This window comes from Xenopus laevis, chromosome 7L (assembly GCF_017654675.1).
Source record: "Xenopus laevis strain J_2021 chromosome 7L, Xenopus_laevis_v10.1, whole genome shotgun sequence".
Classification (NCBI taxonomy): Eukaryota; Metazoa; Chordata; class Amphibia; order Anura; family Pipidae; genus Xenopus; species Xenopus laevis.
The window spans coordinates 18557093-19133808 of NC_054383.1; the positions used below are offsets into that span (position 1 = coordinate 18557093).

The 576716-nt window shown below is 39.3% G+C and overlaps 5 protein-coding genes across 6 annotated transcripts; 3 read left to right on the plus strand and 2 right to left on the minus strand.

Annotated features, from left to right (window-relative positions):
- The first annotated feature begins 2205 nt into the window (after window positions 1–2205).
- On the plus strand, window positions 2206–6980 carry clrn3.L (clarin 3 L homeolog). The gene is made up of 3 exons (XM_018226674.2): window positions 2206–2574; window positions 3754–3930; window positions 6525–6980. The coding sequence occupies exons 1-3, from the start codon at window positions 2343–2345 to the stop codon at window positions 6797–6799; spliced, it is 684 nt and encodes a 227-aa protein (XP_018082163.1). The 5' UTR covers window positions 2206–2342; the 3' UTR covers window positions 6800–6980.
- A 48607-nt stretch (window positions 6981–55587) lies between these two features.
- On the plus strand, window positions 55588–59028 carry foxi2.L (forkhead box I2 L homeolog). The gene is given in 2 exon segments (NM_001094638.1): window positions 55588–56364; window positions 58146–59028. Coding segments are annotated over 2 exon segments (1050 nt in total). The 5' UTR covers window positions 55588–55841; the 3' UTR covers window positions 58673–59028.
- Window positions 59029–110502: 51474 nt separating this feature from the next.
- LOC108695749 (neuropeptide S-like) lies at window positions 110503–115151 on the minus strand. Its single transcript, XM_018224720.2, has 2 exons — window positions 115146–115151; window positions 110503–111597 (listed from the first exon to the last, which is right to left on the minus strand). Exons 1-2 carry the CDS (start codon window positions 115149–115151, stop codon window positions 111418–111420), a joined length of 186 nt encoding a protein of 61 aa, XP_018080209.1. The 3' UTR covers window positions 110503–111417.
- A 26923-nt stretch (window positions 115152–142074) lies between these two features.
- On the minus strand, window positions 142075–411441 carry dock1.L (dedicator of cytokinesis 1 L homeolog). 2 transcript variants are annotated; one of them, XM_041568646.1, is made up of 52 exons: window positions 411001–411441; window positions 381336–381419; window positions 377164–377204; window positions 376934–376989; window positions 372833–372929; window positions 371169–371317; window positions 365664–365799; window positions 363549–363700; window positions 361781–361862; window positions 360028–360163; window positions 358372–358444; window positions 350858–351000; window positions 348470–348595; window positions 344415–344539; window positions 340828–340926; window positions 340613–340685; window positions 339316–339419; window positions 337094–337277; window positions 334646–334743; window positions 332070–332159; window positions 329773–329873; window positions 326705–326839; window positions 324704–324812; window positions 309798–309868; window positions 309106–309212; window positions 307436–307563; window positions 304923–305018; window positions 243846–243947; window positions 242559–242653; window positions 225274–225352; window positions 221840–221940; window positions 221329–221387; window positions 210254–210402; window positions 198747–198832; window positions 198384–198540; window positions 192328–192368; window positions 191393–191483; window positions 189307–189426; window positions 182878–182967; window positions 180972–181076; window positions 177277–177418; window positions 177072–177153; window positions 172281–172365; window positions 171354–171440; window positions 167691–167867; window positions 165975–166058; window positions 163462–163599; window positions 151179–151324; window positions 147012–147210; window positions 144471–144627; window positions 143556–143689; window positions 142075–142963 (listed from the first exon to the last, which is right to left on the minus strand). In XM_041568646.1, the coding sequence occupies exons 1-52, from the start codon at window positions 411044–411046 to the stop codon at window positions 142874–142876; spliced, it is 5637 nt and encodes a 1878-aa protein (XP_041424580.1). In that variant the 5' UTR covers window positions 411047–411441; the 3' UTR covers window positions 142075–142873. The 2 variants fall into 2 exon arrangements, with proteins under 2 accessions (XP_041424580.1, XP_018080660.1); XM_018225171.2 differs by having other exon boundaries at window positions 350858–350937; window positions 411001–411440.
- Window positions 263487–288259, plus strand: insyn2a.L (finhibitory synaptic factor 2A L homeolog). The gene is made up of 4 exons (XM_018225173.2): window positions 263487–263661; window positions 272858–274046; window positions 285802–285873; window positions 288043–288259. Exons 2-4 carry the CDS (start codon window positions 272863–272865, stop codon window positions 288224–288226), a joined length of 1440 nt encoding a protein of 479 aa, XP_018080662.1. The 5' UTR covers window positions 263487–263661; window positions 272858–272862; the 3' UTR covers window positions 288227–288259.
- Window positions 411442–576716: the final 165275 nt, after the last annotated feature.

Below are 576716 nucleotides of genomic sequence, written 5' to 3' on the forward strand. Positions count from 1 at the left end.
TGGGTCTTTTCGACGCTTCAGGACTTCAATTACGGCTGTTTTCGTGACTTCGGGTCTTTTCACCGCTTCGGCTGTTCGACTTTTCCACATTCAGGACTTCAGAAGGAGACGGCACAGCTTTGAGCTTCGGCGCTGTCAAGGGGGGCCCGGCTCTTTCAAAAGTTCAGCTCTGCCAGGCCCCCCTTCAGGCCCGGGGCCCAGTACACTCGTACCCCCTTTGATGGCGGCCCTGGTTCTAACCCTGCACATAACAGCACTTAGCGAAGTTAATACACTATATAGCGTATCTTTTCTCCTTAGGAACAGAGGAATATCGCTTTTTTTAATTAGCGCACTGAGCCTTATATTAACATTACACGCAGACTAGTGGGTCCACTTTTTTATCGGTGCCGCTTGATTGTTTGAATCTGACACAGCGCGGAGTTTTCCCTACCTAACAGATTGGATCAGTCTAGTTCAGCCCAACAAGTATTTCGCAATATTGGGGAAGAACTCACTTGATTGGTGAGATCTCTACCTCATGTGCCTAGTTTAAGGAAAGTCATAAAAATAGATTAGCGAGAGAAATTCTCAGTAAAATTGCAAATGTTAAATTGTGCACAGGAAGAGCTTAAGAAATTTACAAATAAGCAAAAAAAAGTCAAAGGCAGACAGTTATTAAACATTCTGTGAATTCTTGGTAAGTCAGAAAGTGAAAACCAGGCTAAATAAATGGCTTTCATGCACTTTTACATACTCATTCCCCCTGCAACAGTAGAGAAATGTACTGGTCTACTTTAGCCCAACATTCTGTTTCCTTGATCCCATAAATTCTTAGCACCTTCTCCCCATGTTCCAATACACATGGCACTGCACTGTTATTTAACCTTTCACTTTCTGCTAGTGCTTTTCCATTATTGTTCAAACAAGCACCAATTACCCCCAGCCACATAACTCCCAGCCTCCCTACTAACTATTGTCCAATTTCTCTCATTTCTTTTGCCTCCAAAATGTTGTTAAAGCTTGTTTACAACCTCCTGTCAAGCATTTAACTCAGAACTCCATTCATGTTGCTGCTATCTGTCCTCCTGCTATCTGTCCTCGGCTCAGTACACTCAACAGAAACTCACCAAAATTACCAATTGCTTAATGGACTCATCCTTTTAGATCTCACTGCAGACTTAGACACAGTGGCCCACCTACTCCTTTTAAAAATGTTGTGATCTATTGGCATTTATGACCAGCTCTTCCATGGTTCAAATCCTATCTTTCTCAGTCTCAGTCCCTATATCTACTGGCTTTCCTCAGTGCCTTGTCTTAAGTCATTTGGATACCGGTACGAACTTTATGTTGATGACGCCCAAATCTATCTGTCTACTCCAGGCTTCTCTTCTGTGCTTTCCAGTCAGAGATGAATCTCCTGAATCTCATTGCACTACCTAAAACTGAATTCATTATATTTCAACCATCATCATCATCACCCATCAGCAATATCATGTTAACCCCACAGGCTCACTATCTGCACACCATTGATTTAGCCTTTACTCTAGCTTAGAGACAACCCAAACACTTATTCAGTCATGTATTATTTCCCGCCTTGACTACTGCAATGTACATCATGCAGGAGAAACTTTGTACCTTCTTCAGAGCTTCAGTGGTTGCCCTCCTCACAATAATGTTTCCCATACTCTGCTTCTGACCTTCACTTATCTTCTCCTTTCATCACTTCTCTTGAGCTTTCCTACCACAACCTATCAACTTATCGAGCTTTAAATGTTCTGTAAAGACCTAATGGTATAGAGAGGATTATTTAAAGAACCCTGATTGATCAGAAGTCCTCATACCATGAAGACCAATTGTCATTAACATTCTTATATTTCAATGGTTCCTTCACATATTAAATTAGAAGCTCTTGTTAAATTATCTTTTAAATTATTGCAAGACCTTTGTCTGTTCTAAATTATTGCAGTACTGCATAACTTTTTGTTGATGTATAAATAAATAATCATCCTCTGTTATCTGCAACGATATTAAACTAAAACTTTTTATTGACATGGGCAGGCATAAATGATGATGATGATGATGACATCAGATAGAAAAGGTTTCCTTCACTTCTCTAGCACGTCACCTTCTCTAACTCTCTCTTGAATCCTGTTGTAGTTATGGCAACATTGTTCTAAAGATCAGAGTTCAATTACTGGGAACGTTTATGGCTAGTCCGAGCTCAAGGTTCAGGAGACAAAATCAGCTACAATTATTAAACCTGATCTTACTTCTTTGTGGGCAAGGAAAGCCTCACGTTGCTGATTTCTTATGTCCTAACCAAAAGGATTTTTTAAAGAGGAGAAAACCGGAATCCGAAAATGCCGTCCAAGAAAAAGGCGTTATTATTTTTATCTGGTTTTGTGGCCAGCATTGGATCTTTTGCCATTATTTGTACCTGCTTAGCAACAAATGAATGGGTATCGAGTGAGGTTGATTTCAGGATAAATAATGCAACCGGTTTTGTGAGTATTCAGTATGGACTCTTCCAAGGAACCCATTCCAGGACTGCAATAGAAGGAGCAATCGGCAAAGAACCGACCCAATTTAAAGGTATAGTTCTTATCACATTCCTGGTTCTAAAGTCTAAAACAGTCATTTTGAATTTCAGTCCCTATTTAGCCTCTATAGACTTATAAAATCTTCTTGTTTGTGGGCACCATCAACATGTTTTAAACAGTGACAATTGTCACCCTGTAGTTTTTATATTGATGGGCGTTGGCTTTGAGGTCTGTTTATTGAGTATTAAATGCATTTGAGACCTTAGGGCAGAGACACATGGGAAGATTCTGGGAGATTTAGTTCTTCGGCGACTAATCTCGATGAAAAACCTTCCCGCCGACTAGAATCTAAATCGCCGGTGGCATGGCACTCGGAGCACTTCGTTTCCAAAGTCACCTGAAGTTTCCTCATGAGGCAACTTAGGTCGACTTCGGAAAATGAAGCGATATCAGTGCTACCACGTCAGCAATTTTGACTCTAGGCAGCAAGAAGGCTTTTCGGGTAGATTAGTCGTCTGAAGAAGAGGCGATTAGTCGCCAGGCGACTAAATCTCCCCGAATCTTCCCTTGTGTCTTTGCCCGTAGGGATATATATTTAGATAGAATGTTAGCATATGTTTTATTTACCGAAAAAAATTAGGTCTTTTGTGCCAGAACAAAAAAAGGTTCTACCCACAGCAACAAATCCTAAAATAGGTACCACTACATGTAAAACACTTTACATGCAGCAAGCCGACAATATCATTTTTCCACGATTTCGACAAATCATCTTATGTAAAGTGTTTAACATGTGGTGATCCCCATTGTCTGCAAATAGCCCAAGTAACCACAAATCTTATTGTCTGCCATTAGAGTACATGAGCAGATGTTTGTGCTGCTAATAACAGTAAATGAACCCAATTCCCACATTACTGCTCTAAGAACTCTGCTTTATCCTACAAAAGATAATATGCAAAATCAAATATCTGATTTACAGTTACAAGTTATTTATGACCCTACCCTGAAATTTACAAAATTAAAAACATATTGGGCCTAATTTACTAGTGGGGTTCAGTGTCAGACTGAGGTGTCTGGGTCCGTCGGGGCTAAAACCAATTTTATCGTATCACAATGTAATAATCAATAAAAAAACAACAGTAATCTGTAATTGAATGCAATTTTTCACAATAGTTTTTAGGATCAATTTTTTATTTATGGCCAATAAATGATGCTGAGTTCTTTTCCCTTTCAGTTCTGGATTATGTAAAAGACAGTGCTAAAATAATCCAGATAGTGATCATCTTGTTCCTTGTTCTGGGCCTGGTCTGTTCGTTCGCAAGTTCCGTAATTACATGTCTGAACAGCGTGAGCAACCCGTACCTGACCTACCTGGGACCCATTGGAGTTTATGTCTGGGTGTCAATAAATGGTAAGCATGAAATTCCTTCTGTTAGTCAGTAGGTATGTTTGATGCAGTATGCTTTCAGGTTCATTATATAGTTATAATACACAAAAGCCATGAATATCTTGTAAATTATAACCTTATAAACGGTGAGTTCTGATGTCATCAGTTATAAACGGTGAGCTGTGATGTCATTTCTGTCACATGAATCACTGAAATTTGTGTATTATAATAAATAAAGTACTCCCAGTTGCAAAATATGAGGATATTAGAAGTTACCTCGGGGTTTCATGACCTGTATAAAAACCTCGTACTTTTATATGGTCATGAAACTCCTCGGTAACTTATAATAGCCTCATTATTGACAAGAGGGGGTACTTTATTCACTATATAGACAGTAATCATGTCAGTATCTTCCATTTATTCATATTCATACTTGTGCTGATAAGGATCATTGTTCAGTCCCCAATGTCCTATGTAATAAGATGGTCATGCAGAGAATATTTGGAAAATACCATTCTGTAAGAAAGGGCAATTTTAGTCAATCACAGCTGTGTTAGTGGTTTAGGGGACTCAGGTTAAAACTAAGTAAGCCTTATCAGAAAGTTCCACCTAAATATACCAGTAACCCCTCAAAGTAATGCTGCTCTGAGTCCTCTGTCAAAAGAAACACAGCATTTCTTTCCTTCTATTGTGTACACATGGGCTTCTGTATCAGACTTCCTGCCTTCAGCTTAAACCTCCTTGCCCCGGGCGTGAGCATGCTCAGTTTGCTTCTCTCCCCCCCCCTCCCTTCTCTGCTGTAATCTGAGCCCAGAGCTATACTGTAAGTGAGCAGAAAGAGACTCAGGCAGGAAGGGATGTCACACTAAGCTAATACTGCAGCTGCTATCCTAAACAAACAGAGAGCTTCTAAAGCTTTTTACTCAGGTATGGTAAAACTTTCTACAGAATAAATATAGCATTCTAGCTTGCACTAGTGCAGCTAATCTATTGGCAATAAAATGTCTCCGTAGCTTTCCTTCTAATTTAATGGGTAGAGAGGTTCCATCTCAAAGCTGTATGGGAGGATTCCTGTAATTTTATTATAAGTTGATGAGGGACATAAATATATTTTATGCTGCAAAGAAGAACTTGGACCCACTGCCCTAGGTCACCTTTACTGTAATTCAGCACAAGTAGAAGGTAGCTTCGAATCAGTGAACAGTATCTTTTTTTTTAAATAGTAGTAGACTGACAATCCAGTTCTAAGTGAAACCTACCTAAATCTTAGTTGAACCACAAAAGGGTAAAAAAAAAACAGCCTTAATATATTTCCAAAAAAATGTGGTTGTCGGATATAGTCATAATATTGTTTGATTTTTTATTATAATATGTTATTACCTAATTGTCACAGACAGGTATGCACTGTTTGCAATTAAGAGTGCACATTTTAATTGTTGTTAATTGGAGGCTGGAGCCCGGGTTTGTGTTTTGCCTATTTATACCTGTTTCCTGTTCACTATTGTCAGAACACTTGAGACATTGGCTGGAGATCTGAATAAATCAAAAATAGTAAGCAGATTTTGCTGTGTGAGTGCCATCTGATTGCTACCATATTATCGTCAGTTCTAAGTGAAACCTACCTAAATGCTAGTTGAACCAAAAAAAACCCAGTCTTAAAGGGGAAGTAAAGTCTAAAATAGAATAAGGCTAGAAATGCTGTATTTTGTATACTAAACATAAACATGAATTTACTGCACCACAAACCTAATCAAACAAATGATTTATGCTTTCAAAGTTGGCCACAGGGGGTCACCATCTTGTAACTTTGTTAAACATCTTTGCAAGACCAAGACACATGCTCAGTGTGATCTGGGCTGCTTAGGGATCGTCATAAATTATCAAAACAGCACAAGTCAAATAATATCTGCCAGAAGCCGATACAGCAAGACTGATTAATAATCAGAATATACAGACTGAACTGGGTCCTGTGTTGTCATGTAATCTAATGTGGATTTTATAGTTTTTGTTTGTTTAATTCAAACTTTCTCTGCAGAACCAGTGGCTGCAGCAACATAATCCTCCAAATTTAATGCCAGTTTATCTGTTTAAATCTGGCTCCATAATCTTTGTCCCTGCAGCTGGAGTTGGAAACAGTAAAGGGGATGTAAATGCAAAAAAAAAAAAAATCCAATACAAATCTCAGCAGTAAATGAAGGGGGGGGGGAGTCTTATAAAAACGGTACACATTTTTTAATTAAAGTATTTCTTTTTCATTAAAGAAAGTAAAAATGGGATTTTTTTTTTTTTTTGCCTTTACATGCCCTTTAATCTATTTCCAATTTTTCTTAGAGGGGAAAAAATTACTTTGTAATGCCAAAATAGCAATCTCCTCAGTCCCTGGATCAACTTTGTACTAAGTTAACTTATTGACCCTGTATTTTCTCCCTTCCATTCAACCCTTTCCTGAAACTGTCTAATGTATCTGCCAGCAAAACCACAACTTCCACAACTTTACTTTACTCATATAAATGAGCGCTAAAATCTTTCCAACAATGCAGTCATATCCAGGTGAACTATATGATCATCATTCTTCACTTTGCAAGCTTTAACTGAGTTCTTTCTTATTGCATCTCTAGCTGTCCTCAGCCTGCTCTGTATGGTTCTGGGCGCTGTCAATGCTGAAATAACCGGAATGCCGAAGCAACTGGCCGTGGCGCTGGATAAAGCCGGAGATAAGTTTTATGAAACACGATTCACCTACGGATATTCCTTCTGGCTATTAATCCTCATTATGGTTTTCAATATCGTCACCATTGCAGTTATTTATGTTTACCAGAAAGCAAGATACACAAAGCAGAAGGAGCAAGAGAGGCCGATGGAAAGGGCGACCCAAGACGTTATTCTCTTTTGAAGGCGGCAATTTGCTTCACTGCAAGTGACTGATTATTTAACTTGCTTTTTGATCCCCAGCAGAACATGAAGATCCCTGGGGGAAGGCTGCCTTGGCCAATAAAAACTCTACTTTTCCCGAATCATTAACCTTCTCAGCCGCTGGAAGATTATCCATGTTTACAGATTAAAAAGTCACTGTATATGGAGTGTATTCATGCATATCGTCTTTGCTACAGAATGAGTTGTCATGAATTGATGTCAGATATCAGATATACAAATAAGTGTATAAATGAATGTACAACACTTCTGTGTCTCCTAAGTAGTTGCTGAACTAAAACTCCCCGAATACATCAGTGCTAGTGATCTATCCTCTATCATATACAGGTATGGGATCCATTGTAACATTATCCAGAAAGCTCTGAATTAAAAGAAGGCAATCTCCCATAGACTCCATTTCAATCAAATGATTTCATTTTCCTCTGTAATAATAAAACAGTAGTTTGTACTTAATCCAAACTAAGATATAATTAATCCTTATTGGAGGCTAACCCAGCATACTGGGTTTATTTCATGTTTTAATTATTTTCTAGTAGACTTAAGGTATGAAGATCCAAATTACAGAAAGATCCCTTACCTGGAAAACCTCCGGTCCCAAGCATTCTGTATAACAGGTCCCATACTTGTACATAATTTCTTACAGATAGATACTTTAAGGGGCAGATTTATCAAAGGTCGAGGTGAATTTTCGAATTAAAACAATTTGAATTTCAAATATATTTTGTGTACTTTGACTAGGGAATAGTCCAAATTTGATTTGAATTTGAAAAAAATGCAAAAATTAGAAAATCGAAATTTATCATGTACTGTCTATTTAAAAATTCGACTTTGATCATTCGCCATCTAAAACCTGCTGAATTGGTGTTTTAGCATATGGGGTACCTCTTAGAACCTATTTGGAGTCAATTTGTGGACGTTGAAATATCGAAGTTTTTTTGAATTCGATCACAAAAAATAGCTCAAAATCCGAATTTTTCTCATTCGAAAATTCACCTCGACCTTTGATAAATCTGCCCCTTAATTTTGGTTGGTTTTTTTTAATTCGAATTTCAACGTTTTTTCAATTCAAATTCGACCCTTGATAAATATGCCCCTATGTGTTTGTGTGGGATGGTGCATTTTCCCATGATTCCACTTCCTTACTGGCAGAATAACAGCAGTCCTATCTTACTTTATGGCAGGGATTCTAGGACTTGTCTGACAAATAAGAACAATTTACAAGTGAGGGACAAACAAAGCCACCACACTTTTGACCTCACTATAAAAACATGTATAAAAGAAATGGAATTATTTGACAACAGTATCCCTTTATCCAACAGGCAGATTGTTCCCATGTGCATTTATTGCACCGATATTACTATCGTAGTGAAACATTACTGTATTATTTCTGTTATACAGACCTTTTAGGCACAACTATAACCGGTTGACAATGACAATAAAAAGTATATAACTCTCATAATTTGGTCCTAATGAATTTCAATTGGTTTTCATTATTTTTTTATGTATGGTTTTTGAGTTATTTGGCTTTTTATTCAGCAGCTCTCCCTTTTGCAGTTTCAGTCATCAGGTCGCTATGATCCAAATGACCCTAATTATAGACTGGAAAATTAATAAAAAAATAAATAAAAAGTAGCAATATTAATAAATGTGTAGCCTTATAAAGCATTAGTGTTTAGATGGGGTTAAAAAAATAATGAAGACCAATTGAAATGTTGCTTAGAAGTGACCATTCTATAACATATTAAAAGATAACTTAAAGGTGAACACCCCATTTACAAAATGATATAATTGGGGGGGGGAGGCATAAGGCAGAGGTCCCTGGTTTCAACAATTTGTGGGAAAAATGTCATAAAGTAACATTTATTGGATAATAATAATACCACCTAATTGGCAAAACTATTCAATAGATTTTGGGGTTTTTGTTAGACCTTCCTGCAATGCCCAAGGCCCGTTATTCTCCAAACCAAGCAGTGGCATGGACATTCCTCTTTTTAACTCTCATTATACTGTATGTGTTTTTCTGCCCCACGTCTGATATATGCTGACATCTCAGTGCTGGTTCTGGAATGAATGAAGCAAATTCTCATGTGCTGAATATGATGCTAAGGGTTCTATCTATCTATCTATCTATCTATCACATATATATATACATATATTTTTTTTTATTAGGGTTGCACCAGGATTCGGTTCGAGACTCGGCCAGGATTCAGTCTTTTTCAGCAGCATTCGGATTCAGCCGAATCCTTCTGCCAGGCCGAACCGAATCCGAATCCTAATTTGCATATGAGGGGAGGGAAAACAAGGAAGCAAAAAAAAAATTTTCCTTCCCACCCCTAATTTGCATATACAAATTAGGATTCAGATTCTGTATACGGTCGAATCGTTCACGAAGGATTCGGGGGTTCGGCCGAATCCAAAATAGTGGATTTGGTGCATCCCTAATATATATATATATATATATATATATATATATATATATATATATATATATATATATATATATATATATATATATATATATATATATATATATATATATATACAGGTAAAGGATCTGTTATTCAGAATGCTCGGAAACCAGGGGTTTTCTGGTTAACGGATGTTTATGTAATTTGGATCTTCATACCTTAAGTCTACTAAAAAATCATTTAACATAGGCTGGTTTTGTTTAAAAAAAGAATGAACTATATCTTAGTTTGGATAAATTACAAGCTACTGTTTTATTATTACAGAGAAAAAGGAAATCATTTTTAAAAATTTGCATTATTTGGATAAAATGGAGTCTATGTAAGCCATCCAGTAATGAATAATGGGTTTCCATATACTATTTTCCTATAGTGCGTCTGTTATCAGGATACACAACACACACACACACACACACACATATATATATATATATATATATATATATATATAGTGCTGTCTATAGTGGGAGTGTATTGTATGGTATAAAGTGATTGTATTGTTCAGTGTGGCTGTAATCCTTTGCCTTTTTTGTTTCCTAGCAAGGAATTAAAGGGTAACTTCTATGACAAATTCAAATGAATCTTTACTTTTTTTTTTTTTTTAAAACAAATTATTTAATGTTTAACAGCTCCCTGTTTCTGGTTACAAGACGTATTGGTCGTAGCAACCAGGCAGGTTTTAAAAATTTCAGAATTAGGGATGCACCGAATCCAGGATTTGATTCGGGATTCGGCCAGGATTCTGCCTTTTCCAGCAGGATTCGGATTCGGCCGAATCCTTCTGCCCGGCCGAACCGAATCCGGATCCTAATTTGCATATGCAAATTAGGGGCAGGAGGGAAATTGCGTGACTTTTTGTCACAAAATAAGGAAGTAAAATTTTTTCCCCTTCCCACCCCTAATTTGCATATGCAAATTAGGGTTCGGTATTCGGCTGAATCTTTCACGAAGGATTCAGGGGTTCGGCCGAATCCAAAAAAGTGGATTTGGTGCATCCCTAGTCAGAATGAAGCATGAATAGACGAGCACCTGAACTGAAAAGGTAATATTAAGAATCACGTGTATTTTTCAATGATTCCATATTCTGCTATAATCATTTGCCCCTATTTTGCCCCTATTTGTTGTTTGCCCCTGTTTACTGTCTGCCTAATTCAGTGGGATTGTTAACTATCAAGCTCTTGAGCCCTTAGGCCCATGAAGGAGTCGAAAAGGCCATTATGTTCTGTGCATTTCCATTGCTACATTATAACTGCTATGAAAGAACATTTACCGTACTAACAGAGACACAAAGTCACACACATGTATGTATAATGAGGCTGTGATTTCATTACTGCAGCTTGTAGCACTTAAAGGGGTGGTTCAACTTTAAGTTAAAGGAAAACTATACCCCCCAAAATGAATACTTAAGCAACAGATAGTTTACATCATATTAAGTGACATATTAAAGAATCTTACCAAACTGGAATATATATTTAAGCAAATATTACCCTTTTACATCCCTTGCCTTGAACCACCATTTTGTGATGGTCTGTGTGCTGCCTCAGAGATCACCTGACCAGAAATACTGCAGCTCTAACTGTAACAGGAAGAAGTATGGGAGCAAAAGACAGTAATCTGTCTGTTAATTGGCTCATGTGACCTAACAAGTATGGTTTGTTTGGTATGTTTGTGAGTACAGTGAATCCTACGATCCCAAAGGGCGGCCCCTTTTTATTTATTTAATATTTAAAATGGCAATTTTCTATTTATGATTACCCAATGGCACATACCACTAGAAAAGTATATTATTATGAAAATGGTTTATTTACATGAAGCAGGGTTTTACATACTGTATGAGATGTTTTATGTAATATTTTTTTATAGAGATCTACATTGTTTGGGGGGTATAGTTTTCCTTTAACTGTTAGTATGTTACGGAATGGCCATTTCTAAGCAACTTTCCAATTAGTCTTCTTTTTTTATTTTTTTGCATCTTTTTAATTTATTTTCTTTCATTTCCTGACTCTTTCCAGTTTTCAAATGGGGGTCACTGACCCCCACTGTAAAAAACGAACGCTCTGTAAGAGTACAAATTTATATTTATTGCTACTTTTTATTACTCATTTTTCTGTTCAGGTCTCTCATATTCATATTCCAGTCTCGTATTAAAATCAATGCATGGTCGCTAGGGTGATTTGGACCCTAGCAACCAGACTGCTGAAATTGCAAACTGGAGAGCTGTTGAATAAAAAGCTAAATAGCTCAAAAACCACAAGTAATACAATTATAAAAAAAAATTAAAGCCAAATGCATTAAACACTGGCTATTTTGTTTGGAGCCAGCTCAACCACGGTATACCTCCCAACTGTCCCGTTTTTAGAGGGACAGTCCCTCTTTTGACAGCTCAAACCGCAGTCCCTCATTTGTACTGGAAAGTCCCGTTTTTTCTGCAATGAACAGCCAGAAAAAGAAACAAAGTTTCTAACTTAATTGGATTTTGGCAGAGAGCCCAGAACAGCCACAAAAGAAGATAAGATACATTTGTAACAATTCAAATGTATCTAGATAAGCAAATAAATAATTGTAACAATATAACATAACAGGTCTCTTGGGAAAAGACTCACAGCTTAAAGGGCAATTCACCTTCTTTTGCAAAACTGTAATAACTGAAAAAAACCACAGAAATATGTTCAAACTTTTATAACCTGCGAAATTGTGTAAAATGAACATAATAATTAGGGGTGTGGTCACAAAAAAACAATTTCAACACACTACGAGCGTCAACTTTTTTATCCCTCTTTTCATTTCCAAAATGTTGGGAGGAATGCCACGGGATTAGAATTCTTTCTATAACAGACAATGAGCAAGAAGTGTATGAAAAACCCAACGTTACTGTTGTTTACACCATGTCCTGGAGAGAGCATCTCATTGGATGAGGAGTTCCTATAGACCTCTCTCTTTTTTTTTTTAAACCAGTGGATCCGGTCTCAGCAAAAATGTTGTTGTCTTTGAGTTCGGATACCAAAATAAAAAAACAAGTGTCTTGAATTGATGTAATTTAATTTCCTAAAGGAACTGGATTGTATTATAATGTCACTGATCAGTGGCGTAACTATAGAGGAAGCAGACCCCACAGTCGCAGGGGGGCCCGATGAAAAGGGGGGCCCCAGACTACAGGAGCTGGTTTCCTCTAAGCCTAACAAGAATGGGTGGAGTTGGACAGGGAGTGGGCGGCAGTGCCGATTCTGACTAAGGAGCCGCCTCCCCTCACCGGCTTACCAGTCGGGAGGGGAGGCAGGAACACTATTGTGGAGAGCGCAATTGCGCTCTCTCGCAATAGTACAGCAGAATTTCCGGTTTAAAAAACAGAAATTCAGCTCTTACAGGTGCAGGAGCTGCTTTTTGCCGCCCCTGGCATCTTCTCTGGCGCTGCCGCCAGGGGCGTAACTATAGAGGAAGCAGACTCTGCGGCTGCAGGGGGGCCCAGGAGGTATAGGGGCCCCATGATGCCCTAATTCATATAAAATTTCAATAAATATTGGAGAAACAAGTCAACCCCAAAACATTTTGGGGGCCTGAAAAATAATTTGCTGTGGGGCCCAGTAATATCTAGTTACGTCACTGGCTGCCGCCTGAGGCGAGCGGCTCAGCTCGCCTCATTAGCGGAGCGCCCCTGGTGGGCGGAGTTGGATGGGGAATAGGCGGACTCTGGGCTGAGAGTGGGCAGAGTCAGGAAGGGAAGTGGGTGCAGGCGGGAAGTGGGCGTCAGGATGAGGATCGGAGTGCGCTGGGCCCCTCTGAAGATTTTTTTGCAGGGTGTCCAGCGCACCACTGTCACTGAGGATTTCATTGGCATCCCCAACTGCAGCTGTCTTCTACATGAGACCATACCTTCCAACTGTCCCGTTTTGAACGGGACAGTCCCTCTTTTGACAGCTCAACCCGCAGTCCTGCGTTTGTACTGGAAAGTCCAGATTTTTCTGCACTGAACAGCCAAAAAAGATATATAGTGTATAGATACTTAAGATTCATTTTTAACAGTTTTGTCGTTTGGGAGAAGTTAGACTCACAGCTTAAAGGGCAATTTACCTTCATTATTAAAACTGTAATAAAACATAAAAACTACAGAAATGTGTTCAAACTTTCATAATCTGGCATATTTTGTAAAATGGGCATGGTAATTCAGGGGTGTGGCCACAAAAAGGAGCGTGGTCAAAACAATTTCACCGCAGATTTTCTTGCCCCTCTTTCAGTTTCCAGAATGTTGGGAGGTATGATAAGATTTAGAGATGATCAACCTGCATATAATAACTGTGTAATGGAGAATGTCATTCCTTGTTACTCTACGAAAGAATGAAGGTAATAATTAAAAAGACAACGTGAAACAGGCCTGAGTACTTTAAGGCTGCCTGTAACAGGCAAATGCTCGTTAATTATTAATTAACTACGTTTTACAATGTGCTGTTTTAACCTGCCTGTGTTTAGACTTGCCCTGAGAGCAGTATAAGCAAGTGACTCCCCTCTCCACCCGCCGCTTGTGTATTTATCAACAGCAGATGATCAAATGGGAGGATAATGAGAAAATACAGATATCATCTGGTGTTCTGGGAAATAGAATACAGAAATGTACAAATAAGAGATTGCTGTGAGTTAAAGAAAAAGTAACCTATGCAGAAGATAAGGTGCAGCTCATCTACTTTATCTAACATGACTAGTGATCATTTATTGAATACATATCTTGCTGATCATTAGCTCAGTGCTGTATAACCAAGTTTAGTTAAACACATCTAATATTAACTGGAATATGAAAGAATCTCTTAAAGGGTCTGTTCATCTTTTAAATAACTTTTAGTATAATGTAGAAAGTTATATTCTGAGACAATTTGCAATTAGTTTTAATTTTTTTATATGTGTTTTTTTCCCGTTGTTTAGCTTTTTATTCAGCATCTCTCCAGTTTGCATTTGCAGCAATCTGGTTGCTATGATCCAAATGACCCTAGCAACCATGCACTGATTTTAATAAGAGTCTGCAATATGAACAGAAAGTGGAGTCATGAAAAGTAACAAGTAACAAAGCCTTAGAGAGAATTTTTTTTTAAGATGGGGTCAGTGACCCCATTTGAAAGTTGCAAAGAGTCAGAAGAAGAAGGCCAAAAATTCAAAAACAAGAATTAGACATTCTATAACATAGTAAAAGTTAACGTAAAGATGAACCACGTCTTTAAGGTGGAATTGGAGATTTTCTAAACTAGCTAAATAGTCTGAAGTCTGAAGAATGAGAGCCATGGTAAGAGGATAGATAGGGAGAGGAGAAGGCCATTCAGAAGGGTGGTCAGGTTGAAGGAAAGGGTTAATTATCAAATGGAAACGCAAGAGAACAGAGGGGTGGAGAATTAGTGAAGGTGCAACACTTATTATGTACAAAATGTGATCTTGGATAGTCTAACTGAATCTGTAACAACTCTTTGGATTGGCTGTCCCAAGCATGTTTCTGATTGGTCTTCTCCTATTTAAATATGACTGCATGTTCAGAAGATTGTTAGCCTATGACTCCTCAAGGAACAAAACGCAGAAGGCTATTTTTTTTTTAGATGTTTTTCTGCTAAATAAACTACTTTTTAACTGCATCAAGTATTGGAGTGAAGTCCGATTTATGCTAGTTTACTACCGGTATGGGATCCGTTATCCGGAAACCCAATATCCAGAAAGCTCCGAAAAACAGAAAGGCTGACTCCCAAACACTTCATTTTATCCAAATAATCTAAATTTTTAAAAATGATTTCCTTTGTCTCTGTAATAATAAAACAGTACATTGTACTTGATCCCAACTAAGATATACTTAATCCTTATTGGTAGCAAAGCCAGCCTATTGGGCTTATTTAATGTTTACATGATTTTCTAGTAGACTTTAGGTTTGAAGATCCAAATTACAGAAAGATCCATTATTTGTAAAGAGCATGTCCAACACTGGATGCCTCTTCAAAAATTATTTATGCAAGAACTTTAGTCCTTATTTATTCCTACACTTTCTATCTTTATGATTTACAAGTACAACCGTCACCATATAAGCCCAGGGATATAGAGCACGTCCTATGCCACAGTCAATAATTAACACACTCACATGAACTTTGGTGTAAGCAGTTTATATCATCTCCAAGAGCACAACCCGCCCAGCTATTTCCTGCAGGACACCACTAATTCGATCTATGTTTTTATCGATTAAAATCCCCAACATGTGACAATGCTTTACTGACTTGGTGGGTGGGACTTTTTGGTCCGTTATGTAACCACACACTATGGGTTTCCTCCTAGTGACATTCAGGCCAAATACATATTTTTTGGTGCTATTTCCCTGTGGTGGGTAATTCTCAGACCTTCCCACTAATGCCAGTAGGGAAATTCTTCTCTGTTATGTCAAATGACAATCCCTTCCTCCCATACCTTACATTACAAGATCATCATACTAACCAACATTTGAATATAAAAATTGAATATTGTAGCAAAAACCCCAGTCTGTCACACACTCCAGACACTGCCCATTCAAATCCCAAATCCCACTGATTTAAGGTGGCCATACACATAGAGATTCGTTCGGCGATTTCACTAAACAAGCGTATCCCTCCCCGATATGCCCACCTTGGGCAATATCGAGCTGATCTGATCGGGAGCACTAGGGCCCAAAGATCGCATCATAATGTATGGAATATGGGCGGTTGGAACGTGGGACCCCATCAACGAACAAATCCGGCCGTGATCCAATGGTATTTTTACCCCTGCCTCATCGACGTCTGACCGACTTTCGATATCGATCTGGGAAGCCCGTCGGTCTGTCAGCAGATTTTATCGGCCCGTGTATGGCCAGCTTTACTCAGATAAGCCCAGGGTCGGGCCCACCGGGTAACTATACTCCAGGCCCCCCGGCACACGCCGGCCTGTGTGTGCAAATGCCGGCACACCAATTATTTTTTATTTGGGGCCCGGAAATCGGGGGAGGGGGCAAGGACATCAGGGGAGGGGGGCTGGGCCAGCGGGGCCCATGAGGACCAGGGCCCACAGGGATATTTCCTGGCTTCCTGCCGGCCCAGTCCGGCAGTCCCACCTAAAGCAAGACAAATGGTGAGTTTAAAGTATGATGGCTCTTATATTTGCCTTCTTCTTCTGACTCTTTCCAACTTTCAAATGGGGGTCACTGACCCCATCTAAAAACAAATGTTTTTTGAGGCTACCAATGTATTGTTATTGCTACTTGTTATTACTCATCTTTCTATTCAGGCCTCTCCTATTTATAATCATTATTCAAATCAATGTATGGTTGCTAGGCTAATTAGGACCCTAGCAATCAGAATGCTGAAATTGCAAACTGGAGAGCTGCTGCATAAAAAGCTAAATAACTCAAACACCACCATTAATAAAAAATGAAAACCAATTGCAAATTGTCTCAGAATATCACCCTGTAGATCACACTAAAAGTTAATTTAAAGATGAACAACCTTTTTAAGAATAAATACTTTTAACTGTACAAGTTCTTAATAGAACAGTCAACGTTCTATTTAATTGGCAGACCTGGAATATCTAGCAAACAGTCCCTTTTATATGCAACCCTCCTCTCCAGCATTAGCATTGCACTGTGTACTTATTACATAGGGTGAGATCAGTATTGCCCCTAGTTTGTCTGTGACAGAGAAATGAGAGGCTGGAGGTAATGAAAAATCAGTATTTTATCCACTAATACAGGATGGGATCTGTTATGTGGGAACCCCTTATCCAGGAAGCTCAATATTAAGAGAAGGCTATCTACTATAGACTTCATTTTAATCAAATAACAGGTTTTTCAAAACTTTTTTCTCTGTAATAATAAAACAGTACCTTGTGTTTGATCCTAAGAAAGTAAGATTTAATCCTTATTGGAGGCAAAACAATCCTATTGTTTTTAATGAATTATTTAATTATATTTTAGTAGAAATAAATTATGGAGATCCAAATTACAGAATGACCACCTAATAATCTGTAAAACCCCCGGTCCCGAGCATTCTGGTTAACAGGTCCCATACCTGTACCTTAATGTCCAAGGCTACAAGTACGAGTATATTAATCCAAATCTGTGATGAATGATCCGTGAAGATGATAAGTTCTACTGACACTGTCACCCCCAGCCTCAGAATGAAGTATAAACCTCGCTTTGTTTTGGTTTTTTTTCACCAAAACTGACATTGTTCCACCAAAACCGTGTTTCACCGATTTTCTGTCTTGAGGTTTTGAGATTTTAATAAAGCTTCGCTGACGCAAGTTTGTATTTTCCATTAAAATGCTAATTATGGTCCAAGTCTTACTGACTGAATCCCCTGGGGAACCAACGTAGCTCCAATTAGAATGACTGGAGGGAAATCTTTATTAAAATAGTGCTGATCCCTGCGCTTTCATTTGCTGCATGGGAAATTGAACACGTGTTGCTGTAATAGCCCCACTGTAGATATAGAATCCTTATAGATACTGCATTGATTTCCTGGAGAGCATACGCTGTTCTGGGGCTTCACAGTTTTCCTTCCAGCCACCTGCTAAAGGCCATTATTTACTATAATAATTTGCTGCTGAATTTGTTCTTCTTTTTACTGTCTCATTCTCTATACAGTTAATGACTAAAATGAGGATGATTTTCATCCACTGGTTTCAAGGTTATGCCCCTTGTTAACCTATTATAAAAAGAATATTAGTAGGCTACATAAGAATACATGGTTATGGCCAGAGAAGGGCAGACAATGGAGTCTTGTGCAAATGTGAAACTGCATGCAAAGTCTGTAATTGATATAAAATGTACACACTTAAATTACTAAAAGAATAAAAATTAGAAATTATAATCTCTGTGGTTTCTTGCTTGAAGGGTCTTCTGCATTATAGGCATCATCCACTATAGATGTGGGTGCAGACAGGGCCGCCATTCATGGTGCCACTTTAACAAGTTAACAAAAAATTGGGGCCCCAGAGAATATTTTTTTAAGAAACCATTGGCGCCAGGGTCCCCCTTACAAGTTAAAAAAATTGGGGCCCCAGAGAATATTTTTTAAAAAAACATTGGTGCCAGCCCCCCTCATACAAGTTAAAAAAAATTGGGGCCCCAGAGTATATATTTTTTTAAAAACATTGGTGACAGGGGCCTATAGAGTATTAAAATAATACATTGGTGGCCAGGGGATTAAAAATAAAAAAAAACACAAATTGGTATTCAGTAGAATTGAACTCATGGCTTCATACTTCAACTTCACCTGCTTAAGTGACTTTGGGTCTTTTCGTCGCTTCAGGTCTTCAATTTCGGCTGTTTTCGTGACTTCGGGTCTTTTCGCTGCTTCCGGACTTCGGCCGTTCAGCTTTTACTCGTTTCGGGACTTCGGAAGGGCGGAACGACTTCGGCGCTGTCAAGGGGGGCCCGGCTCTTTCGAAAAGTGCAGCATAGCCCCTCTGATGGCGCGGCGGCCCTGGGTGCAGATATACCAGCCTTGTTCTTTAGAGTCATAGCATTACAGATAACATAATTGCCTGGTGTCATCACCTTTTCTGACACAGAACAGGCAATCAAACCAGTCCTTGGATCAACGATATTCCATGAAGACAACATTGTACAAATTGCTTTCATTTTCTTGCTCTGCTACGTTTGATGAAGGAAGAGATACAGGAGGAGATATTGCTCCCCCTAGGACCCATCTCTTCTGCACACTGAAGGCATAAACAATGTAGTAACTCCCAAGTAGGGTGCACAGGCCGCCAGTATTAGACACAAGACCTGAGCACCAATACAGAGGTTATTGAATGTGTGTAATGGGGATCCCATGGATGGAGATTCATTAGATCACATGATATGCTTGCACTAATCTGGAACCTTATAAGATAGAGGTTGGTGTAACAGGAAAATATATATAGGAATTAGAACAAGGGATGTGTTGGCTGCCAGTGGTTTCTGAATAGGCCGTATTTATACAACTAGTCCAGGTCAATAGCACTGCAAGTGAATATGTTGTAAGCACCACAATTCATAGAGTGCCACCCACACTGTTACGGCATTTGTAGGTTTCTCAGTGGGCATAAAGACTTATTATAACTATTAATGTCATTGGGACCGTCTGTTTAGACCGTCATGCGAAGCAACTTTGGTGCCTGACCCTAAATCCGGGCCTCACCAGACAAGCAAATCTTTGCCTAATGTGAATATCTAGATCAGTGATCCCTAATGAGATGTTGCTCTCCAACCCTTTGAATGTTGCTCCCAGTGGCCACAAGACAGGGACTTGTTTCTGAATTCCTGGTTTGGAGGTAAGTTTTGGTTGCATAAAAAACAGATGTACTGCCAAACAGAGCCTCCTGTAGGCTGTCAGTCCACCCAATAGCCAATTACAGTCCTTATTCGGCTCCCCACATGCTTGTGGTGATCCCCAACTCCTGAGTGGGTGTTGGGCCCTTGGGGTTGCAGCCCCAGTGGGTCTCACAGACTCCAGTCCAACCCTGCTAACAGGATTTGCTATCAGCTACAGAGGCACCAAATCCAGGATTTGCCAAATCCACGAGCCTGCCAGAACCAAATCCAAGCTCTATATGATGGAAAAAATTGTTGCTCATCAGATTTTTCCACTTGTGTGTCAAATCTGTGCCAGGGTTCGTATCTGGCTGAACCCGTACTCAAGGAAAAGTCGGGTTTGGTGCATCCCTACTATCAACACAATTGATAGCTGTCTGAGCCCACCAGATATCTTTCAGGGGGGCCATTGTTTTGGCTCCATAATTGTATACCAATCATAGCCCTTGTATGGGGAGCTCACCCATAGTATGACTGCTACAGCTTATCAGCCTAGAAATCTAACCCTTGGTGTTGCTCTAAACAATTCTGTCTGTTACATGGGGCATAAGACACTATAGATTTATTGTCTATCCATAATTTTATTATCAAGAAGACAACATCACCCAGATAGTTAGTTCCTCATTCCTTTAATTCACAATGGGCACAGAAACAGATGCATAATATAGTAGAGATATATATATTCCTACATTCCTGTACTTGCAATAACTTATTTTGAATGCCCTATTGACTCACATTGAACATAAGAGTGTGACGGGCTCCATCTAATATATTGAGCTTGTTGGACCTTTTGGATGGCTTAAAACGGCAACTCCCAGCAACCTAGACTGGAATAAGGCTACATTCGTTGTTTTTTTTAGGTGCTATGACTTTTCTCTTGACTGTTTGTATCATATTGGTATGGAAAACCGAACCTGGTTAGGATGAGAAGGGCTAAAAGGAGTCAAAAAGCCCTTCACTAGCATTTTACATGCAAAGAGAAGCCTTCAAGATATCGGAATATGGCTTCCAAGTCCTACCCCTCAGAAGCCATATTCCGATATCTTGCACTGATGAGATCTAAGATCGAAACAGGCTGTCTGCAAGTTTGGATATATGGCTCTGAACCATTAGGCTGTATCTGTGCTATAAACCAGCGGTTCTGGATGCATAGTTGGCCAAAGGGACATAAAGGAGTGATTTGCATGTCTCCGCCCATGATGCCTTATGGGAGAATGAAAACTCTTATTTTGGTATCTAAGCAGTGCTGTGTGTATGGCATGCAGGGCCGGAACTAGGGGTAGGCAGAAGAGGCACGTGCCTAGGGTGCAAAGGTAGAGGGGCGCCAGGCACGTACCTCTTCCGACGCCGTCCCCTAGTTCCAGAAGCAGTGACAGCAGTTTTTTCTTTTTCTGCCTGTTCACCTATGCGAGCAGGCATACGAGCTTGCGTGTCCTCGGCGCATGCGCACTTGCGCATCGCGTCTTCTGCGCATGCGCAAACGGTGGGGGGCGGTGTAGTCGCCGGGTTGCCTAGGGCACCCGGCCGACTTGGCCCGCCACTGATGGCATGAGACAAGTAAATACATTCTGATTTCAGAAGGCTTCACTTTGCATATCATAGTGGTGCAACTGTTTATACAGAGAGACACAGTGCCACATTGTGGCCAGAAAAGAATAATGTTTTTTATTTTGCAGCTTAAAGGGGAACTCCGGTTTCCAAACTAAAATTTGATAAAGAGGCCCAATAAAACAGAAACCCCTATATTCATTACAGTTACCCGTTTCTTCAAAAAGTATGAATAAATGCCATCTTCTATGCTGAAATCCAGCTGTTTAACAGTTCTTCTCTTTCTGCATCATTTCCAAATTGTCACAACTTCTCCACAGCTTACAGACAGCATGCAGGAACTACATAACCCACAATGCATTGCACTGTGATGTTCCGTTCCTTATTGAAATCACATGTGCAGGGAATTGTGGGGTTTGGAGGATACAGGCTGAGGACAGATGGCTGCTGATACAAAGTAGCAGTATATACAGGTGAAAGGTGAAATCACTGGTGGGGTGCCAAAATGTTAGCCCCCGGTTATTATAATCATTATAATCATTTACTTGATACTCTGGGCTGGTACCATGGCCGGACTTGTAGTAAAAAGTAGCCATGGCAAAAAAAATTGAAGCAGCCCGCATATAAACGTGACACTGACAGACAGCCTCCATTGGTGTTCAGTGAAAACTTATCTTTAAAATTTGGCAGATGGTCTTCTATCTTCTTGGCCTCTTCATTTTCCTATGTGGCTTCCTCTTCAGCTCTTTTTGGTGGCTTTGGCTCCCATTTGGCAGCTTCTACTTTGCCTCCCAATCGGCAGCTTTGCCTCTCATTCGGTGGCTTAGATGGCCTCGGCTCCCATTCAGTGGCATTGGCTTCAGCTCTCATTCTGCTGCTTCGGCTCGGCCATTCGGCAGCTTTAGCATCGGTTCCCATTTAGCGGGTTTGACTCCCATTCGGCAGATTTGGCTTCCATTAAGTGGCTCCCCTTCCTGCAGCAATAATTAGAACACTCACTGGCCATTTGCCTGAATGGACAGATTGCCAGGGCCGGGCTGGTACTCCTGTTAGCAGAAAACTATGATAAGCCATGATAAGGATGCATTACTGAAAGTGAAACATTCTGCATCATGAGCAGAAGAAAAGGGTAAGGAACATATTTTGATTGTTTCAAACCGCAATAATAAGAAAATGTAATAGATTGTGCTACGTAATTGGTCACTACTCAGCCAAGACTACCATTATAGAAACATGTTTAAAGAAATTCCATTACTTTCATATAAGAAAGGGAAATCCATTGCCAACTATTTGATTTAAGCTGAATTGCGTAACCCAGAACCAAAAACTAAATTTTTGGCAAACTCTATCATTAAAGGGATTGTTCTACTTTAAATTAACTTTTAGTATGATGTAGAGAGTGATATTCTGAGTCAATTTGCAATTGTTTTTTTTTTTTGGAGAAGAAAACAGAAAAAAAGAGAAAAATATAGTGCAGTGTTCTCCAATTTGGGCTCAGACCTTCAGTGCCAGAAAAGCATTTCTAATTTATCGTGATGAAACAACTTTTCACCTTTTAGTGTCCACTAATAAAAGAGTGAGAGTTAAATATCTATTTTAATGGTGATAAAAAAGTAGGTATCAGAGTATGATATAAACCCACACTTTAAAATGTGGCTATTCCGGTGGTATATTATACTCACAGACCCAAGAGTTATTTCAGCGTTTCTCAAAGTTAAGATACTGTTATGATATTTCCGTTTATCGTTTTTATAATATGATAAGGATGCACTAATGAAAGTGAGACAGGAGGTACCAAGAAACCTACTTCATGAGCAGAAGAAAGGGGTAATGAACGCATTCCGTTTGTTTCAGAGTATAACCCCAGTAGTAATAAAAGTATGCAGATTGTGCTGCGTAATTGTTGTTACTCAGCCAAGACTGCCATCATTGACATTTTTTTAAAGATGTAGCACACACCCAGTAGCGATCCTAGAGGGGGACGGGCCCTGGTGTGTGACGCGCAGCCGGGACCCGCCCCCCTCCGTACGGCCGCATTTGGCCGCATTTTCAGCGGCGAACGGACTGCCGGGGGCCCTGAGGGGGTGCGGGCCCTGGCCCGCTCGCACCCCCTGCTCCCCCGGTAGTTCCGCCACTGCACACACCCACAGGTGGGCCTGAGATAAGTGATTAAAGGAAAACTATACCCCCCAAACAATGTAGGTCTCTATAAAAAGATATTGTATAAAACAGCTCATATGTAAAACCCTTCATGTAAATAAACCATTTTCATAATAATATACTTTTCTAGTAGTATGTGCCATTGGGTAATCATAAATAGAAAATTGCCATTTTAAAAAATAAGGGCCGCCCTTTGGGATCGTAGGATTCACTATACTCACAAACATACCAACAAACCATACATGTTAGGTCACATGAGCCAATTAACAGACAGAGTTGTATCTTTTGCTTCCACGCTTCTTCCTGTTACAGTTAGAGCTGCAGTATTTCTGGTCAGGTGATCTCTGAGGCAGCACACAGACCATCACAAAATGGTGGTTCAAGGCAAGAGATGTAAAAGGGCAAGATGTACTTAAATATATAAACCAGTTTGGTAAGATTCTTTAATATGTCACTTAATATGATATGAACTATCTGTTGCTTAAGTGTTCATTTTGGGGGTATAGTTTTCCTTTAAGAAGGAGTGGGACTTGCTAACAGTGTACCCTGTCCCTGTAATCTAATGGAATAGATAAGGGGAGTAAAAATCTAAATGTTCAACTACTTCTTTTTTAGACCACATGAGGGCAACAAAACACCTTATAGTTCCCATTTCCCAACATTTACAGCTTGTGCAAAGCCCTGCAGTTTGTGTTTTTTGGGTTGAATGTGAAAGAAATATGCTTCACTGTAAATCATATAGCACTAGTTATCATGGCTGACGGGATAGACAATAGCTCTGGTATAATACGAGTTTATTAATTGTGTTTTAATCACTTTTTAATCACTAAATGCTTCCAGTCCTACTTGGGCTCCTCTGTGGGCTCTTTCATGCTGCCACGTCTGATTTGTAGCCAATTATGTCAGCATGAAAAAAGTGGACTGTCCCAACTCTGCATAAAGTTGGACACGATTTTTAACTATAAAAATGTTTTTTTATGGGTTTTAGAAATCATAGTTGCATAAAAGATGGTAAGTAAGAGCAAATTGAGTTTGACTGGTGAAGAAATAGGAAGGAGCAGGAGTGATACACTGGCAGTGTCTTCTGCTCTGACACAGACAGCCCATGTGTTTCCAGCTTGCCCCTGTTCCTGTAGGAGGTGCTGCCAACACTGCATCCCTGATAATGTGATATTGAGATCTGCTATGCCCATTTTTTCCTGCTTAAACCACCCAACTGACACATGACAGCACAACTTAGAAGAAGGCCACAGCTGTTTATTAAATGTTATACTTTAACATAAATTAATATATAACCTACCATGACTTATTGTATAGGAACGTTTGTATAGGTATGCGATCCGTTATCTGGAAACCCTTATCCAGAAAGCTCTGAATTACGGAAAGGCCGTCTCCCATAGCCTCTATTATAATCAAATAATCCAATTTTTTTAAAAATGATTTCCTTTTTCTCTGTAATAATAAAACAGTAGTTTGTACTTGATCCAAACTAAGATATCATTAATCCTTATTGGCAGCAAAACCAGCCTATTGGGTTTATTTAATGTTTACCTGATTTTCTAGTAGACTACAGCCTTTACGAGGTCCTTAGATATCATAAAGACTGTAAACTCTATGGGGTAGGAACCTCCTTCCCACTGTGTCTCTTACCACATAGCACTTAAACTCTTTGTCCTGATCTGAACTCTGTGTATATTTATTGTGATTTGTCTTCCCCGTGTATACTTTTATATATATTGTACTTTTACGTACTGTACAGCAATGCGACTCCTTAACAGCGCTTTACAAATAATAAAGTTATACATACATACATACACATACAGTATAGAAGGGTGGCCACCCTTTGAAATAGGGTCTTCCTATATATTTATTATTTTACCTCTTTATAACATTGGCATTGAACATCATTGCAACCAACTAGGCTGGCAAAATACTAACCAGGTGGTAACCTTACCAAATAGATCAAAACAAGGCTATATAAATATATGATAACATTGTCATATTCCAAGAATATCTCCCCAACCTTTTTTACCCTTGAGCTGCCTTCAATTGTAAAAAGAGTTGCATGATGTTCCTGGGTGGTGCTGAGATTGGATATTTGGTAGCCCCTATGTGAACTGGCAGCCTACAGGAGCCTCTGTTTGGCAGTACATCTGGTTTTTATGCAACTAAAAGTTGCCTCTAAGCCTGGAATTAAAAAATAAGCAGCTGCTTTGAGGCCACTGGGAACAGCATCCAAGGGGTTGGAGAGAAACATATTGCTCGAGAGCCACTGATCGGGGATCAGTGATCTAGAACAATAAATAAGAGTTTGTCCCACTTATTGGCAAACAAGCGGGGCCTCCAGGAGCACCTGGCACATTGTGGAGCACTCAGAAAATGTTGTACCCACATAATCTAGTTGTCACGGCCGGTACCCAATACCAGAACAAGTGCCAAGCACCCTGGTCTCGGCTCGGCTTCACCAGTAGTGTGACCACCGTTGGGCTTCGGGAGGAGCCCCCAGCTTACTTGGGTGCCACCTGGACTTAACGAGTGGTTCTGGCTGGCAAAGGGGCACGGCTGTTAGCAGAGTCTTTTGGGCCGAAGGTCACAGTACAAGAGGATTTAGCAAGTGGATCGTCAGACAGGCTGGGTCGAGGCAGGCGGATATCAGAATCGTCAGGCAGGCAAGGGTCAAAACCAGGTAGTCAATCAAGGGGTTAAGCAGGAGAGTTGTCGTAGGCAGGCAAGGGTCAGGATACAGATTGGAGAGTAGTCAGGAACAAGCAAGGTCAAACACGGATAATCAGATCAGAAATTTCAAGACAAACGCACAAGGCTCAGGAAAACCACTTGAACAAGTTCTATCACGGGCAAGGGGCTGTACACAGAATGGGCCTTAAATAGTTTCAAATTTCGCGCCAAAAACGCGCTGGCGCAAACACGCCAGCGTGCCTGCGCCTTTAAGAGGCGCCCTAGAACCCAAGATGGCGCCGGCGCCGGCTCAAGGACCCGCAGGCACAGGTATCTCCATACCCCTCACACTAGTACTTGGCAGGACCCAAAAGAGCAAAAAAATTTTGTAATGGCAACTCATCATTAACCTGCCCTTGTGTCAGAGCAAATTTATGTCTATATGTTTGTGAACATAGAATTCAGAGGGTGAAGTGCTTTTCTTGTATAGACAGTGTCGGACTGGAGGGTCTGTGCCCATCGGAGCTGCCAAATCAGGGGCTCGCACCCCTGAGCTCCACGTCTGAGCCACAACACCTATTTGTCCCCCGCCAACGTGTACCACAAGGTCAAGGATCCTGTTTACAGAAATATTATATTTATCTTGCTTGTCAGCACAGTCGTTTCAATAACAAGTGATACACTATATGAACTGTTTATTGATAAATACAATATCATAGCCCAGTACATTCAAGTCAGACTGAGATATGCAAGATAATGTTACCCACCTGACTCTGTAATGCTCCTAATTGTTGTCCAGTGAATAAAAAAGGTGCTTAGAAGGATTATGTTAATGTGCCGGTCAGAGGCTTAATCCCTTGTATGATTACTAGATGGGAATTTTATGCTTCCTTCCTGTGGTTTAGCTCTCCAGACCTTGCTTGATGGGATTACAGCGCCTTTGAAACACAAGAATTCATTGACTTAAAATCATTTCAGAGTTTAAAGTACCTGCGCTATGTATCAGCCTGAAAGCGGAACCAGGAAACTTTTCTCAAGGGTTTCAAAAAGACTGAAATATTTTGCATGATATCAAGGAACCCGCCCTTCTGGAGTTGATGGACATTCAGTCCAGAATATCCCACTGTCCCATGACAGTTTAAAGGGGTTGTTCATCTTTAAATTACCTTTTAGCATGAAGCAGACAGTGATATTCTGAAACAATTTGCAATTGGTTTTCATTTTTTATTATTTGTGTTTTTTAAGTTATGTATCTTTTGATTCAGCAGCTCTCCTGCAGCAATCTGGTTGCTAAGGCTGGCAGATTCCGTTTAGAATAAATTGCTGTTTATTATTTCCTTCCCCGAATACTTTCAAACTCATCAGCGAGGCGAGGATGAAGGTATTTGCATAAGAATGGCTAGGGTCTGTCCTTGTTTGTTGTGTAAACTAATTATGAAGATCAAAATATCCCGTTAATCCTTTCCTCTTCACTGTGGGCAAAAGAAAAGATTTAAAGGATTAAATAAGGAATTTCTCCTTGCGATTGTATTCCATTCATTTCCAAGCCCCACACCAATAATACAGGTGTATCTAATTTATGGTCTATGGGAGATAGCTTTTCCATAACTCTGAGCTTTTTTCTTAGTTTTATTTTATTCTATCTACTTATAAAATGATCTTAAAATAAGAGTTGTGATTGGTTATTTGGTAGCCCCTATGTGGACTGTAAACCTACAGGAGACTGTTTGGCAGTATACCTGGTTTTTATGCACCAAAACTTGCCACCAAGCCTGGAATTCAAAAATAAGCACCTGCTTTGAGGCCACTGGGATCAACATCCAAGGGGTTGGTGAGGAATATGTTCCTTGCGAGCCACTGGTTGGGGATCAATGCACTAAATGATCTACTTGTATGGTGATGGTTGACAAATGAGCAAATCTTTTCCCGATATGCCCACCTTGAAGTCACAATATTGGGCTGATATGATCATTTGACTCTCAGACCCAACGACTGGATTACAACGTCAGCAAATGCAGGTCATTGCCAGGCCCATCTAGGGTTGCCACCTGGCCACACTAAAATATTGAGCTGCTTTTTTTCAATATCATTCTTCGCCCGCTTCTTTCCATTTACCTTCAATTCTCAAATGAAATGTGCTCCTTCTCTCCCTCTAGGGTTGCCACCTTTTCATAAAATTTCCACCAGCCGGTAGTGGGGGCGGGAATAAAAGGGCTGTGTCATAAAAGGTGCGGGCTGTGATATAAAAGGGGGTGGAGCCGTGGACCGCAATGGCCAGAAGGCGGAGAAAAGGTAAGTTTTGAGCAGATTGGGGGCGGGCCAAGGGCTTTTGTTAGGGGTATTACAAATTTACAGGCAGCTACATTGCCGGTAAATTTTTAATTCCGGCCCCCGGCCTTGGTAGGTGTTTTACCGGCTAGGCCAGGTGGCAACCCTATCTCCCTCTTTAAATTTATTTTCTCTCATCCCTTGCTTTGTTCCCCATTTGATTTTCATCTCCTGTTCAGATTTGACCTAATTTCTCAATAGTCTCCTGGAACTCCCAACACGCCTTTCCTGATTATACTGTATCTCCTCTTTCCTCCATCACCACAGTCCACTCTTTTCCTTACCCATTGCTTTGCCGTTACATTTAAAGGAACTATTATCCGGACAACCATTATCCAGAAAACTCCAAATTACAGCAAGGTCATCTCCCATGGACTCCATTATAATCAAATAATTCAAATTTTTAGAAATTATTTTTCTCTGTAATAATAAAACTAATCCTTACTAGATGCAAAACAATCAGGTTTAATTAATATTTAAATGACTTTTTAGTAGATTTAAATTTATGGTGATCCAGATGACGGAAAGATCCCTTATCCGGAAAACCTCAGGTCCCGAGCATTCTGGATAATGGGACCCACAGCTGTACTATCTCTTGTCTCTGGCTTTTACCTTCCACTTTATCTCCTTTGCTTATTCCTAGACACTTATATTTAAAGAAGCATGCATAGGCACACAATTAATTCCTAATAAAACATGGAGGGAATATGCATTTATCAATCCCTTTCTTGCTTTTGGACGGTTGGTGCAATTTTTAGTTTTCTATTTTATCAGATCCACATTGGTGCGACTACATCAGAGGTTAATGGAACTCTGTGGGTAAACAATTTACTTTCCATTGGTCTCACATTGTTCAACACAAACAGTTAAGTGCCAACTAATCACTGATCTGCGAGTGAATACATATATATATATATATATATATATATATATATATACACACATATATATAGAGAGAGAGAGAGAGAGTTTTGCATAAACATTACAGTGATCACTGGTGTTTGCTCTTGAGACATAGAAAGAAACAATTCCATTTCCATGGTAATTGGCTAAGTGACAGGTGTATTCACATCTCTGCTAGAGAATTAACCACAAACAGCAGTTTCCATCCCTCGTAAATCCAACTCCTACATGGCTGAGCAGCTTCAGTGTCTTTAAAATATCATTATTGAGGTTCTCGTGCTGTGTCTCTAATTAGCATTCTGCAGAATGGTATCACCATCCAGCTTCCCAGCATTTCTGACAATCTTGGTGGCTGATGTGAGTTGTACTTCAGCAAGAACTCAATAGCCATAGGTTGGGCACCAATGAAATGAAGGGGCTTATGTATCATGCTGTGTGAAACAAAACCCGAAAAACCGCATAAAAAGCTGTGTACAATAAAGGGTGAATTTATCAAGGTGTGCATTTTATCTTACATTCCACCAACGCCTGATTTGAACATGGAAAATCCAGACTGGGCTGGCGGGACAGGGGAGCAAACTCGGTGGTTCCCGGCGCTTGTGGGCCCCATTGACTCCCACTCTGATGGAGAGTGTAGAGCGCTCCACTCTGCCCCGCCCCCCATTGCAGCCGCGAGTAATGGTAAGCAAGAGACGTGGCGCTAGGGATGTAGCGAACTGCCGATTTGGTGTTCGCGAACACCGGCAAAAAATGCGAACAGTTCGCGAACTTCGAACACCCGCTAAAATCGTTCGATTCGAACGATCGAAGGATTTTAATCGTTCGATCGAACGATTTTCATTCGAATCGAACGATCGAAGCATTCGATCGAATGCTTTTCATTCGATCGAATGCTTTTCATTCGATCGAATGCTTTTCATTCGATCGAATGCTTACAATCGTTTGAACGAATGGAAATCGTTCGATTTTTAGCGGTCGAAGGAATTCGAATGGTCGAACGATTTGTATTCGAATCGAACGCGAACTCAAAATGCGAACGTCGCGCGACGTTCGCGAACATTCGGCGGACGCGAACGGTCGAAGTTCGCGTGAACAAGTTCGCCGGCGAACAGTTCGCTACATCCCTACGTGGCGCATGGAGGGGAGGGTGTTCCACATTCTAGTCCGAGCCCTAAATGTTACTGTTGCCATCTTGCCCTGCCATTCCCAGTCTTCCTACCTATAATTGTTGCTCTAAGGGGCATGAACTCTGGTACAGAACTAATAAAGTGCCCCTTTATTGCACCCCACTAAAGACAGGCCTGTCAAAATCAAGATTACTTATATAAACATTATATATACAGTAGAACCCCCATTTTAGATACATCAATCTTATGTTTACCCGGAACTGATGTTGCATTTTTTCTTTATGAATTTTCTATTTTTTCTGTTTTGAAATGGTGTACGATTGGGGTTGTAATGTATGTGAATATGTATGTGTGTATATATATATATATATATATATATATATATATATATATATATGTGTGTATGTGTGTGTGTGTGTGTGTGTGTGTGTGTGTGTGTATGGGATCTGTTTTATTATTACATAAAATAGTGTATAAAATTCTGGAATATATGGATAAAATGTCCATGGGAGATGGCCTTCCTCTTATTCGAACTTTGTGGATAACTGGCTTCTGGATAAATGATCCCATACTTGTACTATATATATGGTGATGGGATCCCCAACTAGTGGCTTAAGACCAACATACCGTGCTCCACTCCCACTGATGTTGCTCCCAATGTCCTCATAGTAAGTGATGATTTTGAAATTCGTGGCCCAAATTCAAGTTTTGGGGGCACAAGTTGACCCCAACAGAGCTTCCTGCAGGCTAGCAGTCCACATGGGTCTATCGATTCGCCTTTCACAACCCTAATTTGCCAATCCCAAGGAATTTGTTTGCATGTCTGTCTCCCCAACAGTTTTTATATTTGAATGTGACTCACAGGTCAAAAAGTTTGGGGATCCCTGCTTTCTAAGTACCTTAATGTTCTTGGACCCTCCTTCAGGTGCGGGTTCTACTGTGTTCCTTGTTATGCCCTAAAATAGGGCACTGGGTTGCAGGTCTGGACTGAGAATCAAAATAGACTAGGGATGCACTGAATCCAGGATTAGGTCAGAATTAGGCCTTTTTGAGCAGGATTCGGATTCGGCCGAATCCTTGTGCCTGTTCGAGCCAAATCCTAATTTGCTTATGGAAATCAACTGGACTTTTCATCACAAAACAAGGAAGTAAAAAAATAATTCTCCACTTTTTCCTTCCCAGCCCCTAATTTGCATATGCAAATTAGGATTCGGATTTGGTTCTGGATTTGGCCAAATCTTTCAAGAAGAAGGGATTCAGCCAAATCCAAAATAGTGGATCCCTAAAATAGACCCTGGCATTTCAGGTACACATAGGGCCAAACAGACCCTGCCAGCCCAAAAATAGTGGCTCTTTATGGCAATTTACAGCAGCCTAACTGGCATTTGCCAGAACCCACAGATTTCCAGTCTGGGCCTACAGGGTTGTGATGTTTGTGCTGGTGCCTCTGGCTGCGGCTGCTGCAGTGGATAATTACATTAGCAAAGGAATCATTCTACTCAAATGATAATGAGATGTGTGACGGCTAAGGCTTTGCACCCATGTGCTTCTTCTGTGCAATAAGGCGTGAGAATATGAAGCTGTAGCTCTCACTGAGACTGAAAGTAAAGCTAAACACGTACTTCTGTTCTTCCTCGTCTCATGCAGTATCTACTCCAAGACCAACAAAAGAAAAAGAGTTACAGATAGTGATAGGTTTTCAATGACATATCTATTAATATTTTCCTTTATTTATATAGTGCTTTACAGAGATTATACACTATTCAGTGCCTGTCCCCAGCAGAGCTTACACTCTAAGGGGCATATTTATTATTTGGTGTAAAAAAATGTCGGGATAATACACCACACATCACCAGGCTTTGTCGTGTAAATGTTTTACATGTTTTTTTCTTAGGGGCACATTTATTATTATTATATAAAATGAAATTCGCCAAAAAACGGTGTCTCAAAAGCAATGGCAGGTTTATAAATTTTTACGCCATGCAAACGCCATATTGCTGCTGTTATTTTACACCATTTTTTATACGGTGAAGCCTGGTGATGTGGTTAATTATCTCTCCGTTTTTTACAATACATAATAAATATGCCTCTTAGGGGGTTATTTCTCAAAATCTGAATTTATCTCATTATTTTCTGAAATATACTTAGACCAAATCCGCACGGGTTATTTCTCAGTATTTATCAATACATTTTCCTGGAAAATTCCAGTTTGTGAAAAAAACTCAAAAATATGGTGAAAAACGTCCAAAATTTGAATTGTTTCAATTTTTTGGATTTTTCACCCAAATAATCAGATTTTTTTCAGATTTTTGACAAGAAAACCGTGAAATTTTCAGATTTATGCATGAAATCCAGCGCAGATCAGGGCATCTTTGGGACTTCTCCTATTGACTTATATATAGTACAACCTCGGCAGGTCTAAGCTGCCAGATTTTCGGATTCTGACTTTTTCCATACTCGGGGTATTTAATCATGAAAAATGTGAGTTTTTTTTTACTAAGGGGCAGATTTATCAAGGGTCGACGTAAAAATTAGAATTTTTTAATTTTCTAGGTTTTTTTATGGCCAAAACTGTCAAATTCGACTAGGGAGTTGTTTAAATTCGATTTGAGTTTTTTTAAAAAATTCAAATTTTATTTTTGAAATTTATCATACATCGGCCCTTTAAGAACTCGAATTCGACTATTCGCCACCTTAAACCTGCCGAATTGCTGTTTTAGCCTATGGGGAATTTCCTGGGATCAATTTGGAGTTGTTTGCTGCCTTCCTGAAAATCGTGTTTTTTTTGGAGAAAAAACTCGAATCAAATTCGATTCGAGTTTGCAGTTCGATCTTATTCACCCGTGTACAAAAAAAAATGGATTTTTTAATAAATTGAAGTTGGTCGAATTTCGAGTTCATGGGAATTCAGTTTAAAATAACACCCATGAACTCGAAATTCGACCCTTGCCCCTAGAAATTTGGATTTTATAGTCAAAAAAACTTGTTTTTGGCATTTTGAGTCCCTTTAGAGTGACTTTCACCAAAAGTAATTTAAAATATCAGCGGCAAATCTGGTGTTCGCATGGCATGCAATGAACTGCTTTTTGCATGTTTTTTTTTCTGCACATTTCGTTTGACACAGCATAATAAATATGCCCCTGAGGTTCAATCAGTTTTATCAGGAGTCAATGGTTTAAAGGCAAAAGTTCATGACAATAGCTTTATATAATGAGGACGGCCGGCTGTACATTGTACATTTCACTGCACAAAGATAGATGATGGACAATAGGGTCACTGGTACATCTCCTGGGCTCTGGTCCATCCCAAGGTCATACATCTCAAGCCTGTACCCTTCAATGGGTCTTATGTAGCCACAAATCATAAGTGACAAGTAATAGTATGAGGCCGTGTCACATCCATCTCAATATGTCTTTCAAAAATGTGCGCGTCGGAGAGGGAGCAGCTTCCTTTTCACTTTACTGGTCATTAATTAGTGATAATAATCTTATTTACCTGCAGCTATCTCTGTCCGGACTTCATCTGTCTTGTTTCGCTTTGTTTCTCTCTGCTGTAAGAGCGCAATGTTTTCATAACAAGACTTGTTAAATGCACCCAACGTGTTTCAGGGTAAAATCTGTCACAGCCATAGATCTCCCCACAGCCAGGTATGGGACATGTTGTCTAGAATACTTGGGACCTGGGGCTTTCCGGATGAGGAATCTTTCTGTAATTTGGATCTTCATACCATAAAGGGATACTGTCCTGGGAAAAAATTTTTTTTCAAAATGAATCAGTTAATAGTGCTGCTCCAGCAGAATTCTGCACTGAAATCCATTTCTCAAAAGAGCAAAACTGATTTTTTTATATTCAATTTTGAAATCTGACATGGGGCTATACATATTGTCAATTTCCCAGCTGCCCCAAGTCATGTGATTCGGGGAGATTAGTCATCAGGCGACAAATGTCCTCTTCTTCGCGGCGACTTATCTCCCCGATCTGCCTTCCCCTGCCTTTCGCCGGCTAAAATCGCCTGAGGGCAGGCACACAGAACACTTCGTTTTTCGAAGTCGTCCGTAATTGCCTCACAAGGAAACTGACCCTGGCTCACCCTACTATAGCTTAGTCTTCCTAAACATACCTCCCAACTGTCCCATTTTTTCATGGGAGAGTCCCGATTTTGACAGCTCAACCCGCAGTCCCAGGTTTGTTACTGAAATGTCCCGACTTTCTCTTTGATCTCCTGCACTGAACAGCCAGAAAACTTAATTGGCTTTTGGCAGAGATACTTTTGTAACAATCTGGGATAAGCAGGTATCTTGGGAGACTCACAAAACTGTAATAATACATAACAACCACAGAAATGTGTTCAAAATTTCTTAACGTGCCAAATTTTGTTAAATGGACATGGTAATTAGGGGGTGTGGCCACAAAATGGGCGTGGTGCGGCCCCACTTGACCCACTCTAACAATAAAAGTGTAAGCACTGAGCGGGAGAGGTGGTGGCATTGGAATGCAGCCCCCAGGAACATAGCTAAAATACAAAAGAATTAACAATACTCTCATTATTACAGATCACGTATACATATTCCTGAGGAATTATATTGTAGGCAAAGACAGACTAAAAAAAAAAATGACATCAATAATACTGAACTAGGAGTGAAACTCGTTGGATTATAAGAATATACGTTTACAGAAAACACACAGACAACAGGTTAGGATTTACAGTAAACACACATACTGTAAAAAGTTGGCGCTACTGGTTTATGACGGGTTCAAAACAAGATAACCTGCCAGATAACGGAGTTATTTACTGCCAACGGTGAAAAAAAATCTGATTTATGTTTTCTTCTAACCAAGATATGCGTGTGAGACTAAGATGCATAATTCAAAAATACATTATACAGGTATGGGATCCATTATTCAGAAACCCATTATCCAGAAAGCTCCGAATTATGAAAAGGCCATCTCCCATAGACTCCATTATAAGCACATAATTCTAATGTTTAAAAATGATTCCCTTTTTCTCTGTAATAATAATAAAACAGTAGCTTGTACTTGATCCCAACTAAGATATAATTAATCCTTATTGGAAGCAAAACTAGCCTATTGGGGCTCTTTAATATTTAAATGATTTTTTTTTTAGTAGACTTGGGGGGTTATATATAAAAGGTTGCATTGTGAAATCTCAACATTTTTTGTTTTTTTTTTCACTAGAAAACGATGCTACAAAAAGCCCAAATCCGAAAATCTGCCATCTCAGAACTGTCAAGGTCCTGTATAAGTCAATGGGAGAGGCACCTATTCACCTAATCACTGACTGGTGGGGGATGGAAGGGGTGTTTTAAGAAGCCTACACGTTCTGTTTGATTGTTACACTTGATAAAAGACATATAGGCCCAAAACATGTTGTGTACAAGTAGTTGACTAAAGCTCCCGATAGACGCGACGATTCTTCTTGCCGAACGACCGATTTTAGGGAAGTCCGACCAATCCTTCGAAATTATCGTGCGGTTAGTGGGATTCGAACGATCGTGCATTTTACGATTTTTCGGCCGACATCTGTCAGGAAATTTATCGGCCAGGTCAAAAAATCTTTGTCGGTCCCAGTGCAATCTATCTATGTTTGCAGGGCCAAGCAGGCAGCTCCCCTTTGTTTTCCTGGTAAATTGGTCTTTTTAGTTAATTTGTACGATCGTTCTGAGGTCTCACGATGAGGATCTAATCTTTTAAAAATCTCAACATTTAGGCCCATCTTAATAAAAGGATAACCACAGCATTTATATGCTTGCAGAGTGCTCTCCTCATTTCCCTATAAATTGCGTTATAGATACAGGTATAGGATCCCTTATCCGGAAACCCGATATCCAGAAAGCTCCGAATTACGGAATAGCTGTCTCCCATAGATTCCATTTTATCCAAATAATCCAAATTATTAAAAATGATAATAATAATAAATACAGTAGCTTGTACTTGATCCCTACTAAGATATAATTAATCCTTATTGGAAGCAAAACCAGCCTATTGGGGTTATGTAATGTTTAATTGAATTTCTAGTAGACTTAAGGCTTGAAGACCCAAATTATGGAAAGATCTGTTATCTGGAAAACCCCAGGTCCCGAGCATTCTGGATAACAGGTCCCATACCTGTATCAGGATATCGGTGACCTGATCGAGGAAAGTTGCACCCTTTTCCTGAACCAAGCGGGCAGAGTGTGTTTGGAGAATATATTTCCTAGATAGGGAGAGGCACCTATCTCAATTTGAAGTATTCGTGGTCTGGCTCTGGGTTTAGCCCGAAAATCCAACTTTTTGGGTTTCCGGGAAAAATACCATCTATTGGATTCATCTATTGGATTCAGGAAAAAGCCTGAAAAATCAGTGCGATTAGAGTTTTCGCTCGATTTTATTGTTTTATACCAGTTCGATGAAATCTAGTTAATTTATTAATAAATAAATCAAAATCGGGCATGGGAGTTTGGACAAGCTTTTTTTATTGTGACAATGAGATAAATTCGGATTTTCGGATTTTAATAAATAACTTTATTAAAATCCGAATTTAAAATCCGAATTTATCTCATTGTCACAATAAAAAAAGCTTGTCCAAACTCCCATGCCCGATTTTGATTTATTTATTAATAAATTAACTAGATTTCATCGAACTGGTATTTCAGGCTTTTTCCTGAATCCCTCTATTTTTCCCGGAAACCCAAAAAGTTGGATTTTCGGGCTAAACCCAGAGCCAGACCACGAATACTTCAAATTGAGATAGGTGCCTCTCCCTATCTAGGAAATATATTCTCCAAACACACTCTGCCTGCTTGGTTCAGGAAAAGGGTGCAACAGGTCACCGTATGGAGATCCACATTACAGAAAGATCTCATCTAGAATACCTTGTACCAAAAATTTGAATAAATTAGACCCGTTTATATGCCAAGTGTGAAACAATGTCAAAAAACATCTTAAATTTGCGCTGGCTCCTGCATTCTTGCAATAACCATAAATGCTGGAGTGTTATGTTAGTAATAATAATCTTGCTGTGAACCTATTGACCACGCTCAGCAGTCTGAAATGCAGACCCTATAAATGTTATACAAATACCAGCCATGGAATGCTTAGATCTTCTTGAGCTCCAACAGAAAATATGATCAGAATTTTGTAACCTGGTTGTAACTAGATGATACTGGGCCCCACAGGTTTAGGGTCCCCAACATATCCTCAGGGTTCACCCCACTTCACTTGCCATTGTGATCTTGGTAAATTCTATTGCATACACGTGGGAGAGATACTGACCTTTAACCAGCACAAGTCAGTTTTACAATAGAGAGGCTGGGGGAAGGAGGAAAACCCTTTCTTTATGCTCATTAAGGGGGTACCATCACTAAAAGGCATACTTGAAATGTTTTTAAACATTTTTTTTTTAATTGTGCTTTGTGCATTTTCTCATAGTCGTGTGATTTTCAAATTAAACGGGGAACCTGCGTTCACCACCTTTGATTTCAGAGCCTTTGTGGATGATGAAAGGGTATTAATTAGATTCTCCTTCCAAGTTAATCCTGTTGTATCAAGAACACCTTATCTACAAGCTGTTCCTGCCTTTAGACCTTGCCTTAGGCCAGGAGAGCCCATACTTTACAAATGCGGGGTCTACTTTTAGTGATGTTGTCCCATTACAAGCTACATCCATAATATCACTGTTAGCATTCTGTTCCATGGAAAATATTACATAAATATTTTATTGATTTATAAGATAATTTATATTACTATATAACTATTTCTTATGTAACCTTAACAGAATAAATATCTAAATGAAAAAATAAAACAGAAGGATAATTTAGTCAAGCTGTTGACAGTGTCTTGAGTAGTGATGGGCGAATTTGCGCCGTTTCGCTTCGCCGAAAAATTTGTGAATTTCGCGCGAAATTCGCGAAACGACGAAAAATTCGCGAAACGGCACCGGCACCGGAATTTTTGCCGCGAATGTTAGCGGTGTTTCGCGAATTTATTCACTGGCGGCGAATTTGCGCCTGGCAAATAAATTCGCCCATCATTAGTCTTGAGATCTACTGATCACCAACTAAGGGTCTACTGGTAGATCGCTATCACCCTTTTGGAAACCCCTGCCTTAGGTTGTAGAATAGGCAGTGGTATGTGGCAGGTTACCAGGGGCGAGAAAAAAAGCTTCCTCTGTAACTGAGTCGAAATTCCATTTTTTTTCACACTTCGGGTGACTTTGGAAAACAAAGCGTCCCGAGTGCAGGAGTAGGAAGTTCAGGGAGATTAGTCGTCTGAAGAAGAGGAGATTTGTCGCCGGGTAATCTCCCCGAATCTGACCGCGTGTCTGAGCCCTAAGAATGCAGAAAAGATGAACACTGGGTGGATTGGGAGGGTCGGCATCAGAATGGCAGTGGAGAACTCCGAATTTCCCCTGTTGATCAATAAACCTAAACCCCAGTCAGCAAATATGGGAAGAGAAGGTCCCGTTACATATAACTGATCTTCCTTTAAATGAATCCTGCCTATTGCAAAGGGAGAGACCCAATGTAATGGTCGCCATAGACGCAAAGATCCTATAGTACGAATCGAGGATTTATACGATTTTCGGACCGTGTGTGGAGAGTCCCGACATTTTTCGCCCGGCAGAGATCGGTCGTTTGGTCTATTGGACAGGTTATATCCCGACCATCCCGCCGGAGCCCATTGCGCTCTCATCGTAATCAGAACGTTCGGCCAGATTACCCCTGATATAACCATGCCCATTAGTGGCATATCGGGGAAAGATCGGCTCGTTTGGCGATGTCGCCAAACGAGTGGATCTTTGCGTCCAGAGCCGGGCCACACTGCGCAGGCGCCCTAGGCAACCTGGGCCGACGCTGCGTCTGCTGAATGTGCGCATGCGCAAGTGGACGCCAGCGCGCATGCGCAAGTTGACGCTGGCGCGCATGCGCGTGTTAACGCCAGCGCGCATGCGCAGAAGCGGTAATCGGCGTGTGCACATGCGCAGAAGCATCAATCGCGTGCAAGAAGACGGGGAATGAGAGGACCGGACATGGGGTAGGCGACAGAGCAGGTACGTGCCTGGCGCCCCCCCAGCTTTGCGCCCTAGGCACGTGCCTACTCTGCCTACCCCTGTTTGCGTCTATGGCCACCTTCAGTTCAGTGGAGCCACAACAAACTATGGTCCATTGACACTTTACAATGAAGAAAATATCATCCATTTTAATTGAAAGAACTTCTACATTACTTAAGCGTTATTTACTAAAACTCTAGTTTTTTTATTAAAACAAAGTCATCCAAACTCTCATCCATGAATTGAAGTAATTTATCAATAATTTTTCCTGAAGTTGGAGCGACAATACAAGCGTCAATTTGTATCGAATGGTTGACGCTCCAAAAAGTTGTCACTGCGAAAACCCCCCGACTTTACCAGATTATCAATCAGATCACGATGTCAAGAAACAACTTCAGGGACATCTGCATTGACTTCTTCATGATCACGACAGGTTTGAGATGGAGTATTTTCTGATTCTGATTTTTAACAGCTTTGGGATATAATAGATCTCTAAAAATTAAATTTTTTTCCCCCCACAAAAAAATCGAGTTTTCCCCTTGACCAGATAAATTTGAGGTTTAAAAAATGGACCTCTAAATGTACATAGGTGTCTATTATCCGCCTTATAGATTGAATACATTACATTGGATCAGAATCAGGCCAACAGTTCTTCCAGTCTCCTTGCCAGATACAATGATCCTCTTCTGAAAAGGTCAAGACTTCCATTATCCATTTTCATAGGAAGAGGGTGATTTTGTATTTCGTAAGGCTAATTAAAGGCATTTTCTACATGGAGTCCCAAGGCCAATTCCATATACAGGTATGGGACCTAATATACCAGGGAAGAAGAATTGCAGACACAGGACAGGCAAAGTAAAAGAACTGCAGACTTTATTAGGCAAAAATAGACAAAACCTTATGCATTTCATGCACTTAGTAACTTAATTATAGGCTCATGTGCAGGTCTGGACTGAGAATTAAAATAGGCCCTGGCATTTCAGGTACACAGAGACCCAAACAGCCCCCACCAGCCCACTAAATACTGACTTTCTATGGCACCTTATAGCAGCCCCTCTGGCATTTGCCAGAACTAGGGTTGCCACCTGGCCGGTATTTTACCGGCCTAGCCGGTAAAATACCTGCCAAGGCTGGGGCCGGTATTACAAATTTACCGGCAATGTAGCTGCCGGTAAATTTGTAATATGCTTAAAAATACTCCTCGGCCTGCCCCCAATCCCCTGGAACGTAATTTTTCTTTTGCTTCTTGAAGTGTCCGTGGCGCGGTCCGCCCCTTTTGACGTCACGGCCCGCCCTTTTTGACATCACGGTCCGCCCCTTTATGTTCCCGCCCCCACCAGCCGGTAAAGAATTGTAGAAAAGGTTTGGTAGTTGTTAGTGTTAGGTTCTATGTATAATACCTACGCCCTGTGTGTTTTGTTGGAGATGTATCGGTGTTGCTTTGAAGATGACGAATTTTGACGTCCATATGGGGTTTACCTTGATGTTGGATGGGGGCTTAGCAATTTTATGATCTAAAACCCCTGTTTTTGAAAGTACATGCACTTGAACAGATACTAAATTACAAGTATGGGACCTCTTATCCAGAATGCTCAGGATCTGGGGGTTTCCCGATAAGGGATCTTTCTGTAATTTAGATCTCCATACTTTAGGGGGCAGATTTATCAAAGGTCGAAGTAAAAATTTGAATTAAAAAAATTCTAATATTGAGCTAATTTTTGTGTACATTGACTAGGGAATAGTCCAAATTCATTTCAAATTTGAAAAAAATGTACTGTCTCTTTAAAAATTCAACTTCAACCTTTTGTCATCTAAAACCTGCTGAATTTTTTTAGTCTTTGGGGAACCTCCTAGAACCTATTTGGAGTCAATTGGTGGACTTTGAAAAATCAAAGTTTTTTTTTTTGGAAAAACTTTGAATCGAATTCAATCGAATGCGCTATTCCTTCTATTCGTATGATTCAAATTAGATCGAAAGCGAACCTAATAGATCGAAAACTGACCTATTCGGACAAAAAAACCTTTGATTTAATTTTGGTTGGTCTTTTTGAATTCGAATTTCAAAGTTTTTCAAATTCAAAATTTGGATGGCCTTTACGTAATTCAAGGCTTTTTGGATAATGGGTTTATGGATAACGAATCCTATACCTGTACTAATGAAACACTATGGATGGGACTGTGGAATGAGCATTGCTCAATACTCTCTCTCTCTCTCTCTTTTGTATTCTTCTAGCTAGTTTTTAGTTTGGCCACATCAGTTGCACTTCCATTGTGTTTGTATATTTTACTTGGAAATGCTCCCATAACCCCCCTCTTTGGGTCTTTAGACTAGGTCTGTTGCCCATAATGCACACTGCTTGTCTTTATTCAGCTAAAAAAAATATGTTACTTTAAAGGAAAACTATACCCCTGAACAATGTAGGTCTCTATAAAAAAGATGTTGCATAAAACAGCTCATGTGTAAAACCCTGCTTCATGTAAATAACTCATTTTTATAATAATGTACTTTTTTAGTAGTATGTCATTTTATAAAATAAGGGCCGCCCCCTGGGATCGTAGGCTTCACGGTGCACACAAACAAACCAAATAAACCATACATGTTAGGTCACATGAGCCAATTAACAGACAGAGTTGTGTCTTTTGCTTCCACACTTCTTCCTGTTAAAATTAGAGCTGCAGTATTTCTGGTCAGGTGATCTCTGAAGCAGCACACAGACCATCATGAAATGGTGGTTTAAGCAAGAGAAGTAAAAGGACAAAATTTACTTAAAAATATATTCCAGTATGGTAAGAATCTTTAATATGCCATTTAATGATATAAACTATCTGTTGGTCAAGGGGCCGATTCACTAACTTCGAGTGAAGGATTCGAAGGTAAAAAACTTCGAATTTCGAAGGTTTTTTTGGGCTACTTCAACCATCGAATGGGCTACTTCAACCTTCGACTACGACTTCGAATCGAAGTATTCGTAGTAAAAATCGTTCGACTATTCGACCATTCGATAGTCGAAGTACTGTCTCTTTAAAAAAAACTTCGACCCCCTAGTTCGCCATCTAAAAGCTACCGAAGTCAACGTTAGTCTATGGGGAAGGTCTCCATAGGCTTGGCTAACTATTTTTGATGGAAGGATATTCCTTCGATCGTTGGATTAAAATCCTTCGAATCGAATTATCCTTCGATCGTTCGATCCCACTATCTGCGCTAAATCCTTCGACTTCGATATTCGAAGTCGAAGGATTTTAATTCCTAGTCAAATATCGAGGGTTAATTAACCCTCGATATTCGACCCTTAGTGAATCGGCCCCTAAGTGTTCATTTTGGGGGTAAAGATTCCTTTAAGAGAGTTTTTTGGTCTTCCTGAGATTATTTTCTACTCTATATATCAGAATAATAGGCTGCACACCACTTTGAGGGAAAGAGATTCTAATTAATTGAATTAGAAAGCTTAAGAACTTTTTTCCCCAAAATACCTAAGATTTTATCAAGGCTCCTTGTAACCAAAGGCCAATCTGCCAATTATTTACTCACCGCTAAAAGTAATTAGGCTTCTGCCAGTGTCATTCACTGAAGCCATTTTTCCCCAAACATTGTACCCGTGAAGCTCGGAGATGTTTTAATTCCAAGGGAAACTAAGCAGATGGGGCAGTAAATATGATATCTTAATAGGTTAACCATTGTTTTCCTCTATATGAAAGCAGTAAAGGTCACTTTAGGAACCCTTGCTGCACATCACTTTATGCCTGAGGAAAAGACCTGTGTGGTCCTAGATGGTGCTACAGTCATTGCTTAACTAGATGTTATTTTCATCCAGATTCTGGTCTGCTGACTTTGTTCTCTCCTATTATTCTGTTTCACCACTAAACTAAGTTTAATGAAAACAGTCATCAATCATAGATAGTATGGGAACCGGAGGGAAAAATGTCCCAGTATGTCTCTTCACCATCAGGCAATATGTCACCAGGAGGGAAAAATATGTAGAACTCCTGTAGAACCATTATTATTGTTACATGTTTGCACAATGGTCTTTATTTAGCACTCATGTTTCTTCTTATCTTTATTTAAAGGTTTGTGCTTACACAGTTAAATAGTGTGTATGGTACAGATATGGGAACCCATTGTCCTGAAAACTCCAAATTTTGGGAAGGCCTTCTCCCATATTGTCTATTTTAAGCAAATAATTAAAATTTTTTAAAACTGATTCCCTATTTCTCTGTAATACAGATATTGGACCTGTTATCCAGAATGCTTTGGACCTGGGGTGTTCCAGATAAGGGGTCGTTTTGTAATTTGGATCATCATTAGTGATGGACGAATCTATACCCTTTCGATTCGTCGGAAAATTTGAAAATTTTCCCAAAAATTGTCGAAACGGCAAAAAATTCGAAAAATGCATTGAATTCAATGGGCGTCAAAATAATTTTGACGCACAACAATTTTGACGCAAGCGACTATTTTGTCCGAATGCATTAAAGTCAATGGGCGTCCGATTAATTTTGATGCACGACGATGTTATTTGCGTGACTATACGGATGCACGACAATTTTCTCAGCGCATTTTTCGCTGCCGAATTTTCACCACTGCAAATTCATGCCTGGCGAATTTATTTGCCCATCACTAATCATCATACCTTAAGTCTACTAGAAAATCACGTAAACATTAAATAACCCCAATAGGCTGTTTTTGCTGCCAATAAGGATTAATTATATCTTAGTTGGGATCAAGTACAATGTACTGTTTTATTATTATTACAGAGAAAATTAATCATTTTTAAAAATTTCAATTATTTGGATAAAAATGGAGTCTATGGGAGACAGCCTTTCTGTAATTAGGAGCTTTCTCGATAACGGATTGTTGGATAACGGATCCCTTACCTGTAATAAAACAGAACCTTGTACTTGCTGGTACCTAAGCTGCATGAATCCGTGTTGGTGGCAAAATAATCCTATTGGGTTTATTTAATGTTCCGTTTTTTTTTTTTAGCAGACTTCAGCAATGGTGAGATCCCTTATCTGTAAATATCCAGGTCCCCAGCATTCTGGATAGCTTACAGCTTTACATGCTGCAGAAGCATGACTAAAAGCATGAATTTGTCATTTTTGGGAGATAATCCATTTAGCCTATCACTCTGAAAAAAGGTAAAGACGCCAGCTTTTTTTGGGACCAAGTCGGCAGCTTATTGGCCCGTGTGTATGGGGCCCCCCGACGGGCTTCCCCGATCGAGATCTGGCCGAAAGTCGGCCAGATCTCGATGGGATGGGACAAAAAATCCCGTTGGATCGTGACCGCATCTGTTCGTTGATGCGGTCCCGCGATCCCCATGAGGAATAATCCCTCATTTCCTTTCAGGTTCTTACCAACATTTTTCAACCAAAGGGCACCTGTGACCCCGAGACCCCAGGACCTCTCTGCTATACCTTAAAGCCTAACATGGTATTTACCAAATTCTCTGCTGGATTAGTTACATTTTTTTCTGCCAAATAATCAAAAAGGCAGTTAGAAAGGTAGTATTTAGAAACAGCTACATTACTACTGATGAAGGTGCGGGAAATAACCCATCTTCCTTTGTACCTCGAGGCACTTTGGTCACAGCTCAATGGTCACAGAGTACTCTTGGGCCTTCTAATGGCAGGATCCAATGGAAATATCCAGGGAAAATAATAGGGACAATCAAAGAGCATAGAAAATAAACTGTTTACAATTAGATGAAGACAAGAACAGTTTGAGCTTTGGGCTGGCCATATGGAAGGATAACATGGCAGCTATTGCTTTATACATACTGGGAGAACATTCAGGAGATTTTTATTTGATCGCTGTATGTAGTGATAACACATATAAACAAATATTTTAATTTCCATTAAAACACTGGACACATTTTGGTGTTCTGTCAAGGTCAAAATGCATAGAATTACTTCCATTGTACAAAAAACTATGAGGGTTATTAATTAAACTTTGAATTTTTATGGTAGGGCTTTTTGGGGCAAAACTCTATGTTTTTCGAGAATTATTATACAGTTATGGGATCTGTTGTCCAGAATGCTCGGGACATGGGGTTTTCTGGATAACGGGTCCATCCGTAATTTGGTTCTTCATACCTAAGTCTACTAGGAATTCATATAAACATTAAATAAACCCAATAGGCTGGTTTTGCTTCCAATAAGGATTCATTATATCTTAGTTGGGATCAAGTACAAGGTAGTGTTTTATTATTACAGAGAAAAAGGAAATAATTTTAATTATGTGTAATTTTTTGGATAAAATGGAGTCTATGAGAGACAACTTGTCCGTTATTCAGAGCGTTCTTGATAACAGGTTTCTGAAAAGCGGGTACCATACCTGTACCCCAATGCTGCAAAAAGCCAAAATCTGCAATCTCAGACCTGTCGAGGTCCTGTATAAGTCGATTGGAGAGGCACCTATCCCAAATTGAAGTTATCGTGGTCTTCAGTGGGTTAAGCCTGTAAATCCAACTTTTTCCGGGTTTTTCGGGAAAAACTTGAAAAAATCAAGCAATTTGGGAAAAAGTCTGAAAATTTTGTATGATTTGGGTTTTTGCTAGATTTTATAATTTTTTTCCCGATCCGATTTATACGGGTTATATTATATTAATAAATACGGCAAAATTGTGCGTGGGAGTTTGGGTGAGTTTTTTTTATTTTAATAATGAGATAAATTCAAACTTTAGTAAATAAGCTCCTTATTTCTGTTGGTCACATACTGACATACTGTATACACCCTGGGAACCCTAAACTCACGTCCTCTGGGTGCATGTCTCAATGGTAGGAACAAGGGCACAGGCACAACAATAGAAGATGCAGAAACTGGTTAATGGTGGGAATCTTAGAGGTGAACGAGAATATAAGAGGTTTCAGTGCAGTATAGGGCAGATCTATGCCATTGCTCACAGTTTTAGTTGCCCTTTAACACTTATAAATGAGTTTTAGAGTACAGGCTGTGGATGGATTGCCACATTAAAGAGGGGCTCAAAATATGTTGTTCAGCTGAGTAATGTATTTTCTTTAGCTGGAGTTAAATAAACTGTCAAGTAAACTGATGACCAACCACATTCCAGGTATAGAACTGGATCTCTTAACCTCTGAACTACAGTGTATATAGATATATATATTGAGGGTGATATTATGATCTACAGATCCCTGGTGTGAGGCACATTCAGCTGCTTGAGATGCCTGAGACTTACAGGTACTTTTTAAAGTTAATAAAGGCAACAGTTCACCTAGAATATCATGGGTGCCGCAGCAGTATGGGTTGCAAATATACATAAGTGAGGACCCCCCCTTACAATGCTACACTTTTTCTCAGCAGTCAGTCGGTCTGCTCCTACTTTTATACCACTGGATTAAGAATTTAAAGGGTTGTTCACCTTTAAATTATCTTTTGGGTCGAAGTGAAAATTCTAAGTAAAAACAATTCGAATTTCCAGCTATTTTTGTGTACTTCGACTAGGGAATAGTCCAAATTGGATTTGAATTTGAAAAGAAAATTCCAAAATTCGAATATCGTCATGTACTGTCTCTTTAAAACTTCGACTTCGACCATTCGCCATCTAAAAACATGCCGAATTGCTGTTTTAGCCTATGGGGGACCTCCTAGAACATATATGGAGTCAATTGGTGGACTTTTTTTTTTAAATACTTTGAATCAAATTAGATCGAATTCGATCTTATTTAGTTTCGAACAATCGAATACAACCTATTCACCTGCAAAAAAAACTTTGATTTTTTTAATAAATTTCAGTTGGTCTTTTTTTATTTGAATTTCAAAGTTAGGGGAGTTAAAAAAAAAACTCCCATTACTTCGAAATGCGACCCTTGATAAATCTGCCCCTAAATATGATATAGAAAGTGATATTCTGAGACAAATTACAATTGGCTTTAATTTTTTATTATCTGTGCTGTTTAAGTTATATATTTTATCATATATATATATATATCTATCTATATATATATATATCTATCTATATATATATATATATATATAGTTTGCAATCTCAGGTCTACTGGCTACGGAGGGGAGTTTGGGGGCTAATAGGAAACCCCTGTATACTGTATGTTGTACCACATTTGATACTTAATTTTACCACTAAAACACTGTTTCATTGAAACTTTTTTAACCATTAGCCACATTCAAATGTATAAAAGAGTTGGGGAGCAACACAAGCATGAAAAAGTCCTTGGAATGCTAAATAAGGGCTGTGATTGGCTATTTGGTAGCCCCTAAGTGGAATAGCAGCTAACAGGAGGTTTAATTTGACAGTAAATCTGATTTTCATCAAAACTTGCCTCCAAGCCAGGAATTGAAAAATAAGCCCCTGCTTTGTGGCCACTGGGAGCAACATCCAAGGGTTTGGAGAGCAACTTGTTACTCATGAGCCACTGGTTGGAGATTACTGCATTAGAGAATATATTTTACCTATGCAATGGCAGCCAGTTCCCCTATTATAAATACAAATATGAAGATAAATAAAGATACAGGCAGACAATAGCCCATGCCCATATGTTTACTCGTTTTTTTGAAACGATAAAAACAAGGGTATGTTCTTCCTTCAACCTGATATTCCCCCAAATGTTTTTTAGGCATAACATCAGGACATGAAGATAAGAAAAGAAATGAGTCACGTTATAAATGACCCCCTTAAATTCTAAGGGGGTTATTTACTATATTCCGAATGCAAAAATCACGACATTTTTTTTTTGGGGGTTTTTTTTTATAAAATCTGACTTTTAAAAAATCACAAATTTTTCAGAATTTATTAAACCCCGAGGATGGAAAAGTCAGAATCAGAAAATCCGACATCTCAGACCTGTAAAGGTTACATACAAGTCAATGGGAGAAGTCCCAATGATTTTTTTGATGTGCGCTGGGTTTCGTGCAATACCCCGAAGTTTTCTGAGTTTTCAGGAAAAAATCTTGAAAATCGGATGAAAAATAAAAAAAAAACGTTAAAACCTGATTTTTGGCAAAATGTAATAATAAATAAGCGCAAAAAACCGAGTGGATTAGATCAGAGTTTGTAGCAGAAAATATTGAGATAAATTCGGACTTTGATAAATAACCCCCTTAGTGAGGGATATTCAGCATCTGACCTCTCCTGTTCAGGTGGGAGTGGAAGACTTTTAAAGAGACATTCAATCATAATGATAGATGTGTCGTTATCTCATAAGAGGTTATGAACAATACTGTACTGATTGCATGTTTATACTGGTTTATCTGTGCCACGTTTGACACCTCCGAGGGCTCAAAAGATGATCCTGTGTCATTGAAAGTAACAACATTCTTGACCTTTAAACAGCCTGGGATATTAAAGGGGTTGTTCACCTTTGAGTTAACGTTTAGTATGATGTAGAGAGCAATATTCTGAGACAATTTGCAATTGGTTTTCATTTTTTATTATTAGTGGTTTTTGAGTTGTTTAGCTTTTTATTCAGCAGCTCTCCAGCTCTTCAGTGATCTGGTTGCTAGGATCAGAATTACCCTAACAACCATGCGTTGATTTGAATAAGAAAAATTCAAAAGAAGGATTGCACGCTCCGGATCAAAATAAAAAGTGTTTATTACATCAAAAAAATTAGGGATGCACCGAATCCAGGATTTGGTTCGGGATTCGGTCAGGATTCAGACTTTTTCAGCAGGATTCGGATTCGGCCGAATCCTTCTGCCTTGCCAAACCGAATCTGAATCCTAATTTGCATATGCAAATTAGGGATGGGGAGGGACTTTTTGACACAAAACAAGGAAGTAAAAAATGTTTTCCCCTTCCCATCCCTAATTTGCATATGCAAATTAGGATTCTGTTTCGGTTTGGTATTCGTCGAATCTTTTGTGAAGGATTCGGGGGTTTGCATCCCTAAAAAAAAATTAAAAAAATCATACCAAAATAAGTGACATTAGCCCAATGCGTTTCGACCTCAGGGGCAAAAAAGAAAAAGAATAGAAACAGAGAAAAAAAAGCCAGTGTGTGCTTCCCAACTTCATATCTCTATTGATTTGAATAAGAGACTGGAATATGAATTGGAGAGGCCTGAATAGAAAGATGAAGAATAAAAAGGAGCAATAACAATAAATGTGTTGCCTTACAGAGCATTTGTTTTTAGATGGGGTCAGTGACCCCCATTTTAGAACTGGAAAAAGTCAAAAGAAGGTAAATACTGTACATTCTAAAGACTGAAGAGTCTGAAGAAAAAGACAAATAATCAAAAAACTATAATCATGTACTGTAAGTGATTCAACTTTATGTTGCTGGTTCATTCAGAAGGGAGTTTAAAATGAGCCCAAGTGCCATAGATACAACTGCTTTGTATGGTGTTATAGTTAGGGGTTAATGGGTTTTTTTTACTATAAAATCTGAATTTTTGGTGGAATTTTTTTTTTTTTTTCAGAATTTATTAAATTTCTGAATAGAAAAGTACTCCCACCCAGACCTGCCGAGTTCATGAATAAGTCAATGGGAAAACTCCTAAAGATATCCTGATCTATGTTGGGTTTTATGCAATAATCCAAAGATTTTGCGGTTTTCGGACAAAAATGTAAAACAATTGAGTTTTTGGGGTTCAAATCCTAAAAATGTGTATGATTCTAATTTTTTCAAGATTTTATCGGGTTTTTTCCCGCACAGGAAATTTTCAGTTCGGATTTGGTCAGAGTATTTTTCCGAAAATGATGAGAAATTTTTGGACTAATCCCCTACGAGTTGACTCAGAGGTTAACAACCCCATAAATCTGTTTGTACAAAGCTGCCTTGCAGAGCTAGTGTCTTAGGGTTCTTACAAACGGGTGTTTTTTCCTGCAGTCCCCTGCGTTGTGCTTTCTTCCATTCAATTATTGTGAAGGGGGCTGTACTCACACAGATGCATGTATGAGACAAATGAAGGTGAACATGCTGCATCCCATCTTCATTTTGCGCTTACATGCATCTGTGTGAGTACAGCCCCCTTCACAATAATTGCGCTCCCCAGCAGTTGAACGGAAGAAACCGCAATGCCCGTAAGAAAAAACGCCCGTGTGAAAGAACCCTTAGTTAGATTGCAAGCAGACATCTTTCTGTTGATATGTTTCCCCATATTTGGCGGGTTTCTTCCTGGTTTTTCAGTTTCCTCCCACACTCAGCGTCGGACTGGGCCGGCGGGAAACCGGGAAAATACCCTGTGGGCCCCGGCCTTCATGGGCCCCCACCGGCCCAGCCCCCTCCCCCAATGTTCTGGCCCCCCTCCGACGATGTCTGAGCCTCCAAATAAAAATTAATCGGTGCGCGTTGGTGTTTGCACATGCGCACCGGCGTTTGCGTACACACCAGCGTGCGCCGAGACGTTGGCGCATGCGCGCTGGCGTGTGCCGAGACGTTCGCGCATGCGCGCGCCGAGACGTTCGCGCATGCGCGCTGGCGTGCGCCGAGACGTTGGGCATGTGCATGGGGGGGCCCGGAGTATAGTTACCCGGTGGGCCCCCCCATGTCCAGTCCGACCCTGCCCACACTCCAAATCATACAGGCAGGCCAACTGGCCCTAGTATGTGTGACTGAGCCAGGGACTTGAATTGTAAGCTCCTCTGGGGCAGGGACTGATGTATAATCTCTATAAAGAACTGTGCAATATGTCAGTGCAATATTCCTGCAAAAAGTGCTGAAACATGGCCAAATCTACAATACCGCAGCATTTCAGTTAAATATATTTATCTGGTTTGTAATTGTAGTTGTGATTTACTAAAAACATACAGATTTACATGGATACTTTGCTGTGAGCTCCTTCTTGTAACTAAGTCGGTAATGAGATCCCTGACCTGCAGCGTTTCACACGTTATAGTCTTAAACCATCCATATTGTCCTTTCCTTTTAACCCTGCTTGACTTACTTGGTATTTCGTTGTTTCCTCGATCCTGAAGTGAAAAAGCGTTAAATTGGGAAGAGGTCACGACATCTTTAGTCATGCCTAAATCACATTAAAGAGCATTCTCCTGGAGAGTGGAGATCACTGATTCAAAATTGCTTCTCTGAATTTGAAACCTTCCATTAAAGTATTACTGCTCTTTTGCTTTTAAGGCTCTTTCCACCTTTATCGGCGTTTAGGGAGGAAAAAAAAAAATCTTGCCCCGGGGCTGAGCAGGACGAGGTTTAGTCTGACACGGGAAGGTTAAGTCGGATAGGCCTGAGCCACTTTGGGGAAGGTGCTAATGTCAATATGTGCCTTGGGCTGCGTAGGGAAATACATGAATAAATACACATGTTAAATGAAGATAAATGGATACTACTTGTTTTTTATATCAGCTGAACAGTGTAGATGTTTCACAGTGTATATATAATGTGTATGTATATATATAAAACATTTTTTAGTAGACACCATCTTAATAATAAGTGCCGTAAATAATACACATTATTGGTCGTTCCAAGGAACTAGAGAAATCCATATACTGTAACAGTAAACTCTAGAGCAGGGGTTGCCAAATAATTTCAGCTGAAGCCCCCTCTGACGGCCTTTAATGCAGGACCCTCTTAGCTGATAAAATAAGTACAGCTACAGTATAGGAAAACATGAGTGCATCAGTCATAGTGGCAAGAATATGTAGGACAGCAAATATAGGTATGAGATTCATTATCTGTTATCCAGAAAGCTCCAAATTTTGATAAAGGGGCGGTTCGCCTTTGTAATGTTTTGGTTTTATGTGTATTGCAATTAGCACACAGAGACACAAATCTGTTCAGTCTCTTTTACTCTCCTACTTCCTTGTTCCGGAACTACATTCAACAATCACATATCCATGTGCTAAGTTTAGTGATAGCATGACAGCCTTTGAGTTAAACTTTTAATATGTTATAGAGTAGCTAATTCTAAGCAACTTTCCAATTGGCCTTCACTTTTTCTTTTTCATAGTTGAAAATGATTTGCCTTCTTCTTCTTCTGACTCTTTCCATTCATATTCCAGTCTCACATTCAAATCAATGCATGGTTGCTAGGGTGATTTGGACCCTAGCAACCAAAACTGGAGAGCTGCTGCAATTCTTTTAGTACGTTTCCAGCTCTAAAGTGGGGGTCATCTACCCCATCTGAAACTCAAATGCTGAGGAAGGCTACAAATGTATTGTTCTTGCTACTTTATTGCTCATTTTTCTATCCAGGCCCTCTCCTATTCATATTGCAGTCTTTATTCAAATCAATGCACGGTTGCTAGGGTAATTTGGACCCTAGTAACCAGATTGCTGAAATTGCAAACTGGAGAGCTGCTGAATAAAAAGTTCATACCACTCTACATCATACTAAGGGGCACATTTACTAAGGGTCGAATATCAATGAACGATGAAATCCATCGAATCAAACGACTCGAAGGATTTTAATCAATCGATCGAAGGATTTTCCTTCGATCAAAAAAACCTTAGAAAAGTGATGGGGTCACCATAGGCTAACATTGTACCTCGGTAGGTTTAAACTGCCGAAGTATGTAGTTTTTTTAAAGAGACAGTATTTCGACTATCGAATGGTTGAATAGTCGAACAATTTTTAGTTCGAATCGTTCGAAACGAAGTTTAAGTTGAAGGTCGTAGTAGCCAATTCGATGGTCGAAGTACCCAAAAAAATATACTTAGAAATTCAAAGTTTTTTTACTTTGAATCCTTCACTCGAGCTTAGTAAATGTGCCCCTAAAAGTCAATTTAAAGGTGAACAACCCCTTTAAGGCCATCTCCCTGCAAAGAATTCACATTTTTAGAAATGATTTCCTTTTTAGTAATGTACTTGATCCTTACTAAGATATAATTAATCCTTATTGGAGTGGAGACAATCCTATTGGTTTTATTTAGGGGCTTATTTACTCACCTTTTATTTTAAAAAAACCGCAACCAAACTCCCATGTCCGATTTTAGCTTATTTATTAATAAAAATAACTCAATTTAATCAGATTGTGGAAAAACTCAATAAAATCGAGCGAAAACCTGAATCGGTCAAATTTTTCGGGCTGTTTCCCGAATTGCTCTAATATTTCAGGCTTTTTTTTCCCTGAATGTCTCGAGTTTTTCTGCCTTTCTTCCTGAATGGCTTGAATTTTTCGAGTCGTTGCCCAAAAACCACAGAAAAAAAAAATCCGATTTTTGTGTTAAACCCATTGCAGACCACGACAACTTCAAATTGATATAGGTGCCTCTCCCATTGACTTATACAAGACCTCAACAGGTCAGGTTATGATAATGTTTTATAGTGAAAAAAACCTTTATATTATTATACAAGAAAAGCATTATGTGGTTATGACCATGGCTGTTGCTGGTATATAGACCATGCGTCTCTCTATTTATAATTGCAAATATCATGTGTTGTGTTTAAACATCGCACAGTTTGGGAGGTGCATTATCATCCCAAACAGACTGTAATTATATATATATTATATTATATATTTGTTATATTATATTATATTGTGCTTTTTAATTAGCACCCATAGAAACCAGAGCACCCAGTATCCTCAGGCTGTGTCCTGCTATATGCAAGGGGTGCCATTATATCTGCTGCTCTCAGGCAGAAGCCTGGGGCAATAAGTATTAAGCGAGAATGACAGGGACATTATGAAAAAATATCATAATTAAAAGCCGAGTAACGTTAATATTAATTTAATGATGTATGGTGACAACCATCTGTAGCGCTCCAGGCACCCCGAATCAGCAGTGATTTTTAAAGTTTGTCTTTAAAAATCTTGTTACGACATTCAGATACAGGTATGGGACCTGTTATCCAGAATGCTCGGGACCTGGGTTTTTCCGTATAAGGGATCTTTTTGTAATCTGGATCGCCATGCCATAAATCTGCTAAAAATCATTTAAAGATTAAATAAACCTTTCCAATAAGGACTAATTATATCTTAGTTGGGATCAAGTACAAGCTACTGTTTTATTATTACAGAGAAAAAGGAAATCATTTTTACAAATATGGATTATTTGAATAAAATGGTGTCTATGGGAGACGGACTTCCCTTAATTTGGAGCTTTCTATATAATGGTTTTCTGGATAACGGATGCCATACCTGTATTATGTACATTATGCAGCTCATTAAAGACTATGGGACTTTATTTAATTAGGCAGACTGGGAGATACATGGTCTGGGCTGTTGTTAAAGGTGTAGTCCACCTTTAAATGATTTAAATAGTTGAATTCTGAGATTTTTTTTTAAAAAAAAATTTGGAATGGTTTTGAAATGATTTAGCTTTTTGTTCAGCAAAAAATCATTTTGACAATTCTGTACAGGTATGGGATCTGTTATCCAGGAAACCCGTTATCTAGAAAGCTCAGAATTACAGGAAGGCCGTCTCCCGTAGACTCCATTTTAATCAAACAATTAAAATGTTTTAAGATTATTTCCTTTTCCTCAGTAATAAAAAAAACTGTACCTTACATTTGATTCCAGTTAAGATGTAACTAATCCTTGTTGGAGGTGAAACTAACCTATTGGGTTTAATTAATGTTTAAATAATTTTTTAGAAGACTAAAGATATGGAGTCCCAAATTACAGAAAGATTTCATATCCGGAAAACCCTAGGTCCCGAGCATTCTGCATAACAGGTCCCATGCCTGTACCTGCTGTCCAATTATTATTATTTTTTTTGCCATAAAATAAAATATTTTGTACCAATTTAATGCCAAATTCCTAAAATTAATTTTTCATGGATTCTTCCTACTGATCCAACTTCCAATATGTTTGCCATAAACAAATATTTTACACCAATTAAATGCCAAATACCTAAAATAGTCTTTTGTGGATTCTTCCTATTGCTTCAGTTTCTGCCTTGTCCTTTGCCTAAAATTCAGCTCCCGGTGTACTGATTGTGTGTCTATAAGAACCTCCCCCGCCCGTCTTGTGCTTTGGTATAAACCCCTAACGCCGGACACCTGGGGAAATCAATTTTCTCTTTATAAATCTGTCATATGTTTACATTTTCCCAAAAAAAAGTGGTTTCCCAAAATACAAGAAACCCTTGGGGATTTGGCTGAGATTAAACCAGTATTTTCTGTAATGAACTGAATTAATTAAAGAGAAACACAGCAATTAAGACATTTAATGAACCGAAATAACCAACGTTGCCCCCCCCCCTTTTTTTGTTGTTGTTAAAACCACACCCCCCCAAGCAGGAGAGTGCTATAATAGTATATTGGTGTAAATGCTTCAGTAGAGCCAGTGTTCTGTTTGGAAGCTGATGCTTTAGGTGTGAGCAGTTGCATGGGCAGGGCAGTCTCAGAGGCGGTGCAGCCTTCATTATTACAAACTGTTGCAGCTTTTGTTACTTTCATAGGAATTTGCCTGCTAAGCGGTGCACATTCACTCCATGCAACATTGACTTGGGGAGCTCATTACCCTGTGGATGTCCTACCAGTCATCATAAGGGATTATTATGAACACTTTTGGGCAGCAGACCTCTAACCCCCACGCACAGGACCTACTGGATATGGCAAAGTACTATGATCATTTCAACCATTATCACCAGCAGCAGAACCAGCAACTGGCTCAGCGACCAGCAGCTCCCCCTGCCCCCGGATATGGACTCAACGAGTTCTCACCCCCCACGGCCAACCCATACCTGTGGCTGAATGGACCTGCCATCAACTCCTCACCTTATCTCAATGGGGGCAGTGGTTCCCCTTACTTCCCAACAGGGTATGGGGGTGGCCAGAGGCAGTTCCTTCCACCTTCCTCTGGTTTTGGGGTGGCTGATTTCCCTTGGCTTTCCATTCCAAACCAAGCAGACTTGTTAAAGATGGTGCGCCCCCCATACTCATACTCCTCCCTCATTGCCATGTCTATCCAGAACACCCCGGACAAGAAGCTGACCCTCAGCCAGATTTATAACTACGTGGCTGAAAATTTCCCCTTTTATAAGAAGAGCAAAGCCGGCTGGCAGAACTCCATCCGCCACAATCTGTCCCTAAACGACTGCTTTAAAAAAGTGGCCAGGGATGATAATGATCCAGGTAACTGGTCCCCTATTGAGTTTATTTAACTGCTTCTATTTATTTATTTTGATTGTCATAGTTTGAAATAAAATATCAAGCGTAGACTCAACAGAGCTGATTTTATGGCAGGGAGGGAGCGTACCCTGGGCCCCTTCAGAGAAGCAGGAGACATATTAATAAAAGTACAAAGGACATAACTCTTTATCAGTATCAAGAAATTTCAACCGGTCAGTGAGGTGCTGGGAGTTGCAGGCCAACAACAGTTTGTTTAGGGGGGGTGATACTGGGAGTTGTAGTTCAGCAGGCTGGGTATCATCATGATAAATGCCTTTCTTTTCCAAGCAATCGTTTTAAAGCTTTGCTGCTTCCAGACGTGGGACAGGTTGTACAGATCCCTCCAGTCCTGAGCTGATTAGTACTCTGGGCTAATTGCTCACCACATGGCTACATAGAAAGCAGTGTAGTCGCTATGTATGTAAGCAGATTACTCATTTCAAAGGAGCCATGCATCAATCATGTGTTTCCTTTAAAGGAGAACTAAAGCCTAACTAAAGAAGTAGCTGGAAATGTTGTACATTATGTTTTGTTTCTGTACCAGCCCAAGGCAACCACAGCCCTTTAGCAGTAAAGATCTGTGTCTCCAAAGATGCCCCAGTAGCTCCCCATCTTCTTTTCTGCTGATTCACTGCACATGCTCTGTGCTGCTGTCACTTACTGAGCTTAGGGACCCACTCACAATATACAGTACACATAGAATAGAAATGTCACAATATAAGGCTGATTAGTAATTAATACAGATAATTGCTACATGGCAGCACAGAAACCATTGCAACTAGCTGGTGCAATGCGTTCAGCATTGGCATATTTGGCTATTATTTTTTAGGGTTTAGTTCTCCTTTAAGGGAGCGTATATCATATATATTATATAGTTGCTAGGCTGCACGGATTGAAAAACTGATAAAATTGGATCAGTGCAGCCTAATTGATGAGATTTTTCTCAAGTGTCCTTTATTACCCACATCATCTGATAGGCCTCTAACTGTGCAATTCAGCCAGTTTGGCAGAGGGTGATGGGATTTGTAGTTATAGGCCAGTTTAAAAGCCGCCAGGCGTACAGGAATGGGACCTGTTATCCAAAATGCTGAGGACCTAAAGGTTTTTCAGATAAAGGATCTCGCAGTAATTTGGATCTCCATAACTTAATGGCAGAGACACACGGTCAGATTTGGGGCGACTAATCTCTCTGAACTGCCTTCCCGCAGGTGACTTTTTATTTTAGCTGGTGGGATGGCTCTTGGAGCGATTTGTTTTCTGAAGTTGCCTCACACCGAATCACTCCCTGAATCGCAGTGTGTGTCTCTGCCCTTAGTCTACTGAAAAATCACTTGAAAAGAATTAAACTCCATAGGATTGTTTAGCCTCCAGTTAGGGTTAGTTACGTTGGGATTAATTGCAGGGTACTAGTTAATTATTGCAGAGAGAAAGGAATTTGTATTAAAACATTTTAATTATTTGATTAAAATGGAGTCTGACTTCTCCGGATAACGGATCCCATACTTTTGAGAGGGAGGAAGCTACTTTTGAGACTTTTGTGAATGTGATTGTGTGCAAGTAAGTCATAGGAATGCTGCAAAAAGAAAAGTGTTAAATGTATTTTGGTTTTCCCTATATTGTGTGTGTTTACATGCCAACACCGAGTGTAGATGAAAGGGCAAAATGCTGGTACGGAAAAGTTAAAACCCATTATTTTCACGTGTTTCACCTTGTATTTATTCTTATTTTGTTTTTTTTTTATTTAGGAAAAGGAAATTACTGGACGCTGGATCCAAACTGTGAGAAAATGTTTGACAATGGGAATTTCCGAAGAAAGCGGAAAAGGAAATCGGAGATCGTCGGAGCAGGATTCGATGAGGAATCCAACGAAGACAAGAAGCCACTTGCTCTGAAATCCTTGGGGCCAGACAGCCCTGGAGGAGCTTCCGTTGTGCTTGAGCAGAGCAGTTACACCGCCCCCGAGGGCAAGAACAAGTCACCCGTGGGCTCAGTGGCCCGGGACAGCAGCCACTGTTTCACTAACTTTGCCTCCAACATGAACGCACTGATCAATAGTAGAGCCCCCAGGCAGTTTTCTGCTGGACATGGAGACTTCTCCAACTCAAGACATTATTTAGCAGAACTCGCTTCTTGCCCCATATCCAGCCCACCAATCTCTGAAGCCCAGACCAAAGTCGCCTGTTACCCCTCTAAGCAACAGAACAGCCTCTGCACTTCTGTCCTGAATCCCTTCAGCCTGAACCACGTGTACAGCCGGGAGGGGGAGGTCTGACGCTACTTTTTAAACAAGCAGATTTGATTGTGATGTCATTTCTGCTCTCCTAGGGGTGTTCAGCCAATGGGCTTTTTAAGTTTTGCTGCTTTTAATGATGTAATCCAATGACTTTCAATATTAATATCCATAGGCAAACTGACCACAAACTGTGCAGCTTGGGTTTTTTGCAGCCAGTATGGGTATGATGAAGCACTCGTAGGGTACAAGGGGCAGAGGAGAACATGATTTTTCGTTTTTAAACTGTTTTTATATCTTTTTTTTTTTTTAGTGATTAATGCAAAAATATTGTCAGTTTGTCATTGTTTCAACTACTGAATTTGAATAGGGAGGGTGGAATAAAACTTTTGACTGACTGGACGTCCTTATTTACTATTGTGCCTCCTAGTTTTATGTACTTAGCTGCTGTGCCCGGAATCGATCTGAGCTGATTAACGATTTAAAGGGGTCGTTAACTTTTAGTACGTTATAGAATGTCTAATTCTAAACAACTTTTCAATTGGTCTTCAATATTATTTTTTCTAGTTTATTTGCCTTTTTTTTTTTTAAACTTTACTTTCAAATGAGGTCACTGACCCCCATCTAAAAGCAAATGTTCTGTAAGGCTACAAATTTGTTATTGTTACTCCTATTTCTGTTCAAGCCCTCTCTATTCATATTCCAGTCCTTTTTATTCCAGTTAATGATGGTTGCTTGGGTAATTTATACCCTAGCAACCAGATTGCTGAAAAATTAATGAAAACCAATGGCAATTTAGAATATCACTCTGCATCATACTAAATATTTAAAAGATGTTTAAATGGACACTCCTGTTATTATTCCTATAGGTTACATTAGGAGCAGCCCTCTCATTAGGTACCAAAAACATTTGTTATACAAAACATATGGCAAAGTCATCAAAATGCTAAAAGTAAGTTTTTTTTTTGTGTAATTTGCATTTAGTTGTTGTTACTTTTTTAATAAGACTGGTGCAGGGTCAATATGATATTAAAGGATCAGAACCTTTCAAATAAATGAGTGTAAAATTGATGAGTTGGCTTTTCTAAGCACTTTTGCAATGTAAATTCATTATTTATATTTAATTCAAAGATTTTAAGGGATACATGTACTGTTAATATAAAAGAATTGTTACAACAGCGCCACCTGCTGGTCATTTTCTGACCACCAAGTAGTCAAGGAAGTTGTCAGGAGAAAAAAAGAGGCTGCTCTGATGTTCTTCTGTTTAGGAATAAAATGAGAAAACTTTCTCAAATCTTTCCTAAGCAGAACAACATCAGAGCAGCTTCTTTTTTTTTCTCCTGACAACTTCCTTGACTTGATGGTCAGACTGCTGGGGGAAAGGACCAGCAGGTGGCACTATTGTAATTCATTCATATTAACGGTTCATGTATCCCTTAAAGCAGTGATCCCCAACCAGTAGCTCGTGAGCAACATGTTGCTCTCCAACCCCTTGGATGTTGCTCTTAGGGTCCCAAAGCAGGTGCTTATTTTGAATTCCAACCTTGAAAGCAAGTTTTAATTGCATAAAAACTAATTATAGTCCCAAGTAGAACCTCCTGTATGCTTCCAGTCCACATAGAGACTACCAAATAGCCAATCACAGCCCTTACTTGGCACCCCAAGGGACTTTTTCATGCTTGTGTTGCTCCCCAACTCTTTTTACATTTAAATGTGGCTCAAGGGTTAAATAGGTTGGGGACCCCTGCCTTAAAGGGATCCTGTCATCGGAAAACATTTTTTTTCAAAACGCATCAGTTAATAGTGCTTTATCAGCAGAATTATGCACTGAAATCCATTTCTCAAAAGAGCAAATAGATTTTTTTTATATTCAAATTTGAAATCTGACATGGGGCTAGACATGTTGTTAATTTCCCAGCTGCCCCCAGTCATGTGACTTGTGCCTGCCTTTAGGAGAGAAATGCTTTCTGGCAGGCTGCTGTTTTTCCTTCTCAATGTAACTGAATGTGTCTCAGTGAGACATGGGTTTTTACTATTGAGTGTTGTTCTTAGATCTACCAGGCAGCTGTTATCTTGTGTTAGGGAGCTGCTATCTGGTTACCTTCCCATTGTTCTTTTGTTTGGCTGCTGTGGGGAAAAGGGAGGGGGTGATATCACTCCAACTTGCAGTAAAGAGTGATTGAAGTTTATTAGAGCACAAGTCACATTAGTTGGGGCAGCTGGGAAATTGACAATATGTCTAGCCCCATGTCAGATTTCAAAATTGAATATAAAAAAAATCTGTTTGCTCTTTTGAGAAATGGATTTCAGTGCAGAATTCTGCTGGAGCAGCACTATTAACTGATTCATTTTGAAAAAGATTTTTTTTTCCCATGATAGTATCTCTTTAATATCTTGGCATTAAATATAAATAATGTAAATAGGAAAAGTGCTTAGAATAGCCGCCTCATCAATTTTAAATTCACTTGTAGTAAAGGTTTACTTATCCTTTAAAGCAAAAATAATTTTGAAGGGCCAGCATTCTGAAACATTTGTGATTTAATAAAGTCATATTTTTCACAAATTTAGCAAGGGTTTAATTTTGAATAAAAAAAACTTTGAAATTCGAATAAAAAACAGACCAACCGAAATTTTAAATAAAATTTTTTTTTTTTTTATTTCTTTTCAGGTGAATAGGCTGTTTTCATTCGAATATGAATCGAAGTAACATCAAATTCAAATTTTTTTTTCTAAAAAAAAAACTTCTCAAAGTCCACAAATTGACTCCAAATAGGATCTAGGCGATCCACCATAGGTTAAACAGCAATTTGCAGGTTTCAGATGGTGAATGGTCGATTTTTTAAAGAAACAGTACATGATAAATTTCGATATTCACATTTTTTATTTTTTTTCAAATTTGAATGAAATTTGGACTATTCCCTAGTTGAAGTACACAAAAAATAGTTCAAAATTAGATTTTTTTATTTGAATTTTCACTTCGACCATTTATAAATCTGCCACTAAGAGACTAATATGTATTTAAAGGCTAAATTAAACTTTTTGTAATTGCTCCTCAACCTGCTACAAGTGCTCAAGGTAAGTGGTGATGGGGTGCAGGCCCAGACTGAGATTCATTATACACCGTCATTTCAAGTAGACAAAAACCCAAATATCCCCCCCCCCCAGACTGTCAATGGCATCTTATAGCAGCACCTCTGGCAGCCGGGCCTGGTGGCATCAAAGAGCAGCAGAGGCTGGAGTTTTATTGCAATTGGAGCTGCAGTTACTGTTCAAAGCTTTAGGTCTAAAAATGTCATAGCGAGAATGTTGTGCCATGGACTGGCTCTGTCCTTTGCTTCTGCTTTCCCTTACTGTTCAACAGAAAAATATCAGATCCTGCTGGTAATGTATTTTATTACAGCACCAGCCTTAGGCTTTCCTCTTCTTACAAAAACCCCTACCTATTTGATCAGAAGGGACTTCCCTCACTACCCCTAATGTCATAAGATTGTAAGTTTTGCAGAGGTAGAGGCAGGTGTGAATGATTACGAATTTTCTGTAAAGCTCCGTATACATACCTTTCAACATTAAAAATACATTTAGGCTATGCCCCTAGCCCACCCTCACACTGCCCTGATCCACCCTGCCACCCTTCTAAGGGCAGAGACACACACTCATATTCAGGGAGATTTAATCTCCTGGTGATAAATCGCCTCTTCTTCGGGGCAACTAATCTCCCCGAAATGCCTCCTGCCGGCTAGAATGTAAATCGCCGGGGGGATGGCACTCTGATTCCTTTGTTTTGCAAAGTTGCCCGAAGATTCCTTTTGAGGAACTTCGGAAAACGAAGAGCACCGATTGCCACCCCACCGGCGATTTACATTCTAGATGGAGGGAGGCCCTTCATTTTCCGAAGTTGAGGTTGACTTAGGAAAACGAAGCTCACCGATTGCCATCCCGTGGGCGATCTAGCCGGTTGGAGGCAATTCGGGGAGATTAGTTGCCCTGAAGAAGAGAATCTGAGCATGTGTCTCTGCCCTAATAAGCCCCATGCCCTGTGGGGTGCGCAATTCAGAACCCCAACTAAATAGTAACAATTTGGAGCTATGCTGCATAATATGTTCTGAACTATGTACTGTATTATATATAACGTAGGATAAGGGTAATGCTAAAAGCCTCACTGTTTTGCAACTTCTATAGGCAGATAAGGGGAAACTGTATATTAAAAAAAATGACTCAGGTGACCATTATAAGAGGAACACTCTAAATCAATGACAAGTTATGACAAATACCAGTGTTTGTCTTTAACAGTAACTGCTGTGGGTGCCAGATTTTGTATTTCCTTGTAAAAAAAAAAATTATTTATGTAGAGTCACTACTCCCTGGTTTTACTGGGATTTGCCACCATCTAGTGGAATACATGGAGTTTAACAGTAAGACGGTCCTCTGTTGAAAAGCCATTCAATTCCATACATCAGAGGCTTCAGGAAAAAGTGCAAATATTGAGCACAGTTTGTCAGTTTGTTGCCCCCCACAAGTCTGTGGCAAAAAAACACCCAAGTTTAAGTTCTTGGAAATGTTTTGATGCCTTTGGTTTTGGTTGACTTTGGTGTTTAGAAGTTAGAGCAGATTAATTCTCTGATTAGTCATCATGGAAAGAAGACATTAGTATAAAGTGGTTGGGACTAAGGTGGGGGTTCGGCCTGAAAAATGAATGTGTTAACCCATACAATACTCCAACCAATCGGCTCCTCTTCACTCCCTTTCAGATGACTGATGAAACTTTTCCTTTAAGAAAAATTCCCCCCTCCACCATCACTAGGCTGGCACTGCATGCCCCAATGGTCGAAATCAACCCAAACAAGCTTTTTCTGAATGCATGAAGGCCTACATCGTAGGGAAGATTGATACAACCAGTTATTAGTGGATGGCTGCAAAAATTGCATCAAATCAAACATTAGTCAGATACACAAAAAAGATCACAATGTGTCTATGTAAATCTGATATGGGGTGGCATTCCACTGAGTATTATTATAGGTATACCCCAGAATTTATTGGCTGCCTATCCATTGCCCTATGCCTCAGTAATGCACGGCTCAACCACATTTATGAATGCCAATGTGTACACAACCTAAACACACGGTACCTCAAGTAGGTGCCTCATCAGAACACTTGTCTATCTTACCCCATATGTGCCAACAAATGTAGTAGGTAAAAGGTAGTATATTTGTGTAGTGCCTACAAACATCCCCATATTTCCCTATCAATTCCGTTACAATACCTGTGCCTTTTTTTAATCTACCAGCCATGCTCCCATCCCTTCACATGTTCAACCTCTCACCCACCTTTAGGCGTTGAAGTTCTATAGAGAGAGGCTATTCATTATCTATTGGTTCTAGTGGCCCAAAAAGTTGAGGGGTTTAATTATGTAAGGAAAGTATGCCATTAAATATGATGATAGGAAACAGCAGCATTACGTTTGCTATTTACAGTATAAAAACGTAAAAAACATTGTCCAGTAGAATATTTTTTTTTGGGGAAATCTAAAAAGTCTTCTGGGCAGCCTGATTACCCATTTAATGAATTCTAAGGAAGGAAGGTGGTATGGCCTTTGTAGGGTGTGGGAGATGTACAGGTCTTGACATGTTTTATCAATAAATTATAAACCAAGCGCCTGACCTAAATGTTCAGTAATGGCAGCACATGTAATCGTTTTGAGGTACAAGTAATGAGATCTAGTAGCCTTGAGTCTTTTCTCCAAGAGCCACGACAACTCAGCAGTTCCTTTGTAATTGTGAATATCCTTCAAGTCATTTCTCTTCGTTCCGAAGAAAGAAAAGCAAGAAACATTCCCATCTCGGTATCTGTGAAGGTATCTGTGAAAGTCTGTTGGAAAGTACTGGCATTCCCAGACCTTCAAGTATGTTCTAAAGAGGAAATGAATAGAAAACTAATCCTTTTAGTGAGTTGAAGAGCTTTTTGGGACAGCTTAACCAGATAATGTAGCTGCAGGGCATGGGGACAACTGACACCTCCGAGCTTCCAGGGAATAGGTGAAGGCTCCTTCCAACCACTTTACAGAGTCTCACAGATGAAGAGGGGAGAGAACATCTTTCACCATGGGAATCCGGTGAGTCAGTGAAGATAGTGTCTGAAACACAATGTAACTTTATCTCCCGAATGTCACTGTAATTGATGAAAGTGTCGGTCAGTAGCATAAATGTTTTGCCGCACTTACCCAATGGTGGCTTTTTACGAGGTTATAAATGAAATCACTCCGTGTTCTTCTCAACCGGCCTCAATGAAGTGCATGAGAACCGCCGAGCTCCATATCTGAAAAACAATCTCAAAGTTCCTCCATCTGAAGTTTATTTTCCCATTTTTCAAGTCGGCGTTTAAGCCATCTGCTTGGGGTTGTTGTGTTCGCGGTGTGTGTCAACGTTAGTTACGCATCATTAGCGGGAAAAGAAGTCAGATTTTGGTGATTTATTAGCTTTAAGAAACAAAACCTCATCGATGACTTTGTTAAAGAGTGATTTGATAAAGAATGATTACATTTTTAGGGGCAGATTTATTAAAATTCATGATTTTTTTATTATGATTTTTTTTAATTATGATTTTCCATGTTTATGAAATAAAAACCCTGAAAAATCAGAACTTTAAATTGGGCCTCCTAATACTTGCCGAGATGCCATAGAAATGAAAGTTTCCTTTTTTTCCTGCAACGTAATGCCATTTTCGATTTATTAGCAAAATTCCTTTTTTACATTTTCACTGGGACTTTTTGTGCAAATAATATACTATATCAGATGGAGAATACTGAGCACTACTCTCTCTTATAGAGGCACAGTAGTATCAGTCATATTTCATTCTGCATTCAAAGTGGGCCTGTTATCCTTGCAGGTTATAATAATGATGAAATCAAGCCTCGGATTTAGCAAGAGGATGCCTCAGTGTCACTTTATGGCCTCCCTCTAGGGCAGTAACTGTCAAGCCCCACTTGAATGTCCGACCTTTGGGGAGGGACATCTGCAGCTTATGAAACGGGTACAGATATAGGAAAATGTTGAAAGACACCAGAGTCAGACTGGCCCACCAGGACACCAGGAAACAACTCATTGGGCCCCAGTCCTGTTGGCCTTGTGTGTCACTGAAAAACTATATAGAGTTTTTCTATTATAGGGTTGTCCAGCTAGAGGTCCATAGGCCAGATGTGGTCCTACCTGAAATCTTCATGGCCCCCGCTTATCCCAGGGTTCCACAGAATGTTTAGATGTGATATATTCAGTAATATTCAAGAACTCACGGACTTGACTCCCACAGTTTGCAATTATAGAACTAGCAGACAGGCATCTCAGTGATAAGTGAAGTCAATTACATATAGTGTATTTTCCCAGTAAATTCTTAGAGTTCTTCTATCTTAGGGTTGTCCAGCTAGAGGTCCAACATGGAGTCTTCATGACCCCAGCTTAACCAAAGGTTCTATAGACTGTTTAGATGTGATTTGTTCAGGCTTTACTCCCACAGTTTGCAATCATAGACTGTTTAGAATATTCAAGAATGTTCTAGAACTCTCAGGCTTGACCACAAGCTTGCAATTATAGAAGTAGAGTTCTTCTATCTTAGGGTTGTCCAGCTAGAGGTCCATAGGCCAGCTGTGGTCCAACATGGAGTCTTCATGACTCCAGCTTAACCAAAGATTCCATAGACTGTTTAAATGTGATTTTTCCAAAAATGTTCTAGAACTCTCAGGTTTTACTCCCACAGTGTGCGATTATGGAACCAACGGAAGGGTCAGATACGGTCCAACATGTAATCTTCATGACCCCAGCTTAACCAAAGGTTCCATAGACTGTTTAGATGTGATATATTCAAGAATGAATAGATTTTACTCTCACAGTTTGCAATTATAGAACCAGCAGAATGGCATCTCAGTGATTAGTGAAGACAATTACAAATAGTATATTTTCCCTGAAGGTTCTTCTACCTTAGGGTTGTCCAGTTAGAAGTCCATAGGTCAGATGTGGTCCAACATGTAATCTTCATGACCCCAGCTTAACCAAAGGTTCTATAGACTGTTTTTTCTTCAGTATTAGGGTTGTTCAACAGAGATCCATAGGCTTGATGTGGTGTGGTATCTGAATGCCCCCAATTTACCCAAGGGTTCCATAGACTGTTTAGAGGTGGTATATTGTATGTGAGTACATGCATGTAGCACTAGAACAACACCATCAGCTAAGATTTCCTCCTGCACAATCATTGAGCTATAAGATTTGATTGAATAATAACCCAGATGTATCAGTCCTCAGCTGGAAGGACAGAACAGATATTTCATAAAAGCAAATGTCTCTGGCGTGACAGGTTTGATTGCTTTTTAAGTAAAGGCTTCGATATTGATGTCTGAGGACAATTGTATTACATGCAAACAAACGCTTTTCAGAAGTTTTTTTCGATAACACCGACGACAAGAGGAGGGCGGAAAATCCTTTGATATATCAGATTATAACAAAACTGTAGGCATAAGACCCTTAATTATTTTCATTGCCGTCTCCTATGATATCTGTTATTGTAAACTTTCCCGAATGGCAGCGCTTGTAATGAGAGCGGAATATAAAGCTGCCCTAGAGGCAGAGAGGGAAATGGCAGGACAATAATCACCCATCACAGTTTGCTCGCTCTTTTAAGATAGCCAAGTGTTGTTGATCCTGCAGAAAGCTAATTTCAGAATTCATTACCGTACACCGCTGCAACTGCAATTAAATTTCTTACCGTTTTTATGAAGCAATTACTTGCTTTGACATTTATGGATTCAGCTTCTCCAGACACTTTGGAACAGTTACGTTAGGCTTGTACTTATCACATCAAACCATCATTTTCTTTGGCCGAAGTGTAAAATTCTGTGTTAAATATGCTCCTTTTTTGTGTGTGTTTTAAGCTTTTATGTATAATGGGAGTGCAGCAGTGCAACGTTCTCAAGAAATCACAATACCAAAGTTCAGCTTAATGCATTCTTTATTAATTTATTTGTATGTATTTCCCAATGGGAGAAGGGGCACTATTCAGCTTGGTAGAAACACCCTGTGGCCACCCATTCTCTTGAACTGGAAATGCTATGGGGTTCAGGTGTGAGTGATTTGGGTTAGGGATGGGCGAATTTTTTCGCCTTGTTTCGCCGAAAAATGACGCCCACAGACTTGTAAGGATTGTGCGTCAAAAAAAATTTCGTCGCGTGACAACATTTTTTGGACACCCATAGACTTTAATGGGCGTTGGCGACATTTCGCCGGCGGTGAATTTTTGGCGAAACGAAACGGGTCAAATTCGCCCAGCCCTAATTTGGGTCCAAAAATGCTCAACAAAGTAGTTTCAAGCTTGAGGGTAGCCTAAGGAAATTGTCTGTTTTTTATCCAACAAACATGAAAAGTTTGATCAGGATGAACTTCTGCTTCAGGGGCAATGGTAGTCACCCATAGTATAGGTGGTTAAATGTGACTTTCTGTTTTAAACCCAAAGCTTCTTGCATCTTATTGACCTAAAAATCCAGTTACTCTAGGGGCTGCTTCCAATCTTCACATATAACTCCATCTGCCCGTCTAATCCTTACTCATAGGGCACTGGATTTACCCAGATTTAGACTTCCCCCCAACAGTTGCATGGACTAAATAAGAAGTTTGGAAACAACTTACAGGGAACTGTCTAATTAAACCATAATAAACTCATTATAATTGAGAATGCAACAGTCAAGATTGCTGCCATAAGCAGTTAGGAGGATCCTGGATGTATTCATAAAGTTTTTATAGAATTTCTGTAACAAGCCTATCGACACATTGCAGGCAGCAGAAAACATTTTTTTTTAAAGCCATGAATAAATAAATGATACAGAGCAAAACATTATGCAATAATAAGTTGATATGTACAATGTTGCTATAGATATTAAAGGCTATTAAAGTTAACAAACATGCAAAACAGAAAGAGAAGCATTGCAACATATGGTGCCACTGAGTTGCCAAAATCAGTACAGTTATCCAGAAAGCTCAGTACCTGGGGATTTTCAGATGAGAGATCTTTCTGTAACTTGGATCTTCATACCTTAAAGGAAAACTATACCCCCAAAATGAATACTTAAGCAACAGATAGTTTATATCAAATTGAATGACATATTAAAGAATCTTACCAAACTGGAATATATATTTACATAAATATTGCCCTTTTACATCTCTTGCCTTGAACCACCATTTCGTGACTCTATCTGTGCTGCCTCAGAGATCACCTGACCAGAAATACTACAACACTAACTGTAACAGGAAGAAGTGAGGAAGCAAAAGGCAGAACTCTGTCTGTTAATTGGCTCATGTGACCTTACATGTGGTTTGTATGTGTGCACAGTGAATCGTACGATCTCAGGGGGCGGCCCATATTTTTTAAAATGGCAATTTTCTATTTATGATTACCCAATGGCACATACTACTAAAAAAGTATATTATTATGATAATGGTTCATTTACATGAAACAGGGTTTTACACATGAGCGGTTTTACTCAGTATCTTTTAATAGAGACCTACATTGTTTGGGGGGTATAGTTTTCCTTTAATTCCACTATAAAATCACGTAAACATGAAATAAACCCAATAGGCTGGTTTGGCTTCCAATAAGGATTAATTATATCTTTTTTTTATTATTACAGAGGAATAAAAAAGTTCGGATTATTTGGAAAAAAATAGAGTCTACAGGAGATGACCTTCTCATAATTTGGAGCTTTCTGGATAACGGGTTTCCGGATAATTGATCCCATACTTGTACAAAATATTTCTGCCGCAGGACAGAATGGCACAGGGAAAAGAAAAAAGACTGGGCAGCAGAAATAGAAGTTATAAAGAAGAGCAAAAGGAATTAAAGGCAAGTACAGATCAGGAGACAATAGGAGAAAATGAGTGTGGGTGTGCATCATATATATATATATATACACATTATATATATGGGTCTATCTTATCTGATTAACTAAGGCAAGGCTGAGAAATATCTAATGAACAATTATAGGGGGTGTCATACTAAAGTTATTAGCAATGTTATAACCTTGTTACATGAAGCACTAGCATTAGGGTTGTCCACACTGTGGCATGAGACCTTTTCATTCCTAGCCTATATACTCTGGGTGCCTGGCTGGCAAGTTTCCACCAGGGTTTTGACTCCTTCCATCCTCTTCATTGGAGCCTCAGCTGCACAACAGGAGTGGGTTACCTCTCCCACCACCTACAGTGAGCTCCACAGAATTGGCCAACCACTAACTAACCAACTATCCAGCTCACCTTGGCACCTTTCTGAGACAGCTGATCTCTTGCTCTCTGGCATCATCCTTAAAGTGGACCTGTCACCCAGACATAAAAATCTTTACAATAAAAGTCCATTTCAAATTAAACATGAAATCCAAATTCTTTTTTTTATTAAAGCATTCATAGCTGTTGTAAACTCATTTAAAAATCTCAGCTGTCAATCAAATATTGTCTGCCCCTCCTCAATGCCTTTCACTTTCCATTCAGCACTTCCCAGATGTCACTGATCTCCCCACATTCCCCCAGTTCTCTTCACCATTTAATTGTGTAGCCAGGACATGGGGATGGACATCAGGTCCCCCATTCTGGGGCACAAACAAGATTCTGAGATTCTGAGAAGACTTGTCTTAATAACAGTGTCTACAAAATGGCTCCTGCCTGCTTGCTATAATTACAAGTTCCCAGACTGATGGAAACAAGATTCAAATAATTTATACAGTGTAATTAAAGTTCATTTTGCTTGACTAACATGATAAAATAGGATTTGGAATAATTTTTTTGGGTGACGGATCCCCTTTAATAAGAGAGGAGCCAAACAAGGGTTCTGGACAAGCAAAGGGGCACGATTGTTTAGATCAGCCAAAGAGAAAGTGGCCTACTGCTATATATGAACCTGCTAGAGAATATTCCCCTCGTGGCACAGAGGAGAGCCTATCTAATACCTGCCTAACAGTACCCCATAGTGACTGGAGTAATAATAACTATTAACAACTAATCACATACAAAATACATAGTGAATTACAGCATATCTACCCCTTTTACATGGGGGGAATACATAATCTTTTTAAACACAGTGCCATGGCTGAACCCAACTCAGGACCCCAGTGCTGGTACATTTACTTTCTGGCAAGCAACAGGGATTTGAAAGGGATTCCAAATATGTTCTCAATATCAGTAACCCACAAAACAAAGCAGTATTACCCTATGTTTAAAAATGTACATTATTATATACTACACTCCCGTTGGCTTGTGGCATAATGTCATCTGCATGTTCTCAAGCATAAATTCTAGATTGTGGAAGAAGGCTAGCTCTTTGGGTTACTAGGGGTGCCTAACAAATAGGAAACCCCGGTGATTTAACCCTTTATTGTCCTTTAAATGGCGCAATAGCAAAAGAACTGCAGCTGCAAGATGGGGGAAAACACCTTCATAGATGACAAGGCAACTACACATTCAGCTCTCAGTGTTTCTATTAAACACTATAGCTGAACTTACGAAGATCCTGGGAAAGTTTAAGATAATCAGTGAAGCTTCTCTGCATGCTGCAACCGTAGTGCTTTATCTCACCTTTATCTTATACAGCATAACATATGGTTTGAAACACACAATATTTAACCAGCATAATAGGGAATGGCCTTAGGAGCCTCAGATGTGTCGTGGTCTCCTAGACCTCTAATTGATACACAGCTCCCCCAAAACGAATTGGTGTTTTTACATTCTATACCATCTTCTATAGCATTTCTACATTCAGAACACCCTGTGCTTGCACCTTCCCCAGCACTGCAATGAGACAGTGACAGAATTCAAATACCATCCTCACTGTGATCGATCATTGTGTCCAAATTCAGCAAATGGCTTCCAAATATAAATAAAACAACCATCTAAGCCAAAGGGCAATAAATAATGCACGGAGATATAAAGAGCCGAACTCTCTGCATTCTGTATACTAATATTGCCCAACAACCATAAATACCTTAAGAAATATATCGTCATTAATCCTCAGAATACACAAGAACCATGAATATCCTGTAAAACGGACAGTGATCTCCTTAGTTATAATTTTATGCTTAGTGATGTAACTCGTGTCACTTTTATTAGATAAATTATGAGGATATTAAAAGCCCCAAATTGGACCTGTGCTTTTATATTATCATGGGACTCCACAGTGACAGGGTCGGACATGCCCACCAGGAGAAAACCTAGTGGGCCCTCATCCTATTGGACCCACTGTGGGCAGTGCAGCTGCGATGACATAGGTTTGGCCTTGGACAGTAATTGGAGATGGTCGGGGTACTGCAGCAGAGTAGTGGGGTGGCCCTTGACTAGGGTCTTCCTGTGAACCATGGACACTGCTTTTGATTTCCCTTTAATATCCTTATACAATAGAGGGACTCCGTTTATAATAGAGGCTTCATTATTCCCTTGAGTTGAGATGAGTTGACTCAGCTCCATTGTGGCCCCTTCTATTCTTCTATTTCACAACAGAGGATTCCATGTATTAGGGCAGGTTTTAGGAGAAGACAGAAAAAGTATATTTCCTGAACCCTTAGGAACAACTTCAGGGGAAATCACACAAATACAAGGACGCATTGCAATGTGGAACTGTCCTTCTCTTCAGTTTTACTGCCCCAGGCTGTTACATTATATTTACTACTAACAACAGGTACAATTGTGCATCTTTAAACCTCATTAATTTCCGCAGGCGTTAAGTAAATTGAGGCTCTCTGATTCTATTCAGGGCATATTTATAAAACTTGTGGCTAAAAGTAGCCATACATGGGGAGATACACTTGTAGAGAGAGGTTGTCAAACGTGTGGATCTTATTCTGATATGCCCACCTTGAGTGGGTGATATCAGGCTGATCCAATTGTGGGTCCTAGGGTGTAACAATCGGATTATAATGGAAGGAATGCAGGTGGTCGGAGCATCAACGACCGTCTTCAATCCGGATTTTTAACTTTGCCCAATCGAGGGCCCCACCAGCTAATACGTTTCTGTCTTTGTCTATGGACACCTTAGGAACCATTTTGCATATAATACCCATTATTTGATAATAGGTCACATTCAAAAATAAAAAATCAGAAAAACTTATAAGGGGTTTGTTAGCCCATTTCTCCAAGCCTGAGCGTTTGCATTTGATATAAGGAAGCCGGGCCTCCCTGAGTCTAATAAAGGCACAGACAAGGGCCAGACGCTGTCACTAGCAGTGAATTGTCTTGTAATAAAATTCTCTCCCTGCTCCCATTAAGCACGTGTCCATCAAACAGCTGTTTCCATTGTTTTGACTGAAAGAAATGATGAGCTGTGCGGCCTGAGTCTCCATCCTCCTGCAAGAAAGGGGAAATTAGACGATGACATGTGAAGATGCAATTCCAGGTGATCATCTCATCAGCTTTCTTGTTAAGCCTTTACACGTTGGCACTACCAAACTATACAATATGGGTAACATTATGCTGCTGGATTTAACTGCTTCAGCTCTTGGCTTGGGGGTTGTTCACCTTTGAGTTAACTTTTAGTATGATTGAAATTGGTATTCATTTTTTATTCCAATTTGCAATTTCAACAATCTGGTTGCTAGGGTTGAAATAACTCTAGCAACCATGCCTTGATTTGAATAAGAGACTGGGATATGAATAGGAGAGGGTCTGAGTAGAAAGACGAGTAATAACAATATATTAGTTGCCTTACAGAGCATTTGTTTTTAGATGGGGTCTGTGACCCCCCATTTGAAAGCTGGAACGGGTCATAAGAAGGCGGCAAATAATTCAAAAACTATTAGAAATAAATAATGAAGACCAATTGAAAGGTTGCTTCATTATTCATTATTCTTTAACATACTAAAAGTTAACTTAAAGGGCGAACCACCCCTTTAAGGGGATCACTGGTGTAGTTGTTGATGGGTGTTGCCTTCAAGAGTCTAGGCAGCAAACACCTCCTTAAAAGTCTAATTTATAGGTGCACATCCTCCAACATTCATCCAAATATTGAAACCAATTTAAACTTGATACAGAAACCAAAAGAGGCTTGAAATGTTGCTGTCACCCTCGATGTGAACTGTCCATTGGAGTTCTGCCCAGCGTATGTATCTTGACATGTGTAAATTCATACAGTACATACCCTTTATTTGTATGTGATATTGCAGGCACAAAAGGAACTTGTATTTATTGCTGGTCAATGGCTGGGGTAAAATATGGGGTTCCCTGTGCTTTAGTGCACTGCATCTCACAATAGGGGGTGCATCTTTCATCCTGTTCTTCCCACCCAGCAAAGGCTCCTCCTACTTTGTTGTCGGCTATTCCTGCTGAGTTCTGAGGATCCTAAAAGTAAGTGCAAGCTCTTCCTTCTGGGGTTCCAAGTTGACTTTTTTTTCATTGTAGGCTGTAACTCTGGGTGAACTCTTTCCTGTGAGAATGGACAACAGATAAGTTTTGTACTGTTCCCCTACAATAGGTGGAGAATGCGGTTTACAATAGTGTTTTATCTGCCTCTCTAGATAAAAGATCTGTCCATAAGATGATAGGTCTTTTCCCATCAGTAAATAGACACGTACTAAGACTTAAATAGCAAGGATCCTCACCCATGGAATGCACCTTAATTACAAGACTGCTGAGAGGTACATCAGCTCTATGACAGCTCAGATCATCTGTTCCACACTTGCCTACTGTATATCTGCAGCTGCCTGTTCCTAGTGGGCCCCCTCCCTTGGCTTGGCAGCCCTACAGAAGGAACCAAAGAGATTAATTTTACATATCTCTAGACAAGTCACAAACAACTTTTTCCTTAAACTGCAAAAGAAAAAGTTCACTTTGTATTATTGCTAGACGCGCTTGAATAAAAACTGCTAAACGGCAGGCAAAAAACTGTTGAATACTGCATTTCACAGCAATAATTTGACACTTAATAAGTCCAAGGAAAAGTTTATTCTTTCACTTCAGAGATAATGTAAAATGTACCACAAAAATTCAAAGGTATAAATATACATCCATAGAAAAGCTGGCAGGGCAATAGATGAAACGTTTCATTTCTATCATATTGAAAATGCTACGGTCACAGAATTTGTTTTTGGTATCTCCCCTTTATAGACGTGGGGAGGAAATGAGTTACCTTCTCAGGTCTAATCGATTAAAGCCACATTTACACTCAACCCACAACTCACACACAGACAATGTCAGACTCCAGGGGCCGAGGCCTATTGGGTTTTTTCCCGGTGTCCCGCCGGCCCAGTCCAACCCTGCACCCAGGCCCCAAACCTACATTTATAATTGTCCTTGGTCCACTGATAATAATAAATCACATTTACTTACTATGATGCAGTAAGTAAAGTGCTATTTCAAGCACCATCACCATGTTTTTTCCCACTATGCACCTTCACCCCAGAAGGGGGGATTACAAACCAGAATCCACTCAGGCTATACCTGTTGGCCAACTTAAAAGGGAAGGTGCCAAAGAGAAAAAGGAGAAAAAAGAAATGCTGTTGGCAAGACATGTTTTTGCCCATGGCCATCAGGTGGCACAATTGCATAGGCAGGTACTGGAAAAAGTGGTTAAAAAGGCTTTTACACCAGAGAGAATGTTATTGGATAAGGCATTTACAGTCTAGACAGCTGAAGGGTTTGAATGAAGAATACAACCTGTCGTGCTTTTTATAATTCAATATAATGTTTTCTTTTTTACAGATGAAAAATGCTTCCTCAAATTATGACAGGGACAGATATTGAAGACCCTCTTTCCAGCATCAGCATCGTGTAGGGTAAGATTTGCTAATTGCGTTTACTGTATCAACTTTTGTACTTTTTTGAATATATGTTTTTTGATACTAGTTAACACAGGAATTTTTTTAATTGTTCATCACATGATCCAAGGATTCTCACTTCACTGGACTTTCACTTTATTGGACTGTAATTTAATCTTTTTACCAATCATTGCTATTGCACCACTTTATATGTTCTATTGCACTACTTATCCGTAAGCTGGACAAAGAAGCATGACCCCGAAACGTTGCACTGCACCTCCACATTAAATGTGCAAGGTTTTCCTTGCTTGCATCAGCTCTGTGTGCCTTTGGATATTTGTTTCTAAATATTGGATTTGGGGTTGCCGGATCTCTACCACTGTGCACCAGACAGCACTGAACTAATTAAAGATAAAACTGTGCGAGAGCCAGGTTCATATTGCACACAACTCTAGGCAGTGTCCGTCAGTCATTGCTAAAGATAAAGCAAAGTACTTCCTTGCCTCTTTATAGACCAGGTACGACTCCACGTTGTGTATGCCGTGCTGTTTTTGATGACAGTCACTAGGAAGCATAATAAGAACTGAAAATAGTGCTCAGGTTTGTGAGGGACATGATTACTTTCACAGTCTCTTTACAATACTTTAGAATTCATAGTACGCCAATAGCAGGGGCCACTGATTTAGTCTGGCGGAAATACATTTTCTCCTAAAGCAATGCCAATAGCAATTCACTATAGGGGAGTCTGTGGAATGCTCTGCCTGGGTACGTTGTGGTGGAAAAATTATCTTAAGAGGGGCTTGGATGTATTCTTGGACAGACATGGGTATGTGTCTGTATTTATTTGTATCTACTGCATACATAAAGAGTGAGAGAGAAAGCAGCACATCAAGCAAAAAACAATTGAACTATGTAATTATGTCTTTCCCCTAAATATAAGAACTGTTAGGGATTTAACAAGGGATGCAACGGTTATTGCTCAATGGTGCGGCACAGGACTTTGGATCCTTCTGATTACAAATCAATATAAACTGTAAAAACACAGTTAACGCCACACTGATGCACAGTGATTACTGTAAATGATAAAACTGCTTTCTGTATTGAACGATGGCTGAAAAATCACATAATTGGCATAATTATTGATCAGACCTATAAAACTGCTGTAGTTACTGTAATAGTATAGGACTGTCAGTGACATGGAATTGTTGCGATGGAGTGTGTTATTACAACTGGTTCACATCCATTGTTGGGTCATTGCTCTTTCAAAGACATGATGGGTAATCAGCAACAAGATGGCAGTCGGGGGCAAGAAATTTCCTCGGGCTGTTGCAAGTATTGGGGAAGAGGTGCATTGGCCCAAGGTTATAGTTTGGACTCGTTAACCCCCAGGTGAATCAACTGGGGGTTAACGAGTCAACTCTATAACCTTGGGCCAGTGCACCTCTTCCCCAATACTTGCAACAGCCCGAGGAAATTTCTTGCACCCCACTGCCTTCTCCTTTAATTTTACCAGTAGGTTTTTGGGTGTTTTTAAAGTGTGCTATTATATTTATATGTTTTCTCCATGGCCAAAATGGATAAAATTCAAGATCTTTTGTTTTCAGCAATTTGTGAAAATCCACCCGTGGTGAAATAACACATGCCGAAAAAATTTGCCCATCACTATCTGTCAACTTTAACCAGTGCCCATGCTGCAAATGCAGCTAATGCAAATCATTATAATAAGCATTATTGTCTTACATATGGCACTTACATGTGTACAATAACCCCAGAAAATCCTTCCATTTGGTGCTGTAGGTTCTGATGTTGCCAATGATAACAACATATTAGGAGGAAAGTTTATTTAAGGTCAACAGGGAGAAAGAGAAACTGCTATCATAATATGTCAAGATCCATTTAATAAATAGCCTGCAGCTCCCTGTGAACTACTAAACTCTACTGGAATTGTGGTTTATGTTGGCCTTGCTATGGGAGAGCACATAAAATGGAAATCTAAGGTCCTATTTACTAATGCATTGAATTGATGCAATCAGAGTAAAATAATGTTTCCCAACAGTTTTTTCCCCTGTAGCTGAGATTGAAAGGCATCACTTCTATTGTGCCGCATTAATAACAGCATTTGCTTCCAAGTCACTTGGTGCAAGTCAGTTGCTGCTGTTGACACAACCACTAAGTCAACATTGATGGTAATTCCAGGGTTCTCTTGTGCCCTTGTGTTTAATTCATCAAAGCCAGCTGTGCATTGTGCATGCATGGGTACAAGACGTAGTCAATATGTGCTTGGTTTTGCATTGATTTTAGAGGTTGGCCCACGTAAATGAGCCCTGTGTGAGTTGCTTTAACCGGAGTGCGTTGAGTAAGCCAAGGATGTTCTCAGTGTTTAGTTGCACCTAGGTAGGGTAGTTGCATGACAGCCTTGGATCTGGGGATATTAATAGTGTTTGCCATTGCAGCTGGACTCAGAGGTCAAATGATCAATTTTGCCCAATTAGGCCCACTTCCTTTGTGGTAAAATCAGACAAAAACCCGCATGTTGATGACTTTGTTAAATAATTAGATCTTGAATGACTTATTTTAGAGCATCTGAACCAAAATATTCCTGCAAGCCAGGCCTTTAGTCCAACATGGACAAGGTTAAGGGGCCCATTTACTTAGTTCGAGTGAAGGAATAGAATAAAAAAAACTTTGAATTTCGAATGTTTTTTTGGTTACTTTGACCATCGAATTGGCTACTTCAACTACGACTTTGAATCAAACGATTCGAACTAAAAATCGTTCGACTATTCGACCATTCGATGTTTGAAGTACTGTCTCTTTAAAAAAAACTTCGACCCCCTACTTCGCCACCTAAAATCTACCGAGGTGCCATGTTAGCCTATGGGAAAGGTCCTCATAGGCTTTCTATAGATTTTTAGATTGAAGAAAAATCGTTGGATCGATGGATTAAAATACTTCGTATCGAACGATTCAAAGGATTTAATAGTTCGATCGACCGATTTTTCGATTGATCGTTCAATCGAACTATTTGCGCTAAATCCTTCAACTTCAATATTCAAAGTCGAAGGATTTACATTCAGCAGTCGAATATCGAGGGTTAATTAACCCTCGATTTTCGACCCTATGTAAATCTGCCCCTAAGAGTAAATTTTACTTGGGCAGAAACTTTGAAACCATGATAATTAAGAACGTTTCTCACGTATTCCTTGTCTTGTTGTGAGGTTAGGAGGCCCTCCATGAGATTTGGTGGCCCCTAATGACTCAAGAGTAGGGATGGGCAAATTTTTTCCCCCTTGTTTTGCCGCGGAAATGACGCCCATAGACTTGTATGGCGTCGCGGGTCAAAATCGCCCATCCCTACTCAAGATGATATTTTGGATAACATTATCATGGTATTATAACCTGTGTAATAGAGATTACCTGGTCCACGATATGGAAACAGTTGGACAGCACTGTTCTAACTGTTGTTTTTTTTTTTTTTTCATTCTGCAGTCGCACAAATGAAAGAACAAGCCTGATCTGAAAGACGACTATGAAAGAAATATCTCACATTCTAATCAGTTATGCCGAGAGCCCTTTACACTTTCAGAATATGGGAGACTTAAGATGCACTTGCGTGACAAAATAATAATAAAAATAACAATAATAATAATGGCAGTTTGTGCCTAGGAGACATCCATTTCTTGGGTTTATTTCTTATTGGCAAACAAGACCAAGATGAAACTATAAGGCTCCAAGAAGCAGCAAGTATGATTCATTTAAACATACATCACTGGACCTGGGAAGGTCAGGGCACGTGCCTAGATGTATGCAATAATAAGCCTAGCAAAGCCCACAGCGGCACTAGAGTACAGCACAGAAACCGGAATGCTTGAGATCATTTAATAATTTATCACTATCTCTAGCTAAAACCAATAGCATGAATTATTTAAAGCCTTCATATTATTAAAGTGTCAAACTGATTTGGTGCTGAGCGAGTCAAGTTGGAAGAAAACAAGTAGCCTACAAGTAAGTGAGAGCAATTTGGACGCTTTTTTTTTTTTGTTTTTTTTGAGCCGAACGTACACCTTGCGGGCAATATTTTAGGAGCTGACACTTCCTTCCCAGAGAGACAGAGTATACCCCCCACACCCAGATACAATCTCATTGCCAAGAACAAATGATCCAGTCGGGCTGATTGCACTGTAAAGCATCCAGTGTTTATAGCTACAAGCTCAAACAAGCCCGGCTGCTTCCTCACTCATAAACTCCAATGAAATTCATAAAATAAGTGACGGCGAATAATCCCGATATTTATGGCGATGCCACCACATTAACATGAGTCACTTTGCATCAAAAGATTCTAGCATTCAGACATATATATATATATATTTTTTTTTTTATGGGATCTATAAGGCAGGCACTTACAATGCAATGCACCTTATTACCTATGTATTGACTTTGAAGAGAATGCATCTAATAGAGAGAAGCTACAGGCATTGCAGCAGGTTGTGTAATGAGGCTCCGGGGAGCTGAGTATAAAGTGAATTAGGTCTAATATACTATACACGCCAATTTACTACAGGATACATGCATGCATGTAACCAATCAATATTACGCTACAGGAGCGTAATATTCTAGAAAGGCCAGTGTTGACTAAAATGCTTTAAAAATTGTATTACATATATATACAGGTATGGGACCTGTTATCCAGAATGCTCGGGACCTGGGGTTTTCCAGATAACGGATCTTTCCGTAATTTGGGTCTTCATGCCTTAAGTCTACTAGAAATTCATTTAAACATTAAATAAACCCAATAGGCTGGTTTTGCTTCCAATAAGGATTAATTATATCTTAGTTGGGATCAAGTACAAGCTACTGTTTTATTATTACAGAGAAAAAGGAAATCATTTTTAAAAATTTGGATTATTTAGATAAAATGGAGTCTGTGGGAGCCATTCCATAATTCGGAGCTTTCTGGATATCGGGTTTCCGGATAAGGGATCCTATACCTGTATAGATATATCTATCTATCTATATATATATCTATCTATCTATATATATATATATATATATATATATATATATATATATATATATATATATATATATATATATATATTAAATTGTTTCAATGGGACCATGCACACTAAATTTAATTCTTTAAAGTCAATGTAGGTTATGCAATAAAAGGTACTAAGTTTCCCCAGGAGCAGTAACCCATAGCAACCAATCAGCAGGTAGCATTTATTGGTCACCTGTTTAAAGGCATACACCTTATTGGTTGCGATGAGTTACTGCTAATGGGCAATCTTAGTGCGTTGTATTGCATATGAGGGTATATTTTATATTGCACACGTTATTAACAGTGTAAAAAGGTTAGAGATACACCAAATCCACTATTTTGGTTTCGACCAAACTCCCGAATCCTCCACGAAAGATTCCGCCAAATACCGAACCGAATCCAAATCCTCATTTGCATATGCAAAAAAGGGGTGGGAAGGGGAAAACATTTTTAACTTGTTTTGTGATAAAAAGTCACAGGATTTTGATAAAAAGTCACAGGATTTCCCTCCCGCCCCTAATTTGCATATGCAAAGTAGTAATCGGATTTGGTTTGGCCAGGCAGAAGGATTTGGCCGAATCCGAATCCTGCTGAAATAGGCTGTATCCTGGCCGAATCCAGAACCGAATCCTAGATTAGGCGCATCCCTAAAAAAAAAGGTACGTAAGGGCAAATTTTGGTTTTGGGAAAGTTTACCATACTTCGTGCCAGGGCCGGAAATAGGGGTAGGCAGAGTAGGCACGTGCCTAGGGCGCAAAGCTGGGGAGGCACCAGGCACGTACCTCCTCTGTCGCCTACCCCCAGTCCAGGCACGTACCTCCTCTGTCGCCTACCCCCAGTCCGGTGCCCGACTCTTTGTGGTTTTTACGTCTTCTTGCGCTCCTGTGCATGCGCCCAAATGCATTTCTCTGCAATTTCCGCATGCCCACATTCGCACCAATTTGCGCATGCGCAGAAGCGCAAAAGAAGTAAAAAACACCGCTTTTCTTGCGCATGCGCACGCGAGCGCCACCTTGCGCATGCGCACTTGGGCTAAGCCTGTGCGGCATGGCCCGGCCCTGCTTCGTGCAACTTCTTCAGATGTTATTTTGCAGCAAATATGCGTATTAATTAAAATGCAAAGTTTCTTCTCGCCAAATGAACACAGGCGTACATTCGCCAGTGAAACTTCTTCAACGTGAACATTTCTAAGTGAATCTTTTCTCTATCGTTATTTTTTTCCTAGAGAAACTTTGTTAACATACTTACGCTTACGTCAATTTAAATATGGAGGATACATACAGGTCATATATGTTTATAGTGATTGTTGGTGAAATTGCTTGTTATTAAAAATGTCCAAGGAAGGAAAATAAAGACAAAACAGATCCTCTATTGTCCTAGACATGAGCCCACCCACCACCAACAACTAATGTGGTATGAGCTTCAAATGGTTAGAAAAAGTATAAATAACATATATTTAACAGTTACAACTTGTACACATAATCCCACATTAAAATATGATAAACGCCAGCCTTTTGTAATTTTTTATGACTTTTCAGTCATACAGGATATGATGCCACTGACATAATAACGTTGAAGATGTGGCATCTTATCAATTTATCAGGTAGAACCTGGCAAAAATGGTAACTGATTGGAAAGTGTGCACTTTAATATACTTATGGAGTTCACCTGAGTGAAAATTCACCTTGCAAAACGGTGCAAAATTTCTCTTATGCTGAGATTTTTCACTAGTGAATGGTCCGTTTAGCCTTTTAGTAAACTGCCAATGTGCCTTACGACCTGTCATTTTGGTGAAATTTTACTAAAAAAAAGCCTACTTCGCCCTTTAGTAAATCTGCCCCCTTGAGTTAAGATCAGATAATAAGTTCCTCCTTCCATACTGTTTTGCCTTTGTCTTTAAATCCTCCCAGGTTGATTCTGGAGAGATGACTTGTATTTATTTACTGTATATACTGGTAACCAACCCAACAAATTGGAAATACTCATGTTTGTTAACTGGTTCTGATTAGTGGGAGAGTTGGAAGTAGCCTCACTGGTGGTACAGGTCACATATACAAATGTTTAGGAAGTCCCATCTGACAGTCAGGGTCAGATTTGGTAGGCTTAAGTTCACCAGCTAGTGGTCCGGATCCCCTCCAATGGAAACCTCAGGGAGAAGTTCTAGCCTGAGTCCCTTTCCAAACGGAGTTCCCTTCACTTTAAGGTCAATATTGCCTGGGAGAGCTATCTACATTTCAATGTTATAATGGAGCTCAATGCTGACTTTCTAGCTAATTCTGACTTATCTTATGCTCCTAAAGAAAACTAGTACAGTTGCTTAAAAATCACTTTCCTTCACCTTATTAATGGGGGTCCCTGTTCCCCAAAATTGACTAAAGGGATGGTTCCTTTCTCTGGGGCTTTGTGCTCCAGGCTCCACGTTTCTACATGTTCAGCAGGTAGAAACCAAAGAGGAAGGTGTGCTCCCACTTACTATATTGAACATGAATAGAAGATAGACACTACCATCCTGGGTCAATAAGGAAAGCTATCCCACCAGCGGCATCGGTTACATTGACTGGGACTTTCTTAGCTGATTGCGATTTTCAGATTAGATGGGGAATTCCCAAACCAGGAGATTTGGCCCTATGGGGCCCTATACTCGCATTATTTTAGGTTTTAAAAACCGAGAAAGTAAACCATCACCGCAATCTGTGCAACAGTGAGCATTTTTTCTGGGCCGTGTGCCATTGCCCTAAGCAGAAAAGATGTTGACGTTCTTTATATATAGGGAAAACTAAGGAAAACGTATTTTTGAGTTTATATGAATACCTTAGACAATGTATTGTAGATAGTGGGCAATGTCACGCAGAGTGTTTTTTCTAGAGAAAACAATATAAACTGTAATGAGGCCTACATGTTCTTACCAATAAGAAATGAAAGCAATTACCCATAATTCCCATTTATAAGAAGTGTCTTTATTTGAGACAGAGGCATTTGGCAAGTTCTCTACTGAGGGCCGTGAAGAAGAAACTCCACAGGGCGCCTGCACAAGAGCAATGTTAATTGCTGAGTGGCTTCTGCACAAGATCAAATGAGAGAAAATGCAACATGTTCCTCTCCGATTACAATACTATCCTGGGGGGAGACATGTACAAATGCTCGGTGAGAGGCCTTTGTCATTTGGATCTCTCATACACGGTCAGCAAGTCTGAACGTCTGGAATATAAAGAAGCAGCTTCAAGTCTTTCAGAAGCTCTACTTGAATCCAAAGTGATGTTATCTGCAGAAAAGAAAAAAACTGACCCGAAATGTAGTTGTGGTGTTGCTGGAGATTGCATAGCAACTAAGTAATTTCCAAGTTGCAGAAGTGATGCTCATGGAGACATACTGTAGGGCACACGACTATATAATAATAATATTCACTGTATAGGCGTTGATAGTCTTGTGCTAAAGCAACTAATTGGCCTGTATTTACTAAAGAATGAAGACGCCAAGATACTCCATACTTTCAATGCCTGAATAGTAGTATTGACAAGGACATTTAGTATGAAGTACAACTAGCCACTCACTTATTTTTCACTTTGCAGAAACATTTAATTTTTATCCAAGGGTGAAATGTTGGAGAAATAAGGGTGAATATATGTGTGGGGGGTTGATGATGACGAGAGCTAATACACTTGGCAAACATTAAATACAGGGAATAACGAGGAAGCATATCTAATGGAATTTCTTGATTCAGAGAAAGAATGATCTCCATATTGATGGCACATTCCCATATCCAGTGCACCCTGTGCTGAAGCTGAGATATGCAGGTATCATTCGCTTGTTAAAGGATCAGCCCAACTTCTTGGTGTATTGTGATCTCTCCAAGAGCAAGGACCCAGCCTACTGTATGAGTAAGCCCATTGGCACAAAACGCGTTAGTCTGCACATGTCCTAATAAAGATTTTTTTACTTTTATAACCATTTTGGCTACTGCATTACTACAATTGGGTCTCCTCTAATCTATATTGTAATTTTTGAATTTAGGTTACCCTTGGACTGGGGATCTTTTTGATGAGACCATACTATTACTATTATCATTCCATAAGACTTTGCTTTTTCATTCAATTCCAGGAACAGGCCCACCATTTCCTTTATCCAGCTCAGAGGTACCACAGATCACCTTGCCTAGTAACTGGTGAAGAAAACCCATTCTAGGAATTCCATGCACATTGGGTACCACTAGTTCCCCATTGGCAATGTTGTGCACAAGGGAACCAACAGCCAATCAATTTATGTATTCAGGTCACTAAACTCACATACATGAATATCAATGAGCTAATTAAGGGAAAATTGCATAGTCCTTGAACATTAAGACCTCAACATTATTGAGCACCCTTCTCAGAGTAACATATATCACGTGACTTCACTGTCCATGAAATGGTAGGTTAGGGGTCTGGATTGTGTAAGTGCAATATAACATATTATTTAAAAATTTGGGTCACCCCCTCCCCCCACCGCAGACTTCACAAAAATTCTCCATGCACCATGTTTTGCAAGTAAGGAAGATATTTTAATTTTAATAAAGATTTTTTTTTCTCAACATTTCGACAAAGGCACAATGTAAGGATGATGTGTCACCATAAGAAACTGAAAGAAATTCCCCCTCTTTGTGGCAATTTACACCAAGGACATGTTCATTTTTAAGAAATTAGCTAAGACCTTGAGTGTTATGGATTAAATGGTGAGTGGTGGAACAGTTAGGGGCAGATTTATGAAGAGTCGAAGTGAATTAGAGGGAATTTTCGAAGTAAAAAATTCGAAATTCAAAGTAATTTTTTGGATACTTTGACCGTCGAATAGGATACTACGACTTCGAATTTACATCGACTTCGATTCAAAGTAAAAATCGTTTCAATATTCAACCATTCGATAATCGAAGTACTGTCTCTTTAAAAAAAACTTCGACTTCAATACTTCGCCAAATTAAACCTGCCGAAGTGCTATGTTAGCCTATGGGGATGTCTTTACACATCGAATAAAAATCTTTTGATCGTACGCTAAAATCGTTCGAATCAAGCGATTTCTATTCAACAGCAGGATTGCCAAATTTGCTGAAAAAACCTCGAATTTGATATTCGAATTCGAAGTTTTTTAATTCGATGGTCGAATTTCAAAGTAGTTTTTTTGTACTTCGAAATTCGACCCTTGATAAATCTGCCCCTTAGTGTGGCCTATGCAATTTGTTTTAAGGGACATGATACAATCCCACATCTCTCTGTGTGCCCACAGTTTTCACTTTGAAATTCTGCAAATCTTAGATTATTTTGTTGGTGCCACATTTATTTTAGATTATAGCAAGCAATCAGATGTACACTTTTAGTGACCAGTAAATACTACCAGTTAATGCTGATTGTTAAAGGTTGTTAGACTTGGCTCAAACTTAGCTCATTATATTAAACTACCACAAAACTTTTATTATTTTAGACATTTCCTTTCTGCTCTACTTCACAAGACAAATAGTGACTAGAAAGCAATTCAACAGATGTATTTCTCCTATTAATTAAGGATCAGATATTTATTTTTGCTGCTGTTTCTTAAGACATTTCCTGGAAAACATTGGGCTAACGTGTTTTAAGGTGAGGAAGAAGCGATGGGTGAATTTTTCCTATTTGGCCTTGCCTGAAATTTCGCGAATTTTACCTTAAAATTCACGATACGATGATAAATTTGCAAAACACATTGAAGTCAATGGGTGTTAAAATCATTTTGACGTGCCTCAATTTTGATGCCTGCGACTATTTTTATACGTGCGCCTATTTTGTCCAACTATATTAAAGACATTGGGCGCCAAAATTTTTGCCGCAGTTTTGTGAATTTAAAGAAACGCGGAAATTCACCTTGAATTCCCGCCTAGCGAATTTATTCGCCAATCACTACAAGGAAGGGCCCAAGCACAGAAATATTGCCCAGGGCAGGCGTTAAGGGCAGGGGCACATGAAGCCACTTTTCTCCCCTTTTGTTTCGTATTCAGACGGAGGAAAACAGATCTGCTGTCGTTCACTCCTTCCAGCAGATCCATTGACAAGCAAGGTGTCAGCCTGTGTGGAGCTACATGGAGCAGATATCAGCATGGAACTGTCAAATATGGATTAACACACCAATATCTTCTCATTATAGCTCCACAAAGGCTGATGCTGTACCTGTCAATGGATCTGCTGGAGGAAAAATGGAGGAAAGTGTGTAAGGAGGTGGAATATATTTTATATTTCAAAGTGTAAATAATTTAGTTCAGCCAACAGATGGTAACAACCCCTAAGCTTGACCTGTAGAGGAAATCCCCTACAAGAGCCCTTATATAAAGAAGTGCAGAAGCTCTGCACTTTCTCTTTGGCCTGAAGATCATTGTCTCCACACCAGCTTGTAGGCTGGTTTCTTTAGGAGTAGTAGGTGGCTAATAGAGTGTGAGCTCACTTTAGGAGTTCAATTCAATGGGTTCATCTGTAGCTCACCATTCAAAATAACTGTTTTTCGTCCCACGGGGTATCCTGTGCCGATATCACACTTGATAAAGGGCTGTGCCCGAAACATGTTGTGTGATACACTTCCTCAATAAAGGAATTTTGCAGTTTAAATGCCTGTTTGGAGTCATCCTTTCCTTTGACTACTCAGGAGTGAGAGGCAGAGAGGCTAGTTAGCAAGGACAGACTGTTGTTCTGACGAGGATAATGCAGATTAGGGGAGAAGCCCTGAGGCGATGTGTACCAGTTAGGGAATTGTGAGTATTCAGGTGTAGGCTAGAGAGAACCTACGTGAGCTTTAGTGAAACAGGGATGGGGTGGGGGGCTGTATGTGGACATGACAGAGAAGAGGGGAAGCCTACAGGGAGAAAAGGAGAAGGGTCCCTGGAATGGCTAATAGCACTCTGCTAGTGTTCATCATCCACATGACAGGGACCCTGGAGGCTTCCTGAGAGGAACGTTGTGTGTGATTGAGTGAGAATTGCAGAGAACCTTTGGATAAGTGTTTGTTGTGTAACTAATAATCGTTGGCAAGTCTGTCATCTGCCCCTGCTGATTTCAATAAACGTCTGCCCTGGTTCATCACAAGCGTCTCTACTCTATTGCAACAAAGGCCGTGCATCTGTTTATGACAGTAACGGGTGTCTACCAGCCATGGGTGGCCCTGTTACATGCGGACGATCCACTTCATATGTCCCTGGCATCTTACAGTGACAACAATAACTACTTTTTCCCCCTGGGCTGGTGCACCTCTTCTTTAAAAAACACGCCAAAACACTAGTGGGTACCAATTGTTACAAACCTCCCTGTGACTCTAATCTGTACTGCACAAGTGCCTGACGAGGGAGACATGGGGATACCTGGGAACAGGAGGATACAATGAGGTGCCACACTCTGTGGGTTTTTAAAAGGGATACAGCCCTGGGTAACAGGTCAGGACTATTACTTTGCCTTTGTTTTATTCATTTCCAGCTCAGCAGAACAGAAGGTTGTTTCTACTTCTATATGTACTGATAGTGTAAAACCCAGTGATTGCTGAAAGAGATCATTCAGTGAATAGCACAAGGAAGGGTGCTCTCTGGTATTTAGAGCTAAAGTCATAAGAACCTTAAATCAAAAATGTTCCAATTTATCAAACGATACTGAAATCAGCCAGTTGGTGTCAGTGTTCCCCCTTGTGAGGGAAATAGTCTTCCAACGCCTGCTAAAAAGGCAAGAAATTACAGGCACTTTCAGTTCTATTTAAAGGGAAGAAAAGAAGAATGCCCTGGTAAGGAATGTAATCTCTCCATTAATGCTGGAGATCCCTTTGTCAACAACTTCTGCAGTTCAAGAAATATTATCTTTCTTCATTTAAAGCGGGTTTCAGCTTTCAGTTACATTTTATTATAGGGCAGAGCTTTGCTCTTATCACTTGTGACGGCACCGCTTCTACTTTCTCTTCCAGTTCTGCTCTGTTTCATAATGGTTTCAGAGAGGCTGAAATTAAAGGGCTATGGCTATAGATTATTTCTTGCCTCTGCTAGCTTAGCCTTGGATAACACCAGTATATGGGCCTATAATAATGTAACAATAATGATGGTGCCATTGCTACAACACAGTGTATATAGTGGATAATGCACCCGCTTGTATACTAAATAAAGATAACAGAAGTCACCTACAGTAGGTGTGACAATGGAAAAGCACAAAGCCTTGTGTAATACAGTTAAAGGTGGCCAAATGCTGGCACCTAAAAGCTGACTTATCCTCTCTGGATGAAGTTGGGGGCTTATTAACCTATGTGTGAGGCTTCTGATCCATCAAGCCTATCATCTACCATTATTATTATTTATTGTCTATCCATCAACAAGTTTATATCCCGGTCATAGGCTGCATCTGAATATTGATACACCCCTGCTTTAGGATATGTGGGTGGCTTAATAGGGCAAAGATCCTCTCATTTGGCAACCTTGTATATGGCTAGCTTAACTAAGAATTTACTGAAAACTCTCTCCCTAGTCGCACGTTTTCTTGTAGGGCAACTGGAAATCTCTTGAAGAGGTGGAGCTTGAGTCATAGTTTAAGTGGATCAGGGGCCTGAGTATCCCTTATGGCAATCCTACATAATAATTTATTTACTTTCATTTACATTTATCGATCACAGTGGATTTTACATATCCCCATATTAAATTTTGCTGCATACGATGTCACTTCTTCACAGGCCAGTACAGCTAAGCTGCATTTGTTCCTGGATTTTCCTTTTTCTGCAAATTTTTAATAGAATTTTTTTGTGGTCCCCGGGAAATGTAAAAGCAGGGTTCTACTGTAGTTTAGAATTATACATAAACAGGCGATTCTGTCCTTACTGCCACCCTGAGATGGCCTAACCAATGCTGCCACCCATCTGCGCCTTTTAAAGTGCTCCTTCTGGCTTCTAAAGATCCCATACTTATACAAGTTTTTGTACAGGTATGGGATCAGTTATCCCGAATGCTCGGGACCTGGGGTTTTTGGATAAGGGACCTTTCTGTAATTTGAATCTCCATACCTAAAGTCTGCTAAGGAATCATTTAAGCATGAATTAAAACCATTGGAATTGTTCTGTATCCAATAAGGATTCATTATATCATAGTTGGGATCATGTACAAGGTGCTGTTTTATTATTACAGGGAAATAGGAAATCTTTTTTTAAATCTTGAAGTATTTGATTAAAATGCAGTCTATGGGAGATGGCCTTCCTTTAATTCGGAGCTTTCTGGATAACGGGTTTCAAGATAACAGATCATAAAACAGTATATTAGTCACTCGCTGGTATATATAATTATTTATAAGCAGGAACTAGTCTGTGCCACTCTAGACTATATTAATGTATAGAGAGAGAGCACTTGGCCTCATGGAGAATCCCCACCATCAAGCCTTTGATACAGTGCTTTCATTGTGCCAATGGCTCCTGCGGAATAACATCACTAACCACCCAATTACATATCTCAAAGGAGCAATTTCCCCTCTGAATCTTCCGATTAAAGTGCGGATGGATCTCGTCTGCAAATATGCTCAATCAAAAATCTTTGCAAAGCTCGGGGACAATTCCAGCGCCACGTAACTGCTTTGCATGCGCACAGCATGCCCCATGCAAATGGCTGATATTAGTCCTTGGGTGACAGTTCTCTAACCGAGAAGGTCACATGCACCTACAGTTAAGCTCATTTTTATTAGTGCCACCAGATTGATTATTGATTCTAACTGTCGCCCTGGAATTCATGGCAGCTCTTTAATTGTTCTCTTGTTGCTGATTCCTATTAGGTACAGGATTGGCCGAAGAACGGTGAGGATCCGTTTAGTAGAAACTGTAGCATGAGAAGAATTCATCTTCAGCTTTTTACATACAGAGAAATACCAGGAGCAGCCATTCAATAAATTATGGTACCAGCACAGGGAAGAGAGAGGCTGAAAGACTGGATAATCAATCACTGTGTTTATATTCTGCAGTTATTCCATACTTCCCGAAGAGAGACCACAGCGGACTCCTTATTTATACAGTGACTCAGTAAATAAATAACTCTCCGCAGATAAACTAACAACATGGCCATCCTTAACCTATTTTAAAGTAAAGAACTAAAATTTAATTATTTGTAATTATTCGTATTCGGCTCTTATTTGGGCCTATTGATGCAGAGGAATCCTGAAGCTACCACTACCTTAATGGAGAACTAATCCCCCTTTCTAATAAAAACCCCTACCCTCCATAGTCCCCCCTCCCTGCTCCCCCTGCACAGGAGTTAACACAAGTAAATACCCCTAAGCTGGTAATTACCCCTTCTTGCAGAGTCAGTGCATCGGAGCTCACATGGGCTATCTTTAGCCGCTTTGGTAATCCTCTGGTCTTCTTCCAGCGCTTCAGTGATTTTCATGACTTTCGGTGAATGCGCAATTGTAGAGAGCCGGCACAATGCTCCAACTACGCATACGCCGATACGGAGCTTCCTTGCTGAGATTACCAAAGCGACTAAAGATGGCCCCGTCAGCTCCACTGAGCTGACTCTGCTACAAGGGGTAAGTACCGGTTTAGGGGTATTTACTTGTGTTAACTCCTGTGCAGGGGGAGCAGGGAGGGGGGGATTATGGAGGGTAGGGGGTAGAAAAGGGGGTTTACTTGACTTGAATGCATTGTGGGTGGAAATTTTTATTTCCATCCAAATTTGCACTTTACACACTGAACTTGTCATAAGGAGTCTAATTTAAGAAAACATGCTTTCAACCCCAACCGTAGGAACAAAAGCTGTAGCCCGGTTTACAGAAGACAGACAGCATTCTTATTAGAGCAACCTCTGGCGTTGATTGGGCCTCTGGTCCTGGTGAGATAAAAAAAATGGCAGAGGCGTAACTATCGGGGGTGCAGGTGGTGCGAGTGAGCCAGGGCCCGCACCCCCTCAGGGCCCCCCGGCAGCTCGCGCACCACTGAGTTCTTCAGTTATTGAGGCCGTTTCCGGGTGTACGGAGGGGCCCGCCCCTCTAGTTACGTTTCTGAAAAATGGGGTATAATACTCTGCACAACTACCGTATATACTCGAGTATAAGCCGACCCGAGTATAAGCCGAGGTACCTAATTTTACCTACGAAAACTGGGAAAACTTATTGACTCTAGTATAAGCCTAGACACAACTACAGCCCTGTCTCCCAGCAGCGCACATTCTGCCAAAGCGACCCCCCCAGCGATCAACCGGACTTCTTTGCAAAGCTGATGGTGACAGAGAATTGCCAAACGGATTACTGTGTGCATTGTCCCACTGTCCCACTACCATGTGCAGAGGGTGCTGTGTGATATTGCCGTCACTGTTATTCTTTCATATAACCAACAGAGGGCGCTGTGTGATATTGCAGTCACTGTTAATCTTTCATATAACCAACAGAGGGCACTGTGTGATATTGCAGTCACTGTTATTCTTTCATACAACCAACAGATGGCGCTGTGTGATATTGCAGTCCCTGTTATTATTTAATATAACCAACAGAGGGCGCACTGTTATTCTTTCATACAACCAACAGATGGCGCTGTGTGATATTGCAGTCCCTGTTATTCTTTCATACAACCAACAGATGGCGCTGTGTGATATTGCAGTCACTGTTATTCTTTCATACAACCAACAGAGGGCGCACTGTTATTCTTTCATACAACCAACAGATGGCGCTGTGTGATATTGCAGTCCCTGTTATTATTTAATATAACCAACAGAGGGCGCACTGTTATTCTTTCATACAACCAACAGATGGCGCTGTGTGATATTGCAGTCCCTGTTATTCTTTCATACAACCAACAGATGGCGCTGTGTGATATTGCAGTCACTGTTAATCTTTCATATAACCAACAGAGGGTGCACTGTTATTCTTTCATATAACCAACAGAGGGCATTGTGGGATATTGCAGTCTCTCCCCAAGTGAACTGTTGGTATAGGAATGATTAAAAGTGACTGCAATCTCAGCTACTCGGGTCGGTACCGCTGACCAGAGTATAAGCCGAGGTAGACTTTTTCAGCACATTTTGGATGCTGAAAAACTCGGTAAGCTTTTTGCACCCTATAACCTTTCAAAGAAACCATTCCAAACCCAATGAATTTAGAAGAGGTTTCTCCAGTTAGAGTTATCCCTACTAGTGCCCCATTGTTATCTAACAGCGCAAATATTATTCAACATTATCTGATGATGGCAGAAGCTAATTCACACGGGTTAGGAATCTGCCAGGTATTTCTTCAAGTTGGTCTGAAAGTTCCCCTGCGCCATTGGTATGGTCTTCTCAAGACATTGCACTGGCTCCCCCTATGATCTGTTCATTGACCTAGAGATAGGGTTGCCATCTGTCCGGTATCTCACCAGCCTAGTTGGTAAAATACCAGCCAAGGCTGGGGCCGGTAATACAAATTTATCGTCAGTGCATTAGCTGGTAAATTTGTAATTCCTATTGTTCTGCCCCTGGCCTGCCTCAGATCCGTCTATCTCCCCCGCTCCCCTACTGATCTTATCCAAGGGCTGGAGTCCCTTCCTGGCAAATGCCATGGCTCCACCCCTGAAACATCATAACCCCACCCAAAATGGCCCAACCCAATCCCTGAAACGGCACCGGCCGGTAGGGCCAGAACTGAAAGATGGCAACCCTACCTAGAGACCAAGCACCCACCTGGTTGGACAAACTTAGCAAAGAGCTTCACAAACAAGAGATCTCAGTGTATGGGCAGTTTTAAGCTTCATGTTAGGGGTGCAGATGATGCTTTTATTTCATTGGTCAAAACTGAGGGTTTGTGGAATGAAAGCCGCAAATAAGCTTCATCATCAAATCTAAACATAAATATCCAACATAATATACAATCTTTTTGGTGTGTATTTTTAGTTCTGCAGCATTCCATGTTTATTGCATCCCTACATCAACTTTTTGTGCGAGGGCTCTGGGAGCAGAAGGCAGTGAATTGGCAATTCAGCCACGTTAAGCACTTTAAGGCTGAAATCATAAGGGGGGGGAGAAATCATTTTGTTAATTCTGCTTAATTCTTCTCAGTGCAGGAATTAAATGTAAGTAAATGGAACCATACAGCTCAGAGCTTGCTAAAATTATGTAAATTAAATGGGCTGAAGAACTAATCATGAGATGCTTTTATGTCTAAATTGCAAGGAACATGAACCATATAGTAAAGCCTTGGAGTATTAGCAAGCGGATCAGAAGGCTCGGAATTTCCTTACAATATAGCCGCGGAAAATTAAAACGAGACGCAAATGCTTTTCTATTTGGTTTTGCTGTGAGGATTCTTACAGGACTTTTAATTATCATCTAATAACACCTTTTAGAGGGATAAAAAGTGGCAAGAACATAACAGAGGACTGTATTTTTCTATATAGAATCATTCAAAGCAGGGGCCCCCAACCTTTTTTACCCATGAGCCACCTTCAAATGTAAAAAGAGTTACGGAGCAAAACAAGCATTAAAAAAGTTCCTGGGGGTGCCAAATAAGGGCTGTGATTGAGTATTGGTAGCCCCTATATGGACTGTCAGCCCACAGGAGGCTCTGTTTGGCAGTACACCTGTTTTTTATACAACCAAAACTTGCCTCCAAGCCTAGAAATTAAAAATAAGCTCCTGCTTTGAGGCCAATGGGAGCAACATCAATGGGGTTGGTGAGGAATATGTTGCTCTCGAGCCACTGGTTAGGGGGTCCAATGGTTTAAAGGGACGCAACTCAACTGTAAAGCTGATGACAAACTTAATTATACATGGAAAACAATTCACCAACGAGAAAAACTTAATTGCAGATGCAAGAGAATTCACCAATGACAAGGCTGATAAGCAGCTCTATGTCATGCACCTTGCTGTTATCTTCCATACAGAGATTATTATGTCGCTTTAACTTAATAACATTATACTGGAATCAGACATGGGGATAAAGGATTGGAGGAACAAAGAATATTGAGCCAGATTTGCACAGATCAGCTGGGCTCCTCGTTGGAGGATTATGTTGCTTTTTAATGCAGCCACAAGCCCTGGAAAGTTGTTTTTTTTCTTTAGCCAAATGCATTCAATCAATGGTCAGTCAATGGGTGTTTTTTCTTGCAAGAAACATAATTTATAATTACCTTGACTTCCAAATATTCTTAGATTTTCCAATGGCAAAGCCTATAATGGAATCCAATAGTAATGTATTGGAAGAGATTGAACGTACTGTCAGATGCTTGATGGGCCAACAGAGAGGAAAAGGAAGATATGTGGAAAATAGCCTTGACTCTGTTCCCAAAAAAAGACAAGGAGAGTGTTGGAAAGCCAAGTCAAAGAACAGGTGGACACTAAAGTGTTTTGTACTTCTCACTTGGGGTTAAACGTGCAACAACAGAATAAGATTCTTCTAAATATTACCCTCTAAAAAAACCTTCTATTATAATACCTGTATATAAAAATGGAGGAGTGCCCGATAGCATAAAAACGTCTTTTTTATTCAGTAATAAAATATATTGCACATATGATACAGGCGCTCGCCAAAACAGCCCCCTCCCTTAAAGGAGCAGAAAAAGCTAAAACTAAGTAAGCTTTATCAGAAAGGTCTATATAAATACACCAGTAAATCCTCAAATTAATGCTGCTCCCAGTCCTCTATCAAAAGAAACACAGAATTTCTTTCCTTCTATTGTGTACACATGGGCTTCTGTATCAGACTTCCTGTTTTCAGCATAAACCTCCAGGGCTAGGGCTTGAGCATGCTCAGTTTGCTCCTCACCCCCTCCCTTTTTCCCCTCCCTCCTCCCTTCCTGCTGTAATCTGAGCCCAGAGCTATGAGGGAGCAGGGAAGTCATGTCACACCAAGCTAATATGGCAGCTGCTATCCTAAACAAACAGAGAGCTTCTAGAGCTGTTTACTCAGGCATGGTGAAGCATTCTGCAGAATAAATATAGAGTTATAGCTTGCACTATTGTGGCTAATCTATTGGCAATAAATTGTTCCGGTAGTTTTCCTTCTCCTTTTAAATAATATTGCACCGCCCCATACAATTGCGACCTTTCCAAATCCCTTCCCCCATAACCACTATGAACTGCCGCAAATTCTTAAGATATCGTCCCAGAACTTTTCTGGTTCCTAGCGGTAATGTCGATGGCTTGTTATGGCTTTCATTTAAAGGCACTTCTAGGTTTCTTGTTCAAATATGGGTGGCATTTCTAACCCAGGAAGCCCTAGCAACTGATCTAACTTAATTTTAGTTCAAAAATCCACTCTAACCGGGGGTCGCTAATTATAATTGCAGTATTATAAATTAAACAGAACTGTACATAATTTATAAGAAGGCTACGAAATGTAGTTAAAACATTTAAATAGGTGACATTCATACAGGGAACCCTGACTTTTATCAGTAAACAAAATTGTAACAACTGATGGGATACAATGGATAGGCCTGTGTTTTATTGAACATTTTGTGGTCACAATTAAGAAGAAGAAACTATACCCAGTTTTAAGGACAAGCATAGAAATTGCTGCCAGCAGGTATACAAATCCTTACAATTAAATTTTGCTGATGCCGGAACAGAGAAACATATGGCGCAGTATAGCTAACAAATGAAGCTTGCCTGTAATTATCTCATTACAAGACATGTTACATACACACAATGTTTTCAAAGGCTTGACTATTGCAATATCCGTACATCAACAACAATATCATTACTTAATTGTTCTCAATGCAGATCCAAACCATATGGTAAACACTAAAGATGATTTAATCACTGTGTAGCCCCTGTGCTGACGTTGCTTCTCCATTACTCATGCATGACTTTGTCATTGACCTCTGCATTCTTATAAGAATAAATGTGGGGGATCCTTTATCCAGGAACCTGGTATTCTTAAACTCTGAAATACAATATAATTTCCCTTCGTGCCTTACTGAAACAAATTATTCTTCATTTTTGGCAGTATGTGAAGTTAACTGAGCTAACTGAAAACCATGTCAATGACAGACAATCCATTAACTTGTTTGCAATGTTGCCTTCTATTTGTTGTCTATTTTAAAGACCACTTGGCCGGACAATGTCAGGTCCCAAGCATTCTAGATATAAGATTTAATACCTGGACTTTAATATCAGCCAGAACCCATCTGTTCTTTTGATTGACTGCAATTTCTTCCGGTGGTAGGAATAGATATTAGCTAGGACCATGAATCTCTGACTTACATCCCTATTCAACTTCTATCATCTCACAGTTCTGCCACCTTCTTTCAAGCAGTTTGTAGAATGTTGCCATGGATAAGGGGTGGTCTCCAGAAATCTTTTCCGAGTTCAGAGAGGTACAATCACTTAAGGCAAGTATGCTACTGAGTTCATCATCTTGGCAACAGACTCTGCTTAGAACCAGAACCATCTACAACCACCTTATAGCACACGCCTATAATCCTTATTTCTGTTGACTTGAAGGAAACCATATCACTAGCAATTAAAGTCCAACTTCACGTTTCACACAGAAAAATGTAGTTAGAAACTAACTTTGAGGTCAGCCAACCCCCATCTAGCTTGAATATCCAAGCATTCTGCCCATTTCCACCTTTTATGGAAGGAGACTCACGTTCATGGATTTCATTCATGGTCCTTCCTTCCCTGCAGCCTTCATGGAGTTGGTCTTTAAATACCAGCTTTTGGCACAGCAAAGTAAAACCTAATCAGCTGTGGATTACATTTATATTTAATCACAGGTTGTCTTTCATTTCTCATTTTCATACAAATAGGGCATGTTATAAACTGTTGTTGAAATATGAGAAGTTCCTTGGGGGTTATAGTGTTCCTCTGCCCTGGAAAATAATTTTCAGAGATATGGAGAAAACAGCGCGTATGCCCATTGGCTTATAATCATTCTGAGCCATAAAGTTTAAGCTATGATCTGGAAAGGAAAGGGTTGACTGTCCCTGTTCACACGCAGTCTATTAATGTGAAATGCCACCGTTTGTCCCAGACAGCTATTTATCATTTTGTTGGAAACCAACTCAATAAATTATTATTCTGCCTTTCAGTTAAAATTGCACTTTATGGAAATCAATACTAAGCAGATTAGAAGGAGACAATATATTTCTACATACAGTATATATCATACATATAAATATGTCATTGAAGTGTCCTGCTGGCTAGATTTTGGCTTGCATGCAATTGTAACTCAAAAGTTAATGTGTCTGAGAAATTATGGCTGAGGCCACAGAGCTCATTTACAGTATCTTTATGTCAATCCAAATCTTCCTTGTGGTTACATTGATTTTCTTCATGGGGAGGGAGGTGTTCCATCATATTATGCCATTGTTCTAGGGTTTTCTTCCTTATTAACTTTGCACAGTGAACGCCATATGATTCCTCAACCAATGGCAGAAGGAAAAGTCGTTCTCACCCTGCAGGAACTACATAACCCACAATGCATTGCACTGTGATGTTATTTTCCTTATTGAAATCACGTGTGCAGGGAATTGTGGGGTTTGGAGGATGCAGGCTAAGGACAGATGGCTGTTGATACAAAGTAACAGTAATCAGCCAGCTCAGCAAAGTAGTCAGACAGATCAGCAGGAGCGCAGGGGGCTAGGCTTAGGGGACTGATCCAAATGATTAAAAATCATGAAAAGTTTGCATATTTTTTAAATGATGTATATTGCAAAGTTGCTTGAAATTATGTTTACTTTTCAAAACACTTAAGTTATGTTTGTGTGGAGTTCCCCTTTAAGAAAAAGCCCCCACCCCCTTAAGCCAATCAGGTATTGCAATATGTTTAAGCCAGCCATCTCGATCAAAGTCATCCTTGGTCTGGCCTGTCTTCCACTCCCTGATTCATTAAGAATTCTAATATTTCACGATGCATTTGTGTAGGGGCTAAGAAGCAGATTTACAAATGAATGAACTGTTGAATCCAGTGAATCCCAGCAGTTCAATGCATTGGAGTCAGTTGGCGTTTTCTCTTGCACTTTTTTTCCAGTAAAAAAAAAAACACTACTTTTTTCAGGTGCAAACAAAGTCTTATGGCAAATTTTTTTTTAAAATTTTCACCATTCACTAAAAGCTAAATCAATATCCGCCGGAAAAAATTCACCCATCCCTACTTGCAGTTAATTAATTAATTAATTAATTAATTAATTAATTAATTGTTGATCAAGCTAATGCAGATGAGGCTGGTGGGTGCATCATGAAACCAGCAATTATGCAACAAAAATGTGCTTTTAGGGCTCTTACTGACGAGCGGTTGTAGCTGCGCTCCCCTGCGCTCTGTTTTTATGCGTTCAGCCGCAGGGGAGCGCAGGAATAGACGCATTAAGCTTTTTTCAATGGGGCTGTACTCACACAGGCGCGTGTAGGTGCCGAACGCAGGTTGAGACGCAACATGCTGCATTTTTCCTGCGTTCGGCGCCTACACGCGCCTGTGTGAGTACAGCCCCATTGAAAAAAGCTTAATGCGTCTATTCCTGCGCTCCCCTGCGACTGAACACAGAAAAATGGAACGCAGGGGAGCGTAGCTTCAACCACTCGTCTGTAAGAGCCCTAAGTCAGAGCTTGGTAGCTGACAAATAGTTTGACACACTACAATATTAAAATTCAGGATCATGCTTTTTTCACGATAAGAAAAAACTGCAGTAAATATTTTCAACATTTAAGCAATTTTATTCTTTTAGTTTTTTTTTTAAAGTAGAATTTTCAAAAATGAGTTGAGAAATCTGGTTTGTGTTGCCATCAAGATGTATCCCATGATTTAACAAGACCATGTTTTAACCAAATGTTTTCATAAAAATGCAATCAATTGAGATAAATATTGTGAGAAAAAAAAACTTGATCAAATGTAATCATGATTTTTTTTTGTGACTATTTTTTGAAAAAAAATTAAAAGAATAACAAAATAATTAAATCTGCCACCCCTAGTAGTGATTTTTACCACTTTGATGCATTTTACATATAACTGGAATAGTCATTGCTAGATGGTTGCTGATGTAATGATTTTGTGAAATCAGCAAATTGTCATTGGAATCACATTATTTCAACAATATCCATGGTTATTGATTATTAGGCAAAACATTTTTTTCCCAAAAAGGCGGTTTACTGGAAAAAATCTGAATTTCACTATTTATTTTTATTTTTCACCCAAAAACTCTGATTTTGTATGGGTTTTTTTTTCCCAAACAATGACGGATTTTCTGATTCTGACGTTTTCCATCCTTGGGGTATAATAAATTATGAAAAATTTGTGATTTTTTTAAAAGTCTGATTTTATTCTAAAAAAATCAAGAATTTTTCAGGATTTTTGCATTCAGAGTTTAGTAAATGATTTTAATTAAATAAAGTTTATTGTAAATATATGTTTTAACTGCAATGGATTTCAAAGTTCTTTATGAATGGTGGGGAGTGAGAGTAGAATGGTCAAAATATGGAGGAAAAAAATCCAGTGAAAAGGGAGTTTTATTAAGAACAGAATAAGAAAAAAACAAAAATTAACATAAATTTTACAGCATTTACTACTTTAACTGTTTATAAATAGGGACCAAAACTGCAGTTTATTGGGAATTATTAACTGGACGCTCATATATCTGATGTATGTATAGTAGAATTTGCAGAATTGGGCTAATCTCTAGGCAATTACAATAATGTGCACATACAGAGAAGAAACTCAGCATTTTTCTTACTGAGGGAATGACCCACCAACCAGTTATTACGAGGGCCAAATGTCATTAATATTCCCATAAATCAAACCATGTGCTGTTTCCTATGTCCTGTTGTCCAATGTAGGAATAAGAGCCGCTGACATGATTTATCTTCACAATAAATCAGCATTAAACATTCATGAGGGTTAAGGTTTGCAGAAGGTATATAGACACATCAGTCATGGGAATTCTGCTGCAGTTCTCTTCCATGTCAGGGTTTAACCTCCACAGAGCTAATAAAACAGTTCACTTCCTTTCCCATTGATAGCGCACAAAATATAGAAGTGCCATTCTTACCCATTTATCATGAAGCTGACACTTAATTGCCACCCCAGGCTTTACCATTGGAAGTAGACAGTCTTCTTCTCCAGGTGAGGTTTGCAGCAAAGCTGGTCTCCTACATTTATCTCAGTGTTTGTTAGTTTAATACACACATGGCAGTATATAAATACAGTCAATCTCAGGATTCCTTAGCTGAATACAAATGCCTAACCTTTGGTCTCTTGGACACAGAGGCTGCTTTCTGCCTTAAATTCTGGAGTTGGGATTGTTAAGAAGTTATTTTACCTTTAATAAAAATATTACAGTGATCTGCATGTCAAACCGATGGGAAACATCCACGCAACCCACTTTGTTAATATATATTTAGGGGGTGTTTGTGGAAGCTACACTATCTGGAGAGAGGACAACAAACCTCACACCACCATGTGCAATGCCAAGTGCTGGTTGGAGTTATGTAAAGATTCATGTTATTGGGCTATGGAGTAGTGGAAACAAGTCATCTGGAATAATAAATAGAGATGAGCAAGCCACGGATTAAAAGAGAAATTCTGCATTTTGCCATTTGTTTACGAAACAGGTGAAAAAATTTGCCGGTCAAAAATTTGTGGCAACAAAAAAGCATATGTTGGGGAGACAATTTAGAAAGTGAAGGACGGGATTAAACAACATAAATCCAATATAAGGTGCAATTATAATCATTTACCCATTCCGTCGCACTTTAGAGAAGCGAGACATACAGTGAGTCAACTGAGATATCAAGTGATAGATAATGTAGGTCCTCTTAGACGTGGAGGCAATAGAATTTATTTATTAAAAAAATTGGAAATGCAATGGATATTGAAATTAGGTACGTTGAGTCCTGGGGGACTAAACCGAGAATATACCCCTGAATTGTTTATTTAGAATGGTAATTCTGAAGAAATCATGCTTTAAGTGGAACAAATTGTTTTTTCAATGCAATACAATGTAGTATACTCAGTGATACTGATTTAATACGTCATATTTTTGTCTTATAGAATTTCACTGCTCCTATCCTGGGATTTGCTGGTGTCTTGACAACTGTAGGTACCCAGCACTCCAGATGTTGAGCATAAATATGTAAGTGTTTAAATGTTTAAATGGCAACAGAATTTGAATGTTTTTATCGTTTTATCTATTAACCCACTTTTTAATATAAAAGTGACACAATTGCACAACACATGGATCATTGGGGGATTATTGGAACCAGATGATCTTTTTGGACTTTTTTCGACCCTCCAAGTTTTTTGGAATCTCAAGAACACTGAGCACTTTACATTTTTAACACTTGCTATGATATATATGTTTTAACATTTGTTATATTATAAATGTTTTAACTGTTTTTATATTATTCACCACTAATGTATTTGATTCACTAAATTTTTGGATATTCTCACTGGGAATGCTGGGAATTGTGTCCCACACTGGGAGGTGGGAACCAGGGTGTAACCCCTCCCCCTAAACCACCTATTTAAGTATGTTGTTACACAGTGCATTTAGCTTGATAAAGGGCTGGAATAGCCCGAAACGTCGCTCTGCTAATGGCATGAATAAATAATCTTTGATTCGCATATCGGAGTGCTGCTGGAATTATTGCTTTACAGTGGAGCTTTTCCTTGGGCAGAGAGGAACACAGCTGTGCACCCGACGCTGCAAAAGGTGATCTAGTGTAAGTGTGGCACCTTATTGATTTGATTTAACAAAATAGTCGCCATGACAAAAATTTTGCAGAGACAAAAAAAGTCACCATATGAAAAAAGACCCATTGACTGTCACGATCGGCACCCTAAATCCATAACAAGTGCTGGGCTTCCTGGTCACGGCTATGCTTCCGCCTGTAGCAGCCACCTTTGTCCTCGGGAGGAGACCTCAGCTACTCAGATGCCGCCAGGTCTTAATAAGAGAGGAGCCAAGCAAGGGTTCTGGACGAGCAAAGGAGCACGATTGTTGAACAAGGATTTAGGACTGAAGGCAACACAACTTAGAAGGATCAAAAGGAATAGCGTGGTCAGACAGGCCGGGTCGGTACAGGCAGAGTTCAAGCAAGGTCAGACAGGCAAGGGTCAGGATTGCAGAGTTCAGAATAGTCAGGGAGGCAGGCAAGGATCAAAACAAGGATACACTAATAGGATTCACGTAGAATAAGCACCCAGGAACTAATCAGGGTAGACCTAACAATGGGCAACAAGTTCGAGCCGAAGCCCCTTTAAAAACGTTTGAATTTCGTGCCATGAGCGAAGATATAATGCATCGCTGGCATAAACCCGGAAGCATTAATCACTATGACTGTTCAAGGTTCACGGGTGCATTTCTTCTGTATATTTGACAATGCTTCACGTGGTAAGAAATACTTTTTTCCAAACAGGTTTGTATGAGGATGACTGAACATTCTGGAACACAATTACACAAAAAGCTGTGCTTTACTTTGCATGAAAAGAATTATTGTTGCTTGATTGAGATCAGCAAACCACTTACCAGAATAGGTTTATAGTTATCAGCCATTAAGGTTTTATATTGTTCCTGTATAAACAAGTCAATTTACGTGCTTTATCTGTAAATTTGATAAAATAGGGAAAATATGATTGACAACTGATGTAAATGGCAGGAATATTCTGCGGCATGCAAGCACTTAATTGTCTTATTTCTAATATCTTGACTATACTATATGCTCTATATAACACCTGCTAGTAGCACATTCACTATCCATTAATGTACAAACAAAAAACCCTTGTTTTTCTCCCAATTTGTATGCTTTCATTTGCATGTGTTACTTAGTAGAGAGAGATACCTAATCTCTAGACAGTCATATTTATCCTGATCAATTATACAGGTATGGGATCTGTTATCCGAAAAGCTGTTATCCAGAAAGCTCTGAATTACGGAAAGGCCATCTTCCATAGACTCCATTTTATCCAAATAATCCAAATTTTTAAACATTATTGCCTTTTTCTCTGTTGTAATAAAACAGTACCTTGTACTTGATCCAAACTATAATGGGGCAGATTTATTAAAGGGCGAAGTGGCCGTCGCTAGAAAAAATTTGCCAGAAATCTCATCCGCAGGGACATCACCAATTTACTAACAGGCGTAAAGGACAATTCACTAGCAAAAGAGACTGCTGCTAGCGCAGTTTTGCACCCTATAATCAGGTGAACGTTACTCCGCAGATTCACTAAAGTACGAATTTTACAGAACGTTGTCTCTTTCGCCAGAGTTTCCTTCCCCAGCTTATACCTGACATACTGATAGGACGAAGCTACATCCTCCTCAATCTTATGTCAGTGACATCATATCCTGTGTGCTGAAAGTCATAAAAGTTCTCAAAAATGCTGTTTTTTTAAAAAAATATTTTAAAGTGGGATTGCATCCAAAAGTTTTAACTATTAAAGATGTTTGTGTTAACATTTCTTTCCCAACATTTGAGGGTCATGCCACATTTGTTTTAGGGTGGGCTCATATCTAGGGCATTAGAGGATCTCTTATGTCTTTAATTTGCTTCCTTGGACATTTGTAATAATAAGTGGCCACTTCAAGCATTTGCACCAACATCTCTAATAAAGATACCGTATATACTCGAGTATAAGCCGTCCTGAGTATACCTGAGGTACCTAATTCTACCTCCAAAAACTGGGAAAGCTTATTGACTCGAGTATAAGCCTAGGGTGAGAAATGCAGCAGGTCCTGGTAAGTTTCAATCAAAAAATTGAGGGTTTCTGCTCCCATCGGAGGTGCCAGCGTCTCGTTTTTGATTGCCGGCGACCATTCTTGGACGCCGGCGAATATTCTTGGAGACTATTCTTTGATGCCGGCGACTATTTTTGGATGCTGGCGACTATTCTTAGGGCGCCGGCGACTATTCTTATACGCCGGCGACTGTTTTTGCGCTTGACCCGAGCATAAGCCGAGGTAGAGTTTTTCATCATATTTTGGGGGCTGAAAAACGTGGCTTATACTCGAGTATATATGGTATATATATATGTACCCGCCCTATTCAAACTGACCTAAGCATCCGAAATAATCCTTATTGGAAGCAAAACCAGCCTATTGGGTTTATTTAATGCTTACATGATATTCTAGTAGACTTAAGGAATAAAGATCCAAATCAGGAAAATCCAAGGTCCCAAGCTTTCTGGATAACAGGTCCCATACCTGTACATGTTAGTAGGTTATATGATGCCTGTGGGTCAGAGGAGTATCTCACCGACATATTCCCACCCATGCAACTTAATATAAAAGTGCTAAGACAATTTTGCAATTTGCTGCAGTTTACATTAATTCTTCTTTATTTTGGTTATCATGATATCAGCAGTTGTATCCCACTAATACTATGAAATTCTAACAGGAGGGAGCTCCTAATGCTGTTTATTTTTGTTTTCCCACAGGCCTGCTATCCTAGTTGATGTTCCAAAGTGCTGCACTTGGCTCTCCATTCTTGGCCTGATTGTGGATGAATGTGTTAAAAATCCTAGCTCTAAACACCTAAACTCCTTCACCCCTTCTGAAATTTTATTACAGTGTGATATTGGAGAGCAAGAATTGCACTATGCCCATAAGTTAATAGAACAACGAGATGCCTGACCTAGTGCTGTGAGCTCACTTTCCACTGGAGAATTCTCCTGCTTCTGTAATTAAGTTTGGGAGAGCTGGGGGAGCAAAATACCTCCTCTTTAACACTAACCTTTAGATAAGCTTGTCTCTGCAGTTTCAGCGCAGTGCTCAATAGTAAGAAGAGCCTAATAAATTCAAAGCCTTGCCTTTTGGTTCTACCCACAGAGGGCCAATTGGAATAAAAACGAAGTAAGAGCTAATTTAATGATGCGTTTGCTTAGATCCCAGCGCTACGAAACTCTTAATTCCTAACTCATGACTGGAACCAGATCTTGCTGAGATGCTGTTTATTTCAAGGTATGCTCAAGTCCTTGGCTTGATTTCAGATAATATTAATAATGGGCAGGTGTCAAGCTCCATGGTGTTGAGCTTTAGTTCAGAGGACGACATTCTTGCTGTTTATATCATGTGAAAATAACCAAGACATGGGAGGAAAACATTATATCTAATGCATTATCATTAGTTTTTGTTCTAGGAAGATTTCAAGTTTTTCATACTGCCTTTATGCACTGACTATTCAATAGTAATTAATGTATACACACTAACCAATCATAAGGCTGCCTGTCTGATTTCTAAAAAACAACAGCTTTCCTCTGTCCCCTTTACCCTCTGCTCTTGGCCTGTTACTATAATGTAAGGTATGGAGCCTCGAGTTAACTGTGGGATTATCTTCCCTACCTTGTAATGAGCACTGGATTTTGTTTGTTCTCTCTTCTTTCCATGTTATCCTGATTCCAGATGCACAATGCATAAATACAGCCTATCCTGAAGATAAAAAAGGGGCATATTTATTATGCTGCGTAAAACTAAATTCGCTGAAAAACCGGTGTTAAAAGGTGTGTAAAATAAATGGTGAACTTATCAAGGTGTGTTTTATTTTACACCATGCGAATGCCAGCTAGGGTACATCCTAGCTAAGGGGTGTATGTCAAGGACCTTTCTGTAGTGAGAAATACTTGGTCCTCTAGCCAAAAGCCAGCATTAGACAGAGCCCGCAAATGTGCCCCAAGCCTTGGGTCCTCTTCAGTGGACCACTGGTGTTCCCGGCCCCTCATCTGCCTTTTGGTTTGAGGGAGAAGGAGAAAGGGACCCCCTAGCCTTATAGCGAAGGAGGTCTGAAGTCTCCTCTGGCCCATTTGACCGGGGATGTTGGAGACAAAGGGGCCTACCCTAGTCTTTGATGAAGGCAGGCTCGAAGAAACTCAGGAGAATCTGCACATTTTGGCTGGTTGACCCAGGAGTTTTTAATGGACTTAGTCTTTTTAAGACTAATCCATTGCACCCTTTTGCATATTCTTGAAATTGGGTGATTTGGAGCACACAGACTTAAATATTAATCAATCATTAAGTTGGGGCTGTGCTGTACAGTAGGACTGCATTTTTGTTATCAAGCAACATTTTTGATTTATCAAGTCAACGTTCCACTGCACTTTTCTCTACATAAACCCTATACGTTGTGTAAAACGAGTTGAACTGTATCTAAGTTGTGTCCTCAAACATACCAGTTCTGTCAACAAACACTTTCTGACACAGCATCAAGGGCATGAAATCATCTACGCATCTGAAATTTGATCTTGTCATGATACTCGACAATTTGTGACATTCGGTTAGCACCTCAGGGCTATTATTGCCAAGCTATGGTTTCCAAAATAATTTAGTATTTAGCAAACAAAGTCAAACTCAAATTGAGGGGTCATTTATGGATTAAATATTTGGATGCCATATTTCTATCTATTGGGTGGCACCATCCTCTAAATTAGCCTAGCCTAGGGCGAACAAGTGATATACATAGATGATTAGTGGTGTTCGTACTTTGCAGTTCAACACTCTAGTTGAACTAAAGAAGCTCCTCAGATGAGTAGTAAAACATCTTCAATGATTACTCTGCAAGTCCAGTTGCTCTAGATTTACTTCTACAAGATACCCCATCTTCTAACACTTAGGGGCACATTTACTAAGCTCGAGTGAATGATTCGAAGTAAAAAAACTTCGAATTTCGAAGTTTTTTTTGGGGTAATTCGACCATCGAATAGGCTACTTCGACTACGAACGATTCGAACTAAAAATCGTTCGACTATTCGACCATTCGATAGTCGAAGTACTATCTCTTTAAAAAAAACTTTGACTACATACTTCGGCACTTTAAACCTACCGAGGTACAATGTTAGTCTATGGGGACCTTCCCCATAAGCTTTCTATGCTTTTTTTGATCAAAGGAAAATCCTTTGATCGATGGAACGATTTTTCCTTTGATCGTTCGATCAAAGTATTTGCGGTAAATCCTTCGACTTAGATATTCGAAGTCGAAGGATTTTACTTTGATGGTCGAATATCGAGGGTTAATTAACCCTCGATATTCGACTCTTAGTAAATGTGCCCATTAGAGTTGTTTTTAAAATAAAACCAGAAAAACAAGCTTGGCCAAAATGCAACACAAAAAAATGGTTTAATATCAGCACAGATTTCATTTTACTTAGAAACAAAATATTAGAATTATCTTGCTTAGAACTGTAGCCAAAACATACAGCCTAAACTGTACATAGAGCATTTATTGACAACATTTATGGCAAATTTGTTTTTGGCAGATTAAGTAAATTCACATTTTTTGTATTTCCAGTGTTTTGTAATCTTGAAATCGTGAACTCAAAAAAAAAACGTGGTTGCGTTATATCGATCAAAAATAAAATAAAATCTCATACTACTATATTCATTTCAGTGTCTACAATATATAAATTTTAATTTAAAAAAACTTGAAATAAAATAGCTTGAATTTTAAAAATACACCTACCATTGGCTTCTGTTGATGTTTGCCAGCTTTTAAATGCCACATTTTTTAATTCACAGTTTCAAGATTTTATTCTGTTGATAAATCCCAAAAATTAAAAAAACATGTATTCCAGTTTGTTAAACGCAAAAGCCTTGAATCATGCAGCACCCAAATCTAAAATTTAGTGAACCCTTTTTATTTGTTTTTGGTATTTGATTTAAACCAGCAGCTATGAATATGGCAGCTATCATCAATAATAAAATATGCCCAAAAAGTAAAGAAAAATGAAAATCTGCTATGATATGATATAATTGGTATCACTGAGACTTGGTGGGATGAAGCATGTGACTGGATTGTGAATTTAAATGGTTACACCCTTTTTAGGCGGGGACAGAGGGATTAAAAAGGGTGGAGGAGTGGGTTTGTATGTAAAGCCTGAATTAAAGCCATGCGCTAAAGAAATTCCAATAGCTGGCACTGGTGAGGGTGTAGAATCACTCTGGTAGAGATTTTGACTGGGCAAAAGGTTACAAAAAGAATTATCATTGGTGTATGCTATAAACCACCTCATATAAGTGACGAGTATGAAGCCCAGCTACTCTTGCAGATACAAGCGGCTTCACAGCTGGGTCAAGTTGTTGCTATGGGTGACTTCAATTATCCAGACATTGACTGGGGTAATGCGGTTGCTAAGACAGAAAAAGCTAGTAGGTTTGTAAATATGCTGAATGACAACTTTTTTTTCCAGCTCGTTCAAGAACCTACTAGGAATAACTCTCTTTTGGACCTTGTAATAACTAACAATACTGAACTCATCTCTAACATTTGTGTGGGTGAGGGGCATTTAGGGAATAGTGATCATAACATGGTCTCCTTTGAGATTCTGTTGCAGAAGCAATTCTATAAGGGAGTAACTAAAACACTAAATTTCAGGCGTGCAAACTTTGACAATATAAGGGCATCTTTATAACAAGTTATACACTAAATGGCAGTGTGTTGGGAGTTTCCTTAAATGAAAAGGATCTAGGGGTCTTTGTAGATAACACGTTGTCTAATTCTGGGCAGTGTCATTCTGTGGCTACTAAAGCAAATAAAGTTCTGTCTTGCATAAAAAAGGGCATTAACTCAAGGGATGAAAACATAATTCTGCCTCTTTATAGGTCCCTGGTGAGGCCTCATCTGGAGTATGCAGTGCAGTTTTGGACTCCAGTCCTTAAGAGGGATATAAATGAGCTGGAGAGAGTGCAGAGATGTGCAACTAAATTGGTTAGAGGGAGGGAAGACTTAAATTATGAGGGGAGACTGTCAAGGTTGGGGTTGTTTTCTCTGGAAAAAAGGCGCTTGCGAGGGGACATGATTACACTTTACAAGTACATTAGAGGACATTATAGACAAATAGCAGGGGACCTTTTTACCCATAAAGTGGATCACCGTACCAGAGGCCTCTCCTTTAGACTAGAAGAAAAGAACTTTCATTTGAAGCAACGTAGGGGGTTCTTCACAGTCAGGACAGTGAGGTTGTGGAATGCACTGCCGGGTGATGTTGTGATGCTGATTCAGTTAATGACTATAAGAATGGCTTGGATGATTTTTTGGACAGACATAATATCAAAGGCTATTGTGATACTAAACTCTATAGTTAGTATAGATATGGGTATATAGAATTTATGTGAGAGTAGGGAAGGGTGTGTGTATGGATGCTGAGTAGTGATGGGCGAATTTATTCGCCAGCGAATAAATTTGCGAAACGGCCACGAAAATTTGCGGCAAAAATTTGCCGGCGTCAAAATTTTTTTTTTCGAAAAAACAGACGCCGGCGCCAAACACAGGTGCCGGCGTCGAAAAAACAGGCGCCGGCATCAAAAATGAGACGCTGGCGTCATTTTGTGAATTTTTCGCCGTTTCGTGAATTTCGGCAAAGCGAAACGGCGCAAATTCGCCCATCACTAATGCTGAGTTTTAATTTGGAGGGGTTGACTTTGTCTTTTTTTCAACCCAATTTAACTAAGTAACTACTATGCTATTGAAAAATACAGAAATTAAACAAATAAGTTTGGATTTTTTTTATATCTGTAAACTCTACCGCAGAGCTTAGTCCACATATTCCGGAGAAGATTTGTAAAAGCTTGATTTCTTTTTACCTGCTCAGAAAATGTTACAATGGCATTTTCAGCAAATATTATTTCCCACTTATCTTGCATAGAAAATAATTGTTGGACACAAGATTTCATTTACAAACATGAATATTTTACTGCTGATGCTCCAGTTAAGAATGTTGCCATTCCAAGTTGACTTAACACACTTATACCTGTTTCAAAAATTCTTACACCACATATTTCGTAAAACGGAATGAAAATTTATCATGTACCACTAAAATGGCAGCCTATGTGAATTTGTTTCATGCTATAAAAATTGTTGCCAAAAATATTGGTAACATTTTTTTGCTTCTCTGGTGAGTGGAAGTGAAAAATGTTGATAATAGGGATGCACCGAATCCTAGATTTGGTTCTGTATTTGGCCAGGATTTGGCCTTTTTCAGCAGGATTTGGTTGAATTCTCATGCCTGGCTAAACAGAATCCTTAAAATCATATGACTTTTCGTCACAAAACAAGGAAGTAAAAATAATTTAAACATTTTTGCTTTTTAACTTATCATCTCTGATTTGCATATGCAAATTATAATTTGGGTTCGGTGTTCATCTGAATCTTTCACAAAGGATTCAGGGGTTCGAACGAATATAAAATAGTAAATTCGGTGCATTCCTAGTTGATTATTTGTTTTAGTAAATCTTGCCCTTACAGTTATGGTTGAGATGTTTGGTAAGCGCTGCTGATAATGGAACTTTTTGTGTTCCTTTTAGTCTGTTCTATGAATTAGCAGCTCCAGCAGCCACAGTAACAGAACACTTTCCCCTGTACAGTATCCGAGTAAAGAGAAAGATAAATTCATTACATTAAGCTAATCCTTTGGCAAAATGAAATGGATATTAGTGTTTTTGAACCGTCCTATGTGTTAAGCAGGAACCATGAGTACGTCTGAGTTAATTGATTGTACTTACAAGAACCGCATTACTAAAATGAATGTAATTTCCCAGGTTCCTTCTAAAAACAATCAATACATCTCATGAGAATACTTCCAGGGGAAATTGCTGCGATGGAATCAACACAACCATTGTATCTAAATGCAACATTCCCGACTGCTATTTTTATATTGTTTTTTTCATTATACAAGTAATTATAATGGGTGCGTATGAACACATATCTGAGCCTGCTAACTTTATTTAAATGCTAATTTAATTATGATGCTATAAACATGTAATATTAGCTCGTGGATTAAAAATAGGCGAGCTTTTAATTCTAAAGAATATTAACCTTTCAAACGATGATGGTTCTGAGCATTATTATTTTCTAGATCAGGTATGTTTAGCCATGTCTCTCCAACTGTTGCCCAACAAGCAATGCTCAATAGTCTTCTGCTGGAGATCCATGGGCTGAACATTCCTGGCCTAGACTTCATCTTAACTTCATCTAATGTTTATCTTCATTGGACAAATAAAAAAAGTATTCCCTTAATAATAATAATCTCACAACAAAGGTAGGTGCATTTCCAATGCTTTCATACAAAAAGCACAATTCTCTAAATCAAAAAGGGTTTTTGCGAGAGCATTTGGCTATAATTTTGCTCTTCTCAAGGAATTTTTTTTAATTCCAGAACCAACGCCATTCCGAAAAGACCTCTTCATGAAGGATTTCTCCAGGAATGGTTTGAGGAATGCCAGCTCCTCGCTGCGATCGGCTTCCACTAAACAGCTGTTGAGTAAGACTAGGCAGTAGTCAGCTTTCCCGGAAGACTGATGATATAAAAAACAAAAACAGGAATTTGAAGTAAAATAAAAATACTTTATCTCAAATTTTACAAGAAAAATTAACTTTGCTCTACTAGATACTTCTTATATCTATATATAATTAATCTAATCATTCAGTTGCAGTGTTCAAATACATTGTGATTTATGCAACAAGGTGAACCTTCATAAAAAAAGACCTAGAACGGAATTCTGTTCCAAGATATTTCAATGGCTTTTGAATAAGTAGAACTGTCTTTAAGCAGAACTAAAAAAAAGTGTTGATGGGTCATGATCAAAACAAAAACAGCATATACACAATACCTTCCTGAAAGTACATTCATGAAATGGTACCAAAGGATTCTCCAAAAATTTTACCTAATTTCAGGATTTTACCAATCATTTTGCAAAGTACACAGTGAGTCAATGTAATTGTGGTGCCACAATTGCCTGTAGCAACCAGATACTTGTTTTTAACCAGCTGTCCAATACATGCTTCTGGTTGATTAGTTGTTATGGGTTACTAGACCAGTAGCAATCATGCACATAGTTATATAGTTAAGTTGGGTTGAAAAAAGACAAAAATCATCAAGTTCAACCCCTCCAAATGAACCGCACTGCATATATATACTATAAATACTGATCTATCTAGACCAAGGGTCCCAAACCTATTTTATCAGTGAGCCACATTCAACTGTAAAAAGAGTTGGGGAGCAACACAAGCATGAAAAAGTCCCTTGGGGTGCCAAATAAGGGCTGTGATTGGCTATTTGGTAGCCCCTATGTGAACTGGCAGACTATAAGAGGCTCTACTTGGCACTATACTTCATTTTTATGCAATTCAAACTTGCTTCCATGCCTGGAATTCAAAAATAAGCCCCTGCTTTGAGGACACTGAGAGCAACATCCAAGAGGTTGGAGAGCAACATGTTGCTCACGAGCTATTGGTCGGGGATAACTGATCGAGACATTAACATAAACTATAAATATATCAATATCTATACTGATTGTCCAATGTCCAATGCCAATTTGGAAAAACCGCACACGTCACAAACCCCAGCAGAGTTTCCTGGTGCTCAGTGATGGGGGAATCGGCAACCACCCAGTCAAGGTACGTTGAAGGATCACCGGCACACAGGAGTTTAGTTAAGCAGGGCAAGCGCTTGCAATTTTATTGAATGCAGTGCAACATTTCGGGGCACGCCCCTTTGTCAAGCATCTTGACAAAGGGGTGTGCCCCGAAACATTGCACTGCATTCAATAAAATTGCAAGCGCTTGCCCTGCTTAACTAAACTCCTGTGTGCCGGTGATCCTTCAACGTCAATTTTCCAATGAACAAAGACAAAAAACAGAAGAAGTCTAAAACAAAGAAAGAAAAAAGTAAAAGGCAGAAAGAGAGGGGTATTAGAAGTAAAGGATATCATCCAAGACATTTTATTTGAATACCCTCATTGCCAGTCTCCACCTGTAAAAAAATGGGGTTCCCGGCTCTGAAATGAAGAACAATTAACTTAAAAAAAACATAAACCTTCCCTGAAAAAGTCTACTACTCCCCCGTTTCCCAAAGTAGGCGTTCCTAACTTATTTACAAATTCAAAAGGAATGTCCAATAAGAATAATCCTTGCCAGATCTACACCAATCATATTGCCATTATTCAACATGGGTAAATGACTGTGTAATTTTGTCATGTTGGAATTAGACTGCAAGCTTTAGAAAGGACAATATATGGAATACTGTCTGAAAGATTTTACGATCATTGATGAGCTTCATTTGATTATTTAACACACAACATATTTAACACACAACATGCTACAGCTCAAATGGAAACCCTAAACCACAGAAGACGGAATGAAAACATCTTCATTTTGTAGCTCCTAGCTCTCCAAAAGTAACCATTCCAAGTAACCATTCCAAACAATAACAGATGCAGGAGAACCCTCTAGTCAGAGCCTTCCCTATCATTGTAGCATTATTAGTGTGCTACACATTGAGAATACCATGCACTTGTTTTTCATTGATTGCCAATATACCACTCCAATCACAATTCAGGGGTTAATGGGTATTTTTTGGTTGTCAGAACAAGAAGGAAAAAGTTTACTGCCTCCAGGATCAATAGCATTAACTGAAAACAAGGAGCTGCTCTTGCATTCATTGGGTCCCTCTCCTTTTCTTTTCCAAATATTTTTATTAGGGTCCCTCTTAGAGACAAATCCGTTCATTTGGCAACCACTCAGATGAGCAGATCTTTAGATGTATGCTTCAAGAATTCATCACTGATGTTGCTGATCTATGGATAGACTTGCGAGGCAGTTTTTTTTAAATTTTAATAATCTTGAATTTGAATACTTTTGAATTTATTTTTTTTACAAAATTTTTCAAGATTTATCCATCATCAAAAAAAATCTCAGCAATGAAAAAAATATGGCAACTAAAACCTGGCCAGCTTCTATTGGATTTAGTGGAAGTTTTTTTTTTAGGGAAAATAACTTGAAGTTTTTCTTTTTTTAACGGGAAAATAACTAGAAGTTTATTTTATAAGGTCTCTGAGCATTTCATTTTTCAAATCTTAATTAATTCCTTGTGTGTCCGATCCTACATTCTACTTTACTTCTTCTTCTTTTTTTCCCCGTAGCAAAGGGAATTTGATTTTTTAACAGCTACTGCAGAATATCATTTAGGATTGGCTAAACGAGAATTGGGCTGTACATCTGAGCAACTATCTCCCCTATCCATAAAGGGTAAAAATAATTACAGACTTTTCTTTAAATAAATTTATTGGCTAAGAAATTTGAATTGGCGCAGTGCAGTTTTATGCTACTAAATATACCCAGCTTTGCTGGGCTTCCTTATCTTAATTACTTTCCTAAAAAAATTAAATTTTTTACAAAAATGTAGATATGCTCTTGGACCACTGTGGTCTGCATTCACTGCATTGAATCAATGCCATTAATGGAGACTGAACTACAACTTTATGGAACAAAGGAAGGGGACCTAATTATTTGAATAAACCACTAAAAAATTAAGTACATTAAAGTTTTCCCAAACCAGCCAGTTTTGATAAAAAACGATAATATTGTCCATTGCAAGCTGTAAGCAGTGAATTCAGGACATGTACATGAACACTGTCCAACGTTATATTACCTCCTTTAACCTTTATAATATATTTCCAAAACTGCGGCGTATTTGAGAATTCTGCTTGGCAGGTCTTTTCTACAAGACTAATATTTTCTGAATGAAGGCTGTAATTCCCCACTATAAATGACTATGTTCATAGTAAATAATAATAACGGTTGAAACCACTGGCTAGAACAACAAATTCCACATTAATTATGATTGTGTAAAGGTGTTTCTTGCCCTGCTATTAAGCCTTTTGGGTCGACCTCTCCGTTACAACAGAATTTTACAAAATTGTTGGCTGCAATATTTGCTTTGACTTTATCTCAAGGTCCTTATGGAAATGTGAGATTTTTTTTAGTCTTGCATTTTGTAAAATTCTATAATATTCCTTGGCTACTTTTAGGCCTATAGATAATATAGTTTTGATGTTCCACTTACCGCCATGGAGAGTACAGGATAAGTCCATAGGTGCATTGTTGATATGCAGAAGATTAGTGCAAAATGGAACTTCCATAAGCTGCAAATAGGAATAAAAATGAGATACAAAGGCAACAATAAAGCAGCCAGTGCTATAGATATATATATATAGATATATATAAATATAATATTGACATGGTGCTGCTTTGCTGTTTCATCTCAAGGTTGGGAATTACCTGACCAGTTGAGGCTGCTCCATGGGCTGAAGGAAGATGCGGCTTTATAACATGTATCTGCTTAGATGTTTGACTTGTCTCCTCTAATGGATCATTTTATATCAGTTTCCCCTGTGCGTGGAATACGCGTCTCCATTAGCTCTCGCATGACGTGTGCAAGTGATGTGGAGTTGGCCTTTAATGAATGTTAAAAGGGGAAAATGTTCTACAGAAATGTGACTTTTTAAGAAGAAACGTTGACTTCTCGTGCTCTCCGGGGACACTTGTCAGGCAAAGTCTCACAGATATATGTGTCTATTGTGATAGCCGATCAGCACTAGTCAAACCAGAATGTTCTACTCATACTGTGTTATTTTATGGAGCGTCTTCTAGAGGCATAGTCATAAAGGTGAACGGAAATGGCATTGAATTACAACAAACATTGTCTCTTTATCAGCATAATAGACTGTGTATGTACAGAATAGATGTAATGATCTTGTGCAAATGTGTGGTGTAAATAAAAGCTCGAGCGTCACCGCTTTATGCCGTTATGCCTTTTTTTTGCCAATTCTTTGCAGCCTGATTTTGTCCCCTTGACTTCAGTGACTTACACCAGGGGGCAGATTAGCTTAAGGGCGAAGTGGCTGACGCTAGCAACTTTTCCCCAGCGTTGCCACCCGCAGGGACATCGGCAAGTCACTAACAGGCACAGGTGCCAATTCGCTAGCGAACGGAACCTTTGATAGTGTTCGTTCGCATTCTATCAGCAGGCGACTTTTCAATCTTGTGACCGATCGTTACTCCGCAAAATTCAGTAAAGTCGGATTTTATTGAACGTTACCTCTTTCGCCCGAGTTGACTTTGCAACCTCAGATCAGGCAAAGTGCTTTAAAGAAGCTACATCCTCCTCAATCTTCTGTCACTTACATCCAGAGCCAGGCCACACTGGGCAGGCGCCCTAGGCAAGCCAGCAAGTCGCGGCGCCTGCTTAGCGTGCGCATGCGCGAAATGGAGTTTGGGTGCATGCGCAGAAGTGGAAATGAAGCGCTAATAAGCAGAGGGTCGGGCAGAGAAGGGAACCGAACTTGGGGTAGGCGACAGAGGAGCTTTGCGCCCTAGGCACGTCCCTACGTAGTGCATTTGTGCCTGGCGAAGTGGTGCGAGGGGTGTGAAGCTGATGCCTTCGAAAATTTGGCCGTTTGTGAATCTGCCCCCAGGACTAGAGAGGAGTAAATAAACGATGTTCTTGTAGGTCTTAGCCTCGTATAAAAGCATATGCCTGTATACGTTCAATAAAAGCGCATAGGAAGGGGGCGCAATTTGTTAGGCAACCACCAGTGATTATTACTATTTTCAGACCCTAGTGAGGACCACTGTACCATCTTGCCTTCTGTTCCAACAAGCCCTTGTGACTGCCATTGGCCAGGCACATGCTCAGTTGAGTAAATAAAAACATATGGTAAAAGTGGAATATTTACTCTACTGAGCATGCTCACAGCCAGGGGCAACGACAAGGGCTTGTTGGAACAGGAGGCAAAAAGTCATCATGACATTCACTATTATACAGGTATGGGATCTATTATCCAGAATGCTTGGGATCCAGAATGCGTGGGACTCTTTCCATAATTTGGAACTTCCTACCTTTAGTCTACTATATAAATAAAAAGAACATGTAAACATGCCTTCAATATGGATTCATGCAGCTTAGCTTCATCAAGTACAAGGTACTGTTTTACCTTTACCGAGAAAAGGGAAATCATTTTTAAAAAAATAAAATTTGCTTAAAATGGAATCTATGGGAGACAGCCTTCCTGTAATTTGGAGCTTCCTGGATAAGGGATCCCATACCTGTTAATATACAATACCAGTAGTACCCTGGCCAGTATGGTTCTCAATGAAGAGGAATGCCAACCCATCATCTTAGGTGATTATTCATATTTATAATATATAACAATTATCACTAGGGTGCATAAAATATTAGCACAACCCTGTGATTAAGACTTTTAATTCAGGTGTAAGGAAAGCAGCAAAACTTTATAATTAAGCTGTTTACTTTATACAGATTTTAACACCGTTTTCACATAAAATATTACAGATTTAAAAATATCCCCTTTAGTGTTCTTGATAATGGTTTTGATATTCATATATCCTCTTGATTAAACTAATTAATTCAACTAGAGATGCACCAAATCCACTTTTTCTGGGATTCAGCCAAATCCTGAATCTTCCGTGAGGAATTCTGCAGAATCCTGAACCAAATATTTGTGATATGATTGTGACATTATACTGTTGTGCTGAGATGTATTTTCACTCTTTAATATGTGAAAATCTGTGTTCACTTGATGGGATCATTGATGAGAAGGTGGGGTTATGCACATTTAAGGAGGATGGGGGCTGGGCTGCCGACAGCTTCTGATGAAGTGAGGGAGGGAGCCATGAAACGCGTTAAGTGGGCAGCCCATAAGGGACACAAGGTGCTGTGATTTTTAATGGATTTGTAATAAATTGTGAACTTCTTTAGCTTCTATGGTGCTCCGTTTTTTTTTTCCAGAAGCTCTGACATGGCATTTAACAAAATGAGCAGATATTTTTCAAAAAACAATAGGATTTCTCAGTTTCAACATTTGATATGTTGTCTTTGTACTATTTGCAATAGTGTTTACATTATTTGCAAATCACCCGTTCTCCTCTCAATTACAATTTACCCAGTGCCTCCACTTTTTTGTAAAACTGAGTTGTAGAGAGAGAGAGAGAGAGAGAGAGAGAGAGAGAGAGAGAGAGAGAGAGAGAGAATAGATGATAGATAGATAGATAGATAGATAGATAGATAGATAGATAGATAGATAGATAGACGGACGGATGGACGGACAGATAGATAATAGATAGATAGACAGACAGACAGACAGACAGACAGACAGACAGATACATAGATAGATAGATAGATAGATAGACAGACAGACAGACAGACAGACAGACAGACAGACAGACAGACAGATAGATAGATAGATACAGACAGATAGCTAGAGAAACAGACAAACATGTTGTAGATAACTTCTATCTTATAAAAACAACTTCTATTTATAAAAATTGGAAATCCAATGCAGAAGGATAAAGTGACAGTCAGCGCTGTATGAAATGAAATTCACAGGTGAGAAGAGGATAAAAGAAAATGTCATTTCATGTCTTTGAGTCAAAGGGGAGAGACGTGTCGTTTAGTGACTGTAATGATTGTGATAAATGTCCTAATGCAGCAATCAAGGAGAAAATGAAAGACATTACAACTAAAGTAACTATAGAGAGTCACTGAGAAGCGTATTCTTATCAGTTTATCTACATTGCTCTATGGACAAGCTGCATTAGTAAACATTATATATAAGAGTAAGTATAATAAATATAAGGGAATTAGCTGCCGATGTTACATCATCATCATATGGACCCCATTTCTTCTTCATCATACATTCTCCTTTGTGACTGATAGAGAAGCCTGCTTGCTCACACTTGACTCCTCGTTGGGTTCCTCCACTTGTTTCATTCATTGGGTTCCTACAGAGTCTGACTCATCACTCGGCCCTTTTTTCTCTTTATTATTTCCCAGTAATAAATGGACACTAAACTAAGGAGCAGATACTCAGGTATTGAAAAATAATTGTAGCCAAAAGATGAAGGTTCATTGAGTAGATCTCAGACTATTAAGGAAACACTAAATTGGACTTATCTCAATTGGGGTTCATCTGCTTGTTTTGTCACCATTCAGTTGGTCTCTGGTTTTTCTACTCAATAAAAGTGTTGAAAAAAGTTTGAACAAAGCAAAGCCACTAAGGAAGCCAGGCCTCCATGCAATGAATATTTGTATTTAAGAACTTTCACATAAATTGGAGGAGGACCTGCAGTCCCATTGAGGAAGACCATATTTCTTTTAAGATACTATGCAAGAAGACAGGTTCCTGAAGAAGGCTTGTTGGGGGCTGAAATAACAGAATAAAAAAAATTCTTCATTCACATCCGGATGAGTGCAGAAATAACCATTTGTTCTATGTTACTTCCATGGCACCAGGGCATTATAAGGATGTGCCTCTATGCTTGAGCCTCGAGTATCCTGGAAAATATATCCTTATATACAGTGCTTAGTGATGTCATTTGCTGTGCAGTATAAATATGAGGATATCTCAGAGTTTCAGGACCTATAAAAACACTCTGCCATGTGTTCAGTATGGTTATGGAAGGACTTGGTGATTTAGAAGGTTGTTTACTTATAAAGCTGTGTATAAAGTGCAATTTCACAAGCAATTTCGCCATTTTTACCCAGAATGCTGTTTTGTTTCCAGAATTTTGGCCACAAGAGGAAATTGTGGTTGACACAATTGCGCATTATTGTGCTTGGATTTTTATGAGAATTGGACAAAATTGAGCAGAATATATAAATGTTTTTTTCTCTTTGAGGATTGGCATCAAAATGGTGTCTTTATGCACAAGTACTCTGCACTAGTGGTAGCTGGTTGCCCCAAAACCCGCGGCGACCCATGGGATGACCACCAGTTGGGTGGGTTGGGGTTGAAATTTGGCCAACCATTAAGGGTTCAGGTTGGGTGCGGGGAAGTACACTGCTCCAGGCCCGGACTGGCAATCTGTGAGTTCTGGCGAATGCCAGAGGGGCTGCTATAAGGTGCCATAGAAAGTCGCTATTTAGTGGGCTGGTGGGGGGCTGTTTGGGCCTCTGTGTGGGAAGATTGGGCCTCTGTGTACCTGAAATGCCAGGGCCTATTTTAATTCTCAGTCCGGACCTGCACTGCTCTACTGCCAGTGTTGGACTGGGGGTTGTGGTCCACTGGAGTGACCACATTAGGGGCCTGCAACCCTGCCCCAGCAGCAACCCCCTACCAGTGTCGGACAGGGAGTCACTCAAGTAGGTATAGGGATCGGGTCTGAGCCAGCGGGGCCCACTAGGTTTTTTTCCCAGCTTTTCCCTGGCCCAGTCCGACCCTGTCCATTGCTCCTGAAGATTCCCTGTCTTGGAACCAGAAGAGCGCACAGAAGTAGCATCCAGAGTGAGACACAGCTACGGGTTGGGCGGGGGTCCTTCAATTGCAACATTTTGCAGGTTAGGGTTGAGTGCTTTCTGACCCCGCTTATCACTACTCTCCATGTATTGACAGTGTCCACTGCGGGAATCCTGGGTATTATATATATATATATATATATATATATATATATAAATAAATAACTATAAGAAATATAAAAGAAAGGACGACGAGCTATATCTGGTTATAGTTTACAAAACCACATTCATAATGACACGTTAGGTTTATTAGGGACGCAGTTTTTTCGGGTAGATATCATTAGCTCATGTTTCTTTTCATCATTTATGATAAAAGGTGACACAGAACAATATTCTCTGCCAATAGAAACAGCTCGTTCTCTTTGTAACACTGTAACCGGCAAGAGAACAGCCATCTAAATATGTAGAGTTTTGCGTTTAATTCAGGTCTCTGTAATTACAAACACTACACTGTGACACTCGCCTTTTTTTAGCAGATGAAAATATCGATTTTTGTGCTGAAAACGCACAACGGTATCATTTTCTATAACAAAGGGCTAATGGAATAGAAAATGAATTTATGGCGCCTGAGTAATGCTGAATAGGAAAAACAGTAAACACTTTTTATGAACATATGAAATGATTTCTCCTGATGTTTAGATTTCAGATATAGAAGGTGCCGAGTGTTTTTTTTTATTGATAGTTTATTTTCCCTTTAATTTGTGAAAGAACAGAAAGGAGCACTTAACAAGATTAGAAGGCATTGTTCATCGGGTAGAAGTTGGTGAGCGGAAAAGAGAACAGAAAATTACAGGTTTAGAGGAAAAAGAACCTTTCGCGTTTCAAATCTGGAGGACAAAACTCACACTGGGGTTCTCACGGCAACAAAGAGCGCAGCTAGTTTCTGAAGGAAAAGGTGATTGTCAGACGTTCAGCACAAATGTTTCCATTGCTGAGACCAAACCAGAGGCACCGAATGATTCATTTTTCAGTGTTTTGTAGTTGAAAACTTATAGGAAAAAAAAAAATAAAGTAAAAAAGCCAATACAGAGGAATTTTTAGTGTTGGGCTCGCTGTAATTGCTTAGTCTACTGAGAGTTCATTGATTAATGCAAAGACAAAGTGCAAAATAGTGCACTGTACAACGTTCAATTTTAGCTGCAGATCAACCATTTTTATTACCTAAAATGCAGGTTTTTTTTAATATGATTCCGGAGCCGAGCTCCGATTTGCATGTGCTTAGTTGCAATGCATTTTATTCACTGGGCATCAGTCTGCTGCACCAATTGATGCAACCAGGGTCAGACTGGGCCGGCGAGACACCGGGAAAAAACCGTCCCCGGCCCTCGTGGGCCCCCACCAGTCCAGACCTGCTCCCACGAACGGCTGATCAGTTGTTTTGCTGCGTCTTTCGCGCAAGTCCTTGCCGCGAGTTTACAGGTTGGCAGGGGACTTCCAAGAGGGACCTTGATTTTGCAGCCCTGGTGGCCCCCAATGCTCCAGTCCGATGCTGGATGCAACCCACTTTGGGAACCCTGCAGGATTGATGTGTTGGCAACCATACAGTTACAGTGCAAGAGCGCATACTGACGTTCGTACTGTAAATAAGTGTGACCTCCATTGCGTCTATTTCAACTCCTTATGTTTTTTTTTTTTCACTGGTCATCCTTATTGCCCAGAATTCCAGTGTAATTGCACTCGCCTTACCAACTTGCACACAATTTACCAAACTCAATTAGACTTCTGCATGGCTAATTCATGTGTAAGTGGTGTTCTTACAGTTTGCACTCGCATTCGTCCCTTTGGAGTAACAGCCTAAGGTAAGGCCAGAATTTATGAAAAGTGTTACTATGGCAAGGCACAGAGTTATATGTATCTATTCTCCTGACCATGATTCACTGTGCTGTCCCTATACCCCACAGTAGTGCAGTCAGATAATGCAGCATTTGGCATCGACCTTACAGTATCAATCTGGGTGCAGGTAGGAAGTTAAACTTATTATTTATGTACATAGCACCAGGTTACTTGCAACATACAGAGGTTGGTCCTGCTTCACATCAGTCCCTACCCCAGTGTTGTTTAACACAATAGTCAACTTGAGCATCTTCTGCTTTGACTTGATGGTGAGGATAACATTGTGCAATGGGTTTCAATTGGTTCTGTGATTGGAGAAGTTAGAAGTGGGTTGGTGGTGGCCAGTGTTTTGTTGGGAAGGTGGGCCCTTGATGTCAAGTTCTCAAGTGGGGACCCCAGCCCTAACACTAATATTTCCAGAAGATGACATCCTAATTAAAAATCTGATATTCTCTTTGCATGCATTTTCTTTCATACAAAGATCAATATTTCCAAGATAGCAGACAAATATTACAAGCTGGTTTTTTTGCATGTTGCCTGACACTTGTGACTTTCATCACCTCTCCTTCTTAACAATATATGGGCCCATTTACTTAGCTCGAGTGAAAGAATAGAGGAAAAATAGTTTGAATGGTCGAATATGGCTACTTCGACCATCGAATGGGCTACTTCGACCTTCGACTACGACCTTCGACTTCGAATCGAACTAAAAATCGTTCAACTATTCGACCATTCAATAGTCGAAGTACTGTCTCTTTAAAAAATTCTTCGACCCCCTAGTTCGCCACCTAAAACCTACCGAGGCCAATGTTAGCCTATGGGGAAGGTCCCCATAGGCTTCCTAACAATTTTCTGATCGAAGGAATATCCTTCGATCGATGGATCAAAAGCCTTCAAATCGTTCGATTCGAAGGATTTAATCATTCGATCGAATGATTATTCCTTCGATCGTTCAACCGTAGGATCGATCGTTCGATTGTAGGAAAAGCACTAAATCCTTAGACTACGATATTCGAAGTCGAAGGATTTTACTTTGACGGTCGAATATTGAGGGTTAATTAACCCTCAATATTCGACCCTAGGTAAATGTGCCCCTTTGTGTCTTCATTCCTTCATTATTGTCCCTAGATAGTAAGGATGCACCAAATCCAGGATTCGGGATTCAACCTTTTTCAGCAGAATTCAGATTTAGCCGAATCCAAATGCCTGGCCCAACCGACCCAATTCCTTAAAATCATGTGAATTTTTGTTTCACAATCAAAGAATTTAAAACATTTATAACTGCACATGTAACGTGTTCTCTTTACCCGTTATGTGCCCTAATTTGCATATGCAAATTAGGGGTTGGTTTGGGTTCGGTATTCGCCCAAATTTTTCATGAAGGATTCGGCCAAATCCCAAAATAGTGGATTTGGTGCATGCCTAATAGATAGATTATATTGGGCAAGGGAAAGGGGGCTCATGTTTCATTTCTTTTTTACAACAGCAATACATAACATAACGTTCAAATTATCAGTAACATAATAACTGTAAAATAGGTGGGGAAAAAATAGAATATTGATCAATACCGAATATTCCTTCCCTGAATATTATTGATCCCCTGTATAGTATCTCCATGACACGTTCCCTTAAATTCCATATGGAGAGCAACATGACCTGTCTCTGTTTTCGTTGCTTTCCTGCACTGAATTCTCAGAAGTATAATTTAGGAACATTAAGCCTTGAGAAGCTGGGTTTAGTTGTGCTAAAAATTTTTGTCTTTTACAACCATTTTCTGAAAATTATCCCTCCCGGCAATTTACTGACAATCAATGTCTATAATCCCCATAATGATTTCCTATTTTCCGTCTTAAACAAAGACATCACGTTGGCGCTCTGCCATGCTGCAAGCCCGAGGAAATGCAATCTTGTAATATTAATGATCGGAGCCTATTATCGTACTGTGTTCCCAATGAGCCATTGGATGTCTGCCATCTTTACAGATGTTTTGTCTGTCTTATTCTGTTCCATCTCCCACTGACCTAGTCTGGCTCTGGAGCAGCTTTTAATGATGATAATAATAATAACAATAATAATAATAAGAATAATAAGAATGCAGAAGCTGATGAAGGTATTCTGTATAAGAAAAACTATAATTGAACTGTATTTATTCATATAATGTGAGTTAGATGAAAGATAACTTATGTTTCTGTATCGTTATACTTTATCAAAATGTACCCAAATAACGCTATTATGGCAAACAAATAAAGTGTTACCTTGTGAACGGTGGGCCACTTACATATAAATCTCAATATTTTAAGCCTAACAGCCAATATCAGGTGGTGTTCTATGGAAATGGCTATGAGTGTATTTTACATGGTTTAAAGGGATACTGTCATGGGAAAAAAAATTTTTTCAAAATGAATCAGTTAATAGTGCTGCTCCAGTAGAATTCTGCACTGAAATCCATTTCTCAAAAGAGCAAACAGATTTTTTTATATTCAATTTTGAAATCTGACATGGGGCTAGACATATTGTCAATTTCCCAGCTGTCCCAAGTCATGTGACTTGTGCTCTGATAAACTTCAATCACTCTTTACTGCTGTACTGCAAGTTGGAGTGATATCACCCCCTCCCTTTCATCGGCACCAGCCAAACAACAGAACAATGGAAAGGTAACCAGATAACAGCTCCCTAACACAAGATAACAGCTGCCTGGTAGATCTAAGAACAACACTCAATAGTAAAAACCCATGTCCCACTGAGACACATTCAGTTACATTGAAAAGGAAAAACAGCAGCCTGCCAGAAAGCATTTCTCTCCTAAAGTGCAGGCACAAGTCACATGACCAGGGGCAGCTGGGAAATTGACAAAATGTCTAGCCCCATGTCAGATTTCAAAATTGAATATAAAAAAAAATCTGTTTGCTCTTTTGAAAAATGGATTTCAGTGCAGAATTCTGCTGGAGCAGCACTATTAACAGATACATTTTGAAAAAAAATTTTTTTCCCATGACAGTATCCCTTTAAGGATTGCAGCCAATCACAGGCAGGTTTAGTTCATAATTAATCTCTGTCTGGATACAAGTGGGTTATTAGAAGTAATTTACAAATGCAGCTGCTAGTGTGATAAAGCTAAAATAAATGCAATCAATACTGACGATATTCTATGTCCAAAAATATTCCTTGTGCCGTAAATTGTGCCCACCCAGTCTATCAAGCTGCATGCATGTGCATGTATGGATGCATTGGAACCCTACAGCTCATGCCACTCTGAATATGGCAGTAGTTCAGGGGTCCCTAACCTTTTTTTAACTGTGAGCCACATTTAAATGTAAAAAAAAGTTGGAGAGCAACATAATCAAGCTAAAAGTTCCCAGGGGTGCCAAATATGGCCTATGATTGGCTATTGGTAGTCTCTATGTGGACTTGGAGCCTACAGGAGTCTCTGTTTGGCAGTACACCTGGTTTATATACAACCAAAAATTGCCTCCAAGCCTGGAATTCAAAAATAAGCCTCCGCTTTGAGGCCACTGGGAACAACGTGCAAGGGGTCGGAGAGCAACATGTTGTTCACGAGCTACTGGTTGGGGATCACTGCAGTCCAAGTCCAAGGCTCCCACTACAGTTTCCGTCAAGAATCATTTACATGACTGACTCTCACCCACCCTCACCTGACGCAGTGCAAATGCTTATATACCTGTACCCAACCCGCCATCACTGAAGTCACCAGAGGGGATAGGGGCAAGAGTGGCAGTGTGGGTTGAGCCAGGGAAGTTCTTCAGGCAGTTTTTTTATTTTTAGATAATATATTTTTTGCTGATTATAAGGGTTTGGATTTGATTTAGTATGTGTCAGAAAGTATTGTTAAGGGCTGAAATCCAAAACTGATGGATTCAGAGCATTTCAAGTGTAAAGCTGGTCATATAGTAGAAGTCCGATTGTTTGGGAAGATTGGCAGACGAGCAGATCTTTGCCTCATTTGGCCTTCTAGGCACAAAGCCAAAGTGGCTTATGTGATCGTTTGGCCCCTAGGCTAATGATTAAATCACACTATGCTGTCCAGCCAAGAGAAGAATATCAGTGCACCAATGTGGTCCTCGCCCCATTGGGATCTTCAAACCTTCCTGATAGATATCCGTCTGATTTTTGGACACATATCTGTTGGGAAGACCATCAGGAATGAGCATTCTAAGGAAGAGTATCTGTCTACTCAGTGTGAAGGGGCCAGTTTAACTGTAGTACATCTTGCCCAGGAGGCAGTTTGGCATTGCAGATAAAAACCTCACTTGTATTTTATAATGTGGTCTAAACATTTCCCTCATTTTGTAATCTCACTTTTATTTTGTCATTACATCTAGGGCAATAAATGGCAGGGAATGTGGATAATTCAGTGGGATCCATTAATTAATACATCAGATAACAACGTGGCTAAATTCTGCTTTCGTGCATTTATCTTCTCAGCCCAGAGATCTATTTCGTTATGCTTTTTGCTTTGGATCAGTCTGAATACATAATAAATACGATGTATCATTCAATGGGAATTCAACCAGGTGGGAAATAATTCAAAGATAAAACAAAAAACCTGGCATTATGAATGCTCATACATTCCTGTATTTCATTTGGATGTTCAGAGGGACAAAAAATGTAAAGGTAAAGGTAAAGGTAAAACCCATGTGGATTTAGAAAAAGTGAATATTTAATTAAAAAAAAGAAATGTAATAAAACTGGCGAATAACATTAGCTGAAAACTGGAATCCTGAACAATTCCACACGATACATATAGAAATAAGTATTCAGTATAAGCAGGTACATGCAAGGTGAGGCATAGCAGCACCTGAACTAAAGAGAGGTCAGCTGAGGTCAGTTATCCTTAAAGAAACAAGATTTAATTTACACACAGAAGATGTAAAAGACATATATATATATATATATATATATATATATATATATATATATGCACAGAGAGGAAAAAAAGCTGAAATAAATCAATAAAGATAAGCATTAGAGAAAATGATGCCACTCCAGTAAGAATAAGACAGAGGAGGGGGTTTGGTGGAGGCAAAAGACTGGAGAGGAATATAAAAGCCAAACATTAAATTAGCGAAGAGCAAAGTAAGAGTAAAACCAAATGGATATGCCCCAAGTCAGTCATTAGCAAATTTAAAATTTCTTAGGTATGTTTGCATCCATAGGAAGAGGAGGGTCAAGAGGAAGTGAGAAAGTTACATGCCAGCTCCATCCAGTCACGTAGCGATTCCATGCATTGATCGTGCAATCAATTATTGACCCGGACAGCCCGTTTTTTTGAAGGGCTTTCCGGGTCAAAACTGCCTGCCAGGTTTTCCAAATCGCCATGTCATAGCCCCGCCCTATTGCGTCACAGCTCCACCCCCTGCCCGAAATTAGATGGGCCAAAAGTTGGCAACCCTAGGGTACGATGACATTGTTGACATTATCTTACGTTATGGCAAAAGCTTGGAGAAGGTATTTTCCTGTTACAGCACAATAATGTCCCCATGCACAAAGCAAGGTCTGCAAAGAATTGGTTTGCTGGGAGTAGAAGAACTTAACTGGGCTGCACCCAGTCCTGAGCTCAATCCAACCCTATTGGATGAACTGAAATGCCAACTGTAATGCAACCTGGATCCCCATGATCAATGGACAACCTCAAACCAACAATATTCAAACATTTAGCGGAAAGCCTTCACAAAAGAGCGGGATGCATTAAAGAGAAGACTTCATTTGAATACTCAGGCCCCCATTTTTTTTTTACTGGGGAGGAGGGAATGGCAACATTACCCAGGTACCTTGTCCTTACGGGAAAAAAAAGAAAACTGATTCCTAATGGCAGCCTCTGTGTGTAGCCATGGAGAAAACATACTTTTCTCCATGCTTTTCCATCTCAGACCCTGTATCTTCTTCTTGGTTTTGCCCTCCAATCCCTCTCTTACAGTATGCTATGTCTTGTAAATGGGCAGCATGATGGCACAGTTGTACCTTTGGAGCACCGGGGTCCTACGTTTGAATCCAACAAGACCAATGGCAACAAGGAGTTTGTATGTTCTACCCATAATTGTGTGGGTTTCCTCTGGGTACCTCGGTTTCTTCCTACAGTATAGGAAAGTTAACTGTCTTCTGATAAAAGAGTCCATAGTGTGTGATTGGGACTTTTGATTGCAAGATCCACTGGATCAGGGGACAAATGTATGTGCAACCTCTGTAATGCATTATATCAGTAATAAATGTGAGATAAAAATATGTAGACATTTGAATAAACATCTAGCAGCAAGCAAAGTGAGTGGTCACTGCATTAATTTATACCTATTTATTATTTAACAGTTACAAAAGGTCATTTGCAAAAAAAAAAACTAAAAGCTGGAGACAAGCTAAATCCTTAGCAAAACTATGTAGTAACTCAAGTATTATAAAATAACTTTACAATGCAAACATAAGGGAAAAACGAAATGTGGTGGGAAAGTCGGGTAGACAATGTAAGAGCGATAAAATGTTTGCCCTTGAACTCAAAGCAGATGATTGTGAGCAGAGATATTTATACAGGTATTAAATGTGTTTAAATAGAAGTGAGACGGAATGTGGGTAATTGTGTTCTGAAAAACGAAGTGCTCACAGCTCGGAGGAAAACGACTGAAATGATGGCTATTTAATGTAGACTGCGACTTCCAATAGAGTTTGTGGGACTTAACAGCATTTTTATCCGCTGGGAATAACGGCTGCCGTCGTAAAGATCATGGGAGTAGATTGTGCCGTAAACAAATTATAGAAGTCAATGCAGGAGATTCATTTAGTGTGAGTGCTGGGATGTACGGGAATGTGCAAGACTGGGATTTATTAAAAATTGACTATGGGCTTATTGTCATCAGTTGACTTATTTCTCCCATTGTTATATGATCCTCATTGACTTTTCCTATGCCTGATAGTGACCAAATGAGAAAAAAGAGCAATATATATATCGTAGAAGAAACACTCACTACATAGATTCCTTATTTCCAAAATCCATAGCTATTGAAACTAAAATCCATACCTTTTTTTTTATATTTACTTTAACAAACAATGGGGGCTTGTTCCATAACAATAACATAAAAGTCGCATTTTGCTATAGCAACCAATTAATTGTTAGCTTTTAAATGGGTGGCTTGTAAATGCTGATTTACACCTATTTATTAATAGATCTGGTGCAAACATATATAAGACTATATATTCAGCCAAATCCAAGAGCCTGGCCAAACTGAACCTGAACCCTGTATAATGGCTTTGGGTATTTCCACCGGCGCCCCAACGAAGAAGTGTTCGGATTCGATTTGCCAAACTCTGTACCCCTCGACGGGACTGAACCCTTAAAAACAGGGCTCAGTGCATCCCTAATATATACTGATGCCTATACTAAACTAGCTGTAGATTTTGAGATAACTAAAGCCTTGAATATTATCCTTGTCCAAGAAGTCATCCAAGCCAACCTTGGTCATGTGGTCATGGTCTTCATACATTTGGGGATACAGTATGGGTTCTGCCCTTTTGGGGACCTCTGGGTTATTATATAGTGCCATCTTCTCAATGTGACTAGATGTGTTCAGCAGGATTGTAGTGTCATGGGCTGCTAAACAGAACCTTTAATTATAATTAAAAAGCCTTTATTTAGACATGGCTCAGACCAAACAGAGCAAAGTTTCAAGCCGTTCCCAGGCTTTTTTTAAAAAAAGACTCAACCCATTATCAATATAATAAGAACATTGAGAAATTTTGGGGGTTATGTAATAAAAGGTACTACGTTTGCCCAGGGGCAGTTACCCATAGCAACCAATCAGCAGGTAGAATTTAACGACCACCTGTTTAAAAGCAAGCATCTTATTGGTTGCTATGGGTTACTGCTCCTGGACAAACTTAGTGCCATTTATTACATATGAGGCATGTGCCTTAAGCTACTTAAAATGCCTTACTATTTAAACAAAACAGGGATGGTTTGTCCTTGGTCATGTGGTCATGGTCTTCATACATTTGGGGATACAGTATGGGTTCTGCACTTTTTGGGGACCTCTGGGTTATTGTATAGCCCCATCTTCTCAATGTGACTAGATGTGTTCAGCAGGATTGTAGTGTCATGGGCTGCTAAAGGCTAAGAGCAAACTACAAGGGCATTATATGCAACAAATACTTTTAGTTCCTCTTGTAGAATTGCTGTTGACTTTTAAGGACCAAGCAAGCAACCAGTGACCATGGCCTAGGGGCAACAACATTAAAGTATGATCCACAGAAAACAAATGGATATTTTGAAACAGTGATCCCCAACTAGTGGCTCTTGACCAACATGTTGCTCTCCAATCCCTTGGATGTTGCTCCCAGTGACCTTAAAGCAGGTGATTATTTTTCATTTCCAGACTTTGGAGGCAAGTTTTGGTTGCATGAAAATCAGATGTACTGTCAAACAGAGTCTCCTGTAGGCTGCCAGTCCACATAGGGGCAACCAAATAGCCAATCACAGTCCTTATTTGGACCCCAGGAACTTTTTCATGCTTGTGTTGCTCCCCAACACTACCATAATGTTTCCCATTTACTCTAGAGTTGGTCCTATACACATTCCATTACATGTATTCCTCACATTAAAGGGATACTGTCATGGGAAAAAAATTTTTTTTCAAAATGAATCAGTTAATAGTGCTGCTCCAGCAGAATTCTGCTCTGAAATCCATTTCTCAAAAGAGCAAACAGATTTTTTTATATTCAATTTTGAAATCTGACATGGGGCTAGACATTTTGTCAATTTCCCAGCTGCCCCAAGTCATGTGACTTGTGCTCTGATAAATTTCAATCACTCTTTACTGCTGTACTGCAAGTTGGAGTGATATCTCCCCCCTCCCTTTTCCCCCCCAGCAGCCAAACAAAAGAACAATGGGAAGGTAACCAGATAACAGCTCCCTAACACAAGATAACAGCTGCCTGGTAGATCTAAGAACAACACTCAATAGTAAAAACCCATGTCTCACTGAGACACATTCAGTTACATTGAGAAGGAAAAACAGCAGCCTGCCAGAAAGTATTTCTCTCCTGAAGTGCAGGCACAAGTCACATGACATGGGGCAGCTGGGTAATTGACAAAATGTCTAGCCCCATGTCAGATTTCAAAATTGAATATAAAAAAATCTGTTTGCTCTTTTGAGAAATGGATTTCAGTGCAGAATTCTGCTGGAGCAGCACTATTAACTGATCCATTTTGAAAAATTTTTTTTTCCCATGACAGTATCCCTTTAAGGGGTTTATTTATTAAAGTCGGAATGCCAAAAACTTGAAAAATTCTAGTTTTTTTTTTAACTATTAAATCCGAATTTGTAGTGGAAAATAAACTTGAATTTTTTGAGATTTATTAAACCCGGAGGATGGAAAAAGTCAGAATCCGAAAATCTGGCATCTCAGACCTCAGATTTAAGTCAATGAGAGAAGTCCCTATCCTATTTGGAAGTTACTATGGTCTCCGCTGGAATCAGCCCAAAAATTTGACTATTTTGGTCAAAAAGTTGAGCGATTCGGGAAAAAAAATCTGAAAAATTCGTATTTTCGCTCATTTCTTTTTGTGTTGGTCCCAGATCTGATAAAATCATGATTTTTTGTGGATTCCAGTTTGGTCGACTTTTTTAAAATAGATAAATTTGGACTTTGATGAATAAGGCCCTATGTCTAACTCTGTTTGCACTTTATAGCTGTAATCGCACTATACAGAATGCAAGTCGGAATCTATTGAAAGAAAGCAGAAGGCACGGGTTGAGTGATTAAAATGCAGCCCTGTGTTTTCTCATCACTGACGTTCAGCCCAAAGGGCACGGTGTAATCAGTTTGCAGCAGAACGATATGTTTCCTCTAGTAACTGATCTGCATCTATTTCCTTCTGGCAGGAGGCCTGCATGCAAATCCTCAATGCTAATAGGTTTTCAAGGAAAAGAAAGTTGCAGACACAAAACAGTTTATCAAAACAAGTACAGGTATGGGATCCGTTATCTGGAAACCCATTATCCAGAAAGCTCCAAATTACGGAAAGACATCATTTTATCCATTATTATTTATCGAAATAATCCAAATTTATAAAAATAATTTCCTTTTTCTCTGTAATAATAAAACAGTAGCATGTACTTGGTCCCAACTAAGATATAATTAATCCTTATTGGAAACAAAACCAGCCTATTGGGTGTCAGGGCCTGAAGGCTTCGCTAGGATTTGCGGAACTAGGAGGAAACAGCAAGTTCCAACACAGTTCACTGTATTCCAAGGGGTTAAGAAGTAGAGAAATCAAATCCAGGCAAAGGTCAGTTCAGGCAGCAAGGTTCTTAGTCGATATAACAGGCCGAGGTCAATAACAGGAATCAGTATTAGAAGAAGTAAATCACACCCAGGAACACAATCAGTTGAACCTATAATTGGGCAAGGTCTGCAAGTCTCTGGCGTCTTTAATAGGCAGATTTTCACACTAAACGAGCGTGATGAGTCTTGATGCTGCGCACGTTTTGACGCACTGGCGTCAGAACCTGCCACGTGGAACTCCTGGGCACCGCCATCTTGTCCGTGGCGTCGGAGCGGACCCTTACATTGGGTTTATTTAATGTTTACATGGTTTTCTAGTGGATTTAAGGATTACAGAAAGATCCGTTTTCCAGTAAACCCCAGGCCCAGAGCATTCTGGATAACAGGTCTCTTACCTGTAATTATGAAATTGGGGTAAGATACACTGTGACTGAAATAAGGTAAAATAATGCGAATCCAACAATATTCCTGGGCTGTTATGTTGTTTAGTGTTGGTCAACATGAGGCCACATTCCCTCCTTACCTTGGGTGGTAATTCCCATTGCACTTTAATATTTTTGAAATGGTGAGCAGCCATTTTTGGTAGGGATGCACCTAATCCAGGATTCGATTCGGGATTCCCCCTTTTTCAGCAGGATTCGGATTTGGCCGAATCCTTCTGCGCGGCCGAACCAAATCTGAATTTGCATATTCGAATTAGGGACGGGGAGGGAAACCGCGTGACTTTTTTGTCACAAAACAAGGAAGTAAAATTTTTTCCCCTTCCCACCCCTAATTTGCACATGCAAATTAGAATTCGGATTCGGTATTTGGCCGAATCTTTAGCAAAGGATTGAGGGGTTCAGCTGAATCCAAAATAGTGGATTCGGCGCATCCCTAATTTTTGGGTCATTCAATCTGGACCATACCAAGTAAAAACGGAAGAGCTGAGGAGTATGATTAAGCTTCCCTAGAAACTATAAGAGTTTATAAGGCAACCCTGTAAGAGTGCCATACTTACTTCCTTAGGTAATTCCCCACTCAGATGACCACCAGCAATGGGATAATCAGTGTTCTATTAACCAACAGCAAATGACCCAGGGTTAGGAAGTATCAATTAAGCTGTAAGCCCAAAAAAAAAATATCCACTAAAGAAACGGAGACTAAAGGCTGAACATTGGCGACCTGCTGGTTTTCGTAGGAGAAAACATTGGATGAGTTTACAGGTAACCAAACCATTAACTCCACATTTTCCCCATAGAAAAAAAGAAAATGCATGTTTATAGCAAGATTTTTGCAAGAGTCTGTTTAAAGGGATTCTCTAAATCTTTTCAAAACACATCATTAAATAGTGCTTCTCCAGCAGAGTTCTGCACTGACAGCTGTGTTTTAAAAGAGCAAACAGATTTTTTTTATATTTAATTTTGTTACATCTGACATGGGGCTAGACATGTTGCTAGTTTTCCAGGTGCCCTCAGTCATGTGACTTCATCTGAAAAATGTCAATCACTTTTTTTTTTTTACTGCTGCGCTGCAAGTTGGAGTGATATCACCCCCTTCCTTTACACTCCCAGCAGCCTAACAACAGAGCAATGGAAAGGCAGCAAAATAATAGCTCCCTGGTCAATATAGTATAGCGCTCAATAGTAAAAATCCAAGCCCACTGAGACACATCCAGTTACATTGAGTAGGACAAACAATAGCTTATCTGAAAGCAGTTCCATTGTGAAGTGCTGGCTCTATCAGAAAGCATGGGGTCAGGTCAAAGGTTCTGAGACGCCTGCCTACACACCAATATTAGAGGACTAAAAATACACTTGTTGGTTCAGGAATAACATTTTGTATGGTAGAGTAAATTATTTCTATTGTAAAAAGAGTAATTTAGGAATATAAAGCTACACCATAAAAATCATGTCAGAATCTCTTTAAGGAATAGACTATAGTGATGGGCGAATTTCTCCCTCGAAAAATCCACAAAACTCTAATTCTGACGCCCGCGTCAGTTTTGACGCCGGCGTTTTAAAGTCAACGGGTGTCCGAATGCATTTGACGCGCGACGGTTTTGACACGAGCGACTTTTCCGTCCATATTTTTTAATTTTCGCGAAATTATTAGTCGGCAGCAAAACGCAGAAATTCGCATTTCGAATTCGAATTTATTTGCCCATCACTAATAGCCTGCTTTCATTTACTGTATAGGGGAATAAAATTATTTGGCTGCGGGAGATGGTGGAATTCTGCTCGATCCTCGACTGCTTCGTAAATTGTAGTTGAAATCAATTCAGTCTTTACAGAACGCTCTTATTGTGAGACGAGCTCTTGTTAATTCCATTTTATTTTCATGACATACCTGTGTATTGTGACTCGGCTTTCCTAGTGATGATGGAGTTTAGTTACCCCAAAGGTTATATTTTAACTGATGCAAAGTTAAACTTTTCTGGTGTTTTTATTTACACGATACTTCCATGCCCCTGGCTCAGTTCGCCCTTCTACGGAAGAAAGTGTTAGCCTACCCGGCAGTTTGGATTTTGCCCGAGCCTTTCGACCTGGGTTAAACCGCGAAACTTTCCATGTTCGGTCTTCCTGCCACGCTCTAATTAAAGTACATATTCCCATCCAGCCGCACGATAACACTAAAATATAGAAAGAATCAATTGTGCTAAATATTCATGCCGCGGCTGCATTAAGTCTTACATTAGTATTCAGGCTTGGGATGAGCACGAGGAGTGTAACGGAGATGCAGATATCTCTGAAGGAGCAGATAACACAGATCATATTTTACATAATACATTCAGGGCGACACAAGATGCATTTCATGTGGAATTTAGTTACAGTAATAACGAAGAAGAAAAATACATGGTTCATATACAGCTGGCGGCTGATATAAAAGTATCGAGCCCCCCTTCTATAGAGCCTCTGAGAACGTTCCGAACACAGTGTATTAAACCAACTAGTTAGTCTTATGGCACAGAACCAAAGTCATTTAAAAATTAATTGATGTCTTTTTAACCGAGGACTTTCAGACAGAAAGGATAATAATGGGAGCTGACAAGACGAACGGTAAAAAAAGAAATTGCAAAATTGATCCACTTCTCTAGATCATTATGAATAGAATTATCTATTTTAGCGGTTTGTGTTTCTCCAAATGCCCCTGAATATAAAGGGTTTGGTTGTTGTTGTTGCTGTTGTTGCTTATGGCAGCCTGGCGCCTTTGTCAGCGCAGAGAAATACAACAAGGCGACTTCAGTAAGAGGCACAACCTCAACAGCCGCTTGAATTCTGATCTGTGTTGTCGAAAAAAAAAGGGTAAACAAGCCCGGGATGTAAGAGACGGAAGATAAAGAGAAACCGTCTACTCGCCGCGCATCAATAATTTGAGTTAGACAATAAATAAGAAATGAGTTTGGGGTCATGTGGTCTCTGCATTGCAGTTAATGCACCTACGATGTACAGGAGGTTTGTGTGGATTAATTACATAAGGAAAAAGCATCGTGGCACCATAGACCCATTTATGCCATTGAAATTCCCCCTTCATGAGTGTTAGCGGGGAGGTTTTAGGGTGGTGACACACGCGACAAATCGTCTCTTCTTTGGGCGACTAATCTCCTCTAATATAATGAACAGCACCTTTAATAGAATTAAAAAGCCTTTATTTAGACATGGCTCAGACCTAACAGAACGTTTCAAGCCATTCCCAGGCTTGAAACCTATTATCAATATATTAAGGACATTGAGACATTTTGGGGGTTATGTAATAAAAGGTACTAAGTTTGCCCAGGGGCAGTTACCTATAGCAACCAATCAGCAGGTAGAATTTAATGGCCACCTGTTTAAAGCTGGCCATAGATTTGAGATTTTTAAAAGATCAGATCCTCATTGCGAGACCACAATTTTCTCGGAACGATCGTACGAATTGACCATCAACTAAAAAGACCAATTTGCCAGGAAAACAAAGGGGAGCTGCCTGCTTGGCCCTGCAGACATAGATAGATTGCACTGGGACCGACAAAGATTTTTTGATCTGGCCGATCAATTTCCTGACAGATGTCGGCCAAAAAATCGTAAGATGTACGATCGTTCGAATCCCACTAACCGCACGATAATTTCAAAGGATTGGTCGGACTTCCCTAAAATCGGTCGTTCGGCAAGAAGAATCGTCGCGTCTATGGGGAGCTTAAAAGCAAACATCTTATTGGTTGCTATGGGTTACTGCTCCTGGGCAAACTTAGTGCCATTTATTACATATGGGGGCATGTGCCTTAAGCTACTTAAAATGCCTTACTATTTAAACCAGACAGGGATGGTTTGTCCATATTTTGCAATTTATTCAAGCTGAACAACTACGTCAGTCATGCCTGGTCTGCAATATATGGACAAACAATCCCTGTTTTGTTTAAAGGGGAGGACATTTTTGGCAGAAAAAACCTTAATGGCCTTAGCGTTTTGATTATGGTAAACAGAGTGTACTAAATAAATTATTTTACCCATTATGGTACTGGTTTGGGATCAATTATCCAGAAGTCTCCCTTAAGACTACATTTTATCCAAATAATTAAAATGTTTAAAAACGCCAGTTTCTCTGTAATAATAACAGTACTTTGACCTTGATCCTAACTAGGGATGGGCGAATTTGACCCGTTTAGTTTCGCCAAAAAATCGCTGCCAGCGAAATGTCGCGGACGCCCATTAAAGTCTATGGACGTCAAAAAAATTTTGTCGCGCGGCGAAATTGTTTTAACCCGCGTCTTTTTTTTTGATGCACGCGCCATACAAGTCAATGGGCATCATTTTTGCGGCGAAACAAGGCGAAAAAATTTGCCCATCCCTAATTCTAACCAATAAAAATCATCAAAACAACCCTATTGAGTTCATTTTTTGTTGAAATCATTTTATAGTAGAATTAAGGTTTGAACATCTATACGATCCCTTATTCAGAAAACCCTCAGGTCCCGATCATTCTGGATAAGAGGTGCCATACTTGTACCACATTTTCTATACGATTCTGAATGACAAGATATCATTAGCTCCTTTTCCATTTTGAACAATATTGAAGCATTATTCAATATTTCAAAAAATAAGAGAGTTCTTTGTGGAATAAACCAACTATAATATATTCACTCCAATTGGTCCAAGAAGCTACTGGCAGTTTTGTTTCCATATTGGATGAAGAAGGGGTCTGCTACTTTTGATGCTGCTCACACGAGATGCAATTAAATTCAAGAAAGTAAAAACAAATGAACCACAGCCCTTTATTAACCAAGAGCTTCATTTTAATATCTGCGTTGAATTCTATTTAATTTTTTAAGGTTTGACTTATTTCAGTTGGAAGACGATCCTCTTTTCTCAGGCTCATTCAACTGCATTCCAACTATTACTCTGTTGGATGGAGCACTAGAATATTGAATAATATTGAATTTGTAGGAAGCCTATTTCCTTACTTTTAGCTAAATACAGGTGTATCTGAAGAACCACTACTGGTCTTCCCCGTCCTACTGCACACGGTCCCTTAGCATGAGAGGACTATATATTATTGCAGTGGAGAGCAACGCAGTAGGGTCTAACTGGGACCTCAATCCCAACGGCTAGTGGTTGACTAAAGTACAAGTTGCTGGGATAGTTCTCTTCTATATAAGGGGGACAATTCCAATCCTGCTCATCAACTAACATATCAACTAACATATCTATATGTACAGTAAAGGAATTCATTACCCAGAAACCCAATATCCAAAAGGCTCAGAATTATGGGAAGGTTATCTCCCATCAACTTCATTTTAAATCAAACAATTCACATTTTTACAAAATGATTTCCCTTTCTCTCTGTAAAAATGAGACAGTGCCATGTACTTGCTTCAAACTAAGATATCTTTAAAGGAGAACTAAAGCTTAACTAAAGAAGTAGTAGCTAGAAATGTTGTACATGATGTTTTGGGCTTCTGTACCAGCCCAAGGCAACCACAGCCCTTTAGCAGTAAAGATCTGTGTCTCCAAAGATGCCCCAGTAGCTCCCCATCTTCTTTTCTGCTGATTCACTGCACATGCTTTATGCTGATGTCTGTTATTCGTCTTAGGGTCCAACTCACAATATAAAGTATATACAGAATAGAAATGTCACAATATAAGGCTGATTAGTAATTAATACAGATAATTACTACATGGCAGCACAGAAACCAGTGCAATTAGCATCAGAATTTAATAATCAGCCCTGTAGCATCAGCTTATATTACAGACCAACCTCATTTTCTGCTGGATAATTAGTGACGAGCCCTAAGCTTAGCTTCTCAACAGCTGCTCAGAGCCCACTGAGCATGTGAGTGTCACAGACACTTTCCAAGATGGTGACCCCCTGTGACAAGTTTGAAGTCCTGGATCATTGCTGCTATTGACAAGCTGAAACTTTAGGATAAGTTCATTATATAAAATATGGTATTTTTAACCATATTAATTTTTAGGGTTTAGTTCTCCCTTAATACTCATTGGTGGCAAACCAATCCTACTGGGTTTAAACAATGTTTTAGTAGACAAAGTATGGAGATCAAAATTACAGAAAGGTCCTGAGCATTCTGGATAACAGATCTCTTACCTGAACACATGTGCAGCTTGACATGGAGCATAAAAGGTTGATTTATGACGTATGTACAGGTTATAACAAAAAAAAAAAAAAGCATTCTTTCTTCTAACCATAGTTTTTTGTTGTTGTTGAGTCTTTAGTACCTGGATCAATTTGTTATGTAATCAGCCAATGTTCAACTGCAAATCCATTGATGAAATGATCCCAAAAAAGACCTTTTGTCTCAGTCGCACCTGGATGGCAATTCTACACCTCTATTGTGATGTGTGACCTCTGTTATTTTCTGGCTCCAATTCTCTACAAGATAATGCTTTTTTTTTATTGCCAGCTGATCCATTACTAACAGAAAACCAAAAGGTCAAATGGATTTACGATAAAGATCTTCAGGCAAGAATGTCATTTTCTTCAATTGGTTGAGTTGTGTGAGCTGAAGAGAGAATCATTCGTTTTCAATTAAAAAAATGCTGAAATGTAGACAAAAGCATATTAAAACGGATGTGTAATTACTGGCTGGAGTTTATAACCTGAGCACGTGTCTTGGCACAGGTAAGCCTGGTTTAGATTGCAACAAGACTTCTATTAGATTCCAAAAAAAATATGAATGAACAGTGAATAAAATGTTTCATTTGTACAAATCCTCAGCTACAACTTACTTTGAAACTGTAATTATATTGAATTGGAACAGGGGCGTAACTATAGAGGAAGCAGACCCTGCGGCTGCAGGGGGGCCCAGGAGGTATAGGGGCCCCATGAGGCCCTAATTCATGTACAATTTCAATAAATATTGGAGAAACAAGTCAACCTCTAAACATTTTGGGGGCCTGAAAAATAATTTGCTGTGGGGCCCAATAATATCTAGTTACGCCACTGCATTGGAATCTGTAGTGTTTGTTCTTAATGGGGGTACATAATCAGAATAACGTGTATTGGCACAGACCAGGCGCATGCACAACGAAATAAATTAGACTATTACACAGGACAGACAAGACCATACAAATGTGGAAAAACAATACTCTCCCCCAGTGCTTTAAGATGGGCACTTTGACTGGCACTTTCTGTAAACTGCCGGCTTTGCTGCTACCTTACTCCTCACAATCTGCTTGTTTCTTCCCATGGAAGGCGCCATGACAGTGCCGAAATGATTACCCATATATACATTTATTTATACCCCACTAACGTTTTAATCCCAGCTGGAATAATTTACTAGAAGCCTTTATGATTACATAAGCTCTTTAGAGCAGGTCCCTTTCTAACCTTGTAGCAATTAGAGGCTTATATTTATGTATGTAATCTGTATGTATCCACCCATTTATTGTACATCACTAAGGAGTATGTTGGCACTTTATAAATTCCTCTTAAATGATAAGTAAACCTTTAAAATAAGTGAATGTAAAATTGACGAGGGGGCTATTCTAGGCACTTTTGTAAAGTACATTCATTTATTTTGTTTTTATTCCAAGATATTAAGGGATACACGTAGGGGCAGATTTACATGTGATCGAATATCGAGGGTTAATTAACCCTCGATATTCAACTGCCGAATGTAAATCCTTCGACTTCAAAGTCGAAGGATTTACCACAAATAGTTCGAACGAAAAATTGTTCGATTACATCCTTCGAAACGAACGATTCGAAGGATTTTAATCAAACGATCGAACGATTTTTCTACGACCAAAAAAAAAATTTGAAACCCTATGGGGACCTTCCCCATAGGCTAACATTGAGCTTCGGTAGGTTTTAGGTGGCGAAGTAGGGGGTCGAAGTTTTTTTTTAACGAGACAGTACTTCGACTATCGAATGGTCGAATAGTCGATCGATTTTTAGTTCGAATCGTTCGATTTGAAGTCGTAGTCGAAGGTCGAAGTAGCCAATTCGATGGTCGAAGTGATGGCCAAAAAAAACATTAGAAATTCAAAGTTTTTTTTTATTCTATTCCTTCACTCGAGAAAAGTAAATGGGCCCCGTAATGTTAATATGAATTAGTTTTGTTACAACATTGCCACCTGCTGGTCAGTTTCCCACCAGTCTGGCCACCAAGTAGTCAAGGACGTTGTCAGGAGAAAGAAAGAGGCTGCTCTGATGTTTTTATGCTTTAGGAAAGATTTGAGAAAGGTTTCTAATTTTATTTAGCCCCATGGTTTTTATGCACCAAAACTTGCCTCCAAGCCTTGAATTGAAAAATAAGCACCTGCTTTGAGGCCACTGGGAGCAACATCCAAGGGGTTAGTGAATAACACATTGCTCATGAGCCACTGGTTGGGGATGATTGATATAGACAATCTAAATTCCCCCAAGTAAAGGAATTTACTTACCTGAAATCCTGGGCCGGTGCTTCCATCAGCAGAAAACTGCACCGGCCTGGGGTTATTCCAGCGAGTACCACGGAGCAATTGTCTTCCGGCTTCTTCTTTCTTCTCACAGCTGCGCATTAGAGTGAAAAGCTGAACTGTAACTAAAAAGCCTAACTCATTCTACTGCGCATGCGTCTACCCCGGGGAAATTTGAAGAAATGAGAAGCCGAAAATAGATCGTTCCTTGGTGCTCACTGGAATAACCCTGGGTCAGTTTTCTGCTGATTGGAGCACCGGCCCGGGATTTCAGGTAAATAAATACAATCACTTGGAGGTGCCTAACATTTGTGAAACGTCTTTCCTTCTCCTTTAAAATGAATGTAGTTGTACCAAAAACACTTTCTGGTTAAGTCTCATGAACCCCGGTTGAGGACAGAGACAAACGTTGCCTTTGCCCAACCCTACTAACCACCATACTAGTCAACCATGGGCACATGAGACAACAATTTTGTGTTCTGTTTCTGCAGCTGTTGTGTTACTGGGCTTCTGGTTTAATCTTGATTATTTGCACACAATAAATTGCTGCCATTTCTTGGTTCACCTATATACCAACCAGTCATAGTCTATGATATATAGCGCCATATTGTTTATCAAGCACAGAAGCATCAGAGGATATTCCAACAAAACACACATCTCATGTCGATATAGAGTCTTCTCACAGATTTGTCCTCATAATCTTAATTTATTTACTTTCTGCATTGCAAAATAATGTTGTTAAAGTTATCCTTTAACTTTGAACACTTGTTTTTATTTTCTTAGTCGGATATTTATAATGCAGTCTATGAGACATGTATAAAATCCCGCGCCAAGGGACGCAAACACGCAGCGGAACACTGCCTTCACCTGTTACCATGTAAAATAGTTCTGCGTGTGGTTATGGATGCGTCATTGACAGGTAATTGCTGAAAGGCTGATTAGATATGGGGTTTCAGTTGCTTATAGTCTTTATGAATGTAAGTAGATAAGGACACTTTCCTTGTAGATAAAATCAGGTATAATAAAAAAAAAATTAAAACAACCTAAAATTGAGAAAAAAAAGAAAAGAATTTCATATATACAAACTTCTGTACAAGGTGATGACTCGGCCTTAGTGAAGTCATCATAAGAAGACTTTGTCAATAAAGGTCTTAGTAAATATGGATATTGATTTATAACAGGAGCCCAGCGAGAGGCCCTCAAACTGCTGTAGAGCTACAGTTCCCAGGGGGGTGCACAACGACAGCAGCTGGAGGGCTCCAAGTTGGACACCCCTCATTGAGAACTCCTCTAGATAAATTAGTATCCACAGTTCAGTAGCTCGCAAATTCTCATGATCATTTGTTAAATCTAAATTATTTTTCATTATTGATGATTGCACACAAAAAAAAAAAAGAAGACACCGCAGGCCCCGCTGAGGTAATTTTTGCATCATTAGCCGAAGTAAATTTTACATTTGGCACGCGTATTGACACACAGCTACTGTTAGATTCCAAAATCCATGGTGGTCGGCTTTCTCGCTGTCTTTGGGGGAGGCGGTGGTGGCGTCTTGCTTGGCAGCGGAGGAGGAAGATGCTGAAAGAGAGAAAAACATTCTGTTCAGCAGCAGCAGGGGAGTCGGAGCGAGTAGACTGAAAGTAAACTTCAAGAGCACAAAACACTTTTGGCTGAAATTGTAATTTTTAATGAATATGAATTGCATCTTAGAAGCAAATACTTGGAAAAATATGGATTTTCATATCAGTCTCAGGAACTGAACCTCACAGATCAACCATCACCTCGTATTAGTAAACCCAAGAGAGGTCACCTACAAAGACCTCGGACAGGAAAGCAAAAGCACTTAGGGGTGCAATAGTGAGTCCCTTAGTGCTCAAGCAAAGAGCATCTCTGTCTCTAAGGTCTGAGCTCTACAACATAACATCCATCATAAGGTGCAGACTGCAGTGTCCTTAAAACCTGCCAGAGGGCAGGCAAACACAGGCATTGTATTTTTGGGGGCGGCTGCTATGATGGTCTAGATATTTTAGAGTTTTCTGCTGCAGGAAAAAAACATTCCCTGTGAAAATCCATTGTTCCATCAACGGGATTGGAAATGGAAGTGATGCGGAATTACATTATTACCACAAGCACAAATGGCACCTGGGTGAGATGATTGTGGGTGTCTTACCCTGTGAGGAGGGGGTGGTGGAGTTGAAGGGGTCATGGAATCCGTAAAATCCATGACATTGCCATAATCTGCCATGCTCCCTTTGATTGGAAGTGGAGGTGGGGTAGCCGCTGATTCACCATTCATTTCTGGCCCTAAAAAAGAACATGAAATCAAAGTTAAACCAACTTGTTTGCAGGCCCGGATATGTGGAAAGGCCACCTAGGGGATGCGCTGGATGCAATCATTTTATAAATTCCCCATGCACCAATTTCCTGGTCCAGATGATGCAAATTTGCACAAATAAAGGGGAGGGGACTGGGGTGATGAACGGCAGTGGGCCTAGGGGCACCCATTATGTAAATCCGGCCCTGCTTGTTTGGGTCACATTAAAGAACTCATCAAGCAGGGAAGCAATTCCTTCTGTTCAGAATACTCCACTAAAAAACCTTTCACAAATTCCACATAGTAGTTGCCTTGATTTCAATAGTATATAATAACTCGGCACACTGCCATCTTATGCTGTGATTATTATACAGTAAAATCTACATGGTCAGGACTTGCAAAGACTAAAAATTGCTATTAGGCTGCATACGGTTATGCAGAACAGAAATGTATATGAAGTAAGGGTTCCCTTTGCACTAGCCCAATCCCCAGGACTCATGGCCATGACATCTACTGCAGTCAAATCCTCCTGCCGGGACGTTTGTGACATAGTGGACTACAAAAAAGTCCAAGACAACAGGTCAGAATTAGACAGAAATTATGGAATCAAGTCCAGGGAACTAATGAAAATAAGTCATTTTTTAAAAATGGTGGGCACTGTCCTATGGCCATGATGGCAGAAGTGAACACTTTCTGATATGTCTGAAACCTTTATGTGTAATTAAATACAGCTGGAAAACGGCAAGTTGGAAATATTAAGAATAACTTTACCTGGTGGGAGACTAAACAGGGTCCTAACTCTTGGAGTGATGGGTGGTGGCTGGGTTTGTTGTGGAGTAGCTGGGCCTGGAGACACAGAAATCCGCCTTTCACCAGTAGCTAGGTTAAGAACTTGGCTCTTTGGTCTCTGAGGCCTTAGAGGGCTTATCTGTATTTGGAAAATAAAAAACAAAAATGCTTGAAAAAAATACTGCAATGGTGTTATCATAGTTTGCGCAAAGTTCACTCTATAATTATAGCACAGTGTCTGATAAACAGTTTGCAAAATTAGGACTGGCTTTGGGGGGCTAGACTGAAAGTCAACTACAGCTAGACTTGTAGTGTAAATGCATTTGCTGCTCTAGATATACCTAGAACCTTAGGAGATATCTAGTACGTTTTCATGCAATTGCAACCAATGATCAAAACCAAGATGTCACAGTGTCATGGTATTCCGGTAATGATACAATCAAGTTGTATGGCATAAAGGATCAACAAATAGAGGGAATGATGGAACGTGTAGTCTACAGGTAGGTTGTTCAACTGGAGACCAACAGGTTGGATGTGACCTTCAAGGTATTTTACAGCCAACTTCCTCAGACTGCTGTGTATAATATGGTCAATTAATATGTAATATGTCAACTAACTGACCCGGAACATGGAAAGAGTGTTCATTGTTACATCATAGAAGGGACTTCTTTAGTCTCATGCTAAAGCTGGCCATACACGGGCTGATAAAATGAAGAAGTTAGCAGTTTATCGATCCATAAATAGGGCCAGTCGACGGGTCAGTCCTGGTTGAAAATCAGCAAAATAGCCATAGGACAGGTTTGATTTTGCAGACGGGAAGAGGACCACTTTGGTGCGTTGATGCAGTCTTCTCAGAAACAGCCTTGATCTTATGATCTTATCTTGGTCTGAGGGCCAAGTGATCGGATCAGCCTGATATTGCCTGCCATAAGGTGGGAATATCAGGGAAAGAGATGCTCGACCTGGTGTATGGCCAGATTAAGGCCAATGTCACATGTAGGTTTCAGAGATGTGCTGAAAACAGTGCTGTTTCTTACTGACTTCAATAGATGAATGACTAAATGACTTCAATACATACAGAATGACATTGGTGCTAGTGTATTTTTTTGCCCCCCCCTCGAAAAAAAACCCCCACCACCATTACCAGGGGCAGCATGGCCTGTTTTGCATGTTTCTCATCTATGAAATTGCCCCATGTGAACTCCCAATGCAAAAATTCCTTTTTAGTAAAGAATCGGACTTTTGAAAGAATATGTTTGTGAATATAGGAGGTGGGGCGTGAGGTATCGTGATTGTAATCCTATGTAGAATATCTCTCGCATAGTGGGAAGCTTGTAAATAATAAAAATGTTGATCACAGAGGGAGGGGTGTTTTGCTGAGGCTTCTGAAAATGTCATTACAGCCAACTCACTGGTGAGTATTTCACTAATGCAATAGATGCCCTCTTTATGCCATTTAGTGAAGATATTTGTTAGTTTTCAGGGGAAAAAAGCGCACAAAATCAGAGTTTTCAGGTGGAAAAATCCCCATTTTTGGGAAAATCTAATAATTAATAAGCGGAAGAAACTCATGCGGATGTCATTGAGTTTTTGGCAGAACATATTAAGATAAATTTGGACCAACAGGTCATGTTGATCGTTTTTTGCTAATAGTTCTGCTTTTGTAAGTAATTGTTATTGGAAGTTCCTAAACCTGACTGTTTTGTCAACCTGACTGTCCCTTCTTAACCCGTCAGAGCTTCTTATACTAACGGACTCCTGCTGCACAAATATGGCCGCCCCCTCATAGAGGAACATGGGGGTAAGAAAGGTAATTTAAAAGTCTCAGGCTTTTATGGGAACATTATAACAAGCATTGAAAGACAAGGTTATGATAGATTAAAAAGGTTATTTTCTGTTGTCTGTATCTCTTTAATGGGCAATGGGGTAAATATATATATATATATATATATATATATATATATATATATATATATATATATATATATATATATATATATATATATATATAGTTTTGGGAAGCTGTATAAAATTTTTAGGTAATTGTAGAAAGACAATTTAGACCTCTTGATATATTCGCCCCTAGCAAAATCCCATACAAATCAATCGAGAGCTGTGACCCCTCAGGTTAACTCTATTTTCACCCTTTGATACATATGCCCCTTGTTCTCACTTTCCATGAGAGATCAGCTAAAGCAATCCCTCTACATAATGGAGAAAAAAAAAGAAATCTATAGCTCTTGTCAGAGGTCAAGTCTTACTAACTAAAGATTAATATTTCTACTTTACAAATTGCTGCGCAGATTTACCTTTATATCAGAATTTACTGAAAAATCCTGCTGTCCCTTATGAACCCATCCCGAATCCTTGGTTAGAGAAGCTTCCCGGCCAGTGCAAGACATTCCCAGTGCTCACACATATCTTTTCATTTATCTGGATATCAATGGATCAATGAAATGATATAGAGTAGCAGGGCATTCAGTTTCAGCTACGGATACCCACACGCCCCGTTAACAGAATTACCGTTTCTGACAGAATAACGGCTTCAGATTGCGGCAGAGGAATTTCAGCAGCTTTAAATTCTTTATCGAACATCTCTTGGTGCTTGCTGTTCCTTTTCTCCTTCTTTTTCTCCTTCTTCTCCTTATCAAGATCATCTCGGTCCAATTTATCTTGGGAGCGAGAATGCATTTTCTTTGGCAAAAGTGGTTCCAGAACAAACCTGGAAGAATTGGAATATAACTGTGAAACATCCATTCAGTGCTGACACATGAAATATTCTGTCTGCAGACTCTACACTGCCCTAACCATGAAGAATGCTTTTTCAGGGGAACAGATGGAACATTCTGCAGAACAGCCACCATTTTGTTTTATTTTTTATTTTATATATCTGTCTGTAAAATATATCTGTATAAATGATGCTTAACACTGGCCATACAATGAACCATACATAATATGACTTAGGAGCACAAATTGCCAGCTTTATTATACACAAGAGCCACAAAAGTATAATAAATTCTTATAAAGGGCGCTTAGACATCAGTTATAATCAGCACCAGGCCTTGGGTTGAGAGCACCGGACAAGTGTCTGCCTTGACAGCGACCCCCTCCCCCCGTATGAATATACACAAACTACCCACACCCCTGTGAGAGTCGCACACAGAGACCTGGAGATTCCTGGCCAAAACCAGAGGAAGGCAAAGAGCAGAGGTACCTGCCGGCCTCCTCGATCCATCACTGCACCCTAGACATGGGCTTCTTCTGCCTAAAAGTCACGCTTGGACTGGGGGGCCCTGGGCTGCTGCTTTAGGAAACTTCACTCCCCCCCCCCATGTAGCTTTTTTCCCTCTAATGACCAGGGGCAGGGAGGGAGGTTGTGGCAGCGGCAATAAGGGGGCACTGGGTTTTTTCACTGTGTCCTGCCGGCCCCGTCTGATCCTTATCATTTACAATGGGAGTATATAACTTGTCCCTTCCTTCACCCCCCCAGCCTTAAACCCCTTCCCCCGCTTACCTTTTTTCCTCCTCACGACCATGGCCAGGGAGTGAGGTCAGGGGCAGAGGCAATAGCAGGTCTGGCCCGGCGGAACCACAGGGTTTTTTCCCCGATGTCCCGCCGGCTCAGTCTGATCCTTATAATTTACAATAAGGGGGTATGTTTCTTGCCTCAGCCTTCACACACACCCCACCCCCAGCCTTAAAACCCCTTCCCTGCGAACCTTATTTCCTTACATAGTTAAATTGAGTTGAAAAAGGACAAAGTCCATCAGTTCAACCCCTTTAAATGAAAACCCAGCATCCATACACACATCCCTCCCTACCCTCACATAAATTATATATACCCATATCTGTACTAATTATAGAATTACAATAGTGTCCGGTGTCCCTCCGGCCCAGTCTGATCCTTATAATTTACAACAGGGGGTATATTGCTCGTTATACACAGCAGGCCGTACTCCGTTACAGACACACAGACCCATGTCATATAAACAGCAAAACCCACAAAAAAGGTGAGGATCACACTCTCAGAAAAAAGTTCATTTATTTTACATAAAGGTTACAAAAAATAAATGGTACAAAAAAATAAATCAGACAATGGCGCCAAATAGTGGCCCTATGCGTTTCGACCAACAGCGTCATCATGAAGGGCAAAACAAAATAAAAAAGAAGAAAAAGAAAAGAAAAAAAAAGGCCTGGGTACCATTTATTTTTTGTAACCTTTATGTAAAATTAATGAACTCTTTTTCAGAGAGTGCGATCCTCATCTTTTTTGCAGATATTATGTTGTGGTAACTCCATTGGGGAGTGCCTGTAGGACTGCACTTTATTGTGACTGAGTGTGCTCCTTTTGAACCATTTGTACCTGTATTATATTAAGAGCAAAACACTTACTGGATATGACCGTCTCCATATTTTTTTTAATTGTGCCCATCAGCTCGAATGTGTTAACCAATACATGACAACCCATCCTATTGCATTAGGGGAATCTCTTTATGTTTAAATTACGGAGCTTTCCTGGTTTCCATCCTGTATCTAAGGGCTGAGCGCAGCAAAGACAAATCCGCAGCCCTGCCACTGCCAGTTGGTTCTGTGCCACTGTTGATCCGTAAAAAAATCCTGTCTGCTGATTTCATCCAAACTGACTATCACCGGGAGACATGCCAAACATGCAAATTGCAGGAGCCAGACTAAACAGCCTAAACATGGTACAACATCCGCTTTTTAACCTTAATCAACTATCTTATCGGGGTTGGATCAGACGGGGATTAATGCATTTTGCCTGCAGAACGGTGACAAGCAGCTGGGCTAAATATTTTGAGCTTCTTAAATCAAGCCCCCCGGGGCAGAGATTGCCTTATAAACGGTAACATTTTTGTTCACTTGATGCTCCTTTTTCGAGCAGCAGAAATGCAGTTTTTTAGGAATGCTTTTCTGGAGTGTATCGAATAACCTAGCAAAGGCCTGAAAATCAGACGCAAAGAGAACAGTGACATGCTGGAGACGTGGGCTATAATTTGGGAGCTGCTGAAGTATTGTGAGCGGCCAATCAGCCTTAAAAGGGCACAGATGTATTGCAGTTTATTTATCTCTCAAAGTGAAAATTGAAAGTTCATTGCTGTTGTTCAGGCACAAGCAGGGAAATGCAAAGGGCACTGGTTCTGAGGTGATAACTGAAATATTCTTAAAATGAAATTAAATACAGGTATGGGACCTGTTACCCAGAATGCTCCGGATCTGGGGGCTTTCCAAATAAGGGATCTTCCTGAAATGTAGCTCTCCATACCATGTCTGCTCAAAAATTATTTAAACATTAAATAATCCCAATAGGCTGGTTTTGCCTCCAATAAGTATAAATTAGTTGGAAACAAGTACAAGGTGCTGTTTTAATATTACAGAGAAAAGGGAAATCAATTTTTAAGAAATTTAATTATTTGATGAAAATGGAGTAGCAGGCATGTGACCGGTTATCCAGAATGCTCGGGACCGGGGGTTTTCCGGATAAGGGATGTTTCCGTAATATGGATCTCCATACCTTAAGTCTACTAGAGAATCATGTAAAAATAATAGACTGGTTTTACTTCTAATACGGATTAATTATATCTTAGTTTGGATCAAGAAGCTACTGTTTTATTATTACAGAGAAAAAGGAAATCATTTTAAAAATGTTTTCTTTGATTATGACAATGGGAGACAGTCTTTCCGTCATTTGGATCTTCATGCCTAAGGGCAGAGACACACATGGAGATTCTTTGGGCGACTAATCTCCTCGAACTGCCTTCCCGGGGCAAGAATGTAAGTCGCCGGTGGGATGGCACTTGGAGCAAGCTTCGTTTTCCGAAGTCGGCAGAAGTTTCCTCGTGAGGCAACTTTGGAAAACAAATAGCTTGTGTGCCATCCCACCGGCGACTTACATTCTAAGGCAGGCAGTTGCAAAAGGAAGGCAGTTCAAAGAGATTAGTCGTCCGAAGAAGAGGGGATTTGTCTCCCCCAAATAGCATTGTGTGCCTCTACCCTTAAATCTACTAGAAAATCATGTAAACATTAAATAAACCCAATGGGATTGTTTTGCTTCCAATAAGGATTAATTATATATTAGCTGGTATAAAGTACAAGCTACTGTTTTATTATTACAGAGAAAAAGGAATTGATTTTAAAAATGTTTCAGTTATTTGACGATCTTTCCATAATTCAGAGGTTTCTGGATTACGGGTTTACGGATAACAGATCCTATACCTGTACTGGGTTTTCTGGATAACGGATTCCATCTTGCACACATGTAAGTTTTCTGCATGTACAATACAGCCATGTTGTGTGTCCGAAAGTATTGGTGCCAAAGCTCCTTGGCCCAGCTCTGCAATTTGTTCATAGATGCCAATGGCGTACCTACCTCTGCATCAGGAACCCCTGCCCATACCATGACCCCACTCCCCCAGCACTTTGCACCACCCGCTTGAATTTAGGTAGGAAAATAGATGGGGAGAGGGGTTGCCAAGTGGGGCATGCGGCTGGGTATTAATTGACCCAGTAGTAGAGAAAGCAGAACCCCCTTTCCTGACCCCACTGTCCAGGCCCCACTGCAACTGCAGGGTTGGTTTCCTTTATAGTTATGCCACTGATAAATATGCAGGTTTACAAATGTTTCTCATGAATACAATGGGACGTTAGAGCACCTGATATAAAATGTCTTACCCATCTGAGCCAGGCCTTGATGGTGTACTGTCAGAAGACACTGAAGACACGGAGGCCACAGACAAAGGTCTTGATGATGATGGCATTGTAAATGAACGGACCATAGATCTTGGCCGATTCCCATGCCTCTCGTCAAGGTTTGAAGACTAAAGTGAAGAAAACAAAACAGACAGATTACAGTTATTTTTTTTTTTTTTTAACAGGTTTCATTTTTACTGAGTTTCAAAAAACATGTGGGGTACAGAAGGGGGGAAGAGGGAGTACAGCAGCATCATATTGGTGTTTTTACAATTAAAGGTCATACATTACATCTGTATAAGTCATTACCTAAGTGTACGTTGCACCATGTTCCCCAAGCTTTTTGAAATTTAATTGGGCACCCCCTTGCTTCATACGTAAGTTTCATTAATGGAAGCATTGGGGAAATTCAATGGGGGCACTGGGGAAATCCAAAGCATTAATTAGAATTTTTTTTAGCATAGAACAGTGTTCCCCAACCAGTAGCTCGTGAGCAACATGTTGCTCTCCAACCCTTTGGATGTTGCTCTCACTGTCCTCAAAGCAGGTGCTTATTTTTGAATTCCAGGCTTGGAAGCAAGTTTCAATTGCATTAAAACTAAGTATAGTGCCAAGTAGAGCCTCTTGTAGGCTGCCAGTCCACATAGGGACTACCAAATAACCAATCACAGGCCTTATTTGGCATCCTCAGGAACAATTTTAATGCTTGTGTTGCTCCCCAACTCTTTTTACATTTGAATGTGGCTCACGGGTAAAAAAGGTTGGGGACCCCTGGCATAGAACATCAGGGATTTCACCGTCAGCCTAGTGTGGTGTGCAGGGATATCATCATCCCCAAGGGGCAGATTTTGGGTGTGAACATGTTCAGTAACTCCAGGGTCTCAGCTATAGATGTACTGTTATTCTTTTACTGTTGTTCTCATGTTCAGGATGGCATTCCACCTTTATTATGAATATAATATAAACTTTTTATTTTTAAAATTATTTTCATTAATTATAACTTTAAAGTAAAGTCGTTTACCACTTGGGGGTGCCAAATGTTAGGCACCCCTAAGTGAATATATTTACTTACCTGAAACCACGGGCAAGTGCTCCTATCAGCAGAAAACTGCACTGGCCCAGGGTTATACCAGTGAGCACCACGGAACGCATCTCTTCTGGCTTCTTCTTTCTTCAAATTTGCCAGGGGAAAAGCATGCGCAGTAGAATGGAAAAGCCGACTTTTTAGTTAAAGTTCAGCTTTTCACTCTAATGCACATGCGCAGCCACGAGAAGAAAGAAGAAGCCGCAAGAGGATCGCTCTGTGGTGCTCGTTGGTATAACCTGGGGCTGGTGCAGTTTTCTGCTGATAGGAGCACCGGCCCAGGGTTTCAGGTAAGTAAATACATTCACTTGGGGGTGCCTAACATTTGGCACCTCCAAGTGGTAAACGACTTTCCTTCTCCTTTAAAACAAGCCTGTTATTTGGCAGAATATCAATCGCAGATTTCACAAAATTTGATTGTATAGTAGTAAAGTACAATAGTCATACTAATAATACCATTGAACCTTAACATACAAATTGAATCCAATTTTTCTCTGCTTGGCCTTGTATCAATGAGATTGAATATTGGAAACAACTTAACCAACAATGTTAAATAATGTTATATATATTCAGTTTGTGTGACCGATCGATTAAAAAAACGTTGATTTAAAAAAAAAAATTCTTAAAAATTAAAGCAATGCTGAGTATATCTCTGAAAGCTTTGAGTTATAAAGAAACTCTAAATTAAAATGTGGAAAATGTGTTGGCTGCACACAGCTGAATTAAACATACCCTGCTATTAAAAGATGCATACTACTCATGTACTATGGCAACTTCTGACTAATTTATGTATGCTAAGCAGGCGTGAGAAGGAGCACTCCATCCTAGCAACAGCCCTAGGTGAGAGATGAAAAGGAAATGGAAAGACGAGATGAAAGCAGACAGGGGCGAAAGTAATTCTTGGGTAGAGAAACGATATCAGTTATGGCAGATGTCGGAAACCCAAACTGGTGGTGGGTATTCCATTGTGATGGCTCTTCATTTCTAGTAAGGAAATCTACTTTCCTATCAGCTTTCGGAGACAACTTGATTTACCCTGGAAACAAATGACTTTACTAGTCATGTGAATGTAGCAAGCGCCAAAATACTCGCATCCCAGGTCTCCTAAGTTCTCAGTTGATTTGCCCACTGACCCAAGCTGATAATCTTATGAAGAGCAAGAAATAAATCACCTGGGACTCCATTAAATGCTAATTAGCCTAGGGTTTTACTGTTCTGGGGGGGGGGGGGGGGCTTCCAGCCTGTTTCTGCAGTCCATCATCATGAGTAAAACTCAGTTCCATTACACTGACAATTAAAAATAAAAGATTAGTATAAACAGGGCATCTAATGGGTGATTTACCAGGAATGCAGGGTGAAAAGTGCACTACAAAGTCATATAACCCTCTTCTGCCCCCTTGCCTGTCCCCTAGGGTCAGGGCCGCCATCAGAAATAGTAGGGCCCCATACGAAAAAATTTCCAGGGCCCCTTGGGCTGCGCCCACCACAAGCCCCACCTATAGGTCCGCCCTCCCACCCCACAGGTCCACCCCCCACCACACACTAAAAAAAAAAAACATTGGTGGCTATGGTTCCCACATGTTAATAAAAAAATATTGGTGGTCAGGGCCCCCCATTGAAAAAAACATTTGTGGTCAGGGTCCCCCCCATTAAAAAAAAACATTTGTGGTCAGGGTCCCCCATTAAAAAATATTGGTGGCTAGGACCCCAATTGGGAAAAAAAATTGGTGGCCGGGGCCCCCCCCACGTTATAAGAAAACTGGTGACTAGGGCCCCCCTTAAACGTCCATGTAAAAAAAACTTGCCCTCCCCCAGAAGTTTAAAAAAAATTTGGTGCCCAGGGCCCCACCACATAACAGGGACCACAAAGGGTTACCTTTAGGGGGGCCCTGCCATGCCAACTACAGAAGTGAAGAGGGGAGCACGGGTGGCTGCATCTTCTTCCAGTGACAGCATTTTCTTCCCTTATTGGTCACAGAATTTCAAGTCCTGGTAAAGCTGCATGGTGATTGGATGAGCTGGAGGAGAAGTTCAAACCTCAGCGATCCAATCCCTGAGCAGCTCAACCGGGACTTAAACTCAGTGACCAATAAGGGGAAGTAATGGACAGAAGATACCTCCCCTTGTGCTCCCGCCCTGCCTTCCCGAAGTCAGCAACTCTCAGAAAGCAGGGGGGTCCGGCTAATCAAGTAAGTGCGGCGTGGCCAGGCCCCCCCTACCCTTGGGGCCCCCTACAACTCTCCCCCCTGTCCCCCCCTGATGGCTGTCCTTTACTTAAATGCCATGAATATTATACAGACCGTTTAATGCTAAAAGGAAAAGTCATCCTAAAATCAAGCTCAACTCAGCAGAGAATCTGCCACGGAGGGGTGAAAAGCTCAGTAAAACATTTCAAGTGATATTTACACATCTAATTTCAGAAAATAAGCCCATATCAATTAAAAAATATCCGAGTCTGTATTTAGCTCCGGGATTTATAAACTATGGGTCGTCACCCAAGAATGGGTCCCTATACTGCGGACCCCATACTCCCCTTTAATAATATAAAACTATCTTCCAGCAGTTGTAATTGAAACAAGGCAAATAATTGGTTCTTGACCAATCTCAGGGTCATGAAGCCGATTCATTGATATAATTTGGATCTCTTGGGGGAAAAAAATAAAAGTTTGGATTTATTATGCTATATTTGTCAGGATGGAGATTCTGATATAATTTCCTATTCACTTGTACAAACACACTGATAGTATAGTCAGAGGTTTATTTGCAGATAGGAAATTGCACATATCTTATCTGCTGCCAGGTGAGGCTACAAGTGGCAGTTTAGCACCAGCGCTAAAGCTCACAGCTAACAAACCCTGGTGTAAATACATCAACACTGCAATAATGATTACAAGATATTTTTACAGAGACAACACTGGCTCAGTGGTGCTTGCGATCTGATTATTCTCGCACAATCACATCAGTTTCCAAAGAAAGCAAGTAGAGTCCAGGGGCCCCAAATGTATTGCTCCTTACCCCTTAAACATTCCCGTCTCTTATGATGTTTCAGAATGCCACCCCCTACAGCAACCCATAGAGTTTAATGCCTACATAGCGGTTCAAGCTACAATTCTTCTTCTTTTCTGATGAACAACAAATGTATGTATTTTAAAATTAAATAAGCAATTGGTACTTTTACTGAGAGCATGTTAGAGCCCCAAGACAAATCTTTTAGACCTTCACTAAAGGGGGAACCAAATAAGCTCACAAATTAACTACTAAAACTATTCAACTGCCATGTGACCCAATTGTGTTTATGAACAAGCCTTCTAACCTCAGGTGCAGATACAGTATATCAAAAACACATTTCTAATCCATTTGATCTTTGATGGAATTTGATTGAACTTCTCAAGTAAGCCTAAGGATCAGCTACAGATCAAACCAACAGACCAATACAAATTATTTAAAGGGATTCTGTCATGATTTTTATGATGTATTTTTTATTTCTAAATTACACTACAATAGAAAATTTAATTCCTGAACCAGCAAGTGTATTTTTTTCAGTTGTAATATTGGTGTGTAGGCGCCATCTCAACTCATTTTGCCTGGTCATGTGCTTTCAGAAAGAGCCAGCACTTTAGGATGGAACTGCTTTCTGACAGGCTGTTGTTTCTCCTACTCAATGTAACTGAATGTGTCTCAGTGGGACCTGGATTTTACTATTGAGTGCTGTTCTTAGATCTACCAGGCAGCTGTTATCTTGTGTTAGGGAGCTGTTATCTGGTTACCTTCTCATTGTTCTGTTGTTAGGCTGCTGGGGGAAGGGAGGGGGTGAAATCACCTCAACTTGCAGTACAGCAGTAAAGAGTGACTGAAGTTTATCAGAGCACAAGCCACATGACTGTGGGCAGCTGGGAAACTGACAATATGGGGCCCATTCACTAAGTTCGAGTGAAGGAATAGAGGAAAAAAACATTTCTAAGTGTTTTTTTGGCTACTTCGACCTTCGACTACGACTTCGAATCGAAGGATTCAAAAAATCATTTGACTATTTGACCATTCGATAGTCGAAGTACTGTCTCTTTAAGAAAAAACTTCAACCCGCTAGTTCGCCACCTAAAAGCTACCGAAGTCCATGTTAGCCTATGGGGAAGGTCCCCATAGGCTTTCCAAGTGTTTTCTGATCGAAGGATAATCCTTCAATCGATGGATTAAATTCCGTCGAATCGTTCGATTCGAAGGATTTAATTGTTCGATCGAACGATTATTCCTGCGATCGTTCGATCGAACGAATTGCACAAAATCCTTTGACTTTGATATTCGAATTAACCCTCGATATTCGACCCTTAATACATCTGCCCCTATGTCTAGCCCCATGTCAGATTTCAAAATTAAATATAAAAAAAAATCTGTTTTCTCTTTCGAAAAATGGATTTCAGCGCAGAATTCTGCTGGAGCAGCACTATTAACTGATGCATTTTAAATTTCCAATGAGAGTATCCCTTTAATCAAATATCTTATCTATCACTGTTGAATGCCCTCGGTATATCAGACTCCCAAAAGAATGACTGGTTGTAGGTATCAAATCGCATCACCAGGTCAAGTAAATCCATAACGATATTGATCAAATCTCTGATCCTGGTAAAGCGTCCGGTTATGGATAAAAAATTAAGTAATAACTGCTAACAATTCATAATGGTCATTAGTCAATCATCCGCAAGTCTTTTCAAGCTTTGCACTTATCCAAATCAAATCACTAAAAACCATTTTGCAAATATAAAAAGGAAAAATGTGGCCATGAAAAAAAAAAAAAAAAGTTCTGATTTCTTTATTATGCCTTATTAAATCTAGCCATTAGGCTTTGCCGCGTGAAGAGGCAATTATAATTCTAATGCTAGCATTAATTTTTACTACAACTTAAATAGCATTTTAATCTCTTTTTAATTGTTTTCAAACGGCAGAATTTGGAGGTGAAATACAAACAAAAATATAGGAGAAGCAATGCAGCAGCCGCATATAGCAACGACGTATAAGTACGCCCCCTCGGTGAGTCCGGTATGACTGCTCATGAAGAAAGTGCACCTATTTAGAACAGCTTTTCCATTATTTTATTTTGGTTCATTTCAAAGCTGGAAGACTGCAGTTGTTTTTCCATATGACAAGGTATGAGGTGCAGTCTCACTATTTTCGCTCCACTGGGCAGAACAGAGTGGTTCTCCTACACCAGCTACAACCTCATCAAGAAAGGGGGTTATTGTAGGCCTCTCAGGCACCTCTGCTTGATGACGGCTAATCCTGGCAAGCCCAGTGATTTCAGTCTTGTTAAAAGAAGCCTTTCGCCATTGTACTAACTAACGGTTATTTTTCTGCTTGCTTTCTGAGGCTTATATTATGTAATTGTTTGACTTATGTCTGCTTCATAGAGCCTAGGAAACAGCAGTCTGGCAATTCTTCATAGCATAAAAAGTGACAGTTACCCTCAGTGTCTCCATGGGGAAGCCAAAGCTGCTCTACTGTTTCAGATCTCTGAATCGTAAAAAAATACCGTAATCACAAACTTAAAGAAATAGTTCTAATAAGACAGACTTGGAGAGATAAATTCCTTTCTCATTTGGGTCCAGTATGTGGAGAGAGCTCTGTGCCCACTATTTTCAGATTAAGATGAGGCTGCCTGTCTTTCCCATGCCTCCTTTGTCAATCTGGTATTTTACATCCCATGTCATTCTGCTTTCTAATTTTAATCTCCATTAGAAGAAAGACTTTCAAAAGATGGAGTTCAAGACCTCTATATGCTATAGTGATGGAAATTTATAAAAAGAAGAGGCTTACTCATGTATATAAACACACTTGTATAAAGAAGAGGAATTAAGGAAAAAGAAATATATTTATAGCTCTTCGCCATATGTTGTGTCAAGTACCACAAGCATAGATGAGGGGACACTAATTTCTTGTTGCAGATCCAGTAATTTGTAAATAGAGATTCACAAAGTAGTTCTTGTAGCCTTCATCCTTATTTAAGCTGGTAATACATGGTATTATTATTAATATGTATTTTTAGAGTGCCAACATATTTCACATCAATGTAAAATAAATGTGTTTACACAAAGAACATACAGAATTACATACATAGTGACCAGCAGTTACCGATACAAAAGTAACGAGTAACCCATACAAAAGTTGAAGAAGGCCCTCCAAATAAGAGCTTTCAATCTAAAAGGGAAAGGAGTTGAGACACAAGGTGTGGGAGCGGGCAAGATCAGAATTAAGCAAGGTGAGAGATATAACATATGGTATTGCGTTTGGTATGGTAGGCTTCTGTTAATAAATGTGTTTTAAGAGATCTTTTGAAAGCAGAAAGGTTGGGAGAAAGTGGGACAGACCGTGGGAGAGAGTTCCAGCGGAGGGGTGCAGCCCTTGCAAAGTCTTGAATGCGAGCGTGTGAGGAGGTAAGGAATTGAAGAGTTGATGAGCAGGTCAGTAGAGGAGAGTAGTAAGCAGTTGGGTGAGTATCTAGAGATTAGTTCAGAGCTGTAGGATGGGCAGAGCTATAAACTGTTTTGAATGTCAGGGTAATTCGTTTGAATTTTATTCTGAAAGGTAGTGGAAGCCAGTGCAGGAATTGGCAGAGTGACATGGCAGAAGAGGAGCAGTTGATGAGGTGTAAAAGCCTGGCAGCAGTGTTCATTATGGACTGGAGAGGTGACGGTCTCTGGTGGGAAAGGTCAATTAATAGAGACTTACAGTAGTCTAGACATAATATGATACGATAAGAGCGTGAATAAGAATTTTGCCAGCATCTTGGGTGATAAAGAATCGTCATATATTTTGTAACATGATTTAATAAGTGTCTACATATGGTAAACTCCACTTGTTTGACAAGGTTGGTAAACCAGCAGATCTTTACCCAATTTAAGGTGGACATACACAGGCGGATTAAAGCTGCCAATATTGGTCCTTTAGACCAATTAGGCAGCTTATTTGCCCACGTGTGGGGGCTCCCAACGGGTCCTCCGAACGATATCAGGCCAAAAATCGGGCAGATATCAATCAGTCAAGTTTGATTTTTTTAACGATCCAGGACTGCATCGGCTAGTTGATGTGGCCCTGTGACCTGTCGGCGCCCATTCGTAGTATTGTAATCCGATTGTCGGCCCCAAGGCCGAACGTTCGGACTCACCCGATATCGCCCAGCTGTTAATGGGCATATCTGGTTAAGATCCGCTCATTTGGTGACCTTGCCAAATGAGTGGATCTTATAGTGTATGGCCACCTTTAGTCTAAATCAGGATGATCTGATTGCTTGGCCTCCGGACCAATAATTGGATTATAAGAGGGGGCCTAAAGAGACTTGTTGGGAAGCACTTGTATGGGTAGGACCTCTCAAGGGCCCCATACACAAGCCATAGAAATAGTGCTATGGACTATTTTAGCAATTGCAGGCAACACTGCCATCCTTGAAGCTTCTTTAGATAAATGTGTGTGTGTTCTTGAATCAAATAACGTATTTATTGCCAAGTCAAACAGTCTCTCTTTGATTTACAATGTGAAGTCTTCTATTGTAGGATGTGGTCGTAGGGTACTGGTAATTTTATTATGAGACAGGCTGATCCAAACTACTGAAACATATAAGGGAACTGCAGGGGTTTCTGTGAGCAGTAAAAGCTAACTTAGTTTTATATGTTCCTTTCATCAGAACAATTGGCTTTCTATTATGTACATACTTAAAAAATATACAATTTTGATATTTTTCCTTCTTCTAAGAAATGAAAGTTTCAGTGTCCAGTTTATATAGCATATATAACAAGGAGAGAAGTGAGGCATAAGCTAACTGCCTAACACAGCCATAGGCAAGAAGTGCTGCTCCCTAAATTATTCATTTAGCTACAAACAGTTTTTTATGCTATTCTCTTTAAGTAACGCCATACATTTGATGCTGTATAGCTTTATCACAAACCCATGTACTTATTTAAAATGTTTATGTTTGTTTTGTATGTTAATATCTTTAATGCCCACCCAACCACAATATTTATAATAATTATTTTAGTAGAAAGTTCACGTCTAAATTATTCTTTGGTATCCTGCAGATGGGTGCAAAGTTAGCAACCTTGCAATTAGTCTTTTAATTCTTCCCTTTGCGTTATGCCTTTTTTTTCCCATTAGGAAATATAAAACTTAACGGACTGTGAAACAACAAGAATGAAAATAAAGGGCAACTGCGATCTGTTAAAAAATCAGTAGTATAACAGATTTAATGGAATTAATAGTAAAATATATTTATCTTTTACAAAGAAATACCTTTAGATAATATCAATAATATCAGAGTGCTTACTCCTCTATAATGGGACAACGCAAAATGAAAAGCAGCACAGTTCAGTGGACCTTTAACAGACTTACATTAATACGAGAGAACTGGAATTTGGCTGTGAAGTTAAAATAACAGTCGCTTAAAGTAAAAATTGATTTACATGAAATCAGATTAAGCTTATTGCATTGCTAAAAAGATTTACAGTTTGAACACTCAATTCTCCAACAGAATGCATGATTTGCACTCACCACATCTGTTGGCTGTTTGCTAACAGAATGCATGGCTTGCACTCACTATATATGTTTATTTTGTCTAACTGAATACATGACTTGCATGTCCTTTACTTGCTGTTCGTAAGATTCTCCGGTAGAATGCATAACGTGAACTCATTAACAGAAAAAAGCCTGTTAAACAGAGTTTGCTACAGTACAGCAGGGTAGAGAACCTTTGCCTTTAAAGAACCAGTAACATCAAATTTTTTTTTAAAAAAAATTCGTTAGTATACATCGAAAAATAAACACCAAGACAAATGAAACTTTAAAATCGCAAAGCTCTTATCGCAGAAGTGTCAGGAGATCGCAGCTTGTCGCTACATTATGTACACCTGGGAGCAAAATGGCTCTATACGCTGAGCGATCTTATTAGGGATATTGGCATGGGAACTGGGGCACAATGGTTTGGGCAAGTGGCTGGGGCTTGAGACTGGGAAGGGGCACAGTCTCACACACTCACTGACAGGGGGAGGATTCCTGTAGTTGCGCCATGTGGGACTCTGAGTATCCGATTCCTGCCCCTGTGTCACCTGCTCGGCATCAGAAGCAACCCCGAAACAAGGAGTGCGCTGATGAGCTCTGTACCGACATTTATTAGGATATTATTATACCTAATAAGATCGCTCAGCATATAGAGGCATTGCACCCCCAGGTGTATATAATGTAGCGACAAGCTGCGATCTCTTGACACTTACGTTCCATTCAGATGCTGCGCACAGTGAAGAGTCGGCTCAGGCCCCTGCACCCCAGAAAGGCACTTGGGAGAGATGAGATGTACACAGCCTCGTTATGTCCCATGGTAGGACAGTAGGCGGTAGGTTCCTGGGGAGGGGACTGAGAGTCATGGACACAGAGACTGCGGGCTCAGAAAGGCTTTGGGCACTGGGTCTCCAGGAGATGCATAAAAGTACACGGGCACTGGGCTGGGGAGAGGTTGGGGTACTAGGGGGTTCAGGCCTCAAGGTGAATCGCTGTGACAACAGGGACAGCCAGTCCCTAGAATACTATAAGCGGCTGAGGGAGCCCGGGTTCTAGGCTCCTCCCGAGACTCTGTATTCGGGAGCGGGTAGTTAAACCGAAGCCGGCTATAGATTCAGCCACATTGCTCTGCCAAGCCACGAAGATGCAGCAACAGTCCAGGATGGGATCTCTCCAAAGGGGCAGCAACTGCTCCAAAGCCATGTCCTCAGGCAGCCTCCCCAACACTGCGATTCCTGGTAGCCTTCACGAAATGCACAACCAAGGCGTCCCTCTTGGCGGAGTTCTGCTTGGGTAGTAGGTTGATAGTAGGTTGAAGCCTCCCGCCATCACTTGCTGTCAGTACAATAGGAGAGATAGCTAGGGAGGAGCGCTGCGCGATGGATGGTCGTCCTGTCGCCTTTTCTTAACAGGAGCGGAAGTGGAGTTTCAGTAGGTTATTTCTTAATAAGAGCTTTGCGGTTTTAAAGTTTCATTTGTCTTGGTGTTTATTTTTCGATATATACTAACGAATTTTTTAAAAAATGTTTTTGATATTACTTGTCCTTTAAGTATCTATGTGGCAACACAGGTAAAATAATATAGTGCCGGCTTCATTGAGAGACTTGTTTGTTTGGTGTGAGCACTGCTTGTTCACATGACAAAGTACCCTCTGAAACGCAGCAGCTATATAACTTCAAGTTGTGTTGTTTGGTACACGACAGTTGGGAGTAGGAATATTCGTGCACAGTACCAATAACTTACACCGTATCTCATATGCCATTCCTCAAAAAGCTGAGTAGTGACTGCTGGCCCTACTCTTGTTTTAACCCCTAAGGTAGAATCCTGCAGCAGGGCAGGGACCCGCAGGTTACCCGCAAAAACCTGCGGGTAGAAGTTCCGGGTGCAGGTATAGACGCGGGTCTGCGGTTCTGCGGGTCGGGCAGCGGGTCTTCGCAATAGCGATTTTTACTCCTTTTTTCTGATCATGTCCGACGATGTCACTTCCAGTTTACAATGACAGCAATTCCTGTTTTACTCCTTTTTTCTGACCATGCCTCCTTCTGATGATGCCACTTCCGGTTTACAATGACAGCACTTCCTGATTCTTGATGGTCAGAGGGTCGCGGGTTGCAGATAAGGTACTTGCGAGTTGGGCAGCGGGTCCAGTCGGGTAGCGGGTCCAAATGGGTAAGAATGCAGGTCCGGGTTGCAGGTCGGGTATGGGTTCCAAAAAATGGATCCCGCAAAGGACTCTACCCCAAGGGTCAGGGCACACAGGCAGATTCGGGAAGATTAGTCGCCTGGCGACAAATCTCCTCTTCTTCTGGGTGACAAACCCCCCCAGAACTGCCTCTCCAGCCTTCCCGCCAGCTAAAATGTAAATCACCGGTGGGATGGCACTCAGAACAATTTGTTTTCCGAAGTTTCCTCATCAGGCAATGACTTCAGATAACAAATCACTCCAAGTGCCATCCCGCCGGCGATTTACATTTTAGCTGGCGGGAAGGCAGTTCGGGGAGATCTAGTTGCTCTAGACTTAACTCTACTAGAAACTGTATATCATGACCTGAATGAATAAGAATGTCCATAGATAATCAGTCTTAACTTGAACTAAACCGCTCATTGATCCAAATACTGGTTACTTTTGACTCTTTCTGCACTCACCAGTGTCCTCACACCGTATTGCTTCTCTACCTTCTCTTTCAGTTGTCTGAAGCAAGCTTCCATCCTTTCATGGAAAGGCCTTAATGCCTCAGTTACTTTTTCTCCGTGAATTCTTATTCCTTCTGCCAAGAATGGAACCTACAAAAAAAAAATTCAATGCAGTTAGAAAATAAAACGTAGAACTGGTGTGTGACAAACTGCCCTAAGGCCTAACCATGTACATGCATACCCACAAATGTTAATTTCAATACTATTTAGCTCCCCCTAAAATTAAGCCATCCTCGTGAACAGACATTTTTATGTCATTACTATCAGAAATATGTTGTTATAACTGATTGGAGACCAATTGCTTATCTTATCTTGAGAAAAATTTGCTGAGATTACTGAGATAATCTGTCTAAACTACTGGGATGATCGGCTCATATTATGCCAAACACAAAGGCTCGGCGAAGATTCCATCTGGAATAAAAATGGTTTAATAATTTGCCTATGATCTTTGTCCAAGTGTTGCTGAAAAACACAGGGGGAAAGGCTTTTTACATACACAGCCTGAAGACTGAAAAATCCAGAAGCGGCTACAGAAGAAAAAACAATGAAAGCAGAAAATGCCAAACTAGAGTTTCCAAATAATGCATTAAAAACCCGATTGTGAAAAACTCATAAGTTATTGCTGTCAGTGTACGTTCGCATGCTGTAGAACTGTACCCATCAACAAATACATTAATATAAAGCACGGGGAGATAAGAGGCCTTGACTCGAGGCATCAGCCCTGAAATCACATCTGAGTAAATATACTTAATTTTTAAACAGAACGTAGAATGAATTGTTCCTTACGCTGGACATATAAGGTCATTGTCTGACTGGCAAAATAGTTTACATAAACAAATGCTTGAGAGAAACAAAAGTGTAGAAAGATATATCTTTAAAAAAAGTTCACACATTCTAATGGCAATTAAAATATAGCTTTATAATTGCTCTGTGATGTTAAAAAAAATGGCGCAGCTTCCAGGGGATGCAACCAATCCTCCCCCCAAAATTATGCTATAATAAACTCTCCTGGTGCCTGCTCTGGTTTGATTTAAGTTCCAGAAATGGTCCACGGGCCACATGGGGGTGGTGGTAGAACCGGGACATGAGGTACTTGCCTTGGGCACAATTCCCTCTTGGCCCAGCACTGATGTGGCCATACGTCAAGTAGTCACACTAACAAAAGGAAAACTTTTAATTTTGTCTGAGTACAGGGTGTGCCCCCAAAATCCTACTTTTCTAAAAATCAAGGATTCCAGGATTCAGTCTGGGATTCGTCCAAAATTCAGCTTTTTTCAACAGGATTCGGCCAAATCCAAGTTCCTGGACGAACCAAATCCAAAAAATCATGTCTTTCCATCACACAAACATGAAGTCAAAAATGTTTTAATCACATTATGTTTGTGCAGTTCTCTTTCCCCCCTAATTTACATATGCAAATTAGGGTTCAGATTCGGTATTCGGCTAAATCTTTCACAAAGGATTTGGCTAAATCCTTAAAGAGTAGATTCGGTGCAGTCCTATAAAATACACACAAAGTAGAAGAAAATGTCCAATTGATGGAGGGGTGAAAAAATATAAGGGCACCCCCAAGAAATGTCAGTACCTTCCTGATACCCCAAGCGGGTGCTCATGTTAGCAGAAAATGGCACGGAGCCAGGGTACTTGCTAGGAATCGTCTTCCTTTTTCTCGTGGGCGTGCATGTGTAGTAGAGTAAAAAGCCAAACTTTAATGAAAAAAAACCCTGCTTTTTTTACTCTTCTGTGCATGCGTGGGCTGAAGGATTTTGAAGAAAGAAGGAGGGAGGAAGAGGATCGCTCGCAAGTACCGACACTGTTTCCTATACAAACATGAGCAGCGGCCCAGAGTATCAGGCAAGTGATTACAGTCCTTGGGGGGCCCTAAGATTTGGCACCCCCACTAATTGGACCTTTCCTTCTTTAGTTGTTCAGTTGACCATTATTCATACATTTTCTAAGCCTCTCAAAAAGACTATTTATAAATCAAATTAGTTTACATATACTAATAATCTAAAAATGTTTTTTTTAAATTTTGTTTCAATTACCTGTATCAAAGATGGTGGATAAAACGAAAAGCAGTTTATGTTAAGGGTTTCTAATTCCCTTCAAAACACCACCACCACAAATATATATATATAGGGCAATCTTTGGGTTAACGGAAGGTAGTTCCACCGACTCCGCTTTCAACAGACACTGAATAGAGTGTGCATGATATTTCCCTTCTGACCCTGACACTTCCTGCTTTGAATAAAAGGCAGGGGGGTTAACTAGGAACATTACTTTTGAGATGATCAGATGACAGTGTCAAATTAGGAAATGAAGTGCAGCGTTACTTCCATAGGGCAGATAAATGCCGCAGAAATGTATATGTCATGGTGATGACAGTGATTGCACATAGGCTGTCAGGAGAGAAATGGCGCCATCGCCTGTGCACTTGCCCTGAATAATGTAATTGAGAATTATACCTGCCAGGCGATCAAGTCCTTCAGCTTTTCAATGTTCTCATTGTCCTCTGGGTGTTCTTGCATATATTTTTCAGTAAAGAATGCCTTGTAAACAGAGAGAGAGATATATCATTTCATAACAAATAATGATCAACTTAATTTCATCATTTCACAACAACAACAACAGCAGTTGCGTTTACACCGTTTCATTATTCTGTGAGGTCTACTAATGAACTGTAACGACCTTTATCTCCCAGTTTCTTTCTGTTCTCACCATCATGATTCTTGGTGAGAAAAGTATCATGTATGAGAAAAGAGAAACCAATGTTACCAACCTTGGATGACAGACTGGTTTGAAGATGGCTCCTGAAAGCAAGAGCGGTATTGGAGGACCATATGTTCCGGAAAACCTCCACATTTCTGTTCCATTATGCTTCAACCTCACTGGGAAAACTTTCCAGGAGGAATTTCAAGGAAAGCTGCACTAAATGGTTGCCACTGCATTCTATGTAGCCACTAAGAATCATGCCACGTTAGGGATACAAATAGGCAACCCTGCATGATTAACCCAGGAATAACGAACACAAGTCTGCCACGTTAACTATCCCAAAATCAAAAATGAACGACAACCCGAAAGCTTGTTTGCTCCCAACTGCCCTCCCTGCTTCAAAGTAAGAAGCATCAACAAGTGACAAACAAGCTCATTTTATATTCCCTACAGGATATCATCATTCAAACAGTTAGGGAGTTATTTATCAAAGGTCAAATTTTAGAGTTTATGCGAGATTTTTTTTTTACTCTAATAAACTCGCAAGTCGAATGGTATAAAAAAAAAAACTTAACGTCAAAAATTCGAACGAATGCTACCGAACCGAAAACTCAAATAGAATTTGAACTGTGTTTTCTTCGGAAAAAAAAAAAACTTGAATGTCCGGAAGGCTACTAACTTATTTAAATAGGTCAGCGGACCTCGGCCATTGACTTCTACATGAACTCGGCAGGTTTTATGCGGCAACCTATTGAATTCTAGTTATTTCCAGGGTAGGGGGATTATAAATCTCGGGTTCGACTTTGAATTCGAGTTGGTGGTTTTAAATTCGAAATTTTGAATTTTGACCATAAAAAACAAAGTGTGCTTGGAGCAATATTGCTATATGTTGCTATCATTGGCTCGTTTAATGGCCATTCATACCTCTAGAATCTCATAAGAACCTACAAGCACAGATATTGAGATATTTCTGTGTGCATGCGTATGTAACGGAACTCTGTAGATGAAAGAACATATGAATATAGTTGGGATTCATGTATGTGGGACTAACATCAAGGATAATTCAACCACTACAGTAAACAACAACTTTTACATAGTTAGCAAATTCTCCCATCACAGCAGGATCCATGATGCCATTGAGCAGCAAATACTTAGTGGTTTTAAACTCGAAATTGTGAGTTTTGACCAAAAAAACAACTCGAAAATTCGAATTTACCATTCAAACCTTAATCAATCTACCCTAAGTGTGCTTGGTGCAATATGGCTATATGCTGCTGCCATTGGCTCGTTCAATGGCCATTCATACCTCTAGAATCTCATAAGAATCCACAAGCACAGATTTTGAGACATTTCTGTGTGCATGCCTATGTACTGGAACTCCGTAGATGGAAGAACATAAGAATATGGTTGGGAAACACGCACTTGGGACTAACATCAAGGATAATTCAACCACTGCCGTAAACACCAACCTTTTCATAGTTAGCAAATCCTCCCATCACAGCAGGATCCACGATGCCATTGAGCAGCAAAGACAGTGGGTTAATGGGCAAATTAGGGTCATACATATGTTGCTGGACCATGTTATTAATCTTTTCATTTGTTAACTGCATGGTCTCAATGGCGTTTTCCAGTGGGCTTATTTCAACCTGTGTGGATAGAAATGAGTAAGAAGGATTATTAGTAAAGGCGATCAAGTAATACAAATCAAAATCAAGCAATAATAAAGATCATAAATAATAATAATAAAAAAAGATCAATCAATAAAAACTGAGCGATTTGCCAATTGGGTCCCCAGCACAGTCACAGATCGACTGCCTTTCTGATCAACGAATATAGTTTTAATCCAAAACAAGGCATCGTTAGCAAGCAATACACGATAGGGACCGGTTATCCAGAGTGCTGGGGACCTGGGGTTTTTCCGATAAGGGGTCTTTCTGTAATTTGGATCTCCACATCTCACTTTTGCTTAAAAGAATCCTTTAATAATTAAACCCAATAGGCTGGTTTTGCCTCCAATAAAGATGAATGAAATCCTAGTTAGGATCAAGTATGAGCGACTGTTTTATTATTACAGGTATAGGATCCCTTATCCAGAAACCCGATATCCAGAAAGCTCCGAATAGACTCCATTTTATCCAAATAATCCAAATTTTTAAAAATGATTTCCTTTTTCCTCTGTAATAATAAAACCGTAGCTTGTACTTGATCCCAACTAAGATATAATTAATCCTTATTGGAGGCAAAACCAGCCTATTGGGTTTGTTTAATATTTAAATGAATTTATAGTAGACTTAAGGCATGAAGACCCAAATCACGGAAAGATCCGTTATCCGGAAACCCCCAGGTCCCGAGCATTCTGGATAACAGGTCCCATACCTGTACAGAGAAAAGTGAAATCATTTCTAAAAACTTGAAATATTTGATTAAAATGGAGTCTATGGGAGACGGCCTTACTGTAACTCGGAGCTGTCTGGATAATGGGTTTCCGGATAACAGATACCACCCCTGTACAACATCCTATTCCTGGAAAGTATCTCAGCTGACTTTTGTGATGAATATTTAAGCCGCCTGGGTTTGAATCGAACGTTATCAGGAATAAGCAATCTATATTTCAGTGTACAATTCTTAACACGCAGCTACGTCCCTTCAATTTGATTTTGTGGCATTAAGTATTCCTCTTGGAGCAGCTTCAAATAAAGGAGCTAATCCATTATAATTTGCATCGCTATGGCAACTCTTGAAGCAGGGTGTTAAAGATGAGACCACTGTGACACGGGGACACTTGACTCTTCTGCAAATGAAGTTACTTCAGTCATAATCAATGAGAAAAATATTTATTAGGGGTCACGGCATACACTGAAGTGAGAAAAAGCTTCACATTATTTTTACTGCTTTATTTACTTTGATTTGTCTCTTACCCACACACTTCCCTATAATAAACCTTACTTCCAAGGCTCTGAAATATTTATTACCATTGGCAGGGGACATGAATTTTACCACACTGGCTGTTTCAGAAGCTTTATCCCAAATATGTCCACAAAACCCGCTATAAAAATAGGCACGTTTTGTAGGTCCCTAGTGTTATTTATTAGTTCTTGGGAATGCAACTGCTGAAAGCTGGCTTGCTTGAGATGTTAGTCCTCAGTATCCATCTACAGTAATATAATGGTGCCTTGTTCAAAAAAAATACCACCAACTAGCGCCTAGATTACAGCTGCTGCCCCTGTCCAGCGGCTCGGCTGATAAGTTTTGACAAATCAACCAGAACAGGTATGGGATCTGTTATCCAGAAAGCTTCGGACCTGGGCTTTTCCAGATAAGGGATCTTTCCGTAATTTGGCTCTTCAGTCTACTAGAAAATCATGTAATAATTAAAATCCTGTCATCGGAAAACATGTTTTTTTCAAAACGCATCAGTTAATAGTGCTACTCCAGCAGAATTCTGCACTGAAATCCATTTCTCAAAAGAGCAAACAGATTTTTTTATATTCAATTTTGAAATCTGACATGGGGCTAGACATTTTGTCAATTTCCCAGCTGCCCCCAGTCATGTGACTTGTGCCTGCACTTTAGGAGAGAAATGCTTTCTGGCAGGCTGCTCAATGTAACTGAATGTGTCTCAGTGGGACATGGGTTTTTACTATTGAGTGTTGTTCTTAGATCTACCAGGCAGCTGTTATCTTGTGTTAGGGAGCTGTTATCTGGTTACCTTCCCATTGTTCTTTTGTTTGGCTGCTGGGGGGGGGAGGGGGCTGATATCACTCCAACTTGCAGTACAGCAGTAAAGAGTGATTGAAGTTTATCAGAGCACAAGTCACATGACTTGGGGTAGCTGGGAAATTGACATTATGTCTAGCCCCATGTCAGATTTCAAAATTGAATAAGAAAAAATCTGCTCTTTTGAGAAATGGATTTCACTGCAGAATTCTGCTGGAGCAGCACTATTAACGGATTCATTTTACAGATTTTGTTATATTCAATTTTGAAATCTGACATGGGGCTAGACATATTGTCAATTTCCCTGCTGCCTCCTGTCATGTGACTTGTGCTCTGATAAACTTCAATCACTCTTTATTGCTGTACTGCAAGTTAGAGTTATATCACCCCCTCCCTTTTCCCCCCAGCAGCCAAACAAAAGAAAAATGGGAAGGTAACCAGATAGCAGCTCCCTAACACAAGATAACAGCTGCCTGGTAGATATAAGAACAGCACTCAATCGTAAAAACCCATGTCCAACCGAGACACATTCAGTTACATTGAGAAGGAAAAACAGCAGCCTGCCAGAAAGCATTTCTCTCCTAAAGTGCAGGCACAAGTCACATAACTGGGGGCAGCTGGGAAATTGACAAAATGTCCAGCCCCATGTCAGATTTCAAAATTCAATATAAAAAAAATCTGTTTGCTCTTTTAAAAAATGGATTTCAGTGCAGAATTCTGCTGGAGCAGCACTATTAACTGATGTGTTTTGGAAAAAACATGTTTTCCCATGACAGTATCCCTTTAAATAAACCCAATAGGCTGGTTCTGCTTCCAATAAGGATTAATTATAACCTAGTTGGTATCAAGTACAAGCTACTGTTTTATTATTACAGGGAAAAAGGAAATCATTTTTAAAAATTTGGATTATTTGTATAAAATGTATTCTATGGGAGACATCCTTTCTGTAATTTGGAGCTTTCTAGATAATGGGTTTCTGGATAACAGCTCCCATACCTGTATCGGAAAAAAAACCCAACATGTCAACTTTGACCTTTAAAAAAAAAAAATATACTCTAAAACGTAATAATTTGTGCTTTTAGCTGACTTTGTGCCTGAAGCCGTTAGCATGACGGTATTTAGTGAGAAATACATGATCTGGTCAGGACGCCTACTCAAGGCATTTATCAGCATTATGAGCAATATAGAACAATCATTTCTGTCAACCTTTAGATCAGTTCACACGTGACATGATCATTCTTTGTTTTGCTGCTATTTCCCTTCCACATATTTGCTTTACTGGATGATGTGGACCATGAGTGATCCACATAACACTGTTGGAGAATTTATAGTTATAGAAAAATATTTGATCCAAGAGACAAATATTACGTAATTTCAATTACTCCATGAAATATATTGTTATTATTTTATCTTACCGTGTATATGGATTTGACTTCGAACCATCTCAAAATCCCTGGCAGCTTGTATGCTATTGAAAAGGTAGTTCTCTCAATCCACATGTTCTGTAAGCAAACAGTTGGCGAGTATAAATTGTCTATAATATTGAGACTATTCAGATAAAATTTGCAGTTGATTAATATGTGATCAGGATGTATGCTGTTAAATGACAAAGTCTCTATATTAAGGAGAAGGAAAGCTACAGAGGCAGTTTATAGCCATAATAGTGCAAGCTATAACACTATATTTATTCTGTAGGATGTTTTACCATACCTGAGTAAACAGCTCTAGAATTCGTCTCTGTTTGTTTAGGATAGCAGCTGCCATATTAGCTTGGTGTGACATCACTTCCTGCCTGAGTCTCTCCCTGCTCACTCATAGCTCTGGGCTCAGATTACTGCAGGGAGGGGAGGAGCAAACTGAGCATGCTCAAGCCCTAGCCCTGGAGGTTTCTGCTGAAAACAGGAAGTCTGATACAGAAGCCCATGTATACACAATAAAAGGAAAGAAATGTGGTGTTTCTTTTGACAGAGGACTCAGAACAGCATTACTTTGTGGGTTTACTGGTGTTTATATAGACCTTTCTGATAAAGCTTACTTAGTTTTAACCTTTCCTTCTCCTTTAAATATGGAGATTTCGGCAGCACTTTGACCCTCATTACAAAATAAGATTCATAACAAATGCACTGCTCCCAGGCAATGTTATGGCTGTAGAGCAAAACACATTAAAAAGACTCCGAGTGCAATGAAAACAACAACATTTTTTTTACTGTAGCTTTCATTAGGATCAATTTAATCTCCCCAGAAGGCAGAAATTAAGACTTCTTTATTTCAATTTTTATTAAAACGCTAACTGCATTTTTAATCGTAAACGTCCTTGGACACAGAAAAGCCTTAACACTTACAGAAAATTCGTTTTCTGGATCTTTCTCCCCTTTTCGAAATGGTCTGGAATACTGGAATCGTATGACTTCGTTCACTCTGTAAAAACTGTCAAAAACATTGGACCAATTACGTTTCGAAACATTTTTTTTAAAAAAGGTCCAGTTTAAAAAAATAATCAATGATTCCATACATAATATGTGGGTAGAAAATAATAAACTAGGAGTATGCTCAAACATTTTTCTCATACAGATTAAGAGCATATTTATGAAAAATGGGATTGAAACATGCTTAACGGTCACTTTAACACCAGAATATTCTGTGAAAAAAAAATTGTGTGCAAATAGTGTAGCCAAGTGTTAAATGGAGTGATCGAGGTGAAGGGCGACAGTTCAAAAATGCTTTGAATAAGGACCTTCATGTACTGTATATCCCTGGAGTATGCAAAACAAGACCTCCCTGAAGGTTTCAGCAAGTTCCTTGTGTTCATCAAACACTAAAGCATTTTAGGATATGGTAGGCCGTCATGGAGTGTGAGCTTGGTCTCAATAATGACTAGTGAGGAACATGCATTCCTGGTTAGGGTATGGCAGGTTCCCAAGGAGTGTGTGCAGGTTGACCACCTGTTTCAAATTTGGCCAACCATTGCGGGTTAGGGTTGGGTGCAGGTCAGACTGGGGAATTACACTCCTCCTCTGCTCCCAAAGAGTCCATGTCTTGGAACCAAAAGAGCGCACAGAAGTAGCATACAGAGCGGGAAGACTCAGATAAAGGTTGGGTGAGGGTCCTACTATGGTAACATTTTTCTGACCGACACATCACTAATGTACATAAAGCCTTCCCTTTTGTGTGATAAGGCACTTAATCATAGGCTCAGCCTTGGCATCAGTTAGAACTAGTTAGATATACGTATCCCAGCTTAGGACAATAGAGAAGCCTTCTGCTCTTCTTTCCATTTTTCATTAATGTCCTTTACTCTCCTTCTCTACTACGGACGTGCTCTTAACCATCACTTGCCCATTCTCTATCACATTTCCTATATCGCTATCAATATTTTCTTTGCCAGATTTTCAACCTTGTGTTTCTGTCCTTCCCATTATTTATTTTATTGTACTGATCAGGACTTGCATGGGTGATTCTGTCTCTCCATGTGCTCTGTTCGCTCTGTGTCTTAAAGGAGAACTAAAACTTAACTAAAGAAGTAGGGTAGAAATGTTGTACATTATGTTTTGGGCTTCTGTACCAGCCCAAGGCAACCACAGCCCTTTAGCAGTAAAGATCTGTGTCTTCTTTTCTGCTGATTCACTGCACATGCTCTGTGCTGCTGTCACTTACTGAGCTTAGGGACCCACTCACAATATACAGTACACATAGAATAGAAATGCTACAATATAAGGCTGATTAGTAATTAATACAGATAATTACTGAATGGCAACATAGAAACCAGAATTTAATAATCATTCCTGTAACATCAGCTTATAGTACAGGCCAATCTCGTTTTCTGCTTGATAATTAGTGACGACCCCTAAGCTTAGCTTCTCAACAGCTGCTCAGAGCCCACTGAGCATGTGAGTGTCACAGACACTTTCCAAGATGGTGACCCCCTGTGACAAGTTTGAAGTCCTGGATCATTGCTGCTATTGACAAGCTGAAACTTTAGGCTGGTGCAATAAGCTCAGTATATAAAATATGGCGTTTTTAGCCATATTCATTTCTAGGGTTTAGTTCTCCTTTAAATGTGAAATAATTTTACTTCCAGAGGTTTATAATGCAACCCTATGTGAGACGGGCCCATCCAGAGAAAGCCTACTTAGAGCAGGACACCGTGTATTCCTTTGTGTCCCTGGAGACAAGATGAAACAACTTCTAGGGTTCATTTCCAAACACAAGTGCAAAATTGTGTAATTAAATGTCATACTAGAGTCAATACACAATACTATATACTTGTTCCCTGGTTACAATGTTAGATCCTTTCTGGTTGCTCACAGTTTCACACATGGCATTATACAGCGTGTTTGACAAAATAAATCTAAGCAGGTTATATTATTTTACAGCAACACAATCCAGGAGTCTGGAAATCTGCTTGCTGCAGGCATCGGAGGACCTTGGCAGGGTCAGAACTGACAGCCTCATCCACATATATCTTGTTAAACAAAGGCGTGAACTGAGATATGGATGGAAATGGTGCTTGTATAAATTTGTTTAATTGAAAAGTCATTGCTGAGTGCAGAACATTTGGAATGCTCCGCTTTAATGAGCTCAGTCTGATATAATGCGCTTGATATACTGGAATGTCACATAGGAGAATGTACCCTTTTCCCACAATACAACTGAAATGAAATCTGCGGAGAAGTTATTGCACTACTAATTATATGGTTTAGTCATCACATAAAGATTTGAGAATAGAACAAAATTTTTTAGTGCAATGATAGTCAAGGCTCACCAGCCAAGTAGCCATGTAAAATAAGAGATAAAGGATATTATTCCCCACCAATACAATATATCCAGGACTTTGGAGGTCCCATGCTAAGCATTAAGCTTGGGAAAATATGTATATAATTCAGGGAAATTCAACCTGGAATCCTTCATGGCCCTTCAGTTGTTGCTGTTGGTAAGTGCTCAGAGATGTACAACAGCTGAAATGGTAGGTAGGGTTACAGCCACCCAACTGCCAGCTTGTCCTACTAGAAGTCATCCCTATTAATACTTCATAAAGACAGGTCTATCTTGGGAAAATATATATACAGTATAATTTAGGGACATCCAACCTGGAATCCTTCAGGCCCTTCAAGTGTTGTGGTTGCTGTTGGTAGGTGATGGGAGATGTACAACAAGAGCTGATGAGTGTAGGCAGGATTACAGTACTAAGGCATCCACCCAACTGCCAGCTTGTCCTACTAGAATACCTACAAATGTTGCTCTGTGACACCCCATCAAGTCATCCCTATTAGGATTTCATAAAGACAGGTCTAGCTTTCCCTTAATTTTGGGATAGTACCTAGTGATGATACGAGTCACCCACACACACTGTGTGCTCATTGGCACTTATGCCCTAAGAACAATGAAACTGGGGCTCATCTATCAACAAGGGTCAAAGTTGCACCTGAAGAATAAACCAATCAAATTACAGCTTTCTAGGGAAGCACTGAATCTCGGATTTGGTTTGGAATTCCACAGAATCCGGAGTGCTGTGCTGAATCTGAAGTGACTTTACAACCAATGGACGACGGAAGGTGAAATACGTTGGCATGATGCAAATGTTTGGGGTTATTCTGCTCATGTGCATATGCAAATTAAGGGTTGGATTTAGCAGAATCTTTTGTGGTGGATTTGACATTAGCAGCAACAACTGAACACACACTCTAGTACTCCACAGACATGGTTAAAAAGAAAAAGCTTTATTTCATGCTAATCCCGGCACGTTTCATATTACACATAATAATTATATGCCGAAAAACACGAAACGCACCAGGATTAGAGTGAAATAAAGCTTTTTCTTTTTAACCATGTTCATGGTGTAACAGAGTGCTTGTTGAATTGTTGCTGCTATGCTTTAGACTTGTGGGGTCTCCCGTTGCAATGGGAATGGGGTGCTGTACACAGACCGGACCATTCGAGTGGTGTGGTGAGTGACCATGACTGCTTGCCCTTATTGAATGTGGGTTGGAGTAGAGGGGCTCCCTTAAAGGAGAAGGAAACCCCCTGGGCGCAAAACCCCTCCCCGGCCTACCTGTCCCCCTGGGCAAATGCCCCTAACTTGTTACTCTCCCCTCTGCGCAGGTCCTGTCCACGGAGTTCACAGTCGCCATCTTCTCCCACGCGCGTATTCTTCCTGCTTTGACCAGCGTCTTCTGGCGCATGCGCAGTAGGAACATTTACCGGTACGGCTCTACTGCGCATGCGCCGAATGTCACAACGTTTTCCGATTTCACTTTGTGACATTCGGCGCATGCGCAGTAGAGCCGTACCGGTAAATGTTCCTACTGCGCATGTGCCAGAAGACGCCGGTCAAAGCAGGAAGAAGAGGGAGAAGATGGCGACCCAGGGGAGGGGTTTTGCGCCCAGGGGGTTTCCTTCTCCTTTAAGCGGAGGGTTTAGGGCTAAGCCCCCAAACTAACCATATATAGAGGGGAGTTCTTTCGATGAATGTTCCCCTTTTTCATACTTTAAAAATAATTTAAGGGGCTTCTCACAAGCAGCTTGGAGCATATTGTGTTTTGGTTGTAATGGATTCATTATTAGGCCTACTCTAAGGTGTAGATTCGGTACATGCCTACAGCTTTCATTGTTCTACCTGCAGTTGGTTGAAATAACTCATCACCGATTGGTTGCTGGGCACTTTCTCTGCTTAGGTGCAACGTTGCCCAGTGTTGATAAACGAGCCCTTAGTTTATGGTGGCAGACAAAATAAATATAGAAAACTGACAGAATCAGTAAAAAAAATATTCTAAACAACTTAGTAAAATTATATATATAATAGGGATGCACCGAAGCCACTATTTTGGATTCGGCCGAACCCCTGAATCCTTCGCGTAAGATTTGGCTGAATACCGAACCAAATCCTAATTTGCATAAGCAAATTAGGGATGGGAAAAGGAAAACATTTTTTACTTCCTTGTTTCGTGACAAAAAGTTGCGCAATTTCCCTCCCTGCCCCTAATTTGCACATGCAAATTAGGATTCGGTTTGGCCGGGCAGAAGGATTCGGCCGAATCCAAATCCTGCTGAAAAAGGGTGCATCCCTAATAAATAAATAAATATATATATATAAAACAGAGCACGGAAGAGCGTTCATTGCTGCTATCAGGAATTACCTCTGAATCTGCTCGGACACAGACTTGTTCTGAAACTTTGGAGGCAGTTCAAGCAGGGGTTTCACGGTGAAACACTGAATATCTGGATACAGACGTTAAGATAAACAAGAGAAAGCACCAATTACGCTTTTCAAGTGCCTAAATGACGACAACGCACAATGTGAAATTAAAAAAAAACGAGCAAATCACTTTGTCTCAAGGATACACTGTCCGACGGAATTCTTCATGTCATCGCCGGGTGGAGTTGTTGTCTTCATTTTCTCTGCATTTGGAAACTGGGTCAAGAGGCGAGCTTCAAAATCTTCACGCCGTTCGTACTCTTTGCCTCTGTAGATGAATATTTTGTTCTTCCGAAGGAAAAAAAAAAAAAGATCAATTTAAGTAGGGAACTATTAATTTCACGGTGTGGAGGGGTATAAACTGTAGGGAGAGGCCACAATCGAGGATCATATCAAGCAGCCTTTAGTGATAATAGGAGTTTAAACACTGCATGTGATCCTACAGATTTGTCTGAACTAATATCAGCAGTGGATCCCTTACATACAGATGGGTAGGAGAACAAGAAACATTTGCACATTGTATTCACTCTGATTTATTCTGACATGTTCACCACCACCATATGCATTAAATAGTTTATCTCCCATGGCTCCACCCCCACACATGCACATTTGTTTTTTTAATAAAATTAGCAATTTAACACCTACGTATACACAATATACTTTAAATAAACATTGCAATCCTCTTCATACCTCTTGGCCTGAGAATATTCTTTCCCACAGTATTAAACACTCTGCTATAATAAACTCCGGTAACCAAAAGGAAAATGTTAAGTGGCTGCAAATTAATTCATTGAAAAGGAAAAAATGTGGGGAATGTAGTGCCTTGAATTTCTTTTAGCATCCATGGTGTTAAGGTAACAACACTGAAATTGGTGTATAAAACACTTAAAAATAAACAATTATTTCTATACTGTTTCCAGCAGTTTATGATTAAGGTGGTTCACTTTTAAATTTTAGGGGGTTATTAACTAAACTCCGAAAGCAAAAATCACGAAAAATTCATGATTTTCTTTTATAAAAATCGGACTTTTAAAAAATCATGATTTTTTCTGAATTTATTAAACCCCGAGGATGGAAAAGTCTGAAAATCCCAATGATTTTTCAATGTGCACTGGGTTTCATGCAATACCCCTAATTTTTCAGGTGAAAGTTCCAAAAAAATCATTTGAAAAAATATTGAAAGTCGGATTCTTTACCGCAAAGCAAATTTCCGGGAAAATGTAATAATAAATAAGCGTAAAAAAAAAAAACAGAGAGGATTTGACTGGAGTTTATAGCAGAAAATATTCAGATAAATTCGGATTTTGATAAATAAAATTACTAATCCAACTTTTCAGTTGGTCTTCATTTTTTTTTTAAAGTTTTTGAATTATTTGTCTTCTTCTAACTCTTTCCAGCTTTCACATGGAGGTCACTGACCCCATATTATAAACAAATGCTCTATAAGGCTACAAATGTATTGTTATTGCTACTTTTTATTACTCCTCTTTCTATTCAGGTCTCTCCTATTCATATTCCAGTCTCTTATTCAAATCAGTGCATGGTTGCTAGGGTAAGGTAGCAACCTGGTTGCTGAAACAGCAAACTGGAGAGCTGCTGAATAAAAAGCTAAATAACTATTAAATAAACACAAATAAAAAATGAAAACCTATTGAAAAGTATCTCGGATAAATAAACATTAAAACCAGTTGCAAATAGTCAGAGTATGAATGTTTAAATCATACTAAAACTTAATGTAAATGTGAACGACCACTCCAGAAGCTACTCTGTACAAAATGGAAGAGAACTGGCACACACTCAGATTTGGGGAGATTAGTCACCCGGCGACAAATCTCCTCTTCTTCGGGGCGACTAATCTCCCTGAAATGCCTCCCACCAGTTAGAATGTACATCGCCTGCAGGATGTCACTCGGAGCGCTTCGCAAAGTCGCCCGAAGTTACCTCGTGAGGCAACTTCGGAAAACTAAGCACTCCAAATGCCATCCTGTAGGCATTTAAATTCTAGCCGGCGGGAGGCAGTTCGGGGAGATTAGTCGCTCCGAAGAAGAGGAGATTTGCCGCCAGGCGACTAATCTCCCCGAATCTGAGCGTGTCTCTACTTTAGTAGCATTTGTGACACTATCTGCTTGAGTAATCTAATCCTGTTTGGCAAAGGGGTGGGAGGGGAGGAAGGGGTAAACCCTCTTTTAATAAATGAGTGCCAGCAGCCAATGGCTCCCCAGTCCCCTGATCTGCATAGCCATTTATGTTTCACTATAAAAATAAATAATACGGCCCTAAAATAAGTAAATTTAAGGCAAATTAATCAAACCAAAAAGAAGGAAATGTAAGTTACTGACATAAGAGCCGAGGGCAAACAAATATGAGGTAGGCAAGGATTTTGAAGAATTTTGTGTCAGTAATGCATGAAAGAGTCGATGAAATGTTATAGTCCCCCGGCTAATGCACAGCGTATGGCAATCTGACCACCAAGAAATGATTTGTGGCACGCTGTAAATGTGATTCTGCGGAATCATGGAATTGTTCAATTGTAAAGAAAATTCATCTCTGTATTAAAAAGAGGTTTAAAACACTATTCATTGTGTTTATTACTCGTTCTTTTACGACGTGGACAAAGGACCCCGAAATGGGAAATTGCTGCCAGTCACGGGTCCGTTTTGCCTTTCAGGGAGCTGTGAGACATATGAGAGCCAGTGCTGAGAAACCCACATTTAAAGGGGCCGTGTGATCCAGTTATAAAGGAAGTTGACCTTGAAATTACCCTTTAGTATGTTATATTTAGACCTAATCAACTGGTCTTCAATTTTTTGTTATGCTTTGAAAATTAGTAGCTATACTCTTCTGCCTATTTCCAGCCTACAGGCAGGGTTGGACTGGGCTGGCGGGATACCAGGAAAAACCTGGTTTAGGTTACATCCCCAGTGGGCCGCACACACCCCAGTCCGATACTGCCTGCAACTGAAAATCTGGCCCATCATCTGGGTCTGGCATCCAAAAGTCCAGTAAACGACTTCTATTCCATTTTCTAGACTATGCTCTCTTGATGGGCACCTGTCACACCAAAACTAATAGAGCCCACATTACGATTGGGGGAAAAAAATCTACCTGGTCGGAGCTCTCATTGTATGTATGAGCACCTCTTCCAGCTGCTGGGGTGGAAAGGGAGGAGGTGATATCACACAAACTTGTAGTGCAGCAGTAAAGAGTGACTGAAGTTTATCAGATCACAAGTCACATTACTAAGGGCACTTGGGAAACTAACAACATGTCTAGGCCCATGTCAGATTTCAAAATTAAATATAAAAAAAATCTTGTTTGGTCAATTGAAAAACTGATTCCAATGAGAGGACAGGACAGAATCACTCTGACTATTAAATGCTATTCTCATATTTACTACTAGGTGGAGCATGGAAGAGTTTTTTTTTTTTTTAAAGCAATGCAAGTGTTTTCTTGTTACCTTCCCATTGTTCTGTTGAAGGGCTGCTGGGGGCGAAGGGAGGGGATGATCACAAGGCTGGGGGCACCTGGGAAACCAAGAACATATCTAGCCCCATGTCGGATTTCAAAATAAAAAAATCTGTTTGGTTTTTTGAAAAACAGATTTCAATGCAAGATTCTGCTGGAGTTGCACTATTAACTCATGTATTTTGTAAAAAAACAATTTAAAACAGCAAACATAATAATATACAAGGGAAAGAGGTAGTTTTTGAAAAATGTTGATCCAAGTTAAGGCATTGGAAAATAATTAAAAAATATAGGCAAAACACAATAATTCATTTTGCTTTATCTCTACCTATAAGGTGTAAAAGGTACACATGAAAAAAATACAACATTTAGTTACCCTGATAAATGTTGGAAACCCTTGTCCATAGTATCCGACCGCAAAATAATCGGGTTTGGGCCGGATGACTTTCACAATGTTTTCAAAAAACTGGGCTTGCTTTTTCTAAACGAGAAGAAGAATATAGGAATAAACAATTACGGTAAGCAGCAAAGTGTTTGATGCCATGTTCTACATTGTTTAGAGAGTTAATCTGCATTTTATTTAATCAATGAATCTCCTGCTTGTCCTACTTGTCTCCTGTTGAGAACAAGTTTATGAATTGCAGCTCCTCGTGCCAACAATTCTTTGCTAGTGGTGCTACAGACAAGCCATTAAAAATGAAAATATTATTTCATTTAAATTGTGCACTTGTTATTGCCTTGATTCGCAGACATACAATGAGAAGCCATATATATATATATATATATATATATATATATATATATATATATATATATATATATATATATATATATATATATATATATATATAAATCCTTTGCGATCCGCACTCCACTGGAATCAAAAAGCCACCCAGGTGCTACTCATATAAACATGTATAGATATAAGTCCAAAAGACATGAGTGCACACTGGGATTTACTTAAAAATATAATTTTATTTCGTTACATTAAAACAGGCCAACGTTTCGGACTTGGACCGAAACGTTGGACTGTTTTACTGTAATGAAATAAAATGATATTTTTAAGTAAATCCCAGTGTGCACTCATGCCTTTTTGTGTATATAAATAAAACACAAAAGCCATGAATATCTTGTAAATTATATCCTTATAATACACAAAAGCCATGAATATCCTGTAAATTATATCCTTATAAACTGTGAGTTCTGATGTCATCAGTTATAAACGGTGAGTTCTGATGTCATTTCTGTCACGACTCACTGAAATTTGTGTATTATAATAAATAAAGTACCCCCAGCTGCAAAATATGAGGATATTAGAAGTTACCTCGGAGTTCCATGACCTGTATAAAAACACTCAGCCTTCGGCCTCGTTTTTTTATATGGTCATGAAACTCCTCGGTAACTTATAATATCCTTATATTTTACAAGAGGGGGTACTTTATTCACTATATATTTTACAATAGGGGTACTTTATTCACTATATATACACATACAATTTACTTTAACAACAGTGCATAGAATAGGTCACATTTACATCTGTAAGTGATGTGAGCAATGTGCATTGCGGTCACAAGGAAGCAATGTGATATACATATATATATATTGTAGTTGGGAAAGGTCTATCATCCAGTTAACTGTATTTACCAATCAAAAGTTAGCTCAAAAGTCTGGTCATTTAGAATAGTTAAAGTCATTATGGGTTACTTGACCAATAAGATCTCTGACCATGATATTATTTAAAAAGATAGAGCAATGCTTCCACAAATTTAAGAGCTGGATGCAGTTGATGGGGGGGGGGCTTAAACTAAAATTAAATTATGGTGAGATTTGAGGACAAATTCTCATTTGCTGCCTTTCATATCACAAGGGGGCCTCACCAAATATATGATCATTATATGTGGGCCTGAAGTCTGTTAACAATTTGCTCAGAATGAATGTATATCATATGTGTTTGTATCATATGAGAGTGTTTCGACCATGGTGCTTGCCAAATGCAATACATAAAGTCTGAAATAGTGTGTAGAATTCATGTAACACAGGGAAGCTGTTCACAACCAAATACCATCAAGATGTGGATGAGAAAATAGTGAAAGTGCAATCGAGATGGGGATGCCGCCTAAACTGCCCCAGGCATGGGAAACGCGAACATCAAAAATGTGTCCCAACAGAAATAACCCGACACAGAGCGCAGAACGTTCATCATGAAATAACTACAAACACACAAAAGAGCTTTCATTCAAGTGACATTTAAACCATATTTGAAAAGTTAGAAAGGAACATACCAGCAGTTCACTGAGTTGCTCGTAATCAAACATCTCGTTTTCATACTGTTCAGCAAGTTCTTTGCCCAGGGTGATAGCTTCTTCCCACATCTATATAGGAGTAAAAGATTGTACTATTAGGAACTTGTAGATTAGATCAAGACACATTCAAACAAAACTACCTGGAACATTCTCAAATGATAAAACAAGAAACAGAGCACCATGGTATATAAGGGTAATAGTAAGCAGCCATTGAACAGGAAAATACAGCATAGTTATCATAGAGCTGATCATTATTGGGCTCGACAGAGCATGTTCCGCTAGGTAGGATAAAGCTGGCCCTACGCGGGTAGTTAAAAGCTGCTGACAGACAGTCAGCAGTTTATCAGATTATGTGTAAGGCCCTCCGATGGGCTTTACCAATTGGGCAGGATTAAAAATCCCGTCGGTTAGCGGCTGCATCTATTCATTGATGTGGTCCCGCCATCCGCCCGCCTGTTTGGCTACATTATGATCTGATCGTTGGGCCCTAGGGCCCACGATCAGATCAGCCCAGTGTCGCCCACCTCATTGTGGGCATATCGGAGAGAGACCCGCTCGTTTGGCAATTCTCTACGTGTATGGCCACCTTAATACGGAGGGAGGAGGGACCAGTCCTGCAACTTAGCCGGGTACCCAGACAGGTTACGCTCGGAATACCCTTAGTCAATCAGAAATTTCTACCCAAAATCCTTGCAGGTACGTCGTGGGTACCCAACCCGACACAGGACTCTAATTGGAGTCTTCCTCTTCCTCAAAAATATTTGCAGATGGCAAAATGCTAAATTTCGCCATTAATCTAAAACTGGTGAAATATTCTGCTTATAATTAATCATTATGCAAGGGCAGTCAAGTGATGTTTTAGGATGGTCAATGGCCTCAAAAAGAAACACTGGAAAACCAACCAGGTTCTCTTCAGTATTTGGGGTTTTTGGAGGCTCTAACACAAGGGTAACCAAACTTTTTGTATAACAAAAAAAAAAAAAAGTTGGGGAGCAACACAAGCATGAAAATTTTTTCTAGGGTGTGTTCAATAAGGGCTGTAATTAGTTATTTGGTAGCCCCTATGTGAACTGGCAAACTACAGGTGGGTCTGTTTGGCAGTACACATGTTCTTTATGCCTCCAAGTCAGAGATCCAAAAATAAGCACCTGCTTTGAGACCACTGGGAAAACATCAAAGGTCTTGGTGAGTAACATGTTGCTCGCCAGCCACTGTTTGGGGATCACTGCTCTAACAAGTACAGTTATGGGAAGGCCATCTACTATAGAGTCCACTTTTGAGCAAATAATAAGAATTTTTGTACTGCAAAAGAGAAAATCCCTGAACTGTCTTTGTTTAGAACAGTGATGCCCAATAATTTCCATTGCTTGGAACAATTATTTACTGAACTACATGATCGAAGGCCAGGTTTTAATAAATGTATGAGGTTATTGGAAAAGGCCAATGGAGCTCTTGAGCAGTCTCCATTTGGACAGCCTTGCCTTTTTCGGTTAAGTTTGGTTAACCAAAGATTTTTTCCAAACATTTATAATGAAACCCATTTATATGACTAGGATGCGCTTCAGTAAGTAATGTTATATTTTCTCGCATCTCCAAGACTGGCAAAATTATGGTGAAAATGGGAAAGCAAAACACACAAAGGGCTGCGAGGACTACATAATTTTTTTAGCTAAACTTTAACCAATGTATAAATCTGTACATTTACATTTGAGGTGAATGCGAAGTAATGAGAACAGTCAAAATGTCAAGGCAGCAGAGCAATTCAGCTGCTTCACAAAGAAAAGTAAATTCTTCTTTATTGCCCTGGGGAATTGTACCAATCAATCATTCATTTCCTATAATGTAGTGTGGCATCGCTGGTGTATACACTATGTATGCTAGATCAAATACTCCGTCAATTTTGATATTTTTCAGAGCATGTAGGCTAAATGGGAAATGTCATGCCATATGTTTAAAAGAGAAATAGAATTTATCAAGACTTGCTTTCTACTAGGTTTAGTACTGATCTTTGTAAATTAAAGATAATCACTGGATAGCAAAATAATCAAATTGCCTTAAATCTAAAAATGGAAAAAGACAAAAACAGAAAAGCCAAAGAAAGACAGAATTGATATAATCTGTACCATTACAAAGTACGTAGAGCTTTCTTTAGTTCAACAAAATGGATGATTCTCCATCAAGAACCCTCTGCTCTGCTTCCACTTTTCTCGATAATAAAAAATCTGTTCCAGTGAGAGGCAGCCTCGGGGTTAACTGCCATTGGGTTCGATTTTAAAATGCAATTTTAGGATGTTGCAAACTACAATACTAACAATGATTAAGCTTAGTGGAATAAAATGATGGCTCATTAAGTTAAATTGTAATTGAAATAATATAAAGTGTAAATAAAAGGCATTTAGCATATTAGGCTATAAACCTAATGATCCCCCCAAAATAAAGTCGTCATTTCTAAGTAATTAAAGTAGAAAAAGAGCGATCATTTGATATAATTTGCAATGAAAAAAAAAAAACAATTGCCATATCTATCAAGGCACAAAGAGGGTTTGAAGATACACTTCATGGACAAAATGATATGAACACATTCGATCGATCCATAGGGAGTATGGGATTTTTAAGACTGATCAGAGGCAACACATTCATTATGTGAAACGCCAATTGATAGCTGGAGGGGTGTAAAGGACAGCACTCAAGCCAACACATACACTCGGGGGGAAAAAAATTGAAAGGTGAGTGACAGCATTCGATTCATATCCCAGTTCTAATAGACCCCAATTAATAGCGAGTTGGGCCTCGGAAGCCTGCAATAGTGGTAAGAAGCTCCTTTTCTGGGTTTAAGGGACTGTTCACCTTTAATTTAAAGGATAACTAAATCCCCTCCATAAGAAAAGCCACTACCTACTACCCTAGATAGTCCCCCAACCTGCTTCTCCCCTGCATAGATCACTGCCCCTGAAAATGTCCCGAATACATTGCTCCTGTATCGGTCCAGAGCAAGTGCAGTGGAGCTCATGGACGCCATCTTCCGGCTCTTCGGTCTCCATCTGTAAGGGAGAGGACCCGAAGAAGATTTGGACGATGGCGCCCATGAGCTTCTCTGCTCTTACTCTGCACTGAGACGTGAGCAATGTATTCAGGACACTTTATGGGGTAATGAACTATGCGGAGGGAATCAGGGTAGGGGGACTATCTAGGGTAGTAGGGGCTTTTCTTATTAGAGGGGGGGATTTTAGTTATCTTTTAAAGGAATTATGTCATGAGTTTTATGGTATAGCTTTAATTACACTGTATAAGTTGCACGTAATTAATTCTACCATTTAAAACTGTATTCTTGAACCAATAAATGTAAATTTAGTTGTAATACTGGTGTGTAGGCAGCCACCTCAGGTAATTTTGCTTGGTCACATGCTTTCAGAAAGGGCAAGCCCTTCGCTTTAGAATTGCTATTGTTTTGCCTACTCAATGTTACCAAAGGGGTCGAGACTTATATTAGCCAGACTTGGATTTTTACTATTGAGTGCTGTTCTAATCTCTACCACTACGTGGGACATGGGCATTCTTTCCAATGCAGGTCTCCAGGGGTTGTCATGTGGTTAATTTCCCACTATTCTGCTTATGAGCTGCTGGGGGGTGGTTGTCTCTAGTAAAGAGTGACTGAAGTTTATCAGAGCACAAGTCACATGACTGGGGGCACCTGGGAAACTAAGATTTCAAAATATAAATGTTTTGCCCTTTTGAAAAACAGATTTCAATGCACGATTCTTCTGGAGAAGCTCTATTAACCAATGTATTTTGTAAAAGACAAGTTTTCCCATGACATAATCCCATTAAATATGGTATAGATATGAGTGATATTCTAAGACAATTTGCAGTTGGTTTACATTTTATTAATATTTTTGGGGTTTGAGCTTTTTATTCAGTAGCTCTCCAGTTTGCAATTTCAGCATTCTGGCCCAAATTACCCAAGCAACTATGCATGATTTGAATAAGAGATAGGTATATGAATAGGAGAGGGCTGAATAGAAAGATGAGTAATGAAACATAAAACATTTCTAGCCTTACAGAGCACTGTTTTTAGGGCAAGTGACCCTCATTTAAAAGCTGGAAAGAGTCAGAAAATGGAGGCAAATAATTCAAAAAATGAAAAAATGAAGACCAATTAAAAAGTTGCTTAGAATTAGCCATTCTATAATATACTAAAAGTTAAATTAAAACGTGAACCACCCTTTTAAGAATCCCAAGTACAGAAGACTTTTAATATTAATAGCGATTCTGGCATATAATAATTATATTATTAATTATATATTATATAATTAACCCTTAGATTGTTCAGCTAGTACCATTGATAGACTGCTGAAGAGCTGTAAATCCAAATTAACAGTATAAATCAGTTGTCTTTTGAATAACCAAAACCAAACATGTTCATTGAAAATGGATCAGAAGAGAACTCAGGAATTTCACTTTTGACTTTGCTTACTAGAAAGGAGCAACTCTCAACTTAGATTTCTTTAGGATTTCATCAACGACTGGTGACTCACTGAGTGGCTACACACCGCCAACTGCTCAAGCCGCAGGAGGGTTATAAGTTCAGTACAAAACTTTATATATTATTTCTGGTCTAGCAAGCACAGAAACTATTCGGAAGCTCAGTAATATTCTATAAAGTCCTTGGATTAAAGAGAGTTATTAAAATGACTTTACTTCTGCAAAAGACAATAAAATAAATGAGCAGACAGCGGATCCGGCAGCAAAAGGTTAGGTTGTTGTGATGAAACTAAACACAAGGGTATGAAAGCAAAGAACAGAAGATTATGGCTTTATTTCCCCTCCCAAAAAAACACTATCACAGAAGATTATGGCTTTATTTCCAAAGAAAATACTTTCACTGCAGTGGAAAAGAACAGCTGAAAAGAACACAGACTAAACATGAATTCTCTGCAAAATCAAGATGCTAGCTGAATATATATATATAGCACAGGTATGAAAATATGTATAGCACAGGTTATCCAGAAAAATCAGAAGTACGGGATGGCTGTCTACCATAGACTCAATTTTAGCCAAAATTTTAAAAATGATTTCTTTTTTCTCTGTAATAATAAAACAGTATCTTGTACTTAATCCCGACTAAAATATAATTAATCCTAATTTTAAGAAAAACCAGCCTATTGAGTTTATTTGACCTTTAAATTAGAGACCTGCACGGGTGTTTTTTTAAAAAATGCACTCAACCCATACCCACTTTCCCCAAGATGGACCCGGACCTGCTTACCCGCCGTTGCAACTCCACGGATTTTCACCCGACCTGTTCCCTGTGCCGGCCGGAAGTGATGTCTCCTTGCCTGGAAGTGGCATCGCCTTGAACCGGAAGTGACATCACATCAACCATTTATACCCATTAGGACCAGGGCCGGAACTATGAGTAGGCAGAGTAGGCACGTGCCTAGGGCACAAAGCTAGGGGGCCGCCAGACACGTACCTTCTATGGCTACTACCCCATGTTCGGTCTCCTCTCTGGGCTGCTTACTTGCGCTACGGTTTGCGATTGCGCTTCCTCATCTATTTGCACATGCGCGCCAGTGTCCATTTGTGCATTCAGTTCGCGCACACCCAGTTGGCTTTTCGGCCGGTCTGTTTGCCTAGGGCACCTGGCCGGCCCGGCTCTGATTAGGGCACTTGGATTTTTAGCGGTTTCCCCTGCATTGGGCACCTGCACACTGGGCAAATGAAGAATAATCTAATCATATTGCGGGTACCTGACCCGCTGCAGGACTCCGAGCATTCTGGATAGCAGGTCCCAAACCTCTATAGTTTCTTGTCTTATTTTGTGGACACCAATAAATTAATTCTATCCAGCAAACCAATAAGATTTAGGTAAAATATAATGTTTGTCTGTCATATAAATGGTTGCTAATGAATATTAAACTGGTTCTTGAGCTCCCATGTAACGTGAATCAAAATGAATTTCCAATTATCGTAATTAGTATCATATGTACAGGTATGGGATCCGTTCTAAATCTCCAGAATTATGGAAATGCCATCTCCCATTGACTCAAATTTAACCAGATTTTTAAAAATACTCTCGAATTACGCCTTATATCTCGATTATATTTAAGTAAATCAATGCTTATCCCATGGTTGGTACAAAAAGTTCTGCTTGGGAAGTCAAGATGTCAGCATTTTTCCTGATAACATTGGCCACCAGAAGGCACTTTCATTAGTCTGTGAATTAGGTGAACCTGTCGGAGCAGTTATGGATGTTCCCATTAATATGAATTATAATTATAGAAAAAGGAAGAACTATGCTTCAGTCTTGTGAAAGAATATACATCACATTTGCACAGCCCGTTACAATAAATGTTACAAAGAGACTTCAAGAGTCAAATAAAAATGAAAGCCTTGTGTTTGTATTACCTTGCCTTTATCAAAGTAATGGATAATTTCTTGGTACAGCTGGTCTTTTAGTTGCCCTTGTGTTGTTGCTTGGTAACCATCCCGCTGAGTAAGATGTGCGGCACATGCTTCTTCAGACCACTACACAAAGAATGAAGATTACAATAAAGTATACAGTCAGGCAAGAAAGTTGCTCCAAGGATATTCAATATAATGTACTATCACAGTAGTTTAAGCTGGCCATACATTTAAAGATCTGATCATTTGGCGAGGCAACTTTAAGGTTTGAGGTGGCCGATGTCAAGCTGATCGGATGGTTTAGCCCTCGGGCCAGATGATTGGATCACAACAACTATAAATGCAGGCCATTGGGGCGAGGACCACACCAACAAGCCAATGCAGCCCTCACCCCAATGGGATTATTAAAGGAGAAGGAAAGCTACGGAGGCATTTTATTGCCAATAGATTAGCTGCAATAGTGCAAGCTAGAATGCTATATTTATTCTGTAGAATGTTTTACCATACCTGAGTAAAAAGCTCTAGAAACTCTCTGTTTGTTTAGAATAGGAGCTGCAGTATTAATGTGGTGTGACATCACTTCCTGCCTGAGTCTCTCCCTGCTCTGGGCTCAGATTACAGTGGAGAAGGGAGGGGTGGGGGGAGAGGAGCAAACTGAGCATGCTCTTGCCCAGGGCAATGAGGTTTAAGCTGAAGGCAGGAAGTCTGATACAGAAGCCCATGAGTACACAATAGAGAGAAAGAAATGCTGTGTTTCTTTTGACAGGGGGACTCAGAGCAACATTACTTTGGGGGTTTACTGGTATATTTAGATTGACCTTTCTGATAAGGCTTACTGCGTTTTCACCTTTCCTTCTCCTTTAAACCCCCCAATCAATAACTGGACTATTTTGTCCAGAGCTCAGTCAAACAGGCCCATCGGAGGGTCCCATACAGGGGACAATAAGCTGCCGACTTGGCTGGAAGGACCAAATCGGCAGCTACTATCAGCCTGCATATGGCCCCCTTAAGATTGTAAAACAGACACTCCATCAAGTTCAAGTTATTGTACTGTCATTTAAAGACAAAGTGGCATACACCTTAAGATCTATTTGCCCAATCTTTGCATGATATGACAACCTGTGCTGGCTGATATAAACATTGGGCTCCCAGGCCAAACAATTGGATTATTATTAACAGCTGAGAAAGGACCACTTGAAACAAGCCACGCAGTTCTTGTTCCAGTGGGATTTTTAAAACTGTCCGACAGATATCTGACACAGTTTTCTAGCAGATATCAGATCAGATAGGCCGTCTCACAGGGCCCAAACACAGGCAGAAACCTTGCCAACTACTGTAGGTCTAATGGGGCCAAATCAACAGCTCAAGGGGTATGTTTACTAACATTGGCGTTAAATATCTCCAGAATTCTTGCCCATAGCAACCAATCATATTTTTGCTTTTATTTTCTAACTTGTAGACTGTTTAAATCCAAATGTAGATTGGTTGGGCAACATCTCCGGAGATATTTATCTCCAATGTTGGTAAACATGCCACAATTAGCCTGTGAATGGGCAGTTTTACAAACTAAGGTCCTTATCACATTTACCCACAATTAAAAACAACCAATACACTTCATAAACGTAGGTCAATTTCACTAGAAGCCATTTTATCTGCCTGTATATTTTTGGGTTGTGGGAAGACCCACACACACAAAGATACAAGAACATACAAACTCCTTGCAGATAGTGCCTTATGTGGTCTCCATTGTAGATTAGCTTGACACTTTCAGTAACTATAACTATACAGCCCAGAATACAGAAATTGTTCAAACAGAACATTACACATTGAGTATAGACTTACCACCTGTAAAGCGATTTCAGGCAAATGGCATATAGAGTTAATTAGGGGAGATTTTGGGCATTTTGAAATTAATCTTCCATACAGCCATCAAACTATAAAAAAAAATCCCAATACAATCAAATGGAAGGAGATAATGTGTTTTGTAAATATTATATAGGGACCTTATATGGTAAAGCAGCTGTATTTTACATTGTGACTGGCTGGCCAGAATAACCTATTACATTACTTAAAAATCATTGGCTGGTACCTTTAAAAGCTTGGCGTGCAGCAGTAGAGTATAGGCAGCCTCGGTATAGTTATCACATTCCTTGTGCAAATCACACAGTTTGTACAAATACCTAAAGCAAGGAATAAAAGAATATCACAGTTAAACAATGTACAACTAGAAACAATTCATTTTTATCATATCATAACCAGTAGAAATCTTGAAAATGTTTATTTTTTCCCACCTGCATCTTAAAAAAAGAGATTCTTGCAAGGATGTGCTTTGTTGCATAGAAAACTAAAGCTGCAGCCTGGCACAAACAGTTCCAAGAAGAACATCATCGTCATCAAGGCAGGTTCAAGTCATAATGGTACCTACTTTACGGTTACAGGTATGGGATCTGTGATCCAGGAAACCCTTTATCCAGAAAGCTCTGAATTACGGAAAGGCCATAACATTTTAGACTCAATTTTAAAAAATGGTTTCCCTTTTCTCTGTCATATTTAAACCATACCTTGAACATGATCCAAACTTAAGATATAATGAATCCTTATTGGAAGAAAAACAAGCCTATTGGGTTTATTTAATGATTACATAATATTCTAGTAGATTTAAGGTATGAAGATCCAAATTACGGAAAGATACATTATGTGGAAACCCCCAGGTCCTGTGCATTCTGGATAACAGGTCCCATAACTGTACCTATAGTTTATAGTTCAATAATAGTACAATAAACCACAGCAGTTGCCCTTAAAAAGTCAGCTGCAAGTGATGCAATAACAAAATAAAATTAGTAACTGGTTCCCAGGGGCTACTGTACAAGAAACACTTGCTCCAGCTATATAGGCCACACTACATGGAGGGGTCACATTACAATGGCACATTGTGTTCTTTTGTGCCATTACCATTTCTGCTTCTTCGTGTTCTGTTTACGGGAAAAAAAATTGTTTAAAAAAAAAAATTATATATTTACAAACCTTATGTACATTTCTTCTCTTTCAATCTCTTTGTAGAAATTCTGCAAAACGAAACCAAACATATAGGGGATTAATTACTAAAACTCTAATTTATTTCATATTTTTATTAAACCAACTAGAAAAAGTCGGGTGGGGAAAAAACGCAATAAAATCAAGTGAAAACATCGTAACAATTTTCGGCTTATCACTTTTTTTGCAAAAAACCCAACGCAGATTGCGATATCTTCAAATTGTAAAGGGGACGTCTGCCATTGACTTCTGCTGGAAAGTTACAAAACTCAAGAAGAGTGGAAGTTGCTACACTGGTTGTGCTGGATGAAGTATTCTCTATATGGATGTGCCATTTTCAGGATTCATTTTGGGACTGGGTCAAATCTGAGAACTTTTTGCAGGATTTGTATGAGGCCAAATCCTAAGTGTCGAGACAAACTAAACTCTGAAAAGCTGAATGTGACAGTTCACAGTTGATGCAATATTTCGATTTTTCTTGAATTTCAATATTCAAATTATGGTTTGCGTTTAGTTCAAAATGTGGTTGAATCTTCTGTGAAGGATTTGGAAATTGACAAAATCCTATAATTATGGATTCGGTGCATCTTTAAAGGGGTAGTTTACATTTTTGTATGCTACGGAATGGTTTATTCTTATAATAACTTTTCAAGTGATCTCCATCTTTTATCGTTTCTAAATTATTCCATGTCCTTTTCTTGTTCTCTACTCAGTTCTTAAATAAAGGGGTGGGGTCACTGACCCTAACAGCTAAAAACTATTGCTCTTTGATACTATAGGGAAATGTAGTAAAAGCTGAAAAAGAAAAACAATTCGCACAAAGAATGAAGAGTATGTAATATATCTTCATTAAACTGATTTTGCATTCAGAAATGTAATTGTGAATTTCGCACTTTTAAAAAGTGCTTTAAAATGTCGTAATTATTTGGAGCAAACAACTTTTTTTAGCAAGAAGTTTTATAACATACACTGCTGCAAACTAAAATTCACAATTTTTCTCCCACTGTTGGAAGCAGTCGCTAAAGATTTTCCGGCATTTACATCATACTAAAAGTTAAAGGTGAACTGCTTCTTTAATGCTCTATAACCAGTAATTAGCGTTGTTGTGGCTGCCATTAGACCTCACCAAAATGACATTGTGGCAGTACCTATTTATTATAAGAATATAATTAGAGTATATGTGCAATGAAAGAATAGTCAGAACATTAGGAGGGTATTTATTAAGGTTTGAGATATGTTTTCCATGAAAATTCTGGTTTTCAAGGTTTTATTTTGGTCAAAAATCACATTTTCGGGTTAAAGAAAAAAATTTAAATTTTTGAAATTTTATTATACCCCAACCCTGGAAATACACCATCTAAAAACTGTCAAGGTCATGTATGAGTCAATGGCACAGGTTCCTTGAACCATTTGACGATGTTAATAGCCCTCATCATGTTCGAGTTCTTTCTGAGGGTTTCGCTCAAAAACTCAATCAATTTGAGTTTTTGGGTTGTTAACCCCAAACTCGCTGATTCAAGTTTTTTCTTAAAGGGCATGTAAAGGCAAAAAAAATCCCATTTTTACTTTCTTTAATGAAAAAGAAACTTATCTCTAATATACTTTAATTAAAAAATGTGTACAGTTTTTATAAGAAACCAGACTGTATGCAGTGAAATTCTACCTTCATTTACTGCTGTGGATAGGAATTTTAAGACGGTCCCTAACTGCTCTGCAGGGAAACAATCATACTTATGAACAGCAGGGGGAGCCCCCACCTAACTTCCCAGCCATGCAGAACTCAATCAGCTTTGTTTGTTTTTCTGTAGAGCAGCCGGCGACTATGTAGAGATTTGTATTGGATTTTATTTTTCCCCTTTACTGTTTCCAACTCCAACTGCAGGGACAAAGATCTTGGAGCCAGATTTAAACAGATAAACTGGGATTCTACTTGGAGGATTATTTTGCTGCAGCCGCAGGTTCTGCAGAGCTGGAGAAAGTTTGTATTAAACAATACAAAAACTATAAAATCCACATTAGGTTACATGACAACACAGGACCCAGTTCAGTCTGTCTATTCTGATTATTAATCAGTCTTGCTGTATCAGCTTCTGGCAGATATTTGACTTGTGCTGTTTTGATAATTTATGATAATCCCTAAGCAGCAGCCCAGACCACACTGAGCATGTGCATTGTCTTGGTCTTGCAAAGAAGTTTAACAATGGTGACCCCCTGTGGCCAACTTTGAAAGCATAAATCATTTGTTTGATTAGGCTTGTTGTGCAGTAAGTTCATGTTTATGTTTAGTATACAAAATACAGCATTTCTAGCCTTATTCTATTTTAAACTTTACTTCTCATTTAAATTAGAAACCATACAAGTTGTGAGTTCTTTCGAGGTATAAAAAAACTCTTAACATTTGACCTTTGATAAATAACCCCTTAGGATTTGACTTTTTTCCAGCTCAGCAGAATGATTTCTCTATGGCATTTACAGATGCCAAGTGGAGAATTAAGGGTTATAATATATACACACAGAGTTACAAGATGACTTCAATCGAAGTGTGATAAGTGGGAAGGAGCTAAGTAATTAAAGGCGAGTCTGTCTAGTTGCTCATTTCTTGCTTCATAGGTCGATACATAAAGCTGACACTGTTAAGCAATGCAAAAGAAGAGCTCAGGGTACACAGAGTCCATGTTTAACCAGGATTAAAGAAGCTTCTTCCTTGTGCAATTTGGGGGGGACACATAATATTTGTTTATCCTCATTAAGCACGTGTGCACAAGGTGCTGCTCTTGTGGAACATGCAATCAAATTGGCTTTCCATCTATTTGTGCATACCAATGGCTCAGAGATACAGACGTATAAAATGTCTTTTAGTTTCAGGAACATTGTGTGCCGCATTATAAATCACGCAGGGGCAAACATTCCCTGCTGAAACTAATCTGCCAATTTTTAAACACGAAACTCTGCAGCAACAGGTAAATCTCCAAAATGCTCCCTCTTTCCAAGAACGGCTTTTACTGTGTGTGTTCAATGAAAGCCGCGGACAGATACAAAAGAGCGAGCAAAAGAAATCCGGCGGGTTTTTATTATAATGTATTTGTGCAGTGTTTATCTCTTTACAAAATAGACTCGTTTTGGTAACGGAGTAGGATGTTTTGGGCAAATACATTTGTAACAGATTTAAAGAGCATTCTGCATATTCTTTTAAAGGTCTACGCCAAAAATGAACACGTTGAAGCTGAAGTGTTGAAGTTGCATACTGAATATTGTTTAGAAAAAATCCCTATTTTCCAATTTTGTTGCTGTAATAAAGAATTCATTTGAAAATTGGGATATTTTAACTGAAGTTACCTCCTTCCTTCATAAAGAGGGAAATTTGTTCAGAGCTCCCTATCTACCTTTAAAGTAGTTTAGCACTTGGGGGTGCCAAATGTTAGGCACCCCCAAGTGAAAGTATTTAATTACTTGAAACCCCGGGCTGGGGTTATTCCAGTGAACATCAGGGAGAGATCATCTTCCATCTTGCACATTAGAGTGAAAAGCCGGAAGTGGATCGTCCGTGGTGCCATTGGAATAACCCCCGTGCCGGTGCAGTTTTCTGCTGATAGAAGCACCGGCCCGGGGTTTCAGATAATTAAATACATTCACTTGATGTGCCTAACATTTGATACCGCCAATTGCTAAATGACTTTCCTTATACATTAAACAAACCTCTCCCTTTTCTAAGCAGCAAACAGCTTATTATCAGGGGCTTCTCATTGAACTGGTAATTGGTTTTATCGGCCCCCCTTTGGGACTAGTAGTGACAGGAACTACTAGTGAAGTGAAACTGTCTTAGTCTGTTTAGTGCCAGAAATAATGAAAAACATAAATATTTCCTAATTAAAACAACAGGCAATAAGTATGTTCAGCACAAGGCCTTTTCATTCAGCTAATACTGAAGAGGGGTGTAAAATGAATCTTTTTTCTTATAAAGGAATTTTCAAAAGAAACCCACAACCTTCCTCACTCTCATTATCCAGAAAGTCTAACCCTTTAACTGGCTAGCAACCTTTCCCACCCCATCCATTTAGGTGGAATACAGAGATTTACGTTACTGGTACAAAGAGTTAAATACAGCTCATTAAACAAAGTATAAAAAGTAAGCCCCGCCTTCCCTCTAATTGTTATCCTATGTGTCAGGCTTACAGATAAGGAGGTGTTCATTTTACATTGTTAACTGCCAGGGAAGAACCAGGGAAGTTTGAAAATGCTAGTAACTTTAGATCCACTGATCAACAGAAGATGACACATTTATTTTAATTAAAAAAATAGGTATTTAAAGTGATATCAATGCTTATTTCAAGAAGGGATTTCTACGTTGATGACTTCATGGCAGGGTGGGGAAATGTGATGCTCTGAAAGGTTCGTTTATGGGAGTTCCTTCTGTAAATTAGCCCCAATGTTCCCCTTTACAGGACTTCAGTGCTGCCTATACCGATCCAGGTCCATTGACATAACCCTATGTGTCTCATTCTGTACCAGAAAGGTATTTTTGGATGTATGTAGATATGATGATACCTAAAGGTACCTCCAGAGTGCACTGCCTCTTTAATTTATCATCTGTTCTCCTCTGCTGGGCAAACTGTCAGGCTTCAAGCCCCTGGCTCATATAACAGTGAGTGTGTGCTAGCAGCTGCCAGATTTCTTTACAATCCCCACCTAACTGGATCTTGGGGTGCACCAGGCGGCCCTATTGAAGACTCTGTTCAATTGCTTTGCCAAGTTTGCCCAAAAACAAGACTTTCATATGTTAAATTAATTCTATGAAAATGCCATTCATATGTTGGCAAGTGAAAGAGTATTCTGATTTATGGTGTTAATACCGTCCAACGGGGTTTCGGAGCTAATAAGCAGTTTCACTGAATCGTATCCGTTGATTAAGATGAGACAGTTAAGGCCGGTTCTGCCTATTGCTACTGTGATCATTATTAGAACAGAATGAACTGTTTAACATATAGAATACAAGCATAACAGATGATACATTAGAGCAGGGGAGGCCTCCCCACGGCTCGATAGTGGTTGCTCCCAGCATGTACTGGCAGATGGTGGGATTTATAAATTAGAACAGGTGTTTAGGAAACATATGCAGCTTGAAATCTTAAGGAATCAGAACTTCTCCAGCATCCCTCTTGCTAACTGGGCTAAAGGCACGCAAGGAGATCTGCGGGAGACACACACACACACACACACATGTCCAGTTCTGGGTTAATAAACCCTGGTGGAGATTATTTGGACATACAGAATTCAAGGAAAACTAAACCTTAAAAATGAATATGGCTAAAAATGCTATAATTTTATTTGTAGAAATTGTTGCACCGATCTAAAGTTTCAGCATCTCAATAACAACAATGATCCAGGACTTCAAACTTGTCACAGGGGGTCACCATCTTGGAAAGTGTCTGTGACACTCACATGCTCAGTGGGCTCTGAGCAGCGGTTGAGAAGCTAAGCTTAGGGGTCGTCACTAATTATCCAGCAGAAAATGAGGTTGGTCTGTAATATAAGCTGATGCTACAAGGCTGATTATTACATTCTGATGCTAATTACACTGGTTTCTGTGCTGCCATGTAGTAATTATCTGTATTAATTACTAATCAGCCTTATATTGTGACATTGATATTCTATGTGTACTGTATATTGTGAGTGGGTCCCTAAGCTCAGTAAGTGACAGCAGCACAGAGCATGTGCAGTGAATCAGCAGAAAAGAAGATGGGGAGCTACGGGGGCATCTTTGAAGGTGCAGATCTTTACTGCTAAAGGGCTGTGGTTGCCTTGGGCTGGTACAGAAGCCCAAAACATAATGTACAACATTTCTAGCCTACTTCTTTAGTTAAGCTTTAGTTCTCCTTTAATTTCTTTGTAAATAAAAGCAGAGCAAACACTACAAAATATATTTTTAAAAGTGTAAAGCAATAAAGAAGGGTAACGTAAATGGCTCAACACAAAGCCATAGTTACAGTGGCAAGATATTTTCATTTAATATATATGTATAGTGTATATGTTTTGATCGAGTCACTAACCAAAACATTGACAGTACAGCTCATCCGGTTCTCTTTGCTCTCATCGTGCATAATGGTCCTGTAGTCCAGTAATCGTTCCATAAGCCGGACTACCAGTGTGACAAAGTTCTCTCCATTCTTTGCCAGGTATTTGTGTTTCCGGCAGTGCTCCAGCAGTCTGCAAAAGTTAACACAAGCTTTGAAATAAACCTACTCCGCAGGGAGATGGGTAAAAACATTACACTGATGGAGGTGTTTTTCTTTAATCCCCGCTGTTCATTAGCACATTTTAATTATAAGCGAGGTGCAAAGTTCACCACTTACTTGTAATTGTCTCCTGCAACTAAACTTAGATATGAATCTTAGCGCTTAATCAACACTTACATTTTCTCAAATAACACTTTGTACTGCTCGTCTCCTCGCCCTCCTTCCACTTCGTGGTCCAACTTGGTGATAATCTCATTCTCAAACTGAAAGAAATAAAATGTGCCCAAAATAATCAGCACAACTGTAACCCGACACGTATCCCTTAGGGTCAGGGCACACAGGCAGATTCGGGGAGATTTGTTTTCCGGATTCGCCCGAAGTTGCCATCCCGCACATTTTAGCCAGTGGGAAGGCAGTTCGGGGATATTAATCACACCGAAGAAGAGGAGATTTGTTGCTGGGCAACTAATCTCCCCAAATCTGCCTGTGTGCCCTGACTTTAAATCCAACTGTTTTCAACTACAATTTTTAAGAGTCTGTAAGATGTTGTCAGGCTATGAGTTCTCAAGAAGGTACATTGAATTTAAGTTTAATTTAGTTATTTAAAGCTTATAAGATAGGTGTTACACATTATATACAACATGCTTTTTATGATACTAAAGGTGGCCACAGACATAACAAATATGATCTTTTCTGTGACCATTGATCGTTTGTTTTCAATACAGATATTTAGAGCTGAATCGTCAGATATACAGGTACAAACAATATAATTCTAAGGATTCGGCAGTAACAGTTGGTGATGTTCGGACGCCTTTAAATTTTCCGACCTGCCCAATCAGCCAGCTGATCGATATCCAAGTCTTCTGCCCATATCGGATGCCTTGTCTCTCGCCATACACACACTGAATATTGTACAAAACTTGAATATTATCTGTGCGTCTATGTCCACCTTAACACTAGGGGGAGCCAGTTTCAGATTTAAGCTTTCTAGAAACTCAGCCACTCTTGGAATAGTCAGCAGGAGACTGGCATGTGCATTGGGCTAAAAAAAATAGCTGCCTAGACAAATATCTGAATGGGAGCCAGTTAAATATTGAAAAAGACTGGGAAATCCCATTTGAATCTAGCTAATGAACCAGTCTGCTCCCAATGGGTGTCCATGAAACCACATGTGAAAAGTATAGATCAGTTCGGATATACTCACCACGTGGTGGCCAATTGAGGGAAAGATCTGCTTATTATGTGCCAATGAACAAGACTTTTGACTTGTTAGAGCTAACTGCTCGTGTGGGTTTGAAAACCAGAATAGAATTACTCCAGTTTTGTGTATTCCTGCCCCTGGTGTAAAGCAATATGTATACTGAAGGTACTATAGAGTTGTGGTGTTTCATTGGGCCTTCCACCGTGACCCATTCCTCTAATAAACTGGGACAAACTGGACATTTTTTATTAAGGAAGGCTATAATGCCCATATAATAGTAATACAAAAAAACATTAAAATGCTTCTGATTCCTTGACTCAGAGTAAAAGTTAGAAAGCTAAATACTCTTAGGTGCAGATTTATTAAGGATCGAGTTGTGTTTCCCACAAAAATTTTAGTTTTCGAGGTTATTTTTTTTGGTCAAAAATCTTTTTTCGAGATTTATTATACACTAACCCTGGAAATCGCTTAGATCCAAAAATACACCTTCTAAAACCTGTTGAGGTCATGTAGGAGTCAATGGCAGAAGTCCCTTGAACCATTTGAAGATTTTAATACCCTTCCTGATGTTTGAGTTTTTTGCTCAAAAATTTGTGTTTTCCGGTTGTAAACCCCAATCTTGCCGATTCAAGTTTTTTTCTTAAATTAGAACCATTCAAGTAGTGCCTTCATTCGTGGTATAAAAAACTCTAAAATTTGACCCCCTTAGTTTCACCATTTGTGATGCTATTTGAAAGACTAAAGCACACTTTACCCACTTTGATTGAGAATCTAGGCTTACACAACAAACATTCTTCTTGAGTAGACTAATCATCTCATGGCTTTTTGCACACAGGTATAAGGTGGCCATACACGGAGAGATCCCCTCGTTTGGCGATGTCGCCAAACAAGCGGATCTCTCCCCGATATGCCCACCTTGAGGTGGGCAATATCGGGCTGATCCGATCGTGGGCCCTAGGGCCCAACGATCGAATCCTAACAAATTGTAACGGGCGGTCGGATCGCGGGGCCACATCAACGAACAGATGCAGCCGCGATCCGACGGGATTTTTAGTCCCATCCGATCGAGATCTGGCCATCTCGATCTGGGAAGCCCGTCGGGGGGCCCATACATGGGCCAATAAGCTGCCGACTCTGTCTGTAGCTTTTATTGGCCCGTGTATGGCCACCTTAACTTTTAGTATGCTATAGGATGGCTGATTCTAAGCATCATTTCAATCGGCCTTCATTTTTTAAAATTATTTACCACCTTCTTTTGACTCTTTCCACTTTTAAACGGCGGTCACTGAACCCATATGCTCTGTAAGGCTACATATTTGTTATTGCTACTTTTTATTACTCATCTTTCTAATCAGGCCCTCTCCCATTCATATTCCTGTCTCATTTTCAAATCAATACATAGTTAATAGGGTAATTTGGATCCTAGCAACCAGACTGCAGAAATTGCTAGAGAAACTAGAGAGCTGCTGAATAAAAAACGAAATAATGCAAAAAAACACAAATAATAAAAAATGAAAACCGATTGCAAATTGTCTCGGAATATCACTCTCTACATCATACTAAAAGTTAACAAAGGTGAACAACCCCATTAAATGGGAACACACACTTGTGCTCAATAACGAGACTTGATGTTCGACAAATTGCTTTAATTGTAAGAACAACTATTCTCCTGCATGCTCAGACTTGTTATGGGCGGGGAAAAAGGGTTCATTTAGTCTCAATTTTCCTCCTACATTTCCCTTTTGTAAAACAGAACGTAGCAGCAAAGCACTGCAACAATAAAACCTGCTGGGGTCAGATGCTGACTTTATTTATGGGTTTTCAATGGCGGTTCATTTAAGGCCCTCGGCAAATCAATGTATTTGTTTAAAGGAGAATGAAAGCTCCAAGACACTTTATTGCCGACAGATTAGCCACAATATTGCAAGATAGAACGCTATATTTATTCTGCAGAATGCTTTACCATACCTGAGTAAACCGCTCTAGACACGGTCTCTGTTTGTTTAGGATAGACGCTGCCATATAAGCTTGGTGTGACATCACTTCCTGCCTGAGTCTCTCCCTGCTCACTTACAGCTCTGAGCTCAGATTACAGCAGGGATGGGAGGAGGGAGGGAGAGAGAGAGTATCAAACTGAGCATGCTCAAGCCCTGCCCTGGAGGTTTAAACTGAAAACAGGAAATCTGATATAGAAGCCCATGTGTACACAATAAAAGGAAAGAAATGCTGTGTTTCTTTTGACAGAGGACTCAGAGCAGCATAATTTTGATGGTTTACTGGTGTATTTATATAGACCTTTCTGATAAAGCTTACTTCATTTTAGCCTTTCCTTCTCCTTTAAAGCAGCTTTACTATTAGTTTCACCATTTGTGATGCTATTTAATGACCTTTTCATGGACAGATATTTTGAGAGTCAATTTTGATAGACGGCTCAGCTTTGCTTGTATGGGATCTGGATGAGGAGTGGGGGTGTTAGTGGGGTTCCTATCACTTTCTTACTGAAATGCAAATTTGGACCGTTGCAATGAAATAATTAAATTGGATATCTAGCCAATTAAGTTAAAGGAATTGTTCAGTATAAAAACTGGGTAAATAGATAGGCTGTGCAAAATAAAAAAAGTTTCTAAGGGTCAGGGCACACAGGCAGATTTGGGAGATTAGTCACCCGGCGACAAATCTCCTCTTCTTTGTCCCCGAACTGCTTCCCCTGCCTTCCCGCCGGCTAAAATGTAAATCGCCGGCGGGATGGCACTCGGAGTGATTCGTTTTCCGAAGTTGCCTGACGAGGCAACCGCCGGTGTTTTACATGTTAGCCGGCGGGGAGGCAGCTCAGGGATATTATTCGCCCCGAAGAAGAGATTTGTCGCCGGGCAACTAATCTCCCCAAATCTGCCTGTGTGCCCTCACCCTAATGTAGTTAGTTAGCCAAAAATGTAATGTATAAAGACTGGAGTGACTGGATGTCTAACATAATAGCCAGAACACTACTTCCTGCTTTTCAGCTCTCTTGGTTTCTCTTGGTTTCCAATCCAGTAACCAATCAGTGACTTGAGGGAGAGGGGACATGGGTCATAACCGTTTGCTTTTAAATCTGATCTGCATGCTAAGGATCAATTACAAACTCACTGAACAATTTTGTCCCATGTGACCCCCCCTTCAAGTTGCTGACTAACTCAGAGTTAGAGAGCTGAAACGCAGGAAGTAGTGTTCTGGCTATTATGTTACACATCCAGTCACTCCAGCCTTTATACATTACATTTTGGCTAACTATATTAGAATTTTTTTTTAATTTGCACAGCCATCTATTTACCCAGTATTTATACTGAACTGTTCCTTTAAACGTCAAGCCTAGCATATGCACCTTTAGACATTATTTTTAACCCTGATGTTTGTTTATTTTAACAGCCTACTATGAGAGCTTCTTTAGCAAACACAGCTAAAATATTCTGTTCATAAGAGCTTTAATTCTCATATGCCCATAAAAATTATAGAAGCCATTCTAATAATAATATCTGCCTATATTTAATATCTACCTGTTATGTTAAAGATGCCATTCCTTACATTTTACAAGGAGAACTAAACCCTAAAAATTAATGTGGCTAAAAACACCATGTTTTATATACTGAACTTATTGCACCAGTCTAAAGTTTCAGCTTGTCAATAGCAGCAATGATCCAGGACTTCAAACTTGTCACAGGGGGTCACCATCTTGGAAAGTGTCTGTGACACTCACATGCTCAGTGGGCTCTGAGCAGCTGTTGAGAAGCTAAGCTTAGGGCTCGTCACTAATTATCCAGCAGAAAATGAGCTTCCCCTGTAATATAAGCTGATGCTAAAAGGCTGATTATTAAATTCTGATGCTAATTGCACTGGTTTCTGGGCTGCCATGTAGTAATTATCTGTTTTAATTACTAATCAGCCTTATATTGTGACATTTCTATTCTATGTGTACTGTATATTGTGAGTGGGTCCCTAAGCTCAGTAAGTGACAGCAGCACAGAGCATGTGCAGTGAATCAGCAGAAAAGAAGATGGGGAGCTACTGGGGCATCTTTGGAGACACAGATCTTTACTTCTAAAGGGCTGTGGTTGCCTTGGGCTGGTACAGAAACCCAAAACATAATGTACAACATTTCTAGCTACTTCTTTAGTTAAACTTTAGTTCTCATTTAAGCAGGCAAAAGTGCATAACTAGATCATTCTCGTAACCCGGAGTTTGTTGAGAAGAGCCATTAATATAAAAGACCAGTTTCTATGACGACCAACGCTGTCAAAAGTTGTGTCTTGCATTGCCGGTGTTTGGACATATTGCGAGGACCATATTAAGTAGACCTGTGGGCGTTATTTGGAAACAGACTGACATGTTTCTTTTATTCTCTTGCGTTTTTACCCCATTTCGGTTTCCAGGGAATTAGCATGATTAAAAAAGCACAAAAAAAATGCAGAATCTGCAGTTAATTAAAATACTACCATTACCTCCTACTTTAATTGTAAAAGAGTATCTTTACACAACCTTTTAAACTCCAGTGGTTGATTAATTCCGCGCACCAGCAATGTAACCTTTTTGAGGGAGAAAATGTCTAAAAATGAGATAGAAATTTACATCAATTTCGGCAAGTGTTTGTGAGTTAAAGACAGAATCAAGCCGGGCAGTGTGACCTTTCAATGAGCTCATGCTGTGACCTTACAGAAAAAGCTAACATAATCATCTAACGAAAAGCCTTCTGAAATAAAAATTATCCCCATACCAGAATCAATTTTCACTTGACTTAGTGTAATTAAATTAATTAGGTATAACTCCCTTCAGTGGCAGTCTGTCCTACGACCGCGCACGGCCGGAAAACCCAGGCATCAACGATAAAATACTGCTACTAGTTCAGCTCATTACCTAAAAGGGAGTCATCACTGAGGAAACCCAAAGAACAGGTATTTCGGAGCCAGGGACATTAGTTATGGGGAGAAATGGCTCTAAATCAGAGCCTGCCTGGCTATTACAGCTGATTTTTTTTTTAAAAAAAAAAAAAGCAATAAAAACAAGCTGATTGAAAGGAGAAACACACGGGGGACATTAAAGGGATATTGTCATGGGAAAAAAAAATTCAAAATAAATCAGTTAAGAGTGCTGCTCCAGCAAAATTCTCCACTGAAATCCATTTTTTCAAAAAAGCAAACAGATTTTTTTATATTCAATTTTGAAATCTGACATGGGGCTAGACATATTGTCAATTTCCCAGCTGCCCCCAGTCATGTGACTTGTGCTCTGATAAACTTCAATCACTCTTTACTGCTGTACTGCAAGTTGGAGTGATATCACCCCCCTCCCTTTCCCCCCCCCAGCAGCCAAACAAAAGAACAATGGGAAGGTAACCAGATAGCAGCTCCCTAACACAAGATAACAGCTGCCTGGTAGATCTAAGAACAACACTCAATTGTAAAAACCCATGTCCCACTGAGACACATTCAGTTACATTGAGAAGGAAAAACAGCAGCCTGCCAGAAAGCATTTCTCTCCTAAAGTGCAGGCACAAGTCACATGACATGGGGCAGCTGGGAAATTGACAAAATGTCTAACCCCATGTCAGATTTCAAAATTGAATATAAAAAAATCAGTTTGCTCTTTTGAGAAATGGATTTCAGTGCAGAACTGAACTGATTCATTTTGAAAATTTTTTTTTTCCCATGACAGTATCCCTTTAACCATGCCCTATGAAACACTAAAAACCTGAAAATAGGGATGAAGCTCCGTGATTTAATATGCTCCATGTTGGTAAATTAGCACTATTAGAACATGTATTTCCATTCAGCCTTAGCTTGATGATACAAACATAGTAACGTAGTAAGTTAGTTGAAAAAAAAAAAAAAGACACGTTCATCAAATTCAAGCTTTTAACTCTAAATATAACCTGCCTAACTGCGAGTTGATCCAGAGGAAGGCAAAAAAAAACCATTTGAAGCCTCTACAATTTGCCTCAAAGTGGAAAAAATTCCTTCCTGACTCCAAGGGGCAAATTTACTAAAGGGCTAAGTGGCTAACGCTAGCAAAAATTCGCCAGCGTGACGTAATTTTGGCACTTTGCCGATTTACTAACAGGTGGTGGTGTAAATTCTCTAGCGAAGTGGACCTACTATAGCACCGCTTCGCACCCTTACGCCAGGCAAAGTTACCCTCTGGCGAAGGGACCTAACTACTCTAATTTCGTGAACGTTACCTCTTGCGCCAGACTTTACTTCGTCACTTCATACCAGGCGAAGTGCAATAGAGTAGATAGGACTTTTTTTTTCTAAGTCCCAAAAAACGCTGGTGTCTTTTACTTTTTTCAGGGTGATAGGCTGCAAAAGAGTGGAAGTTTTTTTTTTTCTGGGGTAATCGGCTTCCCCCCTACAATTCCTAACATATGGCACCTAAACTATACAGTAGGCACATGTGTAGGGAAAAAAAACAACTTCGGATCTTCGTGAATTTGCGCAGCCTTGGCGAATCTATGCCTGGCGAGGTGCGGCGAAGCCAAGGCTGGCGCAACTTCGGAGGTAAGTAAATTTGCCCCCAAGATGGCAATCGGACCAGTCCCTGGATCAACTTGTACTATGAGCTATCTTCCATAGCCCTGTATTCCCTCTTGCTAAACACCATCCAACCCCTTCTCAAAGGAGATCTAAAGTTTAACTTAAGAAGTAGCTAGAAATGTTGTACATTATGTTTTGGGTTTCTGAACCAGCCCAAGGCAACAACAGCCCTTTAGCAGTAAAGAATAGTCGCCGGCGTCCAAGAATAGTCTCCAAGAATATAATCGCTGGCGTACAAGAATATTCGCCGGCTCCAATGGGAGCAGAAACCCTCAATTTTTTGATTGAAACTTACCAGAAGCTGCTGCATTTCTCACCCTAGGCTTAAACTCGAGTCAGTCAATAAGCTTTCCCAGTTTTTGGAGGTAAAATTAGGTACCTCGGCTTATACTCGGGACGGCTTATACTCAAGTATATACGGAATTTGCCTATTATGCTTGTTCAAGAATTAATCCAAGACAGTCTTAAAGGCACCAGTAGAGTCTGCCATCACAATATCACCCAGCAGGGCATTCCCCAACATCCGTGCCTCCTCTGAAGTGAATCAGCTACGCTTCTTCAAATGAAAGGGTCTCTCTCTAATCTAAACGGGGGTCTCTGGTGCATTAATCTTTTCTATAGGAAAAAAGATCCCCCCACTATCCGCCTATAATGTCTGCTAATGAACCTGTAAAATGGAACCATGTCCCTTCATAAGCTCCTTTCCTCCAGAGAAAACAACCCCACCTTTGATAGTCCTGCTTCGGTTTTATTGCTTCAATTATTCGACAGGGTTCAGCAAAATGTATTAAAAAATTGTCTGCATACTAAAATTATTTATTTTCTTTTCAGTAGAAAGTAGAAATACATTTCGGCAACTATTACCATATAATGTCAAATGACATGGCATTGAGTTTGACATTCGCTATGTGCTTGAGCCTAAAGCACAACACAAAAATAAATAAGAATTTAATCTTATTTTGTTTATGTTTTTTTTTTTTTAAAGCATATAGCGTGTAATGGCATATAACAACAATGTTGCCTTTAGCAAGTCAAACATTTATTGTTGTTGTACATCACAACTTAGAAGTGCCTTGGGATACTTACTACAGCATAATTCCCTACCCTTGAATGTCTCAGTCCATTAAGGTCTCTCTTCAATTAAATCTTAATGAGTAGTTCAAGTTGCTTAACTGCTCTCTGCACCAATAGTCCTGAAGCTCCAGCACGCTACTCACCTGCACTGCTGTACATTCACGTCTCAGCCTTAGCTACATTACAGTTTGCGTTGAGTCTCAGAGGTTTTATAAACTTGAGAATTTGCTGAGTTAGAGAGTTTTAAGCATCTCCAAGGGCTTGTGTAAATTAAAAAAGCAACAGACATGCAACGTTGTCTTCATCTGAAAAAGAACCACAATTCCAATGTTCTACAAAAAAAATAAAATCTGAGCTAGAAAAATGTATGTTTAAAAACACTATCATCAATTTGGATTTCTGCATCGTGCCAGCAAAATAAGATCTCGTAAGTTAAAGGGATACTGTCATGGAAAACATGTTTTTTTCATATCGCACCAGTTAATAGTACTATTCCAGCAGACTTCTGCACTGGAATCCATTTCTCAAAAGAGCAAATAGATTTTTTTATATTCAATTTTGAAATCTAACATGGGGCTAGACATTTTGTCAATTTCCCAGCTGCCCCTGGTCATGTGACTTGTGCCTGCACTTTAGGAGAGAGCTTTCTGGCAGGCTGCTGTTTTTCCTTCTCAATGTAACTGAATGTGTCTCAGTGGGACATGGGTTTTTACTACTGAGTGCAGCTGTTATCTTGTGTTAGGGAGCTGTTATCTGGTTACCTTCCCATTGTTCTGTTGTTAGGCTGCTGGGGGGGGGGTTGATTTCACTCCAACTTTTTTTCCCATGACATTATCCCTTTAAAGAAATGCATGGTTCTACATAGGCAGAGGGGTTTGTAGTCACTTGGGAAACAAGGTACCTGGAAATAAAGTACCAACCTAAGGTCAGTTCTACAAAGGAATTTTCCATTTACCTGTAATGCCATTCTTGAAGGCACTGCCGAACCCTGCAAGCCCTCCAGCAACATAAGCAATGACAAACTGGAATATAACCTCCACCAGTGAGAGCTCTGGAGATAGCTGCATCAGACACGGCCACGCGGAGGTTTCTAATCACCTCTGAACCCTCAGTCTAATACTATTTAAAACATCAGAAGATGCTGGATAACTTTAATGACTGATTTCAAATAGATGATAAGTCATTCAGAATATTGTGTTAAACTTAAGGTTTTGTTTCGTAGAGACAAGCCGATTGAAATAGGATATCGGTCGGTTTGTCAATCGGGTGCCAGCACATCTGCCACTGTTACAGCTGAATTGACAGATATAGGGAGAATTCTAAGGTGGCCACACACGGGCAGATTTAAGCTGCCGATTCGGGTCCTTAAAACTGATTCGGCAACTTATCTGCCAATGTATGGGGCCAAAAATTGGCCAGATATCGGACAGGTTTCATTTTCTCCTCCGATGTAGGACTGCATTGCCTAGTTGATGTGGTCCTCATCCGATCAGCGACTATTCACATTGTTGTAATCCAATCACTTGGCCCTAGGGCTGGATGATCAAATTAGCCTGATATTGCCCTGCCTTTGGTGGGCATATCAGGACGAGATCCGTTCGTTTGGCAATCTCGGATTTTATAACGTCTGTATTGAAAACGATTGCTCACAGGAAAGATTGTAATGTCTATGGCCAACTTTAGTGTTGATAACAAGACACTAAGTCCCAAATGTAATAAAAGGCACTAAGTTTGCCTAGGAGCAGTAACCCATAGCAACCAATAAGATGTTTGCTTTTAAACAGGCGACCAGTAAATGCTTTCTGCTCATTGGTTGCTGCTCCTGGGCAAACTCAAGGCATTTTATTATACAATAGAAAAGAGCTTCCGGGTGAACAGATCTAAAAAATAAATGAAGATGAAACACAAAAGTCATGCCTTACAAATAAAGTATTATACTGTATATATACATGTATAACGATCCTCTACTGATGTAACTTGAGTACTTATGTATAATATGGAGAAATGTAATCTGTGCTGACTTTTTACAGTGCACAATAGAGGCACATTATTCCTTTTATCGACTAGATTTTACAAATGATCTGCCATTAGTCTCAAGGTGTGAACAATGTGTTTGTTTTCTAAATGTACTGGTACCTCTATACACCTAAAAACAATCAGCAACTTTATAATCTCACGTACATCCCTGCAGTTGCACTTTAGTGTGTATGCAAATTTAATCAGAAAGTATTATAGGTATTACAAAGTATATAGTTTTTATAGAAGGAACATGCTGGTTCATTAGACTGGAAAAGTCAATGCATAGATTGCCGCGAGTCTCCTGTCATTTTAATGATACAAAGAATGTGGAAATATAATGAGCTCGGAATAAAGCAATCAAATCTTTAAATCTTCCAAGAAGCCTGACAATTGTTAATGCCATTTAAATTTTTCTAATAAGAGAAATTCCTGCTTCTCCGCATGCTCTTCCCCGCTGAGTCTCTGTATAGCCGCCTGGGAGAGAATAGTAAATCAGAGAGATGTTCGTACATATAATGCTCTGCAAAGAGGCCTCTACACATTTTCAGACTTAGTTTCTCATTCACATCGTCCCCTGGTGATGTGAATAGTGTTAATTAACGTGATTTGTCCATCGAATGCTTGCACACTAGATATAAAAACCAGGGCAGATTCTTCTTAAAACATTCCAAAGGAAACAATATTCAAAACAATAATAGTTGTTGCCAAATTATCCTACAGAATACAAATACAGTTCCTGAATAAATAACATTAGGAGAAAATCTTCATATTTTCTCTGGCAAAATGGGATTAATGTGTCCTGCGCTGATGAAAAGATATATACTGACCATCTGGAAACTTCTAGTGGAATGAAATTCGCACTGCATCATGTCAAAGAATATTGGGATTGTCGCTTTTCGAAGCTCTGTTTCTGGGATCAAGGTCATTTCCAATATGGGGCCGACCATCTCGGGAATAAATTTGATTTTATGTTGCCCTGATGGAGAGAAGAGAGTTACTCAATGTTAGACTAGACATTTTCAAATTCGCCAAAGCAGAGGGGTTTCACACTGTTTTGGGTTGATATATAAATATATATATATATATATATATATATATATATATATATATATATATATATATATATATATATATATATATATATACACAGTGGTGTGAAAAACTATTTGCCCCCTTCCTGATTTCTTATTCTTTTGCATGTTTGTCACACAAAATGTTTCTGATCATCAAACACATGTAACTATTAGTCAAAGATAACACAAGTAAACACAAAATGCAGTTTTTAAATGAGGGTTTTTATTATTTAGGGAGAAAAGAAATCCAAACCTGTGTGAAAAAGTAATTGCCCCCTGAACCTAATAACTGGTTGGGCCACCCTTAGCAGCAATAACTGCAATCAAGCGTTTGCGATAACTTGCAACGAGTCTTTTACAGTGCTCTGGAGGAATTTTGGCCCACTCATCTTTGCAGAATTGTTGTAATTCAGCTTTATTTGAGGGTTTTCTAGCATGAACCGCCTTTTTATGGTCATGCCACAACATCTCAATAGGATTCAGGTCAGGACTTTGACTAGGCCACTCCAAAGTCTTCATTTTGTTTTTCTTCAGCCATTCAGAGGTGGATTTGCTGGTGTGTTTTGGGTCATTGTCCTGCTGCAGCACCCAAGATCGCTTCAGCTTGAGTTGACGAACAGATGGCCGGACATTCTCCTTCAGGATTTTTTGGTAGACAGTAGAATTCATGGTTCCATCTATCACAGCAAGTCTTCCAGGTCCTGAAGCAGCAAAACAACCCCAGACCATCACACTACCACCACCATATTTTACTGTTGGTATGATGTTCTTTTTCTGAAATGCTGTGTTACTTTTACGCCAGATGTAACGGGACACGCACCTTCCAAAAACTTCAACTTTTGTCTCGTCGGTCCACAAGGTATTTTCCCAAAAGTCTTGGCAATCATTGAGATGTTTTTTTAGCAAAATTGAGACGAGCCTTAATGTTCTTTTTGCTTAAAAGTGGTTTGCGCCTTGGAAATCTGCCATGCAGGCCGTTTTTGCCCAGTCTCTTTCTTATGGTGGAGTCGTGAACACTGACCTTAATTGAGGCAAGTGAGGCCTGCAGTTCTTTAGATGTTGTCCTGGGGTCTTTTGTGGCCTCTCGGATGAGTTGTCTCTGTGCTCTTGGGGTAATTTTGGTCGGCCGGCCACTCCTGGGAAGGTTCACCACTGTTCCATGTTTTTGCCATTTGTGGATAATGGCTCTCACTGTGGTTCGCTGGAGTCCCAAAGCTTTAGAAATGGCTTTATAACCTTTGAAATTGAACTCAGGTGTGATAAACCACAGTTAAGTTATTTTTTAACAAGGGGGGCAATCACTTTTTCACACAGGCCCATGTAGATTTGGAGTTTTTTTTCTCCCTTAATAACGTAAACCTTCATTTAAAAACTGCATTTTGTGTTCAATTATGTTATCTTTGACTAATAGTTAACGGTTTTTGATGAGCAGAAACATTTAAGTGTGACAAACATGCAAAAGAATAAGAAATCAGGAAGGGGGCAAATAGTTTTTCACACCACTGTATATATATATATATATATATATATGACCCGGTTCCCTTTACTTGAATGTGGCATCCTGGTTGCTAGCCTTCAGAAACAGAGCTGCACTATTATATTTCATGAATTTCACAAGCACAATTACCCAGATAACATTCAAAAGGGAATCAAAGCAGCACTTGAAAGGCTTTCAGGCTCTCCTAAACTAGAGTTATTTACTTGCCTACATTTAATGCATTTGCTTTGTTTAGGAGTGTTCTACAGAAAGATGCTTTATACAGATACTATTCAACCCATACTCAAGCTTAAAATATAGCCCTTGTCAACACAATGAAGCCATTTCAAGTATCCAGTAAATTAGAAGCAATAGCATGAATTTCCTATAGGTCACTTTCACCAACAGAGATGCAGATTATGTATAATGACATCTTATTCTTGGTGCCACATCATGAAGGAAAGGTCTCTACAAATAAGAGGAGATACCTCTGAACATGTAATTACTATACAGAGAATTAGGAAAATGAGGGAATATATAGGGGAACAAAGATCAGATAGGAGAGTACACAGGATAAAGGATAGGAGTCAAAACATAGCCCGAAAACACTGGATGAAAAAAAGAGAGCGTGGGTTAAAGAAAGAAGGGAAGCTTGGGAGAAGGGAAAGAAGGATAAGCTAGTGAGAGAGAAAGGAGGGGAGGCTGGGGGAAGAGAAAGGAGGGGAGGCTAGTGGGAGAGAAAAAGGGGAGGCTGGGGGAAGAGAAAGGAGGGGAGGCTAATGGGAGAGAAAAAGGGGAGGCTGGCGAGAGAAAGGAGGGCAGGCTAGTGGAATAGAAAAGAGGAAGAGTGGGTGAAAAGAAGGGACAATGAGTTGAAAAGGAGGAAGAATAGGGTGAGAAAGGAAGGAGAGTGTGGTGAGAAAGGAAGGAGAGTGTTGTGAGAAAGGAGGGAGGGTGGGGTGAGAAAAAGGAGGAGAGGCTGGTGGAAGAGAAAAATGGGAGAGTGGGGTGAGAGAAAGGAGGGAGGCTGGGGGAGAAAAAGAAGGGAAGGCTAGTGGAAAAAAAGGCTAGTGGGATAGAAAGGAGGGGAGGATGGGGGAGAGAGAGAGAAGGGGAGGCTGGGGAGAGAGAGAGAGAGAAGGGGAGGCTAGTGGGAGGGAAGGCTAGTGGGATAGAAAGGAGGGGAGGATGGGGGAGAGAGAGAGAAGGGGAGGCTGGGGAGAGAGAGAGAGAGAAGGGGAGGCTAGTGGGAGGGAAGGCTAGTGGGATAGAAAGGAGAGGGGCTGGGGGAGAGAAAGGAGGGAAATCAAATAAATAATTGGAAGATAAAATGGAGTGGAATATCTGGGTAACAATGTAAAAGGAAAGGACACATTTAAAAAAAAATATTTCATTGAATTTTATATTTATTTGTTGTTATGGGACAGGTCTTTCCTGGTGATGACTTGGATTTATCACAATCAGTAACTTCATTGTGGCAAACAAAAAACACCACAAAACAGACATTAAGCACCAAGTAAACATATTTTCATGTCAAGACAGAGTTAAACAGCACGGATGTTGCAGCGACAGAAAATCTATTTTTCTAGATCAGATGAGAGTGCAGCTATTTCATTCCTGGGAAGCAGTATTATTTTAAACAAAATTCATCCTCCCTTCTGATGGAATGACCCTGAAAGCATTTAATGGTTTGTAGTATATAGCTGAAGAAGCTGTAAGGCAGACTCCTTTCTCAGTGCTGTTATTTTCAAGCTCGTCTGTGACAGTTTTCATGTATTATGTCTGAAAAATGTCAGAGTCAGTGTTTCGGAAAACAAATGTTACTGACACCGAGTTATTCATCAAACAAAACATCAATGTCACAAAGTTTTATACAGGTTTATTGCTCTCCGTATAAAGGCAAAGGAAACTTTTTTGGATTAACCTATAAAAAAATGTAAAGATAACTGTTATTTATGAGTAGACTTTATTATTTGCTTTTGTTAAAGGGGTTGGTCACCTTTAAATTTACTTTTAGTATGATGTAGAGAGGGATATTCTGAGACAATTTGCAATTGGCTTTCACTTTTTATTATTTGTGGCTTTAGAGTTATTTCGCTTTTTATTCAGCAGCTCTCCAGTTGTCAATGTCAGCAGTCTGGTTGCTAAGGTCCAAATTTTGAATAAGAGACTGGAATATGAATAGGAGAGGCCTGAATAGAAAGAGGACTAATAAAAAGTAGCAATAACAAAATGTCTGTAGCCTTAAAGGGATACTGTCATGGGAAAAATTTTTTTTTTCAAAACGCATCAGTTAATAGTGCTTCTCCAGCAGAATTCTGCACTGAAATCCATTTCTCAAAAGAGCAAACAGATTTTTTTATATTCAGTTTTGAAATCTGACATGGGGCTAGACATTTTGTCAATTTCCCAGCTGCCCCAAGTCATGTGACTTGTGCCTGCACCTTAGGAGAGAAATACTTTCTGGCAGGGTGCTGTTTTTCCTTCTCAATGTAACTGAATGTGTCTCAGTGGGACATGGGTTTTTACTATTGAGTGCTGTTCTTAGATCTACCAGGCAGCTGTTATCTTGTGTTAGGGAGCTGCTCTCTGGTTACCTTCCCATTGTTCTTTTGTTAGGCTGCTGGGGGGGAAAAGGGAGGGGGGTGATATTACTCCAATTTGCAGTACAGCAGTAAAGAGTGATTGAAGTTTATCAGAGCACAAGTCACATGACTTGGGGCAGCTGGGAAATTGACAATATGTCTAGCCCCATGTCAGATTTCAAAATTGAATATAAAAAAATCTGTTTGCTCTTTTGAGAAATGGATTTCAGTGCAGAATTCTGCTGGAGCAGCACTGATTTATTTTGAAATTTTTTTTTTTCCCATGACAGTATCCCTTTAAGGTGGCCATACACGGGCAGATAAAGCTGCCGATATCGGTCGTTTGTACCAATTTGACAGCTTATCTGCCCGTGTATGGGGGCTTCCGACGCATACGGCCGAACGTTCAAATTACCCCCGATATAGCCATGCTGTTAGTGGCATATTGGGGAAAGATCCGCTCGTTTGGCGATGTCGCCAAACGAGCGGATCTTTGAGTCTATGGCCAGCTTAACAGAGCATTTGTTGCTAGGTGGGGTCAGAGATTTGATAGCTGGAAAGAGTCAGAAGAAGAAGGCAAATAATTTAAAAACTATATAAATAAAGAAACAATTAAGGCCAATTGAAAAGTTGCTTAGAATTAGCTATTGTATAACACACTAAAAGTAAACTTAAAGGTGAATCACCCCTTTAAAGACGTTTTCTGGAGAAAGCCCCTACAGCAATAGCAAGTACACAATTACACTCTACGTGTGTGCATCTCAACTGTGGCCATTTTTAGGTTAGTTTTGTCCATGTGCTGTACAAAGTTGTTGCAGGAGACTCGTTGGGATACATGCTCATACTGCCAACGGAAAAGCTGGCCAGAGATTTTATTTGATGTTTTAGGTGTTCCCAGATATGGTCAGCTGGAACTTGAAAGAGCAGGAAAGGAAAAATCATGGGGGTGGGGTCATATTAGGCACCTCCCCCAAGTGATTATATTTGCTTGCATAGGGTTGCCATCTTTGACTTTTGTGAAAACCAAACAAATGGGTAGGATGATGGTACTGGGGTAGGACAGTGAATATGGGGGTGGGGTTCTTTTATGAATTTATTCATGAATGCCAAAAATGCGTAAAATTAAATTTTTTTTGTGACAAAAAACCTATATTTATTCATGATTAATTATACCTCGAGGATGGAAAATGTCAGAATCCAAAAATCTTGTATCTCAGACCTGCCGAGGCTGTATAGAAGTCCTGAAGATATCCTGATCTGTGCTGGGTTTCGTGCAATAATCCGAAGATTTTGTTGTTTTTGATCAAAAATCCGAAAAAATCCGAGTTTTTGGGCAGAAAATCCAAACAATTTGCAAAATTTGAATCTTTGTACAATTTTCATGATTTTTTTTCCTGTACTGGAATTTTGAGGAAAATGTATTGATAAATAAGGGGAAATAATCTGTGTGGATTTGGTCGGAGTATATTCCAGAAAATAATGAGATATTTTCAGATTTTGATAAATAACCCCCTCAGGGTCATGTTTGTGCTTCTTATGGGCGTGATTTTGACATCAGAGGTACTTATTGGGCAGATTATTGTTCGGGTTTCACAAGGCTGAAAACTGAACAGGCAATTGTGACCTGAACACCCCTAAAAATAACCCGAACTGTATGGGTCAAAACTGAACAGCTGGCACCCCTATGTTTACCTAATACCCCAGGGCAGATGCACATGTACAATGAAAAATGCATTGGCCATGGGAACTGCTGCAGGAGTGCAAGCGCAATCGAGTAAAAAGCCAAACTCTGCCTATGCACTGGCCTTGGAACGCCCAACATTTAGCACCCCCTAGTGATTATAACTTTCCTTATGGCTAAAGCAGGTAATATGCAGGTCTGAATATTATGGAGATCCTAAATTAGATAACTGAACTGAATTAAATGAAATAACTACTAATGTATTGCAGATATTCTCATTGACGATTTTGTTGTTAATCAGGTTCTCTAAACCTTAATTGCTAAGAACACTATAGTTGTGGCTTCAAAAGAACTATTTAAAAGTTGCGGCAATCATACCTAAACATTTTTTTTTTTTGACTAACAAACACTTTCAGTTCAAGTGCGCTCACAGACATGAAATTACTACTTTGCTGATTGCAGAGACATTTACAGACGAGGACACTTGTACAAGTGCTTGACATTATACAGCCAGGTGCTCATTACTCTATGGACGTTTCAAGTTTTCGGCATCTGATGAGATCAAAAGCTTTGCTCTGTGCCAGAATTTTGCTTTCAAGCCGGTGACTCTCAAAATCAGTTTGCAAATAAGGGGTGAGCGGAATGTTAAGGCAGCATGCTATGGCCGCGTGAGGAATGATCCGATTCCAGTGTAAAAAAGGTCAAAGTCATTTAAAGTCGAGTCATTTAGGGTCAGGGCATACGCTCAGATTCGGGGAGATTTAGTCGCCTGGCGGTAAATCGCCTCTTCTTCGGGGCGACTAATCTTCCCAAACTGCTTTACCCTGCTTTGGCATTCGGAACGCTTTATTTTCTGAAGGTGCCGAAATTGCCTCACGGGGAAACTTCGGGCTACTTTGGAAAACTGAGCACTCCGAGTGCCATCCCGCTGGCGATTTACATTCTAGCCGGCGGCAAGGCATTTTGGAGAGATTAGTCGCCCCACACTCGGAGCGATTCGTTTTCCGAAGTCGCCAAAGTTTCGAAGTGCTCCGTGTGCAATCCTGCCGGAGATTTGCATTCTAGCCAGCAGGAGGCAGTTCAGGGAGATTAGTCGGCCCGAAGAAGAGGAAATTTGTTGAGGGCCGACTAATCTCCCCGAATCTGAGCAGTAACACTTGCTGAACTTCTAGCCAGCATGGAGGGTATGCAATGGTGGACAGATTTTTTTCCAGTTCAAACACTTCTTGAAGTACCAAAAAGTATGCTTATGATTAAGGGCAGTTGTGCCTGAAACGAGTCAAGCAATCCATGCAGCGTATGTTTTAATATGGACTAAATAAAGAATTTTATGCAGGTGTGCAGAACTCTGCCATTTTCTCCTTGAAATTCCAAAAGTCAGGGCCCCCTAAATTTCAAACAAGGTTTCATATACAGGTGTAGGATCCGTTATCCGGAAACCTGCCATCCAGAAAGCTCTGAATTATGGAAATTCAGTCTTCCATTTGAATGAAAATTTTTTTCAAAATTGATTTTCTCTCTCTCTGTAATAATAAAACAGTACCTTGTACAGGTATGGGACCTGTTATCCAGATTGCTCGGGACCTGGGGTTTTCCGGATAATGGATTTTTCCGTAATTTGGATCTTGATACCTTTGTCTACTAGAAAATAATTTGAACGCTAAATAAACCCAATAGGCTGGTTTTGCTTCCAATAAGAATTAATTATATCTCAGCTGAGATGAAGTGCAAGCTATTGTTTTATTATTACAGAGAAAAAGAAAATTATTTTTAAAAATCTGGATTACTTGGATAAAATGGAGTCTATTGTAGGCAGACTTTCCAAAATTCAGAGCTTTCTGGATAACAGGTTTCCGGATAACGGATCCCATACCTGTACTTGATCTCAACCAAGATATAATTCATTTTTATTAGTGAAAAACCATCCTATTCGGTTTATTTAATGTTTAAAATAAGTCTGGTTAGACAATGTATGGAGATCCTTATTAAGGAAAGATCCCTTATCCAGAAAACTCCAGGTTGTGAGCATTCTGGATAATAGATCCCATAACTGAGTAAGAACACATTGGTGTACTACTCATTCAGGTATAATTCCAAGAATAGTACAGCACATAACTGTTCACCCCAACTCTAATCCTAATTGACATCTCAGATAGGATTTCCAGTGTATCTAGGAAAGCAAATGGCCATTCTTCCCACAGACCCGCCAGGCACCGCTCTAAGGCTCTGGTTTGGGAAACAATACTCTTAGCTGATACATACACTTCTAAAATTATAATACTAAAAAATACTAAAATAAAATGACTCAATTGCTGACCCAAGTCCTAAATAAGCCTAAATCTTAAATATAATATACACACAACAAAGCTACTAAATTGCTGCATGCACTATTAGCCATTTATATGAATCATGGGTTTCAGCCAATTTCAATGAGCCGGAGATTTCGTAGCAGTTGTCTATGGACTTGCCCCAGACCCTTCCACACTTGCAACAGTCTTCCCTTTGAAACTTGAAAGACATGCTTTTATGTTTAAAGGAGAAGGAAAGGCTGAAATTAAGTAAGCTTTATCAGAAAGGTCTATATAAATATACCAGTAAACCCTAAAAGCAATGCTGCTCTGAATCCTCTGTCAAAAGAAACACTGCATTTCTTTCCTTCTATTGTGTACTCATGGGCTTCTGTATCAGACTTCCTGTTTTCAGCATAAACCTCCAGGGCTTGGGCTTGAGCATGCTCAGTTTGCTCCTCTCCCTCCCTTCCCCCCTCTCTACTGTAATATGAGCCCAGAGCTATGAGTGAGCAGGAGAGACTCAGGCAGGAAGTGATGTCACACCAAGTCAATATGGCATCTGCTATCCTAAACAAACAGAGAGCTTCTAGAGCTGTTTACGCAGGTATGGTAAAGCATTCTGCAGAATAAATATAGTGTTATAGCTTGCACTATTGTGGCTAATATATTGGAAATAAACTGCTTCAGTAGCTTTCTTTCTCCTTTAAGTTCTCGGTACACCATAATAAAATAGGTTAAAAAAAAGTGGGAAAATAGAATTATAACAATCTGTAACTAAGAGAAATTAGGGCAATTAGCATACAACTCCCACCCACAGTGTTACATTTGAGACTTAAAGAAGGCTAAACCTCTTAACAGACAGGGTAATTCAAAGCAACTCTCCGCTCTTCAAATAGAAGCCAAATGGGTCAGGATAAAGAAAAAGATATAAAAGACTCCTAATTCAGCTTCAAATTATTATGTTGAGGTAATTAATATGGCCATTATCTATGACTTTGATCTCCTACTAAGATGAATCTACTCTGTAGCATTTCACACAAGACATTGTATGATCATGTACAACTAACTGATTCAGGTAATGCTAGTCACATCATTTAAAGGGGATGTCCATCCAAAAACTGTCATTAGCAGAATGAAAGGTGATTTTGTTTTAATCAACTTTCAAAAATACAATCATTGAAAAATGTTAACTGTTTTAGGGTGTTATTACTAAAATCTCAATTTATCTCACATTTTATTAAAAAAAAAAGACCACAACCAAACTCCCATGTACGATTTTAGCTTATTTATTAATAAAAAAAACTCATTAATTGGATCACGGAAAAACTTGAATCGCTTGAATTGTTAAATTTTTTTCCCTTAATTACTCAATTTTTTTTCCCGATTGGCTATGTTTTTTCAAGTTTTTGCCTGAAAACCCAGAAAAAGTCAGATTTTTGGGCTTAACCCAGAGCAGGCCACGAAAACATCAAATTGAGATAAGTGTCTCTCCCATTGGCTTATAAAGGACCTTGACAGGTCTGAGATGGCAGATCTTCGGATTAGGGCTTTCTGCAGCATCGGGGTACAGTATAATAAATCTGAAAAGTTGGAGTTTTTTATCCTTTAAAGGGGACCCGTCACCAAAAAAATGATTCCAAATCTTTTTTTATCATGCTAGTCAAGCAAAATGAACTTTAATTACACTGATTAAATAATTAAATGATTTGAATCTTTTTTCTATCAGTGTGGGAATTTATAATTATAACAAGCAGGCAGGTGCCATTTTGTGGACACAGTTATTAAAACAAGCCTTGTATCATCTCAGAATCTTGTTTGTGCACCAGAATGGGGGACCTGATGTCCATCCCCATGTCCTGGCTACACAATTAAATGGTGAAGAGAACGAGTGAATGTAGGGAGAGCAGTGACATCTAGGAAGTGCTGAATGGAAAGTGAAAGTAATTGCCTAAGGCATAGAGGAGGGGCAGGCAATATTTGATTGACAGCTGAGATTTTTTAATGAGTTTACAACAGCTATGAACGCTTTAATAAATAAAAGAATTTGAATTTCATGCTTAATTTGAAAAGGACTTTTATCAAACAGCTGGTGACAGGTCCACTTTAAAAAATCGAGTTTTCTAGTGAAAAAACCCCACATTTTTCAAGATTTTAACATTTGAATTTTAATTAAAAAAAAAACTTAAAGTTACTTGTAAATGTTGCAGTTAGAAGGAGTATCTCTCCAAGGCTTTTGCTATGCAATAGTAATGTATGGGTCAGCCACTGAACCCTGACCAATTGTTCCCAGAAGTAAGTGGTGGGATGTATTAGCTTCCAGTCCAGCCCTTCTCCAAGCTCTCTACCTTGTTTTAGCTTCACTACTGATGTCATAAACCAGTTGCAATGCTTTCTTATATACTCACACTTGCTCTTATTCCCCTGGTGATGGCAGAGATAGATTGGTTGGGTAGGGGTAAATAAATCAGTGTGGTGAGATTAACAGACCACCATTTATTTTGTGATCCCAGTGAGTAAATTGACAAAGATCCACAATGGAGCCTCGGGCTGAGAGATTTGCCCCTCCCAAATTAACCTGGAACATTAGTCCCCCTTGCAGTTGATGCAAAAATTCTGTTTATAAATGTTTCTGGATAATGCGTAGGGAATGCATGGAATAAACCATTTTTGGATCTGGATGAATACTTAGCTGCCTGACAAAATCAATTACAAAAGCAAAATCTTAATTCCGGTTACTTATTCTGCAAAGCAAAAAGAAACCCCATGCAACAGTATAACAATACACAAAATCTTACCTAAGTTGTACCACATGTCCCTTATTTCAAATCCAATTTGTCGTCTCATATCACCGTATCTAAAGGACGTAAAAATGTTATGTTAAAAACGAAACTTTTTTGTTTGTTTGACAGGCAAAGAGGAAGACGGAGGAAGGTAACTTCCAATTACCAGTATTAGTTACAACAATCTTTTTTCTGCCTTTTAGTTTACACGATATCTCAGCCAAGATATAGTCTCTACGCAACCTGATAATGATTCTCAGTGACTCAATGAAGCACTACATCCTAGTATAGGTATGGGATCCGTTATCCGGAAACCCGTTATGCAGAAAGTGCAGAATTCCAAAGATAGGCCGTCTCCCATTGGTAAAAGCTGAAATTGAACAATTGCTCTGTGTGGCTCGCTGTGAATTTGAATTCAGTTGAATCCAAATCCTGCAAAAAGTACTGGAGTTTGGCTAAATCCAGGATTCAGAGAAGCGGCCCCCAAAAATATACTGCTTATGTATTCATTTTGGGCAAAACTTACTTGTTAAGTATTTTGTTTCTTTTGGCACTTGAAAAATTCTCCAGCTGTAATGATTCTTGGGTGAGAAAAGCAACCGCCAAATGAAAGTAGTTATTCCACAGCTAAAAAGAAGTAGAAATTAAAAGAAAAATGTTTTAGTTCCTTATTAAACTAGAATAACGTTTGTTTGTTTTTTTCTGGTATTTGCAAGGTTGGAGAGAATTTTGATAGGGTGGAACCTAGCATCTCAGTGAAACACTAGGGGTTTTTCTCCACTCACACTTCTCCTACTACAAGTCCCCTTGGCCAATGCACATGGAGCTCAGGTCAAAATACACCTGCATTCACACTGATAGTCGGATCAGTTCCGATCATTTCTTGTAATGATCAGTTGGGGGTTATATACTAAAATCTGAATTTCTCTCATATTTTATTAAAAAAACCATGAACAAACGCCTATGCTCGATTTGACCTTATTTATTAATAAAATAACCCAAATGAATCGGATTGCGGAATCGAGCAAAAATCCAAATCAAGTTTTTGCCAGAAAAAAAGATTTTTGGGCTAAACCCACCAAGGACTACAATAACTTCAATTTGGGATAGGTGACTCTCCCATTGGGGCAAATTCACTAAGCGCCGAACGCTAGCGTTAATTCGCTAGCGTTTGGCATTTTCGTTACTGCGCAAATTCACTAACGAACGCTGGGGTAGTTTCGCTAGTGTTACTTTGCACCCTTACGCCAGGCGAATTTTCGCTAGCGACGTAACTACTAACTTGCGCAGTGTAAACGCTACCTTTTACGCTAGACTTCCTTCGCCACCTCAGACCTGGCGAAGCGCAATAGAGTAGATAGGAATTGTTTAAAAAAAGAGTCAAAATTTTTTCTAAGTCCCAAAAAACGCTGGTGTGTTTTCTACATTATGGGTGATAGGCTGAAAAAGATCGAAAAAATTTTTGGGGCTCCCCTCCTTCCCCCCTACATTTCCTGACTCATGGCAACTTACCTAGACAGTGGGCACATGTGTAGGGCAAAATAAAAATTTTATTTGATGATTTGAAGGTTTTCTTGGCATTTGTAGTGCTGATATGTATTCCTCCATTGAATTTGGCGCCGTATGCAAATTAGCCTTCGCTAGCGTAACTTCGCTTTACATAGCGAATCAACGCTAGCGCAACTTCGCAACCTTACGCTACCCCTGAGCGCAACTTCGGATTTTAGTGAATTTGCGGAGCGCTGGCGAAACTACGCCTGGCGAAGTTGCGCCTGGCGCAACTTTGCATCTTAATGAATTTGCCCCATTGACTTTTACAGGACCTCGACAGGTCGAATTTTTCAAGATTTTAAGGGGCAGGTCGAGTGATAAGATTTTTATTTGACCTCAAATGATCTCGAATGACCTTGAAACTCGAACGGTGTCTAATTTAAGAAAAAATTTAAATTCGAACAAATTTTACCGACCCGAAAACTCAAGAAGTCAATGTTGACCCATTTGAAGATGGTAATAACCTTCAAGTTTTTTTTTAGCGAATGTCAGGATGGTTATTACCATCTTGAAATGGTTGAACGGACCTCTGCCATTGACTTCTACATGAACTCTGCAGGTTTTAGGTGGTGACCCCTCGAATTCGAGTTACTCCCAGGTTCAAGTTTTGATAAATCTAAAAGTCAAATTTGAATTTTTCAAATTTGAGAGTCTTGACCAAAAATTAAACTAGAAAATTCGAATTTAGCATTCAAACATTAGTAAATCTGCCCCTAGCATATGGATTTTAATAAATAACCCCCTTAAAGTTACTTGTAAATATTGTTGCAGTTAGAAGCAGTATCTCCTCGAGGCTTTTACTATGTAATAGTGATGTATGGGTCAGCCCCAGAGTTTTGCCCCAAAAAGCCCGACCAGAAAAATTCAAGGTTGGATAACCCCCTTGGTCTTAAGTATATAAGAGTTGTACAATTACAACCTAACAACCCTCCCTCCAATTAAATTTGAACAGACAGATCAGTGCAATATGGCCGTCTCAATTTGACGGAGGAAAGAGAGAATAATCAGCAAAAAAAGGATGGACTGATGTATCACTTTTGTCTACAACTGGGAAGATCACTGTCTTATTTATCCATAACTATTCAACACGTTTAACTTTTTTTTTTTTTAAAAGAGTAGTGTTTCTATACATTAAATCTTCATAGCTACGCAAGCAGATTGCTCAATGACTAAGGGAGAGCCATCAGACTATGTCAATAAACAGTCTGCAACATTTTTACTTGAAATAAATGCCTTTTTTTCTTTTTTTTTTTTAAGAGATTTGGGGCCAAATTCCCTACACAGTGAATGGCTGCTGTGGAGCAGGCTCAGTGATTTAGAATGACTTGTTCGGGATTAATCAGTGTCATTAGTGAAAGGCAAATTAAAAGCCCATTTTCTACTCTCTTAATTTCTGACCACATTCTCCACAACATTATCCTTTTGCAGGGGTGAAATGTTTGAAAGGACTAGGGATTCCAGCGGCTATGAACTTAAACAGTCCTGTAATGTTTTAACTCTTTTACTACTTTTTAGATCAAAAGTACCATTTACCATGTAAAGTTTCTGTTGCCGTGTACATCTTAAATAAAGAATATTAAACGGATACGGTCATCAGAAAACATGTTTTTTTCAGTTAATAGTGCTACTCCAGCAGAATTCTGCACTGAAATCCATTTCTCAAAAGAACAAACTGATTTTTTTATATTCAATTTTGAAATCTGACATGGGGCTATACATTTTGTCAATTTCCCAGCTGCCCACAGTCATGTGACCTGTGCCTGCACTTTAGGAGAGAAATGCTTTCTGGCAGGCTGCTGTTTTTCCTTCTCAATGTAACTGAATGTGTCTCAGTGGGACATGGGTTTTTACTATTGAGTGTTGTTCTTAGATCTACCAGGCAGCTGTTATCTTGTGTTAGGGAGCTGCTATCTGGTTACCTTCCCATTGTTCTTTTTTTGGCTGCTGGGGGGGTAAAAGGGAGGGGGGTGATATCACTCTAACTTGCAGTACAGCAGTAAAAAGTGATTGACTTGGGGCAGCTGGGAAATTGACAAAATGTCTAGCCCCATGTCTGACTTCAAAATTGAATATAAAAAAATCTGTATGCTCTTTTGAGAAATGGATTTCAGCAGCACTATTAACCGATTCATTTTGGAAAAAAAAAATTCCCATGACAGTATCCCTTTAATGAAGACAATCAAAATATAGTTCTGATGAAGGCATACTGTCTTCTGCGGAAAAATGGGAAAATAACCTTGGGTCAATCTGTAGCTTTGCTAGATAAGTGGATGCCTAGAATGTAACTGGTTCTTATATGGACAATTATTGTACATGTACATTATTACTAATGGATTTCCAGAAGCCAATGAACCCCTAAATTAAGCACCTGAAAATAAACAGCTACTACACCAAGTTGTTTTCATTTACCTGTAGTTCAAAGTTGGCTTGATCAAGAAATTTTTTGTTGAGCATATCCGCATACTGATTAATTGCCCGTAAAAAGACTCTGAAAAATAAACATAACATGAAAAGTTAACACAATAGAAAAGACCAGTCTTTCATAATATGCACAGAAAAAGGTTGTAATAACCAAATACAGGTATAAACCTATTACCCAGAAAGCTCCAAAGTACAGGAAGTCCATCTCCCATAGACTCCATTTTAAATAAATCATCCAAATTTTTTAAAAATTATTTCCTTTTTCGTGTGTAATAATAAAACAGTACAGATATGGGACCTGTTATTCAGAATGCTCGGGACCTGGGGTTTTCTGGATAACAGATCTTTCCATAATTTAGACCTTCATACCTTAAGTCTACTAGAAAATCAAGTAAACATTAAATAAACCCAATAGGCTGATTTTGCTTCCAATAACGATACAAACTAAAATCTGCTCTATAGCCCTCACCCTGATAAGAGGTGTACGACTTTTGCTACTTTTTATTACTCCTCTTTCTATTCAGGCCTCTCCTATTCATATTCCAGTCTCTTATTCAAATCAATGTATAGTTGCTAGGGTAATTTGGACACTAGCAACGAGACTGCTGAAATTGCAAACTGGAGAGCTGCTGAATAAAAAGCTAAATAACTCAAAAACCACAAATGATAAAAAATGAAAACCAATTTGACTCAGAATATTACTCTACATAATACCAAAAGTTAACGCAAAGTTGTACAACCCCTTTAATTAACACATTTGTTGACAGTTTCCATTTTCCAGGACAGACAAGGATGGTTATTTAAGCCAAGAGTAAAAGAGAATGTGTTAAATAGATGGTAACGTTTGTTCTGAATTCAGCCACTGTTTCTGCACATTTCTCTTTAGTGCCATAAATATAAATCTGGTAACAAAGTTTTCTATTTCCATCACACCTGCAACAAAAAACTGCTTTTGGAAGAAGTTTTTAATCCAGTTAATAATTTTTGACAACGAGCCAAATTCTTTTTTTCCCCAATATTTTCAGGTTGACTTTACTTGTGAATGATGTATATTGTACAGAACATGTCAGCATTAAATAAAGTATATTACTAATAACCTTAAACTATTTCAGAACAACCCTGAAACTATACACTCTGTACCTTTCAGTATTGACAGAGCTCCATAAAAGATCCATTAGGTGTACAATACATCTAAAGACTAGTAATCTATCCATGGCCTTTGAATGGTTGATCTCTTGGTCCCCTTTCTTTGCAAGCTCTGAGTCTTTCATCTTGATTAGAGCCTGAGATCCCTGCTGAGTAACTGGGAAGCATTTAAGTAGAACTGTACACAGAGGCTGTGATGTACTCGTCTATCAGGAACCTTGAAAGTAGCAGGTAGACTCAGATGCACAGGGAACCCCTGCTGCGGAACCAACAAGGAGTTAGTGCAGGGATCCCCAACCTTTAGAACCCGTGAGCAACATTCAGAAGTAAAAGGATTTGGGGAGCAACACTAGCATGAAAAATGTTCTTGGGGTGCCAAATAAATACTGTGATTGGCCATTTAGTAGCCCCTATGTGGATTGTCAACCAACATTGAGGCTCTGTTTTGCAGTACAACTGGTTTTTATGCAACTATAACTTGCTCCCAAGCCTGGAATTCAAAAATAAGCTCCTGCTTTGAGGCCACTGGGAGCAACATCCAAGGGGTTGGAGAGCAACATGTTGCTCGTGAGCTACTGGTTGGGGATCGCTGAGTTAGTGCATAACAAGTCCGTAAAAGGGGTACCGGCAAGGATTAGGCTAGACGGACAAAAGGGTTGAGGCAGGCAGCAAGAATCGGGAGTCAAAAAACAGGCAGGAGTCAAAAACCAGGATATTCTAAAGAATAGGAACGCTTCGGCAGGATCTGTAAACAGAAGCCAGCTTGGGCACTGACAAATGGAGGATTGCCTTTTTAAAAGGGAATTTGGCGCCAAAATTCATGGCAGGTGATGACATCATGAGGCTCTGCGTCAAAATTTAGCGCGTCACACTGATCGGCGTCAAACGCCAGCGAACAGACGCCGGCATAATTTCCGCATAGCCGAGGCGGGTAACGTCAGTGCTAGTGCGTGCCTGCGCCCCGTCAGCTGGGAAGAGACGTGCCGGGAGGTAAGAAAGCCAGGGGATCTCCCGGAGTGTCTTACAGAGGCTTAGCCTGCTCAATATTTAGGACCGTTGATGTTGAAGTATGAGAAGTGCCAAGCCCTTTGGGACAAGAAGCAAGCAAAGACACAAAGACTCTGTAAAACACCAGTGATCTGTACAACACTGATCCTTTTTGCAGACATGTTATGAAAGCCTTCTCTGACGGTAGAAGAGTAAATTAAACACTATTTATGAACAGGGCACATTAATCATTTAATTTCACTTTCTCTTGATTATGAAATAGCTTTGGGCACAGTTTCTATTTAGGGTATATGTTTAGAGGATCCCCTTTGGGGCAGAAGCTCTGAGAGTGGTTGGTACGGTTATTACTTTCTAGGTGTTCACTTGATGGTAATTTGAACCAATTTTTGGACAGGTCCCATAACGGGGATCAATAAGCCACCAACTTGGTCTGTGCTGTAACTACATAAAAGCACCAAGAAGAAGTCTAGTGGAGAGGTGGGGTCTGGTAGGGACCCCTTTTTCATCCCTACCTCCTCCTGCACATGCACCATTTAATCCATCTGCTCAAGATCATGGAAAAGGGGGTAGTAGTGTGATGTGTACCGGGAAAGTCAATTCACCCCACTGTAGCCAGCTTGAAACTAATGGAACCGGTAATGCAAAAGAACTTTAGCTAGGGTCCTTGTCACAGATCTCATAAGAAATAAATATCTGCTTTCCCCAAAGTCTGCTCTTAGCCAAACCAAAGCGAGAACAAAAAAAATAATCTCTATCACATTAGCTACCTACCGTGGTCACAACTAAAATGGACAATTCTAAGCAACTTTCCAATTGGCCTTTATTATTTTTTAATAATTTATGAATTATTTGCCTTCTTCTCCTGACTCTTTCCAGCTTTCAATTGGGGGACCAAATGACCCTAGCAACTGGGTTTACGAAACTGGAGAGCTGCTGAATAAAATGCCAAATAAGTCAAAAACCATAAATAATAAAAAATGAAAACCAATTGCAAATTGTCTCAGAATATCACTCTCATAATAAAAGTTAAAACCCCATTTAAATGGTATACTGGCCCCTTAAGCTACGAAAACCGGAAAAGTCAAGAGCCTTTATGGCACTCGCAACTAAAGCTTTATCAGCATTTTTAAACCCAATCAGAAGATAGAAAATGAAAATAAGCATCACTGCTGCGTTTCCTAAGCAGCTTGAGTCTCTTTTTCATAAGTGATAAGCCAGACAGCGTGTCCCTGACCACTAATCAGAAAGAAAACCGCCATTAGAAGCCGATGCCCATTATTGCTTCATGATTGGGAACTCTGCAGAAAAAGCTTGTTTTCCGTAGATTACAAAGCCAGACAAAACTGTGGGGCAATTTACGAGAGATAATAAAATCTTCAGTCATGCAATTCAGAAAACACTGCATAGAATGAAGGCGAGTGGAGGCTTAGCTAATTTCTGGAGCCCTAAGAATGCCGTGATTGATATAAATTTTTAAATGAGGTTACAAAAGGCATTACTATAATGTCACACCAATTAAGTTAAATAGAAAGATAATGAAAGCTTTTTATTGCAGCCTATCAGTTCTATCAAGATTGCACATGTTGACTCTCGATAGCTCTGATAAGCGATATTCTGATAAAAAAAAAAACAAGACGTAGAGTTTCACAGTAAAAACTATATATGGGAGAGGAAGAGGTGGGATTAAAAATACGGACTGTAGGTAATAAATATACACTATGTAGGCGAAAAAGGACAAATGCTTCCTAACTGTGTTTTCTCCCTAACCTTTTCTACTTTTCACCCTTCTTTTCTAAAGTTCAAATTGGTCTTGGCAACTTGGCAAGCACCCCTGTTGAACAAAGCAGTGGTCGTTTTCGCTTACCAACCTATTCTGCTTACTAAAGGTCCCAGTAATGATGGAGGTGCTGTGTTTCCTGAATTGTTAAGGTGGCCATACACTGCCAGACCTGGTCCCGATTTGGCTACCCATGAGCAAGCCCAAATCAGGCTGATACAATTGTTGCAGGTAAAAAGAATTGATGTGGTCCGCACCAGAGCTCACCCGATCGATCGTCCTCTCCTCCAGACGCTGCCCTCGCGAGACATTGGCTACTTCGAGCCGGTATACTTTCTTAGCACAGTAAAATCCTGCAAAATCCTGGGCGCTGTTCCGGACATTTATCTTGAAAATGGCTTAATTCAAACACCCTCGTTGGTATAAATATTATGCAGTGGGTGCTTCTCGACTTTTCTTGCCAAAAGACTTGGCACTTCCTCAGTCATACAATTGTTGCCCCTGGGGCCCAACAATCAGATGATACACTGAGGCCTATGGAGGACTTTGTAAGGCTCCGCTGGGGCTCAAACCAAAGACCTCCAGGTTATCGGTCTCTCTTCCTAACCACTGGGCCAGGTGAGTAGTTGGTAAGTGCCCATCTCCCTTCCCTATTTCTCTAGATGCATTATATCACCCCAGCAGCCTTATTGGCTGGGTGAGTTCAGCCAATCACACACTTCCCGTGCCTGTATTTACAAACGCAGGTAAACAGAGAAAGAGAGACACACAGACAAAAAAAGACACAAAGGCATATGCACATAGACAAAAAGAAGGCAGACGCAGGAACATACATGCATGAACATACAAATTCACAAAAACACCTACAACTTACGTTCAGATAAACGATCTAATGGTGCAAAAATTAGGAATGCAGCGAATCCAGGATTCGGTTTGGAATTCGGCCTTTTTCAGCATGATTCGGATTTGGCCGAATCCTTCTGTCCAGCCGAACCCAAATCCTAATTTGCTTATGCAAATTAGGGGCGGAGAGGGAAATTGCGTGACTTTTTGTCACAAAACAAGGAAGTAAAAAATGTTTTTCCCTTCCCACCCCTAATTTGCATGTGCACATTAAGGTTCGGATTCGGTTCGGTATTCGGCCGAATCCTTCGTGATGGATTCGGGGGTTCGGCTGAATCCAAAATAGTGGATTCGGTGCATCCCTACAACAAATACTGCTATACCTTAAAAGGGTTAAACCCAAAATAAGAGAACATGCACACAACACAGAAATGTTCAAGCCATCCAGCTGTATTTGGTCTAATACACAAAACTGTATATTGCAGAACAGACAAGACAATTTGCGGAATTGATACATTATCTTATTTACCATTTCTGCCCTTTTCACAGAAGGGAGACGCTCTGGAAATAGACATTCTTGCAGCCATAACCTGAAGACATTTAGGAGCTGCAAGTCATAAGCACATTCATCAATTTACCGATAGGAAAAGAGGAAAACAGTCTAAATGAAAGAATGAGCAGTTTTTCTATCTGAGCTGCTAGATTTAGTATAGCTTTAGCTCTGGGGATTATGAAGGCACAAAATATAAATACATAATGCACCAGATAATACAACAAATAAAGTAGACGAAAACAAGAGGTAAAGTTCAGATACATTTGCAGCTATGTCTTAAATAACGAATGGAATCAGCTAATGGCCAACCTATACGGATACAGGTTTGGGACCTGTTATTCAGAATGTTCAAGACCTGGAGTTTTCCCGATAATGGATCTTTCCACAATTTCGATCTTCATACTTTAGATCTTCTAAATAAACATCAAATAAGCCAAATAGGCTGGTTTTGCTTCCAATAAGGATTAATTATATCTTAGTTTGGATCAAGTACAAGATACGGTTTTATTATGACAGAGAAAAAGGCAATCATAAAATAGCAATCATAAAATGGAGTCGGCCTTTCTGTAATTTGATGCTTTCTGGATAACAGATAGATTGCCTGTATTAGTACAGTGAACATTGGCAGTGTTCTTGTACATAAGGGTCAAATAGTAAATTCGAATTTGAATGCGAATTTTCAAATTCTTTTTGGTGTCAAAATTCACACATTCCAATTTTAATCCCCCAATTTGAATGTAAATTTGAATGTGAGATTTATCGCACTTCGGCCATGGAAACAGTTCTAATTCGAATATTTGCCACCTAAAACCTGCCGAGTTCATTTACAAGTCAATGGCAGAGGTCAGTAAAACCATTAGAATGTGTTATTTGCCTTACTGACATTAAATTTTGTTTCAGAGGGAAAACTGGATTTGATTCGAATTTGCGGGTCGGGACAATTTGATCGAATACCGGGTCATGTTGTATAATGTAATTTTTGTTTTAAAGGAGTAGGAAAGGTTAAAACTAAGTAAGCTTTATCAGAAAGTTCTATATGAATACACCAGTAAACCCTCAAAGTAATGCTGCTCTGAGTCCTCTGTCAAAAGAAATACAGCATTTCTTTCCTTCTATTGTGTACACATGGGCTTCTGTATCAGACTTCCTGTTTTCATCTTAAACCTCCTTGCCCCGGGCGTGAGCATGCTCAGTTTGCTCCTCCTCTTCTCTGCTGTAATCTGAGCCCAGAGTTATAAGTAAACGGAACGAGACTCAGGCAGGAAGTGATGTCACACCAAGCTAATACTCCAGCTGCTATCCTAAACAAACAGAGAGCTTCTAGAGCTTTTTACTCCGGCATGGTAAAACATTCTACAGAATAAATATAGCATTCTAGCTTGCACTAGTGCAGCTAATCTATTGGCAATAAAATGCCTCCGTAGCTTTCCTTCTCCTTTAAATAGGCAGGAGCATCTCCTTTAAATAGGCAGGAACAAATGCAAGTTACTAGGGGTTAGAAAAGAATAATACAGTTATCTATCAATATATTGTTCAGAGACCTATATTGAGAACACATTCCCAGTAACAAGTGTCACCTCTAGACTGATCACTGTTAGATCAGGACATTTATTGTGTCTGAAAGTGAAGAACTGCAGATAAAAGATAAAGAGAGAATCGATATTTCTGTTGGAAAGAAAGAAAAATATAAAAAGTCATAGAAAGAAAGGAAAACGACTAGCCATGGGACAGAGGGGTATCTATCATGATGTGGGATTTAAATGGGCTACAGAAAAATTTAAACCATCTATTAATTGATTCGTTTTGACAATATCATCTTATGACTTTTGATTTTTTTCCCACCACCTTATGAAAGAAAATTCAGAGACCTGAAAAGGAGAAATGTACTAAATGAAACCATTTACTGCAATGCAGCAGAGGTTTAGGGGAACACTGTTTCAGGGGTTTCCAACCAAATCAAGTAACAAATGCAAGGGGCTACATAAAACCCATCGGAATAACTCCAAGTGGAGCATAAAAGATCAACTCGCTGGCCCTTGAAGCATAACAAGTGTTCAAATTAGCAACATATATGAATAACCTCATTATTAATATGAGAACAACATAATACTGGAGTCTAGAATTTTGGAATTATTTTGTTATATCACTTTGTACATCTTTAATCTACACATGTTTAGCCTTGTTCTAAGCAAGGTCAATCACCCCAAACAATTCCCAAAGAACCAGGGTGTCATCAGTAAAATGACAGCAGCTTTGCGCAAGTAGCAGCAGTCACAGGTTGTGGGGGTTCTCTTTAACCATTACCTGCCAGTGCGGTTACCTTTCATAGCTGTACATTGTAACCTAGATATGTCATACCATTTCTTGGAAAAGACAATAGCAGGATAAAAATAATTCCATGCTGGTCAGTGTATGTGAATATATTAAAAACATGACACTAGGAGAAGATTTGGATTTCAGCTGTGCGCTGTAAAGAAATAATTTGTGACTCTGATACAAAGTCAGAGAGAAAGTCAGAGAGACAGTCTGACAAAATCAGTTCTACATTTCATGATCCAGATAGACACCTTTCTTTCTGTATGTTTTCAATGGGAGAAAATCCTAAAAAAAAAAGTCAGCTTGAAGGTCAGTTGTGTGATGTGATTTGGGTAGAATGCCTATTTGCTCTCTTAGATACACCTGAATGCCCAACTTGAAGGTCGGGTACGGTGAGATTTGGGTAGAATATCTCTTTGCTTTCCTAGATACACCTGAATGCCCAACTTGAAGGCCAGTTTGGGTAAGATTCAGGTAGAATGTCTGTTAGCTCTCCTAGATACACCTGAATGCCCAACTTGATGGTCAGTTAGGGTTAGATTTATGTAGAATACCTCTTTGCTTTCCTAGATACACCTGAATGCCCAACTTGAAGGCCAGTTTGGGTAAGATTCAGGTAGAATGTCTGTTAGCTCTCCTAGATACACCTGAATGCCCAACTTGATGGTCAGTTAGGGTTAGATTTATGTAGAATACCTCTTTGCTTTCCTAGATACACCTGAATGCCCAACTTGAAGGCCAGTTTGGGTAAGATTCAGGTAGAATGTCGATTTATTTTCCTAAAAACAACTGAATGCCAACTTGAAGGTCAGTTTAGGGTGAGATTTGGGTTCTCTCTCTCTCTTTCTCTTTCTGGGTTCTTCCAATATTTGCAGCCATGTTTTCTCTTTAATGTTGATGCTTCAAGAGCACCTACAAGGGGTACTAAAATACAAATAACTATACTGGGCATCAAAATTTTTAAAAATTGATTTAAATTTTCTCTGTAATAATAAAATAGTAGCTTGTACTTGATCTCAACTAAGATAGAATTAATCTTTATTGGAAGCAAAATCAGCCTACTGGGTTTATTTAATGTTTACATAATTTTCTAGTAGACAAAGTATGAAGATTCAAATTACGGAAAGATCCCTTATCCGGAAAACCCCAGGTCCCGTGCATTCTGGATAACAGGTCCTATAACTGAACTAAGGTTTTTTTGGTAACTTGTGCTTAGTACGAGGTAATATCTATGTTACACAGAACTACTTGACGGTTTCTCTTTGTACTTAAATCATCAACACACATTTAAAGTGCTAGTGTAATTGAGATAATAAGGTACATGATGTTCAAGTATTTTTCTTTTATAGGTATTTATAGGTATTTGTATGTAAAATCAAGCGCAGACACACACAACCTTCTTGAAACGCTGCACACGCAAAGTGGCACAACTGAGAGACCTCCAGTAAATAAACTTGCCATAAAGACAAATAGAGGAAAATGAGTTATAATTTTAATTCTTGAATATTTTATAAGATGTGTTTGAAGAATCTCTAAGTGCTATACGTTCATTAATGTTAATAGAACCTTTCTCCCCAATATATTGGGTGAATGATCCTTACAGTTTCTGTATGGCCATTAAATGCCTCTCAATCACTATCATTTACTCTGGTTCCTTCTCCACTTCTCTGATTAGACACCTCAAATAACAGGCTCCTGCTCATCAGGTGAACATTCTGGAGTTTATAAAATGCGCCAATTTAAAATCTTAATTAGGCTTCTTGAACCTGATAAGCACAAAAAAGCACTTGGCTTTAATTTAGTGGTAGCATGAGTTTTAACTTAAAAGTGGTAGATTACCTTTAAAATAACTTTTGGAATCAGGGGAGTAGCTACAGAGGAAGCAGACCCTGCAACTGCAAAAGGGGCCAGGAGGTATGGGGGCCCCATGAGACCCTAATTCATATACAATTTCAATAATTATTGGTGAAAGAGGTCAATCTTTGGACATTTTGGGGGCCTGAAAAATAATTTGCTGTGGGGTCCTGTAATATCTACAGTAGTTACACCACTGTTTAGAATGTTATACAAAGGCATGCCTTCCTTTTCTGTCTCTCACCAGCTTGAAATTAAAAATGCTATCTGGTTTGTTGACCCCCTAGCAATAAAAAAAACCCTATTGATTTGTGTGGATATCTTCTTATTTATTGTTATCTTTTATTATTTATCCTTCGGTTCAGGCCCTCTGCTATTCATGTTCCAGTCTCTCACTCAAACCACAAAGTGATTGCTAGTGTAATTACCCAATACCCCGGGTTCTTCCAGGAAGACCATGGAGTGATCCTCTTCCTGCATCTACAGTCTTTGGCCGAGTGCATATGAGCAGTAGAGTAAAAAGCTGAACTTTAACAAAAATACACCTTTATTTAACCATATTGTGCATTGATCTACCGGAGGCATCGAAGAAAGAAAAGGAAGAAGATTGTTCCACGGTAGAGTCCCAGCGGAACACATTTCTAAGACCCAGACCGGACCCGCAGACCGAACTGCGACAAGGATATTTACCCACTTTGAACCACTACCCGACCCAGACCCGCAACTGCCTTATCCGAAACCAGCCGACCACCATTAAACTGGAAGTGATGTTGCTGCAAAGTGGAAGTGACATTGTCAAACGTGTCCAAGAGGGACAGAAGCGAGCCGTGTGATGTAAGAGAGATGTAGAAGAAAAGTAAATTACAGGCACAACTTGGGAAATGCTATCAAGGAGATCCCCTTGCTTGTTCAGTACACTGAATTTGAGGTTGCCAAGTCCTCCTTCATCGAGCACCGGGGATTCGGATTTATAGGACGGCCAGCGTTTGCTAGGGTAATTCCTTTTTTTCCCATGTAAGAGAGCTGTGCTTAAAGTCAGATGGGAGGGGGAGACGAGTGGAGGGAAAGCTACAGGGAGAGAGCTGCAGCAGGAAGAGACCCGCAACCCAACCCGCATCTATACCAGCACCTGAAAAGCCTACTCTCGTTCCACAGGGTACCTGCTTTTTTCCGTACCCGACCCATTGCAGGACTCTATTCCATGGTGCTAGCTAAGGAGAACCCCAGGTCAGTGCAGTTTTCTGCTAACAGGAGGCCTGAGGTAACAGGTAAGTAATTACAAGCACTGGGGGGTACCTACCATTTCCTTGGCCAACTCCATGTCATTCTTTCAAGGGATAGTCCCTCCCCAGTGCTCCCATCAGATGGACCCTCCCCAAAGCTTTAAAAACCAAACAACTTCTGCTCAGGTTTCCTTATGTGGAACAATTGCCCTCCCATTGGGATATTCCCAGGAAGTATAACATTGAGCCAGGGAAAATTGTATTGTACTTTCCGTGATTTTCCTTTCTTGGACAACTCCATGTCATAGTTTTCCATCCCTTTTTCGGTAGTTTCTAGAAGCTTATTGCCAGACACCGGATTTGGTTGGGCTTTTAAAACTTTGGGGAGGGTCCTTCTAATGGGTGCACTTGGGCGTGGCTATCACTGGTAAGTATGACATATTGTTGTCCAGGAAAGGAAAATCACAGTAAGTATGATACAATTTTCCCTTTTGGCATCCCTCAGTGATTTACACTTTCCTTCTCTTTTAATTATGCTGATATGACAAATTTGGAATGAATGACTTATGGTTTACATATTTTCCAGCTGTAACGGCACTTCAGAAATAGTACTTTTTATTGCCAATATGTTACAAGAAATTCCGGTCTTTGACAAAGCTCCAGGTTAAAGCTGGGCAACTGCATAAATGTTTTTTTTAATGTCCATATGCCCAAAATGCAGTTCTCAGAATTTATAACCCTTTATGATGAGACTATGAAAGGGCAAAGCAACCCCATAATAAAAAAATGCCTAATAAATGAAAGCAACTTTCCAATACACATGTATAAAAAATGTTAAGAGCTTTTAAAGGGGTGGTTCACCTTCACATGTATGTTATAAAATGGCTAATTCTAAGCAACTTTCCATTTTTCCAGCTTTCAAATGACCCAGTCTAAAAAACAAATGCTCTGTAAGGCTACAAATGTATTGTTATTGCTACTTTTTATTGCTCCTCTTTCTATTCAGTCCCTCCCCTTTTCATATTCCAGTCCTTATTTATTTGAGTGTGGCCTTTTCTCGGTTGTATACACATTTGAATCCCCTAACCAAGATAAATCAGTCTCAGGACCAATGTCAGCTGAGTTTAAGACGAAACAATAACATTAGGGGGCTGATTTATCAACGGTCAAGTTTTTTTTTCACTTGAATGAACTTGAATGACCTTGAAATTCGAATAGTATCTTATTTAAGAAAAAACTTGAATATCTAAAATTCAAATGAATATTACCTACCCAAAAACTCGAATTGAATTCAAAACACATTTCTCCGAAAAAAACTTGAATGTCAAGAAATCTATTAACATCTTCAAATGGGTCACTGGACCTGAGTTATTCCCAGGGTCCAGATATGATCAAATTCGGATTATTACCAAATCGATTTTGTGAGTTTTGACCAAAAATCCAACTCGAAAATTCGAATCAACAATTTGAACCTTAATAAATCTGTCCCTAGATCTCAGATTTATGTTATTTGGCTCCTGATAAAACCGACCATATTGCTAATGTAATGGGACTTAGATTGCAAGCTCCACTGGGCCAGGCGCTGATCAGCATGATGTAAAAGGGCTGGGGGAATAAACATAAATAATATATGGATTTATATACATAAATAGGGAATTATACACCTAAAACTCCCAGAATGCCCAGTTGAAAGGGTAGAAGGGCAGGAAGTTTCCCACACTCTAACAAAAAATAAGAAGATAATTGTAGACAGAAACCCAAAAATACTGGACACCATTAACTGGAGCAAGTAACAGAAAAGTAAAGCGTTTGCTTTTCCTTAAAAATACCTGCCTTGTCACTATAAATGAGTGTGCCCAGATCAATACTCTAGTTCTGCTCAGAAAGAACCAGTGGCAAGACTCCCCAAGCGTAAAGTCGTTAGATTAGAGTCATAACCTAAAATTAAATTAGAAAAGATTTTTTTTTTTTAATAACTATTTTTGTGATTATAAACCTCCCTCCACTGTCGGTCAAGCTCCATAATTAAAAATGTTGGTGGAAAAATATAAAATAAAGTTTTGTTATTACTCTCATAAATCACTTCCCCATCATCAAACTCAAGGAAAATGTACTTTTCTTAAAAAAAAATAAAAAAAACCTAGTTGTTAATGATGTATGACAACAAACACGGCATCAATATTCATTTACATGGTCCTGAAGATGTAAGATGAAACACGACTAAAGTAATTTATTTTATTCACGCAGGTTTAAGGTTTTCAGGTTTCACTGCAACAAAAACTACAACACAAACCAGTAAAAAAAAATTAACCCCTTACTTAGCATTGGATACTTGGATTATTATTAACAGGAAGAGCTATTGCCTGGAGCACCTGGCTAATGTCCTGCAGCTTCAATTTTCCATATTGTATAAAATATGAGGAAATTCTGATACAGAGGAGAAGAAGCAGACTATGTAAGAGTATAGAATATTTATGGCCAATTTCAAGAGCCAAACATGCTTAGAACATGCAGGAAAGGGACTGGTTGAAGAAAATAGCCTCTGCAAACACACTGTGACTGTGAGATATCAGGTATAGTAGAAGAGATACTGCCTATAGTAGCAGAGGGATAATACTCTCTGGGAAGGGAGTGTGACTGTGGGATAGCAGGTATAGTAGGGAGAGATGGTGCCTATAGTAACAGTGGATAATAGTCTCTGGGAAGGGAGTGTGACTGTGGGATAGCAGGTAAAGTAGGGAGAGAGATGGTGCCTATAGTAACAGTGGATAATAGTCTCTGGGAAGGGACTGTGACTGTGGGATAGCAGGTATAGTAGGGAGAGATGGTGCCTATAGTAGCAGAGGGATAATACTCTCTGGGAAGGGAGTGTGACTGTGGGATAGCAGGTATAGTAGGGAGAGATGGTGCCTATAGTAACAGTGGATAATAGTCTCTGGGAAGGGAGTGTGACTGTGGGATAGCAGGTAAAGTAGGGAGAGAGATGGTGCCTATAGTAACAGTGGATAATAGTCTCTGGGAAGGGACTGTGACTGTGGGATAGCAGGTATAGTAGGGAGAGATGGTGCCTATAGTAACAGTGGGATAATAGTCTCTGGGAAGGGAGTGTGACTGTAGGATAGCAGGTATAGTAGGGAGAGATGGAGCCTATAGTAACAGTGGGATAATAGTCTCTGGGAAGGGAGTGTGACTGTGGGATAGCAGGTATAGTAGGGAGAGATGGTGCCTATAGTAACAGTGGGATAATAGTCTCTGGGAAGGGAGTGTGACTCTGGGATAGCAGGTATAGTAGGGAGAGATGGTGCCTATAGTAGTACAGGTAGTAGGGATTTTTATGTCTGTAATGGTTCTGTAATGGTTCTGTAATGGTACTGTGGGGGAAAGCGATTCATGGTCAGACTAGGGCTTTATAAAGTTTACTCTATGAAAAATATACAAATATACATAATTATATAGACTGAGAGGAAAACAATTAGGCAGCCCAGGCTGACAGTCATTCCATGGAGAGGCCATGTACTCTTTTCTGAAAAACATCTTTTATTAATTTGGAATTCAAAGTGCTGCTTTTCAACTGGCCTTTTAAGAAAGAAGAAAAAACAAAAACAGCCCTTCACATGATACCACTAGTGACACTAAATTAAATTAATCTTTTGACCTTGTGAATTGCTACAAACCAGAAGGACAGACACATTCCCTGTTTCATGTCTGTATACACTGTCACATCTTAATTGTTATTAAAGAGAGGAGACATACAGAAACAAGTCTAGAGGATCAGAGGGACTGGAACATTTTGTAAACGTGGTAACAGTCAATTTCTACCTGACCTACATAAAGTACGGGAGGCAGTAGGACATCACAAAAAAAAAATAAAAAAAAAAATATATATATATATATAATTTATTTATATATCCAGAGAAAAATGCTGAAGCACACCAGGATTTGTCAATCAAAAAAACTAATTTATTGGATCGAGGTTTCGGTCCACACAGGGATCTTTATCAAGATCATCTTGATAAAGGTCCCTGTGAGGACCCAAACGTCGATCCAATAAATTCGATTTTTGATTGACAAATCCTGGTGTGCTTCAACATTTTTTCTCTGGATATACAATTCTTCTGAATAGCACCCACGCAGCTTTCCTATAAGTGTGTGCCGAAGCCTTCATATGTGTGTATGTATATATATATATGTATATATATATATATATATATATATATATATATATATATATATATGTATATATATGTATATATATATATATGTATATATATATATATATATATATATATATATATATATATATATATATATATATATATATATATATATATATATATAGAATATTGCATTATTTGTGACACACTCATTTAGCTATATCATAACACCAAAACCAAGTGCTTAAAGTGTTCTCTGTGCCTCCCTAATGCAATGATACCTTAAATCATCAGTTAGAATGAGGACGTGAATTGAATATCGGCTGCTTTGGAAATATCACTTACACTTAGGATTATATTTTGTGGTGCATAAAGTCAAATGCTTTAAACATGATTTACATGGAGTAGCAGCTCTATAATAACAAAATAAACTCCTAAATGCACATATTTCATGGAAACAGACATCCTAACCACAGCAAAATTGCCTCTTTTGTCTTTATAGTTGCTTTGTGAAATTTATAGAAAGAGCCACAACATACAGTGCAGAAACTCCTGTCTTTTTACTCTCAGAAATAGAAAGAAAGCCCCTGTATGAAATGATAAAGGGCCAGTACAGATATAGGATTTGGTATATGTAGCTCATACAATACAATCTTGAACCTGCCGGTAGGGAAGGCAGTTCGGGAAGATTAGTCACCCTATAGAAGAGGAGATTTGTCGGCAGGTGACTAATCCCCCCTGAATCTGCCTGTGTGCCTTGACCCTTAAGGTGGTACTGACAAAAACTAAAACAAGTTTGCATCACTTTAATAATTTGTGTTTGTTTTTGGGTTCAAGATTGTATTGTATGAGCTACATATACCAAATCCTATATCTGTACTGGCCCTTTTTCAGTTCATATAGGGGCTTTCTTTCTATATATGTCACTTGGCGCGATTCGTTTTCCGAAGTCGCCCTGACCCATAAGGGGTTGTTCACCTTCCAACATTTTTTTTTATTCAGTTGGTTTCAGATAATTCACCTGAAATAAAGACTATTTCCAATTACTTCCTATTTTCTATGTGTGATTGTTTGTTTAATATAAAAGTCTAAAGTTTCACTTTTTACCTTCTAAAGCAGCTCTGGGATGGAGGGGGGGGAGGGTCGCTGGCCCTGTAAACTGTTTGAAAATTTAAATATTCATTGGTAGATTTTTCAAGGTTTCTACAAAAATTCGAGTTTTCAAGTTCTATTTGTTGGTCAAACCTCACATTTTCAGGTTAAAAAAACTGAAATTGTTTGAGTTTAAAAAAAAAAACTTGAATATTCGAGATTTAATATACCCCAACACTGGAAATAGCTTGAATCCAAAAATGCACCATCTAAAACCTGTCGAGGACATGTAGGAGTCAGTGGCAGAGGTCCCTTGAACCATTTGAAGATGTTAACAGGCTGCTTGATGTTCGAGTTTTTCCCGACAACTCGAGTGATTTGAGGTTTTTTTTGTCCAAAACTCAGGTTTTTCCTCATTCGAGTTTTTACTTAAATAAGATATCATTCAAGTTAGAGTCCTGCAGTGGGTCGGGTAGCCGCAGGTTACCCGCAAAAACCTGCGGTACCCTGTTTCGGGAGTGGGTGTAGACGCAGGTCGGCGGTTCTCTGGGTTTGCGGATCGCGGTTCAGGTCTCAGGTCTTCTCAATAGCAAGCTGTACTCATTTTTTTCTGATCACACCTACTTCCAATGATGTCACTTCCGATTTACAATGACAGCACTTCCTGTTTCTTGATGGTCAGTGGGTTGGGTTTGCGGATAAGGTACTTGCGGGTCGTGTAACGGGTCCAATTGGTATACGGTTGGGTTTAAAAAATTGGTTCCGTGCAGGACTCTAATTCAAGTTGTGAGTTCATTAGAGGTATCAAAAAACTCTTGAACTTTAATTAATAACCCCCTAAATTGATACATTTCTTATCTTTGTCCCTGCTGAGCAGAATCTCTGGGTTTCATTACAGGCAGCTGTAAGAATTGATACAATAGTTGCTGACACTACAAAGATGCTGCTGAGAAATGTATCAACTAAATATTGCAAAATTGTAACAGTTTAGAGTCTGAGCCTGGATTACTGAGCTGCCAGACAAACACAAAAATTTAATTTTAAACTTAGATTTTGAAAAAATGGTAAAAAATGGAAAGTAATTGAAAAAAAACTTTATTTCTGGTGAATAATGTGAAACAATTGCATTGAAAAAAAGTGTTTGGAAGGTGAACAACCCCTTTAAAGCACAATGTAGCAACATTCATAATTTCTAAACCAGAATCCTTGCCCAGCCATTGACTGTGTGATTACAGCTTTACCTATAAAATATTACAAATAATGGTTCCGCACAATATTTCATGCATTGATCTCACACGGTTACTTACTTGTTTTGCATCATGTTCATTATAATCCAGTCGAAAGGGTAAACGTTTTTTCCAATGAGGTTCTTGAACATAATGAACGTCTCCATCAGAAAGTCCTAAAACCCAGAGAAATGCATGAATTTCAAGGGTACAATCAAGGTAATGTCAAGGTAAAATCCTGGTATTGTTGCAAAAGGCACAGAATTTTAATCCTGTTGGGTTTTAATAGGCTTTTACCTACAGAACTGTAATTTCTATTGGCCTTAGATTTTTTTCAAATGGGGGAAGAAGACTGGCCCGGCGGGACACCGGGAAAAAACCCCGTGGGCTCGATCCTCATGGGCCCCCGCTGGGCCAGACCCCCTCTCCCGATGTTCGGATTGTAGATAGGGCCACAGTAGGGGGACCAGAAGGGGACCCTGGACAACAGTCCCGGTGGGCCCCGGGCCCACCAGTCCGACCCTGTATGGGACCTGTTATCCAGAATGCTCGGGATCAGCGGTTTTTAGGATAACAGATCTTTCCATAATTTGGATTTTCATACCTTAAGTCTACTAGACAATCACTTAAAAATTAAATAAACCCAATAGGCTGGTTTTGCTTCCAATAAGGATTAATTATATCTTAGTTGGGATCAAGTACAAGCTACTGTTTTATTATTACCGAGAAAAAGGAAATCATTTTTAAAAATGTGTATTTTAAAATGGAGTCTATGGGACAAGGCCTTCCCGTAATTCCAGACTTTGAACATGCACATGGTTCACATACAGTGATAGGGAATGGAAGCCCATGTCACTGTATTCCACAGGTCATTAATAAACACTGGGCAAATTGGCACATAGGCAGAAGCCCATAGCAACCAGCCAGCAAGTGTCATTTATTTCAGCCAGCTGCAGATTAAACAGTGAAAAGAAAAATTTTGATTGGTCACCATCGGTTACTGCCCAGGGGCAAAATTGCTCAGTGTTTATAAATAAGTCCAAACCTGTGCATTTTCAATAAGTTCGGTGTTCTAAGCACACTTTTTTCTTTTGTAGGGGAAGCATAAATGTTAAAGCCTAGTGATACAGGTATGGGACCTGTTATCCAGAAAGCTCGGGACCTAGGGTTGTCTGGATAATGGATCTTTCTGTAATTTGGATCTTTGTACCTTAAGTCTACTAGAAAATCATGTAAACAATAAATAAACCCAATAGGCTGGTTTTGCCTCCAATAAGGATAATTTATATCTTAGTTGGGATCAAGCACAAGCTACTGTTTTATTATTATATTATCATTCAGCAATAAATAGGACACTGTAAAACCTACCACAACATCAGTCCTCATTTTTCCAAATGTCTTTATAAGATGCCCGTAGTGGTAGTCTTCCATTTGCCTTAAAATCCCGGTCATCGAAGCGACAAAGTTACCCTAAAATACAGAAAAAAATAAATATTTGTATTCATGTTGATCTTCAAAATATTAGAGGTTTCCTGAGAGGAAGACTAAAGGCAACAGGACAGTATATAGAAGTTAGGATTTAAAAGAGCGCATTGATCACCAGGAACAAGGAAATAAATTGGCTAGATATTGTTATAAGTAAATGGTTAAAAACTTCACAGGTCATGAATGTATTTTTGCAGAGAGATTTCACAGTTTTATTTACTGATTTTTCTTTTATTAAATACATATAAAATGCCCTTGCTCATGGCTTGTTCCTAGAGTATAGATATCCAGGGTTATTCCAACGTCAGCACAACCGACCTTGTACATTGATTTTTGAACACTTAAAGGACATGTAAAGCCTACATTTTCCTACCATGTATATAAGTTGAACATATCTTCCCCAGCCAAGCCACATCATTTGCACTGCATATACCCCTCCATTTGCCAGCGCCATCACATTTTCCTACAACAAATAGCAGCTTTAACCCGGTGGCCATTTTCCCTCTGACACATCATCAGTAACACTGAGAAATGTATGCTGTAAAGTTCATGCAATGCAGAATGCAGGTTTACACAGGCACAACATAGTTGGATAAAGTTCTGTTGGGGTCGAGAACTATAATGGTTAAGCTGAGCTCAGGAGCGGTGGTTGGGAGAAAACAAATATGATCAGACAGCTAGAGTTGCTATGAGAACCAGCAATGCTATCTCTTCATTGGCTGTTAGACTGGAGGGTGTGTTTAGTAATCTGAGCTGAGAAGAACTGAGCATGCTCATGAGCCAACAGCTCAAGTAAATTCCTGAGGGATGGGGCAGAGTGGGTTAGAGGAGGAGAAGGAATTCTAAGTGATTAAAAGGGACCTAAAGTCTAAAATAGAATAATGCTAGAAATGGAGTATTTTGGATACAAAACATAAACATGAACTTACTGCACCAGAAGACCAATTAAACTAATTATTTATGCTTTCAAAGTTGGCCACAGGAGGTAACTATGTTAAACATCTTTGCAAGACCAAGACCTTGCACATGCTCAGTGTAGTCTGGATTTCAGTTGGGAGGTTAAGCTTAGGGATCGTCATAAATTATCAAAACCGCACAAGTCAATTAATATCTGCCATAGAAGCTGATACAGCAAGACGGATTAATAATCATTATATACAGACTGCACTGGATCTGCGAATACAAGTGTCTACACAGTCGCCAGCTGCTCTACAGGGAAACAAAAAATAGCTGCTTTAAATCAGGGAAGTAAGGTGGGGGGCTCCCCAATACCATTTGATAGTATGATCAGTTTCCCAGCAGAGCAGTTAGGGACCGTGTGAAGTTTCCTATCTGAAGCTGTCAGAACAAGTAAAATGAAGGGGGAATTTCACTGCATACAGTCAGGTTTCTTATAGAAACGGTACACATTTGTTAATTATAGCATATTGGAGATAGATTTCTTTTTCATTAAAGAAAGTAAAAATGGGATTTTATTTTTTTGCCTTTACATCCCCTTTAAGGGGATGCTGCAGCCTTACTGTTAACACTTTAGAAGACATAGTGGCAGGTATCTAAAGATTTCAAAGAGGCTGTTCACTGATTAAATGTGTGTGTGTGTGGGGGGGCAGTGTCTTACAGGCCCACCGGGATACCAGGAAAACTCCCGGTGGGCCCAGGTGTCAGGGGGCCCTCCTACTTCTAAACATTTGGCATATTTCATGGCCATTCCCTATTTCTATGAGAATAAAGAGGCTAAATAGATGGAAAAATAGGTTATAGTATGTAAAGAAAAGAGACTAGGAGAATAGAGGTTGAGTGAGCAGAGGAAGAAAATAATACTTAGAGTGGGCCCCTGGTCTAATGGTTTTTAGTGGTGTCCCAGTCCGACACTGTGTGGGGGGGGGGAGTTTACATGTCCTTTAAGAAGCACTAGATGACCATTTGGTCTAAAAGGAGCCATACAAAGAAATGGATATAAACTGTACAAGGGGCAGCATTTCTATTGTTATCGTTTAGGCCAGAAGGCTGGAACAGTAGAAGTGTAGAGGAGCTGCAGTTTTTTTTTGCCACCAATGTGCCATACACTATCCCATATAGTGCCTCGGTAGATCCAATTTTCAGATACAGTATGCTCAGTTAATGTGGATATGCGTCGCGATTGTGTACATGTATGGAAAGTTTTAGAACCAACTCCTTGATGCTGGTGGGTACATTTTACTACTGTTTAAACACAGGTGAACAAGAAGAACCCTCAGCCATCCAGACAGAATGCCTTTGCAAAATGTTTGTCCCAAAAACATAAATTATTCTATTGTATCAGTGATCCGGAAACATGTCGTTATCCAGAAAGCTCAGAAGTACAGAAAGACTGTCTCCCATAGACTCCTTCTTATACAAATTTTAAAAAATCCTCTTTCTCTGTTATAAAAAAAATCATCTTTCTCTGTTATAATAAAACTGCACCTTGTCCTTGATCCCATCTAAGATATAACAGATCTGTATTGGAAGCAAAACCAGCCTATTGGATTTATTTAAGCTTTACATGACTTTACAAAACTAAGATCCAATTACGGAAATATCAGTTATCTGGAAAATCCCAAGTTGTGATCATTCTGGATAACAGGTCCCATACCTGTACTTCTAAAAGTCAAAAATACTATCCACAATGTGGGTGTTTCCCCCTTACAGGCCAGGAGAAATCATGAATGTAATCACTGGGAATCCTTAAAATACAGACAAAAGAAGTGCTAACACCTTAGGCCAGAGACACAAGCTCAGATTTGGTGAGATTTAGTCGCCCCGCGACAAATCACCTCTTTTCGGGGTGACTAATCTCCCACAAACTGCCTCCCGTCGGCTAGAGTCTAAATTGCTGGTGGGATGGCACTCGGATTGCTAATTTTTCCAAGTCGCCAAGTTTTCTCATGAGGCAACTTCGGAAAACTAAACTCTCCGAGTGTCATCCTGCCGGCGATTTACATTTGAGCCGCCGGGAGGCAGTTTGGGGAGATTAGTCGCCCCAAAGAAGAGGAGATTTGTTTCTGGGCGACTAATCTCCCCGAATCTGAGCATCTGTCTCTGCCCTTAAAGGGATCCTGTCATCGGAAAACATGTTTTTTTCCAAACACATCTGTTAATAGTGCTGCCCCAGCAGAATTCTGCACTGAAATCCATTTCTCAAAAGAGCAAACAGATTTGTTTATATTTAATTTGGAAATCTGACATGGGGCTAGACATTTTGTCAATTTCCCAGCTGCCCCTGGTCTTGTGCCTGCACTTTAGGAGAGAAATGCTTTCTGGCAGGCTGCTGTTTTTCCTTCTTAATGTAACTGAATGTGTCTCAGTGGGACATGGGTTTTTGCTATTGAGTGTTGTTCTTAGATCTACCAGGCAGCTGTTATCTTGTGTTAGGGAGCTGTTATCTGGTTACCTTCCCATTGTTTTTTTGTTTGGCTGCTGGGGGGGGGGGGGGGGGAAGGGATGATATCACTCCAACTTGCAGTACAGCAGTAAATAGTGATTGAAGTTTATTAGAGCACAAGTCACATGACTTGGTGCAGCTAGGAAATTGACAATATGTCTAGCCCCATGTCAGATTTCAAAATTAAATATAAACAAATCTGTTTGCTCTTTTGAGAAATGGATTTCAGTGCAGAATTCTGCTGGAGCAGCACTATTATCTGATTTATTTTGAAAAAAAAATTTTTTTCCCATGACAGTATCCCTTTAATGTTTCCTGTATTTTTACAATGCAGGCGATTTCAGGTGGACACCAAGATATTGGTTTACTTATTAAAAGCATTATGAACAGTGACACGGGCAATTTAAAGAAAATACATGTTTTCTAGTCGAGATAAAGAAGAACATTTGTCTTCATCATGAGCCAAACAAGCGCTTGCATTCCGCACATTTTTGGTTGGAACATTAAGCCTCTCCTAATAAATACATATACTGTATTCTATCAGTCACTCCTGGTGAAATGCATTAGCCTGCGTTGCAAGTCATGTCTGATTGCCATAATCATCAATCAAAACATGTTACAAAGGTTAAGACAAAAACTGCAAAATACATCAGCGAGAGGCAGAGAAATCATTCAGTATGCATGTCGTTTGGGTCCCGAGTAGCATAAAAACCCATTGCTGCTAACAGGCTTTTCATAGAATCTGAAGGAACATTATGCTCAAGTACTCTCCACTGGTCAGTGCACAGCAGATTGGAATCAAAGTTATTATTGTGCCATATCAGAGTCTGAGCAGCATTTAAAGTGATTCTGACACGGCTTCCTTATGTTTTCCACAACAGGCCATCAATCTGCATTATTACGCCAAGAAGTGGTTGTTTTAAATGTTACTGTGCTAATGCCCGGCTTTTCACTGCGATGCAGACTCAAAGCATTTCTACATGGTCATTGTTTCCTTAGCACGGGACCTCTTGAAGGAATTATTCAGTGTAAAAATAAAAACTGGGTAAAAAGATAGGCTGTGCAAAATAAAAAATGATTCTAATATAGTAAGGCAAAAATGTAATGTATAAAGGCTGGAGTGACTGGATGTCTAACATAATAGAACACTACTACCCATGTGGCCCCTCCTAAATTCACTAATTGGTTAATGCCTGGTAACCAATCAGTGATATATATATATATATATATATATATATTTATATATATATATATATACACATATATATATATATATATATATATATACTGTAGATATATATATATATATATATACTGTAGATATATATATATATATATACTGTAGAGATATATATATATATATATATATATATATATACACACACACACACAGTAAAACCCCAATTTTAAAAAACTTTCAAAATTTCAAATCAGGGAAAAGTATTTAAGTGGGACCACAAAACAACAATGGAAAATGATGGAAAACTTGAAGAAAATCAGGGGATGTAAAATTGAGGTTTCACTGTGTATATATTAGGGATGCACTGAATCCATTATTTTGGATTCGGCCGGACTGCCGAATCCATTGCCAAATACCGAATCCTAATTTGAATATGCATATGCAAATTAGTGGTGGGAAGGGGAAACATTTTTTACGTCCTTGTTTTGTGACAAAAAGTCACGCAATTCCCCCCCCCACATCTAATTTGCATATGCAAATTAGGATTCGGTTTGGTATTTGGCTGGGAAGAAGGATTCACCCGAATCTAAATCCTGCTGAAAAAGGACGAATTCCAAACCTAAACCTGTATTCGATGCATCCCTAGTATGTGTGTGTGTGTGTATATATATATATATATATATATATATATATATATATATATATATATATATATAGTTGTGTGTGCATCAATTTCATGGACTTTTCTGGAGAAGGGGATTCAGGATTTGGTAGAACCCTGATTAGCAGTGTTCGGTGCATCCCTACACTTTAACATTTGTTTGCCTAGATTTTCAACATAAATATTTGTAATAATCTTTGCTAGGACTTGTCTACTCAAGTAGACATCATCTTTCTCTGTTGTGTTAGTGCCCTATAAGATTGGAGTATGGCTAAAAACAACACGCACCTGTTCTTTATTATTGCATATTCGTCCAGAAAAGTTATAGAAATTATTATTATGCAAAATTCAGACAAAAAAAGTAAGTACAAGCTTTAGCTGTAATTATCATTTTACGCTACAAATACCTTCTCTGAAGGATGAACGGTTTAGGCAAAAAAAAAAAAAGATTAACCTCAAAATCAATGCAATCCAAATCTGACAGAAGCTTGTATTTGAATATTTAAATTGAGGATTTTAGGAATTTGCTTCAGCTCTTATGTTAAGAAGCAAAGATTTACTTATTAAGTGTACACACTGCTACAATGCCGTATTAAAACTTAGAAACGACCAAATGCAGACCATGAATAATGAATTACAGTTTAAAATATCTGAAATCGTAATTAAAATGTAATGATATGCCATACACGATGAGCGGAAGCTATGGCTTTTAGTGCGTTTCCTGAGGATTTTGAATTTATGTTTTGAATTTATTTTTGCATAAATGTAGTCAATGCAAAATGCTTATGTCCCTGGGAGTTGTGAAAAGGTAACTAAAGTCCCGCACAAATGATGACTGAAAGTAGCCGTAGGGTTAGTTTTCCCATCCCCCACCTGCCTTCCCTCCACTCCACAATAGTACAAGCTATAACACTACATTTATTCTGCAGAATGCTTTACAATACCCGAGTATAACAGCTATAGAAGCTGTTTGTTTGTTTAGGATAGCAGCTGCCATATTAGCTTGGTGTGACATCACTTCCTGCTTGAGTCTCTCCCTGCTCACTCATAGCTCTGGGCTCCGATTACAGCAGGGAGGGCGGGAAAGGGAGGGAGAGAGGAGCAAACTGAGCATGCTCAAGCCCTAGCCCTGGAAGTTTCTGCTGAAAACTGGAAGTCTGATACAGAAGCCCATAGACGGAAAGAAATGTGTTTTTTTCTTTTGAAAGAAGACTCAAAACAGCATTACTTTGAGGGGTTACTTGTGTTATATAGAAATTTCTGATTCTACCATTTGTTTGTCCACACCCCCTAATTACCGTGTTCATTTTACAAAATGTGGCAGGTTATGAAACTTTGAACACATTGCTGTTTTTTTTTTTCCAGTTATTACAGTTTAGCTAACAAAGGTGAATTGCTAATATATTGCTCTTATATCGTTACAATGACTTATTTGCTTATCTCAAAATTGTTACAAAAGTTTCCAAGTGCACCTGGTGGCTGGGCTTTCTGCCAAAAGCCAATTAAGTTAGAAACATTGTTTATTTTTCTGGCTGTTCAGTGCAGAGAAAAACAGGAATTTCCAGTCCAGGGGACTCCGGGTTTAGTACGAGGGACTGCGGGTTGAGCTGTCAAAAGAGGGACTGTCCCTCTAAAAATGGGACAGTTGGGAGGTATGCATCATAGATGCTGATGCTGCAGGGCTGATTATTAAATTTTGATGCAAATTGCATTGGTTTCTGAGCTGCCATGTAATGTGACTCTGAATTAATTACTAACCAGCCTTGTACTGTGACTTTTATACATACAGTATATAGTATATTGTGAGACGGTCCCTAAGATCAACAGCACAGCTCAGTGGTTATACTGGCAGATACATTAGATAGTTTCAAGAAAGGTCTGGATGCTGTTTAAGCAAAGGGAAGAAATACAACGTTAACAGAATTTATTTCTTACTACAAAGTTGATCCAGGGACCGGTCCTTTTGCCCTCTAGGAGTCTGGATGGATTTTAACGGTGTTAAATCCCCAAACATAAAATATATTGCACATCACAGGGGAGGTACAATAATGCCGGACATAAAATATAAGCATGTTAGACATCCCAGTGGAGTGCAATGATTATATATAAAGGCATGAAGCTGCAGGCAAAGTGATACAGTATACAGTTCAATGAACTTCATTTCTTACTAATTTCAATATGTCATTTCAAACAATGTCCTGATTTTGGTTTACTAAAAATTGGGAGTAGCTTGGAAAATAATTAGTAAATCAAAATTATTTGTTTTTTTTTTAACTTTAAAGGGGTTGTTCACCTTCAAACAACTAGTTGGTTTCAGATAGATCACCAGAAATAACTTTTTCCAATGACTTTCTATTCTCTATGTGTGACGGTTTTTCTAATATTGAAGAGTAAAGTGTAATTTCTCTCCTTCTGTAGCAGCTCTGGGAGGGGGGGTTGCTGACCCTATAAACTGTTCTAAATTGATACATTTAGTTGATACATTTCTTATCTTTGTCCCTGCTGAGCAGAATCTCTGGGTTTCATAACAAACAGCTGTTAGAATTGATACACTAGTTGCTAATACTCCAGAGATGCTGCTGAGAAATGGATCAACTAATGTTGTAAAATTGTAACAGTTCAGAATCTTCCCCTGAATTACTGAGCTGCCAGACTCAAACACCAGAGACAGGGACATTTCTGTGTTTTTTTCCAGTTATTACAGTTTTGCTAATAAAGGTGAGTTGCCCTTTAAGTCAGTTTCCAAAGAGACCTCCTTATCTTAAAGTGTTACAATAGTTTCTTTGCTTATCTTAAATTGTTACGCATGTATCTTAAAAGGCATCTGTCACGCAGACACAAAAAGCTGTATAATAAAAGTCCTTTTCAAATTAAACATGAAATCAAATTTCTATTGTTTATTAAAGCATTCATAGCTGTTGTAAGCTCATTTAAACATCTCAGCTGTCAATCAAATATTGTCTGCCCCTCCTCTATGCCTTAGGCAGACAATTACTTTCACTTTCCATTCAGCACTTCCCAGATGTCACTGCTCTCCCCACATTCCCCCTGTTCTCTTCACCATTTAATTGTGTAGCCAGGGCATGGGGATGGACATCAGGTCCCCCATTCTGGTGCACAAACAAGATTCTGAGATGATACAAGGCTTGTCTTAATAACAATGTCCACAAAATGGCTCCTGCCTGCTTGTTATAATTATGAATTCCCAGACTGAAGGAAGCAAGATTCAAATAATTTATACAGTGTAATTAAAGTTCATTTTGCTTGACTAATGTGATAAAATAGGATTTTTAATAATTTTTTTGGGTGATGGTTCCCCTTTAAGTGCTCCTGGAACATATTCTGGGCTCTCTGCCAAAAGCCAGAAAGTTAGAAACTTTGTATCTTTTTCTGGCTGTTCAGTGCAGGAGGTCAAAAAGAAAGTCGGGACATTTCAGTCACGATCCAGGACTGTGGGTTGATTCATTTTCAAAAATTTAGATTATTTGGATAAAATGGAGTCTATGGGAGACGACCATTCAGTAATTTGGAGCTTTCGGGATAACGGATCCCATACCTGTACTGGAATCAGTTATTTGATTGAACTCTAAGTAGGGATGGGCGAATTTTTTCGCCTTGTTTCGCCGAAAAAATGACGCCCATAGACTTTTTTTGACGCCCATAGACGGGTCAAATTCGCCCATCCCTAACTCTAAGTCATCTGCTAGGAAATAAAGCCCCCCTTATTATATTATTAGATCTAACTGTCAATGACTATCTGACCCAACTGCTGCATGAAGACAGAATGAAGAGAAACAGAAGAGAGGAACAGTGAAGATAAACTAGATTATTTCAGAAACAATGCAGAATATTTCATTGATTGTATTTACAAAGTTTCGTATTTCAGTATGACAAAATTTAATATTAAATAAAGAGTAAGATATATCAGAAAACCATCTCAGCAAAAGCCACATTCTTATAGCCAGTGGGAGAGCTATAAAATAAAGTGCTTATAAAACAATTAAAATAAGAACGAGGGTTTGATTGTGGAGGTGCTCTATATTCATGGCACATCGAGAGAACACACAAACAGATGAAGCTCTTCTGGGATTAGTCGAGCCCATCAAACTGCCATACACACATGAATCCAGCAGAAGACAGATGTCAGGGCCTCGGAGCATTAACTACTGGGTTATATTTGGAAAATATGTTTTAGGCAAAACCACAGTATAGGAACGCAGGATAAATCTGTTTCGTATCATTCAGCACCTTGTCCTATTTTACACCCCTGTACAGCTCCGAACAGCTGATCTGGACAGAAATTTGAAAATGAAATATGGACAGAAATTCGGGGGAGAGGAAACCTTCCTGAGGATCTCACTGGAAATATGATGGTACGTGTTATAAAAAAACATTTACTATTACGAATGCATAATGTTTTTCTATACAGATATGGGACCGATTATCCAGAATGCTCCGGACCTAGGATTTCCGGATATTGGATCTCCATACCGTATGTCTACTAAACATTATAAACATTAATCAAAACTAGGGATGCACTGAATCCACTATTTTGGATTCGGCCGAACCCCTGAATCCTTCGCAAAAGATTCGGCCGAATACCGAACAGAATCCTAATTCGCATATGCAAATTGGGGTGGGAAGGGGAAAACATGTAAATGCACAGTAAGTGAATAAAATAGGGATTGATGCACCGAATCCACTATTTTGGATTCAGCGGAACCTCTGAATCCTTCGCGAAAGATTCGGCCGAATACCGAATCCTAATTTGTATATGCAAATGGGAAGGGGAAAACAATTTGTACTTCCTTGTTGTGTCGTGATTTCCCTCCCTGCCCTTAATTTGCATATGAACATTAGGATTCATTTCGGCCAGTTAGAAGGATTCGGCCGAACACGAATCCTGCTGAAAAAGGCCGAATCCCGAACCGAATCCTGGATTCGGTGCAACCCTAGAATAAAAAGCATCATGTCTATTTGGGATACTGCATTGAGGAAACATCATTCCGTAGAATAAGATTAGAAACACACAGCGAGTAAAAATCAGGCTAATCCCTAATGAAGCAACAACTTACCCCATCAATTTAAGAGCAATACAGGCGTGGGAACCGTTATCCGGAAACCAATTATCCAGAAAGCCAATAGACTCCGTTTTATCAGAATGATCCAAATTATTTCCCTTTTCTCTGTAATAATAAAACAGTTCCTTGTACTTGATCCCAACTAAGATATAATTAGTCCTTATTGGAAGCAAAACCAGCCTATTGGGGTTATTTAATGTTTATATGATTTACTAGTAGACTTAAGGTATGAAGATCCAAATTACAGAAAGATCCCTTATCTTGAAAACCCCAGGTCCCGAGCATTCTGGATAACTGGTCTTATACCTGTATTACATGCTGTGTATGGATTCTTGTACAGTATCCATCTGTTTGACGAGACAATAAGTATGGGACCTGTTATCCAAAATGCTTGGGACCTAGGGTTTTCCACATAAGTAATCTTTCCGTAATTTGGATCTTTATACCTTAAGTCTTTTGCGCCAACAAAAAGGATGAATTATATCTTAGTTGGGATCAAGTACACTGTTTTATTATTACAGGTAAGAAAAAGGTAATCTTTTTTTATTTATTTTTTAAATTGGATTATTTGGATAAAATGGAATCTATGGGAGAAGGCCTTTCCGTAATTGGGAGCTTTCAAGATAATGGGTACGATATACATCAGATCTGTATGATAAAGACTTGTAGTTAGGGTTGCCACCAGGCCGGTATTTTACTGGCCTGGCCAGTAAAAATGATGGCTGATCCCACTGTTATTAATAGGGAAAAAAGATAAATCTATAGGAAGTCCGGTATTTTTTTCCAGAAAAGGTGGTAACCCCTACTTGTAGTATACAGGTAGCCAAGAAGGATAAAAGTGTGTAGGAATTTGAGGATCAATAGACTGGATTGGTGCACAGACAGACCCATGTAAACTGGACCTGGCACTAATAGAGAAGGAAGGCATGTGAATAGCGATGGCGAATCTGACCCGATTGCACGAAAATTTGCTAAGCGCCTGAAAAATTCACCAGAATGCATTGAAGTCTATGGGCAACAAACATTTTTTTTTCATGGGCATCATTTTTGCAATGAAACTTGGTGAAAGATTTAGCTCATCACAACATGTGAATAATAGCTGCTTCATAGAGATGGATGAAATTATTTACAGTCTTTTCAAGCAGGATTAGTGTCAGCTGACAGCCGCTATCCTAAGGATCAATGTAATCATTTCAGCCTGGCACACAGATCCCAAGGTCTTTACAATATCATTTTAGCAGAGAAAAGCAAGGTGGCCACACACTGGCCAATAATAGCCACCAAAGCTGCCCCTCCAGACCTAGCTGGAAGCCTATTGGCCCACATATGGGGCCCTCCCAACCTCCAGCCTGACCAATACATGGCCAGAAATTGGACAGATCACGCTCTGCTCTCCCATAGCAATTTAACAACATGAAGCAAAACAGCAGCATAACAACAGAGAACCTGAAGTCCAGAATGGAAAGTTTGTGATTTAGTCTCGCCTCATTGTAGTGCCACCTTGTTCAATGTGAGCCAGAATAATAATAATACTTGTGTTGGGCACAAAATCTGAAAATGCTCTAAATAAAAAAAATAAAAAAAAACATCTACAGATACAGGTATGGGAACCTATTATTCAGAATGCTCAGGGCCTGGGGCTTTCCGGGTAATGGATCTTTCTAAAAAAAACCCAATGGACTGATTTTGCTCCTAATAAGGATTAATTGTACCTTAGTCTTGAAGGTGCTGTTTTATTATTACAGAGGAAAAAGGAAATCATTTTTTAAAATTTGGATAAAATGGAGTCTATGGGAGAGGGCCTTTCTGTAATTCGGAACTTTCTGGATAATGGGTTTCCAGATAAAGGATCCCACACCTGAATGGTGATCTATTCTACTTATTGTAGTATGGTACAGGTATGGGGACCTATTATTTGGAATGCATGGGGCCTGGGCTTTTCTGGAAGAAATTTGAATCCCCATACCAAAAGTCTTATAAAAAAAAAAAAAACATTTAACATAAGATTAGAAATCTTTACTGATACATTTGCAGGCAGACTAAGTGTGCAGACAGCCAGTCAGGGCCGGAACTAGGGGCAGGCAGAGTAGGCGCCCGCCTAGGGTGCAATCATTGGGGTGGCGCACTTTTAAGGGAAATTTTTTTAAAACCTTTTCTGCGTTGCTTTTAAAAGTTTTTCAATTTTATAAACCACCTGTTCCAACCCCCTCTTGTCCATGATTCATACTGTGTACAGAAGAACTCCTCACCTCGCTGTTCTCAGTTGCTGGCATAGGTACATGTTTGTGGGCAAAATCTTGGCTTCTGCTTGCACAGGTAAACAGATGATTAGGGGTAATATGATTGATTTTTGGCTGCTGCTGGCACAGGTACACATTTGGAGGCAATATTGGGGATTCTTTGGCTGCTGCTGGCACAGATACATATTTGGGAGCAATATTGGGGATTTTTTGGCTGATGCTGGCACAGGTAAAGATTGGGGGAAATATGAGGGATTGGCTGCTGCTGGCTCAGTTATATGGGGCAATATGGTGGCTGCTGGCACAGGTATACAGATGTTTGGGCACGGGCAATATGATGGATTTTTTTGGCTGCTGTTGGCATAGGTACAGATTGGGGGTAACAATATTAAGGATGTTTTAGTTTAAGTTGGCACAGGTACAGATTGGGGTCTCGGGGTCAATCTGATGGATTGACTGCCGTTGGCACAGGTACAGATGGGGGGGCAATATGATAGGTGCTGGTATAGATGGGGGCAATATGATAGGTGCTGGCACAGGTACAGGGGACAATATGAATGGTAAGGTGGGAAATGGTAATGCAGGACTGGGTTGGGGAGGGGCACTTACTGAAGCACTTGCCTATGGTGCCAAAATACCTTGGCCCAGCCCAGCAAGCCAGTAACAGCCTTATATGGGCCACAGAATTAGACATGGGGCCCTCAACCTTTTTTGGCCCGGGGATCGGTGGACCAGGGGAGGGGGTCAGGGGGGAAGTCCAATTCGGCAGTAGCAACCCATCTGGGCCCATTCGTAGCATTTGGATTCACCAGATATCGGCCAGCCATTTATGGGCATATCAGGTTAAGATCCGCTCGTTTGGCGACCTTGCCAAACGAGCGGATCTTATAGTGTATGGCCACCTTAAGAGGGGTGCCAAAGTACTCATATTAGCAGAAAACTGCAGCAATCTTTTTCCTCCCTTCGTCTTCCTTCAAAATGCAGCAGCCAACGCATGCACCACAGAGAAAAGACGGCCTTTAACTATACAGTGTATGCGCATCTGCATTAAGAAGGAAGAGGATCACTTGCTCGCCAGTGCCCTGGGCTGGTGCAGTTTTCGGCTAACAGGAGCGCTGACCCGGGGTATCAAGTCTTTATAATCCTTGGGTGGTGCAAAATAACTTAAAATAATAATTTGGCACCCCCATGGACTGGAGCTTTTGTTTCAGCTTTAATGCCAATGTTCACAGAGATGCCCCTGCCTGCAGACTAGTTTGTATTCATATGTAAGCACTGCGTATCTTGACAGCGCTATATAAATAAATGATGATGAAGTGATATCTTACTTGGCAAACGAATGCTGCAGTGATAAAGTAGAACCTTATTTTGACATCTCAACCGTCCTCTTTTCTCACCCCCTCCCACCTCTGACCCTATATCTTTGCATAGACTACAATGTATAGCACCTCCTGCACTCACTTATTATCTGGTAATTGTGTTCACTAAAATAAGCAAAACAATTATTTGTACCTCCACTGCGTAAAAATCCATAGTAACCTAGCAAAGGCAATGCTGCTGAACGATAGAACAAAACAAAACGGATGCAGACGCAGCTTTCTGAAAACATTGCGTTAGTGGAGGTTACCCAGTTGCCTTAGAGGAGCAAGCGATACAACTACTCCACTTCTCAGAACTGTTGCCTGGCAACCAAGGGTGATGTTAAAAGAGCGTGGCCTCCGCCATTACTTTAGCAACGGGACTGTTAAAAAGTTCAACTGGGGTGAACAAAATAATAGGCTGGTTTTGCTTCCAATAAGGATTAATTATATCTTAGTTGGGATCAAGTACAAGTTACTGTCTTATTATTACAGAGCAAAAGGAAATCATTTAAAAAACATTTAGATTACAGGTATGGGACCTGTTATCCAGAATGCTGGGGGACCTGGGGTTTTTTGGATAAGGGATCTTTCTAGTCTACTAGAAAATCATGTAAACATTAAATAAACCCGATAGGCTGGTTTTGCTTCCAATTGAGATTAGCTGGGATCAAAGTACAAGGTACTGATTTATTATTGCAGAGAGAAAGGGAATTATATGTAAAAATTTGAATTATTTCATTATAAAGGAGTCTATGGGAGACGACCTTTCCGCATTTTGAAGCTTTGTGGATAATGGGTTTCCGGATACGTGCATGGGGGGGTGGTTGTGTGTGTGTGTGTATACAAATAGCAATGACTCAGCACTCACAGGACTTGCTTAAAAAATAAAGAAATCATATTTATTGTGCGAAATCAGCGGTTCGGTCACATATTCAGACTTGATAAAGGTCTGAATATGTGACCGAAATATTCTTGCATATTAAACTTGCATTTATATTATTTTTGCCAAAGTGCATAACCTGCATTTATCAACATTGAACCTCATTTTCCAGTTTGCTGCCCAGTTTTCCAACTTAGACAAATCACTCTGCAAAGTGGCAGTATCCTGCATGGAACCTATAGTTCTGCACAATTTAGTATCATCTGCAAAAATAGAAACAGTACTTTCAATGCCCACCTCCAGGTCATTAATAAACAAGTTGAAAAGCAAGGGACGTAGTACAGAGCCCTGTGGTACTCCACTAACAACACTGGTCCAATTTGTAGTCTATCTTTTAGCCAGATCTCTTTCCAGGTACAAATACTATGTTCCAGGCCAACATTCCTTGATTTAACCAGTAACCTTGGTGTCAAATGCTTTAGCAAAGTCTAAGTAAATCACATCCACTGCCATCCCAGAATTGAGGTCCCTACTTACCTTCTCATAAAAAGAAATTAAGTTAGTCTGGCAAGATCTTTTACACATAAATCCATGCTAGCACACACGCATAGTATTATGATTTGCTATGAAGTCCAGTATCTTATCCTTTAATAACCCTTCAAAAAGCTTTCCTACTACTGACGTCAGACTAACTGGCCTATAATTTTGAGGCTGAGAACAGGATCCTTTTTTGAATAGAGGCACCCTCATTAGCAATTCGCCAGTCTCTCAGCACTATGCCAGACCTCAATGAATCCTGAAAAATTAATTAAATAGGTTTGGCAATCACAGAGCTAAGCTCACTAAGTACCCTGGGATGAATACCATCTGGCCCCGGACCTTTGTTTATCTTAACATGTTCTAGTATCTTTTGAATTTCCTCATGTGTGAACCATGCATCATTAGTTGTATTACTAGAATTGGGACTAACTGGTTCCTCATTTGTGTAGACAGACGAAAAATATATATTCAGAATCTGCGCTTTTATTTTGTTTTCATCAATCAGCTGACCCCCCTCTGAAACTAAAGGTCCCACTTCTTCCTGCTTCATTTTTTTTTTACTATTAACATATTTAAAAAATAATTTTGGATTATTTTTACTGCTTGCTGCAATATCCTTTTCTATATCAATTTTAGCTTGCCTTATAGCTTCTTTGCATGATTTATTGGCCACCTTGTACCTTATAAATGATTCGGCTGTCCCAGCTAACTTGAAAGCCTTAAAAGCACGTCTTTTCTTACCCACCTCAACACCAACGCTTCTATTGAACTACAAAGGTTTTGCTTTGCAACGACGTTCCTTGCTTACAAGTTTTGTTCTGTGTTTAAACCTGTGAAACGCATTTCCCACTTAATATGTTGCAGAGATGCCCTTATACTGTCAAAGTTTGCACGTCTGAAAATTTAGTGTTTTAGTTACTCCCTTATAGAATTGCTTCTGCAACAGAATCTCAAAGGAGACCATGTTATGATCACTATTCCCTAAATGCCCCTCACCCACACAAATGTTAGAGATGAGTTCAGTATTGTTAGTTATTACAAGGTCCAAAAGAGAGTTATTCCTAGTAGGTTCTTGAATGAGTTGTAATAAAAAGTTGTCATTCAGCATATTTACAAACCTACTAGCTTTTTGTCTTAGCAACCCCATTACCCCAGTCAATGTCTGGATAATTGAAGTCACCCATAGCAACAACTTGACCCAGCTGTGAAGCCGCTTGTATCTACAAGAGTAGCTGGGCTTCATACTCGACACTTATACGAGGTGGTTTATAGCATACACCAATAATAATTCTTTTTGTTACCTTTTGGAGCATGCAATTACTTCTACATCTCCCATTTTACTTGACAAACTCCGTGCATTTGCCAGCATACAGCGTAGGTTACTACTTTTACTTTTGAAATTTGCATTATTAGTGGAGAATTATATGTTAAGTTAGTATTATTCTGTTTTTCTTGTAACAGAGGGGCCTCCTTAACTGGTAAACTATATGCCCCCCTCTCTCCTCCCCCATGACCCCTTACTAACCCCACTGCCCCATCTACCCCATAATTCTTTAGCTCATCCACCTCCCTCTTGCCTAGTTTAAACACTCCTCCAACCTCTTAGCCATTCTTTCCCCTAGCACCGTGGACCCCCTTCCATTGAGGTGCAAACCGTCACGACTGTATAGGTTGTACCCCAAGGAAAAATCAGCCCAGTGCTCTAGGAACCCAAACCCTTCCTTCCTACACCAAGACTTGAGCCACGCATTTAGGCTCCCTAAACTCCCGCTGTCTTCCTAAACTTGCACGTGGCATGGGCAAAATTTCAGAAAAGATGACATTGGAAGACTTTTCCCTGATCTTAGAGCCTAGATCCCTGAAATCACTCTTTAAGGTCTTCCATCTACCATTTATTTTGTCATTAGTACCGATATGCACAGCCCCAGTCCCATCCAGTGCCCAGCCCCACCCAATAATTTGTCTACCCGATCAACCACATGCCGAACCCTGGCACCAGGTAGACAGCAAACTGTTAGATTTTAGCGATCTGGACGACAGATTACCCTATCCATTTTCCTAATAATTGAGTCCCCTACAACCACAATGTGTTTAGGCCTGACTCTACTCTCCTCCCCACCACTACTAGAGAAACTGGACTCCTGGCTGTTAGAGAGATCAGGCCCATCTAGAATTGCCAATCCGGAGTTCATACTCCCATCATCACACAATTTGGCAAATTTGTTGCAATGTATAAGCTCCGGATCAGCCTCCATTTGCCTTTTGCCCACCTTAGATTTGCTAACTGTCACCCAGCTAGCTGCCTCAATATCCTGCTACTGTTCTTTAACAGGTCCCATACCTGTATATATAGAGACACACATACATAGTTATATACGAGTACATTCATGGGAAATGTGGAGCAAGGCTAATAAGATTTTTTTCATATAAAAAATCATATAAAACCAAGGAAGGTTTCAGATCTCACTGGTGGGACCCCCACAGCAGGTAGAACCAAGGTCAGGCAGATGAAGCTGAACATAAAAAGGCGAGCAGTGAAACAGTGTTCTGCACTTACTGAAGGAAAGGTAAATGTACAGGTGCTGCCCTGGGCCAAGAGCCATAGGACTTGATAAAGCGTGGCCATACCTTCTATTCATCTTCTCTGACTCCGTCTCTTCCAAATATACCACCGACCTGTTATCCAGAATGCTTGGGACCTGTGGTTTTACAGATAACGGATCTTCTTTAATTTGCAAAGTCATACCTTAAGTCTACTAGAAAATCATGTAAACATTAAACAAACCCAATAGGCTGGTTTTGCTTCCAATGAAAATTAATTATATCTTAGGTTGGATCATGTATTGTTTTATTATTACAGAGAAAAAGGAAACCATATTTTAAAAATTTGGATTATTTGATTATAATGGAGTCTGTGGGAGACAGCCTTCCCTTAATTCAGAGCTTTCTGGATAACGGGTTTCCGGATAACGTATCCCATACCTGGTCTTTTTTATTATGTGCAGCCCCTTGTGCTGGTGGGTCCTCATTGGCCATTTATTAAAACAGTCCTGTGTGAATGAGCTGTCAGTTGGGAAGCAGATTGTTCTCTTCCAGTAAATGTGCAATCAGCTCCCAGTTCAGACACAAGTCTGGTTCTGCCTGTATATTACTGCTATAGAACATTGAAGCATGAAAAATGAGCCTTTCTATTAACATACTATAATAGCAATTACAAAAAGCAGTCCGATACCGAGCCGCCTGTAATCCTGCTAATCTAAATAGGAAACAGTGAACTACGATAAATAGCCGGCATATTAAAAAAACAGATAAAAGAAGACAGATTAAATGCCACCTGCTAATATAGGTATGGGATCCATTACACGGAAACCCGTTATCCAGAAAGCTCCAAATTACAGAAAGGCCCTGTCCCTTAGACTGCATTATAATGAAATAACCCACATTTTTAAACATGATTTCCTTTTTCTCTGTAATAATAAAACAGTACCTTGTACTTGATCCAAACTAAGATATAATTAATCCTTGTTCGAAGCAAAACCAGCCTATTGGGTTTATTTAATGTTTATATGATTTTCTACTAGACTTAAGGTATGAAGATCCAAATCACAGAAAGATCCGTTATCTGGAAAACCCCAGGTCTTGAGCATTCTGGATAATATGTCCCATACCTGTACCTTGTACTTGATCCCAACTAAGATATAATTAATCCTTATTGGAAGCAAAACCAGCCTATTGGGTTTATTTTATGTTTACATGATTATCTAGTAGGCTTAAGGTATGAAGATCCAAATTACAGAAAGATCCGTTATCTGGAAAATCCCAGGTCCAGAGCATTCTGGATAACAGGTCCCATACCTGTACATCAGAAAACTAATCTGCATGTTACTATGTTACAAGTAGCCATCAGAAACCAGCAGAATGTTTCAATCTTTCCAATTTGTTAGGGGAAAGGGGAAAAAAAAAAAGGGGACACAAGGTGGCGCTCTTTCCCTTGGAATCGCATTAATGCAATCTCTATGGTTTCATGCAGTTTGAGCGTTAGCTTCGAGGAGGGAGCAGCTTTTGTGTTTGTGCTCTGCCCAGACCTCCAGTTTTTTTTCTCTCTCCCCCCCCCCATTTGCAGAAGAAGAAGAAGAAAAATCTAAAAACCAACAAGTTTTAATAAGCCAAGACAACTACTTGATGGTAGCAGCTCTGAACTCTCAGGAAGGCAAGGCGATTGCTAGAAATATCCTGCAGCAGATGCTGGACCACATACACTCGTTCCTTACTAGGCTTGCAGGACTGATCACACAGAGAAATGCATCGAAAAGGAACTTTGCAGTCGTCCACTTATTTCTAAGGATCCCTAAGGTAAGTGCCAACGGATGGGGGGTGCATGTTTCCCTGGCGACGTTCGGCTCGGGGTACGTCTTCATCAGCCCAGAAAGCACCTTAACGTGAGCTCTGACATGTCTGATAGATGTTTATTGATAGCGTTTGCCCAGCTGATGATGAGAGAAAGATGCTAATATACAGGCGGGGGGGGGTTGCAGAATCTCTCGGACAAATTCATCTCCTCCATGAATATGATCTGCATAGAAGATATTGCTCCTTAATCCACCAAGCTGCTACTTCATGCTGCAGACTAAGAAATATTAGTCTCATTATATCAGAACTTTTATGTGTCATTAAATTCAAATTTAAATGAATTAAAATGCAGAGTCTTGTGCAAAAAAAACTGATTTGATCTCCAGTAGAATATCCACATCCAATGTATATTCGCCATCTGGGCTGGATTGGACGCAAACGATAATAAGACGCTTGATCCCGTGGGTGACAATTTAAACAAACCTACTTATTGATGCAGGAGGCAAAGCCTTCTCTATACCTGTCTGGTCATTAACGCTGCCCACCTTTCCCCGTTGTTAGGAAACATCATGATGATGGACGTCGAAGAAGGGGAGCCTATAGGGGGGGGGCAAGCATTTAACAGGGAAATAAAATATTTAAAAGCAAATTAGTTACTCAAAGCCAGCGCTTCATCAAGGAGAAAATGCCATAGGGGAAGGCTCCTTCCATCACTTTCACCTGAATAATGAATGACCCTTCTATGTGTGTGTATGTATATGTATATGTGTGTATATATATATATATATATATATATATATATATATATATATATATATATATATATATATATATATATATATATATATATATATTTGCTATATACCGTTGAGAAACGTCCCAGTTGGGACCAAAATGTCACGTTGGCTATAATTGCTTTACCTAATATACATTTTTTGATTTGATAATACCCTGTGCTTGCTGGTTCTTTTTTGCAGAATATATATATATATATATATATATATATATATATATATATATATATATATATATATATATATATATAATATATATAATATATATGTGTTCTATAGTTGTTATAGAATGTAAATATACTTATTTTGCTTTGTGTGTTGATTAAAAGCAAGGATAGTCAGGGGTTGATCTATATATATATATATATATATATATATATATATATATATATATATATACATACACGCGCATATACAGGTATGGGACCTGTTATCCACAATGCTCGGGATCTGGGGTTTTCCGGATAAGGGATCTTTCTGTAATTTCGATCGTTATACCTAAAGTCTACTAGAAAATCATGTAAACATTAAATAAGCCCAATAGGCTGGTTTTGCTTCCAATAAGGATTAATTATATCTTAGTTGGGATCAAGTACAAGCTACTGTTTTATTATTACAGAGAAAAACGAAATAATTTTTTTTAAAATCTGGATGATTCGAATAAAATGGAGTCTATGGGGGATGACCTTTCCAGTAAATTCAGAGCTTTCTGGATTACGGGTTTCTGGATAATGGATCCCATACCTGTCCATAATATATATATATATATATATATATATATATATATATATATATATATATATATATATATATATATATATATTTATATATATTTATATATATATATATATATATATATATATATATATATATATATATAAATATATATATATATATAAATATATATATATATATATATATATATGTATGTGTGTGTGTGTTACACAGCTGACATTCATTCTGACCATAACCCATTCCCCCCTTTTGTCAGGCCGATAGAGATTGTCCTGCCTAAGATTTATCATCTGAACCCACTGAGGTTTTTCCTCCACTTGTATCTGCATTAAGTGTCTCTTTCCTCATTGAAATATTCATGGTCAGTGCATCTAGTTCTGAATTGCTCAGCATCTGAAGGCAGGATTCGTGTATTACAAGACCCCTGGATGGTTAGGAACCCCATGCCTTTGAACAGGACTTGTATTTTAAAAAAAATTCCGTAAATCTTCTGCGTTGATGGTGAAACGATAGAGATGTGGGGGAATGTTGTAGCCTAACGCACACATTTGAAGTTGATGGGTTGTGCTGGGAATAGTGATACGAGGAAGCTTGTCTAATATAATTCATGCCTATAAAAATGAAAGCTTATTGAGCAGCTTGCATTAAATGTGTTTAGAAAGGCAGAACACTGGTAAAAAGGACAAGCACCTGGAGCGGGTGATGCTTGAGGTGCATCCGGTTTATGGGCGATAATAATTTACGATTCCTGTGACAGGTCATTGGGCTGAAGGAGATCCAGAACAAGGTCTTGTCTCCCAAAACTTGCACACGTTCAGTCCTGGGATGCAGTGATTTACTGCAGCAAGGTCATTGTGGATAGGAATGTCTGGAACGGTACAGAATTCCCCCCGAAAACTGAGAGGTGATTATTCACAGCTCACATGCACCCCCAATGCCTGGATCAGCACTGCAGATAGGATGCTTCTGGGAATGGGAGTCATCTCATAAACTGTCTCTCTCACAGCCGTTGCCTTCAAGTGCCTGCAACGTTAGCTCTTCAGGAAAGAAACAGAACTAATACTTGGAAAGTACATATCCGACCAATACTTTACAGCTATTAAATAGTATTCTCTGCAAAGGCTGCCCAGTCTGTAGCCCTGCACCCCCGAAAGCCATATACAGGTATGGGATCTGTTATCCGGAAACCCACAACCCCGATTGCAGGAAAACAGTCTCACGTAGACTCCATTTTATCCAAATAATCCAACTCTATGGGGCAGATTTATCAAGGGTCGAATTGAAAATCTGAAAATGAATTTTTAGAAAAAAAATTTAAGGTGGAAACTGTCAAATTCAACTAGGGAGTTATTCAAATTCGATTTGAGTTTTTTTAAAAAAAATTAAATTAGATTTTCGAGATTCATCATACTCTGGCCCTTTAAGAAATCCAATTCGACTATTCGGCACCCAAAAACTAGGGATGCACCGAATCCAGGATTCGGTTCGGGATTAGGCCTTTTTCAGCAGGATTCGTATTTGGGCGACTCCTTCTGCCCGGCCGAACCAAATCCGAATTTGCATATGCAAATTAGGGCCAGCGATGGAAATCGAGTGACTTTTTGTCACAAAACAAGAAAGTGAAAAATGTTTTCCCCTTCCCTAATTTTCATATGCAAATTAGGATTCGGATCGTTATTCGGCCGAATCTTTTGTTAATTATTTGGGGGGTCCGGCCGAATCCAAAATCATGGATTCGGTGTATCCCTACTAAAAACTGCCAAATTGCTGTTTAAGTCAATGGGAGAGGTCCAGGGATCAATTTGAAGTTGTTTTCAGCCTTCCTGACAGTTTTTTATTTTGAAGAAATACTCAAATCGAGTTTTTTTAAATTTCGTATTGAATGAATTAAATTCAAAACTCACATGAATTCAAAATTCGACCTTTGATAAATGTGCCTCTTTAAAAATGATTTCCTTTTTCTCTGTAATAATAAAGCAGTAGCTTGTACTTGATCCCAACTAAGATACAATTAATCCTTATTGGAAGCAGAACCAGCCTATTGGGTTTAATTAATGTTTACATGATTTTCTAGTAGATATAAGGATCCAAATTATGGAAAGATCAGTTATCCGTAATCTCCAGGTCATAAGCATTCTGGATAACAGCTCCCATACCAGCAAAGAAGGATGTAATGCAAGAGATATAAAAGGGCCACATGCAGGGAATACCACTTCTAAAGAAGCAAATACTTAGGGGCACATTTACTAAGCTCGAGTGAAGGATTCAAAGTAAAAAAAAGTTTATTTTTTTGGGTACTTCGACCATCGAATAGACCTTCGACTATGACTTCGATAGTCGAAGTACTGTCTCTTTAAAAAAAAACTTTGACTACATACTTCGGCAGTTTAAACCTACCGAGGTACAATGTTAGTCTATGGGGACCTTCCCTATCACTTTTCTAAGGTTTTTTTGATCTTAGAAAAATCCTTTGATCGATTGATTAAAATCGTTCGATTCGAAGGATTTCATCGTTCGATCGAACGATTTTTACTTCAATCGATCGTAGTATTTGCGGTAAATCCTTTGCATTCGATATTCGAATTCGAAGGATTTTACTTCTAGGGTCGAATATCACTCGGTATATCATACAGTATGTAAAAACAACAAGTATAATATAATCAGTCAAGTGTCATGTATGACAAGACAGGTAAGAAGGGTATGGGATCCGTATCTGGAAACCCGTTAAGCAGAAAGCTCCGAATTGTGGGAAGGCCATCTCCCAAATTGATGGCAAAACAATTCTATTGGGTTTATTTAATATTTATATTCTGTTCAGCAGATAAGATATGGAGACTGAAATTGTGGAAAGATTATTTATCCAGAAAACCCCAGGTCCCAATCATTCTGTCCCGTGCCTATATATATATATATATATTTCAATGTACGTACTGGTCCTGCAGTAAAAGAAAAAATGCAAAGGAGCAGCTGCTGGTAAATGTAATGCTCTCAGATGGTAAGACAAGCTTCCTGTATCCTCTTTGACTTAAATCCAGTTTGAATAAGTTCACGTCAATATATTGCATTTCTTGTAATATTTAGTAAAACAAAATGTAATTGGCAGCTACTACACGATCTCAGCAATACAGGCTTTAGAGAATTTGAGCCAGTAACCATGTAAATAAACGATACTGAAGTGAGTACAGGTGTGGGATCTGTTATCCGGAAACACGTTATTCAGAATTACAGAAAGGCTGTCTCCCATAGACTCCATTATAATCAAATAATCCAAATGTTTAAAAAGGATTTCTTTTTTCTCTGTAATAATAACAGTACCTTGAACTTGATCCAAACTAAGATATAATGAATCCTTATTAGAAGCAAAATTGGGTTTATTTAATATTTACATGATTTTCTAGTAGACTTAAGGTATGAAGATCCAAATTACGAAAATATTCATTATCTGGAAAACTCCAGGTCGCGAGCATTCTGGATAACAGGCCCCATATCTGTACAAATATGGGATTTGTTATCCAGAAATATGGAAAGTCATTTCCCAAACTTCTCTTTTTTAACAAATTTGCCTTTTTTTTTTTTATAATGTAGCCATCGGGAGACAATACAATTCTATTAGGGTTATTCATGTTTAAATGTTTTTTAAAACCCAGGATCCCAAGCATTGCAGTTGGTCCCATAAGGTGTATGAAGTTTTAAAAATACAGTTACTTGCACACAAAAACCTACTTTTTTAAAAAATAAGAACTACAGGGAGTTTCTACTAGGGCCATGTAGGCTACATGTGGCCTATTTTGCCGACCACTTGTTTTCCAAACTTGAACAATACCGGCCCGTGTATGGACCTCAACAGTCCAATATTCTACTTTAAGTGTAAATCAGTTCAGGGTTGTAGAGATTTACATTAGGTATGTAGAGCTGGTAATCATATTTCTCCCATTGTATGAGGTCATCAAAGAGCCTTCCAACTCCCTCCAGTGATAAGAGTGCTTAAAGGGTTAGTTCACCTTTAAGTTAACTTTTACTTTGTTATACAACGGCTAATTCTAAGCAACTTTTCAACTGGTCTTAATTTTTTCTTTTTTTTATAGTTTTTGAATTATTTGCCTCTTTCCAGCTTTCATATGGGGGTCACTGACCTCATCTAACAGAAATGTTCTTTCAGGCTACAGATTTATAGGTATTGCTAAGTTGTATTACTCATCTTTCTATTTAGGGTTTCTCCTATTTGTATTTCATTTACTGGAGCCTAGCAACCAGACTGCTGAAATTGCAGACTGCAGAGCTGCTGAATAAAAAGCTAAATAACTCAAAAACCACAGATAATAATAATAAAAAAAAATGAAAACCAATTACACATTGTCTTAGAATATCACTCATATCTATACCATATTTAAAGGGATTCTGCCATGGGAAAACATGTATTTTACAAAATGCATTGGTTAATGGCGCTTCTTCAGAAGAATCGTGCAATGAAATCTGTTTTTCAAAAGGGCAACACATTTTTATTTTGAAATCTTAGTTTCCCAGGTGCCCCCAGTCATGTGACTTGAATATCACTATGTACATCATGCTAAAAGTTAATTTAAAGGTGAACAACCCCAATATGGAGTGGTACATTTCATAGCTAATTTAAGGTGGCTACACATGGGCAGATAGTCTCCTGTGTCCAACTGGATAAAGACCAGCTTGGTCCAACTCCACTGATCTCCATGTGTGTGCTTAGCAATACCAATAAATAGTATATTCCTACTGAGCTCCCAATTTGGAGGAAAAAATTAAGCCACTTGAAATGTCAGTTTATCGAATGCACAATGTGGAACATTTTAATTTTGTAAAGACAACAATAAGGGCAACCTTTTGCCTTTATGTTTTTTTTTATTTAGTTGCAGAAGTTGTAGTACATCTGCGGGCTGCTGATCCTAAAAAGTCAATGTGAGATAATAAAAAAAAACATAAAAGGTAATGGGTGATAAAAAAAAAAGTAAAGGCTTGATATACTGTATGGGGAAGGGGATCAGAAGAATAAAAAAACAAAGCACATTTTTATAGCTTTAACATTAATAAATGAATATAAACCCCCCTTTTATTAATTATAGAGCGATGAACTCTTTTATAAAGGCTTTAAAGGCCTCCAATCCTTATCAGGAACCTTTTCCCATGATTGATTTACCGACATGTCATGCTTTTTAATGTCACCTGTAAACAGCACACAGACTTCCATTAATCTGGCTGCTTGATAAGAGCTTTTCCTCTGTACTGTCATTCAACACAGCTTACTTCTCTAAAATCCCTCAAAATACCAATCCAAACAGATTTACTGCTGATAAAAGATATACAAGCCAAAATGAGACTTCCTTTCAGCTCACAATTCGCCCGTCCATTATTGTAGAGGAACTCTTAGATCTGGGACTTGAAAGATGCCAGATGAAAAGGCATCAGTGTATAGAGAGTTGGAATGTGCATCAATTTCATACTGGTATGGGACCTGTTATCCAGAATGAATGATCTTTCCGAAATTCGGATCTCCATACCTCAAGTCTACTAGAAAATAATGTAAACGTTAAATAAACCCAATTGGCTTGTTTTGCTTCCAACAAGGATTAATTGTATCTTAGTTGGGATCAAGTACAAACTACTGTTTTATTATTACAGAGAAAAAGGAAATCCTTTTAAAAAATGTTTAATTATTTTGCTAAAATGGAGTCTATGAGACACAGCCTTTCCGTAATTCAGAGCTTTCCGGATAATAGATTCCATACCTGCATAGGAAAACAACTTGTACCTGCTTCCTACCAGTTTGCTTACGACTACTCTATAAAACTAAGAGCGGAAGTCTAACGAGGAATGAAAAATAATTTAAATTCTCTGAACAACTTTCTATTACCTATTAAATATTTTCAATGTTTTTTGTAAAGTCTGTGCTATCACTCTGGCTGCTGTATATTCTTTGCACCTCTGGTTCTGACTGCTGCAACAATCTAGCAGACACTAGCTAATTAATAGATGTTGAAATAGATGTTGAAATAGATGAGAAAACTGACTTCTGTTATATCGTTTGTATGGTCAGACCTAGAGGACAGAGAAGTATATACAACTACTACAATGAATAGCAGTAACATTTACAGGTATAGGATCTATAATCAGGAATCCCATTATCCAGAAAGGTCCAAATTATTTGAAGGCAATCTCCCATATACTCCACAATAATCACATTTTTAAAAATGATTTCCTTTTTCTCTGTCATAATAAAACAGTAGCTTGTACTTGATCCCAATTAAAACATAATGAATCCTTATTGGAAGCAAAACCAGCCTATTGGTTTTATTTAATATTTACATGATTTTCTAGTAGACGTAAGGTATGAAGATCCTTATTACGGAAAGGTATGTTATCTGGAAAATCCCAGGTCCCAAGCATTCTGGATAACAGTTCACATACCTGTAATAATAAAACAGTAGCTTGGACTTGATCCCAACTAAGATATAATTAATCCTTATTGGAAGCAAAACCAGCCTATTGTGTTTATTTAATATTTATATGATATTCTAGTAGATTTAAGGTATGAAGATCCAAATTACGGAAAGGTACGTTATCTGGAAAACCCCAGGTCCCAAGCATTTAGGATAACAGGTCCCATACCTGTAATAATAAAACAGTAGCTTGGACTTGATCCCAACTAAGATATTATTAATCCTTATTGGAAGCAAAACCCTGCTATTGGGTTTATTTCATGTTTCAATGATTTTGTTTAGTAGACTTAAGGTATAGCGATCCACATTACAGAAAGTTCCCTTAACCAGAAAACCCAAGTCCAGAGCATTCTGGATGACAGGTCTCCATACCTGTACAAATAACTTTAACGGAACCATAAAAAATTAATAACATTTAAAGTTTGTATCTGATTATGCAACACCTACAGATGCACAACCTCTTTGCAACAAATGTCCTGTTACCTGTAAATATTAGAAAGTCTTTCAGCCTGTAGTCCTGTAGGACACTTGACCGCTGTTTAAAATAACATTTATGTGTGATTCTTAGGATTTACAAAATGCAGTAACTCTTGTAAATCAGAAATCCTTTAGATTCAAGCAGCAAGTGCTTTTTCAACAGAAATAAAGGTTAGAACTGTATGATCCCAGTGGGGGTTATTAAATTACCATGAAAAGTACATTTTCACTGACTAAGCCACAACACTGATTTTTTTCTAAATGAATTTAAGGAAATAAACATGGCAGTTTCACATGAAGAGATATATTTTTCAGAGACACACAAGATCCTGTAGGAAATTATTTCTAATTAATTAAAATTGGGGGATGATGGGTAAATGTTGTTCCATTTTCTATACTGGTGGCAGTGATACTTCAGTGCTGTTCGGCTGGGCCCAGGAAAGCTCAGTCAATGCCTGTCCTGTAGAGCTTTCAATCTGTTGTCTTCCACTGTGACTTTCTAAAAGTCAAACAGGACTACTGTAGACATCCCTTAATCAGAGTTTCCCCTGTGGAACTTCAGAACTTGTCGCTATCCTTTAAGGAACATAAGAGGCAGGGTTATCGAGTGGATAATTGTAAAAGTACTGAATGATTAGGCTTGCGTGAGGGGGTGGAGTAGGAGAAAGCTCTAAAACATAATGCATTGACACAGGGATTAATCAATTACACCATTTCTGTCTGCAGGAAACATGGTGAGCAAAGAAGAGGACAAATGTGTGCTGACATCCTCGGAAAGCGAAGTCGAACAAGCGGTTTCACTTGCCTTAGAGATGAAATATGCCCTGGACCCCAACAGACAGATCAAAAAAAGGAATAAAGCCCTCCAAGTGAGGTTCAAAGATATTTGCGAGGCTCAAAATGAACAGAGGGATAAACAGCTTTCTACCGTGCCGCAAACTGAGAAGAAAGACAGCAAATCTCTTTCCTACAAAGCTTATCGGAAGTACATGACCGTGCCCGCTCGGAGGTCTATACCCAACGTAACAAAGAGCACAGGGGTCCAAACTTCTCCGGATCTAAAAAAACGCTACCAAACTTTTCCTCTAGATCGGAAAAAAGGGAATATTTTAAAAAACCCCACCGGGGCGGATCCGTTAAAAAACCACAACAATGGATTTATAATCGACGCAAAGGATAAAAACTCAGGGGAGACCGTTCAGTGCAGCAGGGTCAACGAGCAAGTGGTGGGAGACTTGATGATACACTCAAGTGAAGACATGGACGCCATTCATCCGCTTTCTACTAGTAACTGTTCAGATTCATGTAAAAGCACCGACTTGCACAGCTGTATCAATGAGTCCCCTACTTGTCAAAATCCAGCCAACACTTCTTTGGAACAGGTCATCTGCCATGTTCATGAAGCATCAAAATATGATAGACGTCCACTGGGGAACATGCAGTCTAATCAACCCGGAAACGTAAAAGTGCTTTTGAAAGAAGAAGCCACAATTCATTCGCCTACACTTAACCCAAACTTGACAGATCCCGAGGAATCCAATCCTGGGAATGATTCTGAAAGGACGCCGAGTACATCGACGGAGGAAGGAAATAAAAGAACTGCGCATCTTAATGGCTTGCAAACGCAAGACGTACATACGAAAGCCTGTCCGACCCAGTCACAGTGTCAAGCAACGGAATGTAGCAACGAACAGGCCCTTCGGATCAATGTTTTACCCACGGAAAAAAAAGGGCCTTGTCAGATAGCAGTTGCTTTGAGTGGTGAATGCCAACAAATTGTGCCTCACACTGAAGTAGTAGACTTAAAAGCACAGGTCCACACCATGGAAAATCTGATAAGTTCAAGCCAGGAAACCATAAAAGTGCTTTTGGGTGTTATTCAGGAGTTGGAGAAAGGAGAAGCGCACAGAGAGGGGTAAGTGAATATTGGCCACCAGTTCCAAGAACCTACTATTGGGGCTACACAACTTGCATTCACCCTGTTGTTAGGTTAAAACCACTCAATAGAATCATCCAAGCTGTATTTAAAGGAACTAAAGCTTAACTTAAGATGTAGGCTAGAAATGTTGTGCAGTATGTTTTGTGCTTCTGTACCAGCCCAAGGCAACCACAGCCCTTTAGCAGTAAAGACCTGTGTCTCCAAAGATTCCCCAGTAGCTCCCCATCTTCTTTTCTGCTGATTCACTGCACATGCTCTGTGCTGTTGTCATTTACTGAGCTTAGGGACCCACGCGCAATATACAGTACACATAGAATAGAAAATTAGTAATTAATACAGATAATTACTACATGGCAGCACAGAAACCACTGCAATTAGCATCAGAATTTAATAATCAGCTTATATTACATGCCAACCTCATTTTCTGTTTCATAATTTTGAGATGACCCCTAAGCTTAGCTTAACAGCTGCTCAGAGCCCACTGAACATGTGAGTGTCACAGACACTTTCCAAGATGTTGACCCCCTGTGACAAGTTTGAAGTCCTGGACCATTGTTGCTATTGAGAAGCTGAAACTTTAGGCTGATGCAATAAGTTCATTATATAAGCCATATTCATTTTTAGGGTTTTGTTCTCCTTTAAGGCTTCTTACATCCCTAATGTGCAGTATTGTCGGTGTCCCAACCTTATCACAAACCCTTTTACTTACAATATGCAAACCAGAGAATCCTATATCTGTGCTACAACAGGGAGTTGTGTGGTCACATTTTTTCTTTAAGGCTGTGTTAGCTTGATGTTCAGGATAATTCTCTTCATATATATTTAAATGCAAATAAAAATGGAGTATGAAGGAAAGTGTTCAGAACAGTAGAGCTATTAGCATGGCCAGATTCAGTGTGACAGGCTGCTTGGAAATAGAGGTGACTGTATAATCCCCTGAGGCCTTAGATTTTCTTGCAGTTTTTATAATCCAGTCCCATAAAAACGACCCTTGCTCTCTAAGAAATTATATCCCAACACATAATCAAGTTTGAGGAAAGCAAAATGTAATTCTAATTTTCTAATAAACAAACATTCATTGAAAATGGTTTTCCAGTTATTAGTAAAGGCAATTGCTTACTGAAAGCAGAATCTTTGTGCCTGATTGTATTCAAATGATCTGCTGAACTGGAAAAAAATACCCTCCTTTTTGCTTATGGGGCTTTTGTTAAAAAAAAAATGGAATAGCTACATTGAACTGTGAACTCCCAGAAGTATAATTTTACATTTTGTTTTTGACACAGGCATACATAATTTTTCAGGAAACCATGAAGCTCTTAAGAACCATTTCCAAGCCAAGAAATGGTTCTTAAGAGCTTCATGGTTTCCTGAAAAATTACGTATGCCTGTGTCAAAAACAAAATGTAAAATTATATTTCTGGGAGTTCACAGTTCAATATAGCTATGCGCGTTTTTTTTTAACAAAATAACCATAGGCAAAAAGGAGGGTATTTATTCCCTTAGGCTCACAGAGTCATTGAATCCCTCCCTCACTCTTGTTCCATTGTGAAATGATAGCTTCTGGGGCTTGAAATCATTCTGCTTTCTATAGTGGGTGGTACACAGACTCTTTGCAAAGCAGAAGGATTTTAATTCCCAGAATCCATCACTTCACATTGGAACAAGGTGAGGGAGGGATTCAATGACTCTGTGAGCCTAAGGGAAAGGGAATAAATACCCTAATTTTTGCCTATGGTGCTTTTGTTAAAAAAAACGTGCATAGCTATATTGAACTGTGAACTCCCAGAAATATAATTTTACATTTTGTTTTTGACACAGGCATACGTAATTTTTCAGGAAACCATGAAGCTCTTAAGAACCATTTCCCAGCCCCACTTAGGCTCACTGAGTCATTGAATCCCTCCCTTACCCTTGTTCGATTGTGAAATGATTCTGGGCTTGAAGTCCTTCTGCTTTCTATAGTGGGTGGTACACAGACTCTTTGGAAAGCAGAAGGATTTTAATTCCCAGAATCCATCATTTCACAATGGAACAAGGTGAGGGAGGGATTCAGTGACTCAGTGAGCCATAGGGGGGAGAAGTTTTGGAAATAATTGTTCAGCTAGGGGCACATGATGCAGACAATTTGCTTTTTTTCTGCCAGCATTTTGTTCTGCTCCTTCGTGCAGCTCCATGACTGGCACATCATTGGCCTGAGTGCAGATACACTGAGCAGGTTTTAAAAAATATGCATTTTTAGGCCAAAACCCGATTAGTGTAGCAGCAAATAGGCTGAAGCCATGCACGTCACCGGAGCAACACAAATGAGTGGATGGGGGTGGAACAAGCAAGAAAAGCTGATTATCTGCATTGTGTGCCTTAGCCATACAAGTCAGAGATAGACCGTCATGGTTTCCCTTTCAGCCTGTTTTAATAATTTAGGCCTGTAAAAAATTATTGTATTTATACACTTTTTTTTCCAGAAACCCAACTGAATGGGCATATGCCAAAATAACAGACCTTTAATACAGACCCGGAGGAGAATGTTTTCAAGTAGAAAACAGAAGTTCAATAACATTTATAAAAATTTTAAACCCACTGAAAATATTTAATTAATGCATACTGGAAAGGTACTTAGATTCACATTTTCTTTCACTAAGCAAAAATCAGTTTTTGGGGAGGACTCCTTTAAAGCATTAGCTATATTAATTTAAAAAACAAAATGTGTGCAGTGATAATGTGGCCTCTGCAGGAGTAATAAAAGAAATTATAAAATAAAAAATACACAGTGGTGCTAATTTACAAACACTGGGCAAATCTGCTTCAAAGCAGTAACCCATAGGGACCAATCAAAGATCTTCTTTAAATATTCTGCCTGCGGTAGGCAGAAAAATCTAATTGCTGACTGGTTGCTATGGGACACTGCATGGGGCAAATGTGCTCACCGTGTGTGAATATGTTCCAGTGCGCTCTAGTTTATAATCAGAACTTTAGGATTTACATATTTCAATTTTTTGCTAACTTTTCTTGGAAGCCAGTGAAAAATATAGCTAATCAAAGTCAGTGTGTTACTGCCAAGAGCAGCCAAGCAGTGGCAAACCTATTAATAATATTAAAAATTTATTTGACCTGATATACAACTTATTGTGTAAAAGTAAATACAATTTCTACAAATATTTTTTTTAATGTTAGCATGCTTTATTGAGCACAGCCTTGTTTACCTTCTGAACTAATTAGTGTTGTATGTAATGTGTATGCTTCAATTATACACTCTTTAGAAATATGGGCTTATAATAATTACATTTGATAAGTCAGAGTGAAGCCCCGTCCAGTCTACTGTGTTCAAAACTTTAGATTATATAACACGAAAAGTGTGTGCATTATTTATGTACTATTTTTTTTTAAACTAAACTATAAGACAGGAAAAAACACGGGAATTTGCAAATAAAAATATATATATATATTGAGCTCTCTAGATATTTTGTAGTATATGCAAACCATATGAACATTATATGTAAATTCCATCAGGGCACCTTCATATTGCTAGAGGCCTACCAAAATTATTGGGGGGGGGCAGGGTGTGGCTGTCCAAGGAATTATATAGCCCCCAGACTGCTTAAGAACTCAAATGAGCTCTTTGGATGACAATATTAACCTTATATGTTAATTTCATCAGGGCACCATTTCCTGGTTTTGTTGGCCCTTTAAGCAATATTTCTAGAGGCCTACCAAAATTATACAGGAGGGCAGGGTGTAACTGTCCAAGGAATTTTATGGCCCCCATACTGCTCAAGAATACAATGAGGTCTTTGGATGACAGTATTAACTAAAGGAACCTTATATGTTAATTCCATCAGGGAACCTTCAGTTCCTGGTTTTGCAGGCTTTTTAAACAATATTTCTGAAGGCCTTCCAAAATTATTCAGAAGGGCACTGTGTGGTCATCCAAGGGATTGTATGGCCTCCAATTAACAAAAATAAGCTCTTATGATTATAATATAAGCCCCCATACATATATAGGGTGGCCACTATATTGAACAGTCTAACAGCAATGAATGACCTAGTAGCCAAGGGCAATTCTGGACTTTGTGGTGCCACATAGTGGTGTTCCCAATGCCGCCAGCCCTCATTCACTTTTTTTAGCTTTAAAATGGGTTGGGGGAACCATCACTAATGCAGAAAGTGAAATTGCACTCTTTGCAGTAGAAGAGATGAAAGCTTTCCTGGAAAAGATCTTTCCCATTCAATACACACGTATAGAGCTGAATAGTCCGATATACAGGTAGAAACAATAGAATTCTACCTGTATCTGACGATTTACAACTAACAATAGCTGATGTTCGGGGGCCTTCAAAGGCGTCCAATCAAAACTTTCCAGCCAACCAGATCAACAAGCCTACTGATATCTTCTGCTGATTTCAGTCGGCTCGTCTCGCACCATACACCCACCGAATATCGTACGAAAATTAGTTTTATACGATATTATCTGTGCATGGCCACCTTAAGGAGGAAGCAACTACCCGGGAACAGATACAATAGGCAAGAATGATACTGCGTACAAGCAGGACAGGCTTTGCTTTATTTAGTACAGTCAAGGTTAAACAGCAGGAATCCAAGAAAAGACAGAGCCAAGGATATAGAACAAAGATGAGTTAGAGGAATTCAGGAACAGGCAGGGCAGGGTTGGAGATACAGGGTCAAGATCCAGGCCAAAGCTTAGAACAAAGCAGAGACAAGAAGGACAAACAGAAACAAGGCAGACAAAGCTCAATAAAAGCAGAAAGAGGATCTACAATCAGTCAAGGGCAGGACAGGGGATTTTAAGTGCAATGCACAGGGAGACGTCTGGCACTAGCTGGATAGTGCAGTGTTGATGGGGTTGCCACCTGGTCGGTAAAAAATGCTCTATTCCAGTTATGAATAGGACAGAAAGGTAAAAAATATATATACAAAGGCTTGTATTTTTTTCCCAACCGTAAATGCAGCTGATCCTATTAGTAAATCTAGGAACACAGACTGCATTGGTCAGTTTTCTATATGGGAAAGTGAAGTACATGTAGCCTGCCTGAAAAGTGCAGCACCAAGGCCAGGGAAAGTTAGAGCACAAAGCTATGGGTACAGGCACAACAACAATAGCATGTAAAGCAATAACTCATTGGTAGTCTTCATATCTCATCGGATATACTGTAAGAAGGGATGGGGGCTTGCCCGGGATGTAGGTAAACTAGGAAAGACCTTAGCAGAGCATATAGCAGGGCTCCTATAACAAGACTATTTGGCCTAACAGCTGGTAATATTTATTTCTGAAGGTAATCATTTAAGATTCAATTAAATCTCAACCATTCCTTTGTAAATATAATGAAATTCTTTGATTACGGGTTGTATTCATGTCAGCTTATTATTCAATTTAAAAGGTCTACTAGACAGTCCATAGTTTCTCCACCCTTGTGGTACTAACTGGAATCATTAAGGGCAGGGGCACACGGGCAGATTCGGGGAGATTTATTCGCCTGGCGACTAATCGCCTCTTCTTCGGGAGGCGAAGGCAGTTCGCCCCGAAGAAGAGGCGATTAGTCGCCAGGCGACTACATCTCCCCGAATTTGCCCGTGTGCCCCTGACCTAAAGTGACAAGCTTGTATCACTAAGCAGATTGTTCAAGGAGCATTCATGTGCGACTGACAATTGCTTATTTACCTTGCTATTATGGAGATATATCCAGCAGCTAAAAAGTTGCCTATGTGGAATTAGGTGGAGCACACCTATAAAAAGATTATTAGCTCTTGGGAGCAAGGGTCTCTGTCTTTCTAATTCCATGTGTTGTACGTTCTTTTACAGTCTACATGAAACACTATGTCCCCATTATACAGATGTGGGCTGCTGGTGTTAGATCATATTCATTAGGACATTGTTAAAAAAGCCCAAGACCACACACTTGGATAAACTATTATTTTTTATCATTCTTTAGAAATGCAATATAAAATGAAAAAGTGACTGTAAACTTATATTTTTTGGGGGTGGAAATGCTGGCTCATGCACTCCTCAGTAAAAAAGTGTTCACGTGGTTTTAGGTGTGATAGAGATGTGGCCTCCTATGCGTATTTAAAGTGATATTGACACTAAAAACTACTTTTTAAAATATGAATGTTCGTTAAAAGTTACCTATAGGTCATGTTGGTTGTTTTTTGCGGAGAGGTTTGTTTTTGTACGTAGTAGTTGAAGTTCCTAAACCTGCCTGTCCCACCTCCGCCTGTCAGTTAACGTTTCTAATGCTAACGGACTCCTGCTGCACAAATATGGCAGCCCCCTCATAGACAAACACAGGGAGTCAGACAGTAATGCAAAAGCATTGGGCAAATTCTTTATGGCAAAATTATAAGTAGCATGCAAAGTCAATTTTATGATAGATGTAAAAAAAAGGTGTGAGTATATCTTTAAGGCAATACTTTTATTCTGATAAAGGTATGGGATCCGTTATCCGGAAACTCCATTTTATCCAAATAATCTACATTTTTAAATATGATTTTCTTTTTCTCTGTAATAATAAAACAGTAGCTTGTACTTGATCCCAACTAAGATATAATTAATCCTTATTGGAAGCAAAACCAGCTTATTGGCTTTATTTAAAGGAGAATTCAACAGTTTACCAAAGAAAACCCTAACCCCCACCCCACGTAGACCCCCTCCCCCCCCAGACTAGCTGCCCCCTGGGGAAATGCCCCTAACTTTATACTTACCCCTTATATGCATTTCAGCATATTTAAAGGGTCTGTTCACCTTCCAAACACTTTTTCCAGTTCAGTTGTTTTCAGATTGTTCCCCAGAAATAAAGACTTTTTTTCAATTACTTCCCATTATTTATTTTTTACTGTTTTTCCAAATATTTGAGTTTGGCAGCTCAGCAATTCAGGTGCAGACTCTAAACTGTGACAATTTTGCAACATTTAGTTGATACTAAATCTCCCAGAATCGCCCAGTGTGCCCCTACCCTAACAGCTGCCTGTAATGAAACCCAGGGATTATGCTCAGCAGGGACAAAGATAAGAAATGTATCGACTAAATGTATCAATTTAGAACAGTTTATAGGGTCGACGACCCCCCCTCCCAGAGCTGCTTTAGAAGGTGAAAAACGACACTTAACACTTCAATATTAGAAAAACGATCACACATAGAAAATAGAAAGTAATTGGAAAAAGTCGTTATTTCTGGTGATCTATCTGAAAACAAGTAGTTGTTTGTGAACTGTTAGTATGATGTAGAGAGTGATATTCTGAGACAATTTGCAATTGGTTTTCATTTTTTATTATTTGTGGTTTTTGAGTTATTTAGCTTTTTAATCAGCAGCTCTCTAGTTTGCAGTTTCAGCCATCTGGTTGCTATGTGTCAAATTACCCTAGCAACCACGCACTGATTTGAATAAGAGACTGGAATATGAAAAGGGGAGGGACTGAATAGAAAGAGGAGTATTAAAAAGTAGCAATAACAATACATTTGTAGCCTTACAGAGCGTTTGTTTTTAGATGGGGTCAGTGACCCCAGTTTGAAAGCTGGAAAGAGTAAGAAGTAGGCAAATAATTCAAAAACTATAAAAAAATAAATAAATAACGGAGGCCAGTTGAAAAGTTGCTTAGCATTGGCCATTCTATAACATACTAAAAGTTAACTTATAGGTGAACCATCCCTTTAACATCAAACAGAATAACTGTCTTATGAGAGTCAAAAATGAACATTTGAAATAGTGCGGGTACATCAGATCTATGTGGGAAACAGGTTTCTGGATAATAATGGATAAATTACCTTCACTGTATTCTGCAAGCCATCACAATTTAGGGTTAATTTATCTGCTAATACACACATTAATCTTCCCTATCTGTGTAATTAGTTAGCGGTCAATACAAGGAGGTCAGGTAATGGTCATAAAACCTATTTCAATGCCTTTCCTTATTGCACAGATATTAAGGAATACGGACACTTATTTAAAAGCCCTTGATAAGTCATCTGCCGGACCCAATTTCCTGGAGATGACAGCTGTTCAATACACCCAATTTTCTATGCTACAGTCACCTAAATATCAGTAAAGATGCTTAAAGGAACAGTAACACCAAGAAATTGTTTTAAAGGACCAGTAACAAAAAAAATTGTTTGTATTTAACAAAAAAAAAACACCAAGAACTTTTAACTTTAAATTTGCAAAGTCTTTATTAAGAAATAACTTACCGATTCTGCGCTTGCGCTCCTTTTCAGAAACGGCGGCAGGGCGACGATCCATCGTGCGCCACTCAATTTCTCCATCTATAGGAGATAGCCAGGGAGGAGAAATCGAGGGCTGCACGATGGATCGTCGCCCTGTCGCATATTTAAAGTTAAAAGTGTCTTGGTGGGTTTTTGTTTTCGTTAAATACAAACAAATTTTTTTCATTTTTTTTTTCATGTTACTAGTCCTTTAAAGTAATGAAAATATCATGTTCTGTTGATCTGTTTGCTTCAGAAACACTACTATAGTTCATATAAACAAGCTGCTGAGTAGCAGTGGTGGAAATTGAAAAAAGGCTATATGGCACAGGTTAAATAGTGGATAACAGATAACACCATTATGTTCTACAGAGCTTATCTGTTATCTGCTGTATAATCCAAGCCTTTTCTCCTTTAAATGGCTGCCCCCATTGCTACACAGCAGCTCATTTATATAAACTCCAGTAGTGTTTCTGAAGCAAACACATCAGTTTTATCAGTGCAGGGCAACACTGCATTATATTTTTATTACTTTAAAACACTTGAATATTTTTTATGTTACTGTTCCTTTACAGGAGATCTAAACCCTAAAAATGAATAGACCTAAAAATGCCATATTTTATAAACTGATCTTATTGCACCAGCCTAAAGTTTCAGCTTCACAGGGGGTCACCATCTTGGAAAGTGTCTGTGAAATTCACATGCTCAGTGGGCTCTGAGCAGCTGTTGAGAAGCTAAGCTTAGGGGTCGTCACTAATTATCCAGCAGAAAATGAGGTTTGTCTGTAATATAAGATGATGCCACAGGGCTGATTATTAAATTCTGATGCTAATTGCACTGGTTTCTGTACTGCCATGTAGTAATTATCTGTATTAATTACTAATCAGCCTTATATTGTGACATTTCTATTCTTTGTGTACTGTATATTGTGAGTGGGTCCCTAAGCTCAGTAAGTGACAGCAGCACAGAGCATGTGCAGTGAATCAGCAGAAAAGAAGATGGGGAGCTACTGGGGCATCTTTGGAGACACAGATCTTTACTGCTAAAGCACTTGGGTTGCCTTGGGCTGGTACAGAAGCCCAGAACATAATGTACAACATATCTAGCTACTTCTTTAGTTAGGCTTTAGTTCTCCTTTAAAAATAATGTGAGACTTAGCAGATTAACCGCCCAACTACCTCTAGCAGTTCCTACGGAGTTCCAGTTCCAAACTGTGCAAAAGTGGGGAGTGCTTTTTTTTTACCCTAAAATGCTCAGGATGTAATAGTATTTACACATGCACTCCATGGACTCCAACTGAGGTGATATTATAGGGGGTTCTCCATCCATTTGCGTACACAGATGTCCCCTTAATTTTAACAAAGGGGTGATATTTTTGTGGAGTGTTAAAAAACTGGTAGCTTTTTTTTTTTATTTCCTTCGAAATTTCAAAATCTAAAGCAAACACTGCTCCAATCAACCCGGAGGGCAAAAAAAGTATAAACTAATGGAACATTAAATCATGGTGTCCTAGATAAGTTAGATTAAATGTGTTATAGTTGGTTTTATAGAGAGGAAGGCAATGGGTACTGGCTCTCCAGGCACATTATATGCAGTTAAGAGTTGCCAGGGTAAAAATGATCTCTGATACAAATATTAATAGGGGAAAAGGTTAAACGTGTAGGAAGGTCAGTATTTCTTTTTTTTTTTTCAGAAAAGGAGGCAACCCTTACCTATAGGCAGTGAGATGCAGTCTATATTTGCAAAACAAGCACATAATATGCAGTGTGATGCAGCGGTGCAACAATAACAAAAGTAGAAAGAAAAACTACAAGTACAAAAAAAGAACAATTCGCATTCTCAGGGGAGAGAGTTGATTCAGGACTGGAGCAAGGTTTATAGGGATATTATAGATGCAAGGTAACAAAAACTATTTCATTCCAGCTAGGGAGTTAGCCTTTGGTACTTATACAGTATAGTATCTGTGGGAGTGGGATGAAATCTGCATGAAATGTTCAGTGTGAGGAGCTTAGGTAAAGGTTACAGCCTACTGATTCTTCTTGGACAGTCCTCATTTCTGCAGTGCCTTCAGTTTGTAGTGTCTCCCCAGCCTTGCCTACATCTGTGGCTTGATTGGATAATTTTACGGTTTGTACTCTTGATTGGAGAAGCCACAAGGAAAAACATTAAATTAGGGTGCTGCTGATTACAAGAGAACTGGAGCTTACAGGAAGGCAAGACGCTTTCCACAATGTTACAGGTACCCGCTAGTGATGTGTGGGCCTAGTTTTCCTCAACCCACCCCGCCCCCTAACAGCCGGCCCGCTCCGTCCCCTCTAATTATAGACCCGCGCCTGCACCACAGTGATGTCACAAAAGAAGAGTCATGGTAGGCACAAGTCTATAAACTGATTGGCCGGAAACTGCCAGTGTGGTACCCAAAGAAATTTTGAGGTAGCCGGCCCAAACCTGCCCAATCAGCCCGCACATCACTAGTACCCATGCAGTCAGAACATAGTAAGCTTTTTTTTTTTTTTTTTTTTTTTTTTTTTTTTTTTTAAGGTGCCAAACAGGTAGTTGCCTCCAAGCCTGGATTCAACAACACAAAGTCCAAGGAACTGCAGCACACTGTAAAGATAAATGAACTTTGTATCATGGTGATTTTATTGGCTCACACAAGAAGTAGACAAAAAAAAGGCAATTCAAGCCTGTAGCCTAAAGCTGGCCATACACGGTTGGCAGCATATCGGCACGTGTGTAGGTCCCTCCGACGGGCTTTCACCAAATTATATATGGCCGAAAGTCTGCCAAATGTAGTTTGGGCAGGATTAAAAATCCCGTCAGATCGCGGCCGTATCTGTTTATTGATGCAGTCCCGTGATCCGACCGCCCGTATTGCCTCCATTCTGATCCGATCCTTGGGCCCTAGAGCCTATGATCAGATCAGCCCGATATTGGTCACCTCAATGTGGGCACATCGGGGAGAGATTGCCAAACGAGCGGATCTCTACGTGTATGGCCACCTTTACACACTGCTCTGTGTTAAACAGTGTTAGGTGAAGGTGGGGGAAGCTCAGGGGAGGTATCAGGCAGGAACACTAGTGTTAATTGAACCATATAGATATTCAATTCTTAACAAGTCCATTCCTATTATCTCAGTAAATGTCCAATGTGAATAAAGGTGGGGTGGAAGTTTGGGGAGGCACCGGATGGGAACAACAGTGTTAATTGGTTCCACCAAAAAACCTGCTTTAAGGCCACTGTAAGCAACATTTAGGGTTAGCTCACGAGCCACAGGTTGGGTATCACTGCTCTATAGTGTTCTCGCTAAACACAGGTTTATATTGCACCTTGTTAAGGCAAAGTATAATGCAACTACACAGAGGAGGAATATTATGTGTAAATTTACCCGGGGGGAGGGGCTTACACCATTTATACAAGTATTTATGTTTTACATATTGTGACCCAATATTTTCTGTGTCAAACAGGAAGAGAAAAAATTATGTAATGCAAGTAAGTAAAACATTTTTTTTTTCCTTATAGGCTTTCATATCGAACTGGCCAAGATACAGCAAACTGTGACACATGCAGGAATAGCGCATGCATTATCTATAGGTATGTTCACCATAATGCTTTAGCATTCACTGTCTTTTCTATCTTTTTGAATATATATATATATCTCTTAAAGGTGCCCTTAATTTTGTGTTTAATAGGGATGCACCGAATCCAGGATTCGATTCGGGATTCGGCCTTTTTCAGCAGGATTCGGATTCGGCCGAATCCTTCTTCCAAGCCGAACCGAATCCTAATTTGCATATGCAAATTAGGGGTGGGGAGGGAAATTGTTACAAATTTGTCACAAAACAAGGAAGTAAAAAATGTTTTCCCCTTCCCTCCCCTAATTTGCATATGCAAATTAGGATTCGGTTCGGTATTCGGCCTAATCTTTCACAAAGGATAGCGGATTCGGTGCATCCCTAGTGATTAATAGTCAACCCCACTTTATTGCTTCCAACTATACATCTAAATGTAAGCAGCATTATGACTGATGTGCTGGCAGCAAGAACTGCAAATAAACTAACACTAGAAGGGATATTATTTAAAAAAAAAAAGTATATTTTCTTCTCCCACATAGAAAAAAAATGATCAAGGAGAATCAAATAAGAATGTTTCCATTTCCAAATGAACTTTATAAGGAATAAGACTATAGTATGCTCCATAATTGATGCTTAATATTTCCTCCTGTTTAGTCCAAAAAAATATATATTTTTTTTTGCTTCCCTTGGAAAATAGTTTCTATGAAAAGTACGTAGCTTTTGTGACAAACAATGTAGTTAACCAGCTGAAAGCTATGTTGTGTATGTAACCTTGGGGGGAGGTAAACATTTTACATTATTTGAATATAGCATGGATACTACTGCAATTCTTCTAAATAAAATGTTTTTTTTATTCAGTTTAACGCTGAGTAAATTAGAAGGGTTGAAGGAAGGGTTGACCTGCCTAGCTTGTACATAAATCAATGGGAGAGGTCCCTATCCTGTTTGGAAGTTTCTGTGGTTTGGGCTGGAATTAGCACGAAATTCCCACTATTTCTGACTTTTTGGTAAAAATCCGAAAAAGACGGTGTCTTTTTGGGGCTTAATAATAAACTTATGTGGCAAGTTTGGACAACGACTATTTAGGGCTATTGATGTGATCCCAAGCCACAGGGTCTGTATGAATAGCAAAGGCAGAACAATGGGGACATCCAAGTTGAGCACACCATTTGGGTGAAGCCACTTGCCAAAATGGCCAAGCATAAGTCTTGTAAAATTACACAATCAATTGGGCAATTTCAACCAAACTGTAAGTTTTAACAAGTGAGCCCCCCTCCCCCACAAAATTAATGTTATCCCCATTTGTGGCACCGTAGAAATCTTGAACAGTATCACAAAACACAGAACAGATCTGTTTCTTCACCTTCTGCCTCTATAAGAAGAAAAATTTAGCTGCAACTCATGTAGTCTTTCCCCGTTTCCATATTGTGGTTATGTGACTTGTTCTAATTGACTTATTGTAGTTGTGAGACTTGCTCTACTTTCCTTATTGTAGTTGTGTGACTTGCTCTACTTTCTCATATTGTAGTTGTGTGACTTGCTCTACTTTCCATATTGTAGTTGTGTGACTTGCTCTACTTTCCATATTGTGGTTGTGAGACTTGCTCTACTTTCCATATTGTGGTTGTGAGACTTGCTCTACTTTCCATATTGTAGTTGTGAGACTTGCTCTACTTTCCTTATTGTAGTTGTGAGACTTGCTCTTCTTTCCTTATTGTAGTTGTGTGACTTGCTCTTCTTTCCTTATTGTAGTTGTGAGACTTGCTCTTCTTTCCTTATTGTAGTTGTGTGACTTGCTCTACTTTGCATAGTGTAGTTGCGTCACTTGCTCTACTTTCCATACTGTAGTTGTGTGACTTGCTCTACTTTCCATATTGTAGTTGTGTGACTTGCTCTACTTTTCATATTGTAGTTGTGTGACTTGCTCTACTTTCCATATTGTAGTTGTGTGACTTGCTCTACTTTCCATACTGTAGTTGTGTGACTTGCTCTACTTTCTTTCAGTCTGATATTAACAAAATCTTGCCTACCTATGTCAATTTTTTTTTTTTTTTTTTTTTTTTAAATTCCATGTGTCCAACTAAAAATGTTAAATTAAAGCATATTGATATTGTTTTTATAATGCTATCAGTTATTTTATTTTAATTACAAAGCTTTGGTGCTTTAATTTTTAATTTTACTATTTCAGTGTTGAACTGGATTTCAAACAGCAAGAAGACAAACTACAACCAGTCTTGAAAAAACTAAATCCTGTTGAGGAATCTCAGGTTGCACCTTTGCCTTATCCTGCAGAGAGTTACACATCAACTCCCAAGCAAAAATCCAAAACAGAATCAAAAAAACATGGAAGATGGAAACTCTGGTTTCTTTAGCTGAACCTCCTGGAAATAGAGCCTCAGTCCTTCTTAGGCACATACCCAAAATCCAACAATCCATTTACAAAGATCTTGGTAACAAGTTTGTGTTATCAGGAAGACACTGCCTTGGGCAGTATGCAGATCCCACTGTGTGTACCAAAAAGGCCTTTATACTTGCCACACATTTGTAGGAGCAAGATATAAAAAAAAAAAAAATCACAACATGCCAACTTCTTCTAAGCAGTTCATTATGCGGGATGTAAACGCTGAACAGAAACCGAGAAACGGTCAGATTTGATTTGGCGAGGATGAGGGTAAAATGAACCAAACTTTGGTTTGTTTGTTTTTTCCACAGTCCAAAGGGTTTATATTGATTTATTTTTAGTTTAACATAAAAAAAACTGTTCACTTTTCTTTCACAGTTTAGCACTTTATATTTAAGATGCTAATCTTAAAAACACATCAAAACTTTATTTTTTGCATTACTTTTTTTAAAAAAAAGCTGGGGACAAGTGCAATTTTCAGCACACTGAAAATCTGAAGAAAGCACAAATTTACAAACGGTCAGAGACAGCTGGAAACCTCATAGATGTGACTACAATGCATATTTTCTGTTTCGTTTTTGTCGCTTGCATCTGTAGATGAATTGTTAAAAAAATATAATTTGCTTATTTATTTGATGTGAGTGGTATAACATATGCCAAAGTCAGAACATGCCTTTAATCTTATGGTTCGTTGACAGGGTCAAGGCTACAGGACACTGTTTTCTTAGGGGGGGAAAAAAATGCTTTGCCATCGAAAAATAAAAAAACAACAATGTTCTGACTTTAGCCAGCCCGTGTTGGATAATAGCGACACCACGTGATAATTTTATTATGATCTGAAGACTCAAATGCCATATTGTGGTAAGAAAAGCCAAGAGTTTTTTTTCTTAGTTTGGCAGTTTGCTTTATTACAATAGTTCATAGAGAACTAGATTTTTTTTCAATACAACTATATAATTCAGAAGAGTGTAATCTAAATTTATTTAAGTCAGATAAATAAATTAAAATATGTACATTAAAATATTTTCTATTAACTACTTACAAAATATGAATAAAGGATGTTCATTCTATTGTTAAGGAATACAATGTTAAGTTATTAATGCTTTATACAAAGACATGATTGTAACTGTTACACAATTTATATTGCCTAGAGATGGGGTGCAACAAATTCACACACCAGTACAAAGTTTGTATGGAAGATTTTTTTGTTTTTTAAAACAAGAGGCAGAATTTGCAACAAATATTCCCTGTTCCCATCGCCATATCAAAATTCTTGTGGTCATATGACTTTTACTATGTAGCTGGCAACAAAATCTAAAAAAGAAATATTAAATACTAAACCTGAAATATTAGCAACCACACCTAAGTTGGGGGGAGGGGAGCTGTCTCAAATGTATTCAGTTTTATCCCCCTGTATTTGTTTATTTTTCAAGCAACTTTAAAAAAAAAAAATCTTGGAAAAAAAAAAACTGCCCTATTTTGCTATGAATTTGAGAATCCATGGTACATAAAGTGAGATGCTGTTTTTATCTTGCACTAAGGGGCAGATTTATTAAGGGTCAAATGGTAAATTTAAATTAGAATTTTAAATTGTTTTTTGCTGTCAAAATTCACACATTCGAATTTTAATCCCCCAATTCAAATGTGAGATTTATCATACCTCGACCATGGAAACAGTTCTAATTTTAAAATGTGCCACCTAAAACCTGCCGAATTAATTTACTAGTCAATGTCAGAGGTCCGTTGAACCATTTGAATATGGTAATTGCCGTCCTGACATTCAAGTTTTTTCAGAAGGAAAACTCGATTTGAATTTGATTCGAATTTTCGGGTCGAGGCTATTTGATCAAATATTAGACGTTCAATCAGTTAATAGTGCTGCTCCAGCAGAATTCTGCACTGAAATCCATTTCTTAAAAGAGCAAACAGATTTTTTTATATTCAATTTTGAAATCTGACATGGGGCTAGACATATTGTCAATTTCCCAGCTGCCCCAAGTCGTGTGACTTGTGCTCTGATAAACGTCAATCACTCTTTACTGCTGTACTGCAAGTTTGAGTGATATCACCCCCTCCCCCCCAGCAGCTAAACAAAAGAACAATGGGAAGGTAACCAGATAGCAGCTCCCTAACACAAGATAACAGCTGCCTGGTAGATCTAAGTACAACACTCAATAGTAAAAACCCATGTCCCACTGAGACACATTCAGTTACATTGAGAAGGAAAAACAGCAGCCTGCCAGAAAGCATTTCTCTCCTAAAGTGAAGGCACAAGTCACATGACATGGGAAATTGACAAAATGTCTAGCCCCATGTCAGATTTCAAAATTGAATATAAAAAAATCTGTTTGCTCTTTTGAGAAATGGATTTCAGTGCAGAATTCTGCTGGAGTAGCACTATTAACTGATGCGTTTTGACAAAAACATGTTTTCCGATGACAGGATCCCTTTAAAGAATAGCCCCAACGTGAAAATTCTAATCATATTCAAATCGAGTTTTCCCTCCGAAAAAACTTGAATGTCAGGAAGGTAATTAACATATTTGAGTTGTGAGTAAATTTGAATTTGTTAGAGTAAAAAAAAAATTCACATTCGAAATTTGACCTTTGATAAATCTGCCCATAAATGTATTTGAGTTAAATTGAGTTTTAAACCAAATTCATTGGAGTAAACATGCCAAATGCAATGAAGTCAAAGGGTGATTTTTTCCCCCCAGCAAAACAAAATGCATGGCAAAATTATTTTTCACTACTCATGAAAACTTGAATTTCACTGCAAATCTGGATCAGGTGAAAAGATTTGCTTATTCCTATTTCCAACTTCATGATTTTTGCAAATAGTCGCAAAAATTTTATTAAATCTTCCCCTAAAGTTAGTGTCGGAAAAATGCACTGAAACGTCTGATATGCAAATTTCTGATGCAGCTTGGTATCTTAACTTTTCTTTCAGTTTTATTATAATTAGCGTTTGTTGATTGGGTCAGTTGTAAAATTTTGGATTTGTTGCATCCCTAGTAAACAATCATTTTTATTTCTTAGAATAGCGCAAGTAAATAAAGAGAGCTGATATACACCAATTTCTAAGAATTAAATAGCCACAATTTTTTTTAAAAAAAAAATTGCAGTGATAGATTTTTGTGGCTTGTACCTGTAGTGATAGAAAGAATATTGAAGGTTCCCTACTTTCTACATAATATATTCCCCAAGCCTGCCCCACAAAAAAATATTTCACAATATTTACTTCTAAAATGAAAAGTTACGCTATTCCTATATATTTAACTGAAAACATCAATAGATGTCTTTTATATGAGGACTTGGAACATTCACATACATATATGTATACAATTTCATAATGTGACTTTTGAATGAAATTACAAATGTATTTATTTAATGTGAGTAACGGATAAGCTATTTTTCATTATGTTTCTTGCTCTCAGGCAAATTGTGCTGTGTGTGGTCTGCCAAGCCGAGATCACTAATTTTCTAGTGCAAAAGAGGAACTACACAGACATGGAAAATAACAGAATGATTTACCTGTACCAACACTATTTAGCGCTTACTAACATTACATTATCACTTCTTAAAGCCTAACTAAAGAAGTAGCTAGAAATGTTGTACATTATGTATTGGGTTTCTGTACCAGCCCAAGGCAACCACAGCCCTTTAGCAGTAACGATCTGTGTCTCCAAAGATGCCCCAGTAGCTCCCCATCTTCTTTTCTGCTGATTCACTGCACATGCTCTGTGCTGCTGTCACTTACTGAGCTTAGGGACCCACTCACAATATACAGTACACATAGAATAGAAATGTCACAATATAAGGCTAATTAGTAATTAATACAGATAATTACTACATGGCAGCACAGAAACCAGTGCAATTAGCATAAGAATTTAATAATCAGTCCTGTAGCATCAGCTTATATTACAGACAAACCTCATTTTCTGCTGGATAATTAGTGACGACCCCTAAGTTTAGTGTCTCAACAGCTGCTCAGAGCCCACTGAGCATGTGAGTGTCACAGACACTTTCCAAGATGGTGACCCCCTGTGACAAGTTTGAAGTCCTGGATCATTGCTGCTATTGACAAGCTGAAATTTTAGGCTGGTGTAATAAGTTCAGTAGGTAAAATATGGCATTTTTAGCCACATTCATTTTTATGGTTTAGTTCTCATTTAAATATGAAGCTGCAGAATTCCAGTAAAGAAAATCTATGGTCCAAAAAAAAAAAATAATACTGTAAAACCTGCTCTTCTGAGCACTTTACTTTCATTTTATATTTTTTAACGTGTTTAAAAGATACAAGTATGGGATCTGTTATCCAGAAACCCAAAATCCATTACGGCAAGGCAATCTCCCATAGACTCCATTTCAATCAAATATTTCACATTTCTTTAAATGACTTAATTTTTTCTGTCATAATGAAACAGTAACTTGTACTTCTTGTACTTGATCCCAACAAGGATATAATCAATCCTGGAAAACCCCAGGTCTCTGATCATTCTGGATAATGGGTCCTATACCTGTATTATGCTTTGTCCTTTGCCAATGTTTTTCATTGTTTTCTTTAGTGCTATTTATTATTATAATCAAATATTTTATCATTCCCTGCTTGTTTAGCCAGACCCACTGTTCTTCATAAACCTCCACCAATCAAGCTGCTGTATTCTATTCCTGCTCTGTCTCCTTGATTGTCTTTAGCTTGTCTGCTTAACTTTGAAGGGAATATCTTGTTTCACTTGCAGGACAGAAAACCCCTTATTAGAGCGTTCAGAGTTCACCAATATTACAAATACATGTTAGGAGAATGGTTAAAGGGACCTGTCATCCTGAGAAATAATTCTAAATTATTTTCTATTGGGTTAGTCAAGCAAAATAAACGTTACTAATAGGTGGCCATAGACGCACAGATATTATCGTACAAAATTAATTGTCGTACAATATTCGGTGCGTGTATGCTGGGATACGAGCTAACCGATATCGGCAAAAGACTTGGATATCGGTTGGCTCGTCTATCAGGCTGGATGAAAAATTTTGATTGGGCGGCTTTGAAGGTACATCGGCCATTGTTAGTGCTGAATCATCAGATACAGTTAGACAATTCAGCTCTACACGTGTGTATTGAAACAAACAATCTTTCTTGAAAAGTTCTTATCCAAGAAAGATCGTAATTGTTACGTCTATGGCCACCTTTACACAATAGCAATTGTAAACCTTGTTTCCTTCAGTCTTGGAATGACAAAATCACAGCAAGAATGTAGCAGCCATGCCAAAATCTTGTTTAATGCACCAGAATGGGGGACCTGATGCCCATGCACTGGCTACATAATTAGACAGTGAGGAATGACAGTAGAGAAGACCTTATAACCGGTATGGATGTTATGATAAAAAAAATGTAAAAAAAAGCTATTTGTGTTTCAGGACTTTTTTTTTTTAAACACGATTTTATGTCTGGATGACAGGTCCTTTAAGCTGTGTCATAATAATAAAAAAAGATCTGTGAATGCCATAGCCTCCACATAGGCGAAACCTGCATTACCACTAATTCCTTTACTGCAGCTAGTTTCTCTTAAGGTGGCCATAAATGCACCGATTATATTGTACAAAACTAATTTTCATTGATAATTGTATATGGTGGGAGACGAACCAAGTGATATCAGCAGAAGACTTGGATAGTGGTTGGCTCAATCGGGCTGGCCGGAAAATTTGAAGGCGTCCGAACATCGGCCATTGTTATTGCTCAATTGTCAGATACAAATAGAATTCTATTGGTTCTACCTGTATATCTGATTCAGCTCTACGCGTGTGTATTGAAACTTTCTTGGAAAGATCTTTTCCAGGAAAGATCGTAATTGTAACGTCTATGGCCACCTTTAGAAAGAAACCACGAATAAAACACAACTTCTTCAAATCTCATGTTGTAATATTTATTGATCTACCCTTGAACAATCTAGCATGGATGCAGTGCCACTAACAGACCTAAGTGTTCTTAAAGGGGAACAATCGTGAAAACGAAAATGTAATATAAGCTTCCTCATAGTGAAGAAACTTTCCAATACATTCAATTACAAATTCTGCATTGTTTTTGAAATAATCAAGCTTATATTAACTATTCCTCTCTTAGCATCTGTTTCTCTTCATTCTGTCTTCATGCAGCAGTTGGATGAAAGATCCAATATATCTTATGGGGGGGCTCCCTTTCCTAGCAGATGTATTCAAGCTCACTCAAATAACCGATTCCATTACAAACAAAATTTAACAAAATAACTGCCTTTTGCACAAATTCTGCAATTAGAGAGACATAGGGGCAAATTCACTAAAGCACGAAGTGGCTAACGGTAGCGCAAATTCGCCAGCGTGACGTCATTTCGTTACTTCGCCGATTTACTAACGGGCGCTGGCGTAAATTCACTAGCGAAGTGGACCTACTCTAGCGCTACTTTGCACCCTTACGGCAGGCGAAGTTGCGCTATGGCGAAGGGACGTAACTACGCTAATTCACTAACTTGCGGATTTTCATGAACGTTAACTCTTGCGCCAGACTTGCCTTCGCCAACTGAGACCAGGCGAAGTGCAATACAGTAGATAGGGCTTGCTTCAAAAAAAGTTGAAATTTTTTTCTAAGTCCCAAAAAATACTGGCGTCTTTTCCTTTTTTAAGGGTGATAGGCTGAAAAAGATCGTACATTTTTTTGGGGGTACCCTCCTTCCCCCTACATTTCCTAACATATGGCACCTAAACTATACAGTGGGCACATGTATAGGGCAAAATAACAACTCTATTTTATTTTATGAAGCTTTCCCAGGCTTGTGTAGTGTAATGTATTTGCTGCTACATATACGAACATCGTACTTTAACTTGGCGCCGTATGCAAATAAGGCATCGCTAGCGTAACTTCGCTTTGCTTGACGAATTAACACTAGCGCAACTTCGCTACCGTTCGCCTCCCTGAGCGCAACTTCGCATTTTAGTGAATTTGCGTAGCGCTGGCGAAACTACGCCTGGCGAAGTGCGGCGGAGTGTGGCGAAGGCATTGCTAGCGCATTTTCGCTGCTTAATGAATTTGACCCATGATGTCTGGTGATTTTAATAGTGAGCTCTAATACATCTTCTAGGCAAAAGGAGCCCCCCTATAAGATATATTGGATCATTCATCTGACACCCAACTCCTGAATGAAGACAGAATGAAGAGAAACAGATTACAACATTACATTATCACTTCTTAAAGGAGAACTAAAGCTTAACTATAGAAGGAGGCTAGAAATGTTGCAAGACTCGCTTATTCTAACTAGGGATGCACCGAATCCACTTTTTTGGATTCGGCCGAACCCCCGAATCCTTCGTGAAAGATTCGGCCGAATATCGAACCGAATCCGAACCCTAATTTGCATATGCAAATTAGGGGTGGGAAGGGGAAAACATTTTTTACTTCCTTGTTTTCTGACAAAAAGTCATGCAATTTCCCTCCCGCCCCTAATTTGCATATGCAAATTAGGATTCGGATTCGGTTCCGCTGGGCAGAAGGATTCACCGAATCCGAATCCTGCTAAAAAAGGCCAAATCCTGGCCGAATCCTGAACCGAATCCTGGATTCGATGCATCCCTAATTCTAACCCTGTTTAAAGGCATACAATTTAAAGGGCGGCATACAATTTAAAGACTATATAGAAGTTGCGGTAAAGGAAATCCCTTTATAAATTAGCAGTAGCGAATCTGCCTGTTTTTCTTAGCTGAAAATTCGCGAAACAGCAAAAAATTTGGAAAACGTATTGAAGTCAAAGGGCGTTTTTTTTTTTTCTTTTTTAAAACGTGCGACAGGTTTTAAAAAAATATATGAATTAAGAGTCTATGGGTGTTTTTTTTTTTTTGAGGCAAAACATTTCGCTCATCCCTAATTCGCAGATTTCAGAATTGTGAATAACACAATATGCCACACTAGAATTTTTTTATATATATTTTTGTTGATTATTAGGAGCAGCATATTCTCTTAAAGTGGCTGCTTATTTTTATGCCAAATGCAATATAAAGAACCTTCATTGTAGCGGCAAATATTACAACATGAAATTAGATATAAGTACAAATATTACATTTAGGCTTTTATGTTGCTTCCACAACTGCAGACTAGGAAACATGACTTGCATACTTGAGACTGTAAACATTACACCGCTCATAGTAAAAGACTTGGGAGAATCAGGAGACCTGGGGGGTTGTGGAAGAGATGTTTTTATCACTATGTGATATCTCGCAGCGAGTATGTGGTTTGTGCTGTTATAGATTCATCTTAAATAACAACGTAACCATGCCCTGGTAAAACAATGCTTTATGAACAAACAAAAAAGGGAGTTCTTTAATAGGGCTATGAAAATGTACTTATTTTTCTGTATAACCTAAAATGTAAGTGAAGTAGTGGACAAAGCGTCAAGAAGGAAGTGCAATTGTTAAATCTGTCGGGAGGGAAGGGGTGAAAGCATTACTGTATTTTTTAAAGTTTTTAATTAAAGATACGTATGTTTATATTGCACAATACTAACGTCTATGTTGTCATTGCCAAAATTCTTTAGAGAATGAAGATCAAATCACATAATAATCAAATTACAAAGGTACAATACCTACGGAGCTTTCCATTATTTATGAAAAGAGAGATACCAATCTTAAATCACTTTTTGCGATTAATACTTTTTGATATTTGACTATTGAGGTTAGTGTTTTCTTCAAGTGATAGCACTCCAATGAAATATTTAAAATGCCTTTAAACAGATACTGAAAGCCAAAATTAAACCTTTTTACACGATCATAAAATTGCCTTTGTATGCTATTTATATTTTTTTTTTTCGTCGGAAGCCCCCACACACGGGCGTATAAATTGCAGAATTGGTCTAAAGGTTGGCAACTTTATTGGCAACTTTATCTGCCCGTGTATGGCCATCTTTAGAATATATACTCACAAATCGACTGGGAGGTTATTTAAGAAAAAATTCAAATGCCTAATATTTGATCTAATGGTTCTGACCCGATAATTTGAATTGTATTCGATTCGTACGAATCGAGTTTTTCTCCGAAAATTAAACGTGAATGTCAATAAGGCTATTAACATCTCCAAATGGCTCAATGGACCGGTTTTAGGTGGCGAATATTCCAATTAGGACTGTTTCCATGGTCGAGGTGTGATATATCTCCCATTTGAATTTGTATTTGAATAGGGGGATTAAAATTTGAATGTGTGAATTTTGACACTCGAAAATTCAAATTTACTAATCTGTCCCTTAATGTACATTAATATTTTGAATATTTTTAGTGTTCGTATCACTTTTAGTTCTCACATTTTTAGGGCAGCATAATACCCAATTTGCAGTGTTAAAAGTATTTTAAAGATTTAATTGGCACTTCACTCTATCAAGCACTGATGAAGATAAAGAGTGAAGCGCCAATTAAAACCCCACGTGCTGCCCTGAAATTGTGTGAATGAAAGGTATTATAAAGATTTAATTGAATCGCGTTCACTGAAGAAAGCATGCCTGCTATTGAGGGGTTTTGTGAACAACGCTATGGTGTCCACTCCAATATAGAAGTGAGCTTAGCTGTAAGTGGGGTTAGTTTCAAAGTCTATTGAGATTTTTCAGAATGATTTTATTTTTTGGAAATATTATATAAAATGAATCACTATTCTCAAAATTTCCCCCCCTTTATGTACACCTCACCAATAACCTTTCATTGATTAGTTTCAGCGGGGAGAGTTACAAGTCTCCATGTTCAGTGCAACAGTGCAAGTTCAAGGGATACTGTCATGGGAAAAAAAAAATTTCAAAATGAATCAGTGAATAGTGCTGCTCCAGCAGAATTCTGCACTGAAATCCATTTCTCAAAAGAGCAAACAGATTTTTTAATATTCAATTTTGAAATCTGACATGGGGCTAGACATTTTGTCAATTTCCCAGCTGCCCCTGGTCATGTGACTTGTGCCTGCACTTCAGGAGAGAAATGCTTTCTGGCAGGCTGCTGTTTTTCCTTCTCAATGTAACTGAATGTGTCTCAGTGGGACATGGGTTTTTACTATTGAGTGTTGTTCTTAGATCTACCAGGCAGCTGTTATCTTGTGTTAGGGAGCTGTTATCTGGTTACCTTCCCATTGTTCTTTTGTTTGGCTGCTGGGGGAAAAAGGGAGAGGGTGATATCACTCTAACTTGCAGTACAGCAGTAAAGAGTGATTGAAGTTTATCAAGTCACATGACTTGGGGCAGCTGGGAAAATGACAATATGTCTAGCCCCATGTCAGATTTCAAAATTGAATATAAAAAAAATCTGTTTGCTCTTTTGAGAAATGGATTTCAGTGCAGAATTCTGCTGGAGTAGCACTATTAACTGATTCATTTTGAAAAAAATTTTTTTTCCCATGACAGTATCCCTTTAAGGTTCAGCTCTCAATGTTCCTCAGTACGTATTATCTTATCTTCTAGGCTTCTTTTTCATCAGTAAAAGCAATGAGATGATACCTTGCAAGGGTTTACAATAAGTAGTAAGAGAGCTAAGCGTGATGTGTTTGAATCTTGGTGCCTTTAGAGAAGTGTTTTCTAAATTACCAAGCTGCACCCCAGGGAAGGACATGGAGCAGTGACAGGGGCCCAGCCTGAAAATGGTAATTTGCATATTTAGATACACCTGGAAGTCCAGTTTGAAGGTCAATTAGGGTGAGATTTGTGGTGAATAGGAATATTTTCTGTATCACTATGACCAGTAGACCGATAGTTTCCTATATTTGTACTAATTTCATGAGAAAAGGCAGGCCCTGACCAAAGGTTAGACCTTCAGTGTGGGTCCTGCCCAAATGGTCGACCTTCAAGTGGGGTTTCAACTCAAAATGTTTGTCAACCACTGCTCTAGAACAATGATCCTCAACCTGTTGTTCAAAACAGGTGCTTAATTTTGAATACCTGGCTTGGAGGCAAGTTTTGGTTGTATACAAACCAGGTGTACTGCCAAAAAGAGCCTCCTGTAGACGGACATTCCACATAATGGCTAATCAAGCCCTTTATTTGGTACCCCCAGTTGGGTGATCACCAACTCGTTTAACATTTGAATGTGGCCCATGGGTAAAACTGTTTAGGGACCCCAGCTCTAGAAGAACAAATTGGAGAAACGGAGGTATTTGGGTATGGTGAATCTTTGCTTTACATTTATATTATTTGCTTGAGGCAACAGCTTAAGGAAAACATTTTCTTCTAGAAGTATAGTGCATAATATGTATTCTAGTAGGTACAAATGTGCATAAGTTATTCATGAATAAAAATTTAAAATGTAAAAAAACTCATAAAAAAAACAAAACAGCCACACACAGACAACGCAATTTAAAATTCTGCAAAATGTCACAGGACCTCAAGTCAGGTGAGAATTCAAAATAAGATTGTAGGGAAAAGTAAATTGCATTGTTTGTCAGAAGAAATAAATGAAAGCTGTGCTTTAATAACAGTGGGTCCCTGCAGAAGGGAAAAAAACAAATGGGTATGTGGATATTATTATAATGATAATGCATAATTCTGCAACCTTAAGGCAACTGTTCCCCAGTCCAAATGCAGCCTAATAAATGTTTAATAAAAACAATCTGCTATTCTGTGAAATAGACGTAGCCTTTCCAATAAAGGGAAAAAATTGGACGAGGGGGGGGGGAACGGTTATTGGAAAAGATTGATAAGAGATGAACCTACCTGTAGTAGCGAACTGTAATCAAACACATGGTTGTATAATGGGACAGTGTCACTTGAAGATTTTCAAGGATGGATATCCGCAGTAAACGCGCAGGAATTGAGTCTCCTACTGCTGAGCGATTATTTATTGAGCAGGATACATATTGGATTATGTTGTACTCATCAAGCGCAAATGATGGTTATTACAAGCTTTACTCCTGCGTTTGTGCTGGTGCCGTGATGACAAAAAAGACTGTGCTAGATTGTCTCCAGGAGCTCCTATAATAGACTGTGCATGTATATGTAATAGGCGAAAGAAAAAGAATGCGCATGACATGCACCTTAAAGGGATACTTTAATGGGAAAACTTTTTTTTCCCAAAATGCATCAGTTAATAGTGCTGCTCCAGCAGAATTCTGCACTGGAATCCATTTCTCAAAAAAAACAAACGTTTTTTTTTATATTTAATTTTAAATCTGACATGGGGCTAGACATATTGTCAGTTTCCTCGGTGTCCCCCTGTCATGTGACTTGTGCTCTGATAAACTTCAGTCAATCTTTACTGCTGTAATGCAAATTGGTTTGATATCACTCCCCTCCCTCCCCCACGCAGCAGCCTAACAACAGAACAATGTGAAGTTAGCCAGAGAACAGCTCCCTAAAGCTGGCCATTGATGTAAAGATCTTTTCGTTATCGTGCAACCACAATTATCTTGAAATGATCGTTTAAATGTACAATTTATCCATCAACTAAAAAGACTATTTCGGTCGATATTGCTAGGAAAACTGAGGGGAGCTGCCTGCTTGGCCCTGCAAACATAGATAGATTGTACTCGGACCAATAAAATTTTTTTAACCTGGCCGATCAATTTTCTGACAGATGTCGGACGAAAAATCGTAAAGATGTACGATCGTTCGAATCCCACTAACTTCATGCAAATTTGATGGATTGGTCGGATTTCGCTAAAATCAGTCGTTCACCAACTAAAGATCTTTGCATCTATGGGGACCTTAACACAAGATAACAGCTGCCTGGTAGATCGAAGAACAGCACTCAATAGTAAAATACAGGTCCCACTGCAACACATTCAGTTACATTGAGTAGAAAAAAAACACAGCCTGCCAGAAAGCAGTTCCATCCTGGCTCTTTCTGAAATCACATGACAAGAACAAAAGATGGCGTCTGCACACCAATACTATAAATAAAAAAAAGTACACTTGCTGATTCAGGAATGGAAATTTTATATGGTAGAGTGAATTATTTGCAGTGTAAACAGTGCAATTTAGAAATAAAAACAACATTAAAAAAATCATGACAGAATGGAGGTGCAAATTACGGAAAGATCCACTATCTAGAAAACCCCAGGTCCCGAGCATTCTGGATAACAGGTCCCATAACAGTACATGTTATTCACAGTGTTACTTCATCCTTGCCAAAGCAAATGGCTTCAACTATAGTATTAGCGACAAGTTCAAATCCGCTGTGTCTATGGGTGCAATCTACTAGATGAACCTTGTGTAACTTTATCTGAGCATTGATACAAGTTACTACAGAGCATGTATGGGTGCCAGTATCTTTGTGAACAGTGTAAGAGCATGATTAATTTTGCTACCCTTTCAGCACTTTGCAAACAGCACTTCTGATCACAGACGAATCCAGGAAAGTACTGTGACACTGCTTTACTAAGAACGTTTCTAATAATCTATGCTTTAAAGGACAATACACCCCATTTTTTCAATATTGCTTCAATGAAAAGCGTTTTTGATGAATATATGTTTTAATTAGGAAATATCTATGTTCTTTCTTGCACTAAACTAAAGGGCAATGTTTCAAAATGAAACTAAATCCATATTCTATTTCCTAATCCCAAAGAGCAAAGTCAAACAAATCATCAGCCTCTGTATATCCATAAACCCCTTCCTTTCTCCAGCTACAGTTCCCCAGTTATCTTTTTAGATAAAGAGCAGCTCATTATACAGAGGCTTCTCTGCAAACTGCTGGTTTATTTGAGTTTGCTCTTTGGGATCAGAAAGTAGAATGTGGCTTTAGTTACATTTGCCTTCCTTCCCATCGACACAAGGAACTCGCCAGCTGTTCAGAAACTACAAAGTTCCGTTTTTTTTGCACCAGAAAAGGGTGCAAGGGGACCTTGGGAGTTTCAGTTATGTAAAGTCGGAAAGAGCTACAGATGGCAGACTCTTGCCCCGTTAAACAGTGTGTTCATTGCTGAAATCTGAATTTCAAAAGCACAAGCTATGCACAACACACACAAAAAAAACCCCACTGCTAGCTGAACAATCTGGCCTATAACGACATTTAAATAAAACTATTAAATCAATTTGAAACCTCTAGAATGCATTAGACTTTATTGCATGTAATAGAATATTATAAACCATTCTCCATTTAAATGTGCAAGTGCAAAAGCCACGCAGACCCGAATATCGTTTCACAAGGATGTTCATCTTCCTGAAAAATGTTTATGTACAGATATGGGATCCAATATTCAGAATGGCCATCTCCCATAGACTCCATTTTATCCAAATAATCCAAATTTTTTAAAAAATGATTTCCTTTTTCTCTGTAATAATAAAAGATCTTAAAGGAGAAACAAACCTGTAACATACAAAAACCCTACCCCCCTACCCTTTGTAGAACCCCCTCCCTTCTCTCTGCCTAGCAGCCATCTTCTTTTCTTCATTAACCTTGGAAGCAGACCTTCGTTTTAGGCGCATGCGCAGTTGGAGTAATTTTCTGGACCCGAACAACTGCACATGCGCCAAAAGTCCCGAAAATTCCCGAAAGCCGATGCATGTGCAGTTGTTCGGGACCGGAAAATTACTCCAACTGCGCATGAGCCGAAAACGAAGGTCTGCTTCCGAAGTTTAACGAAGAAAAGAAGATGATCGCCGTGAACTGCGGGGGACAGAATCTGCACAGAGGGGTAAGTAAAAAGTTAGGGGTATTTGCCCCGGGTACCACCTAGGCTGGGGGGGGAGGAGAGAGGGGGTCTACAAAGGGTAGGGGTTTTTTATGTTACGGGTTTGTTTCTCCTTTAATTATCGAAAAATCGGTAATTCGAAAAGCCCCAGGTCTGGATAACAGGTCCCATACCTGCACTGCAGTCTTAACAATATACGACAAGAATAATCCTTGACAGAATTGCAGTTATTATACTTACTATTGATTTTAAAGGAGAAGTTGAAGTTATGGCTAAATTTTAGCCTTATGGGGAAGACTGTACAACTGTAGAAGGGGTTAAGGGACTGTTTAAGCTTGTAAATCTCACGGCAGTGTCACTTGCTGCATGTGGAGCCTGAATTGCAACCCTTGTGCAAGCCCCGAGGAACAATCTGCCAACTTCTAGCTGACGGCAGGCGGCTGTGCCAGGGACTATGGATAGGGTGCACAGCTGCAAGAATGGCTAGAGCAGAACTTGTGCAGCTGGGGAGCAATCAAGTGCCAAAATACTTGTTATAGCCTACAGGGGATGTATAATAAAAGCCCCTCTTTAACATAAGTCCTAATTACTTCACAACACTTAGGAACAAAAGCATAGCAGGACAGCAAAGGAAAACAGCACATTCACCCAGACACGTTGGATTTTGAAAAGAAAAAAAGACTCAAACTGTTAAAGGGTAACTAAAGGCCAAAAAAACTGACCTTTTCCATAGATAGAGATACAGAAATGTCTACACCTTCTCTAACTCTTGAACTTAACATATGTAGCTGTAGCACAGTGTAGTGATTTGGGGGCATGTTTACTAACACTGGAGATAAATATCTCCACAGATTTCCAGAGATGTTGCCCATAGCAACCAATCAGATCTTTGCTTTTAGGGCAGAGACACATACTCAGATTTAGGGGGATTCGCCTGGTCGCCTGGCAGTAAATCTGCTCTTCTTCAGGGCGACTAATCTACCTGAACCGCCTCCCGTTGGCTACTGGCGGGATGGCACTCGGAGAAATTCATTTCCGAAGTCACCCGAAGTTTCCTCGTGAGCCAACTTTGGAAAACAAAGCGCACCGATTGTCATCCCGTCAGCGATTTACATTCTAGCCGGTGGGAGTCAGTTCGGGGAGATTAGTCGCCCAGAAGAAGAGGAGATTAGTCGATGGGCCATTATTCTCCCCGAATCTGAGCGTGTCTCTGCCCTTACTTATAGGTGACTGTTTAAATCTAAATGCTGCTTGGGTGCCATCGGCAACATCGCCAGAAATCTGTGAAGATATTTAACTCCAATGGTACCCTGTGCACTGTGAATATAGGAAAGGAGGTCCTTACAGTAACAATCTATACAGTAAGAACTTTATTTTCTATGGCACAGGGTAGTTATCCCAGCACTCCAATACAATTCAAATGAGCTTTAGTTGTGAACAGTAACACCAAATCTTTTTTTTAAATACTTAATTCCCCCTAAAACAGCTATAATAATAGGTATGGCTTACTTCCCCTTAGATGGTTTCAAATCTTCAGCTTGAATTTGACATTAAAAGTCAAATTCAAGCTGTCGAGAAAAGGCGACGGCAGCTTGAATTCCACCTGTGCACTGAAACGGAAGTCTGCTTTGTACCTGTAACTAAAACACTTTTTTTCAGCATCTGCAGCTTAAATGTATGCTCACATCATTACCCCAAAAGCTATCCCAAGGAATAGAAACATAAATTTAAGCAGCAGACACTGAAAAAAAGCTTAGGTGCTTTAGATCATTGACTTCCGGTTCTAGAAATACAAGCTGACAGCACCTTTTTACCTTTCTCCTATGGGGCACTTTGAAAGTCAAATCCAAGCTGATGATTTAAAAAAAAAAAGAAAGCCAAGGGGGGTAAGCCTTACCCATCATTATAGCTATTTTAGGGGGAAATAAGTATTAAAAAAAAATTGGTGTTACTGGTCCTTTAATAATAATCTCTATATAAGTATTTGTATAAAATACAGAATCATTAAGACATTGGTATAAAGTAGAAACGTGCAGTTTGCTAGAAACACTTACTATGAGTTCTGAATCACGGCCCATGGATATAACGGTCCGGTTTACTGTTCTTAATAATTTTTCCATAATGATCTGAATGTGGCGCTGGGTTGGTCCCTGAGAAAACAAAGAAGTACCATTAGCCCCTATTCATATTCCAGCCTCTTCTTGAAGCCACTGCTTGGTTGTTTGCTGAAAATGCAAACTGGATGATGCTAAACAGAAAAATAATCATCTAAGGACAATGGCAAATTGTCTCGGATACACAGAAAGTTAATTTAAAGGTGCGCTGCACCTTTAAGAACGTATGAAGCAAAAGCAACCAAAACATTCACATTGATCTTGAAGCACAGCACATTGTGGATATAAAGGGAATTCTGAATCTACTAGCTTGATGTTGCTTTCATTTCAGCATCATAGATTCTATGATTGGGTTAATCTTATCAGTCTCAATAGACAGTGCAGTGGTCAAGTCAACTGTGACTTAAAGGGATACTGTCATTTTTTTTTAAAAAATGCATCAGTTAATTGTGCTGCTCTAGCAGAATTATGCACTGAAATCAGTTTTTTAAAAGAGCAAACAGTTTTTTTTTTATTATTTAATTTTGAAATCTGACATGGGACTAGACATATTGTCAGTTTCCCAGCTGCCCCCAGTCATGTCACTTGTGCTCTGATAAACTTAAGTCACCCCCTCCCTTCCTCCCCAGCAGCATAACAACAGAACAATGGGAATGTAACCAGATAGCAGCTCCCTAACACAAGAGCAGATATAAGAAAGATGAAGAAAGAACAGGGCTGTCCGGCACTCAAACGGGTTCACAGGACCAGAAAAGTTTAAGTTAAAAATATATCTTTATTTTACAAAGTCAAAAAATGTATACTTGCATCTCCATCCCATACATTTTTTAATTTTGTAAAATAAAGATATATTTCTTAACTTTAACTTTTCTGGTCCTGTGGACCCTTTTGAGTGCCGGAAAGCCCTGTTTTTTCTTCGAATTTCTGGTGCGCCGCTCCCTAAAGCTGGAGGTCTGGGGCTGATGCACCCGGAGCACATCTACTACTTGGTGAGATATTTACAATATACTCGGGGGCACCTTGTCTCTCCAACCATGGCCGTTAAAAGGAGCCATAGAGATGCAACTGTAATGGTGATCAGCAATATGTCCGTTCCCTTTGGCTATGGCACACACTTCAGACTATTTCCAGTTGAGACATATAACGGACAAGACAAACAATTTAGGCAATAAAAATGTGACAAATAACGACCCTCAAGACAAAAAAAGGTTCCTGATCTATAATGTTCTGGCCATAAACACATGATGAAATACCACATTCTGGAATAGGGAATTTTATGTTATATACACTTGAAAAATGACAAATAAACTTGGAATACTGCGCACCAAACAAATATGTATAAGCATAAAAACTGACCAAATTGAATGGGTGGCCCAGGTGATCCTGCCCCAGGCCCTCAGCTCAAGGGAGTGGACAATCCATATGTAGAGAAACAAAATGTTGGAGCAAGGCACTCAAGTATGCATAGCCTATGGCTGAATGTCCTAGTGACACAAAACGCGTTAGGCATGAGTTGTTTATACAAATAAAATATTTCTATTTTTTACCTATTATTAGTCTGATCTATGCGTGACCTACTTGAGTGCCTTGCTCCAACATCTTGTTTTTCTGAATAAACTTGGAAAACAAAAACAGTTTTAAAAAAAGAATGTGATGAAATTATGCAAAAGTTGGAAAATGTATGATTCTACTTCATGAGTGCATGATGCCATCTGTCACCCTAAACTGGCCTTCACATTCATGTATTGACCCAACTAGATCAGCAGGGTCGGACTGGTGGGTACAGGGCCCACCCCCACAGCATGCCCACACCCTCCTACAGGGGTCGCCACCACCCGCCTCCCTCCCGAGAGGGCGTAAATTAGGAGATCAGCGGCCTGGGGGCCCAGTCCGACCCCATAGATCAGTGGCAGTGGTATGGTGACTTTGCAGAAATAACAGTACCCTGATTATCCTAACATATCCCAGAAGCTGCCCCTTTAAAGGGGTTGTTCACCCTTTAAAATTAACTTTTAGTATGATGCAGAGAACAGTTATTTAGCTTTTCTGCAATCTGGGTCCAAATTACCCTAGCAACCATGCATTGATTTAAATAAGAGACTGGAATATGAATAGGAGAGGTCTGAATAGAAAGATGAGTATTAAAAAGTAGCAATAACAATAAACGTGTCGCCTTACAGAGCATTTGTTTTTTTAGATGGGGTCAGTGACCCCGATTGAAAGCTGGAAAGAGTCAGGAGAAGCAATAACCATTTTAAAAGCCTTAGAGCATTTGTTTTTTTGGATGGGGTCAGTGACCACCATTTGAAAGCTGTAAAGGGCAAATCATTTATAAAACTATTTAAAAAAAATGAAGGCCAGTGGAAAAGCAACTAAGATTCTGAAAGGTGAAAATGCTATGAGATAAGTTTTTTTTTTTAATGTTACACACAAAAAGACAACGACTTGCTTACCACATCTTTCCTATAAAGCATCTCCAAGATGTTGCTCAGCAGCTGACAGCAAGCTTCAGGTTCTTCTTGTCTTTCCAAGTGATACTTAAGTTGATCGATCATCATTGGAAGTAAAATGTCTCTGCATTCTAGAAGAATACATATATTGTTAGAGGAATTTAATGGTTGTGATTCAGTTGGAAGTGACAGAATCTGAATTCTGCAAAAAGTGATAGGATTCCGCTAAAACCTTGGATTTGGTGCATCCTTACAAAACACAATTTAAAATAGAATTCAACTTAAAAGGATACTGTCATGGGAAAATTTTTTTTTTCAAAATGAATCAGTTAATAGTGCTGCTCCAGCAGAATTCTGCACTGAAATCCATTTCTCAAAAGAGCAAACAGATTTTTTTATATTCAATTTTGAAATCTGACATGGGGCTAGACATAGTGTCAATTTCCCAGCTGCCCCTGGTCATGTGACTTGTGCCTGCACTTTAGGAGAGAAATGCTTTCTGGCAGGCTGCGGTTTTTCCTTCTCAATATAATTGAATGTGTCTCAGTGGGACATGGGATTTTACTATTATTGTTGTTCTTAGATCTACCAGGCAGCTGTTATCTTGTGTTAGGGAGCTGTTATCTGGTTACCTTCCCATTGTTCTTTTGTTTGGTTGCTGGGGGGCAAAAGGGAGGGGGTTGATATCACTCCAACTTGCAGTACAGCAGTAAAGAGTGACTGAAGTTTATCAGAGCACAAGTCACATGACTTGGGGCAGCTGGGAAATTGACAAAATGTCTAGCCCCATGCCCATGATTTCAAAATTGAATATAAAAAAATCTGTTTGCTCTGTTTCAGTGCAGAATTCTGCTGGAGCAGCACTATTAACTGATTCATTTTGAAAAAAAAATGTTTCTCATGACAGTATCCCTTTAAGTATGTGTTACAGTACAAAAAAGACTTTCTTGGACATCTTTGCACGTACAGATTTGTGTGAGCTCAATCAAAATGAATCGGTAATCTACTGAGGTAACCTCTGTATAAACAAACCCCTTCCTTCCCACAGCTGTAGCCTTTCTTAGGATTTGAGATAAGGAACTGCCCATTTGTTTTGTGCTCGTATGGACAGGAAGTAGAATAAGACTTTACTTTTGACTTCATATTTTGCACAGTTTAGTGCAATACATAAAAACTGTACAGGTTTCATAATGAAAACAGGCAATAAGGGTCAGACTTATTAGAACCATATTTATCAATTTGTGAGTTCTAACTTTCACCCATTGATAAATACGGTTCTAAAAATCCCATAGGGATAAATAGAACATTGAGTGAGTTTTTATTTATTAAGCTCTAAACTCACATTTTGATAAATCTGCCCTTAAGTGTGTTCGGCAAAGGTCGTAATCATTGAACTAATGCTGAAAAAAGTTGTATACTGCACTTTTAAATGGGATTAAGCTGCAGGATTCTCAGGTCACATGTCAATTTACAAGCAGATGGAATCTAGAGTAAAATGTAAGTAGATGCATAGTATAGAACTATCACTATAACCAACAAAGAAACAAAGCATCTGTGACACAATCTGTGCCGTATTTATTGTGCTCCTGATGGCTGTAGGGTTTGTTGCATTTTTTTTTTTTTTTTTTTATAAAGGCATGGTTACAATCAGGAGCAGTAGTATTATTTCTTACCGAGCTGGCTGAACAGGTCACTATGCACAATCTCGATCAGGCAGTACAGTTTCTGTCGTACAAGCCGCTCTTTCGGAATATTGAGGATGAAGTCTGTGAACAATTTACTGTGAAAATTGCAGACAACTAGTTAACATTCATAACAGAAATGCAAAAATGCATGATTTTCAAAAACTCGATACATTGGCACGAGAATGACGAAAAGAAAGATGTGATGTTGTTGCAACAAACAGGTGATATCACTGTAATGATGGAGGCAGGGCCCCAGCGCTAAAGATGATAGCAGAGACATAAAACAAAATAAATGTGAGCGCTTAAAGGAGAAGGAAAGCTACCTAGGCAGTTTACTGTCAATAGATCAGCCTCAGCAGTGCAAACTGTCTTTGTTTGTTTAGGATAGCAGCTGCCATATTAGCTTGCTGTGACATCACTTCCTGCCTGAGTCTCTCCCTAGCTCTGAGCTCAGATTACAGCAGGGAGGGGAGGAGGGAGGAGCAAACTGAGCATGCTCAAGCCCAAGCCCTAGAGGTTTAAGCTGAAAACAGGAAGTCTGATACAGAAGCCCATGAGTACACAATAGAAGGAAAGAAATGCTGTGTTTCTTTTGACAGAGAACTCAGAGCAGCATTACTTTACTGGTGTATTTACATAGACCTTTTTACATTTCCTTCTACTTTAAAAGCATTACTAACCTTAATTCTTTTGGGTCGAATACAAGCTTCACGTCATTTATAATGGCTGGTAAATATTTCAGTGCAGCTCCCTACAAAACAATACAAAAAAATACAACTTACTATAACAAGTGCTTTACCAGACAACAGCAGAATCACAAAGTTTTGGTGAGCTGAGCTAAACATGGATCGACAGATTCCCTGATACAGAACTCACCTCAAGCTATTCTACATTTAAACAAGGTGCAAAGTCTAGCTAAACTGTATACAATCAGGTTGTATGGCCTGTCAATCAATTTACTTTTTTACTTTGCTCAGGCTATATAAGCAGTTAGCTTTAATAGAGGAGTTCCGTCAGAGAGGGCTTTTCATTGGCCAGCTTAAATTTATTGCAATATATGGACAAACAATCCCTGTTTTGTTTAAAGGGTAAGGCATTTTTAGTAGCAGTATGCACAAAATGTCTCTGTCTTAAATATATTGATAATGGGTTGAGTGCAGAGGACTCTTGTATTTGTCTATGTGAATTTTGTGGTCATATCCTCATTGCACCCCCGCCTAATGGTTTTAAAAATTAGTGGTGAGCACATCTTTCCCTTGTTTGTTACGGCCTACAGTGGTGCTATAGCTTCATATTCTTGCTCATTTATAATACACTACACTAGTAGGTGTTTCTTAACCAATGCTTTCCACTGGTCCACTGTTATAAGGTTGTTAAAACATAGCCAGCATATCTAGCCTTACTCTTCAAAGACAACATATTGAATCTTGCTCTTTAATAGCCAAAATATCAAATGTTGCTCTCTAATAGACAACACATATCTAGTCTTGCTCTCTAACAGAAAACATATTTAGTCGTGCTCTCTGACATTTCTTGTTTTGCTCTGTAACAGACACCATGTCTTATCTTGCTCTCTAATAGACAACACATATCTAGTCTTGCTCTCTAACGGGCAACATATTAAGTCTTGATCTCTAGCAGACAACACATCTAGTCTTGCTCTGTAACAGACAACAAATTTAGTCTTGCTCTCTAACAGACAACACATCTAGTCTTGCTCTGTAACAGACAGCATATCTAGTCTTGCTCTCTAACAGACATTTCTTAGCTTGCTCTCTAATAGACAATACATCTAGTCTTGCTGTCTAACAGACAACACATATCTAGTCTTGCTTTCTATCAGGCAACATATTAAGTCTTGCTCTCGAACGGACGGCATATCTAGTCTTGCTCTCTAACAGGCAACATATTAAGTCTTGCTCTCTAACAGACAACATATCTAGTCTTGCTCTCTTACAGACATTTCTTATCTTGGTCTCTAATAGACAATAAATCTAGTCTTGCTCTCTAACAGACAACATATTTAGTCTTGCTCTGTAACAGACAACATAGCTTGTCTTGCTCTCTAACAGACATTTCTAGTCTTGTTCTTTAACAGACAACATTTCTAGACTGGCTCTCTGACAACATCTAATAGACAACACGTATCTAGTCTTGCTCTCTAACAGACAACATATTTAGTCTTGCTCTCGAACAGCACTTATCTAGACTTGCTCTCTAACAGACAACATATTTAGTCTTGGTGTCTAACAGCCAACTTATCTAGACTTGCTCTCTAACAGACAACATATCTAGTCTTGCTCTCTGACAACATCTTATATTGCTCTCTAATAGACAACACATATCTAGTCTTGCTCTGTAACAGACAACATAGCTAGTCTTGCTGTCTAACATACATTTCTAGTCTTGCTGTCTAACAGCCAATTTATCTATACTTGCTCTCTAACAGACAACATATCTAGTCTTGCTCTCTGACAACATCTTATATTGCTCTCTAACAGGCAACACATATCTAGTTTTACTCTCTGACAACATAGCTAGTCTTGCTCTCTAACAGACAATTTTCTACTCTTGCTCTCTCACAACATCTTATATTGCTCTCTAACAGACAACATATTTAGTCTTGCTCTCGAACAGCACTTATCTAGACTTGCTCTCTAACAGACAACATATTTAGTCTTGGTGTCTAACAGCCAACTTATCTAGACTTGCTCTCTAACAGACAACATATCTAGTCTTGCTCTCTGACAACATCTTATATTGCTCTCTAATAGACAACACATATCTAGTCTTGCTCTGTAACAGACAACATAGCTAGTCTTGCTGTCTAACATACATTTCTAGTCTTGCTGTCTAACAGCCAATTTATCTATACTTGCTCTCTAACAGACAACATATCTAGTCTTGCTCTCTGACAACATCTTATATTGCTCTCTAACAGGCAACACATATCTAGTTTTACTCTCTGACAACATATCTAGTCTTGCTCTCTAACAGACAACATATTTAGTCTTACTCTGTAACAGACAACACATATCTAGCCTTGCTACCTAATGGAAAACCCGTCTAATATTGCTCTATAATAAACAACATATTTCCATATACAAAAATATATATTTATTGTTTTCCCCAAAGTGTCAACAAAAACAAGGTCATTATTTACTTCTTAAATTCTGAGTGTGGCAGGCTTGGAGTTTAGAAGCTAAAATGAAGCCCCGAGGAATACATGACAGATAGGAGAAAGCAAAGATCAAGAGTGGTTTAAAAAGCAAATATCGAATTCCAAGAGGAAAATATTGACACCAACTATAGCACTTTAGTGACTGCCTTAGATTAGCCTGATTGATTACTCCACTGACCTAGCAGCACTTTGATTGCTCCTGCTTGTTGTTCGGATCCATAAGACTGTTAAGAAATGTAAATGACCTCCTATAGAAGGCAACTTGATTAATAAAAAGTTGAGTATTCACACTTGGGATTAACAAAGCTCAAACTGAACACCATGCAACATTTGGAGCTAATTAAAGTTGACTTGATGATAAACATGAGAAAATTCTGTAGGCATATGTAGCATGGAAGTCTATGCAGAGGCTAGAGACAATCTATGCTGCTTACACACACTAAGAGGAATGGCACACGGTGTAATTTATGGCAGTTTTGATGCAAATGGTGGCTCTGCAATTCTCCCTACTGATCTCAATGGCAGTAACCTGGACCTGCGGATGCAATCATGTGTCAGACAATTGCAGTTGAGATCAATATGGAGTGATTTCGGGCCTTGTGTCATCCAGCTGTGGAGCGATTGAATATTTGGATGGTAAGATAATACTGGAAGCCCAGACTGAAGATCATTTATTGACAAATTTGTGGTCCTTACATATTTGGTCTCCTAGATATTCTTGGAACTATGGCAGTATGTTCATTATTATGAGCTAAGAGGGAGCAGAACAACACGTGGAACCTACAAGGAGGGCTTGAGTTAACAAGCCTGATATTTCTGCCCTAAGGGCTCAAAGGGTGGTCTTCTGTCTATGCATACGAAATCGCCAGCGTAAAAACACACGCGGCAATCTTTTTTCTATTGTCGCTCGAAATCGCCTAGCGAGGCAATTTCGAGCGACAGTAGAGAAAAGATCGCCGCGTGTGTTTTTACGCTGGCGATTTTTCGCGATTCCCCATAGACGCCAGCGCAAAAGTTTCCCCAGCGATTGCGGCTTAAAAGTCGCGGCGAAAAGTCGCCGCGAGTCAAATCGTGGCGATATCGCCTAGTGTGGCCTTAGCCTAATGCTGTATTTGGAGTGATATCACCCCCCTCCCCCAGCCAAACAACAGAACAATAGGAAGGTAACCAGATAGCAGCTCCCTAACACAAGATAACAGCTGCCTGGTAGATCTAAGAACAGCACTCAATAGTAAAATCCAGGTCCCACTGCAACACATTCAGTTACATTGAGTCGGAGAAACAACAGCCTGCCAGAAAGCAGTTCCAACCTAAAGTGCTGACTCTTTCTGAAAGCACATGACCAGGCAAAATGACCTAAGATGGCGCCTACACACCAATATTACAACTAAAAAAAATAAACTTGCTGGTTCAGGAATTAAATTTTATATTGTAGACCAGTGATCCCCAACCAGTTGCTCGTGAGCAACATGTTGCTCTCCAACCCCTTGGATGTTGCTCCCAGTGGCCTCAAAGCAGGTGCTTATTTTTGAATTCCAGCCTTGGAGGCAAGTTTTATTGCATTAAAACCAGGTGTACAGCCAAACAGAGCCTTAATGTAGGTTCACATTCCACATAGTGGCTATTAAATGGCCAATCACAGCCCTTATTTGGCACCCCAGGAACATTCTTCATGCTTGTGTTGCTCCCCAACTCCTTTTACTTCTGAATGTTGCTCACGGGTTGTAAAGGTTGGGGATCCCTGTTGTAGACTGAATTATTTGAATTGTAAACTGTGTAATTTAGAAATAAAAACTACACCATAAAAATCATGACAGAGTAAATAAACAGAAGTCGTCCTACTTAAAACTGGCACATATATTTAATTTCATATTGCAAATACGTTCCTATCCAACAGCCGGGTAACTCAGATACAGATTCATAGTTTCTAATAGTTCTCTGCAAATTTAAGGCTGCTGTCTTCATAATATATCTATTTCATCTACCAGAGTTTTTTTTTTATCACTGTAGGATGAATTAACGTTTTAAGCACCGCGGCTTGATTTATAACATTAAACAGACTGTTTGATATTTCTGCTGCATCTCTCCAGAGGCGAAACATCAGATAACACAGATCTAAAAGCACATCTTTTTGATGCCTCAAGAATTAGTTTCAAAACACACAGTGGGCCCGAGACTCTCAGGGGGTGCAATTTGGACCTTTGTTTGACGTCAGCTAGAAATGGAATTCATAAGGTTGCCTACATAAACCTCAGGAGCCCACGCAACAAACTCAACACTGTTTTAGGCACTAAACAAAAGGTATAATTGCTAGTGGAAAATATATTTTGTCTCAGCTGAAAAATGTCTGTAATATAAACAGGTCTGGACTGAGAATCAAAATAGGCCCTGGCATTTCAGGTACACAGATGCCCAAGCAGCCCCCACCAGCCCACTAAATAGTGACTGTCTATGGCACCTTATAGCAGCCCCTCTGGCATTTGTTTAAAGGGTAAGGCATTTTTCAGTAGCAGTATGCACAAAATGTCTCTGTCTTAAATATATTGATGATGGGTTGAGTGCAGAAGACCTCTTGTATTTGCCAGAACCTACAGATTAAACATTAAATAAACCCAATAGGCTGGTTTTGTTTCCAATAATGATTATTTATATCTTAGTTTAAATCAAGTACAAGCTACTGTTTTATTATTACAGAGAAAAAGGAAATTGTTTAAATTTGGATAATATAAAAAAATGGGAGACGGCCTTTCCATAATTCGGAGCTTACTGGAAACTCATACCTGTAATAATCTGAATGTATATACAGGTATGAGACCTGTTATCCAGAATGCTCGGGACCTGGGGTTTTCCGGATAAGGGATCTTTCAGTAATTTGGATCTTCATACCTTAAGTCTACTAGAAAATCAAGAAAACATTAAATAAACCCAATTGGCTGGTTTTGCTTCCAATAAGGATGAATTATATCTTAGTTTGGATCAAGTACAAGATACTGTTTTATTATTATAGAGAAAAAGAAAATCATTTTTGAAAATTTGGATAAAATGGAGTCTATGGGAGACAGCCTTTGCATAACGCAGAGCTTTCTGGATAACAGGATATGGATAATGGATCCCATACCTTTATTAATCTGAATGTGTATATTTCAATTCCCTGTGCCAAGCCATGTTATTCAGGGATGATAAATTAGCCTCACAACTTTAATGTACTGTAGAAGAGGGATTCCTACAAACAAATGCTTGTAACAGTCCAAAAAGTTGCTAATACATTGTTGTAGCTAAAGCCCAACTGCCAATAGGTGGAATTTACTGCTAACACTTTGTGTGCGCTGAGAATCAATATGACAGCTGCCACTATAATTTAGGCAGACTATAAGATATGTGCAGGGGTGTGACTACAGAGGAAGTAGATGCGGCTGCAGGGGGACTCAGGAGGTATAGGGGCCCCAAGAGGCCCTAATTCATATACAGTTTCAATAAATATTGGTAAAACGTGTCAACCTCTAGACATTTTGGGAGGGAAGTTATGCTAATTTGGCAGAGTATTTTCCCTAGAGAGAAAAGCAAACAAACAATGAGCTTGTCCCACATGCACTTGTGAGGCACTTTCTCAAGACATTAAACCCAATCACAATGAATACCAAAAGACGTCACCAGGAAGGTCCTGGAAGATCTCAGCCATTGAGATTTGATGTGGTTTGACCACCAAGACCCATAATACCCATCTGAATCTAGCAATAGAAATACATTGTCCAGTTGCTTTAGGGAATATGGGGCATGGGATCTGTTATCCAGAGACCCATTATCCAGAAAGCTCAGAATTATGGAAAGGCCAGCTCCCATCTATTTTATCCAAATAATCCAAATTTTTAAAAGCAATTTCTTTTTTCTCTGTAATAATAAAACAGTACCTTGTACTTGATCCCAACTGAAATATAATTAATCTTTATTGGAAGCAAAACCAACTAACTGGGTTTATTTAAGGTTTACATGATTTTTTTTTTTTTTTTTTTAAGGAATGAAGATCCAAATTACTGAAAGATCCCTTATCCAGAAAACCCCAGGTCCGAGCATTCTGGATAACAGGTACCATGTGTGTAGGATGAGAGGAAAGCCCTGATTCTTTTTTTTATAATCTCTTTTATTTTTCAAAAATAGATACATTGACAGAGGATAACGTAAATATCTTTTCCAGTATAGAACAGTGAAAGTAGAACACATCAGTACAATTCCATGTAGTATAACATACATTGAACTTATTGTTTTGCTCAAGGTTGCAGAAACGAATCCCATGGGGCCCAAATTTGCATATGTCTCTCTACCCTGTCTTCCAATAAAGCCGTTAAATATAACATATTCTGTGTTTGAGTAATTTTTGCAATGACAACATGAGTATCAATAGCGTATTGTAGCCAGTGTTTCGCTAAATTGGTTCGTGCAGCAGCTAAGATTTGTCTCATCAAAGTATTCTGGAGTTTCGTAAGGGACTTGGACGGGCAGGCTAAAAGAGCCGTAGTAGCTTCGGGGACTATATGTGTGTGAAATACTTGGTCAATTAAGTTATAAATCTCTGCCCAATATTGTTGTGCTACAGGACATGTCCACCAGATATGCAAATAATCCCCAACTGCTGTACAACCCCTGAAGCAAGAATCGGGAGTGGAAGGATCAAAACGATGTTTCCTTGCCGGTGTAAGGTGCCAACGCATCAGCACTTTATATGTGGATTCTCTAATGGCAGTATTAGGGGATATCCTGGAGACAGTATTCCATATTAGTGACCATTCCTGCTGAGGTATAGAACGCCCTAAGTCTTTCTCCCAGTCCAGCATGTATTTAAGGGGCTTTTCCACATCCATAGAGACTAAATATTTATACAGTAACGAGATGGTGCCTCGCAGTTTCCCAGCTCGTTGAGAGCAGGTTTCCAACAAGGTTGGAGGTCTAGATTTAAAAGAGGGGTCAACAGAGCTAATGAAGTGTAATAATTGCGAATATCTATAAGTCTCGCTCTCCGGCATAGATTTTACAAATTGTAAGTACTGAAATGACTTAATACCCATAGTCAGTAACATATCTTGTATTCTATTGATACCATTTACTTTCCACCATTGAAACGCCGAAGTAGCATAGCTAGGGAGAAAGAGCGAGTTATTGTGTAGCGGGGTGAGAATACTATGAGATCCAGCCGGTTGGAATTTCCCGCGGCTGTCGTGCCATGACCAAATGGTGTGTTTCAGCACAGAGTTAAGCACGGGGACAGATTTAACTTGTGTTCTGTCTGCCCACAAATAAAAAGACAGGTCAGTAGGGTGTGCTAAAAGTGTCTCTAATTGGACCCATCTATTCTCGTGCGGTGGTAGATGCCATTGGGTGGTCTGGGAGATCCTTGCAGCTTTATAATACATTAATAAATGTGGTAAACCTAGACCACCTTGTAATGGAAAGCCCTGATTCTAAGGGAGTTATGCAATAAAAGGAACTAAGTTTGCTCAGGAGCAGAAACCCATAGAAACCAATAAGAAGGCAGCATTTTCTGGTCACCTGTTTAAAAGCAAATATTTTATTGGTTGCCATTGGTTACAGCTCCTGGGCAAACTTAGTGCCTTTTATTACATATGGGGGTTTATGTGTAAACTCTTGCATTATTGTATACATTCTTTGTTTATTGTAAAGCCCTTGCTTGGCTCTAGATCGTTTGCAACTGAACAGATTTGTCTGGCCTAAAACACAATGAAATCAGCTTAAGGCGTGTCTTGCTATTGTCCATTGTCACAATCATTTTTGAGTGTTATTATGTTTTAAAAAAGACAGAATAAAATAGCAATGGAGGGCCTCTGTCTATTAAGTATGATTATGGACAGATTACTTGGTTCCCGCCACAAGAGAGTGGATTGTGGGTAGATTCTAGGGTTTGTTAGAAGCCGTTTCCTTCCTCTGCATTTTTCCAATAAGTAGTACAGGTATGAGACCCATTATCCAGAATGCTTACGACCTGGAGTTTTCCAGATAAGGGAACTTTCTGTAATTTGGATCTTCATACCTTAAGTCTACTTAAAAGCATTGAAACATTAATTAAACCCAATAGGCTGGTTTTGCTTTCAATAAGGATTCATTATATCTTAGTTTGGATCAAGCAAAATATACTGTTTTATTATTACAGAGAAAAAGGAAATCATGTTTTAAAATATGAATTATTTGATTGGAATGGAGTCTATAGGAGATGGCCTTCCTGTAATTCAGAGCTCTCTGGATAATGGGTTTTTTGGATAACATCCGATATCTGTATAAGTCTTACAGCACAGAAAGTTCACAGTCTTGTTAAAAGGGTTATACTGTATTATAAAGAACTCCCAAGAGGTGCACTCTCATAACCAGTAGTATCAAAATGCCTGGGTGCAGATGAAAGGTAATTAAACATCCAAAAAATATAGCACTGCACTCTACAGGTCAAAAACAAAAGGCTTTGATTTGTAAAAGTGAGTAATATATATATATATATATATATATATATATATATATATATATATATATATATATATATATATATATATATATATATATATATATAAAAACAAATGTGAGTTCCTGTATTTGCTACTTTCTATCTGAAAAATTAGGGTGGAGTAATGTAGGTCCTTTTTGAGTAATGTAGGTCCTTTCTTGATAAAGAGGTGCGCCCCGAAACGTTGCATGTTCGTACAAAAAGAATAGCAAGGGGTAACCCTGCATTTCAGTTGCCTTGAGTGCCAGTGTATTTCTATTCTATTATTTGCATAATTGCCATACAGGTCTTATAAAAACAAATACAATATTCAGTCACAAATAAACACTTTCTTGGAATTAGTACAAATCCCACTGTAATATGAGTATTTTGCCAGATTTTTCTTTTTCCAACAGCTAGAACTCTAGTCTGGAGAAACCCGAGACATTCTCCCCTAGAGACAACAGATCAATAAGACTTCTCAATCAAACATTCCCATTTTAATGCTTCATTAAAACACCATATTGCACTAAAAGGCTGTAGACATACCTCTTCCTCGCAGCCTTATTTCCATCTCTTTCTACTTAATTTGTGGTAGGCATGGTTCCCATGGAAATGCAAGCTTAATGAATTAGTTGTTAAAAAAGACTGATGGTTATAATGTTGACATACAGTATAATAAGAGCATTTCTGTTGATCTCGGAGATGAGTTTCCAAGAGAGATATAATGAAAGCTTAGGCAGAATGTACCTGTTCTATTTTTTTCTTGTCACAGTATAATTAAGAGGTTACTATGATTGCCTTGCCCCAAATAATTAAAATTATTATTGGCTACAAGAGGCTTTTCAGTATCGTGCATTCTAAACCATCAATTGCTTCCCAGTCTCTGCTTAGGAAAGAATTTCATGTATTTTCTGCCTTGTTTTAGAATGGTTCCTTAAAACCATGGACCCTTGGTAACTTGTATTTAGGGGTCCGTTTACTAAAGTGCAGTAAAAATATGCTCACAAAATAGACAAATTTGTCGCCGAATATGTTTTCCCCAGTTTACTAACCTGCGGTAAATATAAATTTGCAAATTTTCTAGCGCAAGAATATGTTTTCGCCAGTTATCGCATTTGCTGAAAATAACGCTACGTACACATTAATGGCTGGTTTACTAAACAGCGAAATGTGCAGAAGGCAAGATTTATGCAAGAATATTCGCAAAATTTAACCGCCACCTATGTAGTGGTGTAAAAGTATTCTTTCACCAGAAAAATGCGGGGGCAGGAAATATCCCATAATACTTTTTTTTTTTACCCATCATTCATTGCTAACAGAAGAGAGATCTGTAGTATGAGTTTTGAAGATGCATTTCTGGCCATAAATGTCTCTGTAGAAATTGCCACAATAACAGCCATAAAACAAGACTGTTTTATAGCATATATATTCGCAAAAACGAAATTTGTCGGCAGAAAATTTGCAACTCCCTAATATTACCGCTAACGTAAGCTGGTAGTTACCACAAGTGATCGCATCGCTGTTTAGTAAACGTAGTCGCTGCGAATATTCTGGCAGAAAAATATTTGCAGCGATAACATGCGGAAACTTAAAGTCAAATTTACCTTACTTTGGTAAACGGACCCCCAATTTACTCCCTGCACACATACAAGCATTTTACCATTTCATTATAATCTATCCACCATCTATACTCTCTGGACACATAATGAGTAACAATGGTCCCAAATGGATAATTTCTAAATTCCAACTGCTGGTCTCTAAAGTTTCTTTATAGTGAAAGTGATTATTTTTGAGTATACAGATTGCTTCTGTGAAGGTCCACTGTGTTGGAGTTGTAATTTGGAGAGGTAAGGTCCTTTGGGTGATGCACGAAGTATCTGATGTGGGGAAGCAGATACAGTTGTAGATTAAGGTGTCCATACATGGGCAGATCTGCTAGTTTGGAGAGGTTGCCAAATGAGCATATCTTGCACTGATATGCCCACCTTGAGTGGGTGATACGGGGGTGATTCGATTATGGGCCCTAGGGCCCAACAATAGGATCACAAGGCCAGGAATGAAGCAGTGGGCGATCTCCCGATCAGGCAGGATTTTTAAGGCTACCCATATTAAAGTATGGGTACAGGCAAAATGAAAAGCTTTTTGGGGACAAGATGGAGGCAACCAGTTTAGTAAGTGGTTCAGCATTCAGTCATGATTTTTATTGCTTCATTTTTATTTCTAAATTACACTGTGTACACTGAAAATAAATTAGTTTACCATATAAAATGTTATGAACCAACAAGTTGTTTTTTCTTGATTGTAATATTGGAGTGTAGGCAGCCATCTCAGGTCATTTTGCCTGATCTTGCACTTTCAATAAGAGCCAGTGCTGCACTATGGAACTGCTTTCAGACAGGTTATTATTTATCCTACTTAATGTAACTGAAGGAGTCGCAGTAGGACTTGAATTTTTACTATTGAATGCTATTCTCATCTATCAACTCTATCCAACTTGCAGTGCAGCAGCAAAATGTGACTGAAGTTTATCAGAGCACAAGTCACATGACTAGGGCTCCTTGGAAACTGACAATATGTCTAGCCCCATGTTGGATTGCAAAATAAAATATAAAACAATCTGTTTTGGTGGTCTTTTGAAAAATGGATTTCAGTGCAGAAATCACCTGGAGCAGCACTATTAACTGATGCATTTTGAAAACAAAACATGTTTTCCCGTGACAGAATAAACGTGTATGTTTTTGGAGTTTGGAAGGTAAATGGAGTAGCCATAAGAAACCAATGCATGCAGAACATACAATCTCCTTGCCTTGAGGTTACTGGGGTTTATAATGTAGCACCTTCATTAAAAAAACGAAGAAATAACATTGCAGCTAAATATTTCCTTCGTTCTGCTTATCTGCAAGCATCTGAGAAATGGAGAGACGGATATCATGTTAATAAGTCACCATGAACAGCAGTATTCCACGGAGAGCCACGGTATTTAGGGTAGTACAGCAAATGCATTCTGCAGGCAGATTTGTAGACAATATAAGCTCGAGAACACTGCTCCTTATTGATTTTTAGCTTCTGCAGGTCAATGCTGCCCCATAATGACTTTAGTAACATTCTCTGGGGCACTGAAGTTGTTTGCTAAAATATGATGTTCTTTACGCTAAAACTCACACTTGTTGTGGTGTTAAATAAATAAATCAGACTTCGTCATTCCCCCAAACACTCCCAAAACATCCACCTGTTTAAAGAAAAGTCTATTTACACCCGGAATTGCACCCTGAAGTCCATTTTAAGCAAGTAATTCTTATTTTCAAAAAACACTATCAGTTTTCTCTGTAATAATTCTCTGTATAACAGGTATCATACCTGTAGGAAAATTCGAATCGTACAAATGTTTCGGTTTTCTGCCAAAAAGAAAATCCTATTTCTTCAGATTTTTTGCAGAAAACCACAAAATCTTCGGATTTTTGCACGAAACCCAGCGCAGATCAGGATGACTTCAGGACTTTTCCCATTGACTTATATACAACCTCTGAGGTCTGAGATGCCGGATTTTCTGATTCAGACTTTTTACATCCTTGGGGTATAATAATTCACGAAAAATACGAGTTTTTGTTTTCCAACAAAATTCAGATTTTACAGTAAAAAAAACAAAACAAATTCTTTGAGTTTTTTGGTGTTTGGACTTCAATAAATAACGTATTTTAGCAGAACCGCTATACGGCCTTCCAAAATTGCCTGATGAATTGTTCCAAAGATTTCCTTTCTAAACCCATCCCCCAGCACAGCTGGAAATCCATTTTGCCATCTCGGCACTCCGATATTAATCAAATGTATCACTGGGTGTTTTCACTGTGCTGACATGCTAATCAGTGTTTGAAAAGCTCAACATCTTAAACTCTACTTATTTTCCAGGGAAAAAATGGTTTAAATAGCCCACAGCAATTTTCAGCTTTTCTTTTCTTTCTCTTCGCATAACAAACTGTTTTCATATGTCATGTTTTCTCAGTGGTATTCAACTATTACTGACAGTTACCATGACACACAGTTTTTAAATCCAATTAACTTTTATTTATTTTTTTATTTTTTTTAAACCCACAGCTAGCATGAAAATTCGACAAGATAAAAATAGGAAGCTACTTTGGGGTAGCTGAAACTTTTGGCGAAAGTGGTGCAATGGTTAGTGCTATGGTTCTAACTGTTTGGTGTCAATGTGAGTGGTGTTCCTCTGAGGGAGAAGGAATACCATTTTCTACTTGGGGGAGCCAAAACGTAGGCACTCCCAAGTGACTACTTTTACTTACTTACCTGACACCCGGGGCCAGTGCTCCTATCAGCAGAAAATTGCACAGGCCCCGGGTTCTCCTAGCGAACACCACAAAGAGATCCTCTTCCAGCTTCTTCTTTTTTCTCGTGGCTGCGCATTCACAGGAGAACGAAAAGTCGAACTTAAACGAAAAAGCAGGCTATTTTGCTCTACTGCGTCTGCCCCAGGAAATGTAAAAACCTGATGAAGCAGAAAGAGGATCTCTCCGTGGTGTTCGCTAGAAGAACCCCAAGTATAAAATGGTATTCCTTCTCCTTTAAAGGCACGCAGATTTAAGGGTTCAGATTTGGTTTGGCTTAATACTGAATCCTGCAAAAAAAAGTGTTTGGATACATACAAATCTGAAACAAATACTGGGTATGGTGCATCCCCAAAATAAATCATGCTCAAGTGGAGTATTCACTTTGAGTCCTAGAATTGTGACTCAAGTAGAAAAAAAAAAGCCTACCTACTACCCATACCTCCCCACCACACACATATTTATGAACCTACCTCCTGCTGCTGTTTCCCAAATCCACTGTCTGCCTAGAATGTCCAGTTATTCTTTCTCATTTCTCTTTCCTAGGCACTTGCACCCCCCCCCCATCAGTGCCCCCTTTCCAGTATGCGCTTCAGATTCCCATACACCTTTATTTTCCAATCCCAGATTCTGCAGCTAGTCAAGCTTCATTTCTTTCAATGCTATAAATTGACCCCCAGATTCTGCAGCTAGCCAAGATATATTTTCCTTTCAATGGTAAAAATTGACCCCCAGATTCTGCAGCTAGCCAAGCTTCATTTGCTTTTCAATGGTAAAAATTGAACCCCAGATTCTGCAGCTAGCCAAGCTTCATTTGCTTTTCAATGGTAAAAATATGAAATTCTGCAGCTAGCCAAGCTTCATTTGCTTTTCAATGGTAAAAATGTAATCCCAGATTCTGCAGCTAGCCAAGATATATTTTCCTTTCAATGGTAAAAATTGAAACCCAGATTCTGCAGCTAGCCAAGCTTCATTTGCTTTTCAATGGTAAAAATATAATCCCAAATTCTGCAGCTAGCCAAGCTTCATTTTCATTTCAATTGTAACAATTGAAACCCAGATTCTGCAGCTAGCCAAGCTTTATTTTCCTTTCAATGGTAAAAATTGAAACCCAGATTGTGCAGCTAGCCAAGTTTTATTTGCCTTTCAATGGTAAAAATGTAATCCCAGATTCTGCATCTAGCCAAGATATATTTTCCTTTCAATGGTAAAAATTGAACCCCAGATTCTATCCTAGGAACGCATACCCCCTCCCCAAACCCCCCTCTATCTTTCCTCCTTCTATACTGTGCTTTTGTATTTTATTTTATTTTCCCCTTTATTGCATTTATGTGTATTGTTTTCTTTTGAAACTCAATAAAAAGACACATTTAAAAAAAAAAAAAAAATGGAACCCCAGATTCTACAGCTAGCCAAGCTTCATTTTCATTTCAATAGTAAAAATTGAACCTCAGATTCTGCAGCTAGCCAAGCTTCATTTTCCTTACAATGGTAAAAATCGAACCCCAGATTCTGCACCTAGCCAAGCTTCATTTTCCTTTCAATGGCAAAAGATTAAAATAAATAAACCAATACTTGTTTTACCTTTACTATGACAGTCTGATCGGTGATGGTACTTGTCATTTCATTGATGGCTTTAAACAGCTGTATCAAAGACTCTGTAAATTCAGCTTCTCCTTTATTTTCATAGAGTCTATGATATAGATAGCAGGGCAAAAACTTAAATTACATTTATTAAATCAGAGAAAATAAAATAATTGAAAGTTTCATAGTAAAGTCAATACTTTGTGCCCAAAACTGCATTGTTTTTGCTTCTGTATACCTTATGATATATAATACATGTATTTCCATCAGCCTAATCAGAATTCTTATATCCCAATGCTTCATCGTGCAAGTCTTCAGTTAAATAAAAGCACAAAAAACAAAAAGTATTTCACTGAATTGCCATTTTGGTCACTTATATCAAATGCCAATTTGTCAGACATTGGATAATAAATGCCAGCACAGACCAGAGTGGATAGCTAACGAGATTGTCACTGGTTAACTTTTGCAATGTGATGGGAAATGAAAGGGGTGGTTCACCTTTTAGTTCATTTTTAGTATGTTATAGAATGGCTCATTCTAAGCAACTTTTCAGTTAGTCTTCATTTTTTATTTTTAATAGTTTGGCACTGATCCCATCTAAAAAACAAATGTTCTGTATGATTGCAAATGTATAGTTATTGCTACTTATTATTATATATTTCATATTCCAGTCTTATTTAAATCAATTCATGGTTGCTAGGGTAATTTGGACCCTAGCAACCAGATTGCTGAAACTGCAAACTGGAGAGCTGCTGAATAAAAAGCTAAATAACTCAAACACCACAAATAATAAAAAATGAAAACCAATTGCATATTATCTTCGAATATGACTCTTGATGTATCATCATACTAAAAGTTAATTTAAAGGCAAACAAACCCTTTAATCTGGATTTGCCAGGATATCAAGCATCTAGAGGGCAAAATTACAATATTCACACACTGTAAATGGTTTTATGGCATCTGCAGACAACCTTAAGGGCAGAGACACGCACTCAGATTTGGGGTGATTTAGTCGCCAGGCGATAAAACGCCTCTTCTTCGCGGCGACTTATCTCCCCGAACTGCCTCCCGCCAGCTAGAATCTAAATCCGCCAGCTAGAATCTAAATCTGCCGCGAGATGGCACTCGGAGTGCTTCGTTTTCCGAAGTCGCCCGAAGTTTCCTCGTGAGGCAACTTCGGTAAACGAAGTGCACCGATTGCCATTGAACTGCTCGTTGAAATGCCTTCCACCGGCTAGAATGTAAATCGCCATCAGGAGGCAGTTCAACGAGCCAACCAATATCCAAGTCTTTTGCCGATATCGGTCAGCTCGTCTCCCGCCATACACACACCGAATATCATATGAAGGTTTGTTACATAAGATATTATCGGTGCACCTTTAGGGTGGGACATCTTAAAGGGAAATGGCACTTAACAATACTTTTTTTTTTTTATTATTATATGCAGTGACATACAGTAGAACCCCTATTTTACTTTTTTCAGGGAACCACAAAAAAAAAGTAAGTTGCCCGAAGTTTCCTCTCCCTTCAGCTGTGGGAGAGTTTTTGCTTATTAAAAGTAATTAACCTTTTTTTCCCCGACAAACTAAAAATCTGGAAACTCACTCACTGGGGTTCTGGGTTTTTCAGGGGACCAGAAAAAAATGGTGTAAAATCATGGAAATGTAGTATGCATAATATATAGGTGGGACCATAAAACAACAATGTAAAATGAGGGTATACCTAAAATCAGGGTATGTAAAATTGAGGTTCCACTGTATATACAAATTTGTATTTAAATGGGGGGGTCATGTGTTGCCTAATGCATTAAAGCGAGTCTAATCTACATTGCCTCTCGCCCAACTGGACCACAGCCAGGGCATGTTTAAAGCGTACCCTCTAATAAAGCGCACATTAAACAGTGGATTACGTATTACTATACATTCTCCAGCTTTGAGTGAAATTTTACTAATGGGACATTGGCAAAAATATAACCGGACAAACAATAAAAAGCAAACTTACTGGATAAACAATATTCTGGATCGCACAATGAATTTAAAGATGGATTCCAAAGCTTTCATTGCCTTGAATAACTGGTCAGTCATCTGGGGTTTATCAGAGCTTTCAACATAGTTTCTTAACACTTTGGTCAGCTTCCTGGAAGAAGACAAAAAAATAAATATGAATACTAGCAATAATAATACGGCGAAATGGTAATGTATAACAGAATTATTCCTAATCAGTCTATGACTAGCCCATAATAATTGGATGTTGTGAATCAAATGGTGAGCAGCAAATGACAGGTCTAACTACCTTGCTACAACAGAACAGAACGTAGATATTAGAACTAGTTGTGCCACAACTCCAAGGCAGCTTATGCTAATGTATCTGACTCCTAACATATGACAACATGGTCATTTTTCTGCAGAGTTAATAATTAGCAGACAGTCATCTGTACTGCACGGTTATCCCTATTTAATTAATAAATAATGACAGCTGAGAGGGGAGCAATACATGCAACACGGTCAGCAAATTGTCTCATAAACCAGACTTAGGAAACATCAATATGTCAAGAGTCCTTTGCCCACGGCATCTGTTGGATTAAACAGATCAAATCAGGTCCCACTGGCCAATAAACTCTCATGTCTGTTGTCAGATGACGGCTAAAAAAACTAGAGTAAAAGGAGTCAGCCTGGTGAAATTACCGTATATACGCGAGTATAAGCCGAGTTTTTCAGCATCCAAAATGTGCTGAAAAAAAGTCTACCTCTGCTTATACTCGGGTCAGCGGGCAGTAGCTGAGATTGCAGTCACTTTTAATCATTCCTATACCAACAGTTCGCTTGGGGAGAGACTGCAATATCACACAGCGCCCTCTGTTGGTTATACGAAAGATTAACAGTGATGGCAATATCACACAGCGCCCTCTGTTGGTTATACGAAAGATTAACAGTGATGGCAATATCACACAGCACCCTCTGCACATGGTAGTGGGACAGTGGGACAATGCACACAGTAATCCGTTTGGCAATTCTCTGTCACCATCAACTTTGCAAAGAAGTCCGGTTGATCGCTGGGGGGGTCGCTTTGGCGGAATGTGCGCTGCTGGGAGACAGGGCTGTAGTTGTGTCTAGGCTTATACTAGAGTCAATAAGTTTTCCCAGTTTTCGTAGGTAAAATTAGGTACCTCGGCTTATACTCGGATCGGCTTATACTCGAGTATATACGGTAGCCAGCTGTTTGTCCTAGTTATCCAGAAAGCTCCAAGTTGCGGGAAGGCCGTCTCCAGCAGACTCCATTTTAATCAAATAATTCACGTTTTTAAAAATGATTGCCTTTTTCTCTGTAATATTAAAACAGTCGCTTGTACTTCATCCCAACTAAGATATTATTAATCCTTATTGGTGTCAAGACAATCCTACTGGGTTTATTTAAAAGATTTTTTTTAGCAGACGTAAGGGGTTATTTACAACGGAGGTTTATCTCCGTTTTTATTAGAACAAAGTCCACCAAACTCCCACCCACTAAGCGAACTCATTTATCAATAATTTTTCTCGAAAAAGTCCAAGTGTAAAAACGTCACAAAATCGAGCGTCAATTCGAAATGTACGAATGTCGCTGCGAAAACTCGGCTTTATCAAATTATTGAAAATCCCAACTTTATTGGATTATCCAGCGCAGATCACGATGTTAAGAAACAACTTCAGGGTTTCAGGTTTGAGATGGAGTATGTTCAGTAGGGATGCACCGAATCCAGAATTCGGTTCGGGATTCGGCCTTTTTCAGCAGGATTCAGATTCGTCCGAATCCTTCTCCCCGGCCGAACCGAATTCTAATTCTAACCTGAATATGCAAATTAGGGGGAGGGAAATCGCATGACTTTTTGTCATAAAAAAAGTAAAAAATGGTTTCCCCTTCCAACTCCTAATTTGCATATGCAAATTAGGATTCGGTTTGGGATTCGGCTGAATCTTTCACGAAGGATTCGGAGGTTCAGCCGAATCCAAAGTAGTAGATTCAGTGCATCCCTAATTTTCAGATTTGGGGTATAATAAATCTCAAAAAATTTTATTTTTTTCCCATCGAGTTTCCCCTTTAAAAACTCAGCCAGATAAATAGGAGGTTTAATAAATGGGCCCCTTACAATATAGAGATCCGCTTATGGAAATATTCCTTATCCGGAAAAACCCCAGGTTCCAAGCATTCTGGATAACACATCCCAAACCTGTACCAGCTACAACAATATTCAAAGATTCATGAGCTATTATCTGGAATGCTTGAGACCTGAATATATGTATTTTTCTTAATTTAGAGCATAATTTCTCAAAGGAGAAGGAAAGCTACAGAGACAGTTTATTGCCAATAGATTAGTCACACTAGTGCAAGCTATAACACTATTTTTATTCTGCAGAATGCTTTACCATACCTGAGTAAACAGCTCTCTCTGTTTAGGACAGCAGCTGCCATATTAACTTGGTCTCTCCCTGTTTACTCCTAGCTCTGGGCTCAGATTACAGCAGGGAGGGAGGGAGGAAAAGGGAGGGAGAGAGGAGCAAACTGAGCATGCTCAAGCCCTAGCCCTGGAGGTTTAAGCTGAAGGCAGGAAGTCTGATACAGAAGCCCATGTGTACACAATAGAAGGAAAGACATGCTGTATTTCTTTTGACAGAGGACTCAGAGCAGCATTACTTTGAGGGTTTACTGGTGTATTTATATAGACCTTTCTGATAAAGCTTACTTCATTTTAGCATTTCCTTCTCCTTTAAAGTTAATAAAAGACACAAACAGATAAAAATGGTTTTGACATCAATATGGATTTACACTAGCTTCATTATCAAGTATGGGGTACTGTTGAATTACAGCATAAAAGCAAACCAGCTAAAAATTAAGACTTGCTTGTTTAAACAGTGGTCTATGGCATTATGGCAAAGTCCTATTTCAGAGCCTCTGGGTAAGTTTCTGTTTCATACATTACATGGTTTCCCAAATGATCATAAAAGAAATGCATTCCTATGAAATTACAGGCTGCTGCAGAAACCTAAAACACACACCGATTACAATACCCACATTTATTTAAAAAAAAAACCTACGTGTATGCCAATGTTGCACTAAAATGCTTCTTTATATAAGTCTCCAGTACTGGATTAAAATGTTGAAATTTCCGGTCAGCGATCAGGCCAATGATAAACACCTAGAAGAGCAAGATTAATAGTTAATTAACGAAAATAAGTAGCTGTATCCACAAAGTGCAAATGCAGCGAGGCATTGATCTGTTCTTCTCTCGTGGCAAATGCAAAGCATTTCATATATTGCTGCTCACAAATATAATTTCTAAAATGAAGTGTTACGTGGGAATTACTCACTAAGGCCTGGGCCACCATAAGTTTACCTGTACAGTACTCAGTCTTGATAGTGACCAAAGAAATGTAAAAAAAGGTGAGTTTACCCTTTAGGTTTTCCATAGTGGGAGATGTAAACTTCAAGGGATATACAGCTAAACAGAGAGTGTCTTGTCTGTTTAAATGATTTTGCTAAATTGTACTTTTGATGTATTTTTCCCCTGATGAAGACCACCCATGCGGTCAAAACACATAAGGCCAATTGCTGATTCGTGTAAGTCTGAAGTCTTTTTATTGTAATTAAGTGTGCAATCCTTATGCTTATTTTGTACTGACTTGTTTAGGAGGCTTCAAATGGGCAGTCTCCATCGGATTAGCAATTCAGCACTATTTATTTGGGTGTGCGCCTTCCAAATTCTAGTTCTAAATGATTTTTCTGCCTGGCCCTGGAAGCTATAGTGTTGTGGAAGGAACAGGCAAGCCAGACAATCTATTCCAGTGGTCCACCTCACATATAGGAGGTCACTCTCTACAGGAAGGCTGTCCTTTGGAAATGTATTTAATTGCAGTGAGAATGTGTGTAAATGCTCTCTGAACAGGGCACAGGCAGAAAGGATACCGGTCTGGTTCACCTTTAAAGTGGACCTGTCACCCAGACACAAAAATCTGTATAATAAAAGTCCTTTTCAAATTAAACATGAAATCAAATTTCTATTTTTTATTAAAGTATTTATAGCTGTTGTAAACTCATTTAGAAATCAAATATGGTCTGTCCCTCCTCTATGCCTTAGGCAATTATATTCACTTCCCATTCAGCACTTCCTACATGTCACTGCTCTCCCCACATTCCTCCAGTTCTCTTAACCATTTAATTGTGTAACCAGGGCATAGGGATGGGCATTGGGTCCCCCATTCTGGTGCACAAACAAGATTCTGAGATGATACAAGGCTTGCCTTAATAATAGTGTCCGCAAAATGGCTCCTGTCTGCTTGTTATAATTATGAATTCCCAGACCGAAAGAAACAAGATTCAAATAATTTACAATATTTAATTAAAGTTAATTTTGCTTGACTAATGTGATAAAATAGGATTTTGAATATTTTTTTGGGGTGACGGGTCCCCTTTAAGTTAGGGTAATTTGGAGCCTAGCAACCAGATTGCTGAAATTGCAAACTAGAGAGCTGCTGAATAAAAAGCTAAACAGCTCAAAAACCACAAATAATAAAAAATGAAAACCAATTGCAAATTGTCTCTCTACAATTTACATCATACTAAAAGTTCATTCAAAGGTGACTAACCCCTTTAAAGGAGAATGAAAATGTTCTTCCACTTGGGGGTGACAAATGTTAGGCTGGAGTGACCGATGTCTAATATAAAAGACAGAACACAACTTCCTGCTTCCTCTTGTTTTCCACTGGTTACCAGGTAGTTTTACACTGAACTGTTCTTTTAAATAAACTGCCTTAAAGGGGGTTGCTCTCCTTGGCATTAACTTTTAGTATGATGCAGAGAGTGATATTCTGAGACAATTTCCAATTGTTTGTCATTTGTTATTATTTGTGGTTTTTTTAATTATTTAGCTTTTTATTCAATACTGCTCCAGTTTCCGGTTTCAGCACTCTGGTTGCTCGGGTCTAAATTACCTTAGCAATCATGCATTGATTTGAATAAGACACTGGAATATGAATAGGAGAGAGCCTGAATAGAAAGATGAGTTATAAAAAGGAACAATGACACTTGTAGCTTTACAGAGCATTTGTTTTTAAGATAAGGTCCATTTGTAAGCAGGAAAGGGCAAACAATTAAAAAACTACAACAGATAAATAATGAAGACCAATTGAAAAGTTTCTTAGAACTGCCCATTCTATAACATACTAAAAGTTAACAAGAAGGTGAACCACCCCTTTAATGTAAATAAAGTGTCAGCTGTAGAACCCACAAGCTTACATAGGCCAGTCCAATCCTACGTATCAACAGTGTATTTCCACACGTGTATTGTAAACATGTCATATAACAGCAGCAGTTACCATTATTATAAGCCACTTACCAAAGCATCAAATACCAATATATCATAGGTTTCACTTTCAGAATTCTCCATTATGATGTTAAAAAGGGCATCTAGCGTGTCTTGCAGGAACTGAAAGAAAAATGCTCCATGTGAACTTCATGATAACTGCAGTTGTAAAATGAACACTGCAAATTGGGAGGGTGAGGGGGGTTTCCGCCAGGCTGGGAGACACAGGCATTCAAGAAGCAGGCCACGCAATGAATATCAGAAACAACACTAATGATGTACCAGCAGTTTGCACACAAATATTAAAAGAGACCTATAGGGGCAGATTTATCAAGGGTCAAAGTGAATTCAGGGGAATTTTTTTGGATACTTCGACCATCGAATAGGATACTAAGACTTCGAATTTACTTAGATTCGAAGAAAAAACCGTTCGAATATTCGACCATTCGATAATCAAAGTACCGTCTCTTTAAAAAAAAACTTCGACTTCAATACTTCGCCAAAGGTCGAGGTCCTATGTTAGCCTATGGGGACCTTCTACAACCATTTTCTAAGTCTTCACACATCGAAGTAAAATCGTTCGATCGTACGTTAAAATCGTTCGATATTCAAAGTCGAAGTATTTCAATTCGATGGTCGAATATCGAAGTATTTTTTACGTCGAAATTCGACCCTTGATAAATCTGCCCCATAGTGTACGTAAAAACCTAATATTGTAGGCAATAATGAGTTGCATATGGTGCTGCTTTACTTGGGGCTTAAAATTAATATTACTATTCAAAAATGGACACTTTATTGGAGCTTCCTATAGATCTGTATGGTCCCTGTCTGTGTTTTAAAGGACCAGTAACATCAAAATGTTTTTAAAAAAAATTGTTAGCATACCAAAAAAAAAACCCCACCAAGACTAATTAAACTTTAAAATCGCAGCCTTTATTAAAAAAATAAAATTTACCGAAACTCCGCTTGTGCGCCTCTTCAGAAAAGGCGAAACGGTGACGATCCATTGCGCGACGCTCGATTTCTCCTCCCTGGCTATCTCCTATAAGGAAGGCAGGGAGGATAAATCGAGCGCTGCACGATGGATCGCCTTTTCTGAAGAGGAGTGCAAGCGGAGTTTCGGTAAGTTATTTCTTAATAAAGACTGCGATTTTAAAGTTTAATTAGTCTTGGTGGGGTTTTTTTTGAAGTATAATAAAAAAAACTTTTTTTTGATGTTACTGGTCCTTTAAATGAGGGGTGGGGTGTCCTAACAGTGCCTGCCAGAAGCAGAGTTAAGAGGGGATAGCCAATCATGGACCTGCAGTTACACAAGCAAAGACATGCATCAGTTCCCTATCGGGTCAGCCTAGCTGCCGATTCTTGTTTTTCACACTTAGGGGATTATTTACTAAAATCTGAATTTATCTCATATTTTATTTAAAAAAAAAAAAAACCATGACCAAACTCCCATGCCTTCATTTAGCTCATTTATTAATAAAAAAATCAATCTAATCACAGAAAAACTTGATAAAATCGAGCGAAAACCCGAATTACTCAAATTTTTCTGGCTTTTACCCAAAGTGCTAAAATGTTTGGGGCTTTTTTTCCCTGAATTGCTTTAATTTTTTCGAATTTTTTGATTTTCTGGCTAAGCCCATCGCAGACTACAAAAACTTCAAATTGAGATAGGTGCCGCTCCCATTGATTTATACAGGACCTCGACAGGTCTGAGAAGGTGGATTTGTGGATTCAGGATTTTTGCAGCATCTGGGAATACAAAATCTGGAAAAATTCCATGTTTTTTTTCCCCTCTAAAAAAAGTTTCAAGATTTTAACATTCAGATTTTAATAAATAACCCCCTAAATGTCTCCTTTAATTCTGCAAGTCTAATTTTTACAGTAGGCTTATAATTAGTAGTGAGACCAAACAGAAAGCGTTAACCAAATCAAGTATTTTCTCCAGTCTGCTACCCACTCCTATATAACTCAATAAAATAAAAAATATAAAAGAACATCCATGCTAAAAATTGGAACAATTAGGGAAATTAATGATGCTATCACTTCCACCGTCCAAGTGAATGGTTTCCACTGTGGGGCATCTGTACAAGTTGCTGGAGGGCCTAATCTGAAGGCTTTACGGGTCAGGGCTCACGCTCAGTTTCGGGGAGATTAGTCGCCCAGTGACAAATCTCTTCTTCTTTGAGGCGACTAATCTCCCTGAACTGCCTCCCGCCGGCTAGAATGTAAATCGCCCGCGGGATGGCACTTGAACAGGCAACTTTGGAAAACAAAGTGCTCCGAGTGCCATCCCGTCGGCGATTTACATTCTAGCCGGAGGGAGGCAGTTCAGGGAGATTAGTCGCCTCGAAGAAGAAGAGATTTGTCACCGGGCGACTAATCTCCCCGAATCTGAGCGTGTGCCCTGACACTTAAAGCCTTCAGATTAGGCCCTCCAGCCATTTGTACAGATTCCCCACAGTGGAAACCATTCACTTGGACGGTGGAAGTGATAGCATCATTAATTTCCCTAATTGTTCCAACAGACACTCATAAAAGCTCAGTTTTTTTTTTTTTAATTACAAGGTTACTCTTGGTTTCCGTAAATACCAACTCTATTAGCACATTACCTTAACGACTTCTTCCCCGTCAACTTTCATCAGTTGCCGCAGATTCTGCTGCAGCAAATTTGTATTTGAGCGCCATTTCAAGAGACCCAGCAAATCAACTGCAAGAGAAACAATCCATACTCATAAAGAACGAGCAGAACACTTGTTAAAATGCCAATATTTATTAGCTGCACTTTAATTGTACGCTCTCAAGGTATAATATATTGCTGTATTTTCCAGTAGCAAGCCAGGGGCAGCTGCCTGTTCTACAGAGAAGGAAGGGGAATTTCCTTTTGAGACAAATGGGTTTTGCCAAGTCACCAAAAAAAACAGTGTTACATATCTTAGGTTCCAAGATGAAAGATGGTTTGTGTTACTTCCCTGTTTGTCAGACTTCCTCATATAGTAAATGTATTTCTACTAGAGACAGTCGCATATACAGCCCATGTGTGTTCGACTTCATACAGCAGGAATAGGCTACCCTTATAATAACAGCCTTAAATAGAGATTCAGTGAATCCAGAATTTCTGGATTCAACTAAATACTGAAACCTATGCAAAAGATCTGGCCAAATACTGCTCCCTATCCGAACACTAACCTGCATAAAATTTTCAGAAAAATGTTTTCTTGTGAAAGAAAAAAAAAATCTTTAGGTGTCCAGAGGATTAAAGTCAAATTTAAGGGTTCCAATTCAGTTTGGGTCAGCGCTGGTCAGCTGGTCAGCGCTGACTAAAAAAAAAACCCCTACGTAGACCCCCCCTCCTTTGTGTTACCCCGGGGAAATGCCCTAACTTTTTACTTACCCCTCTGTGCAGATTCAGGGATCGCAGTTCACGGCAGCCATCTTCCGGGTCTTCAGTAATCTGAGACTGAGACCGGCGAATGTGCAGTTGGACCAATTTCCCGGTTTGCGACAATTTCACAAGCGCCGAAATAGACGGAAATTGCCAAAGTACCAGAAGGAGACACAAAGACCCGGAAGATGGCTGCCATGAACTGCGATCCCTGAATCTGCACCGAGGGCAGGGGCGTAACTATAGAGGAAGCAGACCCTGCGGTTGCAGGGGGGCCCAGGAGTGTAGGGGGCCCAGTGAGACCCTAATTAATTAGCAATTTTAATATATCTTGGTAAAATAGGCCAATATTTTGGGGCCTTAAATTGAATTTGCTATGGGGCCCAGTAACAACTAGTTACGCCACTGACCGAGGGGTAAGTAAAAAGTTAGGGCATATCCCCGGGGTAGCACTAGGCTGAGGGAGGGGGGTCTACGTAGGGTAAGGGGGTAGGGTTTTCTTTAGTTAGCGTTGAATTCTTCTTAAGGCAAGGTCACACAGGGTGTTTTTAAAAATGTGCGATCAAGCGTAAATACTCAACCGAAACCACACGCACACGATAATATGTGTTTTTTAGCCTGTAGTTTTCTTTTCCCAACATGCATTTCTGGTTCTTCATTATTCCACTCAAAAGAATTTTACTAAACTTTTGTGAAAAAAAGCCAAGCGGAAAAGCAATTTACATGTAAAATGTAGCCGGACTGTGTCAATATGCAGCGTAATTACTTCAACAGCATACAACGCCGCCAATACGTATATATGCAATTCATCTTGTTCGGCGGCGTATCTCAGCAAAGTGTATTTCCAAACCTACGGATCTGACAGGCTTCATGGGTTGCCTTGGCGTTTATGCTAAAAAAATCGTAAATACTGGCATTGCGTGGTGGATGTTGGCTCACAAGTGCCCTGTGAGAATTGCTATAATGCATTATTTTAAATAGGGCTTCATTTAATGCGTATTTACGCTCAAATACGCGGTTTTAAAAACGCAACGTAAAAAGTGTGACCTCGCCTTTAGAATTTGGCCAAGTTTTTCCCAGTTCTTCACCTTAATTCAACCAACTTTGGAAGATGCTAGTTTTTAAAGAAGAAGGAAAACAAAGCAGTTTATTTACAATAGATTAGCCACAATAGTGAAAGCTATAATGCTATATTTATTCTGTAGAATGCTTTACCATACCTGAGTAAACAGCTCTAGAAAGTCTCTCTGTTTGTTTAGGATAGCAGCTGCCATATTAGCTTGGTGTGACCACTTCTTGCCTGAGTTTTTCCCTGCTCACTCATAGTTCTGGGCTCAGATTACAACAGGGAGGGGGAGGAGGAGGGTGGGGAAGAGAAGCGAACTGAGCATGCTCAAGCCCTAGCCCTGGAGGTTTAAGCTGAAAACAGGAAGTCTGATACAGAAGCCCATGTGTTCACAATAGAAGAAAGAAATGCAGTGCTTCTTTTGACAGAGGACTCAGAACAGCATTACTTTTAGGGTTTACTGGTGTATTTATATAGACCTTTCTGATAAAGCTTATGTATTTTTAGCCTTTCCTTCTCCTTTAAACATCAAGAATAAGAAGGGTTCCCTAACCCTGCTCTATCCTAAAGACACATTTTCTAGAATATAAGACAAGGAATTCACCATACCATTCTGAGTGAGTTTAGTTGAACAGACCAGTGTGGATATTTGGAAGGAATCCTTGCTGATCGTGCAATTGCCCAGATTAATCATGGTTTTCCCGGAAGTATAGTGTCCCCTTTCTTCCAGTTCAATTTTGGTTGAAGGAAGGCTGAGGTACGTTCCCACATCTTCTTGTTTCTTTCCCTCGGCCTATTAGTCAACAGCATGATAAAATATTCAAGAACTAGGATGGCTAATACAAAGCAGAAATCTAATAAGCACAAAGGTTTAAAGTGATTTAGCAGTTTACTGGGGTGACAAAACTCAATGGGTTGTGCTTGCGTTCCTTAAGCAGTGGGAAGTGTGTAATTATGTTCAGTTCCCTGGAAAACAGTGCACTTAAACAGTGCGGGGAACCTGCAAAACAAATACTTTATTCATTGCTAACATCAGCCAGCTCTCGTCGATATGTAGGAAAAAATGCTCTTAATTACTGTGATGCTTTCATTTTCGTATTATGATTCATAATATTGTTATATCAATCATACGCATTAAATCACTGGTAAAAACAAGGAGTCATCTGAAATGCACACCTCCCATTATCTCATCAGACAGACCGTAGCAGCGAGTTAGCAGTATATTATTACACAACCAGCCAATACACGTTAATAAAACCTTCTTAGACTAACTGACGTTTATATGCAACATTTTTTTCTAAGGGAACCACTCACAATTTTTAATAATAATAAGGCCTATTGTGCCAAAGGCATGATGTTGGCCACACATAGTAAAATCAGATGGATCACTAGGCCACACATCGTGGCCATGAATATTTTGCAAGATTAAAATGTTGACTCTCTGCATTATTCATTATAAATGCCCAAAAAGAGTGTGAAATAGTTGGTATATATTGGGGAAAACTGTTGGGAAATTGACTGAAAGCTTAAACCTAAAGGTGGCCATACATTATAAGTAGATTCAACCATTACTAATTATAAGACCTTGCCAAATGAGCGGATCTTCCCCCTGTTGGGAAATTGACTGAAAGCTTAAATTTAGCGGTGGGCATACATTATAAGTAGTGATGAGAATTTTTTTGGGCAAAATTTTGCAGCGAAAATGAATATTTTGCAGGATTAACATGTTGACTATCTGCATTATTCATTATAAATGCCCAGAAAAGAGTGTGAAATAGTCGGTATATATTGGGCAAAACTGTTGGGAAATTGACTGAAAGCTTTTACCTAAAGGTGGCCATACATTATAAGTAGTGATGAAAAAAAAAATTGGCAAGTTTTGCAGTGAAAATGACGCCCCTAGAGTCTAACAGGTGAAAAAAATTGTTGTGCGTCAAAAAAAATGATCGCCCATAGACCAATGAATTGCGAAAAAATTTTGATGAAGTGAAATGCGTCAGATTCACCCATCACTAATGATAAGACCTTGCCAAATGAGCGGATCTTCCCCCTGTTGGGAAATTGACTGAAAGCTTAAATCTAAAGGTGGGCGTACATTATAAGTAGTGATGAGAAAAATGTTTTGCAAATTTTTGCAGCGAAAATGACGCCCATAGAGTCGAACAGGAGAAAAAATTAGCTGTGTCTCAAAAAAAAGTTGTCGCCCATAGACTTCAATGCATTTCGACAAATTTTTGATGAAGCGAAATGCGTGAGATTCACCCATCACTAATTATAAGACCTTGCCAAATGAGCAGAACTTCGCCCTGTTGGGAAATTGACTGAAAGCTTAAATCTAAAGGTGGGAGTACATTATAAGTAGTGATGAGAATTTTTTTTTTGACAAATCTTGCAGTGAAAATGACGCCCATAGAGTCTAACAGGTGAAAAAAAATTGTTGTGTGTCAAAAAAAATTGTCGCCCACAGACTTCAATGCATTTTGACAAATTTTCGATGAAGCAAAAAGCGTCAGATTCAACCATCACTAATTATAAGACCTTGCCAAATGAGCAGAACTTCCCCCGTTTTGGAATTTTTTTTTCGCCAAGTTTCGCCGTGAAAAGGTCGTCCACAGACCAATGCATTTTGACAAATTTTTAATCTGCTCATTCAGCAAGGTTTTATAATGTATGGCTACCTTTAGATTTAAGTGATCAGTCAATTTTACAACAGGAAATTCCCCCTTATTTGCCCACCAAAGGGTCATTTCCGATCATTTGACCCTAAGGATTTCTGTGTATTGTCTTTCTGAAATCTGGTCAGTTCAAAAATTGGAATTAGGTTATGTTACCTTGTAAACTATCAGATCATGCTCCCCATCCCTTAACGTTGTTCCATCATATCTCATCAGTTTCACAAAGGCGACAGCAAATGCTTTTTCGTTTTTATCTTTAGCTGCATCAAAAGGCAAAAAGAAAAAATAATGGGGTTACTAAACAATTTAATAGAACATCTTCCCTATAAACATGTAGTTCGCTTTCATTCAGAACAGCTTCTTAGTTTTCTAAATTTTTGTTGTTGATGGGGTTTTTTTTTTCCTTTGAATGGGAGTCACTGACAGCCCGCCAGAAACTATTGCTTTTTCGAATCTACATTTTGATTGTTATTTATATTACTAGCACAGTCATTTTGGATCAAAGTGCTTTGGACTGATGAGACAAATTTGAGTTATTTGGTCATAACAAAAAGCGCTTTGCATGGTGGAAGAAGAACACCAAATTCCAAGACAAACAGCTGCTACCTACGGTCAAATTTGGTGGAGGTTCCATCATTCTGTGGGGCTGTGTGCCTAGTTCAGTGACTGGGGCCCTTGTTAAAAAACTTCGAAATCTACAAAGACATTTATGCAGAGGGAAAAGTAAAATATTCTGGAATGGCCGTCACAGTCCCCCGACTTGAATATCATGGAAAATCTATGGGATTATTTGAAGCCGGCTGTCCATGCTTGGCAGCCATCAAATTTAAATGAACTGGAGAGATTTTGTAGATTTTGAACTGGAGAGATTTTGTCTAGAGGCTGTTACATTTGCAAAAGGAGGCTCAACTAAGTATTGATGTAATATCTCTGTTGGGGTGCCCAAATCTATGCACCTGTCTAAATGTCACTGCTAAATTACCACTGTTTCCATAAGGCATGTTATATATTAAAAGGAAGTTGCTACTTTGAAAGCTCAGCCAACGATAAAAAAAACTACAAAGACTTAAGAGGGGTTCCCAAACTTTTTCATATGACCGTATGTGTGCCCTTGGTTTGTGTGTGAGCACAGTGAGGCATGTGAGGGGCCTTAGTACATAAAACTGAAGATTTTCTCTTAAAGATTGTGGCACAAACTACAACTACATTTTATTAAAATGATTTAGATGAAGCAGTGTTTTACATATAGGCTGTTTCATGCAATGTATTTTATATAGACCTGCAATGTTTTGGGGTATAGTTGCCCTTAGAAAAACACATAAACATAAAAGAAATGAAGATTATTGCAAACCATCTCAGAATATCACTGTCTACATCACAAAAAAAAATAATAATTGTAAGGCAAACTACTCCTTTAAGATGACCGATTTAGATTTACAGATTTGTAACTTACAGTCCTGGGATGATCTGTGGCGGAATGAAAATCTTAAATGGCTACGATTCACGTCTTCAATTGGGATGGCAACCTTTACAGAGGAAAAACAACATCAGAAGAATTAGAAAAATTTGAATTTTTATCCATGTATCAAAACCATGCTTGATATATTTTAAACGGTCACAACCGTAACATTTGCACAAACTGCAGCAGCAGAAGGACGATATACTTACTTTTACAGTCTCAAACCATCGGGGTTGCTTCACTTGATAGTACACAACGGATTTGTACTCGGAAATGGGTTCATCGCCTGCCCCCAGGTAAATAACATTCTTGGGCAAGAGAGAAAGAGAGAGTGAGAAATTTAAACTCTCATAAATTTTCCTGTTTTTCTGGTTTCACTGCCTTCAGAACAGAATAGTAAAATTGAAAATTTTGGATATTTACCAGGAAGAATTTCATGCAATTTATTTTGTCAAAGGGATCAGAGATGTGCTGCAAAAAGCAGAGCTAAAGAACACTATTGGTATATCAAATGGCATCTATTAGGAAAAAAATGTTTCCCACGCTGGAGGTAAAGGCTAATAGAGTCCCCACTCTGGCTAGGGGAAATAATAGAGGTATGGGATCCATTATCTGGAAACCCATTATTCAGAAAGCTCAGAATTACAGAATGCTGTCTTCCTTTTTCTCTGTAATAATAAAACAGTAGCTTGTACTTGATCCCAACTAAAATATAATTAATCTTTATTGGAAGCAAAGCCAGCCTATTGGGTTTATTTTATGTTTACGTGGTTTTCTAGTAGACTAAAGGTATGAAGATCCGAATTATGGAAAGATCCTGTGATAAAACAAACTTTTAAGCTGGAGGAAAAAAAATGTCAAATGTTATGTTATTGCTTACTATTGCAAAATACACATAATTGGCCCCATGACCCTATGCAAGAGCAATGTACTGTCTGGATCCTACATTCAGACTAAACTGGGCATGCTCCCCAAATGGCACCCCATTGGCCCAGCAGTATTAACTATGATTGTCACCAATCATCGTCACCGGCTAGTGGTGGCGCCAGGAACAAAAGGGGTGGGCTGTGACGTCAAAGGGGGTGGAGCCACAGCACACGATGGGCAGAAGGCAGCTAAAAAGGTACGTTTTGCTCGGATTGGGGGCAGGTAAAGGGCCTTTTTTAGGGGTATTACAAATTTACCGGCAACTACATTGGCGGTAAATTTGTAACACCAGCCCTGGCCTTGGCAGGTGTTTTACCGGCTATGCCGGTAAAATACAGACCGGGTGGCAACCCTAATTACAACTCATGGCCAGATTGGTCCCTATAATGGCCCGCCTGGCCTATCATGTAATGGGCCCTTCTGGAAGCTGCCTTTGTGGTTGGCAGAAGGAATCAATGCCTGTTCTGCATTTGCGACAGGGGCTGTTCCCTTTCTGGCTTACAAATTTGGCTACCTAAAATTCTAAATTGTTTGTCTTTTTACATACATGGAGGATAACAGAGACTGCCCAGCTATAAACCATCAGAGCTGTACCCACATGTTCCAGTAACCAACAATAGCAGTGCTCAGCCCTGGAATCATCCACAAGCAGAACTACTGAATGCCGGCTGGCTACCATCTAAACCTGTGATATTGACATTGCCATGTTACAATAAAGAGCTGCAATTCCTAAAGGAGTTGTGTTGTGTGAGTCCTGCCCTAAGCCCACGTCTTCTCGCGGCAAGGTGTCGCGACAGATCCATTATCAGGAAACTCCCAGGTCCCGACCATTCTGGATGATAGAACCCATACCTGTATTATCATTTATATCTCGTTCCAAGAATGTTCTACAGAGTATGTCCAGTCTCTCCAGGCAGAGTATGTCCAGTTCCTCCCCAATGGAGTTTTCATACATGCATACACACAGGTTAATTCAATCAGGAGCCAATTAACCTATCAGTATGTGTTAAGAGGGGAGGAGGAAATAGAAGCAGCCCGAGGTAACCCACGCAAACACAAGGTCAACATACAAACTAAGAAATAAACAACTATGTGCACTTATTCACAAAAAAAGCAAGACACGCAACTGTGTTCACCAGCCAGAAGAAACAATACAGCAGCTTCAGTGAACATGTAGAGATGCAAATATGCAATGTTCTGCTCTAAATACATAAGCTATTTTCTCTTACACTCTGTGCAATAATTTGCAGCATCAGCAGAACGAGGGCCAATATTTTACACACAGGAATTGGCATAACCACTATGGAGCCTTTCTCTCGTGATTCTGCATGAAACCGCTCTTTATCAGATCATTTGGAAAAACCATGCACAATAGAAAAGGCTCATTTAGGGTTAGTTCACATGAGGAGATTCGGGGAGATGTTGTCGCCTGGTGACTAATCGCCTCTTCTTCTGGGCAACAATCTCCCCGAACTGCCTTTGCGTGTCTTCTCATCTGATATAATGAAAAGTCGCCTGCGCTAAAGCACACGCAGCGCTTCATTTCCCGAAGTCGCCCTAAGTTTCCTCGTGAGGCAACTTCGGGCGACATCTGAAAACGCAGCGCTGCGTGTGCTTTAGCGCAGGCGACTTTTCATTATAGCAGATGGAAAGACAGGCAGAGGCAGTTCGGGGAGATTGTCGCCAAGAAGAAGAGGCAAATTGTCGCCAGGCGACAAAATCTCCCCGAATCTCCTCGTGTGAACTAACCCTTAGACTGGAAGTTATTTTGAGTAGGGCCCTCCAATCCAATTTCTATTCTGTAACCCTATTGTTTTTTTCGTTGAATTTACTGAATTTTTGTAAGGCCCCTGTTTGTAAGAAATGATTGTACATGGCTGCGTAAGTTACTAGTATTCTACAGTAAAACTGAAAGTGTATCAAAATAATTAAAATATAATGTACTGTTGCGCTGCACTGGTAAAAGCAGTGTGTTTGCTTCAGAAACACTACTATAGTTTATATAAATAAGATGCTGTGTAGCCATGGGGGCAGCCATTCAAGCTGCTGGAAAAAAGGCACAGATAACATAGCAAATAACAGATAAAACACCATTGTATTTAACAGGGCTTATCGGTTATCTGCTATGTGATCTGTGCCTTTTCTACTTTCTTACCAGCTTGAATGGCTGCCCCCATGGCTACACAGCAGCTTGTTTATTTAAACTATAGTTGTGTATCTGAAGTAAACACACAGCTTTTACCAGTGCATGCTAAGGCCCCGGACACACATATTTGCAGTGCTTTCGGCGAGGTGTGCACCGCAACCTGACCACCGCGTAAATACGCAAAAGAGTAGAGTGCCACTGCCAAAGGTTGAAACAGCTAGCGTATTTACGCAGTGGTAGGCTTTTTTTTTTTTTTAAACTATGCAAATATCCTCACGTGTCTGTGGCCTAAGGGTGGTGGCAGACGGGGAGATTAGTCACCCAGTGACACTTCTTCTCTACTGTGGCCGACTAATCTCCCATGAAATGTCTTCCTGCCGACAAGAAAACAAATCGCCGGCGGGATGGCATACTAATCGCTTTGAATTTCCAAAGTCACCCAAAGTTGCCTCACGAAGAAACTTCTGCCGACTTCGGAAATCTGAAGCAATTCATATGCCAATTCGTATGCATTTCGGGGAGATTAGTCGCCCACAATAGAGAAGAATTGTCGCTGGACGACTAATCTTCCCATGTGCCGTCACCTTTACAGTATATTATATGTTTATTGCTTTAAAACGCTTTAATTTTTTGGAGTAACTGTTCCTTTAAGCCTCTGCATAGAATGCAGTGTGTAAATTCTCTGCTCTGGTGTCACGTTTGAAAGCAAATAATCCATATTACCTCCAATCTTTTTCCATCTTCATCAAAGACTGAAAGTGATACTTCTACATTCTTCTGAGCAGTTTTGTTACCTCTGTCAAAGTCCCCCTGAATTAATGTGACATATATGTCATTGCGCACATCACCTAAGAGTAATATGAGAAAAATAAAAGTATAAGAGGCCGGTCATAATATACACACATATTAAATATATATATATAGTGAATTATTATAATACACAAATTTCAGTGAGTCATGTGACAGAAATTACATCAGAACTCACCGTTTATAACTGATGACATCAGAACTCACCGTTTATAAGGATATAATTTACAAGATATTCATGGCTTTTGTGTATTATATATATATATATATATATATATCATAAAAAACATTCATATAAGTGAAAGAACAGTACTGTAGGGGCTGCAACATTGCATCACAGTGATATGGTGTAATGGGGGGGAGGTAACACAACACTTATGGCCTTTGAAACAGACTTCTTCTTGAATGACGTTTGGATATGGAAATAATTGCCAATAGGATGCCATTTTACAATGACAGGAACGTGACGAAGCCTAACTGTAAGTCATACAAGTATGAGATCCGTTATCTGGAAACCCATTATCCAGAAAGCATTTTAATCAGTTAAAGGGGACCTGTCACCCGAAGAAATATTTTTCTATCATGTTAGTTGAGCAAAATAAACTTTACTTACAGTATATTTATTATTTACATTGTGCTTCCTTCAGTCTTGAAATGACACAATCACAACACACAGGCAGGAGCCATTTTGTGAACACTGTTATTAAGACAAATTGTGTATCATCCCAGAATCTTGTGTATGCACCAGAATGGGGGACCTAATGCCCATGTGCAGTGCCCTACACAATTACAGAGGCTGAGGAGGGAAGGGGCAATGTGAGAATTGCAGTGACGTATGAATTGCTGAATGGAAAGTGAAAGTAATTGACTGCTCCACCTCTATGCCTCAGTATATATGATTGACAGCTCAGATTTTTAAACACCTTTATAACAGGTATGGATTTTTAAATGAAAAAAATACTTTGGGTTTCAGGTTTAATTTGGAAAGAACTTTGATTATACAGCTTTTGGTGTGTAGGTGACAGGTCCACTTAAATACATTTTTTTGTGAATGATTTCCTTTCTCTCTGTAATAATAAAACAGTAGCTTGTACATGATCCAAACTAATATAAAATTAACCCTTATAGGAGGGAAAACAACCCTATTGGGTTTATTTAATTTAAATGATTTTTTTATTACAGTTACGGTATGGTGATACAAATTATGGAAAAAAAACGTAATCTGAAAAACCCAAGGTCCTGAGCATTCTGCATAACAGGTCCTATAGCTGTATAACCTCTATGCGCATTGGCATTTCCAATAAGCATCTTATATGAAAAAGATGGGGGGTAAAATAAGATGGTTATTGAAAATGGCAATGCACTTAGAGGTTATACAGCTATAGGACCTGTTATCCAGAATGCTCAGGATCTCCAGCATACCTTAAGTCTGCTAAAAATCATTTAAACATTACTTAAACCCAATTAGATTGTTTTGCCTCCAACAAGGAGTGATTATGTCATAGTTAGGATCAAATACAAGGAAATGTTTTTATTTATTTAAAATAGAGTCTACGGGAGATGGCCGCCCTTTAATTCGCAGCTTTCTGGATAACTGGTTTCCCAATAACAGATCCCGTCCCCAGCAGCTGGCATCATTTCATCTTGGCGATAGCAGGGAATTCGGCATTAATCACCGATTACTGCAGATGTCACTTTTGGTTTAGATCACAAATGAGATACCAAACCGGTGTGTTGTTATGAAGGTCACCTCTCAGGTATACAGAACGGATAATCATTGCTGTGATCTTTCTCTGAAACAATAACCTTCAGAGTGCTTAGATACACAGAATAATAACAGGCCGAGGAACAAAGACAAAATAAACATAAACTGCATCAATTTGTACAGATTAGAACAATAGGCACCATTCAACAATAATTTTGTAAAAAAAATAAATTATCAAAAGTTCTCTTTGGAGAGGGCACTGTAAATGGAACATGAAATAGTTGAAGTGAATGCATTTTTGCACCCAGGATGACGCCTGTAAGTGCAGACACGCGAACGAGCAGAGACCTGTGTGGATTGGCGGATTCGCAGCCTGAGCATTTCGGCTTTTGGTTTAATCTAACAAAACAAATATTGAGTTATAATACAAGTATGGGATCTGTTATCTGGAAACCAGTTATCCAGAAAGCTCTGAATTACGGAAAGGTTGTTTCTCATTTTATCCAAATACTCCACATTTTTAAAAATGTATTTGTATTTCCTTTTTCTCTGTAGTAATAATAAATCAGTGTCTTGTAGTGGTGTGTGGATCGAGAAACCAGGGACCCTAACCCGCCCTCTCCCAACCTGCACCCAGTCTGTCGTTCCCCCGCTATTTATAGACCCATGTCAACCCCCTACGCAATGACATCATGAAAGGGGCAGGCGATAGTCTATATACACCGCACATGCAGAGTGAGTGCAGCAGAGCACACGGGCGCCATCTTATTCTCCTTCCGGAAATCTGCGTATCTTCTTCCTTCCCTTCGGCAATTTCCGTCTCTTTCAAATTACGGAAAGATAAGTTACGGTATATGCAAAACCCCAGGTCCAGAGCATTATGGATAACAGGTCCCTGTAGTTAGATAATTAGAATGCAGAGACTCCCCTTGGCAACCCTCTGGTACTAGTGATAATAATGCATTTGTCTGTTGATCATTTAGAATTGCCATACCTTGGCTCTTAACGGAGAAAGAAAGGTCTTTTTCCTTGGGGGTGCCAAAAGTTAGGCACCCCCAAGTGATCACATTTACTTACGTGGCACTCAGGGCCAGTGCTCTTATCAGCAGAAAACTGCACCGGCCCAGGATTCTTCCACTGAGCACCACAAATCAATCGTCTTCCAGCTTCTTCTTTGTTCAAATTTCCTGGGGCAGACGCATGCGCAGTAGAATGAAATAGCAGTGCCCGAGTAGCCGCAAGAATAAAGAAAATGAAGATAGACAATCGCTTTGTGGTTCTCGCTGGAATAAACCTGGACCGGAGCAGTTTTCTGCTGATAGGAGCACCGGCCCGGGGTTTCAGGTAAGTACATGCGATCACTTGGGGGTGCCTAACTTTTGGCACCCCAAGGAAAAAGACCTTTCCTTCTCCTTATAGCTGAACAACCCCACTTACTGTATATGCCAAGAGATGCTTTGTCTTTATGAGAATTATTAAAAAAGTGATAAGACTCTTTGTTCTGCCAAATGTAATTCCTAAAGATGAGGTAAGTGGCCATTATAGTAGGGCAGCAAATTATGGTCTATTATCATGTGCTCCTTGTGTACAAAATAAACTGTCACAAACAGCCTGAAACTTTAAAAAGAAGGAAATAAAAAAGGGGAACCCCTGAATGTGGGAGTAGTTGGTCTCTTATTTGAGAAGGATATGAGTAACAGGAACTGTGCAGGGATTCCGAAGAAATGTGGACACCCTTTACTTGTTTGAGTTCACTCTTGAGTTACAAGAACACTTCCCATTCATACTGTTCTCATGACTTTAACCTAGTGTATGGGATACGTAATGCAGAATGTTTGGGACCTGGGGTCTACTAGAAAGTCCTATAAACATTAAATAAACCCAATTGGCTGGTTTTGCTATCAATAAGGATTAATTATATCTTAGTTGGGATCATGTACAAGGTACTGTTTTATTATTACAGAGAAAAAGCAAATCATTTTTAAACATTTGGATTATTTGGATAAAATAGAGTCTATGAGAGATGGCCTTTCTGTAATTAGAAGCTTTCTGGTTAACGGGTTTCCAGATAACTGTTTCCAAACCTGTATATAAAAGTGTACTGCATGAGGAACTATGTAATTCCCAATATAAAGTGATAAAAAATAAAAACTTCCCAGAGCTAGAAATGAATACAGGCAGTAATATCTGCACTATTAATAGAAGGATTTAAAGAACATATCAGAAAATACAGAAAGCATAAATCTATATTTGTGTATATATACACCTGGCATGATGATCTCTGGAAATCCCATTTTCCGAGCAACAGCTGTTGACCTGTCCACTAGATGAGGAAATTCCTTGCGAATCTGATGAATGTCGCCAGGCAGCAATTTCACTGTGACCCATAAACCTTCAAAAAATGATTGAGTTCAGAATGTGGAGCATTTCTTCTCAGACTCCATAAGCGCACAGCTAATTAGGAAGACATTCTGTATAACAACACACCATTAACAGTACTGAGTGATCCTCCTCAGACTTACATTCATCTGTACTGGTTTGAATGAACAGCATTAAACAAGTTAATTGCCATATTTACAGATGGAGAAGATTCAAGAGCACCTATGGGTGTAAATATACATACACAGCTACGACATTCGTGTAAGACAGATATAGCGAGATCTGCTCCATAAATTGACAACAACCGTTCATCATTAATGTTTTTTTTTTTTTTTTCATTTAAAAGCTAAATAGAAAGAACATTTAGTAAATTATCCCAGAGGGGGGGTGGGCTATTAAGGCAGAAAGCTTCATGAAAGAAATCTCTGAGAACTAACCCCCCGTCCCAAAAAAGAAAAGCCCCTACCTACTACACTAGGTAGTCCCCCTCCCTGCTTCTCCCCTGCATAGTTAATTTCCCCTGAAAGTGTCCCGGATACATTGATCATGTATTGATGCAGAGTAAGCTCAGCGGTGCTCATGGGCGCCATCTCATGGATCTTCATCTGAAAGGGAGTACTGTATTGGCGCATGCACGGTTGGAGCAGTCTTCAAGATCGTAGCAACTGCACATGTGCCAAAAGTGCAATGAATTGCCGAAGGGAAGGGAGCGGACCCGAATCTATCCATCAATCCATCCATCTAACTACCCCTCTATCTATCCATCCATCTACTCTTCTATCTATCCATCCATCCATCTGCCCCTTTATCTATCCATCTATACACCCATCTACCTATCCATCTTTCTATTTATCTATCCATCCATCTATCCCTCTATCTTTCCCCCTCTACCAGTCCATCCATCTACCCCTCTATCAATCTATCTATCCATCTACCCCTCTATCAATCTATCTATCTATCCCTCTATCTATCTATCTATCTACCCCTCTATCTATCTATCTATCTATCTATCTACCCCTCTATCTATCTATCTATCTATCTACCCCTCTATCTATCTATCTATCTACCCCTCTATCTATCTATCTATCTATCTATCTACCCCTCTATCTATCTATCTACCCCTCTATCTATCTATCTACCCCTCTATCTATCTATCTACCCCTCTATCTATCTATCTACCCCTCTATCTACCCCTCTATCTACCCCTCTATCTACCCCTCTATCTACCCCTCTATCTACCCCTCTATCTACCCCTCTATCTATCTATCTATCCATCTATCTACTCCTCTATCTATCTATCTATCTATCTATATACCCATTTACCTATCCATCATATTAATTATCTATCCATCTATCTTCCCCTCTATCTATCCATCTACTCTTCTATCTACTCCTCTATCTATCCATCCATCCATCTAACCCTTTATCAATCCATCTATATACCCATCTACCTATCCATCTATCCATCTATCTATCTATCCCTCTATATATCTTTCCCTCTCTCAATCCATCTATCTACCCCTCTATCAATCCATCTATCCCTCTATCTATCCATCTGCCCCTCTATCGATCCATCTTTCTATCCATCTATTCTATACATATATATCTACATCTCTATATATATATATATATATATATATATCCATCTATCTTTCTATCCATCTTTCTATCCATCTATCTATCCCTCTATCTATCCCTCTATCTATCCATCCATATATCCATCCATTGATGCATGTATCTATCTATCTATCTATCCATCTTTGTATCTATCCATCTATCTAGCTATATATATTGCTCTATCTTTATCGCTCTATTTTAATCTATATATCCATCTTTGTATCTATCATCTATCTTTATCGCTCTATCATCTCTCTCTAACATTCACTCCAGAAGAGACTTAAAACCCCGCTCTGAAAGTGCTAAAGATATCTTGCACCGCTTTGAATCAAAACTCAAGAGGTAATGCATGTGTTTTGATGCACCGGAAACAACTGCAGTCGACTCAACTCAGAGTGCACCCGCAATTATGTTGAAATAATGGGAAAATGCTTTGTGATGGCTAAAAAAAAAAAACCTAGTGATTTGCATCTGAAATAGCATTTTGCACATGCTGCATCCATAAAGGCCCCTTATATTTTTTTTCTTAATAATCTTATTCTCTGCTTGTGTTTCACATCTACATAAAATATTATATAATTAAAAGAAATTGCAATAAAGCAAGTGAACTGCAATAGCTACAGCTTATGTTAATAATGGCAGATGCATAAAGACTTACCTTGACCTTTGTGGTTGACTTCTTTAGCAACAATCACTTTGTTAATAACAGCCTGAAGGAAATCACTCTCCCCGGCCACCCTGGGTGAAAAACGGGATGATATATTCAGCTGCTTGTGTCGATTGGCGTCATCCAATGCAAGCCTGGAGTGTGACAGACACCACCACAGCAAACATAGGGCCACAGTACGACCACACAAACAAGGGAATGGATAAGATCATAGCACAGATTCACAAAGTAAATATTAGTTCACAAAAAAAAACAAGGAACAGAAATAGATGAAAAGAAAGATACAGAAAGATCGTTACTCGGAAGGAAAATAACTTAGGGATAGAAAGAAAATAGCTTTAAACATTACAAGAGAGATGATTATTAAACACACCCGTATCAAATGCAAATGCATCAGGCTGCAGAAAAGAGTTACACAGGTCACAAATGCATGATTGCAAACTCCATTCTGCTACAGGTAAGGGATCTGTTGTCTGGAAGGGACCTGGGGCTTTCTGGATAACGGGTCTTTCCATAATAGAAAGCCTACTAAAAACGATTACTAATTTTTTTTACCATCAATATTGGATTTATGCTGACTTAGCTACCATCAATATCAACAGAAAAAAAAAACAGTTCAATTAAAAATAAGGCACTGCTCATCTAAGATAAATGGCACATCTTTATTTTAGAGATCTCTGGATAATGGGTTGCCGGATAATAGATCCCCTACCCGTACAAGCAAGGCATACAGTTTCACAATATCTTTTCTGATTGATGAATAATTAGGGAGGGAGTGTTGAATACCTGCTTATAATTCTACTCCAAACATTCACAGAAAATATAAACAAATCAGTAATATTTATAAGGGAATACACAATAATGGAAACAATACTATACTTAAGAGAGAAAAAAAAAAACTTTTAACTCGGTTATTGAGTAGGTAGACATTTCTGTACATGCTTAATATGGCTTCATTGCCTTGGTAGAGAAATTCAAATATGCTGGTTATTCATAGTGAAATATATCTTATTTAAAGCGACAGTATACCCCTTTTTCCAACAAGAGCTTAAAGGAGAACTAACCCCCCTATAAGAAAAGCCCCATCTACTGGTACCTTAGCTAGTCCCTCCTCCCTACCCTCATAGTGCATTATTCGAGAAAGCGCCCCTGGACAGCATGCTTACTTATTTATGCAGAGTAGCGCATGAGCGCCATCTTCCGGGTCTTCAGTCTTCGTCGGATCCTCTTCCTTCCATTCGTCAATTCACTGAACTTTTCAGCATATGAGCTGACTGCTGGGCTGCTCTAACTGCGCATACACCAAACATGGCTTTTGCTTACCCCAACAAGACCGAAGACCCCAAAGATGTCGCGTCCATGAGCGCCACTGCATTACTCTGCATTAGGGATGCACTAAATCCACTATTTTGGATTCAGCCAAACCCCCACTTCCTTCAAGAAAGTTTCTGCCGAATACCGAACTGCATCCTAATTTGAATATGCAAATTAGAAGTGAGAAGAGGAAAAAATTTTTACTTCCTTGTTTTGTGTCACGCAATTTCCCTCCCCGCCCTAATTTGCATATGCATATTAGGATTCGGTTCAGCCAGGCAGAAGGATTCGGCCGAATTCAAATCCTGCTGAAAAAGGCCGGATCCCAAACCGAATCCTGGATTCGGTGCATCCCTACTCTGCATAAATAAGTGAGCATGCTGTCCAGGGGCACTTTCTGGAATAATATGAGAGTAGGAAGCAGGGAGGAGGGACTAACTAAGGTAGCAGCTTTTCTTATAGGGGGGTTAGTTCTCCTTTAAAGGGATGGTTCACCTTTAAGTTAACATTTAGTATGTTATCGAATGAAAAATGCTAAGCAACTTTTCAATTGGTCTTCATTTTTTCTTTTTTGTAGTTTTTTTAAGTATTTGCCTTCTTCTTCTAACTCTTTCCAGTTTTAAAATGGGAGTCACTGAGCCCATCTAAAAACCAATGCTCTGTAAGGATACAATTGTATTGTCACTGCTACTTCTTATTACTCATCTTTCTATTCAGACCCTCTCCTATTCATATTCCAGTCTCTTGGTCGAATTAATGCATGGTTGCTAAGTTTATTTAGATCCTAGCTATCAGATTGCTGAAACTGCAAACCGGAGAGCTGCTGAACAAAAAGCTAAATAACTCAAAAAACACAAATAATAAAAAAATTAAAACAAATTGCAAAACACTCTCTACATTATACGAAAAGTTCATTTAAAGGGGAACAACCCCTTTTACCAATAAGTCATAGGTTATAATATTTTTAATAATTTCTTGCACTAAACAGGTAAATTAAACCGCTTTCCCTTTACTTACTTTATGTCACAAACAAAGTCTGCAGCTTTGGGTTTATGTATACAAAAATCACTTATTTAAAAATCAAATAAGGAAAATATGGTAGGGGGGACTATTAAAAAAACAAAAAACAAAGGAAGAACATATTTGTCTTAATTGTCCTCGTTTTTAGCAAGTGTGTGTGCAGGTGTTTTCTTGAATCAATGAAGAGCATCTGAAGCTGACACATTCATAGGAGGAAGAAAAGGAAAGAAATGCAAGAAAAGGCAAAAGTTCAAGGTGCAAGGAATGAGAAGGAAAGAAAGTTAACCTAAAGCAGTTTATCTCCTTCAAACCAGTTATGTGAAAATGTAAAACCTGGCCAAACAAGATATTGACATTTTTACACACTGCATGATGCATCACATGAAAAATATAATGGGGTTGTTGCAACATGATCCTAAAGTTGAATGGGTTTTGTTGGTGCTAGAAAGAATTAGAGGTGACAGCAGCAAAACTTTGCATTTACAGCATGTCTGGGCGGTGACTGTAACTGGAAGTTGCATCAGTCTTGCAACACAAATGAGTGCAATCTTTCCTTATTGCCACGGACGTGACTGCAGATAAAATGTAACTGCACCGTTATGATGTCGATCAGCTGCAATTTTTCTAGCTGGAGAATTTATAGCATTGCAATCACAGTGTAATGCTAACGAGAGGCCTGTAATATCCAAAGTTAAAGGACATGTAAACCCTCCCCACAAAAATGTAATCAGTGAACAGCCTCTTTGGAATCTTTAGATAACTGCCACTCTGGTTGTTAAACGGTTAACAGTAAGGCTGCAGCTTCCCCTTAATCACTTAGGATTCCTTCTCCTCCTCTAACCCACTCGGCCCACTCCCTCAGGAATTTACTTTGGCTGTTGGCTAATAAGCTTGCTCAGTTTTTCTCAGCTCAGATTACTAAATACACCCTCCAGTCGAACAGCCAATGAAGAGATAGCATTGCTGATTGCCATAGAAACTCTAGCTGTCTGATTTTTTTTTTTATTTTTCTCCTAACCACCTCTCCTGAGCTCAGCTTAACCATTACAGAGAACAACCCCAGCAGAACTTTTTATCAAAGTATGTTGTGCCTGTGTAAACCTGCATTCTGCACTGCTTGAACTTAACAGCATTGTTTGAAGATGTCAATGTTACTGATGGTGTGTCAGAGAAAAAATGGCCGCCGGGTGAAAGCTGCTGTTTGTTTAAGGAAAATGTTATGGCGCTGGCAAATGGAGGGGTATATGCAGTACAATGATGTGGCTTGGGTGGGGAAGATACACCCAACTTATATACATGGTAGGAAAATGTAGGCTTTACATGTCCTTTAAGACATGGTTTCTTCATTACACTGATGGAGCTGATTTTGCAGGGGCTGCTATAAGAATTACATGTGCAATATATGTGATGTAGAATCATGGGATGTGCCAACCAATACGAGTTGCAGGCATGGGTCTTTTTCTTAGACAAATACTACTGTTTCCCACATCCCGAGTGTGGCATAAAAAAGTAGCAACAACAATACATTTGTAGACTTAGATAGCATCTGATTTTAGATGGGGTTGCTGAACCCCATTTGAAAGCTGGAAAGAGTCGGAAGAACAAGGCAAACAATTCAAAAACTAAAAGCAATTTGAAAATGTGCTTTGAATTAATAAGACTCACCCCTAGACTTACACTGTGTTACAATGAAAGGTTAATGAAAAGGGTTTGTATTCAACGTGTTTCTTAAAGGAGAAGGAAACCCCCTCTGCGCAAAACCTCTCCCCCCCTCCCCGTGTTGCCCCCCCTCCCTCCTCCCCCCTGGCCTATCTGTCCCCCTGGGCAAATGCCCCTAACTTGTTACTCACCCCTCTGCGCAGGTCCTGTCCACAAAGTTCACAGTCGACATCTTCTCCCACGCGCGTCTTCTTCCTGCTTTGACCGGCGAAGTGAAATCTGAAAACTTTATGACATTCGGCGCATGCGCAGTAGATCCATACCGGTAACTGTTCCTACTGCGCATGCGCCAGAAGACACCGGTCAAAGCAGGAAGAAGACTGCGTGGGAGAAGATGGCGATTGTGAACTCCGTGGACAGGACCTGCGCAGAGGGGTGAGTAACAAGTTAGGGGCATTTGCCCAGGGGGGGCAGGTAGGCCAGGGGGGAGGAGGGAGGAGGGAGGGGGGGCAACACGGGGAGGGGGGAGGGGTTTTGCGCCGAGGGAGTTTCCTTCTTCTTTAAAACTAGGGATTCACCAAATCCACGATATGGCCTTCTTCAGCAGGATTCGGATTTGGCCAAATCCTTTTGCCCGTCCAAACCGAATTCGAATGTGCAAATTAGGGGTGGAGAGGGAAATCGCGTGACTATTTGTCACAAAACAAGGAAGTAAAAAGAATCGGTATTCGGCCAAATCTTTCGCGAACAATTTGAGGGTTCAGCCTAATCCGAAAATAGTGGATTCGGTGCATCCCTACTTAAAACAATAGTCAAAATGCATCTATGGGGCTTTTTTGGTTATCCAAACCTGAAACTGAAAGCAGTATCATTCTATTTTTACTCTATGGGCACAACCAAAACAAATCAGCAGTCTACTGAGAAGCCACTGTGTAAGGAGCAGCCAATTATCCTAATGTCTAACAAAGGCTCCAGCTAGGGAATGGGAGGGGTTTGTTTATGCAGAAAGCTTCTCAGTAGAGCAGTGATTATGCCCATAAGAGCTGGAAAAATTATATAACTTTACGTTTAAAGGAGAAGGAAAGTCATCCTGTACTTGGGGGTGCCAAATGTTAGGCATACCCAAGTGAGCACCACGGAACGCTTCTCTTCCGTCTTCCGCTTTCTTCACGCGGCTGCGCATGCGCAGTAGAATGGAGAGCCGAATTTTAACTAAAAAGTTGGCTATTTCGCTCAACTGCGCATGCGTTTGCTCCGTGGTGCTCACTGGATAGGAGCACCTGCCAGGGGTTTCAGGTTAAGTCAATACAATCGCTCAGGGGGGCCTAAAATTTGGCACCCCCAAGTGCAGGATGACTTTCCTGCTCCTTTAATTCCGAAAAAAAAACCAGACATCTCAAGCAGAAATGATGTTCAGCACAAGCTGTATTCCCCGAACTAATGATAAAAAGGGGGGTATACTGCCCCGTTAATGCAATAGTTAACTTTTAGGCATGCTTTTTACTCATTTTCCACATCCATTGGAAACAACAGTGTTTGACAAGTTTTACAAGTAGAGCACTTTCTAACAAACTGGCACCTTTGATAGTATAAAAGTCAAGATGTTAAATACTTTCCTGACAGTCAGGATAGTGGTAATAAACGTGATAAAAATCAAAGCGCTGGGAATCACCAGTTGGAATTTAAATAAAGCTGGGCGCCTACATTTATGCCCTTGACTTGTACCAGTTAGACCAAGATATGCAACCTCCTTTTTATTTCGAATATAAAGTAAAATGATTAGTGCTGTTACTGCAATGAGAACGGACAAAACCAGTTGCACACCATGCAAGCAGGCACGGAAAAGATACCTTCTATTACTCACCTACACTTCCCTGTTGTCCATTGCAACACTGTATTCGTGTGGAATCTTCTAAAGCATGGCTTTTCAACCCTTTCCATTTCATACAGCACTTGAATGCAACAGTTGTTTAGCTTATCATTATTCTCACTATTACTACTTCACTGAGAATAAGTTAACAGTAGGGAATATACATTTGGGGGCAGATTTATTAAGGGATTCAAATTTTTTTTTTTTTAATAAATAACCCACCATCGACTTTCGAGGAAAATCAAATTTATGAGAGTTAAAAACAAAAAAAAAACTCCAATGAATTCGAAATTCGACCTTTCATAAATGTGCCTCCCCCAACTTTGTGATGTTATTGCAAAATGTTGTACGTTTCGCATTTTAAAACATACAAGCATAGGGCCTGTTATCCAGAAAGCTCTAAATTACAGAGAGGCCATTATAATCAAATACAGTAAGTCAAATCTTTTTAAATTATTTCCCTTATCTCTGCAGTAATAAAACAGTACCTTGTACTTGATCTCAATTAAGATATAATAAATCCTAATTAGATACAAAACATTAATGTTTAAATTATAGTTTTAATAGACTTAAGGGGTTATTTTTCGAAATTACATTCAGAAATATCCCCTTACCAAATCCATACGGTTATTTCCCGTTATTTATCGATACATTTTCCCGAAAAATTGCAGTTAGGGAAAAAAATCTTGAAAATCGCCCCAAAATTAGAATCGTACAATCCCAGAGCAGATCAGGATATTGTCGGGACTCCTCCTATTAATTTATATACAACCTCTGAGGGTCTGAGATGCACAAAAAATTCAGATTTTATACTACAAAAAAAACCTGCATTTTTCGAGTTTTTGGCATTCGGACTTTAATAAATAATGCCCTTAAAGGAGAATTCAACCCGAAATAATAAAAACCCTCCCCTCTACCCTGGGTAGAGGCCCCTCCCTCCTCCCCCCCAGCCTACCTGCCTCCACGGGCACATGCCCCTAATTTTTTACTCACCACTCCGTGCAGATTCTGGCCTCGGAGTTCAAGGCAGCCATCTTCTTTCTTCTGTCTTTTTTCGGAAGTTTCGGCGCATGCGCAGTTGGAGTTAATTTCCGGTCCCGAACCACTGCATGGGCATGCGCCGAAAATGCCGTCAATACATGAAGATTACCAGATAAAAAGAAGATGGCTGCCATGAACTCAGAGGCCAGAATCTGCACGGAGGGGCGAGTAAAAAATTAGGGGCATTTGACCGGGGGGGGGGCAGGTAGGCATACCCAGGGAAGGGGGGAGGGTTTTTTTTTTATTACGGGTTGAATTCTCCTTTAAGGTATGGAAAACCTCAGGTCCCGAGCATTCTGGATTACAGGTCCCATACCTGTACATGTAACAGGAATTGTAGTGAATCCCATAAAACATGATTTAGAATGGGCACTGCATAAAATAAACATATTTTCTTGTGTAATTCATGATTTCTCTTATTAGATTGATTTTGGCCTTTGGTCTTTACACTTATTATTCATTCTCCGTGAGCAAAGGTGGGTACCCAATTCCAATACCCGAGCTGCTCACAGTGCAAGTACACAACCTTCACGTCTTGCAGTTACTAGAATCTATGTGATTTCGTTATAATTAAGAATTCTGAAGCTGTTTTAGTACTTACGGTTGAAAAGGTATGAAATATTGTTTGTCCTCATCATCCACTCTTCCAGTGATTATGTCAGTTACATCCATTACTGTAAACAGAAAGGAGGTAGCTTGCATACAAACCACAATACATAATGTGCAATACAATTACAGGAAAATGACTTCATTTAAAAGCTATATTAAAATCACTGCAGTCATATTAACAGCCGTCTGGTCTAGAGAGTCGCAGCAGGTGAATGAAAGGAATTATTTATAAACAAAGTATGTTGCCCATATGGAGTGAAGAACAACTATATCATTCCGGATGAATCTTGTAAGCAACAATCATATTTGGCTGGGCATCTACAAACATGCACCCAACACAGATATTCAAATTAGTTCACCAACCCACTGGACTAAAATCAGGCTGAACTGGATGGATGTCATTGGACAAATGATCAAATAATGGGCCTATATAAAGTAATGTACCCTAACATGTACATGTTTCAATAAAAATGAATACAAGAAAAAATAAAAAAATAATGAGCCTATAGACATTTTGGGGGAAATTCCCTAACTGGCGAAAATTCGCCAGCGACCGCTTCGTACCCATCGCAACACTTTGCCAGGCGTAAACTCGCTAGGACAACGCTAATTCACTAAAGTACAAAGTTACATTCAGGGCGCCGAAAACTGGCGAAATATCACTAGTGTTACTTCGGCAATCAAAGGGAAGATTTGTTAGCGTTGCCTAATTTGCATACGGCGGGAAATGATAAAGTTACATGGGCGTATATGTTGCAGCAAATACATTACACAAGTCCAGGGAACCTTCATAAAGAAAATAGAGTTGTTATAATGCCCTACACACGAGCCCACTGTATAGTTTATGTTCCATATGTTAGAAAATGGAGGGGGGAACTGGTTTCCCAAAAAATATATATATACGGACCGTTGCAGGCTATCACTCTGAAAAAAGGAAAAGAAGCCAGCGTTTTTTGGGACTTAGAACATTTTTACACTAAAAATTGAGGAAATCCTATGCACTCCATTGCACTTCGCCTGGTCTGTGCTGGCGAAGGCAAGTCTGGCGAAAGAGGTAATGTTCAGTAAAATCCACATCTTAGTGAATTTGCGTAATAATGTCCATTCACTAGAGTGCAAAGCAATGCAAGCGTCTATCTCCTTTGCTAGCGAAGTGACGCCTGCGCCCGTCAGGAAATCGTCAAAGTCTCTGCCGTTAGCATTAGCCACTTCGCCCTTCCACTTCTGCCCCTATGGGTCGTGTATGATAGATATCTGCCCCATTTTCAGACAGATGTTGGATACAAGGCTGTTGGAGGGGTCGAGTTGGCAACTTTCTTTGGAACATGTATGACCAAGTTTAGGCTAAAGGATACTCTCACACTTTGTGAGTACTTTTACAAAGCAAAACATGGTCAGAGTAAATGTAGACTACCAATACAACTCAACAAATATTTATTTAAAAAAATAAAACATTTTAAAAAACTCCAGTTAAAAATAAAGTATACATTTTAGGCACAACATTATGATTACTCAAGATTATTAATATTAACATGTATTTGTATAGCGCCAACAAATTTCGCAGCGCTGTGAATATTCAAGAGTCGGTATTTCCCTACAACTCACTAATTTTTTTTCAATAATTTTTCAAATAACTGGAGAAATTTACCTGCTACACCAAACGGCCTCCTAAGTCCCAAAGTCAGCTTTTTAGTGTTGTTATCCCGTAGGTCCATTCTCCCCACTCTCACAATTTGGCAGACAAAGCTTATTCTCTCTCTTTTTACGTCTTTACTTCCAAGATCCTGTAGGAAAAAAAAGGGAAAGTACTTTAAAGTAAATGGTCTCTTTCTTGATGAATATTTATACAACCCTTCACAAAATGATGCTATATACATGCATATAAACAAAGATAAATAATATTAACATATAATTAAATAAATAGATTATTTAGATAATTATCAGTACTTGGTGGAGTTTTGCAATTTAATTTTCAAAGACCCTCCCCCATCATTATTTGCTTCCATAACCACATCATTCACCTGCAATGGACATTTAACGTTATATTAAAGGGGACCCGTCACCAAAAAAAATTATTCAAAATCCTATTTTATCACATTAGCCAAGCAAAATGAACTTTAATTACACTATATAAATTATAAAAATCTTGTTTCCTTCAGTCTGGGATTTCAAAATTATAGCAAGCAGGCAGCAGCCATTTTGTGCACACTGTTATTAAGGCAAGCCTTGTATCATCTCAGAATCTTGTTTGTGCACCAGAATGGGGGACCCGATGTCCATCCCCGTGCTCTGGCTACAGATTTAAATGGTAAAGAGAATAGGGGAATATGTGGAGAGCAGGGACATCTAGGAAGTGCTGAATGGAAAGTGAAAGTAATTGTTTGCCCCGCCTCTATGCCCGTGGCATAGAGGAGGGGCAGACAATATTTGATTGACAGCTGAGATTTTTAAATGAGCTTACAACAGCTATGAATGCTTTAATAAAAAATAGAAATTGGATTTCATGTTTAATTTGAAAAGGACTTTTATTATACAGATTTTTGTGGCTGGGTGACAGGTCCACTTTAAAGTGATACTGTCATGGGAAAACAAAATTTTTTTTAACACATTAGTGCTGCTCCAGCAGACTTTTGTACTGTAATCCGTTTTTCAAAAGAGCAAACTGATTTTTTATGTTATTTTGAAATCTGACATGGGGCTAGACATATACTCTATAGTTAGTATAGATATGGATCAGCAGAACAATGGGAAAGTAACCAGATAACAGCTCCCTGTTAGATATAAGAACAACACTCAATACTAAAAATCCAAGTCCTACTGCAACACCTTTGGTTACATTGAGTAGGAGAAACAATAGCCTGTCAGAAAGCAGTTCCATAGTGCAGCACTGGCTCTTTCTGAAAGCACATGACCAGGCAAAATGACCTGAGATGCACCTACACACCAATATTACAACTAAAAAAATATATACTTGTTGGTTCAGGAATGAAATTTCACATGGTAGAGTGAATTGTTTGCAGTGTAAGTGTAATTTAGAAAAACGACACCATAAACATTACTTGCAGTGCTGCAATAAGAGTGACTGAAGTTTATCAAGTCACATGACTGGGGGCAGCTGGGAAACTGACAATATTTCTAGCCCCATTTTAGATTTCAAAATTAAATATAAAAAAGCGGTTTGCTCTTTTGATAAATAGATTGTAGTACAGGATTCTGCTGGAGCAGTGCTGTTAACTGATACATTTTAAAAAAAAAATGTTTTTTCCCATGACAGTATCCCTTTAAAGTAATACTTAATTACATAAAACAGTATCAGTCAGACAGTTGTTTCTCAACCAACCCCCTTACCCCCACGCCATTTTTCTGACATCCAAAGAAATAAACATGAAGAAATAACTTACAGTGAAAACAGCTCGCAGATAATGTAGCTTGTCAATGTCTTTTGGCAGGCCTGAACTTGACCAACGCACCAAGTAGTTTTCACTGTAAAATAATTGCATTTTTGTGTTATGCTGAATGGAAATGCTTAAGCGGGTTCCTGGAAGAAAAATATGCTGTCGTTACGAGCACATGCAACACACACAATCAGCCACTGTTTAAAGAACCTACAGTGCAATCCTAGTATTCTGAGACAAAACCAGATTGGACTGTTGGAGTGATAATTGCTAACCTGAAAAACAGAATTATATAGGGCTAGAACTCAATCTACTAATACAGCAGCAAGCTGTACTTTTCTAAACACATATAGTTATGAGGTAAACTACTGTAGAATGTTTGTCCAGGTTCACTAAAGCCTATAAATGAATATGGCTGATGGTGGACTCGCAGCACAGAGGTTCTGCAGCTCTTTAACAGTAATGCTCTAGGCCTTCCAAGGTGAACTTGTCCACAGGAACTCTCCATCTTGTAACTTTTGAAAGTCAGTGACACTGCACATGCTCAGTATGCTCTGGGCAGCTGTTGATAAATTGTTAATTGAAAATCAAACAGAAGATGAAGGTCATCGGTCATAAAGGTCGATGTTACAGGACTGTTACACGACTGACTATTAAATTTCTGAGATGCTGTTAAATTGTGATTCTTTAAATACTTATCAGTCTCATAGTGACTTATATATTTTATATATACAATATATACTGTCGCTAAGCTTGGTAACGGACAGCAGTCCAGAGAGTGTGCCAAAAATCTGCAGCAAATAGGTTGGGGAGTTCCTGGGTTATCTTCAGGGGCACAGATCTTCACTGCTAAAGGGTTGTGATGGCCTTGGGCAGCCACAAAAATCCAAAACATAATGTGTTGCATCAATCCTTTGGTGAGCTTTAGTTCTCCTTTTAACTAGCGATGCACCAAATCCAGGATTCTGCATTTTTCAGCAGGATTCAGAATTGGCAGAATCCAAGTGCCTGGCTAAACCCAATCCAAATCCTTAAAATCACGTGACTTTTCATTAGGGATGCACCGAATCCACTTTTTGGGATTCGGGCAAATCCCCGAATCCTTCATGAAAGATTCGGCAGAATACCGAACCGAACTCTAATTTGCATATGCAAATTAGGGGATGGAAAGGAAATGGTGGGAAATGTTTTTTTACTTCCTTGTTTTAAATGGTTGCTATCAGGAAACAGAAAAACTATCAGCCAGTATCTATATTACCCACAATGTGTAAAACCTTAAACGGCTATTAGAAATAGCTGCTCAGTCTCTTCAAATTTTGATCCACATTTAGAAAGGTTAGAAAAACCTTCACAATCTTGGCGGCCATGCCCTCCTTTTGAAATGCCAAACCCATATCTTCTTAAAGCCAAGTCAATATAATTGGCAAAATATCTCTGGGAGCAGAAGGTGAGATCTCGCAGAGCACTGGGATTTTTCAACGTCTTTTAAGATAAAAGTGAAAAAGCCTACAGGGTGTTTTTAAAAGCTCTGGATTTTCCAATTTAGAACAATAATTTAGACCTTCAGAAGCCAAACTGCAAAAAAGTGTTCTGAGCTATCCTCTGTGATAACAGGCACGAGCCGACCTAAGGTTTTGCTTTGCCAGGATAACGGATTTCTTCTGTTTCACATGAAAGTTGGTTGCAATTAACCCAAGTTCAGGTAAAACTGTTACACTTAAACTGGTTCAGATGGAAACTAAATAACTATATATACGATAGAGAAAGCATTTACCTTATAAACTTTGATTCGGATGGGTCATAAAGAGACATAAGGACTTCGGCATCCTCCCCAATTTTGCATACTACATTTTTCAAATTGACAAATAAAGCAAATGAAGGCGTTGCAGCAAACTTGGCTTGTCTGTTGACATCATTTTTCAGGGACTTTTGAAAGAAAAAGAAATGTAAACACATTTAAGTGTTAAAAAACAAAAACGGAAGTAAAATTACAACCATGATAGCACGTTTCATTATAACAATCCTGAAATGATAAGATAGAATTATTAACATGTATTTATATAGCGCCAACATATTGCGTAGCACTGTGGATATAGGATATGTGGAAGCAAGATAGACCAAATGCAGAGACTGTGCTGAACCTTTCTTTATTTACATATAATATAATAAACAAGAGCCATGAATATCCTGTAAACTCTTTTCTTAGTAATGGTGCATAGTGAGGTCATCAGTTATAATCGGAGCTTATTGATGTCATTTCTGTCACATGATTCGCTGAAACTTGTGTATTATAATAAATAAAGCACTACCTGTTGCAAAATATGAGGATATTAGAAGTCACCTTGGAGTTCCATGATGGTCATGGAACTCCTCTGTAACTTATAACATCCTTATATTTTACAAGAGGGGATACTTTATTCACTATATCATGTTTTGAGGTTTCTCTTTATCAGGCGAGATATATTTACCACTTGATAAAGAGCCACAACTCACAAAATGTACCCTATTTTTTTAGTCATAAACTTCAGTTGGAACATAAGCAGTAGTAAAAGTATAGGAATCATTAAAGGAAAACTATACCCCTCACACAATGTAGGTCTCTATAAAAAAATATATTGCATAAAACAGCTCATATGTAAAACCCTGCTTCATGTAAATAAACCATTTTCATAATACTTTTTTAGTAGTATGTGCCATTGGCTAATCATAAATAGAAAAGTGCCATTTTAAAATATAAGGGCAGCCCCACGGGATCGTATGATTTACAGTGCACACAAACATATCAAACAAACTATACTTGGTAGGTCACATGAGCCAATTAACAGACAGAGTTCTGTCTTTTGCTTTCACACTTCCTGTTACAGTTAGAGCTGCAGTATTTCTGGTCAGGTGATCTCTGAGGCAGCACACAGACCATCACAAAATTGTGGTTCAAGGCAAGAGATGTAAAAGGGCAATATTTACTTAAATATATATTCCAGTTGGGTAAGATTCTTTAATATACCGCTTAATTTGATATAAATTGTTGCGTAACTATTTATTTTTAGGAGTATAGTTTTCCTTTAAGGTCTTCCTGCAGCCAATCCATTTCTACGACATATGAAACTAGGAAATGGCAGACTGATAAACTTTTCCCAGGTAGAAGGGGTATAAAGTGAAGGCAGGCTGCTCTACCCTGAGAGATATGAATCCTAATGAAGTGGCAAAGGGGCTGAGATCTGGGGAGAGCTATAAACCCACACTTAGAGGACCAATAGCTGAATGGCTGATTCAACAAGCTTTTCCTACACGTGTAACCTTGTAATAATAAGGGGGGCTCCTACAAAAGCTCAACCTTAACTTTTTGACATGTATGTATGTATGTATGTATGTATGTATGTATGTATGTATGTATAACTTTATTTGTAAAGCGCTGTAGGAGCTGCAGTACAGTTCAATGCATGAAAGTACAATATAAATAAAAATATAATATATAAAACTACACACAGGGAGAACAAGTCAGACAATAAATACAATAAATATACACATAACTCATAAGTACCTGCCCCGTAGAGCTTACAGTCTAAATGGGCATGTTCATTCAACCTAACCAAGCTATTAGATTATGTGGCACGACTAAATCAGGATACAGACAGCAAATGTAGCTGGCACCCATGTGACAAGCAGAGGGATCACATACAGAAGTACAGAGTATAAAGAAGGGGGTACACAGATATCCCAAAGAGCAGGCAGAGGTAAAAAGGGTGATAGGGAAGATCATGCCCACCAGCCCGATGCTATAGCCTAGTTGTAGGTCAGCAACCAAACAGTTCATATTTGCACTACTGCTCCAATTCAGTGAAAGGGTTACAAGTTTTTACACATTTTCAAAGACCACTGTAATGTGTACCTTTTCTTCTTGTATTCTTTCCTCAACCTGTTTGGAAGCAATTTCATGTGCCCGGAAGAGACTTATTGTGCTGGTTTGTTCTGGGTCCAAAATGTTTCCATCTTCGTCCCGTACAACCAGGTCCAAGTCAAGGATTCTAACCAAAAACAATAAAGAATTATAATAGCAAAACTCTCTATTACTGCAGTTTAGTCAATTTGGACATACCTCTTAATATTGAGGGTTAAACAAAAAGAAAGAACCTTGACAATAAAGAGGAAATGCCAAAAAGTACACAAGAAAGAGCAGGACACTCATTAAAGACAGTATGAGCTAAAATGAATATTCAAAGGAATATAAAAGCAACAGGATGGCAGAAAGGGAAGAAAGAAAAAAATCAGAGAATAAAATAGAGAGATAAATGAATAGCAAAGGAGACATATGTAAAAAACAAGAATGTACCAGTGCCTTAAAGGAGAAGGAAAGGTTAAAACTAAGTAAGCCTTATCAGAAAGGTCCATCTAAATATACCAGTAAACCCCCAAAGTAGTGCTGCTCTGAATCCCCTGTCAAAAGAAACACTGCATTTCTTTCCTTCTATTGTGTACACATGGGCTTCTGTATCAGACTTCCTGCCTTCAGCTTAAACCTCATTGCCCTGGGCAAGAGCATGCTCAGTTTGCTCCTCTCCCCCCCCCTTCTCTGTTGTAATCTGAGCCCAGAGCAGGGAGAGACTCCGGCAGGAAGTGATGTCACACCATGTTAATACTGCAGCTCCTATCCTAAACAAACAGAGAGTTTCTAGAGCTTTTTACTCGGGTATGGTAAAACATTCTACAGAATAAATATAGCATTCTAGCTTGCACTATTGCAGCTAATCTATTGCCAATAAAATGCCTCCGTAGCTTTCCTTCTCCTTTAAACTCTTTTAGATATAGAAGGAATGTTCTTTCAAAAGTTGTGTTGAAAATTTCTGCAAAAACCCTACTAGTCCCACCCATCTGTACCACTTTCCGCTGCCTCCTTTCCCAGGCTGTACTGGGAGCTGGTGAAACTCAACACTATAGGATAGGAACTAATCAGCAGCTAGGCTGACCTGATAGGGAACTGAAGCTGTCTTTGCTTGTGTGACTGCAGGGCTGTGATTGGCTGTCCCTCTCTTACTGTGCCTTTGGCAGGGACCATTAGAACACACCCACCCCTCATTTGAAACATGGACAGGGACCAGAGATCTATGGAGCGCTCCAATAAAGGGAATATTTATGAAGGCAGCAGGAAGTGTAACATGTGGGTAGGACTAGTAGGGTTTTTGCAGAAATTTTCAATAAATCAGCCCTAATTTTTTTTAAACAAATTCCTTCTGTATTTAAAAGATTATAATGCACATTCTTGTTGTTTTTCTAACAATATGCCCCTTTAAGTAAAATAGTGTGGGTGCCTTAATTTAAATACTAATGTATAAATACTGAGTAACTATCAATAACAAAGGAAAGAGACTCTTTATATGGGTTTTTGAACCAACAAAGGCAAACTATGAGTGCTGGCAATGTAGACCGAGTATGGTTTCCCTCATCCACGCACAAAGCATAGAAATAGATTGTGCCTTTGGATATATATTGATTATGCTTTTCCACTTTACATGTTTCTCTTTAGCTACTGTTCATGCTTGTAAAACATGATGTGGGCCAAGAGCTACTGTTTTGGTGCCAGCAGCAACCCCTCACTCATTATGATGTGGTAAAGGTTCTAACAGGGTAATGAGCCAGTGGCCAGTAAACTCTAGTCTAGGAGTGCCCATACTTTAATAATGTGACATCTACTTTTAGTGATGTTGTCCCATTATAATCTACATCAGTGATGCCCCAACAGTAGCTCGAGAGAAACATGTTGCTCCCCAACCCCTTGGATGCTGTTCCCAGTGGCCTCAAAGCAGGTGCTTATTTTTGAATTCCAGGCTTGGGTGCAAGTTTTGTTGTATAAAAACCAGGTGTACTGCCTAACAGAGCCTCCTGTAGTCTGTCAGTCTTCATTGGGGCCTACCAATAGCCAAACACAGCCCTTATTTGGCAGTGTACCCCAGGAACTTATGCTTGTGTTGCAACCCAACTCTTTTTACATTTGAATGTTTCTCACGGGTGAAAAAGGTTGGGGACCCCTGATTTAGATCCATAAAAGCATTGTTAGCATTCTGTCCCATGGAAAATATTACATAAATATTATATTGATGCTTGATATAATTTATATTTCTATATTTAACAAACAACTATTCCTTATGTAACCTTAACATAAATATCTAAATGAAAAGCATGAAACAGAAAGGTGATTTAGATAAGCTGTTGGTTGACAGTGTCTTGAGATCTACTGATCACCAGCTTAAGTTCTACTGGTAGATCCCGATCTACCTTTTGGGCACTCCTGCTCTAGTCTAAAGTCAGGAACTGGAAGTGTGTTTTAATACACTGTATAAATGTAGGTGTGGGTGGCAAAAACTACATTTGAGCATTGCTCTTAGCCTTTAGAGAATTTTTTCAAGCTATGTTATTCTATAAACTATGTTGATCATAATTGCATCATACGTGTATTTTTATGGTCTGTTTATACAGTCAGCAGTTGAATTCCTGCACTTTACTAGGTTTTACTGACAAACAACAAGCAACTGCCAACATCTGTCACATAAAGAGTAAAAGTTCATATCGGCGGTGTAACTTTTTGAAGAGAGGGTGGGAGAAGGAGTGGAGTAAGATACAGTCATCGTTACATGAAATTTTCAGAACTTTTAGAACAAAACCACATCTCAATATGCTCAATCTTGTTTGAACACGGAGCATCTGGAGTGTTTGCAAACTTTGAGCTAATACGCCGGCAGATGGTAAGGCACAATAACAAACAAGGAATTCATTAATTGAGTAGAAGGTTAGGTTTCAAATTCCACACTCTGAAAAGAATAAAGGATGTGTCTACATAAAATATTATTTTTTTTTATTCTATGGAAAGCTAAACACAGCCGGAAGAAATGCAAACTTGCCCTATCATTTTGAACCGAGCCCGAAATTGGATTTTCATGAAGCGTTCATACATTTAAAAGCTGAAATGCAAAATGCATTGGCAAACCACGGCAATTCCCGGAGAGGTAAGCTAATGGTAATCACGGCATGCAGATATTCAGAAGGTGTTACATGATTCAGTGCAGCCTCTGATAAGCAAATCATTCACCCACATGTAATTGAGAAGTGCTAAAGCATATACAATTTTCTAATATCATAAAAATAGGAAAATGGAAACTGTCGTGCACAAGACTTGCTTGCCGAATGGGAAAATCTATTGCAGAATGTAAAACTGGACTCTTTCCATCTCCCTGATTGCTTGTTATGCATAGGGAAATGTCTAGCTATTTAGATGCACGTAAGGAGGCACATTTGCTGGATAGTGGTGTTTATTACACAGGCATTAACCTCTTTATTGCAAGCCTGACTTTAGTCATTTGACAACATCACAGAGCAAGGAATTCTTTCACCGTTCCAGATGCCTATGTGTTGGCCAAAATCAGGTTGACCTACTGTATCAACATGTAAAACATGTTTTTTTTCAAAATGCATTAGTTAAAAGTGCTGCTCCGGCAGACTCCTACGCTGAAATGCGTTTTTCAAAAGAGCAAACTGATTTTTTTTATTATTTAATTTTGAAATCTGACATGGGGCTAGACATATTAAGTCTCCCAGGTGCCCTCAGTCATGTGACTTGTACTTTGATAAATGTCAGTCATTCTTTACTGCTGTACTGCAAGTTGGAGTGATATCACTCACCCCCCCCCCCAAGTAGCCCATCAGCAGAACAATGGGAAGGTAACCAGATAACAGCTTCCTTGTAGATATAAGCACAACACTCAATACTAAAAATCCAAGACCCACTGTGACTGCTTCAGTTACATTGAGTAGGATAAACAATGGCCTGTCAGTTCCATCCTAGTGCTGGCTCTTTCTGAAAGCACATGACCAGACAAAATGACCTGAGATGGCTGCCTACTCACCAATATTACAAATAAAAAAAAAAACACACTTGTTGGTTCAGGAATTAAATTTTACACGGTAGAGTGAATGGTTTGCAGTGTAAACAGTGTAATTTAGAAATAAAAAATAGACCATAAAAATCATGACAGAAACCCTTTAAGGTGGCTGTACACACTCTGATATTACCTTACACGATTATGTACGATATATGGTGTGTATGGTGGGAGACGAGGCAATTGATATTGGCAAAAGCCTTGGACATCGGTCACCTCGTTGATCATACAAGATGGAAAACCATTGTCTGAACATCGGCAAAATGTTAATGCCGAATTGTCAGACAGAAGTAGAATATTATTCTTTCTACTGGCATATCTGAAGATTCAGCTCTTAACGTTTGCAAAGAAAACTAATGATTTTCCCAGGACCAATAGTTGGAGGGAAAAGAGAGTAATTGGTACGTGTATGGCCACCTTTAGACCTACCACGGATATAGAGGGGAGCTTGTGTAGATGGCTATAGAACAAAGTCCCTCCTACAAATGGATCTCTAGATCCATGGTTTTTGACTCCATGCCCAATTAAATTGTCTTTAAGTTCAGTCAAAAATGTCTGGATTCTTTGGCATTATTTGCCAACTAATGTGCCAATTCAACTACACTAGACAGATCAAAGCGAAGTTGTTCGTTGGAGCTAATGTGTCACTATTATTAAATAAGCCTCGGCGAGATACTAAAAGCTTGCAATCTAACGTTGTTGCCTGTTGAACAGCAAGAAGCAGCACCAAACAGTTTACTGGTCTTCTACTTGAGACAGAACACTTCTATATACTATGGAAACCTGATAACTGATATAGATTAGTTGTCACTGGAAAAAATCATACAGAAAAAATAGGTAGCAAAAATAATTCCCAGGAGACCTGCGAGTGAAGTCATTTTCTACACTGAATAATGGGTCTCTCTTTCACTCAGTGCTATCTCCATCATATCTGCCAATATCTCCAAACTCATTATCTTGCTATGGTCTCCTAGTAACAGGGTAACTCTAATTTACTCTTATGGCTTCCTTTTCGCTTATACTTAACATTTTTCTCACTCAGAGGCTTTCGGGTCAGTGGGTTTTATATCTCATTTCTCTTTAAGCCATCAATCTGTAGCCCCTGCGGCTCTTGCTGGACTCCAGCTCCCAGCATCCAACAACAGATAGTGAGGGTTGTAGCTGAACAGCACCTGGAGGCTGAAGGTGGCTGCCTTTATTGCTAAACTAAGCAATTCCGGAACAACATGGACATGACACGGGATAATCAGTCAGACAGTTTGGCAATACTCTTACGGCTCATTGTATCTGCTGAACAATCCGGAAAGTCTCAGAAAAAGCCATTACCTGTTAACTAGCAGCACGTTGAGTTTAGCTACTTATTATTGCAACACTTTAGTTAATCATTTCTTTGAGATATGCACAGGTGTATTCTGCACGTTTATCCTGTACGGACCATAAAACAATGAATAATCAAGGCCACCTACCTATTTCCATAGTCAATCCTGGCAGTTATTTTCTTTTTAAGTTCCTTCAGTTCATCTTGCGGCAGAGTCCCGGAGAGAATCTGAGATCGCCATTCCACCAGGTCATAAATCATATTTCTTACGCACTTGAACATTTCTCGATTGTCTTGCTAATAACATGAAGGGAAACACATAAAAAATAAAATACTATGCCAAAACAAGGATACTGATCAAGTGATAGATTCCCAAAGTACTTTTACTCTAAATAAATGCAAGTAAATCATAAAGTGACACAGAGTTGTATCTGTAGGGTTTCTTTGGGAAATGGCACACAGCAATGCTGGCCATTTTGTTGTCCAGGTGATTAATCACCCTGTAGATGGGTGACAAAAGCCATAGTTGGGATTATTTATGAACACTAAATTTAACTCTCAGCAATAACCCATAGCAACCAATCAGTGATTGGCATTTTTAACTAACTACGGTAGATTAATGGAAGCAAATATTTGATTGGTTGCCATTGGTTATTGCCCAGAGTTCATAAATGACTGTGAGAATCTCTTAGACTTGAAGGCACACCTCCATTTCCAGTAGCATTTAGGCACCAAAACACCTGAAATCTCTACACGTGTCATTGGTTTGATATAGGTCTCCTTGTAGGATACCCATGTCGGGGTGTCAGTTATCTGTGAGTACATATCAAGAGTAGTTTTGGAATTAGATTTTCTGTGTGTGCTAGAGTGAAAAATGCCACTACAAAAGCATTTATCTAAACAGAATTCCATCTTCGATTCGGGAAGGGATTTTTTTCTACATGTGGTTTATCTGCTGGAATGTATTTGCCTTCCTCTGGAATTACTTGTACAGGTATGGGAACCGTTATCTGGAAACCTGTTATCCAGAAAGCTATGAATTAAGGGACAGCCATCTCCAACAAACTATTTTATCCAAAACATGAACATCTTTAAAAATGATTTCCCCTTTTTTTCCTATTATTTTCTGTAATATTAAAACAGTAGCTTGTACTTGATCCCAACTAAAGGTGGCCATACACGGGCCGATAAAAGCTGCCGACAGACCGTGTCGGCAGCTTATTGGCCCGTGTATGGGGGCCCCCGACGGGCTTCCCCGATCGAGATCTGGCCGAAAGTCGGCCAGATCTCGATCGGATGGGATTAAAAATCCCGTCGGATCGCGGCCGCATCTGTTCGTTGATGCGGTCCCGCGATCCGACCGCCCGTTTGGCGAACGCTAGGATCCGATCGTTGGGCCCTAGGGCCCACGATCGGATCAGCCCGATATTGCCCACCTCAAGGTGGGCATATCGGAGGGAGATCCGCTCGTTTGGCGACATCGCCAAACGAGCGGATCTATCCGTGTATGGCCACCTTAAGATATAATTAATCCTTATTGGAAGCAAAACCAGCCTATTGGGTTTATTTAATGTTTACATGATTTTCTAGTAGACTTAAGGTATGAAGATCTAAATTAAAAACATTCCTTATCCAGAAAATCGCAGGTCCCGAGCATTCTGGATAACCGGTCCCATACCTGTACACTGTTCTGTAAAAGGTGGACTTTTGTATTTCTTTCAACCTCACTTACAACTTATGTCTTTGAGCTTAACTTTGTACACATGTAAATGTATACACTTTTGTAAGGTTCTGTGTCCCCTAAATACTCACAACATAAAGCTGTCGCCAAATAATTGACCATTCTCGTAGAGTTGTAGTGATTTCTTGAACCAGGGGGATCTCACAAGGAACAATGGTTTCATGCTGCCTAAAAATCAAGTCAAACAATAATTAGCCAATATCCAACAGATATTTCAGTGCTGGTAACAGGAAAGTAAGTAATGAGAGTTCAATTTACTATACTGAAAGGTGGGCTGCAAATAATTAGCTGTTAAATCCCATCACATTGATAAAATGTGCTATGATCTCTGCTTTCTAACTGGCTCCAGATCTGCATTGTCCAAACTGCACAGGTATGGGATGCCTTTCCTGGAAACATGTTATCCAGAAAGATCTTAATTATGTGTAGGCCACCTCCCATAGACTACATTTTAATCCAATTGTTTTAATTTTTAGAAATTATTTTCTTTTTCCCTCTTGTATTTATTGGTAACTAAGCTACATGCGTCCGTATTGGTGGCAACAAATCTTACTGGGTTTATTTAAGGGCAGATTTATTAAGGTTCGAGTTGTGTTTTCCACATTTTAGTTTTCGAGTAGATTTTATGGTGAAAACTCACATTTTCAGGTTAAAAAAATGTTGGGTTTTTTTTCAAAAAACAATTTTTTTCTAGATTTAGTATACCTCAAAGAAAAATCCATTGCGGCTCTATCCAAATGAATTCAATTTCACCTATATAGCAATTATGAGCTAAATGGCCAAGAAAACTCACCCGTGATTAAATTTACTTGGGTGCAATGCCCCAAGTCTGTCTCTTTGGGTGGGATATAAAAAAACCGTAAAATCCAAAGCACATGTATCTCAATAAATGTAAATGCTTGCACTCCCCGATGATTAGGGATGGCCCGGGTGCAGCGCCCGAACCAGTAGCTTGGGGTGAAAGTCAAAGTGGATGGGTGGAGAAGCACACACGGTATGACTACGTTTCTTTGAATACGAAATGCGCCAGGACGTTTGCTTTTACCCTTGGAATAAAAATCTAATTTTTACAAACTTGGTGGTCGCAAGAGTGCAAGCTTCTCCACACTCACTTAGTATACCCTAACCCTGGAAATAGCTTGTATCAGAAAATACGCCATCTGAGACCTGTCGAGGTCATGTAGAAGTCAGTGTCAGAGGTCCCTTGAACAATTTGAAGATGTTAATAGCCTTGATGTTCGCGGTTTTTTTCAGATGGTTTTGCCCGAAAACTCTATCAATTTGACAGATTCCTGCCGAAACTAAATCAATTGGAGTTGTCAGGTTGTTAATCTTAAACTCACTGATTCGAGTTTCTATTAAAAAAAAAAAAAAAAAAAAAAAAAAAAAAACTCGAACCATTTGGGTTATTCAAGGTATAAGAAAACCTCTAAAATTCGACCATTGATAAATAACCCCCTTAATCCAATAATTAGAATTTTTAGAAATTATTTATTTTTCTCTGTAATAAAACAGTTCTTTGTACTTAATGGCAAATAAACTACAAATTGCTGGCAAAACAATCCTACTGGGTTTATTTAATGTTTAAATGATTTTTAGCACACTTAAAATGATACGGACACTACAAAAAATTATTTTCAAAATATTAATCTACATTAAAAGTTACCTATAGGTCATGCTGATCATTTTTCACTGATCGTTTTGCTTTTGTAAGTAATTGAAGTTCCTAAACCTGACTTTTCTGCCAGTCTGACTGTCCCTTCTTAACCTGTCAGTTAGAGTTTCTAATGCGAAGACTATTGCTGCACAAATATGGCAGCCTCCTCATAGAGGAACATGGGGGTAAGAAAGGTAATTTAAAAACATCAGGCAAATACTTTTATGGCACAATTATAAATAGCATTCAAAGGCAATGTTATTATAGATATAAAAAAAAAATATTTTCTGGTGTCAGTATCTCTTTAAGGTGGCCATACACATGGAGATCCGCTCGTTTGGCATATGTCGCCAAACAAGCGGATCTCTCCCCGATATGCCCACATTGAAGTGGGCGATATCGGGCTGATTCGATCGTGGGCCCTAGGGCCTACCGATCGGATGAGAACGGAGGCCTGTTTGTTTCTGTTATCACTCTAGGAACCTCTATTGTGTATTTATATTTATTGAATCGCACATTGCTTATATTTGTAAGTGTTGATAACTTCCTGATCCCTGCTCCCTTCTTTCTTTTTGTTTCCCTGATTTTATTGTTAAAATCTAATAAAAAGATATTTACAAAAAAAAAGAATGGAGGCCAAACGGGCGGTCGGCTTGCGGGACCGCATCAATGAAAAGATGCGGCCACGATCTGACGGGATTTTTTAACTGCCCGATTGCCATCTGGCCGACTTTCGGCCAGATATGAATTGGGGACGCCCATCAGATGGCCCTACGCACGGGGCCAATAAGCTGCCAACTTGGTCTGTCGGCAGCTCTTATCGGCCCATGTATGAGGGCCTTTATAGTATGAAGATCCAAATTTTGAAAAGATCCCTTATCTGGAAAACCCCAAGACCCAAGCATTCCAGGTAGTAGATTGTAAACATGTACCACTAAACAATGGCAGATGAACGATTTCAGGTAACATAGACACTGCACAACAATGTTCTTGATCTATAAAATAACATGTGTATTACTTTCTTTAGCCACACCAATTACCATTTCATACGCATACTAAATTCCTAATTCCCAAAGGATGTCTCTAGCCTGCAGAGCCGCAGTAGTGAAAGAGACAATTTTTTTTTTTTTTTTTTTATTCCAGTATTTTAAGACTTTTGCATAGCATTCATGCCCTAACTGGTTTCTTTAATATATTCAGCATATAAATATAAATCATCTGCATGCTATTTTAGTTTAACTATGCTCTAGAAATCAATTTTGTAATCAGACACGGAAACCGTCATTATGCAGTAATCAAATGATTAGAATACTGATGCACAACATATTTATTTGGAGGTGAAGACAAAGGCAACAAAAAATGTAACTTCCATAAATTTGGAATTAACTTCTTTCGTTATTTTTATTTCAAGCACTTTCGCATAATCAAACAGCTATCGTCCTGTAAGTTCACAGCAGTATGTAAAAGCCGGTCAACTTTTCTGAGGCGGGATGAAATTCATAGTAATATCATACTGGGGTAAAGTTAGACAAGGAGAAAATTCACACTTTAGCGAAGGGCAACAAGAACAGGAGAAATATTAAGATGGAAAGCGGATATAAAACCTAGATAATTGTGTGTTGGGTTCAAAAAGTAAATTTTTTTTTTAAAAAAAAGGGACATGACCCACACATTGTCTCTATTCTCATTGTCCTGCTTTTCAAAATAATATTTACTTTTTGAACCCCAGCTACAGTTAAGAACCCCACAGTTATTTAGATGCTATATTAAATATGGTTGGTTTTGCGGTATTTACATACTTTCCCAGCTAATGGTTCTCCCCTTTCTATGTTCCACACTTTTTTTATACATAACTTTATTGCCTATACCCAAACTGTGGCCATCCCTTCCCTTCCTTTTTTTCCCATTGCCTTCTTACTCCCTTTGATAATTGCCAAGCCATTCCCATTATGCTCTCCCCTGTTTCAACACTTTTCCTTTTTTAGTTTCAACTTTCTTTTTACTCTTTCTTCTCTTTACCCTTTCTATGTCCCTGTCAACCTAAATTCTGTTCTCTCCTTTCAAAATTTCCTTTATTTTTCACCTAATGACCCCATATTTTATTTAATTTTTTCCAAAACTACCACGCATATATTTTAACCCTTTTCCTACTATTTTGCTACTCTCTGCAAGACATCATGTTGTTCAGCATATATAAAATAAAATAAAAGCCCAAAGTATAGAATATACAACTGTTTAGCAGTTGGTTGATATAGTAATCACTCCTATAGAATTATAAGTTATATTAGAAGTCAACTTGGATTTTTATGGTCTCCATAAACACACTGTAATTTTATAGCTTTATTTGGTAGGAACACCTAAGTAGTATAATTATAAGCATATAAAATTTATAAAAACATGGCTAGTTTAATGCGCAAAACGTATCTTAAATCACTCATTGTTTTTTGAAAACTGAACCATTTTACAACAAATAAAAATAAATATGGATTTGGAGAAGGAGGGCAGTGCAACTTACCCCTTTCCATCAATTACTGCTTCTTTGAGATGAATATAGCTTGCTGGAAATATTCCCTATAAGAGATTAAAAAACAACTGATTTCTGATCTGAAATAGCAAACTCTCCTGGAATTTGCAGATATAATCAATCGGTAAAAAATATATCCCAGGCATAACAATTGCAATCGTCTTCATTGAGCATTTTAGCTGTTGGCAACAAGCAAAACATGTCACTCCTACAATACATACCTTTTTGGACTTCTTTCTTAATGAATAGCCTCTGTACCAGCCTAGAAATAATTCAAAAACATGTTATTAGCATTTGTTCAAAAGTATTTTCTCTAGCAGTTTAGCATTAATGGTGGCTTATCAACAAGTAATGTGCCTATAATGAATATTAATGGCCATCCAGGCATATATGAGTTTAGAACACCAAACAGCCAGATAAGTAATCAGAGTGGGTCATAATGCATGTTAAAAATTGTACTATAGATATGGGATCTGTTATCCAGAATGCTTGGGACCTGGGGTTTTCTGGATAAAAAATCTTTCAGTAATTTGGATCATCATATCTTAAGTCGGCTAGGAAACATGTAAATAATAAACCAAATAGGCTAGTTTTGCTTCCAAAAAAAGAAATAATTTTTAAAAATGTGGATTATTTGGTTAAAATGGAGTCTACTGGAGACTTTATTAAAATATTTCATGTTTAATGTAAAATGATGAACGCTATAGCTTTCTTAATATTTTAGTTAAAGAACAGCTTTAAGTTTAAGTGTCTAATTCACTATGAAGGAACAGCACAGAAACATTAGTTAGACCTTTTGAACATGCATATTTATTCCGCCATAATTTGATATCCCAACACATTAATCTGTCAGAGATCTAGGACAAATGTTTTTTGCTTTTGAGATGTTTTCATCGTAGTCAATCTAAACAAACACAAGGCACAGTTTTCCAGGTTGAGTAGAGTTCTTGCACCCTGGACACTATTCTTCAGTGAAACGTAATGCCAAAAACCCTGTGTGAGATTAAGATCCCATACAGTCAGTAGAATTAAGTTTCATTGGAATTTAAAAGCACTGTTTAAGGATACACATTTTATCTTATAGACCACAGCAAATCATTAACTCCTAGCAAAGTTTCATCGTTGCAGGTTGGATAAATATTCATCCTTCCAAAGTGCTCCCTTGTTTCTCTGGTGCCATCACAATCAAGCTAATAAACTGTACCATGCTATATGCCTGAAAACAAAATATCCCTGTAGGTCAACACCACAGCTGTTCATTATATAATAAAAAATTGGAATAAAAGTGGGTACAGACTTGTGTGATCACCCCTTAGACAACAATCACATCCAGAAGCCATCAAGAAGGGCCAATACACAAGTCAATAAGCTACTGACTTGTCTGGAAGGGGTTGAATCATAAAATTGTCTTTTGTATGGCCAGCTTAATTCTAGTTTTAAATACTAAACGGCATATTTAAAATTACATATTTTCATAGTTAAATTGGGTTGAAATAACATCCATTAAGTTTAACCCTTCAAAATGAAACCAAGCACACACACCCACTCACATTGGCCACTCCATATACTCAAACTATATATACACACCAATATTTGTAGATTTTTGATATTATGCTTGTCCAAGAAATCATTCAATCATCCAAACATTATCCGGCAGTGCATTCAACAATCTCACTGTCCTCACTGTGAAGAACCACCTACGCTGCTTTAGATGAAAGATCTGTTTCTCTAGTCTAAAGGGGTGATGCGGTGATCCTTTTTACAGGAAAAAAAGTTCCCCACAATCGGTCTATAATGGCTTCTTAAGTACTTTTAAAATGTAATCATGTTCCCTCGTAAGAATTTTCTTTGTTCAGAGAAAACAACCCCAACCTTGACAGTCTACCCTAATGTATATCTTCCATCCCCTTAACCAGTTTAACTGAATGCCTTTGCACTCTCTCCAGCTCATTTATATCCCCCTTAAGGACTCAAGATAGTCTTTATGCACCTTTTCCACATAAATCCAACAGAATGAACTCATGTCGAAAACAGGGGTATGTTCTTCCTTTGCTTTATAAGGTCCAACCACATAGGCACTAGTAACTACTGTTGAGAACAACGGCTATAGACAAGACGCTGTATCTGCACTAACATAAAGTATATAATCAATCACAACTGTGATACGTATATTTTTGTTTTGGATTGTTTGTTTTGTGTTGTTGAAACAATAAAATGTACCTTTAAAAAAAAAAAAACCAAGGTCGAAATATAGCTAAAGGCATAAGCACCAACACATTTCTATACAAGCTGAAGCTGAGCTTAATGTTTGCTAAAAGGGGATTTTTAACATACAGCATGCCAGCCCCCCCCCCCATGCAAAAGAATGTGGTAAACTCCAAAAGGCCAGCTCATTTTAATCTGAGATGAACAAAACATCCACAGCATAGTGTGGTAATGCTTAAGAACCTCTGGCATTTCAAAAATCCTATTTCTGATCCAGTGTACTGGTACTGCTTAACCTAGTTTCACTAGAGTGGGTGAGTGTTTGAGGAACAGCGATCATAACATGGTCTCCTTTGAGATTATGTTCCAGAGAAAACTGCATAAAGGAGCAACAAAGACCTTAAATATTAAATGTGCAAACTTTAGGAGGGTAGGAGGATATCTCTATATTTTATTAACTGGAAAAAAAAATTCATAGGCTAGACCCTCAAAAGTACAAATGTTACAAAACAAATTTTACATCATAATTTTGTGCATATTTTCCTTAAAGGGAAATGTATCAAATCAAAAATTACTTTGAGATTCGCTGAAAACTAGGGATGCTGATTCAGTTAATGCCTTTAAGAATGGCTTGGATGATTTTTTGGACAGACATAATATCAAAGGCTATTGTGATACTAAGCTCTATAGTTAGTATAGGTATGGGTATATAGAATTTTAATTAAAAATAGGGAGGGGTGTGCTGGGTTTTCATTTGGAGGGGTTGAACTTGATGGACTTTGTCTTTTTTCAACCCAACTTAACTATGTAACTATGTAAAGATTTGTAAACTATGTCATCTGAAACTTCAGAAAAAAAGGCCAACTGAGAATGCAAAAAATTCAACTGTAAATGTTGGTGGTAAGCAATACAAATCTCCGTTTACTTTTTAAACATTTATCTAAATGAAGCAGAAAGTTTTGGGACACTTGATATTGGAGTCAGGGAGATATCTTAATGGTAACAAGGAGAAGGCTGATGCTTTGAACTGCTTCTTTTCTTCTGTTTACAATAATTAAGGATCAATTTAATGAAGTATTTTGTTTTAATGTTTTTTTTCAGTTTAAGTATAGATGTCTGGCTGACACATGAGGGTTAAAGTTAAACGAAAAGTTAAACAAAGGTCCAGGATATCATGGTATTACTGTAACTCAGGGTATGAATGGTGCTGGGTTCTAAAGTTGCCAGATCATTTTACTTAAAGGAACAGTAACACCAAAAAATTAAAGTGTTTCAAAGTAGAGAAATTTTAATGTAGTGTTGCCCTTCACTGGTATAACTTCAGAAACGCAACTATTGTTCATATAAACAAGCTGCTGTGTGGCAATGGGTGAAATTGAAAAAAAGGCTATATGGCACAGGTTAAATAATGGATAACAGATAACACCATTATGTTCTACAGAGTTTATCTGTTATCTACTGTGTAACCTGAGCCTTTTCTCCTTTGAATGGCTGCACCCATTGCTACACATCAACTTATTTATATAAACAATAGTAGTGTTTCTGAAGCAAACACACCTGTGCTGCACTATGGAACTGCTTTATGACTGTTTCTCCTACTCAATGTAACTGAATGTGTCACAGTGGGACATGGATTTTACTGTTGAGTGTTGTTCTTAGATCTACCAGGCAGCTGTTCACTTGTGTTATGGAGCTGCTATCTGGTTACCTTACCATTGTTCTGTTGTTAGGCTGCTGGGGGGAAAGGGAGGAGGTGATATTACTTCAACTTGCAGTAGAGCAGTAAAGAGTGACTGATGCTTATCATATGACTTGCGGCAGCTGGTAAAATGACCATATGTCTAATTTTAATTTAAATATAAAAAAATCTGTTTGCTCTTTTGAGAAAAAGATTTCAGTACAGAATTATGCCGGAGCCACGCTATTAACTGATGCGTTTGACAGTATCCCTTTTAAAGAGGATTTTTTTAATTTAATAATAGCAATTAAAGTTACAAATGACTAGTAAATACTTAAAAATTTGTAAATAAGGTATTTGAAAGTTGTTTAAAATAAGATATTCTTGCATTTGAAAGCATTTTGGGGTTTATAATCCCTTTAATGTTTTATTGTATTGTCAAGTCTGTTATTGAAGTGGCCCAGTCCTAGTGGAACTCTTATACACGTGAATTTGCTTTAAAGAACTCACCTTCATAGGTTTCCAGTATGTGCAGTGTGTCTCCAATCTGTAAGCATAGCTCATCTGGCCCTCTTGCATCATAGTTGTAAATAGCTAGGAAAGAATAGGAGAACATAAATGTCAGAACAATAACATGTTCATCAGGCTTTTAGCTTCTCTCTGTAGTGCCACACAAGCTTAAAGGGCCACTATACCTTCAAGGGGGTTATTTATTAAGGTTTCGAGTTGTGTTTTCCATGAAAATTCGAGTTTTCAAGTGGATTTTTTGGTCAAAAATAATTTTTGGGTTAAAAAGGAAAACTAAATTTTTTCGAGTTTTGTAAAAAAAAAAAAAACTAAATTGAAGATGTCAATAGTCTTTTGAGGTTTTTGTTTTGGATGTTTCTGCCTGAAAATTCGAATTAATCAAGTTTTTTTTCACCAACAACTCGACCAATTCAAGTTTTTCGGGTTAAGCAGAACACTCGCAGAATCTAGTTTTTCCCACTCTAGTTTTTTCGTAAAATAAGAAACCATTCGACTTGTGAGTTCACTCGAGGTATAAAAAACTCTTTCGATCTTTGATAAATAACCCCCTAAGAGATGAATCTGTGTTTGCTTCAGAAGACTACTATAGTTTATATAAACAAGCTACTGTGTAGCCATGGGGGCAGTCATTCTGCTGGGACAAAGGAGAAAAGGCACAGGTTACATAGCAGATAATGGATAAAACACCATTGTATTGAACAGAGCTTATATGTTATAAAATATGTTATCGGTGCCTTTTCTCATTTTTTCCAACAGTTTGAATTGCTGCCCCATGGCTACATAGCATCTTGTTTAGAGTATATAAACTAGAGTAGTCTTTTTGAAGCGAACACAAAGCTTTTACCAGTGCATGATAACAATATTTACTTTAGAACAATTTTTTTTTGGTGTTTCTGTTCCTAATGAAATTTCCATATTGATTGAAAGAAGTTAAGTACACAACGTAAAAGGCATTTTATCACTGGCAAAGCTCAAAAATATAAACCACATCCTTTGGTAATTTAAAAACAAAATTAAAGTTAAACTACATAAACCAAACACTATTGGAAAACCTAAAACAACTTAAGCATTAAGAGTGATTTATTTTCATTATCATCCGATAATGATTTATTTAACATTTGAATTATTTTTTTTTTTTAATTTACAGAAGAACTATACTTAAAATCACTGAAGGATGCCAAATGTTAGGCACCCTCTGGTGCTTATAATCTCTTACCTGAAACCCCCCGGAACGGTGCTTCTGTTGTCAGAAGCAACACTAGTCCAGGGTATTTCTACAGAAGCTCATTCACGGTGATCTTCCTTGCTCTTATGTGATTTCTCAGGGCCGGGAGACACACGTGCAGTAGAGTGAAAAAGCCGGCTTTTTTTGTGTCTAAGTTTGGCTTTCACTCTACTGTGCATGTGCCGGGACCAACGTAAAGAAGATGGCAAAGAGGATCTTTTGCAAAAAATACCCCAGGCTAGTGCAGTGTTCTGCTAATAGGAGCACCAGCCTGGGGTATGAGGCAAGTGATTACACCACTGGGGGGTGCCTAACCTTTCGTTTTTTGCATATTACAAAAATAATAAATAAACCTTATCGAGAAACCCCCAGGTCCTAAGTATTCCAAATAATAAGCCTCATACATTTATACTAGGGTTGCCACCTGTCTGAATTTCACCCGGGCAGTCCGGTTTTTGGAAGGGCTGCCTGGGTGAAATTAGGAAATCCCGACAGGACATTGAAGTGAATGTGTGAATCAACCAATCGCTGATCGCCACGTCATCAGCCCCGCCCCTGATGTCACCTGCCCCACCTCATCCCCCCCCCCCCCAACGTCACCGGCCCACCCCCTTGCCCATTTTCGACAAAAAAAATAAAAATTAAAAAAATAAAAAAGTGGCAACCCATATGTATAAGTGCCATGGAATATGGTATACTATCAGAATAATGGCTGTAATAAAATCAGGTTTTCTAATGGTACTCTGATTTTACTCTCCTTTTTTGGATTTCGCCGAACCCCCGAATCCTTTGTGAAAGATTCGGCCCAATACTAAACAGAATCCTAATTTAATATGCAAATCAGTGAGGGAAAAATAGAGCCGTTGAAAAAAATTTTACTTCCTTGTTTTGTGACGAAAAGTCACATGATTTTAAGGATTGCAATTCAGTTCGGCCAGGCACAAGGATTCGGTCGAATCCGAATCCTAGATTTGGTGCATCCCTAATTTAAACAGGAAAAATACTTTATTTTTGATGATGGTATCCGTTTTACCATTTTAGGGTCAAGGCACACAGGCAGATTCAGGGAGATTAATCGCCGGCGACAAATCTCCTCTTCATCAGGGCGACTAATCTCCCGGAACTGCTTCCCCTGCCTTCCTGCTGGCTAAAATCGCAGGTGGGATGGCACTTGGCATGATTCATTTTCCGAAGTCGCCCAAAGTTTCCTCACAAGGAAACTTCGGGCGACTTCGGAAAACGAATCATGGCGAGTGCCATCCCGCTGGCAATTTACATTCTAGCTGGCGGGAAGGCAGGAGAAGCAGTTCGGGGAGCTTAGTCGCCCCGAAGAGATTTGTCGTCGGGCGACTAATCTCCCCGAATCTGCCCTGACCCTTAGAAGGCTGAAAAAGTATGTGGGCCCTTTTTGTTCAAATGCGGTTAGTCAGCAAGAAACTTCTTATACAAAGTGATACACGTGCAGCTCCCAAGAAATGATATAACCTTGCAATAACAACGAGAAAAAAAAAGGAATCTTTTAAAATGACGGCAGATAAAAGGTTGTTTCACATCACAAAGAGAAAGAACGAGCGATTTCCAGACGGCATTCGGGAAGCGAACACAAAGCAAGGGGGCTGCAAAGGCATTTGATCTAAAGCTGGATTCTGAATGAAAAACTGCAGCGGTTATATTTACAGTGTGTAACTAATCCAGGATTACACGGATCAGTTTGTTAGATTTGTTGAACTGCTGAAACACATGTCCAATGTGAGCAAGGTTCATTTTATTACGATGAAGGAAAAGAAAACAAATCTGTGGTTTTTACGTTATTTGCAAAATAATGATACCATTTCTGTTTAACTGTATGTTTCACTTGAAAAACAATTACAGCAAACTTATATTTATATCCACACATCATAGAAGAGTCTTTGGCTTACAAAAGTAGTCCTCCAGTAAGTTAGTCGGCTTGTCAAAAGTTTAAAGGGCAATAAAAGCAATATAAAAAAACATTGTTTTGCTCATTTGTGCCCAGTACAATGGAACAGTACAATTTTACCATTGGCCAAGGAACTTGACCCCTATACAGGTTTGTGACAAAATGCCCGAGACCTGGGGTTTCACTGATAACGGATCTTTCCATAAAATCATGTAGACATTAAATAAACCCAATAGGCTAGTTTTGATTCCATTAAGGATTAACTGCATCTTGGTTTGGATCAGTTACAGGTATAGGATCCGTCATGGGTGAAAGCCATTACGCAAAAAGCTCCAAATTACGGAAAGGCCATCTGGCATGGACTCCATTTTAACCAAATCATCTAAATTTTTAAAAATGATTTCCTTTTTCTCTGTAATAATAATAAAAAAAAAAGTACAGCTTACTTCATCCAAATTTAAGGTGGCCATACACGGGCCGATAAAAGCTGCGAACAGACCGTGCCGGCAGCTTATTGGCCCGTGTATGGGGCCCCCCCGACGGGCTTCACCGATCGAGATCTGGCCGAAAGTCGGCCAGATCTCAATCGGATGGGACAAAAAATCCCGTCGGATCGCGGCCGCATCTATTCGTTGATGCGGTCCCGCGAACTGACCGCCCGTTAGGCATCGTTAGGATCCGATCGTTGGGCCCTAGGGCCCACGATCGGATCAGCCCGATATTGCCCACCTCGGAGGGAGATCCACTTGTTTGGCGACATTGCCAAACAAGCGGATCTCTCAGTGTATGGGCACCTTAAGATATACTTAATCCTTATGGGAAACAAAACCATCCTATTCGGTTTATTGAATGTTTACATGATTTTCTTGTAGACTTAAAGGAGAAACAAACCCGTAACAATAAAAAAACCCTACCCCCCCTACCGTTTGTAGACTACCCTCCCGAAAATCTTCAAAAATCTTTGTGACTTGCAGTGCATGCACAGTTGTTCGGGGCCGGAAAATTACTCCAACTGCGCATGCGCCGAAAACGAACGTCTGCCTCCAAAATTTAATGAATAAAAGAAGATGGCTTCCATGTAAGTAATGCCAGTAAGGGGCATTTGACTCGGGTACCACCTAGGCTGGGGGGGGTGGGAGGAGGGAGGGGTCTACAAAGGGTAGGAGATAGGGGGTTTTTATGTCACTGGTTTGTTTCTCTTTTAAGGTATGGGGATTCAAATTAAGGAAAGATCCATTATCCGGAAAACCCCAGGTGCCGAGCATTCTGGATAACTGGTCATTATTTTATATAATACAGTTATGGGAACCATTATCCGGAAACCAGTTATCCAGGTTGTCTCCCATAGACGCCATTTTAACCAATAAATCCAGATTTTTAAAAAGCATTTCCTTTTTCTCTGTAATAATAAAACTAATAATAAACCAGTAGCTTGTACTTGATCCAAACTAAGATATAATTAATCCTTATTGGAAGCAAAACCAGCCTATTGGGCTTATTTAATGTTTACATGATTTTCTAGTAGACTTCAGGTATGTAGATCCAAATTAAGTAAAGTTCCATTATCTGGAAAACCCCAGGTCCCAAGCATTCTGCATAACTGGTCATAACATTGTATAATACTGTAGTTCCTTCCTATTCCTGTGTGCTGCCTGTGCTCTCGGACACTCCAAAATAACCTTAAAATATAGAGGTATTAAACTGGACGTCTAGAATGCTAACTTGGAAGAAACACTTGAGGCAATGATAGAAGCAGAAGAAATCCCCAGTGACAATGGATGTTAGTTAGCAAGCAGGGGCAGAGGCAGTTGATGTTACTTGTAAGCTTGCGGGTGTCAGCTCTGCAACCAAAACACAAGAGGAAACATTACATACACTTGATGCCTGCAAATCAGGGCATTTTTGTTGGAACTGCAGAGGGAACACAAAGGAACAGTAATGGAATGCAGGTTCCTACTGCAGTGAAAACTGATAATATACTGCTGTCTCCTGCTGCTGAACTGCATTTAAAGGCAGAGCGAGTTTCCCTGCAGCACCTCACATCAAATACAAACCAGGGGAGGGGATAATCTACTTTCCATAAAGCAGAATGCATAAGCAGCATTTTGGTTTTGCTTGGCCTTGAAGAAGAATACTGTATTTGAGCTTGTGTTCTCACTGTGGCACACACAGTTTTATAAATATAATCACCATTTAAAGGAGAACTAAAACCAATCTAAAGAAGAAGCAATAAATGTTGTATATTAAGTTTTGTTTCTGTACCAGCCCAAGGCAACCACAGTCCTTTAGCAGTAAAGATATGTGTCTCCAAAGATGCCCCAGTAGCTCCCCATCTTCTTTTCTGCTGATTCACTGCACATGCTCTGTGCTGCTGTCACTTACTGAGCTTAGGGACCCACTCACAATATACAGTACACATAGAATAGAAATGTCACAATATAAGGCTGATTAGTAATTAATACAGATAATTACTACATGGCGGCACAGAAACCAGTGCAATTGGCATCAGAATTTAATAATCAGCCCTGTAGCATCAGCTTATATTACAGGGGAAGCTCATTTTCTGCTGGATAATTAGTGACGACCCCTAAGCTTAGCTTCTCAACAGCTGCTCAGAGCCCACTGAGAATGTGAGTGTCACAGACACTTTCCAAGATGGTGACCCCCTGTGACAAGTTTGAAGTCCTGGATCATTGCTGCTATTGACAAGCTGAAACATTAGGCTGGTGCAATAAGTTCAGTATATAAAACATGGCATTTTTAGCCATTCAATTTTAGGGTTTATTTCTCCTTTAGGACAATGATGAACGATGAAGCGTACAAGACCTGCAGCGCTTGATGTCCCACAGTACACAGGCAAATGATCCTAAAAGCCTGGCTTTTAAACTGCACCCCCCCCGAGGATCTTAAAGCAGAACAGATGATGGCTGAAATTTCGGTTTTCAATAGCAGTAAGCTCCAAAGGATCACAGAGCTGTAAGACTGTATCAGAACATGTGAACAGCTCAGCTTCTCAAGCACTACTGTAATTCAAGGGATCAGAGAGTTTAAAGGAAAACTATACCCCCCTAAACAATGGAGGTCTCAATAAAAAGAAATTGCATAAAACAGCTCATATGTAAAACCCTTCTTCATGTTAATAAACCATTTTCATACAATATACTTTTTTAGTAGTATGTGCAATTGGGTAATCCTAAATAGAAAATTGCCATTTCAAAAAAACAATGGCCGCCCCCCGGAATCGTTACAATTCTCTATGCACACAAATATACCAAACAAACCATACATGTTAGGTCACATGAGCCAATTAACAGATAGATTTCTGTCTTTTGCTTCCATACTTCTTCCTGTTACAGTTAGAGCTGCAGTATTTCTGGTCAGGTGATCTCTGAGGCAGCACACAGACCATCACGAAATTGTGGCTCAAGGCAAGAGATGTAAAAGGGCAAAATTTACTTAAATATATATTCCAGTTTCATATGCCACTTAATTTGACATAAACTATCGGTTGCTTAAGTATTAATTTTGAGGGTATAGTTTTTCTTTAAAGACTACAGCTAAATAACTGTCTTCAGCTCATCTGATCACCTGGAGCATTCATTTGGTTGGAGATCCTCGAACCCCACTAAGCTCCATGATTAATAAAAATGAGATCAATGTAATATATTATCTGCCCTTCAGATATGTGGTATGATAAGTAACCCACCCACTGTATGGACAGTACTGAACAAATGAATCCCATTCAACAGGTTAGAAATTGCAACATGAACTGAAAAAGGCTGTACCATTTAAAAATACTTTTTCTGGTGCTGAACTTACCCTTTCATAACTTGATATGGGTGTAGAATGATTAGATTACAGCAGATCACAGTTTAATCACAGAAAATGGGGCAGACTGGTGTTTCCTCCGCTGGCAGAGTCATTGGGGGTTATAAATAAAAGTGGGGCAAATTTGCACCTGGGCAGTAACCCATGGCAACCAGTCAGATGATTGCTTTCAATGTTCAACAGCCAAGCTGGCTGAAAAAAAAGCCGATTGGTTGCTATGGGTTATAGTCCAAATGCAAATATAACCAGTGTTTTATCAGTGAGCCACATTTGCTTTAAAGTGACTGCTCATTTTAAACTTAATTTTTTAGTACAGGTATGGGATCCGCTATCTGTAAACCCGTTATCCAGAAGGCTCTGAATTATGGAATGGCTGTCTCCCACAGACTCCATTTTATCCAAATTTCTAAAAATTATTTGCTTTTTCTCTGTAATTATAAAACAGTATCTTGTACTTGATCCCAACTAAGATATAATTAATCCTTATTGGAAGCAAAACCAGCCTTTTGGGTTTATTTAATATTTTTATTATTTTCTAGTAGACTAAAGGTATGAAGATCCAAATTATGGAAACATCTATTACCCATAAAACCCCAGGTCCTGAGCATTCTGGATAACAGGTCTCATACCTGAATGACATAGACATTAATATTCTGAGAAAATTTGCAATTGCAATCGTTTTTTTATTTATTTTTTTTGTGTTTTTTAAAGTTATTTAGCGGTTTGTTCAGCAGCTCTCCAGTTTGGCATTTCAGCAGCTATCTGGTTGCTAGGGTCGTGTTTACCTAAGCAAACAGGCAGTGGTGTGAATGAGAGACTGGAAAGTGAATAGGAGAGGGACTGAACAAAAAGATAAGGCATAAAAAGGATCAATAATAATAATAATAATTTTAATAAAATAATCATAAAGTTGTATGCTAACAGAGCAATCATTTTCTGGCTGCTGGGGTCAGTGATCCCCATTTGAAAGTTGGAAAGATGTAGAAGAGGAAGGCAAATAATTAATAAAAATATAAAAGATAAATAATGAATATCGATTGATAAGTTTTTAGTAATAGGACATTCTATAACATACTAAAAGTTAACAACTCAAAAGGTGCACCATCCCTTTAAGGCGGGCAGCCATGCCCAGATAACATCGTAGACTGATTTGAAAATACTCATGCACCATCAGCAATGGCAGATAATGAAGCACAGAGGAGCCACAGTTTCTCATCAATTCCGCTTTATGGATGCTCTCTGCACAAATGATATATGGTCCTTCATACACTCCCCATGCGTTTGGCCCATGGGCTGATCAATTGCAGAGCATATGAGATAGACTGTATATGGCCACTTGCTTGATTTATCAGAGAAGCCCATTTACCATGCTGTTTACTGATTAGTCCTCTAATAAAGCTATAAGACTAAGGGGGTTATTTATTAAGGTTCGAGTTGTGTTTTTCAGTTTAGAATTAAAGCTAAAAATTTTCGATTTTTATTATACCCCTTTACCCGGCCGTGGAAATAGCTTGAATATGAAAATACACCATGGTCCCTTGAACCATCTGAAGATGTTGATAGCCTCCATGATGTTCAAGTTTCTTTCAGAGGCTTTTGCCTGAAAACTCAAATGAATTCAAGCAACTCCAGTATTTTCCTGCTGAAAACTTGATCAATTAGAGTTTTTGGGTTTCGCAACTCGAACTCACAGCATCAAGTTTTTTCCATTTGAGTTTTTTCTTACCGTATATACTCGAGCCGAGTTTTTCAGCCCCCAAAATATGCTGAAAAACTCTACCTCGGTTTATACTCGGGTCAAGCGCAAAAACGGTCGCTGGCGCCTAAGAATAGTCGCCGGCGTCCAAGAATAGTCTCCAAGAATATTCACCGGTGTCCAAGAATGGTCGCCGGCATCCAAAAACTAGACGCCGGCACCTCCAATGGGAGCAGAAACCCTCAATTTTTTGATTGAAACTTACCAGAAGCTGCTGCATTTCTCACCCTAGGCTTATACTCGAGTCAATAAGCTTTCCCAGTTTTTGGAGGTAAAATTAGGTACCTCGGCTTATGCTCGGGACGGCTTATACTAGAGTATATACGGTAAATAAGAAACCATTCGAGTTGTGAGTTCACTCGAGGTATAAAAAAACGAACAATCGACCTTTGATAAATAACCCCCTAAAATAAATAAAAGCTTTGCCTTACACAGAGCAAAGAAAAAATGTACATCTAACATGACATAAAATGAACACACCACTATTAAAGGTTGCAAAAACATTAAACATAATATAGTGAATAAAGTACCCCCTATTGTAAAATAAAAAGATATTATAAATAACCGAGGAGTTTCATGACCATAGCTGAAAGCCTTGTGCTTTTATACACGGAAGTCCGAGGCTACTTCTAATATCCTCAAATTTTCCAACAAGGGGTACTTTATTTATTATAATACACAAGTTTTACTCATGTGACAAAAATGGCATCACTACTCACCGTTTAAAACTGATGACATGACTAGTCACCGTTTATACGGATATTATTTACAGGATATTCATGGCTTTTGTGTATTATAACCATAGAATTAATTTTAAAGGAGAAGTAAAAATACTGGGGGTGCCGTTGTTTTGTGTCCAAAGTAGGGATGCACCGAATCCAGTATTCGTTTCGGAATTTGTCCGGGAATCTGCCTTTTTCAGCATGATTCGGATTCTGCCAAATCCCTCTGCCCGGCCCAACCAAATTTGCATATGCAAATTAGGGGCTGGGAGGAAAATCGTGTGACTTTTCGTCACAAAACACGAATGTTTTCCCCTTCTCACCCTAATTTGCATATGCAAATTAGGATTCGGATTTGGTGCAGTATTCGGTCAAATCCTTTGCTAAGGATTCGACCAAATCCAAAATAGTGGATTCAGTGCATCCCTAGTCCATAGTCACTTACCGTTTACCCTAAGACACTGTATCCCTAGCGTAGGGTACCTTGCTGCAGAATGAAGAGGCGCCACCTTTCCTGTGCTCGCTAGTACCTTAGCCCAACTAAAGCCTCAGCAACGTACTCCAAGCTGGTGAAGAGGTGCACTGCTCCAGGTTATAAGGACTTAGATTTATCATAAAATAAATCCCATCATGGAAAACCAATGTATGCATCATTATTCCTAAATACAGTTTCATTTGTTTTTTTGATTTGTTAGAAACAATGACAAATTACTTGTATTTGGGCTCTAAGTATACAGTATATACATCTTCTTTCCTTTTTTTTTTTACATCACATTATAAGTCACCATGTGCATTTTTTCCAAGAACTAGATTTAATGTTGCAAAAATAGAATGAATGCACTAAATACATTCACAAGCTTTGAGTACATAAAATCCCAATTTCTGCTTTGAAACAATTTCCACTTGTGCTCGTGATGCATCATTGGCTCTAAGGGCAACTGCACATGGGGCAATTTGTTGCCCGGAGTAAAAACACACTAGTGCTTTGCCATTAGCAATAATGTAAACCATCGGTGGAGAACATGAGCCGCTACAGCTTCCTGAAGTCGTCTGAGGTTGCCTTCTGAGGAAACTTTGGTCAACGGCGGAAAATGAAGCAATGTATAAGTTTTCCCGCTGAAAAGTTCAGCTGAAACACACCTTTAAGGAAAACGATACCCCTCAAACAATGTAGGTCTCTATAAAAAGATATTGCGTAAAACAGCTCATCTGTAGAACTCTGCTTCATTTAAATAAACCATTTTCATAATAATATACTTTTTTAGTAGTATGTGCCATTGAGTAATCCTAAATAGTAAATTGCCATTTAAAAAAAATAAGGGCAGCCTCCTGGGATCGTATGATTTACCATGCACACAAACATACCAAACAAACTATACATGTTAGGTCACATGAGCCAATTAACAGTCAGAGTTGTATCTTTTGCTTACACACTTCTTCCTGTTACAGATAGAGCTGCAGTATTTCTGGTCAGGTGATCTCTGAGGCAGCACACAGACCATCACAAAATGGTGGTTCAAGGCAAGAGATGTAAAAGGGCAATATTTACTTAAATATATATTCCAGTTCGTTAAAATTCTTTAATATGTTATTTAATTTTATATAGTCTGTTGCTCAACTATTCATCTTGGGGGTATAGTTTTCATAATAGTTCGCTTGGGAAAGCAAGCGAGAATGTTTGAAAACCACTGATAAATAGACCTGTGCAAGAATAACAGGTTTTTACTTGAGCATCTTAAGCACCTCGACCTTTGTTCTTGCTGACAGTCTCCCAACGGACTACAGATGGGACTCTAGCAGTCTGTTCAGCCACTTCACTCATATACAGTTGAATAGGGTCACTGTGCAAATTCACCAATGCGCACAATTTCGTAGCAAAATCTGCCTCTCGTGTGACACTATGTGACACTCATCATAGTGTTGCTCCTGTGTAAATTCCTAATGAAAAGTGTTTTACACTGACAGGCACATGACAGTTTGGATAGTTTACTACATGACACCATAAATAAATCAGACCTTTCAATAAAAAGAGCACTCAAGCACATATATTCCCACTAAAAATCTATGATTTTGCCTTTAGTAGGCAAAATGTATTGGTTTCACCAAGTAGACCAAAGCCCTTTATCAATAGTCTTACACCTCCCTTGGCAATTGCCAGTCATAAACAATACACAAGTGTACCCAAACATTAATTTGCATCACACTTTTAAAAAAAGGTTCCCTTTTACTACTGCTTTCATCTCAATCCCTTGAACAGCCCACTACTTTTTCCCATAAATTCCTTTGAAGGTTAACTATTATTTTGCAATAGGTCTTAGTATTACCTAGGGAAGCACTGAATCCAGGATTCGGTTCAGGATTCTGCCTTTTTCAGCATGATTCGGATTCGGCCGAATCCTTCTGCCCGGCCGAACCAAACCCGAATTTGCATATGCAAATTAGGGGCGGGAAGGGAAATTGCGTGACTTTTGTCACAAAACAAGGAAGTAAAAAATGTTTTCCCCTTCCCACCCCTAATTTGCATATGCAAATTAGGATCCGGATTTGGTTCGGTATTCGGCTGAATCTTTGCGAAGGTTCGGGCTATTCCAAAATAGTGGATTTGGTGCATCCCTAGTATTACCCTACGCAAGCATTTTGTTATCCCTTGATGCTAAGCCTCTGTGCCTCCTCCAGTTTGTATACAATAATCAACGATGCCAGCCCGTGCCACCAGTTGAAGCAGCCATGATCTGCACCAACAGAAGTCCGACACGTGAACAGTTGTCACATTTAACCACTGTTGCTAAGACAGGTATCGGACTCGTTATCCAGAATGCTCGGGACCTGGGGTTTTCAGGATAACAGATCTTTCTGTAATTTGTAAAAAAAAAAAAAAGAAAATAATTGAAACATTATGGGGGTTACTTATCAAAGGCTGAATGTTAGAGTTTTTAGTACCTCGAATGAACTCACAACAAAGTTTTCGGCAGAAAAAAATTAAAAATTATTATTATTAAAAAAAGTTTTCGGGCAAAACCCTCCGAAAAAAACTCTATTAACATATTCAAATGGTTTAAGGGACCTCTGCCATTGACTCCTACATAACCTCAACTGGTTTTAGATTTAAGCTATTTTTAGGGTCATGGTATAATAAATCTCGAAAAAATTCAAGGTTTTTTTTCTAAAAAAAAAAACCACGAAAATTTTTATTTTTTAACCCGAAAATGTGAATGGAAAAAAAAAAACCACGAAAACTCAAATTTCTGTAGAAAACATAATTCAAACCTTAAAAAATCTGCCCCTAAATAAACCTAATAATAGGCTTGTTTTGCCTCCAATATGATATTTGTTTGGATTAAGTACCCGTTTTATTACAGAGAAAGGGGAAATCATTATTAAAAAATTTAATTATTTGGATAAAATGTAGTCTATGGGAGATGGCCTTCCCAAAATTTGGAGCTTTCTGCTTAACGGTTTTCTGGATAACGGGTCCCATATCTATATTGATATTATATTGTGCCTTTCTATAAGAGTTTTTGAAACAAACAGATACAAAATGCGCACGGGATACTAAAATTTGTTTTAGCCCTGCATCTGTGTTTTCACTACTGTCACTTTTCTAATGGCAATGTTGCAAGGAAACCGAGCAGATTTCAGCACTCCAAGCACAGCTATTTTTCCTATTGTTTTACAAATAGATACGAGTGCCACATACTCTCATGCCTCTTAATACAAGTGCATGATAACAGTTCTATTGTACGACACTCCAATCCACGACTTCTATGGCAACCAGGGGTGGATCGGGCAGCACATATAAACTAAATACTGAAGCAAATTTTGTTATCTGCAATGCTTAGAACCTGGGAGGGGGGGTGTTCTGGATAAGGGGTATTTCTGCATAAAAAAGGACTCTTCCATTAGCATAGACTGGTAATAGACCAGCACCAGTTACTGTGTCATTAAAGGAGAACTAAAGCCGAACTAAAGAAGTAGCTAGAAATGTTGTACATTATGTTTTGTGTTTCTGTACCAGCCCAAGGCAACCACAGCCCTTTATTAGTAAAGATCTGTGTCTCCAAAGATGCCACAGTAGCTCCCCATCTTCTTTTCTGCTGATTCACTGCACATGCTCTGTGCTGCTGTCACTTACTGAGCTTAGGGACCCACTCACAATATACAGTACACATAGAATAGAAATGTCACAATATAAGGCTGATTAGTAATTAATGCAGATAATTACTACATGGCAGCACAGAAACCAGTGCAATTAGCATCAAAGTGTAATAATCAACCCTGTAACATCATCTTATATTATAGGCCAAGCTAATTTTCTGCTGGATAATTAGTGACGACCCCTAAGCTTAGTGTCTCAACAGCTGCTCAGAGCCCTCTGAGCATGTGAGTGTCACAGACACTTTCCAAGATGGTGACCCCCTGTGACAAGTTTGAAGTCCTGGATCATTACTGCCATTGAAAAGGTGAAACTTTAGGCTGGTGCAATAAGTTCAGTATGTAAAATATGGCATTTTTAGCCATATTCATTTTAAGGGTTAAATTCTCCTTTAAGAAGGAAACAGGACTGCAATTATTTCAGAGCATTTTGGATAATAAATGTACCTAACTACAGGGCTAGTAGTGGGAGCTCTCTAGCAAGATACAGCCAACAGAGACAGGTAAAACATGTTGTAGACTAAGACAAACAAAAATACATCCTTCAATTTTTCTAGCTGAAATAAAATGCAAAGCTTTTGCTAGAAACGAGCAATTTTTCAGTTACAAGCATGTTTTTCAACCGCAGACGTTACCATTTATTTTGCAGAACATGCCTGAACACATAAACCTTATTTTCACAGATTCTGTCAGAGGGTCATGACTATGCACAGTCTGAACTTGTTGCTGCGCTGTAAAGCTGTCTACACACACACGCTTATTACAGTCAAACGACAGTGCCCAAGGGGGGACACTAACCAATAAATGATGCCCATTGTATGGGATGTGTCACCCACCTGACCCGTTTTAAAAAAAAAAAAATCATTCACCACGTAGAATAGTAATGTTATACAGGTACCATTTTCTGGAATGTGAACTGTTTGTGGCTTGGGGTTGCTGGTCAGGACCCTAAAACTGTATGATCTCACTGCCCTTTGTATATAGTAGGGATGCACGAATCCACTTTTTTGGATTCAGCCGATCCCCCGAATCCTTTGGCCGAATACCGAACCCTAACCCTAATTTGCATATGCAAATTAGGGGTGGGAAGGGAAAAAACATTTTTTACTTCCTTATTTTCTGACAAAAAGTCACGCAATTTCCCTCCCCGCCCATAATTCACATATGCAAATTAGGATTCAGTTCGACAAGGCAGAATCCTGGATTCGGTGCATCCCTAGTATATAGTGACAGATTAGACTGGGGAACCCTAAACTTTTCTACCTATAAGCAACATTCAGATAAAAAAAAGTTTTGGGGAGAAACTTGAGTATGGAAAATTATCCTGGGTGGTGCAAAATAAGTGGTCCAAGGGGCAACACTAACCAATAAATGATGCCCATTGTATGGGATGTGTCAACCGCCTGACCCGTTTTAAAAAAAAAAAAATCATTCACCACGTAGAATAGTAATGTTATACAGGTACCAATTTCTGGAATGTGGACGGTTTGTGGCTTGGGGTTGCTGGTCAGGACCCTAAAACTGTATGATCTCACTGCACTTTGTATATAGTAGGGATGCACAAATCCACTTTTTTGGATTCAGCCGAACCCCTGAATCCTTCGGCCGAATAACGAACTGAATCCTAACCCTGATTTGTATATGCAAATTAGGGGAGGGAAGGGAAAAACATTTTTTACTTCCTTATTTTCTGACAAAAAGTCATGCAATTTCCATCCCCGCCCCTAATTTACATATGCAAAAAGAATAGGCAGAATCCTGGATTCGCTGCATCCCTAGTATATAGTGACAGATTAGACTGGGGAACCCTAAACTTTTCTACCTATAAGCAACATTCAGATATAAAAAAAAAGTTTTGGGGAGAAACTTGAGTATGGAAAATGATCCTGGGTGGTGCAAAATAAGTGGTCTGACTGGAAATTTGGTAGCCTGGCACTGCTATAGCAAAAAGTTGTTAGTTTTCTTCAAAAGTAAAGATCAAAAATGATTAAAAATTCAAATCATTTATTAGGGCACTTACTCGTAGGCTTACTTACTCATGAGCCTATGAGTAATTGCCCCACTAGGCACGAAACACGTTAGGTGGTCACCTGTATGTCCTAATAAATTATTCGAATTTTTAATCATTTTTGGTCTTTACTTTTGGAGAAAACTTTTTGCTATTTCAGATTTTTTTCAGTCATGGACTGGGGTGAACTGTGAGTATTTTTTCCCCCTTTTATGATTTGCTTTGGACACTTCTTTTTTGATTAATGATGGTACAATTACTGGCGTTGTGCACCAATTTTCACAAAGCCTGGCACTGGTAGCCTACAGGAGACTGTTTGGCAGTACAACAGTTTTTTATGCAATTAAAACTTGCCTCCAAGCCTGGAATTCAAAAATAAGCACCTGATTTGAGGCCACTGGGAGCAACAGCCAATGGGTTGGTGAGCAATAGTGATGTGCAGGCCGGGCCAAAACCCTCAGATCGGGTGGGTTTCGAGCTGGCTACCATAGATCGGGTCTCCGGTCGCTCACGCTGCCAGCTTGTCAATTTATAGACTTGCACCTGCCCTGCCCGTTCATGATGTCACTGCAGGGCGGGTCTATAAAAAGAGGAGACGGAGCGGGCCGGGCTCGGGTTGGGAGGGGGCGGGTGCGGGTTGAGGAAAACTCAACCCGAACATCACTAGTCAGCAACATGCTACTCACATGCCACTGGTTGGGGATCACTGGGTTAGACGGTGTACCATTCACTCCTCCAGAGATCCAACCACATGGCCAGACCTGATCATTCAAACAGCAAACTGAATGACGGTATAAACCCATTATCAAAATTAAATGATCATGTGGTCTTTAGGGAAATGGCTATACTGTGACTATTCCCACGTGAGACTGTGCTTCTTGGCGGGTGGCAACTCCATTCAATAGATTTATAATAACTGTATCCCTGTTGGCACAATCCCATTTTCAGCAGTGAGAAGAGGCATTGGCAAAGGGATTACCCGTTATCCAGAAAGCTCCAAATTACAAAAAGGCTGTCTCCAATAGACTATATTTTATCCAAACAATCCAAATTTTTTATAAATGTTTTCTTTTTTCTCTATAGTAATAAAACAGTACCTTGTACTTGATCCCAACTAAGATCTAATCAATACTTATTGGAAGCAAAACCTGCCTATTGTGTTTAATATTTACATGATTTTCTAGTAGACTTAAGGTATGATGTGCCAAATTAAAGTAAGATCCCTTATCCAAAAAAACCCAAAACCAGATAACAGGTCCCAAAACTGTATAATCAGGCTAAATACACGTCATTTACATACACAATAACAGTGCATGAAAAAGCTATATCACCCTCACTGTCACAAAATGCATTAACATAGATGACCGGATTAACATGGAAAAATCTTACAGAAGACAATTATCCCATCTACTTCTGTTTCAAATATAATCAGATGAATATGGATAATCCCTAAATATGCAAAATAATGCACACAGAAATGTAAGTAATTACGGCACATACTCTCACAGCCCATTATGTCTGATTGCAATCAGCTGGCAAAACAGCAGGAATAACAATACTGTCAGTTATATTCTAGGAAGGTTTGTCTATTACTTATAGGCTTCTGTCCCTCTCTTATACAAAGCATGTGATAATAATTGCCATAAAACAGGGAAGCAGTCAAAAGAAGAAGCCTTTGTCCCTAAGGTTATTGACCCAGTCTGCAACAGGCTTCCTTACCCTGATGATTAATTGGTTTAGTCACAGTGATGTAGCCTTTTTGTCCCATTGTTCTTTGAAGAAGCTATGGGTTTTCAACTGTAAGCTCTTAGGGACAGAGTCTACCATTCACTCAGTATTCTGTACAAACAGGTTATCAAGTTATTTTAGTCTGTTGCTGCTCCTTTTACTGTATATTGGCACTGTGAAATTGTAATGTGTGTGTATAGACAGACATAGAGAGAGAGAGAGAGAGAGAGAGAGAGAGAGAGAGAGAGAGAGAGAGAGAGAGAGAGAAAGAGAGAGAGAGAGAGAAAGAGAGAGAGAGAGAGAGAAAGAGAGAGAGAGAGAGAGATATTAGATAGACAGACAGAAATACAGAGAGAGAGAGAAGACAGAGAAGACAGAGAGAGATGAGAGAGAAGACAGACATAGAGAGAGAGAGAGAGAGAGAGAGAGATGGATAAAGAGATAGAGATAGAGAGAGAGATGAGATAGAGAGAGGTAGATAAAGAGATAGAGAGAGAGGTAGATAAAGAGATAGAGAGAGAGGTAGATAAAGAGATAGAGAGAGAGAGGTAGATAAAGAGATAGAGAGAGAGAGGTAGATAAAGAGATAGAGAGAGAGAGGTAGATAAAGAGATAGAGAGAGAGGTAGATAAAAAGATAGAGAGAGAGAGGTAGATAAAGAGATAGAGAGAGAGAGGTAGATAGAGAGAGAAAGAGACAGAGAGAGACAGAGAGATAGATAGATAGATAGATAGATAGATAGATAGATAGATAGATAGATAGATAGATAGATAGATAGATAGATAGATAGATAGATAGATAGATAGATAGATAGATAGATGATAGATAGATAGATGATAGATAGATGCAGGTCCCACCAGCTTTACATTGTAATGGGCGTCAATGCAGACAACACCCAAGGCAGTGTTGTAAATAGCTGCTTCAAGGAATAGCTTTTGGTTCACAAGCAATTGCTTGTCCAGTCATATCTGTGTGGCTCTCCATAAACTCTGTACCAAACGGTTACAATTTTACAATGGAAATTGTGTTTAAATATAGTTAAAGGGGTGGTTCACCTTTGGGTTAACTTTTAGCACATTATAGAATGGCGAATTCTAAGCAACAAATGGTCTTCAGTATTTATTTTTTATAATTATTTGCCTTCTTCTTTTGTCTCTTCCCAGCTTTCAAATGGGGGTCACTGACCCCATCTAAAAACGAATGTAAGGCTACACATGTATTGCTGTTGCTACTTTTAGTAGTCCTCTTTCTATTCAAATCAATGCATGGTTGCTAGGGTAATTTGGACCCTCGCAACCAGATTGCTAAAATGGCAAGCTGGAGAGGTGCTAAATAAAAAGCCAATTAACTAAAAAAAAAACACAAATAATAAAAAATTAAAACCAATTGCAAAGTGTCTCAAAATATCACTCTCTACATCATACTAAAAGTTCATTTAAAAGGTGAACAACCCCTTTAATACAAATAAGCCGCTGTGTAGCCATGGGGCAGCCATTCAAATTGAAATAGGGCATGTTTACAATACAGATATGGGATCAGTTATCCAGAAAGCTCCAAATTACAGAATGGCCATCTGCCACAGACTCCATTGTATCCAAATAAGCCACATTATTTAAAAATGATTTCCTTTTTCTCTGTAATAATAAAACAGTAGCTTGTACTTGATCCAATCCAAGAAATAATTAATCCTTATTGGAAGCAAAACCAGCCTATTGGGTTTATTTAATGTTTACACGAGTTTCTAGAAGATCCAAATTAAGGAAAGATCAGTTATCCAGAAAACCCCAGAGCTTTCTAGATAACAGGTCCCATACCTGTACAATGGTTTTAGGAAGAGAAACAGGAGTCAAATGTTACTCATGGTTACAGAACTAGAATGAAAACCTCTCTCATGTGTTGCCAAGAAATAAATTGTTAGACACAGGTTGAAGAGATTCAAACTTTAAACCATAACCTAAAAATAGGTGAATAACACCATTAGAGAGAATATGACATAGAGGTTGTACAACCCAGTTAAATGAGATCTTGTTCACAACTAAAAACCTATACATAAGACTTTCCAGAACAGGCACATTTTCCCTGTTTTCCCAAAACAATGGGAAGTTGGAAAGAGGCCGGATATACTGCTTGAATAGAGCACATCAAACAGGCAGAACCTTCCTGAACATGACAACGGAGAGGCAGAACTACAAGGCACAAAGCAATTCACTTTCTGGACATTCTGCATTGTTCTGTGATAAAGAACAGGGGATAACTGTGAATTCCACCACCCAATAATAACAATGATAGACCGCCACATTAATGTGTATGTACATACTGCATTATAGGCTTAATATTCCAAATAGAACCATATACATTTAATAATGCACGTGCTTTATTAGCTATATAGACACTGCAGCTTACCAGCCGCTGTTAAAGGAACAGTAACATCAAAAAATGAAAGTGTTTTAAAGTAATACAAATATAATGTAGTGTTGCCCTGCACTGGTAAGACTGGGGTGTTTGCTTCAGAAACACTACTATTGTTTATATAAATAAGCTGCTGTGTAGCCATGGGGGCAGCCATTCAAAGGAGAAAAGGCTCAGGTTACACAGCAGATAAGCTCTGCAGAACAAAATGGTGTTATCTGTTATCCACTATTTAACCTGTGCCATATAAACTTTTTTTCAATTTCCACCATTGCTACGGCAGCTTGTTTATATGAACTATAGTCGAGTTTCTGAAGCAAACAAATCAGTTTTACCAGTGCAGGGCAACATTACATGATATTTTCATTACTTTAAAAAACTTAAATTTTTTGGTGTTACCGTTCCTTTAAACTGCAACACTCTCAGCCTTCTACCAAGTAACTAAAGAACAGGGCTACAGGGTGTACATCCCTGTACCAGTAATTTTTGATATGTTATAGAATGGCTAATTCTAAGTAGGGATGCACAGAATGCAGGACTCAGTTCGGGATTCTGCCTTTTTACAGCAGGATTCGGATTTGGTCAAATACTTTTGGTCAAATACTTCTGCCTGGCCGAACTGAATCCTAATTTGCATATGCAAATTAGTCTTGTGACTTTTTTTGTCACAAAACAAGGAAGTAAAAAATGTTTTCCCCTTCACACGTTAGGATTCGAATTTGGTTCAGTATTCGGCCAAAAAGGATTCGGGGGTTCAGTCGAATCCAAAAAAGTGGATTTGGGGCATCCCTTATGCTAAGCAACTTTTCAATTGGTCTTCATTATTTATAGTTTTTCATTATGTGCCTTCTTCTTCTGACTCTTTCCAGCTTTCAAATAGGGGTCACTGACCCCATATAAAAAACAACTGCTCTGTAAGGTTACAAATGTATTGCTATTGCTACTTTTTATTACTCCTCTTTCTGTTCAGGCCCTTTCCGATTCATATCCCAGTCTCTTATTCAAATCAGAGCATGGTTGCTAGGGTAATTTGGAGCCTAGCAACCAGATGGCTGAAATTGCAAACTGGAGAGCTGCTGAATAAAAAGATAAATAACTCAAAAAACAGAAATAATGAAAACCAAGCGCAAATGTTCTCAGAATATCACTCTCTACATCATACTAACAGTTAATTTAAAGGTAAACAACCCCTTTAAAGCCCATTGCTATCAACTAGGGATGCACTGAATCCACTGTTTTGGATACGGCCGAACCCCTGAATCCTTCACAAAAGTTTCGGCCGAATACTGAACTGAATCTGAATTTGCATATGCAGATTAGTGGTGGGAAGGGGGAAAACATTTTTTACTTCCTTGTTTTGTGACAAAAAGTCATGTGATTTCCCTCCCCGTCCCTAATTTTCATATGCAAATTAGGATTCGGATTCGGTTCGGCCGGGCAGAAGGATTCGGGCAAATTTGAATCCTGCTGAAAAAGGATGGATCCTGGCCAAATCCCGAACCAAATCCTGGATTCGGTGCATCCCTTCAATGTAAACAGCTTATTTCAGTTTGACATTTATGGAGGATAAGTGTCACAGAGACAGTTTATTAAAGTGTTGCCCCTAGAAAGAGAAGCACTTGTGATTTCAATTTGGCTAATTGATTTCCAAACAAACAAATCCCAGCCTAGTTTAAGGAAAGAGAGACGAGGTAACTGCTGCTGCGAGGGAGGGAGGGGTCGGGAGAGCTCAGACTGAATGGAAAGGCCCTTCCGTTGCTGTGAGCTGGGGGAATAGGCGTGCCTTCCAGGCCATTCCAAATTGATGAGCAACGGAATTCAAACACTACGCTATTTGCTCAGCCCCCGGGGCAACAATAGACAGATGTGGGCAATGTTTTTGAGCTTGTGCTGAGGCTGGCTGCCACACGACCACATTACTAGCATTAACTCTGTTGCCACATAAAGTGCTGGAAGTGAAGCCACTTCCTCTTCTTATACATCGTTTCAAATCAGCAGACCGCATAGGAGTGGTGTTTGGAGATATTCAAATATAGAAACCCGACTCGTGTAAGCTGCATACAATAACATGCCGGGTTCATTGATTCAAGGGCAGGGGGGTTATCTGGGCATTCGTACCACATCAGAAAACTGCAAATGAACTGCAGCTCTCACAAGCCCAAGAGCTGCCTGGGTTTGCTGGGAGTTGTCAATCACATCTGGAAGGCAGTTAGATTCCCATTCCCAGTAAAGGTGGCCATAGACGTAGAGATCCGCTCGTTTGGCAATCTCTCCCCAATATACCCCCATTGAGGTGGGCAATATTGGGCTGATCTGATTGTGGGCCCTAGGGCCCAGCGATCATATCATAATGCATCCGAAACGGGCGCTCTGATCGCGGGAACGCATAAACACAATGATGCGGCTGCGATCCGACGGGATTTTTTTTAACCTGCCCGATCGAGATCTGGCCAGAAATCGATCTGGGAAGCCCTTCGGATGGCCCCACACACGGGCCAATAATAATAATAATTCCAACAGATAATTCCAACAGATCATGTTGGAATTGTTTGCAGCCTTCCTGACATTCAAGTCCTTTTTTGGAGAAAAAAAAACTTGAATCGAGTTTTCAACATTAAAATCGAGTTTTCGGGTCGATTTAATACATCCGAGTTTGAAAAAAATATATTTTTTTTTATAAAATTCTGATAGGTTGAATTTTGAATGGATGGGAGGGGTTGTTCATCTTTGAGTTAACTTTTAGTATTATGAATAGCAGTGCCGTCCAACTGGCGGACCATGGGCCGACCACCTCTTGTTTGCCCCCCCCCCATGAAAGTCTGGCTGCTGTGACTATTCAACTTGTGCAACTTTAAGGGTAGAGATACAGACGAAGATTTGGGGAGATTTAGTTGCCTGCGACTAAATCACCTCTTCATTGGGTACTAATCCCCCCCAAAAAGCCTTCCAGCCGGCTAGAATCTAAATCACTGTCTTGAATCTAAATCAGCAACTTCAGACGACTTTGGAAAACGAATACACCGGCAATTTAGATTCTATCCGGCGGGAAGGCTTTTCGGGAAGATTAGTCGCCCGAAGAAGAGGCGATTAGTTGTCGGGTATCACTACAAAGATTAACTGTCCCCTGAATTGTTTACACCTCAAATTTAAACCGTAAACTACTGCATTGTGCAGACCTGTAATCCTCCCTGCATTGTTCATACCTGTGACAAATTTATTGTTCACACCCCTAAAGCCCTGTACTTTTCACACCCGAAACCCAGACTGAAAGTGCCCACATTGTTCAACTGTTCACACCTCATACAGATTGTAGGAGCAGCAATGGCATTGTGTGTTTTACAGTTGTTCACCTTCAAAAAAAATTCCAGTTCAGTGGTTTTCAGACAGTTCACAAGAAATAACTTTTTCCAATTACTTTCTATTTGTGATCATTTGTCTAATATTGAAATGTAATATTGCATTTTTAACCTTCTAAAGCAGCTCTGGGAGGAAGGGGTCGCTGACCCTGTAAACTGTTCTAAATTAATACATTTAGTTGATACATTTCTTATCTTTGCCCGTGTTGAGCATAATTTCTGGGTTTCATTAAAGGCAGCTGTTAGAATTGATACAATAGTTGCACTTATATTCCCCATAGATTCTTCTGAGAAATGTATCAACTAATTGTATCAACTAAATGTATCAAATTGTAACAGTTCAGAATGCTCCTGGATTATGGAGCTGCCAGACAGGGACGCTTAACTTTAATCTTACATTTTGGCAAAATGGTAAAAAACAAAAGATGTTAAGCAATTGGAAAATGCATTTGTTTATTGCAAGCAATCTGAAAACAACTCAATTAAAAAAATTTTTGGAAGGTGAATAACCCCTTTAAAGTGGTTGTTCACCTTTCAAACACTTTTTTTCAATTCAGTTGTTTTTATATTGTTCCCCAGAAATAAAGAACAAAATCTAAGTATAACGTTTAATGCTCTTGTCTCTGGTGTTTGAGTCTGGCAGCTCAGTAATTCAGGTGCAGACTCTGAACTGTTACAATTTTGCAACATTAGTTGATACATTTCTCAGCAGCATTTCTGGAGTATTAGCAACTATTGTATCAATTCTAACAGCTGCATGTAATGAAACCCAGAGATTTGGCTCAGCAGGGACAAAGATAAGAAATGTATCGAATAAATGTATCAATTTAGAACAGTTTACAGGGGTTGGCGACCCCCCACCCAGAGCTGCTTTAGAAGGTCAAAAAAAAAACAAAAAAAACTTAAATATTAGAAAAAACTGTCACACATAGAAAATAAAAAGTCAGTGGAAAAAGTCATTATTTCTGAAAACAACTAGTTGCTTGAAGGTGAACCATCCCTTTAATAAATCTTAATAATCCCTTGAAAAAAATGAATAAAGACTGATTGAAAAGTTGCTTAATATGGGCCATTCTATAACATACTAAACGTTCAATTAAGGTGAACCACCTTCATTTAGCCTAGTCATGTGCTTTCAGAAAGAGCCAGTACTTTAGGATGGAACTGCTTTCTGGCAGGCTGTTGTTTCTCCTACTCAATGTAACTGAATGTGTCACAGTGGGACCTGGATTTTACTATTGAGTGCTTCAATATTAAAAAAAACGGTCACACATAGAAAATAGAAAGTCTTTGGAAAAAGTCTTTATTTCTGGTGAACTATCTGAAAACAACTAGTTGTTTGAAGGCGAACCACCCCTTTAATAAATCCTAATAATCCCTTGAAAAAAAATAAAGACTAATTGAAAAGTTGCTTAGTATTGGCAATTCTATAACATCCTAAACATTCAGGCGAACTAAAAATGTACGTAAAAAAAAAAAAATTTGCAGTTTGTTTACTTAAATCAGGGGTCCCCAAACTTTTTTCACCTGTGAGCCACATTCAAATGTAAAAAGAGTTGGGGAGCAACACAATCATGAAAATATTCCTGGGGTGCCACATAAGTGCAGTGATTGGCCATTTGGTATCCCCTATGTGGACTAGCAGCCTACAGGAGGCTCAGTTTGGCAGTACAGCTGTTTTTTATGTAACCAACCCGTGCCTCCAAGCCAAGAATTCAAAAATAGGCACCTACTTTCAGACCACTGGGAGCAACATCCAAGTTGTTAGTGAGCAACATGTTGCTCATGTGCCACTGGTTGGGGATCACCGACTTAAATTAAGAAAACAAATATGAAATTCTTTGGGGCTAATTCACTCGAAATTCATTCGAAAATACGTTAAAGTACAATGAACGTATATGTAGCAGCAAATACATTACAGTACACAAGCTAGAGAACAGAGTTGTTGTTTTGCCCTATACATGTGCCCACTGTATAGTTTAGGTGCCATATGTTAGGAAATGTAAGGGGGGGGGAAATTTACGATATTTTTCAGCCTATCACCCTTAAAAAAGTAAAAGATGCCAGCGTTTTTTGGGACTTTTTAAACTTTTTAAACTTTTTTTTGATGCAAGCCCTATCTACTCTATTGCACTTCACCTGGTCTGAGGTGGCGAAGGTAACGTTCAGTAAAATGCGCAAGTAAGTGAATTAGCGTAGTTACGTCCATTCGCCATAGCGCAACTTCGCCTGGCCTAAGGGTGTGAAGTAGCGCTAGAGTAGGTCCACTTCGCTAGTGAATTTACGCCGGCACCCGTTAGAAAATGGGCGAAGTAACGAAATGATGTCATGCTGGTGAATTTGCGCTAGCGTTAGCCGCTTCGCGCTTTGGTGAATTTGCCCCTTTGACCACCCTGGTCAGAGCAGCATAATCACAAAGGAAATACAGATCATTGGATGCTTGTGGGCACCTGGGAGTTGTGTTATAACACACAGTAGTTCAATAAATGCAGGGATACTGTCATGGGGAAAAAAATTTTTTTTCAAAATGAATCAGTTAATAGTGCTACTCCAGTAGAATTCTGCACTGAAATCCATTTCTCAAAATAGCAAACAGATTTTTTTATATTCAATTTTGAAATCTGACATGGGGCGAGACATATTGTCAATTTCCCAGCTGCGTCATGTCATGTAACTTGTGCTCTGATAAACTTCAATCACTCTTTACTGCTGTACTGCAAGTTGGAGTGATATCACCCCCCTCCATTTCCCCCCCCCCCCCCACCAGCAGCAGCCTAACAACAGAACAATGGGAAGGTAACGAGATAATAGCTCCCTAACACAAGATAACAGCTGCCTGGTAGATCTAAGAACAACACTCAATAGTAAAAACCCATGTCCCACTGAGACACATTCAGTTACATTGAGAAGGAAAAACAGCAGCCTGCCAGAAAGCATTTCTCTCCTAAAGTGAAGGCACAAATCACATGACTAGGGGCACCTGGGAAATTGACAATATGTCTAGCCCCATGTCAGATTTCAAAATTGAAAATAAAAAAATCTGTTTGTTCTTTTGAGAAATGGATTTCAGTGCAGAATTCTGCTGGAGCAGCACTATTAACTGATTCATTTTGAAAAATGTTTTTTTTCCCATGACAGTATCCCTTTAAAAAGAGCTGAAAGCGTGTAAGAAAGGTTTAAGAGGAGGTAGTCATCAAGCCACTTTGCACAACCGAAAGTACTTACATCCTATGTATGGGAATAAGGTGCTTCAAGCTGCACTTGCACTGAGCCTAAAATAGCCGTTACCCACTGAGGATCTACAATCCCATACACAAGAGAGAGTTGTAGTCATGCCAGAGGTAAGAAGGGGGGGGGTTATACAAAGATGTTTTCTACATTTACCTATGGAGATATTTCAAATACTGGGGGGCCAGAAAATATTTTGGAGGGTCAAATCTAGCCTGTGATCAGTATTATTTTCTAAGGTGGGTTTGGCAATACACCGGGTTTTTATGCACCAAAACTTGCCTCCAAGCCTGGAATTAAAAAAAAAAATAATCAACTGTTTTGAGGCTGCTGGGAGCAACATGCTGCTCACGAGCCACTTGTTGGGAATCTTAAAAGGATTCTGTCATGATTTTTATGATGTCGTTTTTATTTCTAAATTACACTGTAAATAATTCATTCCTGAACCAGCAATTATTATTATTCTATTATTTTTAGTTGTAATATTGGTGTGTAGGTGCGTCTCAGGTTATTTTGCCGCACCATGTGCTTTCAGAAAGAGCCAGCACTTTAAGATGGGACAGGCTGTTGTTTCTTCTACTCAATGTAACTGAATGTGTTGCAGTGGGACCTGGATTTTACTATTGAGTGCTGTTCTTACATCTACCAGGCAGCTGTTATCTTGTGTTAGGGAGCTGCTATCTGGTTACCTTTCCATTGTTCTATTGTTAGGCTGCTTGGGGGGGGCTTGATTTTACAACAACTTGCAATACAGCAGTAAAGAGTGACTGAAGTTTATCAGAGCACAAGTCACATGACTGGGAGCAGCTGGGAAACTGACACTATGTCTAGCCCCATGTCAGATTTCAAAATTAAGTGTAATTTGTTTGCTCTTTTGAGAAATGGATCTCAGTGCAGAATTCTGCTGGAGCAGCACTATTAACATGTTTTCTCCCATGACAGTATCCTTTAAAGTACCATGTCCCAGGTATGTAAGTGCATTTAGTCTAGCTGTATTGGTGCACGACAAAGCAGTCCAAGAGTAAATTAAATGGCAATATTTTGCAGTAACAATGTTGACGCAGCCCTTTAACATAGGAGTCCCACTGGTTTTGCCCATAACCGACAGGGCTTTTTCTTACAGCACACAGGAACATTTTCAATATCACAAACTTTATATACCAACGGCTGCCAGTACCTTCTGTGGATCCAAAAAGCACATAGCTGCGGGTAATATCTCTGCATGTATTGCCGATTGTACAATCTAGACTGTCACTAGCTTTGGTCGCACATAACTTTCGTACGATTGCTGTCAGGGGCAGAACATCGGCTCATCTGTTCTTTTGTACTTTATTTGATCGGAATGGTTAGTGGCAGGTCAGGAGATGGGGAAGTCCGATCGTACGTTGATTTGTACGAACGGATCTTTGCGTCTGTGGCCAGCTTTACTCTGTCAGGCACAATTACACATTCACAAAGCACTCACAGTGGCACACTCACTCCAACACGGCTCCAAATACCTACATAGAGTAGATGCACTAGCACATGCAGATCCCCAAGCACACACACAGAATGATAAACAAATGTCCATGAACACACTGACACACACACGTACACATATAGCACACACAGTCAGCACACGCTAAGCTGGCACTTTTATATCCACAACCACACACAGACTGCACTGGCACACAAATTACCCACATACACTGCACTATTACAGTTATCCAAGCACAAACACAACCTTGTACTTGTACTGACACACAGTCATCCAAGTGCACAACTACTAATCTGCCCTGACACAGTCACCCAAGCAAACACAACTTGCACTGGAATAGTTGACCAAGTGCAAACAACTAATCCTGGCACAAGCTAACCAAGCCGACAAACACACACAGACAGACAGCTGCAAAAGCACGCACTGTCACTCAAGCCTGAACACACACAGTCGCCCAAGAACACATAGATGAACTGGCACACACTGTGGCCCAAGAACTTACACAGCAGCAACAGCATACATAGTTACCAACGTGCTCACAGTCACCCAAGCAAACACACAGTTGCACTGACACACACAGTCACACAAGCCCTAGCACACACGCACACAAATGGTCAAGAACACACAGCTGTGCAGCATGCACAGATGCCCGGGAACCCACACAGATGCCCAAGACCATGCCCAGATGCGCAAGTATGCGCACGGTTGCCCAAGAACAAGCACAGTTGCCCTGGACCACTCACAGCTGCCCAAGAACATGCACGGCTGCCCAAGAAAGTGTACAGCGACCCAGGAACGGGCAAGACCACGCACAGCTGCCCAAGAACATGCACGGCTGCCCAAGAAAGTGTACAGCGGCCCAGGAACGGGCAAGACCATGCACAGCTGCCCAAGAACACGCACAGTGGCCCAGGAATGCGCACGACACACAGCTGTCCAAGAACATGCAAGCCCATGCACAGCTGCCCAGGAAAGGCTACAAAGCGGCCCAGGAACATGCAAGACAATGCAAAGTGGCCAAGAGTGCGCTCGTGAACGAGCACAGCTGCTCAGAAACATGCAAGACCATGCACAGCTGCCCAAGAAAGCCTATACAGCGGCCCAGGAACATGAAAAACCATACACAAAAAAACCCACACAGTGGCCCAAGAACAGGCAAAACCATGCACAGCTGCCAAAGAAAGTGAACAGTGGCCCAGGAACAGGCAAGACCATGCGCAACTGCCCACAAATATGCTCAAGAACCAGCACAGCTGCCCAGGAACAAACACAGTCAGTATCACTGGCACAAATAGTTGCCCATTCACACAGCCAAGAACACACCAGTGAACAGGAACACACACAGCTGCACCAGCACACACACATATACACACACACATACATACATACACATACATACACACACACACACACACACACACATACATACACACACACACATACATACACATACATACACACACACACACACATATATATACATACACACACACACACACACACACACACACACACACACATACATACACATACATACACATACATACACATACATACACACACACACACACACACACACATATATACATACACACACACACACACACACACACATATATACATACACACACACACACACACACATATATACATACACACACACACACACACACACACACACACACACACACACACGTTCCAAGAAGACTCACAAGTGTCACACAGTCGCCCAAGAGCCAATAACAAGCTGGCCTGGCACATAGCCCTGATGTCACGGCAGCACTGAACTCGGTTTCAGACACGGCACAAAGCCCGTTTGTACGAGGCGCCCAGCACTCACCCACTCCGTACTTCTCCTCTCTCTTGGTGGGGACCCAGCGAGTCATGTTTGTCTCACAGCCGCATCCGTCCCGTCACACACGGGAACCGCGACGAGCACAGATCCAACACCCCCGCGCCAATGGACCGGACCAGAAACTTTTGTTTGGGGGGTGAACCGGGACTGCCCAGCCCGACTGGCGTGTGAGGGATTTCCTGGAGCTGACCCCTCCCTCCGGCTCAGGATGGGGCGGAAGAAAAGAATAAATAACTAAGTGTGGAATGAGTGTCCCGGGTAAGGGTCAGGAAGGACTTTCACAGCGCCATTTTCCAAAGCCCCATTGGGCACAACATAAGGAAGGGGGAACTAAAAGAATGAGAGGGGGGATAAAAAAAAAGTTTGTTGGTGTCACGTGTTGTTGACGTCACGGTCTAGGAAAGGGATGAGCCTGGGAAAGGAGTTTAGGAGAGTGTTGGGGCAGCAGTGTTAGTCCACACAATCTCCTCATTGGCACAAGCCTTTATACACCGCTAATATCGAATTTAGACTTTTCATAGGCAGGTTTTTGGGTAGAGGAGGGAGATAATTAGCCACGGTGGGTCCCAATATATCAGAGAAGAATCTTTGGATAAAAATGTATAAAATTGTCAGACACATTTAAGGAAGATATAACCTGTGGGCCCAGGCCTTCTAAATGGGGTTGTTTACTGTGAGAGGGATATTCTGACACAGTTTGCAGTTGGCTTTCATGTTTTATTATTTGTGGTTTTTGAGTTATTTAGCTTTTTACTCAGCAGCTCTTTAGTTTGCCATTTTAGCAATCTGGTTGCTAGGGTCCAAATGACCCTAGCAACCACACACTGATTCAAATAAGAGACTGCAATATGAATAGGAGAGGACCCGAATAGAAAGATGAATAATAAATGTGTAGCCTTTCAGAGCATTTGTATTAGACGCGATCAGTGACCCCCATTTGAATGGTGGAAAAATGAAGGGAAATCATTTTAAAACTATAAAAACTGAAAAGTTGCTTAGAATTGGCCATTCTATGACATACTAAAAGTTAACTTTAAACTGAAACTCTCAGCATCCCTTGGCTGTTGGGATGACGGGAGTTCCAGTCAGACCCTACTGCTCTGATATTGCAGTTGCCAGATGAAGGCAGGTATAGTAATAATAAATGCATGTTGCAGGGTGGCACAGATTGCATTTAAATAAAATTGGCATCAGGATATTCAAGACTCGTCCACGGACCTTGCGACCTCACCTCAGACTGAGGGTTTATTCATGAATTCCTGTTTTTTCATGAATCAGCTGCATGGAAATATGAAAAGTGTAGTCCATTCTATTTTTTTGTGCCTGTACTCAGTCCCACGGCACCGTGCTGAATAACCAAATGCATATGAGGCGTAAAAGCTTGAGAACTTTTTACATTAGATTGATATTTTGGATAGGGTTACAGGTCAAATCCAGTTATAAGGGCTGCCCGGATAACAATTTCAATGAGATCATTGCAGCCTTGCAGCAAACATTTATTAAAAGTGTCTTTGAGTTTTCATTTTGAATTTTCATGTGAGCTTTACAGTCACACCATAGCTTAATACACCAAGTATGCATGTTCAGTTAACAGTATACTTATTAAAGTCACTTATCCTGTGAACATTTAGCACTATAATATATCCCATAAAGCTGGATCTTATGTTAAACCTCAGCTACCAGGCCCTCTTCTCCCTGATTTCAGTCAGGCTGCTGCCGGATTAATCGGAGGTAACAATATCTGGCACTTTTTCTATTTGCTATTAATTTACTTAGACTATGAGCAGACAGAGTGTTGGCTCAGCTGCTCTCAGCCTGGGCAGGTCCGGACTGAGAATTAAAATAGGCCCTGACATTTCACGTACACAGAGGCCCAATCTGCCCACACAGAGGCCCAAACAGCTCCCACCAGCCCACTAAATAGTGAATTTCTATGGCACCTTATAGCAGCCCCTCTGGCATTTGTCAGAACCCACAGATTGTCAGCCTGAGCCTGGGTATTTTTTTCAGGCTGAGAGAAGCGGATCTACTCTGTGCCCCATCTGCGTTGATTTAAATTAGATCTGCTTGCGTGCAGGCACAAAAGGGGAGTTCGGGCAAAATACACAAAAGCAGGCAATTTGAGGCCAACCTCCTCTGTGTGTGCCTGTGCGGAAGCAATTCAAATCAATGTAGCTGGGGCACGAAGTAGATCTGCTTCTCTCTACCTGAAAAAAGTAAGCAAGCTTAGAACAGTGGAGCCATCACTTCATCTGCCCATAGCCTTAAAGATGGAGTGAGCAGAATAAAGGTGAATGTGGAGAAGCTAATTAAAATGAAAGCAACGAGTACAATAGGGAAAAAAAGATATGCATGTAAGAGGTAGAATGAGTTAATATAGGCATGGGATGAGAGTGATAACAATAAGAACGGCAGTGCAAAACAAGTAATTGCAGGGTGCCAGGTCAGGAATGCTATTATATTTATTTTGCAACAGTGGTTTCTCTGCCCCAGACAAATGAGCAAATGTAAATAGCAGAAGGGAGGGAATAATAAGAATATGTGGGAACCTATAAGAGAACAACAGGATAAGAAATCTAGCACATTAAAAGGGTAGAGAGCAAAAGAGTGAGAGGATAAAGGCATCTCTATGGGAAGAGTAAATGGATAGCATACAAGCTTGTTGTAGTGTAAAAGAAATTGGGTCAGAGGGCAGAAGAAAGGAAGGGAAGGGGAGAAATAAGGAGGGGTATAAAAGAAGAAAAGGCGATTAAAGACATCATGTTAAAAGTTGATAGACTAAGCAGAAAAGTTAGGAGTAAAGAAAGTCAAAGGTTATTCTGAATATAAACTGCAGTCCAGTTAAAGTCAGTTCCATGTGATACCCCTAGACCTTAGCCACTTCTCCTGCCTTTTTTAATCACTATTATACTCTTTTAGTTTTATGGGGGGCCATTGGCCACCAATTGTTTTTTTTAACTTGTAGAGGGGACCCTGGTCACTAAAGGGTTTTTTAAGTTATAGGGGGAAGCCTGGCCACCAGTCAAGCTTTTTACCTTTTATGAGGAGCCCCTGACCACCAATTGTTTTTTTTAACTTGTAGGGGGGATCCTTGCCACCAGGGGTTTTTTTTTTAACTTTTATGGGGGGGGGCTGACCACCAATTGTTTTCTTTTGTAGGGGAGGTCCTTGGCTACCAATGAGTTGTTAGCATTTATGTTTTAGCTCCCGTGTTTGTGTGGCTTTTTTACTGCGATCTGAAGTCTGGAACGGGGCCTTCTGTTGTAGGCGGGACCCAGACGTTTGTACGGGGCCCCGTGATTTCTGGTGGCCGCCCTGTTCAACCACATGTGGTCTAACACTAGACTACATTCATTGTTCCCTGAATTCAATGGGTAAATTGTTTCTTTCAAAACATGTAGAAAACAGGTGTATCCTATAAAAATTAACACACCTTCTAACAGCAACCTGCAAATAAGAGTCACCAAGCGTAGCAGCTGCCTGATATAAAGATGGAGATGATTGATGGATTTATGAACCTGGAAAACATTTATATAATTGGCCTCTTAGGGGTTGTCCACATGATAAAAAAAGAAATTCATCTTATCATTAATACATCTTGTCCAACAACTCATCCAATTCATTTTGATATACTGGATCCCAAGAGAGCTTACAATTGCCCTAGTAGTTCCATACAATACTATTCTTTATCTGATAGAACCGCTGCTTCTCTCTTGTCCGCACAGAGCACAATAAGGGATATGTCACTACACAGAGATATAATAGCTCAATGTTCACAGAGGATCAGGTTAGGATGTAATTGTGTATTAATAGTCTTTTTTTACCATCAAACAAAGACTGTTCCACTGCTTGGGAAATATAGCCGAGATTGAATGTACTTTTGTACTAAAGCCACTACTCTCTCTCTGAACTGTTTTTAAAAAAAGATCTTTTAATTTCATTTGACACTGAAATTGCACAAATTCACCTTAGCCTCAAGGGTATAATATCTAAAACAAATCTCATATGCTCTAAAAGCACGACAGTTCAATTTAAAGGAGTTGTTCACCTTCAAGTTAACTTTTAGTATGATGTTAGAGAGTGCTGAGATAATGTGCATTTGGTCTTCATTTTTTTATTATTTGTGGTTTTGGAGTTATTTAGCTTTTTATTCAGCAGATCTTCAGTTTGCAATTTCAGCAATCTGGTTGCTAGGGTCCAAATTACCTTAGCAACCATGCATGGTATGAATAGGAGAGGGCCTACATGGAATCATGAGGAATAAACGTTAGCAATAATAATGAATTGTAGCCTTACAGAGCATTTGCTTTTCTGATGGGGTCAGTGACCCCTATTTGAAAGCTAGAAAAAGTCAGAAGAAGAAGGCAGATAATTAATAAAAAAAAACGATAAACAATAAGTAATAAGGCTCATTTGAAAATATGCTTAGAATTGGCCTCTCTATAGCATACTAAAAGTTAACTTAAAGGTGAACCACCCCTTGAAATGTGACATTTCTTTTACTTTTAGGGGTCCACCTTCTAGGCTTATAACCCCCCTTAAAGAGATACTGATGTCAGAAAATATATTTTTTTAATATCTAACATAACATTATCTTTGAATGCTGACTAATAACTGACTGATTCTTTTACATGACCTTTCTTTTACATTACCTTTCTTACCCCCTATTTTCCCTATGTGCAGCAGTACTCTGTTAGCATTAGAAACTCTAACTGACAGGTTGAGAAGGGACAGTCAGGTTTAGGAACTTGAAGTAACAATTACTTACAAAAGCAACCCTATCAGTGAAAAACATGACCTATAGGTAACTTTTCATGTAGATTATTTTGAAATAATTATTTAATGTCAATATCACTTTAAGATGTGTTACCCTTTGAGCGACCCCATTTGACAGCTTGAAAGAGTCAGAAGAAAAAGGCAAATAAATAAACAATAAGTAATGAAGACCAAATGAAAAGTTGCTTAGAATTAGCCAATCTATAGCATATTAAAAGTTGACTTAAAGGTGAACCACCCCTTTAAATGTAACATTTCTTTTACTTTGGGGAACCGCCTCTTTGGTTTATACCCACCCCCCTTCAGATGTGGGATCTCAATAGTGCTATTCACAGTCTCTAAATTAGGAGTATTTATATTAGGAAAGCAATCTGTATGTAAGCCTTAGTCCCTATATAAATCCATAGGAATATTCTAGAATTGTGCGTGATTTTTATTTCCAGTGGGGGGTTAGTTTTAGTAGTTTATTACAGCAGCCCTCAGCTACTTACTACAGCTAATAATGGTTTGTGTTGATGACCATATGCCTTTAAGATGTCTTTTTATTAAGTTTTTATATCAGATATTAACATGTCTAAGGCCCCAGATGACCAATGTACAAAGCAACAGACCATATTTTCTCTTAGTTTATGAGCCCTGTGGCTTTGTGCTGATATTTAATCTTACATTCGCAGGTGGATTTATCAGTGACATGACAATCACAGCGCAACGATTAACGAAGAAAATTAGCTAATGTCTCAAGGTATCAGTATCTCGTCCCTGTAACTTCTCCCACCATTGCTATTTTATTTTTTTTATTAAAACTTTGATAACTAGAGGCAGCCTTTAACATTTCTCAAGAAAGCAGTGTACTCAAAACCGCTTATGTAAGAAGAAATACTTTATAATTCTATTTTCTGCTGAGATACAATATTAATTTAACAAAAAAAAACTTGTATGTTTGTATACGTTTATTTATAAAGTGCTGTAAGGACACAAAGCATTGTATAATATATAGTGAATAAAGTACCCCCTATTGTAACTATAAGGATATTATAAGTTACCAAGGAGTTCCATGATCATATAAAAACACGAGGCTGAAGGCCATTGAGGTCATGGACTTATAATATCCTCATATTTTGCAACGGGAGTACTTTATTTTAGGGATGCACCGAATCCAGGATGAAGTTCGGGATTCGGCCAGGATTCATCTTTTTTCAGCAGGATTCGGATTTGGTCAAATCCTTCTGCCTGGCTGAACCGAATCCAAATCCTCATTTGCATATGCAAATTAGTGGCTGGGAGGTAAATCACGTGACTTTTTGTCACAAAACAAGGAAGTATAAAATGTTTTCCCACTCGTAATTTGCATATGCAAATTAAGATTCGGATTTGGCTCTGTATTTGGCCAAATCTTTTGCGAAGGATTTGGAGGTTCGGCTCAATCCAAAAAAGTGGATTCAGTGCATCCCTACTTTATTTATTATAATACAACAATGAGTCGTGACAGAAATGACATCACTAAGCTCTGATTATAACCGATGACATCACTAAGCACCGTTTATAAGAATATAATTTATAGGATGTTCGTGGCTCTTGTGTGTTATTGTATATAAAAGTACACACAGGAAGGACTAGTAACATAATAAATACAATAAATATCCACAAAGTACACAGAGCTTGAGTGGAGCGGAGGAGATGCATAGGAACAGACAGTGAGACAAGAGAAGAAATGTAGTGAGGAGCAGAAGAGTGAAGGGCTTTGAATATTAGCAGTTTTTATATGCTATCCTTTGCTTAATAGGCAGCCATGCTAAGGATTTTACTTGGGGTTGAACAGGTTCCCTCTTAGGATAGAGCAGGAGAATTTAAGATTGGTGGCAGAGGAGAGAGGTGAGAGTCAGGAATACCGTTTAGTAGGAGATTGCAATAGTCTATATGGGATAGGATAAGGACAGGATTAGTGTTTTGGCTATTTCTGAAAAAAGCTTATAGAAACCTTTAAATACTGAGGAAACCAGAAAATATCGTAAATTTCACAGTTTAATCCCAAAAAACTGCAGAATATCTTTCCAGAAGCCTAGCATTTTCATTTAAAGCACTGCGTATCTTGTCGTCGCTATATAAATAAATGATGATAATTTTGCCAGATTTAATTCAGGTGGATACCTGGCACTGCTGGGGGGTTCTATGGGAATTAGATTGCACCTAGTGATGAGTGAATGTGTACCGTTTTGCTTTGCAAAAAATTTGCAAAACTCAGAACAAAATAAAAAAATCCATATGTTTTTATGAAATGCTGAAAAAATGGCTACAATACTTCCACTGAGCAGGCCAAAATGCATCATTGACATCAGACTGAAATTTGTAGCTTCTGGCATCAGATGAACTGAGGATATGCTCGAACCAGTTGAAAGAGTTGAGTAGAGGGCATCATTGACTACAAGTCAGCTGATATATTGAGAGCAACGGCGCTCGGGGGCTCTAAGCTTGGGTCTCACTCACCAGGCTGACAGTGTAAGGACAGCAGAAGAACCCTGGAAAGTGACAGCTAGATGGCCATAGGTTAGAAATCCCTGATGCATATATGTTGCAGAATAAGATATGTCCTTTATAATACGGGTAAGGGATCTGTTATCCTGAAACCCAGAAAGCTCTGAATTACAGAAAGGCCAACTCCCGTATACTCCATTTTAACCAAAAAATCCAAATTTTTATAAATGATTTTCTCTGTAATAATAAAACAGTACCTTGTTATTTACACAAACTAAGATATAATTCATCATTATTGGTAGCAAAAACAGCCTATTTTGTTTTTACAGGAGGCTATTTATCAAAATCCGAATTTATCTCATTGTTTTCTAAAATATACGCCGACCAAATGCGCACGGGTTATTTCCCCTTATTTATTAATCCATTTTCCCAAAAAATTCCAGTTCCGAAAAAACTTGAAAAAAACCTTGAAAATCGTCCGAAAATTCGAATTGTGCGAATTTGTCGGATTTTCTGAATGAAACCCCCTATCTTCGGAGGTTCTCCCATTGACTTCTATACAACCTATAGATAGTATGGGCCGCTCGCACACCCTGGCCTTCAGAAAGTGAACGTCTGGTGCACGGTTTTGGAGGGATCAGCACCTTCCCAAACAGACAGGTTCCAAATATACACTGGCACTCACAGCTGATTCAAGCAGGGATAGACCCTTGCATGTTTAATTGCAAATGTGAAACATGTCGGGGTTATACCCCTTTGTCAAGCATACTTGCATGCTTGACAAAGGGGTATAACCCCAAAATGTTGCACAATTGCAAATAATCACGCAAGGGTCTATCCCTGCTTGAATCAGCCGTGAGTTCTATACAACCTTGGCAGGTCTGAGCTGTGGGATATTCAGATTCAGACTTTTCCATACTCATGGTGTAATAAATCACGCAAAATGCAAGTTTTTGTTACTAAAAATTTGGATTTTATTGTAAAAAAAAAACAAAATTTTTTGAGTTTTAGATATTCGGACTTTAATAAATAACCCCCTTAATGTTTACATGATTTTCTTGTACATTTAAGGTATTTAGATCCGTTTAGGTATGCACCAAATCCACTATTTTGGATTCTGCCGAACCTGTGAATCCTTCGTGAAAGATTCGGCCGAATACCAAACCGAATCCTAATTTGCATATGCAAATTAGGGGTGGAAAGGGGAAAACATCTTTTACTTTGTTGTTTCGTGGCAAAAAGTCACTCAATTTCCCTCCCCACCCCTAATTTGCATATGCAAATTAGGATTTGGGTTCAGCCGGGCAGATGGATTCCTGCTTATAGAGGCCATCTGTATTATTCTGCACATGAAAAATGATGTGTAGCTTTATGAACCTGATAGTTCCTCAGTTTGTTTTTTATAGATTTACTTCACATTACACCTAGAAATGTATTCACATATTGTGTGCTAGTGACTGTACTACAACATAAAAAGGCAATAACAATAGATGTTTGTGAATTGCCATATTAACTGATGAGTTTGACATAATGGAACAGATGCTTCTGGAGTTCTTTTGGGTTCTCTCTTTTTGATGTTATTTACAATGACACTTGTAGGTTATATGTGAATTATTTCTGCTCATTTTTTGCAGTTGAAGGCACAGCAGGGTTACCTCGTGTAAGAAAAAAAGCTTTTCTAATTAGAACTGTAGACACAAGTACATTTACTAGAGATGAAGGAATGCGGGGACTCACAATGAAAAGTAGATCAGTCACTGAATCCAGATGAGATACAATCAGGGCTTGTTGAAAAAAACTGAAAGTTTTGACCCATTAAGGTTAGAAGAGATTATTTCTATTTTTTGCAAAACATACAAAATAAAACAAAATATAAATTATGATGCAAAACATAAGACATTAGCCTAAAACTGGCATAAATTAGTAATCATTTTGCTGTACAAATTCACTTCCCACTGATTTATACCAACAATGGTCTGTGCTTAAATTAACTTATTTTGTTTAATACCAGGTTTTTTGTATCCTGCAACCCCCAAGGCAGATGCCTATTTAGCTTGCATGGGTGGGAATTCCTTTCAAAAAGAGATAAAAAGATATACCTCCTATCTGATCTGCCCTCGTTCCCAGCGGTGTGCAGTACTGGGCAGATATCAAGGCTCTCATCCCGTTCATACTTATATCTTGACACTGAGTGTGCATACTTCTCAACAATTAAGTGTGTACTCATGTATTATGACGCTTCCCTGTTTGTGAATGCACACTGCTTATTTACAGATGCCAGAATTGCTAGCCAATGGGTAGGTCGTCTTTTTTAGTTTTCTGTGAACTCTAAGGGGGTTATTTATCAAAGTTCGAATTTATCTCAATATTTTTTACAATGTTTTCAGATTTTTCATCCAATTTTCACGATTTCTTATGCTTTTTGCCCGAACACTTTGGGGATTGCATGAAACCCAGCACACATCAAAAAATCATTGGGACATCTCCCATTTACTTATATGCAACCTCAAAAGGTCTGAGAAATTTGTGATTTTTTAAAAGTCCGAATTTTTTTTAAAAAAAAAATCACAATTTTTTTGTGATTTTCACATTCGGAGTTTAGTAAATAACCCCGTAAGCCTTCCTGCTCCATAATTTTCCATCTTAAATTGACCCCTGTTTTTTGAATCTCTGCTGCCTGTCTTAACCTTGGCCTGTCTCCTGACCTTGAATCAAATCTGCCTGACCTGGGCCTGTTTCTTGACTTTGAACCAGTTCTGCCTGTCCAGACCTCATCTTCTGACTCTGAATCAAAGCTTCCTGACCCAACCTAGGCCTGTCTGATGCTTTTTCTATTTTTGGTGCTCCTGCCTATTTACAAACCCTGTCTGCATTTCAGGGGTAGGTATTGTGAAATCTGAAGGTGTTGTCTAAGTCATCTGATTGGAACTCCGACCTAAAGGTATGTTATACAGTAGAACCCCCATTTTACATTTTTAGGGGGCTAGGAAAAATTATGTAAAATCCGGGAAAATGTGTTAAAGTTACTGAAAGGATATAAGCACAGGAATTTGTTTTACTTTGAGATACAATATTTACTTTGTGAATAACAAGCGTTAAGCATTGCAGTGTGCCACGGCCGACACCCAATACCAGAACAAGTGCCAAGCACCCTGGTCTCGGCTCGGCTTCACCAGTAGTGTGACCACCGTTGGGCTTCGGGAGGAGCCCTCAGCTTACTTGGGTGCCACCTGGACTTAACGAGGGGTGCAAGGCGAGATGTTCTGGCTGGCAAAGGGGCACGGCTGTTGCAAAGTCTTTTGGGCCAAAGGTCACGGTACAAAAGGATTAGGCAGAAGGATGGTCAGACAGGCTGGGTCGAGGTAGGCGGATAGCAGAATCGTCAAGCAGGCAAGGGTCAAACCGGGTTGTCAATCAAGGGGTTAAGCTGGAAGAGTTGTCATAGGCAGGCACGGGTCAGGATACAGAATGCAGAGTAGTCAAGAACAGGCTGGATCAAACATGGGTAATCAAACAAACAGGATACAGATCAGATGCACAAGGCTACAGGAACCACAAGAAACCAAGTTCTAGCACGGGCATCTGTCTGCAGTCAGAATGGGCCTTTTATAGGGGAAAGCATTTGCGCCAAAAACGTGCACATTAGCGCCAAAACGCGCTGGCGCAGATACGCCAGCGTGTTTGTGCCTATAAACAACACGCAGGCACGCCCTAAGGAAGGCAAGATGTCGCAGGAAGAGGACAACGCGGCGGGCGTCCCCGCCGCCCCACTAGACCTCCAGGGCAGGTAGGTTTTATTACACAGGCAAATCATTCAAAAACTATAGATAAAAAAAATTGAAGGCCAATTGAAAAGTTGCTTAGAATTAGCCATTCTATAACATACTAAAAGTTAATTTAGAAGTGAAGCACCCCTTTAATCTTGGCAGGAAAATCCCATGGTTGAGGATCATGAAAGCTGTTCATGTTCAGTTGGTCCTCTCAAGCCCCCTGTGTTATGCAATTATGGGCCTGGTCCTAATGATTAGCCCGATTCACCACACCACTTGGATGGGCAGCAAGTATCATGTTTGGCTAGCTAGACCTAGTGTTTTAACCTCTCGTTGCCATTTTAGAGCCCTTACAATATTGAAACTCATCCTCTGTGGATGAACTTTTATCATTTCCACAGGAAGAAAAGATCAGACCTCTAACGGCTCCTATTTCTGTAGCCTTTCTTTGCAACATAAATCTTCATTTTCCTTTATTTATCTGTTTACATTTCTTTGAACCATTTCCAGGTCTGCGAGAATACATTATTCACTGTAATTTGCAAATATTGACCTCTTTATTAGTAGACCAGCATTTCTGTCTCTGTGAAGCATATTGCGAATCTACGCTGGGATTGAGCGGATTTGCTTCTTGCCATGCATAATGATAAATATAAAAGGGTCTGAAACAACAAATGGCAGATGTGTATTGCAGTAACTAGTGATGGCCCTTTATGGGCAGATTTTGAGTGGGTATCAATATAGACTTGACTTCTAATGAAGCTAAACAGTCAATATAACTGGGGGTAGGGGAGGCTGGAGACTGATGTATTGGCACTGGGGTAGGGGAGACAGAAAGAAATATGCAAATCCCACTTCGAATGTTTTAGGGCTATGACACGTATGGCCTTTTGATGCTTCCTACATCCACAAACCTTCTTTTCAGTTGACTCTGTCTGATTGACATCTGCCTAAAGGTGGCCATACGATATTTCTCCGATATGCCCACCATGAGGTGGGCAATATCGGGCTGATCCGATCGTGGGCCCTAGGGCCCAACGATCGGATCCTAGCGAATGGGAACGGGGGTCGGATCGCGGGGCCGCATCAATGAACAGATGCGGCCGCGATCTGACGGGATTTTTTGTCCCATCTGATCGAGATCTGGCCGACTTTCGCCCAGATCTCGATCGGGGAAGCCCGTCGGGGGGCCCCATACACGGGCCAATAAGCTGCCGACTCGGTCTGTCGGCAGCTTTTACCGGCCCGTGTATGGCCACCTATAGACAGCGCTTTTCCAGCTTGTATGAGTGGGAAGTTGCTGCAGGGACTGAACAATTTTACGAACCTCATGTACTTATGAAGATAACCTATAACTGCAATTCACATAGAGTAAGTGGAGTAAGTAATATTATTGGAGTTTTTATTGTCATTAAAGGAATGTCAAGTTTACAAAAAGCTTCTACACTTTACAGCATATTCCCTAAAGTTTGCTACAATACTTGAATGGACGTATTTTCACAAAACATATTTACTTACTTATCATCAGTAGTAAACTGTTGTTATTTATCAAAGGTTCAGTTGTTGTGTTTTCTTGGAAAATTCAAGTTTTTCAAGGGTAGTTTCACTTACAAAACTTAAATTTTTCGGGGAAAAAAATAGAATTTTTCAGGAAGAAAAAAAATAGAATTTTTTCGAGATTTATTATGCTCCAAAGATGCTAAAAGCCCAAATTCCGGAAATACTCCAGCTAAAACCTGTCAAAGTCATGTAAAAGTCAATTGCAGGTCCCTACATTTGAAGATGTATTTTGCCTTCATGGTTTATAAGGTTTTTTTTTTACAGTGGTTTGCACTTGAAAACTCGATAAATTTGAGTATTCGAGTTTTTTAACATTCTGTTTTTTTCATAAATAAGCAAAGATTCGAATTGTGAATTTATTTGAGGTAGAAAAAAATTCACAAACGCGATGTTTGATAAATAACCCCCATAATGTAGCAACATTTTGCTGGCATAAATTCATGTGAAATTTTTGCAGTGTATTTTCCCCTCATAATCATAGTTGGGGAAATTCTCTAAATAAATGCCAGATGTGGGGTATTAAACATAGAGATGCAAAAGTGCCTGCTCAATCTTTATAATGGTAGTTCACCAGCCTGATCCTGGCAAAATCCCTCTTGGTAAATTGGTAACGTTTCAGCTTTGAAACATTATTTTCTTGAGCAGCATTCCTCTACACAACACAACATCCTATTCAGGAGTAAATACTTTTTTGTTCTGAGGACATTATCCCTTTAATTTTCTGAGAAATGTGAAAGGGTGCAGAAAATGATGATCTGTTACTTATAATGGTTAAATCAAAATTTTATAAGACTATGAAAAAGGATGGTTTGTTCCCTTTAGTCAGATAAAAGCTAATGCAAATTTGTTCACCAAAGCAATAAAAGTTTAATCATCCCACAAAGAATCAGACCGCAGGCAGGCTTATTAAAATAATTATTGGAGTGTTTAGCTACTGTGTTCTGTTTTAATGTGTTTTTTTCTTTACCCCCCTCTGTCTACTGCTACAGAGATTGATGTCCCCCTCTTCTGCCCTATTCCTTTTCACATCATTTGCATATATTCCATGTTTCGTGTCCTTCATGCCTACTTTTACTTCTTATTGCATTATAAATGTCCTTCCAAACTATCCTTTCTGACAAACTATAAATCTCTTCCATCCACTCAACATTCCCTTTTTTAAGTTATTTCTGCTCAATCCAACGCTTTCTATCCCACTTCCTAATTCTCCATTCTGCTACTGTCCCATGCTACTGTCTCATGCACATGCCAGCCTTCCATTCATATTATATTGATTTGTTCATTATTTTGATACGATTTTTTGAGAGCAATTCCCATGATTTTTCCAAAGGGGCACATTTACAAGCTCGAGTGAATGATTAGAATAAAAAAAACTTTGAATTTCGAAGGTTTTTTTTGGCTACTTCGACCTTCGACTACGACTTCGAATCAATGATTCGAACTAAAAATCGTTTGACTATTCGATATTCTCGAAGTACTGTCTCTTTAAGAAAAACTTCGTCCACCTACTTTGCCACCTAAAACCTACCGAGGTATAATGTTAGCCTATGGGGAAGGTCCTCATAGGCTTTCTAGGCAATTTCTGATCGAAGGAAAATCGTTCGATCTATGAATTAAAATCCTTCTAATCGTTTGATTCGAAAGGATTTTTCCTACGATCGTTCGAACGAATTGCGGTAAATCCTTCGACTTCGATATTCGAAGGATTTTACTTCGACAGCTGAATATCGAGGGTTAATTAACCCTCGATATTCGACCAATAGTAAATGTGCCCCGCAATGTTGCAGTCCCAAAGGGGTGTTGCGCCTTACACAACTGCAGCCAATGCATCAATATTAATGCGATTGTGCTTGCACTTTACCATAAATTGGATGGTTGATCTCCGGTGTTCGGCACTAGAGTTATTTGTGCACCCAATTCTTTAGACACGAGTGCACTGTGCCTATTGATGCACAGTAACGAGGGAACCCTGGATCTATTGCCTGGTCCGGAGGTGGTGGGGTTAATAGGCGCAACTGTGCTCTTTTCGTAACAAGAGGCAGGAACGACTGTGCAACACTGAGCAGCTTTACGGAACTGCAGTTTGATACAAGTACCTTTAAAGGAGACATTTCATGTAAAAAATAAGAACATACCAGTGCGTTATGCCAGTAACGTAACTAGCGAGAGGCAGGCCCGGGTGCAGGACTACGGTTGCCATCTGGCCGGAAAATTACCGGCCTAGCCGGTAAAATAGGTATGGAGGCCGGTGCCGGTATTAAAATAATACCGGCAATTACATTGGCCGGTAATTTTTTGTGGGGAGAAATGCCACTTACTTTTAAGCAGCTTCGCTGCTCCCTCCTCCCTTCCTGCTCCAAATTCCCCTGCTCAGCTATGCCGGCTGCACTACGGCGCACTCTCGTGTGATGATGAGAAGATTTGTGGGCGGCGTCAGCGTGACTGGGGCTTTAATAGCTAGGCACAGGGGGTGTGGCTTTGGGCGGGATTGGGGTGGGGCTTTGGGGCGGGATTGGGGTGGGGCTAAGGCCGGTATGTTTTTTATAGAAAACGTGGCAACCCTATGCGGGACGTGGTCCAATCGAATACCCTGCTCCCTCGGTAGTTCTGCCCCTGTGTTATAATCATTTAGATATAAAAGAATTGTGCTTAAAAAAAGTATTGTTTCAGGCTGATTTATTGAATACTTTATTGAAAAACCATAATAATCTCTAACTTTTCTTCTACTTCCTGCTTCCTGAATTCCCAGGCTATGCAGGGGCGCATGCGGCACTCAGCTCACTGCACTGTAGGACAGGAACCAATCAGCAGTTAGCAGGACCTAATAGGGAACTGACGCCTGTCTCTGCTTGAGTGACTGCAGGGCTGTGATTGGCTGTCCCCCTCCTACTCTGGTAGGGACCGTTAGGACATGCTCACCCCTCATTTGAAACACAGACAGGGACCAGTGAACATCTATAGAGGCTCATTTAAAGGGGCTAATTTTAAAGATAATATTAATTTTTAGCACCATGTAATAGCAACACCATATATTACTCATAATTGCCTACACAATTAGTTTTTTTTATTTATCCTATATGTCTCCTTTAAAGGAGCAGTTCAGTGTAAAAATAAAAACTGGATAAATAGGCTGTGCAAAATAAAAAATCATGTCTAATATAGTAAGTTAGCCAAAAATGTAATGTAGGCTAGGAGTGACTGGAACACTACTTCCTGCTTTTCAGCTCTCTAACTCTGAGTTAGTCAGTGACTTTAAGGGGGGCCACATGGGACATACCTGTTCAGTGAGTTTGCAATTGATCCTTAGCATTCAGCTCAGATTCAAAAGTAAACAATTATGACCCATGTGGCCTCCCCTTAAGTCACTAATTGGTTACTGTCCAGTAATCAATCAGTGGAAACCAAAAGAGCTGCAAAGCTGTTCTGGCTATTATGTTAGACATTCAGTCACTCCAGCCTTTATACATTACATTTTTGGCTAACTATATTAAAAACATTTTTTTATTTTGCACAGCCTATCTATTTGCCCAGTTTTTATCATTATACTGAACAATTCCTGTTGAATATGCTCAACTGACTGTGGGGAAATTTGCACAAATGCAACTGTGGTAGTGGATGTAAATGAGCTCTTATGGGTCCGCACCTGCATGTGCATATCTGGCCCACCAGACCACAATGATCTGACAAATCTCTGGTAAACATAACATTTTATGTTTTGTTATTGTTATACACCATTCCATTTTACTCTGGGGGTACCATTTCATGCTGGGGGTCACTGCTACTTTATGCTCAATGTCTCTGTAGCTCTCAGTGCTTTGTTGTTACTATATCTTTTTATGCTGAGGTCACTTCTGCTATACTAAACATTTTATGCTATTGGGTAATTAGTGCCTACTGTACAGTTTCATGCTTAGTGGGTCGCTGTATTATTTTATGTTGATGTCTCTGTGCTCTTTGGTGGTCGCTGTACCCGTTTATGCTGGGAGTCACTGTAAAATGTTATGCTGGTGGTCACTATGTCAAATTAAGTGTGTAAGTAAGGTTAAAGGAGAAGTAAAACCTAATTAAGGAATTATGTAGAAATGCAGTACATGATGTTTTGTGCTTCTTTACCAGCCCAAGGCGACCACAGTCCTTTAGCGGTAAAGATCTGTGTCCTCAAAGATGCCCCAGTAGCTCCCCATCTTCTTTTCTGCTGATTCACTGCACATGCTCTGTGCTGCTGTCACTTACTGAGCTTAGTGACCCACTCACAATATACAGTACACATAGAATAGAAATGTCACAACATAAGGCTGATTCGTAATTAATACAGATAATTACTACATATCAGTACAGAAACCAGTGCAATTAGCATCAGAATTTAATAATCAGCCCTGTAGCATCAGCTTATATTACAGACAAAACCTACTTTTCTGCTTGATAATTTGTGACGATCCCTAAGATTAGATTCTCAACAGCTGCTCAGAGCCCACTGAGCATGTGAGTGTCGCAGACACTTTCCAAGATGGTGACCCCTGTGACAAGTTTAAAGTCCTGGATCATTGCTGCTATTGACAAGTTGAAACTTTAGGCTGGTGCAATAAGTTCACTATATAAACTATGGCATGTTTAGCCCTATTTCATTTTTAAGGTTTAGTTCTCCTTTAAATAAACCATAATATACAGACCAGGGGGCCCTAAAACATACAGTATGGCAACAAGATGAAGCAGACTGCACACCAACCCATGTGTTTTGACCATATTATTTGTTTAATGCTGAATGAACAGAGCAGAATACTACCTAACGTGTGGGTGTAAATATAGTCATGGTGTTTAAATATGGGAGTGATTCTTTCTTGGTAGTGCACTTTCCCTTGCTTTTTGTCTCATGTTTCAGTTATTTAAGGGTGTGTCCTCCCTAGTTATAAAATATATAACATAATAAAGGAAAGCTAATCCCAAATTTAAAGCTAAATAATTTTCTGCATATCATTTGCAATTCCCTTCTGTTTCACCAGACTGCAAACATGAGCTCTCCTCCAGCAAAGACTCCAATTCCCAAAATGCTTTGCCCCCTTCTGGTCTCCTTCTTAGGTCTGCTAGTCACAGAGCATGCAAGGCATTGTGGGAATTGGAGTAGAGCAGAATTGGCTGCAGTAGAGCAGGCATATTTAAATGGTCTAAGAAGTCCGGAGACAAAAGTAAATGACACATGGGGACTGCTTATATTTATTATCATTGAAAATATTCAATTCACATATTAAGGAATTTCTCATTAGTCCTTTGGGTGGATAACCCTTTTAAAATCCCGAGAGCCCTTGTTATGCCACTAGCTCTCATAGATAAAAAGTTTATTTTTAAAAATACTTTATTAAGTTTTCACATAAACAAGCAAATTCAATATGACAACAAATACCATGCAGCCTCAGAGGGTATGTTGTAATAAATACAATGGTGTATTATTGTAAACATAGAAAAAAAAAACACAAACTAAACTAACACCAGTGGATGAAGACTATTAAAAAAAAAAAAAGAAGAAAAATCCATTGTTTTCTGGAAAGAACCAATAGACACACAATCTACCTATACATTTGAGATAAAAATTTTATATGCACGCATTTTGTATTTTATTGCCCCGGCAATTGTGTAAATGCAGCTTTTTTTATTATATTAGGAAATTTTAGGAATTATTATGGAATGATAAATACCTCATTCCCCACACTGCCACATATTAAGCCTGTTGTGTGTCGCTGAGCTTTCCCACACTTCCTACCACCACTGCTTCTCTTGTCCAACTACATACAGGTTCCAGGACAGCCGCTCTAGTTTTAAGACCCATACACATAGCGTTGTCCCAAATAAAAGTAAATGTAGTTCTAAGCAACTGTCAAATATACATTAAATTTCAACTGGTGTTCCATGAAGTCAGCACCTTATGGCAGGAGGTAAGGCCAGGTCCCCAATGCAGGCTGAGACTCCTGACGCTATTGATAGGGGGCGGGTGTTTGGACACCTACCTGCATTCCTTACCCACACCTCTTGGATTACAGGCAGTGCTCAATTCAGGAGGGGGGAGGGGGCATAGCCCATATCTCTGCATTCCAAAACAGAGTACAGAGACTTGGCAAGACTCCATGCAGTGTCCAAAGTGCAATTCTATTGGCAATTGCAGCCTTTTATGTACTTTGCACACTGAGTGCTGCATAGTAAGTGGCCCCCATAAGGTTATATTTAGGTTTTACAAACCCTTTAATTGCTGAGGAATCTCTAATAAGAATCATCCATTCAAGAGCAGCATCATTCATCTAAAGGTGGCCGTACAATGGTTGAAAATGTCACACCTGACAAATACCAACGTGTTCTATTAAGGTTGCTCTATTTTTATGCAAGGAAGGCAATTACCTTGGTTTGGAAGCTGCCTAGAGCCCCCTCCCTAAAAAGTTGGATGTCATTAGTAAATTAAGCTCTTCCCTTATACAAACTAACCTATTTGAGTAGAGGATGCCCAGACAGGTTTGGAAACATCTGGGGTCGATGGATAGACGAATTTGACACAACATATGTGCAGGACAATATTTAGTGTGCTATAAACTATATATAACGAGACTCCTGTTGTATGCATCCCTCATAGGGTTGCCACCTGTCCAGTTTTGAGGGGCTGCCCGGGTCTATACTTCCTGCCTGGTTTTCCAAATAAGGAAAACCGAGCGGGATTCCCTTGATTGACACGCCGATCACCGCATCATAGCACTGCCTACTGATGTCATAGCCCTGCCCACTGACATCACAGACACGCCCACTGACATCACAGACCCCCCCCCCGTCCGGTGTTAGCCAGACATAAAGGTGGCAACCCTAATCCCTCGGCCTGCCCCCTCCCCTCTCCTACCCCTTTTCTGTTACCCCCTGTTAAATAAAAAGGTTAAAAAATGCTTGACTTATCCCTTGCTGACCTATCTTAGATCAACAATTCTCACGTGATCAATATGTATGGATATGACAGATCGCTATATGTTTGAATTGTTTGTTGTTGTTTATTATGGATGTATCAAGCTGAAAATAAAAACTTTAAAAAAAAAAAAGGTGGCCCAAGGTCGCCAAGCAATCGTATCCTAACCCGATATGCCCACTAATGGCTGGGTGATAATGGATGAATCCGAACGTTCGGCCCTGGGGCCAACCACTCAGATTACAATACTACAAATGGGCTCCGACGGGTCGCATGACCGCATCAACTAGCCAATGCGGTCCTGGATAGTACAAAAAAAAAATCAAACTTAACCGATCGATATCTGCCCATTTTTGGCCTGATATCGACCGGGATCACCTGTCGGGAGCCCCCACACATGGGCAGATAAGCTGCCGAATCTGTCTAAAGGGTGATATCGGCAGCTTTAATCAGCCACCTTACCCAAAATAGAAGGAGTAGGCGCACACCCTTTTAAATCGAATTACATGGTTCTAATCCATAGGTGACTCCCCATAAGGGTCTCCATAATGATATACAACTACTGCAGGTAATGGATAGCACACCCGATTTGGAAAACCAAAATTAATTTATTACAAAAAAGAAAAAAATATACACAAAGAAAATACACAAAACATAATCGAAAACCAAAAATGAGCCCAACGCGTTTCGACCTTAAGGGTCTTCATCAGGGGCACAAAATAAACAAAAAAAGGCCTTTTTGATTTTTTGTTTATTTTGTGCCCCTGATGAAGACCCTTAAGGTCGAAACGCGTTGGACTAATTTTTGATTTTCGATTATGTTTTGTGTATTTTCTTTGTGTATATTTTTTTCTTTTTTGTAATAAATTAATTTTGGTTTTCCAAATCGGGTGTGCTATCCATTAATCAGCCACCTTAACACAGGGAAACACGCACATTCATGTGTTTAGGATCTTTTCAGCACTTCATAAGCAAAGGTGATAAAACGGATATTAGAGGAGGGCTTGCTCATCTGCTTTAGGATTCACAGAAACACATCCTAAATAAGTTGTTGGCTAAATGCTGTGTTTGTTGCAGATCCTCGGGTATGGGTGGTGGGCTCTCCTTTTACTCCACCGCTCCAGCATAATGAATATAAAGGACATACAAGAGTCTCTTTGTGTAACATCTGCCTTGGGGAAGCGGATAAGAAGGGACGCAGAAGTGTGCCACTGTGTGAATCATTGCTTTCTCTGAGGCTTGCAGAATTCACTTCTGTCCTTTCATAATGAGAAGTAAACAGTTCACAGTTTCGGTATATTTCTGAATATGAAACCCTTTCAACAACATATACTGGGAATGGGATCTATTATACGGAAAACAATCATCTTTCCTAAATCTTTCTTTTTTATCTGTAATAAAAAAGCAGCCCCTTGTACTCGGTAATGGTAACTAAGCTGCTTAAATCCGTGTTTGTGGCATAACAATTCTATTATTTAAAATGCATTTTAGTAGCCTCAGTGTGTGGAGATGCTAATTAAGGAAAGATCCCTTATCAAGAATGCCCCAGGTCCTAAGGATTCCAGATAAATGATCCTATAACAGTAATTAGCATGCAGTGTACCTATAGTATTTGCCTGCCTGTCAATGCATCTATTAATTTATTAGCAAGAGTGGAACTTTCCGTGCACTAAGGCTTGTACCCTTGTATTGAAACCCATTATCCAGAAAGCTCCGAATTACAAGAATGCCATCTCCCATAGACTCCATTTTAATCAAATAATTTATTTTATCATTTTTAAAAATTATTTATTTTTAACTGCAATAATTAAAAAGTACCTTGTACTTGATTGAAACTAAGATATAAGTATTCCATATTTGAGGCAAAACACATTGTTTCATGTATAAAGGGGTGGTTCACATTTAAAGGAAAACTAAAGCTTAACTAAAGAAATAGGCTAGAAATGTATTAAATTATGTTTTGTGCTTCTGTACCAGCCCAAGGCAACCACAGCCCTTTAGCAGTAAAGATCTGTGTCTCCAAAGATGCCCCAGTAGCTCCCCATCTTCTTTTCTGCTGATTCACTGCACATGCTCTGTGCTGCTGTCACTTACTGAGCTTAGGGACCCACTCATAATATACAGTACACATAGAATAGAAATGTCACAATATAAGGCTGATTAGTAATTAATACAGATAATTACTACATGGCAGCACAGAAACCAGTGCAATTAGCATCAGAATTTAATAATCAGCCCTGTAGCATCAGCTTATATTACAGACCAACCTCATTTTCTGCTGGATAATTAGTGACGGCCCCTAAGCTTAGCTTCTCAACAGTTGCTCAGAGCCCACTGAGCATGTGAGTGTCACAGACACTTTCCAAGATGGTGACCCCCTGTGACAAGTCCTGCATCATTGCTGCTATTAAGAAACTGAAACTTTAGGCTGGTGCAATAAGTTCAGTATATAAAATGTGGCCATATTAATTTTTAGGGTTTAGTTCTCCTTTAAATGCTAAAAAGCAAATGCTCTGTAAGGCTACAAAATGTATTGTTATTGCTACTTTTTATTACACATCTTTCTATATACACCAGGGGTGTCCAACCCGCGGCCCGCGGGCCGCATGCGGCCCGGAATGGAGATCCGTGCGGCCCAGCAGGAAGCAATCTGTTTGCCATGTTGCGCGTCAGAGCAAAGGCACGCCTCCTCTCCCCACAGCTTTGCTGGACTGGCTGCAGCCTCTCTACTGTGCGCGCGGTGCGTGTGACATCACCGCCGGCGCTCTGCGTGTGACGTCAGCGCCGGCGCTCTGCGTATGACGTCACCGCCTGTGTTCTCCGCACCAGTCTCCCCAACGGCTGCTAGCTGCTGTTAGCTAGCAGCTACTGTTTGGCGCCAATTTCCTGGCTTTGCTGGGCCCTGCCCCCTCTTGTCTGGCAGCGTGATAAAGGCACACAGAGAGAGCAACTCCCAAAACTATGTGGCTCATCTCCTGCCTAATGAAAGGCTAGCTTCAGCCTGCAGCTTACTGGCAAGTCTGGCACTCTTGCACTCCACAGCAACCAATTATGATTACCTCAGCTCCCCTGGTTCAGCACAATACACCTGCACAGTATTTTTACAGGTACAGAATTTTTTACTCTTTTAGTCTGTCTTAGTGCTTTGCATTTGATATGATAAATTTGGAAGTAGGGATTTGTGTAATAACACCCCTGGGCCATATACCTATTCCATAATTTTCTGGAATTATTATTTTTACTAAATTCACTGTGTGTAGGTCTGTAGGATAAGGCATTAATTCACTATTAAATCTATTTGACAACCAATTTGTTCACTCAACTTATTTATTCAATCATGTTAATTAAAGAGCAGTGCAATAAATTAGAATTAATACAAAAATGAATTAAAAAGAAATGAATTCCCAAGCCCCCTGTGATTCCCAATAATCAATTGATTTGTTTTTTAAGATAATTAATTATGAGGTAAATGTACTTAATAGCTTATAAGTGCATTGCAATGAATAATCACTTCTTAATTAAATTCACAGTTCATAGTATCAAAAATAGAGAATAAATTTTGTAACTGAAAAATGAATTATAAATAAATTGTTTATTCAACTTCAAAAGTAGCCCAAACATAGCACAATATGTGCAGTGAAATAAAAAAAAATTTATGAAAATACGCCAGTTACAAATTGGGCCTCTTTTAGTTACGCCCCTGGTGATGGTCAAGTCTGTACCTACCATTTTGCTTTGTTGGAAAATTAGCAAAACAGTGAAAATTTTAAAAAGGCATATTTTCACATACATTCATTTATTTTTAAGACTTTTTTTACTGCAAATATTGAACTATTTTTGGGCTACCTTTGAAGTGCCACTTGGCTAGTTTTGGGCTGATTTTGAAAATTAGACCTGGCAACCCTGAGAAAGTTGCTCTATATTTGTCCCATATTCCAGTGTATAGCTCAATCTGGTTATCTAGCTGGTATTGTAGTTAATTTCTGTGTATTTCCTTTATTTTTATAAATCAAAAGTGTTGTGTATTTCATGTGCGGCCCCAGAAAATTTTTCTTCTTCAAATGTGGCCCAGGGAAGCCAAAAGGTTGGACACCCCTGATATACACTCTCCTACAGGCCCGGATTTGTGGAAAGGCCGCCTAGGCCCAGGCCTAGGGTGGCAGGATTTTAGGGGGGTGCCATGCTGCCCAACCACACCCACATTAGTTCAAAAACACTTAGGATGCACTGGAGATACAATCACTTTTTAAATTTCCCATGCGCCAATCCCCATTGCTCTGGTCCAGATGGGGAAAATTTGCGTGAATAAAGGGGAGGGGACAGGGGCGATGAACGGCAGTGGGCCTAGGGGCGCCTACTATGTAAATCCGGCCCTGCTCTCCTATTCATATTCCAGTCTCTTATTCAAATCACTAAAAAGTTGCTAGGATAATTTGGACCCTAGCAACCAGATTGTAAAAGATTGCAAGAGAGCTGCTAGCCAAATAGCTTTAAAAAACACAATAAATAGAAAATGAAAACCAATTGCACTTTGTCTCAAAATATCGCTTTACATTAAATGAATGTTAGCATACTTTAAGTTATTGGGATCCAAATAACAGAAAGACCCCTTATCTGGAAAACCCCAGGTCCCCAGCATTCTGGATAACATGTCCCATTGGATGGCCAAAAGGTTTCATGAGATCCAGGAAATTTGCTTTTAATAACTGCAGAGCTGTCTTCTAATAATACCTCTTGAAGAGGGCCTTCCAAGGGATTGTTGTCTACCAAAATGTTGATTGGCGGCAACTCCCAACTACCTTCTACCAATGGTTACAGCATGATGGTAGCTGTAAACTGTCAGCTATAGAAATGAAGCACCAATCACAGGTGAGAGGCAATATGAAATGTTTGGTGTTTCAGCGGGGTCCTATTGGCTCAAGGAAGAATAGGGTCTGTTAACCATGCAGTCATAATAATTGATGAATGACTGGTTTATTATACCCTGAGGCTAAAAAAAAAAAACAAATCCAAAAATCTGTCATCTTCAAGCTGTCGGGGTCCTGTAGAAAGCAATGGCAAAGGTCCCGTTTCAAATCCTGTCTGCACTGATTTTTGGACAAAAATTTAAAAAATTTGAGTGGTTTGGGCAAAACACACAAATTTTCAGGTTTTTTACCAAAAATATTTTTCCAGCGTTTTCCTCTTTTTAGCACCAGAAGAATGTGTTATGGTCAGAGAATGCAGGATTTTAAGCAGCAAATATTTGTAGAATTCACAATAAACAGATTTGTAGATATCACTTTGAAAATGAACGATTTGGAAACCAGAATGTGATGCCTTCTGATAGGGCAGCTCCATATCTGTTGTTTCTGGATTTGTTCAAAGACGGAATCCTCATATTTACCCTAGCAACGAGTTTGAAAGACAGATCGGATGATGAACAGGAGAGAGAAGTAATAAAAAGTAACATTAACAATAACATTGTAGCCTCAAAGAGCAATTTTGATTGCCAGGGTCAGTGACCCAACATCCCCCCCCCCCCAAACAGGCAGACCGCATTTTAAATTGTAAGCTGGAGAAAAGCAGAAGAGGATGGTAAATATTTTAAAAACTTCTGTATGAGAAAAATTAAAACTAAGACCAGGACATTCTATAATGAAAAGTAAAAATGAAACTACCCTCTATGTCCACATAGGGTTGCCACCTTTTTTTAAAAGAAAAAATACTGGGCAGTGGTGGGGGCGGATAAAAAAGGGGTGGCCGTGACGCAAAGGGGGGCGGGGCCACATCGCAGAAGCCAAAGGAAATGTAAGTTTTTACTGGAGGGCAAGTGCTTTTGTAAAGGGTATTACAAATTACCGGCAGCTACATTGCCGGTAAATTTGTAATACCGGCCCAGGCCCTGGCAGGTGTTTTACCGGCTAGGCCTGTAAAATACCGGCCGGGTGGCAACCCTATGTCCACACAAGCTGCTAAATGAGTGGTGGTTGTTATAGTTTTAAAGATTTATGTAAAGCCATAGTGGTTAAAAAGGTGCATGTTTTTGTATATATCTTTACCTATTTCAAACTGGCCCTGGAGGATTTAGGAAAAGTTTATATTGTGCAGTTTTGTTATGAGAACCTATCTCTGTTGTTAAAAAGGGCATCAAACTTTCATAGCAGTGGTACTACAGCCAAATATTGCTGAACTACAACTCCCAGGGGCAGATTTATCAAGGGTCGAGGTGAATTTTCGAATGAAAAAAATAAAAATCGAATTTCAAACTATTTTTTGTGTAGTTCGACTAGGGAATAGTCCAAATTCGATTCGAATTTGAAAAAAATCAGAAAATTTGAATATTGAAATTTTTCGCCCCCCAGTCTAACCTATTATCACTAGGAGCTGATGCTGATGACGCTTTGTTGCCAACGATCCTGCTTTTGATCTTGGCTGCAGGGGATTAACAAGGGAGTGTGACTGTGGGATAGCAGGTATAGTAGGGAGAGATGGTGTCTATAGTAACAGTGGATAATAGTCTCTGGGAAGGGAGTGTGACTGTGGGATAGCAGGTATAGTAGGGAGAGATGGTGTCTATAGTAACAGTGGATAATAGTCTCTGGGAAGGGAGTGTGACTGTGGGATAGCAGGTATAGTAGGGAGAGATGTTGCCTATAGTAACAGTGGATAATAGTCTCTGGGAAGGGAGTGTGACTGTGGGATAGCAGGTATAGTAGGGAGAGATGGTGCCTATAGTTACAGTGGATAATAGTCTCTGGGAAGGGAGTGTGACTGTGGGATAGCAGGTATAGTAGGGAGAGATGGTGTCTATAGTAACAGTGGATAATAGTCTCTGGGAAGGGAGTGTGACTGTGGGATAGCAGGTATAGTAGGGAGAGATGGTGCCTATAGTAACAGTGGATAATAGTCTCTGGGAAGGGAGTGTGACTGTGGGATAGCAGGTATAGTAGGGAGAGATGGTGTCTATAGTAACAGTGGATAATAGTCTCTGGGAAGGGAGTGTGACTGTGGGATAGCAGGTATAGTAGGGAGAGATGGTGTCTATAGTAACAGTGGATAATAGTCTCTGGGAAGGGACTGTGACTATGGGATAGCAGGTATAGTAGGGAAAGATGGTGCCTATAGTAACAGTGGGGATAGAGGGACTGAGGCTTTGGGAACTGCTTTTCAACTTTCTGTTGGCAGTGTAAGTATTGAATCACTATATGTTCCAGTTGTATAGTGATGAAGTATTTTATATAACTTATAAAAGGAGAGTTTTGCTGCTGGTGTCACAACAGGATCTTCCATATAACATTTCTTGCTGAATCATTGTGCAATGAAGAATTAAACAGGCCTGGCAGCACTCTCAGCACGTTTTATTTTGTACCAGTAAACCCCCGATTCTCTAAAGAATCGTTAATGAAAGAATGGTAACAACAGTGAGGCAGCAAAATGCGATGGGTGCTGATTCACTCTGCATCCCCAGGCAGCAACTGGCGACGCTAATTTGTGGGGATGTAGAGTGAATCTGTGCCTATTGCTTGTTATTACCTATCTGCTATTAGAATTCTTAAATTTTGAGTTTATTGGTAGTAAAGTGTTACTGAAAAATTTCTTTATAAACAACATTTTTTGTGAAAATGTTCTCCTGTCCTTGAATGAGTTCTCCCTGGTGAGCTGTACTTAAAATCTTGACTTTAACATCAGATGAACGCTGCACTCTTGAAAATGCAACATAAAGTTGACCATGACCAAACACAGGCTCAGATAGGTAAATGCCGACTTTATCCAATGTTTGTCCTTGTGATTTGTTGATTGTCATGGCAAATGCAGCCTCAATGGGGAATTGTCGTCGTTTAAGTTTAAAAGGTAATTCCTGGTCAGAACTGGTAAGGTCAATTCTGGGAATCAAAACAGTATCACCGCTATGGGATCCTGTAAGCACTTCTGCCTTGATAACATTTTGTCTCATGCTCTTCACAACCAACCGTGTACCGTTACATAAACCTTGCTTAGTGTTAAGGTTTCTTAACAGCATGACTATTGTTCCTACTTTGAGTATAAGATTGTGTTGTGGTAATCCAGCAGGGTTGATAGTGTTTAAATATTCTAATGGGAAATTAAGTTTCTCACTTTCGTCTTCAGAATCAATACAGTCAGTACTCAGAAAGACACAGCTTTGTCCAGGAAGTAATGCAATCACTTGGTTGTTTATCATGTCAACATCAATATTTTTTGGAGATAATATAGCCAGTTTTGCTAAAAATGGCCACCCACGCAGGTACGCAACCGGTTCCCCTCCTAGAGTGACGCTAGCGCCGCCATTAGACAAACTTGCAAAGGAGTAGCAAGATGGCCGACGCTTATACAGACTTTAGTGGGCGCATGACAAACTCGCAGAGGAGTAGCAAGATGGCCGACGCTTATACAGACTTTAGTGGGCGGATTTGGCAGTGGGCGGATGACAAAGTCGCAGAGGAGTAGCAAGATGGCCGACGCTTATACAGACTTTCGTGCAGGTACGCAACCGGTTCCCCTAGTGTGACGGTGAGCGCATCTGCCTCCCTAGATCCTAACCTTCCAGCGGTCGCCGCCTGAGTGAGCAGGAAAGAAGAGGCGGCGGGAGGCAGAAGGAGACGGTGAGCGCATCTGCCTCCCTAGATCCTAACCTTCCAGCGCATCTGCCTCCCCGATCCTAACCTGTTCTGATCCTAACCTTCCAGCACATCTGCTAATCGAAGGCCGCATCTATGTCTTTCGGCTGAAGTTGCGCGCGCATCTCATAGATCCTAACCGAAGTTGCGTGCGCATCTGCCTCCCCTCCACTCGGGACATAGATAGGCCTTCGATTAGTATATAGGATTACATTTTACAAGAACAGAACAGACAAGCTTGCTGGGTTTGTAAAACTTTTTACCCTCGCTACTGTTCCACATTAAGCCTGTGCCGCTCTTCCCCCTGGCCATAGGTTTGTTCCCTCAGGTGGAGCTGCTCTTCATGATTTTTTTTTTTACTTTTGAGATGTACTGTATGTGTGCTACATGTATGCAGAGAATGTAGGAACCAGCTGGAGTGTCAGGCATTCCTCAAGGTACCTCTTATCTCAGAATGTTTGCTTAACTGAGGTATATATATATATAATACACAAAAGCCACGAATAGCTGTAAATTATATCCTTATTAACAGTGAGTTCTGATGTCAGGCCTTCAGCCTCATGTTTTTATATGGTCATGAAACTCCTCGGTAACTTATAATATCCTTATATTTTACAAGAGGGGGTACTTTATTCACTATATAATACACAAAAGCCATGAATATCCTGTAAATTATATCCTTATAAACGGTGAGTAGTGATGTCATCAGTTATAAACGGTGAGTAGTGATGTCATTTCTGTCACATGACTCACTAAAATTTGTGTATTATAATAAATAAAGTACCCCCAGTTGTAAAATATGAGGATATTAGAAGTTACCTCGGAGTTCCATGACCTGTATAAAAACACTCGGCCTTCGGCCTCGTGTTTTTATATGGTCATGAAACTCCTTGGTAACTAATAATATCCTTATATTTTACAAGAGGGGGTACTTTATTCACTATATAATACACAAAAGCCATGAATATCCTGTAAATTATATCCTTATAAACCTTGAGTTCTGATGTCATCAGTTATAAACGGTGAGTTCTGATGTCATTTCTGTCACATGACTCATTGAAATTTGTGTATTATAATAAATAAAGTACCCCCAGTTGCAAAATATGAGGATATTAGAAGTTACCTCGGAGTTCCATGACCTGTATAAAAACACTCGGCCTTCGGCCTCGTGTTTTTATATGGTCATGAAACTCCTCGGTAACTTATAATATCCTTATATTTTACAAGAGGGGGTACTTTATTCACTATATATATATATATATATATATATATATATATATATATATATATATATATATATATATATATATATATATAAGAATCTTTAAGGTAGGTCTCCATGATTCTCTTTAATACGTAAAATTCTACAATAGAAAGTGCTCCTTCAATTGAGTTGCCAAAGAATCTCATTAGCTACTCATTTGAAGGAGCACTTTCTATTGTAGAATGTTTCGTATTAAAGGGAATCATAAAGACCTACCTTAAAGGTGAAGTAATCTACATCAGCAACAGTGCCGGGGCAGGCCAGCCAGGCGCCCTAAGCAGCCTGTCTGTCCCTGGCGCCGGCTGAGAGCACGCAGGCGAATTGATGCTCGCGTGCACACATGACCCTATTGGCGCTCGTGAGCGCATGCGCACAATGGAGCTCTCTTGTGCACGCAAACAGAACTATAGGTGAAGAAAATGGCAGCGGCAGTTGGGGAGAGAGGGGACCGGACATGGGGTAGGCGACAGAGAGGTACGTGCCTTGCGCCCCCCCAGCTTTGCGCCCTAGGCACGTGAATACTCTGCCTACCCCTAGTTCCGGCCCTGATCAGCAACATTTGTTTTTGATGTATAATCCTGCCAGTCTGTAAGGGCAGAGACACACGGTCAGATTCGACACGGTCAGGCCGATTAGTCGCCCGGCGACAAAACTTCTCTTCTTTGGGGAAACTAATCTCCCCAAACTGCCTTCCCGCCGTCTAGAATGAAAATTGACGGCGGGAGGGCACTTGGAACGCTTCGTTTTCCAAAGTCACCTGATGTTTCCTCGTGGGGCAACTTCAGGTGACTTTGAGAAACGAAGCACTTTCCCGCTGGCGATTTTCATTCTAGCCGGCGGGAAGGCAGTTTGCGGAGAGATTTGTCGCCGGGCGAGTAATCTCGCCGAATCTGACCTTGTGTTCTGACCTAATAAAGGGGGTTATAGAATGGACAGTTTTAAGCAATTTTTCAATTGGTCTTCATTTTTTTTTATATAATTTTTAAATTATTTGCCTTTCCAGCTTTCAAATGGGAGTCACTGACCCCATCTAAAAACAAATGCTCTATGAGGCTACAGATATATTGTAATTGCTACTTTATATTACTTATCTTTTATTCAGGCCTCTCTTATTCATATTCCAGTCTCTTATACAAAACATTGCATGGTTGCTAGGGCAATATGGTCCATGGCAACCATTGCTGAAATTACAAACTCGAGAGCTTCTGAATAAAAAGCTAAATAACTCAAAAAGCACAAATAATAGAAAATGAAAACCAATTGCAAATTGTCTCAAAATATCATACGAAAAGTTAGATCAAAGGTGAACAACCCCTTTAAACTGTGACCCTTGATAATATGTTGGTGTGTTCTGGGAGTTGTAGTTTAGCAACATCTGGTGAAGCAACAGTAAAGTATCTATCCATCCCTGATGTTGCTGGTTTGCAACTCCCAAAATGCATTAACCTAAGATGCAGTATGCTGGGAGTTGTTGTCTAGCTACAGTACATGTGGGAAGGGGGTCACTCCTAGCGATGGGCGAATCTGTCCCGTTTCACTTCCCCAAAAAATTCGCAGAACTGGGTAAAAATTTGTGAAAAACGCAAATAATTTGCAAAATGCATTGTCAATGGGTATCAAAATAATTTTAACGTGCAACAATTTTGACGCGTTTTTTGTCCAAATGCATTAAAGCTAATGTGCGTCCAAATAATTTTGATGTGCAAACAATTTTTCTGCGTGCGGCAATTTTGTCGCAGTGAATTTTCACCACAGTTTTCGTGAAAACATGCACAGTCGGCAAAACTCGGAAATTCGCTGTGAATCCGTGCCTGTCGAAAAAATTTGCCCATCACTAGTCTCTCCTGATTCCATGTAACTAAGTTGATTGGCCAAATCCTAAAGCAATCACCACCATTGCCTGCGTTGGATATTGCCTGAAACTGCTTGTGCAAGTGTCAGTTGGCCGCAGAAACCTGGATTGCCACATTTTTAAGTGAACGTTGCGTGACAAGTATTTGCACAAACATTTTAAGGATATTTTCATAAAAGTTAGTGGGGGCCGTTTAGGGAGACTGAAGTTTTGTGTACAATTGAAATTTCTCCCTTTGTCACAGCTCTCATAGCATACCTCCCAACGTTTTGGAAATAAAAAGAGGGACAAAAAAGTTGTCTTGCGATTTTTTGACCACGCCCATTTTTGTGGCCAAACCCCCTAATTACCATGTTCATTTTACAAAATTTGGCAGGTTAGAAAAGTTTTAACATATTTCTGTGTTTTTTTTCCAGATATTACAGTTTTGCTAATGAAGGTGAATTGCCCTTTAAGCTGTGAGTCTAACCTTTCCCAAGTGACCTGTTATCTTACAGTATATTGTTACAATTACTTATTTTCTTAGCTTGAAATAGTTACAAAAGTATCTTATCTGCTGCTGTGGCTGTTCTGGGCTCTCTGCCAAAAGCCAATTAATTCAGAAACTTTGTTTAATTTTCTGGCTGTTCAGTGCAGGGAAAAACGTGACTTTCCAGTAAAAATGAGGGACTGAGCTGTCAAAAGAGGGTCTGTCCCTCTAAAAACGGGACAGTTGGGAGGTATGCTCATAGTTTGGGGACTCGTTTGAAAAGAACTCCTATAGGGTATAATAATATTAACTAGTGATGGGTGAATTTGCTCCTTTTTTGTCGCTGGTGTCCGTTATTTTGGCGAAAATGCGCCGGTGTCCAAAAAAACAGACGCAGGCGAATTTTCGAGGCCGTTTCGCAAATTTATTTGCCAGCGGTGAATTGCGCAAATTCACTGCAAATTCGCCGCAAATTCGCCCATCACTAATATTAACTACTACTATTCTCTTCTAAGAATGAATGTTTTTGTGTAAATCACTGTTGTAAAATGGGAAAAGAAGCTGAAATGGCAGCAGATTATTTGTCCTTATTTACACAGGAGGCGCTGGGCTGTGCACAATCCAACTGGCGGAATAGCTCTGCAAACACACAGCCCTAAAATTGCTCAATGCCGATATGTTTTAACATGTCCTTGGGTTAGACAGATAGCTTTTGGAATTTTCATGCGAAACTGCAAATTCTATTTCACACTTTAGAGTGACAGATAATCAGTCATGCAGATTGTTCCGGGGTTATGCTATTTCTGGGTCTCCTGATTGCCAAAATACACTGGGCTGAGTTCTGTTACATAATGGGAATTCAAGCTTGTGTCGTATAGAGAATGGGACTTGCCGCTTTCTTGAAACTAATGTTTTGTGACATTGCAAGTGCTGCTCTTTAGCTGTTGTGTTCACTAACCAAAGAAGAATATGTTATCCTCCAATAAAGTTCACTTTTAAATTAATTTTTAATATGTAATAGAATGGCCAAGTCTAATACACTTTTCAACAGGTCTTCATTATTTATTTGTTATAGTTTTTTTTTGAATTATTTGCCTTTTTCTCCTGACTCTTTCCAGCTTTCAAATGGGACCCCATATTTCACAAAGGTTTTTAAGGCTACACATTCATTGTTGTTACTTTTTATTAATAATGGGAGCAAAAGTGTTTATTAAAGCGCCCTATAAAGTATGCTGGGAGTAACAATGCCTTTTAAAAAGTACCTATGAAGTATGCTAGGAGCAACATTGTTTATTAAAGGGCCCTATAACGTTTGCTGGAGCAACAATTTTATTAAAGGGCCCTATAAAGTATGCTGGTAGTAACAATGCCTTTTAAAGGTACCTATAAAGTATGCTAGGGGCAACAATGTTTATTAAAGGGCCCTATAAAGTTTGCGGAAGCAACAATGTTATTAAAGAGCCCTATGACGTATGCTGGGAGTAACAATGACTTTTAAAGGGACCTATAAAGTATGCTAGGAGCAACAATGTTTATTAAAGGGCCCTATAAAGTATGCTGGGAGTAACAATGCCTTCTAAAGGTACCTATAAAGTATGCTGGGAGCAACAATGCCTTCTAAAGGTACCTATAAAGTATGCTGGGAGCAACAATGCCGTCTAAAGGTACCTATAAAGTATGCTGGGAGCAACAATGTTATTAAAGGGACCTATAAAGTATGCTCGAAGCAACAATGTTATTAAAGGGCCCTATAAAGTATGCTGGAAGCAACAATGCTGTTTAAAGGTACCTATAAAGTATGCTGGAGCAACAATGCTATTAAAGGGCCCTATAAGTATGCTGGGAGTAACAATGCCTTTTAAAGGTACCTATAAATTATACTGTAGCAACAATGTTATTAAAGGGCCCTATAAAGTATGCTGGGAGCAACAATGCCTTTTAAAGGTACCTATAAATTATGCTGGGAGCAACAATGTTATTAAAGGGCCATATAAAGTATGCTAGGAGCAACAATGGGACTTGAAAATTCCATATCAGTCTTGTTCCACCCAAACATTGCTATACTACACCCAGAATTCCTCTGCATATGCTTACAGAATGATGGAGGCTGTAGCTTATTAACCACAGAATAGATTCTTAAAGCCACACAGTGCAATAACACTCCTTCCATGTTCCTCCAAGATCAGCAGCCAAATATATGCATGGGTATCCTTCAATGAGTATCCCGTCTGCTCTCACTGCTTGTGTGTCCCTAATAATGTACCCTACTTGTAGATCCCAGACAGAAGTAAAATAATATGTGCATGTTTTGCATCCACCTCACTTTGGTAGCTAATGCCCAAGTATAGAGACATTGTCTGAGCATAATTACCACAACCAGCTTTCCTGCTGTCTAATGAGCCTGCGGGTCTCGGAGGACAAACTTAACATTTTTATTCCAATTAGCTACATCAACATCAGAACAAAGGTTCCTTTCCCCATAGATAGTTGACGGGTTTGAAAAGTGAAATAGTTATGGCAGGAGTCTCACGTCAGGTGCATTTCTGCTTCCCGGTTAGAATGCATTTGTACTAAAACCGACTCTTCCTTTCTCTTTTATCATCGTAATTATGCACACATTATTATATAACAAAGTCATTATGCACCCAAAAAAAAGGTCCTTTCTAGTTCAAGCAAAGGTTAGTATTTTGAAATCTTCTTCTGCCTGTATTATTAAAAGGAAATAAAGAATTCAGGATCGGCATCCTAGGGGAATTGGAATGAACATGGCAGACACTTAACTACATTAACTATAGGCTTAAAAACCAGAGTTGGCAGAAACATAAATACAGAGTGTCTGCTTGATTTGGCAGCGTCCTCTTTCATTCCCTTTATTATATGGGCAGGGAAAGCAAATGTTATTATAGGAATCAATTAAAACTCCTTTCTGGTATAAAACCAATGTTAAAACAACAACAAAAAAAAGTCAATGATTGGAAATTAAATCAACGAAATGTAATGGCAACCATACACGGGCCAACTAGTTACAGTAGGGACGGCTGCCATATGAGGGGCCATACACAGCGTTGCTGCCTTTTAATGAATCCACCGCAGGCCTGATTGATTGACCAGCAGGAAGAGAAGAGCTGCGGCTCACTTTCCTTATCTGCCAATGCACCATATTCACTACTAGATTTTAACTAACTGCCGTCATCCTCAGTACAGCTGCCATACAACAGTATGGGACCTGTTATCCAGAATGCTCAGGACCTGGGTTTCCTGGGATCTTTCTGTAATTTGGATCTTAAGTCTACTAAAATATCTTTTAAACATTAAATAACCCAATAAGATGGTTTGCCTCCAATAAGGATTAATTATATCTTAGTTTGGATCAAGTACAAGGTACTGTTTTATTATTACAGAGAAAAAAGAAACCATTTTTAAAAATTTTAATTATTTGATTAAAACAGAGTCTGTGGGAGATGGCCTTCCTGTAATTTTATTTCAGATCAACTTTTAGTATGTTATAGAATGGCAAGTTCTTAACTGCTTTTCAATTGGTCTTCATTATTTATTTCCATGGTCTTCAAATTATTTGCCTTTCTCTTCTGATCCTTTCCAGCTTTCAGATAGGGGCAGCCAAAAAAAAAAACTATTCTGTGAGGCTACAATCTTTTTGTTATTGCTAACAGGTCCAATACAGGTATTGGACCTGTTATCCAGAATACTCTGGACCTGGGGCTTTCTGGATAAGGGATCTTTCAGTAATTTGAATCTTCGTACCATAGGTCTACTAGTATATCATGAAAACATTAAATAAACCCAATAGGCTGGTTTTGCTTCCAATAAGGATTAATTATATATTAGTTTGGATCAAGTACAAGCTACTGTTTTATCATTACTGAGAAAAAGGAGAGCTGCTGCACAAAAAGCTAAATAGTTAAAAAACTGCAAATATTAAAAAATCAAGAGATATTGTAAACTGTCTCACATTATCATTCTCTGGATCATACATCCAGAGAATGATAATATTAAAGTCTGAATTTATCACAATATTTTCTGTTACAAACTCTGATCAAATCCACTCAGGTTTTTTACGCTTATTTATTATAACATTTTCTTGAAATTTTGCTTTCACGATTTTTTCAGAATTTTCACCCGAAAACTTCAGGGTATTGCATGAAACCCAGCGCACATCAAAAAATCATTGTGACTTTTCCCATTGACTTATATGCAACCCCGACAGGTCTGAGATGCCGGATTTTCAGATTCGGACTTTTCCATCCTCGGGATTTAATAAATTCCGAAAAATTTTATATAAAAAAAAATCACGAATTTTTCGTGATTTTTTCATTTGAAGTTTAGCAAATAACACCCTAAAAGTTAATTTAAAGGTGAACAACCCCTTTAATGCTGTATCAAATCTGCCCACCATCACAGATTTATTCCAGACTCACCCATATTTAAACCTCTGGCAAAGGAGGAGAAGGGGGATAGGTCAGAGGTTAGCATGTCATAGATAAAATAAACTCATTTACCTCAGTAATGAAACTGTGTTTTTTTATATACTGTGCATCATATACATTAAGCCTCTGATGAAGTGCCTGAAATACATTTATGAAATATCCATGGTGAAATTTCTATTATCCACTGATGGCCTGTACTGAGTGCTCTAGGATAACACAACTAATAAGAATGTAAGTGCAAGCAAATGCAAAACTCCCTAGAGAACCATCTAACTTGTCATGGTTGCAGGTTAATATAAACCAGTGGTAACAAACTGAGATTTGTGGACCCCTTGTGGTCCCTGTTGCTACTGCAAAAGATCCACACAACATACAGTAATTAGAAATTTCTCAAGCACACAGTGAACATATTATAGTCAATATTGTGCGGACATATCCCACAGCACTTTGGGAGTGTGAGGAGTAACCTGAGGAACAAGTACATACCTCCCAACTGTCCCATTTTTAGAGGGACAGTCCCTCTATTAACAGCTCAACCCGCAGTCCGTCGTTTGTACTGGAAAGTCCTGTTTTTCTCTGCACTGAACAGCCAGAAAAAGAAACAATGTTTCTAACTTAATTGGCTTTTGGCAGAGAGCCCCAAACAGCCACAGCTTCAGAAGCTTCAGCTTCTTGGGAGAAGTTAGACTCAGAAGGCAATTCACCTTCATTAGCAAAACTGTAATAACATAAATATGTTCAAACGTTCATAACCTGCCAAATTGTGTAAAATGAACATGGTAATTAGGGGATGTGGTGACAAAAATGGGCGTGTTAAAAAATTCCGCCACGCTACGCACGCCAACTTTTTTGTCCCTCTTTTAATATCCAAAATGGTATCGGAGTACACAGAAACTCCTTGCACGTAATGCCCGGGTGCCCTGCACCCCTAGCACTCAGGACCCCAGCACTGCACCGAGGACCCTAGCACTGCACCCCTAGCACTCAGGACCCCAACACTGCACCCATACACCCAGGACCCCAGCACTGCACCCCTAGCACTCAGGACCCCAGCACTGCACCCATACACCCAGGACCCCAGCACTGCACCCCTAGCACTCAGGACCCCAACACTGCACCCATACACCCAGGACCCCAGTACTGCATCCCTACACCCAGGACCACAGCCAGGGCCGGATTTCTTCCCCGGCCACCCCTTGGCTGCGTGGTCCGACCAGGCGGCCGCGCGGTCCTAGTGCCCGCCTTCCCAGCGCGCCGGCGAAAAAACGCCGGCGCAGCTGGTGTAGTTGAATGGGGACGTGAACGTCCCCATAATGCGGCTGGACGGCATGCCGCCCCTATTTTTTGCCGCCCTAGGCCCGGGCCTATGCGGCCTTGCCGCAAATCCGGGCCCAACCACAGCACTGCACCGCTAGCACTCAGGACCCCATTACTGCCCCCCTAGCACTCAGGACCCCAGCACTGTACCCATACACCCATCCATCCCTAACACCAAGGACCCCAATACTATACCCCTAGCACTCAGGACCCTGCATTTCATCCTGAACACTAAGGACCCCAGTACTGCACCCCTAGCACTCTCGACTCCAGCATTTCAGCCTGAACACTAAGGACCCAGCACGGCACCCCTAGCACTCACGATTCCAGCTCTGCACCCCTAGCACTCAGGACCCTGGCACCCAGGACCCCAGCACTGCACCCAAGTGCTCAGGACCTGAGCGCTGCACCCATAAAATTCAAGACCCCAGCACTCATGACTCCAGCTCTGCACCCCCAGCACTCAGGACCCTGGCACTCAGGACCCCAGCACTGCACCCCTTATGCTTAGGACCCCAGCACTGATAATGAGCAATGCCGAATTCTGCACAGGGATTTTGCAAAAATTCATATAATTTGTGTTTTGTTTGAAACTTCCTACATGAATCTGCAAGTTTTTTATTTAATGAAAAATCCACATTGGTTCATTTGTAGACATATATTCTAAACACTCTTGTTTGCTACCAGCTACCTTTATATTCTGATCCCATCGCACCGCTCAGTGCATCTCCCTTAGCTTGTTCCTTTACAATAATTTCTTCTCAGGTCCCTTACCTCTGCCTCACATCTAATAACTCTACTTGTTTTCTCAGCCATGTCAAACACCCTCCTTATATGTCTTCACACCAGGATTTCTCTTCTGATCAAACTATTTTTCCTCCCTGTGGACTGGCAATGTTACTCTTACTCACTTCTATTCAGAGCCTGCTAAGCAACATTTCTGTGCTTTCTGTTTCCATGTCTACTGCCCGCTTTCCTATTGTTCCTGATTGGAAAAAGATACAAGAAGTATATATTGTAATATTGCAATGATCCCTTTTATTGTATATTTGTACCTTTGATTGTTACTGTGACAGCATCTGTTATGTCTTTTAATGAGAATAGTGGGTCTAGCGGGTTCCTAAATAAAGTGTAATTCCAATATATATACGTGTAGAACTTATGACTCTCCCGAAAGTTTTTGGGGATGGCTAAGGAATAATCAAGATTTTGCTGTGGGGCTCATTAATTTTTAGAAGTGCCATTGTTTATAATGCCTTCATTATGGTTATTGTACTTAATGAGCAAGGATAAGCAAAATGGTCACAAGTGTATGAGAAAAGGATAATAGGCAGATGATGTGTAGAGGATATAGAGATCATACAGGTACAGGTATGGGACCTGTTATCCAGAACGCTCCGGACCTGGGGTTTTCTAGATAACAGATTTTTCTGTAATTTGGATGTTCAAACCTTAAGTCTACTATAAAATAATTTAAACATTAAATAAACCCAAATGGGCTGGTTTTGCCTCTAATAAGTATTAATTATATCTTTGTGGGAATCAAGTAAAAGGTTACAAGGCAAGAGAAAAAAAGAAATAACTTTTAAAAATTTGGATTATTTGGATAAAATGGAGTCTTGGGGCCTTTCCATAATTCAGAGCTTTCTGGATAACGAGTTTCCCGATAATTACCCCATACCTGTATTACTCTTGCTTTACATATTCCCCCGAATCTGGATAACTGATGACCATTTATATAGATAATAGTATACCCCTATTAGTAGTCACAGAAGAGTTCCATGACCATATAAAAGCACAATGGTCATGGACCTCCAATGTGACCTCTAATATCCTCATATTTTACAATAGGGGCTACATTATTTAATATAATTTTATAAAATCATAATATAATTTACAGGATATTCATAGACCTGTTATCCAGAATGTTTGGTACCTGGGGTTTTCCGGATAAGGGATCTTTCTGTAATTTGGATCTCCATACCTTAAGTCTATTAAAAAATTAATAAATCATTAAATAAACCCAATAGGCTGGTTTTGCCTTCCATAAGGATTAATTATATATTAGTTTGGATCAAGTACAAGCTAATGTTTTATTATTACAGAGAACAAGGAAATCCTTTTTAAAAAATTTGAATAATTTGAGTCTATGTAAGACGGCCTTCACGTAATTTCTGGATAATGAGGTTCCAGACAACGGATCCCATACTCGTATAAGAAAAGAAAAATGGTAAATCAAGATATAGAACTAATCCGGTTTATTGCTCTCCTTCTGCCTGTGATTATAATAGCGACTGGCTACATTTCTGCATTTCTTTTCAATGCTTTATACTTCAGTGGCAATAAGAAAGTGCTTGAAGCATGACCCGAGCTGCTGGAGACGTCAGGCACCTGCTGTTTTGTGCTTATTTGTGCTCGGCTCATGTGAAATCCTCTGAGATTTAGCACAGGTAAAAAGTTGCTAATGGTTAATGTGAAGAAAAGGGAATTGTAGTGACAGGATTTTGTGGAATAACAGTATTTGAGGGCTGATAAATACTGCAATTTTCATTTTCTCCTTTACATAAAAAAAAGTACAATAAAAGTCTTTTTATACATAGCACCAAAATTCTTTTTTTTTTGTTTAAATATCCATACTCGTTATAATATAAATAGTAAAAACCCATCAAAGTCTTTTTTGACCAAACTCCACTTCAACTAAAGATGGCCTTGGCTCTTTTTAATCTAAACATCCCCTATACTGGGGAGGTACAGTATTATGAGGCCACTATTAATTTGCCTCTGCTCTCTGTTTTTTCCTTGCTCAAATCCCAGTCTTCCTTTAGAAAAGGCATAAGGCAAACTATACATAGTGATATAAATATATTTTCTTTTGTTAGCCCACAGTAGGATTTCTGCAACCTCTCAAAATCCAGAAATATGCGGCTGTAGGAAGCTGAGCCTAAACAAAAAACATGGCACGCAACAGCCATGCATTAAGACCCACTGCTCATTTCCAGTGAACGTTTTTATAAGAGACAATTCATTTCTTTATAGAGGTGCATTTGTTCCACATCAATGGATTTGTTCTCTTTTCACAGAAAACACAGTTACATAATCTATATCAATATTCCTGGGGATCAAAATGCTTCAGAATGGCATGGCTTAATTGCTGCACAAAGGAAGAGGAAAATATATTATTGATATGTGCTTTTTAAATGGGCTGCACACAGCTCTGCGCGACCATGGGTTACCCAAACGTTGCTGGGCTACATCTCCTGCCAAACTCCTACATAGACTCAAATGTAAAAGACATGCTCGGAGCTGTACACCATCAACAACAGAGATGGATGGGCAAGAGGGAGATTATTAAAGGGGACAAAAACCTTCCATAGCTCCGTCACTCTATAATCAAACACAACAGAGATGGTTTCAAAAAGTCCTTCAGTTAATTAAACAGAATATTCAAATGGCATTTTACAATACTGTCTGTTCTTGGTTTCATATGTTAGACATTGATTTCTAGGTCCAAAAACCTAAACAGCACCCCACCCATCTGAACTTTGATTAAATTGCAATATTGGCAAGCAATATTTGCACAGGAATCACAGTATGTTAGACAATGTAGTGCTAGTAGAGCAAATTTTATTGGAGAATCCTCGTGCATCTATAATAGTTTCTGATACCTGTTTTGGAAAGCTAGGGGGCACAGAAAAGTCAGTTATATGGAAGGTTTTAAACCTACATAAATCATACAAAAAATAAAAGTATAGTATGTATGTGTTGATGTAGTAGAGCAGGGGTCCCAAACTTTTTTTTACCCGTGAGCCACATATAAATATAAAAATAGTTGGAGAGCAACACAAACATGAAGAATGTCCCGGGGGATACCAAATACGTTCTATACTTGGCTATTTGGTAGCCCCTATGTGGATTGGCAGCCTACAGGAGACTCTGTTTAGCAGTACATATGGTTTTATGCAACCAAAACTTGCCTCCAAGCCTGGAATTGAAACATAAGCACCTGCTTGCCTCTTTTCATGGCAAACAGATTTTTTTATATTCGATTTTGAAATCTGACATGGGGCTAGACATATTGTCAATTTCCCAGCTGCCCCAAGTTATGTGACTTGTGCTCTGATAAACTTCAATCACTCTTTACTACTGTACTGCAAATTGGAGTGATATCACCCCCTCCCTTTTCACCCCCCAGCAGCCAAACAAAAGAACAATGGAAGGTAACCAGATAACAGCTCCCTAACACAAGATAACAGCTGCCTGGTAGATCTAAGAACAACACTCAATAGTAAAAACCCATGTCCCACTGAGACACATTCAGTTACATTGAGAAGGAAAAACAGCAGCCTGCCAGAAAGCATTTCTCTCCTAAAGTGCAGGCACAAGTCACATGACCAGGGGCAGCTGGGAAATTGACAAAATGTCTAGCCCCATGTCAGATTTCAAAATTGAATATAAAAAAATCTGTTTGCTCTTTTGAGAAATGGATTTCAGTGCAGAATTCTGCTGGAGTAGCACTATTAGCTGATGCGTTTTGAAAAAAACATGTTTTCCGATGGCAGGATCCCTTTAAATGCAGGCAAGCCTTCCATAAAAGTAAACCGCAAGCACTTCAAAATAGATATCTTCATCTAACAGAGTGAGAGTCATCCCTACTAGCACCAAATCAGTTAATGTAGAGCTGTTAGAATTCTCATTGAAGGGTCCTCTTACAATAATTTTTTCATTGGTGCAAGAGGACGTCTCTATAGTGGTTGGTTTATGGTCTATCAGCCATAATAATATGCTGGAATGGATGGAAGGTGTTTGTGTCCTTCCAAGAACACAACAGGCTCCTTTTTTTTTCCTGTGAGAATTGCTGGGGGCATACTTCTTCAAGATCACAACACCTAAACATCACTATAGGGGTCATTGACACGTCCAGGAGGCACAAGTGCAACAACAATATGGAGCAAAAGAGAATCCTTATGAATCCAATGCAAACCATAGTATGCTCCATGCTAGCAAGAGAATAGAATGCAGTTATACAAATAGCAGCTATGTACTGAAATATGGCAGAATCAATATAAACCCCCTCTCTGCTATAGAGTCTGCCCTACTGTAAATGAAAGGGGAACAAAAGTCAATTCAACTACTTCATATATAGAAAAATGTCAAGTTTGTTAAGGGGATTCTGTCATGATTTTCATGATGTTCTTATTTCTAAAATACACGGTTTATATTGCAAATAATTCACTCTACAATATCAAATTTCATTCCTGAAGCAGCAAGTTTATTTTTTTTTAGTTGTAATATTGGTGTGTAGGCGCCATCTCAGGTCATTTTGCCTGGTCATGTGCTTTCAGAAAGAGCCAGCACTTTAGGATGGAACTGCTTTCTGACAGGCTTTTGTTTCTCAATGTAACTGAATGTGTCTCAGTGGAACATGGGTTTTTACTATTGAGTGCTGTTCTTAGATCTACCAGGCAGCTGTTATCTTGTGTTAGGGAACTGTTATCTGGTTACCTTCCCATAGTTCTGTTGTTAGGCTGCTGAGGGGAGGGGGGAGTGGGGGGTGATATCACTCCAACTTGCAGTACAGCAGTAAAGAGTGACTGAAGTTTATCAGAACACAAGTCACATGACTGGGGGCAGCTGGGAAACTGATAATATGCCAGATTTAAAAATTAAATATAAAAATATCAGTTTGCTCTTTTGAGAAACGGATTTCAGTGCAGAATTCTGCTGGAGCAGCACTATTAACTGATGCATTTTGAAAACAAAAATTTCCCATGACAATATCCCTTTAAACTGCGGTCCTTGTTTTTTTGTTCACTGGAGGCATGAAGCTTTTTTGATGGTTGATTAAAGGGATTGCTTACCTTTAAATGTAGAGAGTAATATCCTGAGACAATTTGCAGTTGGTTTTAATTTTTTATTGTTTGTGGTTTCAAGTTATTTAGCTTTTTATTCAGAAGCTCTGCAACTTCAGCAATCTGGTTGCTAGGGCCAAATTGTCCTAGCAACCATACATTGATTTGAATGAGAGACTGGAATATGAATAGGAGGGGGCCTGAATAGAAAGATGAGTAATAAAAAGTAACAATAACAATACATTTGTAGCGGTATAGAGAATTTGTTTTAGATGGGGTCAGTGAAGCTGGCCATAGACGCAAACGAATTAAGGATTCGTACGGTTTTCAAACTGTTTGTGGAGAGTCCCGTATTGTAGAAGTGATACCTATATTGGCTAACAATAAATACAATACTTTTTGTATTTGTTTGTTTTTTTATTTGTTATTTCAAGGCTGGAAAGAGCCAGAAGAAGGTGGCTAATAATTAAAAACTATAAAAAATTAAAAAATGAATTCTAATTGAAAAGCTGCTTAGAATTAGGCATTTTATAATATACTAAGTTAGCTCAGCTCAGAGTTCCTGCTTTGGAGAGATATTTTTTTTTTAAAGCTTTATGTCTCTTTTAATAGAGCACCAAGAAGAGGCCTCAACATTTGTATTGCCACATTCTGACTATTGAAGAATCAGAAAGTACATAACTATTCATCATTTTGATTTGTCTGCGTGTATATAAAAAAAAAAAACCCTAATTAAGGGTTTTGCTTATTGTGGCTTCCTATGACATGGTAGTGTAACTGCTTTCCAATATCTCAGTGACACAGAGCAATAATAAAATAAAGCCGAATCAATGGGAGCAACTTGTACCATTTAATTGTATCCCATTGTTTGCGATGTCACATTATACTAAAAGGTATCATTTCAGCAGCTTCTTTTCAGCTTTCATTGATTCATAATCCGTCCATTACGGCAGGGATGTGAGTGTTGGGCGGCTCTGTGATTTGGAGCGGGGCTTTGTAGTGCGGCTCTCGCAGGAATCCTGCTTGCTAAGAACTTCTTAAAAATGATCCCTCTTTAGTATTTCGGCTAAACGCTCCCCGACTGTCGATGCAAAAAAGTCCTTGTGTCCTTTCACTGGATGAAGTTATTGATTGCTGCCCAGCATTTCACCAGGCAGGGAGAGGTAACACTGAAAACCTGAATATTCTTCATTCTTTAGAATTATGGAACATTATCTACTGTATAAAGCAGCAGCGTCTCAAAGTGTTTGGAGATTAATAACTATAAAAAAGCACAGTCGTTGCTGGTTGTCTAACCTGAAGAACTTTGGCCCTTGTTGAGTAGGGATGTAGCGAACGTCGGAAAAAAAGTTCGCGAACATATTCGCGAACTTGCGCAAAAACGCGAGCGGTTCGCGAACGGTTCGCGAACCCCATAGACTTCAATGGGAAGGCGAACTTTAACATCTAAAAAAAAAATTTCTGGCCAGAAAAATGATTTTAAAGTTGTTTAAAGGGTGCAACGACCTGGACAGTGGCATGCCAGAGGGGGATCAAGGGCAAAAATGTATCTGAAAAATCTGCCTGTGTGTGCTTGGAAGAGATAGTGTAGGGGGAGAGCTGTTAGTGATTTCAGGGACAGATGATAGTAAGTTTGCTGGCTAGTAATCTGCTTGATACTGCTCTGTATTGGAGGGACAGAAGTCTGCAGGGATTTGAGGGACATTTTAGCTTAGGTAGCTTTGCTGGCTAGTAATCTACTGTTCTCTTTAAACAACTGCCATACGTTGACCTTGTAGGCATTGTTTGCCCAGTTTTTTTGGACGCAGCCACTGAAGCACAGTTGCCAGAAAAAATATGCCATATAAATGCTGAAAATAGTCATTTTTCGCCATACGTTGACCTTGTAGACATTGTTTGCCCAGTTTTTTTGGTTGCAGCCACTGAAGCACAGTTGCCAGAAAAAATATGCCATATAAATGCTGAAAATAGTCATTTTTCGCCATACGTTGACCTTGTAGACATTGTTTGCCCAGTTTTTTTGGTTGCAGCCACTGAAGCACAGTTGCCAGAAAAAATATGCCATATAAATGCTGAAAATAGTAATTTTTTGCCATATACGTTGAGTCAACGTATGGCAAAAAATGACTATTTTCAGCATTTATATGGCATATTTTTTCTGGCCTCTGTGCTTCAGTGGCTGCGGCCAAAAAAACTGGGCAAACAATGCCTACAAGGTCAACGTCGTTGACCTTGTAGGCATTGTTTGCCCAGTTTTTTTGGCCGCAGCCACTGAAGCACAGAGGCCAGAAAAAATATGCCATATAAATGCTGAAAATAGTCATTTTTTGCCATACGTTGACTCAACGTATATGGCAAAAAATGACTATTTTCAGCATTTATATGGCATATTTTTTCTGGCCTCTGTGCTTCAGTGGCTGCGGCCAAAAAAACTGGGCAAACAATGCCTACAAGGTCAACGTCGTTGACCTTGTAGGCATTGTTTGCCCAGTTTTTTTGGCCGCAGCCACTGAAGCACAGAGGCCAGAAAAAATATGCCATATAAATGCTGAAAATAGTAATTTTTTTGGTCGCAGCCACTGAAGCACAGTTGCCAGAAAAATTATGCCATATAAATGCTGAAAATATGCATTTTTTTGGTTGCAGCCACTGAAGCACAGAGGCCAGAAAAATTATGCCATATAAATGCTGAAAATATGCATTTTTTTGGTTGCAGCCACTGAAGCACAGAGGCCAGAAAAATTATGCCATATAAATGCTGAAAATATGCATTTTTTTGGTTGCAGCCACTGAAGCACAGAGGCCAGAAAAATTATGCCATATAAATGCTGAAAATATAAATTTTTTTGGTTGCAGCCACTGAAGCACAGAGGCCAGAAAAATTATGCCATATAAATGCTGAAAATATGCATTTTTTTGGTTGCAGCCACTGAAGCACAGAGGCCAGAAAAATTATGCCATATAAATGCAGAAAATATGCATTTTTTTGGACGCAGCCACTGAAGCACAGTTGCCAGAAAAAATATGCCATATAAATGCTGAAAATAGTCATTTTTTGCCATACGTTGACCTTGTAGACATTGTTTGCCCAGTTTTTTTGGTTGCAGCCACTGAAGCACAGAGGCCAGAAAAAATTAAACCAGTAGGGTTTGCACCCTAGTTTGTAACGGTGGCGGAGGGAGGAGGAGGACGCTAAAGGACAGCTGTGTGTGGAGTCATGAGGCTTGAAGAGAAGGACAGCTGCATAGAAGTCAGAACAAGTCTTCCGGCGTGCAGTAACCCTCCGAGATCCACCCCTCATTCATTTTAATAAAGGTCAGGTAATCGACACTTTTGTGACCTAGGCGAGTTCTCTTCTCAGTTACAATCCCTCCTGCTGCACTGAAGGTCCTTTCTGAGAGCACACTTGAGGCTGGGCAAGACAAGAGGTTCATGGCAAATTGTGACAGCTCTGGCCACAGATCAAGCCTGCGCACCCAGTAGTCCAGGGGTTCATCGCTCCTCAGAGTGTCGATATCTGCAGTTAATGCCAGGTAGTCCGCTACCTGCCGGTCGAGGCGTTCTTTGAGGGTGGATCCAGAAGGGTTGTGGCGCTGCCTTGGACAGAAAAACATTTGCATGTCTGACGTTACAGACTGGCCAAAGGGCTTTGTCCTTGCAGGTGTGCTCGTGGCAGGATTACTGGCACCTCTGCCCCTGGAATGTTGATGAGTTCCTGAAGTGACATCACCCTTAAAAGCATTGTACAACATGTTTTGCAGGCTGGTTTGTAAATGCCGCATCTTTTCGGACTTGTGGTATGTTGGTAACATTTCTGACACTTTATGCTTGTACCGAGGGTCTAGTAGCGTTGCGACCCAGTACAGGTCCTTCTCCTTAAGCCTCTTGATACGGGGGTCCTTCAACAGGCATGACAGCATGAAAGACCCCATTCTCACAAGGTTGGATGCAGAGCTATCCATCTCCGCTTCCTCATTATCAAGGACTGCATCATCCACGGTCTCCTCCCCCCAGCCACGTACAAGACCAGGGGTCCCCAAAAGGTCACCACTAGCCCCCTGGGAAGCCTGCTCCTGTTGGTCCTCCTCCTCCTCCTCCACAAAGCCACCTTCCTCCTCTGACTCCACTTCTGGCACCTCTCCCTGCGTTGCAGCAGGTGCCTGGGTTCGTTCTGGTGATTCCGACCAGAAATCGTGCGCTTCCAGCTCCTCGTCACGCTGGTCTACAGCCTCATCTGTCACTCGTCGCACGGCACGCTCCAGGAATAAAGCGAAGGGTATTAGGTCGCTGATGGTGCCTTCGGTGCGACTGACCATATTTGTCACCTCTTCAAAAGGTCGCATGAGCCTGCAGGCATCGCGCATAAGCACCCAGTAACGGGGGAAAAAAATCCCCAGCTGTGCAGATCCAGTCCTACCACCCAGTTCAAAAAGGTACTCGTTGACGGCCCTTTGTTGTTGCAGCAGACGTTCCAACATAAGGAGCGTTGAATTCCAGCGAGTCTGGCTGTCAGAAATCAAACGCCTGACTGGCATGTTGTAGCGCTGCTGAATGTCAGCAAGGCGTGCCATGGCTGTGTAGGAACGTCTGAAATGGGCCGACACCTTTCTGGACTGGGTGAGAACGTCCTGGAATCCTGGGTACTTGGAGACAAAACGTTGGACTATTAAATTTAACACATGTGCCATGCAGGGCACATGTGTTAAATTGCCTAGTCTCAACGCTGCCAACAGATTGCTTCCATTGTCACACACCACTTTTCCGATCTGCAGTTGGTGTGGGGTCAGCCACCGATCGGCCTGTGACTGCAGAGATGACAGGAGTACAGATCCGGTATGGTTTTTGCTTTCCAGGCACGTCATCCCCAAGACAGCGTGACAACGGCGTACCTGGCACGTCGAATAGCCTAGGGGGAGCTGGGGGTGCACAGGTGTGGAGGAGGAGAAGGAGGACCCAGCAGCAGAGTAAGAAGAAGAAGAAGACGAGGTAGAGAGCGATGGAGGAGTAGAGGTGGTGGCAGAACCGCGTGCAATCCGTGGCGGTGACACCAACTCCACTGTTGTTGTTGAGCTACCCATTCCCTGCTTCCCAGCCATTACCAAGTTCACCCAGTGGGCAGTGTAGGTGACATACCTGCCCTGACCATGCTTGGAGGACCATGCGTCAGTAGTCATATGGACCTTTGGCCCAACACTAAGTGACAGAGATGTGGTAACTTGGCTCTGCACATGTTGGTACAGGTGTGGTATTCCCTTTTTAGAAAAAAAATTGCGGCTGGGTACCTTCCACTGCGGTGTCCCAATTGCTACAAATTTGCGGAAGGCCTCAGAGTCCACCAGCTGGTATGGTAAAAGCTGGCGGGCTAAGAGTGCAGACAAGCCAGCTGTCAGACGCCGGGCAAGGGGGTGACAGTCAGACATTGGCTTCTTACGCTCAAACATGGCCTTCACAGAAACTTGGCTGGTGGCAGATGACTGGGAATGGGAACAGGTGGTCAAGGTGGAAGGCGGAGTGGAGGGTGGTTCAGACGGGTCAAGGAGAGCAGAGGTAGAGCAGTAAGATGCTGGACCAGAAGGAGTGTGGCTTTTAGTTTGCCTGTTGCCTTTGAGGTGTTGCTCCCAAAGTGCTTTGTGCTTGCCGCTCATGTGCCTTCGCATAGAAGTTGTACCTATGTGGCTGTTGGGCTTACCAAGGCTCAGTTTCTGACTGCACTCATTGCAAATTACAATGCTTTTGTCAGAGGCACACACATTAAAAAAATCCCACACTGCTGACTTTTTGGAAGTGTGCGATCTGGCGGTAACAGTAGAAGTTGGCGGCATTGGCGGCAATGGCGGGTGCGTTGGCCGGCTGAACACAGGTGCCGATACATGTTGTTGCCCTACTGATCCCTGCGGGCTGTCCTCCCTGCTTCTTCTAAGTCTTATTCTCCTACTGCCTCTCTGACTCTCCGTCTCTCCATCTGAACTACCCTCCTCTTGCTCTCTTCTACTAGGCACCCACAAAACATCAATCTCCTCATCATCATTCTCCTCAGATGCATCAATTTCTTCTGACACATCACAGAAGGAAGCAGCAGCGGGGACCTCCTCCTCATCACTCATTATGTCCATCTCTGTCGTGTTCTCTGCCAGAATTAAATCTGGTGTAAGGTCCTCATCTCCTTCATCTTCTTCTGGCAATAATGGTTGCGCATTACTCAGTTCAAGAAACTCATGGGAAAATAACTCCTCTGACCCCAGTGAAGAAGGGGCACCGGTGGTGGAGGAAGTGTTACGTGGGGTGGCCATAGCAGTGGAGGATGAGGAGGATGTTGTGGTAAAGTTAGAAACGGTAGAGGATGGGGTGTGCTGTGTAAGCCAGTCAACTACCTCTTCAGCATTTTGGGAGTTCAGGGTCATTGGCTTTTTAAAACTGGGCAATTTGCTAGGGCCACAGGATTGCATAGCAGCACGGCCCCTAGCACGGCCTCTGCGTGGCGGCCTGCCTTTGCCTGGCATTATTTTTTAAAAAACAACAACAACAACAAAAACTCAGTTGGTTTTTCTGGAAACGATAATACACACAGCTAGATGGCGGGTTGAAGAAAACAGTGTGCAAATAATGCCTACAAGGTCAACGTATACACTACTACAGCGGTGGATACGGATTACGTAAAATATATTATGGCTGCTTGAAAAAAGTCACTCCGGTGTTTTTTCTGGAGACGGTAATATTATGGATATTTAGACAGAATGTGAACAAGGTCACACAGCTAGATGGCGGGTTGAAGAAAACAGTGTGCAAATAATGCCTACAAGGTCAACGTATACACTACTACAGCGGTGGATACGGATTACGTAAAATATATTATGGCTGCTTGAAAAAAGTCACTCCGGTGTTTTTTCTGGAGACGGTAATATTATGGATATTTAGACAGAATGTGAACAAGGTCACACAGCTAGATGGCGGGTTGAAGAAAACAGTGTGCAAATAATGCCTACAAGGTCAACGTATACACTACTACAGCGGTGGATACGGATTACGTAAAATATATTATGGCTGCTTGAAAAAAGTCACTCCGGTGTTTTTTCTGGAGACGGTAATATTATGGATATTTAGACAGAATGTGAACAAGGTCACACAGCTAGATGGCGGGTTGAAGAAAACAGTGTGCAAATAATGCCTACAAGGTCAACGTATACACTACTACAGCGGTGGATACGGATTACGTAAAATATATTATGGCTGCTTGAAAAAAGTCACTCCGGTGTTTTTTCTGGAGACGGTAATATTATGGATATTTAGACAGAATGTGAACAAGGTCACACAGCTAGATGGCGGGTTGAAGAAAACAGTGTGCAAATAATGCCTACAAGGTCAACGTATACACTACTACAGCGGTGGATACGGATTACGTAAAATATATTATGGCTGCTTGAAAAAAGTCACTCCGGTGTTTTTTCTGGAGACGGTAATATTATGGATATTTAGACAGAATGTGAACAAGGTCACACAGCTAGATGGCGGGTTGAAGAAAACAGTGTGCAAATAATGCCTACAAGGTCAACGTATACACTACTACAGCGGTGGATACGGATTACGTAAAATATATTATGGCTGCTTGAAAAAAGTCACTCCGGTGTTTTTTCTGGAGACGGTAATATTATGGATATTTAGACAGAATGTGAACAAGGTCACACAGCTAGATGGCGGGTTGAAGAAAACACTGTGCAAATAATGCCTACAAGGTCAACGTATACACTACTACAGCGGTGGATACGGATTACGTAAAATATATTATGGCTGCTTGAAAAAAGTCACTCCGGTGTTTTTTCTGGAGACGGTAATATTATGGATATTTAGACAGAATGTGAACAAGGTCACACAGCTAGATGGCGGGTTGAAGAAAACAGTGTGCAAATAATGCCTACAAGGTCAACGTATACACTACTACAGCGGTGGATACGGATTACGTAAAATATATTATGGCTGCTTGAAAAAAGTCACTCCGGTGTTTTTTCTGGAGACGGTAATATTATGGATATTTAGACAGAATGTGAACAAGGTCACACAGCTAGATGGCGGGTTGAAGAAAACACTGTGCAAATAATGCCTACAAGGTCAACGTATACACTACTACAGCGGTGGATACGGATTACGTAAAATATATTATGGCTGCTTGAAAAAAGTCACTCCGGTGTTTTTTCTGGAGACGGTAATATTATGGATATTTAGACAGAATGTGAACAAGGTCACACAGCTAGATGGCGGGTTGAAGAAAACACTGTGCAAATAATGCCTACAAGGTCAACGTATACACTACTACAGCGGTGGATACGGATTACGTAAAATATATGAATGCTGCTTGAAAAAAGTCACTCCGGTGTTTTTTCTGGAGACGGTAATATTATGGATATTTAGACAGAATGTGAACAAGGTCACACAGCTAGATGGCGGGTTGAAGAAAACAGTGTGCAAATAATGCCTACAGGGCAAATAATGCCTAAAAGGTCAACTTATACACTACTACAGCGGTAGTAAAATAAAAAAAAGTAAAATAAAAAAAAATGAATATTAAAAAAAAAAATTAAAGTTGGTGCTGCTGAACTACTAGGAGCAGCAGATTAGCACACCAGTCCCACTCCCCAACACTGCTAGACTAATAGCACTGGGCTCTTATAGTAGTAGTAGTAGTAGTAGTAAAACAACAAAAAAATAAATAAAAGCAGTCCTTACAAGGACTACTGTTATTGCAGCAGTCAGCAGATGAGATCAGAAGCAGGACAGCTGCCCACTGCAGCTACATACAGAGCACTGCAGTAGAAGGTAGATTACTAGCCAGCAAAGCTACCTAAGCTAAAATGTCCCTCAAACCCCTGCAGACTTCTGTCCCTCCAATAACAGAGCAGTATCAAAACGATTACTAGCCAGCAAACTTTCAACTGTCCCTGAAATCACTAACAGGCAGCAGCTCTCTCCCTACACTATATCTTCAGCACACACAGGCAGAGTGAAAAAACGCTGCAGGGCTTCGGTTTTTATAGGGAAGGGGAGTGGTCCAGGGGAGAGCTTCCTGATTGGCTGCCATGTACCTGCTGGTCTGGGGTGAGAGGGCAAAAAAAAGCGCCAACAATGGCGAACCCAAAATGGCGAACGTCGCGCGACGTTCGCGAACTTCCGGCGAGCGCGAACACCCGATGTTCGCGCGAACAAGTTCGCCGGCGAACAGTTCGCGACATCTCTATTGTTGAGCTTCTCATTGAAGTGCAGATGGGGGTCAGCGGTTTGACATTGCTGAGTTAAGGGGGTGGTTCATCTTTCAGTTAACTTTTAGTATGTTATAGAGCGGCCAATTCTAAGCATCTTTTTCAATCATCATTTCAATTCATTATTTGTTTTCTAATTAACTGACTTTTTGTTCTGATTCTTTCCAGCTTTCAAATACGGGGGTAGATACAAACGGTTTAAAGGGAGCACACCCAATAATCATAAAATGAGGTGCAATCCTGCAGGAACTTCCCAACAGAGTTACCAAATATTGATGGGCGAATAAATTCGCCTGGTACGAATCCGCAGCGAATTTCCGCGTTTCGCTGGCGGCAAATTAATGCGCAAATCTCCTGCGAAAATTCACCAGAATCAAAAGATTCTGGATGCGCGTCCAAAAAGTCGCTTGCGTCAAAATCACTGCGCATCAACATTATTTGGACGCCCATTGACTTTAACACCAGCGTCAAAATTGAAGCGGGCGACTTATTCGTCAATTTCTACGATTTAATTAAAGTGTTTTGAAGTTATGAAAATATAGGGGCAGATTTATCAAAAATCGAGTTTTCACTTTTTTCACCATTCCAGAAAAAACGTAGTGAAAAAACACGAGTATGAATATACTCAAGAATATTCTTTGTAACTTCAAATAGTCGACATTTATTAAAGAATGAAATGCAATCGAAAAGTCACCAGAAAAAACTTTCTGGAGAAAAGGCAAAGGATACTCAGATAACAGATAAGCTCTGTAGTATAGAATGAGATTCTTCAGAACATATCTGTTATCTACTGTGTATCCTGTGCTTGAATGGCTGCCCCCATGGCTACACAGCGGCTTGTTTATATAAACTATAGTAGTACTTATCTGTTATCTACTGTGTATCCTGTGCTCGAATGGCTGCCCCCATGGCTACACAGCAGCTTGTTTGTATAAACTATAGTAGTACTTATCTGTTATCTACTGTGTATCCTGTGCTTGAATGGCTGCCCCCATGGCTACACAGCAGCTTGTTTGTATAAACTATAGTAGTACTTATCTGTTATCTACTGTATATCCTGTGCTTGAATGGCTGCCCCCATGGCTACACAGCAGCTTGTTTATATAAACTATAATAGTGTTTCTGAAGCAAACACAACAGTTTTACCAGTGCAGGGCAACAGTACATTATATTCTTATTCTCATAATTTTTTTGGTGTTACTGTTCCTTTAAACATTAAGGGGCAGATATTTATCTAAGGTCGAGGTGAATTTTCAAATTAAAAAATTCTAATTTCGAGCTATTTTTTGTTTACTTAGACTAGGGAATAGTCCAAATTAGATTCAAATTTGCAAAAAATTTGAAAATTCAAATATTGAAATTTATCATGTACTGTCTCTTTAAAAATTCAGCTTTGACCATTCGCCATCTTAAACCTTCCGAATTGCTGTTTTAGCCTATGGAGGATCTCCTAGAACCTACTTGGAGTCAATTGGTGGACTTTGAAAAATCAAAAGTTTTTTTGGGAAAAACTTTGAATCACATTCGATTTAATGCGCTATTCCTTAGATTCGTACGATACAAATTTGGCTTAGTACGGACCTATTCAATTGAAAACGGACCTATTCGACCAAAAAAAAACTTTGACTTAATTTCGGTTGGTCTTTTTGAATATCGGAGTTTTTGCAATTTGAAATTCGACCCTTGATAAATCTGCCCCTCAATAAACCCAATAGGACTGTTTTGACTCCACTATTGATTCATGCAACTTATTTTCCATCAAGTACAAGGTACTGCTTTATTAGTACAGAGAAAAAGCAAATCATTTTGAAAAATTATAATTATTTGCTTAAGATGGTCTCTGGCAAATGGCCTTTCTGTAATTCGGAGCTTTCTGGATAACAGGTTTTTGGCTAAGGCTGTACTTTATTTTGCCTAAAATTTTACATATGATAAATTCAATATATGCTTTTAATGCCACTTTAAGGCGCTACCTACTCCCTGCCATGCACCATCCTCCATTATACCTACATTTCCTGATCTTGTTAAAGTGAAGCAACCTCATAGGAAGAGAAGAAAAAATATTTCTTCCTACTGATGGATGAGCACAGTGGAGGTTACAAGCTTTATTTTACTGTGCATTCAATCACTGTCTCTTAAAATCATTGTGAAATTGGCAAAGACCGTAACTAAAATAAGCATCACTTTACTCACTGGATATTATTTCTGGGTCACTTTGTGTGTTTTTATTTAAAGTCTCTCGTTTTTCAAATTTCTGATATCTATTATTTTTCTAAATCTATGGGGCAAATTCAATAAAAGGCGAATTTTGTGAAGGCTTCGCCATACTTCACCAGGACCAAATTCGCTACCACTACCCTAATAAAATGCGAAGTTGCGTCTCAGCAGCCGAACGCTGGTGAAGTTTTGTTAGCGTTAATTCATCTGTGTGAGCATTTCATAGCGAAACTTTCACTAACTTTCAATTTTGCCTAGCAGAACTTAGTATTCTTACACTTGGGGGCAGATTTACCTAGGGTCGAAATACCGAGGGTTAATTAACCCTCGATATTCGACTGCCTAATTGAAATCCTTCGAATATCGAAGTCAAAAGATTTAGCGCCATTCCTACGATCGAAGGAATAATCGTAACGATTCGAAGGATTTTAATCCATCGATTGAAGGATTTTCCTTTGATCAGAAAATTGTTAGGAAGCCTATGGGGACCTTAGGTGGCGAACTATCGAAGTATTTTTTAAAGAGACAGTACTTCGACTATCGAATGGTCGAATAGTCGAACGATTTTTAGTTCGAATTATTCGATTCGAAGTTGAAGGTCGAAGAAGCCTATTCGATGGTCAAAGTAGCCATATTCGACCATTTGAAATTCGAAGTATTTTTTCTTCTAATCCTTCACTCGAGCTAAGTAAATGGGCCCCTTAGTCCAATTTGAATAGGGCGGGTACATATCTGTCGTATAGACGTCTTTATCAGAGATGTTGGTGCAAATGCTTGAAGTGGACACTTAGGGGGTTATTTATCAAAGTCCGAATTTATCTCAATATTTTCTATAAAAAAACTCCGGCCAAATCCGCACGGGTTTTTTGGGCTTATTTATTAATATACTTTCCCGAAAATTTTGCTTGCTGGAAGAAATCTGAAAAAAAAATTTCAGAGTTTTTTTTTTCAGAGAATTTTCAGGAAAGTGTATTAATAAATAAGCCCAAGAAACCTGTGTGCGGATTTGGTTGGAGTTTTTTTCAGAAAATATTGAGATAAATTCGGACTTTGATAAATAACCCCCTTATTATTACAAATGTCCAAGGAAGCAAATTAAAGACAAAAGAGATCCTCTAATGCCCTAGACATGAGCCCACCCTAAAACAAATGTGGCACGCCCCTCAAATGATTGGGAATAAAATGTTAAAAAAATGTAATAGTTTTTTTTAAGTTATAGTTTAAAATATGAAAAAACACCAGCGGTTTTTAAAATTGTTATGGCATGTCACTGACATTAGATTGAGGAAGATGTACCTTCATTTTATTAGTTCCCCAGGTATAAGTCGGCGAAGGAAACTCTGGCGAAAGAGGTAACTTTATGGAGAATTTGCACTTAAGTGAATTTGCAGAGTAACGATTATACGCAAAAATTATCTGAATAAAATAGAGACTATGGGAGATAGTCTTTACGTAATTTGGAGAGTTTATTATACAAATAACGGATCCCATACCTGGATGCAAATATTTTCCTGGGTAAAAAATATTGTGAATTGCACGTGAAGTTGCATTTTGCATACTGCACTTAAGTAAGTGATCCTTACACTATCCAAAAACACAGACATATGTACAGGATCTAGGGGTAGGAAAAATAGGCACATGCCTTAGGTGCAACAGTATGGTGGGTGCTAGGACCCAAAATACATGCCTCTTCTGCCTGTAACTGACCCTGTTCATAGTTTGATTGGAAAACAGCAGTGGAAGAAAGAAGAGAGGTGCAAGTTCGGGGAGATGCCAAACTGTGGGGTGATGGGGAAACACTTCTGAGTGGATACAACTCCCATTGTCTTCTACATAAACTGATTTTTTTTATTTAAGTTTTTTTTGCACACAATACATCTCAACAATGAATTCACTTGGCACCTGGGTTTTACAAATTAGAATTATTTTACTTAAAATGGACTCTATGGAAGATGGACTCTCTGTAATTTGGAATTTTTGGATAATGGGTTTCTGTATAAAAGATACAGTAACACTGTATACACACACACATAAATATGATTCAGATTCGGATTCGGCCGAATCTTTAGTGCATCCGTAATATATATATAGTGAATAGAGTACCCCCTCTTGTAAAATATAAGGATATTATAAGTTACCGAGGAGTTTCATGACCATATAAATACATGAGGCCCGAAGGCCGAGTGTTTTTATACAGGTCATGGAACTCCGAGGTAACTTCTAATATCCTCATATTTTGCAACTGGGGGGGGGTACTTTATTTATTATAATACACAAGTTTCAGTGAGTCATGTTACAGAAATGACATCACTACTCACCGTTTATAACTGATGACATCAGAACTCACCGTTTATCAGGATATAATTTACAAGATATTCATGGCTTTTGTGTATTATATATATATATATATATATATATATATATATATATATATATATATATATATATATATATATATATATATATATATATATATATATATATACTGTACCATAATTCTTACCTTAATGAGAGTAAATAGTTTCTTTCCAAACCACTTTCTTCATGGTACCTCGGCATAAAGAAATCAATAATGTTAACTCAGGGAAGAATATTTTATATTGAAGCTAATGAATTTTCTAATGAGCAAACAGGATGTTCGGCCAGAGAACAAATAAGTGCGTAGCATGCATTATTTATACTTGGCTCCGACCACTTAATACATTCAGCCTTGTGTGACGTGATGTAGATTGGGAATGCTAAAGGGAAAACATACCGCAGATTAAAGCCTTTAAGGCCTACTATTAATTTCTCCCTTAAACAGACAGTTTATAATAAAGGGATGGTTCAGCTTTAAGTTAACTTTTAGTATATTATAGAAAATCCAATTCTAAGCAACTTTTCAATTGGCCTTCATTTTTTCTTTTTTTTATAGATTTTTAATTATTTGCCTTCTTCTTCTGACTCTTTCCAGCTTTCACATAGGGGTCACTGACCCCATCTGAAAAAAACAAATTCCCCCTACATGTCCCCTTTGAAGTCACAGAGGGTGCAGGCTCAGTAGTGTAGACTATAAGGACTGGACTGTGTCCCTGCCCTACGCACTTCACATCAGATTACGGGTACATAGGTAATAAGCAACAACACCATAGGGGTCAATTATGAACACAAGTGGCAGATGCAGTTTTGGATGCCAATAGCCATGTTTTTCCCCCCTTAATTCCAGCAAAATTGCAGGCCCGCTCGATAGTGATGTGTGGGACAGGAAAAACTCAAGCCACGTCTGCAATACCTTAACCTGCACCCGACCCTACCAAGCAAAATGTTGCCATTGTAGGACCTACACCCAACCCATACCCACGTCTTCTCATTCTGCGAGCTACTTCTGGTTCCAAGACAGGGAATTTTTGGGTGTATTTCCCCAGTCTGACCCATAACCAACCCTAACCCACAATGGCTGGGTAAATTTCAACCCAAGCCCACCCACAGTGGTCAACCTGTGGGTCGCCGTGGGTTTCAGGTCAACCTGCACAATATCAATGCTCATCCACTTGAATAGTGTGATACAGATTATATTGCCATTACAAATTGGGAACAAACTGCACCTAGCATTTTCAGAGGGGGGCTGCATCATTTCTGGAATTTGTGTTCAAAACAAAAGTCTGATGTGTCTTGTGATTAAACCCACTGTGGGCGCCCTGGGGCTACTGCCAGACCCATTGTCTTTCAGCATCAATAGGCACAGTTATGCATCATTCATTATAAAGATGGCCATACACTGGCAGATTAAATATTGGTCCTTTAGATTGATTTGGCAGTTTATTTGCCCGAGTATGGGGGCATTTGACTGGTCTCCCTGATCAATATCTGGACAAAAATCGCCTTATCGATCTGGCAGGTTTGACATTTCCTGCAATTGAGGACTTCATCGGATAGCTGATGTGGTTCTACGACCCGTCGGCACCCATTTCCTTTGTATAATTCAATCATTCGGCCCTAGGGCCAAACGTTCAGATTAAACCAATATTGTCCTGCTGTTGGTGGGTGTATCAGAAAGATCTGCTCTTTTGATGATCTTGCCAAATTAGCGGATCTTATTGTCTATGGTCAACTCAAGAGGCAGGATGGATGAGACCAAGTGGGACTGCAGGATGAATTTTGAACCCAAGAACTTTAATAAATTCTATCAATGTGCATTCTTCTCTTTGTCCATTTTAGAGCACTCTCACTTGCAGGTGCGTTCTAGAGTTTTTTTTTTTTACAGTGTAATATTAGTGAGCTGATATTGCATGACTATCTCATAATGTTAGCAATAATATGGCTCATGTAGGTCCAGTTGGGATGATCCTTACAGGAGAATATTCTGGCACCTGTCGGGAGCCAAGGGACACAAAAGAATTAGTTTAAGGGAAGATTTTTTTATTATATTTCTTCTGCAATGCACACAGAGATTTCTGATACTCAGATGTAATACAAAATAAATGTACAAATATATTTATTGCACAAAAAGTCACAGCCCACCCCTAGCCTTTGCTTTAAAATGGCACATTTAAGATTAAAGTATATTCATAAAAAATGCACATAGAATTGTATTTTTTTGCTCAGATTTGGTCACGGAGGACTCCCGTAGCTCATATCCAGCACTTCGGTGGGTATCTTCTGGGCACACCCCCTGCATTATGATAAAGAGATGTTTTTCAAAGTCTGTAATTGAATTTCACACATAACTGCCTGTTCACTGAACCCTACCCACATTCAGATGCTGAGCGGCACCAGGATTCACATTCACTCGCATTTTGCATGTGCATTGGGGGAATTAAATCCAGCAAATCTGTACGAAATGACAGCGCGACTATTGGTTTAGGCAAAACGGAAACCTGCAAGTGTTCATGGGCTACAATCTTACCTCTAATATATTATTTAGGTGGGCAGTGGGTTCTTCTATTGCCAGTGCATCAATGTCAAATTCATTTCAGCCAATTCCATGTGGAAAGGGCATCTGTGTGTATCTGAGCCGGGCTTTGTGTGTTGCTAAATCAGTGAACTGTAAAACGAATAAAAAATTACAACAGAACTTCCTCTTTTCCCCACTGGCTCTGCGGTAATGGGGTTTTCTCAACTTTGCTGACCTTCTTTTTAATTGTGTGAAAATTGGCTGGAGAACTTAATATCCTAAAGATTAAAGCCGTTATTTCAGAGCCTGCATTTTGCTCGTGCTGGATACATACTAGTATGGGATTTTTGTCCACATATTGTTATTATATACAAGTATGGGATCCAGTATCCGGAAACCACTTATCCAGCAAGCTCCAAATTACGGAATGGCCATCTCCCATAGGGGCAGATTTACTAAAGGGCGTAGTGGCTAACGCCAGCGACTTTTCGCCAGAAATCACATTGGCAGGGACATCGCCAATTCACTAACAGTCGCAGGCGTCGATTCGCTAAAGAAAGAGACCGTCGCTAGCGTTCGTTATCGCCAGGTGACTTTTCGCTCTGGCGAATGGTCATTACTCCGCAAATTCAGTAAAGTGCGAATTTTACTGAACGTTACCTCTTTTGCCAGATTTAACTTCGCCACCTCAGACCAGGCGAAGTGCTTAAAAGAAGCTAGATCTTCTTCTGTCACTTACATCATATCCTGTGTGCGGAAAATGCATTCAAAAAACGCTGGTGACTTTTCCTTTTTTTAAGCGGGATTGACTGCAAAAGTCCTAACAAACTTTTTTTGGGTAACTGGTTTTCTCCAGACATTTCATAACATATGGAACATTAATTTTACAGTGGGCTCATGTGTAGGGCATTATATTAACTCTCTTGTCTTTATTATGTTCCCTGGACATTTGTAATAAAAAGTGGTAACTTCAAGCATTTGCACCAATATTTCTAATAAAGACGTCCATACAACTTTAAATTACCCGCCGTATGCAAATTGACCTAAGCGCAAGATCGATAGCGCATTTTGAATGAATGCTAACGCATCTTCGCCATGAAATGCTCGCACAGCCAAAGTAACTCTAGCGAAAAGTCGTCAGCATTCGGCGCTTGAATTTGCACCTAACGAAGTGGTGCCATGTGTGTGAAGCGGTCGCTGGCGACAATTTAGTGAATCTGCCCCATAGACTCGATTTTATCCAAATAATCCAATTTTTAAAAAATGATTTCCTTTTTCCATTTTTTTCTGTAATAATAAAACAGTTCCTTGTACTTGATCCCAAATAAATTGTAATCATTATTGGAAGCAAAACGAGCCTATTGGGTTTATTTAATGTTCTCATGATTTTCTAGTAGACTTAAGGTATGAAGATCCAAATTACGGAAAGATCCCTTATCGGGAAAACCCCAGGTCCCGAGCATTCTGTATAACAGGTTTCATACCTGTATAATGATGTGAAAATTCCTGCACCATATAATGGCAAAAGGCTGCAGTCTATACAATGTGCCAAAAGGATCGAATCCAAGAATTAAAGGGGATGTAAACCTTCCCTAAAACTAAGACTTATGAAATTTAAGGATCAGATGAAACCACAGAGCATTGGATATTCTCACTGGTGGATGATCTTGCATAAATTGTGCCACTGGCATTGAAAGATGGTTGCGTAGTGTTGCTTTATGAATGCATCTCTGTGGGTGATGGGCTGCAGGTCCTATAATTCTTCAGACCTTGATTGCAATAAAGTCGAGGTTCCTACTCGAGGAGACGTTTGATCTAGGGCTAGAGGTTGGATGAGAAAGAGAGAACATGTGCAACACATCCCCAGCCTCACCCTCTACTGCAGGTTAAACAGACTTCATATGTGAAGTAACTTGTAATAGACAAGGGTTAACTTACTCTTACGGATTATTTTAAGCTTAATTGCATTCAGGCTGGCCAGTGTGTAGTATTATTCTTCTGCGGGACCCACAACATTCTTCTCCTGCAGGACAATGAGAGGAAGAGACAAGTAAAAGGTACCACTATCTACAATTGCTTTAAACAACGCTAATTAATGTAAAAAGCCCTCTTTTGGCTCCAGCCTAACGTCACCAGACTATTAAATATGCCAATTAAAGTTCTTGCACCGCAGGAGATAATTTTATCAAACGACAGTAGAACCAGGTGTCAATAGGATGTTCTTCCTCAGTGACTCGACCGTCCAAAGATAACATTTGTTTTAATAAATAAAGAGAAATATGAAGATAATCTGCCGGGAATGTTCTGTTCCTCTCTCTGCAATCTGACTTCCAGCAGGAGCCGCGTCGTTGCTATGAAACTAGATGGTGAATCAGGAAAGCCCATTTGTAATGTTGATGGGGAAATCTCCAGACAGGTCTCTCCAGGTACAATAACAGAACCCACATTGCCCAGCATTGCCCTAGTGTCGAGCGCCCTCTGTAGGGCAGTATGTGTCGATACAGCCTTTTACTCTAATTGTCACTAATCATATTCCACTTGCGTTATAAATCAGAAAACTGAAAAAATCCAACACAATTTCCAGACTATTTCTATTTATTTTCTAATTCAGTGCTGTCCAACTTCTATGGTACAGAGGGCCAGAATTTTTCTAATCTACATGGTGGAGGGCCGATATTGGAAGCCAGTGTTAGCAACTGCCTGTTTTTAGACCACACCCATGTTAAACCACACCCATGTTACCACAAGACCATGTCCATATTAATAGCACACCAAAAAACCAAATTGTTGGTGCTCACTGCAGGGATCAGGGCCGGAACTAGGGGTAGGCAGAGTAGGCGCCATTATTGAGGGGCGCACTTTTAAGGGGATTTTTTTTAGTTTTTTAATCTCTTTGTTTTTTTCAAGTGTTTATTTAATAATTTGTTTCAGTAATCATGGTCACCCAGTTGGGTGGGATACATCTCCTTCACCTTCTCCCTCTTGCCTTCAAGTAATAGCTCCTTCTGTGCGGTGCAGCGCGACGTGCGTACACGCGTCAATGACGTCACTGATGTGTTGGGTGACAGAGAGAGACAGAGAGCTGGGGGGCTGCTTGGTGTGACTCTTGCTGCTCTCAGCCTTGCACAGTTGCACTGAACTGAAGACATTCTTTCTATTACTGTAAAGTGTGAAGCTTCCTGCTGGCACAGCCACGTACAGATTTGGGGCCCATATATTTGCTGTTGCTGCTAGACTGGGTGCTGGCACAGGTACATAAATACTTGGGGACAATATGATGTGATCAGATTTATTTTTGGCTGCTGCTGACACAGGTAAAGATTGGGGGCAATATGATGGCTGCTGGAGGGCTGTATGATGAATGGCTGCTGAGCTTGCTGGTACAGGTACGAGTGGGGTGTATGATGGGTGGCTGCTGAGCTTGCTGGTACAGGTATAGGGAGCAGTAATATAAATGAAAAAATGTTGTACATTTTCTTGCTCTCTTTATTCAAAAACCATCATGGTAAGGAGGGAAATGGTAATGCAGGACAGGGGGGCACTGAGTGAAGCTCTTGCCTGGGGTGCTGAACTACCTTGTGTCTGCCCTGGCAAGGATGTCACTCATATGTGAAAAAAGTCATATAAGACATACCCATAAATCCATATGCCTCCTCCTCCCCTGTGTATAATACAGTACCCCAGCATATGATTAAACACCTTAGGGGCCACTAACAATAATTTTCAAATGCTAATAAACCCCCAGAACAAATACCAAAGTATGACACACACAGGGAACATAGGGAAGGCAGAACAGAGCAGGAGACAGGAATCAGGACCAGTCTAATATGTACTACATACAGTGACACAGGGCTGGTGCCCCATTAGCCTTTTGAATAAAGTGTGAACAGGTGAACAATGTGGGCAGTTTCAGTCTGGATCTCAGGTATGAACAGTACAGGCCTTTAGGATATAAACAATAGAGGTGTCACAAGTGTGAACAATACAGGGGGATCACAGGTGTGAACAATACAGAGGATTACAGTGTGAATTTGAGGTAATGCAGGGGCCAGTCAATCTCTGTAGGGATACCTATTAAAGTTTACATATGGTAAGCAGACACAGCAGGCAGACTTTGATGTGGAGGGCCATATAAGGGGGGGCCGCGGCCAGTTGGACAGCCCTGTTCTAATTTATAAAGAGCTCAAACATAGTTTTCAACAAAAGATTCTATGAAAATGTTCCCATTCTTCTCTATGTTAAGGTGGCCATCCATGGAGAGATCCGCTCATTTAGCGATTTCGCCAAACGAGCGGATCTCTCCCCGATATGCCCACCTTGAGGTGGGCAATATCGGGCTGATCCAATCGTGGGCCCTTGGGCCCAACGATCGGATCCTAACGAATAGTAATAGATGCAGCTGCGATCCGATGGGATTTTTCGTCCCATCCGATCGAGATCTGGCCGACTTTCGGCCAGACCGCGATCGGGGAAGCCCGTCGGGGGGCCCCATATATATATACTATATATACAGTATGGTAAATTTAACAAAACTATTTCAACCAGAGATTCAGAAGTCTGAATAATTATGGCATGCCTTAATCTTCTGTGCCTATTGTTTCAGTAATGGGAACAATCTACTGATGAGAAAGCGCATGCAATAAGTAAGCAAAAATTGCCCATCTCAGAGAAAATCATTGCAATTCTGTGTAATAATAAATTGCACATGAGGCCATGTCAGCAAATAAACCGAATAAAATGACATCGATAAATCAGGAATAGTAAATGAAGGACTGAAATAAAGAGAGGAGTCTGTGTATTCCTGAGGGTGATCACTGTTCCACCAGACTCACCGCTACTACAGCTGCCTGAAAGCTTGATCATGACCTTGCCTGGCAGTGATCATTAATGTGAGCTATTCCCCACTGCAAGGAGAGATTGATAGATCAGGGTGTTTTTATTATGTACAGAGCATTACAATGCGATGTCCTTTTTAAAGGAGAAGGAAAGCTAAAATCACTGGGGGTTGTAAATGTTAGTCACCCTCCAGTGATTTTAATATCTTACATGGGCCGGGCAGTTTTCTGTTAACAGGATTACAGGCCCGGGTTAAATGGGTTGCAACACCAAGTAGCATTCTGCTTCTTTTGGTTTTTTTTTTTGTTCAGCTGCTGGAGGCAGATGCATGCACTGTACAGTGAAATAGCTGTTTTCTTTTTCTTAAAGTTCAGCTTTTCAATCTACTTTGCGGCACAAAGAAAGAAGATGCAGAAGGAGATCACTCGGTGGCCCTCTAGAAATACCCACAGCTGGTGCTCTGCCCTGGGGTATCAGGTTAGTGATTATAACTTTCCTTCTGCTTTGAGGTTTTATTATGCCTTACTCAGAGGCGATAATCCCACTGCAATTATAGGCACCATCTCTCCCTACTATACCTGCTATCCCACAGTCACACTCCCTTCCCAGAGACTATTATCCCACTGTTACTATAGGCACCATCTCTCCCTACTATACCTGCTATCTCACAGTCACACTCCCTTCACAGAGACTATTATCCCACTGTTACTATAGACACCATCTCTCCCTACTATACCTGCTATCCCACAGTCACACTCCTTCCCAGAGACTATTATCCACTGTTACTATAGGCACCATCTCTCCCTACTATACTGCTATCCCACAGTCACACTCCCTTCCCAGAGACTATTATCCACTGTTACTATAGCACCATCTCTCCCTACTATACCTGCTATCCCACAGTCACACTCCCTTCCCAGAGACTATTATCCCACTGTTACTATAGCACCATCTCTCCCTACTATACCTGCTATCCCACAGTCACACTCCCTTCCCAGAGACTATTATCCACTGTTACTATAGCAACCATCTCTCCTACTATACCTGCTATCCACAGTCACACTCCCTTCCCAGAGACTATTATCCACTGTTACTATAGGCACCATCTCTCCTACTATACCTGCTATCCCACAGTCACACTCCCTTCCAGAGACTATTATCCACTGTTACTATAGGCACATCTCTCCCTACTATACCTGCTATCCCACAGTCACACTCCCTTCCAGAGACTATTATCCCACTGTTACTATAGGCACCATCTCTCCCTACTATACCTGCTATCCCACAGTCACACTCCCTTCCAGAGACTATTTCCACTGTTACTATAGGCACATCTCTCCTACTATACCTGCTATCCACAGTCACACTCCCTTCCAGAGACTATTATCCACTGTTACTATAGGCACCATCTCTCCCTATACCTGCTACAATCAACTCCTTCCCAGAGCTATACCACTTGTTATAAGCACCATCTCTCCTACTATACTCTATCCACATACACTCCCTCCAGAGACTATTATCCACTGTATATAGGCACCATCTCTCCCTACTATACCTGCTATCCCACAGTCACACTCCCTTCCAGAGACTATTATCCCACTGTTACTATAGGCACCATCTCTCCCTACTATACCTGCTATCCCACAGTCACACTCCCTTCCAGAGACTATTATCCACTGTTACTATAGGCACCATCTCTCCCTACTATACCTGCTATCCCACAGTCACACTCCTTCCCAGAGACTATTATCCACTGTTACTATAGCACCATCTCTCCTACTATACTGCTATCCACAGTCACACTCCCTTCCAGAGACTATTATCCACTGTTACTATAGCACCATCTCTCCTACTATACCTGCTATCCACAGTCACACTCCCTTCCCAGAGACTATTATCCACTGTTACTATAGGCACCATCTCTCCTACTATACCTGCTATCCCACAGTCACACTCCCTTCCAGAGACTATTATCCACTGTTACTATAGCACCATCTCTCCCTACTATACCTGCTATCCCACAGTCACACTCCCTTCCCAGAGACTATTATCCACTGTTACTATAGCACCATCTCTCCCTACTATACTGCTATCCCACAGTCACACTCCCTTCCAGAGACTATTATCCACTGTTACTATAGGACCATCTCTCCTACTATACCTGCTATCCCACAGTCACATCCCTTCCCAGAGACTATTATCCACTGTTACTATAGGCACCATCTCTCCCTACTATACCAGCTATCCACAGTCACACTCCCTTCCCAGAGACTATTATCCACTGTTACTATAGACACCATCTCTCCCTACTATATCTGCTATCCCACAAAACACACTCCCTTCCCAGAGACTATTATCCACTGCTACTATATGCACCATCTCTGCCTACTATACCTGCTATCCCACAGTCACACTCCCTTCCCAGAGACTATTATCCACTGTTACTATAGGCACCATCTCTCCCTACTATACCTGCTATCCCACAGTCACACTCCTTCCCAGAGACTATTATCCAGTGTTACTATAGGCACCATCTCTCCCTACTATACCTGCTATCTCACAGTCACACTCCCTTCACAGAGACTATTATCCCACTGTTACTATAGACACCATCTCTGCCTACTATACCTGCTATCCACAGTCACACTCCCTTCCCAGAGACTATTATCCACTGTTACTAAAGGCACCATCTCTCCCTACTATACCAGCTATCCCACAGTCACACTCCCTTCCCAGAGACTATTATCCACTGTTACTATAGACACCATCTCTCCCTACTATAATCTGCTATCCCACAAACACACTCCCTTCCCAGAGACTATTATCCACTGCTACTATATGCACCATCTCTGCCTACTATACCTGCTATCCCACAGTCACACTCCCTTCCCAGAGACTATTATCCACTGTTACTATAGGCACCATCTCTCCCTACTATACCTGCTATCCCACAGTCACACTCCCTTCCCAGAGACTATTATCCACTGTTACTATAGGCACCATCTCTCCCTACTATACCTGCTATCTCACAGTCACACTCCTTCACAGAGACTATTATCCCACTGTTACTATAGACACCATCTCTGCCTACTATACCTGCTATCCCACCAGTCACACTCCCTTCCCAGAGTACTTATCCACTGTTACTATAGGCACCATCTCTCCCTACTATGCCTGCTATCCCACAGTCACACTCCCTTCACAGAGACTATTATCCACTGTTACTATAGGCACCATCTCTCCCTACTATACCTGCTATCCCACAGTCACACTCCCTTCCCAGAGACTATTATCCACTGTTACTATAGGCACCATCTCTCCCTACTATACCTGCTATCTCACAGTCACACTCCCTTCACAGAGACTATTATCCCACTGTTACTATAGACACCATCTCTGCCTACTATACCTGCTATCCCACAGTCACACTCCCTTCCCAGAGACTATTATCCACTGTTACTATAGGCACCATCTCTCCCTACTATACCAGCTATCCCACAGTCACACTCCCTTCCCAGAGACTATTATCCACTGTTACTATAGACACCATCTCTCCCTACTATATCTGCTATCCCACAAACACACTCCCTTCCCAGAGACTATTATCCACTGCTACTATATGCACCATCTCTGCCTACTATACCTGCTATCCCACAGTCACACTCCCTTCCCAGAGACTATTATCCACTGTTACTATAGGCACCATCTCTCCCTACTATACCTGCTATCCCACAGTCACACTCCCTTCCCAGAGACTATTATCCACTGTTACTATAGGCACCATCTCTCCCTACTATACCTGCTATCTCACAGTCACACTCCCTTCACAGAGACTATTATCCCACTGTTACTATAGACACCATCTCTGCCTACTATACCTGCTATCCCACAGTCACACTCCCTTCCCAGAGACTATTATCCACTGTTACTATAGGCACCATCTCTCCCTACTATGCCTGCTATCCCACAGTCACACTCCCTTCACAGAGACTATTATCCCACTGTTACTATAGGCACCATCTCTCCCTACTATACCTGCTATCCCACAGTCACACTCCCTTCCCAGAGACTACTATCCACTGTTACTATAGGCACCATCTCTGCCTACTATACCTGCTATCCCACAGTCACACTCCATTCCCAGAGACTATTATCCACTGTTACTATAGGCACCATCTCTCCCTACTATACCTGCTATCCCACAGTCACACTCCCTTCCCAGAGACTATTATCCCACTGTTACTATAGACACCATCTCTGCCTACTATACCTGCTATCCCACAGTCACACTCCCTTCCCAGAGACTATTATCCCACTGTTACTATATGCACCATCTTTCCCTACTATACCTGCTATCCCACAGTCAAACTCCCTTCCCTGAGGCAAAGGTAGATACTAAATAAGTATCATATTACTGAGCTTACTCCTGCCCAGTATATCATGTCATACTTTCAACTGCTTTGTGCTGGTCAGCTATGTTTAGGGCTTAGGCCCTTTGCCTCACAGGAACCTCCCTAAAGAATGTCTTGTGTGACCATGAACCACAGACTGCCTGAAGCAGGTTTTTCCCACTCTATTATGGCCACTGCTACATTTGCTAATGTGTTAAATATACAGACCAGAAATACATATGTTGTGCCATTAACCTTCCCCACTCTCTTTTTACTCACAGCTGTGGATGAAAAACTGTGGATAATTATGTACCACGTAATTATTAAGTGTCAGATTTTGAAACAGTAGGGAAATGGATAATATTGGTTCACTTTAGAAATATCTTCTGAATTTAATTTGATCCTAATAGAAACTCAACGAGCAGATTTATTTTGCTTTTCTGTGTGTGTGTGTAATTTGATGCAAAGATGTGAATGTGGGAAGAGCCAACAACCACCACCAGCACTGACTGATTTACACCTCTTCAGCCACGGAGGAGTTTATGGAAAATGAGCCTATCAATCGACCTCTCTGCTGTCTCCAGCCACAGCTCTAAAATCAAACTGAAATGAATATAAAATGCAAGGCAAACAATATGCACAGGGACATATTTATGCTTCCTTGGTAACTCACAATCTTTGGTACTTTAAAAATAAATAAATAAAAGAAAAATAAAAAAAATAGAAAGAGACTTCCCAGAGCGACCAATTTTGTTTCCTATCTGCCACTGTGACTTACCAAAAGCCAGTGTTTTTCAACTTCGAAAACATTCCCGTTCTTGCAGACTTGTCACCTCTATGAAAATGATAAGACTGTGTTCACTCGTTTTGAAGCCTGTGAGACAAATAGGTCCTGGGGGTCTCCGCGGTGAAGTTCACGAATTCTCATATTATATTTGAGAACCATGTTCTACAGTCCCTGAATACAAGGGTTATTGTGAAAATGTAAATAGAAAATTTTACTTATAGGAATAGTGTCATCCTGAAATATTTCTGGTTTGTTTAAATACACTTTATATTAGTGCTGGGCTCTTCCGTGAGCCGATTTTGGATTGCTATCTGATCTCGCTACTAACTAATCCTCTTAAGGGCTCACTATCCTGCAGTGATGGAAATACAGGTATGGGGTCAGTTATCCGAAAACTTGTTACCCAGAAAGCTCCAAATTCCTGGAAGGTCATTTCCCATAGACTCCATTTTAAGCAAATAATTCACATTTTTTCTTTTTTCTCTGTAATAATACAACTGTACCTTGTACTTGATCCCAAATAAGATTTAATTATTCATTATTGGAGGCAAAACAATCACATTGGGTTAATTTTAGGGATGCACTGAATCCAGGATTCGGTTCGGGATTCGGCCAGGATTCGGCCTTTTTCAGCAGGATTCGGATTCGGCCGAATCCTTCTGCCTGGCCGAACCGAATCCGAACCCTAATTTGCATATGCAAATTAAGGGCGGGAGGGAAATCACGTGACTTTTTGTCAGAAAACGAGGAAGTAAAAAATGTTTTCCCCTTCCCACCCCTAATTTGCATATGCAAATTAGGGTTCGGATTCGGTTCGGTATTCGGCCAAATCTTTCACAAAGGATTCGGGGGTTTGGCCGAATCCAAAATAGTGGATTCGGTGCATCCCTAGTTAATTTAATGTTTAAATTATTTTTTTCTTGTTGACTTAAGGTATGGAGATCCATATTACCGAAAGATCCCTTATACAGAAAACCCAAGGTTCCGAGCATTCTGGATACAGGTCCCATACCTGTAATTGGTTTCTGGCAGGATCTGACACCATAGTGGTCTGAATTTCCCCCATAAAACATGAGAGAACTTCTACATTTCCCTTTGAATGTGTAGGTCTGTACTGTACAACTACAGTTGGATTGGAGGGTTGGATTTGCCAATGGAGGAATTCAGGGATGGAATAACACACGTATGATGTTTAATACAGGGATAAGAGTTTAAGACAGAAAGATGTCAATGGAAGACATGAAAAGATGGAGTAATGGAGCTGACAACCAGGAACATATGGAGACAAAAATGAAGAGATGTAGTAAGTAGTAGAGGAGTAAAGATGGAGGTTCTGAGAGTCCTGGAGGAGACGACCATGAACATATGGAGACAAAAGTGAAGATATGAAATAAGGAGTGGAGGAGTAAAGATGGAGGCTCAGAGAGTCCTGGAGGAGATGACCATGAATATATGGAGACAAAAGTGAAGATATGAAATAGGGAGTGGAGGAGTAAAGATGGAGGCTCTGAGAGTCCTGGAGGAGACGACCATGAACATATAGAGACAAAAGTGAAGATATGATTTAAGGAGTGGAGGAGTAAAGATGGAGGCTCTGAGAGTCCTGGAGGAGACGACCATGAACATACTGTATAGAGACAAAAGTGAAGATATGAAATAAGGAGTGGATGAGTAAAGATGGAGGCTCTGAGAGTCCTGGAGGAGATGACCATGAACATATGATAACAAAAGTGAAGATAAGTGAAGTAAGGAGTGAAGGGCTTTGAAGGTTAGTTGAATGATTTTGTAAGTTATCTGTTGTTTAACAGGGAGCAATGATAGAGATTTTAATAGCGATGGAGTAGGTTCTCTTTTAAGTAAGAGTAGGAATATCCTAGCAGTGAAATCATTAAGCAGTGGATTACTTACTTGAGAGAGAAAACGGAATAGATGTAGTAAAGGTGTAATTGCTGGGCAGTACAAAGTTATTAGGCACCCCAAGTGATTCTAGTCACTTACTTCCTACACCAGACCTGCATTCCTTTTTTACAAAAAAATGCACTGGATGGGGTATATCTTCTGTGGCATGCAGCCATATTGTCCCAGTCATTTCTGGGTATTTGCAGAGGTGTTAATTTGATTTGAGAAGGAATAGAATGAGTCCCCCATGAAGAATGCAGCACAGGTAATGAGCAGTAATCAGAGACGGGGGAGTAGGGCAAGGTTTGGGCAATGTTTTCGTCTTTCAATTAATAGTGCAGTTAATAAAGATATGGAACCTGTTATCCAGAATAATCTGGACATGGGGTTTTCCCGATAAGGTATCTTTCCGTAATTTGGATCTTCATACCCTAAATCTATTAAAATATCATGAAAACATTAAATAAACCCAATAGGCTGGCTTTGCCTCCAATAAGGATTAATTATATCTCAGTTTGGATCAAGTACAAGCTACTGTTTTATTATTGCAGAGAAGAAGGAAGTCATTTGAAAAAATTTGGAATATTTGGATGAAATGGAGTCTATGGGAAAAGACCTTTCCGTGATTCAGAGCTTTCTGGATAACGGGTTGCTGGATAACGGATCCCACACCTGTATTATTGCAAAGATATTTCCAGGATAATTTAAATATGAAATGAATATCTCCCATGTCATGTGTCCTTTTTTTAAGAACTTTACCCCTTTTCCTTCACTAATCAATTCTTTACATTTTCCTTAAGACTTCAGCCCTCCTGTCTGTCACAAGGCTTGATGAGATGCACATTGCATTGCAATTCTCTGTACAGTTTTTGTAGCATTTTGGGTATTATTGTCATTTTGTAGAAAAGTGACAATAATACCCAACAGGTTCATCTCTTCAGAGCTGTTAAAAAGTATTTTCTTTTCTTATATTTGCAAATCTGACAAACATCAGACCTTTTTATTCTGATCTTTCTTACCACAAGGTTACCCTATATCCGTCCAAAGTATTTCTCTAGTGTTAAATTACTCGGCACAGGGCACAGCCCAGAGCAGAAAACCATTAAGTAAATTTAATTTTAAGTAAATTTAAGGGGAAAATTAAGGGTGAAAATTAGGGACGCACCAAATCCTGGATTCGGTTCGGGATTCGGCCCTTTTCAGCTGTATTCAGATTCGGCCGAATCCTTGTGTCTGGCCGTACAGAATCCGGATCCTAATTTGCATATGTAAATTAGGGGTGGGGAGGGAAATCGCGTGACTTTTCATCACAAAACAAGGAAGTGACAAAATGTTCACACTTTTTCCTTTCCAGACCCTAATGCAAATTAGGGTTCGGATTCAGTTTGGTATGCGGCCAAATCTTTCACAAAGGATTCAGGGATTCGGCCAAATCCCAAATAGTGGAATCGGTGCATCCCTAGTGAAAATAGAGCTCACCACAGTTCATGAGGGAAATTGTACAACTCTGTATAGGACTTTGTATGGTTGTACAGTATATATCAATGGATGAACTCTCACTGTCACCCCTTGATAGATCCGTCCCTTAAAAGGCACCTGTTATCCTAAAATAGTTCACCCAACCAAAGGTGTGCGCTAATAGAGCCTGCGCTCCGGTTGGGGGAAACAGTGTTTTTTTTTAAATCCCCCTCAGTAATAGGATACCCGCCTGGCGATAGAGTGGGAATGACCGCTACCTTCTGTCTCTTTCGCTAGTGAAGTTATGCCCGCGCCCATTAGTAAATCCGTGAAATGCCTAAAAAAGATAATTCTGGGGAATCGTCGCCAGCGTTAGTCACTTCGCCCTTTAGTAAATCAGCCCCCTAGAGTGAATTCCCTGTGCGCCTGATGTTGTAGGGCCACCAAACTCTGTATAAGGAAAACATTTCCCCTTGCAAAACAAACAGCAGCAGTTATAGAATGCAGGACATTTTTACTTTTCAACTCCATTTATTTTTTTTCTGATCCCTGTTAATTCTTCATTTGCCCTCTCCATATAATGTTTTTTGATTCTGCTATTTTTTTCTTCTTCTTCACTTGATCCTTTTTGATTATTCTTAACATTATTCCTCTGCCTTCCTTTTCTATTCTATTTCTTCTTTGTCTTTCCGTATGCCATTCTCTTCTATCTACTTTTATCTCTAACACGCCGGCCCGGACTGGCTGTCTGTGGGTTCTGGCAAATGCCAAAGGGGCTGCTGTGAGGTGCCATAGTCAGTCACTATTTAGTGGGCTGATTGGGGTTTGTTTGAGTCTCAGTGGGGGCTGTTGGGGCCTCTGGGTACGTGAAAAGCCAGGGCCTATTTTGATTCTCAGTCCAGACCTGCTAACATGTCATACATTCCAGCTTTCTCCTGTATTGAACATTATTCTTTATACTTCTCCCCCTTCCCACTGTCTACAAAGATCACTTGGTTGTGTCTAGATCCTATTATTTGCTCCACTGTGCCGCTTCTCCACACTTGACATGCCTGTAATTTGCAGTAACAGTGTCACCTATGTAGTAGAACAAGCCTAGTGAATGCTGCTTTTATGTTACCCGGTACAAATGATCTAGTCGCAGTCTGGCTCCAGCGGGACACTGTCAGAGTCATGGAGCTAAGCAGATTAGTAACTTTATACCTAACTCTGACGCTGATAAGTTACTGAGCAGCAGCAGCATCTCCAACTCCATTACTGTACAGTGTCAGGGCAGGACTTCAAGATGAAGCTACCGATCCGCTCCGTAAGGATTTGTACAGGGTTACATAACAGCCCTCCCTGCCCACCCTATTCCAAACTCCTACTCCTATGAAACTCCCCACTATCTGCCTACACCTCCCCTCCACTTTCACATATGCCAAGTCCTCTTACTTGCAGCTTGGAACGGGGAATGGGGATGATCGTTCAAAGTTCTTGGAGCATGGGCCTGGGTTGGAGCGTGGCCCCACAAGGGCTGGGGCCCACTGTTTTTTCCCGGTGTCCCATGGCCCAGTCCGACGCTGATCACATGTAATGACAATCTGCGGCCATACCTTCCAACATTTTGGCAACAAAAAGAGGGACAAAAAGATTTTCAAAAAAATTCAAAAAAGAACAATTTTGACCATGCCCATTTTTGTGGCCACAACCCCCTAATTACCATGGGCATTTTATAAAATTTGGTAGGTTATGAAAGTTTGAACACATTTCTATGGTTTGTATATGTTATTACAGTTTTGCTAATGAAGGTGAATTGCCCTTTAAGCTGCGTGTCTTCATTCTTATGTTTTCTAAAACTGTTACAAAAGTATCTTTTCTGGGCTCTCTGCCGAGAGCCAATTAAGTTTGAGAAACTTTGTGTCTTTTTCTGGCTGTTCAGTGCAGCAGATCAAATAGAAACTATGGAAATATCAGTATAAATCTGTTACTGCAGATGGAGCTGTCAAAAGTGGGACTGTCCTGCTCAAAACAGGACAGTTGGGAGGTATGTTTGTGGCACTTGCTCATTATTCATCTGCCCCAACATGGTCACTTGAAGAGGGAGCTCCCTCCCGGTGTGGGTGCCCTGGGTGGGCAATTAAAATATATATATATATATCAGCCCACACCTTTGGTGGGGGAAACTATTTTAGGGTGACAGGTGCTCTTAAAAATATATTCTGTACAGGTATGCAGAAAGTTGTGCATTTTCCCTCTGCTGAACTGTGTCAAGCTCTAGTTTTTCAATTTTTGATAAATATAACCGTTAAATCAAGAATTAGAGATGGAGGATAACACATGAAGTATCCCAGAAAGTTGATGGAGGCAGGTTGGTGGTCTCTGTCCCATAAGGCATGCCTTCTAGTTGTGGGAAGCAGCAGAGCATCCATAATTAAAATATAATTTCAAAAACTTATACCTTATCCTTAGATAGTAAGTTTCGGATCAACCTATTTCCGCGTGGGGGTGATCTTTTGAAGACGGGGGCTTGCATAATATCTTACACAGACACATCTGCACAAATGCAGAAATCCGTAGTGACCAATTAGACATTTGCTTTTTGTATTTCGGCTGCATAAGCCTCAAGAAAGCTAATTGTTTGCTATGGGTTAAGTCACTAGCTAGAGTGTATGGAAAAGCCTCAGGTGCAGAGTAATGACATGGACTTTTTGCAGCTTAGTCATAAATCACTTGGGAGTGATAAATGTGTGCCAGCCACTGAGCCAATTTTTTTTTTAAAAGAAAAAAAATCTATTCCTCAAAGTCAATCAGAAAGAGCTAATGTTATTTCTCACGGTTCAAATCTAAAAAGTCAGTGCAGATGCCCTTTGCATTCACAGTCACCCCTAATGCACCCGAGTCCACCCCCTCAGTAGTCACCGCAGATCATGCAAATCCTAGAACCTGAAACATTGCTCTTCTGTAAAATGTACCAGAGAATTTTCTATCGGACCCTTGTTTTATCACTTTCCCAGTGGTTCTTTCTGACAATCAAATTTGGCAATTTCTTAGACACCCCAAGAGAATACAATTGCTCACCCTGTTCCCTATGATTAAGTGCCCACAGGTAGCACGAAACGCTTAAGGCTATAAAATATGATTTTTTGAGACGTGTAACAATAAATTAGATTTTTTTTTATACTACAAGAACTGCCATTGTTTTTTTTTTTACATGTTGGGATCCAGATTAGTGCCAGCCTGCAATTTCTGCTTTGATAGTTTTCTCCCCTGTGCTGAAGCTCTGGACATGTGCACCAAAACCCAATATTTCTGGTGGTAAGATTACACCCTACTCCTATATTTCACTGGAATTGATCCATAAAAACTCTGTACCCTAGGCAAGTGCCTCTCTGAAAAAGGCACCTGCCCTTGGTTTCTTCTATATGAGAACCATGTTTTATTAAAGGGATTCTGACGTGATTTTTATGGTGTCGTTTTTATTCTTAAAGGGATACTGTCATGGGAAAAAACATTTTTTTTCAAAATGAATCGGTTAATAGTGCTGCTCCAGCAGAATTTTGTGCTGAAATCCATTTCTCAAAAGCGCAAACAGATTTTTTTATGTTCAATTTTGAAATCTGACATGGGGCTAGACATTTTGTCAATTTCCCAGCTGCCCGAAGTCATGTGACTTGTGCTCTGTTAAACTTCAATCACTCTTTACTGCTGTACTGCAAGTTGGGGTGATATCACCCCCTCCCTTTTCCCCCCCAGCAGCCAAACAAAAGAACAATAGGAAGGTAACCAGATAACAGCTCCCTAACACAAGATAACAGCTGCCTGGTAGATCTAAAAACAACACTCAATAGTAAAAACCCATGTCCCACTGAGACACATTCAGTTACATTGAAAAGGAAAAACAGCAGCCTGCCAGAAAGCATTTCTCTCCTAAAGTGCAGGCACAAGTCACATGACCAGGGGCAGCTGGGAAATTGACAAAATGTCTAGCCCCATGTCAGATTTCAAAATTGAATATAAAAAAATCTGTTTGCTCTTTTGAGAAATGGATTTCAGTGCAGAATTCTGCTGGAGAAGCACTAGTAACTGATGCGTTTTGAAAAAAACATGTTTTCCGATGACAGGATCCCTTTAGATTGCACTGTTTACACTGCAGATAATTCACTCTACCATGTCAAATTTCATTCCTAATCCAACAAGTGTATTTTTTTTAGTTGTAATATTGCTGTGTAGGCGCCATCTCAGGTCATTTTGCCTGGTCATGTTCTTTCCGAAAGAGTCAGTGCTGCAGTATGGAACTGTTTCCTGACAGAACTCCAACTCATTGTAACTGAATGGGGTCGCAGTGGTACATGGGTTTTTACTATTGAGTGCTGTTCTTAGATCTACCAGGCAGCTGTTATCAGTGCAGCAATAAAGAGTGATTGATGTTTATCACAAGTCACATGACTGGGGGCACCTGGGAAACTGACAATATGTCCAGCCCCATGTCAGATTTCAAAATTAAATTAAAAAAATCAGTTTGCTCTTTTGACAAGTAGATTTCGGTGCAGAATTCTGCTGGAACAGCACTATTAACTGATATGCTTTGAAAAAAAACATGTTTTCCCATGGCAGTATCACTTTAACTTCATAGTGGTTCCATTGAAAAATCCAAGGTCTGAAGGTCCTAATGTACTAAAGTGGTGCAAATGCACAGCCCAAGGAACTACTGGGAAATTGCTCATAGAAAATACCCAGGGTCAGTGTATCATAGTTTACCAGTTATATTCACTGGGGGTGTTTTTTAATGTTTAGATGTTTTAGTAGCATTAAGGTGGTGATCCTCAACCAATAGCTCATGAGCAACATGTTACTCACCAACTTGTATGTTGCTTCCAAAGCAGGTGCTTAATACTTATTTTTAAATTCCAGGCAAGTTTTGGTTGCATAAAAACCAGGTGTACTGCCAAACAGACCCTCTTGTAGGCTGCGAGTTCACATACAGGCTACCACAGCCCATATTTGGCACCCCCAAGAAATTTTTGCGTGCTTATGTTGCTGTTACATTTGAATGTGATTCACGGGTAAAAAAAAGGTTGGGGACCCCTGCTTTAAGGTATGATTCTCCATATTATGGAAAGATCCCTTATCATCATGGAATGAACCTAGGTCCCATGCATTCCAGATAACAGACCCCACACTTGTGTTATCTCTCTCTCACTCTTCATAAATCATAAAAGCCTGGGACTAAAACCGAACTGGGATTATAAATGTGTAGGGATATTTCCAGTTTTAACTCAACTGCAAAGTTGAAGAACATTCATTTGCCCCTTTATAAGCTTGATTACCGCTCCCCCTCAGTTCACATCTCATGAATCTCTATTAGGGATGTAGCGAACTGTTCGCCTGCGAACTAGTTCGCGCGAACTTGGACCGTTCGCGTCCGCCGAATGTTCGCGAACGTTTGGGAACGTTCGCATTTTGAGTTCGCGTTCGATCGTTCGATCGTTCGACCATTCGAATTCCTTCGACCGCTAAAAATCGAACGATTTCCATTCGTTCGAACGATTGTAAGCATTCGATCGACTTAAAGGAGAATTCAGCCATTAATTTAAAAAAACCCTACCCCCCAACACTACATAGACCCCTCTCCCTGCTCCCCCCAGTCTAGGTGATACCCTGGGTAAATGCGCCTAACTCTTTACTTACACCTTGGTGCAGAGTCAGGTCATCGGAGTTCATGGGTGCCATCTTCTTCTCTTCAGTAATCTTCAGAATGAGAGTGGTGTATCGGTGCATGTGCAGTTGCAGCGATCTTCCATTTCGTGACAACTGCGCATGCGATGAAAGTAACGGAAATTGCCGAAGTGAAGGAAGAAGACCTGAAGATTACAGAAGTGCCGGAAGATGACACCGTGAACTCCATTGCCCTGAATCTGCACCAAGGGGTAAGTACAGAGTTAGGGGCATTTACCAGAGGTAGCAGCTAGGCTGGGGAGCAGGGAGGGGGTCTATGTAGGGTAGAGGTTTTTTTCCTTCAGGGTTTAGTGCTCCTTTAAGTTATGAAGATCCAGATTACGGACAGATCCGTTATCCGGAAAAACCCAGGTCCTGAGCATTATGAAATAATAGGTCCAGTACCATCAAACTCATTAGAACACCAGCCTTCACTACACGAACGGAAACAAGTTGAAAAAAAAAATAAGTTTCAGCAATTTACAATCTATTTCTTTGAAGAACTGTTTCATTTGGACACTCGCTTTGCCTTATTTATAAAGAATTTTGCCAGCCAATTCAACCAAAATAGTAGTGCAATTACCAATTACCTTGCTAGCTGAGACCTGGCAAAATCCATTTTATATCCTACTGGAGGATGAAGGACTTGTGATCGGAGAAAAAAATAATTGATATTTTACCTTGTGGAGATAATTTGATCAAAGTTGTTGAAATTCCATTACAATAATGGGAAATCAATGTCAGTTTACTGCTTTGATGACATTTCCATTACTAATTTGACAATTATTTCACTTTATTCTGCGCTAATGGAAAATGTTGCAGCCCCATAAATAGGCAATAACAAGCCTTTGATGTACAGTGAAGTAGTAATCATTACTATTTTCCACCCTATATCACCGCATCAATAGGATTTTCGAAAAGTAATCATTGGGTGAATATCATTATGGATGATTGATATTGACTTTTTCTTATGAATTTATAAGTTTGGAAAAAAGTGAATTGTTTAAAACAATCAACAAATAACTAAGTGGCAATTATGTGAGCTAAAGTCTGATACTGAAGAATCAGGCATAGTTATTTGCAAAGGTTGTTGCACCACTGGGGGCCATTTATGAAGACCTTGGAGAGAAGAACAAGAGCACTAAGGAGCACAAGAAATCAGCCCATAAAGCTGATATAAAGAGCACTTACTCTGCGTTCTGCCACAAGGAGCATCAGGTGGTGCAGGCCAGATGTGCCTAATATTTTTATTGTGTTGTTTTTAATACTAAATTAGCAGTGATATTGGTGTGTAGTCAGTCGTCTCAGGTCATTGTGCCTGATCCTGTGCTTTCAGAAAGAGCCAGCACTTCACAATGGAATTGCTTTCAGATAAGCTATTGATTTTCCTACTCTATGTAGGAATGAGTTGCGCCTTGGGTTAGCCGGACTTGGATTTTTACTTTTCAGTGCTGTGCTCATATTTGCAATTAGGTCGGGGCATAGGAACATTTTTAGCAATGCAGGTGTCAGAGAGCTGTTATCCTGTTACCTTCCCTTTGTTCTGTTGATGGGCTGGTTTGGGAGAAAGGGGGTGGAATCACTTGAATTTGCAGTGCAGCAGTAAAGAGTGACTAAAGTTTATCAGAGCACAAGTCACATGACTGAGGGCACGTGGGAAACTGAAAACATGTCTAGCCCCATGTCAGATTTCAAAATCAAATATAAAAAAAGCTATTTGTTATTTTGAAAAATGGATTTCAATGCAGAATTCTGAAAACCAACATGTTTTCCCATGAAAGAAAGGAGATGTTCACCTTCCGAACTTTTTTCAGTTCAGTTACTTTCAGTTCACCAGAAATAAAGACTTTTTATCAATTATTTTCTATTTGTGACCATTTTTCTAATATTTAAGTTTAATTTAGGTTTTTCACCTTCTTGTGTATTTCTGAAGCAGCTCTGGGAGATGGGGGGGGTCACCTTTCTAAACTGATACATTTAGCTGATACATTTCTTATCTTTTGTCCCTGCTGAGCAGCTCTTATAATTAATACAATAGTTGCCAATACTCCAGAGATACTACTGAGAAATGAATCAACTTATGGAGCAAATTGGAACAGTTTAGAATCTGCACCTGAATTACTGAGCTTAGAGTCCTGCGCGGAACCAAATTATTAAACCAGAGCCCGACCCGCGACCAGCAACCCAGACCTGCAACCTGCATACTTACCCGCTTGGACGCACTACCTGACCCGCAAGTACCGTAAGTACCTTATCAGCAACTCTATTGGAAAACCCCTGTTCCCGAGCATTCTGGGATAACAGGTCCCATACCTGTGTGTGTGTGTGTGTGTGTGTGTATATATATATATATATATATATATATATATATATATATATATATATATATATATATATATATATATTTATAAATTCAATTTAGATTATTGAGTCTGATCTAAAACACACCTATATGTTGCTATGAATTGTTGGAACTATATATATATATATATATATATATATGTGTATATATATATATATATATATATATATATATATATATATATATATATATATATATATATATATATATATATATATATAGATATATATATATATATATATATATATATATATATATATATATATATATATATATATATATATATATAAAACACATTCAATTTAGAGTCTTGTTGCCGGTATTAGATACTGGTTGACTGTCATCTAGAAATCATTTTGCCTAAAATAAAGTTTGGAGGGTAAGCGTCTGTTAAGGTGCAGGGAACCTTTGCAATAATTACTGCAATGAATTTCACATGTTATGGCATTAGACATCAGCGTCCTTTGCAACAGCAAAAGTTCAACCAAGTGTAATAAAGCCTTCAACAGGTAAAGTGGATTAAAGATGGATAAGTGTAAGATCAAATAACTGTTGGCACATTTTGATAAATGGAAGGATAAAAATGACATATTGTGCTCACCAATACATCCAGCATGAAATGTTTGACTTCAGGCGAGGCAACAGCATGGTGTACCAGAAACATTGATTTATATGACAGATTAAGCTATATCTGCTCTTGCCCAGCTCACAAATGTTCCATAATAATTCAGCTGTGTATTATGGAGCTAAAAGAGTTTCCGGATGCTGCAGATCTCTTTTTCTATAGAAGGAAGATCCTGCAGATTTGGATGGGGATTCTCTTATAATGGCCAAACCAATTACTGTTTCTGTAGTAAATGGCATAGACCCAGTTGGTGTTTTATTCCTAATTCTCTATTAAGTAAGGCTGGTAGAGATATGAAACACACTGGGCCAGATTCAGGTAGATGAGAAAACTTTAATTCATTGTTTACCAAAAGAAAACTCTATTGAAGTGTAATGAAAAAAGTAGAATTGAATTAGGAGATAAGTCTTTTTCACGGAATTGAATCTGGTCCATTATGATAAAGTTGCAGCAGCACAGTCATTGGGTTAAGTTGGTGAGTCTGGCCACTTAACAGAGAAGCATGTTTGAGCTGACAAATACAAAACTGTAATATGAATTCATTTTAGGTTCCTGGGTATATTTACTAAGTGGAGCAATTCACTTTTTTCCATCACAATGTCCCAATTTTTCATAGAATACTAGTTTAATTGTCCCTCAATACTAGTTAATATTAGTGTGGAAATCAGGTTGAATTAGCCCCCTGCTGAACAACTGACCTTCCCTGAATACATATAAATAACTAATCTCAGCAGGTGCTCCATCCACTGACCAATCAGCAGTTAGATTTTACTGTTCTAGGCGAATCAAAAGCTTTAATGAGTACAGAGTGAATCCAATGAATGTGTACAAACATAGCAAGTCAGCAAAGCAATTGCTAGTTTATTCAGTGGAGTGTTGGAGGGTTAACTGCATTGCTGAAGGGCGTTTTTAGGGGGAGATGCAGAGTTAGAGGAAAAATCTGTCACTTGCTGGGGCCACTGTGTCTTGAAATGCTGGGTTTACTGTTTCTCAAAATGATTGGGCCACTGTTTCTCAAAATGCTGGGGCCACTGTTTTGCATTGCTGGGGCCACTGTGTCCTGAATTCCTGGGGCCACTATATCACAAAATGCTGCAGGTACTGTCTTATGTTTGCTTTGACAATCTCTCCTTGCTTTTAAAATCATTTCTTAATTCCTTTAGCGGACCTGAAAATTCAGACCAGCTAAAGAGAAGCAACATTCAGCGAGTATGTTTAGTAGGACGGTGGGTATTTCTCTTATATTTGTACCAATTTTCTATTATTAGGGTAACGTTGGCCACTTGTAAATGATAAATTCTATTTAATCTGAACACATACACATGCATTCAGCCCACAAACCAGCAAATCAGATTGATGGATTTAGTAATCCATCAATCCATCATAGATGTAAGTGAGCATTGTAAATTCAGAATTACAAGATGAAATCCTACACATGGGGGCCGATTCACAAAGGGTCGAATATCGAGGGTTAATTAACCCTCGATATTCGACTGGGAATTAAAATCCTTCGACTTCGAATAGCGAAGTCGAAGGATTTTAGCGCAAATAGTACGATCGAAGGAATAATCCTTCGATCGAATGATAAAATCCTTCGAATCGAACGATTCGAAGGATTTTAATCCAACGATCGAAGGATTATCCTTCGACCAAAAAAATTTAGGAAAGCCTATGGGGACCTTCCCCATAGGCTAACATTGACTTCGGTAGCTTTTAGATGGCGAACTAGGGGGTCGAAGTTTTTTCTTAAAGAGACAGTATTCGACTATCGAATGGTCGAATAGTCGAATGATTTTTAGTTCGAATAGTTCGATTCGAAGTCGTAGTCGAGGGTTGAAGTAGCCCATTCGATGGTCGAAGTAGCCCAAAAAACACTTCGAAATCCGAAGTTTTTTTACTTCGAATCCTTCACTCGAAGTTAGTGAATCTGCCCCATGGAGTGAAAGTTGAACAGCTGACCAAACAACAGGTTGGGCAAGCTCATGCAGCATCTGTGGCCAGCTTTATACTGAACCCATATATATTAGCAGTCTCAGAACCAGCACCTTTTTGGAGGAACCATGGCTAAGGTTAGGAGGCGTCCATGGTTGTTCATCAACACCATGGAGATTAGAGCTGGGGGCTGAGGCTTTAGTAATATTTTGTATTGAGAGACTCTCCTTGATACTATAAAAAGGGGTTGTGAAAAGTATTTTTTTTAATCGTCTCCATACCAGTGGGCAGGAGATGGTCATTTGGGGGGGGGGGTATGACACCACAGCGCTATTAATCAGTACTTTCCAAGTTATGTGGTACAGACATCTACTGAAGCCTGTGCTGAGGAACATTCACATTTCCTTACTTTACTTTACCCTACTAGGAAAGGTGTAAAGGGAAGAGTCTCAGAACCAGCACCTCTTAGGAGGAACCATAGTTAAGGTTAGGAGGCATCCAGATCTTTCATGGTTGTTCATCCACACCATGGAGATTAGAGCTGGGGGAACTTGAGGCTTCCGTATTATTTTGTATTGAGAGCCTCTCCTTGATAATATAGGAAGGGGGCAGGAGATGGTCATTCAGGGGGAATATGACACCACATGATTATTAATCAGTACTTTCCCAGTTATGTGGTACAGACCTCTACAGATGCCTGTGCTGAAGAACATTTCCATACTCTACTTTACCCTACTAGGAAAGGGGTAGTGGAGACGATGTGCAGAGATGGAGTACCCATGCCATATAATAGTATCCCCTACCCTTCTGCATGTGGGGCAGGGACTTGGGACATGATTTTCCTAATTCCATCCATTTAAAAAAGATTCTCCGCCGAGTGTGGGATTTAACTTTGCACCATTGGATCTTATCTGCATCCAAAGGCATCCTTGATTGGGCTTTCATATAGGAAACTGGTCTGAAGATACTTTTTTGGTTCCTTCCAAAATTCAACCTCCCTTTTTGTATTCCAACATGTGTTCCTCATATCAGTTTGGTAATAACATCTACTCTATGCATGATTTTTACAAGGAAACTGCCATTTCCATAGAAAAGTGAAGCTCAAATGAACGGCATCAACCTGAATGAGGATCCCTCTGGAACAGAAAGACACACAGTTGAAGCACAAATTACTTTTCCGATACAGATCCAGGACACATCCTGGGTTTTGTTTGACGCTCTTCCATTCCAGCTTTTTATCCATCATACTTGCAGCCTTAATGCGGTTTTCATAATATATAGCTACTTTCCCTCCATAATCACATCATTCGAAAATCAATCATTTTCTCTGACCCTGGTTCAACCCTTCTTGTAAACAGTGTCCAAGAACACAAGGGAATATAATGATTTTTGCAAGGTCAAAAGGCCCTGATACTTAGATTGGATTCAGGATCCCTAAGCTAAAATTCCATGCAGTTGGACAACAATTAAATCAGCTTTCCCCCAGCAATGTACACTTCAATTATACTATAAACTACTGAGAATAGTCGTAGGTGGTTGTCATTGTCTTCTACAATTATTTTAAAACCCGTGCTGTCAATGACAGAAATGTGCTTTTTGTTATTGGAGTGGTATTATCATTATAGATAGTGGTTCATGTTTCTATTATCAGCGACAATATAATTCAGCAAAGAATCCACAACAGAATACAATATTCATGCCTTTCCGTTGGATTGCTTATCATCTGACCTTGTGGTGGCAATTTTACATTATGCTGACCCTGCAGTAAAAAAAGAAAAGCCTATACATACATTGCATGCTGGGACTAGGAACACTCATTTTGTTCTCTGTTTGCTAAATGCGAAAAATGATCATCTTTTTATCTTGAATCTATTTATCTTTAATGATGATCTTTTTTTATCTTTAATGATGATCTTTTTATCTTTAATGATCATTCGTGTTCGATCGAATAGGTCCGTATTCGGCCGAATTAGAACTGTACGAATTGACATAATAGCAAATTAGATCGAATTCGAATCAAGGTTTTTCCCAAAAAAAACTTTCAATTTTTCATCAATTGACTCCAAATGGGTTATATGAGGTCCCCATAGGCTAAAACAGCAATTCGGCAGGTTTTAGATGGTGAATGATCAATTTTGATATTCAAATTTTCACATTTTTTTTTAAAATTCAAATCGAATTTGGACTATTTCCTAGTCGAGGTACACAAAAATAGCTTGAAATTCAAATTTTTTTAATGCAAAGATATTCGAATTTCGAAGTATTTTTTTGGGTACTTCAACTTCGACCATCGAATTGGTCAAATTCGATCGAATGATTCGAACGATTCGAAGTAAAAATTATTTGACTATTCGACCATTCCATAATCGAAGTACTGTCTATTTAAAAAAAACTTTGCCACATTAAAGCTACCGAAGTACAATGTTAGCCTATGGGGACCTTCCAGAGCACTTTTCTTTTTTGATAGAATAAAAATCATTTGATCGATCGCTTAAAATCGTTCGAATCGTTTGATTCGAAAAGTTTTATCGTTTTTATTCGATCGTTCGAACGTTTTGCGCTAAAATCCTTTGAATTCGATATTCGAATTCGAAGGATTTTACTTTGAGGGTTTTTTAACCCTCGAAATTCAACCCTTGATAAATCTGCCCCTAAGTATTATTTTATCATAAAATCTTTTTTTTTGGGGGGGGGGCAAATTGAAAATTTCCACTGCTTAATATGCACATACACATGCAGAATTGGTAGAAGAATTGATCGGGAAATCGAAATGAAGGTTATCCAGCAAAGTCTTTAATACAAAAAAAAAAGTAGAAAATAAATGAAGATCCCCAACAGAAGGAAATTTCCCATTTACGAAGACAAGAAAAACGAGTTTTGGATGATTTAAAATCCCTGCGCTCATTTACCAGGAAAAAATGATATTAAAGTTGAATGTTTTTTTGATAACTGCCAGGCAGCGCACATTGGAAGCGTGTCCCTGTATCTCTGCAAGAGGTAAATATAGATTCAGTATATGTGTCCTTTATAATAAAGAATGAACTTGTAAAGGAGAACTAAATCTTAACTAAAGAGTTAGCTAGAAATGTTGGATATTATGTTTTGGGTTTCTGTACCAGAAAAATGATGGAATTTCATGGATGAATTAAAGAGTCTACCTTGTAAGCCAGGGTTACCCATAATTTAAAAAAGGGTCACTTTAAAATACAGCCTATGTGGGTATGTTTCTGAATTTTCAAGTGGTCTGGTAACAATATTAAAAGGGATTCTTGTATTATATTGTATTTAGTCAATCATATCCACAACCTTGCATATTTCAGTTTCTCAACTGTATAATGTTTTTTTTTTTTTTTTTTCTTTTCTGTTTTCTTATGTTTCTTATGTTTCCTATTTTGTCCTACTTATTATTTGTGTAAAATTCATAAAACTACTTAAATAAAGAGTTATAAAAAAAAAAGGGATTCTTGTATAGTTTTTATCACAAAGGGGTATATTTATCAAGGGTCGAATTTCAAATTTGAAAAACTTCATTGAATTCAAAAAGACCAACTGAAATTAAGTCAAAGTTTTTTTTTTGGACGAATAGGTTTTCATACGAATCGAAGTAATATCGCATTCGATTGAATTCGAATTTAAGTTTTTCCCATAAAAACTTTTGATTTTTCAAAGTCCACCAATTGACTCCAAATAGTTCTAGGAGGTCCCCCATAGGCTAAAACAGCAATTCATCAGGTTTTAGTTGAATTTTTAAAGAGACAGTACACAATACATATTGAAATTCAATTTTTTTTCAAATTCGAATCAAATTTGGACTATTCCAAAGTCAAAGTACACAAAATAGCTCAAAATTCGAATTTTTAAATTCAAAAATCCACCTCGACCTCAAATCTGCCCCTATACCCTGTGTATATTGCAAGTGATTCATCATAAGATTTAAAATACTATTTTTGAACCAAGAAATTTTTTTTTTTTGCTTGTAATATTGGTGTGTAGGTGCATCTTAGGTCATTTTGCCTGGTCATGTGCTTTCAGAAAGAGTCAGCAATCTACAATAGAACTGTTTTCAGTTAAGCTATTGTTTCTCTTACTCAATGTAACTGTAGGAGTCACAACATGACAGCCGGACTTGGAATTTTTTTGTATAGTGCTGTTCTCGTATCTACCACTAGGTGGGGCATGGGGGCATTTTTTAACAATGCAGATGTCAGGGAGCTGTTATCTAGTTACCTTGCCATTGTTTTGCTGATGGGCTGCTTGGGGTAGGGGGAAAGGAAGGAGGGAGAAATCACTCCAACTTGCAGTGCAGCAGTAAAGAGTGATTGAAGTTTATCTGAGCACAAGTCGTATGGCTTAGGGCACCTGGGAAACTAACAACATGTCTGGGCCCATGTCAGATTTAAAAATTAAATATAAAAAAATCATGGCAGGATTCTGGTGGAGCAGCGCTATTAAATGATACATTTTGTAAAAACACGTTATCCCATGACAGAATCCTTTTAAGATGACAAGCTGATGATTGACTTATGTTGGTGCTGCTTACAAGAAGAAGGGCACATGGAACCTTGGGAGACCATACTGAGTTCTACGGACTGAAAAATTGCTATACCTAACCCATGAATAGTGATGGGCAAATTTTGTTTCACTTCACCGGCAAAAATGTTGAATTTCGGAAGTTCACGTTTTTTTCTGGCGAGGCGAAACAGGAGAAACTGCGAAAATTTTGAGAAACTCAAAAATTGACGCCCGTGTCAATTTTGACACCCAACGGTTTTGACTTTTCAGATGCATGTCCAAAATTTTTTGACGCTGGCGAATTTTCACGGAAGTTTCGCTACTTTATTCGCTGCCGGCGAAGCACGGAAAATTGCAGTGAATTCATGCCTGTGAATTTATTCGTCCCATCGCTACCGATGAACTACCCATGTAAATGATATATGTGAAAAACTCCCAGCTGCTAATAGAATCAGGTAGTTAACACATTAAAGGGATACTGTCATGGGAAAAAAATTTTTTTCAAAATGAATCAGTTAATAGTGCTGAATCAGTCAATTTCCCCGCTGCCCTAAGTCATGTGACTTGTGCTCTGATAAACTTCAATCACTCTTTACTGCTGTACTGCAAGTTGGAGTGATATCACCCCCCTCCTTTTTCCCCCCCAGCAGCTAAACAACAGAACAATGGGAAAGTAACCAGATAACAGCTCCCTAACACAAGATAACAGCTGCCTGGTAGATCTAAGAACAACACTCAATAGTAAAAACCCATGTCCCACTGAGACACATTCAGTTACATTGAGAAGGGAAAACAGCAGCCTGCCAGAAAGCATTTCTCTCCTAAAGTGCAGGCACAAGTCACATGACCAGGGGCAGCTGGGAAATTGACAATATGTCTAGCCCCATGTCAGATTTCAAAATTGAATATAAAAAAATCTGTTTGCTCTTTTGAGAAATGGATTTCAGTGCAGAATTCTGCTGGAGCAGCACTATTAACTGATTCATTTTGAAAAAAAAACATGTTTTCTGATGACAGGATCCCTTTAAAGCAGCAAAAAGAAAACATAATATTGCAGCATTCATGAAAGAAATAAAGCAGGAAAGGAACACACTGTTCTCCTTAACATGTATCTTTGTGCTTTGTATATTCTGTACAGAAGTGAGGCAATAAATACAGCAGTACAACATAATAATGTGTTTGGCCCAATGTATTTATATTCTATTTATATTGTATTGATATGTAACAATAGTGTCTGTGACCTGCTTCTTGCAGTATGTGAGAGGCGCAGGGAGATTGTAAAGCTGTTGGTAGCCATTAGTAATGTCTTTAGGTCTCATTCGTGCGTAACGTAACCCATTTACTTTTACTCATTTCTTTTATTTACAGCAAACTGACAAATATTAATGGGCCCATTTTTTTTTATTTTAAAATGGTGACAAATTAGCTCACTCGTACTTTTCGATATCAATTATAATCAACGTTGTGTGTCATTCTTTATCATTCCGCTTAACAGTAGCAGTGGCTAAATGGTAGGCTGGAGAATTCATACTGCCGTCCTCATAATAACCTACAAAATGACTCGTAAATGAGTCAAGAGCTTATCCTACCATTAATCTGCTTGGCCTGTTGGAAATGATAAATGGGGGTAAGAAATCATCAGAATACAACAGATATGCGTTTAACAATGCAATGAGTAATGATAGAAGGAATGCCAGTAAGAGGCATACAATATACCCATTAAATAAGAAATAATATTATAATAATACCCCATGCTCTTTATCATGCGGTTAACTCTCTATTATACAATAAGTTATCAACATCTCAAGCTTCATTCCTTTGGATATGGGTTTATTGTTTGCTATACTCCATCATATTGTGCACATTAATGGGGTTTTCCAGAGCAAGAGCATTCTTTGAACATATGGGAAAAGAAGTCTGACCACCAGAAGATTTATTAACACTAAGATTCATAGTTGCGCTCCGCAAACTCACTAATATCCGAAGTAGCGTAAGGTTGCGAAGTTACGCTAGCGATGGTTAATTTGCATGCGGCGCCAAATTCAAGTTACAATGGAGGAATATGTAGCAGCACTACACAAGCCTGGGAAACCTTCAAAACAGCAAATACAATTTTTATTTTGCCCTACACATGTGCCCACTGTTTAGTTAAGGTGCCATGAGTTAGGAAATGTAGGGGGGAAGGAGGGGAGCCACGAAATTTTTTTCGATCTTTTTCAGCCTATCACCCATAATAAAGAAAAAACGCCAGCGTTTTTTGGGACTTAGAAAAAATTGTAACTTTTTGTGAAGCAATCCCTATCTACTCTATTGCACTTCGCCTGGTCTGAGGTGGTGAAGGAAGTCTGGCGTAAAAGGTAGCGTTCAGAACAATGCGTGCGTTAGTGAATTTGCGTAGTTACGTCCGTTGCGCAAATTCGCCAGGCGTAAGGGTGCGAAGTAACACTGGACGCCAGCATCCATTAGTGAATCGGCAAAGTAACGAAAATGCCCAACGCTGGCGAATTCACGCTAGCGTTGGTGCTTCGGCGCTTAGTGAATTTGCCCCATAGTGTAAGTGGAATTCTTAAGGTTGGGATTTCACCAAATTCCAGGACTTTTGGAACCATCCAGATTCAGGCGAACTGAATCCTATACCTTTATGCATAACACAGTCCCGATTTCGACAGCTCAGCCCGCAGACTTTCTCTTTGATCTTGTGCACTGGACAGCCAGAAAAAAAAGATACAAAGTTTCTAACTTAATTGGCTTTTGGCAGAGAGCCCAGAACAGAAACTTAGATATTTTTGTAACAATTTAAGATAAGCAAATAAGCAATTGTAGTAATTTAAGATAAGCAGGTCTCTTGGGGAAACTGATTTGCAGCTTAAAGGGCAATGCACCTTCATTAGCAAAACTGTAATAACACATAAAAACCACAGAAATGTGTTCAAACTTCCATAACCTGCCAAATTTTAGGGAGTGTGGCCACAAAATGAGTGCCACAAAATGAGTGTGGTCAAAATACAAAAAAATGTTGTCCCTCTTTCTATTTCCAAAATGTTAGGAGGTATGCTTTGGGGCAGATTTATCAAAGTTCGAGGTGAATTTTCGAATGAAAAAAATTTGAATTTCAAGCTATTTTTTGTGTACTTTGACTAAGGAATAGTCCAAATTCGATTTGAATTTGAAAAATATTCAAAAATTTGAATGTGGAAATGTATCATGTACTCTCTTTTTAAAAATTCGACTTCTACCATTCGCCATCTAAAACCTGCTGAATTGCGGTTTTAGCCTATGGGGGAGTCAATTGGTGGACTTTGAAAAATCTAAGTTTTTTTGGGGAAAAACTTCAAATTGAATTCGATTGAATGCGCTACTCCTTAGATTCGTACGATTCGAATTCAGCCGAATACGGACCTATTCCATCGAAAACTGACCTATTCGACCAAAAAAAAAAAAACCTTGACTCAATTTCGGTTGGTCTTTTTGAATTCAAATTTCTACGTTTTTTCAATTCGATATTCGACCCTTGATAAATATGCCCCTTAATGTTGTGTGATATTTATTTTTCTTAAATTGGAATCTGCTAAAATTATGTTGCATCCCTAGTCGACACCAAGAGGCCTATTTATTAAATTTACTAAATGAGCCCCACTTTTTCTAAAATCCCGAATTTCATGCCATTTATGAAAAGATCCAAATAAAAAAAAGTATAAAAGGAAAATTATACTGAACGATCCAAAAAAAAAAACATGAATACCTCTAAAACCTCTTTGGTTTTTTTTGGACAAAATTCCTAGCAAAATAGAAATCCAAAAACTTCTAAAAGTCAGAGTTGATTTAAAACGGTCCTATAGGATCACTGACTTCTATAGGACCTCAACAATTTTTAGCTGGCAAAGTTTTGTATTAGAGGTTTTATTTCTTTTACACATGTCAAATTTTGGAACTTTAAAATTCGTAGAACAATTATGATAACGGATAAGTTAATAAATGGGCCCCATAGGGGCAGATTTATCAAAATGTGAATTTAGAGCTTAATAAATAAAAAAAATAAAGAAAAGTGCAGTATACCAAATAAAATGGTTAATGGTTAATGATTAATAGTGATGGGTGAATTTGGGGTGTTTTGCTTCTCTGAAAAATTTCCTGTGAAATTCGCAAAACGGTAAAAAATTTGTGAAAGGGCGCCGGTTTTTAATGACGCTGGTGAATTTTCACAGTGGTTTCGCAAATTTAGCCGCCGGTGGGAATTTGCAGCAAATTTGCGCCTGGCGAATAAATTCGCCCATCACTGATGATTAATGATTAATAAACCCCAGTTATTAACTTGAAAGTAGCAATGGATACAGTTTAACAACCTGAGGAGCAAAAAATGTAACATGAGAACTTCACAGCTGGTAATTTTACAGTTTTTTCTGTATTCCTCTGTCTTTAGAGCTCTGTAAACCTGTTTTCTCTTGCCCTTTCCCCCCAAAAGGGATACAAATCCCCCCATTTGAGGGAATGTTCTATAAATGTCACTTATGTTATCTTGTGTGTCTTTCTTCACCTCGCTGCCTGTTCGTGGATGTGCTGTATTGATCCAAGTTTGATTTTCTGTTGACCCTGTTTATCCAGAAAATTGGCATTTCCCTGGAATTTTTCATCAATATAGTTGAGTGTAATCTAATTTGTTGCTGTGTTTTGTGATCAATTTGTACACATAGCAGGAAAGCGCAAAGAAGTAAAAGCTTCAACTTGGATTAAAAGAGTTTTTTTTGTAGAATATGAGAAAGCACAAGGTTATTGAGTATATCTCCCAAGTTGCCTAATTTATAGGGGTGGTTCACCTTTAATTTATCTTTTAGTATGTTATAGAATGACCACTTCTTTCAACATTTTTTTATTGATCATAATCACATTGCAGATTAACAAAGAATGACCACTTCTAAACAACGTTTAAATTGGTTTTCATTATTTATTTTTATAGTTTTTGAATTGCCTTCCTCTTCTGATTCTTTCCAGCTTTCAAATTGGGGGTCACCGAAAGCATCTAGAAAACAGATGCTCTGTTTATTGTTATTGTTATTGTTACTTTTTATTACTCCTCTTTCTATTCAGGCCTCTCCTATTCATATTCCAGTCTCTTATTCAAATCAGTGCATGGTTGCTAGGGTCATTTGGACCCTAGCAACCAGACTGCTGAAATTGCAAACCCAATAGCTGCTGATGAAAAAGCTAAATAACTAAATAAAACTATTTTTAAATATTTAAAAATGAAAAACAACTGCAAATGGTCTCAGAAAATCTCACTCTACATCATTCTAAGGGGCAGCACTATTAACTGATTTTTTTTTGAAAATTTTTTTTTCCCCATGACAGTATCCCTTTAAGGTATGAAGATCCAAACTATAGGAAGATCCATTATCAAGGAAACCCCAGCTCCCGAGCATTCTGGATAACAGGTCCCATACCTGTACAAGATACAACTTAAAAGGAGCATGGAGAAATATATATAGTAATTTTTTGGACACCATGGGGTTCTGTTATGCAGCAAAAGCTCCCTTCGCACAAACTAGCTGGACACATCAAAAAGCTCTTAAATTTTAATCAATATTTTTTTTTTGTAACACAAATCTGAACTGGGGGTATTATGGGGTTACACTTCATAGTAGAGTAAGAGTACTTTCCTCAATATTGATCATGTACGCCAAACAAAGGCACTAAACTTTCAAAAGAGTTCAAACTCCCGAACAAGCTTTTTTGGTTAGCATATATATGCCTCACCTCTTCAGATCTATTCTGCTGAACAAGGCCACTATTTTCTGAGAGAAAGGTCATTTTGACGCTTATATTTATACTGTCGCCATGTGAATTATTTACTACTGCCAAAAACCTTTGATTAAAGCTGATGGTTATTTAATAGCACCTGTAGGCACAAGCGGAATGTTATGTTTAACCAAGGAACATTTCATACACGCTAAATTATTTCGAACATTATATTAAAATCCTTTAAAGAATTTAACAAATCAAATCAAATTAATTCTCGTTATTACGCTGCCACATCTGTTGTATCTACTGAAGAAAGTATTTTTTCAATAATCTACGGTGAGTTCTGATGTCATTTCTGTCACTTGACTCACTGAAACTTGTGTATTATAATAAATAAAGTACCCCCAGTTGCAAAATATAAGGATATTAGAAGTTACCTCGGAGTTCCATGACCTGTATAAAAGCACTCAGCCTTCGGCCTTGTGTTTTTATATGGTCATGAATCTCCTCGGTAACTTATAATATCCTTATAATTTACAAAAGGAGGTACTTTATTCACTATATATAAATACATATATATTTACAGTATATATAAAGCTATTAAGCTGGCAGTACGGTAGCAAGGCACTTACTATAGATCTTGGGTAATAGTTACTTATGAGGAATATAGCGCATGGTTGGTTCATTGAATGCAGCTCATTGTGATCACATTTTTTTGCGCGATACACATTCACATTTTTCACAAAGTAAGAAAAAACATCCACTGAGGTTTGGAGAACTGCAATGCGCGTACCAAAGGAAAACACCATTAAAAACTTTTTTATAAAACAAAAAGATTAAGCCAAAGAAATTTTCATTACAAGCATTTAGTTGGCTAACAACCTTTCTAAGACCACTTTGTTTTGATTAAAAATCAAGACGGCATGTTTTTCACAATTTTGAAAAATTGCTGCAAAAAAGCAGTTGTGAAAATTTTGCAGATGGCAATCAATAATAATGGCACCACATCAGCAATTGGCCAGTCTCTCAGAATTGTGCCAGACAACAACCAGTTTGAAATGATTAATTTTAAAATAATTTCAAACTTTAATTTTCTAAGTTTGGTTGTGGTGCTAAGAGACTGGTCAATTGCTGATGTGGTGCCTTTATTCAAAAGGGGATCCCATTCTCAGTCTGAAAACTGTAGGCATTTTAGTTTGACATTGATGCTAAGAAAACTTATGGGGGGTAATAAGGGATAAGATACTGAAATACATATCAAGACACAATACTAGGAGGGTTTATTAGACATACTTACCAGCCTGGGGCATCCAACAGCAGAAAAAACAAGTAAGTTTGATTAATTTGCTTATATGAATTGTGCCAGCATGATTATGTGTGCAATAGATTAGTACCAGACTAATCTAATTGCCTTCTATGCAGAGGTGAGCAGAAATCTACACACTGGAGTGGTAGTGGATGTGATCTAGTTAGATTTTGCTAAGGCATTTTGATAGAATACTACACAGAATGTTACTGGTAAAATGAAGACTATTGGCCTGGGACATAATTTTTGTTCTTGGATAACAAACTGGTCAAAGTATAGATTAGTAAGAGTGGTGGCACATAAAATATTTTTGGTCTTTGGTCTCACACTTATATAAAGTCATGGAGCTCCTCAATGGCTTCTAATATCCTTATTTACAATAAGATATACATTATGCCTTATACATTAGATATCCACTAGGGGTCATTTGGAGGGGTTGAACCTGATTGAACCTGACTTTTGTATTTTTTTCAACCCAAATCAACAAATATATTTTTTAAGATTTTTTTTTTTTCGAGAATAACCCCAATGCACTTTTTAATTTTTCTTTTAAACATTTTCAACTTGACTGAAAAACAATCAAGTTATTCAAGATTATTCTTAACCTAATTTCAGAAAAGAAAGTAAAAACTTTTGAAATGAAGAATGAGTAAGTACTTTTGAAGTAACATCTATTATTGGCTTAAATGCAATTAAATAGAAGAGTTCTAGTTATAGCATTTCTTTAAATATGCAAAGACATAGGCAAGTGGGGCAAATTCTATATAGAACCTGTACAGTGAAGGAACCACCTGATCCACATCATTAAGCTCATAATATAACTTTTTGTCTGTATATTATTATTCATTTACTACACAGCAACGGGGTAGTTTGACAATTTTATGCTTTTAATGTTGGTTTGTTCATAGCCATTCTGTCCATTAGAATACATAACATTATTTATTGCGCATATGTATTTCCCTTCAGGCATGTGTCAACTCTTGTATTCCTATCCTGACAACTGTTATTTTTTTTATACAAATCAGCTTATGCTAAATATATTTCTGCCATATGCAATGCCATTGGTTTAAAGAGTTTATAAACTGTAAAGTAACTGCAGAATTTTTTCAAAGTATAGAAGTCATGTACCTAACCCAGATATAACAACAACAACTGGTAGGGGCATATTTATCAAGGGTCGAATTTCGAATTGAAAAAACTTTGAAATTCGAATTCAAAAAGACCAACCAAAATTAAGTCAAAGTTTTTGTTGAGGTCAAATAGGTCCGTTTTCGATCGAATAGGTCCGTATTCCGCCAAATTCGAATACTTTGAATCGAAGGAATAACGCATTTGATTGAATTTGATTCAAAGTTTTCCCCAAAAAAACTTAGATTTTTCAAAGTCAACCAATTAACTCAAAATAGGATCTAGGAGGACCCCCATAGGCTAAAACAGCAATTCGGCAGGTTTTATGGTCAAAAATTCGATGGTGAATGGTCAAAGTTAATTTTTTAAAGAGACAGTACATGATAAATGTTGATATTTTTTGCAAATTCTAATCGAATTTGGACTATTCCCTAGTCGAAGTATACAAAAAATAGCTTGAAATTCGAATTTGTTTTATTCAAAAATTCACCTTGACCTTTGATAAATCTGCCCCTAGTGTTGGAAAGGGTAGCACTGAAAAATTGGTAGCACATGAAAGAGTTGTGTGCCAGAATTGCATAACATCATTTGTATTCCTAACACGCACAACTTATATTTTTGCAAATTGCTTGTTCAAGGTAAACACATGCTGCACTTTATTCCAAGCAGAAGCTGAACATTTCTTTCGGTCACTAAGTGAGCCTGAGGCCCTGGTGGAGGTCATTGTAGGCTTTTATCTCTCATCTCTGCAGCTGATCTTCTACAATTTGTTTTTATGTTATTGAAGATACAGTACACAAGTAAAAGCTTTTGTATCATCTTATGAAAGCAATCCAATACATACAGTGGAGAAAATTAATCTGTTTCTTTTTCATATACAAAGAAATGCAAAAAATACCCAATTGTCTGGAACAAAGCTGCCCAAGCTGGTATTGTATAAAAGGGATTTTCAGTTCATCCATTTGCAATGCTACATTTGGTCAGCCACACTCTATATATCATAAATATCATATATCATAAATATCATATATCATAAAATTCTTCCTGCTATAGTGTTAAGTTGACATTGTATAAAGTTTTCATCCCTTGAGTTACTACCCATTTTATGCAAGATAATACTTTAAAGCAAATAAAGTTTTTTCTTGCATAAAAGAGGGCATTAACTCAAGGGATTAAAAGATAATTATTAGTGATGGGCGAATTTGCGCCACTTGGCCGGAAAATTCGGGAATTTTGCGTAACGGCGAAAAATTCGCGAAACGGCGCCGGCGTCTTGTTTTTGACACCGGCGCCCACTTTTGACGAATTTTTTCACCGCGAATTTGCGCCTGGCGAATAAATTCACCCATCACTAATAATTATGCCTCTTTATGGGTCCCTGGTGAGGCCTCATCTGGAGTATGCAGTGCAGTTTTGGACTCCAGTCCTTAAGAGGGATATAAATGAGCTGGAGAGAGTGCCGAGACTCAAGGGTCGAATTGAAAAATTAGAATTTTGAATTTCAAGCTAATTTTTGTGTACTTGGGAATAGTCCAAATTCGATTCGAATTTGAAAAAAAATAGAAAATTAGAATATCGAAATTTATCATGTACTGTCTCTAAAAATTCGACTTTGACTATTGGCCATCTAAAACCTGACGAATTGCTGTTTTAGCCTATGGAGGACCTCCTACAACCAATTTGGAACCATTTGGTGGACTTTGAAAAATCGAAGTACGATCTGAATTCAATTCAAATGATCGAATACAGCCTATTCACTCAAATTTTTAAAATTCAGGTTTTTTTTTAAAAATAGATTTTGGTTGGTCTTTTCATATTTGAATTTCGAGTTTATGGGAGTTTAAAAAACTTCCATCACCTCAAAATTCGACCCTTCGTCTGTCAAGGTTGGGGTTATATTCTCTGGAAAAAAGGCGCTTGTGAGGGGACATTATTACACTATACAAGTACATTAGAGGACATAGAGGAAGATAGACAAATAGCAGGGGACCTTTTTACCTATAAAGTGGATCACCGTACCAGAGGCCACCCCTTTAGACTAGAAGAAAATAACTTTCATTTGAAGCAACGTAGGGGGTTCTTCACAGTGAGGTCAGTGAGGTTTTGGAATGCACTGCCGTGTGATGTTATCCTTTTAAGAGGGGTTTGGATGATTTCTTGGACAAGCATAATATCATAGGTTATTGTGATACTAAATTCTACAATTAGGGTCAGATTTACTAAGCCTTCGGGTGAATATTCAAATTTCAAAAAGTTCGAATTTTGAAGAAAATTTTTGGATACTTCGACCATCGAACAATTTGAATAAAAAATCAATCAACTATTCTACCATTAGATAGTCAAAATATTGTCTCTTTAAAAATCCTTCTAATTTAATACTTCGCCAAGTTAAACCTAACGAATTACATTATAAGCCTATGGGGACCTTCTACAAGGTGCTATGGAGCACTATCACAATGTTCTACTGAATGCTGGCTGGGTGCTGTCTTCTCCATCCTCTGGTCTAGATATGAACTGTGATTTTGGCTGTCTGCTCTGATTCTTGTTGTGTAACGACCATGTTATCTGGAACCTTGATCAATGAAAGTAACAGGTAAACCCTGTGGATTCCGGTGTTCATCGACGCCCTTTAGGGACCCCATACTTTCTGCTGCAGAAGCCGACAAGGAGGTGCGTAATATGTCCATAAGCGAAGTACCGGCAAGGATTTAGAGAAGACATGGTCGATGTCAGGCGAAAAGTTCAAGACAGGCGCAGGAATTGTAGTCAAGGGTTGGGCAGAAGTCAAAAACCAGGAATTCAAAGTCACAATAAACGCTTCGGCAGGAACAGTTGGACTGGAACCAGCTTGGGCATAGTAAAATGGTGGCCTTTTAAAGGGGATTTGGCGCCTAAGGATGACGTAATGACGCCCAGCGTCAACATGCCAGCATCAACAAGATCCTATTGTGCGCAACCCGGAAGTGCGCGCCTAAGCACTAGGAGTCGAGAAGAGACGCATCGGGAGGTAAGGGAATGGAGAGATCTCCCGGCGCATCTTACATGTTGGGTCTCCTATAGGTCTTTTGTTGTCTTGATCTTGCTGCCCTGGGAGAGTTGGTCTCTGTGGGTGTTTTACCATTATTTTAATGAACACCAGCACAGCTATGGAGAACTGCTCTACTATACCTGAGCATTACAGTAAAGAGGAATAAAAAAAGGCAGAAGTTGGACGCAAATGTATATATGAAGAGAGGACAGGAAATGAGAAGATTTACCCTTTGTGACATTCATTTCAGACCAGATTCGTGTGAAGGAAATACAGTATATACATTACATTACATCAGTGATCCCCAAACCTTTGGATGTTGTTTCCATTGGTCTCAAAACAGGTGCTTTTTTTTTTTTAATTCCAGGCTCAATGTAAGTTAACAATCCACATAGGGGCTACCAAATGGCCAATCAATCACAGCACTTATTTGGCACCCCAAGAACATTTTTCATGCTAGTGTTGCTCCCCAACACCTTTTACTTCTGAATGTTGCTCACGGGTTCAAAAGGTTGGGGATCCCTGCATCACATTATAGACCTTGTACTACAGACAGCAGTGGGACAAGAACACTGGCAAGCATCAGATTTAATTAAAGGAATCAAGCTCCCAACTGAAAATCTGTATACCAGTAATGTCCATACGCAGACCTAAATTCTGTATCCCACCGGTTTGAATGGCTGTTCCTCAGGGGACAGTCTCATACTACTGCCTTTAATTATAAATGCAAATGGGAAAAACTGATATAGCAGTGACACATAGTTACCAGTTGTTCCTAAAACTTAGAAAATAGTTTATCCATAATGGCACACTGCCTGGAGCAACATTATAATTAAATTGCTTCCTACAGTCAGAACCTTAACTGGCATCTGATCAGTTCAAAGTATAATGAACAGACAAAAAACTCTATCTCTATGGCTTCATTTTGGAGCCTGAAGAATGGCTTGCAATTTCAAATTAAAATGGACTATTAAGAATTAAGTGGAAACTTAAAGCGAGACAGAACAAAGCTGATGTTTTTTTTGGATTTCAACTTTAAATTATTTGATTATTTTCTAAGCCATTTTTGGCATCAAAGTGACCCTTTAAATTAAAAATGGAAGGAAAATACTTATTATACTGTTTATTAAAAAGTGCTGAGAGATCTTTTTATTTTAGAGGTCCCATCACAATTTTGTCTTCAGGGATTTGTTAAATGTGCTTGAAAGCTGCCTAGAAAAGGAGCCTTTTAGGGAAGTGATGATCTTTCTTTTTTATGGAGAAGCATTTTTTCTTAAAATTGGTAATGGTCTGATAAGTAGACCTGTAAAGTTAACTCTCTTCTGTTAACCCATATATTTTTTGTTGAGCATCCCCAATATATAGGTTTGTGCACTGGACTTTTGAGCAATGATCCCCAACCAGTAGTTTGCGAGCAACATGTTGCTCTCTAATCCCTTGGATGTTGCTCTCAGTGGCCTCAATGCAGATCATTATTTTTAAATACCAGGCTTGGAGGTAAATTTTGGTTGCAGAAAAACCAGGGGGCAGATTTATCAAGGTATATTTTATATTATAATTTAGTGTAATTTGACTAGAAATAGTCCACATTTGATTGGAATTTAAAAAAAAAAGTGAAATTCGAATTTTGAAATTTATCATGTACTCTCCCTTTAAAAATTCAAATTTGACTATTCGCCATGTAAAACCTGCTGAATTGGTGTTTAAGGGGCACATTTATCAAAGGTCGAGGGGAATTTTCGAATTGAAAAAATTCGAATTTCAAGCTGTACTTCGACTAGGGAATAGTCCGAATTAGATTTGAATTTGCAAAAAATTTGAAAATTGGAATATCGAAATTTATCATGTACTGTCTCTTTAAAAATTCAACCATTCACCATCTAAAACCTGCCAAATTGCTGTTCCTAGAACCTATTTAGAGTCAATCGGTGGACTTTGAAAAATCACATTTTTTTAAGGAAAACTTTGATTTGAATTCGAACAAATTTGCTATTCCTTCGATTTAAACAATTACAATTCGGCCGAATAAGGACCTATTTGATCGAAAAATAACTTATTCGACCCAAAAACAACTTTGAATTCATTTTGGTTGGTCTTTTTGAATTTGAATTTCGAAGTTCTTTCAATTTGAAATTCGACCCTTGATAAATCTGCTCCTTAGCCTATGGGGGACCTCAATTTGTGTCAATCAATTTGGAGTTGTTTGGTTGACTTTTAAAGAAAAAAAAAGTTGTTTTTTTTTTGGTGAAGAAAAATCGAATTTGATTCGAATTTGCAGCTCGATCCTATTTACCCGTTTTTAAAAAATTAGATTTTTAATGATTTTAAATAAATTTCGATTGGTCGTTTTTTTCCGAATTTCAAGTTTATGGGAGTTGATGGGAGTTTTTAGAAAGTCCCATAAACTTGAAATTCGACCCTTGATAAATCTGCCCCCAGGTGTACTGCCAAACAGACCCTCCTTTATGCTGGCAATTCACTTAGAGGTTGCCAAATAGCCAATTTGGCACCCCAGGAATATTGTTCATGCTTGCGTTGCTCCCCAACTCCTTTTACATACGAATGTTGCTCACAGATAAAAATGTTGGGGACTCCAAATGTTTGCCTCCTGGTGTTGTGGGGTCTCTCTGTGGATTTAAGACACTACAGCCTCATATATGATGACTATATCATTTCACCTGCATTTGTCCTCTGCTTATTGTTCCGCTGTTCTTGTTTGACCTTGTTGCTGCTTTTTTTTCTGCCTTTTCTTGGTAACATCAAGCTTTCAAAGTTCCAATGAGATGAGTGTTTTTCTTGTCCTCAGACTTAGTTATCACATTTACAGTTTTGTGATTTCCACTTCTTCTGCTTCTGTACCAGTGGGTAATGGCAATCAGTATGAGCTTCCTTTATACTTTAGTATTGAAATTCTCCACCACTTTGGTGTAAATCTTACAGTCCAAAAAGGACTATTTATTTTCTTGCACATCTTCCTTGCATTATTTATGCATTTTGAAACAGGGATTTTATTCATATTTTTTCGGAATTTCGTATTTATATATAAACTCCCGTAAACTCACATAAACCTGAAATTCGAAAAAAAAAAAAAAAATTTTTTAAATTCGTGTGAATAGGATCGACCTGCAAACTAGAATTGAATTCGAATCGAATTCAATTTGAGTTTTTCCAAACAAAAAATATTTTTTTTCTATTTTTTGAAAAAGTTCACCAAACGACTCCAAATAAATTGTAGGAGGTCCCCCGTAGGCTAAAACACCAATTCAAACTCAAATCAAATTTGGACTATTCCCTAGTCAATTACACTAAAATAAACTCAAAATTCAAAATTCAAATTTTCAATTCGACCCTTGATACACCCATGTGTCATTTTAATCTTTAGAAATGGGTAATGTTGTACAGGTATGGGAACTGTTAAAGGTATTCTATCATGATTTTTATAATGTAGTTTTTATTTCTAAATTTGTAATAAAATTACCTGGTGTGCGGCGGCGTGGACGGCCGCCATGCCGCCGCGCTCCTGGTCCGGCGCCATCTTGATTCTTCTAGGGCACGCGCGGCGCGCCTGCGTGCCTCTTAAAGGTACATGCGCGCTGGCGTGATTGCGCCAGCGCGTATTGACGCTCGTTTTGGCGCCAATTTCAAATGTATATAAAGCCCATTCTGACCCCCAGCCAGTGCCCGTGATAGAATCTTGATTCTGGTGGTTCCTGAAGCCTTGTGCTGTCTGTTCCTGTGTATTTTGTATCTGCTATTCCGGTTTTGACCCATGCCTGTTCCTGACTATTCTGATATCTGAATCCTGACCTTTGCCTGCATCTCGACTACTCTTTCTGGTTGACCCTTGCCTGCCTGACGATTCTTGATATCTGCCTGCCTCAACCCTGCCTGTCTGACGATTCTCTTGCCTGCTCCATTTGTACCGTGACCTTCGGCCCAAAAGACTTTCTACCTGCCGTGCCCCTCTGCTAGCCAGAACATCTCGCCTTGTACCCCCGTTAAGTCTAGGTGGCACCCAAGTAAGCTGAGGGCTCCTCCCGAACCCCAACGGTAGTAGTGTTACTGGTGAAGCCGAGCCGAGACCAGGTACTTGGCACCTGTTCTGGTATTGGGTGCCGGCCGTGACAAAATTACACTGTTTACACTGCAAATAATTAACTCTACAATTTAAAATGTAATTCCTGAACCAGCAAGTGTATTTTTTTTAATTTATAATATTGGTGTGTAGGCACCATCTCAGGTCATTTTGCCTGGTCATGTGCTTTCAGAAAGAGCCAGCACTTTAGGATGGAACTGCTTTCTGGCAGGCTGTTGTTTCTAATACTCAACGTAACTGAATGTGTCTCAGTGGGACCTGGATTTTACTATTGAGTGCTGTTCTTAGATCTACCAGGCAGCCGTTATCTTGTGTTAGGGAGCTGTTATCTTGTTACAAGGGATGGGCGAATTTTTTCGTCCTTGTTTCGCTGAAAAAATGATGCCCATAGACTTGTATGGTGTTGTGCATCAAAATAAAAAACATTTTTTGGACGCCCATAGATTTTAATGAAATTTTAGCGAAACAAAACGGGTCAAATTCGCCCATCCCTACTGGGTATCTTCCCATTGTTTTGTTAGGCTGCTGGGGGATGGGAGGGGGTGATATCACTCCAAGTTGAGATACAGCAGTAAAGAATGACTGAAGTTTATCAGAGCACGAGTCACATGACTGGGGGCAACTGACAATAAGTCTAGCCCCATGTCAGATTTCAAAATTAAATATAAAAAAAATCTGTTTGCTCTTTTGAGAAATGGATTTCAGTGCAGAATTCTGCTGGAGCAGCACTATTAACTATGTTTTGAAAAAAATTTTTTTTCCCATGACAGGATCCCTTTAACAAAAATCTTTCTGTAATTTGGATTTTCATACTTACTGTAAATCAATTAGAAAACCATGTAAACATGAAATAAACCCAATAGGCTGGTTTTGCTTACTTATATCTTAGTTGGGATCAAGTACAATGTACTTATTTATTATTACAGAGAAAAGGGAAGTCATTTTTTAAAATTTGAATTATTTGGATCAAAGGGAGTCTTTGGGAGTCATTCCGAAATTCAGAGCTTTCTAGATAACTGGTATTCCCATGCCGTAATATCGATTATTATATGTATATTTGTAAACTCTACAAAACGACTCTCTGACATGTTAACTATTAACAAACAATTGCATTGCTAGATCAAAGAAAGCCTGCATTCTGCTGAGCAATCTGTAAAAGATATCTTCATTATTGCTGCACAAATGACAAGCACATGCACATATACAATATAACTACAGTAAAGTGGCATAGCTAAAGTATCATATTGCACTCATTTCAAATGCAGATTTGCATATCATCAAATTCCTTTTGTAATCACAATGTCCTTTTTTTTTTCTATCTCAGACTCTGAACGCTGGGTAATATTCTACTGGTATTGTTGAATTTTTATAAAGAACTTAATAAGACATTATACAACCCATTAGTGGGAAGTGATGCAGCGCTTTTGAAAAAGCACAAGTCTGCTGACTGAATCCTGTGGCTGGTTAATGAGGCTGAATAAAATATTCAGTTTTGCTTGGGCTTTCCTTGTGGCCAAGTTACAATAAAATAGAAAAAAGATAAAACGAGAAGAACAGCTTTGCTAAAATAAAAAAGCTTAAAAGTAAAACCAAAATTAAAATAAGGTTCTAAAAAACCATTTGCTCAAAACTATGTCTCATAGTTATGTGTTTGTGGAAAATACATTCAATGACTCAACGTTTCGGCACACTAGGATTCTGAGAATCCCCCTTGACAAAAGCTAGTGTGCCGAAATGATTGGGTATTCTCATCCTTTGACAAAGTGTATCCATTCCTTGTGGTTTGTCTTTTCCTTTTTTGCTTTGAATTTACACAATTGCTGGTATGTATATATTCGTTAGTAGTATTGCGTATAAACTGTTGTCAGGTTCAGCCGGGACTTGAACTCTGGTTTAGACTGTCCAGGACACTTGCACTTACCAATTGAGCCACTGGAGGCTCTTGGGGCTGTCCTGATCTTGTCATTGTTGTTCCTGTATATCTGCCTGTTCCCAGTATGTCTCCTCTCTGTTCTCTACCCACCTCGTTTCCTTCATGTTTCTCCCATTCCTAATCACCATCCCTTTATAAACCCAGCCCTGAGCCTTGCTCAGGGCTGAGTCATTGAATGTATTTTGTTTGTTCCTGGATGACCTTTGTTCCTTGTTCCTTGTTCCTGTATTCCTGAAATCCTTGTTCCAGTGTTCTTGTTCCAGCATTCCTTGCCCTCCTGATTTCCTGGTAATGACTTTGTCTTAACCTTGTATTTAATTTTTGACCTGTTCCTGTTATCTTCTGTTGCCATTAAACCTGCAATTCACAATGTCATCTTCCAAGTGTGAGACTAACTCCAGTTACAGCGGCTTCCCGCTGTGAACGTTACAATTGGCTTGCATAAGATATTGATCTACCTGATTTACTTTACACCACATTTTGTCTGAAGATTATTTAGAGTGTGCAAACCCATTATATGTGACATTGAGCTTTGGGTTACTTGGTGATATCCTTAGGTTATCAGTACCTCTAACATTGGACATTTTGTTTAAAAAAAAATTCTGCTGCTTGGAGTGCCCTCCTTTGATTTGTGTTTTAATACAGGTATATCCTTCAGCAAGTTCTCTAACCAAGTACAAATATTATGTTCAAGGTCAATATTCCTTAATTTGATCAGTAACTGTGAAAATACCTGGTGGTCTAGTAATGCGACAGCGACCCCATGCCGCACTCACAGCGGGGTGCCTGCTGCCCCCTATTCACTGTTTTTAGGTGAAGCACGCTTGCGCCACTTCCAGGTTTTGAGGAGCACGCTGTGTCTGACTTCATGTGAATTTCAAACTATTTATAGGCACCATGTGCCTATTCACATCGCCCAACATAGGTCTATTTTCTAATAGTCCTGGGTGCTCTTATTGTTCTGATCTCTGTTCCTTGACCCTTGCCTGTCCCTAACTTCTGCTATCTTGCTGCCTACACTGACCTCTGCCTATTCCCTTACCATTGTTGTGGATCCTGATTTTGAACTGTGCTACTGTTGGTGTTGACCCTGGCCTGTAACCACAACTACGTCCCTGACTCCTGTTTTTGTTCTGCTCTGCCGGTTTTGTATTTACCTGGCATGACCCTTAACTACTCTCCATGTCCTCCGTCCTTTCCATACATGTTCGGTTCCCTTTATCTGTCAAGAACTCTTCCCTTGATCTTCCGTTAATCCTGGCGGCATCCGAGTAGCAAAGGGCTTCTCCTGAAGAGAAAGGAGGCAGATATAGGCAGAAGTGTGAGCCGTGACTGGAATCTTGGGGTTAGTTCTGGGTTTTGGGACACCTTAAGTAACAGTAACTAGATCACATCCACTGCCACCCAATATCAATGTTTCTGGTTCTCATAGAAGGAAATCAAATTATCTGGAGTTTGCTGACAAAAACTTATAGTATTGTGACATGAATGCATTCCAGTATCTTATTCCTTAGTACCCTCTCCAAAAGCTTTCCTGCTACCGATCTGAAACTAACAAGCTTATAATTTTCAAGCTGGGAATAGGATGCATTTTTGAATATTTGAAACACACTAGCAATTTGATAGCACCATGCTATTCATCAAAGGGCCAAGGGAAACTATGTATAGTAGTTTGGCAATCAAAGAAGCTCTTTAAGTACGCTAGGATGAATACCTTGCCCTGAACCATTGTTTGTTTGGTTCTTCTTTCTTTTGAATTTCCTCCTAAGTCAACCTGCTATTGAAAGATTCACAATTATAACTGGTTCTATTAAAAAGGTCACCTTCATTAACTGGTTCTGTAGTTGTGCACAAAAACAGCAGTTCAGAATCTTTGCTTTTTCCCTGCTCTCATCAGTCAAATTAACTCTTCTTGCTTCTTTTTTAATATATATATATATATATATATATATATATATATATATATATATATATATATATGCTTTTTGATACAACTAACAGTTGTCTCAACTAACTTAAATGCAATAAACGTGCACTTTGTCTTAGCAACCTCAGCACTCTTTCTTTCTTTCAAACCATCATGATTTTGCTTTGCAATGTCTTTCCTTGGTTACAGGTAAATTTGTAAAGCAGCATTTTAAAGACTTTAAATTTTTCTTCTGTGTTTAACCCTGTGAAAAGTTTTACCACTTAATGTATTGCAGAAATTTTACAAAAACCGTTGTTGTTTCTGAAGTGTGTAATCTGCTCCCTTATAGAGTTGTCTCTACAGCATAACCTCAAAGGAGACCATGTTATAAACACTGTTTCATAAATGCTTGCTATCACTAGAGCTGGAGATAAATTCTGTATTATTAGTTGGGCTTTAGATGCCTCACTTATACCGGGTGGTTTGCAACATACAAAAATGATAATTTTCTTAGCAGCCCTGAATCCAGATAAAATGCAGTATAAATAAAAAGTAGTGACTGTGTAAACTGACTGTAGAAGTGAAAATTTGAAGACCGTAACAAAATGATTTACAACCTAGCTCTTGGTAGCTGCCGGCACACTTTATCCAGGAGTTCTTTAATGAGGAAGACTGAACTTTGCTCGTTTGTATTTTGCAATGTAAGAACTTTGATGCTCTTTTACAGTTTGGAGATCAGACATTAGGTCATAAGGCCCAGATTTGATATATTACTTTTCACCATATTGTTTATTTCTGTTTTCTTTCATTAACGTGCTAGTTTTCATGTTTTAGTAACCTCCACATTGTCTATATTTATGAGAAGATATTTTAGAATACTGTAGTTCCTTGAAACTAAGGAGGAATGATGCCACTTGATGCCAATTGGCGACTTGTTATTAGCATTTAAAGGGGTTGTTTATTATGATGTAGACATTGATATTCTACACCAATTTGCAATTGGTCTTAATGTTTTGTTCAGCAGCTCTCCAAATTGGTATTTTAGTACCTATCTGGTGGCTAGGGTCTCATTTACCCTTGCAGCCAGGCAGTGGTTAGAATGAGAAACTGGAATATGAATAGGAAAGGACCTACATAGAGACCTAAGTAATGAAAAGTATCAATAGAAACAATTAACCACTGTGATGCAGGCTTGGGGCTATCTTCCTTTAACACTCTGGGGCAGAATAAACATTGTAAAGATGGTCTATTTACCTAAGTATCTGTACCTATTTCACAACTCCCCGACAGTAATATCTAAACAAACCTGTAAAGCCATACAGGCTTTTTTAAATCCCTTTCTATGGCATTATACAAGCTACACGTGTATAAAGCACGATAATAAGAAGCAGTTTCCATTTACAAAGAATGCAGGTTCGGACTGGGCCAGAGGGACATTGGGAAAAAACCCGGTGGGCCCCGGACCTCATGGTCCCCGCCGGCCCAGACCCACTCCCCAATCATCCCCCCAAAGAAAAATATGATGTGCCACAATGTGTGTTCACGCATGTGCATGGGGGCCGCAGAGGTTTAGAAGTTGGGAGGGGGCCCCTGGGTACTGCTAGGAGGGCCCTTGGTGTTGCAGCCCTGGTGGGCCCCCAATGCTTCAGTCCGACCCTGAAAGCATAAATCCCTATTCTAATCCTGCTGATTTTTTGCAAGGGGTTTATAACAAAACAGGAGGGTTATGGACAGTTATTGTTATATAACCTAACAACAATAGAAAGTCAGGCAAGACTAGAACGTAAAGTTCAATAGGAAGCTAGGGAAAATCTCAGCAATTAGGAAATAACTCTACACTCTTAATATTTGCTTTGGATACATAAAAAAAATTGCAGCCCTTTAAAAATAATATACAGGTCTAGGATCCGTTATCCTGAAAGCTCCGAATTAAGGAAAGTTTGTCTTCCATAGAATAATCCAATTTTTTTTAATTTCCTTTTTCTCTGTAATAATAAAACAGTAGCTTGTACTTGATCCCAACACAGATATAATTATCCTTATTGGAAGCAAAACCAGCCTATTGGGTTTATTTAATGTTTACATGATTTTCTAGAAGACTTCGGGGCAGATTTACTAAGCCCGAGTGAAGAATTCGAATGGTAAAAAAATCAAATTTCGAAGTATTTTTTTGGGTACTTCGACCATCGAATTGGTCAAATTCGATCGAATTCCATCGAACGATTCGAAAGTAAAAATCGTTCGACCATTCGACCATTCGAAGTACTGTCTGTTTAAAAAATACTTCGACTTCATACTTCGCCACTTTAAACCTACCGAGGTGTAATGTTAGCCTATGGGGACCTTCCCCAGCACTTTTTTTTGGATCAAATAAAAATCGTTCGATCGATATTCAAATTCGAAGGATTTAACTTCGAGGGTCGAATTTGAGGGTATTTTAGCCCTCGAAATTCGACCCTTGATAAATCTGCCCCTTAAGGAATGAAAATCTATGATCCACGAAGATCAGCTTTCCAGAAAACCCCAGGTCACGAGCATTCTGGATAACAGGTCGCATACCTGTATTTAAATATGTTTGTTGTAAAATCTTAAATACTTTTAATTTATATAGAATAGCTAAAATAATAGGTGATATACAATTCTCATTAGTGCTTGTCCAACTATCTGCCAAAGCTCTAATTAGGACAAGAAAGTCGGCACAATAATAAGCAAGTCATATTGTCATGTTATTAGTCTCACTGATGGTTTGTCTCTTGACAGTTGTTCGTGTTGGGTGTCACTTGCAAAAAATTAAACATTTTAAATAACTTTTTCCATCATGTCAAATGGTAGAGAACGTGGGAGCAGCAACCCTAGAGCCCTCTAGTTTCTAAAATAAAATTGCATGAAACTCAACCCAGTGCTACAAAATTGCAGAGATCATTCAAGGTGGATGTACCATGATGAAACATATGTATTATTAGAAAGGATCTTATATATATATGTTATGGCTTGTAACAATATGCGTTGGATTCCAAATAATTTTTCTGTCCTGTCAAAAAAAAAAAACACATCATCACCATGGAAACTGTCCAGTTTTAATCATTGTACTCAGCCTGCCTGTGAACTTCTGAATATTCACAATATTACAACATTTGATTACTTTACATTCTATTTCAGATGATCCCTTATTTCTACTAAAGCATGGAAATTAGATTTGGAAAATGAAAAACACACATATCGGGCCTCTTTGTATCTAGAAGGCATAAGGGGTCACTTAATGAGACCCTAAATAGAAGTTAACAGCACTAAGGGATGCAAAAGCAGTTGGGGCAGATTTACTAACAGGCGATTTTTCGCCAGCGTCCGTTTCGCACCCATCGCAACACTTCGACAGGCGCAAATGTGCTCAGACTACGGCAATTCACTAATATGCAGAGTTTCGTCCTGGGCACGGAACGCTGGTGACTTTTTGCTAGCGTTACTTTGGCGAAGCATTCATTTGTGTCTAGTGAAAATTCGCTAGTGATTTTGCGCTCAGGTCAATTTGCATAGGGGGGAAAATTTAAAGTTGTAGGGACGTCTTTATGTTGGTACAAATACTTACAAATTCCACTTTTTAAAACGCATGTCCAGGGTACCTTTATAAAGACATAATAGAGTTAATATAATAGAGTTAATATAATGTTAATATAATGCCCTACACATGAGCCCACTATAAAATTTATGTTCCATATGTTTGAAAATGTCTGGAGAAAACCGGATACCCAAAAAAAATTTGACTTTTGGAGCCAATCCCGCTGTAAAGAGGAAAAGTCACCAGCGTTTTTTGGACTTTGATGAATTTTCGGCACACAGTATATGATGTACAGTAAGTGACAGAAGATTGAGGAAGATCTAGCTGCTTTATAGCACTTAGCCTGGTCTGAGCTGGTGAAGGCAAAAGAGGCAATGTTCGGTAAAATCCACATTTCAGTGAATTTGTGGAGTAACGACCGTTCGCCAGAGCGAAAAGTTGACTGGCGATAAAGTGCGAATCGCCGCTAGCGCTGGTCTCTTTCGCCAGCACCTATTAGTTAATCGGTGATGTCCCTGCGGGCGGTAACACTAGCGAATTGTCGTAGCGTTAGACACTTCACACCTTAGTAAATCTGCCCCATTGTCTCTTCTGCCCCGCCGCAAGTAAGGGAGCGGCTGGGGTAGGGGGAGGTTTCTTATTAACTATAGAGGAAGCAGAACCAGCTGTCCGGGCCCCTCTTTTCCCCAGGGCCCATTGCAACTGTGGGATCTGCTTCCTCTATAGTTACACCACTGATACCCACAATTAAAAACATCCTGGGTTATGGTCATGTTTGCTCTCTGCACCCTGCCTTGCACATAGTAAATTACCCCTATACATTTTGTGCAGAGTTGGGGAACCCATTGGGGTAGAACTTGTTGTATCATATCTGAATATCACAATAAAAAGTATCCCTTCTCTAAATGGCATCCAGTCAGTGTCGGACTGGGACACCAGGAGCCCACCAAAAAATCTTAGACCAGGGGCCCACTCTCAGTACTATTTTCTTCCTCTCCTCACTTACCTCTATTTTCCTAGTCTCTTTTCTTGACATACTATAATCTATTATTCCATATATTTAGTCTCTTTGTTCTCATAGAAATAGGGAATGGCCATGAAATAGGCCAAATGTTTAGAAGCAGGAGGGCCCACTGACACCTGGGCCCAGCGGGAGTTTTCCTGGTATCCCGGTGGGCCAGTCGGAGACAAGTCACATGACTGGGGGCAGCTGGGAAATTGACAAAATGTCTAGCCCCATGTCAGATTTCAAAATTGAATATAAAAAAAATCTGTTTGCTCTTTTGAGAAATGGATTTCAGTGCAGAATTCTGCTGGAGCAGCACTATTAACTGATGCGTTTTGGAACAATGTTTTTTTCCCATGACAGTATCCCTTTAATTATATCTTAGTTGGGATCAAGTACAAGCTACTGTTTTATTATTACAGAGAATGGAATCTGTGGGAGGCGGCCTTTCCGTAATTCACAGCTTTCTGGATAATGGGTTTCCGGATAAAGGATCCCATACCTGCAATTGCTAAATATTCTAAAATATTTTTTTTTTCAACCAAAATGAATTCTACGTTGTTAAAATAAAAGGATTACTCTTACAGCATAGGTATAAACACCCATACGTGAGGTCTATCATCATGTAGTTAACACAGAGTATTTGTCTCTGATGTACTATAGGGCCATGACACAGGGAGCAAGCTATGTACCGTTGTCATTGTGTACAGTGAAATAACTTGTTATCTGCACCCTGAGATGTTGTAAAAAGGATCACTGCCACAGCAACCAGGAGAAAGGCAATCAAAGAAACCATTATAGTTTCTTAACGTGAAGCTTTTATAGTCTTAAAGTACAGTAGGGGATCCATTTAGAAGTGGGTATGAAGTTTCAGACAGAAATTGCTCGAACTCCTGCTTACTTGCTAACTAGGCCGAATTCAATCAAACCTACAGACTATCAGGAAGAAGCTAAAAGGTGCCTGGGGTTTTAATCTGAGATATCAAATATAGCTGTCTTTTTTTTTCCAAGGGAAATGGGTAAAAAAAAAAAAATTGCCATATTATCTTCCAGCTCACCTGGACTGTCTGTCTTTAAGGGGATGCTTTTGACCTGACTTTCAAAAAAAAAGAAAAAATAAAGTAACATAAAAGCTTTTATCAGGGTCACGAGAGAGCATTTTTTTTTGCAGGTGTCCTGTACTATAAAGCCAACTGTCCAAATAAATAAACTGAATAGAATGCATTTTTACAGAGTAAAAAAAGAAATGAATTCAGTCAGGCAAGGGGCCACATTATACATCATCGAATTCAATGTATTTACTCTTCATTATTCCACTATTGATAAAATATAAAAAAGTAACAGTATTAAACTTGTCTTATAATAAACAGAGTGACTAAATTAAGGTACCCTATGGGCAGGACACTTGTCATCAGTTAGAGGTAACCAGTGTCGGACTGGGATGCCAGGGGCCCACAAGAAAACCTCAGACCGTGGGTCCACTTTCCAAATATTATTTCTCCTCTCTTCACTTAACCTCTTTATTCTCCTAGTCTTTTATATCTACTTACTATACTCTATTCTTCCATTTTTAAGCCTAGGAAATAGGGAATGACCATGAAATAGGCCAAATAGGTAGAAGCAAGAGACCCACTGACACCTGGGCCCACCGGGAGTTTTCCTGGTATCCCGGTGGGCCAGTCCGACACTGGAGGTAAGTTCCTGGGTACATCCACCTGTTCATTCTCCATGGTGTCATTTGGCTATACAGGTATGGGACCTGTTATACAGAATGCTCGGGACCTGGGGTGTTCTGGATAAGGGGTCTTTCTGTAATTTGGAACGCAATACCTTAAGCCTGCTAAAAAAAATGTAAACATTAAATAAACCCAATAGGATTGTTTTGCCTCCAATAAGGATTAATTATATCTTAGTTGGGATCAAGTATAAGCTACTGTTTTATTATTACAGAGAAAAAGGAAATCATTTCTAAAAATTGTAATTAATACTTAAAATTGAGTGAACGGGAGATGACATTTCTGCAATTCAGAGTTTTCTGGATAATAGGTTTCTGGATAACAAGCAGGGTTGGACTGAGCCGGCAGGACATCTGGAAAAAACCGGGTGGGCCCACCAGGCCCAGACCTGCTCCCATTGCCGCTGCTTTTGATGCACAGGGGGTGGTTGTGGCTTGGGCAGTGGGCAAGAGGGGGCTTTGCAACTGCATAGGGGGCCGGAGGGGGCTCATAACAGATGCCATACCTGTAGTCTCCTTTGACCCACAGGAAGGTCTTTCTACATAGAAAAACTGTCATTGTTATGTTCACTTTGTTTGCATGGCTACAGGGATTCATATCTGTTTCTTGAACTGAGGACATTTACTCCATGATGTGTATTTGATTTTGATTCTATAACCTCTATTTAGAAGCAAGGAGATGTCGTTTGCAGCACCAGTGAAGATGAGAGTGAACTCAGTGAAGATAATGGTGTCTTGTACTGATTGGGGTGATTAAGGTCATGTCATAACAGAAGGTTTCAGGGTAGAAATAAATCTAAGCTCTGAGAAATACCTTGATAACCAAACAACTAGCTGGTCTCTTTGGCATCTATTGAAAGGGTAGATGAGCACCAGTGTTGACACACACACACAGTATCAATCAAAGTATTGTGCACAGTCAATACAGACAATACAAATGCCATCAATAAACATTCATGGTACCACAGTGCAGGAGTATGCAGGAGAACGTCATGGCCCATACACATACTGTGCCGGATACCGGCATAACTATGGAGACACACTCCAAGGAGCTCACATTCACAGGAAGAACAGCGAGTAGACTTTTAGACGAGTTTTTTCAGTATTCATTGAACATTACCAAGGATTGTGATAGATACATTAATAAGAGTCTAATACAGTGATCCGCAACCATTAGCTCGTGAGCAACATGTTACTCTCCAACCCCTTGGATGTTGCTCTCAGTGTCCTCAAACCAGGTGCTTATTTTTGAATTTCAGGCTTGGAAGCAAGTTTCAATTGCATAAAAACTAAGTATAGTGACAAGCAGAGCCCCTGTAGGCTGCCAGTCCAAATAGGGGGCTACCAAAAAGCCAAGCACAGACCTTATTTGTCACCCCAATGGACTTTTTCATGCTTTTGTTGCTTCCCAACGCTTTTTACATTTGAGGTAAAAAAGGTTGAGGACCCCTGGTCTAATAGAAAACAATGCCACGGGTTCAGACATTTGGGATGCCATACAGATCCAGGTTGAGACAGGCAGTGAAGACTAACAAAGGATTAAACAAAGGTCAAGGCAGGCATCATCATGAATAAAAGGCCAGGTCTCTACAGAAGAATTCAGGAAATAGACATAAAGCTAAGGACAAACCTAGATAACAAATCACCTATCTGACTGGCGCCCATTTAAAGGATAGAGTAAGCATGAGCACCAAAGTTGACTCATGCAGAGACAGATTCATTTTTTTTAAAGATTCATTGTATATTTCCAAGACTTCCTGTTGAAATATAAGAGATAAATTGATAAAGTAATATTTAAATAGTCCTTGTTCAAGTTTAATGTACCCCTTGGTATCAATGGCCCCTCAAAGTAAGCAACGGAACCTCCAAATCTCTGCATGACAAACATCAAACTGTATAAAACAGTTTAAACATATTTGTCAGAAAGTATGGTTTATTTATTGTGTAAAGCAGGAATCCTAATGGAAAAGTTTATCATTATTCAAGAGGTTTATTGATTGCTGGACATACATCAGCGAGGGAGAACACACCATCAAACAAAAACACATTCCACCAGAGACGCAGCCCTTCAATGGTTTTCTAAAGTAAAAAGGCTCAGACAGTCGCTATCTGTATGACATAAATAAAATATTCCTCAGCTGGGAAATGGGATGTATGCAAACATCAAAAGATGTCTTTTTAGCAAGAAAGAGCTTGTTTTATTTCAGCCGTCCTTTTAAAGTTCTAGCTACAAAATAAACCGTGGATAGGGCGATAAAAGCACAGATCTGACGTACAACTGCGACGCTCGTTTGCTTTACGGAAAACAGTGGTATGTCAGGCAGGCTTGTTTTAGAACTAATAACAACTGGACATTTTGAACAATACACTGTGAAAAATAAAATGCCTTGCTGGTGCAGATTTGTACTGTATGGGGAGGTTTATTGTTGTCTTTCAATTCAAACTGTCTGAACTACAGTGAGTTTTTCTCCTTTGTCATTATCACATGAACAGAAGTCGGTAATACGTTTAAAATCTGTCCCTTCAACCCTTCTGGAACTAATAATTACATAGAATGGTTAATGCATGATAATAAACAGCACCTCATTTTTTGGGGGACTGCAATTGTTTTTGGGGGGATAAGCCAACATGAATATTCTATGCTTAAAATAGAGTCTAAATAGCCTATATAGACGAACAGGCAGCAACATAACCGTCTGAGCTTTTACACATTTGGGGGTTTAAGAAATGAAATTAGATGGAATGTTTCATGGATGATGATGATGAGCAGAGGCTCATTTAGAAATATAGATGTTAAATTGCACAAGTGCAGTTGGCAATAGCAGTCATTTAACAGTTGGCTTGGAAGAGTCTTTTAGAGTGGCCATAGACGTTACAATTAAGATATTTCCAGGAAAGATTGTTCATTTCAATACACACGTGCAGAGCTGAATCGTCAGATATACAGGTAGAAACAATAGAATTCTACCTGTATTTGACGATTCAGCACTAACAATGCCGACATTTTCCAGCCAGCCCAATCAATGCTCTGACTGATATCCAAGGGGCACATTTACTTAGCTAGAGTGAAGGAATAGAATGAAAAATACTTTGAATTTCGGAGTGTTTTTTTTGGCTACTTCGACCATAGAATTGGCTACTTCGACCTTCGACTATGACTTTGAATGGAACGATTCGAACTAAAAATCGTTCGACTATTCGACCAAGTACTGTCTCTTTAAAAAAACTTTGACCGCCTACTTCGCCACCTAAAATCTACCGAGCATCAATGTTAGCCTACGGGGAAGGTCCCCATAGGCTTTCCTAGGTTTTTTTGATCGAAGGAATTTCGTTTGTTCGTTCGATTGAAGGAAATGCGGTAAATCCTTCGACTTCGATATTCGAAGGATTTTACTTTGGTCGAATATCGAGGGTTAATTAACCCTTTGATATTCGACCCATAGTAAATGTGCCCCCTAGTCTTCTGCCGATATTGTCTGGCTCGTCTCCCACAATACAGACACCGAATATTGTATGAAATTTTTTTCGTATGGTATTATCGGGGCATCTATGGCCACCTAATTGCACCAGTTTAGCACCTGTGTTTATAAATAAGACCTTCTAGTTTAAAACCTGGTGCAGAGGGCATTGAAAGTTATCTATACAACCCCCTAGCCCTAGTTCATCAGCATGAACTTACCCATGAGCCACTTTTAAATATAAAAAGAGACAAGAAGCAACACAAAAAATAGAACAAAAACCTGTGGGGCCAAATAAAGGCTGTGATGGACTATGTGGTAGCCGTATATGGACTGTCAGCCTTCAGGAGACACCTGGTTTTTAAGCAACCAAGTTTAGGGTCACCGGGAGCAACAACCAAGAGATTGATGAGCAACATGTTGCTCAACAGTCATTGGTCGGGGATAAGTGTAAAGTATAGACTCAACAGACAATGGCTTCAGGCACTTTTCTTTACTAGTTACCACCTTATGTACAGTATCAGTGGTGAAGAGGTTGTCAAACCTTTTTCAGTTCAAGCCCTGCTTGAATTTCCCACCTTTGTCCAAGGCCCTTTTAAAGGTTCAACCACTGTATGGCATTCCCCTTTGAAGGTCCCCAAATCTTACCTTAATTGGCCTTCAGTCTGATCTCCACAGTTTGGGAACAACTGCTCTAGCAGGTTAGCTGTACTAGAGTAATTCATCTTAATATTAACACCAGTGCTTCGGCCTGTAGTGCAGGTGGGCCACAAACGTATCAGTTTTACTGAATCATCCTTCAGTGAATGTTTTGTATATAAATATCCTTCAGTGTCATTCACAACGTGAAGTTTACCTTTTTCAGTTTTTGCTTTTTGCAACCAATAGTTGTACTTTCTTTGGGAGGGAGAGCCATTGTAAGACGCACCGGGAGATTGCTTACCTCTTGGCGCGTCTCTCGTAGATTCTCAGTGCTCAGGTGCGCACTTCCAGGGTTGATGCTGGCTTCATGACGTCAGGAAGAGGCGCCGGATTCAAACTTTGGCTCCAAATCTTCTGTAAAGGGCCAAGTCTCCATTTTGAAAGTGCCCAAGCTAGGCTCCAATTTACTGTTCCAGCCGAAGCATTTATTCCAAGAGAGGTAAGCAATCTCCCAGTGCGTCTTACAGCCATGTATTCTAACCCATTCCATACAGACTAAATAGCATGAGCTGCTACCCAATGAGCAATAAACAATCTGCAGTCTTATATAATTCACAATCTTGCCCAAGACAACAAGATGAGCATCAGCAAAAAGTTGCAAATAATAATGAACCTGCCTTATCCCTCCCAACTGCTATCAGAGTGTTCTACTCTACTCTTCAATTCAACATGATTCAAAAAAGGCTGCATCAGACTCTTTGTGGGGGATTTATATGGTTTAACTTTGAACATTGTTTCTACATTCAGAATGGAGCAATTATGATCTATCATCTTTCCATGAAAATGTCTGTGGAGTGGCTTTTATGTTATTTTTTTCTAGATTTCAAGATATTAGCAATTTTTGCATTGCTAATATAATGAAATGGAAACAATACTGCCATCTGCAGGGCCGGATTTTGCTAAGCGGTGCCCCAAGGCTGCATTGGGTCCTAAATCGGGGCCCTTCATTCGCGCATGCCCCCCCCGCATGGTCCTAGTGCCGGCCTAGCGGGGAGCGCACTTGCGCCGAAGCACTGGGGAGCTTTGAGCCCCCAGTGCACCTCCAGTATGTGGGTGGGCGGCTTGCTGTCCCTAAAATTCTGCCTCGCCACAAATCCGGGCCTGGCCATCTGCTGATCAGTTCTTCTGACTGGCCTGTCAGTCAGGAGAAATGTCATTAAGAGAAGAGCAAAGTCTTCTGTTGCTCTGCTTAGAAAGGAGTAGGGAAATGTCAGGTGACTTTCTTCTACTCTTTTTTTTAAATGGTGGTTCACCTTTAGGTTAACTTTTAGTATATTATAGAATTGCTAATTCTAAGCAACTTATTCAACTTTTCACTTTTTTTCTTTATTATAGCTTTTTTATTACTTGCCTTCTTCTTCTGACTCTTCCCAAATTTCGAATGGGGGTCACAGATCCCATCTAAAAAAAACAAATGCTCTGTACAGCTACACATTCATTGTTATTGCTCCTTTCTTCTACTTATGTTTCTATTCAGGTCCTCTCATATTCATATTCCAGGCTCTTATTTAAACCAGTACATGATCGCTAGGGTATTTTTGACCATAGCAACCAGATTGCTAAAATTGCAAAGTGGAGAGCTACTGAATAAAAAGCTAAATAACTCAAAAACCACAAATAATAATAAATTAAAACCAAATGCCAATTGTCTCAGAATATCACTCTCTATACCAGTGATCCCCAACCAGTAACTCGCGTGCAACATGTTGCCTATCAACCTCTTAGATATTGCACCCAATGGGCCCAAAACAGATGTTTATTTTTGAATTTTGGGTTTGGAGGCACAAAATTCACTTGGGAGCTTCCAAATAGCTACAGCCCATAACTGGAACTCTCAGGATTTTTTAGCATGCTTGTGTTGCTCTCCAACTTATTTTATATTTGAATGGAGCTCACGGGTAAATAAGGTTGGGGATCCCTGCTCTACATCATACTAAAAGTTAATTTAAAGGTGAACAACCCCTTTAAGGGCTGGAGGCCAATAAGTATTTGTGAGGCTGATGTTATTCCAGGGTGAAGTAAATCTTGTCCTGTTAATTTACAATGAATTTCACAATTGCACAAAACAATTATTTGTGCACTAATAAATGATACATCTTGCTGTATCCGAAAAAAAAGCTTGGCCCCATGGTTGATCCTATATCATGATGTATGTCATTTACAAGCTCGCATTAAACATTTATAGAGATGCTTCAGGGCGCTTTCATATTCCTTTAAAACAAAGACATTTTGGTGGCACCTTTCATGGCATTATAATAGCACAGAAAATGGCAAATGTTCCAAAGTGACTCTGTTCAGATCAATGGCTTTCCAGGAAGAAACATCAACTGTTTCATAGACATAATCACTGTTAGTAGAATCAAAGGGAGGGATACGTTACATCTCTGACCTTGTATTTCTTCTGTTTTTCTTAATTAAAGTACCGTTGTCGTTTCTAAATGTTAATAAGCAGTTGTTTTTTTCTAGGGTAAGTCCTTTAAAGGAGTGGCTCACTGTTAATTTAACCTTTAAGATAGTTATAGAATGGGTAATTCTCAGCAACTTTTTAATTGGTCTTCATTTTTTAATTTTTTAATATAGTTTTTAAATTGTTCTTTTTCTGACCCCATCCAAAAACAAATGCTTTGTGTTTTTTTATTGAGTGTTGTTCTCATATCTACCAGGGAGCTGTTATCTTGTATCAGGGAGCTGTTATGTTGTTACATTCCCATTGTACTGTTGGTGCTGGGGGTGGGGGTATCACTCCAACTGTCAGTCACATGACTGAGGGCACCTGGGAAATTGACAATATGTCTAGCCCCATGTCAGATTTCAAAATCGAATATAAAAAAATCAGTTTGCTCTATAGAGAAACAGATTTCAGTGAAGAAGTCGACTGCAGCAGTGCTATTAACTGATGCAGTTTGAAAAAAAAACAAAACATGTTTTCAAGTATCCCTTTAAGAACTCAAATAATTGTGTCTAACTTGTGTAAATCCATCCAATGTCTGTTCTATAGAGCTTTCTGGTGACATAAAAATAAAACCTTGGATTTACTGCTTCAGACTCTGGAGACTGCCTCCCCCATTGTGACCCAAAATGAATGTGCATTTAATTTTGAGTTATTAGTTGCATACTGAATGTGTAATCCAAGATGCAAAAAGCTGATCGGATGCACAAAGATAGCGTTATTTGTCAAATGAACTACCATTACAAATGACACTTCAGGCTCAACAAGGTCACTTCTGTAATTAACTTTATGAATAAACATGCCCAAGCCTACTGTATATTCAGCAAACTGAGCTCCAACTGACATTCATAAAGCTCTGCATTACTGCATCAAAGCAAATCATAGAATTAGTGGGCATTTTACTTATAATGCAACATTTTTGCCTGTTTACTGGAATAGAAAGAACATCATGTTCTATGTGTGAGACATACTAACTGAAGGTGAAATGGAAATCCGTGAACACCTTCGAAGCTATTGAGAATCAAGATGTTGACGTTTCTCTGGATTAGCAGTTTTTTTTTTATTGTTTAAGGGATCCTGTCATCTGAAAACATGTTTTTTTCAAAACACATCAGTTAATAGTGCTACTCCAGCAGAATTCTGCACTGAAATCCATTTCTCAAAAGAGCAAACAGATTTTTTTATATTCAATTTTTTATATCTGACATGGGGCTAGACATTTTGTCAATTTCCCAGCTGCCCCCAGTCATGTGACTTGTGCCTGCACTTTAGGAGAGAAATGCTTTCTGGCAGGCTGCTGTTTTTCCTTCACAATGTAACTGAATGTGTCTCAGTGGGACATGGGTTTTTACTATTGAGTGTTGTTCTTAGATCTACCAGGCAGCTGTTATCTTGTGTTAGGGAGCTGCTATCTGGTTACCTTCCATTGTTCTTTTGTTTGGCTGCTGAGGGGGGGGGGGAAGGGAGGGGGTGATATCACTCCAACCTGCAGTACAGCAGTAAAGAGTGATTAAAGTTTATCAGAGCACAAGTCACATGACTTGGGGCAGCTGGGAAATTGACAATATGTCTAGCCCCATGTCAGATTTCAAAATCGAATATAAAAAAATCTGTTTGCTCTTTTGAGAAATGGATTTCAGTGCAGAATTCTGCTGAATCATCACTATTAACTGATTCATTTTGAAAAAAATTTTTTTTCCCATGACAGTATCCCTTTAGTTGGAAACTCAAGTTGTTTAAAGGTTGGAACTATTTAAAAGATCCAACTTCACATGAGATGAGGCCAAAAATCACAGGTGTGGAACTGGAAGATAGAAGCCCCCATATCGCTGTAAGGGGGTTATTTATCAAAGGTCAAATTTTTGAGTTTTCGGAACTCGAACAATTCGAATGGTTCCTAATTTAAAAGAAAACTGGAATGGAAAAAATGAATCAGCGAGTTGGGGGTTAACAAACCTAAAACACAAATTGATCGAGTTTTCATCAGGAAAAAACTTGAATCGCTTGAATTGATCCAGTTTTTGGGCAAAGCCCACCAAAAAAAACCTCAAACATCATGAAGGCCATTATCATCTTCAAATGGTTCAAGGGAACCTCTGCCATTGACTCCTACATGACCGTGACAGGTTTTAGATGGTGTATTTTCAGATTCCAGCTATTTCTAGGGCCGGGATATAATAAATCTTTAAAAATTCTAGTTTTTTTAAAAACTCAGACAATTAGTTTTTTTAAACCCCAATGTGAATTTTGACCAAAAAAATAAACTCGAAATTATCCTTAGTAAATAACCCCCTAAAGTGAACTGTATGTTAAAAGAGGGGCACAGGCCAAGAACATAGTGTCCAGACAAGTGAATAAGATTATTACCAAAGTCTTAGCTCAGGATAGCATTAAAGGAGAAGGAAAGCAGTTTATTGCCAATAGATAAGCCACAATAGGGCAAGCTATAACACTATATTTATTCTGTAGAATGCTTTACCATACCTGAGTAATCAGCTCTAAAAGCTCTCTCTGTTTGTTTAGGATAGCAGCTGCCGTTTTAGCTTGGTGTGACATCACTTCCTGCCTGAGTCTCTCCCTGCTCACTCATAGCTCTGGGCTCAGATTACAGTAGAGAGGGGAGAAGGGAGGGAAAGAGGAACAAACTGAGCATGTGCAAGCCCTAGCCCTGGAGGTTTAAGCTGAAAACAGAAAGTCTAATACAGAAGCCCATGTGTACACAATAGAAGGCAAAGAAATGCTGTGTTTCTTTTGACAGAGGACTCAGAGCAGCATTACTTTGAGGGTTTACTGGTGTATTTATATAGACATTTCTGATAAAGCTTACTTAATTATAGCCTTTCCTTCTCCTTTAAGTAAGCAACAATAAAAATACTGACCACAGGTAAGTAGATATGAGATCAGTCCTGTTACCTAATCTGGTCTATGTAAGACCTTACTTCACGGGCCTCATTTACTAACAAGAGCTAAGGGCAAAATGTGAAAAGCGGGTATGCATTATGCTCTGCAACATTTCCCCCGGAGTTCCAACCTAATTGTGCTTGCTGAAATCCACCACCAATTCAGATCAATCTATACTAGATCAGAGGTGCAAAACTTGCCCCTATGTCGACCAGGCTACACATCTTTCATTTTGGGTGTCAAATTGGCAGACCATGGGCATGTACTTACACTCCCTTTCATAAGTTACTGGCCAAATATAGACACCTCCACCTTCGTTGTACGGCTCTAAGAAAGGGGCGTGACCCCGAAACGTTGCACATTCCGCACTTTTTGAATTAAAGCAAGGTTTACCTGCTGCAAACGCTCTGTGTGCCAGTATTTCCTTTTCCTGCATTTACCCACCATTTATGGGAGAACTGGTCACTTTTGTTTGCAGTTGGGTTGATACTGTAAGGATGAGAATGTGCCTACAGGTCTCTTCTGGGCAGGCCCGGACTGGCAATCTGTGGGTTCTGGCAAATGCCAGAAGGGCTGCTGTAAGATGCCATAGAAAGTCACTATTTAGTGGGTTGATGGGGGCTGTTTGGGCCTCTGTGTACCTGAAATGCCAGAGACTATTTTGATTCTCAGTCCAGACCTGTTTCTGGGTGTAGAAATAAGTGTATGATCCAAATTATGGAAAGGCCATATGGAAATTTCTATGGTATTTATCAAAGGATGAAAGTGAAGGTTTTATAAATACGCCTTTCAAAATCCAATAGAAATTAATGGAGAAAGGAGGTATTTCACTCTAGTAGACTATGGTTATCTCTATCTTCACTTTTTGATAAATATACTCTTGATAAGGTATGAAGATTCAAATTAAGGAAACATCTGTTATCTGGAAAGGCCTAGGTCCGAAGCATTCTGGATAAGAGGTCCCATACCTGTATTAACATTTCTTCTTTCATTTTTTTTAGTGTTTATAACTTGTCTCTGTACAAATCTGATGGGCAGTTTTTCAGTGCAGCCGTTGACTGTGAATAAATGAGTTGCCAATGAGAGGCGGTTCCTGCAGCACAAGTGGCTCAGACACTGAGGGTGAATGCATTAACCCTGCCTTATTTTCCACGACTAGAAGATTTTGCCCTTTGCAGCGGCAGATTTAATGAATTCAATGCCATTTGGTGCCACAATGGGATATATTTCGCTATTGTATTTCTGCAAACGCAGGTCAGGGATTGATGGCCAGCGGTCAAAGAACAGTCTTTTGGAAAATGATTCCAGGAAAGCCTTGTGTGTTCTTCTGATTAACTCTGGCCTGTTCCTGGTAATATCAGACCTGGACGGAGCGCCTATTTTCTACTCAATATGACAGAGAGAGCTTGGAATTTAGAATAATAACACTTGAAGACAGCATGAGAAAGAATTTGTTGGACTATAAATCGTCAAGATTGTTGAGTAAAAATTCAGTATTATACTAAGGAAATAACCTATGCAAAGTTTCTCTTTAATGTTTTCATTTCTGCTTGCACAGAGGACAATATATCCTGGAAATGTAGCCAATTCTTGTGCAACAGCAGCAGCCCAATACTGATTATGACTCAGGAACCGTGCAAGATCAATAAACGTTTTCCTGAAAGGTTCACATATCCTATACACAGAAAGAAATCGCCAGCGATTGGTCTAACCCACCCTGCGGCAGTGACCAGCTGCTAGAAACACCCTTGTGCCAGCGCTCGGTCTGATCCACAATCTTGAGTTGTTGCTATAAATGATAAAAATGACAATAGGGGGCTGATTCACTAAATTCGAGTGAAGGATTCGAAGTAAAAAAACATAGAATTTCGAAGGTTTTTTTGGGCTACTTCGACCATCGAATGGGCTACTTCCACCTTCGACTACGACTTCGAATCGAAGGATTCGAACTAAAAATCATTCGACTATTCGACCATTCGATAGTCGAAGTACTGTCTCTTTAAAAAAAACTTCGACCCCCTAGTTCGGCAGATAAAAGCTACCGAAGTCAATGTTAGCCTATGGGGAAGGTCCCCATAGGCTTGCCTAAGTTTTTTTGATCGAAGGATATTCCTTCGATCGTTGGATTAAAATCCTTCGAATCGTTCAATTCGAAGGATTTAATCGTTCAATCGAAGGAATAATCCTTCGATCGTTCGATCGAATTTTCTGCGCTAAATCCTTCGACTTCGATATTCGAAGTCGAAGGATTTTAATTCCTAGTCGAATATCGAGGGTTAATTAACCCTCGATATTCGACCCATAGTGAATCAGCCCCTATATGTACACAAAGAGAAAAATTGCCAACTCATGGTTTTCATTAAAAATTAATTACCAAAAAATGAGGTGTTAGTACCACGTCAAGGCCCCTCATTGTACGTGAGTCTTGTCTGTGCATTTAAATCAATTCAAATCCCCCAGCAGCCTATGTGATTGAGTAGTAAAACCAGTGTTCACTTACCCTTAACTCAGAGGCTCTAGTGAGAAAGCAACTTGCACCTGTGAATAATTCCCTTTCTCCACTATCTATTAGCGTTCTAAGTTTGTAGTGCATTTAAAATGAAGTCCCCCAGTAGACATATTCACTAAAGGGCGAAGTGGCTAATGCTAGCGACTTTTCACCAGCGTTGCCACCCGCAGGGACAATTCAGGCGTTAGCGAATGGTGCCATCACTACCGTTCATTCGCACTCTATCGCCAGGTGACTTCTCACTGTGTCAAACGATCGTTACTCAGAGAATTCACTAAAGTGCGGATTTTACTAAACGTTACCTCTTTCGCCAGAGTTGACTTCACCACCTCAGACTAGGCAAAGTGCTAAAAAGAATCTAGATCTTCCTCAGTCTTCTGTCACTTACATCATATCCTGTGAGCGGAAACTTTTTTTAGGTAACCGGTTTTCTCCAGACATTTATAACATAAGGAAGATTAATTTTACAGTGGACTCATGTGTAGGGCATTATATTAATTCTCTTGTCTTTAGTAAGATTCCCTGGACATGTGTAATAAAAGGTGGTAACTTCAAGCATTTGCACCAACATTTATAATAAAGACGTCCATACAACTTTAAATTACTCACCGTATGCAAATTGGCCTAAGTGCAAGATCACAAGCGAATATTCGCTAGGCACAAACGAGCGATACCGCATTTTCACTATGAAATGCTCGCACTGCCAAAGTAACGCTAGTGAAAAGTCACCAGCGTTCGGCGCAACTTTGCATATTAGTGAATTAGCGTAGTGGTAGCAAATTTGTGCCTGGCAAAGTGGTGCGATGTGTGTGAAGTGATCGCTGGCGACGATTCACCCTTTAGTGAATCTGCCCCAATGTGACTGAGTAAAAAGACACTTTAAAAGTGCACTTCCCCTTAACTCAGGAGCTATAGTGATAGAGTAAAAAAAAACCTTTGATCTTCACTTTGTCACATTTTGTGAGAACTTTAACAATTAATACATTTGAGGGCGGGCAGTGGGCGGAGGCATGGGACAGATAGTGGGCGGAGTCTGGGTATGGGTGTGGGTGGAGTCCAGGCAGGAAGCGGATGGGAAGTGGTAAGGAGGATGGGGATCAGAGTGCACTCTAGTTACACCACTGCCTCTGCCCCTCATACTCCCACCAAAATCCAAACCAGGGGGAAGACAAGAAATCAAAATCCTGATTAATTTCTTCATGATCACATTTTATGATTTATGGTTCTGGAATGTTCTTAAATGTGTGCATCAACATACCTCCCCACTGTTCCGTTTAGAGCGGGAAAGTCCAGCTTTTGACAGCTCAACATGCTGTCCCACATTTGTACTGAAATGAACAGCCAGAAAAAGATACAACGTTTCTAACTAAATTGGCTTTTGGCAGAGAGCCCAGAACAGCCACAAGTGCACTAAGATACTTTTGTAACAATTTTGAGATAAGCAGATGGGTAATTGTAACAATATAAGATAACAAGTCTCTTGGAAGAACTTAAACTCACAGCTTAAGGGGCAATTCACCTTCATTAGCAAAACTGTAATAACTGAAAAAAAACTCAGAAATATGTTTAAACTTTCATAACCTGCCAAATTTAATAAAATGAACACGGTAATTAGGAGGGGGGGCATGGTCACAAAAATGGGCATGGTCAAAACAATTGCCTCATAATGTGTGCCAACTCTTTTTGTCCCTTTTTTTATTCACAAAATGTTGGGAGGTATCAAAATGCAGCCATGAACCTCTAAAATGTGCTGTTGTTGCCATCCATAGCATGTAAAGGGTTAAAGGGAAGCTGCAATGAATTAAGGGGCAGATTTATCAGAGGTGGAAGTGAAAATTCAAATTAAAAAAATTCGAATTTCAAGCTAATTTTGTGTACTTCAACTAGGGAATAGTCCAAATTCGATTTGAATTTGAAAAAAAAATTTGAAAAATTCGACTTTGACCATTCGCCATCTAAAACCTGCCAAATTGCTGTTTTAGCATATGGGGGACCTCTTAGAACCTATATGTTAATTGTTGGACTAAAAAAATCTAAGTTTTTTTGGGGGGAAAAACTTAGAATCGTATAATTACGAATGGCCTATTACTTCGATTCGTATGATCGTATTTGATTGAAAACGGACCTATCCGGCCAAAAAAAAAACTTCGATTTAATTTCGGTTGGTCTTTTTGAATTGGAATTTCGAAGTTTTTCAAATTCGAAATTCGACCCTTGATAAATCTGCCCCTAAGTAAAGTGTGTGCAAAACATGAATGGAGCTTCTGAAAACCAGTATCTAATGTTGTATAACAAAGCTGACATTTGATTAGGAAGCCAACGTTGTGCCGAGTAATGTCAGCAGGAAATGAATTTTTTAATCTCAGCCTAAAAGTTTTTTTTTTTTTTTGTTATTTCTATAAAGTGGGCATACGGACGCACCACTGCCTCGTCGATTTCAGCGCTGCATTCCCGGTATGTTTCATGTTTAATTCATCTATCGGTTAAACTTCAATTAAATGTGTTTCCCTTGGTTCTGCTGTTCTTGCCAAAGCATCTCCCGGAGACAATTTGATCACAGAACACAATGAAAGCCCAACAGGAAGCCCAAAACATGCCAGGAAATTGGAAGTAACACCAGTGCATTAAATCTATTGCTTTTTAATTATTTGTTGCGCAGCTTTCAATCCAGTTTTTTTTTTGTGTGTGTGCGAAAGTAAGAATAATTCAGAAGCGTTTGTGTTTCCCTTGTATTCCCAGGTGGATGGTGAAAACTGTTATTCACAGAAAGAGGAATGATGTGAGGTTGCATTCACTTGGATCCATTGAGGTCCTTGTTTAATGAAATCCAGCAAAATAACAGAACATTTCTTACCTGTTAGTAAAGTCACCCCGTAGATGTTTGTTGTGTTAAAATTAACTCAAGGCTTGAATTTTATTGGCAAAAACCTTATGAATCTGACTGCTCTAAAGGGGACACAGATCCTTTGTATTTCTAAACGCCCTTTTGTAAATGTCAAAGCTTATTTCATCTTTAGTATTCATGATATTAGCAGTTTTATGCTACTAATATCATAAATGTGTTACAGGGAGGGGGTAGGGTTGCCACCTGGCCGGTAAAAATGATGGCTGATCCCAATATTATGAATAGGAAAAAATGATAAATATATAGGAAGGCCGGTATTTTTTTCCGGAAAAGGTGGCAACCCTAGGTAGGGGTGAGCAAAGCTCTTTCGCCTGGTAGTTTCAAGGCAAAACTTGCCAGTGGTAAATCTGTGATAGAATTTTTTTTTTGGGTAGGAAAAATGACAAGGACATTACAGGTATGAGGGGTCTTTCCTTAATTTGGATCTTCATACTTTAAAGCAGATACAAACCCAAAAGTTAAAAAAACTTTTCATAAATAAGCAGACATTCGAGTTGTGAGTTTATTCGAGGTAGAAAAAAAACGCACCTAACAACAAAGCGAACTTTGATAAATGACCCCCTAAATATTACAGGAAAGAAACGCAGACAAAAAACTGATGCCTCTCCATTGACTCCAATGCAGCTGGAAACATTTTATGAATTTTTTGTTGCCAAAGTGAAATTCGCCAGGAGTGAATTTGCGTTGAATTTCAGTATTTCACTACCGGCAAATACATTTTCGAAACTGCCGAGAAAATTCGGCGGCAATAAAAAAATTTGGACGCAAGTCGGAAAAGTCACTCGCATCAAAACCGTCGCACGTCAACATTATTCACTTTAATGGCAGTTTCAAAATTGACGCGAGCGGCAGATTTGACGCGGGAGTCGAAATTTGTGTTTTATTAATTTTTCGCCGTTTCGCGAATTTCGCAGGAAATTCACAAATTTTACGGCTAGGCGAAATGGGACAAATTCGCTCATCACTACCCACTACCTCTCATCCCTAGTTAGATGAACATCCTCTGCTGTCCTAATGCAGGAATCATCTCTTGACGTTTCTCTGCTCAGTTCTATCGCTCCTAACCATGAACCAGGGAGAGAGGGATCCATGCAAAGTAGTCTGCAAGGCTTTATATCACAATGATAATTCCATTTATTTAGAGACCCTGAAGGAATTCTGTTCATTCTTTGGATTATGTTTCTTTCTTATAAAGATCAAAAGTCAACCCTTCTTTCTTTTTAGTTTAAAGTTACCTGCTGAAGGACTTATGTCATTTATTTTATGTTTCTTATTACAAAGTTCTGGAGGTAGGGAAGTCCTTTGTTCTGTGTCTGTTATCAGGTGGTATTATACCAGTTCTTATCATCCAGTATTTATTAGGGATGCACCGACTCCACTATTTTAGGATTCGGCCGATTCCGAATCCTTTGTGAAAGATTTGTCCAAATACCAAACTGAATCTGAATCAGTTCTGCCAGCCACTTGAATTTGGCTAAATCTGAATCCTGCTGAAAAAGGCTGAATCTTGGATTTGGTGGATCCCTATTATTTATATAGTGCCAACGTTTTCTGCAGAGCTTTACAGAGATTATATATCATTCACATCAGTTCCTTTCCAAGCAGAGTTTACAATCTAAAATCCCATTTACGCATGCTATGGTCAATTTTATCAGGGGTCTGTAACCTGCTTGTATGTCTTTTTGGAGGAAAATGGAAGTAACCCACACAGACACTGGGAGAACATGCAAATTCCTTACTGGTGGTGCCTGGGGTGAAATTGAACCATTCAAACAATATGCGGCATATTCAAAAAAATGGCATACATGTTAAAAATAATTGTAAAATAAGTGTTTTTACTGCAATTTGAGCCTCATTTGTTTACCCTTTAGAGGTACACAGAGCTAAGATATGTAATTGCTATTTAGCATTGGCTGCTTTTATCACTGTAATAAAAATCAGCAAAAGGAGCTGTTACACTGTAGTTTCCTTATTTCTTTGCTTTAAAGATGGTAATGAAAAAAAGGGCTACAATTCTGTCCTAATAAGAAAAACATGGCGGAGCACACGCCGCACATCTGTATTAATGACATGGCTAATTAGGTTTCAGAATAAGCACCAGATAAGTAACTTTACATACGGGACAGGATCTATTATCCCTTATACTTGGGATAAGGGATCTTTCTAATCTTTGGATCACAATCCCATAAATGGACTAACGATAATGAACACATTGTATAAACCCAATAGGATTGTTTTCCCACCAATATTCTTAGTTTCCATCAAGTACAGATACTGTTTTATTATAAAAGAAAATTATTATTTTTTTTTAAAAATTAGACTCATTTGCTTTAAACAGGAGATGGCCTTCCCGTAATTTGGAGCTTTTTGGAAAATGGGTTTCTGGATTTGCCCCTTTAAATTAACTTTTAGCATGATACAGAGAGTGAGAGAGAGAGGGGGGCAAATTCACTAAAGGACGAAGCGCCTAACGCTAGTGTTAATTCGCTAGTGTAGCGCATTTTCGTTAATTCGCGATTCACTAACGGACACTGGCGTAAATTCGCTAGTGTTACTTCGCACCCTTACGGCTGGCGAATTTGCGCAATGGACGTAACTACGCAAATTCACTGACGCGCGCATTTTTCTGAACGCTACCTTTTACGCTAGACTTCCTTCGCCTCCTCAGACCAGGCGAAGTGCAATAGAGTAGATAGGGATTGCTTCAAAAAAAGTTAAAATTTTTTCAAAATCCCAAAAAACGCTGGCGTTTTTTCTTTTTTTATGGGTGATAGGCTGAAAAAGATCGAAAATTTTTTTGGGGCTCCCCTCCTTCCCCCCTACATTTCCTGACTTATGGCAACTTAACTAAACAGTGGGCACATGTGTGGGGCAAAATAAAAATTTTATTTGATGTTTTGAAGATTTCCCAGGCTTGTGTAGTGCTGCTACGTATTCCTCCATTGTAACTTCAATTTGGCGCCGTATGCAAATTAAGCATCGCTAGCGTAACTTCGCTTTGCCTGGCGAATTAACGCTAATGCAACTTCGCAACCTTTCATTTCCCCTGAGCGCAGCTTCGGATTTTAGTGAATTTGCGTAGCGCTGCCGAAAATTCACCTGGCGAAGTGCGGTGAAGCGGACGCTGGCGCAACTACGAATCTTAGTGAATTTGCCCCTCAGAGAGAGAGAGAGAGTGATATTCTAATAGTAAATAAAGTTCTTGTGACAAAAAGGGGAAAGTTATTTTACTGGTCGAGAATACACACCTTCAATCCCCAAGGTCCTATTGAGGATAAATTTCAATACACAAAAAACAGATAGAAGGTGGATTATGAGGCCATTATTTTAAAAAATGTACAATTTATTACTTACCTATAATCTCTAAAACACTGGCCGGCCAGGAAACACAATGAATAAATTATGAATATACACCTGATTCAATCCAGGTGGGGAACCACTTTTCCTGTAAAGAAAAATCAAGTAACTGTTCCTTGGCTGTGGTGTATGCTTGTAGATTGACAGACAAGAAAAAGGTTGTGAGTTGTAGTTCAGCATGATCGAAAAGTTATTTCAATTGGGGTGTAGATCAAGATTTTTCCCCCCCATATGGTGAAGCAATGAAATATGCAGAGTGCTTTACTTAGTGGATTTGCAGGCAGATCGATGGCTAAAGATAGAGAGCCAGTTTCCTAGGAGATGTATTGGGGCGTCCCCAACTCCCTCCTCCTTGCCAGCTGTAAAAGCCCCCCAAAAGAGATTGGTGAACAGTCTGCTATAGTGTGTGTGCTTCACATCGGAACGCAACCTCCGAATCTTTTTCACGATTTTACGATGCTTCAACGATTTCACGAGCTTCACGAACTGTGGCGAAACGCGTTGCAGTACCCAGGTGCTGTATGCTTTTATTTCAAGCAACGGAAAAATCGTGATCCGCTAGTTCGTGAAGATCGTACTTTCCTTTACACTTAGATTAGGTAGCACGCAGACTAAATTACCTCTATGTCCATTTATTGGGGTTCTGTTCCTACAGGGCTCTAGCAAATCAAGTGGTGACCATGGAAAAAAACTGTCATCAAAAATGTAAAAATTATTATGTAAGCACCACTTTTTTGTATAACTATATAAGGATATATATATACAGGTATGGGACCTGTTATCCAGAATGCTTGGGACCTGGGGTTTTCCGGATAACAGATCTTTCCGTAATTTGGGTCTTCATGCCTTAAGTCTACTAGAAATTCATTTAAACATGAAATAAACCCAATAGGCTGGTTTTTGCCCCCAATAAGGATTAATTATATCTTAGTTTGGATCAAGTACGAGATACTGTTTTATTATTACAGAGAAAAAGGAAATCATTTTTAAAAATTTGGATTATTTGGATAAAATGGAGTCTATGTAATTCGGAGCTTTCTGTATATCGGGTTTCTGGATAAGGGATCCTATCCCTGCATATATATATATATTTGTGTGTGTTTAAAACACAGATGCAACGAGGTCTCTGGCCCGAAGAGCTTGCAATCTGTGCCTTTAATTTTCACTGAATGAAACAGAAAGAACGAGCACTTCCATGAAAGGGAAAGCCTCTTTGATCTCTCTCTGAGCATTGATAATAGTGTTAGCACTGGCTTAAAGGAGCAGCAAGGGTTTGAAATAACATTTCCTTCCTCTGTAGGATAAAAAGGGATCTTTGAAATGCTTTTCAAATTAATTTTTTTGAATCTGATCATGTATTTTGCTTTGATGTATAGTAAATGAATTAGTGGGGCTGACGTTGGTTCGTTGGTTAGAACTAGAACACAAACAATTCCATATGATGATGACGTACAGTACGTGTTGGTGTGTACTGATTCCTCCATCTGCCTTGTTCCTAAAGTGACTGGTGTATTTCATATTATGCCATCACCATGGGTCCAACTGATGACTTTTTCCTGTTTGCCTCCCGACTACCTTTGTATCAGCAATTATTTTATGTAGTGCTGTATTTTCAACTCTGATGGACAAACCCATTATTGTCAATTCCCTGGCAGGCAAGTCTACTCATCAGTTTCAGCCAAACTTGACCTGTGAAATGGTGAGATATGTGAAGTGATGGGAAAAAAGACTTTGCTGTGTGAACCGTACATCATACTCATTCCCCGCCCCAGTGGAGCTTACAGTCTAAGACCCTATTATTGCATTCCCTATGGTCAGTTTTATTACGAGCCAGTTAACCTGCCTGTATGTTTTAGAATATGAGAATCTAAAAAGAGAACATAAACAACCCTTGCAGATCGTACTCTGGCTGGAATCAAACCTAGGACCCTAGTGCTAAAAAGCAGCAAAGCTAAACACTGAGCCACCATGCTGCCCACTTATGTGCCACTACAACACACATTACTGTAACTAAACATAAGGGCTACTGTAATGTGCAGTGGTAACAGCCAACACTCCTATATTTATATGGTTTGGGAAAACTATGAAATTATGAAGTCACTTTAGCTGGAAACAGAGTTTAGTTTATCTTCTCTTCTTCATATGGTTTTGATTGGATTGAAACTAGAAGTCATCTTGGTGACTCATGATTTGGTTTAGAATGAAAAAGGAATCTCGACTAAATCATTATTTTCAACGTATCAAGTTGATTGTATATTGTAGAGCAGTAATCCCAAACCAGTGGCTTGTGAGCAACATGTTGCTCACCGACCCTTTGGATGTTGCTCCCAGTGACCAGCAGGTGCTTATTTTTGAATTCCACGCTTGGAAGCAAGTTTTGGTTGCATAAAAGTCAGAAAGACCTTCATGTAGACTGCCAGTTCACATAGCCAATAACAGCCCTTATTTAGCACCCCATGAACATTTTCATGCTTGTGTTGCTCCCCAACTCTAACATTTGAATGTGGCTCACGGGTAAAAGAAAAGGTTGTTGACCTCTGATCAAAGGTCAAGTTTTTTTCTGCTATGAATAAACTCACACTCAAATGTTTGCTTATTTATAAAAAAACCCAAATGTAAAAAACTCAATGAAATGCAATCGGGGGAGTTTACAAGCGCAATCCACAGCAAACATACTGAAAAATCATGAAGGCAAAACACATCTTCATTGGTTATTAACTTCTATATGACCTTGACAGGCTTTAGCTGGAATATTTTCAGATTCAGGCTTTTAGCAGTATTAGGGCATAATAAATTTCAAAATGTTTTAGTTTTTTTGAGTTTTTAGTGAAAAAAAAACCTTGAATTGTTCAAGAAAACACAACCCAATCTTTAATAAATAACCCCTGTCTGTTTGTTAAGGGCTCATGGTGGCCCAACTTCAACTCTATAACAATCCTACTTTGTTTTCTAACCAAGAGGTTAAAGGGATCCTGTCATCGGAAAAGGATTTTTTTTCAAAACACATCAGTTAATAGTGCTACTCCAGTAGACTTCTGCACTGAAATCCATTTCTCAAAAGCGCAAACAGATTTTTTTATATTCAATTTTGAAATCTGACATGCAGACATTTTGTCGATTTCCCAGCTGCCCCTGGTCATGTGACTTGTGCCTGCACTTTAGGAGAGAAATGCTTTCTGGCAGGCTGCTGTTTTTTCCTTCTCAATGTAACTGAATGTGTCTCAGTGGGACATGGGTTTTTACTATTGAGTGTTGTTCTTAGATCTACCAGGCAGCTGTTATCTTGTGTTAGGGAGCTGTTATCTGGTTACCTTCCATTGTTCTTTTGTTTGGCTGCTGGGGGGAGGGAAGGGGGGGTTATATCACTCCAACTTGCAGTACAGCAGTAAAGAGTGATTGAAGTTTATCAGAGTCACATGACTTGGGGAAGCTGGGAAATTGACAATGTGTCTAGCTCCATGTCAGATTTCAAAATTGAATATAAAAAATCTGTTTGCTCTTTTGAGAATTTTTTTTTCCCATGACAGTATCCCTTTAAGAGCCTTTGTTTTATATGAAAATGTGGCAAATTTATTCAAAACTCAATATAAGTTTATTAAATAAAACATTTCAAACATTCAAATGAACTAACAGTTTACAGTTTAAAACATTTGAGAATTTATGGCCTTATTAAAATTGAAAAGAACAGTTTTTCCACCACATAATGGTTATTCCATTCAAGTCTTTGCTTTAATGATCGAGAATAAAAAGACTTGTAATTGTTTTTGCAATTATGATTTTTTAAAATAAAACTTGAAAACTGACACCATGGCTTCCCTGTGTGCACATTATAACTGCATTCTATGATTTGCGTTACATTTTTTTTGTCCAGTTTTGAAAAAATTACAGCAGCAAATGGCAATAAAAAAATGTTTTTTCAAAAAATTGTGATCAAAAAGAAAATCACATGGAAATGTACTTTAAGCAAGGTTCTTATGCAAGGTTTTTTCCCAATCTCATTATTCCCCTGTGATCTTAGGGTTTTTTTTGCTGCAAAAATTTGTAATCGAGATTAAATAATTCAAGAACTGTAAAAAATTCAAAAGACTGGATTGTGGAAAAAGTTGTTTTCATGTTTTGGCAAAATTATTTTCAATTTATTTCACTTGCTAATTTTAATGAATACTCCTCTAAAAGTATGCTAAACACTATGATAATTAATCAGTATATTGTTGGCTACTACTCAATTTGCAGTGTTAATTTTAACTCTCTGAATTAAATTTTTCACCACAGTGAATCTTCCATTATTTCATGTCATAACGAATATCTTCAATTTGTTTGTAATATATCTTTGAATTAGGAATTTTGCTTCCAGTAATTAAAATGTATTATTTTTTTACTTGTTGGTTCTTCTGTTGGACTAATTGGTATTTTTTAACTTCTTTTTTAATTCAATATATCAAATTCTGGGAAAGCTATTAAATATGAAATTAAATTTGTTCAATCCATTCTTCCATACAGAATAATTACATAACAAAATAATTAACAGAATAAAAAAAAAATACTGAATACTGAATTTCTGAATACTTAAGAAAAACTTTCTAAAATGTCACCTTATATTTCTAGGAAGAGATGAAAACTTGTAGTCATGCTGGGGTGTTTATGATGCATTTTTGTTCTCTGTACATACTTTTCATGTATGCTTTAAAATATAATTTTTGCATAAATTGAAAGCAATTGAAAATGATTCATATACACTTGTATATTTCAAGAGCTTGCGGCAAGTAGAGCAAAAGACGAAACAAATTGACGAAGACTTCACACTCGCTGCTTCATACTTGCTGTGCACTCCTTGGCTTGCTTTAGTGCTATGGCATATTTATCAACACTTTTAAATATTGATGAGAGTTCTAAAACGGCCAATTTGATCAACTGGGACAAAACTGATTTTATCTGCTTTGAATCAAGTAAATTCAGGCTGGACCTTTAAAACCAGCTTTTCTAATTATTTCATGTAGGATTTGCTGAAAGCAAAATCCCTCCGGATAGATTTAGTGCACATATATTCAGGGTGTTTATGTGCTCTTGAATAATTAACTTTATGAGTGGGTGTTTGATCGCATTTTGAACGTATAACAACCACTAAACCTCTATTTATAATGAGGGATGGAGGTGCGATGCATTATAGAAAAGGGCCACCATCGGGGATTGGGTCCTGCAGTCAGAGGTCCCATATCAGTGGGGAGCCTTAATAAAGTTAAGTACAGTATGTGTTGCAGGTAGTAATGGACAGATAAATTTGCCAGGCACAAATTTGAGGTGAATTTCCGCATTTCGCCACCAGTGAATACATTTGTGAAACTGCGGCAAAAATTTGCTGGTAAAAAATCTGCAGCAACAAAAAAAATTGTTGCATGTCAGAATAGTCGTGCACATAAAATTTTGTACGTCAAAATTATTCAGATAATTCCATCGTCCTGTCATGGAAATTCATTTACCAGAGATCACTTGAGGTAAAAAGATATGAGCTCCATGGATTCTGAACTCCCTACGGGTCAGAATCCCAAACAAAGGGATCACAGATTTTTTTATAAACTTGGGAATGTATAACATAAGAACTTATGGGTGAAAAAGGGAGTTACCATTGGGAGAGCAAAGCACAGATGAACAAAGAAATGCTCATATAACCATTCAGGTGCTTCTGCTCAAGGTCAGGGTAGTAATTACCAAGGCTAGCTTGAGAACAGAATCCAACAAAGTCAGGGGGGGCTCCTGGGGAATCTGCATACACAGAATTGTATTCTTCCTCAGTCCAATGACAACCAGGACATGGTCTTAAAACATGAATGTCAATACCAGTAACCAGCGTGGGAAAGTAGCAGTAACTGCAAAGCTTTCTGGAGCAAGCTTCCAATATCAAATGTGATTTATAAGTCAATGGTCAAGACAGATAGCTACGGTTCAACTGTTGTCATTCTGGACAACAGGTGAGTGGCTGGAAGGTGGGAGCCTAAGTGCTTGGTAACATGGTGACTCCATGTTTGGTGTTAGAAGAACTAGAATACGGAAATACATGTATGCTCCGAATGTGGTTTTATAGGAAACGTGAACAGATGAGACCAAGAGGGATGAAGACAAATGAGAATGAGTATCTCAAGATAAGTCTGTATAATAGACCAGAGGTTGGGTGCAAGCTGCAAGATGAAGCAAGTTTGTGTAAACATGCGAGAGGTCTTTGGTGGTCGGCAGGCAATAAAATCTGTGGAACAGGCCAATGGTCAAAACCAGGGTATCAGATAAAGCAGTGATCCCCAACCAGTAGCTCGTGAGCAACATGTTGCTCTCCAACCCCTTGGATGTTGCTCCCAGTGGCCTCAAAGCAGGAGCTTATTTTTAAATTCCTGGCTTGGAGGCAAGTTTTGGTTGTATAAAACCAGGTGCACTGCCAAACACAGCCTCAATGTAGGTTGAAAACCCACATAGGGGCTACCAAATGGCCAATCACAGCCCTTATTTGGCACCACAGGAACATTTTTCATGCTTGTGTTGCCCCCCAACTCCTTTTACTTCTGAATGTTGCTCACGGGTTCAAAAGGTTGGGGATCCCTGAGATAAAGGATGGGTAGCAGGAACAAGGGACTAACAGGACTGAAGAACAAGCAGGAACCGGGTTACTCAGGAACACTGGCATAAGGGGCTATAACACGGACATGAGTCAATGATCTGGCAATAGCTGGGGGAAGGATCTGGTTCATATAGGGCCTCGATGACAAGATTATTGACACCTAGCCATAACAAGAATAGAAGCGGAGATGCAGAGGCAGGCTGGACAGTCAGGAACTGGGAACTCTAAATGCCTCAAGTGGCTCAGCAGGAAAGCACACAAATTGACTACCATGAAGGCCAGGATTTGAATTCCTGAGTGTCCTGACAACTGTAGCATAGTTTGTATACCCAAGAGATTCCCAAAAAAGAGCTTGAGTAGGTTCTGTCACACAGATATAAGCTTGGTCAAGAAAAGATGGCCGACAACTGCCTTAAACAGACATTTTAGAGGCAGTGTCTCACAAGAGCATCCATATTTGCAGTGGGAGTACTGGCAATTATTCAGCCACTCACATGTCAAACCATTGCAGAATGAGCAAATGAGGAGAAGCCCAAGAGAGTGAAAACAAGCGAGCAACAGAGGAACTATACTGTGTTCTGAATGAGTGAGCTGGAAAATTTCCTAAGTCTTGTCTCTTTAGACAACATGCATAAAAGCATCTGAAGACCTGACATCTGGAGCAGTAAACACACCAATTGCATAGCTAAAATAAAATCAGAAGACACTATTGCTCCAATATGTCACTCTATGGACTTGATTCACTGGTTAATACAAAAAACAAATATATGAAAAAAAAGAGCAAAAGAGGCTCTTTTATGACTCACTTTAGGGAGACTTCTTTCTAGGGATGCCCCAAATCCAGGATTTGGTTTGGGATTCGGACACAATTCTGCCTTTCAGTAGAATTTGGCCAGATCCAAGTTCCTGGACAAACAGAATTCAAAAAATCACATGGCTTTTTATCACGCAAACAAGAAAGTAAAAAAAATTGCGTGCTCAGTTCCCTTCCCCCCTGTTATACCTAATTTACATATGCAAATTAGGGTTTGGATTTGGTCTGATATTCTGCCAAATATTTTTACAAAGGATTTGTGACTCGGCAAGATCCTTATATAGTGGATTCAGTGCACCCCTACTTGTTTCACTGTAGTACAGACCCCCTTTAGATACATTCCCATTGTTCACTTCAAATTTTTTTAGAAAAATGATTGAGGTTTTTTTTTTTTTTAGAAAAGTAGCAGTGATAAAACACAATCGTGGATAAAAAGAAGCAATCGCTTTATTGCAGTGGCAAAGTTTCCAGATTTCACAAATGGTGATTAAAAAAAACTTGAAATACAAATCTTGCCGTCCAAAAGTTCCGATAGAAGTCAGTGGGAAGTGTTTTTTCAGCATTTGATGTTTTTGTAATAAAGTCTTTCAAATTTCAAAATGTGTAAAAACCTGTTATAGCTTTTTCCGGTGGTAAATACAACATGAGAATTTTAATAAAGATGACGCAATTACTGGAAATATGGGGAAAGCATTGCTTTGTGGGTGAAACACATGGTGATTGGTGACAAAATTGCACTTTTCACATTGTATTTGTGGTTAGGGATGGGCGAATTTTTCCGCCTTGTTTCGCAGCGGAATTGACGCCCATAGACTTGTATGGTGGCAAGCGACAAAAAAAAAAGCAGTTCATCAAAAAAAATTCACCGCGCGACCAAATTTTTTTGACACCCATAGACTTTAATGCGCGTAGGCGACATTTCACCAGCGGCGAATTTTTGGCGAAACGAGACGGGTCAAATTCGCCCATCCCTATTTGTGGTTGTAAATGAGCCTTGTGGAAAGAAGTCCCTGCCCTGTAGAGCTTAACTAAAGAAGTAGCTAGGAATGTGTTAGTACATTTTTCTTTAAATTGATTACCGAGACTGCACTATGTTGTATATTTCAAAGTGCAATTGAGTTTTAAATGGGTGCATGTGTTAATGGTCCTTATTCACTTGATAAAGGGTGTTGAACCCAAAACATGTTGTGTTTTACAACTGCCTGGAATAAAAAGTTGTTTGCAGTAATACTGCTGGAGTTCATCTTCCTTCTCCTATACTTGGATCTATTGTACATTATGTTTTGGGCTTCTGTACCAGCCCAAGGCAACCACAGCCCTTTAGCAGTAAAGGTCTGTGTCTCCAAAGATGCCCCAGTAGCTCCCCATCTTCTTTTCTGCTGATTCACTGCACATGCTCTGTGCTGCTGTCACTTACTGAGCTTAGGGACCCACTCACAATATACAGTACACATAGAATAGAAATGTCACACTATAAGGCTGATTAGTAATTCATACAGATATGTCAGCACATAAACCAGTGCAATTAGCATCAGAATTCAATAATCAGCCCTGTAGCATCAGCTTATATTACAGACAAACCTCATTTTCTGCTTTAATATTTGCAACGACCCCTTAACTTCTTAACTGCTTCTCAGAGCCCACTGAGCATGTGAGTGTCGCAGACACTTTCCAAGATGGTGACCCCCCTGTGACAAGTTTGAAGTCCTGGATCATTTTTGCTATTGACAAGCTGAAACTTTCGGTTGGTGCAATAAGTTCAGTATATAAAATATGCAATGTAGGCCGTATTCATTTTTAGGGTTTAGTTCTCCTTTAAAGTGAATTGACAGCTGGATTAATAAGGCAAGATAGACAGGTTAAGAGGTGTGTGCCCTTTCAATTGTCATGGCTTATGTTTTAATGTTACCCACCAGTCTAAATAATAACCATGCTGTTGTCTCAAGAGGAACTAGGGCAATACTAAATTTTTCAAACACATCATGAATTATTAGGCAAGTCTGGTCACTTTATTTACAGTGTATGTTTTCCGCGCAAGCCCCCTGTTACCATTCAATAAACACCTTGGCGAGCGCATTACTGTTACTCCTTGACAAAGCAGCTCGAGATGTCGGCGCCTGAGAATTTACGCCAATTATAACTCGTTTCAATGCACTGGAGAGTAAGTAATGTAAAGTTAATGCTCACGGAACCAGTGCACATGTTCCTGATGTAAATCACTTCTTTGCCCTCGGAATCTTTTGCGTTTTGGATTCCGACCTGCCAAACCATGTGGATATCATTTAGTTTGTCAGGAAATCTCACCGACAGCTGCCACTGGGCCTCCTGCTGAAATGATATGAAAACAAGCAGTTTGCCCAAGCTCCACCGCTGCGCGCGTTTCATGCCATTCGAGGACCAGATATTGATAAATGGGGCCATTAAACCTGTTTGATAATGTTCAGAATATGTTCTTTCAAACCCCTTCGCTTCATCATGTCTCTGACAGAAAAGCCAGTCATGTTTTCATTTTAATTAAAATGTTCAATGGAATGATGAAAAGCAGAAACGGGACGATATTATAAAATATATTTTTTAATGAATTTATTTCTAGCCATGAGTTTGCATTCCAGATCAGAGATTCCCTCTGTATATATCTCATGGACCTTTACCTTCTTATACCTGACAAATAAATTGAATTTTTTGGGATTCTCTAGGCAAGTGGTTTCCAAAGAGCCGAGGCTTATCTAAAAGTGGGCGGGGTTTGGGAAAAACTGGGTGTAATCATGGTTAAATGTTAAAGGGATACTGTCATGGGGCAAAAAAAAATCAAAATGAATCAGTTAATAGTGCTGCTCCAGCAGAATTCTGCACTGAAATCCATTTCTCAAAAGAGCAAACAGATTTTTTTATATTCAATTTTGAAATCTGACATGTTGTTAATTTCCCAGCTGCCCCAAGTCATGTGACTTGTGCTCTGATAAACTTCAATCGCTCTTTACTGCTGTACTGCAAGTTGGAGTGATATCACCCCCCTCCCTTTCCCCCCCAGCAGCCAAACAAAAGAACAATGGGAAGGTAACCAGATAGCAGCTCCCTAAAACAAGATAACAGCTGCCTGGTAGATCTAAGAACAGCACTCAATAGTAAAAACCCATGTCCCCCTGAGACACATTCAGTTACATTGAGAAGGAAAAATAGCAGCCTGCCAGAAAGCATCTCTTTCCTAAAGTGCAGGCACAAGTCACATGACTGGGGGCAGCTGGAAAATTGACAAAATGTCTAGCCCCATGTCAGATTTCAAAATTGAATATAAAAAAAATCTGTTTGCTCTTTTGAGAAATGGATTTCAGTGCAGAATTCTGCTGGAGCAGCACTATTAACTGATGTTTTGAAAAAAATATGTTTTCCGATGACAGGATCCATTTAAATTAGAAATTTTGGTAAGATTTCTAATGATCATTTATGGATGCAGCTGCAGTATGTAAAGTGAGTTTTTGGATGCAATTCACCATGATTTCTACCCATAATGCAACTTTTGGGTCCAATATATTAAAACGTGTTCAGTAGTGCTTACTCTTTTCCCTTTTTCATCAGCTATGAAAAAATTCAAATGGGGGTTGCATAATAATCATCATTCTCATCATTCTCATCATTTGTTATTCTTTAGGCACAGACCTGCTGCACCTATTGACGTAGGGTGCATTGGTAACCCGGGAATTACTGTCACATTCAGGGTGGCAGTAGCTCCAGGGTTCCTCTGTATCAGTTGCACAGGATTCATCAAACAGACTAGGTGGACACAATGGTGCTTGCTGCAAAAACATGCAAGGGCAAGGAGCCCATAACTAAGCACCCTGAGGGGTGCGAAACGCGTAGGGTGGATGGAGATGAAGCTACATTTTTAACTTTTCTACTAATAAATATATTTTTTAACTGAATATCTCTGGTCTTGTGGATCCGTTCGAGTGACCATCAGCCCTGCTTCCTTATCTTCAGCTTGTTTAGTACCTTTAATAATTGCAGTCAATATGCAGAATGATAATATAGGTATGGGACCTGAATCCAGAATACACGGGACCTTGGGTTTTCCGGATAACGGATCTTACCTTAAGACTACATATTAACATAGTAAGTATGGTTTAAAAAAGACACATGTCCATCGAGTTCAACTTTTTTTTTTTTTTTTTTATTAACTACCTATCTGCCAGTTGATCCAGAGGAAGGCAAAAACCCCATCTGAAGCCTCTCCAATTTGCCTTAGAGGGGGAAAAATTCCTTCCTGACTCCAAAATGGCGGACTAGTCCCTGGATCAACTTGAACTATGAGCTCTCCCATATCCCTGTATTCCCTCACTTGCTAAAAAGCAATCCAACCCCTTCTTAAAGCTATCTAATGTATCAGCCTGTACCACTGATTCAGGGAGAGAATTCCACATCTTGACAGCTCTCACTGTAAAAAACCCCTTCCGAATATTTAGGCGGAACCTCTTTTTTTCTAATCGGAATGTGTGACCTTGTGTCAGCTGGAAAGACCTACTGGTAAATAAAGCATTAGAGAGATTATTATATGATCCCCTTATATATTTATACATAGTTATCATATCACCCCTTAAGCGCCTCTTCTCCAGCGTGAACATCCCCAATTTGGCCAGTCTTTCTTCATAGCTAAGATTTTCAATACCTTTTACCAGCTTAGTTGCCCTTCTCTGTACCCTCTCTAATACAAGTATGATCAGTGGGTTTATTCCAAATTAAATAAACCCAATAGGCTGCTTTTCTTCCAATAAGGATTACTTATATCTTAGTTTGAATCAAGTACAGGCTACTATTTTATTATTACAGAGGAAATTTAAATATTTTTGTAAAATTTGTATTATTTGGATAAAATGGAGTCTATGGGAAATGGCCATCCCTTAATTCAGAGCTTTTGTAATCCCATGCCTGTATCCATTTTTGCCGTAAGGATGGTAAATGAGCCCTATCTGAATGATGTCTAGGAATGAAATGGAAAAAAAGTAAATAGTAAAAAAAAGAAAGTGTAGGGTTTCAATATCTTTCCATGTATTCTGTATAGAGATGTATCTGCATAATTGTGTGTAATTATTGAGAACTGCCTGTGCGTTCCTTGTTACAGCCACCAGTTGAAGAGGAAGCAAATGCAATTACACATTCACTAGGATTCTCCAGTGAGATTCTTCTTTCCCTGTGTTCTTGTCAGTCATCAATGTCTAATTAGAAGCCTGCCTACTAATTCCAAATTATACCTTTCACTAACTCAGCTTGAAAAAACTCTATGTAAAATTTCTACAATTCCCAAAATGTATAGTTAGTTAGGATGCTAAAAGCAAGATTTTAGGTTTAATTTGCCTTCCCCTGGGGCTCAAGAGCCAACGTGTTTTTCCCTCAGAAATAGAACTCATGATGAAATTCCAGCACCACTGGGGAATTCTAGAATGTTGCCACCAAGCGAAATCACCAATTCCATTCTCTTGTCAACTGTTACAACCCTTCACAAATCTTGAATCCTGCTCAGGGGTACCTTCTGTCAGGTTTGGGTGTTGGGTGGTTTAGGTGATTCATTTATGAGGATATACTGCGAAGGAGGAAGGGAAACTTATTTACAGGCCATCTCTCTAATTGGCCCAAGGCTTTGGAAATCATGAATGGTAGGTATTTACCCATATTTGCCAAGATTGAATAAGATACTGTGCCAGTGCTCCAATAGATATGATTTGAGGTTTTGAAAGGGCAAGTTCTTTAAGGAGGAATAAAGTGCTAGGATTGCAGAAGTAAGAAGAAGTAGTTTAAGATTGGGACATGGGGGAAGTAGCCTGGAACATGTGTGATAGATAAAGGTTGCTCCCAGGGCCACCATCAGAAATCACTGGGCCCAGTGACAAAATATCTTGGGCTCCCTGGTACCCGAGGACTATTGGGGGCAGATTTATCAAGGGTCAAATTTTGAATTTGAAAAACTTCAAAATTCAAATTCAAAAAGACCAACCGAAATTAAATCGAAGGTTTTTTTTTTGGCCAATAGGTCTGTTTTCGTTTGAATTAGAATCTTACGAAATAAAGTAATAGCGCAACTAAAGTTTTTCCAGAAAATAAACTTTGATTTTTCAAAGTTCACCAATTGAAGCCAAATAGGTTCTAGGAGGTCCCCCATAGGCTAAAACAGCAATTCTGCGGGTTTTAGATGGCGAATGGTCGAATTTTTAAAGAGACAGTACATGATAAATTTCAAAATTCGAATTTTTTAATTTTTTCAAATTCAAATTGAATTTGGACTATTCCCTAGGCGATGTACACAAAAATTAGCTTGAAATTTGAATTTTCACATCGACCTTTGATGAATCTGCCCCCTAGTGTTCAGTGGAACTTACCTTTAAAAATCTTCTTCATTTTCCTCCATTCAGCGACTTTGGCTCCTTTTGGTGGCTTCTCCTCTTCTACGGCTCCATTTGGCAGCTTCAGCTGCTTCACCAATATGATGTCAGGTGTGCCAGGACCAAGACTTGGTCATGAGTGGCTACACAGAAAGGGCGTATAGGAGCAGGTTTAGGTGGAAGGTGATTCATTTATGAGAAGATACTGGGAAGGAGGAAGGTAGACTTGATCTTGGTCTGGAATGTTTAGTGGCTAGTGAAGTGGTGTTTAATCACACAGGTTCAGGTCAGTTTGAAGTGATCCTATTTTTGGTGCATTATAACTCCCTATCCCATTATCTCAGGATATTTCAAATTCATTTTCTTCAATGTCCCTTCAGGAACAATATATTTTCATTGAACAATCACTGGTGGCATTTGCGTGAATGAGATACTGTTTGACGGATCAAGCTGTTTTTCTCCAATCATAAGTTCCCCAGAGTTACAGAAATTACAGAGACCTCTATACATAAGACACAGCATTTTTAGTTATACAATGTTGTTGGGTGAGAAATTTCTGAAATAATGAAGTCTGTTCTTTTCTCACAACTGTTCGGTGTAAGTCAGGGTATGCAAGACCACACAGACCTCAGATCTTATGGACAACACATTTGGTTTGTCTATGTGCTGTGTGATAAAGAACTGTGAAGTTTTCATAGTCAAGCCCTTCATATTAAGTCATAAAACAAGCTTAACTTTTAGTGGTTCTTCATCCTTGTGACCTTCTCACCCAACACAATCCAGGTATTTAATGACCATGTCATACATAGGGTCAGGGCTGTATTTTAGTCCAGTACCACCTTAGGCACTGCACCGGCCACTACCGCTCCCCTTTTTTTTTTTTGTAACTTATAATTTTTATTTTTCATCAGAAAAAGCAAAGAGTAATAGCATATTTTGTACAGTCTTTTCCTATGAATCACAATGAATAACATGAAAGCTTAGTTACAGATATATGTATATTGCTTATTATCATGTCTAATGGTAGACTGCATGCAGAGCAGTTGGTAAATAAACATTCAGAAAAACAACAAAAAAAAAAAGAAAAAAAAAAAAAGGAATAGAACAAGAAAAGAAAGGGAACACAAGGTGCTGAATAAAACTGTTACCGCTTAACCACTAGTGTTTGGAGTTTGTGGTTGGGCTGAATTTGAGAGTAGTACCCATGGGGACCACACTTTAAGGTACAAAGAAATTTTGTTTTGTCTTTGTGCCGAGTTATATTTGTACTGCTTAATGCTGTTAACCCTTTGTTTCACTTCTTGCAAGGAAGGGATAGTGGGGGTCTTCCATTTAACCGCAATTGAGATGCGAGCAGCTGAGAGCACCCGATTGGTCAATTTTTGTATCTGCGTTGAAAGTTGCTGATAAGGTTTCCCCAAAGTAAATTGAGAATGCATTTATCTAGGGGCCCATTTACTTAGCTCGAGTGAAGGAATAGAATAAAAAAAAACTTTGAATTTCAAATGTTTTTTTTTGGCTACTTCGACCTTCGACTTCGACTTCGAATCGAACGATTCAAACTAAAAATCGTTCGAATATTCAACCATTCGATAGTCGAAGTACTGTCTCTTTAAAAAAAACCTCGACCCCCTAGTTCGCCACCTAAAACCTACCTAAGTCAATGTTAGCCTATGGGGAAGGTCCCCATAGGCTTAGCAATCTTTTTTTGGTCGAAGGAAAATCGTTCGATCGATTGATTTTTCGTTCGAACGAACGAACGAATTGCGGTAAATCCTTCGACTACGATATTCGAAGTTGAAGGATTGCCCAGTTCCGTCTTAGCTCTGCCACCAAATTTAGTTGAAAGCATCTGGTGACAGACAGAGATCATTTTTTCCTGTTATAAAGCGCCAAGGGATAATTATTTCATTTTACCTTTACCCCCAGCCATCTTTCCACTAAAAAACTATATATATATATATACACACACATATATATATATACACACACACATATATATATATATATATATATATATATATATATATATATATATAATTAGTGATGGGCGAATTTGCGCCGTTTCGCTTCGCCGAAAAATTCGCGAAATTCGCGAAACGGCGAAAAATTTGCGAAACGGTGTCGGCGTCTCGTTTTTGACGCCGGCGCCCCTTTTTGACCCTGACGAAGTCTTCTGTGCGGAGCCGAAACGTTGGATCACCAATAAATCTCCACTTTCATTTGAATTATTGACTTGATGTATTTCCTTGGAGTGCTGTCAATCCCTGCATTTAGTCTATATATATATATATATATATATATATATATATATATATATATATATATATATATATATATATATGAGCTCCACCATCTACATGAGTTTTTAAATTAGGTTGACAAGATTATTATAGTGTTTTAGTGTGATTTTTATTGTGATTTAATGCAATCAACAAGTTGTAAAAACAGCATTCAATTTAATTTCCTTTTTAAAATTCAAAAAACTTGAAAGTTGAAATAGTTGGAATTTAGTAAATATGCCTTCCCATGATTATGATAAAGAATATGTAAGGTTTACCAAGTGACCAGAACCAATGGCTGGTAGAAGGCCATACTTGCAGCACTCCACACAGTGTGCCCTCAAGGTTGACAAAGAGGGAGATGGTGAAGGGAGGTAAGAGAGGCAGAAACTGTTGATAGTAGTCAGGTATTGAACGACTTAACATGGCATAAAATGGAGAGTCAGACGGGCAAGGGTATGGGCAGGCAGAGGTCAGCATAGTCAATATCCAGGCGAGGGTCAAAAAACAGTAATCAGATCAAAGTCCAAGCAAAATATCAAGGGAGGGGGGTTATCCAAAGGCAAGGTCAAAAGTCAATCCTGGATCAGCAATCAAGTAAGCAATAAGAAGTCACAGGAACAGAGCCAATATCTGAGCGTCAGTATGTTTGTATAATGGCCTTAAATCACAATGTATGAAAATATTTGCCAGTGGGAAATTGATGTCTTGTGAAAAATTTTGCTCATCATGTGAAAGGCTCAGACCCTTCTTGTTTTCTGTTTTTCATCTAACCGATAACACATATACATCCTGCTGAGATATGGCTTCAATACACTAAAATAGTCTAGGTCATTGTGAAACTGTAGAATGGAGGGCCTTGGTGGCCTTTCCACATATCTGGGCCTAGCTCTGCCACACTCACAAAAGCGGAGTCAGGAAGTTTGAAAACTGGGTTCCTGCGTTTGATTCCAGCTTGGGCACTATCTACAAGGATTGTGTATGCTTTCCTCGTGTCTGCATTGATTTCACCCACACTCCAAAATCATATGTGCTGTATGTTAAATTGCTCCTGATAAAATTGACCGTATCGTGTGCGAATAAATATGTCAACCCTATATAAACAAAAGATAATTATTGCCATCACATTGTGTGTGTTGCTGTAAAGGGCTTAATTCAATACATAATGCAGATGATACCCATTTAGTATGGCTGCACTCTAAAGTTTATTTTGCCTTTTTCATGTGGGCACCTGGGTGCAAAATTAGCTTCCACAGGGGCTACATTGCATTATCTGCCGGTGTTGTACAAATGTATAGACTAGCCAGCAACTTTATCAGTTACAGAAAACATGATCATTAGACCCCAGTCTGGCAGCTAATTAATTACATTTACTTTAGTACAGCTTATACTGATTATACTGAAAATCTTGTTCAGCGTTTATCAGAAAGGACCTGTATGCAGATTCCCAATGACAAAAGTAACCTATACTGGAATGACTGGGCCTGTCGGATGCTTTGAAGGCAGTGCTGGAGCTGCAGCAAACTTTGTCTTAAATCAGGAAATATAATGGGGTAAATAGATATTTTAGTTAGCCTGGGTGCTACATCACGTATTATTACATTTAGAAATTAATTTCTATATTCTTCAACTTATCATCAAAAAAACAGGACAGAAGATATGTGAGGGAGTAGGCTACACGGATAGCTATGAATGGATTGCCTAACCACATACAGTAGTTACATAGTTACAGTTAAATTGGGTTGAAAAAAGACAAAGTCCATCAAGTTCAACCCCTCCAAATGAAAACCCAGCATCCATACATCCCTCCCTACTCTCACATAAATTCTATATACCCATATCTATACTAACTATAGAGTTTAGTATCAAAATAGCCTTTGATATTATGTCTGTCCAAAAAATCATCAAGCCAGTCACATCATAACCCCTCACCTATGATGTCACCAACTCTGCCCCTGATATGCCCACCTGCCCACCCCCTGTGACTAGGGTTGCCACCCAACTGGTAAAACACCTGCCAAGGTCGGGGCCAGTATTATATATGTACCAGCAATGAAGTTACAAATAAATCTGTGATACTCCAAAAATCAGCCCCTGGCCTGTCCCCTTAAAGCGATACTGACACGTTCCTATAAAAATCATAAGAACGTGTCAGTATCAAGTAGCTGCTGCACCCGGAATATTTTCCCTGAAAGCCCCCCTCAAAGCCACCCCAGCCCCGCGAACCTGTTTTGACCCGACCCTCCGACACTGCTAAAAGACCTTCTGTGCAGTTTCAGTGACGCTGGGCTGGGGCGGAATTCATGAAAACATGAATTCAGCCGATGGAAAGATCGCTCCGCCCCCAGCCCAGCGTCACAGAAGCAAGGCAGAAGATACGTTAGTAGTGTGAGCGAGTTGGCTGCGCAAAGGTTCGCGGGGCTGGGACGGCTTTGAGGGAAAATATTCCGGGTGCAGCAACTACTTTATACTGACACGTTCCTATGATTTTTATAGGAACGTGTCATTATTGCTTTAAGCCACCGATTCACCCAGTACCAGCACCAAACATACCCTTCCTCTTCTTTTTCTTCTTCCCCCCATGATGCATTGGTGTCTATGGGCGTTAAAAATGTTTTAACGAGCAACAATTTTTTTTCACCCATTGGAGTCTATGGAGAACAATTTCGCTCATCGCTAAACACCAGCATCAAGACAGCAAATATTGCTTCTGCTTTCCAAATAGGGCCTACAGTGTTTGTAACTGAGGAGTAAAATAGAAGACTTTTCTTGTGATAGGTGGAACTGCATGTTTTAGAGCCAGGGATACATTGATAAAATTAGAAATGTTAAAAAAAACTCTGTTCAGTGCTCTACTGACCTACTCATTCTCTAAGAGGACCAGGATTTACCAAACATAACTGGGAGATGGGAATACAAATCAAATTAGCAGTTAGGTTATTCAAGGCCCTTTTTTATTATAGGTACTGGGCTCCTAATTGTGGAAAGACCCTCTTCCATAGACTCCATTTTATCCCAAATAATCCAAATGTTTAAAAATGATTTCCTTTATCTCTGTAATAATAAAACAGTAGCTTGTACTTGAACCAAACTAAGATATAATTAATCCTTATTGGAAGCAAAACCAGCCTATTGTGTTCATTCAAGTTTAATTGATTTTTTTTATGTTATGGGATGGGATCTGTTATCCAGAAGCCTGTTATCAACAACGCTCCAAATTACTGAAAGGCCATCTCCCATATACTCCATTTAATCCAAAAAATCAAAAATAATTTCCTTTGTAATAATAAAACAGTAACTTGTTCTTGATCCCAACTAAGATATAATTACTCCTTATTGGAGGCAAAACCAGCCTACTGGGTTTATTTAAAGTTTACATGATTTTCTAATAGACTGAAGGTATAAAGATCCAAATTACGGAAAGATTCATTATCTGGAAAACCCCAGGCCCAGCTCCCATGTCTGTATATTGATGTATTGGGCCTTATGTTGTATTAGGAGCACTTCGCTTCGTATTCAGAAATGTGGTGCCCATGGCCACAACGACATGCTCTGACACGAAAATTCTCTGTAAATTTCCTGGATGCATCTAAATAGCTATTTTGACTTGATCTCCGTCCTGGTTCCTGACTTTCTGCTGCTGATCACTGCCTGCCCTGACTTTTTCCTGGACTTTGACCTTGAGCTTCAACCCTTCAACCCTTTGAATATCACACATTGCACTATTTCATTCTGCCTGTATTGTGGCTTCCTCCTTGCTCCTGACTTCCACCTCCGTAGAGTCATTGGGCCTGATTATATAATAGGGGTCATTTGTTCCCCCTACATTGTGTACAGGTTATATGTTGCCCTTATGTATGATAATATATTATTTACTATCATGCTCACCTGTCTGAAGATAAAACATTGCTGTCTCAAACAGGAGATGTCACTTTGCAGGGGTGGGGGGATGCAGTGGTGCTACTGAAATCTCCCCTGCTTTTTAGTTGAATAAGCCACAGGCTCATATCTCCTATCTCCATCTCTTCCATGAGAAAAGACCCTGTTTGCATGCAGAACCATCTCATGAACAGACGTTTGTGTGGATTATTTCATAGTTCAGTGCATTCCAGATACTCTTGGGTGAGCCCAGCTTAAGATTCCATTCATATTGGTTCACCTGCGTGAAATGGACTTGAATCTGGAATTGTGTGGATTAATGGAGCAGTCTGGAGAAACGGATAGGGCAATATTTTTCAGCATTCAAATGTTCTTTTTTAAAATCACACTTGTTGGCTATAAAACTGCAACAATAAAGCAGGTTCTAATTGTCTCAATATACAATAGGATGTTACATGAATAATGGAAGGAGACAATTCTCATTGGACAGATTTAATACAGTGCTCATTTATGAATGCAAGAGCAGTGTGCAATTTTGGATGCAAGGCGTCATGTTGTTTATACAGAATGTTGGGTTTTCTCCAATAATCTCAGCAGGGCCAGACTGGGCCGGCGGGACATTGGGAACAAACCCTGTTGGCCCCAGCTCTTGTGAGGCCCCAAGCTATTGTTGGCCAAGACCTGCTCCCCCTGCTGCAAACTTAATTTAAATGCATGATGCATGGCTGCACATAAATCGGTCTCCAACATGCATCTAAATTAATTGCTAATTAGCCGGCTGTGTATTCCATATGTGTTCGGTTTTAAAGGGGTGAGGTGGCAACCCTATGTAAACTGCAGGCACCAGCACTCCCCCTGCCCTCTGATTGTGGCCGCAAGGAGGAATTGTAAGGTATGTGATGTGCGCTGGGGAGAGGAGGGTGCTGTTAAGAGGAAGTCCACAACTGATGTGGTAGGCCCGAGGCTGCCACATCAGGGGCCCGCACATACCTGCCCCGTGCCCCCTAACCCTTATCTGCCAGCTCAAGGGCCCCCAACCCCCCCCAACTTCAGAGCCCCTCCTATAGCCACCTCCCCCTGACCAACACATACATGCTTTTCTCCAATGGTCAGGGCAAGGAGTGGCTGGCAGGGCCTACAACGGCAGGGGCCCAACAGGTTTTTTCCGGGTGTCCCACTGCCCCAGTCCGACCCTGTCTGGTGAGCCCTGGACACCCCAGTCAGACAGTGATTGCGGCTAAACATGGAGTTGCGTCTGTTGCGGTTGCACCCAATGGGGTATATTTATCAAAGAGTGAAGTTAGAGGTCACCACAGTCCACTAAAGTAAAGTTCCGCCACTCTCCATTCATTTCTATGGGATTTTGAAAGGCGTATTTATCAAAGAATGAACTTTCACTTTCACCCATTGATAAATACTAATATAAATATATATTGACTCTTGAGTGAAGAGCTACTTACAGAAATGCTGCCTCCATATGATTTCCCCTTTAGCTGTATTCCGAGATCGATATAAAAAATATTGTAAAATATTGCAAAGGGGATTTACTTCTATCTGTCAGTACAAGAAATTCACAGTGAATTGGGTAATTAAAGTATGGCATTTCAGGAGGGGAGAATGCAACTAACAGTTTAGAATAGCTATTAAAAATTACCTTTCCTTCTCCTTTAAAAATCCCATAGAAATGAATGGAGAATGGCGGAATTTCATTCTAGCGGACTGTGGCGATCTCTAACAGTTGCAAGTTGCATTTAGCATTTCCACAGTAAAGATTACTGAACTGAAATATGAATAGGAGAGGCCTGAATAGAAAGATGAGTAATACAAAGTAGCAATAGCAATACATTTGTAGCCTTACAGAGCATTTGTTTTTTAGATGGGGTCGGTGACCCCCATTTAAAAGTCTAAAAGAGACAGAAGAAAAAAAGCAATTACAGACTTAACTGTTTTTGAACTACATGCACCAGAATACTCTAGCAGATTGCCTTTGTTTAGCTCAGTTTTTGTTTAAGCTCAGGGGTACAACCAAATGCAACATGGTGCAGAACAAGGCGAGTCTGCATTGTCAGAATTGATTCAGGTTAAACTAATGGTTAAAAGGGAAAATGAGTACCAAATTAACTACACTTATCTAATATTCAGCATTATCTGTCTTTCAACCGTATATAAAACTAATTAAACCATGATCATTGATCAGGGAGGTGAGAATATGAATCCCGGCAGCATTAAACCAGCTCAGGGTCTTGCTGCCGGGATTCATATTCTCACCTCCCTGATCCATGATCATCATGATAAATGCAATGATCACACTTTATCCCCATGGATCTATTTAAATGCGTAGTTTGCCATGATGCATCAGAGAAAAAAAGAAAAGATAAATAATGAAACGTGCAAGCTCCGGCAAGCAGGTGGAGCTCACAGCTCATTCTCTACGCGTGCAATTCATGCAGCCTGATTAAGAGATCAATTCTATAATTTAAAGGCAGTCTGGAACATTTATCATTGTCGACGTTGCAAATGTGATGCAGAGTTGCATTTTTGTGTAACCTGATTAGTATTCCCAGTCACAGAGCTGCCGACGGGAAGCCGCTACTCCTATAATGCAGTCTGGATACAGAATGGATCCACCTTCATACACACTGCATCACAGTAAATGCCTCGTGTTCCCAAATATTGTTTCTAGGTTTAAAAACCATAATAAAGGGACGGTTCACCTTAAAATTATCTTTTAATATAAAATGACTAGTTGTAAACAAATTTTCAATTGGTCTTCATTATTTATTTGTTATCGTTTTTCAATAATTTGCCTTTTTCTGACTCTTCCCAGCTTTCAAATGGGGTCACTGACCCCATCTAAAAACAAATGTTCTCTCAGGCTACACATGTATTGTTGCTGCTACTTTTTATTACTTATTTTTCTATTCAGGCCCTCTCCTATTCATATCCCAGTCTATTACTCAAATAACTGCATGGTTGCTAGGGTATTTTGGACCCTAGCTACCAGAATACTAAAATGGCAAACTGGAGAGCTGCTAAATAATAAAATAAATAATAAAAAACCCAACTTTTTTCTAAAATGTATTTTATCAAAATTGCACCACCTTAAACCTCCCGAGATTCCACAGAAGTCGATGGGAATTCAAGCAAATCGATACTCAACTTTTGTTTCTACAATTTTTGTGCTAGTTGCAATTGGAAATGAATGGAAACATTTTCTGTGACCTAATTCAATCGTGATTAAGAGGCCCATTATTCGAGATTCTCATTTTAGTAGTTTTAGAGGTTTTCGAAACCACAAATACACTCATTTCCTCCAAATCCACACCCTCACATAAAACGCTGAACGATAAATACAGGGATGGGATCCGTTATCTGGAAAACCGTTATCCAGAAAGCTCAGAATTACGAAACGCTATTCCCCATAGACTCTATATTATCTATATAACCCAAATATCTATATAACCCAAATTTTTTAAAATGCTTTCCTTTTTCTCTATAATGATAAAACAGGATTGTGTACTTGATCCAAACTGAAATATAATTAATCCTTATTGGAAGCAAAACCAGTCTATTGTGCTTATTAACTTTTTCATGATTTTCTAGTAGACTTAAGGTCCAGTAGGATAAGCGCAGCTCCCATTGACTTCTAAGGGACCTTTTACTGTTTCTTAGCAAAGTTTTGTATTAGTTTTTCACACTTCATAAATCTCCAATTTTTTGAGTTTTGGGGGCAGATTTATCAAGGGTCGATTTAAGAGGGTTAAAAAACCCTCGAATTCGACCCTCGAAGTAAAATCCTTTGAATTCGAACATTCGAAAGGTTTGATCGAACGATCGAATAAAAATCCTTCGATTCAAACAATTTTAAGTGATCAATTGAATGATTTTTATTCGTTAAAAAAAAAAAACTCAGAAAAGTGCTCTGGAAGGTCCCCATAGGCTAACATTGCACTTCGGTAGCTTTAATGTGGCGAAGTATGTAGTCAAAGTTTTTTTTAAAGATACAATACTTCGATTATCGAATGGTCGAATAGTCGAACGATTTTTACTTTGAATCGTTCGAATCATTCGATTCGATCAAATTAGATCGAATTTGACCAATTCGATGGTCGACGTACCCAAAAAAAACTATTCACTCGAGCTTAGTAAATCTGCCCCTTAGAGTAATAAAAAAAAACAATTCATGAAAAAATTAGAAATTTGAATGTTAATAAATCGGCCCCTAGCTATTTTTTTGCTTTTTCATAAATCACAGAAAAACTATTTTCATTCACCTGGTGAATCTTATATCATTCTTATATAATGTAAAATATATATCCAGAGGGAAATTCACTGTTCCAGGTAATACATTAGGCAGGGATTATACACTCTGATAATAATAGAACTAAGTCCCTCAAAGGCTTCAGTTGTGTAAGGCATGCCTATCGGAACAAACCATGTGTATACGTTTTGGCTTAGTTAACATGTAATCTTCCCATCCTTTTGGGTATTAATATCCATTTATTTATTTATTTGATACAATAGCCGGCACATTGACCATATCACCCGAGTGTGGAACATAGTCCATTGAGAATATTATTGCATAAATCCTCACCATGTTTGCTGGTGAAGCAGGCGGCAAATACAGATTCTCTCTTTCAATATCTAAATAAATTATATTGACTTGTAGCGACTGCATGTCAAATACCACTTCATCAGAGAAGCCGTGAATGCAGAACTGCAAGGTGTTCTGCTGCTGATAGAGGAACGGAATGGAAATAAAGCCGCTCACTGCAGTGTGTTCCCTTTCTTGTGATATTCCGCAGAGATGACATTATGTAGGTGTTGCTATTCATGTCAGACAAATCATGGCTAATTATTTATTATATCTGAGAACAAATGAATTAGCTTTATGTGAATACCTTGCTCCAAAATATATTTTAGGAAACAAATTTAAAGCATATGACTCATACTTTTGTTGGGTATGATTTGGTTCTTTTTCTGTTCTATGAAAAGATATATATAATTTTTTTTTTAAATAGCAAACATCTTTAACACCACTGGAAATTTCCAGCTGTCTGTCCCTTAGGCTGTGGACAACGTGGAAAATGGAGGCTCCCACGACTAGGTCATTTGTAGAGATGTGCAAAGGTCCAGTGTTTTAGCTCACCAAAATATTTGTCTCAATGAAAGAACGAGGAGACGCCCCATGGGTCGGTATGACCAAATCACGTCAGAACAGTCCTGCCTGGCTGCCACGTCATCATGCCCATGTCATGTCCATGAAAAGATGCTCAAACCTGGGATCAAACCCCAAATGTAGGTCTTAGTCTTCTATGTTCCTGAGTACACATTAATTATACTTCTTGCCTGTTCCTGACCATCCTAAATACTTCTTGTTCTTTGCCTCAATCTTGGTTACATTACTATTGGACTTTGGTTTGTTCAGCCTGTTCTTCAATGCCAAGTTTTCTCCTGCTCCTTTCTTTGCTACGTAGTCCTATTGACCACAAAGTCTGACAAATTTAAAACTTTTTTTTGAAACAAAAAAATCTAATTTTTAACAGTGAAAGAGTAGTTTTAATAACTGGTAAATAGTAGTTACCACTATGCGACAGTCCGTCAGGGACTGCCTGAAGAAGAACCTGGAGCTGGTGTTTGTTGGCTGTAGCTTCTTTGAGCTGAGCCACAGGAGACTTTGCAGTCTGGGTTTGGTGGATTTTATCAATGCCTCTTGTCTGCATTACCATGCCCACAACCACAACCCAGCTATAGATAATAGCCCAATTAGGGGGCTATTTAAGGCTGCCTCTTCCAATTGCCTTGTTGGATCATTGGTCAATCTGCCTTGTCTAAACCTTGTGTTCCTGCTCCTAAAACCTTGTGTTCCTGCTCCTGAGACCTTGTCCCTGATCCTGAGATCCTCTCCGTCTGGTTGTGACTCCTTTGGTCTGACAGTTTTCTGCCTTTTTGGATTATGTTTCTCTGCCTTCAGCCCTTATTCTTTGGCCTGTCTCAAGGAATTTCTGGTTTTTCTGTCTGCCCCCATTTACACTTGTCTGTAGAGGTCTGTTTTTCTTGCACACTGGCTCCTGTCAGTTTAATCATCAGCTGTTCCTAACACATCCAGTTCCACCTCCAATTCCCAACCAGTGGATGAAACTTTAGCTAGCCAAAGGACTGCAGAATATTTACAAATCTTCAGGGTGCTAAAAGTCAGTGAGTAGTCAGAGGATGAGGAATAGGAATAGGATAGTGGAAACATCCAAATTATTCAGATATCTTTAATGCATGTGGAATAAAAATTGTCCCAGGCGTCCAAAATTGTCGCACGTCAAAATTATTTTGATGCCCATTGACTTTAATGTGTTTCACACATTTTATCACTAATGATAGCTGTGTGTTTAGGGAAACCCTCGCTATAAGTAGTGAGGATCAATTGTCCTCAGTCAACATGTCATCTACAGAAAAAATGGCACTCCTTTATTACTATGACTTAGATCAGGGCTGGATAAATGAATGCCTAGGGATGTTATGTGGTCTTCTAGGGGATTTTTATCTCCCCCTGCCTTCCGAAGGGTTCTACTGACTATGACACCACCATTTCAATATATTGTGGCCCATGAATATGCCATTTCTCATATTATTCACTGGCTAAAATGGAGAATGGTGCACTTCACATGTCTTCAAAATCTTGCCAAAAATCATGTTTTTTATTATAGTTTATATATATTTTATATATGTATAAAGACTTCAATTTAATCTTTAAATATTAACTTGATTCCATACTTACTCGATAAGTGAATTATTCATACTTGTAGTTAATAAGTCACTTTCATTTTGAAAGCACACAAGGGAGTTTCAGAACTGTATTGAGTTTTCCACCATGAAAGATTATAATTCTACAGTATCTCAGCACAAACTTCTAGAAAATGGCAGGCAAGGCCTAAAACATTTACAAGCTAATAAAAAAATAAGCTTTTCTGAAAATTTATGGAAACCGAAGTGACGTTGAAACAGCAGCTGAGTTTCAATTGGCCGACATGTTTTACAGTGTTTGTTAAATGGGATTAAGGTTTTACAATCTGCAAAGGCGTAATTATGTGCTTGTGAGAGTGCAGGAGATAAGGGCTGCATAAGAGCTTCTCTTCGGGTGTCAGAAACACTGTAAGGGAGGCATAAAGCATACTACATCATTACAGTGGATATATTGATCTCAGCTGGTCTTGCACAGAGGCATTATAGTGCACATTAACAGATCAGCAGAACAGCTCAAGATCAATCGTTTATTTCTCCCTGTTGATGCATTTAAGTTGTGATATCAAAGATCTACTAATGCATTTTAGCCAGAAGATATACTCAAAGCCAGGATTAAAGTAGGTAATAAAAGCAAAGAGTCCTTGAGATGTGAGTTTTAATATGGAAGTAAGACATCTATTCACTGACCAGTGAGGATTTGCACTTGAGCTTTGTTTCAGGTGTTTAGACATAGCAGTTCCTTAAAAAAAAACAAAAGAGAAACACAAATAACAGCTGCAAAATCTTGTTAGACTGGGAGAATTTACAGGAGAGGGATAAACAGAAAGAATCCTATGCAGCAAAGTGTTTGTCATTATCAACATTTGATAATAGTATATATATATATATATATATATATATATATATATATATATATATATATATATATATATATATATATATATATATATTGCTGGGGTTTGTAATGATTTAGATGTAGAGTCTTGCATTGGGTCAGGTACCCACTGGATACCCACAAAGTGGTTGGGTTTCCCAATATGACAGTTTGGGTAGTCCGCCATAACTTGTCTGGGTCCCTGGCATTTTTTTTCCCCTTACTCATCTTATCTGGCTTCAGAGTGATGTCACTTCTGGCTCACTGTGATGTCACTTCCAGTTTCACAGGTCTTGGATAGGAAGGTAAGTTGCTTTTTGTGGGTTGGTTAGTGGGTATGAGTTAGGGGCCTAATTTGTGGCGGATGGAGATCAGATTGCAGGTCAAGGTCAGGCACATGTCTGCCAAAAGAGACCCAAGCAAGACTTCTAGCACGATGTGGCTTGGTGCATATTATTTCATAGTGTATATTGTCATATAGAACAACCTTCTTTGTCTGAAGCCATTGCAAGAGACTTTGGTAACTTGATGTGACCAAAAAACTTTGGTGCAACAGCATGAGCCAAAGACAGTTGATCCATATGACATAGTACACTGTGAAATAATACTGTATTGTCTAATCACTTAACTGCTACAAATAGTATGCATGTTATGTCCTTAAACCAAATGGGTCACACAATGAGACATGATTGCATGCTCCTAGCCTCTACATAGCATTAGCTGAATTTTGGAGCTGTTGCTTATAGCAACTGGCTACTTTACAAAGTATCGTGGTCCAAAGTAGAACTGATGGTGTTTATTAGAATAAACAAGAGCTTGGGAATGAGATTATATACAGCCCTGTGTTACATAAATATTGTTGTAGGATCTTGAAGTATAACAACAATTAATGAAACTGACTTTCTTCTTCCTCTCTAGCTTCTTCTTCTTCCTCACTAGTTTGCAAAATAGTCATCCCAGAGCTAATTACAAATGCAAGACATTCCTTCAGTGAATGAATTCAACAATGGTATGAGTTAAGTGTGAACAGAGCAGGTAGGTTTCTCACTGAGGGACTCTTTTGCATTAAACAAGTCACTGGCATGGATAAACTTGGGAAAATTATTGCACAGTACTGTTTTAATAATCAATCTCTTTCCATGCTGGACTACAGATCAAACCATGACTTAACTCTTGATAAAAACTGTTGGAAAAGCTTGAAGTTGAAGTCCAGCAACGTATGAGTAGAGCAATGTTGCTATTGAAAGAATATGTCCCTTTTACAGGATGATTTATATACTATACAAAAATCTTTGTTTAATGTGGATATTCTGACAACGTTTTATGCTTCTTCAAGAAGCAACCAAATGTGCAGTAACTTCAGAGTGATATTAGCTCAGAAAAGAGAGAGTATTCAATACAATGAATGTACCCAGTAAGGGACATGCAGTAGATAAAGAGAAGTTCAAAGCAGTTGAGAGGTGGAACTGGTGTAATTTAGTGAACAAATAAGACCTATATATTTGTGTGAATTGTAATAAGATATTTACACAGAAATTGGATTATTTTTACATCATCTTTGATGACAGATGGTGTCTTGGTGATCAGCACAGAATTCAGTTTCAGAACTTTGCTTAACTACCAAACGCAACACCACATACAGTACCATATTTCTCACCCACTTAATTCGATCTTGCCCACTCCCACACCTTGTGTATTACTCCCCTCCCTTTAGACTGGATGCCTATGCATAGGGCCTTTCCTCACCTTTTGTACCTGTATTGATTGTGATGTATGTAACTCCATATGTTCTATGTATATAATTCATGTGATTTAGTTGTATAAACACATTTACTTTACAGTGCTACGCAATATGTTGGCACTATAAAAATACGTTAATAATAATAATAAAAATAATAATAATAATAATAAAGAACACTGTGAAGTTCTGTTTGCATGGAGTTGTTGAGAATATTTTGGAGGCTTGGTGAGTAAACAATAATTGCATTAAAGCTCATAAAGTCTAACATAATTACATATCTGAGAGGCCAAGGAAAATTGAATAGAAAATTCAATCCAAACAAAGGTCCATTGTATGCAGAATACATGTTTTTGGGAGAATTTGCTAGACACTCCATCTTGTATGCTTTAAACTTCTCTATTCTCTGCCTTGAGGTGAGATTTCCAATAGAGAACTTCTGCATCCCATAACAGGGTAGAAATTATAAATACACCCAGAGACGGTTGTTTGAGTAGATGCAGGGCACTCATATCTGGAAGATGGATTATGAAGGTATGTGGACTCGTCAGTAGTCAACAGTTTCATTGTCAGAAAGAAAGTAGCGATCCCCAACCAGTGACTCATGAGAAACATGTTGCTTGCCAAGTCTTTTAATGCTGCTCTCAATGGCTTTTCAATGGCCTCATGTGCTTATTTTTGGATTTCTGACTTGGAGGTAAGTCTTAGAGGCATAAAGACCATGTGTACTGCCAAACAGACCCACCTGTAGTCCACATAGAGGCTACCAAATAGCCAATCACAGTCCTATGAATTTTTTTCATGCTTGTGTTGCTCCCCAAATTTTTTTTTTTAAATGTGGCTCATGGGTAAAAAAAGGGTTGGGGCCCATACTCTAGAACAGTGATCCCCAACCAGTAGCTCGTGAGCAACATGTTGCTCTCCGACCCCTTGACTGTTGCTCTCAGTGTCCTCAAAGCAGGTGCTTATTTTTGAATTCCTGGCTTGGAAGCAAGGTTTAGTTGGATAAAAACTAAGTATAGCGCCAAGTAAAGCCTCCCGTCCACATAGGGGCTATCAAATTGCCAATCACAGTCCTTATTTGGCACCCTATGGTACTTTTTCATGCTTGTGTTGCTCCCCAACTCTTTTTACATTTGAATGTGGCTCATAGGTTAAAAAGGTTGGAAACCCCTGCTCTAGAATGTAAACTAAATTTCAATGGATGGTGCTTGCAAGAAGGTAAAGGTTCTGATGCTCTTCGGTATCTATTTGGTAACATCCCTATGTGAAAGTTGAGGAAGTCACAAGCCAACTAGCATAACCTCAGAAAATGCTTTTTATGTTTAAGTAGAAAACATGAAAATGCAAGGACCTAAAATGGGCCTTTTCCACCTGAAACAATAGAAAATGGCACTTACCACTTATTGCAGCTGGGCAGCTATCAGTAATAACCACTTAAATTACATTTAAAGTGCACTGACATACAAGGAACCTGCTAACGACTTGGTTTTGTTTAGAATGGAATACGTTAGAATAATAAAATCCTATAAGGAAAGCTTCCACATAATATCTGTAGTTTGATTTATGAAAGTTGAAGGAAGAGTAGGCACCTCATCTAAAAAGAAAGTTGTTATCTAATAGCATTTTCAGAATTCACTTTAAAAAATATCAAATTGTAGTCTTAGGGTAGAAATGTAATTAGCCTTAGAGTCGCCAGATATGTTCCACTTTCCATTACCAAACCAAGACAGAATCTATGCATTTTATTCCATTATTACATAGTCGTTATGAGAAGCTTTTCAAGTAGTAATACGATTATTTGTGCATTTATTTTGCCTTATTGTCATTTAAATGGAAAGTTGTCTGGTTCCACTTCAAGCAAAATTTTAGATGTTGATATAAAATTGTATAATGTAGGATTATATCACCCACAACATGCATATCTTGCCTTTAAATAGAGGCACTTGGCTCATGCAGAAAACAGTGCTGTGCTACATCGGCCACACACATATTCTGATAAACTGTCACTTTCTGCTTTGATAAATATGTCAATACATAAAATCATGAAATAGATTGAACAGCTGGCGGGATCCTTCTGACTTCCTCAGCTTGATCTGTAGTAAATCTCTCCCTTGGACTGCTTCATATTTCAAGAAAATGGGTATCATTTTGCACCCATTAAATTGGCATTAGATCTTATCAGAAACATTTCTGCACCCAGTGCATCTAAGCCAGGGGTCCCCAACTGCCGGGCAGCGGACAGTCTTGAACTGCATCCGAATTGGATGCCGGCACTCCAGAATTGGACGCCGGTGCTCAAGAATTGGACGCCGACCCCTCCCGACCCCAGTCCACCGGTCCCCGGGCCAAAAAAGTTTGGGGACCACTTAAGCCATACTTAGGGCAATCTTTGTGAATAAAGTACCCAGCATAATGCTGTGGTCGTAGGGTAGCGCTGTACCACTAAACTTTGAACATCCCTTAGGTCCAGGGTTCCATAAATGTTCTGTGCCCAGTCACAAATCATTCTGCCCCAACTAAATGTCATTCAGATAGAACCTGTATAAAAGAACCCTGATAATGAGCTGAAGTTACTCCCAAACTGATTACCATGTACTTTACAAGGACCATATCTAGTGATGGGCTCAATATTTTACAGCACATGTAAAGATGCTGGCATTGTAGGGTGAAAAGTAACATTTTGTGGATTAGAAAATAGGGGCATGTTTATTAAAATTCCAATAAGGAAAGGTATCCTAGGAGTTAAAATGTTATCACATTTAATTAATTTGTATATTTTTTGCAGTCTTTGACTGAATATAATTTCTCACAATGATGGTGCCATTTTGGTAGAAAAAACACTGCATTTTGGATAAAAAAAGTGGGTGTTTGTGTTTGAATACTGAACTTTGCACACGGTACTGTGTTTGTAAATAATAAACCCTTTTAACCCTATCCCTTTAAACGTTCTAGAGACCTTTTTACTTCTTCTTCTGCTTTTCTAAAGAGTTCTGCAGAAAAGAAACATGTATTTGTAATAAAGCATCATTGGAACAAAAGACCTTATAAATCACCAGTGCATAAGAAGTAGAAGAAATAAATGAAGACAATTAAGAACCCAACATACATATCCAGGACTATTAGGGACCATGATCTATAAAGGGGTTGTTCATACAAATGTTTGGTATGATGTAGAGAGTGTTATTCTAAGACAATTTGCAATTGGTTTACATGTTTAATTATTTGTGTTTTTTGAGTTACTTAGCTTTTTATTCAGTGCTCTAATTTGCAATTTTAGTACTCTGGTTGCTAGGGTCCAAATTACCCTAGCAACCATACATTGATTGGAATAAGAGACTGGAATAGGAGAGGCCTGAATAGAAAGATGAGTAATAAAAAGCAATAACAATATCAGGGCCGGAACTAGGGGTAGGCAGAGTAGGCACGTGCCTAGGACACAAAGCTGGGGGGGCAGGCATGTACCTTCTCTGTAGCCTACCCCCCAGTCTGGTCCCCTCTCTCCCTGACTCTCTGTGTTTTTTATCCTTCTTTTTCGGCTTTGCGCATGCCCGAGAGCTCCAATTCGCCTTGACCGTCTGGGTTGCCTAGGGTGCCTGGCTGGCCTGGCTCAGCTCTGAACAATACATTTGTAGCCTTATAGATCACTTCATTTTTAAATGGGGTCAGTGACCCCCATTTAAAAGCTGATAAACATTCAGAAGAAGAATGCAAATAATTCAAAAACTATTAAAAGAGAAAATTGAAAACCAATGGAAAAAGTTGCTTAGCCATTCTTTAATTAACATACTAAAAGTTAACTTAAAGGTGAATCACCCCTTTAGCTTTTTTCTTGTTTAACTGTGTTGAGCATACAACTATTAGAACTTATCCCAATAGGAGAAGAATGGAACATCCTTCAAAAAGATTCAGAAGGTTGTCAGCACTAGAAGTAAAATCAGTATATTACCTTTTATCTATGCATATTTTAAGCAAAACTTTTAGCTAAAAGCTATGCTTTAAAGATGGTTAGAGTTAGGAACTTCCCCTGCAGGTGTCAGTATCACTTTAAGTATTCTAAATCCCTTTTTGTGGCTTTTTGTTTGGTCATGGAACTCCTTCATGGCTACTAAAACAGTTTGTACATTATACATTAAGCATGTGTTATTATAGACTTAAACAAGACGAGCCAATATGCAAATATCAACTACGCGAAGTATCATCATCTGCATTCTGATTCATTTAAAGCCTTTAAAAGTGACCCTAAAAATCCAAAATTGATGTTGCATTATAAATGCTGGTAAATGTAATGTTCTGAAATAATTCTCCTGCCTGATTTTGTGGAACTGTTTGGAAGAATTACACTTCTTTCTTCGGGGATGAAAAAAAACCCCCCTTAATGATAAGATTAAATAACAGTGAAGCTTTCATGTGCAGACAGTACATTTTAATGTTAATTATTAATAAATGAATTACCAATTAATATTAACAATTTAAAGAAGATTAAACAAAATCCTTTATTAGCAGTTTCTTTAATCCACCTATAAT

Excerpts from the sequence above, each read along its gene's own strand:
- insyn2a.L (XM_018225173.2), top strand. The coding sequence starts at position 272,863 with ATGGTGAGCAAAGAAGAGGACAAATGTGTGCTGACATCCTCGGAAAGC. Across the intron at positions 274,047-285,801 it reads GGAGAAGCGCACAGAGAGGG|GCTTTCATATCGAACTGGCC; the intron begins GTAAGTGAATAT and ends TTTTCCTTATAG. Across the intron at positions 285,874-288,042 it reads AGCGCATGCATTATCTATAG|TGTTGAACTGGATTTCAAAC; the intron begins GTATGTTCACCA and ends TTACTATTTCAG.
- dock1.L (XM_041568646.1), bottom strand. The coding sequence starts at position 411,046 with ATGACTCGCTGGGTCCCCACCAAGAGAGAGGAGAAGTACGGAGTGG. Across the intron at positions 351,001-358,371 it reads TATTTCATACCTTTTCAACC|GCTTGCATTGGATGACGCCA; the intron begins GTAAGTACTAAA and ends GTCACACTCCAG. Across the intron at positions 337,278-339,315 it reads ATGATCTGATAGTTTACAAG|GCCGAGGGAAAGAAACAAGA; the intron begins GTAACATAACCT and ends GTTGACTAATAG.
- clrn3.L (XM_018226674.2), top strand. The coding sequence starts at position 2,343 with ATGCCGTCCAAGAAAAAGGCGTTATTATTTTTATCTGGTTTTGTGGCC. Across the intron at positions 2,575-3,753 it reads AGAACCGACCCAATTTAAAG|TTCTGGATTATGTAAAAGAC; the intron begins GTATAGTTCTTA and ends TTTCCCTTTCAG. Across the intron at positions 3,931-6,524 it reads TGTCTGGGTGTCAATAAATG|CTGTCCTCAGCCTGCTCTGT; the intron begins GTAAGCATGAAA and ends TTGCATCTCTAG.